Source organism: Hyla sarda, chromosome 1 (genome assembly GCF_029499605.1).
Source record: "Hyla sarda isolate aHylSar1 chromosome 1, aHylSar1.hap1, whole genome shotgun sequence".
NCBI lineage: Eukaryota > Metazoa > Chordata > Amphibia > Anura > Hylidae > Hyla > Hyla sarda.
In genome coordinates this window covers 121,896,500-122,473,215 of record NC_079189.1, presented here as the reverse complement: position 1 = coordinate 122,473,215, position 576,716 = coordinate 121,896,500, and the positions used below count along the sequence as shown (strand labels likewise).

The 576,716-nt window shown below is 41.1% G+C and overlaps 1 protein-coding gene across 1 annotated transcript; it reads left to right on the top strand.

The window, feature by feature from the left end:
- The first annotated feature begins 129,616 nt into the window (after positions 1-129,616).
- GALNTL6 (polypeptide N-acetylgalactosaminyltransferase like 6) lies at positions 129,617-540,435 on the top strand. The gene is made up of 9 exons (XM_056554430.1): positions 129,617-129,647; positions 129,761-129,946; positions 138,721-138,904; positions 312,108-312,225; positions 413,197-413,304; positions 472,430-472,651; positions 512,728-512,844; positions 520,756-520,905; positions 539,505-540,435. The coding sequence occupies exons 1-9, from the start codon at positions 129,617-129,619 to the stop codon at positions 539,670-539,672; spliced, it is 1,284 nt and encodes a 427-aa protein (XP_056410405.1). The 3' UTR covers positions 539,673-540,435.
- The last annotated feature ends 36,281 nt before the right edge of the window (positions 540,436-576,716 follow it).

Below are 576,716 nucleotides of genomic sequence, written 5' to 3'. Positions count from 1 at the left end.
CAGAGAGGGGTGATCACTGTGATGTGTACTGTGAAGAAAGAAAAAAAAAAACGAATATTCATAATTACGAATATATAGTGCTATATTCGCGAAATTCGCGAATTCGCGAATATGCGATATTCGCGAATAATATTCGAATTGCGAATATTCGCGAGCAACACTATTCATGGAACACTATATTAGAAGGCTGTATTAATATTATGGCTTCTGAAACATATTAGGCGTTGGTGTTCATGTTATGACTGCTGGGGCACAATATTAGGTGTTGTATTTATGTTATGACTGATTGGGGCAAAGTAATAATAGGTAGTATTACTCGCTGCTTTTGCACCGTTTGCACAGAAAAACCTGCCTGTACCCCATTTTCACTACTCTGTGAAATGTGTGGCTTCTGTGAAGAAAAAATGTGCTTATTCTATGAAATATGTTTTATATTTGTAAAACTATATAAAAGACACATAGTAACAATTTGTAAGGTTGAAAATGTAGTATTATTGTTGATGGGGCATAATTTATTAATATTATAGCTGCTTGGACCCAATATTAGGCAGTGTTGTTAATTTTATGGGTCATGGACCACTATATCATGAGGCGGTATTAATATTATGGCTGCTGAAACATATTAAGTGTTGGTGTTTGTTTTATGACTGATTGGGGCACAACATTTGGTGTGGTATTCATGTTATGGGTGATAGGGCACAATATTAAGAGTTAGTATTACTTTATTTCTGTAAATGTTATTTAACTTTATAAATGTGCAAAAGAAAACAGCTTATTCTTTGAAATGTGTTTGATATATTTATCAATAACTATATAAAAGCCACATAGTAACAGTTTGTAAGGTTGAAAATTTTATATTATGATTGATGGGACATAATATCAGGGTGTGGTATTAAAATATATGGCAGTTATTAATTTTATAGGTCATGCAACGCTATATTAGATTACAAATCTGTATTAATATTATGCAATGTGCGCTACTATAGATTATCTGTTTTAGATCCAATACTAAAATATTTCAAGATCCCTTACATAATCTATTCATTGATAAAGACTCATAATGTATGAACAAACTATTCAGCTGTAATGTAAGGCTTCTCTGTCTGGTATAACACAAGGATGCAGGCTTCCTAAAAAAAAAAAAAAAAAAAAGAAGTGTGCCTTTACTACTAAATGCAGCTTTGTTATCCCTGTAAATAAATATATGATATTAATGTATGTGAGAGACTCAATCGGAACATGTTTACATTGTACTATAAACAGTCAAAGACATTTAGGAGATTACGACAATGACTGTGGGGGAAAGGGGGTGGCAGTGACTATGGGGGAAAGAGGGGTGGTAAAGATATGAAGTGAAAAGGGGGCGTAAGAAATGCTGCTACGCTGACATGGCTGAACATATTTACATAGTACAATAAACAGTCAGACATTTAGGAGGTTATGGAAGTGGGAGAAAAGGGGGGTAAAGCTGTGCAGGGAGGTGGTCGTAAGACATCCTGCTATGCAGACATGTCTGAACATGTTTACATAGTACTATAAACCGTCACAGACTTTTAGGAGATTACGGCAGTGGGAGAAAGGGGGGTAGAGCTGTGCAGGGAGGGGGGGCGTAAGACATCCTACTATGCAGACATGCCGACACATGTTTACATAGTACTATAAACAGTCACAGACATTTAGGAGATTATGACTGTGGGGGAAAAGGGGGCACTGCTGTGCAGGGAGGGGGCGTGACATGATGTCACAAAGGGATGTGACCTAGTGAGGCTCTGTTAGAAAAGGGGGCGTGGTTACTGTCACTTCACTTCTGGTGGGTGTTTGCCGAGAAGTATCCCCCCTCACTACTATGGCTGTTTTGTCTTTCTATACACATAATTTATATTACCAAAGTGCACAATATAAACATGGGATATTTTTGGAAAGTTATGCACAATTACATGAATGCAATTTTAGAAGGCACATACAATACAAATATACACTTTAGACAAATATACACAAGACACAAATATACAAGACAAATATACACTTTAAGATATTCCTTCTGTCAGTATATTGTACAGTCAGGTCCATAAATATTGGGATATGGACACAATTCTAACATTTTTGGCTCAATACACCACCACAATGAATTTGAAATGACACAAACAAGATTTGCTTTAACTGCAGATTGTCAGCTTTAATTTGAGGGTATTTACATCCAAATCAGGTGAACAGTTTAGGAATTACAACAGTTTGCATATGTGCCTCCCACTTGTTAAGGGACCAAAAGTAATGGGACAGAATAATAATCATAAATCAAACTTTCACTTTTTAATAGTTGGTTGCAAATCCTTTGCAGTCAATTACAACCTGACGTCTGGAACGCATAGACATCGCCAGACATTGCTGAGTTTCATCCTTGGTGATGCTTTGCCAGTCCTATACAGCAACTGTCTTCAGTTTCTGCTTGTTCTTGGGGCATTTTCCCTTCAGTTTTGCCTTCAGCAATTGAAATTAATGCTCAATTGGATTCGGGTCAGGTGATTGACTTGGCCATTGCATAACATTCCAGTTATTTCCCTTAAAAAACTCTTTGGTTGCTTTTGCAGTATGCTTTGGGTCATTGTCCATCTGCACTGTGATGCGCCGTCCAATGAGTTCCGAAGCATTTTTCTGAATATGAGCAGATAATATTGCCCGAAACACTACAGAATTCATCCTTCGGCATTTGTCAGCAGTCACATCATCAATAAATACAAGAGAAGCAGTTCTGTTGGCAGCCATACATGCCCACACCATGACACTACCACCACCATGCTTCACTGATGAGGTGGTATGCTTAGGATCATGTTCCTTTCCTTCTCCATATTCTTCTCTTCCCATCACTCTGGTACAAGTTGATCTTGGTCTCATCTGTCCATCTGACTTTTTTTTTAGGATGTTTGGCAAACTCTAATCTGGCCTTCCTGTTTTTGAGGCTCAACAATGGTTTCCATCTTGTGGTAAACCCTCTGTATTCACTTTGGTTGAGTCTTCTCTTGATTGTTGCCTTTGACACAGATACACCTACCTCCTGGAGAGTGTTAGGCTAAGTTCAGACTACGGAATCTCCGGGCAGAAAACTGTAGTCTCCTATAGACTGCTATGTGTTCCGCTAGGATTTCCGCCTGAAGAAAGAGCAACCCCTTTCTTCAGGCGGAAATTTTCTAGCGGATTTTTCATCCGGATTTTCCGCTTCACAAATTCCGAAGTGTGAATTTGTGAACAGAAAACCATTCACTACACTATGCATTATAGTAAGCGGAATTTCTGCCGGAAATTTCAAAGCGAAAATTCCGGTGGAAATTCCGTAGTCTGAACCTAGCCTTATTGATCAGGCCAACTGTTGTGAAGGGAGTTTTCTTCTCCAGGGAAAGAATTCTTCTCTCATCCACCACAGTTGTTTTCTTTGGTCTTCCGGGTCTTTTGGTGTTGCTGAGCACACCAGTGTGTTCCTTCTATTTAAGAATGTTCCAAACAGTTCTTTTGGCCATGCCTAAGGTTTTGGCTATTGTTTTTCAGCCTAATGATGGCTTGCTTCACTGGATCTCATCTTGAGAGTTGACAGAAACATTCCAAATGCAAATAGCCCACTTGAAATTAACTCTGGATCTTTTATCTGCTTATTGTAATTGGGATAATGAGGGAACAACACACACCTGGCTATGTAACAGCTGAGAAGGCAATTTCCCATTACTTTTGGTCCCTTAACAAGTGGGAGGCACATATGTCAACTGTTGTAATTCCTACAACATTCAACTGATTTGGATGTAAATGCCTCTAAATCAAAGCTGACAATCTGCAGTTAAAGCACATCTTGTTTGTTTCATGTCAAATCCATTGTGGTAATGTATAGAATCAAAAATGTTAGAATTGTGTTGATGTCTCAATATTTATGGACCTGACTATAATATACTTAAATATAATAATTTATCATCTAGGGCACGTAAAAGTCTAGCTCTAGATCATGTCTGACTTTGAAGACCATTTTATAGTTTTATATGAAATCCCATACATAAAAATGTAAAAAAAAAAAAAAAAAAACCCTTGGCTCTTTAACCCTTAAAAGGGTACTCCGGTGGTTATTTTTATTTTTTTTTACTATATGGCATCTTCTTTGTTAGTTTAGTTTTTTTGCAATATACATGTGTGATATGTTTTGGCAGCATGTGTGTGTTTTCTTACCTGTTTGTTGGGCAGGAAGTTCTGTAGTTCAGAGGGTTTTCTTTTACTGTTGTCCACAGTTCTGAGTCTGTTGTGGACAGGATGTCATAGCGTTTTTTTTCTCTGTCTGTATGAGAAATAAGCCACGTCCCTCATCTCATCCAGCTGAGTGCACAGCTCCTCACCTCCCCTCCCCCCTGCTCTGTCTTCTGAGGACACAGGTCTGCACAGGAGAAAGAAGACAGAGAAGATAAGTGTGTGATCTGAAGGGGAGGATGACAAGGTGCACGGGCTGGGGATGTATGGACTGCCGGGGAATAAATCTCATACTGGGAATGATCTCTATATGTGAAGGGGAGGGGGGGGGGGACTCCTGAATGACATTTGCAGGGAGTTGAAGTCCATGTTGTGTGTGTGTATGCTAGTGTTTACAAACCAGTGTGCCTCCAGTTGTTGCAAAACTACAACTCCCAGCATGCCCTGACAGACTTTGGGTATGCTGGGAGTTGTAGATTTGCACAAGCTGGAGGCACACTGGTTGGGAAACACTGTTCTAGCCTATTCAGCATACACATCATGTTACACCAGTGTTTCCCAACCAGTGTGCCTCCAGCTGTTTCAAAACTACAACACCTAGTATGTCCAAAGGCTTTCAGGGCATGCTGGGAGTTGCAGTTTTGCAACTTCTACGGGCAGACAGGTACGCCCTGGGTCCTTAAGGGGTTAAAATGTACCTGTCATCAAAATTTTTTTTTTAATATAATGTAGATAATACAATTATATGTATATTTGTAATATACATTGGTTAACAAATGAGTATATTTATTGGTGAAAAAGTGCTGTTCCTGCAGGTATTGCGTGTGAGGAGTCCAAATACAGGAAGTGAGGACTGCAGACTCCTGGCTTGTCAATCATCATCATGTGTGAGCCCATAGCATGTCACAGAGCCTCAGTGCACAGAGCCCTGCTTGTTCTCACCACATAGAGCCCTGCGTGTCCACCCTCACTTCCTGTTTTTGGACTCCTCATAGAGACACACAGGCAATAGCTGCAGGGACATTTTTTTTTACCAGTGTATATTACAAATAAACATATAATGGTATTATTGCCGTTATATAAAAAGATTTGTTGATGTACACTTTAAGAGAGCTCTGAACTCAGCATTGAAGTCTGTAGCATAGAAGGGCATTTCAACTTTAGTATATAATCAAAAATGCATCTATTCCACAAACATTTTGGTTTTAAAGGGGTACTCTGCCACTGGACATCTTATCTACAATCCAAAGGATAAGGGAGAAGACATCTGATCCGGTCCCACTACTGGCACCCCCATGATCTCCATCCAGAACCCAGCATTCTAAACAGTATATTTAGAATGGTGGGTTCCCACAGCGGGGGTCGTGATGTCACGCCATGCCCCCTCCATTAATGTCACGAGGGGGTGTGATGGCCGTCACCCCCTCATATACATGAATGGAGGGGGGGTGTCATCATGTCACGAGGGGGTGAGGCATGATGTCACGGCCACGTGGGGGATCATGGGGGCTGTTTTTATTAAAGCTTTATATCTTCTTTTAAATTCACTTGGTCAAACTAAGTGGCTGCTGCTCCCGACTATCTGTGCAGGGGCAAGCATCAGAGAGCATAAGAGCAGGCATGTACCTTGTGCTCACTTTTCTATTATACCGACTGATCAACTATTATTGGCCTATCCGGTCAATTGTTTCTGGCCTAAAAAAAGTAAATATATAGAAAACAGAAATATTTGCCAGTAATTACTACATATTTTTTTTATATGAAAAGCACAGACTTATATGACGTTGGGGATTTCAGTGCAGAAGAACTCGACTGGTAGCTGAAAAAGATCTGCAGTAGATAAAGTTTTCATCCTAAGCCCCTAACATGATAATCTTCAATACAGTGTATGAATGAAACTTTATGTGTGCAGAGCAAGAAGAACACAAGGATAAAAGAGAAAATGAACAGAGTGTTCTACCGTGTCGAAAGCTTCAGATAAATCAAGCTAGATCAAAACAGGAGAATATTCCACGTAACAAGCAGAAGAAATGCAATTGTGAAGAGAAGGTGAAGTGGTTTCACATGAGTGAGTTGAGAATTTGTTCAAGAAGACACAAGGAAGCAGAAATGTGTGTATATAATAGATTATACATTTTTGAAGTAATTGCATGTACTATAGCTAAAGATAGCATTCCTATTCAGAAATTGTGTAAAAAGAAATTTTGACAAAGAATTACATTTTTGAAATATAAAAACTTGGTTACTGCCGAAGACACTAGATTAAATGAGCTACTGAGGATAGAATGTCAGCATTTGTGCAGTAAACGTATATTACTTCTGCCAATGAAAGAGATATCACTGTATTAATTTGTAGTGTATATCAAGACTAGTGTCCCTGCCCTAGAAAAAAACTTTTGACCTGTCACAGAGACATATCAGAACTTTTGATCCATCAGTCTTAGTGCTGATACCGCCACAATCGGGAGAATGAGCAAGGAGAAGCCTGCAGTTGAAGGGGTACTCCACCACTAGACATCTTATCCCCTATCCAAAGGATAGGGGATAAGATGTCAGATCGCCGGGGTCTCGCTGCTGGGGACCCCGGGGATCGCTGCTGCGGCACCCCACTATCATTACTGCGCAGAGCAAGATCGCTCTGCACGTAATGACGGGCAATACAGGGGCCGGAGCATCGTTACGTGAAGGCCCCGCCCCTCATGACGTCACGGCCCGCCCCCGTCAATGCAAGTCTATGGGAAGGGGGCGTGGCGGTCGCCACGCCCCCTGCCATAGACTTCCATTAAGGGGACGGGCCGTGATGTCATGAGGGACGGAGCCATGACGTCATGCTGCTCCGGCCAATGTATCGCCCGTCATTACACACAGAACGAACTCGCTCTGTGCAGTAATGATGGCGAGGTGCCGCAGCGGCGATCCCCGGGGTCCCCAGCAGCGGGACCGCGGCGATCTAACATCTCATCCCCTATCCTTTGGATAGGGGATAAGATGCCAGGGGCGGAGTACCCCTTTAAGCTTCCTGGCTAGCCGAGATCTCTGGCCAGCTTCTTTGGTTAGCCCCATAGACTTTTGTTTTGTTTTAAAATAGACTTTAATGAGCATCATAAGCCTGGGTATTAATCACTTCACCGTGACATGTCAAAAGTTTTTTTTGTATTACAGGGGAACTTTAATACAGGTAATGAAGGTTACCAACCCATCGGCATATTCTGTGTTTGGCAACCCAATGCGTGAGTAGTTATTTCAGCTAATCCAGAGTGGTGTGTTGAAACCAAGTAACTTAAGCTGATCCAGGGGACAGTATTTCCTTATTCTGTAGCTCATTTTGGTCAAAATTTTAGTGTTGGTTCTGTTCAATGTTTTGTCTAAAAATACTGACCAAAATGGGGACCAAATTCCGACTGAAATTCAAGTGAACCCAGCCTTATGGAAAGGTACAATGGTTTGGTTTGTAGGTGATTGCGATGTTGCAACAAGCAGCATGTTGGCAAGGAATCAGCAGATTGAAAATCTTAGCAACATGCAAAATGGTATAGTGCGTTTTTTGGCCTACATCTTTTCTCTAGATGCTGCTTCGTGAGGCCTCAGAAATAGAGTTTCTCACTATGCCAAGTGAAATTGGTGGGCGAAGGGCAGCAGTAAAAGGAGTTAGACTTGGTTCTTATGTTGCAGACATAGGGAAGTAGAGTGCCGCGTGGGCAAATACTAAGAGTCACCATGAATTGTCCTTGTTTTCACCCACGTACTACACAACCACCACATTAGGGGGAAGTATAGGGGATACCACATTGAATCTTTGCCCTACATGTGTTTTTAACATATAGACTTTGCTATTGACAGAATTAGCTGTTTAGCTGTGAAAATGTATGCTAAAAAATGGTGTTTGTTATAGGATAGCTTATGAATAGAGGAACATACACCAACAACCCAGGAAAGTAAATAGCACTTACTGTATTATTAGAATTGCTTCCAGCAAGTGAACATTCAGTTCTAAAAGTTGATTAATGGAAAGTGTAAATATGGGCAAATGCAATGATCTTAGGGACTTTGACTAAATCGTAATAGTGAGACAACTGAATCAAAGCATCTCCAAAATAGCCATATATACTGAATATATACATATCTTGCCATATTTACTGAATTAAGGGGGAGATTTACCAAAACCTTGTGCAGAAGAAAGGCAGTGTGAATATTACTTTAGCATATCTGACTCCCTATTAAAACAAAGTTAAGATAGATTTCCTAATGAAATCTTAAACATATGTAATATTAGTATATGTAATATTAATTCTTAGCATTAAGGAAAATTCTTCTATTACAGGTGGATTTAAAAAAAAAGCCAGGACATTACACATTGTAAAAGTAAATCCCATTAATATGCACATAAAATGTGGACTTTGGTAGAAGTACTTATCATTTTTCAGTTTTATTTTACATTGCATATTTAATCGCACACAGGGACTCCCTTTATGTCACTGTACTGCTACCTGCCATTAGTCATAACTAAATCAACTATATGCCTGCCAAGCAAAATAAAATAATTTCTTGAGAAATGCAGCAGAGAAATATCATAGCCATAAATTAAACATATAAACACAAAAGTATAATACAAAATAAGTAAAAGAGGTAGAACAGCTTAGCATAACAACAACAAAATGCCCGAGGCAGTAAAATCCTACTGGAATCTGGTTGCCTCTTTAAATTATCTGCACTACACTTTAATATATTCTCTGTGGCATAAGAAACATAGTAAGAGGTTTAATGATGTGAAACTAAAATGTTATCTTTAAGAATAGTACATTTACTACTAAAAATAAGTTTACCATTGAGGGGTATGGTATGGTTAGACGAGTGAGTGGAGCTCCGTATCTTCTGGACCTAATGAGCTAAATTCTGCCTTCTCTCTGGATCAGACTGACCCAGGCTTATCGAGTATTAGTCTACATCCCTTTTGGACTGTCAGTGATGGCTAGGAACAAACAAAAGAGCGGTCCAAAACAGCAAAGCAGGGGGAATCACTGTATGTAACTTGTGCTTACCCAAGTTGTTGTGCACTTCATACACAACAATGGAACAGAATATTAGATGTAAGGGGTGCTCCTATAGCCTTTCTGCCTGGGTACAATGAATCAATCAAAGGAGTGCTTCAGAACCAGAACAATGTAGAGACCAATAACCAGGTAAGTAGCAAAGGAAGTTTTATTCGGACCAGTACAGTGGTCCTTCAACATACGATGGTAATCCGTTCCAAACTGACCATCGTTTGTTGAAACCATGGCATGTTGAGGGATCCGTGCAATGTAAAGTATAGGACAGTGGTCTACAACCTGCGGACCTCCAGATGTTGCAAAACTACAACACCCAGCATGCCCGGACAGCCGTTGGCTGTCCGTGCATGCTGGGTGTTGTAGTTTTGCAACATCTGGAGGTCCGCAGGTTGTAGACCACTGTTAGAGGAGGTTGTACTCACCTGTCCCCGCCGCTCCGGACCGTCACCACTCATCACCGCTGACCGGGATGTCGCCGTCCATCGCTGTCGCCGCGTCCCCGAGGTGTCCCCGACGCTCCGGCAAGGCCTCTGCTTCCCCGGCATCCGCACTCTGCGTCGCCGCCATCACGTCGCTACGCACGCCGCTCCTATTGGATGACGGGACAGCGTGCGCAGCGACGTGATGACGACGATGGAGAGCGCTGACGATGCAGGGGATCCCGAAGAGGACGCGCTGGAGCCCCGAGGACAGGTAAGAGACATCACCAGAGCTCACGGGGCACCGTAAACGGCTATCCGGTGGCAGCTGAAGCAGTCAGCGCTGCCGGATAGTCGTTTATGCGATGGCCCCGACATAAAAAAGCATCGTATGTTGATGCTGCCTTCAACATGTGATGGCCTCTGAGAGGCCATCACATGTTGAAATTATTATATGTCGGGGCCATCGTAGGTCGAGGGGTCACTGTATGCAACATGCGTTTAACAGCAGACAGGAGAGAGCACAGATGAGTACTATCAGACAAGAGAGAGCACAGAGGAGTACTATAAGACAGGAGAGTGCACAGAGGAGTACTATCAGACAAGAGAGAGCACAGTGGAGTATTATCAGACAGGTGAGAGCACAGATGAGTGCTATCAGACAGTAGAGAGCACAGAGGAGTCCTATCAGACAGGAGAAAGCACAAAGGAGTACTATCAGACAGGAGAGAGCACAGAGGAGTACTATCAGTCAGACAGGAGAGAGCACAGAGGAGTACTATCAGACAGGAGAGAGCACAGAGGAGTACTTTCAGACAGGAGAGAGAACAGAGGAGTACTATCAGACAGGAGAGAGCACATAGAAGTGCTATCAGACAGGTGAGAGCACAGATGAGTGCTATCAGACAGGTGAGAGCACAGAGGAGTGCTGTCAGACAGGAGAGAGCACAGAGGAGTATTATAAGACAGTAGAGAGCACAGGGGAGTCCTATCACAGGAGAGAGCACAGAGGAGTACTATCAGACAGGAGAGAGCACAGAGGAATACTATCAGTCAGACAGGAGAGAGCACAGAGGAGTACTATCAGACAGGAGAGAGCACAGAGGAGTGCTATCAGACAGGAGAGAGCACAGAGGAGTACTATCAGACAGGAGAGAGAACAGAGGAGTGCTATCAGACAGGTGAGATCACAGAGGAGTACTATCAGACAGAGCACAGAGGAGTACTTTCAGACAGGAGAGAGCACAGAGGAATGCTAGCCCACCCTCACTTACTGGACTTTTTTCCATGCCTGTGCTTCAGTTGGGACAAATCTATGCTTTTATAAGCCATGATTTCTATAAAAAGGAAATAAATTGTCTTGCCAAGATGTACAACATATACAAAGTTATTTATTCTGACAGTGCCCATTTAATAAAGAAAACGGCTCTTGAAAATCCCACCACTAGGGGGTCACTATACCTACTGGGACACTAACCAGTTCTGCAGCAGCATCAGGCTTGGCCATGAGTCATGGACACGAGATGACTCATGGACACACCATTCACCTCTTACCACTATAAGGGAAGGACACACCGCCTTCCCCTAAGAGAATGTCTAACACTGTGAGCTAATGAAAAGAGGTATTTATATAATAAATATAGGTGATAAAGCCATAAAAATTTTATGTAGTCAGGATTAGGTAGTGAGGAATATACAAATTTTTATTTGTGGGATCTGACATGTACACTTTAAATATTAATGAGAAAAATTAGATAATGAAATGATAATAATAATAATAATATCATCCTCATATATGAAACAACAGTTTAACATAGGTATTTGCATTAATTAAAGCTTTTATGTTTTTACATTTTATGACATTGGTACTTACTGTAGGGATAAAGATGATTTATATTAACCAAAAATATAATGATCTGCAAATTCTGCATTTTGTTCTTTGACATAACCATAGTGAACTTGTAAAACATTTTGCAGAGCCAAGACACTTTGATATATAATTCCCACTGAAACTAGATATCAAATACATTTTGTAATTTAAAAAATGCATAGATGTACAGCCAAGGAAAAAAAGTGCTTCTGATCTTGACATGCTGGTGATTTGGTTTTACCATTAATGATACATGGAAGGTATTTGTCCCGATGCTTTTGTAATTGTTTAAATATAATAACAGTAGTGCATCTATGTATGGGGAAATAAAATAAAATCTCCATTACTCAATTGAGTTTATATAAAGTAGAACTCATTGCCTTTATCATAAAGTACAATACAGAATGGTAGAACCTTGACATCCTATTTGTTCCTTTCTTTACCTCTTATCCTACATTGTCTTGATACAGCAATTATATCAGTGGAAACATTTAAATAAACTCAAATACTAATTGTAGTAACTTAGCAGCTATTGGAACCAATCCAATTAAATTTTTAATAAATAAAGTGGGATGTAGAATATTTTCAGCATGTGGGCCACATACCCATTGCTATGCTATAAAACTTTACAACAGTGAATCATTTGGAGAGATTTTTTCAACGCTAATGCACTGTATGAGTTGTGCACCTGTTGTGCACCTGTATGTCTCCATATTAAATGCCAAAAACAAACAAATAAATAAACAAGCAAGTTTTGATATGTCCTAGAGACATAGTCGGAGTGTTCATACTCCGACTGATGGATAGAACAAGGGGGCAGAGTGGCACATTGCTGAGAGCTTCTCTCCCTGCTCTCCAGGAGATCGAGACTTGCATTATGTGACCATCCCAGTAACTTCTAGTGATCAGTTAAAATCTTTTTAAGGGGTACGCCACTGCAAAACATTTTTTTAATCAACTGGTGCCAGAAAGTTGAACAGATTTGTAAATTACTTCTATTTAAAAATCTTAATCCTTCCAGTACTTATCAGCTGCTTTATGCTCCACAGGAAGTTCTTTTCTTTTTGAATTTCCTTTCTGTCTGACCACAATGCTCTCTGCTGACACCTCTGTCCATTTTAGGAACTGTCCTGTGCAGGATAGGTTTGTTATGTGGATTTGCTCCTACTCCGGACAGTTTCTAAAATGGTCAGCAGAGAGCATTGTGGTCAGACAGAAAGGAAATTCAAAAAAAGAAAGTAACTTCCTGTTAGCATACAGTTGTTAAGTACTGGAAGGATAAAGATGTTTAAATATAAGTGATTGTCAAATCTATTTAACTTCCTGGCACCAGTTGATTTAAAAAAAGATGTTTTCCAGCGGAGTACCCCTTTAATATGTTTCTGTGACATATCAAAAATATTTTGTATGGCTGCACCTATATAACAGGATGCACACAGGTCATACTTGGAATTGTTTCCCCCCGTTCTTTTTGATTCCTATTTGTCAAAAGTAGAACTTGGGCTTTATAATATGGGGAGGTAACAACCTAAACTTCATATTTTTCTAATGTATTTGTGCCGGATAACAGGCATAAATATATTGCTAAATGTGTCTATTTTATAAGAAATGTCAATGGCTTTGTAGTTCATTTCTTTATTTACCTTGAAATGTAATCTCTTCTGGATGAGTAGAAAAGCCTAGATTATTGCTTTTTGACTACAGACTAGCTGAGTGTAATCCATGAGAACAAGTAGAAGTAATTCTCAAGAATCTAATGTGTTGATGATGAAAGCTGATAATGAAGTACTTTGGTTTAAGACAGTTGATAGTAATAGTGTTTGATAAAAAGTATGCCGGGTACAAAATGTGAGACAGCCAAGGAAACACAAAAAGATTGCATCAAGTCAGTTAACCAAGGCAGTCTTCAGATAATTACACTTTCCCCAAGTTCACGCTTTCTATTTTTTCTCAACTTGTCTGTGTACATAAGGGCTATAGCAAGGCTCCGGAATTGTATTGACATTACTGTGTGACTGGGTTACAATTACTGAATGTTTATGTTTAAATGCATTAAAAAAAAAAAGGGAAATCGGTCCTTCAAAGCTTTGATCTGAAAATAGGACAGGACCACTAAAAAAAAAGTCTATACAGCCATCCTTCATAGAATATAAAAAATATACTTTTATTGGTGGATACGAAGGTGTGCTGGAGCAAGCACATTTTTGTTGATAATATTTTTTGTTACATCTAATGGTACTAGCCAAGTCAAGTGTCAATGCAATTTCTCAGGAACAACTCACAAAGTTCTTATAAAACAGAGTCAAACCATGAAACGCAAAGACCTGAAGCTTATCATAAAAAGTTATTTCCTCAGATTTGTTCCAGATACCATGGACAATAAAGTCACTGCATGACTGAGGATACATCATATAAAGAGAAACAGAAAACATTGTTAAAGATGGTGGTTTTATTAAAACTTGTGCAGAAGAACAGTGAAGCAGTCGCTCTTAGAAACCAATCAGATCCCAGCTTTTATTTTTCAGAGGCCTTTTACAAATAAAATAAGCAATCTGATTGGCTGCTATTGATAAAAGTCCCCTAATATCCTTAAAGCATACTCAACAATTGGCAGAGAGTTAAAATATGTTGCATGTTCAGGAGAATATTACAATCTCAATGAATATGTTTTTTTTCCCCTGCACACTATATTGTTTACTGAGGTTGGCTGTAAAACCAGTGATTAAAAATCAGAGAATATATTGAGGGGTTAATTGGGACACTAATCTTTGTCATATGGGACCTGGGTATTCTGAAAATAAGAATGCATAAGCACCTTTCCAATATTTTGATGTTGCTGTCCTGGCAGCTCCTGGTCTCCATTGCGGCCAGCTCCCAGTGGTTAAGTAGATCACCACTGCAGCCAGCGCTTGGCTGAGCAGGTATTTCTTTCAGTAACAAAACATCAGAGGAAGCAGGCAGCAATGGGGACCAGGAGCTGACAAAACAGCAACAGCAAGGGATCGAGCATATGAGTATACCTTCTCTGCCATTTTGAAAGAACCTCAAGTCCAATATAACAACCATTTGTATACCCAGAATAATCCTTAGTAAAACCATGCTATCTCATTATTGTTATAGGTCACCACACCAACACTTATAATCCTAATTTAATAATTTATAGATTTTTTTACATATTTTTTTTAGTTTCAGTGCCTTGTTTTTATTTTGTTGCTATGCCCCCTTTACCCAATTTTCCAAGATATATGGACTTTACTTTATGGTTTTGGACTTGGAATATCTGGACTTTCTATTAAATAGTCTCATGGGTGTGAACTTCTTTTCAAAAAGATTTGTAAATGCTAGGTTTATGGAGATATGAGCCTGATTCATTTATCCTTAGTGACAGTACAGATACACTAGGATTCATAATGTCTATTTGTCCTCCTATAGTCCCACATTAAAAATCTTCTATATAACTTAAACATAATTTTAAAACATTTTTAACTGCCAGGTGATTGCACAATGACATTTAAGTCATGCAAAGATCAGTAGGGACTAGGGTGGTGGCCTCCCTTCATGCAGCTAAGACCTTCCACTCACTATAGTCACCATATATTTATGTGACACCTGAAGCCAATGGATTTGGTCAAGCATTTTACATAAGTGAATTCTGTAGGTAGTTCCAATAAATTGGACACAATCCTATATTATAGCTGTATATTTTCTGCTACCCCTACAAAGGTGCAGTTTTCTAATGTACCTTGGGGTGGATGTTCCTAGACATAACCTAGATTTCAATCCAGCTAAAAGAAAGACCGCTATTCAAGACAACATTTAGACCGATTCTCACTCTTTTACTAGGATTCCCTTCTTGGTGGGACAAGTCATTCTTCTTAGAATAATTATGTTATCAACAATACGGTGCTTAGCTCATTCTGTGTTGGAAAATAAAAATACATAAATAAATTTAAAATGTAAATAGATATCCTGTGAGTGGAACTGCAGAGAACAAACTCTCCAAAACCCAATCGATAACATCCTTCACTGGAAGGTGAGTCTGGAGCAGTCCATAGTCCTATCCCTCATTACTGATATGCTGCAGTCCCATGTAACTCATCTTAAGTATACTATATTTGACAGAGCTAAAGCATCTTTACTTTCCTATAAAACACTTACTATTCAGATTATCCAGGTTTAAGCATAGAGACAGTAAATTGTATTCGTATTCTCTAATGCAGTGCAATACTACAATATCAAGTTACCTACTGTATCTCTGAATAGAAAACATGATATAATCTATTTAGATCAGATAGTAACCTTTCCTGCTCTCAAAACATTTAAGGAATTAAAATATGTATTTTATTTCTTAAATATAATTTTTTCAGATACTATAATCAGGTTCTGTAGTATATATTGTGCAGTTACACTACTGGCTAAAAAGTCACCTACAAACTGGCCTTAGACATAGGTGTCGTCTGAAGACGGGTTTTCTTCCTCCTCATGATAAAACTTAGCAATCTGGTGGAAAAGGGGACTGTGAGCGCCCACTCAACCATTCACTTTTATCTACATACTAGTTTAGGCCTAAAGCCTCTGGGATTCCAGGAAAGGACCGCTTTACAGAGTAGTACAATTCAGTGATACCATCACACTGGCCTGTGTCTGCTCAGGGATCACACTCAGAATCCTATAGGTTGAAGCACTAAAAAGATTGAACTCTGTATTTGTGGAAATAAGAGTATTCATTTTAAGCCTATTAAGCCAACATTTTTGTGTAGGACAAACAACAAAACAGAGGCTATCCACTGTGTGAATGTGTTTAAAAGTGAATATTAGTGATGAGTAACAAATGCAGACTCACCTAAACAGGTTGTGCATATTCCGGCACAACACTTATCATGACAGAAATAGGTATTGAAACTCCGGCTGCTGCACCTTTCCTTAACCCGTTAAGGAAACAGGGCGCACAGGTACGCCCTGAAGTCCTGGTACTTAAGGACACAGGGTGTACCTGTATGCCCATGGAAATTCTGGTCCCCACCGCTCGAAATCATTCAGCAGGCACCCCGTGCAAACCCCTGGGGGGGGTCCTGAGACCAATCAGGTTAATTCAGACCAGCGATTAGCGGCGATTCCGGGTCAATACAGTTTCCGGTGACCCGTAAAAAAGGGTGATAGGTGGCATCCGAGATGGCACCTATCCCCCTTTACCAGCAGGAGTAAGGTGGCACGGGTGCCACCTCACGATTGCATGATTGATCGGTCGGGATGACCAATCAATCACAGAGCCTGCTGGGCGGTGATCGGGCAGTGATTGGGCAAGTCGGGGCTTCCTTACCTGTTCATTGGGGCAGGCGGGGGTCCCTGACGTCAGCGTGGAGGGTCCCTGGAGTCGGTGGCGTTGGCGGAGGTCCCCAGGCGGCGGCAACAGTGTCTACAGGGGAGGAGGCATCCAACAGCAGGGCATGCTGGGAGTTGTAGTTTTGCAACAGCTGGTGGCTGAACTACAACTCTCAGCATGCCCTTTGGCTGTCTGTTTTTCTATGAAAAGGTGTGCCTCCAGCTTTTGCATGACTGCAACTCCCAGCATGCACAGACAGCCAAAGGGCTGCTAAGTGATTTAGTAGTGTGCCTCCAGCTGTTGCATAACTACAGCTCCCAGCATGCCCTTCGACTGTCAATGCATGCTGGGAGTAGTAGTTTTGCAACAGCTGAAGGCATACTGGTTGCGAAACACAGAGTTTGTTACCTAACTCAGTGTTTCGCAACCAGTGTGCCCCCAGCTGTTGCAAACTACAACTCCCAAAATGCACGGACAGCCAAAGGGCATGCTGAGAGTTGTAGTTTGGCAACAGCTGGAGGTTTGCCCCTCCCTCCATGTGAATGTGCAGGGTACATTCAAATGGGAGGGGTTTAGAGTGAGTTTCCCGCTGCAAGTTTGAGCTGTGGCAAATTTTCCTCTGCAGCTCAAACTCCCAGCGGGAAGCTCGCTGTAAACCCTTGCCGATGTGAATGTATCCTAAAAACACTACACACAAAAAAAAAACACTACACATACACGTACCCCTACACAGTCACACTCCCTCCCCCACCCCACCACCCCCCCCCCCCACAATAAAAATAGAAAACATCTTATACGGCACTGTTTCCAAAACCAAGCCTCCAGCTGTAGCAAAACAACATATCCCAGTATTGCTGGAGAGGCATTGACTTTCCATGTTTGCTGGGAGTTTTGCAACAGGTGGATGCACCTTGTCTGGGGAACACTGCCATAGGCTATGTTTTGGTATCAGAGGCAAATGTAAAGCTTGCATCTGAGCATGGCGCTCTCTCACTTCGGAGCCCTTTCACATTTCAAGGCAACAGTTTAGGGTCCATTATGGGGTATCTCCATACTTGGGAGAATTGCCTAACTAATTTTGGGGGGCTTTTTTTCCTTTTACCCCTTGTGAAAAGGAAAAGTTGGGGTCTACACCAGGATGTTAGTGTAAAAAAAAAAATGTTTTTACACTAACATGCTGGTGTTGCCCCATACTTTTAATTTTCACAAGAAGTAAAAGGAAAAAAAGACCATCAAAATTTGTGAGGCGTGTAGTTTCCAAAATGGTGTCACAAGTGGGGGGGGCACTGTTCTGGTACCATGGGGCTTTATAAATGCGCACGTCCCCCGACTTCCATTACAAAAATTCTCTCTCCAAAAGGTTTCTTCCCTTCTGAGCCCTCTAGTGCATTCACAGAGCCCTTTACATCCACATATGAGGTATTTCCTTACTCAAAAGTAAGTGGTTTACAAATTTTGGTAGGCTTTTTCTCCTTTTACCTCTTGTAAAATTTCAATAACTGGGTCTACAAGAACATGCGAGTGTAAAAAATTAAGATTTAGAATTTTCTCCTTCACTTTGCTGCTATTCCTGTGAAACACCTAAAGGATTTACACACGTTCTGAATGTCATTTTAAATACTTTGAGGGGTGCAGTTTTTATAATGGGTGTTTTATGGGGTATTTCTAATATGAAGAAGACCCCTCAAATCCCCTTCAAAACTGGTCAAATTCACTTCAAGAACTGGTCCTTGAAAATTTCCAATTTTGAAAATTTCATGAAAAATTTGAAAATTGCTGCTATACTTTGAAGCCCTCTGTTGTCTTCCAAAAGTAAAAACATGTCAACTTTATGATACAAACATAAATAAGACATATTGGCCGACATTTATAATTGTCTTTAGACTTTTTTGTATCTACAAAAGGCACAAAAAGGCGCAAGCAGGGTTTATTTGCGCCTTTTTTGCGCCTTTTTCTTTACACATTTCTGCTGATTTTGAGTAGCAATCCACTGATTTTAAGTTGCAATCCACTGATTTTGGCAATACACATAATATAGAAGAGATTTATGAACTGCGCCTTTGCGCCTTTTTGTAAAAAGGCGCAAAAAAAGGTGCAAAGCCACTGAAAAGTCTCTAAAACTACACCATCCGTAGCTTTTTAGTGTATGTGAAAAGAGAGATTTCAGAAAATGTGACCTGCAAAAAATTTATCAAATGCTCTATGAACATTTAATAAATTTGGTTCTCCTACACATTGCCAGCACACACAAAAAAGGTGTAAAAAATGCTTCACTTTATGTATGTGAATCAATATATATTTTATTTGGTGTGTCTATTTTCCTCACAAGCAGAGAGCTTCAAAGTTTAAAGTTACCAATAACATAAAGTAGAATGTCACAAAAAAACGATCTCAGAATTAGAATGAAAAGTAAAGCATCCCAGAGTTATAATAGTTTAAAGTTACAGTGGTCAGATTTTCAAAAAATGTTCTGGTCCTTATAGTGAAAATGGGCTTGGTCCTTAAAGGGGTACTCCCCTAGAAAACATTTCTTTTTTAATCAACTGGTGCCAGAAAGTTAAACAGATTTGTAAATTACATCTATTTTAAAATCTTAATCCTTCCAGTACTTATCAGCTGCTGTATGTTCCAGAGGAAGTTATCTTCTTTTTGAATTTCCTTTCTGTCTGACCACAGTGCTCTCTACTGATACCTCTGTCCTTTTTAGGAACTGTCCGGAGCCGGATGGGTTTGCTATGGGGATTTGCTCCTGCTCTGGACATTTCCTAAAATGGACAGAGGTGTCAGCAGAGAGCACTGTGGTCAGACAGAAAGGAAATTCAAAAATAAAAGAACTTCCTCTGTAGTATATAGCAGCTAATAAGTACTGGAAGGGTTAAGATTTTTAAATAGAAGTCATTTACCAATCTGTTCAACTTTCTGGCACCAAAAAAAAAAGAGGAAAAAAAGGGGGATAATCACACTCCAGGGCATAAGCACAATAGAAAAATCGTCCAGCTCCTCCTAAGGGATAAAAAGGGTGCTCCAGTTCATTGTCATACGGCAAAGGGCTGGAGCGCCCTGTTTATCCCTTAGGAAAATCTGGATGATTTTTTATAGTGGAGGATCAACACTGAGTGAAGAGCACCAGGGGCATTACAACTGAATGGTGGCATTTAAGGGCATTATGAATTACTGTAATAAGGAGAACTAAGAGAAAATTCTCTATATCTAAAAAGGAGGCAGTACATGTTAATATAGAGTGGTGGCAACAAGACGGCATTATCACTGTGTAGAAACGGTCCAAGAGGGCATTATAACTTAGTGAGGGGGAGGTGTCACTGAGAGAGCGTTATTTCTAACATGAAATTACTTTTACTGTGTGTAAAGGCACTGTTAGTGCATTAAAGCACTATTACCATCTAGTACACTAAGAGAGGAAGCAAACTCATAAGAGATAAGCTGAATAAAAAAGGCTGGGAAAGCGAACAACTAAAATCTGGGGAGACAGGAGTCCCTGGATATAACTACTGTATGTTGCAATGCCTTACATAAGTTCTACAGCATGGTTATATTCCGTAGAACATCAGCATACTGGAAGTATTTGACCACTGGTAGGTCACCTTATGGTAATTACTGGTATCACTGTTTTGATGGAAGGCTTATATGGTCATAGTGTGAAAGTATTATTAACCTAGCTATAGTTCTATTATTGAAGTAAAAGATTTTTTTTTTTAGATTTACAGCTCCAGACTATAATGACTGATGGTAGGCCTGCAGTAGCATCTATAAACAAGCCCATCCCCAAATCATCTCGTATTACTATGGCAGGGGGGAAGACACTGAGTGCATAAGTTTCAAAGAAAAACACCAAAAAAATGTTGCATTTTTTGTTGCTGTATTCTGGAAGCCCTTACTTTTTGTAGGTGATATGTGTTTGAGTGCTGTTTTTTACTTGATGCAATTTTAAATACTGCCATTTTAGGGTTCATTCAATATTTTATTTTATTAAATTTTTAGAAGGCAGCATGCAAGTAAAAAAGCATAGTAACTATTTTCACTGCATTCGTGATGTGCTATAAATAACCTCATGGGTCAGTATGATTATGATTCTACATTTACATATATGTTTTATATGTTTTTATATGTTTCATAACTTTTTACAGTAAGAACACATATAAAATAAAATAAAAAAAATTTTTAGGCCCTGCATCTGAAAATATCTAATACTTGTAAAATAGCAAATTGCATATAGCCAGGTAAAAATACAGACAATTGTTTTTTCTACCTGGCTTTCTGTGATTTGAAGTTTTATACTGCATGAGCTTGATGCATTCATTCTTCCAAAAAAGGTGTCATGTCTGTCCTGGTCTGTGTGCAGACACAGCTATTGGATTTGCTCTGTGTGAACAGTTTTATGTTCTCTGGTCAGGGAATAGTTAATGTCTCTGGCTTTTTGAGCCTCAGCCTCTGTTGCCCAATTGTCTTTAGTGTGTGTCTATTTAAAGTCAGCCCAGTCTAGCCTCAGGGCTGGTGATTGACTTAATTTCATCCTGACTTGCTAACATGCTGGCTATGCTGCTAATGGAGGCTTGGTGAAACACTCTTTTTTAGAGCTTTTAATCTACTATCTTTGTTTTATTGCATGCACTTTGTATTTTCTGGTTTTAGCCATGTTAGGTGGCATGCTCTTAGTGGATTTTCAGCTTTGTTTGTTTAGTCGGTTTTAGGATTTATTTATCCTTTCTGCTCTGTGTCTGTTCACACTGGGTTTTCTATTGTATCTGTTTATGTGAAGTTCTGTGTTTTTATATTTCTGTTTTCCTACTGGGCCAGTATCCTGACCACACGGTGGAGTGTGCCGCTGGGCAGTAGTCTATTTTGATTTATTATTAATGGCTACTCCTATAGTGGAGTGGAGTTTCCAGTTTGTGTGTTCAGTGTGAACAGTGTTCTATAAATATATCCTGTGTATCTAGGCATCCCTGTTACCGCTCCATGGGACTCCTTGTCTACTGTAGGTGTTCTAAAGGGATTGCGATTATTCCTGTCTTGTGTTCAGTGTGAACATTGGTCTATAAATACAGTATATCCTGTGTATCTAGGCATCTCTATTACCTGTCCATGTCTACTGGAGGCTTGGCATAATAGGGAATGCAAATATTCCTGATTATCGATAGATTACTGTTTCTGGTCCATGGGGACTTTGTGTCTTCTGGATGTTCTGGGGGATTATGCTATATTCCTGTCTGTTGCTAAAGTCTGTTGACTTATCCGTTTTCCTGTCTGGTGTTTTTAACTCTTTGTTTATTAGTTCTTGTTTTCAGATCTTTGGAGTTCTGTACATGACCACTGATTCCTCTGTTCATGTTTGCTGATCTATTGTGTCCTCTGTTCATGACCACTGATCCATAGTGTCTCCTGTGCTGCTCACTGATCTGTGTCCTCTGCACTTAATCTTTTATAGAGTTCTATGTTCCTGTTATGTTTCTGGTTTGTGATCTACTATTTATTAGTATGTGTTCTTATTAGGCCCCTGCACTTTAGTTCAGGGAGGGACTGGCGCCCAGTTGTCGATCCACCAGTTAGAGTGGATGGGCAAGTAGGCAGGGAGAGCGGTTTTAGGGTCAGTTTAGGGCTCATTCTCCCTGTCCCCCGGTCGGTCCCTGACAAAAGGACACAGGATCTGTCAATATCTCAGCAGATAATTCTGATGAATGGTGAGCTGGACGTCCTTCCCCTGTATTCTTATATCAGATTAACCATTCAGAGTGCTGACAAAGTGATTTTAGTGCTCTTCCTGTTAATATACAGCCACTGAGTGTCCCCTCCGTGGTGCACACCTATTTCTCTTTCTCTTCATTTCCAGTGGAAGTAGAGCTGGTCTGTTTGCCAAAAGTACACGCAGTTACTGGCTCCTTCGCTTCTCTAGCCAATAACAGAACAGTGCAACATATCACACACACCACTTTGCTATGTCATGACATAGTGCTGGTGAAAGTGCTTAAAGTACAGTACTATAGGGGGCATGTGAAAGAAGAAGGGATTAACTCAACCCCTAGGCATCTTATACCCTATCCAAAGGATCTCTGTGCAGCACCCGGCATTAGTTTAGAATGCTGTTAGTTTAGATGCGGCGCCAGGGGCTCATAATGTCATGGTCATGCCCCCTCATTATGTCATGCCACACCCCCTCAATGCAAGTCTATAAGAGGGGGTGTGACTTGCATTGACTTGCATTGAGGGGGTGTGGGGTGACATCACGAGCCCCCGGAGCTGCACCCAATGTTCTAAACGAATGCCGGGTGCTGCACAGAGATCACAGGAATCCCAGCAGCTGTACCCCCGCAATCAGAAATCCTATCCCCTACCCTTTGTATATGGGAAAAGGTGTCTAGGGGTGGAGTACCCCTTTAATGATGTCAAGGGTTTTTGCAAGATAAAACATTAGAATAGCAAGAAAAGGTTTACCCTAATGGACAGGGATTCTTTACACAGTACATAGTATGAATGGCATGTGGGTGGAGACGGGATTATTAATGCACTGGCTTTGCAGGGTGCAATGAGCAGACATAAAAAAAAACAGCAGCAGCAAAGCAAGGAAAGGGTTGCAAGAAACATTGCTGAGAGGCAAGTCTTGATTTACCTTGCATGAACAGTGCAGGTTCTCTGGGCTATAACTGTTTTTCTCTCTCAAGTGCAGAGCACATGTAAAGCCTCTATTTTCTGTTAGCTATCCTGTTTAGGCTGTTACTAGAGACATTTGAACCTAACAGACAATGAACAGCAGGTTACAGGGAAGTGAGACACCAGAAGATCAAAATAGTTTGTTTTTTCTTTTAGAAAAGAAAGTTATTGTTTTAGAAAAGAAAGTTATTGTGGCGATCTTCCTGCATCCATATTTAACTGTATCTTCCTGGATTCTTCCTGTATTCTTCTACAGTATCTATCTACATTACTGGTTTGGTCGTATCTGTAGTAGCAATTAGTTTACTTGGGCGGCGTAGACTTAAATATTAAAAGTATTTCAAAGGATTTAATAATAATTCAGGATTTTCTTGTGTCTCAGAGATATTAGTACATGATATTATTTCTAAATAGGTAATAAAGCAATTGTACTTTTTCTGATATGATACTCCATTATATTTCAGTATTAAACATTCTTTCCAGTATCATGAAAGATCTCATTGTAATTATAAACGTGTAAAGATTATTTTTAGATTTCATTTTGTGGTAGGAAAAGGCCTCAGGTGGACAACAGTCTAGCAATCTATGTGCGCTGCCTGTGTTTGAAAGCTAGGCTCAGGTGCATATTGGCACTGTAATTGAATGACTTAGAGATACACCTACTGACAATCTCCTTCAAACATACATATGATGAAGGCATCAAAGGACACTGATCCAGTCTACTTCAATCAAAGGAGATGTGAAAGTAGAAAGCTCAAGAAATAAGCCCAAAAAATGACCCTAAGAAAAGAGTAGGGAAATGGAATATGAAGTTGGACAAAAGAAATGCCTAATAACAAAGCCTTGTTCACAATAGTAATGTCCTTTACATTTAACTTTACAATGGATTCAAATATTGTAAGAATAAATAGGCTCACCATTTTTTTTCTAGTTTACTCAGGTGGAACATAAACAAGCAAGACAACAAAAGATACATTAAAATTATATAAAGACCATCAAAGAATATCGCCAGAAAAATAATGGAATAAAGCACACAAACATAAATGAGTAGTCACTTAGCTTGTGTATTGGGGAAACTCATTGTCATGTATTTTATGTGAACCAATAGGAGAGTATCATGGTCTCAAAACATCTGTTCAAATAAGCTTACCCCCTTGCTATGGCTACCTTTTCTGTGTTTCACTATGTACCACAGATGAAAATACCCAAATCTCTAGAAGCTTTTACCATTCAATCATCTCATCAGCAGGTATATGTGGGTGTTAGAAGCTTTTAGGCTAGGTTCACAATGTAGAATTTCTGGGCAGAATTTTGCTGCAAGGTAAAGTAAGGTATTAGAATCACAAAACGAGTTAATTACCTGTTACCAGACGGATAAAAATAATATAAAAAATAAAAATGTAATGCCTGATGAATTCCATGGATTTGACTTGTTATTTTTATGTATTCAAGACTGTACATTAAATGTAGACATGTGCAATTCGTTTCGTAATGAACAAAACGAATTGTCCCGTTTTGGATGTTCGTTACGAAAAGAATGCACGAAAATAAAAATCACAAAATCCATACGCATACGAATCCAAAAAAGCATACGAATACGAATATACAGTTAACGAATGCATTCGTTAACTAACGCATAATGAATATGCATGTTAACGAACAACGAATGCATTCGTTATCAGTATAGCGAATGTCGGGGCCATGCATCAACTGCTATCCGGCAGCGCATAATGCTTAAGTTGAAGCAGCCTGGGCAGGTTCACTCACCTTTCCGCGCTGCTCCGGGCCTTCCTCCGGTGGGTCCTGGGCTGGTCCGGGGCCTTCATACAGGTCTCCTCTGACGTCATTATGACGCCGTCGCACACGCCGTCCCGTTATCCAATAGGAACGGCGTGCGCAGCAACGTGATGACGTCGCTACGGAGGCCCAGTAAGGCCTTGCGGCAGACAGCGGAGGACCGGAGAAGACCAGGAGAGCCCAGGAGAGCCCAGCGGAGTACCAAAGAGGACTAGGAGAGCCCAGCGGAGGCCCGGGGACACCATCGGGAGCAGCGGGGACAGGTGAGTAGGATTTTACTTTTTTACATTGCACAAATCCCTCAACATACGAATTACCATCGTATGTTGAGGGATCACTAGACATGTGCTGATCCAAAAATCAGAATTATCGAATGCATTTGTTGTTTTTAATGAATGCATCCGTTTTTTAAATGAATGCATCTGAAAACGAAAAAAAAATTGTGGATGCATCCGAAAACCGAATATGACGAATGCACAGCATTCCGAATATTCACAGAAACGAAAAAAAAAATTAAAACGAAAACGAACAAAACGAAAAAAAAAAAATTTGGGGTTCTGCACATGTCTAATTAAATGTATTCTGTCATTTTTTTTTTGAATTAGCTTTAAAATACAGCATCATAGATAGAAAGGGTGAATGGGAGGGTAAAAAGGGTAGAAAGAGTGGATATGGGGGGTGGGGTGTTTGGAGCAAATGCATTCCCCAGGGTATTAAAGTACCTTACATTAAGATCTATTGTTTTGAGACTAACTTTTTATTTCTCAGAACTCTCCAACTAACTAGCTCCTCCATAAGGCACATGCAGTCCAGCTGAGCCAGCCAGTCTCCATAACTAGAAGATTCTACAGTGCCCTATTTAACTAGAATGTTTTTGCTGCTCATTACCCAACTCTCATTAAAATCAATTGGCTGTCCAAGAAATGCATGGACATTATTATTATTATTTCCACCAAATTAACATCACCAACTTATTTTTCATTAGAACTATATACAGATATTTGCACGCCTCTCGTTAGTTCCTGTCCTTAAATTAAAGGTGTATTCCCATATGAGACATTTGCAGCATATTTATAAGATAAGTAATAAATGACCCCTAGATGCAGTTCTCAGCTATAGGGCTTGTACCTATATTGAGCTCAAGGGCTCCCTTGAATTTTCATGTCAGATATGCATATACTAATGTAAACTGTAAAGGAAATCATTCCGTTTGCTTGTAGAGTTGCATTATTACAGTTTTTCCACCATAAATAATATTTTTGGGTTACGCTGTACATTTAATGTTTTAAAGGTACCATTACAAAGTACAGTTGGTCATGCAAAAAACAAGTCCTCATATGGGTCTGTAGGTAAAATAATAAGAGTTAGATCTCTTAACTCCTTAAGGACGTAGGGCGTACCTGTACACCCTATGCCCGATCCAGGTGTTTACAACGGGGTCACGCCGTGACCCCGCATCACACCGGGTCGGTCCCGGCTGCTAATCATAGCCGGGACCCTGGGCTAACAGCGTGCGGCATCGATCGTTGTGCCGCGCGCTGTTAACCCTTCAGACGCGGTGATCAAAGTTGACCACCGCGTCTGAAAACGAAAGTAAACGCTTCCCGGCAGCTCAGTCGGGCTGATCGGGACATTGCGATAAAATCGCGATGTTCCGATCAGCTGGGACGCAGGCGGAGGCCTCCTTACCTGTCTCCGCAGCATCGGATCATCGATTGATTGCTCCAAGCCTGATTTACAGGCTTGAGCAATCGAGCCCCTATCTGACTGATCCGTGCAAAGCTATGGCTTTGCAGGGATCAGCATAGGAGATCAGTGTGTGCAGTGCTATAGGTCCCTATGGGAGCTATAACACTGCAAAAAAAAAAGTGAAAGAAAAAAGTTAACAAAGGTCATTTAACCCCTTCCCTAATAAAAGTTTGAATCACCCCCTTTTCCCATAAAAAAAACTATGTAAATAAAAATAAACATATGTGGTATCGCCGTGTGCGAAAATGTCCGAACTATAAAAATATATAGTTAATTAAATTGCACGGTCAATGGCGTGCGCGCAAAAAAATTCCAAAGTTCAAAATAGTGTATTTTTGGTCACTTTTTATATCATGAAAAAATGAATAAAAAGCGATCAAAAAGTCCGATCAATACAAAAATGTTACCGATAAAAACTTCAGAACACGAGTCCTCATACCGGCCCGTACGCGGAAAAATAAAAAAGTTATAGGGGTTAGAAGATGAGAATTTTTAACATATAAATTTTCCTGCATGTAGTTATGATTTTTTTATGAAGTACGACAATATGCAACCTATATAAGTAGGGTATCATTTTAACCGTATTGACCTACAAAAAAAAGATAAGGTGTTATTTTTACCGAAAAATTCACTGCGTAGAAACGGAAGCCCCCAAAAGTTACAAAATTACATTTATTCTTCAATTTTGTCCCACAATGAAATTTTTTTCCATTTCACCGTGGATTTTTGGGTAAAATGACTAATGTCACTGCAAAGTAGAATTGGTGGTGCAAAAAATAAGCTATCATATGGAATTTTATGTGCAAAATTTAAAGCGTTATGATTTTTAGAAGGTGATGGGGAAAAAATGAAAATGCGAAAACGGAAAAACCCTGCGTCCTTAAGGGGTTAAAGGGAGAGTAGGAAAAAACAAAAAGGCAAAAAAGAAAATTGGGCTGTTTCCAGCATCTACACAGGCAAAGGTGCATTTTGGTGCCCCCCCCACCCCCACCCCCCATTACTGACGTAGCGTGAATTGAAGCACTAGATAAGGCAGGATATTGTGCATCCCCCTTTGGCCTGTGAATATAAGAGAATGATGGTGCATATAGTGTATGCATCGTTGCTCATCAGGGCTGCAAACAGGATTTTCTCATGGGTTGGGGTTTAGAAACATAAAATAATAACCCTACACCAGGACGACATATTACTACTGCAGTGAATAATACCATAATACAGTGAATGATACCATCATACTGTTATTAGATAAAAAAAAAACACTATACAATGCCCATAACAGCACTATCCAAGGAAAAAATCATTGCACCACACCATGACCACTGTATAGTGACTGGATAATGCTACCATACTAATACTGAATAAAGCCACTGTACACAGACTAGTATCACCAATAACACCACTGTACAAGGGACAAATAATACCGACACACCATGACAATACCATTACCACCATATAATGATGAAATAATATTACTATACTGATACTGAATAAAACTACTGTACAAAGACCAGTATCATGTATTAAACCCCTTTTCACAGACCAGTATCACCAATAACACCACTATGCAAGGGACAAATAATTGCACCACATCATGACCACTACCATTACCAACATATAGTGACTGGATAATACTACCATACTTAAATGGGCACTGTCATGAAATAAAAAAATTGATATGTTGTAGTACTTAAGTACTATAACATATCTCTAATATAGTTTAATTAAAAAAAGTGATTTTAAACCAGTTTAAAATCACTTTTAAATTCGGCCACTAGGGGTCGCCCTCCTAGTGGCCGAATGCATTCGGCAGTGACGTCACTACAGAATTTCGTCTCATTTGAGCCTGGCAAATGAGTCGAAATTCCAGTCACTGCGGTGCTCGCTCCCGCCTGTCAATCAAACAGGCGAGAGCGAGCACAGTGAAATCCAGGGCTGCGCATTGGCTCCCTGGACTCTCACACTGGCTGCCTCCCTGCTGCATATTCTCCCTGCAGCAGGGAGGAACATGGCTCTTACCTCTGCTTACAGCCCCGGCTCCAGTGGGGATACGCCGCCTCCTCACTGCTCCTTGCAGCTGTGTCCTGTCATTGCCGGGGGGAGCGCGTTATATGGAGCAACAAGTGTATGCCCGGCTTCCTGTCATGCTCCTACACTCTGGTAACTCTCTCTATGGTTCTGGAGGACTTTCAATCCTCCAGAAACATAGAGACAGTTTCCAGAGTGTACGGGCATGACAGGAAGCCGGGCATACACTTGTTGCTTGCTACGGACCCCCGCTCATGGTCCGGCACAGGTGAGGGGGAGGGGGGGGTGCGATGCGATATTGGTCGGGGGCTGGGTGACTTCCAACACAGGGTGCCTCCAGTTGTTTCCCCACTACAACTCCCAGCATGCCCTGACAGCAAATAGATGTCAGGGCATGCTGGGAGTTGTGGTAGTGAAACAGCTGGAGGCACCCTGTCCTGAGAACTATGGGTGGAACTCGGCCCCCAGCAGGCATCAGTGACGTGGTGCCTGCTGGGGAAGTCTGCCTGGTAGTGAGCACACTACCAGGTAGACAAAATGCCATTTTTAAGATAATAAAAAAAAAATAAAGGCAGGGAGGGGGTTAGGGATAGATGGGCAATAGGCAGGGACAGAAAAAAAAAAAAAAGAGGATGGTGGGAGCTACCCTTTAATGAATCCACTATGCCCAGACCAGTATCACCAATAAAACCACTGTAAACAGACCAGTATCACCAATAAAACCACTATACACAAACCAGTATCTCCAATAACATCACTATACAAGGGACAAATAATACTGGCACACCATAGCCACTACCATTACCACCATATAGTGACGGGATAATACCACCATACTAATACTGAATAAAATCACTGTACACAGACTGATATCCACCTTACAGTGCCCATATAGTGGTGACCCTGGCCGGGGGGATGGGGAGTTAGTTGTAAGCTAGCAGAGGGGTGGGGGGAGTTATTGGAGGGGAGGTCCTCTGCGGCAGCCTCAAAAAGTCTTTGCAGAAGACCAGGACATCTCTGCATCCTGAAAAGAACATTCAGGAGGCAGGCATGTCCCGTAATACTGCCCAGCAGTAAGTGACGCAGGGGCAGAGGTGCCGCCTATGATCTGAATCCCCAGCCAGTGGCTGGGGATTCAGATATTTCCACCCCCACCATCCCCTAAGGCTAGTGTGGGCCCTTACTGTGTCACGCCCACTCCCATAGACAAAAATGGAGGGGGTGGGGCATGATGTCACAACCACAGCCTCCTGATACCAATGTTCTGAATAAAAATGTTCAGAACACTGGGGTGCCGGGCTGAAGATCACGAGGGGTGCCAGTGGTCGGACCTACCTCCCGTGATCAAACCTTTTATTCCCTATCTTTTGGTTAGGGGATAGGATGTCTAGGGGCGGAGAACCCCTTTAAGAAATTAGGGCTTAGTGTCCCTGTAATCTAATAAAAACTTGGCATATAAAAAGTTATGATCAGCTTGGGGCTCAGTGTTTAGACACCCACTGACCATTAGAACGAGTGGGGAGAAATATGAGGTTATGCACTTCACTCCCAGTTCACATCAATTTCTGTCCACCTTCACTAGACGGTCTACATAGACTTATACTGGTCATCTAGGGAAGTGGGATGAAGATCATTGAAGCCGAAGAAGAAAGGTCATAACCATGCACTTCTCCCTGCTCATTCTATTCAGCAGAAGTTTCAGCATTGAGACCCCAACCAAGCAAAACTTTTGACATGTCTGTGACATGTCAACAGTTTTTTTAAATGACAGGGACAGTTTAGTGGGCAAAAAATGCTATAGACATGAATGGTTTGAGTCCTTACAAGATTCAAAAAACAGATTTAAACTCTTAAAGATTATTTAAAAGCCTTTCTAGTCACTGAAAATAAAAGGATGTATTACATTATTATTATTATTTTATACTATTATTATTAGTGTTTTCTAAACAGTGTGTCTCCAGCTTTTGCAAAAGGCTTTCTAGGCATGCTGAGAGTTGTAGTTTTGCAATAGCTGGAGGCACACTGTTTGGAAGACATTGCTTTAATTAATAAACTGATTAAATAAATACAAAAAATAAAATAAAAATGCCAGTTTTTATTTTGTGTTGCTAGGATACACGCATGCACCCCCCCCCTTACGCTAATAGAGGGTTCTACATCAGAAGCAACTCAAATGTCCTTTCTTTACTAAACACATTCACTCTGCTGGAAGAAAATTAGATTGTACTTGAGAAGTTTAGATTAACTCCATATAAGTACTGATCATTCTGTAAATTGCAGTAATAAAGATTCACATATTGATTTTATGCTGCCATATTAGGCAACTGCCAGTGTTATATATTTTTCATGATCTTAAAAAAAAAAGTTCAGATAGTGATGTTTATATCTTTTTCACTATCCCTGATAATAGCAAATAATTGCAACCCATTGATTTTGCTTCATTGGATTTTTGTGGCGACCGCGCAGATGGGAAATTTTATTCTGCTTTAACAATGTCTCATAAACAAAAAAGGAAAAACTGTTTTTCCCCTTGAACAAACACATCAGACTAAGACATGAATAGGAACGCTGCCGAGTCATTTCATTATCATGATCTTACATGATGTCATTGTGACGTTGCGAATATAGTGATCATGATTCCCATTCTTGCGAGCTGGCTTTGGCGGTAATGTAACAGGCGTTCTAGTCATTTAACAAGTCCCTTGGCGCTATTGCTTTAGGGCATGAATGAAAAGTTAATTACATCGGAACATTCCCGGATCTGACACACCTGGGACTGAATCTATTGCGAGCAGCGTTCTTTAAAGATAGCTCTATTTCGAAGGTATGACCTATTTAAAAAAAAAAACGACCAAATGCAGACTGTGAAAGTTTGTCACATATTTAAAGGGGTACTCTGCTGCTAGGCAACTTATCCCCTTTTCAAAGGTTCTCCGTGCAGCACCCAGTGTTCTGAGTAAATGCTGGGTTCCGGTGGCAGTGGTCATGATCTCGCGCCATGCCCCCTCCATTCATGTCTATAGGAGGGGCATGGTGTGGCGTGACATCACGACCACTGTTGCCGGAACCCAGCTTAGGGATATGATGCCTAGAGACAGAGTACCCCTTTAAGATGATATACAGTAAGAGACATCGATGACAGAAAATGTAATCTATGCCCGGTGGGTGAGGGTAAAACTCGGGAACCATCACCAATATATGAAACTAACGGATCATGTTTCCTTCAAGTTCTTTTTTTTTACCATCAAGGATAAAAAAAATTCATAAGATATGTGTGATGTAGCAAATTTTTTAATTCTTTTTTTTTGCGTTTTTTTTTGCGTGACTGCGCCACATTTATTAAATGGTCGCAGGGCATTCGATAAGTTGTGTGCAGGTACACATTTTCTGAAATTTCACTTTGCACATACACCAAAAAGCTAAGCTAAGTCTGGGCTGGTGTAGTTTTGCGACTTTTGGGTGTTTTTTGTGACTTTTTTGTAACTTTAAAAAAAAAGTTGCAGTTGATAAATTCCTTACATAGTTCATAGATAGCCAGCACGGCACTGCATCCCTTTCTAAATATGTAACAATAGGAGAATGACAGATTTGGACTTAAATGCGCTGAAGGTGGTGCTCTGATTAGCAATAGTGCAGGGAGATGTCTTGGAAGAGCAGAAGAAAAAATCAGCAACTCACCGCGACCAGCTGATTGAATTCTTCTTTTTTTGCATACTCACATATTAGTTACATAGGAAGAGGGTAGTGGGGGGACACATGATGGCGACCAAGCTCCGTTTCGCACAGTGATCGTGCTTCCTCCGGCCTTGGCCGGAGGAAGCACGATCACCATGTGAAACGGAGCTTGGTTGCCATCCTGTGTCCCCCCACTACCCTCTTCCTATGTAACTTATATGTGAGTATGCAATAAAAAGAAGAATTCGATCAGCTGGTCGCAGTGAGTTGTCGATTTTTTCTTCTTCTCTTCCGAGACGTGATAAATTCCTTACCACTGTACAAGACTAACCTAAACAGCTGGTCTGTGCACTCTCTTTGGAAAAAAAGTGTCAACCAAAAAGTCACAAAAAAGCCTGAGGTGTAGTGCTGCACCAAAATAAAGACAAATCTACACACAAAAAACAGCTCTAAAGACAATGATAAATGCTCCCCGTTGTGCTGTGACCCTCTGAGGATGAAGTTATGCAGAAGTTGGTTATGTAAAAGTATTTATGTCTCAAACACTATAGAATAAAACTCGTGGGAGCGTGTTGTTGTTGTTGTTTTTTTGTTTTTTTTCTGACTTATGTATGTTTAAGAGCTTGTATTTGAAGGAAGATCTTTCTATGATGGTCATGAATTTCTAATTGTGACAAGTAAAAAAATTCAGGATGAAATTAGGATGAACAATTTATACAGTTACATGACATTGTTTAGTACAAAGCTATATTTATGGAATTATTTATCTGTGGGTAAAGATTGTTCTTTCTTTATGTAGAATGCATTGGATGGTTTTGCTTCTTCGTTGCATTTTTTCCCAGTCAAGTCTCCTTCTAGACAGAAGTGAAAAAGAAAAACTAACATAATACACATCAAAACATGTGAAATGAAAATACTGATACAATTTACTTGTGACTACTTCGCTCCAAGTCACCTTGGCAGAATACCTCAGAACAGCTTGAGTCTGAAAGCGGGAAAATAAATATCTTTTCAGTTTCATAGATTCTAAGATAAAATATTCCAGAGATACTGTTCCTGCATGTGAGAGCAATAAAAAAGACAGAGTAAAAAAAAGTTCAAGGATAACCACTGGAAGCAAACAGTACTTCTAAACTCCAAAGATCTTTCTTATCTGCTGCTATTGTATTCTGTTTTATCTGGCAAGTCAGGAGATGCAACACAGTGAAGTGCATGTAGGTTCTTCCAGGTAACTAGTTTCTCCTTGTGCATGTTTTGTGGTTTCCAAACACGAGTGGATTGCTCTGTACTCTGTATAGCGGAAATAATTCCATTCTGTCATTTAGATTGCTTTACTGTAATTGACCTCCTATGGGCACAGTCATACATAAAAGAAGACCAATTACAGTCAAGTACTTCAGCCGATACTTCGAAATCAAACTTAGAAATATTTAAAAAATATGTTAATTATTTGCATTCTTTTTAAAATGCTCTTTTAAATTATTAGGAAGTCTCATTTGCTAGTCCTCCTTCCATTTAAGGAGTTGTTCTGACTGTACATCTAAATTCTCATGTCAATGGAAATCAGCTGATATCTAAAGCTAATACAAAAGTTTAAAGCATACCTGTCAGATCCCCCCCAAAAAAACAACAACAAAAAAAAAATGAATATGTTACTCAGTACCTAATCCGAAACATGTATATATAATTTGTATGTGTCGACCACCTTTATTTTCTTTTTAATTACACTTTTATTGTTGCTCACTTGCTTGAATTTCTCTCAAAGGGAGGGGACATGGCCTCATTGTGCAGGCCTCAGCCTTCTCCCTCAGTCAGCTGTCAGCTCATCTCTCTTTGCATTAGCAAAACTACAACTCCCAGCATGTCCTCACTGTCAAGGCATGCTGGGAATTAGAGTTTTATATGTTCCCTCCACAACCAGTCACTCTGCAGCCGCTCTAAAACTACAACTCCTATCATGCCCTGACAGACTGTATATCTGTCAGGGCACGATGGGAGTTGTAGTTTCAGAGAGTGACAGTTTAGGGAGAGAACATATACAATTATATGGAACAGTAATAAATATATATATATATATATATATATATATATATATATATATACGTATGTTCTTTCCCTAACCTGTCACTCTCTAAAACAACAACTCCCATTATGCCGTGACAGATATACAGGCTGTCAGGGCATGATAAGAGTTGTAGTTTTAGATAGTGACAGGTTAGGGAGAGAACATATACACATAATTAGTTAGAGATATACTAAACATTTACTTACCTTAAACCTCCGCCCGCCATGTTCGCCCCGCTCCTCCTGCCATGCTACTCTGGGCTTTCAGCAGCGGCGTTGTCTCGGGGATGGCAGCTCCTTCGGGGTGCACTGTGGGCTGCCTCTCCCTTTGGCTCCACTGGAGAAATCACGGCCCGGGCAGGAGGATCAACACATAAGCCAGGGGACCCCCACACTTTCCAGATGGAACTCTCAGTCCCAATTCCCTAATGATATGTTATAATCTTCCTCCAGTCCCGGGGGAGATGGTGCACCAAAGCTCCCACACATCGGCATCTCCCTCTATGGGCACCTGGTGGAGGGTTTCCCCCCCCTTCTTACCCCAAACATATATAAACAAATATACATATACCAATTGTTGATGCAGTAACTTTGGTTGCTACCGATGCCCATGATACTCAGGATCTTGCTGATGTGCTTGATGTGCGTGTGCATGCTCACTCGCTCCTGGCAGCCACGCGCTCACACAGGCAGTGGAAAAGGGTCCATGATGTAGGTGATGACCGCTGGACACAGCCAGACTGGTATATGTCCCAGAAGGCAGGAGGACCCCTTGTGGCCAGTCTTTTGACTGGCTTTTTCAGCATCTAATGCTAAAAAAGTTCAGATAAAAGCACTTGCAAAGCATATTGTTTTGCAATGCTTTATAGCAGATCAAAAGTTGTTATATCTGAGAGTGCCCATTTAACCTGCAGCTGGCTATTACATTGAAGCACCTCTATGAAGGGAAATTCTACATATGACCACTTTAATAGGAGCTGGGGCTGCAGTAACATAGTTTCAGCACTACATGAACTACAGAACCAACTTCTTATAGTTCTGTTCCCTGTGTAGAGCAAGCGCCAAAGTGCTAATCGGTGCGGTTGCTGGGTTTCGGCACTTTGCGGGTCAACTTTTCATAGTGTACCCTGTGGGTCAATTGCATTTCCCTGGAAACCCCCTTAACCCCTTTAAGACCCTGACTTCAAGATGCCTTTTCTTGAAATCTGTTTATATGAAGAAGGAAACCAGAATAATATAAGCTAATATGTGTCCCTAAACTATATTACAATGGAAAAAGGTACAAATGTTCCTTTAAATGGCACATTTTATGAAATTTTGAATGCCTAAAATATTACAGTAGATATAAAGAACAATTTTCTTTATGACTATGAAATACAGAGGGAAGGGCAGGGGTAGAGGAGGGAAGAGATGTGGTAAACTACTTTCTGATGCTAGGCAGACGCTAGTAAGATGGTAAACTCAAAGAGAAAGAGTTGAAAATATATGCCAACTGCTCCAAGTCTAGTAGACACAATCCTATATTCCTGAAAATCAGTGGTAGATGTGTTTAATAAGAGTTAAACCTCACGTTGTCAAATGCAGAAAGGGAGGCTTTACTAAATAGTAGTTAAAGGAAAACGGTCATCCTGTTCTCCCACACTAAACCCAATACAATGAACAGGAGACCGATGCGGGGTCACTGACTAAGATACCTACCTTCAGTCAGGCGCTCAGTCCCTCTGAAGTTCAGCATCCATCTTCGCTGAATTTCACGCTGGAGGCGGGCCCGCCGAGTGAATTTGAATATTCATGGTGGCTGGTCACATGAGCGCTTGTGCCTACTGAGCGTTCCCGTGACCACCGACCATCAATATTCAAATTCGCCCGGTGGACCCACCTCCAGCGTGTAATTCAGCAAAGATAGAAGCTGTACTTCAGAACCCCGCACCGGTCTCCTGTTCACCCGCACTATTACCTGGTGTAGTGGGTATAGTGTGGGTGAACAGGATGATTGCTCTCCTTTAAGGGTTAGACAGAACAGTATCTCTATCATTAACTTGTAATAGAAATTTGATGGTACAGTACTTGAGATTTGCAAAAAATTATTATTACGGTTAAAAACCTAACTTTTATTGTCCCAAAATATCGTAAATAAAAAAGTAAGGCAACTTTGCACAATATTTTTCTTGTGCACAACAATCGTTATTTGCTGTAAAGGTTACAGAAAACATACTCTGTATAGTTTTGTCCGACAGTCACACTCCCTTCCCTCATCTTCTACTTGCTAATATAAATCTACAAGAAAAAAGTTTTAATTCTAGTAATGCATTTCAATAAAGTCTATGGAAAAGCATCTATCATTGCACACGTGTTGGAATTACTGCCGTATTTTTATACAATGTGTGTGCACTGAATGGCTGCAGTCTTTTTTCTTTTTCTATTAGGGTATATATATTAGTGATTGCCGAGCTCCACTGGACTTCACTTGTTCTTAGCACATGTTCTAATAATGCTTCTCCATACTACATACCTCAATTGCAGCGAGTAGTGCCAGACCAGTTATTCTTTATTTGAGACTGTGTGGTCATTCCAAAACCCGCTGCCTCTTGCTGTTGAACCCTGCACTACATCTGTACCTAGTCCAGAACTATGTTTAATTCCAAATAGTGAAAGGTTATTTTATTATATGGGACAAGATGACAAAACAATAATTGGATCCAATACTGTACTTGACTGCAATGTTTAACATATAATTTTATATTTTTAGCTTAGCTTAAAGGACTTAACCATACATGCATAACTGAGTTACTCACCAATTATTTAAAGAGATTATCCAGGATTGATGCCGTTTTTTGAAGAAAGAGAAGCTGTGCCTGTCTGAGCATAGATACAATCAGTGTGTAAAGTAATACAAATCAGGGAAAGTGCTGAAATTGTATAAAATTGTGTTACAGGTCTACAATGCTGAATAAGTGTCATAATACCATTGATCAGCTAATGCCACTGCCCAGTGCCCAATTAATACCACCATACAGTGCATTGTTAATTATACAATAAACTTAAATCCAGATAGAAAATCCCGCACTCACCATGTCCATCGCTGGGTCTGTAGAGGTTCCAAGGAAAAGGAAGGTGAAAGGAGTAGACGGGGCTTGAGCCGTGATTCTGATTTATCCGTGCACCTCCTCGGCCAATCCATATTCAAGTTGAAATTGATATTACAGATGTGAACTGTGCCTCCCCCTACTCTTTTTTACTTGCATTGTTAATTCTACATTTAACCCCTTAAGGACATGTGCCTTATGTGCGTAGCATCACTTAGCGCACATCGCTGTACATTTACGGCGCGGCTGTGACGTGGTGGCTGTCAGCAGCCGATGACCCGTCAGTAATGGCAGACATCAGTGATCATGCTGATGTCTGCCATTAACCCCTCATATGCCGTGATCAATACAGATAATGGCATCTGCGGCAGTGCGGCACTTAAAATGGCTGATATGATCACCCGCGGCACTGCCACAGGGATCAGATCATCCAAGATGGCGGACGGAGGTCCCCTCACCTGCCTCCGTCCATCTCCCGAGGTCTTCTGCACTGATCTGACTTCCAGAAGACCAGAGCAGAAGATTGGCAATAATACTTATCAGTGCTATGCCCTATGCAAAGCACCCAACAGTATTAGCAATCTAATGATTGCTATAAATAGTCGCCTATGGGGACTATAAAAGTGTAAAATAAATGTAAAAAAGTTAAAGTACAGCACAACTAATGCCATCATCAACATAAAGGTAATGCCATGTAGTTAAAACAACATTACATTATATAGATAACTAGAATATTCAGAGTGAAACATATACATAAACATACAAATACAGACTGATATTGTTCTGTGTGCTCGCCCTGGCTTCCTTTGGTCCCTCCTTGGTGATGAAACAGTAAGAGGAATATTCTTCACACCCAATAGGGTTACACATCCCTACAAAGCAAATGATCCTGAGACAAGCAAAATGTGGACCATTGTAAATTCTCAATTATTTTATAGCAACAGGGCCTTATTTTATACCAACTGTGTCCTTGTGGTATAACCACTGCTATTGCAATAAAATATCAACACAGTGTCATGCAGAGAAAATAAAATGATGGAATTAGTGAGATCTAATATATGTAAATTGAAATGATGAATAGACAAGAAATAATAATAATAATAATAATTTTGGCTCCAATTTTCAAGTCTTGTTTTTTAAGCGACATGTCAGTCCTCTAAACCTATTATCTCTTTATGATAGAGAATAAGTGACAAATTAAATAACAATATTATTATTTGCTAGATTATCGGGATCATTTGCTTTTACTATTTAATGAAAGGATTAGAAGGAAAAGTGTCGGGAAAAAAGCATTGAAATGTAGAATTACAAGGGGGTGCATGATCTTTCTGTCTTACAATCATTGCTGAGATAAAGCTTTGATAGGATTTTGACAGTTCACTGTAGGTGACTCATATCTGACATAAGTTGCTATTAGTGCATTTCCCTTCCCTGCTGTGCCAAAAGACGATTCAGAATCTACTTTAACAGGAGTTATTATTATGATGAAATTACGGTGTTCCAACCCCAGAATCTTAGTATTTTCCAAGATGTCTTCTAAATTGGTAATCAGAGGATTTATATTGTTTTTACTCTGTCTCAACAACGATAAATGTAAGTATTTGTAATTCAAGAATTTAAAGGAGTTATCCGTGGAATACTTTTTTATGGGCAAAGGATGCTGGTAAACAAAAAAACTGTAGTGTCCTGCTGCCACTGCTGTCAAGAAGACCTGATCTCCATATAGAGCACTTCCAAGATCAGGGTTGGCACAAGACATTGCTGCTCAGCCAGTCAGGTGGGATACAACTGTAGATGTCTGGTGGGAAGTGTATCACTCTGACCCCAATCCCAGAATCAGCATTGGGATCAGCGCTCCATGACAGCAGCGAGGGAGTGAGGAAGGTGAGTATAGTTTTTTTTTCTTTGTTTTTCTTTTTTTATTTTTTAACCAGCGACCTGCTCACATTCAAAATAAAAAACAAGTTTTAGATAACTACTTTAATAAACTCATATAAATAATATCATAAAACATTTACGCTTGATGAGCACCCCTTAAAAGACTTCTAAGTTATACAACAGTTACAATTAAGTTGTAGTATGTATTGTATCAGGTGTTCCTGCATCTACTCAGCCACTTCTTTTCCTACTTCCATTCAAAAAAGTACACTTTCTAAAGAAATTACATATTTTGCCTTGTGATCAACCATATAGGACTATGTGGCAGCATTCACAATACTTGGCCATAGAACTTCAATAGGGGTAAACCACCACCAGACAGCTCTAGTGGCAGCTAATCTCAGAACAAAAAGGCCAGGCATGAGAAATCCAAAATACCATACTTTTCCTCAACATCATCTACTAATGTAAATACATGAAGGGTAAATATACCATGGCTAGCATGGGAAATGCAGATGACAATAGGTAATAGCAAAGTGTCATCAAATAGGTAATAGGAAGCATATAATATAAAATAAAGTGCCAGAAGTGCAGAAGGAGATGAATACAATGCATGTGGAAAGAGATACATGCACACATAGACTAAAAGGGGGCTTGAGCTGATGCCCTTTTAATGCCCTCATGGAGTGGGACCTCTTTGGAGTGATGGGGTCTCATTCAGCTGACATGACTGGCGGTGGTCCCTTATCTCAGAAATTGCGTTGTATTAACATATGTAAGGTTTTTAGAAACTTGCTTTCAGAAGTGACCTTTTTGTACTTGAGCACCTGCCCTCCAAAATATCTGTGCACATCCCTGTGTGGAAACATAAGGTAAAAGAAACCATGTAGCATATCTCTGCTACCTGACATACATTATATTTAGAGATGAGCGAACTTTAGAAAAATTAGATTTAGCCGATTCGATCTGAATTTATTAGTGGCAAATCTATATTAAAAACAGCTTTTCTGGACTACAGAGAGCCTCAATAGGGGTGTAGAACACTTTGCTTTGTTCTAACACGCATATGGATTGTGCTGCGGTAGGGAAATAATACTGTTATTCAGTATGACATGCAGATTACAGGCATCGCTTTTAGAATCACTGCCGCAGAGCTGCACAATGACAGAGCCTGGAGGTGTTGGTAGCATGAGGAGACCATATAATGGCTGAATGACAAAGCTTGGATGTGGCTGAAGCATGAGGAGACCATATAGTGGCTGAATGACACAGCGTGGAGGTGTTTGCAGCATGAGGAGACCATATAGTGGCTAAAAGACACAGCGTGGAGGTGTTGGCAGCATGAGGAGACCAGATAGTGGTTGAAGCATGAGGAGACCATAGAGTGGCTGAATGACAGAGCTTGGATGTGGCTGAAGCATGAGGAGACCTTATAGTGGCTGAAAGACACGGCATGGAGGTGTTGGCAGCATGAGGAGACCATATAGTTGCTGAATGACACAGCCTGGAGCTGGAAACAGCATGACTAGGGCTTCACAGTCCCCAAGATTTAAAAATTAATTTTGAAATGTAAATTGAAGATTAATGGTAGCTAGTGCTACCATAAAAATGTTAAGGCCCAGGCCCAGCAGCATCAGTAAACCGTAAATTGGCTGAATGACACTGCCTGGAGGTGGCTGAAGCATGAGGAGACCATATAGTGGGTCAATGACACAGCCTGGAGATGACTGAAGCATGAGGAGAACATGTAGTGTCTGAACGATACAGCCTGGAGTTGGCAGAAGCATGAGGAGACCATTGAAATGTAAGATTTTGAAATAGAAATTTAAGATTTTGAAACTGAAATTGAGGATTTTGAAATTGAAATTTTATTTGCCAAGTTTTAGTGTCCCAGACTCCGGCGTGTCACATGTCACATGGCAGCACAATGACAAAGCTTGGAGGTGTTGGCAGCATAATGAGGAGACTATTTAATTGTTGAATGACACAGCCTGGAGCTGGGAGCAGCATGAGTAGACACTAGGGCTTCACAATCCCTAAGATTAAAAGATGAATTTAGAAATTTAAATTGAAGATTTATGGTAGCTAGTGCTTCCACAATAAGTTTTTGGCCCAGGCCCAGAGCATCAGTAAACCATATATTGGCTGAATGACACAGCCTGGAGGTGGCTGAAGCATGAGAAGAGACCATATAGTGGCTGAATGAGACAGACTGGAGGTGGCAGCAGCAACATCAGGAGTCCTGAAAGTGACCCGGTGACAGAGTGGTGCGGTGGATGGCAATACCAGTACCCGCAAATTTGGGGAAACCTAAACTGTGCTCCACTGTGCCCCTCCACCTCCTCCACTTCAGCCCCCACATGGGCTCATGTGCCCCTCCACCTCCTCCACTTCAGCCCCCACATGGGCTCATGTGGCTATGAGATGTAGGCGCCACATTGGGAGCCTTGCCACGCTTCAGCTTCTGCCGACATATCTTGCATGTGGCTATGTGAACCTCCTCCGGATGCTTGATAAAAAAACTGCCACATCGCCGAGTAGCTGATTTTCTCACCAAAAGTCCGCACTAATTGCCTGCTACTGTCACCATCTCCAGGAACCCCTGTTCGACTACTTTCCAGGAAAGTAGACTGCCACGAAGCAGGTGGTCTCCCCTGGGCACGTTTGGCTCCAGAATTTCCACTTCTGCCACCATGCTGACTGCCAACCATGCTACCACCTTGCTGGCTCAGCTGCTGCCTCACGGACAACCTGCAACTCTCTTCTCCTGATGATGATGAAGCCCCTTCTGCACCCAGCTCACTGACGTCCTCCTCAGATTCCTCAACAGTGTCTGCTTCAGGACCCTGAACCCTGGCAACACCGCCTCCCACGCCACTCTCCTCATCACTACTTGCACGCCTAGCGGAGAAATGGCAATTTCTCCTCCACTTCTTGGCTGGGCAGTAGATGTTGACTGTCCTCTATTAGATCATCCTCAGTGAATAGTGGAGCTGAACCCACAGCATAAGATACTTCTGTAGGGGAGGGAACAGCATAGGACAGAGGCATTGGGAGGACAAGGACTGCTCCCGGGCCATACCAAATGAGAGTTGTGTCTGAGGAACCCACCGGCTGTTGACTGGTGGTATCAGATGTAACGGCAATCGATGACGGCAGATGGGTTGCTAGTCAAGACACGACCACTAGCTGATACTGGGAGCTCAGGCCTCTTGCTGCGACTCCTGCTGCCACTCGCCCCTAGCCTGCTGCGACCTCTGTCTGATTAATTTAGGCCTCTGCCACTCCTCTGTGCACGTCCTAGCACTTCTCTGCTTGACATACCTAGTGGGTATAGGAGGGGAGTACAGTACGCTTAAAACAGTATACAGTGGGGATCAAAAGTTTGGGCACCCTAGGTAAAAATGTGTATGAATGTGCATAAAGAAGCCAAGGAAAGATGGAAAAATCTCCAAAAGGCATCAAACTACAGATTAGACATTCTTATAATATGTCAACAAAAGTCAGATTTTGTTTCCATCATTTACACTTTCAAAATAACAGAAAACCAAAAAATGGTGTCCGCAAACGTTTGGGCACCCTGCAGAATTTATAGCATGCATGGCCCCCTTTGCAAAGCCGAGACCTGCTAGTGTCATGGATTGTTCTCAATCATCATCTGGGAAGACCAGGTGATGTCAATCTCAAAGGTTTTAAATGCCCAGACTCATCTGACCTTGCCCCAACAATCAGCACCATGGGTTCTTCTAAGCAGTTGTCTAGAAATCTGAAACTGAAAATAATTGACGCTCACAAAGCTGGGGAAGGCTATAAGAAGATAGCAAAACGTTTTCAGATGTCAATATCCTCTGTTTGGAATGTAATTAAGAAATGGCAGTCATCGGGAACAGTGGAAGTTAAAGCAAGATCTGGAAGACCAAGAAAAATATCAGTCAGAACAGCTCGCAGGATTGTGAGAAAAACAATTCAAAGCCCACGTTTGACTGCACAATCCCTCCAGAAAAACCTGGCAGACACTGCAGTTGTGGTACACTATTCCACTACAAAGAGATACTTGTACAAATATGGTCTTCATGGAAGAGTCATCAGAAGAAAACGTCCTCACCACAAAAATCTGCGTTTGAACTTTGCAAATGAACATATAGACAAGCCTGATGCATTTTGAAAACAAGTTCTGTGGATCGATTAGGTTAAAATTGAACTTTTTGGCTGGAATGAGCAAAGGTACATTTGGAAAAGAAGGGGAACAGAATTTAATGAAAAGAACCTCTGTTCAACTGTTAAGCATGGGGGTGGATCAATCATGCTTTGGGGTTGTATTGCAGCAAATTTTGGATGCTAACTTGATGCCATCTGTGAAAAAGCTGAAGTTAAAGAGAGGATGGCTTCTACAAATGGATAATGATCCTAAACACACCTCGAAATCCACGGGGGATTACATCAAGAGGCGTAAAAAATCTATAGACCTTAAAAGAAATCTCAAAGAACTGAAAGAGTTTTGTAAGGAAGAATGGGCAAAGATATCTTAAACAAGAATTGAAAGACTCTTGGCTGGCTACAAAAAGTGTTTACAAGCTTTGATACTTGCCAAAGGGGTGAGTACAAGATATTAACTCTGCTGGGTGCCCAAACTTTTGCAGGTGCCATTTTTTTTGTTTTCCGTTATTTTGAAAATGTAAATGATGGAAATAAAATCTAATTTTTGTTGACATATTATAAGAATGTCTAATCTATAATTTTATGCCTTTTGGAGATTTTTCCATCTTTCCTTGGCTTCTTTATGCACATTGATACAATCTTTACCTAGGGCGCCCAAACTTTTGATCCCCACTGTATGTCTAGAACAGCAGCAGGTGTGTACTTTTGCCTGGGGTTTCACAGTATCTAGACCCTTGACAGATTAACAGGTTTAAAATTGTAAACTACTTAGACATAGGTATGTGGTATGCACTTATGAGGGCAGAAAAATGTGCACCAGTACGCTTAATAAACATTTTGGAGTAAAACACCAGCCGTTGATTACTTTTGGCTGTCCTTTTAGAATATGTAGGCCCTTGACAGATTAACAGGTACAAAATAGTACTCTACTTAGATGTAGGTATGTGGTATGCACTTATGAGGGCAGAAAAATGCACTACTGTACGCTTAAAAAAATATTTGAGTAAAACAGCAGCCAGTGAGTACTTTTCGCTGTCCTTTCACAGTATGTAGGCCCTTGACAGATTAACAGGTACACAATAGTATACTACTTAGATGTACATATGTGGCATGCACTTATGAGGGCTAAAAAATGTGCTACAGTACGCTTAAAAACTCAGTTTTTTTTTGCAAAACACCAGCCGGTGATTACTTTTGCCTGGACTTACACAGTATCTAGGCCCTTGACAGATTAACAGGTACAAAATTGTACACTACTTAGATGTACATATGTGGTATGCACTTATGAGGGCAGAAAAATGCGGTACAGATCGCTTTAAAAAACGTATTTTAGAAAAACGCCAGCCGTTGATTACTTTTGCCTGGACTTTCACAGTTTCTAGGCCCTTGACAGATTAACAGGTACAAAATAGTACACTACTTAAATGTACATATGTGGTATGCAGTTATGCACTTATGAGGGCAGAAAAATGTGGTACAGTACGCTTAAAAAAAAACATATTTTAGTGAAACACCAGCCGGTGATTACTTTTGCCAGGAATTTCACAGTATCTAGGCCCTTGACAGATTAACAGGTACAAAATAGTACACTACTTAGATGTACGTATGCAGTATGCACTTATGAGGACAGAAAAATGTGGTACAGTTCGCTTAAAAAAACTTATTTTTGCACAACACCAGCAGCACAAGAAAAGATGTGTACTAAAAACAAAATTGCACTCTGTCAAAGACTATTAGGATGGACTGATGGGTATTATACCATCTACAGACTAGCATAACCAGCAGATGATTTGTTGTGGAACAAAGACACAGAATTGCGCTGAAAAAAATTATTCCTGCCTCCTCTGCTAAAGTTTATGAAGTTGAGGCAGCTTGTTGAAATGTATGAGGCAACACACAGCTATCTGCCCCTCTCTGTAATACAATGCTGAAGAAAGTTACTGGAAGATTAATGGCTGCAGTAAAAAAAACACTGCTCTCTGGAATGAGCTTTTCAGTGTAACACACACAGTGATATCCGTCCTATCTCTATGCAGTGTAATGAATGATATGACGACCTACAAAATGGCTTCCAAATATATAGGGCTGTGACATCACCAGGGTGACTGGCTGCTGATAGGCTGCATCCTGCATTTGATTCAGGGTCATCCTGCCTACTTCCCTTCCTGACTTGCCTTCCTGCCTTCCCAGCTTCCTTGCCCCATGTACTGGCATGTGGATCTGCCATTTTAGATGCCCTGGAGCCTGGGCTGCAGTAAATAGAGTTTAATGAAGCGATTCGTTCTATAATCGAATATTTCATGAAATTCACGTCCAGTATATATATATCCCAAGGTATTTTTCACTTAAGGGCTTTATTAGGGGGCGTCAATCTTCCCATCGACATAACATTCAGCATGGCCAAACTTTCCTGTATTTTCAATGAAGAGAGGAGAGGTAAGCCAAATACCAGACAGCTCTGGTGGCAGCTGATTTCTTTTAGAACTAAAGAGTCTTGCTATTACTATTTTCTCCTTCAACAACATCTGTCAAGATAAAGTTGGGAAGCCCTCACACAGGTTAGACCATCTTCTGCACCAGCAAAAGTCAGCAAATTTTTTTGACTTTTTACTAAAGTGTATGAAAACTTTTAGATAGGATCTTTTCTTGCATTGCTAGTACAAACAGTAAAGAACTAAGCTTTTTAATCAATAGCCTTTACCAATTAGGCTTTTTATGTCCCCTCTATCACGATTTAAGACAAATATTAAAGACTGACATGGAGCCTAAACATTGCTTTATGTAACCAAGAAATCCTAGCTCTTTTGGGCAAGAACAGGAGCCTTCAGCTTGGTGCTGTGACCTTTGCCTTTTCTTGTATTTGTATCTGAACTAGCCATCTGGATGACCACGTGCACCTTGGATGGATTCCAGTGCTGAACTCCATTTCTTAGCTATATTTATTTTTCTTATTTAAGTTTTTATTTTTACAGCTTTTGGTTAGATATCTTCTTTAACATCTACACAGACTATGGGCATAAAAATTGTTACTGTTACTTTATCTGCAGGCTCGACTTTCCATCCCTGCTTTAAATGTTCTTACTGTCTCTGATCACAGTTTGGAATAAGTGCTGGAGGAGGTGCTAACCTGGCCAAGCAATGTTTTTCTGCTATCACACACAATTGCCATTGTAAATTGAGACAATCTGCAATGTGGGATTTACTGCTGTAGCAGTCAGCTGATTTAATCAACTAAGAGGGAGCACTCTATGTATCAGGGCTCTTTAAACAGCTGTTTTGTTCAGCTAGTGATCTGTGTTGGCTAAGGTGCCATCAGGCAGTACCCAGGATCCAAGAGGTCTTGATGACAGTATTTAAAGACATGGCAGTTTTCATTAAGCTTTGCTGGACACAAGCAGTCTTGCTGTCTTTCTGATGTTGATCAGTGTTTGTCAGGATCCGGGTACTGTGAGGATACTGGTGGTGGATCCTCTGTGTCAGTGGGGTGATGACGTGGGCCGTACCAGGGGAACGGAGTCTAAGGGGTTACTGGTATTCACCAGAGCCCGCCGCAAAGCGGGATGGACTTGCTGCAGCAGGTAACCCCCAGGTCGTTCCACCCGATAGCAACTCAACCCCGACTGACGGCTGAGATAGGCGCGGTACAAGGGATTAGGCAAGAGCGAGGACGGACGTAGCAGAAGGTCAGGGCAGGCAGCAAGGATCGTAGTCAGGGGCAACGGCAGGAGGTCTGGAACACTGGCTTGGGACATACAAGGAACGCTTTCACTGGCACAATGGCAACAAGATCCGGCAATGCAGGGAAGGGCAAGTGAGGTTATAAAGGCGTGGAGCAGGTGGAAGCTAATTACACTGATTGGGCCAGGCACCAATTAGTGGTGCACTGGCCCTTTAAATCTTAGACAGCCGGGGACCGGGACAGGTAAGTGGATTGGGATGCGATCCGCGAGCGAGCGCATCCCGCTATGCGAATCTCATCCCCGTCGGCAGTGTCAGTGCAGCGCTCCCGGTCAGCGAGTCTGACCGGGGGAGCTGCAGAGAGGAGAACGCCGCGAGCGCTCCGGGGAGGAGCAGGGACCCGGAGCGCTCGGCGTAACAGTGTTCTATGAGTTAAGATAAAGAAACTTTCCAAAATCATTTTGGAAGGATTCACTTTAGATTAATACTGGAATTATGACTGTTATGACTCTTGTCAACAGTCACAATTCCCTTTTTATGTACATTGGCTATGAGGTATATGTAGTAGACATTACTCAAACAAGATAAATACAAAAGGCATGTTATGTAAAAAAGTGTAAGACTAGTTTTCAGAGGCATTTTAGCTACAGACAATACATTAGTAAAGGTTCTTTAACGTGAGGTGATTATTGGCCAAACAGGCAGATGGTGTCCTGCCTCAGTCAGTGATTGGCTGAGCAGGCCGTCACCGCCAAGACAAAGCCATAGCAAGCAAGGCAATAAAATGTAACTGGGCAAGCCCTGAGGGAGTGATGTAGGTCAGTATGCATTTTCTTTTTATTTTCACACATTAAAACAACTATGTATCCAGAATATCCCTTTAAGCATTGTGTGACATTGCTAACAAGGAATAGTACAGTCGGTACTATTTTTGGATTAATATATAGTGGCAGCTCTAAGTAGCCTTTTTAATTTAGGAAACTGTATACAAATGTTATTTAGCAATCCATGGCACTATTATTAGTAACAATATTGTGTGGTGTGTATAATTAGTCATGCAATATTGTTTTTTTCTGTTTAACCCCTTAAGGACCAATGCAAATAAACCTGTACGCCCCTGAAAGACCAGGCCTGTTTTTTCAAATCGGGGATGTCTGTCTTTATTAGAGAATAACTCTGGTAACGTTTTGCCAATCATGATAATTCTGACATTGTTTTTTTGTCACAAGTTGTCCTTCATGTACATAGTAAAAGTAAGCCGATATCATTTGTAGTTTTTTTTTACAATGCAAAAAATCATGAAATTTTTACAAAAAATTACGATTTTTTGCTATTTTAACACTAATTGGTTGCATATATTTATACTTACTGACCAAATAGTTTATGAAACTTATACTTTCAGATGTCTACTTTATTTTGACGTCATTTTTTAGTTTTTAATTAACATTTTAAATTAGTTAGAAGCCTAACAATTTAACTTGAAATTTTGAAAATTTTGAATATTTGAAAAGTACATCTTTTTTTATGAGCTATGCAAGGTTTGCAGAAATTAAAAGGTAGAAGAACATAGGAACACCCCCCCAAATGACCCCATTTTAAAAACTAGACCCCTCAAGGTATTCGCTAGGGGGTACAGTGAGTATTTTAACACCATAGTTTTTGGGCAGGAATTATTACAAAGTCAGTGTTAAAAATTCGAAAATTGCAATTTTTCACAAATGCATTATTTGGGGGGCATATTTTTTGTACATCACTTCTGATATTGAAAGAAATGCACCCTATATTTTATTTAGCTGCTTGTCCCATGTTCAGAAATACCCCCGCTTTGGCCATATATGGTTCCTTGGCCGCGTGGTAGGACTCAGAAGGAGAGGAGCGCCATTTGGCTTTCAGGGCAGAACAGTACCCCCACCCCCACAAGTGACCCCATTTATTTACCGCACCCCTACAAGTTATTGGCTGGTCGGCTGGCAGTATAACGCGTCTGTCTGTGACAGTTAAGGCTCCTGATGGATATATCCGCTATGTTGTGGGAATAAGCACCCGCTCATGGCGAATATATCCATCACTGCTGCGGCTGGGTAGCTCAGTGTGTCCGCTCATGATTGCTGGCGGAAAATCCGCCGCTATGAGTGGACGCACAAAGCTACCCAGCCGCAGCAGCGAGCTCATTACCGTGACTGCTGCATAATGTGTAGGATCACGTGGCGGACATCCGCAGCATATTACATGCTGCGGATGTCCGCCAATGCGATCCTACACATTATGCTTTTTTTTTTATTAGATTCATTTAATAAATGTATTTTTATATATATATTTTTTTACACTTTTATTACATTTTTATTTATTTTTAAACTTTTATTTTATTTATTTATTTAATTTTACACTTTTTAATGCTTTGGAATACTTAGTATTCCAAAGCATTGCAGCTATATGCTGCCTGCCAATTTTCACTAGCAGGCAGCATATTTCACTAGCAGGCAATACCCAGGGCAGACCTGGGGGTCTTTGTAGGACCCCCGGCTGCCCAGGTATGCAGCAGCACCCCGCGATGCTCCGGGGTGCTGCAGGAGAGACATAGGGAGCTCCCTCCCTCTGTCAGAACTTCTTACAGCGCGCGGTCACTTCTGACCGCGGCTGTAGGTGTTAAACTGTCGGGAGTGAAGTGAACTTCACTCCCGGCAGTGCGGCCACACACAGCACCCCGCGATCGCGATGCGGGGTGCTGCAGAGGAGACAGAGGGTGCCCCCTCCCTCTGTCAGAACTCCTTACAGCGCGCGGTCACTTCTGACCGCGGCTGTAAGAGTTAAACTGTCGGGAGTGAAGTGAACTTCACTCCCGACAGTGCGGCAGGCCCCGGCCAGCCGCGTATTACACGCAGCACCCCGCGATCGCGATGCGGGGTGCTGCAGAGGAGACAGAGGGAGCTCCCTCCCTCTGTCATAACACTTACAGCCCGCGGTCACTTCCGACCGCGGCTGTAAGGGTTAAAACTGCCGGTCCTGGTAGTGCAGCAGGGTCCCGGCTGTGTGATACAGCCGAGTCCCTGCCGCGATCTCGTGGGTGCACTGGGCAGCACCCACGAGAAGAATGGACGAGTATAGACGTCCAGGTGCGGGAACGGCCGCCAACCTGGACGTCTATACTCGTCCGTGGTCGTTATCGGGTTAAAGAAAGAGTGGTGCATTTGGCTGTAGAAACCAGACAGATAGCTTTTTCATTTATTTAAAAAAAAAAAAGCATCTGAAACATGAAAGAAGCAATCTGGTTGGTTGCTATGGGGCAAATGCACAACACCACAGATTTTGATAAATGACTGTAAACTATATAGGGGAAGTGTAACCACAGAAGGAACAGTACAAGGCACCATTTAATATAAAGCTTGGGAGTGCATGCTTATCTATATAGAGTTTCATTCTAGAATAAAACAAATATAGTATAGTATTTGAACAAAAAGTAATAAGCAAAATATAACGAATAGAGATAGTTTTATTTTTTTTTTTTTTTAATAAACACAAATATTTTTCTGCAAACACAGACTGATAAAAAGAACAGCACAGCCATGGAATAGTAGAATGCAGATTCTGTCTCGCAATTCTATTTTCAATTAACAAGGCTTTTAACAGGAAATTGGTAGCATATTTGTCGCTAGTTAGTTAAATTGCAATATATTATTAAAAATCTAACATAATAGCGGAGCTTGCAATTTTAAATTGGCAATTATACCTCTTAGGAATAGCAGGATCACTGGACAGAAATGGTGTGTTTTACCTCATTTACTGAGCTATAGAATTTTATTAATGGTTCTTCTTATAGAAAGAACAAAAAATCTGAATGAAAAATGGAAATATTTTACTTATGAGCTAATTTTTTATGCGAAAGACATGCATGTAACAAATGTTGAAGTGATACATTTAGTTATTACATTTAGGCATATTGGAGAAAAATAAACATTTTTTAAAATTATATTATCAAAACAGCTACAGTGTTTTCGTTCTTAACCCCTTAAAGGGGTACTCCCGTGGAAATCAACTGGTGTCAGAAAGTTAAACAGATTTGTAATTCACTTCTATTAAAAAATCTTAATCCTTCCAGTGCTTTTTAGGTGCTGTATACTAAAGAAAAATGCAAAAAAGAAATGCATTTCCTATGATGTCCTGACCACAGTGCTCTCTGCTGACCTCTGCTGTCCATTTTAGGAACTGTCCAGAGCAGCATAAGTTTGCTATGGGGATTTTATCCTGTTCTGGACAGTTCTTAAAATGGACAGCAGAGGTCAGCAGAGAGCACTGTGGTCAGGACATCACAGGAAATGCATTTCTTTTTTGGATTTCTGTTTAGTATACAGCCCCTTTAAAGTACTGGAAGGATTAAGGTTATTTAATAGAAATGATTTACAAATCTGTTTAACTTTCTGGCACCAGTTGATTTAAAAAAAAAAAAAAAAGGTTTCCATGGGAGTACCCCTTTAAGGACCAAGCCCATTTTCACCTTAAGGATAAGAGAATTTTTTGAACATCTGACCACTGTCACTTTAAGCATTAATACCTCTGGGATGCTTCTTACTTATGAATTTGATTCTGAGACATATTCTACTTTAACATAGTGGTACATTTTCATAGATACTTGCACAATTTTTTCAAACTTTTAAGCTCTCTGCTTGTAAGGAAAATAGACATCCAAATCAAATCAAATACATTTTTTATTGATTCACATATACAATATGTCTACTTATAAAGTTGACATGTTTTTACTTTTGGAAGACATCAGAGGGCTTCAAAGTTCAGCAGCAATTTTCAAAATTCTTACAACATTTTCAAAATCGGAATTTTTCAAGGACCATTTCAGTTTTGAAATGGATTTGAAAGGCCTTCATATTATAAATACCCCATAATTACCCCATTATAAAAACGGCACCCCTCAAATTATTCAAAATGACATTTAGAAAGTTTGTTAACCCTTTAGGTGTTTCACAGGAATAGCAGCAAAGTGAAGAAGAAAATTCAAAATCTTATCTTTACACTCACATGTTCTTGTAGACCCAGTTTTTGAATTTTTACAAGGGGTTATATGAGAAAAAGCCCCCCAAAATTTGTAACAGAATTTCTCTTGAGTAAGGAAATACCTCATATGTGGATGTAAAGTGCTCTGTGGTTGCACTAGAGGGTACAGAATGGAAGGAGAGACAATGGGATTTTGGAGAGTGAATTTTGCTTAAATGGTTTTTGGGGGGGCATGTCGCATTTAGGAAGCCTCTATGGTGCCAAAACAGCAAAAAAAAAAAAACACATGGCATACTATTTTGGAAACTACACCCCTCAAGGCATGTAACAAGGGGTACAGTGGGCCTTAACACCCCACAGGTGCTTGACGACTTTTCGTTAAAGTCGGATGTGTAAATGAAATTTTTTTTTTCACTAAAGTGCCCCCCAAAATTCGTAACCCCATTTCTTCGAAGTATGGAAATACCCCATGTTAGGATGTAAAATGCTCTGCGGGCGAACTACAATGCTCAGAAGCGAAGGAGTCACATTTGGCTTTTGGAAAGCAAATTTTGCTGAAATGGTTTTTGGAGGGCATGTCACATTTAGGAAGCCCCCGTGGTGCCAGAATAGCAAAAGAAAAAAAAAAAAAAAAATGGCATACTATTTTGAAAAACAAAATCCCTCAAGGAACGTAACAAGGGGTATAGTGAGCCTTAACACCCCACAGGTGTTTGACGATTTTTCTGGGCATGCTGGAAGTTGTAGTTTGGCAACATCTGGAGGGCTACAGTTTAGAGACCTCTGTATAATGGTCTCCAAACTGTACCCCTCCAGATTTTGCTAGGAAACAACTCACAGCCTCCGTAGTCTGCACCAGGGAGGCGCACCTCATCACTGCCCGTCACCGCCCACCGCTGCAGATTGCCACCAGTAAGTGACCGCCGGTCACAGCACAGTTCCCCTGTTCTGCCCAGACTACTGTGGGTGGGCAGAGCGTGGGAACCGAGCTTTAACCTACCTGCCCCTGATCTGCTATTGGTCGGTCACTTCTGACCGACCGATAGCAGGGATAGGAGGGGTGGAACCCCTGCCACCTCACTCCTATCCCTTCAGGGGAATTGTGTGTGTCTTGTACAGGCTCGATCCACCTTATTTTCCGGGTCACCAGAAACCCGTTTGAACCCGGAATCGCCGCAGATCACCTGTCTTGATTGGTCTCAGGACACCCCCAGGGGTTTGCACGGGTGCCTGCTAAATGATTTCAGCAGGCATTCCGGTCCAGTCCCCACCCAGCTAGCGGCGGGGACCGGAATTCCCAAGGGCGTACAGGTACTCCCTTGGTCCTTAGGTACCAGGGCTTCAGGCTGTACCTGTACACCCTTGGTCCTTAAGTGGTTAGAGAGGATTTGGTTTCTTTGCATTTGAATGCAAGCTTACTATATCATACTCTATAATGATTTACAGCAAACATTTGACATGGTAACAGGTAATATTTCCTACTTGTCTAATAACCTTTCTATTCTTGCTTACACATGTCTATACTACTAAATATCCCAATGTATGTATTGTTTCACCTACTGTACATCACTGGTATTTATATTATTCTGCATGGCGGACAGGGGAACTCAGCAAGCTGTCCAACTATCCGGCGTCAAAAATGAAATGCTGGGTGATTGTGAATTGTCCCATTTAAATGAACGGGACCAGTTCTAGCATCAGTTTCCCTCTAGTGCACGCCGGAGGGAAACTATGCCGGATGTCAGATTTACGCAAACCCAGGCTTAATGATCTTTTAGCAGATAACAATGAACTCTATTTTCATTATACTATATTACATGATATACATTTTTTTACACTAGGGGCAACCATAAGCTGCCCCAACAGAAATGCCCCATAAATCATTGATTGGGGAATAGGTCACAATTTCATTATGAAAATGTACTGCCTCTGATGGAGCCTTTCTGGTCAATTAGAAGCTCAGAATGTGCTAATCTACAGATAGTTCTGTGAAAAAAGCATTAAATTATGGATGTTTTGTTTACCACAATATGGCACACTTATAAATGTAAATCCTCCAATTTTATGGTACAACTACTTATTAATCAAGCCTCCTGTAAGTGTAAAACAGTTGCTGTCTTTTTTTTTTTTTAAACAGATGTACATAGTGTTAAGGACTATGGTTTATGCTATTAGTACTTCCTATTGGTTGCATGCTATTAGTAGTAAAGAAGCCAAAATAAAGTATTGGGGTACTCCCAAGGGAAAAAACATTTTCAAATTAATATTGTAAAGAGCGGTTTTGGGACTTAAAGGATACCTTTCATAGTTCATCTATATCCCTAACAAATAGTGCATATATTCCTAACATATAGCATTTATATGTTGCTCGCTTGCTTTTTGTTCTTTCCTTGTGGAGGTGGCATGTCCAACTTTCTCCCTCACTGTGGATGACTCATCTGCTCTGAGTCTGGGAGCAGCCTTGCAGTCTCCAAATCACTGCACAGTAGTTTTTTTGTTTTTTTTACACATTTTATTCACATTTTCAGATAGACATAAAACATAAATAAGAACAAAAAATAGTGCTATCAGAATAGCTAGCAATAAATGTGCTTGCATTTAGAGTCCCGTAGAAACAGTGTTAATAGCAGGCTAGGTTGTAATATCGAGGAAGGGGATAGTCCACTGTAGGTGCCCACTAAAGTCCAGCATGGAGCAATCTGCTGGTAGTTAGTCCATATAGGGAGCATTAGAATGAAACACAGGATAGCAAAAACAGGGTATCAAAGTATCAAGAAAAAAAGGATAAATGAAAAGACAAAAATAGCATAAATAGCATCCCCCCATTCTACCCACCGACACTGAGAAGGGGAACACTAAAATGCTAAGGAGGTAAACGTAAGACACCTAATGGGTCACCCAGAACTCCCAGGCAGTACAATTCTGTTAAGCTAAATTGTCAGACAATGGGGAAGATTTATCAAAACCTGTGCAGAGATAAAGTTGTCCAGTTGCCCATAACAACCAATCAGATTGCTTCTTTCATTTTTCACAGGCCTTCCTAAAAATTAAAGAAGCAAGCTGATTGGTTGCTATGGGCAACCTGGCAAGTTTTACTCTGCACAGATTTTGATAAATCTCCCCCTATGTCTGGGACCTTCCATTTCCCAAAAAAACTTCTTGGTATGTGTGCTTATGTGACGCTCAGTATCAAGTCTTTCAACTCTACAGTACATTTTTAACTGTGTTATAACCATTGCTAACGTTGAGGTGGTGGCGGACAACCAGGAGGTGAACAAACAACGAAGTGCTACATGTAGAGCTATATGCACTAAAGGGGGAACCTGAGGCAGGACTGTCGGATCACCGTCCGGGGGTCTAAATTGATGGAAAAACAGTGCTTTAGAAATGCAAGGTAAAGTCAAATTCCATGTGTCCTTGGCAAAGGATAGCTGCCATAATGGGGCAGGTCCAGGCACTGTGCCAAAGGTTAGTCAGGGGGATAGAACATTTTGGGCAGGTTGTTATCCTGTCAGGAAAGTCAGGGCATGGTAGGAAATTGAACCCATAGAGTGCCCTATGTCAGTAGTTTTTATTCATACATTTTCTATCTGTTCCTAATAAAGCTGTATGCTAATCAACATACCTGTCACTATGTGTGTCATTCGGCTTTCACATACTCCTGAATTTCTGATCAGCTTCTTGGTCATTCAGGAGTCAAAGAAAGCTTTGGCTGTTCAAGTATGCTGGGAGTTGTAGTTTTACATTGCAACAGCTGGAGCTGCAGTGGTTGTAAAGCATTGTGTTAGAGCAATGTTGCCTTTAGCTGTTGCAAACTACAACTGCCAGCATGCCCACACATTCTTTGTCTGTAGTTGCAAGAGCTGGAGGCACACAGCTGGAGAATACACAGCTCTAAAACAGAGTTTTACAAGGATTGTACCCCCCCCCCTCCTATCATGGGAGTTGTAGTTTAGGAACAGCTGAAGGCTGTAGTGGAGAAATGGTGCTCTCCTATACTACTGGATACCAACACACTTTACGGCTGGTATCCAGTATATCCAGCTGGTATCTTTGCTGAGCATGCGCGTTGGCAGACACGTCACGTCATTGCGCATGCGCAGTGTGATCTAATATGGCTGCCGCCATGATAGTGAACGCGCGCATCAAGGTAACATTCTGGGCACCTGTATTTCTATTTCTGTGCTTTGATTGGTAAATGCTTATATATAAAGACAGATTGACCATCACTTACATCACTCCCTGAGGAAGCCTTCACGGCGAAACAGCGTTGGGGTCTGACGTGCTGCATTTGGTATGTGTGGAGTGACAGGGTGACTGTTCCACCTTATGTCCGGGCAAAATTTCCTTTTTATGCTCTTTAGTTGCACTTAGGTGAATATCTGGCTATTGGCCTGTTTCACCTTAGGTCTTTTCATTTGCCCGGTTTACAGGTGCACCACTTACCCACTTTGCTTTTTCTTTATTATTTCCATGTCATTTGGGATATGTGCAATATATATGTTTTTCCGGCCATTGCCTTAATATTAAAGTGTTTACTGTTTACATATATGGCATGCTGCACTTTAGGAGCAGCATAGATAGCATCAGTCACTTTAACTAACATATATATGCACACCCCTTCCCTACTTTTATACCAGGTCTATGTAGCAGTCAGTGTATTTTTCTTCTGCTTTGTTGCTGTCTCATTTAATTGTTTTTATTCATGTATGTTCAATATGTTCAAATATATCAATTATTCTTCATTATATTTCCTTTTCCCTGGTGTGTTTTTGGGTATGATTAGTTGATTATTGTCACACCAGGGTGTTATGTAGTACTTTACAGTGCCCAGCATGTTTTTTGGATTATATGGTATCCAGTATACTGTAAAATACATAGTAGTCTGTCTCTGTCTGCATAAAGACAGATGACCCCTAGTGGCGGCTATTTTCATTTTTTATTTTATAGTAAAATTTACATTTTTTAAATAAATGTATATTTAAAAAAAGTAATCTTATCAGTAGTACTACAAAATATAAAAGGTTTTTCATAATGACAGTGCCTCTTTAATGGACAGTGCCCATTCAGGTTTGGAACGGAAATATTTAGCTAATATCTGGCACAGTAGGATTTCCAATGACAGCTTTTTTTACTGTTTAGATGCCTCTGTAAAAACTGACAGTGGCATTTAAACAGTAGGATAGGTTGGTTTCAGGGGGTCAGATTGACTCCATTGTCATGGCAGCCCAAGGCCTTGCTTTTTATTGCACTGCTATTTTAAAACCAGTAGGTATACTGTGTGCGAAATTAAACCCCAAAGGCACTTTAGATAGCTATGCTGAGGTCACAGCGACTTATATACATATTGCTATCATATAGGTCAGCCCAGAGCTTTGGGCACTTGTACAGATATTTTTTGAGCTTGGAACAATGCTGGCTGGGATTTGTATTGCACATTGAGGCTGCTGCAGGAAGGGACAAGAGGTCCCTGAGATCAGCTCACAGATCAAGTCCGTGCTCACTTTGCTGTGAAATTTTATAGAGTATGGTTTGTGCTTAGCCTTCTATGGAGGTTATTGTGATATGAGAAGGCTTTTTTTTTGTGCTTATTTTCTTTTGCAGGATTGCTCTTCTCTGGCTCCTGCTCGTGTTGTCTATCTGTCTCTCTCCCTCTCTCCAGAATAAAGCAGCTGTAAGCTACATGCTTTTAAAGCTGTATTGAAGTCCCTACCCCATTTGCGGTTTCATATTGGCCTGGGAGCTGATTGAAACATAAATTAGCAAGTCATTGTATAACCTAGAGTCCTTATGTCATAGTTGAAAGGAATGTTTGGATGCCAAAGTGCCAAAGTGCCACCTGTTGCTTATTCCTTATGTTATGATTTTACAAATTTTTCCATTTGTGCGAGCCGAACTGGGAAATGTTCAAAAGTTCTGTGACTGTGGCCACCCTGAAATGCAGGTTGTATCTGTGTATAGTGGTATAGTGTATAGTTGTATAGTGGTTAGCTTCCTATTTAGAACAGGAGTATGAAGACACTAAGGGAAGGAGCATATGGATAGAAAATAGAGTAATGTTTGTAGCTGACAGTCTTTAACCCCTTAAGGACCCAGCCCTTTTTCACATTAAGGACCTAGCCCTTTTTCGCAATTCTGACCACTGTCGCTTTACGAATTAATAACTCGAAAACGCTTATACCAAATATTCTGATTATGAGAAAATTTTTTCGTAACATATTCTACTTTATTTTGGTGCTAAATTTTCGGCGTTACTTGCATCCTTTTTTGGTGAAAAATCCCCAAACTTTGAAGCTCTCTACTTGTAAGGAAAATTGATATTCCCAATAAATGTTATTTTTTATTCACAAACACAATATGTCCTCTTTATGTTGGCATCATAAAATGGACATATTTTTGCTTTTTGAAAAAATTAGAGGGCTTCAAAGTAGAGCAGCAATTTTAAAAAATGTCATGAAAATTGCAAAATCTGAAGGGACAGATGTTACAGAATTACAACTCCCAGCATGCCTGGGCAGTCCAGGCATGCTGAGAGTTGTAGTTTGGCAACATCTGGAGGGCTACCGTTGGGCACCACTGTAACAGTGGTCTCCAAACTGTGACCCTTCAGATGTTGCAAAACTACAGCTCCCAGCATGCCCAGACAGCCTTTGGCTGTCTGGTCATTCTGGGAGTTGCAGTTTGACCTTCCTAGTGGTTGCCACAGTAAAGATCACTTGACTTTCACTTTCATTTCCCTACCTGTTTCCCTACCTGTGCCTGTCTCCAGCAACGATCGGGGGTCCCCAGGCATCTTCTCCTCCAGGTACCGGCCTCCATCTTCCCCCCACGTTCCCCACGACATCCAGGAGTGGGCAGAACGGGGGGTTGCCATGGTAACCCACTGTCCTGTGCTGCCATTGGTCAGAATCAGTTCTGACCAATGGCAGGGGATAGGAGGAGATCGTAGCACTGCGACCTCGCTCCTAGCCCTCAGGATGATCGGGGCTGTCACTGACAGCTCCGATCATCCCTATTTTCCAGGTGATTGGGTCACCAGAGACCCGATCAGCCCTGAATAGCAGAAAATCGCATGTCTGAATTGACATGCGATTTTCTGCGATCGCCGACATGGGGGGGTCTCAGGACCCCCCGGGTGAAGTGCTGGGATGCCTGCTGAATGATTTCAGCAGGCATCCCGGTCCGGTCCCCAACTGGCTAGCGGAGGGGACCGGAATTCCCACGGGCGTATGCATACGCCCCACGTCCTTAAGGACTCGGGATGCAGGGCATATGCATACGCTTAGGGTCCTGAAGAGTTTAAAGTTCTCTTAAAGTTTAGTCAAAGAATATAAAAAAGAGATACTGAAATAACATCCGTGCAATAAAGCAAAAAAATGTTGACTTTGCATAATTACTTTTGGTTATTACCAGAGATACTGCAATAGATGATGACCTAGTCCAGTGATTTTCAGCTGATGCAAAACTGGAGAACTTTTTTCACTGACTTAGTCAATGTAAACACTGACCTAAATTACATTTCATGTTTGTTTATTTTTCTACAATATTTATGTTTCTTTATTTCCTTATAACATTAAACCCAGATAGGCACTACTCCAAAGGCTCAATGATCATAGCCCCTCCTTGAGACATAAGTATTACAAAGCTGTACTTTGGCATAGTTATATGTATTACAAACTTTCATCATGTACTTGGTTTATCATAATACTTGGTGAATAATTACCAGACATTGTACCTACATTGGGCCATTACCATAGTAGTTATATTTGATACATTATAGAAATATCTGCTCATTTTTAATCTGTAGTTCTAATATTTATGCATTGATTTACCCAGAGGAACTGGAGTTGGATGAATTACAATACATAAATCTGGGCAGCTGGGTGTTCAATGTGGCATTGTTTGATTAACTGCCACTAAATGATGTCTAATTGGGCATCACTATTTGCTTTGCCTTGTAGTCTGGGAATGTGGCATGTGGTTGGCATGTGATCATTGTACATCGCTTGAAAGATTTTCATTTTTTTTCCTTGTTAAATTTAATAATTTACTGTTAGTAGAATTTATCTAGAGTGCAGTCACAGATTGATATTAGTTCTTGTTTATTTGACAAATACATTTTTCTTAAGCTTGGGTAGTAACCCTGACATTAATGCAATGTTTGTATTTATGTCCTTACTTACTGGTCATTCTATGTAAGCAGTAAAATTGGCAAAAAATAAGGAACTCATTCATTATGCTTTAAATATAGTATTTAATTAAAAAAAATAGAGCTGAGATTAAACAGTAAAATAATTCTAACAAACATAACAAAACAAACTTGTATTCACAGACACGCTCGCCTTACTGGCGGCAAATGCCAGAGCTGCCAGATTGCCAGTCCAGGCATTATGCCCACATAGAAGTTGCAGGAAATGACTTGGAAAACTCATTATGCAGCTGCACTTGCATAGTTGATGATAGGTTTTAACTCATAAGGAAACATACTCCTTACTCCTTAAACTTTCATATTTAGTTTACCTACATTTATATCTCTGTAGACCACATGTAGAATTAAACATTTTGATATTAAAAAAAATTATCCCAACATTAAACATTATTTTGTTGCTGTTTTATGAACAAACATGAGGACTCTGACACTCCCAGTAGTGAGTGACCGAACCGCTGAGGATACGGACCCATCGTGATCCGAAGCAAAAAAGGGCAGAGAGATCTAAAGACATCTAATGAGAGATATCTAAAGACATCTAATGACCGACCATTTGGGGAATTTTTACTGTGTGTGGCAGTTCTAAATGTGAACCCTCATTGAAGGGTCAGACCATTAACTATTTGTGTTCCTTGAGAAACCCCAGTATCATAGGGGGGAAACGCGTCGGAACAATTTTAAAGTAGGATCTTTTTATTTATTTTTTCACAAACATCACATGGGGAACGTTGATGAATAGGTGTGAACCACAACTTTTGTGAATATCAGTCATATCATCTTTTGTGACTGAGTAAGGTACAGAATTGAATATCTGCGCTGAAGTTATTATTGTGGTATTAGCAATCCTAGAATCAAAGTGGTGGTGGTTTTTTGGTCATTTAGATCACGTGTTAAGACACTATAGATATGGGTTATAATTGCTTTTTAATGCATATCAATAAATGTTATATATTTTAACAGGAGGGAAAATAATATGCTGTGATATATGTTGTGAAGTAATTCCTCTTATGCAATATTGGTAATATATGCTGTGACATAACAGCTGGAGGCACCCTGATTGAAAACCACAGGTCTGCAGCTCATTTATGTTTCAATGGGTGGGGTGGCTGATGTGTGGGAAGGAGGAAAATGGAATCATGGGATTTGTAGGCAAAAAAGAAAGCTGAAAACAGGAAATAAAAGTTTGCAAAAAGCTAGCCACAGTGTTATGGTAATCTCACAGCATAGCCATTTAGCCCCAAGACAAGCACAGATCCTTCCTAAGCATGTCCATTACTGTCTGCCAGGTACTTACTAAAATTACCTTATGGTGGATAACCCCTTTAAGCTGACATTTATCTATTTTATGGATCTAATTGCTGCATACCTCCTTTAACCAGAAGTTAAGTTAACCAGTTATGAATGAAGTCTGATGTAATCTGATTCATATGGAAACTGAAGAATGTTTTTTGTGGATATTTTTTTTAACCTCTTAACCTCTTCAGGACATAGGGTGTATGGATACGCCCTGCATCCCGAGTCCTTAAGGACCGAGGGCGTATCCATACGCCCGTGGGAATTCCGGCCCCCACCGCTAGCCGGTTGGGGACCGGAGCCGGATGCCTGCTGAAATCGTTCAGCAGGCATCCCGGCATATCGCCCAGGGGGGTCATTATGCCCCCCCATGTCGGCGATCGCCGCAGATCACTGGACAATTCAGTCCAGCGATCTGCGGCGATTCCGGGTCAATCGGGTCTCCAGTGACCCGATGACCCTGAATTACTGGCTGTTCGGAGCCTGCAGGGGTGAGGTGGCACTGGTGCCACCTCATGATCGCCCTGATTCGTCGGCCGGATTACCGGCCGACCAATCAGGGCGCCTGCTGCGGGTGTCACTCCCGCACCCGCTCCGCCCCTCTTCTGGAGGACGTGAGCGGGTGCGGGACGTGCACCCCGGGTGCTGGGGACCCCGATCCCCGGCGTTAATGTTGGGATCGGGGCCCCAGGAGCAGCGGCGGCGGGACTGACCTCATGCGTCTGGATCGTTGGAGGTGAGTGACAGCCTCCTGCTGTTGCTTAGCAACAGCTCCCAGCATGCAAAAAGGGCATGCTGGGAGCTGTAGTTATGCAACAGCAGGAGGCAGACCACCACAACTCCCAGCATTCCCTTATGGGCATGCTGGGACTTATGGTTTTGCAACAGCTGGAGGCACATTCTTTCTATGGAAAAGTGTTTCTTCAGCTGTTGTATAACTACAACTCCCAGCTTGCACAAACAGCTAAAGTGCATGCTGGGAGTTGTAGTGGTGCATCTGCTGGTTGCATAACTACAACTCCCAGCATGCCCGTTGGCTGTCGGTGACTGCTGAGAGTTGTAGTTTTGCAACAGCTGAAGGCACACTGGTTGTGAAACTCAGAGTTTTTTTTTACCTAACTCAGTGTTTCACGACCGGTGTGCCTCCAGCTGTTGCAAACTACAACTCTCAGCAGTCACCGTACACCATGCACCGTACATGCTGGGAGTTGTAGTTTTGCAACAGCTGGAGGCACACTGGTTGTGAAACACTGAGTTAGGTCACAAACTCAGTGATACATAACCAGTGTGCCTACAGTTGTTGCAAAACTACAACTCTCAGCAGTCACCGACAGCCAACGGGCATGCTGGGAGTTGTAGTTTTGCAACAGCTGGATGTCCCCCCCCCCCCCCAATGTGAACGTACAGGGTACACTCACATGGGCGGAGGATTACAGTAAGTATCTGGCTGCAAATTTGAGCTGCCGCAAACTTTCTGCTGCAGCTCAAATTGCCAGCGAGAAACTACTGTGAACCCCCGCCCGTGCGACTGTACCCTAAAAACACTACACTACACTACCACAAAAAATTAAATAAAAAGTAAAAAACACTACGTATACACATACCCCTATACAGCCCCCCTCCCCTCCCCAATAAAAATGAAAAACGTCTGGTACGCCACTGTTTCCAGAACGGAGCCTCCAGCTGTTGCAAAACAACTCCCAGTATTGTCGGACAGCCGTTGACTGTCCAGGCATGCTGGGAGTTTTGCAACAGCTGGAGGCACCCTGTTTGGGAATCACTGGCGTAGAATACCCCTATGTCCACCCCTATGCAAGTCATTAATTTAGGCCTCAAATGCGCATGGCGCTCTCACTTTGGAGCCCTGTCGTATTTCAAGGCAACAGTTTAGGGTCACATATGGGGTATCGCCGTACTCGGGAGAAATTGGGTTACAAATTTTGGGGGGTATTTTCTGCTTTTACCCTTTTTAAAAATGTAAAATTTTTGGGAAAACAAGCATTTTAGGTAAAAAAAAAAAATTTTTTTTACATATGCAAAAGTCGTGAAACACCTGTGGGGTATAAAGGTTCACTTAACCCCTTGTTACGTTCCCCGAGGGGTCTAGTTTCCAAAATGGTATGCCATGTGGGTTTTTTTTTGCTGTCCTGGCACCATAGGGGCTTCCTAAATGCGGCATGCCCCCAGAGCAAAATTTGCTTTCAAAAAGCCAAATGTGACTCCTTCTCTTCCGAGACCTGTAGTGCGCCAGCAGAGCACTTTTCACCCCCATATGGGGTGTTTTCTGAATCGGGAGAACTTGGGCTTCAAATTTTAGGGGTATTTTCTGCTATTACCCTTTTTAAAAATAAAAAAATTTTGGGAAAACAAGCATTTTAGGTAAAATTATTTTTTTTTTTTTACATTTGCAAAAGTCGTGAAACACCTGTGGGGTATTAAGGTTCACTTTATCCCATGTTACATTCCCCGCGGGGTCTAGTTTCCAAAATGGTATGCCATGTGTTTTTTTTTGCTGTTCTGGCACCATAAGGGCTTCCTAAAGGTAACATGCCCCCCAAAAACCATTTCAGAAAAACGTACTCTCCAAAATCCCCTTGTTGCTCCTTCCTTTCTGAGCCCTCTACTGCGCCCGCCGAACACTTTACATAGACATATGAGGTATGTGCTTACTCGAGAGAAATTGGGCTACAAATACAAGTAAAAATTTTGTCCTTTTACCCCTTGTAAAAATTCAAAAATTGGGTCTACAAGAACATGTAAGTGTAAAAAATGAAGATTGTGAATTTTCTCCTTCACTTTGCTGCTATTCGTGTGAAACACCTAAAGGGTTAAAACGCTGACTGAATGTCATTTTGAATACTTTGGGGGGTGTAGTTTTTATAATGGGGTCATTTATGGGGTATTTCTAATATGAAGACCTTTCAAATCCACTTCAAACCTGAACTGGTCCCTGAAAAATACTGAGTTTGAAAATTTTGTGAAAAATCGGAAAATTGCTGCTGAACTTTGAAGCCCTCTGGTGTCTTCCAAAAGTAAAAACACGTCAATTTTATGATGCAAACATAAAGTAGACATATTGTATATGTGAACCAAAAAAAATGTATTCGTAATATCCATTTTCCTTACAAGCAGAGAGCTTCAAAGTTAGAAAAATGCAAAATTTTCAAATTTACGGATTTTTCACCAAGAAAGGATGCAAGTATCGACAAAAATTTACAACTATGTTAAAGTAGAATATGTCACGAAAAAACAATCTCGGAATCAGAATGATAACTAAAAGCATTCCAGAGTTATTAATGTTTAAAGTGACAGTGGTCAGATGTGCAAAAAACGCTCCGGTCCTTAAGGCCAAAATGGGCTCCGTCCTGAAGGGGTTAAGGACGCAGGGCAAACCTGTAGGCCCTGCACCCAGTCCCGGTGTTTAAAACGGAGTCACACTGGGTCGGTCCGGGACCCTGTGCTAATAGCGTGAGGCACAGATCCTTGTGCCACGTGCTATTAACCCTTCAGATGCGGTGATCAAAGTAGATCGTCAAGTCCAAAACAAAAGTAAAAGCTTCCCGGTAGCTCAATCGGGCTGATCGGGATTATTGCGATAAAATCACGATGTCCCGATCAGCTAGGACACAATTGGAGGTCCCCTCACCTGTCTCTGTTGCATTCAAACAGCGTTTGATTGCTCCAAACCTGAGCTACAGGCTTGAGCAATCGAGCCCCTAGAACGCTGATCCATGCAAAGCTATGGCTTTGCAGGGATCACAGTAAAAGATCAGTGTGTGCAGTGTTATAGCCCCCTATATAATCCCTTCCCTAATAAAAGTTTGAATCACCCCCCTTTTCCCATAAAAAAAACTGTGTAAATAAAAATAAATATATGTGGTATTGCCGCATGCGTAAATGTCTAAACTGTAAGAATATATTGATAATTAAACCACACGGTCAATGGCGTACGCGCAAAAAAATTCCACAGTCCAAAATAGCGTATTTTTGGTCACTTTTTAAATCATAAAAAAAATTATAAAAAGCGATCAAAAAGTCTCATTAATGCAAAAATGGTACCGATAAAAACTTCAGAATATGGCGCTAAAAATTTGTCCTCATACCGGCCAGTACGCAGAAAAATAAAAAAGTTATAGGGATCAGAAGATGACAATTTTAAACATATAAATTTTCCTGCATGTATTTATGATTTTTTTTCAGAAGTATGACAAAATCAAACCTAAATAAGTAGGTGTCATTTTTACCGAAAAATGCAGTGCGTAGAAACAGAAGCCCCCAAAATTTACAAAATTTAATTTTTCTTCAATTTTGTCACTCAATGAATTTATTTTCCGTTTCGCCGTGGATTCTTTGGTAAAATGACTAATATCACTGCAAATTAGAATTGGTGGTGCAAAAAATAAGCCATCATATGGAATTTTTTGTGCAAAATTGAAAGCGTTATGATTTGTAGAAGGTGATGAAGAAAAAATGAAAATGCAAAAACAGAAGGTCCTTTACCTGTATCCATACGCCCTGCATCCCGAGTGCTTAAGGACTGAGGGCGTAACTACAACACCGTGCTGGGAGTTGTAGTTCTGTAACATCTGTCCCTTCAGATTTAGCAATTTTCATGAATTTTTTGAAAATTACTTCTCTACTTTGAAGCCCTCTAATTTTTTCAAAAAGTAAAAATATGTCCATTTTATGATGCCAACATAAAGTGGACATATTGTATTTGTGAATAAAAATAAAATTTATTGTAAATATCCATTTTCCTTACAAGTAGAGAGCTTCAAAGTTAGAAAAATGCATAATTTTCTAAATTTTCATGAAACTTGGGGATTTTTCATCAAAAAAAAAGGATGCAAGTAACGCCGAAAATTTACCACCAAAATAAAGTACAATATGTCACGAAAAAACTATCTCAAATTCAGAATATTCGGTAAAAGCATTTTGCGTTATTAATTCGTAAAGCGACGGTGGTCAGAATTGCGAAAAGGGCTCAGTCCTTAAGGTGAAAAAGAGCTGCGTCGTTAAGGGGTTAAATAACACAAACATTTGCAAATGAGTCAATCGTTGATGTATACACATTTGGTAATCTGAATTTTGAATAACACATTTATAAAAAAAATCCATAAAAATTCTAGTTATATTATATATACTGTGCCATTAAAAGGGTTAAACAGCATAAGAAGTGTTAATGGGTTGGTGTTTTTCTCTCCGATTTTGATTGAATGGGATTGAGCTAAAATCCCATATAAATCCCATATACTACTTGTGATCAGCAGTTGTTCCGTTTTGGAAGCAAGAGGCTAAGCTTTTCAAATCATGTACAACCCCTTTAAATCTAGTTATACTAAAAATGTTCCGTTTTTTAATCTGTTTTATTATACCATAACACTTTAAATTTTTCCATTGCTTAAAAATAAGAGCCAAACCTATATGAGGGGTTATTTATTGCACAAGTTTTACTTATGATGTAATCTGACATAAAAATAAAAAAATGCAATTGTGCTTTTTATGGGACAATTGTTTTTTTTTTCTATCATGTTTTAAAATGACCTATAAGCTTATAGGGGTACTCCGCTTCTAGACATCTTATCCCCTATCCAAAGGGGCCTGCCTCTGGGACCCCACGATCTTTCTGCAGCACCTGGCGTTCATTTAGAATGCTGGCTGCAGGACCGAAGGCTCGTGACATTACGGGGATGCCCCCTCGTGATGTCATGACCACGCCCGCTCAATGCAAGTCTATGGGAGGGAACAAGTCTATATGTGTTGCTGGGATGTCAGCGCTGCATCAATAGTCATCAGGCACGGAGGAAAAGTATAACTATGTAAATGTTTGAGGGGATATATATATATTTTTTTTTCTTTAATGTATGCAGTACAATTTTTAGGCAAGGTTTATGGTTAGGGACATCTTAGATGTCCTGAGCCACCCTATAAATGAATGACAACTTCATTGATCAGCTCTTGGTACAAAGCCAATCAGATGGATTTAAAGTCTGGCAAAGAGGGCAGCACAAATGATCACCAGATCATTCATGCAGCCTATTGTGGCCATTGGCCACAGAACTCCATTTACATAGGTATGATGTTCAGCTGATGGGCAATGCTTTTTTAGTTGGTCAAAGTACTCGATCAGCTGAAGAACAAGCTTGTTTGTCAGCTGATCTTTGGCCCTATTACACAGCGCCATGTTGGCCGGTTCGGCAAATAATTGCCCTGCGTAGTAGAGTTTTAATTAAAAGCCTTGAATAGACAAGCCCCTCAATCAGACATGATCAGGGATAATTGGCAATTGTATATTCTACAATAAAAGAACAACAAATATGAGATATCATTTAATAGTGTACTCTAAAGGAAAAAATAAACTGACATTAATTAGAATAATGACTTATACTCTCTAAAGCCTTCACAACTCAGACTTCTGTGCAATAACTTTAGCCCTTAATGGCTCAAAGCCAATACAGAGAGGCTTAACTAGACATATAAATGAAAAAGAATTTATGTACATTGTTTTGAGAGCTCTTAACCATTGACTACTCCATAGAGACTGATCTGAAAACACAAAATAAAGGCTATTGATTAAACACAATATGCTGCTTGACATAATGATTGGTGTTGGGATTATTCTTACAAACTGAGCAAATCTATAGTAAGTGCCCTACATAAATAATGTAGTAAGCCATCCCTGCTGAAGAATAAGTGCAAAAAATAAAGATTATTCTTTAAGGATGGAACATCCCACGCTCATATTGCAGTAACAAAATGGAAAAAAACTAATGCCTATGAAAGCTTTAAAAAATTCACAACTCTAAATATTGTATATATTGATACTTTTTGGTACAAATAACATGCAAAATGCTTTGGTGCTGGTCTTAAATGTAGGTAGAGACTGACAAGCTCTCTAAAACATATAAATCTTCTACTCAACAAAAGATAGAGCCTAAAAAATGTCCTGCATGGTGGTCAGTCACAATATTTTTAACTCCTAACAACATAAACCAACTCCACATGCGTTTTCCCAGTCAACCAAATTCTACAGTGCTCTCTTCGAGACCACCATACATAAATATAGAGTTAACACAAATGCCTATACAACTGAAAAGTATTGGAAGTAACTAGCTCAGGAAACTAGTTCAGATCTCAGGAAGGAGGAAGAAACAAGAATCCATAGGGGTAGTTAACACAGATCTGTCAAAGGTTTTTAGGATATAAAGTAGGTGCATACCCCAGGGCCTTGATATCAAAGTTTAAAAAGGTATGTCAATTAGGCTTTGGACCCCACTGGGTGTTCCTCTTGGCCGTTACATTCCAGCACAGTTTTTTTTCTTTACCAGTTGGTCACTCTTTGGGGCAATGGTAACTTCATATCCTCACAACCTTGTGGGCCCCAACATCTCCAGGGAATGGTCATTGATGGTGAGGAAGAAGATTTAGCCATATATAACACCTTGCCACACGTTATGTGTGGTAAAATCAGATGACAGGTTCCCTTTAATACAATTCCCCCTATAGTCACTATGCACTATCCCAACCTGGTTGTTTGCACTCCATGTCATGGGCATTTAAAAAAAATTGTGCTATGTGCCGTATTAAATATGTGATTTTCAGATTAACCCCTTAAGGGCGCAGGGTTTTTCAGTTTTTGCATTTTCATTTTTCCTCATCACCTTCTAAAAATCATAACACTTTCAATTTTGCACCTAAAATTCCATATGATGGCTTATTTTTTGCGCCACAAATTCTACTTTGCAGTGATATTAGTCATTTTACCAAAAAATCCACGGCGAAATGGAAAAAAAATTCATTGTGCATAATTGAAGAAAAAATGCCATTTTGTAACTTTTGAGGGCTTCCGTTTCTATGCAGTGCATTTTTCAGTAAAAATGACACCTTACCTTTATTCTGTAGGTCCATACGGTTAAAATGATACTCTACTTATATAGGTTTGATTTTGTCGTACTTCTGAAAAAAAATCATAACTACATGCAGGAAAATTTATACGTTAAAAATTGTCATCTGCCGACCCCTAGAACTTTTTAATTTTTCTGCTTTTCCCTTATGATGGCTCATTTTTTGCGCCGTGACCTGAAATTTTTATCGGTTCAATTTTTGTATTGATCAGACTTTTTAATAGTTTTTTATTCATTTTTTCATTATGTAAAAAGTGACCAAAAATACGCTATTTTGGACTTTGGAATTTTTTTTTCGTGTATGCCATTGACCGTGCAGTTTAATTAATGATATATTTTTATGATTCGGACATTTCTGCATGCGGCGATACCACATATGTTTATTTTTATTTACACAGTTTTTTTATGGGAAAAGGGTGGTGATTCAAACTTTTATTAGGGAAGGGGTTAAATGACCTTTATTAATTTTTTTTTATCATTTTTATTGCAGTGTTATAGCTCCCATAGGGGCCTATAATATTGCACACACTGATCTTTTACACTGATCCCTGCAAAGCCATAGCTTTGCATTGATCAGTGTAATAGGCGGTCGAATGCTCAAGCCTGGATCTCAGGCTTGGAGCAATCAACCGCCGATCGGATGCGATGGAGGCAGGTAAGGGGACCTCCGCTCGCATCCTAGCTAATTGGGACATCGCGATTATATCGTGATGGTCCCGATCAGCTCGACTGAGCTGCCGGGAAGCTTTCACTTTCATTTTAGATGCGGCGATAAACTTTAATCGCCGCGTCTAAAGGGTTAATAGTGTGCGGCACAACGTTCGATGCCGCACACTATTAGCCCAGGGTCCCTGCGTTATATACCGGGACTGGGATTAGGGAGTACAGGTACGCCCTGCATCCGTAAGAGGTTAAGAATATTATGAAACATTGTAAAATGCTAGGAATGTTACATTCATAATATAGATGTCCTAGTACTTTACACCCGATACATTTCTTTTGCCCTACAAAAAAAAAATTTTGTTTTAGTTTTTTTCATTTTTTAGTACAATGTGCAAAGGCCCTGTAGAAATATATTTCTCTACTGAAGTAAAAGCTGAGTTCTAATTAAAGTTTCAGAAAAGCCAAAGTGATCCTTAATTCTTAGTTTTGAAAAGATATATTACATAAGAATACCTAGGTAAATAACAACATGGTTTTACTGTTTGAAAGTAGCGCATGCGCTCTGAATGAGGCTACGCTGTAAAAGTTACTAAGTAGTTTGTAGAGTATCCCTGTAAGTTACGCCAGAGTAACTATCAGGGATATCATTGACCTACAGTTATCACATGTCCGGTCCCGGGGAAATGGTATGTGTGCATGCGCTGCCGGATCGCGCTGATAGGTGGAGGGTATTCTGGCGGCTGTGCAAATGACGAGTATATGGATATGTAAAGGATCGCAACGAGGGGGCAGGCTGAGAGCGGGAAAGAGGCTGGGGGGCTGGCTGAGAGAGGGGAGGAAGATGAGAGCGCTGACGTTTCGTTACCAAGATGGCAATGGTCGGCCAAACACACGAGGTACGAAATTCATAATTGTGGCAGACAGGCTGTACTTCCAGATATCGGTAAAGTTGGGGATGCAAGTGAGACAATGGAGGTAATTGACTTTCTTATATAACTTCTTGCCAGTTTTACAATGCCATGAAATAACTTTGCTTTAGAGTACTTCTTTAAGACAGACACGGCTGCTACTAGTGATTGTTCTCTCTAACCCCAGTGATAACACCTTTTCTGTATCTGTGTATCAGACATATAGAAACCAGTCTCCAGCTATCAGTTCCTCTTCTCACTTTCTTCTTCCACATTTCCATGGTCTGTAACTAAATCCCTCAGTGAAGCTTAATATTCATCTCCTTTTTGCCTCATGCATATGAGTTTTCTAAGTAATTCAGAGTGATTAATTCAGGAGGCAGGGGATGGAGTCTAATAAGTTATTGTTTCTGTGAAACGATTGTTTGCAAAGTTTATTACAGTCTCTTATCTTCACTTTTACCATTGTTCTATGGAAAATTGTTTACAACTAGAGGTGCATTTTAATTATTAATTTCTCAATTATTTTATTATTTTTAGCTAGAGTTAATTAGCGTAACCTAGGCATTATGTGCCAGGTTTTCGTGATTGTTTGCCATCACCTATGCTCCCAATGTAATGTACTGTATTAAAGACTATTATTTTTTGTCTAGTTAACTACACAGATTCTTAATAGATATAAATGATTCATGCTGTGTTAATAAAGCTAATAACTTTTTTATGTCTGCCAAAATAACAAGGACATATTTTCCTTGAGCATGTTTTAAGCCAGCAGCTGAATCACAGAGTATTTTAAAGCAAATTCCTATTAATAGCATAGTTATAGAAGACAGAGATTGAGAGATTACACTACAGAGTGTATAGTTATTAATGGTACTAATAAATCACACAGTAGTTTTTTTCTTTTAAACAGCTGTTACCTAGCAACACAAAACTGATAAATTCATTTTTAAACATAACTTCACATCTGTCTGGGGAAGATTTATAGCTCCACTTTTACTATATGAACAGGTAAGCTATCAATTAGGCATTTAATAAATACTACATTGAGAAATCACATGAAAGCTATATTATTGTACTTAATACTCAAACTTTTACCTCCTGAAAGGGATGAAAAAAACAAATTTTTATTTAATAACAAGTACTTATTTACTAAATTTGTTTGCTGAATCCTTGGCGAAGAAAATGCTTATTCTTACTAACGCCTATTCATAACTTTGACCATTTTCTGCACATAAAACAGGAAAAAATTTTAAATATAGTCACTAAGACATAAAATATTATTTTTTTTTTATATTATTACGCTTTAAAAAAAAAATTCATTAGAGGTGTACAGGTGACTGCACTACAGAGCTATTAGCTTTGTTGGTTCCCTAATTTGTTCTGTGATTCTATATAAAGAGAGCCTTCATATACAGAGGTGAGCAGGGTGACCTTTCTTTAATGCCCATTGGAACCACTGCAGTACACAAACTTGACAATAGAAATTGCACACATACAAAGTGACCCCAGCAACTATTAGATTGAAAGATTTTTTTTTTTTGGATCAAACCATCACGCAAGGCATTCCTTCGCATAATGGAATCAATGGGGCTTCCTCTCCAGCACATCAACCATTTCATTCTTAATCCAGGTGCCTCCTCAGCTCTATTCACACCATGTGTCCTGACATTACTTTGGGGATAGGACCATAGGATAGCTTTTCCTCCCCATGGTCATCAGATAATCTTGGATGTTAAAGACCCTGTTCTTTTCTCACTGTTCTGTATTAGTCATTGCATACTGAGAACACTCTACATGACCCACTATTTTGGAGATGCTCTGACCCAGTAGTCTAGCTGTTTCAGTTTGGTCACCATCAGCATTGCTCGAACCCGCATACTTGACTAGTTTTCCTGCTTCCAGCACATTAACTTCAAGAAATGTTCACTTGAAATCTAATATGTTCCACCTCTTGACAGGTACCATCATAACCGAATACAAATTGTTATTCACTTCACCTGTCACTAGATGTAATGTCATGGCTGATTGGTGTATAGGTATAGTTAAAGGATTTATGACTCTACTGAATGTTGCATCTCTGATAGAGCAATAATTCTTTGAAGTTCCTTCTCCTCTTAGATACTGAACCCTTTAGTTCTACCACCAACTACATCAAGTAGCACTATTTACTGTATTTAAATCAGACCAAGTGCAATATCTTTATGGAGTTTTGACATGCGCTCCGTGTTTGTGGGGGTGTGCTCCTTTACTCCATTAAACATACTGATATATTAATTTTGGGCTTAGTGTGTTGCTTTCTCACAGAATTGTCCTGGCTTCTAGTCACTAAGAAGGAGATTTATCATTCTTTTCAAATGTATGGCTTTTATATGACAATTTTTTTAACTTACTTTTGCTTACATGCGACCAATTTATCAAATAGTTGCACGACTTTGATAAATAAATCGCACATAAGCAAAAGCCGGGAAACTCACTTACAAAAGCATTTTTTAAAGCAGAAAAGTTTTCCCTTATGTTAATAGCCGAAGATTTTTATTAGAGATGAGCGAATCGAAGCTGATGATCCCAAATTCGTTATGAATTTCATGAAATATTTGATTTGCAACGAATGTGAATATCACTGCAATTCTATTGCGCGAATCGCTTCATTAAACTCCATTTACTGTGGTCCAGGCTCCAGGGCATCTAAAGTGGCGGATCCACATGTCAGTACATAGGGCAAGGAATGCTGGAAAGGCGAGGAGGCAAGGCGAGAAGGGAAGTAGGCGGGATGACCCTGAATCACATGCAGGATGCAGACTATCAGTAGCAAATCACCCCTGTAATGTTACAGCCCTGTATATTTTGCAGCTTGTCATATAATTTATTACACTGCATAGAGATAGGACGGACATTGCTGTGTGTGTTTTACACAGAATAGCTCATTCCAGCATTGTTTAAAATCCTAGACACATCAGTGTTCTGGTGGACAGAGAGCAGTGTTTTTTTTGACTGAAAATTATTTTTACTGCAGCCATTAACCTCCCAGTCACTTTCTTCAACATTGTATTACAGAGAAGAGCAGAGAGCTATGTGTAGCCTCATACATTTCAACAAGCTGCCTCAACTTCATAAACCTTAGCAGAGAAGGCAGGGATAATTATTCTGCGCAATTCTGTGTCTTTGTTCCACAACAAATCACCACAACAAATCACCACAACAAATGGTTCTTCAGCATTGTATTATAGAGAGGGGCAGATAGCTGTGTGTCTTCTCACACATTTCAACAAGCTGCCTCAACTTCATAAACCTTAGCAGAGGAGGCTGGAATAATTTTTCAGCACAATTCTGTGTCTTTGTTCCTCAACAAATCATCTGCTGGTTATACTAGCCTGTAGATGATATAATACCCAGCAGTCCATTCCAATTGACAGAGTGCCATACACTCAGCTTTTTTTTGTGCTGCAGCACTGTTGTGTATTGCTGGTGTTGTGCAAAAATATGTTTTTTTTTAAGTGTACTGTAAGGCATTTTTCTGCCCTCATAAGTTCATACCACATACGTATATCTAAGTAGCGTACTATTTTGTACCTGTTAATCTGTCAAGGGCCTACATACTGTAAAAGTCCAGGCAAAAGTAATCAAAGGCTGGTGTTTTACAAAAAAACTTTTTTTAAGCATACTGTACTGCATTTTCAGCCCTCATAAGTGCATACCACATACGTACATCTAAGTAGTGTACTATTCTGTACCTGTTAATCTTTCAAGGGCCTAGATACTGTGAAAGTCCAGGCAAAAGTAATCGCCGGCTGGTGTTTTACTAAAATAATTTTTTTAAGCATACTGTACCGCATGTTTCTGCCCTCATAAGTGCATACCACGTATGTACATCAAAGTAGTGTACTATTTTTTATCTGTTAATCAGTCAAGGGCCTAGATACTGTGAAAGTCCAGGCAAAATTAATTACCGGCTGGTGTTTTACTAAAATAAGTTTTTTTAAGCGTACTGTAGTACATTATTCTGCCCTCATAAGTGCATACCACATACTTACATCTAAGTAGTGTAATATTTTGTACCTGTTAATCCGTCAAGGGCCTAGATACTGTGAAAGTCCAGGCAAAAGCAATCACCGTCTGGTGTTTACTAAAAAGTCCAGGCAAAAGTAATCTCCGACTGGTGTTTTTTTTAAGCGTACTGTACCTCATTTTTCTGCCCTCATAAGTGCATACCACATACGTACATCTAAGTAGTGTACTATTTTTCACCTGTTAATCTGTTGTGGGACTACATTCTGTGAAAGTCCAGGCAAAAGTAATCACTGGCTGGTGTTTTACAAAAATATGTACTTTTATGCGTACAGTAGCGCATTTTTCTGCCCTCATAACTGCATACCACCTACCTACATCTCTAAGTAGTGCGCTATTTTTTACCTGCTAATCTGTCGTGGGCCTATATACTGTGAAAGTACTGTACCGCATGTTTCTGCCCTCATAAGTACATACCTGATACCACATACCTACATCTAAGTAGTGTACTATTTTGTTCCTGTCAATCTGTCAAGGTTCTACATACTGTGAAAGTCCAGGCAAAAGTACTCACCAGTTGGTGTTTTAGTCAGATTATATTTTAAGGTTACTGTAGCGCATTTTTCTGCCCTCATAATTGCATACCATATACCTACATCTAAGTAGTGTACTATTTTGTACCTGTTAATCTGTCAAGGGCATATATACTGTGAAAGGACAGCTAATAGTACACACCTGCTGCTGTTCTAGACAAATACTGTTTTAAGCGTAGTGAAGCGTATTGTACTCTCCTGATAAACGCAATAAGTATGTCAGGCAGAGTAGTGTCAGGACATGCACAGGGGAGTGGCAGAGGCCTAAATTCACCAGGCACAGGCAGAGGTTGCAGCAGAGTAGGATGCTTCTGGGTAGGTAGCACTAGGTAGCCTAAATATTCAACTTAAATTTCAAAATTCATCTTTTAGTCTTAGTGATTGTGAAGGCCTAGTGTCTCCTCATGCTTCTGCCAACTCCATGCTGTGTCATTCAGAGACTATAAGGTCTCCTCATGCTTCAGTCAACTCCAGGCTGTGTCATTCAGCCACTATATGTCTCCTCATGCTTCAGCCACCTCCAGGCTGTATCATTCAGCCAATATATGGTTTACTGATGCTGCTGGGCTAGGGCCTAAAAAATGTTTATGGCAGCACTAGCTACCATAAATCTTCAATTTAAATTTCAAAATTCATCTTTTAATCTTAGAGATTTTAAAGCCCTAGTGTCTACTCATGCTGCTGCCAACTCCAGGCTGTGCCATTCAGACACTATGCTGCCACAAACTCCAGGCAGTCATTCAGCCACTATATGGTCTACTCATACTGATGCCATCTCCAGGCTCTGTCATTTGTGCTGCCATGTGACATGTGACTCCTTGTTTTATTTGGTCCTTTGTACCCACACGACAGGGCCCAGGACACTAAAACTTGGGAGTTAAAATTTCAATTTTAAGATCCTCAATTTCTATTTAAAATTTTTTCAGCTGGTATCATTCAGCCAATATATGGTTTACTGATGCTGCTGAGCCTAGGTCTAAAAATACTACCATAAATCTTCAATTTAAATGTAAAAATTCATCTTTTAATCTTAGGGATGGTGAAGCCCTAGTGTCTACTCATGCTGCTGCCAGCTCCAGGCTGTGTCATTCAGCAACTATATGGTCTCCTCATGCTGCCAACACCTCCATGCTGTGTCATTCAGCCACTATATGGTCTCCTCATGCTGCCAACACCTCCATGATGTGTCATTCAGCCACTATATGGTCTCTTCATGCTGCCAACACCTCCACGCTTCGTTATTCAGCCACTATATGGTCTCCTCATGCTTCAGCCACATCCAAGCTGTGTCATTCAGCCACTATATGGTCTCCTTATGCTGCCAACACCACCACGCTGTGTCATTCAGCCACTATATGGTCTCCTCATGCTGCCAACCCCTCCACGCTTTGTCATGTAGCCACTACATGGTTTCCACAAGCTGCCAACACCTCCACGCTGTGTCATTCAGTCGCTATATGGTCTCATCATGCTGCCAACACCTCTATGCTGTGTCATTTAGCCTATATATGGTCTCCTCATGCTTCAGCCACATCCAAGCTGTGTCATTCATCCACTATGTGGTCTCCTTACACTGCCAACAACTCCACTCTGTGTCATTTAGCCACTATATCGTCTCCTCATACTGATGCCACCTCCAGGCTATGTCATTGTGCCGCTCTGCGATGCATGTAATCTGCATGTCATACTGAATAACAGTATTATTAGTATTATTATTAGTATTATTAGAAATAGCCATTTTTAATATAGATTCGCCGATTTTTTTTATTTTTAATAATAAATTCTGATCGACACCAATTTTTTAGAAAAATGTGGCAAATCGACCAAATCGAATTTTTCAAAAGTTTGCTCATCTCTATTCTTTATCTACCCTTTATTACCAGTAGCATTGCTAGAGAGTGATGGGGAAGGGGGGCGTACCACATTGGGTGACACCCTGAGTGGCCTGCCTGGCACTAAATAGCTGCACTCCAACTATCCTGCAACAACCCATCCACCCTCTTCAGAAATAAAAAAAAATATTAAAAACATATTATGTCGCACCATGAATATCCTTGCTCTCGAGGCTTTTTTGTTTAATTTTGAGCACTCATTTTGTGACGTTGGTGCGCGGAGTCTTGCATTGCTGTGCTGAGGCCGGAGTTTACGTCAGGAAGGAAGACAGCGCAGCACCAACAGGCACATAAACAATAGTGAAGCTACAAAAAAAACAGCTCGTTACCCACCCCAAAATGTGCATGAAGCTGTATTACTATGGATGTTTCTTTTTGTTAAGGAAAAATGTTAGTTCCACATATGGGTTATTCAAGTAGTCTGTAAAAATTCTTACACAATGATTTTGTGCCTTATTCTATATGAACACAGCATTAATTAAAACATTTAGTGGGTACTCCAGCAGGTAGATGTCCTAAAATTAAAAAGGTGTGCAGTGTGTATTTTCAACCTTAAAATTAATAGAGTTATTAGTTATATAATTAATTTTTGTTTCATGAAGTAACAAAGAACAAGAACAGTTGTTAAAGTGGGTGTTAATGTCCTTTTCTTCAGACGTATGAACTTTCTGAATGCCAGGTTGGGCCTGGAATCCATATGCGAGTTTTAAATTGAGATGCAACTTACAGCGACTATCGCATTTGATAAATAATTGACCACTGCAAAGTAAAAAAAAAAAAAAGTACTACGTTAGCAAATTTCAGAAATGTGCTTTGGAATATTAAAAAATCAAAAAGTCGCAGCATGTATAGAAAAGTTGCACGTTCAACTTTTTACACAAAAAAATCTACTGCAGAGCTTGATAAATCTCCTTCTAACTCCTTTTAACAACTCCTATTTGGTCTTGAGTGACAGCTCTAGAGTAGCCCCTTATCATATGCATCTATTGACTACTAGTGTTTAATATTTACTATGATATTGGTTGAAATACACAATACATTACATGTAGTGGTCATTAATTGATTAATTTAGTTAATAAGCAATTTTTTTAAAAATAGGCAAAATTACGACACAATGGTTAAAAAATAAATAAATAAACATGTTCAGTGCTGCTCTAGAAACCTGCTTTACAAAGTAAGAAATGGTGTTACATTATTTATCACACATATGATAAATTATGTGTGTGTCCAACGAAAACCTGCAACAAAAAGTGACTTTAAAAATGACAACAAAATAACTAAGTGATAAATCTCCCCCATGATATTAAAGAGCCACCTTTTTTGGAGGGACCACATTCATTTGTTTATGTTCTGATTTTGAGTATGAGTGCTGATCTTTTTAGAAAATATATGATGTACATACAACAATCAGAAGACTTCATTTGGCAACCAGAACCCTATGTTTTTCACTTGTGGTGCATCCATGTATGCAAAATGAAAAGCACGTGCATTGATTCATGTATTATATTACTTGTTTGCTGGGAAAAATTTGCTCATTTTATCCTCAATTTAGCATTGTGAAAATTTAGGCAATTGGTTATGGGAAATACATTTCAGAGAGCAGTAATATTCCTTGTATTATCATTAAAATGCATTTAATTTAAGGGCATAGCATTTTGTACACCCTATTAAACCCCTACATGAAGCAAAAAAGTAGCTGATACTGTATTACTGGAAAATAGTGGAAACGACCGTACAATTTACCTAAAAGGCTTTCTGCAGTTCTCTAGTGCTCGTAAGATCACATTCATTTTCCATCTTCAAAAACATCACACTGTCCATAAGGAAAGATTCTGTATCAGGTATCATTTAACACACATCCATCACATCCAACTAAAGCATAAAGCATTAGAGACTTAAAGAGTACCTGTCATCAAACCATATTTTCTAAACTAACTCAGATTATATTCGCTAACTACTCCTAACGCCCCTTCTGCCCTTAAAAAAAATCTCCAGGCTTTAAAAAGCTCTGTATCATACCTTTCCCCCAGCTCACATTGTGTGAGCTCCCGGCAGGAGAAAGTGGGGGTTTTACCAGCAGGCGAGAAGTCACTGAAGCCAGCGAGAGCTATGCCTTGCCATGCCCTGCACACACTTCCTGAGTTTGGTCTCCTGCCAGCCCAGGAGGAGACAAAACTAATCGTATTGACTTACCTCAGGGAACAAAACAGAGCCACCTAATGGCCATTTTTTCAATCACATTAAAAAGATATAAAGGTTGAGAGTTTTAGCAGCAAGTAAATGGCAAAGTGTCTTATATTTACATAAGGAACAATATATAAAAAAAATTTGTTTGGTGACAGGTACTCTTTAAAATCTAATGACAAAGATGTATGGTTAAGTCAGAGGTATAAAAATCATGGCATTATTATGCCATAAAAAGCCTAACCTAATCTACAATGTGAACAGAACAGAAGTGTGTTATAAAGCACTGTTAGGTTTGAATGCTTCTCCATCAGGTAATATTTTGATTGTATGTGTCATGTCTAGTCCAAGGACTGAGTCAGAATTAAATGTGCTCTGTCAGATTTAAAAACTTTTTATAAGTTGTACATCTTGGCAAAACATTAACCTTTCTAATATGCTTCATAAAAAATATTATTTCCTATTTATAAAATGGCTTATGCAAAAACATCACTAGGGTCCCCATACCACCCAGAACATAACCCTGTCTGGCTGCAGCATCATCTTTGTCCAAGCTAAAGCATAGGCAGGGACAACGTCTAGTATGTGAGGTTGGAACTACCACTCCTCTGTGCTATCCTCCTGTGTATCAGACTCTGAAAATAAAGAGAAAAGGGTTACAGAGCAGCCTGCAGTGATTGGATGAAGAGATCTAGCACTACACAGCAGACTCAGGGAGAAAGATGAGTCATGCAGAGAGATTATGACCCAAAGCACAGAAAGAAACAAAAAGAAAGCGGGTATTTGTGAGAAAAATTTACATGATTAGGATTACATACCGAGTAACATTATTATTATTTTTTTTTGTGTATGTGCATTGTTCAGTTTTATTGTGGTCTGTATTGTAACCTTTTGAGCCAAGGCAGGGAAAATGATATCCCTGGCTAACTTATAAAAACTCTGCAATAAAACTAAGGATGAAGTGAGAAGCCCAGACCTCGACCATTACAGGAGATTTGAGGTAATTTGGAGGTCAATCATCTTGGTCTGAACTCTAAATTAATGTATAACATGTTTATAATTAGCAGGAAACTGCATAAGGGTTTCCTCCTACCATTCTCCCAGCCCTCTGGCAGTGATCACATGGTAAGTTTCATGCTGGTGTGGTTCTCTGGGGCAGCCATTGTTTCTGTGATGCTTTGTCTGTGGGGTGGAGTGGCCCAGAGCCAGGGGCTTGGTCGGGCAGTAGTGGGGCTGCCTGGCCACTGGGTCGCTCCCTCCTTTGGGCATGAGGTCTCGAGGCAGTGGTCGCCACCGGGCGCTACGCCAGTGTCAGGTTAGGGACCCACTCTAATGAGGTGGCCTTGATGTGGCGAGTGGGTTTGTACTTTTTGATCAAAATGTATACTAACAACCTGTTAGTTTTTGAAGTTATGCTGAGAAGCAAGTAGATCAAATTGCAAATGCTGGATGTGCAGCTGTGTTTCTCTTTTTGTGTTGCACATTTGTAGTCTCTCCCTTCTTCCACAGCCAGCACTCCACTCCACCCATTTGTCCCAGGCATTTTTAATTAGCAGGAAACTGCATAAGGGTTTCCTCCTACCATTCTCCCAGCCCTCTGGCAGTGAGCACATGGTAGGATTCATGCTGGTGTGTTCTCTGTGGCGGCCATTGTTTCTGTGATGCTTTGTCTGTGGGTGGAGTGGCCCAGAGCCAGGGGCTTGGTCAAGCAGTAGTGAGACTGCCTGACCACTGGGTCGCTCCCCTGTAGGCATGGGGTCTCGGAGGCAGTGGTCGCCACCGGGTGCTACGCCAGTGTCAGGTTAGGGACCCACTCTAACGAGGTGGCCTTGACGTGGCGAGTGGGTTTGTACTTTTTGATCAAAATGTACACTAACAACCTGTTAGTTTTGGAAATTATGCTAAGAAGCAAGTAGATCAAATTACAAATAGTGGATGTGCAGCTGTGTTTCTCTTTTTGTGCTCTACATTAATGTATAATGGTGCATAGTGGCTGTAATAGCTGTGGTGGAAACTTAGCATAGCCCTAAATGTTACATGGTCACATTTTCAGAGCTGTTTACCCATGTGACTGAGGCAGCTATGACCTTTCCATGTACAAGAGAAATACAGTACATAGTATAAATAAATTAAACAATATCCCAAAAAGGTCCTTTTAAACTCTTATTTAAACATAGTATAAACCAGCACACAAAAAAAACACAAGCAAAAAAAAAAGGAAAAATAACATAATAATATATGCATTACTGCTCCCACAGCAAACCCTTGCATCATATCGAAGTGCTCAGAAAGCCACAGCTCAGCAGTATAAAGTCAGCACAATTCCTAAATGGAATAAATAAAACAAACTTGCGGTACTCACCACTGGTAAAATCATGAAACATCTGTTGCTCTGTTAGGTTGTGTCCCTGATCATGTGTATTTGTTAACGGTCGAGAATTTACTAGTGTTGAGCATGAATATTTGTAATGAGAATTTTATTGCGAATATCGGCACTTTGCAATTTCACGAATATTTAGAATATAGTGCTATATATTCATAATGATGAATATTCGTTTTTTATTTTTGTTTTTTTAACCCCTTCATGACCCAGCCCATTTTCACCTTCAGGACCTGGGCATTTTTTGAAAATCTGACCACTGTCACTTTAAACATTAATAACTCTGGGACGCTTTTAGTTATCATTCTGATTCCAAGATTGTTTTTTCGTGACATATTCTACTTTATGTTATTGGTAAAATTTCACTGATATTTGCATCCTTTCTTGGTAAAAAAAATCAAAAAATTTCATGAAAATTTTGAAAATTTTGCATTTTTCTAACTTTGAAAGTCTCTGCTTGAAAGGAAAATGGATATTCCAAATAAATTACATATTGATTCACATTTACAATATGTCTACTTTATGTTTGCATCAAAAATGGCAAGTTTTTACTTTTGGAGGACAACAGAGGGCTTCAAAGTTCCGCAGCAATTTTCCATTTTTTCTCAAGATTTTCAAAATCGTACTTTTTCAGGGCCCAGTTCAGGTTGGAAGTGGATTTTAAGGGTCTTCATATTAGAAATACCCCATAAATGACCCCATTATAAAAACTGCACCCCACAAAGTATTCAAAATGACATTCAGTAAGTGTTTTAACCCTTTAGGTGTTTCACAGGAATAGCAGCAAAGTGAAGGAGAAAATTCTAAATCTTCATTTTTTACACTCGCCTGTTCTTGTAGACCCAATTTTAGAATTTTTACAAGGGGTAATAGGAGAGAAATCCCCCTAAAATTAGTAACCCAATTTCTCTAGAGTAAGGAAATACCTCCTATGTGTATGTCAAGTGTTCGGTGGGCGCAGTAGAGGGCTCAGAAGGGAAGGAGCGACAATGGGATTTTGGAGAGTGAGTTTTTCTGAAATGGTTTTTGGGGGGCATGTCCCATTTAGGAAGCCCCCATGGTGCCAGAACAGTGGACCCCCCACATGTGACCCCATTTTGGAAACTACACCCCCCATGGAATTTAATAAGGGGTGCAGTGAGCATTTACACCCCACTGGCGTTTGACAGATATTTGAAACAGTGGACTGTGCAAATGAAAAATTTTATTTTTCATTTTCACAGACCACTGTTCCAAAAATCTGTCATACGCCAGTGGGGTGTAAATTCTCACTGCACCCCTTATCACATTCCGTGAGGGGTGTAGTTTCCAAAATGGGGACACATATGGATATTTATTGTTTTGCGTTTGTCAGAACTGCTGTAACAATCAGCCACCCCTGTGCAAATCACCTCAAATGTTCATGGTGCACTCTCCCTTCTGGGCTTTGTTGTGCGCCCCCAGAGCACTTTGCGCCCACATATGGGGTATCTCCATACTCGGGAGAAATTGCATTACAAATTTAGAGGGTCTTTTTCCCTTTTACCTCTTGTGAAAATGAAAAGTATAGGGCAACACCAGCATGTCAGTGTAAAAAATTTTTTTTTTTACACTAACATGCTGGTGTAGACCCCAACTTCACCTTTTCATAAGGGGTTAAAGAAGAAAAAGCCCCCCAAAATTTGTAAGGCAATTTCTCCCGAGTACGGCGATACCCCATATGTGTCCCAAAACTGTTGCCCTGAAATACGACAGGGCTCCAAAGTGTGAGAGCGCCATGCGCATTTGAGGCCTAAATTAGGGATTTGCATAGGGGTGGACATAGGGGTATTCTATGCCAATGATTCCCAAACAGGGTGCCTCCAGCTGTTGCAAAACTCCCAGCATGCCTGGACAGTCAATGGCTGTCCGGCAATACTGGGAGTTGTTATTTTGCAACAGCTGGAGGCTCCGTTTTGGAAACAGTAGCGTACCAGATGTTTTTCATTTTTTGGGGGGAGGGGGGCTGTGAAGGGGTATGTGTATATGTAGTGTTTTTTACTTTTTATTTTAGGTTAGTGTTAGTGTAGTGTAGTGTTTTTAGGGTACAGTCACATGGGCAGAGGTTCACAGCAAGTTTGCCGCTGGAAGTTTGAGCTGCAGCGCAAAATTTGCGCCATCTCAAACTTGCAGCACTCACTGTAAACCTCCGCCCATGTGAGTGTACCCTGTACATTCACATTGGGGGGAGGGGGCAAACATCCAGCTGTTGCAAACTCCGAGCATGCCCTTTGGCTGTCCGTGCATGCTGGGAGTTGTAGATTTGCAACAGCTGGAGGCACACTGGTTTGGAAACACTAAGTTAAGTAATAAACTTTGCAACCAAACTTATTTTTACCAAACCAGTGTGCCTCCAGCTGTTGCAAAACTACAACTCCCAGCATGCATGGTCTGTCAGTGCATGCTGGGAGTTATAGTTTTGCAACAATTGCAACAGCTGGAGGCACTGAGGTAGGAATTGGACAATGTTTCCCAACTAGTGTGCCTCCAGTTGTGGCAAAACTACAACTCCCAGCATGCCCAGACTGCCCAGGCATGCTGGAAGTTGTAGTTTGGCAATATCTGAAGGATCAGATGTTGCCGAACTACAACTTCTAGCATGCTTGGGCAGTCTAGGCATGCTGGGAGTTGTAGTTTTGCAACATCTGGAGGTCCACAGTTTGGAGACCACTGTATAATGGTCTCCAACCTGTGCTCTTCCAGATGTTAGAGAGCTACAACTCCCAGCATCCCTGGACAGACTGAGCATGCTGAGATTTGTAGTTTTGCAACATCTGGAAGAGCACAGATTGGAGACCATTATACAGTGGTCTCCAAACTGCGGACCTCCAGATGTTGCAAAACTGAAACTCCCAGCATGCCCAGAAAGCCAAAGGCTGTCTGGGCATGCTGGGAGTTGCAGTTTTGAAACTCCCAGAGGCAGCAGTGAGATCGCTTTACGGCGATCTCACTGCTGCCAATGAAGATGCCGCACTGCTGCCGGAAACTCACCGCCGGGACGCAGCGCCGCCGGGACCACCTGGAGGACGTCACTCGCGCCGGGACCGCTCGGGACACCGCATGGCCGGGTAAGTGATGCCGGGGGATGGGTAAGGGACACTTAGCAGAGCGGTGTGTGTCCCGATCCCCGTGATCGGGACTCACACACCGCGCTGCTAAGTATTCTGATAGCGAAACGCTGCTATCAGCTAGTCAGATTTGACTAGCTGATAGCAGCGATCGCTGGGGGGGGATGAAACCCTCCGTGGTCGCATGGTAAGATGGCTGGCTATCAGTGATAGCCACCATCTTACCGGGCGCTGCGGGATGCCGCGAGTAGCGGCAAAAATGTTCATGACGTACCTGTATGTCATGGGTCGGGAACACCTTGCCACTCATGATGTACAGGTATGTCATAGGTCGGGAAGGGGTAACATGCAAATTTTTATGCAAATTTTCTTATGGAAAAAACGTGCACGAACATAGCGAATATGCGAATTTCGCGAACATAGGACGAATAATCGTCAATATATTCACAAAATATTGCAAATTCGAATATGGCCCCTGCTGCTCATCACTATTTACTACACTGTGGGGAGTTATGCAAGTTTGTTATTTCTACTCCATTTTTTAAAATAATAATCATCATCATCATCAATGGGGAAAAAATTACTATAAAAATGCTGGGGAAAAAACAGCTACCAACATGCAAGCTCTAGCCCTAATGCAATTTCCATTACTCAGGTCATGTTATATATTTAAATAAGTGAAATAACCGATCCAATTTCTATTTTATGATTTCTCAATGAGATTAACAATAGCTTGAACTTGAAAAATATATTTCTTTAATGGTTTATTACATTGTAAATCTAAAATATCTAAATTAGGTAGGGTCAAGCGTAACGGATCCACAGCGTATTTTACACTGTGGATCTGCCGATGACCTGACCCTATAGTGTGCCTCCAGCTGTTTCCCCCCTCTGTTTGCTGCTCGCAGTGGCAATACGCAACTATGAGCAGCCACACAGGGACGTGCGAGTCGTCCAGCGCATGTGCTGTGTACTCAGACATCACGGCTGTTCCGCACTAGCATATCACTGTGTAGCTGCTCATAGTGGTGGATTGCTGCTGCAAGCAGCACACAGGGGGGAAATCAGCTGGAGGCACACTATAGGGTGAGGTCATTGGCAGATCCTCAGCATTAAATATGCTGCCGATCCATTACGTGTGACCCTAACCTTAAACTTTTCACTGTTTTCCCTGACCACTCTTCTCATGCAGACAGTTCCATAGCTTCCTTGCTATTCCATTAAAACATGTTGTGTAGAAACCTTATTTTCTCTAGACATAGCTGATAGGCCCTATTTATAGTTACATCACTGGGTATTGACCCTTGAATTATTTGTTCTATAAAAAAGTAATTTGTTCCATATATATTACATTGGTTGCCCACTTAAGAAACCTGGTAAAATGATTCAATGTCTTTCTTGTACATTGTAAAGAAAAAGAAAACAGAGCGCTCCAATGTGAAGGACGATATAAATCTGTGGGGGGCCCCCAATGTTGGGGAGGACTCACCAGATTTTGTTGTGCTATAAATAGAGGCACAACACTCATAAGGGTTTATTCCTTTGGGAGTTGATTGTACGATCCACCGTGGACTGCAGCTTATCCCGCCCAGGCTGTACAGTGTGGGAATATAGAACGTGCGAGTGGTTACACCATTTGGTGCAAGCAGGAAAGGGATATTCCTCAGCGCGATCCACGAGCCAGGTAATAAGGTAACTTTTTTATTAGTATCCAATACATGTAACGCGTTTCAAGGACGCTCTGTCCTTTTCATCAGACATGTCTGATGAAAAGGACGGAGCGTCCTTGAAACGCGTTACATGTATTGGATACTAATAAAAAAGTTACCTTATTACCTGGCTCGTGGATCACTCTGAGGAATATCCCTTTCCTGCTTGCACCAAATGGTGTAACCACTCGCACTTTGCTTGTACACTGATATCCAAAACTACACACAATAGTCCATGCGTGATTTGACTAGTGATTTGAAGTGGTAGAACTATATATTTACAATGTGTTGCCACACCCCTTTTGATACAATATTCCTATTTGCCTTGACAACAGGGTCTGCCTATCTTAGTACCTAATTCCTTTAGAATATGTTGATGTTTTTTTTTTGTTTTTAAATCTCAGGTCTCTCATCACTTTTTAGGTGCCAACCCATTTGGCTTTACCATTTTATATACTGTAGCTGAATAACATTTTAGAGTTTGTGTTATTCTCTGTCTTAGATGATTCCCTATCACCAGCTTTGCTTATGCCAGAATTATGATTCATTTGCTATAGTTAATCTGCCCCATGGTGCCATTTGGCTAATAGAGCCTAAAAAATAACAATTCTTAGTCTACTGCATTCATCACTAAGCGCGTCCCTGACCCCACTTAGCTGGGAAAGCCAGTGAGGTGCATAAAACTTTGAATAGGGGATAAGATGTCTTAGGGCCGGAGTACCCCTTTAAACCAGACAGCAGAGTATTGCCAGGACTTAGGTTTTTGCATTAGGGTAATAAGAAAGTGTACTTTATATGTGTCCCTGAGGCTTATTAAAGGAATAAGAAATATTCCTAGCACATCTGTACTTAAAATCTCATATCTTGAGAAAATGTCTTGCAAGGTTTGCTTTTTATTTTAAATATAGCAGCTTGCAGAGTCAAGGCCAAAATATTTCGCAGACCAGATAGTAAAAGTTTAGACTAGAATTTTTCCAAGATACTTCATGATTCAAGAACAAGTATAGAATATGTTTACTAGACATATTTCTTATGCTCAGAAATAAAACTGAACTTGGGCAGCTGTGCAGATCTAAGCTTTTATTATTGTTATTTAAGATCCTAGTAGTCGCCTTCTCTATATTGCAATGGAAACACAGAAATAATTGCACACAGTAATGGCTTTATGTTAACGTAATTTCTGCATTCCCTGTGAGATATTAAATCAGGCCATATGTTTTAGTGGTTATATTAACTTTAGTATAACAGCAAATTCACAAATGATACTAGTGTTTGGATTTTTATTTCATCACTAACAAATATGGGACTGTTTACACTGATTAAACCGCTTATCTGGAGAAAAACAAAATAGAAGCACAGAAAGCTGAGAATAACCAATTGTGGGTCTTTTGATTTGTATGTTTCAGAGTTAAATGTATATGACAACTTTACATATATTTTCCTTTAAAAGCTATGGAGTCCTTAGCTCCAATTTAAATTTTTTTTAATTTACTTAGATAAAAATTAAGCAACTATCTAAATAGTCTTCATTAAAGTTTTTTTTCAAAGGGCTTGTCCAAGGACATTTTTTCTATATGGCTGGGGTGTTGACATGTCCCTCGTCAGATGTGTTTCTTCTTTTTTCAATGATGTCACAATTCTGTCTGCTTGACTACATGGGCCAACATTACTGTCAAGCCGCAGATGTCTAGTGCTTTTCTGGAGCATGCACAATGTGACTGCACTTAGTTTGCACCACACATGCTCTATTTTCAGGTACCTTCAGCAGCTTTTCTGCACAGGACATCATTACTGGCAGTGTCAAAAATGTGCAGAAGTGTAGTTTACTTCAAAAGAACTGTCTTCATCGCACGTGTCAATGATAGTAAAGGATTGATGATGTTTTGGTCATGTGACGCTTAGGTCATGTGACAAAAACAATGTCAGCAGATCTGCTTAACCACAGGTTGAACACTGTGCCCTTAACATATGACCCTGCATCTGCTGCAAAACTACAACTCCCATTATGCCCTTGGCTGTCCAGGCATTATGGGAGTGGAAGTTTTGCAACAGATGCAGAGAAAGGAATAAAGGAGACAACATTTTTAAAGGAGATTTTTAATAAGGGGTCTGGGGGGGGGGGTTTCAAAAACTTTTTGTCTTAAAAACATTTGTTTATGTTTTATTTGTAAATTAGTAGAGGAAGCTGTCTAAAACATAGCATCCATTAAAAAAACCAATGGTTAGCACTAACCCCTCAATATTACCCCAGTACAATGGTCCCTCAACATATGATATTAATTGGTTCCAGGAGAACCATCATATGTTGAAACCATCATATGTCGAGTACATATGGCTATGTAAAAATGGTAATTGGTTCTGGGGCCTCGGAACCATTGTATGTTGAATACATATCTCTATGGGAAACTGCTAATTGGTTCTGGGATGACCATTGTATGTGGAGTGTATGGGGAGTGTTTAACAAACCAGGGGGCCTCCAGCTGTTGCACAACTACAACTCCCAGCATGCATGTACAGCCATTGACTGTCTGGGCATGCTGGGAGTTATAGTTTTGCAACAGCTTGAGGCACACTGATAGGGAAACATTGATGTATGGGGTGTATATTGTGTATATGTATTGTATGTGATGTGGGACATTGCATACAGTACTGTACAGTTCTTTAAATACCTTCAGGGGGGACAGAATGTCCTTCATTATGATCCTGCCGACTACAGCTCTATAGGAAAGGAAGGGGAGGGCAGCCAGCAGCTCATTGGATGCCTGCAGCAAGATGGCTGCACTGGGGGGCGGGGTTTACACGGAGCTCACAGTGGAAGCCTGCGTGAGTTAGCAGGACAGCATGTGAGTAACAGGAGGCAGAACGGAGCACACGGGGACATTAAACAACTATCTGTCAGTTGCTGAAGTTGTCAGCGCTGTCAGATAGCTGTTTGTATGATGGCCCCGACACACAGCAGCATCATCGGGCCATCATAAGTCGGGGGGTCACTGTACCCACTGGCATCATGACTACTGGGAAGAGAAGGATACTATCAGTCGCAGACCATGAAGAATGAAAGTCCCAGACTGATAGTAGTAGCATTGGCTGAATGGGGGCAGGGGGGTGTCATCACTGCATCTGGAGTATTTGGTAAAATGACTCTTTGTGCATGGTGTCACATAAAGGGGGCATGGCATCATGTGTGCATCACATTTCTTACAATTATATCGTTGTATATCAGGCACCAATTGTACTGTTTGCCTTTTATTGTCAAAATTAAAAAAAACTGAATGATTTTTTTTTCTTTTTTTACCATTTATACAAGGCCTAAATTGTAGCTAAAATCTATGCCAGCTCCAGACATAGGTCTTCATGGCTTGAGGAATACCCATCCTAACCCCAGTGACTCATATATAAGAATATTACCCCATTAATGACCAGGGATTTTTCCATTTTTGCACTTTAATTTTTTCCTCCTTAACTTAAAACAATCATAACTCTCTCAATTTTGCACCTAAAAATCCATATGATGGCTTATTTTTTGCACCGCCAATTCTACTTTGTAATGACATCAGTCATTTTACCCAAAAAACTATGACAAAATGGAAATAAAAATCATTGTGCGACAAAATTGAAGAAAAAATACAATTTTGTAACTTTTGGGGGCTTCTGTTTCTACGCAGTACATTTTTCGGTAAAAATGACATCTTATCATTATTCTATAGGTCCATAAGATTACAATGATACCCTATTTATATAGGTTTGATTTTGTTGTACTTCTGGAAAAAATCATAACAAGATGCAGGAAAATGTATACATTTAAAATTGTCATCTTCTGACCCCTATAACTTTTTTAATTTTCTTGCATATGGGGTGGTATGAGGACTCATTTATTGCGCTGTGATCTGAAGTTTTTGTGGTACCATTTCTGTATTGATCGGACTTTTTGATAGCTTTTTATTCATTTTTTCATGATAAAAAAAGTGACCAAAAATACACTATTTTGGACTTTGGAATTTTTTTGCGCGTACGCCATTGACCGTGCGGTTTAATTAACAATATATTTTTATAATTCGGACATTTCTGCACGCGGTGATATCACATGTGTTTTTTTTTTTTATATTTGATATTGATAATAATAATAAGTTTAACCAAAATATCGATACAGATACAAACATAGGCAAGCAGAAATAACAGCAGTATGACAGAAGGCATTGAATGAATAACAACTTGAAGCTTGCATTGAGGTAAGTAAAAACACATAGCATCAGCGACATGAGATCACTCATGGGGAACTGTTAGTCAGGGGGGTTAGAGAGTTTTTTAGGGTATAACTTCCCCATCCTACTTATCATGGGCTTCTAAGGGTGGGTTCACACCACGTTTTTGCAATACAGTTTTTTTTCAGGTTTTTGATAAAAAACGGATTCCTCAAAACCTGACTAAACTGTATCAAAACGTGTGTACAACGTTTTATCTGTATACGGTTGAAAACCGTATATGGTTTGAAAAGTGATGTCCAATTGCATCAGTTTTTTAAGAAAAAAAACGCATACGTTTTGAACTTTTCAATCCATTATGAATAAAGTTTCACTTGTTTGATTGAAATTCCCCCTCAAAAAACTGTGCAAAGTCAAAAACTGTATGGTAAAAGCTGGATGGAACCATACACACATACAGTTCTGTACGGTTCCCATTGACTCCCATGTTAAAAAAAAAACTGTATACGGGTCAATACGGTTTTTCACCTGGCCCAAAAACCGTGGTAGGCCACGGTTTTCTGTCCAGAAAAAAAAAAGTTAAAGACCGTGTGGTGTGAAAAACGGAGACAACCGTATGCAATATGGTGCATACGGTTTTGAATGGAAAGTCTATGGCCACGGTTTGCTGTATGGTTGCATACGTTTAAAAAAAAAAAAACTTATCTAAAAACTGTATAGAAAATCGTGGTGTGAACCCACCCTAATACAGTCGAGAGCACGAAGAGATATATGTTTATTTTTATGTTTATTTACACTGTTTTTTTAAATGGGAAAAGGGGGTGATTCAAACTTTTATTAGGGAAGGGGTTAAATGATCTTTATTCACTTTTTTTTCACTTTTTTTTTTAATGTTATAGCCCCCTATGGGAGTTATAACATTAAAAAAAAAAGTGAAAAAAAAAGTGAATAAAGATCACACACTGCACACACTGATCTTTTACATTGATCAATGTTTCTCATAGGAAACCATTGATCAGTGATTCTACAGCTTGACTGCTCCTGCCTGGATCTCAGGCACTGAGCAGTCATTCGGTGATCGGAAAACAGGAGGCAGGTAAGGGGACCTACAGCTGTTCGGGATGCCACAATTTCACTGCGGCGGTCCCGACCAGCTCCCTGAGCTAACCTGCATTGGTTTACTTTCACTTTAGACGCAGCGTTCAACTTTGAATGCCGCGTCTAAAGGGTTAATAGCACGTGGCATTGCAATTAGTGCCACGCGCTATTAGCCACGGGTCCCGGCCATTATTAGAGGCCGGGCCCAACCCACTATGATGCGGGGCCATGCTGTGGCCCCGTGTTGTAGAAAGGGAAAGGACCCAGGACGTACCGGTACGTCATTGGTCCTTAAGGGGTTACTGACAGCAAAATACTAATTTCTTATGACAGATTTAAAGGAAATGTGTCAACAGAAAATGACCAATTGTGTAAATCATTGTGTAAATTTATATTAAACACATTTTTGGTAATTTTTGTGATGTTCTTTTTAACTTTCCATTTTACAATCTATAATTTAATACTGTATATTTCTGCATTTTCATTCAAAACCTAAGACAAGCCTAAGACTTCTCTGTACAGATCACTTTCCAGCATTGTCTTCCTTACCATCACAGTCAGGATTGCAGTGAAAGCTGACACCAGTAGGCAGATCATACAAAGAGGACATTCACAGCTCACCTTCATGCTAGCTATGGAACCAACTCTGCAAAGGTCATAGAGCACATCCAGAAACCTCCCCTATTTATAGAATAGGGTCTGCTTCAGACCAATGTGCCTATGTCCATGGATCCTGCTGTAAAGTATATATCTAAGTGCTGTTAAAAACTGCTCCGGCAAGGTGGTTACCCCCATAATGTCCTGAAAATTTACGTTAAAAAAAATACAATCTGAAAATCGAAACAGATTATAAAGCAACATGCTTTAGTATCTGGCTTTACGAACTAAAAAAACAAATCTAGGTGATACATTCTCAGTTTGCCACTTAATTTACAGAAAGTCATGTGACTATGTGCTACATTATAACACTCTGCCCCCCTCATTACCTCTTTTGGCGGCCTGATGGCTTCATTGGGAGCTATGATATGGATGAGAAGGCTGTCCGTCCAGCAAGGAAGGACAGGAGAATTAAAGAGGGGAGCTTCATAATGAAGCAAATGGAGAAATAAACACACTGTATATTAGTATGTCTCATATGAACATTTATACAATACATATCTGTAAACTAACTCTAAGGGGGCCAATCCCTTTATTTATTTTTATTTTTTTGTGGGGGGGGGGGGGTTCTGCAATTCATACCACACTGGATTAAATACTGATACCCATGTTGACCTTACTTATCTTATATTAGACCAGGCAAAATCTATATTTTTCCTGCAGGAAGCAGATAGTAGTGGGGACAGGAAGATGTCAGAACAGCTATTATGGGGAGATTAGGCAGGGGAGCAGGCCTTCTTTTAAAAAATATTTATGCATTATAAAATATTTATTTTGCCTGGAAAACCTCTTTAATTGTCACAGTAAAATTTTAGTCTCAAAGAGAGTATTATTAAATACAGTGGTCCCTCAATATACGATGGTAATCCGTTCCAAACAGACCATCGTTTGTTGAAACCATCGTATGTTGAGGGATGCAATGTAAAGTATAGGACAGTGGTCTACAACCTGCGGACCTCCAGATGTTGCAAAACTACAACACCCAGCATGCCCGGACCGCCGTTGGCGGTCCGGGCATGCTGGATGTTGTGGTTTTGCAACATCTGGAGGTCTGCAGGTTAAAGACCACTGTTAGTGAAAGTTGTACTCACCTGTCCCCGCCGCTCCGGACCGTCACCGCACATCACCGCTGCCCGGGATATCGCCGTCCATCGCTGTCGCCGCGTCCCCGAGGTGTCCCCGACGCCCCAGCAAGGCCTCTGCTTCCCCGGCAACCGCGCTCTCCGTCGCCGCCATCACCATCATCCACTCCTATTGGATGACGGGACGGCGTGCGCAGCGATGTGATGACGTCGATGGAGAGCACCGACGATGCAGAGGATCCCGAAGAGGACGTGCCGGAGCCCCGAGGACAGGTAAGAGACATCACTGGAGCTCACGGGGCACTGTAAATGGCTGTCCGGCGGCAGCTGAAGCAGTCAGCGCTGCCGGATAGCCGTTTATGCGATGGCCCCGGCCTAAAAAAGCATCGTATGTTGATGCTGCCTTCAACATGCGATGGCCTCTGAGAGGCCATCGCATGTTGAAATTATCGTATGTTGGGGCCATCGTATGTCGAGGGGTCACTGTATTTGCAATGTGTTGGCTTCTGATTTGGTACTGTCTGTCTAATATGCGAATCTTATATTTGCCATTGAATACTAGAAAACTGATACTACCAATAATATAATTGTAATCGATTCACTTAGCGCTTAAACTATTGTGTATTGTGTTAAACCTCTCTATCTAATATGAAGCTAGAATATAAAATGCGTTTGAATATCAATGATGAAATAAAGACAGTGGAACAAAAAGATTTGTCTTACCTTATATGTGTGAGTTATAGAACAGCAATCTTTATGCTTTTTTTTCTCACAAAAATAGATGCAGAAGTGCATTCCATCATTTTGAGCAATAATGCACTGTGATATCTTTATGGCTAAAACACTTAGGCATCTTACATGTCTTTTTGAGAAAATTACTATACGAACATGAGCAAAGATAAAAAGAGCTGTATTCATAATTTCAATAAAATAATGTTTTATGGCTTATCGTGGAAAGAATACAACTCTGTCCTTAATCATAACACTGACAGCATATAGGCTATGTTCACTTCTCCACAAGTCTTGTTTGTCACATCCAACGCCAACTCCTGCCCAGTTAGGTGCCTGGCACAGATCAGAGTTCTGATTTACAGCCTTATCTAATCTACAGTGTGAGGGAACCAATAATATATTTTTTTTCTGAATCCCAAATTGGGCAGTCTCTTATTCCTAGTGACAGGATTGCTGACTTTTCTATATCTAAGGTGCTCCATTTATTGCTTGATGTAAAATTTAAATACTGACAACTCTCTAAGGTCTGCCCTGCTGCAAGTAAAATTTATGTAATATTGTGGATTATAAATGTAGCCATCATAGTCTAATGTTTTATAGTCACACAGAGCTGGCCTGGGTAGGATTCACTGGTAATAAATGACTTCAACGTGTTGTCTCCAAGAGATTTAAAGGCCATTGCGTCCCATTCCACTTGATATTTTGCATGTCATATTCTAATTTCCTTTGGAGAATTTCTTCCTGAATTGATGGCGAAGGACAATACATCATGTTAAAGTTAAGTCTTACTGAGAAAAAGTGAATTACTTGGTTACTTGGTTGAAATTAATACTGACCACATGGTCAAACCTTTTTATTGGTCAAAAATATGTAAACCATTTCCTTTGTTTTCAGAAAAAAATATGTGTGTTTTTTCCTTAATGGTGATCGTAAATATGGGATACTGGCCCTCAAAGGCTTCCCTTTTATCGGTTTGTGTGCCTAAATTTCTGTCGCAGTGACCGTGCGACCAAATGTGCGACCAAAATTTACACCGTAAAACTGACAGTTTTGCAAACCAAGAAAACGGGCGTGTTTTTTTTGTTAAAAGGGGCTTGGTTCCAACAAAATGTAAAAAACATTCTGAGTAAGTTGGAAAACACTCTGTAAATTGTGTGAATTGTGTTTGCTAAAAACCGACAGCCAAGACTTCCAAATGCAAGTGATTTTGGAAAAGGCCCAGCTTAACATGGTGGGGAGAGCTTAAATTATTTTCTTTTTTTCCCCCATTGTTTTACAGTTCTGCACAAGGATTTTTAGAATATGCAATGCATTTTAAACTTTAAAATATGCCTTTAATTGTATTTTTTTTTTTTGGGGGGGGAGGGGGAGTGTTTTTAAACTCCCATATTAGAAGGTCTAATTCCATTTAAGGGGGTTCTCCGGTGCTTAGACATCTTATCCCCTATCCAAAGGATAGGGGATAAGATGATTGATGAGTCCCACTGCTGGGGATCCCCGAGATCTTGCACACACCACCCCGTTTGTAATCAGTCCCCGGAGCGTGTTCGCTCTGGGTCTGATTACTGTTGATCACAAGGCCGACGGCGTGTGACGTCACGCCTCCACCCCGTGTGACGTCACGCTACCCCCCTCAATGCAAGCCTATAGAGAAAATAATATATACATGCACTCGATACACCAAAAAGCTTTCCTCCTCAATACAACAATAAGCTTTCCTCCCAAACAGAGAAGTAGTCTTTCCTGACTCCTGGGGAAACCACCGTAGCGGGTGCGGAACGCGTGGGGCAAGCTGTCCCCTAATGCCGTGGTGGAAACTGTCCCTTATCTTTTATTCCTGCATTTGAGTTCTTGAGTATACTTTATTGTCCACCATTTTTTATTCTCTGTTTGGGAGGAAAGCTTATTGGTGTATTGAGGAGGAAAGCTTTTTGGTGTATCGAGTACATGTATATATTATTTGCTCTATGTGCACATTAGTGTTCATTATAGTGGTGTTTATTTATTTTTCTATTGATATTTTCATAGATAATTATTCTTATTGCACCTGACACTTTATCATAATTGCACAATTGTTTATTGGATATTTATATTCATGTCATTCTTATAGGACTAGGTATGGTACATATGCATATATATCTGGGACAGTTTCCACCTTACATGCTATTAAGCGTAGGTTAGGGGGTGGAGGTAGGGTTACGTCCCTATCCTCTGTGTATTATCATGTGATTTTAAGTGTTTTTAATATGGTCTCCCCTTTTTTGGTTTTGTTAATAAAGATATATTTACATTAATCTATATATGTGTTGGTGTGCATTATCTATGGTTGCCACTCTTTTTTTCTTTGTGCTAGTTCTGCGTTTTGGCAACCTTTTTGCACCCACGTTTATCATAGCTGTGGTGCCCATCTCTTTTTTTGCTATAGACATTAGTACATCAGCTCCCAGAAAAAGAGGAGTAAAATCTAAAACACTCCAGAACACTCGTATGTTAGTAAATCAGGGCCAATGTGTTGAATCTCTGTCTATAGATATCCTCATATATAAATGCTTAACCCCTTAACGAAGCAGGACGTATATTTACGTCCTGCGCCGGCTCCCGCGATATGAAGCGGGATCGCGCCGCGATCCCGCATCATATCGCGTCGGTCCCGGCGCTCATCAACGGCCGGGACCCGCGGCTAATACCACACATCACCGATCGCGGCGATGTGCGGTATTAACCCTTTAGAAGCGGCGGTCAAAGCTGACCGCCGCTTCTAAAGCGAAAGTGAAAGTGACCCGGCTGCTTAGTCGGGCTGTTCGGGACCGCCGCGGTGAAATTGCGGTGTCCCGAACAGCTGACAGGACACCGGGAGGGCCCTTACCTGCCTCCTCGGTGTCCGATCGGCGAATGACTGCTCCGTGCCTGAGATCCAGGCAGGAGCAGTCAAGCGCCGATAACACTGATCACAGGCGTGTTAATACACGCCTGTGATCAGGATGAGAGATCAGTGTGTGCAGTGTTATAGGTCCCTATGGGACCTATAACACTGCAAAAAAAATGTAAAAAAAAAGTATTAATAAAGGTCATTTAACCCCTTCCCTAATAAAAGTTTGAATCACCCCCCTTTTCCCATAAAAAAAATAAAACAGTGTAAAAAAAAATAAAATAAACGTATGTGGTATCGCCGCATGCGTAAATGTCCGAACTATAAAAATATATCATTAATTAAACCGTACGGTCAATGGCGTGAGCGCAAAAAAATTCCAAAGTCAAAAAAAGCGCATTTTTGGTCACTTTTTATACCATTATAAAATGAATAAAAAGTGATCAAAAAGTCCGATCAAAACAAAAATCATACCGATAAAAACTTCAGATCACGGCGCAAAAAATGAGTCCTCATACTGCCCTGTATGTGGAAAAATAAAAAAGTTATAGGGGTTAGAAGATGATATTTTTAAACATATAAATTTTCCTGCATGTAGTTATGATTTTTTCCAGAAGTGCGACAAAATCAAACCTATATAAGTAGGGTATCATTTTAACCGTATGGACCTACAGAATAATAATAAGGTGTAATTTTTACCGAAATACGCACTGAGTAGAAACGGAAGCCCCCAAAAGTTACAAAATTGCATTTTTCTTCGATTTTGTCGCACAATGATTTTTTTCTCCGTTTCACCGTGCATTTTTGGGTAAAATGACTAATGTCACTGCAAAGTAGAATTGGCGACGCAAAAAATAAGCCATAATATGAATTTTTAGGTGGAAAATTGAAAGGGTTATGATTTTTAAAAGGTAAGGAGGAAAAAACGAAAGTGCAAAAACGGAAAAACCCTGAGTCCTTAAGGGGTTAAAGGTTACTTGTCATTGTGTTCATGCTGCATGAACCAAGAGTCATCAGAGTGGTCCCTGACAGCTTCACCCCACCACATCAACCTTGTTTAATACATCTCTCCCTAGAGAAGTGCCCCAATGACTCATGGTTCATGCATTATAAAGGTGATGACAGGTTTTCTTTAAAATTGGAAAGAAGCTATTTGGGGAAGAGAGTATTTTCTTTTTTGCCTTTGTTTTCTTTGCTGTTATACATCACATGAAGTAGAAAGTTGCTTAGTACAATTGTATTTTTAGTTAAAAAAAAAAAAGCTTTGAAAGATATGCAAAAATATGCAAACATAAGCTAGAAGGAAGATTTTAGAAGTAAAAAAAAGTGCAGTTAGCAAAATATTTAATGGGTATTATTTATACAATCCAAGTATATATCCAAGCGCACTACTCAAAAAATTAAGGGAACCCTCAAACAACACATTGTAACTCCAAGTCGATCACACTTTTGTGAAATCACACTGTCCACTCAGGAAGCAACAATGATTGACAATCTATTTAACATGCTGTTGTGCATATGGAACAGACAACAGGTGGAAATTATAGGCAATTAGCAAGACACCCCAATAAGAGTGGTTCTGCAGGTGGTGACCAAAGACCACTTCGCAGTTCCTAAGCTTCCAGGCTGATGTTTTGTTCACTTTTTAATGCTAGCGGTGCTTTCACTCTAGTGGTAGCATGAGACAGAGTCAACAACCCACACAAGTGGCTCAGGTAGTGCAGCTCATCAAGGATGGCACATCCACATATAGAACAGCCCAAACAATAAAAAATAAAGGTGTTCCTATGGGTATATATATATATATATATATATATATATATATATTCATTTCTTTCATCTCTTCATGGGAAGCTAGGGGCCCATTTTTTATACCGGGCAGCAACGCACACTCACCCATGGGAATGCCTTTATTTTTCATTGTTTGGGTTGTTCTATATGTGGAAGTGTTTATATGTATACACGACTCTTTGCAAAGGTGGTCTATATATATCCAACAGTTACCCACTCCTAAGAAGCGCTAGTGACATTATTTATCATTCAAGGATGGCACATCAATGCGAGCTGTGGCAAGAAGGTTTGCTGTGTCTGTCAGTGTAGTGTCCAGAGCATGGAGGCACTACCAGGAGACAGGCCAGTACATCAGGAGATGTGGAGGAGGCAATAATACTGGAGAAAGCCCACAGAGTGCTAATGGCCTGTTTGAATCTCGGTTTTACACCGGAAGCGATACCTCTCCCTGAGGAAAATACTCGTCCCATTTAGCTAGTCGCTACAGGAACTAGCTAAAAGGAACAAGTATTTTCCTCAAGGAGAGGCACCGCTTCCGGTGTAAAACCGAGATTCAAAAAGGCCATTAGCACTCCGCAGCCTTTCTGGGTAAGAAGTATGCAAAGTTTCTCATCACACCACCATATAAGGTAGCGTGCCCTCTGATCAGCTCTCGTTACAAAGTCTCAGAAGCTGATTGGGATTTAGGCCAAGTCAGACTTCTCCCCAAAAGGGAAGAGGACCCATCTGCAGACAGCTGTTTTAGGGTGCTTGCCCCTCATCAGTACAGAGCAGGGTGTTCTGGCTTGGCTGAGGATGAGAGACCTGTAGCGACCGCTTCTGGTGTAAAACGGAGATTCAACAAGGCCATTAGCACTCCGAGGGCTTTCTGGGTAAGAAGTACTTTTTAGGTCCACACCCTGCAGCTTGGCTATTTAGGAGCTCTGTTGTCCCTCAGTCTTTTCCTGTGAACGAGGTTATTCTGTGACTAGCATTTACCTGCATCTGATTCTGTTTTCCTGCTTTTTTGTGACTTTAACTCTGAAATTGGTTAACCCTTTGATTCTCGATTCAGTACTTTTGCTGTCCTCTTGACTTTCTGATCCAGTTTTTTGACCATCTTTTTCTGTTTGTCTCCCTGTTAGTATTGTATTTATTGTGTGTTACCCACTGTGTTCTGACTGTTTCTCAGTAACCTTGCTGTAGTTTGTTGTTTTGACCTGTTACAACCCTGTACTTATTTCCGAGTAGAGATTGTCTTCTAGTTGTGGAGTTGTCACTTAGGGCAACTATGCATAGGGTAGGGACAGGTGTTCTGGGTTAGAATTAGAGCGCACTGTATCCCTGCCCATACGTGACACCACCAGTGAAAACAATGTTGAGGTCCTACTCTTCTTCTGTCTAGGACACATGAACATCCACTTTTAGTTGCATAATAAACTCTAATGCTATCATAACACACACAGGTTATGTTATCAATATGGTCCAATGAGACGATATTTGTGCCTGAGTAGCAAATACATTTCTAATGGCAAGTGACTGACTCCAAAGTCAGGTCCAATTGATCTACAATTTACCTCAGATAAAGAGTGATTTGCATCATGGATTTGCAGTTAACAAATCTGCAGCAGCAACTGTGTGAGGCCTTCATGTCCATATGGATTAAAACCTCTGGAGAATGTTTCCAGCACCTTTCAGAAAGTATACCAAAAACAATGAGGACAGTTCTGAAGGCAATGGGGGGTCCAACCAGTTACTAGCAAAATGCGCCTAATAAAGTGGCCAGAGAGTGTAATTCATCAATATTCTATCAACTTGAAGTATAAATTGTACAAATTACTTCCAGCAGACAGAAATTTCTATGAAGCATTTCTAACATCAAATCAAATACATTTATTGTCACTGTCCATTACTTTTAAAGCAAGCAGAGACTCATTTTCCCCCCTAGGAAGCATTATACAGTGGTCCCTCAACATACGATGGTAATCCGTTCCAAATGAACCATCGTTTGTTGAAACCATCGTATGTTGATGGATCCGTACAATGTAAAGTATAGGAAGCTGTAATCACCTGTCCCCGCTGCTCTGGACCCGTCACCTCTGCCCTGGATGTCGCCCTGCATCGCTGTCGCGTGTCCCCGATACTCTGGACGTCTCTGCTTCCCCGGGATCCTCGCTCTCTGCTCTCCGTCGCCGTCATCACGTCACTACGCACGCACACCACTCCTATTGGATGATGGGACGGTGTGCACGTGACGTGATGACGATGAAGGAGAGCTCCGGCGATGGGGGGGATCGTGAAGAATACGCTCCGGAGCCCTGAGGACAGGTAGGAGACCATCACCGGACCACACAGGGCACCGTAAACGGCTATCCGGCAGCAGCTGAAGCAGTCAGCGCTGCCGTATAGCCGTTCGTGCGATGGCCCCGACATACAAAACCATCGTATGTTGATGCTGCCTTCAACATGAGAGGCCATAGCATGTTGAAATTATTGTATGTCGGGGCCATCGTAGGTCGGGGGGTCACTGTATTGCAAAATGTGCAGTGGTCTTCCAAAGGTGTGAAATATGGGCTCATGCTATCCTCAGTTGATGTGCTTGTGCTAGCCTAAGTTTGTTGATGTGGTGATGTCTTTGATTGTTAATGTTGTATAGCTATTTTATTATCCATTGCCAGGTGTACTATACAGTGGGGCAAAAAAGCATTTATTCAGCCACCAATTGTGCAAGTTCTCCCACTAAAATAGATGAGAGAGGCCTGTAATTTTCATCATAGGTATACCTCAACTATGAGAGACAGAATGAGAAAAAAAATCCATAAAATTGTCAGATTTTTTAAGAATTTATTTTCAAATTATGGTGGAAAATCAGTATTTGGTCAATAACAAAAGTTCATCTGAATACTTTGTTATATACCCTTTGTTGGCAATGACAGAGGTCAAATGTTTCCTGTAAGTCTTCACACACTGTTTCTGGTATTTTGGCCCATTTCTCCATGCAGATCTCCTCTAGAGCAGTGATGTTTTGGGGCTGTCGCTGGGCAACACAGACTTTCAACTCCCTCCAAAGGTTTTCTATGGGGTTAAGATCTGGAGACTGGCTAGGCCCCTCCAGGACCTTGAAATTTGTTACCCGGGCAGTTTGCTTGGGATAATTGTCATGCTGAAAGATCCAGCCCCGTTTCATCTTCAATGCCCTTGCTGATGGAAGCAGGTTTTCACTCAAAATCTCACGATACATGGCCCCATTCATTCTTTCTTTTACATGGATCAGTCGTCCAGGTCCCTTAGTACAAAACAGCCCCAGAGCATGATGTTTTCACCCCCATGCTTTACAGTAGGTATGGTGTTCTTTGGATGCAGCTCAGCATTTTTTCTCCTCCAAACAGTTGATTTTTTTCCAAAAAGTTCTAATTTGGTTTCATCTGACCATATGACATTCTCCCAATACTCTTCTGGATCATCCAAATGCTTTCTAGCAAACTTCAGACAGGCCTGGACATGTACTGGCTTAAGCAGGGGGACAAGTCTGGCATTGCATGATTTGAGTCCCTGGCGGCGTAGTGTGTTACTGGTGGAAGCCTTTGTAACTTTGGTCCCAGCCCTCTGCAGGTCATTCACTAGGGCCCCTGTGTGGTTCTGGGATTTTTGCTCACCATTCTTGTGATCATTTTGAAACCATTGAGTGAGATCTTGCATGGAGCCCCAGATTGAGGGAGATTATCAGTGGTCTTGGATGCCTTCCATTTTCTAATAATTGCTCCCACAGTTGATTTCTTGATTTCACACCAAACTGCTTGCCTATTGCAGATTCAGTCTTCTCAGCCTGGTGCAGGTCTACAATTTTGTTTCTGGTGTCCTTCGACAACTCTTTGGTCTTTGCCATAGTTTGGAGTGTGACTGTTTGAGGTTGTGGCCAGGTGTCTTGTATACTGCTAACAAGTTCAAACAGGTGCCATTAATACAGGTAATGAGCGGAGGACAGAGGAGACTCTTAAAGAAGAAGTTACAGGTCTGTGAGAGCCAGAAATCTTGCTTGTTTTTAGGTGACCAAATACAAAATGTCCACCATAATTTGCAAATAAATTCTTTAAAAATCCAACATTGTGATTTTATGATTTTTTTTCTCAATATGTCTCTCATAGTTGAGGTATGTCACCGTTTGCAGAAGGTAATTAAGGGAATTATCAGGGAGGAACAAAAAGGTTTCATACACGGTTGGAATATATACAGCAATATTCAGAGAACATTTCTTAATATTCAGATTGGGACGGGGGGTCCCCACTCTATCCTGTCTTTAGATGCTAATAAAGCATTCGACGGGGTAGAGTAGGGATACCTGGAGAAGGTGGTGGAGGAAATGAATCTAGGGGAATTAATAAAAAGTGCAATAAAAGTGATATTCCATTCTCCCACTGCAAAGACAAAAATAAATGGTAGTATGTCAACATTTCACCCTGGAGAGATGTACCAGACAAGGATTCCCACTTTCACCCACCTTGTTTGCCATAGCGATTGAACTGTTGGCCCAGATCATTAGGAATACAGATAGATTTGAAGGGTTTTGTATTAACGGTTCAAGGGAAAAAAAATTATTTTTGCAGACGATGTTTTACTTTTCGTTAAAAAACCAATGGAAAAATAAAGGAAATAATGGAAATAGTGGAAGAATATGGAGAATATTCAGGTTATAAGATCAACTGGTCAAAATCAGGAATGCTCCCATTAGAGAATGAACCAAATGGGTTAGGGGGTGATATTTCTACCTTTAAGTCTAATGAAACACTAGAATCTTTAGGAATCAAAATTACAAAAAATAGAACACAATATACAAAACTCAATATTACTCCTATACGGAATAAAATCCATGGTAAAATTGGTATCTGGAATAAACTCCCTTTAACTTTTGCAGACAGAGTGGTACTAACCAAAAGTGTTATCCTACCGATCCTTTTACACCCTCTAAGAGCAGCTCCCATCTGGGTCGCAGATAAACATTTAAAAGAGATCGAGAGAAAAATAAATGAATTCATCTGGGGACGCAAACATGTAAGGATCAAGCAAAATATGATCAATCCCACAGTGAAACTAGGGGGCCTGGGAATCCCCAATTTTCAGATTTATTACTTGGCATCACAATTAAACACATTATGTTTGGAGGGTGGGATGATTAAAAAGTTTTTTTTAGAAGTATTTGGGGAGGGAAACACTTCTATACGGCATATATTGGAGGGGAATAGACAAATTTCACATTAGGGGGCACTGTCTTCTTTAAAATGATTAACAAGAGTTGGACTTCTGCAAAAAGAATAACTGGGAATTTTGGTAGTTTAAAATTTACTAAGATCTGGGGGGAATATTTTTTTCCCCTAAAATATATAAATTAAAAGAATACGTAAAATATGGGGTATCTAGGGTAGAACATATGGGATATCTAGGGTAGAACAAATGGTAAGTAATACATGTCTTTTATCATGGAACTAATTATCAAGTAGGTATAATCTAGGAAAAAAAAGCAGAATTTGGATATGTTCAGATTAGAAATGCATTTCAGGTAGAAAAAGATCATCCAAAATGGGAAATTGAACATCATGAACTGGTTGATATTTTATCATATTCTAGTAACCAATCTAGAAGTAGACTGGGAAAAATGTATAAAACTATTATTAAACACAAAGCTCAAAAACATTTTTTTAAATGGGAAACAGAATTAGGAACGATGGAAGAAGAGGATTGGAGGGAAATCTTTCAGAATATAGATAAGTCAGCAATTAGTTTGAATCATATATTATCTCAAATAAAATTGATGCATAAAATGTATTATACCCCTTATGGATTGTTTAAAATGGGTATTAGAGCTGATCAAACTGCCCTTTCTGTAACATAGAAAAGGGTGATTTGGTACATATGATGTGCAATAAGATTCAAATATTATGGGAACAAGTTTATAAGAAGATCGAAAGAAATCTGCAGGTGAAATAAAAATATAATATGATTACTACAATAATGCGATCAGGAATTGGAGGAAATAAAAAAATGAATTACAAAACTCCTTGGTTTAACAAAAATTTGGATCCTTAGGAAATGGTTTGCACCTAAAGCCCCATACATTGAAGAATGGATTAACATGGTGGATAAAGTTCGTAAATATGAATCTATATATTATCTTGGGAAATAGAAATGTGTAGAGAATGATAAAGAATGGGAGAAATGGAAATAAAGAGGGTCATGTGACTCTAGATATATAAAGCTCTGGGCTGATGGCAGGGGGGGGAATTAACTAGTAGAGGGGAGGGGGTGGTCTTAGGGGGGTTGGTAGAGTAGGGAAGAAATTGGGGAGGGAAAAAACAAAAATAATAAATATGTTATATTTTATATGATTATATGAATGTATGATTATATTTGTATGTTTCTTTTAAAAGCAAAAAAAAAATGTCTATGATGAAAATTACAGGCCTCTCTCATCTTTTCAAGTGGGAGAACATGCACAATTGATGGCTGACTGAATACTTTTTTGCCCCCTTGTATATGTAGTAGTATGTTTGTACTATTATAGTTGTTGCCTTACACATAGATGTTCTATTTATGGTATTTCTAATATTCTTTTGATTACTTATTGTATTACCATTATTTTGTCATTTATTTTCTCTTTGTTGTCTGTAGTATTTTTGTTGGGTATATATTTGTGTATGTTTTAAATGTCATAAAAATAAAGTATGTTGTATTATATCTATGCAGTAATGATATAGAGGCATGTAATTATACTCTTAGATCAGTGTGGATGTAATGATTTCAATGGCCTTTCAATCAATGGCCTTATCAAGAGGATAAGCTTATTCCCTGTGTATTTACATACACTTTAGCTTCTAGGTTATCAGTATAGACTATAGGATTTTGCACACTTAAGAAATCAATATGTGAATCATTCACATTAATATTCTTCATTTGGTAGACTTGAAAGCAGTCTATTCAGCGCAGCAGTATATATTAGGTACTTCTATCAATAATTGTAATTATATATAAATAATTATCTTTAAAAATGATTCCCTATTTCCATAGGGCCATCAAAGTTGCTCTTGCATCTTAATGTTAGTTCAAATTAGTGGTTATTATCATTTCCCACTTCTATTTCTCCACTTCTCCTTGTTATTGGGGTTCCTTGAGGCTCAGTCCTAGGTTACCTCATATTTTATCTTTACACAGCCCCTTTTGGACATACAGTATAGTACTATCAGCAGATTTAACTGTTAGGGCCATCTCTAGGATAAATGTGACATTCAAGCATGTCTGCTGTCTGGGGGTTATGTTAGATCTCAGATGTGTACTCTATGTAAGTGAAAAAGAGTTTAAAAAAAAGTCTTTAATCTTTTTTTTTTTAAGTGTCACGTCTTGGCAGGGAAGGAGTCCACACTATTCTAGCACACTCCCCTATCCCTGCCTACTTACATACCTGCCCTAGGCGACGGGTCCTTAACAACGGTGGCAATCCCTCCCTAGACAAGTGAGGGGAGTAAACTGTCAAAATAATAAAATACAATAATACAGACACAGGTCAAAGTACAGTAGAGAGCAGACAGACTAACAGATGCAAAACTAATAAACACACATATAGTAAGTCAAAGTCCACTATCCGCAAAAAAAAACAGGAGTTTTTAAAGTACAAAAACGCTTATACCACAAGTAGAGTCAGTGAGCGGAGCCAAAGGGTCAAAATGCCAGATGTAACAGAAACAGTATAAAGCTAGCTAAGAGTAAAAACTGAGCTCTTTAGCATGCAAAAACTGGGAGTAGACTTCCAGCTTAAATAGGTCCAGAGCAGGTGCTCACATCAAGGTCAGGTGACCAGTCTCAGCAGACAGGCATAACCAAAGGAACAAGACCAAATAAAAGCTCTCAGTGCAAGTTAATCCTAAGGATCCTTACAAAAAGTGTTCAATTTTTTTCATAGATTACAGACTTTTTAACCTTTTTAACTCACATGGAGTGCTGCATTGATTTTGGATTTTCTGTCTAGTACAGGATTTGAGTGAACCTTTCCATAGCAATTGCCTGCACCCATAATTTGTTGCCATCATCCCCTTCCTACACTAGTGTGCTGCTTATTGTGGGATTTTCTGTCCTTCACTCTATATATATTTTCATTCACCATATGCACCTCAAGAATCCACCCCTCACTGTGAAAACAGACAAATCTCATATTGTTGTTCTGATTTCTTTTTTCCTTGACTACTGTAACTCTTTACTAGTCGGTCTTCTCTCTTTCAAACTGTTCTCTCTCCAGTTTATTCTACATGCGACAGGCAGGCTATCTTTCAGTCCAGCTGCTCCACCAATGTTTCCCCAGTAACAGTACAGCTTGCTTACTGCAATGGTTGTTTAATCTATTGTGCTCACCCACAAAGCTATTCATATGTCCTCCTCATTGCCAGTCTACCACCCTACCTGTGCTTAATGTTCTTCCAGTGATCTATGACTTTGAGGGGCTTTGTCTTTAGAGCTGTTATTTAGAGCAGCCTGGAGGTGGCAGCATCATGAGGAGAACATATGGTGGCAGTATGAGACAGCCTGGGGGGTGGCATTAGCATGAGGAGAACATATGGTTGCAGAATGATACAGCATGGAGGTGGCATCAGCAGCATCAGGAGTCCTGAAACTGATCCGGTGACATAGTGGGGCGGTGGGTGGCAATACAGTGGAGCAAAAAAATATTTAGTCAGCCACCAATTATGCAAGTCCTCCCACTTAAAAGCTAAGAGAGGACTGTAATTTTAATTGTTGGTATACCTCAACTATGAGAGAAAAAAAATCCATAAAATCACATTGTCTGATTTTTAAAATAATTTTTTTGTAAATTATGGTGGAAAATAAGTATTTGGTCAATAACACAAGTTAATCTCAATACTTTGTTATATACCCTTTGTTGGCAATGACAAAGGTCAAACATTTCTGTAAGTCTTCACAAGGTTTTCACACATTGTTGCTGGTATCTTGGCCCATTTCTCCATGCAGATCTCCTCTAGAGCAGTGATGTTTTGGGGCTGTTGCTGGGCAACACAGACTTTCAACTCCCTCCAAAGGTTTTCAATGGGGTGGAGATCTGGAGACTAGCTAGGCCTTGAAAAGCTTCTTTCAAAGCCACTCCTTCATTGCCTGGGAGGTGTGTTTGTTGTCATTGTCATGCTTAAAGACCCAGCCACGTTTCATCTTAAATGCCCTTGTTGATGGAAGGAGGTTTTCACTCAAAATCTCATGATACATGGCCCCATTCATTCTTTCCTTTACATGAATCAGTCGTCCTGGTCACTTGGCAGAAAAACTGCCCCAAATCATGATGTTTCCACCTCCATGCTTCACAGTAGGTAAGGTGTTCTTTGGATGCAACTCTGCATTCTTTCTCCTCCAAACAAGACAAGTTGAGTTTATACCAAAAAGTCCTACTTTGGTTTCATCTGACCATATGACATTCTCCCAATACTCTTCTGGATCATCCAAATGCCCTCTAGAAAACTTCAGATGGGTCCAGACATGTACTGGCTTAAGCAGGGGGACACACTGGTACTGCATGATTTGAGTCCCTGGCGGCATAGTGTGTTACTGATGTTACTTTGTTGCTTGAGAAAACACCCCCTGTGGAAAGTGATCCAAGATTATTGAAAGGCCAAAAATCTAAGTGTTACAATACCAGTTTGAAAGAGAAAAGAGCCATTCAAGAATTTCAACCACTATCTGAGATTACCATACACCCCGCCGACAAAGGCGGGGCAGTAGTAGTATTAAACACCAAAGACTACAATGAGGAGTGACTGAGACGGCTACAAGAAAAGGTAACATAAAAAATTTAGAGAAAGACTCCACATCGGAGTACGGCTTGGAATTATCCAGACTGTGCAAAGATGCATTGGAAGGTGGGATCATTAATGAAAAGGAATCCAAATTCATACTTAGCACCCCCGAATGTTTACTTGTATTTTATTGTTTACCTAAAACTCATAAAGATTTTTTTCACCCTCCTGGGAGACCCTTTCTCTCCGGTATTGGTTCATTAATGTCAAATTTATCACAAAATGTTGACCAATTTTTACAGCTTTATGTACAACAAACTAAGTATTATTTAAAATACACAACACAAATCATCAGTATTTTTGAACAATTTTCATGGACAACGGAACATCTATTAGCCACTTTGAATGGAAGTTCTTTGTACACCATCATCGACCATCAACTAGGTATCGCGGCAGTCACCAGATTTTTAAAGAAAGGGAACATTAAAAAGGAACATTACATTTAACGTCACTTACATTACATCAGCTATTCAATTTATACTTACACATAATTATTTTTATTTTGAGGGCGATTATTATTGGCAGCAAACCGGAACAGCAATGGGCACCAGGTACGTGCCAAGTTTCGCCAATCTATTCATGGCAGCGTGGTAAGAAGATACCATTAAACCCCTACTCTGCGTGAACCTGGTGCTCTGGAAACCATATATAGATGGCATTATTTTAATTTGGAGGGGTGCTCAGTGTGATTTGGAAGACTTTATAGCAAGTCTGAATCAAAATATGCATAATTTAAAATTCACTTTTACTATTAGCAGAGAAAAGATAGAGTTTTTGGACTTGGAAGTTGCAATGCAAGACATTTGTTAAACCAACTGCTAAGAACGGCTTTATTAAATATGAAAGTTGTCATTTACCGAGATGGTTGATGAATGTCCCTAAAGGACAATACAGGCGTCTAAAACGCAACTGAACCTGACACTCAATTCTATATAGAAGCAAAAACACTTTCCACACAATTTTTGGAAAAAAGAATATCCCCCACAGGTATTAGAGAATGCATTGGAACAGGTCAATAAATTGGATAGAATGACATTTTTTGAGGCTCATAAGACACACCCACAAACATTAGATCAACAACCAAAAATAGTACTACCATTCAACAAAGAATACAAGAAACAAAAACACTGCCCAGCAGGACAAAATTATTGGGGTAACATTGCTATCAAAAGCCCCAATAAAATATACAAAAGCACCCAACCTAGGGATTACAGTAGCTCCATCCGTGAAACACCCAGTTGTACAGAATACTCCACAAACTTGGTTAAAAACAAACCTTTTTTTCATTGCGGCACTTGTACCAATTGTAGCGCAACAAATGGACAAAAAAAGACACTAGAAATCCACTCTACAACAAATTCTTTTAAATGGGAAATTTCCGATCTAATCATATGTAACACAAAAGGGGTGGTTTATTTTCTACAATGTGACTGCAACAAGCAGTACATTGGTAGAACTAAATGATCCTTCAAAATTTGAATCTCGGAACACATACAGAATATCAGAAAAGGTTGTCCCAAACACCCTCTTTCCAACTATTTTGCATTACATCACAATAGGGACGCCTCAAAATTGATTTTTGTAGGAATCCAACAAGTCAAAAAAGATTGGCACGGAAAAGCTTCATGGTAAAAATGTCAAGGGCCGAAAATCAGAAAATGTATGAGTTTTAAAGTCATACATTCCATGTAGGGGCTTGGAGGGATGGATTCCATGTAGGGGCTTGCCTTGTTTTTGGATATCTGATGGGGCCCATGCCAAGCACTACCCCTATTCATCTGAAGTCTCATGGTGGGATTTTTGTTTTGTGTTTTCAGTTTTTTCTGCCTTTATTTTTATGCTTATCGACCTCTATATGTGTACGTCTGTTAAAATTCAGTAATATGGATATTTGCATGATTAGAGATATAATCTTATATATACCATTGCTGTCTCTCTCTATATATATCATCATGTTCCCATACTCAGTACAATTGCATCTAGTTAGTCCCATATCTCATTTATTATACGTAGCAGGAGGAGCAAAGTACAATCCATGTCTGCATATATACATGTATAAGTCTAGTAACGAGATGTGTACCTCTATTGGGTACAATCCTACACTTTTGCTTTCTCTGCCCATAACATTGAAGGTGTAATCCTTGATATATGTACCACTAGAGATATACTCCCCTATATATCTTTACTATTGCTGTCCATGTGTATTTACTATTATGCTTTCTAAGTCTAGCCCAATCTCATCAGGTCAGTACCAAACCTGATCCACCCCACACTTTGAGAAGAGTTAGGTGTAACCCAGTTGTGGGATTCTCAAATCATATGAAAAGAACCAGGAGCTTCATAGCATATCTAGCACTCTATTCACACTTGAAAAGAAGTTTACTACTGCTGCTATCTTTACTTTATTAATGTTTTCTGAACACCTTTTTTCCTGTTGGAAGAGACCTCTCCTGTGCTGTTATCATTGTATGTCTGGGACTTTACAATCCATGAGCACTATTGGCACCAGCATGCCTAGAAAACCATCACAGCTTGCTCAAAAGCTATACCTGCCAATAGCTTGCTTAGGATGGAGCCACTTACAGAACAGAGTCTACAAGTTCAGCCTTCCGTTTAAGCTGACTTGCGATCAGCTGACCAGTATACGTCACACGCCACTGAAAATCTGCGAACGCGCGTCTCTAGCCACCTCTAGTCAGAGGGACACGGTAAATGCAATACCAGCAACCAAATTTGAATCGAGGCATGAGTCGGGTTGGGTGAGTGGCACTGTGGTGCCGACATCTCCTTTTCATTATTTCAACCACCAACTATAGTGGGACTCCGCTTATCCTGCCTTGACTTATACAATATAAGACATACAATTGCCAATCATCTGTTGCTCACAGAGCATTATAGAAAACGACTATTGCCATTATTTATTTACAGGATTGTGGACACAATTTTTCTGTACAGGATATGTGGACATTCTAGACATTCTTTACAAGAAAGGTGGACATTTTTGCAGGGTTTGCAGTATTGTGCATATGTTCTTTACAGGTTATACGGATATCAGAATTGAAATAGGAACTATTATATATTTCTTTACAGAAGTCACCAAATGATCCGCAGTTTAATCAATATATGCCTAATTTATTCAGGTTTACTACTGGGAATATACAGTTCCTAAATGTACCAACCTCAGTAGCAGGTTCAGAACTACCATTGCAATATTATTGTATGCATGTGAAAAATAAGGGTGCTAATATTTTACAAGCATTGCACAGCCATAGGGCCCTGCGGTCTTTGAAGTAATTTTAATTTTATAAAATTTTTTATTTTATTTTATTTCATTTTATACTATCTTATTACTATTGTCTGTTTAAATAAATCTAATATTCACAAATTGAAGTACTGTGACTTTCCAACCTCCATCATACATCAGTACTTTGTACAGATGATGTACTGAGGACTGAGAAATCTTTATTTGTAAAATATATATATATGCCAAAATTTTTTGAAATCAAACAAAAGGAAATGTGTGCAAAAAACACCATGTGCCACCTACACCACAGAGGATCCTTCCCACACAGGAACCTCTCCATATTTCATATTTCCACCTACAAACACTGCCATTTCCCAGGGTTTTTAGGTGGAAATAGGGAGAGGTTCCTGTGTGGGACCGCCCTTTTTATGACTAGTAACACTTTCCACAAAAAAGGTGGAAGGGAACAACATTGTCCAATGTAGCAGGTGGGGGTAAAAACTTCCCCTGTAAGGCCCTACACTCGCCGTATTAATTCCCTTCTTGGCAAGGGTTACTCACCTTAAAAAGGCCCCAAACAGGAAACTCTCCCTATTTCCACCTAAAAACCCTGGGAAATAGCAGTGTTTGTAGGTGGAAATAGGGAGAGTTTCCTGTGTAGGGCCGCCCTTTTTAGGGCGAGTAACACTTGCCAAGAAGGGAATAAATAATGCCAGAGTAGGGCCTTACAGGGCAAGTTTCTTCCCCCACTGGTTAAAATGGACCATACATTGTTCCCTTCCACCTTTTAGAGGTCTTTGCATCACATCAATACTTGGTTATGTAGGCGGCACATGGTATTATTTGAACACCTTTCCCTTGAAAAAGAATTTGGGTACATACAGTATATTTTATCCTAAGAAAAGTTGTTTTACATAATGCATATCCTCAATACTTACTTGTGGTCTGATGCGGAGGAATGTCTGTAACTGGGGAGCAGCACCTTAAATATGTTTTGCACTATTCATATTTGTGAAGTGTTGGTGTAACAACATGGTCATTTTTCGTGGACAGACAAGTTCTCCTTGGGGTTACTATGGCCCCGCTACACTAAACACCCGCTCTCATGGCACACTACTGGCCGGGCAGGAAAGCTTTTCCAGGGCAAACTCTGCTAGTTGCGGCCATGAATCAAGTTTGGCTGCCCAGAAGTCCAGCGGATCTTTAAGGTGTGTTGGCATTGTCATGTCAAAGTATGCCACCGCCTGCTGGTTCAGGTCCTGCTCAAGGTCTACCTGATGTTGATGAGTTGCTTCACTGTGCAGGTGAAGAAAACTACTCATCAGCTACTGTAGACTCAGGCTGCTGCTGATGGAGCTGGTACTGCTCCTGCCACCCCATCCCTCCCCAGCAGCTATGGCAGTGGAAGGTGAGTGCAAAGATCTGCGAGAGGATGGACGATGGCAAAGATAGGCATCAGCCAACTGACTAGGTAGGATTTCTCTGAAGTAGGTCAGTTTGTCCTCTCTCTCAGTGGGTGTAAAAAAGGCCCACATTTTGTGCCGGTAGCGAGGGTCCAATAAGGTGAGAGCCAAAAGTCATTCTTCGGCAGTCACTACGCAAGCAATTGAGCATGCATCGTGCCATTTGTGCAAGTAACTCGGAGGAACTCCCTACCTCCATCTCCACTGCATACTGCCACGGTGTGTCTGTGTCCTCTGTCTCACCTTCATCATAACTCTCTAGCTCCTCTGGCTGCTCCGGCTCCTCCTCTCCTTTCAGATGACTAGAAAAAACGCCCATCTCGTGAAACCTTAACTGTGCTCCACTGTGCCCCTCCCCCTCCTCCTCCAGTTCAGCTCTCACAGTGCTCATGTGGCTGTGACATGTAGGTGCCATGTCTCTAGTGTCATGAACAGCCATAATTTCCACCACATGTTGTAGTAAATTAAGCAGTGGAATGACGTTGTTCATTCCGTATTCCTGGTGACTGACTAATAATGGGGCTTCCTCAAAGGGCCTGAGCAAACAGCAGAGGTAATGTATGAGCTGCCACTGGTTGACATTGAAGTTATACAGGGGAGCCTCCCTATCTGCTTGGATCATCAAGAAATTGGTGATGGCTTTTCTCTGTTCGTGTAGTCGGTCCAACATATGGAGGGTGGAATTCCAACGTGTGGAAATGTTGCAAATAAGACTATGTTGGGAGATACTGTGGCTGAAGTTAGGATGTCTTGCAGATGCGGGGAACACTTCTGGAACTGCTTGACAACCAGATTGAACAAGTGTGCCATGCAGGGTGCATGGCTCAGGCTTCCTTGTCGCAGCGCAGACAAGATGTTCTTCCAGTTGTCGGTCTCCATGGTTCTCATTTCCAGTTTTAGTGGAGTAAGCCATGGTTTGATTCTTGATGAATGACTTTTAGCAGTTCCTCTTCTGTGTGACTTTGTTCGCCAAGGCAAACCAAGTGAAGAACAGTGTGACACCGCCGTGCCCTTCACACATTGTATGCTTGAGGTGCACTGAGACTTGTCCTTGCAGTGGAGGCTGAGGACACGGTGAAGGATGAGGAGGCAGAGTAACACACTGTCACAGGACCAATGGCCTGAGAGCGTGGAGGCGGAAACGGTGGGACCTGTCCAAGTTGCTGTTGTGGCTGTGCAGGAACCACATTCACCCAGTGGACCGTAAAGGACATGTATTGTCCCTGACCGTAGTTACAGCTCCACATGTTGGCGCTTCTGTGCACTTTAGTACACACCGACAGGCTTAACCCCTTAAGGACTCAGCCCATTTGGGCCTTAAGGACTCGTTTTTTCCTACTTGCCTTCAAAAAATCATTACTCTTTTATATTTTCATCCACAGACTAATATGAGAGCTTGTTTTTTGCCTGACCAGTTGTCCGTTGTAATGCCATCACTCACTTTACCATAAAATGTATGGTGCAACCAAAAAAATACAATTTATGTGGGAAAATTAAAAAGAAAATATGGAAGGTTTCGTTTTCACGCCATACAATTCACGGTAACAATGACATGTGTACTTGATAATATACTTTTCTATTACTGTTGCGCTAAAAAAAAAAAACGCAAACTGTTTAACCAAATTAGTACATTTAAAATCCTCCTATTTTGAAGACCTATAACTTTTTCATTTTTCCGTATAAGCGGCGTTATGAGGGCTAATTTTTTGCGCTTTGATCTGTACTTTTTATTGATACCATATTTTCTTATATAAAACTTTTAATACTTTTTTATTAATTTGGAATAACATTTTATAAAAAAGCAGCTATTTTGGATTTTTTTTTTTTTACTTAACATTTTATTTTAATAGTTGGGATATTTACGCAGCGATACCAAATATGTATATAAAATATTTTTTTACACTTTTTGGGGGTGAAATAGGGAAAATGGGACAATTCACGTTTTTATTGGGGGAGGGGGTTTTTCAAATTTTTTTACTTTTATTTTTTACTTTTTTTACTTTTATTTTTACACTTTAATAGTCCCCATAGGGGACTATTTATAGCAATCATTCGATTGCTAATACTGTTCAGTGCTATGCATAGGACATAGCACTGATCAGTGTTATCGGTCATCTTCTGCTCTGGTCTGCTCGATCGCAGAGCAGAGCAGAAGACCCGTGGAAGGCATGCTGGATGATCGGATCGCTGCGGCAGCGCTGCGGGCGATCCGACCATCCATTCAAAGTACAGCGATGCTGCAGATGCCGTGATCTGTATTGATCAAGGCATCTGAGGGGTTAATGACTGACTCAAAGAAGGAGGAGCAGGAGCATCTGGAGTGACATAAGATGGGTATGACACACAGCTCCCTTCAGCTGAGGTGGTGGAGTCTTGGCTGGCTGAAACAGGGAGCGGTGTGCCACTGGGTGATGCAGCAGGCTGGACCACCACATCGGAGCCACGGCTTTCCCTGTCCACTTTATGGTGACGCCGCATATGTTGAGGCAGGGTCGTGGTGCCAACATTGGGACCCTGGCCATGCTTCACCTTCTGCCAACTAGTGGCCATGTTAACCCCCTCCGGATGCTTGATGAAAAACTGCCACACCACCGAGTAGCTGATTTTCCCCCCAATAGTCTGCACTGATTGACTGCTTCTGCGCGGAGCATGTGGTGTACTCCAGGCACGTTTGTCTCCAGACTTTCCACTTCTGCTACCATGCTGACTGCCAACCATGCTACTACCTTGCTGGCTCAGCTGCTGCCTCACGGACAACCTGCAACCCTCTTCTCCAGATGATGAACTCCTTCTGCACCCGGCTCCCAAGTGCGATCGGCCTCATCATCATCGTGTTGTGTCTGCACGTCACTGATGTCCTTCTCCGGTTCCTCAACAGTGTCTGCTTAGGAGCTTGAACGCTGCAACACCACTTCCCACGCCACTCTTTCACAGAGGACAATATGCTCTGCTACTCAATCAGTATTAGGTACAAATAGCAGGTGATTGTGTTTTTCAGTACTCTGCTCACCCTAACTGGCTGGCTACTATTAGCTTTTCAGTTGCTGTACACACCAGTGCTGCAGCACACAGTCGCTGTGTACTACACCCAAAATTGCACTTTCTCTCTAAATCTCTCTCCCTTCCCTCTGAGTGCTTCTAGGCTGGATTTGGGCTTGAGGTGAATCGCTGCTGTAATACACCCACAATTGCACTTTCTCTCTCAATCTCTCTCCCTTCCCGATCAGTGCTTCTAAGCTGGATTTGGGCTTGAGATGAATCGCTGCTGTAATACACCCACAATTGCACTTTCTCTCTCAATCTCTCTCCCTTCCCTATCAGTGCTTCTATGCTGGATTTGGGCTTGAGGTGAATCGCTGCTGTTAAAATGCTTTTCTGTGCAACACCCTGCTCTTTTCCCTCTCTCTCTGCAATAGAACGCTGATGTGAGTGGCCGCAAGATGGCTGCCAATTATATAGGGCTGTGACATTACAGGCGTGGCTGGCTGCTTATAGGCTGTATGCTGCATGTGATTCAGGGTCATCCTGCCTACCCTTGTTCCTGCCTTCCCAGCATTCGTTGCCCCATGTCCTGACATGTGGAGCTGCCATCTTAGAGGCCCTGGAGCCTGGCCCACACTAAATGGAGTTTAATGAAGCGATTTGTGCGATCGAATTGCGGCGATATTCGCATTCGATGAAAAGCAAATTTTTTCTGAAATTTGTAATGAATTCCATTCATCAGATTCGATTTGCTCATCCCTAATCTTGTCAATAAAATTTCAACATTATCAATCTTGTTTTACTGACTGAATCGCTGCAAATCTGAGATTGTTAGGGTTACTATTATGATGTTCTTTAAAGTGTAATTATAGAGGATATTTGTCATTTTTCTTCTTAATATTGTATATATGCTCTAAGATTTGTGTTTTTAATGCCCATGAGGTCCTGCCAACATATTTTTTGTGGCAAGTATACTCAATTACCTATACTTCATACCCTTGGCAGGCTGTCTACCAGCACTTTGATGGGGCTTTGGCTTAAACCCCTCTCCCATTATCATCTGTCTTCTTTTTGATATTATGCTTGAGTGACTCCATTTTTGTCTACACTTTATAGGTATGTAGGTTTTTCAGGGATATATATTTTAGTCTGTTCACACATCTCATACTAATACACTTATCTCATGGTTCATTGCAAGATTTTTAGCCATAACCTTGACCTATTTCAGCTTTCAGTTTACATACCCACTGTATGTTATTGTTTTTCTTTATTTTTCTTTTTATTTTATCATTTTTCTCTTTGATTAAACTGAAAGTGTACATCAGCAAAATTTTTACAGCATATCAAGGTACATTCCATATTTTCTTGCCTTTGACCCATTATACATGTGCTATAAGACCCAACTTTCTTGATTTTATCAGTTTACTCTCATTTTACTCTGAGCCATTTCGGGCTTTTGATCTATCTGTAGCCATATTGGTTTTCGATCTAGTCCGAGCTAATTAAGGGGAGGGATCATCTATTTGAATTGGCATATATAGAGTTCCACATAGTGACCTTAACATACTCAAAATCCTTGCTGCCGAAAAAAGGTCTAAAGAGGACATGAAACGCGTCCAGCTTATATATTGCTACTATAACTTATTTCCACCTTGCCATAACTATTGCCGGAGAAGGAACAGGAAAATTACCCACCACATAGTAAATATGTGCCTCGCTGCCACGAGGACACCACCGCTGTTTCATCATATCATTAATGTAGTGCACCAGTGACCAATTGCTCCTTCTCTGTAACTGCTGAGACTCATCACAGGCAGCATATTTGCATGCTCCTGCGGTTGGAGCAATACTTACCTCATCAGCAGCAAGAGGATCATGGCGCATTGCACTTTCCATCTTTACTACACAGACGAGCAACATTAAAATTGTGATAACAAAGACGGACCAACTCCAAAGATCGACCAACTCCCCTGTAGTCTCGGCAGTACGATTAGCAAGGGTGAGTAATGTTTTACACCCAATGCAATTTTTTTAATTTCTATAATAACACCTGCCGGTGATTACAGGAGCTTCTTTTGGGACAGTTGCATAAGGCGCCAGATACATAGTGAGTGTAACACTCGATACACTGTAACTGAGAACTGTTACTCTTGCATCATAAGAATTGATACAATTATTTACAGCTTGGTGATCATATGTGTACATTTTCATAAGCTAACTTGCCTGATTGTTCCATCATAGCGCAATACCCTTAAACTGTCTACTTAATCAGGTTTCTCACCAGATCCAGCTATGTGTTGAGCACCTATTGCTAATGATTTGGCTCTCCTTTCTTATACAGTAGTGATAGGCGGCAGGGGCCATATTCGCATTTGTGATATTTCACGAATATATGGACGGATATTTGTCCTATGTTTGTGAAATTCACATATTTGCTGTGTTTGTTCTCTTTTTTTTTTTTTTTTCAATGCAAAAATTGTTAAGGAAATTTGCATAGAGCGCATACGCAATTATATATTTCACATAAAAGAAGGGAGGGATCAGTGTCCAGTCTGGAAGTGCCGATATTCGCATAAATATTTGCATAAATATTCACATAAATATTCGCATAAATTCGTCAATACGAATATATATTACCATATTCTAAATATTTGCAAAATCGCGAAGTGCCGATATTCGCAGTAAAAATTAGCATTTCGGATATTCGTGCTCAACACTTGTGGCAAGGTTTTATTGTTGTATAGCGCATTGATTTTATTTTAGTTATATGACTAATTTTATTGTCCTGTGTATTTTATGACTATAATTGTCTGTGCACTAGTGTGGGTTGCAAGAGCCCTGTGTCACACTGTCACGATGCCGGCTGGCAGGTAGTGGATCCTCTGTGCCAGAGAGGGATTGGTGTGGACCGTGCTAGAGGATCGGTTCTAAGTCACTACTGGTTTTCACCAGAGCCCGCCGCAAAGCGGGATGGTCTTGCTGCGGCGGTAGTGACCAGGTCGTATCCACTAGCAACGGCTCACCTCTCTGGCTGCTGAAGATAGGCGCGGTACAAGGGAGTAGGCAAAAGCAAGGTCGGACGTAGCAGAAGGTCGGGGCAGGCAGCAAGGATCGTAGTCAGGGGCAACGGCAGAAGGTCTGGAAACACAGGCAAGGAACACACAAGGAACGCTTTCACTGGCACTAAGGCAACAAGATCCGGCAAGGGAGTGCAGGGGAAGTGAGGTGATATAGGGAAGTGCACAGGTGAACACACTAATTGGAACCACTGCGCCAATCAGCGGCGCAGTGGCCCTTTAAATCGCAGAGACCCGGCGCGCGCGCGCCCTAGGGAGCGGGGCCGCGCGCGCCGGGACAGAACAGACGGAGAGCGAGTCAGGTAGGGGAGCCGGGGTGCGCATCGCGAGCGGGCGCTACCCGCATCGCGAATCGCATCCCGGCTGGCAGCGGAATCGCAGCGCCCCGGGTCAGAGGACGTGACCGGAGCGCTGCCGCGGGGAGAGTGAAGCGAGCGCTCCGGGGAGGAGCGGGGACCCGGAGCACTCGGCGTAACAGTACCCCCCCCCTTGGGTCTCCCCCTCTTCTTAGAGCCTGAGAACCTGAGGAGCAGACTTTTGTCTAGGATGTTGTCCTCAGGTTCCCAGGATCTCTCTTCAGGACCACAACCCTCCCAGTCCACTAAAAAAAAATTTTTCCCTCTGACCTTTTTGGCAGCTAAAATTTCTTTGACCGAGAAGATGTCCGAGGAGCCGGAAACAGGAGTGGGAGGAACAGATTTGGGAGAAAAACGGTTGAGGATGAGTGGTTTGAGAAGAGAGACGTGAAAGGCATTAGGGATACGAAGAGAGGGAGGAAGAAGAAGTTTATAAGAGACAGGATTAATTTGACACAAAATTTTGAAAGGACCAAGATAGCGTGGTCCCAACTTGTAGCTAGGGACACGGAAGCGGACATATTTAGCGGAGAGCCATACCTTGTCTCCAGGGGAAAAAACGGGGGGAGCTCTTCTTTTCTTATCCGCGAACTTCTTCATGCGTGATGAAGCCTGTAAGAGAGAATTTTGGGTCTCTCTCCATATGATGGAAAGGTCACGAGAAATTTCATCCACAGCGGGCAGACCAGAGGGCAAGGGAGTAGGGAGGGGGGGAAGAGGGTGACGGCCGTACACCACGAAAAATGGGGATTTGGAGGAAGACTCAGAGACCCTGAAGTTATACGAGAATTCGGCCCATGGGAGGAGATCTGCCCAGTCATCCTGGCGGGAGGAAACAAAATGTCGCAAATAATCACCCAAGATCTGGTTAATCCTTTCTACTTGTCCATTGGACTGGGGATGATATGCAGAAGAAAAATTTAATTTAATCTTGAGTTGTTTACAGAGAGCCCTCCAGAATTTAGACACGAATTGGACGCCTCTATCCGAGACAATCTGCGTAGGCAACCCGTGAAGACGAAAAATGTGTACAAAAAATTGTTTAGCCAACTGAGGCGCAGAAGGAAGACCAGGAAGAGGGATGAAATGTGCCATTTTGGAGAATCGATCAACGACCACCCAAATAACAGTGTTGCCATGGGAAGGGGGTAAATCAGTAATAAAATCCATACCAATCAGCGACCAAGGCTGTTCGGGGACAGGCAGAGGATGAAGAAAACCAGCGGGCTTCTGGCGAGGAGTCTTATCCCGGGCACAGATAGTGCAGGCTCGCACAAAGTCCACAACATCCGTCTCCAGAGTCGGCCACCAATAGAAGCGGGAGATGAGTTGCACAGATTTCTTGATACCCGCATGACCTGCGAGATGGGAGGAGTGACCCCATTTGAGGATTCCGAGGCGTTGGCGAGGAGAAACAAAGGTCTTTCCTGGAGGAGTCTGCCTGATGGAGGCAGGAGAAGTGGAGATCAGGCAGTCAGGTGGAATGATGTGTTGCGGAGAGAGTTCAACTTCTGAGGCATCCGAGGAACGAGAGAGAGCATCGGCCCTAATGTTCTTATCGGCAGGACGAAAGTGAATCTCAAAATTAAATCGGGCAAAGAACAGAGACCACCGGGCCTGGCGAGGATTCAGCCGTTGGGCAGACTGGAGGTAGGAGAGGTTCTTGTGGTCGGTGTAGATAATAACAGGAGAACTTGATCCCTCCAGCAGATGCCTCCATTCCTCAAGTGCTAATTTAATGGCTAGAAGCTCTCGATCCCCGATGGAGTAGTTCCTCTCCGCTGGAGAGAAGGTCCTAGAGAAAAAACCACAAGTGACAGCATGCCCGGAAGAATTTTTTTGTAGAAGAACAGCTCCAGCTCCCACTGAGGAGGCATCAACCTCCAATAGGAAGGGTTTGGAAGGGTCAGGTCTGGAGAGGACGGGAGCCGAAGAAAAGGCAGACTTGAGTCGTTTAAAGGCGTCTTCTGCTTGAGGAGGCCAGGACTTGGGATCAGCATTTTTTTTGGTTAAAGCCACGATAGGAGCCACAATGGTAGAAAAATGTGGAATAAATTGCCTGTAATAATTGGCGAACCCCAAAAAGCGTTGGATAGCACGGAGTCCGGAGGGGCGTGGCCAATCTAAGACGGCAGAGAGTTTGTCTGGATCCATCTGTAGTCCCTGGCCAGAGACCAAATATCCTAGAAAAGGAAGAGATTGGCATTCAAACAGACATTTCTCAATTTTGGCATAGAGTTGGTTGTCACGAAGTCTCTGAAGAACCATACGGACATGCTGGCGGTGTTCTTCTAGATTGGCAGAAAAAATTAGGATATCGTCCAGATATACAACAACACAGGAGTATAACAGATCACGAAAAATTTCATTGACAAAGTCTTGGAAGACGGCAGGGGCGTTGCACAGTCCAAAGGGCATGACCAGATACTCAAAGTGTCCATCTCTGGTGTTAAATGCCGTTTTCCACTCGTCCCCCTCTCTGATGCGGATGAGGTTATAGGCGCCTCTTAAGTCCAATTTAGTGAAGATGTGGGCACCTTGGAGGCGATCAAAGAGTTCAGAGATGAGGGGTAAGGGGTAGCGGTTCTTAACCGTGATTTTATTAAGACCGCGGTAGTCAATGCAAGGACGTAGGGAGCCATCTTTTTTGGACACAAAGAAAAATCCGGCTCCGGCAGGAGAGGAGGATTTACGGATAAAGCCCTTTTTTAGATTCTCCTGGACGTATTCGGACATGGCAAGAGTCTCTGGGGCAGAGAGAGGATAAATTCTGCCCCGGGGTGGAGTAGTGCCCGGGAGGAGGTCGATAGGGCAATCATAAGGCCTGTGAGGAGGTAGAGTCTCAGCTTGTTTTTTGCAGAAAACATCCGCGAAGTCCATATAGGCCTTAGGGAGACCGGTTACTGGAGGAACCACAGAGTTACGGCAAGGGTTACTGGGAACCGGTTTTAGACAGTTCTTGGAACAAGAGGACCCCCAACTCTTGATCTCCCCAGTGGACCAATCCAGGGTAGGGGAATGAAGTTGAAGCCAGGGAAGTCCAAGGAGAATTTCCGAGGTGCAATTGGGGAGGACCAAAAGTTCAATCCTCTCATGATGAGATCCGATGCTCATAAGAAGGGGCTCCGTGCGGAAACGTATGGAACAGTCCAATCTTTCATTATTTACACAATTGATGTAGAGGGGTCTGGCGAGACTGGTCACCGGGATGTTGAACCTGTTGACGAGAAAGGCCAAAATAAAATTTCCTGCAGATCCAGAGTCCAAGAAGGCCACTGTAGAGAAGGAGAAGGCAGAGGCAGACATCCGCACAGGCACAGTAAGACGTGGAGAAGCAGAGTAGACATCAAGGACTGTCTCACCTTTGTGCGGAGTCAGCGTACGTCTTTCCAGGCGGGGAGGACGGATAGGACAATCTCTCAGGAAGTGTTCGGTACTAGCACAGTACAGGCAGAGGTTCTCCATACGGCGTCGTGTCCTCTCTTGAGGTGTCAGGCGAGACCGGTCGACCTGCATAGCCTCCACGGCGGGAGGCACAGGAACAGATTGCAGGGGACCAGAGGAGAGAGGAGCCGAGGAGAAGAAACGCCTCGTGCGAACAGAGTCCATATCTTGGCGGAGTTCCTGACGCCTTTCGGAAAAACGCATGTCAATGCGAGTGGCTAGGTGAATAAGTTCATGTAGATTAGCAGGAATTTCTCGTGCGGCCAGAACATCTTTAATGTTGCTGGATAGGCCTTTTTTGAAGGTCGCGCAGAGGGCCTCATTATTCCAGGACAATTCTGAAGCAAGAGTACGGAATTGTACGGCATACTCGCCAACGGAAGAATTACCCTGGACCAGGTTCAACAGGGCAGTCTCAGCAGAAGAGGCTCGGGCAGGTTCCTCAAAGACACTTCGGATTTCCGAGAAGAAGGAGTGTACAGAGGCAGTGACGGGGTCATTGCGGTCCCAGAGCGGTGTGGCCCATGACAGGGCTTTTCCGGACAGAAGGCTGACTACGAAAGCCACCTTAGACCTTTCAGTGGGAAACAGGTCCGACATCATCTCCAGATGCAGGGAACATTGGGAAAGAAAGCCACGGCAAAACTTAGAGTCCCCATCAAATTTATCCGGCAAGGATAAGCGTATCCCAGGAGCGGCCACTCGCTGCGGAGGAGGTGCAGGAGCTGGCGGAGGAGATGACTGCTGAAGCTGTGGTAGTAACTGTTGTAGCAAAACGGTCAGTTGAGACAGCTGTTGGCCTTGTTGCGCTATCTGTTGTGACTGCTGGGCGACCACCGTGGTGAGGTCAGCGACAACTGGCAGAGGAACTTCAGCGGGATCCATGGCCGGATCTACTGTCACGATGCCGGCTGGCAGGTAGTGGATCCTCTGTGCCAGAGAGGGATTGGTGTGGACCGTGCTAGAGGATCGGTTCTAAGTCACTACTGGTTTTCACCAGAGCCTGCCGCAAAGCGGGATGGTCTTGCTGCGGCGGTAGTGACCAGGTCGTATCCACTAGCAACGGCTCACCTCTCTGGCTGCTGAAGATAGGCGCGGTACAAGGGAGTAGGCAAAAGCAAGGTCGGACGTAGCAGAAGGTCGGGGCAGGCAGCAAGGATCGTAGTCAGGGGCAACGGCAGAAGGTCTGGAAACACAGGCAAGGAACACACAAGGAACGCTTTCACTGGCACTAAGGCAACAAGATCCGGCAAGGGAGTGCAGGGGAAGTGAGGTGATATAGGGAAGTGCACAGGTGAACACACTAATTGGAACCACTGCGCCAATCAGCGGCGCAGTGGCCCTTTAAATCGCAGAGACCCGGCGCGCGCGCGCCCTAGGGAGCGGGGCCGCGCGCGCCGGGACAGAACAGACGGAGAGCGAGTCAGGTAGGGGAGCCGGGGTGCGCATCGCGAGCGGGCGCTACCCGCATCGCGAATCGCATCCCGGCTGGCAGCGGAATCGCAGCGCCCCGGGTCAGAGGACGTGACCGGAGCGCTGCCGCGGGGAGAGTGAAGCGAGCGCTCCGGGGAGGAGCGGGGACCCGGAGCGCTCGGCGTAACACACACCTATTGCACTTTTTTTTACAGCTAATAAATTTACTTATTTTTATTCAAGCTCTGCATTTCTTTATCCATTTTTGCCTTGAGCACCAACTATCCCTTGTTAAGTCTATTTACTTAGTATTTCTCCCCTTCATTTTCATAGATTGAAAGCTCTTGTGATCTGGTCTCTTACTTCACTTGCTTGAATTTACAATAAGTGTGTTACCTTGTAATGTCTAATTTTATACCCTCTGTTTTGTATGTACCCTCTGAAGCATAAAGTGCTATGGAATATTTGGCACTGTATAAATAAAGACTATTGTTATTATTATTATTATTATTAGTAGTAGTAGTAGTAGTAGTAGAAGTAGTATTAATAATAAGCTAAACATAACTACTCAATGTCAAGCAACAGCTGCAAAAGTAAAAATAATAAGGGTTGTGTATATAGAGAGATAGAAATGTAAATGTACCACTGCTATACCTTCCAAGACCACAAATTTGTAATTCAGTGTGTTTAGGGTTCAGAGGCAGATGCATATATTAAAAACTGGGATGGAAGATCACTCTTACAATGATGGGCTTGCAATGGTAGACTTGTTCACTTAAGAGAGAAAGATGCCTTAGAAACCATGGTCTTAATCTCATAAAATTGTATAAAAGTATGTATGATCAATGCAAAGAACTGATACCAGATTTACTAAAAGAGAAAAAAAAACAATACTGGAAAGTATTCTTTCTATTTGGAATAATCAAACCTTTTTGGAATCACTCAAAAAGATTTAAAAAAAATCTTCTCCACGAGCATCCATTTATGTCATAACGTCTGGATGTGACTTTTTTTTATGCTATATGCTTTAAATCCTTTTCTTGCTCTAACATATACCAGTATTTTTCTAATGGTCCTACTGATAGTATTCTTCAGGAGAGTATTTTTAAAGAATAAAACAAACCGTTTTTAATGTTTGGTTACATTTGACACTTTTGATCAGCTTTACTGAGAAGATTTTCTATAGTTAATTTACTTGCCCTTTCATATACAGTATTAATAATATTTTTAAATTTTTACTTGAGCAGGATAGGAGTTGTCGTAGAACAACAGCATATTCCTAGCAATACTTTTTCTAAAACCCGTAATGACTAAAGAATTTATTTCATCACTACTTTTTTATTTAGACAGAAGCAAATCTCATGTTGCAAGAATTGGTTCATGTAAATACAAAGCAAAAACTTGAAATTGCTGTTCTGAACCATCCTAAATTATAAATATTCCATTGACATATAAAAATAACTTATTATTTGCAGAAGTAAGTGTATAACAATTCATAGCAATTTTCAAACATGGCAAGGAACAAAGTACAGGAGACAGGAGTTCCCATTGCTGTTCCAACAGTTTATTTGCAATGTTAGAAAGAACAAAAAGGGGCATCAAAGATAAAATTAATGAACCTCCAGATTTTTCTGCAAAACTTAGGAAGTCATGGAGGCCGATTGGTTGCCAGGTTGCCAAATAAAATATTTAGGTGTTTAACTCAACAATGGATGGACAAGCCAATCAAGATATTTTTAGAATGTCTCCGTTACACACTGGTCCTAAGTAAACCGAAGAGAACTTTAAAATCTTGGTTTGCAACATAAATGTTTCCTTTCAAATATCATTTTAATGCAATTATATGGATCGTGTGAAGATGTATTTTTGATTCATTGTTCAAAATGTAAAAATTATATGTTTCCCACTTGAAGCATATAAAAATTACCCCAGGAAGGCCACTTTACATTAATATAGAATAAAAGATTTTTCCCTTTATTTCTTGAAATAAAGAGCATTGATTTTATTCATGGTGGTCATCACAGGTGACAATTTGGCAAATAATTTCTCCCCATGAAAACATTTAGTCATGCTGATTTTACATTTTGTTCAGCCTTTGACATAATATGTACTATACGGATAACTTGACAACATACCAAAGTTTGCAGCACAAATTTTGGCGTTAGTTTCACTTAAACTCATGGAGTGAGTTTGTTAAATTATCTATAATTATTGAGTTTTGTATGCTCCTACAGTTTTTCTCTTGTAAAACACATTTAAGCTGTGCCTCCACATTGTTATGTATTAGAATGGCAGAGTAACAAAAAGCTTAGAAAATATGAAATTAATTTTATCTTTAGATCAGATGTATCAGTATGTACAAATTATCTTTAGGGTAGGGTCACACGTGCCGTATTCTCCTGCATATTTGCGGCTGTGTAATTTTCTACCCTTTGAAGTCAGTAGGTAGCAAAATTAGCTGCAGATAATATGCAGTAAAATATGGCATGTGTGACCCTACCCTTAAAGTTAATCTCTTAACAAACAGATCCCTTTAATAGAAAACAATATGTAAGATGCTTGTAGTTTAATGAATTTGCACCTTTTGAATGACATCCTGGATTTCTGTTTTATTGACCACGTCTGCAAATTGTGCCAAGGTTTATCATGGTTGGGCAGGGGGACACCGGAATTTGTGTATAGCACAGCATGTCCTAACTTCAAGTAAGGGCACCAATCAGTGGCCCAGATTTACTAAAACAGTCTAAATGTGAAGACATTGTAAATTTAAACTGTGCAAGATGCTGGTGCATTTAAATCCAACTAATAGATGGTCTTAACTTAGACTATCCAAAAAAGCAAGAATAACAGTACTGCAATGGCGCTACCACTTATGGATCCAGAGACAGGTGTATAACATAAATGTATTTTATTAACAATAAACCATGACATAAGTTGCAAGACGCATTTCGAGGGTAAATTCCCCCTTTGTCAATTGTAAAATACAGTCATATGACCATCCTCTTTGTTTTTTTTCCTTTACTTTACTTGCTTAAACATATACTAGACAGTGTAAGACTGGGCCACATTAATCAAAGTGTATTTTGCTGTATGATAAATCTGTACCATTCAAAGACTACTCTACATTAGACTAACTATATGTTTGCCTAATTTGTGCTATACTTTTGCACCAGAATGTTTGTGAATGTTTGTGATGTACAGTGCTGCATTTTAAGCCACATCACTTTTGTGGCATCCCTGCTCACGAAGGCCACTCCACCATTTGGCAAAGGTGTCTTAACGGGGTATGTTATAATAAAGATATTCTGGCACATTTGCATTAGGAAATCTCAGCAAGTGTGTGTACATTTGCAGAAGCTGAAGAACAAAACTTTGAGTTCCTTTTAGATGCTTATTTGAGTATTTTCAGATTCTTTATTAAAGGGGTACTCCAGTGGAACACAGATGTTTTCCATTCAACTGGTGCCAGAAAGTTAAACGGATTTGTAAATTACTTCTATATAAAAATCTTAACCTTTCCAGTACTTATCAGCTGCTGTATGCTCCACAGGACGTTGCATAGTTCTTTCCTGTCTGATCATATTGCTCTCTGCTGATACCTCTGTCCATGTCAGGAACTGTCCAGAGCAGGAAAGGTTTGCTATGGTGATTTGTCCCTGCTAAGGTTTAACCCACCTCCTTAAAACTTTCTTGTAGAGAAAGAAACTGATGTGCTGATAATACATAACAAATAGAATTAAATAAAGCACAATTTGTTTAATTCCCAATATTTAATCAAAAGTAAAGTTTTAAGGGTAGGTAAGGTTTAAGGGGGTTAGCTGGCCCATATGGCTTACTGGTTAAATGAGTGCTTTTTGGTCCTAAAAAAAAAAAGTACTAGAAGAAAGATATCTATCCAATGGATGTGAACTTTAAAGTGTCTGTGAACAGTAAATTTTGATTTTATTACTTATTGTTAAAGTTATTTATAAATTTGGCATACATAGGAAATGTGTTGTTTTGTTTTTTCAAAAAGCCTAATGCACATTTTTGCCTTTTACAGAACATCTAAAGGAAAAACTAGAAGAATATATGTCATATTATCCAAAGGTCCGAATTGTGCGCACCAAGAAGCGGGAAGGGCTAATTCGCACCAGGTTACTGGGTGCATCAATGGCTAAAGGAGAAGTTTTAACTTTTCTAGACTCTCACTGTGAAGTCAATGTGAACTGGCTCCCTCCTTTATTAAGTAAGTGATTTTAAGCAATGTAGTAAGAAAATACTTCTTAAAATCTTAGTTGATGTGTAAATGGTAATATTATAGAAAAGATAACGTAAAACTGTTATTTATTATAGTATCTTGATGACTAGCTTTACCAAATAATAGAAAAGAAGAAAGAGGAAAAAGTTAATAATTTTTGTGCTCACACATAGTTTTTTTTCTGATGTTTTTTGCTTTTGGTTCTTTTTTCAGTTGTTTATGGCTCAGAATGAGGCAAAAAAAAAATTGTGGGAACATAACCTAAAAATGAGGGCAACATATAAATGTTTTTGTTAAAATTACTACCAAGTATACTATGAATCACCCAATCGTCAACAAGCTGACATGTCAAATTTGCGAGCTACGCTAATCTATCACAGAGACATGCAGTCAAACAGTAAGTACTAGAATAGCAGGAGTGCTACCGTGGTGCTAAGCAGCTAAAATGGTTAAATTCTGGTAGAAAAGCTGAGAGGAATAACATTCTGTCCAGTTATGAATTATAGGTGACTGTGAATTTACATGCTTTGGAGTAGGCAAAAATGACAATAGGTGAACTGTAGAGGCGAAAGCAAGAAAGTCCCCCCAAAAATGTATGGCTATGCAGCTGGGGACCACAGACATATACTCTATCCTTATCATTCCTATCTGATTCTTCACTACTTTTGCTAGAGTCCTTGTCACTACTGGCAGTATGAGGGGGTTTTTGCAGTCCATTCAGGTTGTACAGATAGCCTATCCATATATGATGTTGCAAGAAGGTTTTCCATGTCTCCCAGCGCAGTCTAAAGAGCATGGTGCAAATACCAGGACAGGGGTCAGTACGTTAAGAGGGCTGGACAGGGCTGAAGAAGTGCATTAAACCAGCAGCACGACCAGTATTCTGCTCCTTTGTGTGAGGTGGATATTTTTCAAAGTCTTAAAAATTTCCTCTAACAGGCTACTGATATGCCTTATTCTGACCAAACTATCAGAAAAATACTACATGAAGGTGGCAATGGGACCTGATGTTCTCTAGTAGGACTAGTGCTCACAGATGAACACCATGCAGCTCAGTTGGCCTTTTCAAGGAACACCAGTATAAAAATGTTTTTCATTTATTTGCAGAAATACACTCATTGACGGAAAAATAAAATAAAATAAAATCCACCAAGGAGTTTGTAATGAAACTGGATGTGGATCCTCTACCTGTGTGGCTGATGAATCAGACCGTATCGGGGAGCGGAGTCTAAAGTGCCGCTGGTCTTCACCAGAGCCCGCCGTAAGGCAGGATGGGAATGCTGCGGCAGGCGACACCCAGGTCACTACCCCCGACACGGCTCGACCACACAGGTAACTGGGCAAGGCGCGTAGGAGGAGGCTGTAGCGTAGTCAACGTAGCAGAAGGTCAAGGCAGGCGGCAAAGGTTTGTAGTCAAAAAACATAGCAGGAAAGTCTGGATACATGGGTATGGCAAAACAGGCAATTGGGAATGCTTCCTCTCAGGCAATAGACACTGAAGATCCGGCAGGGGTGTGTGGGAGGTGCAGCAACTTATAATGTGCTGTCAGGTGCTTTTACTAATTATGGGCGTACTGGCCCTTTAAATTTCAAAGCTCCGGTGCGCGCCCTAAGGGATGGGGATGCGCAAGAGCTGAAACTGAGAGAATGAGAGAGTTGCAGGAGCAGGACGAGGTGAGTGATGGGCCGGGGTTCGCATGCGGGCACGTCCCGCGATACGAATCCCGGCCCTGCCCGCGGTCGGGGACACAGGGACACTGCGCTCACGACCGGTGCTTGCGGCCAGAGTGCGATGTGTAACAAAGTTGTTGTCAAATAAAACTTTAAAACAATATTAGAAGTGCAAGGAAGGAATAAGGAGGGACTAACGTTTCCAGTAGGTGCAGGATTTCATTTATTCAAGGTGCATAAAACCTAACATCTGTGAGGCGCCAGACTGGAATCAAACGCAAACCATTTATATAGAGCATAACCTTTATATAGGCATTTTATGCCCTTTTGTGTCATGACCCACTGTCTAATCCTACCACAGCTGTACCATTTACATATCTACCTGAGATCTAACTGCAGGTTTGCAATTTTGCTGCATTTTAACATTTCTATGTGGGTACATTATTTTATTTTTTGCCAATGAGTGTATACATTGCTTTACTCTGGATTGTGTGCTTTAGAATATATTTGTTCTAATAAAAACTTTTAGAGATGGGAAGCTGCTTTTTATTCCAAGAACAAGCTTAAAAGTAAGGTCATTATAATATGTATTTGTAACTGCTATTTTACTTTATTTTTATTTTTTTCAGCTAAACTAGCCTTTTTCTTTGAAAATACTCTAGACCAAGATTTAGAACGTATAACAACTGGCTTCACAATAGATAATAGAATATTGACCACTGTGCTGAATTGCAAGTTACATTTTTTATGCACAAAGGGTAGAAAAGGGGAAAAAATCTCCAGCAAGCAAAAAGACCTATTTCTCAGAGATAAAGAGTGAAATATAACTTTAATGTTCTTTAATGAAAGGCATCAATCAATATTATTTAAATAAATATAATGTTATATCAAGTTCTTGAATATTATGATGTAATGGAAATGCTAAGCGACAACATTGTATTTGGTCCTAAACTGAATCTGAACTGTTTTTATGTGGCATTTGGTGCACGCTTTGTTCCACATTCTTGTATCCTTGACGCAACATTGTGCTCCATGGTGTGCCAGAAATCCCCATACGTCCCAACAAAACCACCAGAAACACTACCAAAAGGGCGTAGTTTCAAATTAACATAGAAACACACATATGTTAATAAATGAAGAGCTTTTAGTTGGGAAAATATATGACCAAGAAGAAAGATGGTCAGATAACTACACACAAACAGCAAATTAACCACTCACTTCACTTCTTGTCCTTTTTAATGTTTAGGATAGTATGTTCACTATTTGTAATGTGTGTAAGTTTATTATTTATTCAATAATATTCTACGAGCAAAAGAGATTTTAAATATTGGGGAGATTAATTTCTGAGAAACATTACAGTACAGGGGGGAGAGATGGGTATCAGTATAGGAAATATAAAAGCAGGTAACTGAGGAGATCACCACCAATAATTATCTCTCTGTGAACTCACAGATGTGTCTGAGGGGTAGCAAACATCCATGTGTATAATAAAAAGACCACGAGCAGAGAAGATTCAAAAAGATCAAATAAAGGCCTGTATGGGTAGGTGCAAAGCAGGCTGAAAGCCTGCAGCACATCTAATAGAAGCTCTGATATCAGTACAGTAAGAAAAGCAACACACAAGATAAAACACTTTAACTTACTACAGAGCACTCAAAGTTCAGTCCCTCTTCTGAAGCTGTACGAGTACTTACACCCTGGCATTGAAGTAGCAGAGTAGGCTGTCTACCTGTTGCAGCATGACAAGGCAACAATCTGGAAAGACACACGGGCACAGGTGAAGCCCGTGGATTCTGTAGGAGAGGGTTTCCAGTCAGAAAAGGACATCTTGGGCACCTGCAGGGCCTTGGGAAGGTCCTGTAGGCCATCTGGTGAATGGAGCATCACCATTTTGTCCACATTGCACACAGTCAGAGAAAATGGAAAAACCTACCTGTAGGGGCTATTGTGAGTTTGCGGGATGTAGAGCAGAAGCTTGAGAACAGCGTTTTGCTGCTGTGCTCATCGGGAAAGAACTTAAATGGACACTGTCAGATACAACAAAAATATATATATGTTGTACATCTTGGCAAAACATTAAACTTTCTTATATAGTTCAATTTTTTTAAAATAGAAATCATGGCTCATAAAATCATGGTTTTGTCCGACCTGGAGCACAGGCATGGACAAAGTCCAGTGAGTGAGGGTGGGCTAGCACTCCTCTGTGCTCTGTCTGATAGAGGAGTCCTATCAGACAGGAGAGAGCACAGAGGATTACTATCAGACAGGAGAGAGCACAGAGGAATACTATCAGACAGGAGAGAGCACAGAGGAGTCCTATCATACAGAAGAGAGCTCAGAGGAGTCCTATTAGACAGGAGAGAGCACAGAGGAGCCCTATCAGACAGGAGAGAGCACAGAGGAGTACTATCAGACAGGAGAGAACCAAGAGGAGTACTGTCAGACAGGAGAGAGCACAGAGGAGTCCTATAAGACAGAAGAGAGAGCACAGAAGAGTACTATCAGACAGGCGAAAGCACAGAGGAGTACTATCAGACAGGAGAGAGCAGAGAGGAGTACTATCAGACAGGAGAGAGCACAAAGGAGTACTATCAGACAGGAGAGAGCACAGATGAGTCCTATCAGACAGGAGAGAGCACAGAGGAGTACTATCAGACAGAAGAGAACACAGAGGAGTCCTTTCAGACCAGAGAGAGCACATAGGAGTGTCATCAGACATGTGAGAGCACAAAGGAGTACTATCAGACAGGAGAGAGCACAGAGGAGTCCCATCAAACAGGAGAGAGCACAGAGGAGTACTATCAGACAGAAGGAAGCACATAGGAGTCCTAACAGACAGGAGAGAACACAGAGGAGTACTATCGGACAGGAGAGAGCACAGAAGAGTACTATCAGACAGGAGAGAACCCAGATGAGTCCTTTCAGACCAGAGAGAGCACAGAGGAGTGTTATCAGACATGTGAAAGCACAGAGGAGTACTGTCAGACAGGAGAGAGCACAGAGGAGTGCTATCAGACAGGAGAGAGCACAGAGGAGTACTATCAGACAGAAGAGAAAACAGAGGAATACTGCCAGACAGGAGAGAGCACAGAGGAGTCCTATCAGATAGGGGAGAGCACAAAGGAGTACTATCAGAAAGGAAAGAGCACAGAGGAGTACTATCAGAAAGGAGAGAGCACAGATGAGTACTATCAGACAGGGGAGAACACAGAGGAGTACTATCAGACAGGCGAGAGCACAGAGGAGTGCTATCAGACAGGAGAGAGCACAGAGGAGTGCTATAAGACAGGAGAAAGCACAGAGGAGTCATATCAGACAGGAGAGAGCACAGAGAAGTACTATCAGACAGGAGAGAGCACGGAGGAGTGCTAGCCCACCTTAACTTAAGGGACTGTGTCCATGCCTGTGCTTCAGCTTGGACAAAGCCATGATTTTATAAGCCATAATTTCTATACAAAGTAAATTATTTTTTATGAAGTGTATTGGAAAGGTTAATGTTTTGCAAAGATGTACAACATATAAAATGTTTTTGAATCTGACAGTGCCCATTTAAGCTTTGCACCATCAAAGTCCAGTTTGTTGCAAAGTCTCTCCTTATGAATGATTTCCTCTTACAAGAAGTAGAAATGTATTCGGAACATGATGCCTGTCGGGCAGAATCTGAACTTGGAGCACAAAAAAATCTATGAGCCCTATCAATCCAGATCTGCATAGTGATGGGTTTGTTCAGCAAGAAAATGCAGAAGTCAGTCCGTATGGCTCTGAAATGTCACCCCAAAAAGATTTAACCCCTTAAGGACTCAGCCCATTTTGGCCTTAAGGACTCAGACAATTAAATTTTTACGTTTTCATATTTTCCTCCTCGCCTTCTAAAAATCATAACTCTTTTATATTTTCATCCACAGACTAGTATGAGGGCTTGTTTTTTGCGCGACCAGTTGTCCTTTGTAATGACATCACTCATTATATCATAAAATGTATGGCGCAACCAAAAAACACTATTTTTGTGGGGAAATTAAAACGAAAAACGCAATTTTGCTAATTTTGGAAGGTTTTGTTTTCACGCCTTACAATTTATGGTAAAAATGACATGTGTTCTTTATTCTGAGGGTCAATACGATTAAAATGATACCCATTATTATATACTTTTATATTATTGTTGCGCTTAAAAAAAATCACAAACCAAATTAGTACGTTTATAATCCCTTTATTTTGATGACCTCTAACTTTTTTATTTTTCCATATAAGTGGCGGTATGGGGGCTCATTTTTTGCGCCATGACCTGTACTTTTTTTTATACCACATTTGCATATAAAAAACTTTTAATACATTTTTTATAATTTTTTTTTAATAAAATGTATTAAAAAAGTAGGAATTTTGGACTTTTTTTATTTTTTTCGTTCACGCCGTTCACCGTACGGGATCATTAACATTTTATTTCAATAGTTCGGACATTTACGCACACGGCGATACCAAATATGTCTATAAAAATTTTTTTTACGCTTTTTGGGGGTAAAATAGGAAAAAAAGGACGTTTTACTTTTTTATTGGGGGAGGGGATTTTTCACTTTTTTTTTACTTTTACATTTTTTTACATTTTTTTTTACACTTGAATAGTCCCCATATGGGACTATTCATAGCAATACCATGATTGCTAATACTGATCTGTTCTATGTGTAGGACATAGAACAGATCAGTATTATCGGTCATCTCCTGCTCTGGTCTGCTCGATCCCAGACCAGAGCAGGAGACGCCGGGAGCCGCATGGAGGTCCCCTTTCCTTCCTCCGTGCGGCTCCCGGCGTCTCCTGCTGTTATGAATGATCGGATCCCCGCAGCAGCGCTGCGGGCGATCCGATCGTTCATTTAAATCGCGAACTGCCGCAGATGCCGGGATCTGAGGGGTTAATGGCGGACACCCGCGAGATCGCGGGCGTCGGCCATTGCCGGCGGGTCCCTGGCTGCGATCAGCAGCCGGGATCAGCCGCGCATGACACGGGCATCGCTCCGAAGCCCGCGGTTATGCTTAGGACGTAAATGTACGTCCTGGTGCGTTAAGTACCACCTCACCAGGACGTACATTTACGTCCTGCGTCCTTAAGGGGTTAAAATAGCAGATTAAAACAAATACGCAAACTTGTAGTACAGATAAAACAATCCTTACATGTAAAAGTCGGAAATAGCTACTAGGAGCTGAAAATGTATTTACATGTTGCAGACAGGGTCCTATATAGTACTTACAATGTTCCAGAAAAATAAAATGGAGCCACTCGTACCTGCTATGCATAAATGCAGCTCATTCTACCACAGGTAAAAATCTGTACAGAACATGTAGTATAACACTGTCCGTCAGAGAAACATAGAAACATAGAATGTGTTGGCAGATAAGAACCATTTGGCCCAACTAGTCTGCCTAATGGCCTATCTAGTCTGCCCATACAGCTAGAGAGACACTACCATACAGCTAGTCAATGCATACTTCAGAAATACAGCTGTCTTATCAGCGAAATGCCATTCTCACCAATGCTGCTGACATTGCACAAAGAAATGTAAAAACATAGTATTTTTTTTTCACCAGCAATGTCCTTTCTCAAGTGGTGATTGGCTGAGCAGGCCATCACCCACTCACATCAAGGAAGGCAAGGGCTGGATTGTGCCAGGGCCCCAGCAGTCAAAAATGGGGGCCTGCGAATAGGGGATAATTGTCTCATAAGTTTAGTTCTCTTGAGTACCCCTTTAAATTACTTTATCACCAGTGTTGCCTTAGGTAGCACTACACTTCTCCTAAACATTGTCTTAATCCTGTTTTTCTGATATAACTTTTACTTTAAGGGGTTGAAACTGATAACTTGAAACTTTAACTTCTAAAATTGATGAAATATTAGATTTTCAGGGAAGGGACTCTCCTCACCCCCGCCAATCAACTGTCTGAAGCGGGCACTGCGCTCATAAGTGATAAAGCTTCCTTAATGTTTACCAGCACTCGTACCCTCATTTTCACTATTTAAATAGCTGCAGTGCACGGTACTTTAGCCTTTTCACACGTAACTCTCGATTTATAGATTTTTCAAATGACGTTGAAAAGCCGATTTTTTTTTCGTTTAACTGTTTATATGGTAAACATTATAGAGATAGAGAGAGAGTAAGAGTGGCATCTTGAAATTAGAACAAATGGCAAGGTTAACAGGTGTGATAATTGCTCCTTATTTTGCAATCACCCACAACTTTTGCTAATCACTATCTTTTTAAATATGTTATTTTTTACATATAGTTTTTACGATCTGACCTTTAAATGTATGATTATTGCTATTTAGAATAAAATAAACTATATTTGAGATTAAATTACATTTAAGTGCTTGTGTAGGAAACAGGACTAATGTATGGTAACTTTTTAGAACACTACTATCATAATTTTAACTTTTTTCTTAGTGTTATTTCTGTTTTCCCATGCTTCATCTTTCTTAAAACAGAAAGAGTTAAAAGTATAAATGAAGAGCATTTACTTTTTAATATTCTGATGCTGTAAACAGCAAGAAATGCATGTGTCTGAACCAGTGAAGAATCCTAGATAAAGCTGGATTTTTTTCTGTGGGTAAAAGACGTGAACAATTGAAACTAACTGTATGTGGCATTTGCAGGTGCATTCTGATGCTTAACATGTTTGCTGGAAATAAACATTCAAACATAAACCTGGTCGGATAATTCCACAGCGCAGCTTCCTTCAAGTGCTGTTTTTTAGAGTCTTTTAGACAGTGGCGCTCGTCTCTCCAAGTGACAGATTGAGGACAGCTTGCAGAGGCTGAATGACAGAAATATACATGGCTCAGCTTTTGTAGATCTCCCTCGGATGCATTTCCATGAAAAAAGTCTAATTGTCTCTAATCACTGTCCAGCTCCATCCAGCTCTGTATTAGAGAACAGCTGGAGACCGCTTTAAAAAGTAAAATGCTTTGAGGGAGCCACAGTAGGTAAAAGGGAAAATAGAAAACATGCCTTTCATTCCTGAGAGATGTGCCTGAGTCAAGTTTCTTGAATATGATGGATGAGTGGACTAAGCATGTCTCCCTGTATCTTGTGCTTTTCATTTTACAGATCAGATCGCTCTGAACCACAGAACAATTGTGTGTCCCATGATAGATGTCATTGACCACAATCACTTTGGATATGAAGCTCAAGCAGGAGATGCCATGAGAGGAGCATTTGACTGGGAAATGTACTACAAACGAATCCCAATTCCCCCAGAGCTACAAAGAACCGATCCCAGTGAACCATTTGAGTAAGTAGGGCAACATAAAAAAGGAAAATATACCCTAGGTAAAAAGAAAATAAGACGGCAGTGTATAGTACTGTATATCATAGATGATCCAGGATTTGAACATGTAGCAGAGCGAAACCCTGAAAATGCTTTAGAGATAATGCGTCATAATGTCACTGTATGTGCAGCTCTCATAAAGATCAACTTCCTACATAATCTTATTTGTAACAGTGCACTACATAGTTGTGCATCTAATACTACCTTCTAAATTTATCTTTATATTCGGTGAATAACTCTACAAGTGCATCATATAATATAAGCTCATATAATATAAGCATTACAATATTATTGTTGTAGAATACTGTATAGTAGTGTATGGCAATGCAATTTGCTTAATGTATATAGAAAGGTTTGTGATCTACAGAAGCCAAAGAACCTCTGATCTTATCTGTGTATATGGATATGGAATGCAATGTCAACATTGAGTATTCTTACATTTTACTACAGGTTTTAAATATTGGTTTTAATATATACTTCATTAATGCTTTTTATTTAGCCTAAACATGCATTGTACAATTTTGACAAAGCAAAGATGTATCATACAAATCTTATCTCTTTACTGTTTATGCAGTACAAATCTTATCTTATTTGTATCATACAAATCTTATCTCTTTACTGTTTACAGAAACTCACAGATAAGCATCGACCAATAGCTGTTTCCAGTTATATGTTATATCTGTTCTTTTCTTAAAGGGGTGCGCCACTGGAAAAAAAAAATTTAAGTCCACTGGTGCCGGAAATTTAAACAGATTTGTAAATTACTTCTATTGAAAAATCTTAATCCTTCCAGTACTTATCAGTTGCTGTTATGATCCACAGGAAGTTATTTTCTTTTTAAATTTCCATTCTGCTTACCACAGTGCTCTCTGCTGACACCTTTATCCATTTTAGGAACTGTCCAGAGCAGGATAGGTTTTCTATGAGGATTTGCTCCTACTCTGCACAGTTCTTAAAATGGACAGAGGTGTCAGCAGAGAGCACTGTGGTCAGGCAGAAAGGAAATTCAAAAAGAAAAGAACTTCCTGTGGATCATACAGTAGCTGATAAGTACCGGAAGGATGGAGATTTTTTAATAGATGTAATTTACAAATCTGTTTATGGCACCAGTTGATTTAAAAAAAAAAATGCTTTCCTGTGGAGTACCCCGTTAACTTTTTAAAACATCTAAAATGGAAAATGAGGCAACTTTGTAAAAATGTCCTGTGGTTTTGGGAAACATCCATGCAGAATGATGCATGTAATATGATATTCATAATATTAGAGAGTTAGCAAACTCTGTGTTAGCTGATTAAACAATCTCTTTCATCTGCCCCCCTACTTCTTGCTAACCTACAAAACCTGTATTAGGAAGAAGTAGGGGACAGATGGAGGAAAGTTGGAAATTTCTAAAGCAGAGATCCCTAATACCTTCTAAGTACCACTTTTACATGTCAGCCTGAATGTAGAATGTAAGAGAGAATACATTTGCAACATCATATGCAAAAGAGCATTTCATGTATTTTTTTTTAACTCTTTATCTGCAATAAAAACTCTTTGTTGTTACATATAATATGCAAGACACATGAGGCTAAAGATTGGCTCCATAGATTACTCTGGCAATTTCGGCAGAATCAATTGTATTTAATTATGCTATCAATAACAAAAGGCCAACGATAAATCATTCATGTAAGGCCATGTGCCCATATATATATTCTGTGCCTGTGTGTAGCAATACGCCATGGTTCTCTTTCAGTTACAGACAGCGCATGACTTCAATGGGAACTTCATTATGTTACCATGTGGAAAGGAATTTACATGTCCTTTTTAACCTGCCCAGCTCCCCATCTCCCATTGAGGTCCATGGGAGTGAGGCTTTCAAAGGGGACACTATGGTTTTTGATGTGGGAATCAGCTTAGATTTACCACTATGTGGTTTACAAAATTTACAAAAAAATAAAAAGATAGAAATAAAAAAATTATCTAACTAGGGGGTGTCTACTATTGTTGACTCTATACCCTTTCTATCTTGGGACAAAATAGTCAGCATACAATATTTTCACGCTTTCTCCTTTTTACATTCTCCAGAAATAAAAGTCTTTGTTTTTTGGTCAATATTTTGGTCAGTATTATTATTGCTATTATGGAAGGATTTGCACCTTTTTTCAGAATCAGTGGTGGTTTTGGCTAAAAATACTGATTAATATAGTAAGGGGAAGGCTTGCATACGTATACACTACTCAAAATCATATGCAACTTTTCTTTTTCATAAGGGGTAAAAGGAGAAAAAGCCCCCCAAAATTTGCAGTGCAATTTCTCCCGAGTACGGAAATATTCCATATGTGGCCCTAAACTGTTTCCTTGAAACACGACAGGGCTCCGAAGTGGGAGAGCGCCATGAGCATTTGAGGACTAAATTAGGGATTGCAAAGGGGTGGACATAGGGGTATTCTACGCCAGTGATTCCCAAACAGGGTGCCTCCAGCTGTTGCTAAACTCCCAGCATGACTGGACAGTCAGTGGCTGTCCGGAAATTCTGGAAGTTGTTGTTTTGCAACAGTTGGAGGCTCCGTTTTGGAAACACTGCCGTACAATACGTTTTTCATTTTTATTGGGGGGGACAGTGTAAGGGGCTATATATGTTGTTTTTTTTACCCTTTATTATGTGTTAGTGTAGTGTAGTGTAGTGTTTTTAGGGTACATTCACACTGGTGGCGGTTTACAGTGAGCTTACCGCTAGGAGTGTGTGCTGCGGTTAAAAATTTGCTGCAGCTCATATTTGAAGCAGGAAACTTACTGTACACCTGCCCATGTGAATGTACCCTGTACATTCACATGGGGGGGCAAACCTCCAGCTGTTTCAAAACTACAACTCCCAGCATGCACTAACAGACAGTGCACGCTGGGAGTTGTACTTTTGCCACAGCTGGAGGCACACTGGTTGGAAAACCTTCAGTTAGGTTCTGTTACCTAACTCAGTATTTACCAACCAGTGTGCCTCCAGCTGTTGCAAAACTACAACTCCCAGCATGGCGAGACACCTATTTGCTGTTTGGGCATGCTGGGATTTGCAGTTTTGCTACATCTGTAGGGCTACAATTTAGAGTTCTCCAAACTGTGGACCTCCAGCTTTTGCAAAACTACAAATCCCAGAATGCCCAGACAGCAACCTGCTGTTTAGGCATGCTAGGAGTTGCAGTTTTGCAACATCTGGAGGGCCACAGTTAGAGATCACTGCCAGTGATCTCCAAACTGGAGCCCTCCAGCTGTTGCAAAACTACAAATCCCTGCATGCCCTAACAGCTGTCTGGGCATGCTGGGAGTTGTAGTTTTGCAACATCTGGAGGGTTACAGTTTAGAGACCACTGTTTAGTGGTCTCAAACTGTACCCTCCAGATGTTGCTAGGCAACTTACCGGCTTCCATCGGATCCAGGCAGCCAGCCGCACCCACGGGATAAGTGGACGTCGGCATTGGTTCTCTGTCGGTTCCCCATTCTGCCCCGCCTATTGTGGGTGGGCAGAACGGGGAAACCGAAAGTAAAGCCCCTATACCACCAATAGTAGGGATAGGAGGGGTGGCACCCCTGCCACCTCACTCCTATCCCTTCAGGGGGATTGTGGGTGTCTTGGACAACCGCGATCCCCCTTATATTCCGGGTCACCATAGACCCGTATGACCTGGAATAGCCGCAAATCGCAAGTGTAAATTTACTTGTGATTTGCGGCGATCGCCGACATGGGGGGTCTGATGACCCCCCCCGGGCATTTGCGCGGGTTGCCTGCTGATAGATATCAGCAGTCACCCCCGTCCAGTCCCCGCCCGGCGCGCAGCAGGTACGCCCTTGGTCCTTAAGTACCAGGGAGCAAAGGCGTACCTGTACACCCTTGGTGCTTAAGGGGTTAATACTGTAAGTACTGTCTTCCATCTAGTGATTTACTGCAGGCAAAACAGCTTGCGAGTGAAAAAGGATGATATGGAATACTTAAATCGATCTTAATTTTCATCATTTATGTCATATTAATTCTGCTGAAATGTATGTTGCTTGTTTTGATCAGGTTTAGAGAAGGCAAACTACTTTATTTAACATTAAAGTATGGTACATCAAAGTAGCAGTCTTTAAAGCAGCAGTCTAAAGAAATGAAGTTGTGTATATGACGTAGTCTTTCTGGCAACTTTCTAAATGACACTTTGTTAATGAATTACTCCAGATGATGCAGTTTATGTTATTGTGCCATGTTGGAGATTTGGAGTGAGAAGCGCTGCACATCAAGGCGACTTTCACAAAATCCATTAATCCTCATCCTGACCTTGTTTATTTCAATTACCCAGCACTTTACTGCAAATGGCAAATCTCTATAAAGCAAGCTTCATTTTATTTTAGTTCAATGTGGTAAGAATAAGAACAAACTTCTTACTCATTAACTTACAGAGGAAGATGTCGATGCAAAGCTGTACATTAATGTGAATTTACAAGTACAGAGAAGGGTCAGGCCTATCAGGTGGCAATTTTTTAAACAAATTGTCAAGGCCCCGTGCTATGCAATGCAAAACTTATTCTGCATAGCTTAGTGTGAAACTGCACAAATACCATCAGTGCCAGTGCTAGCCTAAGGCAGCCAATGAAGCTGCTTTAGGGTGCTAGTAGTGGGGGGGCACAAAAATCCAAATTCCCAACCACTGCTAGGGGATTCGGATCACATACAACCTGTTCCGCTGAACACCCGAAACACAAACCAACACCCCCCACCCCCGAGCGCAACCGGGCTGCACTGCGATAGCACGGGCCTCCTGCCCATGTAGTGGTTGCTAGAAGCAGATGTACAGATGTGCCCTACGTCTGCTGCTAGCCCCAGAGGTCTCCCTTTATGTGGGGGTCGGCGCCAAACGGACATACAGGGGAGGAAGGAGTCTGTGCAGCCTAGCTGCCTGCTAGCTGCCTGAGAGCTTCCTCCGGCAAGTATCCCAGGACCTAATCAGTGGCGCTGATCTACACTCATGTAAGGTTTTGTAGGTGAGGAGGACAGATGAATGGATGGACGGATGGGGGGGGGGGGGGGCTGGATTGTTTGGCTATGTATGATGTGTGTTTATGTATGATGCATATATATTATGTTTGTATTTTTTTTTATCAGAATGTTTATTAAAAGCTTTTTTTTTATATATAATACAAGCATACAAAAACAAGAAAATACAGAAACCCAGAAAACCCATCCCACACACACAGAAATACCCTCCCCCCCTCCCCCAATCCCTGTGTCCTTTCTTCACAGTAGGGAAAACAAAAACAATAGCGTTAAGAATAATGCAGTGCAATTCAATAGATTTTCCCACAAGTAAGAGGCATAATCAAGGCAAAAAACATATTAAAAAATACTGTAGCCTTGCATGAGAACAAGTGCAAGATTAAGTAACACTAGAGAGGGGGCAACAACCAGTGGCATATGTAATCTGTACACAGAAAGCAAACAATTTTGACAGCAGACAACACACCAATGCAAACACATAACACAAATGTAGATGAGACTAGACTAGGTCACAAGCAAAACATAGACAATATTGGTGGTTAGACCCCTGCAACCTCCCCAAAAACACCTCCATAGGATTTCTCCGCAAATAAGTGGATGGCAAACCAGGGTATCAATCCAAGGCCCCCAAATGGACTCAAATTTAGGTATAGCTTTTTTTTTTTTAAGATACACACCTTTTTCCAACATAATGATATGATTTACTTCTCAACTTGCTGAGTACCTGGCATTGCCCGGTTTTTCCTTCCTAATCATTGTTGTGGAGGAAAATCAACAGAGGAAACTTTTGACTTCATATCTCGTCCTCATATATTGTTGTCATATCCCAACCCCACATCTCATCCTCATATCCCAACCTCCTAACCCGACCTCCTATCCCGACCTCCTATCCTGTCCTTCTATCCCCTGCTCCTATCCCATCCTCCTATCCCGTCCTCCTATCTCGACCTCCTATTCTGACTTCCTATCCCATCCTCCTATCCCGTCCTTCTATCTTGACCTCCTATCTTGACCTCCTATCCCGACTTCCAATCCCGTCCTCCTATCCCATCCTCCTATCCCGTCCTCATATCCCATCCTCATATCCCGTCCTCCTATCTCGACCTCCTATCTTGACCTTCTATCCCGACCTCCTATCCTGACTTCCTATCCCATCCTCCTATCCCAACCTCATATCCCATCCTCCTATCCCGTCCTACTATCCTGTCCTCCTATCCCGTCCTTCTATCTCGACCTCCTATCTTGACCTCCTATCCCGACTTCCTATCCCGTCCTCCTATCACATCCTCATATCCCATCCTCCTATCATGTCCACATATCCCGTCCTCCTATACCAACCTCCTATCCCGTCCTCCTATCTCAAACTCCTATCTTGACCTCCTATAACGACCTCCTATCCCGTCCTCATATCCTGTCCTCATATCCCGACCTGTAATATGTGTACCAGGTATTGAAATATCTTCAGCCGTACGGAAGTTATGTGGAAACATATATTTCCCATTGATTTGCATGGGACTTTAAACGAAAACCCTGACCCTCACAAATGGGGGTAGTTAAGGGTTAAATTTACTATCCTATATTTTAAGTGGACATATAAGTAACATGTGACCAAGTATTATTAAAATATCTTCAGCTGTTTAAAAGTTATGCAGTAAACAAAAACCCTGCTTCTAGCAAATGGGGGTGAGTAAGGGTTAAATCATCTTTCCCATGTTTGTTGTTGACATATAAGTAACATGTGTGCCAAGTTTCATGTTAATATCTTTAGCCGTTTGGACGTGATGCTGGAACATACACACAAGAAACACCTTTGACCCTGGAAGACCCAGGGTCACTGATACCCTTGTTAAATCCCACCCCTAAAACTTAACTTTTATTAGTGTTCAAATTAGAATTATTAAATAATAAGTGTATATTAAATGATGAGTGTATTCACTTAAAAACACGGGTTGGTGTGCTTTATAATAGTATTTGGATTTAGTCCAGTTCACCACTGTGTATGTATCAATTATCCCAGGTGGGCTGCAGTACCACCGTAGATAGCACACCAACTCCCGCTGATTAAAATGCTATAAACGCCCCCTCTACATATTTCACTACATCCGTAGCGTCTTCAGGAGGGAAAATGGGCATCAACTTTCTGATCCACCATCTCGGTATTTATACCCATTAGGACCACCTACTTACATCATTCCACCTATCATGGCTTCACAGGTTACAATGCACCTGTGTGCCCGGTATTTGGACCAATCAGGTCCTATTCACCAGTGTTACCTGTACCGCCGTACAACCTATCACCATCCTGGAACGCCGCCTCGTCATCCTCGCCGACTCAGCGCTGAGCGCCGGGCGATGACGTCAGTGTCACCTGTTCGCTGGCAGCCAGTCACAGTTCCTTTGCGTTCCAAGCATCCATTGTTTGCGCTCCACATCGGCTTGATGGTTCACTGCGCATGCCCGGGGACCACGGCTGCGCATTAGCCTGTGTGCAGGACTTAGTCAGATTTTCGCAGACGGTACTGAGCATGCTCCAATATTAATCCAGCTTCGGAGCCACTCTTCTTCACATTCATTGGTACCTGATCATTATCTAAGGTTGGGATATTCGGAGGGTGATGGGTTAGATGTTCACCATAGGGATATTCGGGACTTTATCATTTATAGAATGCCCAGGTTGAAATGATATTATATGGTATTCCCAATTGTATTTATAAGATCCACTAGTATAGATTTACCATTATATCTGATATCTATATTGATACCCACAAAAGTTACATGTACATCCCCTCACATGTACACAGTGTACCCACATGTTGACCATGGTATGGTATCAATCCCAACATTGTGCACCCCCGGTAACATTCCAGGGGACATCTTAAGAAGACATCTTAAGGCGGCCTACCATCGTGCGAGAGATAGTGCTAGATCTGATCTACTGAGAGATTCACGACCAGAGGATACGACACAGCCGATACGCTGCATAGGCACATATGATGGCCAAAGTGACAAAATAATGGCGATATTAAATCGTCATTGGCACCTACTATACAGGGACCCTGAACTGAAAGAAGTAATTGGAAAAAAAACAAAGGTCACATTCCGCCAAGGACCCAACCTGCGGAATTTGCTAGTAAATAGTCACTTGAGACAAGAGGATAGACCGACCAACTGGCTAACCAGCAGTGTTATTGGATCCTTCGGCTGTGGGAACTGCAGTTTCTGTAAATTCTTGCCAAAAACAAAAACATTTACCAATCCAGTAGACGCACGGGTTTATGAAGTTCGACAGTTTGTAAACTGCAAAACAAAGAATATAGTCTATGCTGCCCAATGCGAATGTCCGAAGCTCTACGTGGGTAAAACCACACAGGAGTTCAGGAGACGCATAAGTCAACATCTAAGCAACATCAGGACGGGAGCAGATACACCTATCTCAAGACACATGCATGCTATGCATTTCAACAATCTATCTGGTCTTAAGTTCTGGGGCATTTGCAGCCTGAAATTAGGCCCGAGAAAGGGCAACATAGACAGAATGCTTCTAAGGGAAGAAGCCAAATGGACATATAGACTTAAATGTCTATCACCAAGAGGCCTCAATGAAGGCTTCTCCTATGCGGCATTTTTACAATGAAATAATAGACAGGAATATCAATAGCTTCATGATGATGAGTGAGATTGAAATGATCACCATAAGTAATATGATAACCCATATAGTATAAAATATCTATCTACCTGCATACTTACCTGTAAACACTGTAACCTATTAAATAAACTAAACATCTACCTACCTACATACTTACCTGTAAATATCGCAACCTATCAAATAAATCTCCTATTGCACAAGTTAGTCACCTTTAACAATTGGTGGTGAGTGCAACAGAGGAAATAAGATAAAAGAGAATCAGCATAAAAATATAAGACACTCACCATTTGCAATATGTGGTTCGAGGGGGGACCTGGATTTGTGGAGTGGTGGTGGGGCGGTCCGGGAGGAGGCCGCCAGATGGAGATGTGTTGCACCTAAGGGAGGAAACAGTTGTATGATTATTAAACCTAGGGTTAAATATATCATTTATATATGACTAAGAGCATGCCCTAGTCGTATTCCCCTGGAATGTTACCGGGGGTGCACAATGTTGGGATTGATACCATACCATGGTCAACATGTGGGTACACTGTGTACATGTGAGGGGATGTACATGTAACTTTTGTGGGTATTCGCCTATCAGTATAGATATCAGATATCATGGTAAATCTATACTAGTGGATCTTATAAATACAATTGGGAATACCATATAATATCATTTCAACCTGGGCATTCTATAAATGATAAAGTCCCGAATATCCCTATGGTGAACATCTAACCCATCACCCTCCGAATATCCCAACCTTAGATAATGATCAGGTACCAATGAATGTGAAGAAGGGTGGCTCCGAAGCTGGATTAATATTGGAGCATGCGCAGTACCGTCTGCGAAAATCCGACTAAGTCCTGCAAACAGGCTAATGCGCAGCCGCGGTCCCCGGGCATGCGCAGTGAACCATCAAGCTGATGTGGAGCGCAAACAATGGATGCTTGGAACGCAAAGGAATTGTGACTGGCTGCCAGCGAACAGGTGACACTGACGTCATCGCCCGGGGCTCAGCGCTGAGTCGGCGAAGATGACGAGGCGGCGTTCCAGGATGGTGATAGGTTGTACGGCGGTACAGGTAACACTGGTGAATAGGACCTGATTGGTCCAAATACCGGGCACACAGGTGCATTGTAACCTGTGAAGCCATGATAGGTGGAATGATGTAAGTAGGTGGTCCTAATGGGTATAAATACCGAGATGGTGGATCAGAAAGTTGATGCCCATTTTCCCTCCTGAAGACGCTACGGATGTAGTGAAACATGTAGAGGGGGCGTTTATAGCATTTTAATCAGCGGGAGTTGGTGTGCTATCTACGGTGGTACTGCAGCCCACCTGGGATAATTGATACATACACAGTGGTGAACTGGACTAAATCCAAATACTATTATAAAGCACACCAACCCGTGTTTTTAAGTGAATACACTCATCATTTAATATACACTTATTATTTAATAATTCTAATTTGAACACTAATAAAAGTTAAGTTTTAGGGGTGGGATTTAACAAGGGTATCAGTGACCCTGGGTCTTCCAGGGTCAAAGGTGTTTCTTGGTTATAATTACCCTAACCTACCCTGGGGTCTTTTTTGTTGTTGACATGTGGAACATACACACACACACATATACACACACACATTGAGTTTTATATATATATAGATTCTGAAAAAGTGGGAGGGGAGGCCCGCAACCAATGCTGTGCAATAAGTTTACGCGCTTGGTATAAAATCCTACTTATACCTATGTACAAGCCACCATCCTCATCCAACCCATCCAAATATCCCAGTACACTTGTCAAGGCGGACAAGCTGAATTGACAACCAAACAACCGCCTAATCAATTGACCCACATCATTCCAAATCACATGAAGCAACTGAGCATCGGACAAGGAACAACAGAGACAGCAGCAATATGGCCGCATCCCGTTCCTATGTAAAGCCGGGAGTACAATACACCTGATGTAGTAGAAAGATTTGGGACACCCGGTGGGCCTCCGACACTGCAAGCCGTTAGGTCATAGTCATGATCTGTGCCCACTGCTCATCCGACATGAGACCCACATCCGCCTTCCATTTATCCGACATAGGGCTCATGATATGAGGACAGCTGTTCCCTATACAACACAGATATCAAACCTTTAGTAGATATCTGAGTGAACAAATCATTCACCACACGGACAAGCCGACAGTCAAATCACAAGCTCGAGACAAGCGCATCAAGGGCATGTCGCAGTTGTAGGTAACAATAAAAAAAATGAGTGAGGCAGAATAAATTCCTCCCGTAATTGAGCAAATGACTTCAATATCATCCCATCATATAACTGGGAAACATACAAACAGATAGAGCAGGATTTTGCCAGAGAGGAGAATATGTAAAAAAAACAGGATAGTGCATTATCCACACCTTATGAATAAGCACAAAAGTACGAGGGAGGGCGAGTCTTTGCAGCTATTTCCAGGAGATAAATAGGGGTCACTTTTCAAATACTCCTTGAGACTAGATCACCTGTTCGCCCCATAGTAGAAAATTGCGCCCACCCTTTCAACTGTTGAACCTGTGATGCTTAAAGGGGTACTCTGCCCCTAGACATCTTATCCCATATCCAAAGGATAGGGGATAAGATGTCAGATCGCCAGGGTCCCGCTGCTGGGGAGCCCCGCTCTGCACATAATGACGGGCAATACAGGGGCCCGAGCATCGTTACGTCACGGTTCCACCCCCCATGACGTCACGGCCCGCCCCTTTCAATACAAGTCTATGGGAGGGGGAGGGGCGGTTGTCATGCCCCCTGCCATAGACTTGCATTAAGGGGATGGGCCTTGATGTCACAAGGGGCGGAGCCATGACGTCACGCTGCTCCGTCCCCTGTATCGCCCATCATTACGCACAGAGCGAACTCGCTCTGTGCTGTAATGATAGCGGGGTGCCACAGCAGGAATCCCGGGGCTCCCCAGCAGCAGGACCGCGGCGATCTGACATCTTATCCCCTATCCTTTGGATAGGGGATAAGATGTTTGGGGGGGAGTACCCCTTTAAAAGTATAGCCAAGGATTTGGAATGGACAAACCATCCGCCTCTTTGTCACGTTGCAATGTTTCAAGACCAATCCTAACCGCTTTGCTATTTCAAATGAGTTCCCTAAACAAAGACTGAATCCTAAGAAAATATTTCATAGGAATCCAGACAGGGGTATTATGTAAAATATACAAAAACTGAGGCATAAGAACCAGTTTAACTAGGTTAGATCTGCCGATCATGGAGAGGGGAAGTTTACGCCTAGTAGCTACTTTACGAGAACTACGGTCTAGCAACAGAATCAGATTGAGAGTAACATAATCCGAGGGGAGGGCAGTAACATACACACCCTAATATTTTAACTGTGTAATTACGGGAAGGCCAACCCTAGCAATAACAGGTATAGAAGGGAGGGGGTCAAGGGGGAGGATTGTGTATTTGTCCCAATTAATAGATAGGCCAGAATAACTTTCATATAGTTCTATGAGGGCCATCAAGGGGGAAAGGAATGTGCAACATCTCCTAGGAAGAGGAGCATATCATCTGCATAAAGAGCAATCCTCCAGATCCCCATAACAGGAGCCTCTAAATTCTGTGGAAGCCCTAATTAGTACTGCCAGAGGCTCTATTGCTATGGCAAATAGAAATGGGGATAGGGGGCACCCCTGGCATGTACCACGACCCAGGGGAAAGGAATGAGAAAGCAAACCATTAGCCCGAATTCTAGCACGAGGGGCAGCATACAACAATTGCACCCATGTCAAAAACCTGTGACGCATAACACTAAAGAGAAATACCACATGATGCTGTCAAAAGCTTTGGCATCATTGAGGGAAAGCACAGCCCTACAAACAGCACCCTCAGGCTGCAGCTGGAGATTCAGGAGGAGTCTTCTGTTGTTATCTGCCATCGAATTCCCTGGCATGAACCTCGTCTGATCCCCATGCACAAGAGAAGTAATGACCTTTAACAGACGGTTGGCCAAGACCATCGCTATTAACTTAACATCAGAGCACAGCACAGATATTGATCTGTACGAACATGCTGAAAGCAGGTCTTTACCAGGCTTCAATAACAATACTATAATGGCTTCCAGCATAGACCCAGGCAAACTCTCCCCTTCCGCTGCAGCTTGTAAAACCCCTAGCAACCGGGGCAATGGAACATCTTGATATTGTTTAAGATACTCATTGGGGAGTCGACACCCGGTGACTTCTCACAAGGCAAGACCCCCAATGAATTCTCTAATTCCTCAAGAGTAACAGGCTCATCTAGAAGGTATCTTTGGGTCTGCGACAGGGCCGGGAGCAAGATACCAGAAACAAACTGATCAATAGCAGCGAGATCATGTCTCAGTTTAGAGGAATATGTCTCCTCATAAAAGGAGACCCGGACATTCAAAATGTCCGCATCATCTTGGACAACAGTCCTGGAACCGTCACAGATAAAAAGAATAGAGGCATACCCCTGCTGGGCTCTGATGGTACGGGCCAGCAGGCGAACAGTACTTTCGCCACTCTGAAAATAGTGCTGCTGTTGAAAGAAGAACTTGTTATCAGCATTAACAAATGTGAGTCTAACAGAGTCTGCACCAATTATTTCTAGTCTGGTCATAAGGGCCACTTAGAAACTGTTATTACACTCGGAGCACTTGTTGCTGCAATGAGGTTTGGATTTCCCTATTCTTAGATTTACAAGTTATAAAATCCCTGATAAAAATGCCCCGAACATATGCCTTCAAAGAGTCCCATATGGTACCCACTGAAGCTGTCCCCGCATTGATCTCAAGAAAGACTTCCACATCAGACTTGAGCATATGGCCTATTGAGGGGACCTGAAGCCAACAGGAATTGAGTCGCCACAGAGAACCCCACAATCTAGGATGAGAATTGAAAGAAAGATGCCCAAAAACAGGGGAATGATCAGAAAGATTACGGGGAGATACTCCACCGATGTAACCAGGGGAAAAATTAACTCATTGCCCAGCGCAAGATCAATACTTGAGAGTGTAGCATGAGAGCTAGAGTAGCAGGAGTACTGCACCTTAGTAGGATTACATCTTCTCCATAGATATGCCCACCCCACCTCCTCCACAAACCTAGCCAGACCCGTAGAACCAAGAGTCCCAGAAGGCCCTCTGTTACTAAACCTATCAAGTGTCGGATGCAACAAATTATTGAAGTCCCTGAGCACCAGGAGCGGTGCGTCAGGCAGAGAAGACAGTAAAGACATCACCTTGCGCAAGGCATCACCCGAGTATTAGGGGGGGGATATAGAGCGCAACCAACACACACAAGGTACAGTAAAAAATGCCGTAGAGACAAACAAACCTACCCTCCAGGTCAATGAGATTAGAAATACATGAAAATAAAATGCTTCTATGAATGAGCTCACTTACACCCCATGCATGTGAGGAAAAAGTAGCGTGGAAGGTATGGCCAAACCATGGTTTATTCAGCACAAGTTTAGTGTAATTTGTCAAGTGCGTCTCAGAGAGGCACAATACAGCAGGTTGATAAGGTTTGAGCGCCTGGAAAACAGCAAGTCGATCAGTGGGATTATTGAGGCCCTTTACATTATACACCACCACATGTAAATCAGTAGCCATAAGGACTCTAAAGAAGCATAAGTGATAATACAAGTGGACGGGCACCGTAGCCGCCAGTAGTCTAAATCGGGAAGAAACGTAAATGACAGAGTACTACACAATGAGCAGAAGAAAGGACACCTAACAACACATACACCCCCAAACAAACAATAAAAACCAAACAGTCGCAACTTGTGACACAGGGGGGCAAACAAACAGCCCAGGTAGAGTGAGCAGGTGACATATAGACAGGAGATACCTCACCAACATGCCGTGCTCAAATCTGAGCATATGAGAACAAAACGTATAGAGGACATCTGGCAGCATACACGAGTACCCAAAGAACATATGATCAGGAGTATAAACATTAAATGAAAAAAAGACAATTAGCAATAACAGAATAACATAGGGACGGATACACATCCAAAACCATAGGGCCTAAATATAAACCAAGGTACAGGAAGTCCCAGTCAGGCTGATCCAATGGGTTAACAAAAAATTACTCAAAGGGAGCGCTGCAATATGAAAAAATAGCAAAAAAAAAAAAAAAAAAACTTTTTTTAATTTAGTTTTTAATAATTAATAAAAAAATGGAGGGCACTCGCCCGGTGTGAGCAGTGAGTCCCATGGAATATAGGATTCACCGCGGACACCACCAGGGCCACGTTGGTATAAATTATTGTGATGAGGGGTGTTCCTTCACCAAGGTAGGTATCTAATAATGGTTGGAGAGCGCCATGGTATGGGTTCGGATGGACTTCACGTATGGGCAATGATATAGAAAGGAAAAAATAACCAGCGCTCAGGAGGACATCAATGGAAAGACATAATGCATATAAGGCAAGGCTGTAACTTACTCCATATTGGGGGGTTGTAGGATAAATTTACATACCCCCCTCCGTGTAGAGTAGCCTTTAATCTTCAATTGGTTATGTACACAGAGGGATGGGTCTGCAGACTGACAGGCCGGTACAATCGGACTTCGTCCGAGGGCCCGGCCGGGTTGAGGGCCCGCCCCTGCCGTTACTGAGGATCCGGGACATTCATCCCAGATCCCCTGCAGACAGTAATGCCTTCTCCTGTATGTGTGATACACACACACATACAAGAGAAGGCATCCCCTCTGTCTGATCCGCATCTGCAGCTTACACAGAGGAGACGTGAAATATAGGACTAAGTGTCCAGGATGTGCTCTATAAAACTTAACTTTTAATGTCAAATTAAAGATATTAACAAGTGTCTAGTATTATGACAAAAGTATGATTATCTCGGTCTAATAAAAGACATTAACAAGGTGTGTCCGGGACTCTGCAGGGCCCAGCCAGTCCCGAGTAACCTCTCACTAGAGGGTGCAGTTTAGTTGCACACCTATAGAGTATAGTAATCAAATAACCCAACGCGTTTCTGCTCGCTTGTATATAGCGGGCGTCCTCAGGGGGTATAGACAAAAGAATAAATCAATGACCGAGAGGATATGATATGTATATTCCGTCATCCATATCCAACAACTGTTAAGAGAAAGGTACATCTCTATATATGCAAAACAGAGGAGTCAATTAAGTATGCAATGACATCCATAGCATAAAGTATAAATAAGTACAGTGACCCAGGAGCCTGAAAATTTTTTTTTTCTCTATCCCTGATAAAACCTGCAAAAAATAATGTATGCAAGGTGTTTATTCCTGTGGGGAAGAAGAAAGCTGTCCCTAGGGTCACTTATGCACACAGAGATATAATGCAGTCGGCATAAACCGGGTCCACCTATAAGAGAAAGAGAGACCATTTTGAGGGAACGGACCTGAAAAGAAAGCCCCACACTATACACTGATAGTGTATCATTACTCACGGTTAGCCGAACTGTGAACTGTATGCAGGCGCAGTCCCGCTATCAGCGGGAGCCGGAGTTGTCCGGCCGCTCTCTCCTCGTGTGGGGAGCGGAGGCGTCTGACGTCATATCCGTCGGCTATTCTGCTTATATGCAGCGCGGCGCGCACCGCCCCTATGACGCCAAAAAGGGGGCGTGCGATCGCATGTAAACAAAGACACGCCGCGCTGTCAATGTCAAGTAACAGATGCCGATGTCTGTAGGCGTATTAATTAAACAGTAAAAGAACAGGTAAGGAATGGAGAAGTTCAATTATTCTGGATACAGGCTAAAGATGGCGAGAAACCGAGGCATAGCTGACTGTCACTCATATATAGCTGTCATTGTCGCAATTGACAGGAGAGGTCAATATGCAAATAAATCTGGTGTAGGGACAATGCTATCAAAGATGCATTGTTCTGATCCAAGATTGGTGTATCTATGGTCATCCCACAATCGGGGTATTAAGGTCATTTGTAATTGTAAATAAATATCAAAACCCCTTACTGGGGCTATGATTAGTAAATATACAGAAGATGAAATAGAGGCAAGAATCCAGACCACCCCACGGTAAGTGGTAATACTACTACTGGTTGTAAAGTAACCCTCAAAAAAAAGGGGGGTGAGGGTAAGGTAAGTTGAATAGGGAGGGGGGGGGCGATCCTAACTGTCTATAGGGAGGGAGTGGGGATAGCGGGGCCCTAGGGATCCTGAACTCGCCCTAGTAGGCCCTGTAATCAGTCCCTAAACCTAGGCGGGGTGGCCGCCCTAAAAAGGGCGGTCCCGCACAGGAACCTCCTAGACTGAAACTGTTAGGCCCTATGGATAATAGGGTTCGGGTGATAGTTAACTCCTGTCCGACCAGCTACGGTCGTCCCTAACTACCTGGAATACACCCGTGGGGAAAAAGTGTAAACTATAAAAAACATGCAAAATGGAGCTGCTCATTTAGACCTCTGGGAGATAACGAATCTAGGTGGTATATCCACCTACATTCTTTTTGTAGGATCAACCTGTCCAGGTTGCCTCCACGTACAGAGGGAGTTACTTTTTCGATTGCTATAAATTTAATCTGGCTCAGGTCTCCTCTGTGTGCTTCTATAATATGTGTTGCCACCGGGGTGTCTCGTGCATTGCGTACATCGCCCACATGTTCCAAAATTCTTTTTTTGAAAGGGCGAATGGTCTTGCCTACGTAAAGAAGCGGGCAGGTACACACAGCTACATAGATGACACCTGTAGAAGAGCAATTCATAAATTGTTTGATTTTGATCGAAGACTGTGGGACTGTGGTACTTTTCAAGACATATTGGCATGCCCGACAATGTCCGCATTGGAAACACCCCTGTGGAGGTTTAGAACTATTAAGCCAAGTATGTGCCTGAGTGTCATTAGTGGAAAGATGGCTATGTACCAAAAGGTCTCCCAAGCTTTTACCTCGTCTATAAGTTATCTGAGGTTTAGTGCCTACCAAGTCAAGGAGATCAGTGTCCATTCTTAGAATTTCCCAATGGCGGGAGATAATCTCCCGTATTGGAGCAGCCATTTTATCAAAAGTTCCAATTATTCTCGCTTGATGCGAGTGATTGGATTCTCTTGTTTTAGGAGTAAGTAGTTCCGTGCGTGGTCTGGATGCTGCCTCTCTGTATGCCTGTTTTATAATGTATTGTGGATAGCCTCTATCTCTGAATCTTGTGATCATATCTTGGGCCTCCACCTGAAAGTCCTGGGTTCTTGAACAGTTCCTCCTGAGGCGGAAGAACTGCCCCTTGGGGATCCCCCTTTTAAGGGGGCCCGGGTGGCAGCTCTCCCACCTCAAGAGGCTGTTAGTAGATGTCTTTTTGCAAAAAATTGTACTCTGCAAGGTATGGTCACTATCAATGAATATCTTGATGTCCAGGAATGCCAATTCTTTATCCTGAATCTCGTGAGTAAAGAGCAGTCCCAGACTGTTTTGATTAAGAGATTGTATTAATCGGGAAAAATCATCTCTAGTCCCGTTCCACAGAACAAACACGTCATCAATATACCTCAGCCAAATTATGGCTAGGTCACTAAAGTGTTCCCGCTCATCGCAAAACAAAGTGGTCGCCTCCCACCAGCCCAGGGTGAGGTTCGCGTAGCTGGGGGCACAGGGGCTCCCCATCGCGGTGCCCCTGAGCTGGTGGAAGAAGCGACCTTGAAACAGAAAGTAATTTCTTGTAAGAGTAAAATGTAACAACTGAAGTATTAACTGGTTATGCTCTTGGAACTGGGATCCCCGTGTACTGAGATAGTATTCAACCGCGTGTAGGCCCACTGTGTGGCGGATGGACGAGTATAAGGCCTCGACATCTACACTAGCCATCAGAGTATTGTTGTTGACAGTGATCCCCTCAATGCGTTTCAGCAAATCCATCGTATCCCTCAAGTGTGAGGGTAAGCTGAATACGAATTGCCGAAGAACCTTGTCAATATAGATCCCCACGTTTTGCGTGACACTTCCCACGCCTGACACTATAGGGCGGCCTTTAAGTGGTAACAGGCCTTTGTGAATTTTGGGAAGGGCGTAAAACGTGGGGATCGTGGGAGCGGTAGGTGATAGATATTCAAATTCTTTTTTGTCTATGAGGCGCTTGTCAAGGGCTATTTTGAGGATCACATTAAGTTCTCTACAGTAGGCTGACGTCGGATTAGAGGGAAGGATCTCGTAGGTGTCTCTGTCATCTAAAAGTCTTTTGGCCATCCGTACATATTTGGATTTGTCCATAAGGACGATATTACCGCCCTTATCAGACGCTTTTATGATGAGTTTATCATTGTGCTGGAGTTCAGACAGGGCTCGTCTCTCCATGAATGAGAGGTTGTCCCTGTATCCCCTCGTCATGGGAACTGTTCTGAGGTCCCTCAGAACTAATTCCAAGAATACATCTATACCTGACGTATCGGATACAGGGGGAAACAGTTTGCTTTTAGGCCTAAGGTCCGTAAAGGGTCCCTCACCTTCTATTCGCTCGCCCTCATCCATTAGTCCAACTAATTGTCTGGCGACTGCAAGTTCATCCTCAGTCAAACCATGATCTGCACACGCTCTTTTGTCTTTCATTTTAAAGAACTTGTGCCATTTTAATTTTCTGGCAAATAGATGTAGATCTTTAGTCCATTCAAAAGGGTCATGGTTGACTGAGGGAACAAATGAGAGGCCCTTTAGAAGGACTTGCGTCTGAAATTCAGAGATGGAGACACTAGATAGATTAATGACTTGGGTTTGTACAGAGTTAGTTAGTGTCGGTATTGAGGTCTGCGAGGTGGAGGTTCGCGAAGTTGGTACGGATCTCTCTGATTGTTCCCTAAAAAAGGAGAGGGTGCAGAGGATGATTGTTGAGTAGAGCCACATGGTGGGGTGTGGTGAGGGTATGAGCCCCTGGGATCTGATGGTATATAATTATTATAGGCTCCCCTGGACTCTCCTCTCCCCCTTCCTCTCTTGTTCCTCCCAGTACCTCTATAAGGGCCTTTTTTACGAGATTGTGATCCCCCCTCCGATTGATCTGTGTCAGAGGAAGTAAGGTCAGTTTCTGTGTCTCTTGATTGGGTATTTTTCTCCAACACACTGTATACCCTATTTTCTTTGAAGTCAGCCAGATCTCGGATAAATTGGGTGTGCTTACGTTGTTTGATCAAATATTGATATTTCTCTATTTGGGACTGTAATTGTGATTCTTTATTAGCAAAATCAGGGTCTGTTTTAAATCTTAACACCACTTCTTTTTGTTCTTGTAGTTTGTTAGTTAATTGTTCTAAATTAAGTTTCTCTGCTTCCAAGAGAATAGTCATAAATCGTAGGGAAGAGGCTGTCGCCTCTGCCTCCCATTTATTTAAAACTGCAGGAGTTCCAAGACGTCTTGAGGGCAAAATTGGTACCCTCAATCCTCTAGGAACTATGTTATTCTTCAGGTAGCTTTCGAAACCTTGAATCTCCCAGAAGGAGGTAAGATGCTGTTTATAAAGGTTCGTGAGCTCTCTGAATGCAGATCGTATGGACGGTGTGTATTTAGGTTGTGTGAAGTTGTTCTCTGAAAAGACGTCTCTAGCCTCTGTTACCCAGCCATTAGTATCCAAAACGGTATTGATAAAACCTGCCATTTATAAATATTCAGAAAAATACACAAAAACGTAGAACATTAAAGGGGGATCTACGCAGTGCCCCTAGTATCAGTTGTTCCATCCAGGCATAAATAATATGAAATATAGGACTAAGTGTCCAGGATGTGCTCTATAAAACTTAACTTTTAATGTCAAATTAAAGATATTAACAAGTGTCTAGTATTATGACAAAAGTATGATTATCTCGGTCTAATAAAAGACATTAACAAGGTGTGTCCGGGACTCTGCAGGGCCCAGCCAGTCCCGAGTAACCTCTCACTAGAGGGTGCAGTTTAGTTGCACACCTATAGAGTATAGTAATCAAATAACCCAACGCGTTTCTGCTCGCTTGTATATAGCGGGCGTCCTCAGGGGGTATAGACAAAAGAATAAATCAATGACCGAGAGGATATGATATGTATATTCCGTCATCCATATCCAACAACTGTTAAGAGAAAGGTACATCTCTATATATGCAAAACAGAGGAGTCAATTAAGTATGCAATGACATCCATAGCATAAAGTATAAATAAGTACAGTGACCCAGGAGCCTGAAAATTTTTTTTTTCTCTATCCCTGATAAAACCTGCAAAAAATAATGTATGCAAGGTGTTTATTCCTGTGGGGAAGAAGAAAGCTGTCCCTAGGGTCACTTATGCACACAGAGATATAATGCAGTCGGCATAAACCGGGTCCACCTATAAGAGAAAGAGAGACCATTTTGAGGGAACGGACCTGAAAAGAAAGCCCCACACTATACACTGATAGTGTATCATTACTCACGGTTAGCCGAACTGTGAACTGTATGCAGGCGCAGTCCCGCTATCAGCGGGAGCCGGAGTTGTCCGGCCGCTCTCTCCTCGTGTGGGGAGCGGAGGCGTCTGACGTCATATCCGTCGGCTATTCTGCTTATATGCAGCGCGGCGCGCACCGCCCCTATGACGCCAAAAAGGGGGCGTGCGATCGCATGTAAACAAAGACACGCCGCGCTGTCAATGTCAAGTAACAGATGCCGATGTCTGTAGGCGTATTAATTAAACAGTAAAAGAACAGGTAAGGAATGGAGGAGTTCAATTATTCTGGATACAGGCTAAAGATGGCGAGAAACCGAGGCATAGCTGACTGTCACTCATATATAGCTGTCATTGTCGCAATTGACAGGAGAGGTCAATATGCAAATAAATCTGGTGTAGGGACAATGCTATCAAAGATGCATTGTTCTGATCCAAGATTGGTGTATCTATGGTCATCCCACAATCGGGGTATTAAGGTCATTTGTAATTGTAAATAAATATCAAAACCCCTTACTGGGGCTATGATTAGTAAATATACAGAAGATGAAATAGAGGCAAGAATCCAGACCACCCCACGGTAAGTGGTAATACTACTACTGGTTGTAAAGTAACCCTCAAAAAAAAGGGGGGTGAGGGTAAGGTAAGTTGAATAGGGAGGGGGGGGGGGCGATCCTAACTGTCTATAGGGAGGGAGTGGGGATAGCGGGGCCCTAGGGATCCTGAACTCGCCCTAGTAGGCCCTGTAATCAGTCCCTAAACCTAGGCGGGGTGGCCGCCCTAAAAAGGGCGGTCCCGCACAGGAACCTCCTAGACTGAAACTGTTAGGCCCTATGGATAATAGGGTTCGGGTGATAGTTAACTCCTGTCCGACCAGCTACGGTCGTCCCTAACTACCTGGAATACACCCGTGGGGAAAAAGTGTAAACTATAAAAAACATGCAAAATGGAGCTGCTCATTTAGACCTCTGGGAGATAACGAATCTAGGTGGTATATCCACCTACATTCTTTTTGTAGGATCAACCTGTCCAGGTTGCCTCCACGTACAGAGGGAGTTACTTTTTCGATTGCTATAAATTTAATCTGGCTCAGGTCTCCTCTGTGTGCTTCTATAATATGTGTTGCCACCGGGGTGTCTCGTGCATTGCGTACATCGCCCACATGTTCCAAAATTTACGTACACTTTTTCCCCACGGGTGTATTCCAGGTAGTTAGGGACGACCGTAGCTGATCGGACAGGAGTTAACTATCACCCGAACCCTATTATCCATAGGGCCTAACAGTTTCAGTCTAGGAGGTTCCTGTGCGGGACCGCCCTTTTTAGGGCGGCCACCCCGCCTAGGTTTAGGGACTGATTACAGGGCCTACTAGGGCGAGTTCAGGATCCCTAGGGCCCCGCTATCCCCACTCCCTCCCTATAGACAGTTAGGATCGCCCCCCCCCCCTCCCTATTCAACTTACCTTACCCTCACCCCCCTTTTTTTTGAGGGTTACTTTACAACCAGTAGTAGTATTACCACTTACCGTGGGGTGGTCTGGATTCTTGCCTCTATTTCATCTTCTGTATATTTACTAATCATAGCCCCAGTAAGGGGTTTTGATATTTATTTACAATTACAAATGACCTTAATACCCCGATTGTGGGATGACCATAGATACACCAATCTTGGATCAGAACAATGCATCTTTGATAGCATTGTCCCTACACCAGATTTATGTGCATATTGACCTCTCCTGTCAATTGCGACAATGACAGCTATATATGAGTGACAGTCAGCTATGCCTCGGTTTCTCGCCATCTTTAGCCTGTATCCAGAATAATTGAACTCCTCCATTCCTTACCTGTTCTTTTACTGTTTAATTAATACGCCTACAGACATCGGCATCTGTTACTTGACATTGACAGCGCGGCGTGTCTTTGTTTACATGCGATCGCACGCCCCCTTTTTGGCGTCATAGGGGCGGTGCGCGCCGCGCTGCATATAAGCAGAATAGCCGACGGATATGACGTCAGACGCCTCCGCTCCCCACACGAGGAGAGAGCGGCCGGACAACTCCGGCTCCCGCTGATAGCGGGACTGCGCCTGCATACAGTTCACAGTTCGGCTAACCGTGAGTAATGATACACTATCAGTGTATAGTGTGGGGCTTTCTTTTCAGGTCCGTTCCCTCAAAATGGTCTCTCTTTCTCTTATAGGTGGACCCGTTTATGCCGACTGCATTATATCTCTGTGTGCATAAGTGACCCTAGGGACAGCTTTCTTCTTCCCCACAGGAATAAACACCTTGCATACATTATTTTTTGCAGGTTTTATCAGGGATAGAGAAAAAAAAATTTTTCAGGCTCCTGGGTCACTGTACTTATTTATACTTTATGCTATGGATGTCATTGCATACTTAATTGACTCCTCTGTTTTGCATATATAGAGATGTACCTTTCTCTTAACAGTTGTTGGATATGGATGACAGAATATACATATCATATCCTCTCGGTCATTGATTTATTCTTTTGTCTATACCCCCTGAGGACGCCCGCTATATACAAGCGAGCAGAAACGCGTTGGGTTATTTGATTACTATACTCTATAGGTGTGCAACTAAACTGCACCCTCTAGTGAGAGGTTACTCGGGACTGGCTGGGCCCTGCAGAGTCCCGGACACACCTTGTTAATGTCTTTTATTAGACCGAGATAATCATACTTTTGTCATAATACTAGACACTTGTTAATATCTTTAATTTGACATTAAAAGTTAAGTTTTATAGAGCACATCCTGGACACTTAGTCCTATATTTCATATTATTTATGCCTGGATGGAACAACTGATACTAGGGGCACTGCGTAGATCCCCCTTTAATGTTCTACGTTTTTGTGTACAGAGGAGACGTGATCTCCGCCCCCATGCAGCACGCAGTACAGGCGCCCATGACGTCACTCATGGGATATCACGCGTGGGATATCAGGTGAGCATCATTGATTTTTTATTTTTTAACGCTGCCTACACCTATGGGGAAGAGGGGCGAGGGGGTTACTCTGCCTATACCTATGGGGAAGAGTGGGGGGCTAACTTTGCCTGTACCTATGTGGAAGAGGGGGGGTAACTCTGCCTATACCTATGGGGAAGAGGGGGGGATAACTCTGCCTATACCTATGGGGAAGAGAGGGGGAGTAACTCTGCCTAAACCTATGGGGAAAGGGGAGGAAAAACTCTGACTATACCTATGGGGAAAGTGTGTGTGTGTGGGGGTAAATCTGCCTATACCTATGGGGAAGAGGAGGGGGTAATTCTGCCTATACCAATGGGGAAGAGGGGGGTAACTCTGCCTATACCTATGGGGAATGGGGGGGAAACCTGCCTATACGTAGAGGGAAGAGGTAGGGGGTAACTCTGCCTACACCTATGGGGAAGGGGGGAGGGGGGTAACTCTGCCTATAGCTATGGGGAAAGGGGAGGAAAGGGGGGTAACTATGCCTATATCTATGGAGAAAGTGGTCGCGTAACATTGCCTATACCTATGGGGAAAGGGAGGTAACTCTACCTATACCTATGGGGAAAGGGGGGCGGGGTTACTGTCTATACCTATGAGGAAAAGGGGGTTAACTCTGCCTACACCTATGGAGAATGGGGGGTTAACTCTGCCTATACCTACGGGGAAAGGGGGGTTAACTCTGTTCCTATACCTATTGGGAAGGGGGTTAACTCTGCTGCCTATACCTATGGGGAAGAGGGGTTAAGTATGCTGCCTATACCTATGGGGAAGGGTGGAGGGGTTAACTCTGCTGCCTAGCTCCGGTTGCCAAATGTTCTAGGTATGCCCCTGGCCGTAGCACAGTTTCCCCACCTTAGGCAGCCTTAGCACAGATTCCCAACATTAGGTAGCCTTAGCACAGATTCCCCACATTAGGTAGCCTTTGCATAGATTCCCCACATTAGGTAGCCGTAGCACAGTTTCCCCACATTAGGTAGCGTAGCACAGTTTCCCCACATTAGGTAGCCATAGCACAGATTCCCCACATTAGTTAGCTGTAGTATAGATTCCCCACCTGGACAGCACTACTTACATCTGCCTGCGGGGACTTCCTGGCGGAGGTGCGCGCTATAAGTGACATCATCGCAGGCTTGCACCTCCACCATGAAGTCCCCTCAGGCAGATGTAAGTAGCAGTTTAGTGACTGGGCAAGACTGGATGCCCCGTCATATGTCCACCGGGTCCCATGTAGTAGTGTTTGCCGAAGTGTGTGAAGTCTTCCGGAATTTAGCCCTGCTTGCCTGAAGAAATCACCTGCCCAGTGCCGGAACTGCATGTCCCAAGTGTCGGACAATACAAATTCCAGATCCCTGGTGCGGGCCGCAAAATTTCATTCCAGGCCGGGAGTTCTAGACACCTGACGTAGGCACGCCGTATTGAATGTCCAATCATTCCGCAGCCGCCACAGAGGTGTCAAACATATGAGTTGTTCCTAAAGCAAAAACTCGGAGATGTATAGCATAGAGTACATCACATTCAGTGCACGCAGGCGTCGTTTAACATCCGTATATTTAGCTCACCTCTTCTGACCTTCGGCTGAAAAATCCGGGAAGATAGAGACACGGCTGCCTTTGTTATTGAGCTAGTCCACGTCCCTAGCTTTATGAAGAATGATATCTCTATCCTTATAGTGTAAAATGTGGATGAGGGCAGCCCGGGGCAGGGCCCCAGGCGGGAGAGGATGAGTTGGCAACCTGTGAGCGCGTTCAACAGCAAATAAAGGTGTCAAAGTCTCTTTTCCAAAAGTAGTAAGTGGGTTCAGCAGGAGTAGATGGAGATAATGGGTTGCTTAATGTTGCAGGCACCACACCAGAAATAGAGGGGGTAATATTGGCAGGGAGCTGTGCAGCTGCTACAGAGAAAGTCCCAGCAGAGGAGCCAGCATTATGAGGCCCAGCAGGGTCAGCAGGAGGTAGTGCAGCAAAGGTAGAGGAGTTCCCATGGCAGGCAGATGGCACTCCAGAATTTAAAGGGTTAAGTTCAGACTGACCTGCGGTGGCAGGGCATGCAGGCCCGCTCAGTACAGTGGAAAGGTCCGTTGCCGCAGAAGAGACCGTGGCACCAGCCAGCCAGTCAACCTGCTCCCCCTCGTTCCAGTCGTCCACCGGAGCCCTCACCGGCTGTTCTGAGACCCGTGCGAAGCGCTGCAGCCACTCTGCAACTCCTGACACCTAAGCACAAGATGGCGCCGACTCCCCTGGCATCTCGGCATCACTATCTTCCGGCGCTCCCTGTGTCTTCTTATTGCATCTCCGCATGGTCATCCCGATACCACAACACTCCGGGCACCGTCCCTCACAGGTAGGCGACAATGAAAAGCAGGGATCTGGCCAGATGTCCAGGATAAATTAAGTTTTCTCAGCAGAGCTCCAGACCGTATGTCTGCTCACATGTCGTGCTAAGCCACGCCCCCTGTATTATGTGTGTATGATGTGTTTGTGTGTGTATGTGTGTATATTTATTGTGTGTATGTACTGTATGATGTGTGTACCCTATATGCCGGCGTATAAGACGACTTGGCGTATAAGACGACCCCCAACTTTTACAGTTAAAATATAGAGTTTGGGATATACTCGCCATATAAGACTACCCCTCCTACCGCGATGTACGGTACCTTGTAGTTCTTCCCACATTAGGTAGGCATCATGTTCCCCCACATTAGGTAGGCAGTATAATTCCCCCCACATTAGGTAGGCAGTATAATTCCCCCCACATTAAGTTGCCAGTTCCCCCCACATTAAGTTGCCAGTTCCCCCACATTAGGTTGCCAGTTCCCCCACATTAGGTTGCCAGTTCCCCCACATTAGGTTGCCAGTTCCCCCACATTAGATTGCCAGCTCCCCCACATTAGGTCGGCAGTTCCCCCACATTAGGTCGGCAGTTCCTCCACAATAGTAGGCAGCTCCCCCACAATAGGTCGGGAGTTACCCCACATTAGGTCAGCAGTTACCCCACATTAGTAGGCAGCTCCCCCACATTAGTAGCAGTTCCCCCACAATAGTAGGCAGCTCCCCCACATTTGTAGACAGCTCCCCCCACATTTGTAGGCAGCTCCCCCCACATTAGGTCAGCAGTTCCCCCCCAATAGTAGGCAGCTCCCCCCAGATTTGTAAGCAATTCCCCCACATTAGGTCAGCATTTCCCCCACAATAGTATGCAGCTCCCCCCACATTTGTAGGCAGCTCCCCCCACAATAGTAGGCAGCTCCTCCCACATTTGTAGGCAGCTCCTCCCACATTTGTAGGCAGCTCCCCCCACATTTGTAGGCAGCTCCCCCCACATTTGTAGGCAGCTCCCCCCACAATAGTAGGCAGCTCCCCCCAACAGACATACAGCTTCCAGCTATATCCAGCTTCCAGCTATATACTGTATGGCTGCAGGCTGTATGTCTGTACTGGTCTGCCCCCACAGTGTTCCGATCACCGCTCCTCTGGCTCGGGTCACCATCTACTGCTATGGCCTAGGGACCATAGCAGTAGGTGCCGGGACCGGGGAGCGGAGACCGGATCACTTAAGATGGCACGGCCGGTCACTCACCAGGCCCCGTCCTCCTGCTGTCCTCCTGGTCCTGCGCTCCTCTGCCTCTATGGTTTTAGGACATCACTGACGTCCCGTGCGTACAACCATAGAGACAGAGGACAGGACCGCAGGAGGACCGAAGGAGGATTGCAGGAGGACACGCGCCGCCGAGGAATGATAAGTGACTGGCGGACATCCTTATGTCCCGAAAAGATTTTTCGGGACACAGGGATGTCCGGCATAGGAATACCTATGATTATCTGCCCGGGCCGGCTCCCGTGTGTGGCTGCAGGTGGGGGCCAGCCAGAGCAGGTAAAAACTAATACTGTATACTAAAAACCAGGGGGCCTCCAGCTGTTGTAAAACTACAACTCCCAGCATGCCCGGACAGCCTTTGCCGTGCTGGGAGTTGTAGTTTCACAACAGCTGGAGGCACCCTGGTTTTTAGTATACAGTATTAGTTTTTACTTGCTCTGGCTGGCCCCCGCCTGCAGCCACACACTGGAGCCGGCCTGGGCAGATAATCATAGATATTCCTATCCCGAACCTCAATACCCGGCGTATAAGACGACCCCCGACTTTTCAGAAAAAAATTTGGGGTTAAAAAGTCGTCTTATACGCCGGGATATACGGTATGTATGAGGTGTATGTACGATGTGTGTATGTATGAATTATTATATGTGTATGAATGATGTGTGGTGGTGGCAGTTGCTGTGGGTGTATGTATGTGTGTGTGTATGATGTGTACATTTATGTATGATGTGCGTAGGTATGTATGGTATATGTATTATTATGAATGTATGTATGATGTGTGTGCATGTGATGCCTTTTTTTCTATATTATAGTGCTGTATCATATGGTGGCACAGTAAAATAAAGAACCAGAGTGACTTTAAAATACAAAAATCATTAAAAATTCAAATTTTTTTTAATTGGAAAAAGCAAAATATGAAAGATATTATCTTGTTTTCTCTTGCTATAAACAGTACCCATATCAGGGTAAGCGGCATCATGCCGGTATGCAGACTGGTTCCTAGGATGATATATACAAGTGTTATAATGGCTCATTTAGTAGACGATCTTATAAAATTTCTTTACAATTAGTTTTAGTATAGTTTCTTAGTATTTATTATCTCCAGTAAAAAATAAAATAAAAAACAGGACATTGGTTCCACATCTAGTGAATGGTATTTTGATGAGATAATAATCTTTGTATGTATGATGTATGTGTATTTGTATGATGTGTGTGTATGTATGAATGATGTGTGTATGTTTGATGCGTGGGTATGATTTGTGTATGTGTATGCATAATCTGGATATGTATTAGGGCTGCACGATATGGGGAAAATGTGCGATTGCGATTTTGGGGCTAAAAATTGCGATTACGATGCGATATAATAAAAAAAAATGGTGAAATCCCCCCATTTCATGTCCAATCGCCTCCATTTCACATCTACCTACCCATGTTATGCCCACCGCCTATTTCACATCTCCCCCTTGTCACATTCTCCCCCCTGTCACATTCTCCCTCCCGTCACATTCTCCCCCCTGTCACATTCTCCTCCCTCATCACATTCTCCTCGCCGTCACATCCCCCCTTGTCACATTCTCCCCTTTTGTCACATTCTCCCACCCTTGTCACATTCCCCCCTTGTCACATTCTCCCCCCCCTTGTCACATTCCCCCCCCCCCCTTGTGTCACAACCCCCCTCCCCCTTGTGTCACAACCCCCCCCCCCTCTCCCTCCCCCTCCCTTCCTGTCACTTTCTTGTATTCCTGTACTGGAGTAATACACTGGGTTTCCCGGGCAGATTTCAAATCTTCCGCATGACCTGGGAAACCTAGTATATTACTACAGTACAAGACCTTTCCCCATCAGCCAATCGCTGGCTTGACACATGACACTTCTGCGGCCAGTGATTGGCTGAAAAGGGAAAGGCCCTACACCCTGTACTAAGAAGAGATGAAACTCCGGAGCACACGGAGATGAATCTGCAGGGACCGGGACTAGGTGAGCAGAAGGTTTTTTTGATTTTTCTCCCTGTGCCCTTAGCTCAGTGTTTTTCTAGCAGGGTGCCTCCAGCTGTTGTGAAACTACTACTCCCAGCATGCCCGGACAGCCTTTGCAGGTCCGGGCATGCAAAGAGTTGTAGTCTTGCAATAACTGGAGGCACCCTGGTTGGAAAACACTGACTTTTAGTATTTAAATTAGTTTTTACCTACTCTGGCCAGCCCCCGACACGGGAGCCAGCCCGAGCAGATAATCACATGTTTTCCCGGGGGGCCGTATCACCATATCGCAAAAAGCAAAAATCATGATTCGATTGCTTTTGCGATATATCGTGCAGCCCTAATATGTATGAAATGTATGATGTGGGGTTGGGGCGGCGGTGGGTGTATGATGTGTATGTATGATGTGTGATTTTATGTATTGTATGATAGATGTGTGTCAGCTAGACAGATGAATGTGCTGCTAAAAAGGGTAGATGGCTGTTAAGAAGGTTGTTCATATATGCTATATATTATGTCTATGTATGTATAATGTGTGTATTACGATAGATGTGTGTATATGTGTACCTAAAAGTCGCTTCTGCTGCTGCTACTATGTCTACTACCTACCTAAAGTGGGCTGCTACTTACTACCTAAATAGGGCATCTACTACTATTACTACCTAGGGGGGCTGCTACTACTACTACCTAAATGTGGCTCTACTACTACTATATGTGGGGGGCTTCTACTGCTATGTATGGTGGGCTGAAACTATATACTGGGGTCTACAACTTTATAAAGAGGGGCTACTATCTACAATGGGACCTACTTACAGAGAGTAACCCCTACTTATAGGAGGCTGCTACTGCCTACCAGGAGTAAATACCTACAGGTATCTACAAGAGGACCTACCTACAGGTGGACCTTACCTACTTGGGGCACCTCCTTAATGGAGGGACCTACCTACTCTTCTGCAATCCACTCATCTACCCACTCTACTGTATGAGACACTAGGGGTTTATTATTACTGTATGGAGCACTGTAGGTGCTTAAAGAATGCGGATCCTAAAATGTTTGTCTGGCAGGTTCTGTGGAGACAAGTTGATGATGGAAGAAATTGTCATGATGGACTGGGCCAGATGGAGAAGAAAAAAGTGGAACAAAAAAAGTGAACGACTCAGATCAGAGAAGACGTCACGTAACTGTATGTAATCACTTATATAGTCTGCAGAACCTATGTAGAGTCAGGATCACCATTATATGATCACTGTATGGGGGATTTTAGTCTGTCTATAGTGGTTTTATTAAGTATCTGTATGGTAATATTATCCCGTCACTATGTGGTAGTAATGGGAGTGGTCATGGTGTGGTGAAATTATTTTTCCCTTGTATAGTGGTGTTATTGGTGATACTGGTCTGTGTACAGTGGTGTTGTTCAGTATCAGTATGGCAGTATTATCCTGTCACTATATGATGGTAATGGTAGAAGTCATAGTGTGGCAGTATTATTTGTCCCTTGTATAGTGGTGTTATTGGTGATTTTGACCTTTGTATACAGTAGTGGTGTTATTGGTGATACTGGTCTGTTTAACCTGGTTTTATTCAATATTAGTATGGCAGTATTAGCCCATCACTATATGGGGTAATGGTAGATGTCATGGTGTGGTGCAATTATTTATCCCTTGTATAATGGTGATAATGGTCTGTGTCTAGTGGTTTTTATTTATAACAGTATGATGGTATAAGTCACCACAGTAGCAATATGTCGTCCCATTGTGGAGTTATTATTTTATGTAAAAATCCTGTGTGCGCCCCTGGTAAGCAGTGATTTATACATAATATGCATTACTTTTCTCTTATATTCACAGGCCAGGGGGGGATGCACAATTTTGTGCGTTGGCCAGGTGCTTCAAGACCACGCTATGTCAGTGATGGGGAGCACCAAAGCGGTCCTTCGCTTGTGTAGATAAAAATCCTTGCACCAGCCCTGTATACCATGCATGTCTTATTTAAAGGGGATATCTCATGGAATAAAACTTACACTATACATAGGATAGGGGTTAAGTTTTAGATGGCGGTGGTCCAAACACTGGGGACCTGAAATCTCCTGTATGGAGCCCCAGTTCTCTTGTTGAGTGGCGTGTCATGACCCCCGCTCGAAACGGGGGCCGCCATGTACCCTCCATATATCTCTATGGGAGAGCCGAAGATTGCTAAATGGCTGTCCCATAGAGACCTGTTTTGAATGGGGGTCGTGGCACGCCGCCCAAGTGGAGAGCCGGGGCTCCATACAGGAAGTCGCGGGGAGCCCAGTGCTCAGACCCCCTGCGATCTAAAACCTATTCCCTATCCGGAGTTTTATTCCATGAGACTACTCCTTTACTTTTCTTGCCTATTTTTTTTTTTAAATACGTATCCAACTACCATTCAATAAGCCATCTTGTTTAGATGTGTCTCCATTCACAATACCTCTTCTATTGATCAATTTAGAGGGATTCACATTTTTGTTTTGGGGATTTCTTTTACTTATAAACACAGTAATAGTTACTTAATTTTGGGATTATTATGTCCACCATTTATCAGTGTGTTCAGCAGATTATTACATAAGTATATGAGTACACACAAAGATGAGATAGACCAGTAGTCTCAAGCTGTTGCCCCTCAGATATAACAAAACTTCAACTCCCAGCATGCCCGGACAGCCGTTGGCTGTAGCCAACAGCTGTCTGGGTGTGCTTGGAGTTGAAGTTTTGCAATATCTGGAGAGCCACAATTTGAAATCACTGAGAGAGTCTGATAGATAGATAGATAGACAGACAGATAGATAAAAAAAATACTGGCAGCAAAGTGGGTAGCAGCAGAATCCAGTGATCCACAGTATCACTTGTAACCAGTATCTGAAAAACATTGCAGCAACTTTTGAGATCCATCGTGGGACTTTTGTCAGTCCCATGGTAGGACGAAAATTTTTCACTAAACAATAGTTAATAAACTAGCCAATGCTACATGTTACAGCATATCATTTTAAATAATAAATAATGAAGATCTATATGTTTATTTATATTTAATGGACATTTCTTAAATTAACTTTTTTATGTTTGCTTTGTACTAAATATGGTATAACAAAACACTTAGTAGGTATTGCAATGTCCTGGTAACAGAGAAGAAAAGCTACTTTGAATACTCTTTTAGCCATTATTATGTTACCAATCCTGAGCTAACTTTAAGGCTTTGTTTGAAGTCATTTACAGCTCAAAAAATAGAAATACTGTATGGAAACATAGTAGAAATGTGTTTTGTTGCAGCTGAAGTCAGTGGAAGGTAACTATTAGAAAGTGTCAATTGAATAATGCAACCTTCAGAAAGAGATAGAATCCTGAAATCTATGCCTTTTCATGATTTCCTCTCTTTCTATATACCAATTGTTCAAAAGAAATGGTTACACTTTATCTAGCAAAGTGAAGGTAGGCTTATAGTACTGGGCAGGTAGAAGTCAGAACACTTTCGCTATTATGGTGATGTTCTGACTGTTTCTTGGACTGGGCACCTGGTTATAATTGCAGCATTTTGGCCAAGGAACTTAGGTTCATAGCAGCAATTTGGCATTCAGCGCTCTATGCCTGTTATGATGGCACTCTGGTGCGGATGCTGAGGCTTTGATAGGTGTTCTTAACTTTAATGTGGTTTTTCTGGCTTGAGCACTCGGGCTACTGAAGGGTTGCATTCACTTTAAGAATACAAAACATTTAAATGAAGCTTTGTTACGAAGTCATTTAGAAACCTTCATTAATCTTATAAATTGTATCAGTCACCAGCCCGGTTGAATTTGTTTATTCCGTCCAAGGAATAAAGAACATTAATTTTTCAGCTGATACAAATCAGTAAAACCAAATAAAATGTTGCAGCTGATTATATCTTTCCCAAATAAAGCAATTATTCAAAGTTACTTTGATCCACTACCGAACATGTGAACAGAAGAAATTGAAACAAAGAAGGTGTCTAAGGTTGAACTAGCCACACAGAGAGTGTTAATGTTAAGCAAGTAAACTAGATATTTAAACACTTGCATTCTAGTGCACAACATTGTACTGACAAGAATAAAGAACACAGGTCGCCTGCTGCCTAAGGTATGTCACTACAGTATGTCAATACTCTATTGATTCCCACTCTCCTTACTTAGGGGAAGACAAACAGCCAAAGGAAAAGGTTTTGTATGCATTCATTTGGAGGCTTAAGTGGAGTGATGCACTAGATATAATCTGAAACAAACAATATCCCCATTGTGAAAGGGAAAGCAGAAAAATAATCATTATAACAATGCATAAAATGTTGTGATTACTGCAGGTAAAAATTATTGCTATACTCAGGGAAATAAACCATATGGGCTAAGGATTTAATGTCATCATCCAAGTATTAAGCTTCAAGTATACAAAACAGACATGCTAGTCATTGAGAACTCTATAAGTGAATAAATTAATAAATGTATACATTTGATCCAATTTATTTATCTTTTTACCCTCCCTGATTAAAATGGTAAAGATAATTCACACAGGAAATGTGTTGTGTAATGTATTTTTAATGTTTACAAAGAAAGATATTAGCTAGAGGAATTTGAGCATAACAAAATGCCAGTGAACATGATGTAAGTTGATTTTCTTTAAGATGTTGACACATATCTGTGAAATTTCATTACAGTCTTCATTAACAAGTGGCTTATGCAAATAAATGACTTGCAGCTGGAAGCAATGCATGTTAAAATAGAAGCTCCTAGTTAGGCTTTCATCTCTGGGATTGTTTTTGGATAAGTCTATATGAGTTTGCCACATCTTACCACTGGGACTTTTGCCCATTGCTCCAGCTCCTTCAAGTTGGATGGTTTGCGCTTGTGAACAGCAATCTTTAAGTCTGACCACAGATTTTAGATTGGATTGAGATCTGGGCTTTGACTAGGCCATTCCAACACATTTACATGTTTCCCCTTAAACCACTCAAGTGTTGCTTTGGCTGTGTGTTTGGGGTCATTGTCCTGCTGGAAGGTGAACATCTGTCCTAGCCTCAAATCATGCACAGAGTGGTACAGGGATATTTACAGAATACCCCCACAGTATGATGCTGCCACCACCATGTTTCACTATGGGGATGGTGTTCTTTGGTTGATGTGTTGGGTTTGCGCCAGACATAGCATTTTCTTTGATGGCCGAAAAGTTCAACTTTAGTCTCATCAGAAAAGAGCACCTTCCTCCATACATTTTGGGAGTCTCCCACATGCCTTTTCGCAAACTCAAAACATGCCTTTTTGTTTTTTAGCTGAAAGTAATGTCTTTCTTCTGGCCACTCTGCCATAAAGCCTAACTCTAGGGAGTGGACGGCTTATTGTCGTCCTATGTACAGATACTCATGTCTCTGCTGTGGAACTCTGCAGCTCCTCCAGGGTTACATTAGGTCTCTGTGCTGCATCTCTGATTAATGCCCTCTTTGCTCAGTTCGTAAATTTTGGTGGGCGGCCGTCTCTTTGCAGGTTTGCTGTTTTGCCATGTTCTTTCCATTTGGTTATGCTACATTTGACGGTGCTCCTGGGGATCATCAAAGATTTGGATATTTATTTATAACCTAACCCTGACATGTACTTCTCAACAACATTGTCCCTTACTTGTTTGGAGAGTTCCTTGGTCTTCATTGCAGTGTTTGGTTACTGATGCCTCTTGCCTCTGGAGCCTTTCAAAAAAGGTGTGTATATGTAATGACAGATCATGTGATACAGATTGCACACAGGTGGACATCCTTTCAATAATTATGTGACTTCTGAAGGTAATTGGTTGCACCAGAGCTTTTTATGGGGTTTCTAACAAATGGGGTTAATACATACACATATGCCAATTTTCTGTTTTCTATTTCTATACACTAGTTTTCATTATATATTTTTCTCATTTCAATTCACCAACTTAGGCTATTGTGTTCTGATCCATCACATAAAATTCAGATTAACAAAGCAATAAACGTAAGACTGTAATGTGCCAAACTACGGAAAATGTCAAGGGGGTGAATATTTTTGCAAGGCACTGTACCTCAACTATGAGAGACATAATGAGAGAAAAAAAATCCATAAAATCACATTGTGTGATTTTTAAAGAATTTAATTGCAAATTATGGTGGAAAATTAGTATTTGGTCAATAAAAAAAGTTCATCTCAATACTTTGTTATATACCCTTTGTGCGCAATGACAGAGGTGAAACATTTTCTGTAAGTCTTCACAAGGTTTTCACACAATGTTGCTGGTATTTTGTCCCCTCCATGCAGATCTCCTCTAGAGCAGTGATGTTTTTTGCGGTTGCTGGGCAACATGGACTTTCAACTCCCTTCAAAGGTTTTCTATGGGGTTGAGATCTGGAGACTAGCTAGGCCACTCCAGGACCTTGAAATGCTTCTTCCGAAACCACTACTTTGTTGTTCTGTCGGTGTGTTTGGGATCATTGTCATGCTAAAAGACCCAGCCACATTTCATCTTCAATGCCCTTGCTGGTGGAAGCTGGTTTTCACTCAAAATCTCACGATACATGGCCCCATTCATTCTTTCTTTTACACGGATCATACAATACAAGAATTTAGGTGCACTACTGTGGTAGATGTAAGCAATGACACTGGCTAACCCTCAACACTGATGTCAAAATGAGACATTAGCCAGTATATTCTTATATGAAGGACATACCTGAGCCCGCACACCAACACCAAGGTTTCTCAAGTGGCACAGGATCTAACATTAACCAACCTGTGCATGATAAGCAAAACCAGGGGCCAGTGGGCAATTACAGCAGCATTAGGCCAGACTCACAGCCTGCACCCAGGTTACCTCCAGAGTGGCTGGGCACACATACAATGGGAGGAGGGAGACAGACTATAAACCCCACCCAATTGGCTGATATGGTTGCCGGTCTCACAGGTGGACCTTAACCAGTTAAGGATCCAGGGCGTGCATGTACGTCCTGACACCCTGGTACTTAAGGACGTACCTGTACGCCTGTGGGAAATTCGATCCACGGCGCACGCTGGGCAGGGACCAGACCAGGGTGACTGCTGATATTGATGCCCAAGGGGGTCATCAGATCGCCGTAAATAGTCACCGTAAATAGTCGGTGAATATATGGGGCATTTCCGTACTCGGGAGAAATTGCACTACAAATTTTGGGGGGCTTTTTCTCCTTTTACCCCTTATGAAAAGGAAAATTTGGGGTCTACTCCAGCCTGTTAGTGTAAAAAAATGACACTAACATGCTGGTGTTGCCCCATACTTTTTTTTTTCACAAGCGGTAAAAGGAAAAAAACGCAATTTCTCCTGAGTACGGAAATACCACATGTGTGGGCATAAAATGCTCTGCGGACGCACAACAAGGCTCAGGAGGACGCACAACAAGGCTCAGGAGTGAGAGCGCACTATGTACATTTGAGGCCTAAATTGGTCATTTGCACAGGGGTGGCTGATTTTACAGCGGTTCTGACATAAACGGCAAAAAATAAATACCCACAAGGGACCCCATTTTGGAAACTACACCCCTCATGGAATGTAACAAGGGGTATAGTGAGCCTTAACACCCCACAGGTGTTTGATGAATTTTCATTAAATTTGAAATAAATAAATAGATGTGTGTAGCTCACAGAAAAAATATACGAGGTTAATTGAGATATTCTCACATCCAAAGGAGAATTGGTGAAGAAACAGGTTGTGCAAAAAATAGATTACTCAGTCCTCAGCATAACCACTCAAAAAAGACTGTACAGTGGATGTGTAGTCTAATATGGAAAAGAATTGTAGGCTTACAGACCAATTTAATAATTAAAATGTTTAATACTAAAAGATTAGACCATGTTAGACAATGTTAAAATTCTGAAAAAAGTTGGATGGGAAAATGAAAAAAATAAATTTTTCACTAAAATGCTGGTGTTAGCCTAAATTTTTCATTTTCACAGGGGAAAATAGGAAAAAAGCCCCCCAAAATTTGTAACCCCATTTCTTCTGAATAAGAACATACCCCATATGTGGATGTAAAGTGGTCTCCTGGCGCACTACAATGCTCAGAAGAGGAGGAGCGCCATTGAGCTTTTGAAAAGAAAATTTGTCAGGAATTGAAGGCCACGTGTTTTTACAAAGCCCCTCATAGTGCCAGAACAATGCGACCCCATTTTGGAAACTACACCCCTCATGTAATGTAATAAGGGGTACAGTGAGCATTTACACCCCACAGATGTCTGACAGATTTTTGGAACAATGGTCTGTGCAAATAAAAAATGTAATTCTAAAGATCTGTCAAACGCCAGTGGGGTGTAAATACTCACTGCACCCCTTATTAAATTCTGTGAGAGGTGTAGTTTTCAAAATGGGGCTACATGTCGGGGGTTCCACTGTTCTGGCACCCCGGGGAGCTTTGTAAAAGCACATGGCCCCTGACTTCCATTCCAAACAAATTCTCTTTCCAAAAGCCCAATGGCGCTCCTCCTCCTCTTCTGAGCATTGTAGTGTTGCCAGCCGAGCACTTGATGTCCACACATGGCGTATTTTCATACTCAGAAGAGATGGGGGTTACAAATTTTGAGCAACATTTTCTCCCATTACCCCTTGTAAAAATAAAAAATTTGGGGGAAAACTAGCATTTTAGTGCAAAAACTAAAAAAAAATCATTTACACATCCAACTTTAACGAAAAGTCATCAAACACCTGTGGGATGTTAAGGCTCACTGTACCCCTTATTACGTTCCTTGAGGGGAGTAGTTTCCAAAATAGTATGCCGTGTGTTTTGTTTTTTTTGCTGTTCTGGCACCATAGGGGCTTCTTAAATGTGACATGCCTCCCAAAAAAACATTTCAGAAAAACTTGCTCTCCAAAATCCGACGGTCGCTCCTTCCCTTCTGAGCCCTCTAGTGCACCCACAGAGCACTTGACATACACATCTGTGGTATTTCCTTACTTGAGAGAAATTGGGTTACACATTTTAGGAAGATTTCTCTCCTTTTAACCCTTGTAAAAATTCTAAAACTGGGTCTACAAGAACATGCCAGTGTAAAAAATAAAGATTTTGAATTTTCTCCTTCAATTTGCTGCTATTCCTGTGAAACATCTAAAGGGTAAAGAAGCCTTTTGAATGTCAGTTTGAATACTTTGAGGGGTACAGTTTTTATAATGGGGTCATTTATGGGGTATTTCTAATAAGAAGGCCCTTCAAATCCACTTCAAAACTGAACTGGTCCCTAAAAATTTTAGATTTTGAACATTTTGTGAAAAACTGGAAAATTGCTGCTATACCTTGAAGCCCTCAGATGTCTTCCAAAAGTAAAAACATGTCAACTTAATGATGCCAACATAAAGTAGACATATTGGGGGATATTTATCAAAGGATTTAGACTGGTTTTTCCTGTTTAAATTTGTCGCACAGAAAATCGCAGTCAAAATATGTGCGACTTTTCTGCGACTTTTACTCTAGAGGATTTTTAGAACATGATGCATGCTAGTCTATTTTAGATGGAAATGCATTGGAAAATGCCTTGGTGCTGAATTTATCAAAAGCGACTTTTCAGCGACAAGTCGCGTCATCTGAAAGTACGCCGAAATGTCAGACCATGTTGGAGCAGGTTTAAATACAGTCTAAAGCATAGATCACAAAGTCTGTGCACAGAATTTATCAAGAGCCGTGCGCCTTTTGATAAATTAGGCGCACAATAGGCCAGCCTAACCGTCTGTAGTTTTGGTCTATATTGATGCGGGACATAGACAACTTTGATAAATATCCCCCATTGTATTTGTGAATCAATATATAATTTATTTGGAATATTCATTTTGCTTATAATCAGAGAGCTTCAAAGTAAAAAAAAAAAAAAAAAGTGCAAAATTGTAAATTTTTTCATCTAATTTTGGAATTTTTCACCAAGAAATGATGCAAGTATTGACAAAATGTTACCACTAACATAAAGTAGAATATGTCACAAAAAAACAATCTCGGAATCAGAATGAAAGGTAAAAGCATCCCCGAGTTATTTAATGCTTAAAATGACAGTGGTCAGATGTGCAAAAAATGGCCGGGTCCTACACTGAAAATTGACTGGGTCCTTAAGGGGTTAATTCTGCCTTAATAGTGATCAAGGCACATTATATGTGGAGTTTATACACCTTCAAGTATAAGTTTAAACAACAACAAAGATGTGGTCTCAAATGGCAGGAGGTGCTCAACCCCAAATGCTGTTGTGCATTTATTCTGGGGAGCAGATCCTGCCCTTGTGGTCTGTTGCTAAGGGTAATCCCCAGCATAAAATGCATACAATGGGGGATGCCTGCAGCAGACCACAAGTGCCACAATGACATTCTACACCAGATTAACGTTGTGGATGTGTAACAATTAGAATAATACAATACAAGAATTTAGGTGCACTACTGTGGTAGATGTAAACAATGACATTGGCTAACCCTCAACACTGATGTTAAAATTGAGACATTGGCACCTTGGCATTGGTGTGCGGGCTCAGGTATGTCCTTCATATAAGGATATACTGGTTAATGTCTCAATTTTAACGTCAGTGTTGAGGGTTAGCCAATGTCATTGTTTACATCTACCACAGTAGTGCACCTAAATTCTTGTATTGTATTATTCTAATTGTTACACATCCACATTGTTTATCTGGTGTAGGATGCCATTGTGGCACTTGTGGTCTGCTGCAGGCATCCACCATTTTATGCACAACTACATTTGGGGTTGAGCCCCTCCTACCATTTGAGACCACATCTTTGTTGTTGTTTAAATTTTACACGGATCAGTCGTCCTGGTCCCTTTGCTGAAAAGCAGCCCCAAAGCATGATGTTTCCACCCCCATGCTTCACAGTAGGCATGGTGTTCTTTGGATGCAACTCAGCATTCTTTCTCCTACAAACACGACAAGTTGAGTTTTTACCAAAAAGTTCTACTTTGGTTTCATCTGACCAAATGACATTCTCCCAATCCTCTTCTGAATCATCCAAATGCTCTCTAGCAAACTTCAGACGGGCCCGGACATGTACTGGCTTAAGCTGGGGGACATGTCTGGCACTGCATGATTTGAGTCCCTGGCAGAGTAGTGTGTTACTGATGGTAGCCTTTTTTAATTTTGTCGCAGCTCTCTGCAGGTCATTCACTAGGTCCCCCCTTGGGGTTCATGGATTTTTGCTCACCGTACTTGTGATCATTTTGACGCTACGGGGGTGAGATCTTGTGTGGAGCCCCAGATCGAGGGAGATTATCAGTGTTCTTGTATGTCTTCCATTTTCTAATAATTGCTCCCACAGTTGATTTCTTCACACCAAGCTGCTTGCCTATTGCAAATTCCGTCTTCCCAGCCTGGTGCAGGTCTACAATTTTGTTTCTGATGTCCTTCGACAGCTCTTAGGTCTTGGCCATAGTGGAGTTGGAGTGTGACTGTTTGAGGTTGGGGACAGGTGTCTTTTATTCTTATGAAAGTTCAAACAGGTGCCATTAATACAGGTAACGAGTGGAGGACAGAGGAGACTCTTAAAAGAAGTTACAGGTCTGTGAAAGCCAGAAATATTGCTTGTTTGTAGGTGATCAAATACTTCTTTTCCACCATAATTTGCAAATATGTTCTTTAAAAATCAGACAATGGTATTTTATGGATTTTTTTTTCTCATTGTGACTCTCATAGTTGAGGTATACTTATGATGAAAATTTCAGGCCTCTGTCATCTTTGCAAGTGGGAGAACTTGCACAATTGGTGGCTGACTGAATACTTTTTTGCCCCACTATATATATATATATATATATATATACACACACACACACACACACTCAGTCACACACACACACACACACACACACACACACAGTCACACACACATATATATATATATATATATATATATATATATATTGCACTTAGACAGAAACTTGCCCTGATTGTATGGCTAGGGCAGACATGTAAATGAGGTGTGATCTCACTAGATACTGGGTCCTGCCACAAAAGGGTGTAAGTATTTTGCCCCATTTCCTCATAGAAAGGCTTCCAATGCCACTTTGGGCAGTGTAACTTTTGTTGAAAGATTGTTGACTGTTAGACATGCCTTTTGGACACCCTCAAAGACATTCTGCCCAGTTGACAGAATTTGAGAGGGGTACCTCACTGGACTAAGTAAAGCAGGATAGTCATTTCGAAAAATGTAATGTCATCTAGGCCACTCTGAGGCTGTTAGGAGTTGTTCGGAGCAGTGATTACTTGAGGGCACTCATACAGCAAACAGGCTCTGACCGGCCCAGACAGAGATCATTTAGTATCAAACCTACTCAATACTTTGGTCTGACCGACCCAGGTAAAGATAGTTTAATCTCATGATACACATGGGCAGCTGCTGCGGTTTTCTTGTACCCCATCCAGACACAGGTGACACCTTTATTATACACCCCAGTCTTTTCCAATTCCAGGGGCTAAGCAGAAATAAATTTGGCATCCTGGTGCCCATTAATTTTCTGTGCCTTTGAAAGCATGCTCCATTGCCTTTGTTTGCATTGGCATTGTGAATGAGAATCAGGACTGCTACAGACTGTAACACTATTGTTTTTAGCAACTGGCACAGTTTCTATTTGGGATCCAGTTATGGTCAGATTTGAATATGAATGCCTCTTGTGAACTCTTCATTCCTGCCTTTGCTGTGTTGTGACACACTGCTCAAACTGCTGTTGTAATGATCGGGGAGCCATCACATACAACAATTGGTCACCCTTACTAGTGATACAAGGCACACAAACAGCTTAGCGATATTTGCAGAACCAGGTACCACAAGCATTGCCTCTAATGGCAGGGCTTCCCACTTGCATTTTTCAGCAACATAATGCTCGACTACACACAGCAAGCATTTTCCAAAAATGTCTCTGCCAGATTGCAACAAATCCTTGGCATGCCCAGTCACCAGATTTATCGAAAATCAGGCATTTATGGCAAGCAAGCGATGGCAACTCTAGTTATGCCCTTGGACAGGTAGAACGAGTTTATGTAGCCAATTACTACGTAACACAAAATGTCAAACAATTTCATAGAATTCCTGTGAACACACTGAAAATTATGTTACTTTTGGTTACATCCTAAATACCAATTCAAACTAAGGAAACAGTGCTTAAATAATGCTTCTCAGCAGGAACATAAAAGGTGCTAACTTTAAATGTATTTATTCATGGGGACCTAGAGCAGGGTGAAGTGAAACACATTATCAGATGCGTGGTCCATTATTAATTGAATACCAAATACAATATGTAATGTTTTTCAAACAATACAGCGTCTAAGCTCCAGTATATGCTATGATTTTCCTTTTAACCTATGATTAATTAATGTTGTTTTTCTCAGAGTGGCTATTTTTTATAATACTGAAGCAGTATTGGCATTTCCATTTCTCTTAGCCTTTATGAATTTAACATTTCGGGTTGATTTAAAAACTAAATAATGCCTGAGGAAAGAAGTATGAAATAATCATATGTTTATTGGGTGGAAAAAGTGTGTTCGTGTAGTGTGTTCAATAGCAAATCGATAGAAATGGATGTACTCGGAAAGTCAATCCATAACCAACATATTTGTACAATTTTGATACACAACAGTAAGCACAATCTATTGTTGAAGAGTCATCATTGATAATATGCTTAAACCGGCAGTAGAACATAATATTTAGAAGCATATAAGTGGTCCACAGTGATAAATAATAATGTTGCTGTTTATGAAAAAATGTAAACCTTAATAAATTAAAATAAGTAAAATAGCATTTGTTCTTGTTGGTATGGGGATAAAAACAGAATTATTATCATATCAATTATAATATTAATAACACCAAGCCATAGCCAAAGTGTGACTATTGCAATCCTACATGTGGTCACATAATGTGATTAGGGCATCTTTTCACCTTTCGTTAAAATTCAAATAGTAGTGGGTGGTAGAGGTCACACAGCTTGCTTAATACCCATTTACTTTTATTTTGCCATCAATTGCATAGTCAACATAAGACATCAAAAGTCTCCATTTATAAAAAGTATTAAAACTTTAAATACCTGCACAGCCCAAGCTGGACCACTTTTGAAATTTTTATAAAATGTACACTCATGGCCCGTTTAAAAATATAAAGAACATTTCTTTAAATGTCAGCCAGTTTTAGAAATGTTATTCACAAAGTTGTTTAAAATCCTTAAAGAAACCAAGCAGATCTTTTTTAGGCTCTAACTTGTTGTGCCAAAATGCGCAACTTTTAAAAAATGTTGTCCATAGTCAGTTTTGTAAGCTAGGTCTGGGGTGGTTAAGATTTGTGATAAATTGAGGACTGTGACAAATTGTGCGACAAATTGCACACGATAAATTCATAACCCCTGAAAAAGTAAAACTATGGCAAAGCTGTACAATTTTAGAATTTTTTTTTATTTGTTAATTTGAATTAAATGTTAACAAGCACATTTTACTCAAATATCAAAGTGTAGTCATTCTATGGAGCTAGCCAACCACTGTCAGCAAACTTAAATTCATGACAAAATGTTTTCATTCACAGTCCATACCTAAGATGTCAATGATATAATTAGAATGATCACACATGATAAAGCACTCAATTTTCTCCTCAAGCTATAGAACATCATCCAGCTTACCATTTATGAAGCATGAAGTCCATGTGTCATAGTAATGAGCTAGAAATGCTTTCGGCTTATATAATATAAATCAAGATATCTATGAATTGTCAACTTACCGATCAATTGTCATTTGCTGGGAAATATAAATATATTCCAGGGTAATGTAAAACGCAGCTGTTTTTACAAGTGTGAAATGTGAATATTGAAGTCTGGGTAGAGCTGAAATCCATTTTCAATCAGTACTCATTAATTCCTTGCATAGTGATTAAACATTGGGGTGGAGGGACCTCATTGGTATAATTAGAGTGCTCAGTAGACGATCAGTTTTCCATATTCATACACAATTGTTTTTCTATGAATGTGATTGAATTAACTGCTCTTGAGCACTTTAATTACAGGGCTGGAGGACTTCTCAAATCTTTCTGGTGGTCACAGATGTGATTAATGAACATTGATCAGTAGGACGTGATTTCAGGCTTATTATTCTGATTAAATCTTTTCAATTTGCTGTTTTAACTCTTTCACTACTGGTCAAATCCGGGCTTTACGTTCAAAGGAAAGAAAACAAAAAGTGCAACATTCAAATTTGTTTATTTATAGCATGTGAACAGCGCATTTGACAAGTTTTTACATCCTTTCACTTTTTCACATTGTGTTATTTTGCTAAATTTTCTAAAAAATAAAATAAAAAATGAAGCCATTTCCCCCCATTATTCTGCACCCAATTCACCATATTGATAAAGTAAAAACAGAATGCTACAAATCTCTGCTAATTCAGGTTAAACTAAAATATTGCATGGATGAGTATTCAGACCCATTTCTCAGTACTCAGTTGAGCCCCCAGTTTTTTCTATAAATCCTCTCAAGCTCTGTAAGTCAGATAGGAACAATTTAAGAAGCCATTTTCAGGTCCCTTCAGAGAAGTTCAACTGGCTTCAAGTCAGGGCTCTAGCTGGACCACTCAAGTAAATTTTAATTGTTGTCTATAAGTCACTAGTGTGTTGTCATGGCTGTGTGCCTATCGCCATTGTCTTTTCGGAAGATATTTGGCTTAATCTGAGGTCCAAAGCACTCCGTGCCAGGTTTTCATTAAGAATTACTCTGTACAACATATTGTCCCATGCAGATACTATTACTCTTCTCCCTTCAGCCCCCTCCACCATACAAGCCCATGTAGATAACATCACTCCTCTCCCCTAAGCTGTACATACAGTCCTATGCAAATTCCCCTCCTTCCAACATATAGTCCTATGTAAATATTAAAGGGGTACCCCGGTGGAAAAAAATGTTTTAATCAACTGGTGCAAGAAAGTTAAACAGATTTGTAGATTACTTAAATTAAAAAAAACATAATCCTTCCAGCACTTATTAGCTGCTGAATACTACAGAGGAAATTATTTTCTTTTTGGAACACAGTGCTCTCTGCTGACATCTCTGTCCATTTTAGGAACTGTCCAGAGCAGCATATGTTTTCTATGGGGATTTTCTCCTACTCTGCCCTAATGGACAGAGATGTCAGCAGAAAGCACTGTGCTTATGATGTCAGCAGAGAAAAATTATTTTTCTCTGTAGTATTCAGCAGCTAATAAGTAATGGAAGGATTAAGGACTCATTTATAATATAAGTAATTTACAAATCTGTTTAACTTTCTGGCACCAGTTGATTTTAAAAAAAAAATTCCACTGGAGTACCCCTTTAACCCTCCCATGCTGTCCCATTTAGCAGCCCCTCACAGAACAGAGCTCTCTGCTTCCTGCCCCAGCACTGTGATCCAGGAGACTCTGCCCTTTCCCAACAAGACCACACCTCTAACTGTGATGTCATACTACCTCAAACAGCTCCAGTCTGTATTGTATATGATGGTGATTACTGTAGCAGCTTACCTTCACACAGTATGCCATCAGCTGATCTATGTCACTCACTGTGTGAGGGCGGAGGGGTGGATCTGTGTTTAGGGAGGCATGCTGAGAATATCTGGAAAGTTTTTATTTTATTTTTTTTTTTTTTAAATTAATTTTCTTATTATTTTTGCATAAACAATACTATTAAAGAAAAAATGTTCATCATCTCCAGAAATAGGACCTTTTTATGTGACATGTCACTTTTTTTGTTTCCACATTCTGGTTGTCAAATCCACACTGTGGAGAGTGTAATGTGAATCCTCATTAAAGAAAATAGGACACTTTGGTTAAGATTTGCGCTGTGTGAAAATGTCTTACTTAAAAGATTTGCAACTCTTCAATATTTTGGACTCAGTTTGTATTTTGGCTTACAGATACAGATTCCTTTCTTAGATTCAGATTCTATTGTAATAACTGATTTAAAATGCTGTACTCCAGCAATAAGGGTCTGCATTGTCCTGTGTGTATCAGCCAAAAAGTATCATGGTGGGTTGGTTACCTGGCTACTATGTGGTCAAGCCTTCTGAAAGAGACAGCATATGGTACAGAATGATTTAGATGTTTTATAGTGTGGCAAAACTACTGTATAAGGTAACTACCCCCCCCCCCCCTTAAATTTACCATATCCCTTCCCTTCACCTCCTTGGTTGAACTTGAAGGACATGTGTATTTTTACTACCTATGTAACAGTGGGGATCAAAAGTTTGGGCCCCCCAGGTAAAAATGTGTATTAATGTGCATAAAGAAGCCAAGGAAAGATGGAAAAATCTCCAAAAGGCATCAAATTACAGATTAGACATTCTTATAATATGTCAACAAAAGTTAGATTTTATTTCCATCATTTACACTTTCAAAATAACAGAAAATATAAAATCTCATCCCTTCCCCAATATCGCGCCACACCCCTACCCCTTAATTCCCTGTTTGAACTTGATGAACATATGTCTTTTTTCGACCGTACCAACTATGTAACTATGTAAAACAAAAAAATGGTGTCTGCAAAAGTTTGGGCACCCAGCAGAGATAATATCTTGTTCTGCCCCCTTTGGCAAGTATCACAGCTTGTAAACGCTTTTTGTAGCCAGCCAAGAGTCTTTCAATTCTTGTTTGAGGTATCTTTGCCCATTATTCCTTACAAAAGTCTTCCAGTTCTTTGAGATTTCTAGGCTGTCTGTCACGCACTGCTCTTTTAAGGTCTATCCATAGATTTTCAATTATGTTAAGGTCAAGAAATTGTGAAGGCCATGGCAAAACCTTCAGTTCACGCCTCTTGATGTAATCCCCTGTGGATTTCGAGGTGTGTTTAGGATCATCATCCATTTGTAGAAGCCATCCTCTCTTTAACTTCAGCTTTTTCACAGATGGCATCAAGTTAGCATGCAAAATTTGCTGAAATTTTATTAAATCCATTTTTCCTTCTACTCATGAGATGTTCCCTGTGTCACTGGCTGCAATACAACCCCAAAGCATGATTGATCCACCCCCATGCTTAACAGTTGGACAGAGGTTATTTTCATTAAATGCTGTTCCCCTTCTTCTCCAAACATACCTTTGCTCATTCCGGACAAAAAGTTAAATTTTAACCTCATCGGTCCACAGAACTTGTTTCAAAAATGCATCAGGATTGTTTATATGTTCATTTGCAAAGTTCAAACGCTGATTTTGGTGGTGAGGACGTAGAAGAGGTTTTCTTCTGATGACTCTTCCATGAAGACCATATTTGTACAAGTATCTTTTTATAGTGGAATAATGTACCCCAACTCTGTGTCTGCCAGATCTTTCTGGAGGGATTGTGCAGTCAAACGTGGGTTTTGAATAGTTTTTCTCACAATCCTGCGAGCTGTTCTATCTGATATTTTTCTTGGTCTTCCAGATCTTGCTTTAACTTCCACTGTTCCTGATGACTGCATTCCAAACATCTGAAAATGTTTTGCTATCTTCTTATAGCCTTCTCCAGCTTTGTGAGAGTCAACTATTTTCAGTTTCAGATTTCTAGAGAACTGCTTAGGTCAGATGAGTCTGGGCATTTAAAACCTTTGAGATTGACATCACCTGATCTTCCCAGATGATGATTGAGAACAATCCATGACACTGGCAGGTCTCAGATTTGCAAAGGGGGCAGTGCATGCAAGAAATTCTGCAGGATTCCCAAACTTTTGCCCATGCCATTTTTTTTTGTTTTCTGTTATTTTGAAAGTGTAAATGATGGAAATAAAATCTAACTTTTGTTGACATATTATAAGAATGTCTAATCTATAATTTGATGCCTTTTTCCAGATTTTTCCATCTTTCCTTGGCTTCTTTATGCACATTAATACAAATTTTTACCTGGGGTGCCCACACTTTTGATCCCCACTGTATGTAATTAATTAGGGGTGGTCTTTAGCCTTAAGTGGTAACAGCAACTGTCAATAAAGAACAACATTTCAAACAATATTTTGCATAAGTAAGTGGCCTTTATTATAGTGGTCAACAAAATTGTAACATAGGAAATTAAACGTAAAGATTGAGAAAGCCAGTGTGAGGCTGGTGAAACCTCTGTGATTCATCATGGAATAAACTATTCATGTCAATTATGCTTGATGTGCTGTTCATATTGGGACATTAATATATATATATATATATATATATTTATATATATATATATATATATATATATATATATATATATGTGTGTGTGTGTGTGTGTGAGTGTGTGTGTGTGTGTGTTGAAAAAATAAGTTTTACATATCTACGGCACTCCCCCGTCAATTCCGGTAACACTGCACCCAGCCTCCAATAGTCTTCTGGGTACTGGGGGTCAATACATCAATTGCTTTTCAGTCAAACACTTGCCATAGCAGTGCCCTACCTGAGCCAGTGATTGGCTGAGCATCACGTCGTATTGGGCCCCAGATCCAGGAATAGGATCGAAGCTGAGACTGTGACAGGTCTGAATATGCCAGTGTGCCACTTCAATACTTCTTCGTGTGCTGATGGCTAATTTCTTCCAAGTTATCAATGGGTTACTCTATTGGCGATCACACTATCTAGTTATAAAATAGACAGAATTTATGAGGTGGTGAAGACAGCCAGTGGTGTATTATAAAAAAAAAAGCTGGGTTTTGCACTGGTTGTTCTTTCATTGTTATCACCTGACAGAAAACAAGTCTTGGTTATGGATGAGTGAATTTCCAGAGATTTGTTTTTGTCCAATTCTATAAATTCTCTTATTGTCAGACTAGTTTTTAATTCAGATCCTGATTGGGAATCAGATGCCCTGCCATTGTGCATGCTCTTTATAGGACAAGTAGAAGTACACAGTCCCTAGCCCAGGAGCAGAGCATCCAGCCCAGCGAATATAGTGAAAGTAAACTGAGATGCATACAATTGCCCCACAGTGTACAGGAGCAGAGGCCCCTGCCTTTGAAAGAAGTCCTTTGTCCTGTATGAATTAATGATCCAAAAAGAATTACAAAAAAATGTAGATTCTAATGAGTCTTAATTGTTTGTGAAATTCATACTAAATTAATTAGAGACATCTGTGCCATGCTCAAGAGGCAACAAGATTTATCAGCATGGACAACAGTGGAATTAGTGATGTTGTGGTGCTGATATTCCTTCTGGAACAAATACTCACTGTGATGATTCAGCAAGGAAGGATGGAGGAAGCTTCACATCTGGCTGGCAGCAGTATGGGTGTTCTTTTTGAAGTGAATGAGGAGGATGAGGAAGTGGGATCTGAGAAGAAGGATTTGGAGATGGAATCTGTCAAAGGGATAGGGGATGAGGAGCCTACATAAGTTGACAGTAATGATGATGATTATGATGACAAGGACTATGACAACCAAGTACATGATGACAAAGTTTTTACATCTGGTATTCTACCCTGACATGAGTCATCACCAATGAGATGTATGTCACCACCTGAGCAACCAGGTTGATGCATACCTAAGCTGTGCCAATTCTCTGACTGACACCATGAGCCTAGACCCCATGGACTTCTGGATCACCAAATTAGAACACTAGACCAAAACTTACTAAGTTTGCCATGGGTGTTCAGTCTTGTCCACCCTTCAGTGTAGCATCAGAGAGAGTGTTCAGTGCAGCAGGTGGTATGTCACCCCGAATCGAGCAACATTTTCTGTCAGCATCGTGAAAAAAGTCACATTTGTTAAAATAAATCAGGTATGGATCAGTCAGAAATTTAAACCTCCTATGCCAGATAACACTTATTAGGCAGTACTAGAACTACTGCCAGCTGTCGGCTGGCTACTACAACTCTACAACTTCCAGCATGATGAACCAGAATGGTGGCAGATAATTGTGGTTTATGTTTATATTTTAACCTAAAACCAGTCTGTAGGAAATGTGTTAAAAACCCCTTAAACTTCTTGAATTAAAAAAAGAACAAAAACTATTCAGAATGGACATAATGACATATGCTGTGTTAATATTAGGACACCAATATTGATAAGTGATGCAGTATTTAAGCAAAGCAATTAATACATTATAGTGAACACTCATCTTACAGAGCTATATTAAGACTTTAAATTATATATAAATACAATGGAAAAGTACAATTTTAAAGTCAGTATAAAACTGAAAATTTTTGTGGAAAACAGAATCTTTGGCAATGAAAGTTCATATATAGACACTTATATAAAAACATATAATAGCTATGAAAGGAAGCTATTGGAGTGCTACTTCCATCTAGTGGTAAAGATGCTTTAAAGTAATGATAATTAAATCTATGATAATGGAAAGAGTCTGCAGTCACAGTTTGTGTTGGATTCTTCATATAATATATATATATATATATATATATATATATATATATATATATATATATATATATATATATATATATGGTGGAAAACATTTTTTTTAATCAACTAATGCCAGAAAGTTAAACAGATTTGTAAATCTGGAAGGGTAAAGATTTTTTAATAGAAGTAATTTACAAATCTGTTTAACTTTCTGGCACCAGTTGATAAAAAAAAAATAATAATAATGTTTTCCAGTGAAGTACCCCTTTTAAGCAAAATTCCATCCAAAACTAATAATATCAAGGTGGGTATGTTGTCTTAAAATATTTTTTTTCCAACTTCTCTTATGTTTTAGATGTTCATAAAGTTCATAAATGGGGTTGTGCTTATAAGTATGCCGTATCAAGCAGAGCAGCATCCTATCTAGTACAAATGAGAAATGGCCATAGTGCTCTAGAAATCATGCTTATCAGTGGGAGTCCCAGGAGTTTTATCTCTGCTTATCAATCATGGATGGCCTGACGACAGGAAAAGCCATCTATGTAAATACTTGAAAACTTTGTCAACCCCTTGAAGACATAATAGTACAGCACAGGTAGAGTCTACAGATCATCTGTGTCACACTATTACAGCACTCTGATTGCATGGGCACTGCCAGTGTAATCAGGAATAGGACCATAGCTATGACACAGTCATAATCCACAGTTTAATAATGGAGATCAGAGAACCTGTGATATCTTTAATTTAATATCTTGTGTGCCACATTGGAAGAAGATCTTTACCTTAAAGGGGTACTCCGCCCTTGGACATCTTATCCCCTATCCAAAGGATAGGGGATAAGATGTAAGATCGCCAGGGTCCTGCTGCTGGGGACCCCCTGGATTTACCATGCAGCACCCACCTGTAGAGGCTTCCGGAACCGCTGGAGGTCCTCAGGCTGAGTCCATCTCGAGCACCGGGATGGAAGATCGTGATGTCATGACTCCGCCCCCGTGTGACATCACACCACGCCCCTCAATGCAAGTCTATGGAGGATCCAGGGAGTCCCCAGCAGAGGGACCCCGGCGAGCTGACATCTTATCCCCTATCCTTTGGATAGGGGATAAGATGTCTAGGGTAGGAGTACCCCTTTAAAGGAAAAGTCCCATGCCGAGAATTACAGAAAAACTTTGGATAGATGATAAGTTTTTGATCATGGGGGTTCCGAGTGCTCTGGCCCCCCACAATCTCCTGTATGGAGCCCCGGCTATCCCACAGAGTGGTGTGTCATAACCCTCGCACAAAGAGTGGACCGCCACGCACCCTCCATATGTCTCTATGGAAGAGCTGAAGATAACCGAATGGCTCTTCAATAGAGATATAAGGAGGGGATGTGGCTGCCCCTGCTTCAGGCAGGAGTCAGGACGCTTTGCTCTGGTAGAGGTCACAGGGGCCACAAGAGATCACGGGGACCGCAGCATTCGGACCCCCGTGATCGAAAACGTATCCCCCATCCTGTAATTAGGGGACACATTTTTTTGTACTTCTCAGCATGGGACTTCTTCTTTAAAGAGAGATCCAAAGGTGTAATTCTCCCATTTATACCCATATGCATACAACCCCGGTACAATTAAAAAACTATTGGGATGTCTGTATAGGATTGCTATTGCTAGGACATTCTTAAGTATGTCCTAACAATAACATTAATGAGCAAACCACCTATTGTTTGTGCAAATATGTATATGAAAGCACATTGTTTGCATTAAAATGTAAAGAAAAAAGTGTGGTAAAAGTAAGTAATAAAAACATGTAAACACAAAGGATGTAATTTATAATGAATATATTTTTAAAGGTTTTTTTTGTCTTTAACTTTGGTAGTTTTCCAGCATATTTAGAGACTTATTTACAAAAGTTTCTTCTTCATTGACTTTAACCCCTTAACGACGCAGGACGTATATTTACGTCCTGCGCCGGCTTCCGCGATATGAAGCGGGATCGCGCCGCGATCCTGCATCATATCGCTTCGGTCCCGGCGCTCATCAACGGCCGGGACCCGCGGCTAATACCACACATCGCCGATCGCGGCGATGTGCGGTATTAACCCTTTAGAAGCGGCGGTCAAAGCTGACCGCCGCTTCTAAAGTGAAAGTGAAAGTGACCTGGCTGCTCAATCGGGCAGTTCGGGACCGCCGCGGTGAAATCGCGGCATCCCGAACAGCTGACCGGACACCGGGAGGGCCCTTACCTGCCTCCTCGGTGTCCGATCGACGAATGACTGCTCCGTGCTTGAGATCCAGGCAGGAGCAGTCATGCGCCGATAACACTGATCACAGGCGTGTTAATACACGCCTGTGATCAGAATGAGAGATCAGTGTGTGCAGTGTTATAGGTCCCTATGGGACCTATAACACTGCAAAAAAAAAGTAAAAAAAAAAGTGTTAATAAAGGTCATTTAACCCCTTCCCTAATAAAAGTTTGAATCACCCCCCTTTTACCATAAAAAAAATAAAACAGTGTAAAAAAATAATAATAATAAACATATGTGGTATTACCGCGTGCGTAAATGTCCGAACTATAAAAATATATCATTAATTAAACCGCACGGTCAATGGTGTACGCGCAAAAAAATTCCAAAGTCCAAAAAGCGTATTTTGGTCACTTTTTATACCAAGTGATCAAAAAGTCCGATCAAAACAAAAATCATACCGATAAAAACTTCAGATCACGGCGCAAAAAATTAGTCCTCATACCGCCCTGTACGTGGAAAAATAAAAAAAGTTATAGGGGTCAGAAGATGACATTTTTAAACTTATAAATTTTCCTGCATGTAGTTATGATTTTTTCCAGAAGTGCGACAAAATCAAACCTATATAAGTAGGGTATCATTTTAACCGTATGGACCTACAAAATAATGATAAGGTGTAATTTTTACCGAAATATGCACTGTGTAGAAACAGAAGCCCCAAAAGTTACAAAATGGCGTTTTTCTTATTTTATTTTGTCGCACAATGATTTTTTTTCCGTTTCGCCGTGCATTTTTGGGTAAAATGACTAATGTCACTGCAAAGTAGAATTGGCGACGCAAAAAATAAGCCATAATATGGATTTTTAGGTGGAAAATTGAAAGGGTTATGATTTTTAAAAGGTAAGGAGGAAAAAACGAAAGTGCAAAAACGGAAAAACCCTGAGTCCTTAAGGGGTTAAAGGATATGGATCACATATTTGTTTTCCTATGATTAGAGGTAAATACTGAATCATTTTCTTTTCTAACCAATTTCTATCAAATTGTAATTACTGCATTTACATTTTATTTTATTGTGCATTATTATGAGGGCTGCCATCTCGCCTGAGCTGTTTTAATGGCATTTAGAAATATGCTTTACTGCAGAACTGATGGACATAGACAACAGTAGACTGAATCTGTCCTATTCAGACGAATTGAAAATGCTAATAAGCATTCTCTGTGAACTACAGGGAGGGGGGATGCTTAGCGCTGCTTTTAATAATGGGGCATCTAGTGTTACCTCCTGGTGACATCTTTTACTGTACTCCTTGTCTGCTTTGAGAAGAAAGGCATTACTGGGAAATATCTTTACAGGACAGGAAGTCTCAGCTTAATATTTTTACCTAGTGGCTAGAATGAAAACTGCAAGATTTCAAGATTATTTTAAAATTTAGCTAGTGAAGTTCATAGTAGTAAAAGAGCAAAATTGGGAGAAAAAAAAACACCAATAATTATTAAAAAATATGGTTGACATCAAATTTTTATTTAAACCATGGGTCATTTTTTAACAACACATTCCCTTTAACCCCTTAATGCACCATAAAGTAACTTTATGTCATGGTGTCGTTAAGAGTGTATGGAGTGGGCTCAGGAGCCTTTATCATACCTAGTAACTGTTTAAAGGCCACTGTTAAAGCTGGCCATAGCATTTAAATAGTGTAAATCATTGGTGGTACAGAGGGTTGGTTTTACTCCCCATGAGGCAATCACAAGAAACTAATGCATTGTTATAGGGATGTTCCAGGAAAAAACTTTTTTTTATATTAACTGGCTCCAGAAAGTTAAACAGATTTGTAAATTACTTCTATTAAAAAAATCTTAATCCTTCCAATAAATATCAGTTGCTGAAGTTGAGTTGTACTTTTCTGTCTGGTTGAGTTGTACTCTCTGCTGACATCTCTGCTTGTCTCGGGAACTGAAAAGAGTAGAAGAGGTTTGCTATAGGGATTTGCTTCTACTCTGGACAGTTCCTAAGACAGGTGTCATCAGAGAGTACTTAGACAGAAATGAACAACTCAACTTCAGCAGCTCATGAGTACTGAAAGGATTAAGATTTTTTAATAGAAGTAATTTACAAATCTGTTTAACTTTCTGGAGCCAGTTGATATATATAAAAGTTTTTTTTTCCTGGATAACCCCTTTAAAGTAGTTTGAGGCCTGTACTAAGCCTCTGTGGTAGGCTGTTCTTCTTGATTTGTTTCTACAGTTTGTAGAAGCAGATTACAGATTGCACTAAACAATGTAATTCTATAATATTACATTGATTAGCATGAGCAGTTGAGTGCTTGCTAATACAAGTCCCCTAGATGGGACAATAAAATAGTTTTTAAAAAATTGTAAAAAAAATATTAGCATTTAAAGTGTTTAAAAACTGAAAAATGCCACCATATTAAACATTTTCATAACCAGCCTTTTATGATTTTTAAAATAAAAAAGTAAATAAAATAAAAACAAAATCAATAAACATATTTAGTATAGTTGGATGTGAAATTGTCCAATCTATTATAATATAGTGTTACTGATCCTGCACAGTGAGTGACATAAAAAAAAAAAATCTAAAACTGTACAAGGTGAGTATCATTGTAATCATAGTACATGAAGAGTACAGATAATATGTTTGTTTTATCAATTTAAAGGGTCTTCGCAAAAATGATATCTCTTAACTTTTATTCTGCTCATAATTGGCTGAAAAAAGAATAGTAAACGTGAATATAAGACACTTTTTTACATCTTATATACTCTTTTACACCTTCACAACCCAGACCTGACAGCTCAATAAAGGATTAGGTTAGGTTTGGTTCACATATGTCCCTCATCCGACATAGGTGAAGTCAGCCTAAATCTAGAAGCAACTGATGCCACAACTGAAGACAAGTTGTTGCATCCAGTATCCATTATTTCTGTGCAGTGGACAGCACTATCTGGTGCTGTCCTGTGTTTCCAACCATCTGGCGTCAAAATTGAGATGCTGGATTATTGTGAGCTTGCCCATTCAAATGAATAGGATTAATTCTAGCTTTGGAGGGAAACTGTGCCGGATGCCTGATATATGTTAACCCAGGATTACACATTGACCATAGAAAGAGGAGGTAAGATGGTAAGGTGGAGGGGAGAGGCTGGAGAGAGCCGGGGGAGATAACAGGACTGCAGAGAGACTACACAAAACTTATGGTATGAGGAGGCATAACAACAGCTAGTCTACAACCACCACATATTGGAGCTCTGCATAGACATAGAGAATACACTTGGGAAATGGAGTCATATTTAATGTTCAATTCACTAAAATCAATGACAGGATGATGACATTTAGCCCATTATAATGCTAAAAATATGTCAATGCCGTCCGAATGGACTTCCGTGCCACAAAAACTTATTTACCCTATATTTTACATTAAACGTACTTTTCTAGTCCATTATGATATGTAAATTTTAATTTATTCCATTTCTTTACATGACAAATCTACAACAATCTATAATTTAGACGCAAGCAAACACTCTAGAATGAAATACCACAGCTCGAAATGATAAAATGCCAGTGTATCCATAAAATGACACATTGACATTTTCTGTACTGTAACAGTAGTTGGAAGAAGATGGCCTTTACTTTGAACTTCCAGGACTCAAGCTTTATGCAGTCTGTCAATGCATTTTGCAATGTTGGTATACCAATACAAAAAGATAAACTTTATATAGAAAAGTGAGTACTATCAATTCAATCTAGAATCAAATATTGTTTCTTTCCCGTTCTAAATATACAACATTTGTTTTCAGGGTACAATACTATTTGATCATTATCATAATCATTATTATAGTAACTCATTCCATCAAATTCTCATTCACAATCAGCCAAGTTATTGTATATATTTACATTAATTGTTTACATGTGTTATCATCTAATACCAACATACTTTATGGTACAATATGTAATGCCCCTTGAAAAGACAAGAATTTACTAATACTAATATCAAAAATGTTGCTGCTGAGACATTTAATAAATAGTATGCCTCTAGATAAACTCTATGGGGGAGATTCATCAAAACTTGTGTAGAGGAAAAGTTGACCAGTTGTCCATAGCAACCAGTAAGATAACTTCATTCATTTGTTAAAAGGCCTCTGAAAAATAAAAGAAGCAATCTGGTTGGTTGCTATGAGCAACTGGTCAACTTTTCCTCAGCACAAGTCTTAATGAATCAAGCCCTATGGTTCTATAATCCTCCTTTTGTCTCTATTAAAGCATATATACACCATAAGGGGTCAAGTTATGCTTCAAATTATGCCTCTGAGGCAACTGGAGATGTTCCAAGGAAAAAATAGTGTATGTTGCAGTTTCATGACAAATTAGTCTAGGTTCACATTGACGTTGTGTGCCACCCTGTTCTGGGTTCGTTCACCCTCTTTTTGTGTTGAGTGCCCCCAAAACATTTCGGAGATCAACTGACACCCCCGGCTCACAACCGGGCCCCATTGACTTGAATGGGGTCCATTGGGGATCCGATAGTTTATTGGAGTTTAGCGGAGAAAAAAAAGATGCATGTGCATGTGCTATTTATTTTCCGCTAGACGCCCATAATTTGACGGGCTAGCCGATGGAGCTCCATATAATGGCAGTGTTAAGAAGCCTAATGAGCAGAACCCTCTGAAATTGTATTATGTGAAGTCCTATGATGTGAGAAAGGATTGTCCAACATTTACCCACTTTATTACTAATAATTCATATTATTTATATATATATATATATATATATATATATATATATATATATATATCCAGCTTGGCTACTTTTAGTGATAGCAATGACTTGTGTGGATTGTTATGAGACAGTGTCCGGATCGGTGTTTTATTACTTCTCACAACTCCAATAAAATGCATAAGAAAGACATTTTTTTTATATGGAATGTCTGCAAATAGCTGAATCATAATTTTTAACTAGTTATGAAAATGTAATAAAATTAAAATGCCAATCTCTCATAAGACAGGAGATGGCATCACTTATTTTGGGGTCTGCCAAAAAATAATCAACATGTCAGGAACGGTGTTCTAGGTAACATAATTCAGTTTCAGTCAGAAACAGACAATGGTGATAGGTCATGTACTGCTAATGAAATCTAAGCAGAAATGTTAAAAAGGGATGTTTATTTTTTATTTTTTTTGTGTGTGTGTGTGTGTTACAAAAGAGGTCATTCTGTTGTACAATAGAGACTATTTTTTTTACAGAAATGGTAGTAATTATTTTAAAAATAGAACCATGAGGTTTCTTCACAAATTAAAATAATGTTAGAAGTCCCTTATCCAGAAACATGAAACATATTGTGAAACAGCATAAGACAATCAATTGCCTAAATCTATAAAGTATGTGACATAGATATAGCTGCAATTAAACAGCGTTTGGCAAGGGTATGAGGTGCCCATAGGGAAATTACATTATTTCCATCTGCCACAGTTTTAGTTTCTTAGCAGATAGCTGAGCAGATGCAAAGTTTGGAATTATTGCAGTAGTTGAGTGGATAGAAAATAACCCCTAAAAGGGGTACTCCATCCCTAGACATCTTATCCCCGATCCGAAGGATAGGGGAAAAGATGTCTGATCGCAGGGATCCCCTCAATCTCTCCTGCAGCACCCACTTCATCTGGTGATTTGCTCCGTGCCTGATGACTGGTGATGCAGGGGCCGGAGGATTGTGACATCATGGCCCGCCCACTTGTGATGTCACACCCCGCCCCCTCAATGCAAGTTTATGGGAGGGGGTATGCACTTTCATTTCTTCCTCCTCACCTTCTAAAAATCATGACACTTTCAATTTTCCACCTACAGACTCATATGAAGGCTTTTTTTTTGCGCCACCAATTTTACTTTGTAAGGACATGAATCATTTCACCACAAAATCTACGGCGAAAGCAGAAAAAAATATTTGTGGGGCAAAAAAAAAAGCAATTTTTTTTACTTTTGGGGGCTTCCTATTCTACGCAGTGCACTTTTCGTAAAAAAGACACCTTTTCTTTATTCTGTAGGTCCATACAGTCGCAAGGATACTTAATTTATATAGCTTTTATTTTATTTTACTACTTTAATAAAATTATAACTACATGCACCAAAATTAGTATGTGTAAAATTTTAATCTTTTTACCCCTATAACTTTCTTATTTTCCTCATACGGGGATGTATGAGGGCTCATTTTTTGCACCGTGAGCTGAAGATTTTATCGGTATTTTTGTTTGGAATGAACTTTTTGATCACTTTTTATTAGTTTTTATAGGGTATACAAAGCGACCAAAAATACACAATTTTGGACTTTGAAATCTTTTTTATGTATATGCCCTTGACCGTGCGGTTTCATTAACATTATATTTTTATAGTTCGGACATTTACCCATGCGACGATACCACATATGTTTATGTTTATTTTTGTTTACATATATTTGTTTACAGTCCCATAGGGAACTATTACATGCAATCTTTTGATTTAGCTGTAGTGACCAGTGTTGGACAGCTGCTGCCAAGGCAAATAAAATCATGGGGTGCATCAATAGGGGCATAGATGCCTATGACAAGGAAATAATTCTACCGCTGTACAAATCACTAGTCAGACCACACATAGGATACTGTGCACAGTACTGGGCACCAGTGTACAAGAAAGATATAGTGGGGCTGGAGAGGGTTCAATGACGGACAACCAGAGTAATATGGGGAATGGGAGGAATACAGTACCCAGAAAGATTATCAGAATTAGTGTTATTTAGTTTAGAAAAAAGAAAGCTTATGGGAGACCTAATAACTATGCATAAATATACGCGAATTTTCACATATGCGAAAATAAAATGAGAATATTATGAATATGCGAATATTCGCGAATATATGACGAATATTCATCCATATATTCGCGAACATTCGCAAATTCGAATATGGCCTATGCCCCTCAACACTAGTCCCAAACAGCCCGACTGAGCTGCCGGGAACCATGTACTTTAGTTTAAGATGCAGCGATCAACTTTGATCGATATTTCTAAAGAGTTAATGCTGGGCATCACTGCGATCGATGATTTTCGGCATTAGACACGGATCCTGGTGGCGGGGTCAGCCCCATGCTATTTCCAGAAACATATTCAATTAATCTTATATGGAGATCCTTTTACATCATCATTTCTTAATTTAATATTTACTTACATGATTGACTTACATGATATTGTCACTCTCAAAACTGTTCAGATTTCGTATTCTATTATTTTCTGCTTATTCCTGTGACCACCTCCTATTCTACATTCTATGTTACAACATTATTTTTGTCACAAACGATGATTTTTATTACTAATTATAATGTAATAGAGAGGGTAGTTTGGGGTGTTTGGAGAAGCCTGTGCCTCAAGTGTTAAGTGCCAGGGGGAGGGGCTAGCCACTCTCGGACCATTATGTGGGCAGACACTGCTTGATACAAATGATGATCAACTATGTACTCACTGCTCAGTTAAAAGAGTTATAAGTAGCAAACCACTGCATGAATGGAAAACCCTTTTTTTTTATTCAACTGGTGCCAAAAAGATTTGTAAATTACTTCTATTTAAAAAATATTTATCCTTCCAGTACTTATCAGCTGCTGTGTACTACAGGGGAAATTGCATTGTTCTTTCCTGTCTGACCACAGTGCTCTCTGCCGACACCTCTGTCCGTGTCAGGAACTGTCCGGAGTAGGAACAAATCTCCATTGCAAACCCTTCCTGCTCTAGACAGTTCCTGACATGGACAGAGGTGTCAGTAGAGAACACTGTGGTCAGACAGAGAAGAACGACACAACTTTCTCTGTAGTATACAGCAGCTTATAAGTACTGGTAGGATTAAGATTTTAAATAGAAGTCATTTACAAATCTGTTTAACTTTCTGGCACCAGTTGATTAGAAAAAAATGGTTTTCCATCGGAGTACCCCTTTAAACTTTACTACGGATCAATGAAAATTTAGCTATGATTCGGATTGTATGGGTTGCTGGCCCCCATAGATACAGTGCAGTCAATTCCTCTTGCTTCATATCATACACTCTTGTGGCCTAGGCAGAATCAAAGCTAAGTCATTTTGTTTTGCTGGAAAGCAAATGATATTCTTTAGGTTTCCTAGATATGTAAATTCTACAAAGATTTAAAAAAATATGTTGTTTTGTTAATATTTACCTGAAAATCTGTTAATTTTATTTGGATCCACATTGCAACTCTAAAAAAAAAAAAAAACATGAGCCATAAATTGATACACATACATTTATGAGAAGGGATATTCACACAGAAAAGTTTGTATACCATGATGAATTGTGTATGTGCCCCACTGTTGGCTTGTATAATATAAACATAATACAGCATTGTGCAAAAATTGGAAAAATGCTGCAAAGTAAGAATGCTTTAAAAAAAAAAAAAAAAATGGTGTTAATAGTTTATTTTTACCAGTTAATAAAATGCTGTAGATAGATAGTTCTTAAGGGTAGGGTCACATGTAATGGATCCGCAGCCTATTTTTCGCTGCAGATCCACCAGTGACCCGACAGTGTCCCTCCAGTTGTTGGCAACCGCCCTGCCCTCTGGCCTAGTTGCAACGGTTGCAATCCGTCACTCAGAGCAGCCACACAGGGGCCGGCATATTGCCATACGCATGCATAGTGTACTCAGACAACCCTTTGCCTTGTACTTCGAACTGTCCCTTTGCCTTGTATGTCTCATGGCAGGAGCAGTTAATGGTTCTGAGATTTGTGGGTGGCCCCAAACCATTTGCTGCAGGCACTCATTATTGGGCCTCTCTCTAGCTCAATTTTCACACAATAGGTATGGCTTTTTGCCACAATTCCTCCATAAAGACCACTTTTGGTCAGCCGTACCCAATGAAAAGATGGGTGTACCTGGGTCTTGCTTGTTTCTGCAAGTTATAAACTGATGCAAAGCTGAACTGCTTCCTTGGTTATCCACTGTATCTACAATACAACAGTTTACTTCTGTAAAAGACCAGCAAATCTTGAAACACCAGTCTGCTTTGAAATCTTTCTCTGGGAGATCTTGCTGATGTAGTATAACAAATTGACATATTGCTGTTGAGATCAGTCTTGCCATGATGCATGGCTTGTGACATGAAATTGTTTTTATAGGGGTACTTCAGTGGAATCAACTTTTAAATCAATTGGTGCCAGAAAGTTAAACAGATTTGTAAATTACTTCTATTTAAAAAAATCTTAATCCTTCCAGTACTTATTAGCTGCTGAATACCACAGAGGAAATTATTTTCTTTTTGGAACACAGTGCTCTCTGCTGACTTCACGAGCACAGTGCTCTCTGCTGACATATCTGTCTATTTAAAGAGCTGTCCAGAGTAGGAGAAAATCCCCATAGCAAACATATGCTGCTCTGGACAGTTCCTAAAATAGACAGAGATGTCAGCAGAGAGCACTGTGCTCGTGATTTAAGAGAGCTCTGTGTTCCAAAAAGAAAAGAATTTCCTCTGTAGTATTCAGCAGTTAATAAGTACTGGAAGGATTAATATTTTTAATAGAAGTAATTTACAAATCTGCCTAACTTTCTAGCACCAGTTGGTTAGAAAAAAAATGTTTTCCACCGGAGTACCCCTTTAACAACTATGCCATTGTATTGGAGTTTGGCTGTCCCTCACCTTGCAGGTGCTAATTTTCTTGGTGATTACGGTCCCAGCTAAGATCACTGACAAGATCTTCCTGTGTAGTTCTGGGCCAATTACTCACTGTTTTCATGATCATTTAAAACTCCATGAGGTGAGATCTTGCATGGAGCCATCAACCAAGAGAAATTGATAGTTCTTTTTTTTTCCTTCCATTTAAGAATGATCACACCATCTGTGTTAAACTTTTCAAGAGGCTTCTTGGTGATGATCTTGTAGCCCATTCCAGCCTTTTGTAGATCTATAATCTTGTCCCTGATTTTATTGGACAGCACTTTGGTCTTGGCCATGGTGAAGAGTTCAGAATCTGATTGATTGATTCTGTTGACAGATGCCTTTTTTTGTTGTTATTCTATCACAGTTCAAATAAAACTACCATTAAAATTGTAGACTAATCTTTTTTTGGCTGTGGGCAAATGTATGAAATCAGCAGGATCAAATAATTTTTTCCTTTTCTCCATACAGAGTTTTCTGGGTTCTTAGACATTGACAAACATGCATTTTGGGCTATTGGTGAAGTCCAGGTTTGGTCCAAACCTAACTATTTGCCATAGTTTTGCTTACTGGCCAAACCAAATGCTTGAAAAGTTTGCTCATCTCCATACATGTCAATGGAAGATAGATATCATAACAACAGGAGTCACAATTTTCCAACTGCATAATTTTATAAAGAGAAAAAAAAGTGCTAGCTGTAGAGCTTCAATCTAATCCGTGATAACAAGAAGCAGGAAATCTTAGACCACCATCAGATATGGCTCTTTTCCAGGCACCAACTACTTTTTCCGATCCATCACCTGAATTGCTTTCACCTGATCACCTTGTATCCCGGAGCAAGTTCTATATTGCACGCTTGAAAATGTTGCTTTCCTTATTTCCTTTTAGAAAAATCTGCTGAGTCAATAAATCTACCACCACTTACCATCTTTTAGCAAATAAGTGTTTTGCATGCAAATATGATGTATGAAAGGATTGATTGCCTTGCTTATGATATTGATACTGTTTCTTCTAACCTATTTCGAAGAATTACTATCGCAATATATCTCGTGTTTAGTAGGGAAACTGCATTGTACAGTAAACAAAGGCTGTACCGTGCCTGTGCTGCAAATAACAAATACTCAGCATAAATATGTAGGGATGGATTACACTTGGAATATTCCCCAGTATATGTTGCTCTTATATATTTACAGCATGAAACTCTGACGATATTTATGATTTATAGCCGCTCCACATAAATCCCAGACTATAGCAAAGAGTTACAGTACATACGGCATGTTCCTTTTTTCTTCATCCCTTATTATTGAGCTACCGGCATTAAACAACAGAAACATTGAGCTTTAACTATTGTTCACTATGTACATCTTTACAATATGCCACAAGCCAAAGTTAGCAAGTTAGCATGTTCCTTGGTCTCTCAGATTACTTGGCAGAATTGTCTTTGGCAGAATTAGGGAAATGTATCCAGCTGCCTCCTGTCAAACTCAGATCAGAGGTCACACTTTCAGGGGCAGGTGATGGGTTTCTCTCTGCGTGTAAAACTGGAAAGTGATGGGCAGAAAGCTGTAGCAGTGACATATTAAACATTATTGTCAGTTGGATGAGTATTAATCATACGTTATTTGGTTCTTTTCAGTCAATCCCAAATGTAACTTGGAAGCAATATGTGAATGGCAAATTGAGCTGTAACTAGAAAAGGCTTTATTTGACCATAACTCTGTTATATGCAGATTGCAGAATTGAAAAATAGATCATTGTAAAATGAATGATCCATCTCTGTTACATTTATACATTTAGGCCAGGACTACAATGAGACTTTGTAGAGCTACTGATTGATTTTAACTAGCAAGCTACAGCTGAAGCCCAAAGGAATACATTTTGTTATATCCAATCCTGTAGACTCTAGCTGTCCACAAGCTGTTAGAAATCAGCAGTCGTATGAAAATGTCTCAGTGTAACCCCAGCCAAACAAATGTTTTATTGGTTAATAAATTAAGGAATGCTGACAAACAGCGGTTTTATTCCTGTCTCTTCTTCATGGGAGTTTACAACTTTAGAAAAAAATGTCAAACTTCTAAAACAACATTTGCAGTATTGTTGTTCTTCTTGAAAAACAAAACTGGTCACTTTAAATGGAGTAATACTTTGTTTATCAAACACAGGATTTAGGGGGATTTATGTCTGAAATGAATGAATTGAGGCTGATTTCACACAAACATATTACAGCCTAATTTTTACCTCCTTAATAAAGTCACAAGTCCAGATATGGTGACCTAAACTGTCCTGACAATCCTTAATGAGTAGTCAGTTCGGGCTATCAGAGATGTGGTCAGACCAGGACTTGTGGTGGTAATATGGATGCAAAAATGTGAAATTGTCCCAATAATAAGAAAAATGTATAGCATCTTTAAATAGTCCATATCTACTGGAACCATGAGGCGCAGAGCCAGAGCGGGAAATACTGTTCACAACTCCCACAGCATTTAAGAAAGACTTGTGGATGACAGGCACTGATCACATCACATTTTTCTGTTGCCATTGACTTTCACACCTTAATGACATTGGACGTAAATGTACGTCCTGGTGCCTTGGTACTTAACAAACCAGGATGTATACTTGCATCGTGTACATGATACTAGTGCAGGAGCTGCACTTGCTTCATGGGTCCCAGCTTCTATCAGCAATAATAACAGACATCATCAATCCCACTTATAACCCTTTAGATGCCATGATCAATAATGAGCACGGCACTTAGAGCAGTTGTGGAATATGTTGAGACTCATCGGACTACCCACCACGAGATTGCGGAGATCTGATGGGTCAAGATGGTGGCTAAAGCTCCACTCACAAACTCCTCAGCCAGCTCTGGAAATCTTCTTCTAGGGTCTGTTTTCTGGCAGATTGATGAAATTACTGATCAGTGCTATGTCCATACATAGCACAGAACAGTGAAAGCCATCAAAAGATCGCTATAAGTAGTCCTTTCTAAGGACTTTAAAAATGTAAAAAAAAGTGGTAAAAACTTTTTTTTAAATAAATAAGCCCTTTCCTAATATAAACTTTCTTCTTTTCTCACTTTACAAAAAAAAAGTTAGAAAAAAATTGTGGTGTTGCTGCATGTGGAAATATCCAAACTATTCAAATATAATGTTAATCATCCCATATGGTGAAAGGTGTAAATGTTAATAAAAAAAAAATTTGCAGATTTTTGGTAATATCACTAGAGAAAAGCGAATTTACAGTAAATTCGATTCGTCACAAACTTCTCGGCTCGGCAATTGATGACTTATCCCGCATAAATTAGTTCAGCTTTCAGGTGCTCCCGTGGGCTGGAAAAGGTGGATACAGTCCTAGGAGACTCTTTCCTAGGACTGTATCCACCTTTTCCAGCCCACCGGAGCACCTGAAAGCTGAACTAATTTATGCAGGATAAGACATCAACTGCCGAGCCGAGAAGTTCGTGGCGAATCGAATTTACTGTAAATTCGCTCATCTCTAAATATCACATCCCACAAAAAATGTAATAAAGGGTGATCAAAAAGTGATAATTGTCATATTACAATGAATACAGAAAAGAGGGACCAGACAATTTTAAGAATACTAATTTTTTTTTCCAAATAAGGTTTTAAAAGTAGTACAGTAACAGTAAAGCATGTAAACATTAGTATCATTTTATTGTATTAATCCAAAAAATAAAGAGAAAATGTTGTTTATGCCGTACAGTTCCCTGTGTAAAAAAAGAAACTCCCCCAAATTTCCCCCACAATTAATATTTTTTTCTTTGTGCCATATGTTTTACTGATGAATAAAAAAAATGTCATTAGGAAATGATAATTTCACCTGAATGGAAGGGGGTCTGCTGTGCTGGGGGAAAGAATCCTGGAAGGGATGGCAAAGTATTTAAACTAGGTGAGTGGGGGGAGGATAATAAAGCAAAGAAAGCAGACAGTGGGATGGATAGGTTAGAGAGGGGTCAGGACATAATGGTGGGTGGAGAGGAGTCCTGTGGGGGAGGTTAAGAGCAGTGGATAAGGAGATCCATGGGTTACAAACCAGCTGTAAAAATAAATGTAGCCCGAAAAATTGTAACTCCAACAATTCCAAAAATTCCATTAGCCCCAATAACTCAATAACTACAATAAGCCCCATTAACTCAAAAAATACCATTAGCCCCAATAACTTAAAGAATAACATTAGACCCAATACGCAAAAAATCCCATTAGCCCCAATAACTTAAAGAATAACGTTAGACCCAATAACTCAAAAAATCCCATTAGCCCCAATAACTTAAATAGTACAATTAGCCCTTATAACTCAAATAATAACATTAACCCCAATAACTCAGAAAATCCCATTAGTTAGACTATATGTGTAAAACAATGGAAATGTAAAGTGTATGTTCACAAATGCCAGAAGCCTAGCAAATAAAATGGGGGAGCTTGAGGCCTTGATACTGGAGGAACATATTGATATAGTTGGGGTCACTAAGACATGGCTGGACTCCTCGCATGACTGGGCTGTTAATCTGCAGGGGTTTACATTGTTTCACAAGGACAGAATGAACAGAAAAGGTGGTGGAGTCTGTATGTTAGAAGTGGTATGAAAGTCAGTGTGAACGATGCCATAGTGTGTGATGATTTTGAGTATGTGGAATCATTGTGGGTAGAATTACAAAAGGAGGGAAATACTGAAAAAAATTGTATTTGGTGTAATCTACAGGCCCACCTAACATCACTGAGGAGTAGTGTTGCTCGCGAATATTCGCAATTCGAATTTTATTCATGAATATCGCATATTCGCGAATTCGCGAATATTCGCGAATATAGCGCTATATATTCGTAATTACGAATATTCGTTTTTTGTTTTTTTTGTTTTTTCACAGTACACATCACAGTGATCATCCCTCTCTGCTTCCAGCTTATGTGGTGTAAGAAGGCTCTAATACTACTGTGTGAGACTGGTGTGCGAATTTTTCGCATATACGAAAATTTGCATATGCTAATTTTCGCATATGCGAATTTTCGGATATGTTAATTTTTGTATATACAAATCTTCGCATATATTAATTTTCGCCTGCGCGAATATTCGCATATGCGAAAATAAAATGAGACTATTACGAATATGCGAATATTCGCGAATATGACGAATATTCGTCCATATATTCGCGAATATTCGCGAATTCGAATATGGCCTATGCCGCTCAACACTACTGAGGAGGTAGAAGGTTGGCTGCATAAACAAATAGAGAGGGCTGCCCAGGCAGGTACAGTGGTAATAATGGGAGATTTTAACTATCCAGATATAGATTGGGGTCCGGGGTTGTCTAAAACTACAAAGGGGCGCCAATTCCTAAATTTTATGCAGGATAATTTTATGGGCCAGTTTGTGGAGGACTCAACAAGAAGTGATGCCTTGTTGGATCTGATCATTTCCAACAATGCAGAGCTGGTTGGTAATGTAACTGTGCGGTAAAAACCTTGGTAATAGCGACCACAATATAGTTACTTTTGACTTAAAATGTAGAAAACAAAGACAGGCGGGGAAGGCAAAAACATATAACTTTAAAAAGGCAAATTTCCCTGGGCTGAGATCTGCACTACAGGACATAGCCTGTGGGGAGGTGTTCTCAAATACTGATACAGATGGGACATCTTTAAATCAACTCTAAATATCTATATAGCTAAATATATACCAAAGGGGAACAAATGTAAACGATTAAAACTAAATCCTACATGGCTGACAAATGATGTTAAAAGAGCAATAAACAACAAAAAAATGGCTTTTAAATAATACAAATCTGATGGGTCAGATATAACATTTAAACAGTACAAAGAACTTAATAAAATCTGTAAAAATGTAATAAAAACGGCAAAACTTCAAAATGAGAGACAAGTGGCCAAAGAAAGCGAAACTAATCCTAAATATTTTTTTTAGATATTATAAATACAAAAAAAACAAGGACAGAGCAAGTAGGACCCCTTAATAATGATAATAGGGAGGTTGTCACAGGCGATCAAGAGAAGACGGAGCTACTAAATGGGTTCTTTAGTTCTGTATATACTATGGAAGAAGGATGAGCTGACATTGGACAGGTCAGTGCTGATAACACATCATGTAATGTACTGAACTGGCTTAATGTAGAGATGGTACAAGGTAAGTTAAGTAAAGTAAATGTAAGCAAATCTCCAGGACCGGATGGACTACACCCAAGAGTTCTTAGAGAGGTAAGTTCAGTAATATCTGTACCCTTGTTCATGATATTTAGAGATTCTCTGGTGTCGGTTATTGTGCCAAGAGACTGGTGCAAGGCGAATGTGGTACCAATCTTCAAGAAGGGCTCTAGGTCTTCGCCAGGCAATTACAGACCGGTAAGTTTAACGTGCATTGTGGGTAAATTGTTTGAAGGACTTATAAGGGATTACATACAGGAATACATAGGGGATAATAGTATTATAAGTGATAAGCAGCATGGGTTTACTAAGGATAGAAGTTGTCAAACCAATCTAATTTGCTTTTATTAAGAAGTGAGTAGAAGCCTTGACAGAGGAATGGCTGTGGATATAGTGTTTCTGGATTTTGCTAAAGCATTTGATACTGTCCCTCATAGTCGTCTGATAGGTAAGTTAAGGTCTTCGGGCTTGGAAACTTTAGTTTGTAACTGGATTGAACACTGGCTCATGGATCATACCCAGAGAGTGGTGGTCAATAATTCGTACTCTGATTGGTTCACGGTTATTAGTGTGTACCCCAAGGTTCTGTACTGGGCCCGCTGTTGTTTAATTCATTTATCAATGATATAGAGGATGGTATTAACAGCTCTGTTTCTATCTTTGCAGATGACACCAAGCTTTGTAGCACAGTACAGTTTATAGAGGATGTGCATAAGTTACAAGATGACTTGGATAGACTAAGTGTCTCGGCATCCATTTGGCAAATTAGGTTTAATGTGGATATATTTAAAGTTATGCATCTGGGTACAAATAACATGCATGCGTCATATGTCTTAGGGGGGATAAAACTGGCAGAGTCACTGGTAGAGAAGGATCTGGGTGTACTTGTAGATCACAGACTTCAGAATAGCATGCAATGTCAGGCTGCTGCTTCCAAAGCATTGGTACGGCCTCACCTGGAATATGATGTTCGGTTTTGGTCGCCTGTCCATAAATGGGACACTGCGGAAGCTGGAAAGGGTGCAGAGACCTGCGACTAAACTAATATGGGGCATGGCACATTTAAGCTATGAGGAACGATTAAAGGAGTTACAATTGTTTAGTCTTGAGAAGAGACGGTTAAGGGGGGATATGATAAACGTATATAAGTATATAAATGGCCCATACAAAAAATATGGAGAAAAACTGTTCCAGGTTAAACCCCCCCAAAGAATGAGGGGACACTCCCTCCATCTGGAGAAGAAAAGGTTTAGTCTACAGGGGCGACACGCCTTCTTTAGAACTGTGAATTTATGGAACAGTCTACCTCAGGAACTGGTCACAGCAGGAACAATTAATAGCTTTAAAATAGGGTTAGATACATTCCTGGAACAAAATAACATTAATGATTATGCAGAATTATAAAACAACATCCCTTATCCCCTTACACCCTTCCCTTCAATTCCCTGGTTGAAATTGATGGACATATGTCTTTTTTCAACCATACTAACTATGTAACTATGTAACTATGAAATACAATTGGTTGCACATTAACAATCCCACATATGAGTCTGTGGGTGGCAAAAAAATTAAACCATTATGCCTCTTAAAAGAAAAACGAGGACGCAAACATTTGAGGGGTCAAAATGCACTTGGATGCCTATTCTGTTGCTACATCATACCGTATTGTGATTAGCTTAACTCCAAAAAAAAAAAAAAAATTGTTAATTGTTTCAGGGGGGGAAAAATGGACCTGCATCATATTTTGTGTCTTATATCCCATTTTAATGAAAAAAAAAATATATATATATATATATATATATATATATATATATATATATATATATAAAACGCATGCAAAATTTGTTGTGAACCTTGTTATATTTTAGGTGGTTAATTTGCAGACACATAATCTATAAATCCTTTAGAATCCCTGATTTATTAAAACTATTGCTTACCTCAGTATTCCTTCCTATTATTAGTATTATTGCCCCTGTGGTAAAATTGTGGCATTTAGTATTATCTCCTATGTGGTAAAACTGCAACAGAATTGACCCTTGTTACGAAGTCTTTCTCAGATAGCGGATCACTCCGAGCAGAACACTTTAGGATGTAAAGCCGCTTTCAGTTTAGCTTATTTAGGGAATATGATTTCAATCATTTTCAGAAAAAAAAAAATTTCAATGGAAGAAAGCCGTATTTTTTAATCTAATAATGTGCACAATAAAATTCTATGAAAAAAATGTCTGTCAGGGCACACACAGTTTAAATATTACTGTGATTCCAACATTTTTTTTTAAATAGTATATGAATTAATGGGCACTTTTTTATAGACTAGATTCATAGATTAGATTAAAAAAAGGGACCATTTTTTATATGGCCTTATTTTGCTTTGAATTTTATGAGTTGAGAACCCAGTTTGGCGCTAAATTCATACTGTGTATTTTGCTTTACTCTAAGGTTGTTTTGGCTGGAGTTCTCCTTTAATTTACCAAGAGATCAGCACCATTCATAATTCGGAAAAATACACTTTTTTTTTTTTTTTTTTACATGTGCTTTAAAAATTGGGTTTTAGTTATACCATGTGTACCTTTTCGGCTGCACATATTCTAAAATTATTTGTTATTCCTTCCTATTATCTAAAGGAAATGAAAATAAAAAGAAGCTTTCATTCAAATTGGATATTTAATGCCATCCTTAAATGCAATCACCGTTCAGAATATCTATTTATAAGCTCTGTATGAACTCATTAATTATAATAGCTGTAATTATCAATAGAAAAAAGTGTCTTTTTCCTTAACCTTCTACATTAAACTCAAGAAAACCTTCACTTTCTAAAACTTCGTGAAGAAAACTGTTACACGCATTATGTATACTGCTGAAATTGTATGTCCACATTGCATTATGCAAGAAACAGAAGGACATAATCATTATTTTTTTATTTTATCTGGAATACTACAGTAACACATCTGGAAAATGTTTACATTTTAAATGGCTATCTGGTAGTAGGGTGTTTTTTTATTTCATTTATTTAAAATATGCCCATATTCTGTCAGCTATTAAAAAAAGAAAAACAGTTGATTACCTCCCACACTTCCCCAGTGCCTCCGGTATGACTGCTCCAGTTCCATGATCTATCCTCTTCCTGGTGCCAGGGGTGATGTATCAGAGTGCAGACTCCAGGAAGGAGACCGAGGTCGGGGCTCAATATGTCATATTGCTGCTCAGTCAATCACTAGTCAAGGTGGGACACCGCTGCGGACAGCACTTTGCTAAGCTGCACTCTGATGCAAGGACCAGCAAGAGGATCACTACAAGGACGGAGCATTGATATCAAAGGCATTGGAGGAGCAAGGGGAGTTAGTCAATTTAAAACCTTTTTAAAAACTTTAAACCTTTTTAAAACTTTTAATCATTTATGGGTAACAAAATGGTCCCTGAATAAACATATTTACAAGTACCTGTGTAATATTGTTGCACTAAGAAAACAGAGCTTAAAACTTACTATTTTCATTAACTCACAGTGTTAGAAATCCTCTCTGGGGTAGGGGGCGCGTTCCTCCCTAGTAGTGCTGGGAGGTGATTGGAGTGTCTTCTCATGCAGCCTTGTCCATGATTCATGAATAAGCCTGATGTTGCTGCAGAACTGGTTAGTGTTCCAGTAGGTATGGGGACCCCAAGTGGTGGGATTTTCAGGGGTCGTTTTCTTTATTAAATATTCAAAACATTTTGAACAAACTATATTACAAAAATCTGTAATTTTCATCAGTACAACATATAAAAGGTTTCTGGACCTGACAGTGCCCATTCAACTACTGCTTAATCTCTTCATAACATGGCAAATTTAACCCCTTAAGGATCCGGGGTTTTTCCATTTTTGCATTTTCATATTTTCCTCCTTACCTTTAAAAAATCATAACTCTTTCAATTTTGCACCTAAAAATCCATACTATGGCTTATTATTTGTGCCACCAATTCTACTTTGTAATGACGCCAGTCATTTTACCCAAAAATCTACGGCAAAATGGAAAAAAAAGATTGTGACACAAAATTGAAAAAATGCGTTGTTTTGTAACTTTTGGGGCTTCCGTTTCTACACAGTACATTTTACAGTAAAAATGACACCTTCTCTTTATTCTGTGGGTCCATATGATTAAAATGATGCCCTACTTATGTAGATTTTGTTGTACTTCTGGAAAAAATTATAACTACATGCAGGAAAATTTATACATTTAAAATTGTCATCTTCTGACCCCTATAACTTTTTTATTTTTCCATGTATGGATCAGTATGAGGGCTAATTTTTTTGCACCATGATCTGAATTTTTTTAGTGGCACCATTTTTGTATTGATCGGACTTTTTGATCGCTTTTTATTCATTTTTTCATTATATAAAAAGTGACCAAAAATACACTATTTTGGACTTTGGATTTTTTTTGCGCATACGCCATTGATTGTGTGGTTTAATTAATGATATATTTTTATAATTCGGACATTTCCGCACGCGGCGATACCACATATGTTTATTTTTATTCACACTGATCGATGATTCTGCCGCTTGACTGCTTATGCCTGGATCTCAGGCACTGAGCAGTCATTCGGCGATCGGACAGCATGGAGGCAGGTAGGGACCCTCCGGCTGTCATGTAAGCTGTTCGGGATGCCGTGATTTCACGGCGGCGATCCCGAACAGCTCCCTGAGCTAACCGGCATTTTTTTTTACTTTCACTTTATATGCGGCGTTCAACTTTGAACACCGCGTCTAAAGGGTTAATAGCACGCGGCACTTCGATCAGTGGTGCGTGCTATTAGCCACGGGTCCCGGACATTGTTAGAGGCCGGGCCCGACCTGCCGTGGCCCCGTGTTATAGAACGGGAGCGGACTCATGACGTACCGGTACATCATGGGCCCTTAAGGGGGTTAAATGGGCACTGTCACCAATCGTTTTTTTTTTATATGTTGTAGTACTCATGTACTACAACATATCTCTAATATAGATCTATTTTTTTTTCCATTCAACTAGTTTATTTTACATTTGAAAACTGGCCACTAGGGGTCTCCCTGCTAGTGTCCGGCTGCAGGCTGGCATGAAGTCATGCATGAATTCGGACCGATGCCGGCCGGGCATCTGTCCTAATTCATTCAGCCTGCGCTCGCTCCCTGCCTGTCAAACAGATAGGCGGGAGAGCGCATTGGCTCCATGGCCTCACCCGCCTCCCAGCATATATGCAGCGCTGCTGCTGCACAGGATGCCTCCAGCTGTTTCACCACTACAACTCCCAGCATGCCCTGACAGCCAATAGATGTCTGGGCAATCTGGGAGTTGTAGTGGGGAAACAGCAGGAGGCACCCTGTGTAGATGAACTAAGGGCGGAAGTCTGCACCCCCAGCAGGCATCAGTGACATCATGCCTGCTGGGGAAGTCTGCCTGGAAGTGAGCACACTACCAGGCAGACAAAAAGGCATTTTTTCTATAGTTAAAAAGATGGTGGGAGCTACCCTTTAAAATTTTGGCTCATGTTTTTTTCTCCTCACCTTCTAAGACTCCCACCTTTTTTATTTTTCCACTGACAAAGTTGTCTTAATGCTTATTTTTGTGGGATACATTGTACTTTTTGTTGGCATGCTTTATTTTATCATATAATGTATTACGAAACCAGAAAAAAAAAAAAAAATATATATATATATATATATATATATATATATATATATATATGTAGGGCAATACAATAAACATAACTCTTTGCCATGTCATTCTAAGATTTTATTACTCTAGACAATATAATATCTACGAAAAAACAACACTTTATAAATCATATGTTGTAAAGTCTGTTGCACATTTAGGCTAGGTTCACACTACGGAAATTACGCTTACTTAAATGTATGGGTGAATGGGTTTCGTAATTAGTGAATTTGTGAACATAAAATTTGCTTGAAAATTTTCACTTGAAGAATGGCGTTGCTCATTCTTTAGGCAGAAATACTCGTGGAGCACATTGTAGTCTATTGGAGACTGCAGTGTCTGCTTGGTCCTAGAGCCGACTGATTCAGTCAGTGCTGGCCACACTCAAAATCTCCAGGTGGAAATTTTCTGCCCGGAGATTACACAGTGTGAACCTAGCCTTAAAGGGGTACTCTGCCCCTGGCATCTTATCCCCTATCCAAGATCGACGCGGTCCCGCTGCTGGGGACCCCGGGGATCGCCGCTGCGGCACCCCACAATCATTACTGCACAGAGCGAGTTCGCTCTGTGCGTAATGACGGGCGATACAGGGGCCGGAGCAGCGTGACATCATGGCTCTGCCCCTCATGACATCACGGCCCGTCCCCTTAATGCAAGTCTATGGCAGGGGGCGTGACGACCATCACGCCCCCTTCCCATAGACTTGTATTGACGGGGCGGGCCATGATGTAACGATGCTCCGGCCCCTGTATTGCCCGTCATTACGTGCAGAGTGATCTCGCTCGGCGCAGTAATGATAGCGGGGTGCTGCAGCAGCGATCCCCGGGGTCCTCAGCAGCGGGACCCTGGCGATCTGACATCTTATCCCCTATCCTTTGGATAGGGGATAAGATGTCTAGGGGCGGAGTACCCCTTTAATGTTCACATGGAGCCCTAGCCTTACAAAGGCTTCTTGACAGGCATCAAGTGAACATTCTTAATGCTATATCTGTTCTAATGGCTCAGGATTTTCTGCCGAAGTGTGTAAGTTAATACATTCATTGACCTCTGCAGAGTGTTCTCTGGACTGATGATTATTACTTCTCTTCAGCTACATGCAGAACGCTATCTGTTCATTTACAAATTCTAAAACAATGTCTCTTAACATGCTGTATGAGGGTAAAGGTTACCTTTCAAGATCCATTGCACATGGGCTTATTTGACTTTGTAATAGAAGTTCTAGTGCTGGCTAATTCTGGAATTACTAAATATTCTCAGCTGTTGCCTTGAATTTATAAATCTATTTTAATGTGTTCTGTGTTCATTCTACAGGAAAGATTTATCTGCCCTACAAATACCTTGTATAGATTTTTTTTCCTGCATTTAAAGCAATGGTATAGATAGTATAATAACATATAAATGTTGGCACTTCATTAGTAAACATGACTGATAAGGCAAAAACTTTTATTAAGTCTTCTATTTGATAGTTATCATTATTACATAGTTGTTTGGCTCATGCTGGAATCATAATAATAACAGAAATCTCTCAAATGCCCTGATCAAAAGTTTACATACCCTTGAAAGTTTGGACTTGTTATTGACACATAGGTAACACACACAGGTTAAAATGGCAATTAGAGGTTAAAGGGGTACTCCGCTGCTAGACATCTTATCCCCTATCCAAAGGATAGGGGATAAGATGTCTGATGGCTGGGGCCCCGCTGCTGGGGCCCCTTGTGATCTCCCGCAGCACCCGCTGCTGGGGCCCCCCACAATCTCCCGCAGCACAAATTCTGGGTTCCTCCGGCAGTGGTCGTAACATTATGGCCACACCCCTTGTAATTTCACACCACATCCCCTCAATGCATGTCTATGAGAGGGGGCATGTTGACCAACACGTCACCCCCCATAGACATGAATGGAGGGGGTGTGGCGTGATGTCATGAGGGGCGTGGCCTTGATGTCACGATCACAGGCCCCGACTCCAAGCATTCTGAACAAAATGTTCAGAACACTCGAGCACTGGTGTATCCCTTTAATTCCCATGATTAACATTGAGTTTGTCAGCTTTCATATGGATGTGTTGAGCAGGCTAGATACTAAACCATGGAGAGAAGGAAAAGACTGTCAGTCAAAAACCTGTGTAACAATGGAATTTTAGAAAGATAAAATGATATTAAAATATATTCACGGCCTTAGAAATTCCACTCAATAATGTTAAATTTCCCATTGGGTGGAATATTTGGGAAGCTCTTGATACCAAGCCACAACTGAAAAATTGCTCAGGATACAAAGAAAAAACCATAGGTAGCCTCAGGTGAAATACAGGCTGCTCTAAAAAAAAGACAGGGTGGTTGTTCCAAGGAGCACAGTACAACTATACTTGAACAAAAATGAGTTGTGTGTTTGAATTGCCAGAAAGAGGCATCATACCACAAAAAAGCCTGGTGACAGGCCTTACAGCTATTGGCGCACTGTAATTTGGTGTGGTAAGGCCAAAATAGAGTTTTATAGTCACAACTCTAAGCGCTATGTTTAGAGAGGGGGCAAAAGGACCTATAGCAATAATAATACTATCCTAACTGAAGTATGGTGGAGACTCAGTGATGTTTTGAAGGTGTGTGAGCTCTAAAGCATGGTGAATCTTGTAAAGATTGATGGCAAGGGTAATGGCAGATAATTGCCAACTAGCATTTTTCTGTACAAAAGCTGTGAATGGGACTCTCCTGGACATTCAAGCATAACAATGTCCCTAAGCAGAAAGCCAAGTTGACTCCAGTAGTTATGGCAAAAAATTGGGAAGGTTTTGAAGTGGCCATCAAAGTCACCTGACCTTAATATAATTAAGCCACACTGGAGAAATCTTGAAGACGTGCTTTGTGCATGTAAGACAACCAAAGACTTTACAAAACCAGGAGGCATTTTGCCAAGATGTATAGGGAGGAATACCACCTGCATGAATTTGGGGACTTATAAAAAACTATTATATAAGATTGCAAACTTACAAACATTGTTATTAAAGAAGGCAATGCACAGTATTAAGGGTATGTAGATTTTTTTTTTTTTTTTTTTTTTTTTTTGCCATGCTTTGTTTTATGATTGTACCATTCTGTTATAACCAACAGTTGAATATGAATCCTCATGTTTTCTTTAAAAATACTGTATATATTACCAATTATCCAAGTATACAAACCTTTGAGCACAACTGTAAGTACTAGTGCATAAGGCAGTACATTTGACATTAGCATGTAACACTTCATTATTTTTGGGGTCCAGAAATTGTTGCAGTCAGAGAAGGGACTGTACAGCTTATGATAATTTATGTGAAAACTGCCTCCCCAGCTGTGCCCCACTAAAAACAAGGGGAGTATCACAGTTTGAGAAGGCTTGCATTAGAGAATTTTCTGGTCAGTCTGACCCTGATTTCATATGTGATGTTTGTAATAAGACATTTTTGCTCAAATTAACCCAAATCTGCCAAACTCATTACAATGCTTAGAAATATTCATGTTATTATAATTAATATTTTTATTATTAGTGTGATGAGGGAAGTTATATTATGTATGTTATATTATGTCTTTGAGGCCAGAAATGCAATCCTATAACAATACCTGGGCTGTGGAGGAAACTATAATTGTGTATAAATGTGTGCCCTCCATCTATTATCTAAAATATATAGCTTGACATTTCCAGACCACTATTTAGAAATTGCTTGTTACTCCGGGCTTCAATGCTGTACTATAATAAGCTAGACAGTTGAATACTAGTGCCCTAAAAGTTATACTTTAATTATGGAAAGGTCCTTTTTTTTACACATTGGCCATGTCTCTGGTGTATACATCTCGAAAGATGATGGATGGCATAAAGAAACTCCATTTTGCTTGCTTTGTCTTTTTAAGCTGTGACCATGTCTCTTGTGAGGAAATTTCAGGAAATAGAAGGTACAGGGTAAAGCCGAGCCGTTTGTTTTCTCTGAAGAGGTAATTACATTGGAAAATATAGTTGATGCCCAAAATGAGAATTAGAAGTATTGAAGTTAATTAAATATCGGCAAAGATTAATTAAGATTCCCATTCGGAAGTCATTAATTTTTAGATGAATTATTGTTTAAAGACTGAATAACTTACATGACTAAAGTTAGTTGAGTGGTATGCTTTTTCGTTTTCCTTGCTAAGGACATTGTGTCCTACTGCAACGAGTTCCTAATGCATTATCAATACGCAAAGGAAAGTTGTTGGGTTACAGAGTTAAAGGAGTACTCTGGTGGAAATGCAATATTTTCTAATCAACTGGTGTCAGAAAATGAAACAGATTTGTAAATTACTTCTATTTAAAAATCTTAATTCTTCCAGTACTTATCAGCTGCTGTATGCTCCACAGGAAGTTGTATAGTTCTTTTCTGTCTGACAGAGCAGGAGAAGTTTGCTATGGGGATTTGTTCCTACTCTGGACAGTTCCTGACAATGACAGAGGTGTCAGCAGAGAGCACTGTGGTCAGACAGAGGACTATACAACTTTCTGTGTAGTATACAGCAGCTGATAAGTACTGGGGGAGTTAATATTTTTAAATATAAGTAACTTACAAGTCTGGTTAACTTTTTGGCACTAGATGATTAAAAACAAAATGGTTTTCCACTGGAGTACCTCTGTAAAGCCACTGGAGTACCTCTTTAAAGTGATACATTTGCTAAGTGTTGGCTTGGGAGCATGCAGTTACCTTAACATGTTGCAATTTAACATGAGAAAACATGCTTCTTTTTCCGTATTGATGAGTGATGGTATCATCAATCTAGTTTATTTATTTTATGTCAGATAGAAGGGAGATTGGACATGATTGAAAGGCCTTTTTGTCATCCCTTGTACATTTGACCCCTGTATGATCCTTCTGTCTATTCAGTATTGCTGTTTTGACTCCTTGGAGAAATGAAAAGTCTGTCATCCAAAAAGAAGGCAATTATATTTGTTCTTACCTTTCAAATTATCAATAAAAGTGTTGTTCTTGTTTTCCTTTGTTCTTGAAATGACTTTGCAAAAAGAAAAAAATAATAATTAGAAAATACAGTTTTATTTCTAATAAAGCAGAGTCTCCCATCTCATCCCTGGTCCTTCATCCTATACATTGCACCACTATATGCATGGAGGGAATAGTCAGAAAAGCCATCCGATTTTTTTTAAATCAGATTAATTAACAAGGTGACATGCCCTTTCAAGGATTAATTAATCTTTTATTTCAATAATGTTTTAGATGTATTTCAGATAGGGTTATAGTTGTAAAGTCCTCCAGTAGTGCAGTTTTTTATGTCAATCTATATAGATAGTCCACTGCACTGGTTGGCAGTCGAGAACTGATCATCTACTTACACTAAATTCATACTCCACTGTAACTACTCCCTACAAATAGGGATTAAAGACTGGCATGTAGAATCATATTGCAGAACATTTTGTAATGTTATCATGCTACGATTAAATTTTGATGATTTGTTTTTGTATTTTAGCATTTTTTTTTTCCAATAAAGTCTTAAATTACAATCAGCAAATAATTTTTGTCTGCAAATTTTACAATTTCAGTCCTATTGTTGGAATATTGACTTTCTCTTTATGGTAAATCATTTTAAGAGAATCTCTAGATCATTGTCAGTGTTCAAGTGTCAAGTAGGTGGTGCTGATGCAAGATGCCCACCTCCTTCCTCTTCTACTCATCCCTGTCTTGACTGATTGACTTGCAACCTTAGTTATGGAAGTTGAGCAGACAGATTTCCTTTTACAGGGGTACTCTGCTGAAAAACATCTCATGCACTAACCAAAGGATGGGGAATAAGATGTCTGGTCACCGCCGCTGGGGACTCCCGCAATCTCCATGCCAGCAGAGGTGGCGGCGGCCGGAACATGGAAACTTGGAGCTTAGGTTGAACTCGATGGACTCGATAACCTCCACTCCTAGACATGAATGAAGGGGGTGGGGCGGCTGTAGTCACCGGATGATTGGGGTGCCACAGTAGAGATTGCGGGGGTCCGCAGCAGCGGGACCCCTGCAATTAGACATAATATTCCCTATCCTTTGGATAAAGGATAAGATGTTTTTTGGTAGAGTACCCTTTGTATGTTAACTTTTTGCGTGCTCCCTGTGTTGCTTTCATGGGAGGAGACAGAGTTACCTGGCAGCAGTTTACTCACCTCACTCCATGGAATAAACAAATTCATCAAATGTTTGTTGAGGATTTAGAAAACATCTCTTTCAGTCAATAAAGGATATAGTCAATAGTCTATTGTATAAAGCTGGCTATGCATGTTTGATAACTGTAAGCCAACCAACATTTCTCTGGATTGACAGAGCATACATGGTTTCTGATTGGAGAGAGGGGAGAAAGCTGCTGTCAGACTCCTCTGGCAGTGGCTTTACAATCTAAGAACAAAACAGTCAGGCTGTGGTATTTTATTGGGGGGAGAATGAGGAGACCCCATACACATTAGATGGCCAGTTTAGCCAAAATCAATGGTTTGGACAACATTTATCTGATATGTATGACTATTTAAATGGTCAGCACTAATATGAGCTGCCCAACACCTATTGGGTTATATCTAGTTTAGTACACAGAGACAGGATCTATTTAATTTGCATAAAAAAATATTTATTTAAATAATGGGACTTTTCTCTACACAGATTTTGATAAATCTCTTCACTAATCTTTATTATAATATTAATAAACATCTATTTTATATAAGATATTCAGATAAATAGCTCTTCTTGAAAATAAAGACAACTCCCTAGTCTTTTGGCATTCAGGATTTGATTTTTTTATTTTTCAGTTTGAGAAGAATATGCATACATTTCCATTGTTAGAATTATATTGCAAACAAATTGCCTGAAATGTTTCCAATCTTTTCATAACATTAGAGAATCATTTTAAATATTTGTATTAGACCAATTTCTTAATAGAACATGCACATACATATCCTCTAATAGGGATTGAGTTGTGTAATATTTTTTGAACAGCTGTGTAAGTGATTTAAGTGGACATCTGCAACAGCAGCTTGGGTCCACTGAGAGCTTACAGATGATCCCTTTGGATAAGGAAAGTGTGTGCAGTATCATCATTACCATAGCCGATTACATGACCCTCAGGCTGCGGTGTTAGATAAGTGTTGATACCCAGTAGCCACATTGCAGCTGCAATAATAGAAAAAGCATTCCCTGAAGTATTCTCCCTAAGCTCTTGTAGAACTAAGAATCAGCAGCGTTATGTATAAAATATGATGTTGTGGTTAAAATGGCATTGCACATCTAGAATGCATTATTCTGATAATTTTATTGTGGAAACATAATTAACTACAGTTTAATAACTCATCTGTTGTATTAAGAACAGTATGAAGTACATACCAAATGTGTGTCCACTGACTTGTTTTAAAAAAAAAAAAAAGAAGAAAAAAAAGAAAACATCAAGAGTGTTTATTCCTATTGCATGTCAAGTCATTGTTATTTTAACATAGTCACATATCCTAGTGCATGACATTTTGTTAATATTCTAACCCAGTAAAAAACGAGATCTATTTGCGATGCTCACATGCACATAGTACTTTTGGCAATGGATAAAGGTTAGCATGGGCTGGGCATTCTGACTGGCCTGCAGCTGATTGGCCAGAAAAGTAAGGGAAAGGAAGTCCAGGTGTGCAAATATCGCAGCTCAAGTCCCAACCTCTGAAATGGACAGAGAAAGCTTTGCACCATGGAGGGGACTAAGGCTAAGTTTCCACTTGGGTTTTTGTGTGCATTTTTCCCAGATATTAGCTGTAAATCAATGAGAAATCGCAAAATTATTTTTCCACTTTGCGTTTTTAAGTTCAGTTCGTGTTTTTTTGTAATCCTTTTGTTTTTTTTTTTCACTCTTGTTTAGCTCCTTGGCGGTTTTGCAAAGTTGCAGCATGTTGAGCCTATGGAGTTTTTCTCCCATAGTAGTCTATAGGAGTAAAAAAACGCCAAGAAAAATGACATGTGGGTTTTAACTTTGGCGTCTTTGCAGGCAGTTTTTATTATTTTTTGGACTTTAAAAAGTGATGGAGACACTTTTTTTTATATCATTTTGCAGGGTACCATTAACAAAAAAAAATATTAAAAAAGATACAGTAGTGATGGAAAAAATTGTATTTAACGAAATTTCTTTTTTATAACAAAATTTTCATTAATTTTTAAACAGGGTTCAATTTAAGTGGGCGGGCAGGACACTAAAATTGTAGCCGATGATAATAAAAATGTAGTGTGTGTGTGTGTTTCACTTTTTTAAAAAGTTTTTTAGGTAGTACTACTACTCCCAACATGGAACACACTGTTCCATAATGGGAGTAGTAGTACCTGTACAAATTGACAGCTCGCCCCGGATGTCACTTCTGACACCCGTTGCCATCCTCCTAAATAATTTATAGATGCGACTGGCCGCTCATCTATGGTCCCCTGCACTGTATACATACACCTATTCATATTTCCCGCAGAGAGCTGTGATTGGCCAGATGGTTCCAGCCAATCACAACTCTCTGTGGGAAATATGAATAAGTGTATATATACGTCAGTGCAGGAGACCATAGAAGAGCGGCCACCCGCATCTATACATTATACATCCTCTGTAATCTGTGCTTAACTGCAGGTACTACTGCTCCCAACATGCTGCACACTCTGCTCCTTGTTGGGCACAGTAGTACCTGCAGTTAAGGACAGATCACAGGGGGTGTCACATCCCTGAGATGCGTAGCGGATTTCTCCTGCACTCGCATCTGTTTTCTGTACTCCGGCCGGCAACTCACCATTCATATTTCCCGCTGAGAACAGAGATTGGCTGCCACCATCTGGCCAATCCCCACTCTGGGCGGAAAATATGGATGAGTGATGTGAATTTCTATTCACATCACTGGCCAGCCCAGAGTACGGTGCAGAGATGCGAGCGCTGTATAGATTAAGGACGATCGAATCAGGTGTCAGGAGTGACACCCGAGGCGATCTGTCTATTAGTACAGGAACTACTACTCCCATCATGAAACAGTGTGTTCCATGCTGGGAGTAGTAGAACAACCTAAAAAATAAGGGAAAAAAGGGAAAAGCACACACACACACTACATTTTTATTATTGTCGGCCCTGCCCGCCCACATAAATTGATTCCTGCTTAACCTTTTCAGGACGTAGGTCATATGCATACGCCCTGCATCCCAAGTCTTTAAGGACGTAGGGCGTATGCATACGTCCGTGGAAATTCCGGTCCCCGCCGCTAGCCGGTTGGACAGGCCGGAACGACTATCCCTCCCCACCGGATGGTCCCTGCAGCACAGATGGCCCGGACTAGCGCACCCTAACGTCCCGCCGAGCGAAGGTGAGTACAAAACTAAAGGGGGGGGGGGGGTGAGGGGGGCTGGTTGATGTCTAAGGCCGCAGTGGTCTTCAACCTGCGGACCTCCAGATGTTTCTAAACTACAACTCCCAGCAAGTCCGGACAGCCGATGGCTGCCCAGGCTTACTGGGAGTTGTAGTTTTGAAACATCTGGAGGTCCGCAGGTTGAAGACCACTGTTAAATCAGACATTGACAAGTGATGATGAAGGGGGGTGGGCTGATGACATGTGGTGATGATGAAGGGGGGGTGGGCTGATGACATGTGGTGATGATGAAGGGGGGTTGGGCTGATGACATGTGGTGATGATGAAGGGGGGTGGGATGATGACAAGGGGATGATGAAGGGGGGTGGGCTGATGACATGTGGCAATGAAGGGGGGTGGGATGATGGCAAGGGGATAATGATGAAGGGGAGATGATGAAGGGGGGATGATGACAGGGTAATGATGAAGGGGGGATGATGACAGGTGATGATGATTACAGGGTGATGATGATGAGGGTGTTAATGACGGGGGTCTGGATGATGACAGGGGGATGATGTATTTCCCACCCTAGGCTTATAGTCGAGTCAATAACTTTTCCTGGGTTTTTGGGGTGAAATTAGGGGCCTCGGCTTATATTCGGGTCGGCTTATACTCGAGTATATACGGTAGTCTTGGAGGTTCAATAACATCAGTTAGAGCACTAACCCCTTAATGACGCCGGACATAAATGTACGTCCTGGTGAGCTGGTACTTAACGCACCAGGACGTACATTTATGTCCTATGCATAACCGAGAGCATCGGAGCGATGCTCGGGTCATGCGCGGCAGGTCCCGGCTGCTGATCGCAGCCAGGGACCCGCCGGTTATGGCGGACATCCGCGATTGCGTGCATGTCCGACATTAACCCCTCAGATGCCGTGATCAATACAGATCATGGCATCTGCAGCATCGCGGTCACTAAATTGGATGATCGGATCACCCGCAGCGCTGCCACGGCGATCCGATCATCCATTATGGCAGCCGGAGGTGCCCTCACCTGCCACCGCTGCCTTCCCAGCGTCTTCTGCTCTGATCTGCCTTCCCGCAGACCAGAGCAGAAGATGAACGATAACACTGATCAGTGCTACTTCCTATACATAGCACTGAACAGTATTAGCAATCGAATGATTGCTATAAATAGTCCACTATGGGGGCTATTAAAGTGTAAAAATATATGGAAAAATGAAAAAGTTGTAGGTCTTCAAAATAGGTGGATTTTAAACGTACTAATTTGGTTAAAAAGTTTGCGATTTTTTTAAGCGCAACAGTAATAGAAATAGTAATGGTCTGACGAAGTGCGGAAGCACGATACGGCAGTGACCAGTCTACCAGATTATCCGGGGTTCCTGTCTCCCTGCACCTGTATGTCCTAACTGCACCTTATGAAATAAAGAAGCTTGTTGCTATCTGGATGTGGTGAGTGCCGCTTATTTCACATTTTTCTACACATCTGAGTAATAGAAAAGTATGTTATCATGGGTATCATTTCAATCGTATTGACCCAAAGAATAAAAAGCACACGTCATTTTTACCGTAAATTTTTCGGCGTGAAAACAAAACCTTCCAAAATTTTCTAAATTGCGGTTTTCTTTTAAATTTCCCCACACAAATAGTATTTTTTGGGTTGCGCCATACATTTTATGGTAAAGTGAGTGGTGGCATTACAACGGACAACTGGTCGTGCAAAAAAAAAGCCCTCATACTAGTCTGTGGATGAAAATATAAAAGAGTCCTTAATGGGGTACTCCGGTGAAAACCTTTTTTCTTTTAAGTCAACAGGTGGCAGAAAGTTAAACATATTTGTAAATTACTTCTATTAAATAATCTTAATCCTTCCAGTACTTATTAGCTGCTGAATACTACAGAGGAAATTCTTTTCTTTTTGGAATGCTCTCTGATGACATCACGAGCACAGTTCTCTCTGCTGACGTTATTATAATAACAATAACGCTTTATTTATTGTTCTCCTTAGTGGGATTTGAACCCAATTCCCCAGCACTGCAAAGCAGCAGTGCTAACCACTGAGCCACCATGCTGCCCTTAGCATACATCTGCTATGCATGATTGCTAAAATGGACAGAGATGTCAGCAGAGAGCACTGTGCTCGTGATGTCATCAGTGTTCCAAAAAGAAAGGAATTTCCTCTGTAGCATTCAGCGGCTAATAAGTACTGGAAGGATTAAGATTTTTTAATAGAAGTAATTTACAAATATGTTTAACTTTCTGCCACCAGTTGATTTAAAAGAAAAAAGGTTTTCACCAGAGTACCCATTTAAGGCCCAAGGTGTTAAAATCACCTTGTCACCACAGAACAGTTTATGCAACAAATCTATGTAGGTTTTTAAAATTATTTTTAAAGTGTAGGTACACTTTAAGATGAAATGGCATATCATTAAGATTTTCATTTTATTGTTGAAAGGAGGTTTCAACCTCAGATACTTCCTCTGATACTAAGAAAATAGGAGAATCAGCCCCTTCAGTTTTGTTGAACATAGTAGGTTCCCTTATACATAATGACCCCCAGTGATGGGAGTGATGATATATCCTAGCTAAATGTCATTTTTTTCTTCTGGCTTAAAAACCTCTTTAATTCACATAGAGACAGACAAGACAAGTTACTGCTGGATATCAATGGCTTTGCTTAAAGAACAAATTAACCTAATAGTTTTCAATGTAAAAGCAGATGAACAAGGGTACAATTTCTAAAAAGATACAAAATCTAATATGTGCTTTGATGTACTTGAGTATTTAATCTAGTTCAACCCAAACTTTACACACTAGACATTGAACTGCAGTGTATTCTAGCTTCAAAGTGAGCATAATGAATACACAGTCCACATTTATCATCAGTAGAACTTGGTAATTCCAATGATGTCCCTAGTAATCCAATAAATTGGATTGGGCACTGTAATAAAAAAAAAAAAAAAATATATATATATATATATATATATATATTTTAACATTTTGTTATCTTACAGAAATGCAGTTTTGGATAGGGCTACAGACAATTGCAGGCAGATTTACATTCATATCAGACACACACACATCAGATTTGACAGATATTATAGAAATGCAGTTTTGCAGTCTTGAAGAGGCATATATCTACATTTAAGTTTTGTGAAAGTCAGTCTTAGCTAATATTTGGAAGCATGCCAGTAGAGGTAAGATATTTTTGTGCTAACCTACTCTGGACAGTGAATAGATCCGAATATATATTCTGTACTTTGACATCATGCTGCCTGAGTGGCATTTTATCAGACGTTCAGAAAAATTTGATAGGACAGCAAATGCCTGTCACAGAAAATGTGTGCCATTTTGCAGATGGGCTGTCATATCATCTCAGCATTTTCAATCCAAGAGGAAGAAGTTTAGCTTTCGTAAATTTTTCACAGTCTACTGTTAGTTGCAGTGTCAGGGTGGGATCCACATTTTTTATAGTAGACTACCTACTTCTGATGCTGGATGCCTGTGGTGTGGCATGCCGCAGAAAATTATTCTTACTATAATAATCTCACAAACCAATACTGTAGTCATATTAAAGCATGCTTCAGAAAAGTGAAAACTGCAGCTCCTGGTATATCCTTGGCAATTATAATATATATGTATATAGGGTATTTACTGGTGCTGGAATTACTGCCCACACTGAAGCTACTAGTCAGAAAAGTGGAGATAAAGATAAACTGCAGTAAAAAAAAAAAAAAAAAACCTTAGCACTGAGGGACTTACAGTATAACTATATGTTATTTCCACACTTAAAGGAGATGTCCAGTGCACACTTTTTTCATTTTATCCCGTCCGGGCTGCAAAATAAAAGAAAACACACTTTATCTTACCTGCCAACGAGCCCCCGGAGCTCCGGTACACTCCGGTACAGGTGTTCGTTCCCCGGGTGGTATTCTTCTTACTTCCTGTTAGCCGGACACGTCACACGGAGCTTCAGCCTATCACTGGCCTCAGCGATGTCCCGCCTCGGCCGGTGATAGACTGAAGCTCCGTGTAATAAAAATATGTCTACATGCATCAGGCACCTTTTGTCTTAATAATCAGATCCGTTTTGTCAGCTTGGTGACAGATCTGTTAGACCAGCCAGATCCGATACATCGGCCACTACATATTTCTGTTGGGCTATACTACAAAATGAAAGTGAAAGTAAAACCAGTTTGCTAGGATTATTTACTGCAGTGTTTCCCAAACGTGGTCCTCAAGCACCCCCAACAGGTCATGTTTTCTGGATTTCCTTAGTCTTTCACGGGTGATATAATTATGGTCAGTGAATCAGGCATCACCACAGTTATATCACCTGTGAAAGACTAAGGGAATCCAGAAAACATGACCTGTTGGGGGGCCCTGAGGACCACGTTTGGGAAACACTGATTTACTGTCTTACAGTTCTACACAGTAGCACAGCGGTCATAAAACTATTGTATGAAACTATTTGTTTCATTCCACAGTCCTCTAAGTTTGCAGGTAATCTCCATGGTGTTACTTCAAGCTGGGAGAAACTACACCAGCCGGGGCCGTTCTCAACTAGGATCTCTACACTAGTAGTAAAGAGTCTCTTTGCACTAGTGACAAGATCTAAACATTCCGATCACAACTGATCGAAAGTTTTGAAAAGTCTCTATGATATAAAATTGTATTTATTTATTTATTTATATTTTTTTAAATACAACAGTTCCAATTTGCTGCCCAGTGGTTTTTGGCTCCATAGCCACTATACTAGCTCCAAATATTGCCACATGCTGTGTCCCTGGATATCATACTGCAGCATAAAGTTTCACCCATAAACAATTTCTCCTTATATTGTGCTTCTTAAAAATAATTATGCCAAAAGATGTGACCACTTACAATAACAACATCACACATTATGCAGCCTGAAAACACTGCTACTCAATATGTCAGATAAAAATTATTCCCCCATTCCCCCTGACCCCCTCTGCAATGAATTAATATAAACTATGCCCCTAAAAATAACTATCCTCTGTGCCCTCTCAAATGAATAATTATGGCCATTGCACTCCACAAGATAAATAAAATGGCCAATGTGCCTTCTGAAATGTGCCTTCGGAGCTATTCAAACAGATGATCCTTAACCTCTTAAGGACCAAGGCTGTACAGGTATGCCCTGACATCATGGTACTTAAAGGGGTTCTCCACTGCCCTGCCTTCTGGAGCTCCGCTGGCAGCGTCTGGAAATTTATTACTCAGAACGCTGTGTGTGGGCTTCCGTGTTCGAGGTTGCCCCCTCGTGTTTGAGGACGCTGCATTCCCATAGACTTTCGTTGAGGGGGCGGGCATGATGTCACGAGGGGGCGGGCGTGACGTCACGAGGGGGCAGCCTCGAACACGGAAGCCTGAACACAGCGTTCGGAGTAATAAACTTCCAGACGCTGCGAGCGGAGCTCCGGAAGGCAGGGCAGTGGAGAACCCCTTTAAGGACCAAGGGCGTACCTGTATGCCCGTGGGAATTCCGGTCCCCGCCGCTCGCCGGGCAGGGACCAGACAGGATGCCTGCTGAAATCATTCAGCAGGCACCCCATGCAAACTCCTGGGGGGTCCTGAGATCGGCAATTTGTGGCGATTCTGGGTCAATCAGGTCCCCAGTGACCCAGAAAAAAAGGGTGAAAGATGCCGTGCAAGTCGGCACCTATCACCTTTTAGCAGCAGGAGTGATGTGGCACTGGTACCACCTCATGATCGTCCTGATTTGTTGTCCGTTACCGGTTAATGAATCAAGACTCATGTGTGGGGCACCCCCGCTCCACCCCTATTCCAGAGGGCGAGAGCGGGAGTCTCTACCTGGCATGGGGGCCCCTGATCCCCGCCATCAGTGGCGTGATCGGGGGCCCCAGGAGTGAGTTGGCAACAGCGACAGACAGGCGGCACAGCAGCAGGAGGTAGGCCTCCTGCTGTTGCTTAGCAACAACTCCAAGCATGCACAAAAGGGCATGCTGGAAGTTGTTGTTATGCAACAGTAGAAGGCACAACTATAACTCCCAGCATGCCCTTTGGTAGTTTGTGCATTCCGGGGGTTGTAGTTATGCAACAGTTGGAGGCACATTTTTTCTATGAAAAAGTTTGCCTCCAGCTGTTGCATAACTGCAACTCCCAGAATGCATGGACTGCCAAAGAGCATACTGAGAGTTGTAGTAGTGTGCCTCTAGCTGTTGCATAACTACAACTCCCAGCACGCATGGGCAGACAAAGGGCTTTCTAGGATTTGTAGTGCCCCCTCCCCCCCAATGTCAGTGTACAGGCTGTCAATGCATGCTGAGAGTGGTAATTTTGCAACAGCTGGAGGCACACTGGTTGCGAAACACTGAGTTAAGTAATAAACTCCGTGTTTTGCAACCAGTGTGCCTCCAGCTTTTGCATAACTACAACCCCCAGCACGCATGGGCAGACAAAGGGCTTTCTAGGATTTGTAGTGCCCCCTCCCCCCCAATGTCAGTGTACAGGGTACATTCACCCGGGCGGGGGTTTACAGTGAGTTTCTGGCTGCAATTCTGAGATACTGTGAATGTACCACGAATGTAAACAACATAACGGGTAAAACATTACATACACCCCCCCCCCCCAAATAAAGATGAAAAACATCTGGTACCCCAAAATGGAGCATACAGCTGTTGCAAAACTACAACTCCCATTATTGCCGGACAGCCATTGACTGTACAGGCATGCTGGGAGTTTTGCAACAGCTGGAGCCACTATGTTTGGGAAACACTGCCGTAGGATAATTTTGGTATCAGAGGCACTGTAATTCTTGCATCCGGGTCCATCCCTAAGCAAATCCCTAATTTAAGCCTCAAGTGCGCATGGCGCCCTCTCACTTCGAAGCCCTGTCGCATTTCAAGGCAACAGTTTAGTGCTACATATGAGGTATTTCCGTACTCGGGTAAAATTGCCCAACAAATTTTGGTGGACTTTTTCTCCTTTTACCCCTTATGAAAAGGTAAAGTTGGGGTCTACATGTTATTGTAAAAAAAATTAATTTTATACACTAACATGCTGGTGTTGCCCCATACTTTTCATTTTCACAAGAGGAAAAAGGAAAAAAAGAACCACAAAATTAGTAACGCAATCTCTTCTGAGTACTAAAATACCCATTATGTAGACAAAAAATGCTCTGCGGGTGCACAACAAGGCTCAGGAGTGAGAGCGCACTATGTATATTTGAGGCCTAAATTGGGGATTTGTGCAGGGAGGCTAATTTGACAGCGGTTCTGACATAAACGTAAAAAAATGAATACCCACATGTGACCCCATTTTGGAAACCGTATCCCTCATGGAACGTAACAAGGGGTATAGTGAGCATTAACACCTCACAGGTGTTTGACAAATTTTTGTTAAAGTTGGATGTGAAAACTAAAAAAAAAAATGTTTCAGTAAAATGCTGGTGTTACCCTAGATTCTTCATTTTCACAAGGGAAAATAAGAAAAAAGTTACCCCATTTTGTGGAAAATTGCTGCTGAACTTTGAAGCCCTCTGATGTCTTCCATAAGTAAAAATATGACAAATTTATTATGCAAACAGAAAGTAGACATATTGTACATGTGACTCAATATATAATGTATTTCGTATGTCTATTTCCCTTGCAAGCAGAGAGTTTCAAAGTTAGAAAAAGGGAAACATTTTCAAATTTTTCAGGAAATTTTAGAATTTTTCACCAAGAAATTGTGTAAGTTTCAATGAAAATTTACCAAAGTGTTAAAGTAGAATATGTCACGTAAAAACAAGCTCTGAATCAAATTCATAAGTAAAAGCATCCAAGAGTTATTAATACTTAAAGTGACAGTGGTCAGATTAGCAAAAAATGCTCTGGTCCTTTGTTATTGTAATACATCATATTGCTCATTATTCATTTATCCCCTTAAGGATTAAAATAAATTGTACTTGCTTTATAGGACCATGAAATGCTCAGAGTCTAACATTATCCCATTAAGAGAGTAAAGCTTTAATCATCCAAACTTTTTTCAAAGAATATCTCCTTATCATTTAAAAAAATAAATGTTAATTAGATTTTTTTTTATGGCAAATACAAGTGTTTACGAAAACAAACAAGTCAGGGGTCATCTGTAAGTTCTATTTGGTAACTACTGTACAGTGTGATTGAATAGGATTTCATGTTTATCTTCACCACTCCACACCATACTATTCACCTCACCAATAATATTTTAAACTATGACTATTTATTATGAATGCTGTTTTGTTTTTATTGTTAAAACAACAGACATAATTGCAGTATCTATTTTTAAAAATGCATACACAATGGTTAAAATAAAGATGACATTTTTTGTAGCAATACATTCATTAGTTTTATGGTGCCCAAACCACAGGCAGCATGACACAGGGGCTGCTTCGCTTATTACTATTGTGTATAAGTCACTCTGAATTGCAGCAGAATTTCCGATAAATCATACTCATAAGACCGGCTGTAAATGAGCCTACAAGTCATTAGATCCTTTCTGGCTTCTCCCCACCGCTCCATTTAAAATTGATAGACATCTTCCTGTATGGGTATAGGAAAGATCTATCAATCAAGGTAGGCAGATAAATGAAAAGCTTCGGGACACAGTCCTAATGACTTGAAGCTCCAATACCAGCCAGTGTTAGGTGTGAAGATGAGCCAACTAAACCCGCAGATCCCGAGTTCGGTCAAAATTTTGCTAAAAGTTTGCGTCAACTAGAACTCGAACTTTGACCGGTTTGGTTCTTGCAGGACCTGCTAAAATAACATCAGCCACATGGCAGAAAAAAGAAGGAGGAAGGATGACATGACTTCACAGAATCCCATAATGGCTTTTAACCCATTAAGGACTGAGCCTTTTTTCACCTTAACCCCTTAAGGACCAACACAAGTAAACCTGTATGCCCTTGAAAGACCAGGCCTGTTTTTTCAAATCGGGGATGTCTGTCTTTATTAGAGAACTAGCTGAATACCCGGCGTTGCCCGGTTTTTACTTCCTAATCCTTCTTGGGGAGGAAAATAAACAAAGGATGAAGCTGTTGACTTCATAGCCCATCCTCATATATTTTTGTCATATCCCGACCTCCTATCCCGTCATCATATCCCGACCTCCTATCCCGTCCTCCTATCCCGTCCTCCTATCCCGACCTCCTATCTCGACCTCCTTTCCCGTCCTCCTTTCCCGTCCTCTTATCCCGTCCTCCTATCACGACCTCCTATCCCGTCCTCATATCTCGACCTCCTATCCCGTCCTCCTATCCCGTCCTCCTATCCCGACCTCCTATCCCGACCTCCTATCTCGACCTCCTATCCCGACCTCCTATCCCGACCTCCTATCCAGTCCTCCTATCCAGTCCTCCTATCCAGTCCTCCTATCCAGTCCTCCTATCCCGACCTCCTATCTCGACCTCCTTTCCCGTCCTCCTTTCCCGTCCTCTTATCCCGTCCTCCTATCACGACCTCCTATCCCGTCCTCATATCTCGACCTCCTATCCCGTCCTCCTATCCCGACCTCCTATCCCGACCTCCTATCCCGACCTCCTATCCCGACCTCCTATCCAGTCCTCCTATCCAGTCCTCCTATCCAGTCCTCCTATCCCGACCTCCTATCTCGTCCTCCTATGCCGACCTCCTATCCCGACCTCCTATCCTGACCCGTAATATGTGTACCAGTTATTGAAATATCTCCAGCCATACGGAAGTTATGTGGAAACATACATTTCCCATTGATTTGCATGGGACTTTAACCAAAACCCCGACCCTCACAAATGGGGTAGTTAAGGGTTAAATTAACTATCCTATATTTTAAGTGGACATATAAGTAACATGTGACCAAGTATTATGGAAATATCTCAAGCCGTTTGGAAGTTATGCAGTAACATATATTTCCCATTGACTTGTACGGGACTTTAAACATAAACCCCGCCCCTGGCAAATGGGGGTGAGTAAGGGTTAAATCACCTATCCTATGTTTGTTGTTGACATATAAGTAACATGTGTGCCAAGTTTCATGTTAATATCTTTAGCCGTTTGGACGTGATGCTGGAACATACACACATACATACATACATACATACATACACACGTTGAGTTTTATATATATAGATAACTCTGGTAATGTTTTGCCAATCACGATAATTCAGACATTGTTTTTTTGTCACAAGTTGTCCTTCATGTACATAGGAAAAGTAAGCCAATATCATTTTTTTACAATGCAAAAAATCATGAAATTTTTTAAAAAATTAAGATTTTTTGCTATTTTAACACTAATAGGTTGCATATATTTATACTTACTGACCAAATAGTTTATGAAACTTATACTTTCAGATGTCTACTTCATTTTGACAGCATTTTTTTGTTTTTAATTCACATTTTTAATTAATTAGAAGCCTAACAATTTAACTTGAAATTTTGAAAATTTTGAAAATTTGAAAAGTACATCTTTTTTTATGTGCTATGCAAGGTTTGCAGAAATTTGAAGGTGGTAGAACATAGGAACACCCCCCAATTGACCCCATTTTAAAAACTAGACCCTTCAAGGTATTCGCTAGGGGATACAGTAAGTATTTTAACACCATAGTTTTTTTGGCAGGAATTATTACAAAGTCAGTGTTAAAAAATCAAAATTTGCATTTTTTCACAAATGCATCATTTGTGGTACATCTTTTTTGTACATCACTTCTGATATTGCAAGAAATGCACCCTATATTTTATTAAGCTGCTCGGCCCATGTTTGGAAATATCCCCACTTAGGCCATATTTGGATCCTTGGCCGTGTGGTAGGACCCAGAAGGAGAGGAGCGCCATTTGGCTTTCAGGGCATCATTTTAGGCCGAATGGATTGTAGGCTGCACTTCATGCCTGCAAAGGGTTTTAGCTGCCAGAACCATACAGAACCCCCACAAGTGACCCCATTTTGGAAACTACACCCCCTAAAGTATTCATCTAGACCAAAAGGGAGTACTTTTAGTCCTTTTTGTGTGGCTGGAATGGATACAAAATCTGTGGAAAAATTTTAATGTTCTTTTTTTTTCACAATTACATCATTTGTGGGACATATTTTTTGTACATTGCATCTGAAAAGTAGAAAATGCGCCCCATATTTTATTACGCTGTTCGTCCCGTGTTCAGTAATACCCCTGCTTATGCCATATTTGGTTGCATGGCCACATGGTGGGACCCAAAAGGAGAGGAGCTCCATTTGGCTTTCAGGATATCATTATACAAATTATGGGCCGCACTTCAACTTGCAAAGTATTCTGCTGTCAGAACAATACTGCACCCCCAGAAGTGATCCCATTTTCGAAACTACGTCCCCTAAAGTATTCACCTAGGGCAAAAGTGAGTACGTTGAGCCCTTATTGTGTGGCTAGAATTATTTCAAAGTCAGTAGAAAATATAGAAATTCGCTTTTTTTCCCACAAATTCTTTATTTTTTGGGTAAGTCGCTTTGAAATGGAGGAAATACGCCCCATATTTTATCACCCTGTTCGTCCTGGGCTGGGCAGTACACCTACTTAGGCCATATCTGGTTGCCTGACCGTCTGGTAAGACCAAGAAAGAGAGGAGCCCCCTCTGGCTTTCAGGGCATCATTGTATGAATTGTCCCCATTCATACTGCATTTCTGCAGTATAGGTGTCCGTTGTCATGTCAAAAAAGGGATGCCAATGTAAACTGTACCGTCTCATTCAGAAATAAATGGAGATGCTACAGTATATGTCAGCATCACTCTTTTTGACGTGATGCTGACGGATACCTCTAACACTGCACAAACACTGTATGAACGGGACGCAGTGTAGGGGCACAGAGCACATCCGCGGCTTATTTCACACTGCGGATGCCCCCGGCAGCAGTCACAAGGGGCAAGATCACTGCTGCGGCTGGGTAGCTCAGTGTGTCCGCTCATGACTGCCGGCAAGAAATCTGCCGCTATGAGTGGACACTCAGAGCTACCTAGCCGCAGCAGGGAGCTCATTATCGTGACTGCTGGCGGGCATCCGCAGCATGTAATATGCTGCGGATGTGCGCCGTGTGATCCTACACATTATGCATGTTTATTTTTGATTATATTTATTTAATAAATGTATTTTTATTATTTTTTTACACTTTTTTACATTTTTTACACTTTTTTTTACATTTATTGTCTTTACACTTTCTTTTTTACACTTTTATTTATTTTGTATTTTTTTACACTTTTTTTTAATGCATTGGAATACTTTTTTCCAAAGCAATACTATTCCAAAGCATTGCAGTTATATGCTGTCTGCCAGTTTTACACTGGCAGGCAGCATATCAGCCCCCTCCCTCTGTCAAAACTCCTTACAGAAACTAACCAAGGAAAGGAAATATAGGGTCCTTCAACCACTGATACGTACACCCTTGGAGATAAATTATAGTAAATCAATCCACTTAAATCTACCAATGAGGCCACAAATATATACACAATGAGCTAAAATGTTTACTTTTATTAAAGGTCACAATAAAAAGACATTGCCTCACAATAAAGTGCTCAAAAAAGTTGTATCATATATATATTACAAGATGAAAGACATAAATCCAGGGTGGGGTATAGGATACAGGTGAATAACCTGACCTAACCGACCCTGCCTAGTCTAACCCCTTGCCCTGACTGGAATACGTGTGGACAGGGACAAGGGATATAAATGATGTACAAAACCAAGAATATTAAACATAGAAAAGTAGACAATAAAAATGACACAATATGTCTAAACTCTTACTCCTTATAACCTACGCATTTCACCCTAACTTGTAATTTGGGGTTCATCAGGGCTCGGAGGAGCAGTCAACATACCTTTGTATATACTGATCAATAAACAAGACACCACATATATAATTACAAAAATATCTAGATACCAAAGATAGTGAGACACATATAATACATAAAAGACACGTAATAGCTGCACGATGATGCTGAGTCAAAAATAGACACTGCAGATAAATTAGATGAATTCATCCACATAGGCCACAAATATAGGAAGGAGAATCCTTGATTTTACTTTCAATAGATGTGACCATACGTTCCTTGCCCAAATAGAAACTTCACATAAAGTTGAATGTTCTCAAGATGACTGAGTGATGTACTGTTAGGATGCATAATCCTGAATTACCGGTACTACTGGAGCCCTGGTTCAAATAGTCCACAGGTACCAAATAAGGTTAATAGCTGATATAGCACAGAAGTCAGACGTATCACAACACACTATAGACTCCTATTGGGAATCAAGCAACAGGTGACAGATAAAAAGAGCAATGAGGTAGATGGCAATTCCGCTTCCCTAATATGGAAACTCCCGAGAGATGATACACTCCCGATCCCTGGTGTCCATTGTGTGGACTCACGCACGCACGCTGACATATTGTGTCATTTTTATTGTCTACTTTTCTATGTTTGATATTCTTGGTTTTGTACATCATTTATATCCCTTGTCCCTGTCCACACGTATTCTAGTCAGGGCAAGGGGTTAGACTAGGCAGGGTCGGTTAGGTCAGGTTATTCACCTGTATCCTATACCCCACCCTGGATTTATGTCTTTCATCTTGTAATATAAATATGATGCAACTTTTTTGAGCACTTTATTGTGAGGCAATGTCTTTTTATTGTGACCTTTAATAAAAGTAAACATTTTAGCTCATTGTGTATATATTTGTGGCCTCATTGGTAGATTTAAGTGGATTGAAAAACTCCTTACAGCTCGCGGTCGCTTCCGACCGCGGCTGTAAGGGTTAAACTGCCGGGACCGAAGTTGTCTTCTGTCCCGGCAGTAACGCAGGTCCCCGCCCGCCGGGGATTACACACAGCACCCCACGATCGCGCTGCGGGGTGCTGCAGGGGTGACAGAGGGAGCTCCCTCTCTCTGTCATAACACTTACAGCCCTTGGTCACTTCCGACCGTGGCTGTAAGGGTTAAAATGCCGGGACTGAAGTTTACTTCAGTCCCGGCATTGCGGCAGGGTCCCGGCTGTGTGTTACAGCCGAGTCCCTGCTGCGATCTCGTGGGTGCACTGGGCAGCACCCACGATAGCCATGGACGAGTATACACGTCCTAATGGCTGAACATGCATTCAGCCTGGACGTGTATACACGTCCATGGTCCTTAAGGTGTTAAAGGGGTATTCCAGGCAAAAACTTTATTTTATATATCAACTGGCTCCAGAAAGTTAAATAGATTTGTAAATTACTTCTATTAAAAAATCTTAATCCTTCCAATAGTTATTAGCTTCTGAAGTTTTCTGTCTAACTGCTCAATGATGATGTCACGTCCCGGGAGCTGTGCATGATGGGAAAATATCCCCATAAGAGCTGCACAGCTCCTGGGACTTGAGTCATCAGAAAGCAGTTAGACAGAAAACAGCTACTCAACTTCAGAAGCTAATAACTATTGGAAGGATTAAGATTTTTTAATAGAAGTAATTTACAAATCTGTTTAACTTTCCAGAGCCAGTTGATATATAAAAAAAAGTTTTTGCCTGGATTACCCCTTTAAGGACAGAGCCCTTTTTTTCAATTCTGACCACTGTCACTTTATGCATTAATAACTCTGGGATGCTTTTACCGATTATTTTGATTCCGAGATTGTCTTTTTGTGACTTATTCTACTTTAACATAGTGGTACATTTTTGTCGTTACTTGCATCCTTTCTTGGGGAAAAATCCCCAAATTTCATGAAAATTTGGAAAATGTTGCATTTTTAGAACTTTGAAACTCTCTGCTTGTAAGGAAAATGGATATTTCAAATAAATTATACATTGACTCACATATACAATATGTGTACTTTATATTTGCATCATAAAGTTTACATGTTTTTACTTTTGGAAGACAACAGAGGGCTTCAAAGTTTAGAAGTAATTTTCCAATTTCACAAGATTTTCTAAATCTGAATTTTTCACAGACCAGTTCAGTTTTGAAGTGGATTTGTGGGGTCTTCATATTATAAATACCCCATAAATTACCCCATTATAAAAACTGCACCCCCAAAGTTTTCAAAATGACATTCAGAAAGTGTGTTAACCCTTAAGGATTTTCAATGGAATAGCAGCAAGTTGAAGGAGAAAATTCAAAATCTTCATTTTTTACACTCACATGTTCTTGTAGACCCAGTTTTTGAAATTGTACAAGGGGTAAAAGGAGAAAAAGCCCCCCAAAATGTGTAACCAAATTTCTCTTGAGTAAGGAAATACCTCATATGTGGATGTCAAGTGCTCTGTGGAAGCACTACAAGGCTCAGAAGGGAAGGAGTGACAATGGGATTTTGAAGAGTGAGTTTTTCAAAAATGGTTTTTGGGGGGCATGACACGTTTAGGAAGCCCCTATGGTGCCAGAACAGCAAAAAAACAACAACATGGCATACTATATGAATTCTCATTAACCCCTTAAGGACCGGGGTTTTTCCGTTTTTGCATTTTCGTTTTTTGCTCCTTGCCTTTAAAAAATCATAACTCTTTCAATTTTGCACCTAAAAATCCATATGATGGCTTATTTTTTGCGCCACCAATTCTACTTTGTAATGACGTCAGTCATTTTGCCCAAAAATCTACGGTGAAATGGAAAAAAAAATCATTGTGCGACAAAATTGAAAAAAAAACGCCGTTTTGTAACTTTTGGGGGCTTCCGTTTCTACGTAGTACATTTTTCGGTAAAAATGACACCTTATCTTTATTCTGTAGGTCCATACGATTAAAATGATACCCTACTTATATAGGTTTGATTTTGTCGGACTTCTGGAAAAAATCATAACTACATGCAGGAAAATTAATACGTTTAAAATTGTCATATTTTTCCGTGTATGGGGCGGTATGAGGGCTAATTTTTTGCGCCGTGATCTGAAGTTTTTAACAGTACCATTTTTGCATTGATAGGACTTATTGATCGCTTTTTATTCATTTTAAATGATATAAAAAGTGACCAAAAATGCACTATTTTGGACTTTGGAATTTTTTTGCGCGCACGCCATTGACCGAGCGGTTTAATTAATGATATATTTTTATAATTCGGACATTTCCGCATGCGGTGATACCATATATGTTTATTTTTATTTACACTGTGTTTTTTTTGTTTTATTAGAAAAGGGGGGTGATTCAAACGTTTAATAGGGGAGGAGTTAAATGATCTTTATTCACTTTTTTTTTCACTTTTTTTTGCAGTGTTATAGGTCCCATAGGGACCTATAACACTGCACACACTGATCTCCTATGCTGATCACTGGTTTCTCATAAGAAACCAGTGATCAACGATTCTGCCGCATAACTGCTCATGCCTGGATCTCAGGCACTGAGCAGTCATTCGGCGATCTGACAGCGAGGAGGCAGGTAGGGGACCTCCCGCTGTCCTGTAAGCTGTTCGGGATGCCGCGATTAGCTGCGGCTATCCCGAACAGCCCGACTGAGCTAGCCGGCAACTTTCACTTTTAGCCGCGCAGCTCAGCTCTGAGCGCACGGCTAAAGGGTAAATAGCGCGCGGCGCCGCGATCGGCACTGCACGCTATTAAAGGCGGGTCCCGGCTTCACTATGACGCCGGGCCCGCCGTGATATGACGCGGGGTTACTGTGTAACCCCGCGTTATATCGGGAGAGCAGGACCAAGGACGTACCGGTACGTCCTTGGTCCTTAAGGGGTTAAAGTCAGATGTGTAAATTCATTTTTTTTTCATTAAAATGCTGGTTTTCCCCCAAATTTTTAATTTTTAAAAGGGTTGTAGGAGAAAATGCCCCTCAAAATTTGTAGCCCCATCTCTTCTGAGTATGGAAATACCCCATGTGTGGACATCAAGTGCACTGTGGGCGCACTACAATGCTCAGAAGAGAAGAAGTCACATTTGGCTTTTGGAAAGCAAATTTTGCTGAATGGTTTTTGGGGGGCATGTCGCATTTAGTAAGCCCCTATGATGTCAGAACAGCAAAAACAAAAAAACATACGGCATACAATTTTGGAAACTAAACCCCTCAAGGAACATAACAAGGGGTACAGTGAGCCTTAACTCCCCACAGGTGCTTGACAAATTTCTGCTAAAGTTGGAAGTAAAAATGAAAAATTAGATTTTTTCACAAAAACGCTGGTATTACCCCAAATTTTTCATTTTCACAAGGGGTAAAAGGAGAAAAAGCCTCCAAAAATGTGTAACCCCATTTCTTCTGAGTATAGAAATACCCTATATGTGGTTGTAAAGTACTCTGCGGGTGAACTACAATGCTTAGAAGAGAAGGAGCGCCATTGAGCTTTTGCTGAGAGAATTTGGTTGGAATAGAAGTGGGAGGCCATGTGCGTTTACAAAGCCCCCCGTGGTGCCAGAACAGTGGACCCCCCCACATGTGACCCCATTTTGAAAACTACACACCTCAAAAAATTTAATAAGGGGTGCAGTGAACATTTACACCCCAATGGCGTTTGACAGATCTTTGGAACTGCGAGCTGTGGAAATGAACAATGGACCACTGTTCAAAAAATCTGTCAGACACCTGTGGGGTGTAAATGCCTTATTACATTATGTGAGGGGTGTAGTTTCCAAAATGGGGTCATCTGTGGGAGGGAGGTCCACTGTTCTGGCACTATGGGGGCTTTGTAAACACACATGGCCTTCAATTTCGGACACATTCTCTCTCCAAAAGCCCAATGGCGCTCCTTCTCTTCTGAGCATTGTAGTGCACACGCAGAACACTTTACATCCACATATGGGGTATGTTCTTAGTGGGGCTACAAATTTTGTGGGGCTTTTTTTCCCTATTATCCCTTGTGAAAATGAAAAATATTGGTTAACATGAACATTTTGACATCCAACTTAACAAAAATTTGTCAAACACCTGTGGGGTGTTAAGGCTCACTATACCCCTTGTTATGCAAATAACCAATTTAGATCTCAATTGTACATGGCACGCTCTCCCTCCTGAGCCATGTTGTGTGCCCGCAGAGCACTTTATGCCCACATAAAGGTCTTTTTTTCCTTTTACCGCTTGTGAAAATTTAATGTATGGAGCAACACCAGCATGTTAGTGTAAAAAATATTATTTTTTACACTAACATGCTGGTGTAGACCCTAACTTTACCTTTTCATAAGGATTAAAAGGAGAAAAAGCCCCCAAAATGTGTAACACAATTTCTCCCGAGTACGGATATACCCCATATGTGGCCCTAAACTGTTTCCTTGAAATACGACAGGGCTCCAAAGCGAGAGGCCTAAACTGGGGATTTGAATCCGCCACAAAAATACCCTACGGCAGTGTTTCCCAAATGGGGGTCTCCAGCTGTTGCAAAACTCCCAGTATTCATTGGACAGGGGTGTGTGTATATGTAGTGTTCTACTTTTTATTTTGTGTAGGTGTAGCGTAGTGTTTTTAGGGTACATTCACATGGACGGGTTTACAGTAAGTTTCTCGCTGGGAGTTTGAGCTACGGCGGAAAATTTGCAGCATCTCAAACTTGCAGCAGAAAACTAGCTGGAAACCCGCCCGTGTAAATGTACCCTGTACATTCACATGGGGGGAGGGACCTTCAGCTGTTGTAAAACTACAACTCCCAGCATGCACTGACAGACTATACATGCTGGGAGTTGTAGTTATGCAACAGCTGGAGGCACACCAACCCCCGCAGCACGAAAACAGCATTTGGAACATTTCGTTCTGAACGCTGGCCAGTGGAGTACCTCTTTAATACTTTTGCCTTGCTTTTTACAGTGATTTTGACTTATTTTTCAATAAAATAATCAGTCATTTTTCAATTAAGGAAAATTCTCTAGTAATCCAGGTGAAGTTGATACCAATGGAAATTCCACTTTAAAGTGCACACATAGAAAAGAGTCAGAACATTACTTTAATTATTTAAAATGCTTGAAACATTCTGACGCTTAAGCAGTTTTTTTTAACCCTATCACCCCCATGCCCTTTGCCTTCAAAACTACTGTACTTTAATTGTCTATAGACTTCCTGCAATGTTTCATTTGAAGGTTTTTGTACTAAAGTACATCAGATAGCAGCGGCTACATTAAATGTCGTCTGCTATTTAACAGCCTAGTTATTTATTCTGTCATTCACTGTCTGTGACCTGTGTAAATCTTCCCTACTATTTACCCTCTAAGTTGGCAGCTTATGCAAAATTCGAAACCTTTCTCTCAACTCTGTCCAAAATGTCATTTATCAAACAGCAAATTGACTGTATTCAAGCTTTTGAGGCTTGCGGTGCCTAATAAATTACAGTTTGTTGCATTGTTAAAATATGCTAAAAGAACTATTTCACATAGGGTTTTTTGAAAGGTTATTTTATTTCTACCAAGCTGTTGTCCTGAATGCATATGCTGCTGCAAAATGACTTTGCGGTCTTCTAGCACAAACAATGCCTTTCAAGATACAGTAATTGCGTCTTATGTTAAGATGCATTTTTCTCAACCTAGCTGTTTTTATGTAATACTTTATCTAAGTGTACCTCTAAAAATATAATAATCTTAATTTATACCAGGAAAGGTGTTTGTGCAGCTTTTACTATATAACTAAAACCTTTGGCACACAGAAATGACTTTAAGATGCACAAATTCAACCCTACAATAAATGTTAATATGCCGAACATTTGACCTGTGTTTTGATGCAGAAATGATGTCTACCCCATTGGTCCTCCAGCACACAGATCCATAATGCATTGTCCATCACAGTACCTTCAAGTGCCTTGGACCCTACTACGTCCTGTATTATGGCTGTATCCCTAAGGCTGCATCCCTACTACGTCACAGATTATAATGGCATACAAAGTGCCTAGAAGTCGATGAAATGGATCAAATGAGACTGGGGGAGATTTATAAAAACCTGTGCAGAGGAAGCTGACCAATTACCCATAGCATCCAATCAGATTGCTTCTTTCATTTTCAAAATAAGGCCTTTGAAATATAAAATAAAAGAAGTGATCTGTTCTGGTTGCTATTTGTTTCTGGTTAACTTTTTCTCTGCACGGATTTTTATGAATCTCATAAAATATACAGACCCTGTATACTTCTGTCATACAGGGTCTGTATATTGCTATGTGCATGCACCCTTAAAGAGTACAAGATCTATGCTCAGAAATGTGCCTGTGGATCAAAACTGCACAATAATACATTTAGACAAAATAATTTCTTTCAAGTTGCATCTGCAAGTTTAAATATCAAATCATAGTATATTGTTAATACAATTTGAGATTTCTACCTACATTTACTGTATATATATACACACACATATATATATATATATATATATATATATATATATATATATATAGATAGATAGATAGATAGATAGATAGATAGATAAATAATAAGCAGCACATCAAGTAAAAAGTCCCAGGGGTGTACGCCAATTGGATCTCGGTGCTCCGATCCTGCTTTAGATAAAGATGATAATAGGCAGCACACAAAAATTTGTGCAAAAGAAAGTGTTCTTTATTCCATATACGAGACAACGTTTCAGCGATCTCACATCGCCATTTTCAAGTACTTGAAAATGGCGATGTGAGATCGCTGAAACGTTGTCTAGTATATGGAATAAAGAACACTTTCTTTTGCACAAATTTTTGTGTGCTGCCTATTATCATCTTTATATATATATATATATATATATATATATATATATATATATATATATAGCATGGATGCATTCACACACACAGGATCTGCTGCAGTTTTGCTCCAGTGTTCAATCATTTGGTTTACATTGAAATCTGCAGCAGATTATATGTGTGTGAGTGTACACTAAGGGTGTTTGCACATGCAAAGGATCCGCTGTGGATATGAAGTTACAGATTCTACAGTTGCCAATTTTATAAGATAATAAAAATAAATAAATAATTGATCTGTAAAATCCATAGAACTGCAGATTTTAAAACTTTAAATCTGAAGGAGGTCCTGCATATCTAAATGCCCCCTAAACCTGTAAATAGGAGTAATAAAGTAACCAAATACCAGTTTAGAAGAAGCTAGAACTTTCACCTCTCCTATTACTATCATACTGTTACCGAACAAATCTAGTATATTAATACCAACATTACCACTGCACAAGGTACAAATATTCCTGCCATGACCATATATTACCAACACACAGTGACCAAATAATGGTCGCCGTATACTGAATCAACCATAAACAATAAGGAAGACAAGGGGCACTCACGATTTCTTCTTAGCCGGACTTTATTCAGGAGGTTGTAAAAGCAGCAGGGACACCAGGTAGGTGTTAAGATGCATCAGGCCAGTACTCCACAAGAGCCATGATGGTGATAGCTATTTCGCGCTGCTCCCGGCGCTTCTCCAGACCACGCCTCTCCAGTGACGTTGACCAGGTAAAATACCTGCTGATCAGGTATGTCACTGGGGGAGTATCTCATGCTCCTGAACAATTGTTAACTCTTGCAAACTTGAAAGCAAATATGATGCATATAATATTAACCATTTCTTTATGCAGCTGTACAAATTATTTCCCAATATAACTAAGTGAGAATAGACGCTTCATCAGCGAGGAGGCAAACAGTAAATTGTTAATGAATTTTCAAACAAACGCACTCATGTCTAAGAGGTCGTTCAGACTGAAATTACCTTGTGCCCTTGTTTTTATGATCCATTTGCCTTCTCGCTGTAAAAGGACTCTTCTATCAATTCCCTTTATGAACTCGATCTTCTCGAGGCCCAGAAACATCATTTCCCTCGCATTACCATTATGCTCTTCTTTTATATGTTCAATTAATCTCGGAGACCCTTTGTTCGTTCTTATCGAATTAACATTTTCCCAGAATCTCACATTTTGTGCATCCTATGTAAAATCCTATGTAAAATCGTTTGGATTTGCAGACGATCGCATAAATAACATAATTACTTCTACAGCACATATTATCTTTAAAGCGCACTACCTCTCCTAAATTAATGGATTTTTTTGTACAGAGGTAGGAGCACCAGTTATAGGTTCCGCACCTATAATTTCCCGGGCTCAAGCTTTTTCCTAGCCTTGTATCTTTTTTGACATTTTCTTTTAATTTACTTGTTACTAGTACATCTTTAATGTTTTTACATTTTTTTAAAGTTACTAGTGGGTTATTGTTGGTATATTCTTTTAGATCTGTGTCGCTCTGTATGAGGAACCAGTTTTTCTTAATAGAATCTTTTATTTTTTCAGCCATGGGGCTGTATCTAAATGAAAAGCAGAAACGGGGACCCTCTTTTTCCTTACTACTTTTTTTCTGAAATTTTTGGGGGAGATGGTTATGTAATTCCTTGTTTTCCTTTTTCTTATATCTATTTTTTCGAAGCAGTTTGTTACGGTCAGTTCTATCTGCTCTTCTCATTGCTTCTTCTAAGACTTTTAATGGGTATCCTCTTTTTAATAATATTTGTTTCAGATCTTCAGCTTGTGTTTTATAATCGCATTCTCTGCTGTTAATTCTTCTGAGCCTTAAGAACTGACCATAAGGGACCGCTGTTTTTGTATGGGTGGGATGATAGCTATTAAAATGTAGCAGAGCGTTACAGGCTGTGGGTTTTCTATAACCCTTAGTAACCAAGTTGTCTTCATCTAGTGTAACTAGAACGTCCAGGAACTCAAGACTTTTTGGACCCACTTTCCACGTAAATTTAAGATTCATGTTATTTATCCTATTCAACAGGGTCACGAATTATATAAAAGCTTTTTCCGTGTCTGACCACACTATAAAGATGTCGTCGACAAAGCGCGGGTAGCAGGCAATATGTTTCAGGTACGGATTTTCAGAAGAGAAAATGAATCTTTTTTCAAAGGCTGCTACATAAATATTTGCTAACGTACATGTGACCAGTGTGCCCATAGCTACACCACAAGTCTGTACAAACCAATCTTCTCCGAACCTGAAACAATTGCCTGCTAAAATCAAACCTTGGGCATCACAGATGTATACTGAATCAAATCCATTATCACCAAGACCAATATTACCAATCATATCTCAATACAGAGAACAAATAATCAGCTACACCATGAACACCATGACTAAAGTATCCCACAAAATACAACATTACTCCCATATAGTGACCAAATAGTGACTACAGTACAGTTGCATCCAGTGACTCAGAGTTGAGGTCTTCTCTGATCAAAGATATTCAATTTCCTTTTTTTTCCAGAGGCAGCCCTAGACTTATGCAAAACTTGAACATGAGGCCCCAACTGACACTCCTAATTATAAAAGATAAGTAAGCGATACAAATAAACAGTGTAAATTAAATATTTTAAGAGAAGCTTAAAAAGCGGCACTGCTCCATTTTCTGCATACCGTATATATTGATGATCCGATTGGCTATACAATGGTTATGCCGCCGCTGCAGCATCAAGTTCAAGGGGCATTGGGGCAGATATAATATAAGTCAGTAGTATAGCGTGGGTTGGCAGCACATTGGGAAAGTTTAAACAAACAACAAAAAACATGGTCTCAAATGGCTGGAGGTGCTCAACCCCAAATGCAGTTGTGCATTTATACTGGGGGATAATACTACCATACTGATACTGAAAAAAACCATTATATACAGACCAGTATCATAAATTGGATTGGATAATACTGCCATACTAATACAGAAAAAAAAACACTATACACAGACCAATATCATCAGTTGTATCAGTTGTAAAAAAAAAAAGCAAAATGTAGGGAAAAGTGCAAAATGTAGGGAAACATTAATAAATACCTTGGGGAAGTACATGTTGGGAATCAAAACCCACAAAGAAAACTACACTCCACTCTTAGTAAATAACCTCCATTATGTTTTGTGCCTTACGTCTAGTTGTACATCTAATTATAGTACAGTGGGGGGAAAAAGTATTTAGTCAGCCAACAATATGGAAAGTTCTCCCACTTAAAAAAGATGAGAGAGGCCTGTAATTTTCATCATATGTATACCTCAACTATGAGAGACATAATGAGAAAAAAAAATCCATAAAATCACATTGTCTGAATTTTAAACCCTTAAGGACCCAGCCAATTTTTACTATGGGACCCGGCCATTTTTTGCACATCTGACCAAAGTCCCTTTAAGGATTAATAACTCTGGGATGCTTTTACTTTTCATTCTGATTCCGAGTTAGTTTTTTCGTGACATATTCTACTCTATGTTAGTGGTAAAAAGCATTTTTATTTTCATTTGAAGCTCTCTGCTTATGAGGAAAATGGATATTCCAAAAAAAAATATATTGATTCACATATACAATATGTCTACTTCATGTTTGCATCATAAAGTTGACATGTTTTTACTTTTGGAAGACATCAGAGGGCTTCAAAGTATAGCAGCAATTTTTACAATTTTTCACAAAATTTTCTAAATCGAAATTTTTCAGGGAACAGTTAAGTTTTGAAGTGGATTTGAAGGGCCTTCTTGTTAGACATACCCCATAAATGACCCCATTATAAAAACTCGATCCCTCAAAGTATTCAAAAGGACATTCAAAAGGTTTGTTTACCGTTTAGGTGTTTCACAGGAATAGCAGCAAATTGAAGGAGAAAATTCAAAATCTTCATTTTTTACACTGGCATGTTCTTGTAGACCCAGTTTTTGAATTTTTACAAGGGGTAAAATTAGAGAAATCTTCCTAAAATGTGTAACCCAATTTCTCTCGAGTAAGGAAATACCTCATATGTGTATGTAAAGTGCTCTGTGGGTGCACTAGAGGGCTCAGAAGGGAAGGAGCGACAGTGGGAGTGAGTTTTTCTTAAATGCCCAAAGAAAAAAAAAACACATGGCATACTATTTTGAAAACTACACCCCTCAAGGAACGTAACAAGGGGTACAGTGAGGCTTAATACCCCACAGGTGTTTGACAACTTTTCATTAAATTTGGATGTGTAAATGATTTTTATTTTTCACTAAAATGCTAGTTTTCCCCCAAATTTTACATTTTTACAAGGAGTAATAGGAGAAAATGCCCCCCCCAGAATATGTAATCCCATCTCTTCTGAGTCTGGAAATACCCCATGTGTGGATGCCAAGTGCTCTGGTGGCGCACTACAATGCTCAGAAGAGAAGGAGTCACATTTGGCTTTTGGAAAGCAAATTTAGCTGAAATGGTTTTTGGGGGGTATGTCATATTTAGGAAGCCCCTATGGTGCCAGAACAGAAAAAAAAAAAAACCTCATGGCATACTACCGTGTTTCTCAGAAAATAAGACCGGGTCTTATATTAATTTTAGTCACAAAAAACACACTAGGGCTTATTTTCAGGGTAGGGCTTCATTTATGGGGGGCTGCAGGAGTGTGGAGCATGGGGGGCTGCAGGAGTGTGGAGGATGGGGGGCTGCAGGAGTGTGGAGGATGGGGGGCATCCTCCACACTCCTGCAGCCCCCCATCCTCCACACTCCTGCAGACCCCCATCCTCCCCTTCCCCTGTCGTCCTCCACACTCCTACCGTACCCTACAGTGCTCCCCACCCCTCTGCCATAATAAACTAGGGTACCGGTACACATTTCACCTTCATACCCTGCAGCGAGATCTCCTTCTTCTGTTGCTTAGCAGCCAGTGGCAGGGACACGTCCGTGTCGTCGGCCGTGCATACGTGCCGATGTTTTAAAACGACAGCGTCCCTGCCCTGGCTGAATTGCAGTAAGGTAACTTGCTGTGGGTGCCGCGGGACAAGCCAAAGGAGGTGGGGGGGGGTGGCCGAGGGGGGCGGTGGGGTCTGCGGGCATTACTGGGGTGGCCGGGGGTGTGTGGAGTCTTAGGGCATTACTGGGGTGGCCGGTGGGGTCTGCGGGCATTACTGTGGTGGCCATGTGGGGTCTGCGGGCATTACTGGCTGATTACCCCTGGACTAGGTCTTATTTTCGGGGTAGGGCTTATTGCAGGATAGGGTTTATTTTTGGGGAAACACAGTATTTTGGAAACTACACCCCTCAAGGAACGTAACAAGGGGTACAGTGAGTCTTAACAACTCACAGGTGTTTGACGACTATTTGTTAAAGTTGGATGTGTGAATTAACCAAATTTTTTTTGACTAAAATGCTGTTTTTTCCCCAAATTTTACGTTTTTACAAGGGGTAATAGGAGAAAGTGACCCCCAACATTTGTAACCTTATTTCTTCTGAGTATGGAAATTCCCCATGTGTGGACGTCAAGTGCTCTACTGGCGCACTACAATGCTCAGAAGAGGAGGAGTGCTATTGATCTTTTGGAGAGAGAATTTGTTTGGAATGGAAGTCAGGGGCCATGTGCATTTACAAAGCCCCCTATGGTGCCAGAACAGTGGACCCCCCCCCACATGTGACCCCATTTTGGAAACTACACCCCTCACAGAATTTAATAAAGGGTGCAGTGAGCATTTACACCCCACTGGCGTTTGACAGATCTTTGGAACAGTGGGCTGTGCAAATGAAAAGTTTAATTTTTCATTTTCATGGATCACTGTTCCAAAAATCTGTCAGACATCTGTGGGGTGTAAATGCTCACTGTACCCCTTATTACATTACGTGAGGGGTGTAGTTTCCGAAATGGGGTCACATGTGGGGGGCGGTCCATTGTTCTGGCACTATGGGGGCTTTGTAAACACACGTGGCCTTCAAAAACCCAATGGCGTTCCTCTTTTGAGAATTTTAGTTCGCGTGCAGAACACTTTACATCCACATATGGGGTGGGGCTTTTTTCCTATTTTCCCTCGTGAAAAAGAAAAATTTTGGGTAACACCAGAATTGTAGTGAAATTTTTTTTATTTTTTCATTTTCACATCCAAATTTTATGAAAATTCTTCAAACACCTGTGGAGTGTGAAGGCTCACTATACCCCTTGTTACATTCCGTGAGGGGTGTAGTTTCCAAAATGGGGTCACATGTGGATATTTATTTTTCTTTGTTTATGTCAGAATCGCTGTAAAATCAGCCACACCTGTGCAAATCACCAATTTAGGCCTCAAATGTACATAGTGCGCTCTCACTCTTGAGCCTTGTTATGCGCCCGCACAGCATTTTACGCCCACATATGGGGTATTTCCGTATTCAGGAGAAATTGTGTTACAAATTTTGGGGGTCTTTTTTTTCCTTTTACCACTTGTGAAAATAAAAAGTATGGGGCAACACCAGCATGTTAGTGTACACTTCTTATTTTTTCACACTGACAGGCTGGTGTAGCCCCCAACTTTTCCTTTTCATAAGGGGTAAAAGGAGAAAAAGTCCACCAAGATTTGTAGTGCAATTTCTCCCGAGTGCGGAAATACCCCATATGCCACATATGGGGTATTTCCACACTCGGGAGAAATTGCACTACAAATCTTGGTGGACTTTTTCTCCTTTTACCCCTTATGAAAAGGAAAAGTTGGGGGCTACACCAGCCTGTCAGTGTGAAATACGACAGGGCTCTGAAGTGAGAGAGCGCCATGCGCATTTGAGGACTAAATTAGGGATTGCATAGTGGTGAACATAGGGGTATTCTACGCCAGTGATTTCCAAACACTGCTTATGATACGTTTTTCATTTTTTATTGGGGGTGTATATGTAGTGTTTTACCCTTTATTTTGTGTTAGTGTAGTGTTTTTAGGGTACTGTCACACTGGTGGGGGTTTATGGTGAGTTTCCTGCTAGGAGTTTGTACTGTGGCGAAAAATTTGCCGACCGTCGCCAATGGGTAAGTGGACTTCGGCGCCGGTTCCTATAGGTTTCCCCGTTCTGCCCAGCCTACTGTGGGTGGGCACAACGGGGGAACCAAAAGTTAAACCGCCCCACCCCCGACCTGCAATTGGTTGTCATTTCTTAACGACCAATAGCAGAGATAGGAGGGGTGTATTGGATAACCCTGAACCCCCTTATTTTTCGGGTCACCGGTTTACCTGAGACCCTTATGACCCGGAATTCCAGCAAATCGCTGGTGTGAATTCACCGGTGATTTGCGGCGATTGCCGACATGAGGGGGTCTAATGACCCCCCTGGGCATTTGCCTGCTTATCGATATTAGCAGTCACTCCGGTCCGGTCCCCGCCCAGCGCCCGGCGGGGACTGAAATTCCCACGGGCGTTCAGGTATATCATGTGTCCTTAAGTACCAGGGCGTCATGGCGTACCTGTATGTCCTGGGTCTTTAAGAGGTTAAAGAATTTATTTGCAAATTATGGTGGAAAATAAGTATTTGGTCACCTACAACAAGCAATATTTCTGGTTCTTACAGACCTGTAACTTCTTCTTTAAGAGTCTCCTCTATCTTACACTCATTACCTGCATTAATGGCTGTTTGAACTTGTTATCAGTATAAAAGACACCTGTCCACAACCTCAAATAATCACACTCCAAACTCCACTATGGCCAAGACCAAAAAGCTGTCGAAGGACACCAGAAACAAAATTGTAGACCTGCACCAGGCTGGGAAGACTGAATCTGCAATAGGCAAGCAGCTTGGTGTGAAGAAATCAACTGTGGGAGCAATTATTAGAAAATGGAAGGCATACAGGACCACTGATAATCTCCCTCGATCTGGGGCCAGATCTTGCCGTTATTGATTCCAGGAGTACAGGACTGTGCGCAACACTATAAGATGTTACTACAGCATCCCTGTGTTCCTGCTCCCCATACATGAAAATAGACCTCTAACCCTCTGGTTCTGGACTCACAGGTCAGTGTCCTGGTGCTGACCTTGGTGCTTTTCCCTCACTAAGATTTTGTCATAGGGACCTGTAATTGCATCCCCCTGCAGCCAGGGAGTAGAGCAGTATGAGGAACCGTCAGAAGCCTACACTGCTGTAAGTGTGGTACAGTGTAGGAGCCACTCTTAGATTTTTAGGGGGCAGACTAAGCGGCAGTGAGGCCCCCAAGTGTGAGGGCATAGGTGGCCACCTATCTTTCCTAATGGAAGGGCCAACTCTGTCTTCTCTTTCTGGCCTAGATGGCCATGGTGACTTCTTCCAGCCACATCTTGTCTCACCAAAATCTGCCAGACAAACATTTTAGGCTCCACACTTTTCCAGCACCCTACATCTATACAAACTTCCTATCCATAGTGTTCCTACAGTATTAACCCCCTTATAGTTACCTCACACAGTAGTCTGCCCCCTAATAGTGATCATCCACTGTAGTTACCTCCAAATTTTGCCCCCATTGTAGTTACCCCATATAGTCCTCCCACACAGTCGTTAAAACTCTATTTTTTGCCTCTCATAGTAGTTAGTCTCGAAATAGCACCCCCCACAGTAGTTGAATCACCTAATAGTACCTCTCACAATGCAGAGCCCCCATATAGTGCCCCTATTATCATAGCTTTCTGATATGTCACCGGAAATTGGTTATTGCCAAGATTGCCACATCCATAGCACTTACACACGCAAAAGCATATTACATAGATGGACAAATACACATATAGAAACACACTTACATTTTATGCAGGACTAGATATCTTCAGGGAATGACATCTTGTCTGGAGTTTCCAATTCTCCTGCTCCCAGCCTAGACACTGTGCAGCCCATCCCCCACTACTCCACTGCAGAGCTGAGGTATATACAGCAGGAGAAGGTGGTAGTGGACATTACTAAGGAGACTGGGAGAGGGGTAAAAGAAGAGAGGGGCCCTACTGGACGGGGAAGAGAGAAGAGGGGCCCTGCTGCTGACTCTACATCCTCCTGTATGCCCTAAAGCTGGGGCCTACCCTGCAAACAGACAGGGACAGGAGGGGATAGCCCTGTGGTTTTAGTAAGAACAGGCCCTGCTGTTGGATGTAGAGCCAGGAGTTTGGGTCCCTTCACATAGTTCACCTAGCTTAGGCCCCTGACAACAGTACTGCCTCCCTGATGATGACCCTGTTTGTTTCTGTAGCTCTTGCCTGTGTGTCTCAGCTCAGATTAAATACAGTGAGTGTGAGAAAGACAAGCAGAGCTCTGTGTAAGCTTATGTCTCAGCCTGGTTTGTGAGCCAGAGGCATGTCACAGAGCCTCAGTGCACAGTGCAGCCAGTTGTTAGCTCTAAGGAGTGAAAAATGAAGTTTCCACATGAGATGTAAGGAACCATCAGACAGCCAAGTAAAATCAATGGATTTATTAGATGCAACGCGTTTCGCTGCGCATGCGCAGCTTCATCAGGCATGACAAGGGGAGGCTGGTAACAGGTATATATACCTCCAGGAATTAACCATTAGAATGCTTTTTGAAAAGAGTTGTTACATAGAATTACATATCCATATGACAATATATGAAAAAAATATATATAAATAGACAGAAATCACAGAAATAGTAATAAGACAGCAATAAGAAAGCACAATGCAATCCTATAAACATATGTATATAAATATATATAATATAATTATAATTATCGCATGTGATGTGAATGTAACACCACAAGCGACTCAAAAAATCGCACCGCTAAATCGCCGGTGCGGCATTCAACAGCACAAGTTGGATATTATTTCAAAAAATATATATGATATAAAGAGTCATGTCAATTGATTCAAGAGATAGAAAAATTATTATTTAATTGTATATCGCTACCTTATTAAAAAATAATAAAAAATAAGTCACAGTGCGATAAACCAAACCGCAACTGATCAAAAAAGAAATGTATGAACACTACTAAGAGAATAAGATGAACTCAATTAACTAATGCGGTATTGAATATAGCAACCGGCGAAAACGCGGGGTGTGAATATTCGTACAAGAATCCGGATTAAACAAACAATAAATAAATTAAAAATGCAAAAATGTTTATATGTAAAAAAGAAAAGAAAATAAATAAAAATTTAAATAATAGAACATAAGGAATAAATAAATACACCGTGGGGCGCTCCAGGATGACCAGTACAGAAGGAACAAAGAAAAAATCAAGGTATAATATTTTCAAAATTGATCCATATGGAAAGATGGGAAATTTTTAAATCCCAAATTATCAAATTATTTAACTGTATCGATACATTCATTAAAACCTTGAGGGTGCAAAGTATGTAGTTTGTGAATCCAAAAGGATTCGCGATTGTTCAGTCTTTGTATTCTATTGGGTAAATGAGTGGGGATAGTTTCTAAAATGATTAATTTTAAAGTTTCAGTGTTTTTTTGATGATAGAGAGTGAAGTGACGGGAAAGACTATGCAACAAAAAAACATGTTTTATGTTCCATCTGTGTTTGTTCATCCTGGAGCGTACCGTTTGTGTGGTACGGCCAACGTATTGGCGATCGCAACCGCAGGTTAATAAATAGATAGCAAAAGTGGTGTCACAATTTAGTGAATCCTTAATTTTAAATGTTTGTTGTGTAAAAAAGGAAGAAAAAGTATCAGTTTGGATAATCCATTCACAACAGAGGCAGCGACTTTTTTTACAAGGAAAACAATATGGTTTAATAGAACCGGAATTCTGTGGTGTACGATATTCGGAAAATCTGCTGGGGGCTAATAAATTGCTGAGATTTTTGGAACGTCTGTAGGTGACATTAGGGACTGGGGGAATTAATTGGTTTAGAATTTTATCATTTTGGATAATGGACCAATTTTTAGTTAATATTTTTCTAATATTAGATGCCTCAATATTGAAATTCGTAACAAAATTGTATCTAAAGGGGTTATGAAGCTGATTAGAACTGGATTTTTTTGAAATAGATGTAACCAAATCAGATTGTTTTTTATCTTTCACCTTCATATATGCCTTAGTAAGAAGCGATTTAGGATAGCCCTTTTGTATAAAACGTTATTTTAAAACCTCAGCTTGAGAGATAAAATCTGAATCAGAGGTGCAATTTCTACGAATTCGTAAATATTGGCCGAAAGGCACCCCTCTTAGCCAGCTTGGATAATGTGCACTGTCGAACTGTAGAAAACTGTTAATATCGACAGATTTGAAAAAAGTCTTCGTAGAAATAGTGCCATCGACTGTTTTATGAATGTCAAGGTCTAAAAATTGGATGGAATTTTCTGCATAATGCATAGTAAATTTTATACCCCATGTGTTAGTGTTCAACTCTTGTACAAAGAGGTCAGCTTCATGTTTGGTACCTACCCAGATCAAAAAAAGGTCGTCTATATAACGACGAAAGAAAAAAACGGACTTAAAATATAGGGACTGTGCCATGACAAGGGACTCGAATCGCCCCATGAACAAATTAGCGTAACTAGGGGCGAATCGAGTCCCCATGGCACAGCCCCTATTCTGCCGATAAATGGTGTGATTGAATTCGAAAACATTATTAAGAAGAATAAATCTAATAGACTCCAGTAAAAATTCTGACTGACTGGGGTTAAGTGAAGGGTCCTCCTGCAAGAAATGTTTAATCGCAGGAACACCTAAATCAGTGGAGATGTTAGAATAAAGGGAGCACACATCCAGGGTAAGAAAACTATAATAGGGGGATAGGGATAGAGCATGTAATTCAGAAATAAGTTGGGCTGAATCTCTCAGATAAGATGGTAATTGTAAAACAAAAGGTTGAAGAAATAGATCTATAAAGTGAGAAAGGTTTGCAGTAATCGAACCAATACCTGAAATAATAGGTCTACCAGGGGGGTTGGTTAAACATTTATGTAATTTGGGTAAATAATAAAAAATAGGTAAATTATAATTTTTAATATTGAGAAATGTGTGCTCCCTTTTATCCAACAATTGTTTTTCTGTAGCTCCACCTATAAGCAAACAATATTGTGAAAAAATATGAGGGGAAGGGTCATAAGAAAGCGGAGTATAGTATTCAAGATCTGATAAAATTCTGAGGGCTTCATTTTTATAATCAGCCCTATTCAAAACAGCAACCCCCCCACCTTTATCTGCAGGGCGAACAATAATAGATTTATTGTTCTGTATGGATTTAATTGCAATTCTCTCAGCAGAAGTTAAATTATCATTTTCCTTAAAAATAACAGATTTATCACATAAATTTGAAAAATCCTGCATGACCATATGATAAAAAGTCTCAAGATGGCTTCCACGATTGTGTAGAGGGTAAAACGAAGATTTGGGTTTTACTGGTACATGACGAGCTGGAGGCATGTCAACTAGTGTGGTAACAGAAGTTGAAGTGTTATCAATATTAGAATTACAAACTCCCAAATTCGAAATTTGGGGGGTATTGGTAGTTTGATGGTCCGATCTGTTCTGGATAAAGAAGTGACGGCTCAATGTTAATCTACGAATAAAGTCGTTAAGATCTAAAAATAACTGAAAATCGTTCGGACGTGCAGCAGGACAAAAAGACAGCCCTTTCGCGAGTAAATTCGTTTCATTTTCGGAAAGTATATAGTTAGATAAATTGAAAATTTTTATAATTTCTTTTTTTGTTATAAATTTTTCTGTCTTTGAGATAATTGTAGAGGTGAGTTGGCGTTTTCTCTGACCTCCTCTGCAACCTCTGGGTTTTCCTTTCTTTTTATAGATTGTGTTCGATTTGATGTCTTTATGAGGGGATAATACTGGGTGATCGTGCGTAAGCGTACATCCAAATTGGCATTGCACGCTAGAGTGGCATCTGTAGTGAGAGGGCAATTGTAAAAAGAAGATGAGGAGGTGGAAACAGGAGTATAACTCCCTGGGGTGTCAAGCGTGTCATATTGTGAGCTATCAATGAGTGTTGAACTCATGTCAGACATAGAAACCTCGTGCACCGTGAGAAGGGAGGGATCAATGGAGCAGTCGAGAGAATTACAAGGCTGCCCAACATGAAGACCCCCCACTGCCCCGGAACCCGGGTCCAACCCATGACAAGGATCCAAAAAAGTGAGAGGAGGAAGCAACGGACAGACCATGTTAGGTGCTGGTCTGTCTAGTGATGAGAGAGTATTAGTGGTAGTGTTGTTAAGCACATTAGTGTTAGGATTGGTAGGGGTAATACATGTACTGGTAATTATTTTTTTGTTACCACTTGCATTGGTATTAGCAGTAGGCATAAAAGATTTATTCGCTGATGATTTAGTTTCAGAAGTAATATGATTTTTCTTGTTATTAGAATTTTTTGAATTAGAGTGTTGGGAATTATTACGAGCTGAATTTACTATAGTTCTGCTATGTTCGAATTTTTTGTCAGTCCCCAAGGGAGTGACAGACGATGTTTTAAGAACAGAATTAATTGGGTTTTCCTGTTTTTTAGAGGATAAAGTGTTATTAGACATTTGTTTCTGAGGATTATATCTTGGCCATTTGTGTATTTGGCCACACATGTAATCCTGTTTGGATTATTATTATATGATTTTTATTTATTTTCTTTTCTTTTTTACATATAAACATTTTTGCATTTTTAATTTATTTATTGTTTGTTTAATCCGGATTCTTGTACGAATATTCACACCCCGCGTTTTCGCCGGTTGCTATATTCAATACCGCATTAGTTAATTGAGTTCATCTTATTCTCTTAGTAGTGTTCATACATTTCTTTTTTGATCAGTTGCGGTTTGGTTTATCGCACTGTGACTTATTTTTTATTATTTTTTAATAAGGTAGCGATATACAATTAAATAATAATTTTTCTATCTCTTGAATCAATTGACATGACTCTTTATATTATATATATTTTTTGAAATAATATCCAACTTGTGCTGTTGAATGCCGCACCGGCGATTTAGCGGTGCGATTTTTTGAGTCGCTTGTGGTGTTACATTCACATCACATGCGATAATTATAATTATATTATATATATTTATATACATATGTTTATAGGATTGCATTGTGCTTTCTTATTGCTGTCTTATTACTATTTCTGTGATTTCTGTCTATTTATATATATTTTTTTCATATATTGTCATATGGATATGTAATTCTATCTTATGTAACAACTCTTTTCAAAAAGCATTCTAATGGTTAATTCCTGGAGGTATATATACCTGTTACCAGCCTCCCCTTGTCATGCCTGATGAAGCTGCGCATGTGCAGCGAAACGCGTTGCATCTAATAAATCCATTGATTTTACTTGGCTGTCTGATGGCTCCTCTCTGCGCCAGACAAACTCCTGACTCCCTGGTCATTCGCCTTTGATTCTACACCTATCCAGGAGGGCTGCAGTGGACCTGCCTTCATATTTCTTCTGCTCCTAACCTTGTTGTGTGTGGGCGCACAACCAACTTCGGTAAGCGGCTTGGGAATCACTTTCCCCTACCCCCACCTGCAAGATCTACTGATCCCGCACATGAGGCGCCTTCCTTCCTCTCTCTAGATTTCACTCACATCGGCTGACCGCGGTGTGGATTCCACAAGAATCATTCCTAGAAGTGCTGCTCTCACGGGATCCTCCTCACACCATTGTGGTTACTGACCCCTTACTGGGATCACCTATCGCTCTGGACTCTTCGATTAGTAGGACTCACTATTTTACGATTTGTGTTTTTCTATTGTATTAGTTATTTTTTTGTTTTTGTTTTTGTTTTGTTTTATTTCACTTCATTTTATTTTATTTTATTATTATTACTATTATTATTTTAATTTTGTTATTTAATTTAATTTATTTTGTTATCCCATTTATTTTATTTATTATTATTATTTTTATATATATATATTTTTCCCTTGCTCTCCTTGCTCGGACATGGAGTATTTTCCTGATCGTGACCATGTTAGGAACTCCCTGATCAGCCAACTCTTAGGTGCGGTAAAAATTAACCCTGCACCACCTGGTGGCTTTGTTCCGGGAGCCCTCACAGAGGACGATCTTAGTAAACTGACGGCTCTTTTTAATGATTATGAAAGTTGTTGCAAGTCTGAATTGCAGCATAATTTAGATGTTTTATTTTTACAAAGATATCTTAATGATAGTTTCACCCCGAGGGGTCTGAGATTACCCTTTGAATCCTCCTTTCCTGATGATCCTCTTTTTACTAAAGAGTGGGATGAATTTACGGAAAATTGTTCTAGGGGTCTTGTCACTCGTCTCCTGGACAAAAGAAATACATTAGTCCTCTATTATCGGGACAAAGCTAGGTCTATTAAAAATACTCTTGCAACCTTTTCGGGTTATTCTGAATATCATAAACTTGAAGGGCTTCTATCTAATAGATTACAAAAATTGGAGATAGAAACCATAAATAAAAAAGTACATAAGTTTAATCGTGACAAACAGGATTACATGTGTGGCCAAATACACAAATGGCAAAGATATAATCCTCAGAAACAAATGTCTAATAACACTTTATCCTCTAAAAAACAGGAAAACCCAATTAATTCTGTTCTTAAAACATCGTCTGTCACTCCCTTGGGGACTGACAAAAAATTCGAACATAGCAGAACTATAGTAAATTCAGCTCGTAATAATTCCCAACACTCTAATTCAAAAAATTCTAATAACAAGAAAAATCATATTACTTCTGAAACTAAATCATCAGCGAATAAATCTTTTATGCCTACTGCTAATACCAATGCAAGTGGTAACAAAAAAAATAATTACCAGTACATGTATTACCCCTACCAATCCTAACACTAATGTGCTTAACAACACTACCACTAATACTCTCTCATCACTAGACAGACCAGCACCTAACATGGTCTGTCCGTTGCTTCCTCCTCTCACTTTTTTGGATCCTTGTCATGGGTTGGACCCGGGTTCCGGGGCAGTGGGGGGTCTTCATGTTGGGCAGCCTTGTAATTCTCTCGACTGCTCCATTGATCCCTCCCTTCTCACGGTGCACGAGGTTTCTATGTCTGACATGAGTTCAACACTCATTGATAGCTCACAATATGACACGCTTGACACCCCAGGGAGTTATACTCCTGTTTCCACCTCCTCATCTTCTTTTTACAATTGCCCTCTCACTACAGATGCCACTCTAGCGTGCAATGCCAATTTGGATGTACGCTTACGCACGATCACCCAGTATTATCCCCTCATAAAGACATCAAATCGAACACAATCTATAAAAAGAAAGGAAAACCCAGAGGTTGCAGAGGAGGTCAGAGAAAACGCCAACTCACCTCTACAATTATCTCAAAGACAGAAAAATTTATAACAAAAAAAGAAATTATAAAAATTTTCAATTTATCTAACTATATACTTTCCGAAAATGAAACGAATTTACTCGCGAAAGGGCTGTCTTTTTGTCCTGCTGCACGTCCGAACGATTTTCAGTTATTTTTAGATCTTAACGACTTTATTCGTAGATTAACATTGAGCCGTCACTTCTTTATCCAGAACAGATCGGACCATCAAACTACCAATACCCCCCAAATTTCGAATTTGGGAGTTTGTAATTCTAATATTGATAACACTTCAACTTCTGTTACCACACTAGTTGACATGCCTCCAGCTCGTCATGTACCAGTAAAACCCAAATCTTCGTTTTACCCTCTACACAATCGTGGAAGCCATCTTGAGACTTTTTATCATATGGTCATGCAGGATTTTTCAAATTTATGTGATAAATCTGTTATTTTTAAGGAAAATGATAATCTAACTTCTGCTGAGAGAATTGCAATTAAATCCATACAGAACAATAAATCTATTATTGTTCGCCCTGCAGATAAAGGTGGGGGGGTTGCTGTTTTGAATAGGGCTGATTATAAAAATGAAGCCCTCAGAATTTTATCAGATCTTGAATACTATACTCCGCTTTCTTATGACCCTTCCCCTCATATTTTTTCACAATATTCTTTGCTTATAGGTGGAGCTACAGAAAAACAATTGTTGGATAAAAGGGAGCACACATTTCTCAATATTAAAAATTATAATTTACCTATTTTTTATTATTTACCCAAATTACATAAATGTTTAACCAACCCCCCTGGTAGACCTATTATTTCAGGTATTGGTTCGATTACTGCAAACCTTTCTCACTTTATAGATCTATTTCTTCAACCTTTTGTTTTACAATTACCATCTTATCTGAGAGATTCAGCCCAACTTATTTCTGAATTACATGCTCTATCCCTACCCCCCTATTATAGTTTTCTTACCCTGGATGTGTGCTCCCTTTATTCTAACATCTCCACTGATTTAGGTGTTCCTGCGATTAAACATTTCTTGCAGGAGGACCCTTCACTTAACCCCAGTCAGTCAGAATTTTTACTGGAGTCTATTAGATTTATTCTTCTTAATAATGTTTTCGAATTCAATCACACCATTTATCGGCAGAATAGGGGCTGTGCCATGGGGACTCGATTCGCCCCTAGTTACGCTAATTTGTTCATGGGGCGATTCGAGTCCCTTGTCATGGCACAGTCCCTATATTTTAAGTCCGTTTTTTTCTTTCGTCGTTATATAGACGACCTTTTTTTGATCTGGGTAGGTACCAAACATGAAGCTGACCTCTTTGTACAAGAGTTGAACACTAACACATGGGGTATAAAATTTACTATGCATTATGCAGAAAATTCCATCCAATTTTTAGACCTTGACATTCATAAAACAGTCGATGGCACTATTTCTACGAAGACTTTTTTCAAATCTGTCGATATTAACAGTTTTCTACAGTTCGACAGTGCACATTATCCAAGCTGGCTAAGAGGGGTGCCTTTCGGCCAATATTTACGAATTCGTAGAAATTGCACCTCTGATTCAGATTTTATCTCTCAAGCTGAGGTTTTAAAACAACGTTTTATACAAAAGGGCTATCCTAAATCGCTTCTTACTAAGGCATATATGAAGGTGAAAGATAAAAAACAATCTGATTTGGTTACATCTATTTCAAAAAAATCCAGTTCTAATCAGCTTCATAACCCCTTTAGATACAATTTTGTTACGAATTTCAATATTGAGGCATCTAATATTAGAAAAATATTAACTAAAAATTGGTCCATTATCCAAAATGATAAAATTCTAAACCAATTAATTCCCCCAGTCCCTAATGTCACCTACAGACGTTCCAAAAATCTCAGCAATTTATTAGCCCCCAGCAGATTTTCCGAATATCGTACACCACAGAATTCCGGTTCTATTAAACCATATTGTTTTCCTTGTAAAAAAAGTCGCTGCCTCTGTTGTGAATGGATTATCCAAACTGATACTTTTTCTTCCTTTTTTACACAACAAACATTTAAAATTAAGGATTCACTAAATTGTGACACCACTTTTGCTATCTATTTATTAACCTGCGGTTGCGATCGCCAATACGTTGGCCGTACCACACAAACGGTACGCTCCAGGATGAACAAACACAGATGGAACATAAAACATGTTTTTTTGTTGCATAGTCTTTCCCGTCACTTCACTCTCTATCATCAAAAAAACACTGAAACTTTAAAATTAATCATTTTAGAAACTATCCCCACTCATTTACCCAATAGAATACAAAGACTGAACAATCGCGAATCCTTTTGGATTCACAAACTACATACTTTGCACCCTCAAGGTTTTAATGAATGTATCGATACAGTTAAATAATTTGATAATTTGGGATTTAAAAATTTCCCATCTTTCCATATGGATCAATTTTGAAAATATTATACCTTGATTTTTTCTTTGTTCCTTCTGTACTGGTCATCCTGGAGCGCCCCACGGTGTATTTATTTATTCCTTATGTTCTATTATTTAAATTTTTATTTATTTTCTTTTCTTTTTTACATATAAACATTTTTGCATTTTTAATTTATTTATTGTTTGTTTAATCCGGATTCTTGTACGAATATTCACACCCCGCGTTTTCGCCGGTTGCTATATTCAATACCGCATTAGTTAATTGAGTTCATCTTATTCTCTTAGTAGTGTTCATACATTTCTTTTTTGATCAGTTGCGGTTTGGTTTATCGCACTGTCACTTATTTTTTATTATTTTTTAATAAGGTAGCGAGATACAATTAAATAATAATTTTTCTATCTCTTGAATCAATTGACATGACTCTTTATATCATATATATTTTTTGAAATAATATCCAACTTGTGCTGTTGAATGCCGCACCGGCGATTTAGCGGTGCGATTTTTTGAGTCGCTTGTGGTGTTACATTCACATCACATGCGATAATTATAATTATATTATATATATTTATATACATATGTTTATAGGATTGCATTGTGCTTTCTTATTGCTGTCTTATTACTATTTCTGTGATTTCTGTCTATTTATATATATTTTTTTCATATATTGTCATATGGATATGTAATTCTATGTAACAACTCTTTTCAAAAAGCATTCTAATGGTTAATTCCTGGAGGTATATATACCTGTTACCAGCCTCCCCTTGTCATGCCTGATGAAGCTGCGCATGCGCAGCGAAACGCGTTGCATCTAATAAATCCATTGATTTTACTTGGCTGTCTGATGGTTCCTCTCTGCGCCAGACAAACTCCTGACTCCCTGGTCATTCGCCTTTGATTCTACACCTATCCAGGAGGGCTGCAGTGGACCTGCCTTCATATTTCTTCTGCTCCTAACCTTGTTGTGTGTGGGCGCACAACCAACTTCGGTAAGCGGCTTGGGAATCACTTTCCCCTACCCCCACCTGCAAGATCTACTGATCCCGCACATGAGGCGCCTTCCTTCCTCTCTCTAGACATGAGATGTAAGGGCAAAGAAGGGAACACCCCTCCTTTTCAGTGAACTGCATACAGTGTGAGCAACATAAAAAAGAGAATTATTAGCCACAGAAGCACGGAAACCAGGATTTATGCAAATAGACAGGATCAGCACCAGTTATGGAATACGTATTTTTTTAACATCTCTTGATGGGTACACTTGAACAATTATTCAAACTGATATGCTTTGCCTCGAATGTTTGCTACATTTTTTTATGTAAAGTGACATTATAAGCAACTCCTTTTAAAATATGACCCTCTGGGGGTTATTGTCCCTGATCCCCACCCTGGCTTATGGAGGTATGTCACAAACAATTAATTCACTCTATGATGTACATTCATATGCCCCAACAAGGCATATAAATCTTCATGAAACCACTCTTTTAAGTTATCTGCAAGACCTTGCTAAACTTTTTTTTTGTTCCATTCTTGGTTTATTGCAGTTTGATTGAGTCTTCAAATTTAGACTGAACTACCTTCTACATCTTGAGAAAGATGTTTCTTTAGATCTTTTAATACATTGAAGATCATCAAAGTATTGCTTTCTAAAGCTTTACAAAACTTTTTAGAAGCAAAGGGTTTAAGGTGCATTTTCTTCCTGGTACATTATCTCCTAATGGAATTCTCTGCAGTTCCTTTGAAAATCTCTGCAAAAACTTTAGTCCTCAACAAATATAAACTGCTTTAGAGAATTTCAAGCACAGAAATGACAATTCTACACAACTTCTTTTATTTTCTATGGCCTGCTATATATTGTATTCATGTATACAGTAAGCTTGCAAGCAGGGATGTGTGTACATGCACATTTATACAGGGAATGAGCCCTTATACAAAATTCCCACCAAAGGCCAAGTAAATATAAGCAATATATCATTGACAATGTGAATTTATTTTAGTTTGTAGTATTAGGTAGCTGTATCTTTCCCATATAAGAAAAGGAGGCTGACATGATGGGGATCTCGGTGAAATTTGTTTTGCCTATAGCTCCACAATATTAAATTTACTCATGAAAAAAATTATTCAAAGCAAGCTCATCTAAAATATAAATGTTTATAATAAAGATGGAGGGATAGCTAGACTAAAATACACCTTTCTGACATGTCACTTCTACATTATCCAACTGCTGCAAATTTAATCAGCAGAGGCATTTTGTACTTTTTTAGGCATCAGAAACTAAGGAGAATTTTCCCTGCTTATATTTAGCCATCAAATATAGGAGCCCATTATTTCTTCCTGTCTTGTTTTATTTCAGTATTTTTAAGCCCTATATATATATTTTTTTCTTTTACGTTTACACCATTTACCATATGGGATCATTAACGTTATATTTTAATAGTTCAGACATTTACACACGCAGCAATATCACATATGTTTATTTATTCGTTTTAAACTTTCTATTGTAAAATGATAAAATGGTTATTTTTTTGCGGGGAGAGGCTTATTCACAAAAAAAAGTCAGACCAGAAGAGAAAATTGCATCAGAGAGAGAGAGATAGAGAGAGAGAGAGAGAGGCTGGAGGTCTCTGTCCACTATCTTGACTCATCCATAACCAGTGATTACGCCACAGGTGGTTGAATGAGTCTTAAAGCCCACATTATGCTTAAATACCAGAGGCAGGGACCTGCTGCACATTAAGCAATCGCAGCTCCTGTGGTCACTTCATGTACAGGATGTAAATGTACATCCCAGTGTGTTGAGTACTAAGGCACTAGGACAGTGATGGAGAACCTTTTTGAGCCGGAGTGCTCAAACCGTAATGCACACCAACTTTTTTTCCCTCAAAGTGCCAGTAAAGCAATTAAATCAGTATACTGAGGTTGAAGTTTAGAAAAAACAACTCATACAGTTGCCATAACTAATTAACATCTCTTGTTTTCAAAGAACACAACAACAGAGTTCAATGATCCAAACTTGTTTTTTTTTTTTTTGATAGTTTATAGTTCCCCCAGATTAGGTTGTAGTTCCCCCACATTAGATTGGCAGCACAGTTCTTCCACATTAGGCTGGCAGTATAAGTCCCCTCACATTAGGTTGTAGTTCCCCCACGTTAGGTGCAGTATAGTTCCCCCGCATTAGGTGCAGTATAGTCCCCCCACATTAGGTTCTGTATAGTTCCCCCACATTAGGTGCAGCATAGTTCCCTCACATTAGATGCAGTATAATTCCCCCACATTAGGTGCAGTATAGTTTCCCCAAATTACGTGCAGTATAGTTTCCCCACATTAGGTGCAGTATAGTTCCCCACATTAGGTGCAGTATAGTTCCCCCACATTAGATGCAGTATAGTTCCCCCACATTAGATGCAATACAGTTTCCCCACATTAGATGCAGTATAGTTTCCCCACATTACATGCAGTATAGTTTCCCCACATTAGGTGCAGTATAGTTCCCCACATTAGGTTCAGTATAGTTCCCCCACATTAGGTACATTAGAGCAGTATATGTCAGTGACGTCCCTGTGTGCGCTACCTCCTGGCGGCCCCTGCGTTTTAAAGTTAAGACGGGGCCGCATAAAGGTAACCGGGGCATCCTTGTGTCCCGAAAATGTCTTTTGGGACACAGGGATGTCCTGAATGGGCTGATGGAGAACTATGGCCGCGTGCCCACAGAGGAGGCTCGGCGTGCCACCTGTGGCATGGGTGCCATAGGTTCACCATCACTGCACAAGGACCTCCATTTACATCTATTGTCATTAAGGTGCTGAAGTGAATCTGTCAGCAGAAAAATAAGTATGTCATTAATTATATAAGCATATGGTTGGATAGGACTAATTAGTACTTGACACTACTGTATCAGTAGTTGCAACACACATCATCAAGAACTTGCCTGTCATCTGTATAAAATATGTATACATTGACTACACTATAAATCATAAATTGTTGAAGCATCCCTGCTTCCTTTTTAAGCTGCCCTGTGTGTATACATGAGAAGCAACACTATTTCTGGCAACTGAAAAACTTGTATACTGTATTTTTCAGCAGATTTCTGCTCTGCAGGTTTCATTTATAATCTACAGTTTTCCCAGAACGTGTGGGTTGAGCTTCCACCTTCCCCCTCCATGGATTTTTGTATAATTAGCTTATTGTAGCAAATAATGTGTTATTTATGGTTGGAGATCTCTTCTAATTGTTCATGTCTGGAAACTAATGGGTACTCAGTATGATCAATGATTAAAAAAAAGTAATATATATATATATATATATATATATATATATATATATATATATACCAAAACTTCTGACTGTCTTATGAAAATAGGTTAATAGCCACCAAAATAACATTTAATTTATTTTTTGTCCTTATTGTTTTCTCATGTTTACCGGTTGGTTGCATAACATGACAAAATTGTTATTTAAGAGGCATGAAAAACAGATACAATAGAAGCTCTAAAGTATAGGAATAAAGGAATAAAGGAACAAAGCCAAAGGAGAGGAAACTAAATTCAGAATTTTAAATATTTTATATTGTATGCCTCTGTAAAACCTACACAACAGAAGGGACAATATGGTAAAAAAAAAAAATTCTACAAAACGACAAGAGAGTAGTTATCCTTAAGACATGGTTACATGTAACCGTATGGAACATAGTTGAATTATTAAAATATATTCAGTTTTGACCTGAAAAACATTTTGTGACTACATACTTTAAAATAACCCAAATGTTATCATTTCATACTGAAATGAAGAATATTCACACCTTTGCTTGTAACACATAATTGCTTGCTTCACATCACTGACCAATTCTAGAGCGTGACTGGGAATGCATTCGCCAAGCCATCAACTCAAATCCATGGACAAAAATATTCAAGCAAAAGTGAAGTCGTACAGAAAAGCCACACGTTTCATAGTTTACACACCTAAATATTTCAGCTGACTTTCTCATTGCCAGGAATTCATTCATATTCTCTGTAACTTAACTTCTCCTTGAATTCCAGATGCTTACATTTCCAGGCTTGAAATTATTTGCACAACATTACTGTTTAAGGCAATGTAAATTCTAAGATACTATTCACATCAGCACAGCTAATGTGTTTGACTTACAAGTAAGTCAGCCTCTGTCGGGGTAATAACTCATTTATGAATTCTAAATTATTACTTATGGTCAACAACAACATGAAAAAAATATTATGACCGTTATGAATTGCCAAAAATATACAAACAATGCAATCTACCATATCTGGGCTTGACTATTTTCCCAGATATGAGTTCTATGAAGTAGTGATAGAAGTAAATTTTGCAATATAATAAAGTAGGTAGTAAGATAGAGTACTTAATATATAATTTGTAGTAAGCTAATAATTAGGAAGACTTAAATCAAGTTTCCTTGTGGGAATTATTATATCATGTGGTGGAGCAGAGAAAGATCCATTGACTATGCTATATGCAATATGATTGCATTGATCTCCATAAGACGCACCCCTTTCATCTGCAGTAGAAGGGGGTGTGACTTATAAACTACTATTACCATCTCATCATGGATATTATATAAAACCAGGACTGCTCATCTACACTATATAATTCCATCCACATTAAAAAGGAGATAACTTAATCAAATAAAAAACCTGTGTATCTTACTAAGTGTATGCGTAGTACTTCTTGATAAAAGAAAGATGGCTGCCTGGGGTCCATGGAAACGCCTGTAGTCATAACCTGTCATCAGAGAAGACATGACTTGTTGGACAATACTCTACCTTTTTTGACTCTTCATGGCTCCGCCCCTTCAGGTAGCTTGTATGAACTTCTGTGATGGGATCTGTGATGGGGATCTATGATGGGCCTCCCTTGATTAGGATCCCTTATGTCTCACTCACACATGTTTTTAACTTGTTCCCTCTCTTAAGTATCCACCCAAACAAATATCATGTCATCCAATAATGACTGGGTGGGTGACATCACAGCTAATCAGATGTAAAGGCTATGTGGCTATACTATGGCCCCTACATCTGCTGTACCATAATTAAACCTATTTGTAATACAATGCCATGGAGTACTTCTCAGGCATCTCAAATAGATGACTTCAGATAGACAAATGTTATGCACAATAAATAAAATACAACTCATTGTTACACATACCTGTATCCAGGTGTACAGAGCAGACCACTCAGTGTGTACAGAGCAGACCCCCCCCCATTAAATGATAGACAATGGCCCTCATTTACTATTGCAAACACAACATGTTTTGTCGGGTCGTGCGCCAGTTTCGGGCGCATTGCGCCTGAAATTCTATCTGCGCCAGAATTTGCGCCTGAAATTCTGTCTGCGCCAGAATTTGCGCCTGACATTGCGCCTGAATTGATAAAACCCCAACTAACTCTCCATTTTGCTAAGAAAACCCGAAAAAGGGGTGTGGCCATCGGGGAAAGGGGGCGTTGTCACAGAAAAGGGGCATGCTCCTAACATTTTCCCAAAATCCCAACATATTTACTAAAGTTTCCACAGAAAATGTGGTGGATTTCAGCTGAGGAAAACCCTACAGATCAGAGCATGTGTAAAAAAAAGCAAAATGTAGGGAAAGTGGAAACTGTAGGGAAACCTTACTGTGGAAATACCGTGGAAAATAAATTGTAGGGAATTAAAACCCACAAAGAAACCTACACAACACTCTTAGTAAATCAGGGCCAATGAGTTTAACTCTCAAAGACTTTAATTTGAGACTTGTCAAACAACATGGGTATTGTCTTGTCTAAACCACTTTCTGTTTAGATTTAGAGATGTAGAACAAGGGCCTTTTGAGAATCCATACAAAGATGGACGCTTTATACCATTTTGAATCTCTCATATCCCAAAATCTGATTTTATCAGTACAAAATAGCCCGACACCTCCTATGCCATTATTCTTGGAACCTGCATCCCTTGCTTTTGACTGAGCTAGAGGAAAAAATATTTCCGAAACATCCCATTCCTCTTCTGGTACTGTCTATGAAAGATTACCTGATGTTCAGTGCTATTTACTATCTGAACTGGCTCTGGATTTATTTCTACATGCTAATTAAAGGGGTATTCCGGTACAGAACATCTTATTCCCTATCTAGAGGATAGGGGATAAGTGTCTGCCCCACCATGTATCTCTGTGGTAGAGCCGGAGGTACAGCGTTCATGTTACAGATGTTTTGTACTAGAGTACCCATTTAAAAATACAAATTAATTGATGTGACTTCATATGAACTAAAATATATTTGTGGAGTTAATGGAAATTTTTTTTATATATATATATATATATATATATATATATATATATATATATATATATATGTATATATATTTAACATTTCCATTGGATAACATTATAATGTATTTAACTTTTATTTTTTGTTTTTTTATTTTTTTGGGGGGGTGTTCTATAATGTGTATTGTTATATTATAAATATATATATTTTATAGATAGTGTTATTTATTTATCTACAATTCACCATATAAGTAGATATCCTTTGTGACTACATTCTTTCCTATTTTTGAATGCTGTTCACTGCAATTTCATATTGTATAAATTATTGGTCATACAAGAGTGACGGTTTTGTGGAATGTCTACCCTTACATGCAGGCCCACAATATATGTGCAGTAGATTGTCCACATTAAACTTTACCTTGATAGCACAACATCCTTTGTGCCACCATTGTGCTGCCTGTCATTCACTGGTCTTGTCCTATCCTATACAGAGGCACATTATTGCATTGAAGCCTTCATGGCTACCTGTGCAAAGATGCAATTTGTTGCCCCCTTCATGTAACCTCATAAAATATCCTTACTAGAGTTGAGCAAGCCAAGCCCCCCTGATCTCAAATTCGATCTGAAATTTAGGGGGTTTGTGGCCACCAAACTTTCCAACATTACCAGGTTTAACTAACTGAAACCTTGCAATGTCGGGGATGAGCTGTTCACGCAGCTGACAACTGCAAGTACAGCCCAGCCCAGCAAGGAAAGTTAATCAGCGCTTGTTAACTAATTGAATATAATAAATTGATATATTTTTATAATTCTTTGGTGCGCCAGTATATATTTATTTATTTATTTATTGCTAGTTAACTCCTTGTGGGGAGAGAGGGGAGCTGGGTGTATACTTTATTCTGCCATCTATATGACTGTATAATGTATACATTGAAGGGAGTGATACTTATCATCTCATTGCTGGTACGGGCCTCTTCTTGTGTAGCTCCTCCCCTTGTGACATCATCACTAGTAGCAGGGCTACACAAGAAGAGGCCCAGACCAGAAATGAGATGATAAGTATCACTCCCTTCACTGTATACATCATACAGTCATATAGATGGCTGTAGGCTGTATAATGTATACACCCCCTCCTCCCCATCAAGAAGAATTCACTGCTTTAATGTGACAAAAGAGTTAAGTTGTGCTTGAATCAAACACTTTTTGAAAGTTAGGCGAGCCCTCACTAAATTCGTACAAATAGGGCACCTCCACTGCCCATAAGCAGTGCACATACAGGACGGAATGAGACATACTTTTACAGCTTCATGTCATATCATAAACAAATAAGATGATTCACAAGTTGTTTGAATGGATATTGTCAGTGACTTGATGATAGGGATGCATTTAAAGCTGGCTATAGACATCAAAGTCCTATGGGATCATTAATAAAAAAAATAATTTCAACAACATGCCAGACTAAACCTGTAGATAGATCACTGTTGCTTTTGTGTAAAAGAAAATAGAAAAAACACAGTGTCAAATGATTAGCTGGATCATGGCATACCATGACACAGTTTTTCAGCCAACCTGGGATAAAAAAAAATCCAGCATATCCAACCATGCTTTCTCAGAAATAACTCTGCCATTTACCTTTACAAAGAACTGTTCTTGAATAATTTACAGATGATGGAAAAAAAAATTAATTGTGCGACAAAATTGCAGAAAAAACTTTTGGGGGCTTCCGCTTCTACACAGTGCATTGTTTGGTAAAAAATGACACCTTATCTTTATTCTATAGGTCCATACGACCTATAGATTCTATAGGTCCATATCTGTCACATAAAATAAAGCTGCACACACAGTGCTGTAAGGCTTCACACACATACTCCAACCATACATTTGATCATAATTTGGGATGCGGTATATTCATAAAAGACACATTAGTAAACCATCCAGGAGTTGTCCTGAGCAGTTCGGAGATGGATTCCAGGGTCACAATGCCTCTTTCCAATTCTGTCACACTGTTCTTCCTCTTGGTTGGTAGAAGGCATGACATAAGCGGAGAGAGGCAATGCAGCCCCTGGAGCATAACAAACCCCAGGCCCTACCTACCTCAGGACAACTCCCAATGGTTTGCAAAAGTTTTTTTTTTAATGGATATACTGTACCCCAAATAATCATCAAAGATATGTCTGGAGTAGGCTTGGGAAGTCCTACTGCCCTGTGTGTGCAGCTTCACAAGTCTATTTTATGTAAGAGATGCTCTTTGGGCTATGCACATACATGTTGCTTCATCAGTTTTTGTTTTACCTCCAGTTCTTGATTATATGGAAATATGTTATAATGCAAGATGCTGGTGTACATTGCTATGGAAATTTACACAGTACAAAGAGGGTCCAACTTTTTAAAACTTCAAAAAAACTTTGTTATCCAGTGTTAAAACTGACAATTATAACAAATTCAAAGATTAAAATCCTGTCTAGATGCCCCAAGTATTAATTCAACGTGTTTTAAGCCTTTGTTACACTGGCTCTTACCAATGGAATTAAGATACAAGTACAGCAATCATATGACCAATAACTTATCCAACTTTAAAAACCTTTAACCTTTTAGTCTAACCAATAGTTAGACTAATACCAGTAATTTCAGAACTATGTTATTCAGGCTGCAGCTACGTGAGCTATTAGTATTCATGCAAAATATAAAAATGTTAACTCATTCCTAATCATAACCTAGCAAGCTGTTAAAATACATTATTGAGGTTACCATATTAATTACATCCTTTCTTGGCATGGACAGTATTGCATTGACCCATAAATAGCAGGATGTCTTACTTTACAGGTCCATACGATTAAAATGATACCCTACTTATATAGGTTTGATTTTGTTGTACTTCTGAAAAAAATCATAACTACATGCAGGAAAATTTATACGTAAAAAATGTCATCTCCTGACCCCTATAACTTTTTATTTTTCGGCGTACAGGCTGGTATGAGGGCTCATTTTTGCGCTGTGATCTGAAGTTTTCATCAGTACCATTTTTGTATTGATTGGACTTTTTGATCGCTTTTTATTCATTTTTTCATGATATAAAAAGTGACCAAAAATACGCAATTTTGGACTTTGGAATTTTTTTGCGCGTACGCCATTGACCGTGCGATTTAACTAATGATATATTTTTATAATCCGGACATTTCCACACGCGGCAAAAACATATCACATAGGTTTATCTTTATTGAAACTTTTATTAGGAAAGGGGTTAAAATACATTCATTAACTTTTTTTCACTTTTTTTTTGCAGTGTTATATCTCCCATAGGAGGCTATAACACTGCACACACTGATCTTTTACACTGATCCCTGCAAAGCCGTAGCTTTGCATTGATCAGTGTTATAGGGGGTTGATTGCTCAAGCCTGCATCTCAGGCTTGGAGCAATCAATCACCGATCGGACATGACAAAGGCAGGTAAGGGGACCTCCACTCACGTCCTAGTTGATCGGGACATCGCAATTTTATCTCGATAGTCCGGATCAGCCCGATTGAGTTGCCGAGAATCTTTCACTTTCATTTTAGGGTTAAAATCGGTGCTGGACGATATTAGCCCAGGGTCCCGGCTATCATTAGCCACTGAGACTGACCCGATATGACGTGGGATGACCCCGCGTTACATACCGGGACTGGGCACAGGGCGTACAGGTACGCCCTGCATTCTTAAGAGGTTAATTTATATAAAAAGGTTTTTATGATAATATATTATATAATAAATAACAAATCGTCTTTAAGTCCTTTAAAATGTACAAAAATATTTTTGCTTTTGAAAAGTTTTGCAAAGTTATGCTAAAATTATGCTAAACTTTTCAAAAGGAAAAATATTTTTGTTAATTTTAAAGGACTTAAAGACGATTGTATATACCAAATATTGTCTGTTACTAAACAAAATGTTGTACTGGATTATCTATGGCTATAAAGTATACAGTTCTCTTCTATGAAAACACATCAGCTTTCAAAAGCCTTAAAAAGCTTGGACTGGCAATGCTATCTGCACATTGTCGTAAATTAGCAATGGTTATAATGTGGTTGCCAGGTTGGAAAAAAATAGATTTGTATTAAAATGACTTATTTTTTTCAATTACAATAAATGTTTACCCATATAACAAAAGCTGAACACTTCTAAATAAAATGCAACAAACTCACTCTTTCTAACATTTCTCCTAAGAAAATCCCCATAAAAGTGTATTTTTCTGGCTTATACTTGTATTGTCTTTAATGTAAAAGAAATTAAACCAATTACTTTAAGCACTCTGAAGAAACACACTGCTATGTAACTCTACTGCGGCTCCCTGTCGGGATTTTATTTCATTAGCACGTTTTATTAAAACACTGAAAAATGACAGCACATGACCCTTTTTACAGCGACTTTAGATCTTTATTTTAAATCCTCAGTCATTTGCATCTTTACTGTAATAAAAGTATTATAATAAAGCAATATGCGTCTTTGCCTAGTCTTTTACTACTTTAAAATATAGCAAAAGTAATGCATTATGAACAGCTCTTACCAAATATATTTCAGGGATTAGGTCTTTAGGTTCCTAAGATTATAAATTTAATCCACAATACTTGCAGAAGAATTACACTTTAGACAGAAACTGCAGACTGGACTGTATTTAGAGGTTAATAACTAGAACTGCAGTCCAAGTAAATAAGTTACTCCTACCATGGCTAAATTGCACGTTTATGTGCATCATCCACACCAGTTGTCAGATTCCACATTTCATTCCATTTGATCACTCTCATCGTTCTCTTTATTTATTTTTATTAATATTTGTCTGATTGCAACGTTAAAAAGATAGGCAATCCATTTAGATGATGTTCATTAACTTTAAAGCATTCATCAGCCATTACTGCAAACACAAGATTACAAGCCATCTCCAAAATGCAGGCCAAAAATGTGACGCTTCATTGAATTTTAGATCATTCATTGTGTTCAATGAACTCTACTGATTTTCAGTTAAATCTATTTGTGGAATATATTTCCAGTGAGAAAGACAGCATGGCTTTTTAAAAATGATATGCCAGTTTCAAGTCAGGTGTAATGTGGTTTAATTCTAATGTATCACTTCATACTAGCCAGCTGAATGAATAATCATGGGAAATAAACTGTTATTTAATGCTTTGCAATTAATAGTCTTAAAGAGACAGGGACTCATATGGAAAGTACTAACTGATGGAACTCTGTGTCATGTTTTTACAAGGATGATGACATAGATTACAAGCTCAAAATCTATCTGTCACATAAAATAAAGCTGCACACACAGTGCTGTAAGGCTTCACACACATACTCCAACCATACATTTGATCATAATTTGGGATGCGGTATATTCATAAAAGACACATTAGTAAACCATCCAGGAGTTGTCCTGAGCAGTTCGGAGATGGATTCCAGGGTCACAATGCCTCTTTCCAATTCTGTCACACTGTTCTTCCTCTTGGTTGGTAGAAGGCATGACATAAGCGGAGAGAGGCAATGCAGCCCCTGGAGCATAACAAACCCCAGGCCCTACCTACCTCAGGACAACTCCCAATGGTTTGCAAAAGTTTTTTTTTTATGGATATACTATACCCCAAATAATCATCAAAGATATGTCTGGAGTAGGCTTGGGAAGTCCTACTGCCCTGTGTGTGCAGCTTCACAAGTCTATTTTATGTAAGAGATGCTCTTTGGGCTATGCACATACATGTTGCGTCATCAGTTTTTGTTTTACCTCCAGTTCTTGATTATATGGAAATATGTTATAATGCAAGATGCTGGTGTACATTGCTATGGAAATTTACACAGTACAAAGAGGGTCCAACTTTTGAAAACTTCAAAAAAAACTTTGTTATCCAGTGTTAAAACTGACAATTATAACAAATTCAAAGATTAAAATCCTGTCTAGATGCCCCAAGTATTAATTCAACGTGTTTTAAGCCTTTGTTACACTGGCTCTTACCAATGGAATTAAGATACAAGTACAGCAATCATATGACCAATAACTTATCCAACTTTAAAAACCTTTAACCTTTTAGTCTAACCAATAGTTAGACTAATACCAGTAATTTCAGAACTATGTTATTCAGGCTGCAGCTACGTGAGCTATTAGTATTCATGCAAAATATAAAAATGTTAACTCATTCCTAATCATAACCTAGCAAGCTGTTAAAATACATTATTGAGGTTACCATATTAATTACATCCTTTCTTGGCATGGACAGTATTGCGTTGACCCATAAATAGCAGGATGTCTTACTTTACAGAACACACATGTAGCTACATAGAAGCTCAGCAGTCTTTCCAATTGTGCAATTGATTTTGGCTTCAGTATTAATCTCCAAGTAAGAACTGAGTAAAGCATTGTAATTGCCTTGTGACTATTCTTGTGCCAACCAGATTAAGGAATGTGTGCGCAGAGAGAGTAGGAAAGGTTTACCTGAAATGTTATTGAAGATCAGATTGCAAAAAGGGTCCATAGTCCTAGCTATGAAGCAGAACCTGGGCTGGATCATTAATGGCATGTCTCTTCCGTTTAATAGCATGGAAGATGGCTGTCCACTTAAATCAGGTTCATTCTGTGAATCTTCAAGAAGTACCTTAGTTAAAACAGATTGCATCTATAAATATACATTTTCAGGAGAGCCATTCAAAATAGATGAATAGAAAATAAATTGTCTATTTTCTTCCCCATAAACTAATCACAGCCAAGCTTTGCCCACTTTTCCTTTGCTGAATCTCTTCAATAAGTTGTTGTCACTAGCTGAAAACCATCCTGATGGGTATTACAATGAAGTCACCTAGCTATGTCTTCTCTATCCAAAACGTATTAACATTTAGCGGGGAAAATGTTTGTTTAGAAATATTATTTGTCTTCCAAATACTTTCTCAATACATAGCTAAAACGGCACACATTTATAATGTGCCCCTTTTGCTGGTATATTTTAATCCAGAAGTGTCTTATCTGCTAAATGATTCATTTATTAACAAATTGGCTCTAGAATTTAGATTCATTTGCACCATGTCTATGTCATTTTGTAAAAGTGGGAAGAAAGTGGATATGGCTTGCAACTTGGGAGGGATTTAAACAGATATACAATATAGCTTTTTTAAAGAGCTTTAAGAAACTGTCAAAAAAAAAGACACAAATGAGACTAGAAATTGCATTTATACTCCGAAAAATAAGAGTCCTGTAGAAAAGAGTTATGAAAAGACACAGTTTATATATTAATCTGTGAAAAAAAATGTCAAAATATCTGTCTCAATAAATAAGGCCAGCTTTGACTTACACATTGTTTAAAATAAAGCTACATCTGATAAATGTGGACCATTGTAAGCAGATAAAAAAGTACCAATGGAGTCCATTGATGTAATAAAATTGCTCTAAATATAAACTATAATTTCCTGCTTATTTAATACATAGATAAATCAGATTTAGTACTGCATGAAAGTCACCAAAGGTAGCCCCAGATGTTCTCTGACGTGTTTCTCAAATACATGGCATCTTCAGGGGAATACAATTGTTAGAACTAAATAATATTTATATTTAGTTCTTACAATTGTATGTGTTTTATATAATAGTGTCTCATAGTTGGTAGACTGCTGCTGGTATGCATTTGGACACTATCATTTTATACTATATTGCCATAATATAAGTAATATCATAGTTTATATTAAATAGTTTGGTGGCCTATTTTTGATAGATCAGCATCTCTTTTTTGTCAATAATTTTAAAAGAATGTCTAAAATGGCCACTAGTGAACCACTGTAAATCCAGACAGCCAAGGAATGAATAATACCAATTGCAAATTTGGAATTTTGCCTAAAAAATTGCTCCTTAAAAACCAATTTTGTGAATATTTTTCTTCCACACATCAGTTAGATAGATAAGTTGTCCTAGATAATGCAGAAAGGCCATTCAAGCTAGCCAGATGTTTATAGTTTGGTAAACTTCAGCATGTTTGCAAAATAAACAACTCGATAAAAGTATAAATATGTTTTAAATCACTCCAGATAGCATCCACGTATTCAGAATTAAACCCCCCATTACTTACAAAAAATGTAAGATGTTGGATCTCTGCACTATTAGTTATGTGTACAGACTGAGTAATAGAATAATATATTAATAAAATAGCATAAAGCAAACTCTACAATGTGGCGATGTTCACTTTGTTTCTTGTTTTATTTTACACTTTACAACACTGTAATGTATTTTTGAGGATAGTGACATCTCATCTGTGTATGTTAATTTGCTGGACAGATTTCCTGCAGGTATCCCAGGAGCCAGGCAATGTTCCAGATCAGCTTATTTTATTTGAAAATAGAATCCTGTATTCAAATGGCATTTCAATTTTGAACATCTTTCTATAATACCCACAGGCATGTTAGGGAGGATAGTTTTTCATATTATAAAATTAGATGTATATTGGATGTTATTACATTTGTCAAGCTTTGACACACCAGCTTCATAACTTACCTCACCCTGGTGAGTAGATCAGACATTAGTAACTTCAACATGTCCACTTTCATTCACCCAGCTGAACTTTGTGGGGTTATTTTTCCAATAATAAGAATAATTAGATTTCAGTCATAAACTATGACAATACCTCTTGGGCTTTGCTGAGATTTTTTTCTGAATGTGTTTCTACGGAGGGCAAACTGAATGTTTTAACCTTGAATTGAATCCATCCTATTTCTACTCATATTTTTTTGATTAGCAAAATAATTGCCTAGCCATAAAATAAGGCACAATTTATTGTAATTGGTGGTGACAAGCTTTTTGTTATGGATTTGTCATAGATAATTTCAAAGTGAGATTCTTTCTTTTGAAAAGATTGTAATAATGACTATATAGCTAGAATGAACAAAAACTCCTATAACAGTGAGATTGCTTTTTGAATGTCTGATACGATGTATTATTCATGTGTAACTTGTGACTAAAATGTGTATTTTAGATATATAACTTCACCAACATAGAACAAAAAATTTACTGTGAGCAAAAAAAAAAAACTTTCCAAAGAAATCAGTTTAATATATTGCCAGGATATACCATAAGATGTTGACACATATGGGCAGGAAGATAGTGCACTCTAGCTCCCATCCAGAGCCAATGCCCCTGCCTATTGCGTAGTCACCCTAAACAATCCCTACTCTGAAATAAGTGCTGGGACATCACAGGTGAAAACAACAAACTACAGCAATACAGTAAGATCAAGGAGAAACAGTTAGAACATAATGGGTAAACACACATTAAATACAATATAATAAGGAGAATAGAATGGTAAATAAGTCGGATCAGATAGCAAAGAGGACAACAAAAGTACAGAATCGAGAATCATAGGGTTAACCAATTTCAGAGCCATAGTCAAAGAAACCAGGAAAGCATAATCAGATACAGGTAAATGCTAGCTTCAGAGGATAACCTCTTTTACAGGCAAAGACTGAGGTACAACTGAGCTCTTAAATAGTCAAGCTGCAGGGTGTACATAAGATCTGCTGAGGAGAGCCTGCTCCTTTCAAACTCGAAGCAGGAAACCCATTGCGTTTTTAAAACTAAATTGGCTCATGTCAACGTATTTTGACCTCAGGAAACTAAGCATATGATGTAAGTGCGCTAAAAAAATTACTTATTGAATCAAGTAATTATTTCGCGAAAACAAAATATTAGTGTGTCAAGACAGGATATCTATATCCACTTTTGACTGCATCTTTTGACTGCATTAAATGTAGTATTTATTTTCTATCCATTATGTTGGCATTTATTTTTCAAAATAAACGTTATAAAACTTTTCTGTATACATTGTTTATGTTACTGTTTTTTTCTCAATGGGAAAAAATACACAAACAATGTTAAAACTAAAGCATGCTGTAATTAAATAAATAAAAAAGGAAGCTCCATAATTGAAATACTATTAGGGCACATTTACTTTAAAACAGAATACTGTATATATTAATATAAATACAAATTTACAATTAATAAAACACTGCTGAAGATACTAAATAAAATACTGTCCCTGTACTAATAGTGGAGTTTTGTGTTTCTTTTTTCCATGGTATTTACAAATTTTCCCCTACATTTTGCTTTTTTTTTTTTATAACTGCTCTGAGCTGTCGAGTTTTCCCAGTGCTCAAATCCACCACATTTTATGTGGGAACATTAGTATATATCTGTTGGGATTTTTGGAAACTGTGGGGGACACACTCCTTTTTCAGACTTCCATCCTCCTTTTTCAGATTTTCTGTGTAAAATGAAGAGTTGGTCAGTTTTTTATTAAATTTTTTGGTTACAAATTCTGGTGCACAAAGTGTGAGACACAATTTTGGAGCAAAACCCGAGAAGAAACTGTCAGAATAAAATGTTAATGATACCGTACGGTGAACATCGTGAACGTAAAAAAAAATTCCAAAATAGCTACTTTTTTTTTTATAGCTACTTTTTTTTTATAACATTTTATTCCCAAAAAGATTAATAAAAAAGTATTAAAAGTTTTAATATGGTATCAATAAAAAGTACAGATCACTGTGAATGAGCCCTCATACCGCCGCTTATATGGAAAAATGGAAAAGTTATAGGTCTTCAAAATAGGGGGATTTTAAACGTACTAATTTGGTTAAACAGTTTGCGATTATTTTTAAGCGCAACAGTAATAGAAAAGTATATTATCATGGGTATCATTTTAATCGTATTGACTCAAAGAATAAAGAACACATAATTTTTACTGTAAATTGTACGGCGTGAAAACAAAACCTTCCACAATTTGCTAAATTGCGGTAAAGTGAGTAATGGCATTACAACGGACAACTGGTTGCACAAAAAAACATGCCCTCATACTAGTCTGTGGATGAAAATATAAAAGAGTTATGATTTTTTGAAGGCAAGGAGAAAAAAACGAAAACATTAAAATAATATTGTCTGCGTCCTTAAGGCCCAAATGGGCTTCGTCCTTAAGGGGTTAATGAAGGGGTCCCCAGTTGTGCTTATGGCTTACATTTAGAACAGAAGGCATGATGATACTGTATGTAAAAAAAAATCCAAATGGTGACTAAAGACCTTATTGACAAATGTGGTCTGTTTTTGTTTTTTCTTTCAATGCTTTCTTTCCACAGGAAAGGTGGTTTTGCTAATTACATGGCACTACATTTTCTCTCTGTTGAGACTTATAACTAGGTTATTGCTGAGTTATTTAATGCACGAAACAAAATATATTGATTTCAAAACAGACTCCATTTTTTTTTTTTTTTGCTGAATGAAATGTCAATCTTTCATCATGTATATTTGTAGTTGTTTAGTTTCGATTTATTTCGGATACATTTTTTTTTCGGTTCTGTGAAACCTTCGGGATACAGTAATTCATTTTATTCTGTTATCGGATGCATTCGTATATATTTTTTTCGGTTCTATTCGGAAACTGTTCGGCTGTCGGATGCATTCGATATTTCAGATCTATTCGTTTTAATGCTTATTTCTAACGCGTATTTCTAACGCAGGCCTTGCTGATCCTCTCTTGTAAAAAATAGCAGGTGTTACCTTAGCTTGTTTTGCAGTTATCTCTGTGGCAGAAGGCAAGTTTTCCTCAGGTAAACTGTCCATTTCTGCAAATCCAGTGGCTCCAGACTCTAGTAACACCAGGCAGTCAATAATTCTACTTATTAATGACATTAGTAATTTTACCAAAAAATCTACGGTGAAACGGGAAAAAAAATCAATGTGCGACAAAATTGATGAAAAAACACTATTTTGTAAGTTTTGGGGGCTTCCGTTTTTACACAGTACATTTTTCGGCAAAAATGATACCTTATCTTTATTCTGTAGGTTCATACGGTTAAAATGATACCCTACTTGTATAGGTTTGATTTTGTATCACTTCAGAAAAAAACATGAATACATGCAGGAAAATTTATACGTTTAAAATGGTCATCTTCTGACCCCGATAACTTTTTTATTTTTCTGTGTTCACGGCGCTATGAGGGCTCATTTTTTGTGCCGTGATCTGAAGTTTTTAGGGGTGCCATTTTTGTTCTGATCAGACTTTTTGATCACTTTTTATTCACTTGTGGTATAAAAAGTGATCAAAAATGCGCTATTTTGGACTTTTGAAGTTTTTTTGTGCGTACGCCATTGAACGTGCAGTTTGAAAAGTGGTATATTTTTATAATTCGGACATTTCCGCACGCGACGATACCACACATGTTTATTTTTATTTACACTGTGTTTTTTTTTATTCTTGGAAATGCCGGGTGATTCAAACTTTTATTAGGGGAAGGGAAAATTGAAAGGGTTAATGATTTTTTTTACACTTTTCTTATGCAATATTTTAGCTACTATAGGGGGCTATAACATTGCATTAACTGATCTTTTACACTGATTGATCCATCTCCATAGGAATGGATGAATCAGTGTTTTCGACGATTGAATGCTCAAGCCTGGATCTCAGGCTTGAAGCATTCATTCGGCCATCGGACTGCAGGAAGGAAGGTAAGAGACCTCCTCCTGTGCTACAGCTGTTCAGGATGCCACGATTATACCGTGGCAATCCCGAACAGCTCCCTGAGCTAGCCTGGCACTTTTACTTTTGTTTTTAGCCAAAGGGTTAATAGCGCGCGGCACCGCGATCAGTGCTGCGCGCTGTTAGAGGCGGGTCCCGGCTTCACTATGACGCCGGGCCCTCCGCGATAAGATGCGGGGTCACCGTGTGACCCCGTGCTATATCGCAGGACCGGGACCCAGGATGTACCCATACGTCCTGGTTCCTTAAGAGGTTAATCTGATGTTCGTATTATCGTGGTTATTCGAAAATGTTCCAAATATGTTTTCATGCGTTCGTATAAGTCCGAACAGCCGAAAACGGTAAAATTCGTATAAATTAGCATTTGTGCCGAAACGAATTGCACATGTCTAGTAAATAACATCACCCAGTGGGAGAGCCATACATTACTTTGCAGATACTCGAGCAGCAACTATCTTCAGTTGTCACTTCTACTCTTTATATCAATACAAAATGAAAAAAGTGGAGGCAATACAAGTAAAGACATTATCTTACTTAAGTGAGATCTGTGACTTAGTATTTTAGGAATAAGTTGGTAATGTGGATGGGAGACTTTATTTTTTCACAGAGATTGTGGAAAAGTTTAACCCCTTAAGGACACAGCCCATTTTCACCTCTAGGACGCAGCCCTTTTTTGCACATCTGACCACTGTCACTTTAAACATTAATAACTCTGGAATGCTTTTACTTATCAATCTGATTCCGAGATTGTTTTTTTGTGACATATTCTACTTTAAATTAGTGGTAAATTTTTGTGGTAACTTGCATCCTTTCTTGGTGAAAAAGACCAAAATTTGATGAAAAAATTGAAAATTTTGCATTTTTCTAACTTTGAAGCTCTCTGCTTGTAAGGAAAATGGATATTACAAATATATTTTTTTTGGATTCACATATACAATATGTCTACTTTATATTTTCATCATAAAATTGACAAGTGTTTACTTTTGGAAGACACCAGAGGGCTTCAAAGTTCAGCAGCAATTTTACAATTTTTCACAAAATTTTCAAACTCGCTATTTTTCATGGACCAGTTCAGGTTTGAAGTGGATTTGAAGGGTCTTCATATTAGAAATACCCCATAAATGACCCCATTACAAAAACTGCAACCCCCAAAGTATTCAAAATGACATTCAGTAAGTGTTTTAACCCTTTAGGTGTTTCACAGGAAAAGCAGCAAAGTGAAGGAGAAAATTCTAAATCTTCATTTTTTAAACTTGCATGTTCTTGTAGACCCAATTTTTGAATTTTTACAAGGGGTAAAAGGATAAAATGTATACTTGAATTTGTAGCCCAATTTCTCTCGAGTAAGCACATACCTCATATGTCTATGTAAATTGTTCGGCGGGCGCAGTAGAGGGCTCAGAAGCGAAGGAGCGACAAGGGGATTTTGGAGAGTACGTTTTTCTGAAACAGCAAAAAAAAAACATGGCATACCATTTTGGAAACTAGACCCCTTGAGGAACGTAACAAGGAATTAAGTGAGCCTTAATACCCCACAGGTGTTTCATGACTTTTGCATATGTAAAAAAAAAAAAAAAAAATTCACTAAAATGTGTGTTTCCCCCCAAATTTCACATTTTTGCAAGGGTTAATAGCAGAAAATACCCCCCAAAATTTGTAACCCCATCTCTTCTGAGCATAGAGGTACCCCATAAGTTGACCTGAAGTGCATTACGGGCGAACTACAATGCTCAGAAGAGAAGGAGTCATATTTGGCTTTTTGAGAGCAAATTTTGCTCGGGGGGCATGTCACATTTAGGAAGCCCCAATGGTGCCAGGACAGCAAAAAAAAACGACATGGCATACCATTTTGGAAACTAGACTCCTTGAGGAACGTAACAAGGGATAAATTGAACCATAATACCCCACAGGTGTTTCACGACTTTTGCATATGTAAAAAAAAAAAATTTTTTTTTACCAAAAATGCTTGGTTTAGCAAAAAATTTACATTTAAAAAAAAGGTAATATCAGAAAATACCCCCCAAAATTTGAAGCCCAATTTCTCCCGAATCAGAAAACACCCCATATGGGGATGAAAAGTGCTCTGCTGGCGCACTACAGGTCTCAGAAGAGAAGGAGTCACATTTGGCTTTTTGGAAGCAAATTTTGCTCTGGGGCATGCCGCATTTAGGAAGCCCCTATGGTGCCAGGACAGGAAAAAAAACACATGGCATACCATTTTGGAAACTAGACCGCTTGGGGAACGTAACAAGGGGTAAAGTGAACCTTAATACCCCACAGGTGTTTCACGACTTTTGCATATGTAAAAAAAAAAATATTTTTTTTACAATTAAAATGCTTGTTTTCCCCCAAATTTTACATTTTTACAAGGGATAATAGCAGAAAATACCCCCCAAAATTTGTAACCCCATCTCTTCTGAGTATGGAAATACCCAATAAGTGGACGTGAAGTGCACTGGGGGCGAACTACAATGCTCAGAAGAGAAGGAGCATCATTGAGCTTTTGGAGAGATAATTTGGCCATGTGCATTTCCAAAGCCCCCCCGTGGTGACAGAACAGTGGACCCCCCACGTGACCCCATTTTTAAAACTAAACCCCTCACGGAAGGTAATAAGGGGTGCAGGGAGAATTTACACCCCACTGGCATTTGACGGATCTTTGGAACAGTGGGCTGTGCAAATTAAAAATTTTATTTTTCATTTTCACAGACCCCTGTTTCAAAGATCTGTCAGACACCTGTGGGGTGTAAATGCTCACTGTACCCCTTGTTACATTCCATGAGGGGGTTTGGTTTCCAAAATCGGGTCACATGTGGGTATTTATTGTTTTGCACTTATGTCAGAACCGCTGTAAAATCAGCCACCCCTGTGCAAATCACCAATTTAGACCTCAAATTTACATGGTGCACTCTCCCTTCTGAGCCTTGTTGTGCGTCCCCAGAACACTTTGCGCCCACATATGGGTCATCTCAGTCCTCAGGAGAAATTGCGTTACAAATTTTGGAGGCTTTTTTTCTTTTACCGCTTGTGAAATTTTAAAGTATGGGGCAACACCAGTATGTTAGTGTACAAAAATGTTTTTTTTTACACTAACATGCTGGTGTAGACCCCAACTTTACCTTTTCATAAGGGGTAAAAGGAGAAAAAGCCCCCCAAAATTTGTTAGGCAATTTCTCCCGAGTACGGCGATACCCCATATGTCACCCTAAACTGTTGCCTTGAAATACGACAGGGCTCCAAATTGAGAGCGCCATGCGCATTTGAGGCCTAAATTAGGGATTTGCATAGGGGTGGACATAGGGGTATTCTACACCAGTGATTCTCAAACAGGGTGCCTCCAGCTGTTGCTAAACTCCCAGCATGCTTGGACAGTCGGTATTTCCCAACCAGTGTGCCTCCAGCTGTTGCAGAACTACAACTCTCAGCATGTACTGATTGCCAAAGGGAATGCTGGGAGATGTAGTTATGCAACAGCTGAAGGCACGCAAGTACAACTCCCAGCATGCCGAGACAGCCATTTGCTGTTCCTGAATGCTGGGAGTTGTAGTTTTGCAAGATTTAGAGGGGTTCAGGCTGGAGATCACTGACAGTGGTCTCTAAACTGTGGCCCTCCAGATGTTGCAAAACTACAAATCTCAGCATGCTAAGACAGCAAACTGCTGTCTGGGCATGCTGGGAGTTGTAGTTTTGTAATATCTGGAGGGCTACAGTTTAGAGACCACTGTCAGTGATCCCCAGCCTGAACCCCTCTAAATCTTGCAAAACTACAACTCCCAGCATGCCAACACAGCAAACAGCTGTCAAGACATGGTGGGAGTTGTAGTTTTGCAACATCTGGAGGGCGTCAGTTTAGAGACCACTCTCTAAACTGTCGCCCTGCAGAAGTTGCTAGGCAACAGACTCCCGGACACGCGGCGCCATACTCACCTCCACCGCCGCCGTGATCACAGCCGCCGCCGGGTAAGTGACCGCCGCTGCCGCCGCCGCCGCTACTACACGGTTCCCCCCGCTGTGCCCGGACACCGATGGGTGGGCATAGCGGAGGGGAACCGAACTTTAACCCCCCCGCCCCCAGTCTGCTATTGGTCGGTCGCTCGGCCGATCAATAGCAGGGATAGGAGGGGTGGCAACCCTGCCACCTCACTCCTATCTCTTCAAGGGGGATCGAGGGTGTCTTGGACACCCTCGATCCCCCTTATTTTATTGCGGAGCCGCCGTTGATGGGCAGGGGGAGAGCGCTCCCCCTGCAAACACCATAGATGCCGTGATCAGAACTGATCACGGCATCTATGGGGTTAATGCTGCCGGGACCGGCGCGATCGCGGCCCCGGCAGCTGCGGTGGGACTCCGGCTGTGATTAACAGCTGAGTCCCACCCACGATCTCCTGCGCTGCCCACGGCAGAGCAGGAGATCGCTTGGACGTATGCATACGTCCATTTGCGTGAACGTGTAATTCGCCTGGACGTATGCATACGTCCAATAGCGGGAAGGGGTTAATCACGCTATTTATTGTGGAAACCATACAGTATATTGTGGTAACAATTATAATACTATAGAATGATCTATTTCTTCAATGTGTGGTTCTTTCTCTCTTCCACAAATCAAAATGGGGCCAATTAACTTCATCCAAGTATTATGGGGATTTATAGACAGGTTAAAGGCTGGACTCTCTGCACCTCCTAAAATACTTCATAAAACAGAATCATAATGCTACAATACATAAATGTTGTCATCTTAGTTGTGCTTCATAAATATCTAGGTAACTTGTTTCTCATTAAATACAAAATACAACATTTGTTTTTACTACCTTAGACAATGCAAATATTATCTGCCCATTGTACTTTATAGGTATACTTTAATATATTCGACTTTTATTACAATTTCGATATGTAGACCATGACTGGTATTTCGTTGTAGTCAGTTTTTTCTCTAGCCCCCAACTCACAATTGAACCTACGATCCACAATTGGTTTTTAGCCTGAATTTACACCATCCGTTGCCAAAGTGGAGTAAACATATTTACATGAGATTTACACTATGTCACAAGATTAATTATTGTTCTGATCAGTCTGCCGCAGAGAAGCAAGGGAAGACGACGATATGTAAATTCTGCTGAGGTGACAGTCCAGCCCTGCATACAGGTAAGTATTGTTACACTACTCCTTTATCTTTTCTGCTATCAGAACAAAGTGTGATCCCATACAATAGCATAATTCTCACTAGATCACACTGCTGGAGCTAACCTGATACTGTCTGTGCTTACTAGACACTAGGTGGTGGAGACAGCCCCTTTTTTAATTTATCAGTTTGACTTTTTATTTCTCAGTATATTATAGTATGGAACCAAAAATATTGGAAACAATTGTGAGGGAATGTGTAAGGTAAAATGGGAAACAGGGGGAATAGGGGAATTCTATCATTGGTTTTGTTTTCATATTTGGTGAATATGTTTTGTATATTTTTTGCATGTGCCATTTTTGCGCAAAACTTTAGCGAATTGTAAACATCCCATATGTCAAATCCCCAAGTGAAAATCTTGTATATATACAACAGAAAGCACATAAATATTCACAAATCTTCCACACCCCAAGCAGAGCTCCAAAAAAGGCTTTTTTTTTATTTTGTTATTTTTTTTACTTTTTTAATATCACAGCCTTCTTAATTGTCCTAGTGCAAATTTAAAAGACACATCATGTAAACTTTTTATAAATTTCCCTCAAAGGGGTACCCTAGACATCTTATCCCCTATCCAAAAGATAGGGGATAAGATGTCTGATCACGAGAGTCCTGCTGCTGGGGACCCCCACGATCTCGGCTGTGGCACCCAAGACATTCGGTGCATGGAGTGAACTTTGCTTCGTGCCAGATGACTGGCAATGTGGGGCGGAGGCTCGTGATATCACGGTCATGCTCAGTTCATGACGTCATGGCCGTCATGCCCCCTGCCATACACTTGCATTGAGGGGCATGGCCATGATGTCATGAGTGGATCGCGGCCTTGACGTCATGAGCCTCAGGTGCTGAACCTGATGCTCTAAATGAATGACGGGTGCAGCACAGCTGCTGGGGACCCCCGCGATCATACATCTTATCCCCTATCAATAAAATGTCTAGGGGCGGAGTGCCCCTTTAATTGGAAAGTCAAAAAAGAACAGAGAAAAGCAACTATACGCAAGGATCTTGGATAAATTCTCCCCAAAGAGCTTTCAGCTTTCAGGGATGTTTTAAGTTTTAGTTTTTGGAAGAAATGAAAAAAAGTGGATTGCAAATTATTCCAGTTTCATGTCAGTCATAATCATACATTAGAGTTAAAATAAATAAATATTTGGGTCTTAAAGAAACCTTTGAATGCCTTAAAATGTAAAGTGAAATATGCTTATGTATTGCACATAACGTAGAGATGTCACAAACTACACAAAATTTAGGTTAGAGAATTAGAAAATAAGATATTTACTTGCATACTTACAGTAGGTTATAAAAAATGAACATTAGAATTAGGGGAGCCACTTACTATCATATTGTTATGATTTGACTCATAAGAGATTAATTGAATGTTGGACAAATCCCCAAATGTTGTCCATTGGAAAACTGATGTAATGTACTTAAAGTAGATAAGATCGAAGCTGACAAACCCGAATTTGTTAAAATTTTAATGAAATATTCAATTTGCAATTAATTAGAATATCGCTGTGATTTTACCGTGCAAATCGTTTGTTTAAACTCAATTTACTGCGGTCCAGGCTCCAGGACATCTAAAATGGCGGATGCACATGTCAGTACATGGGGCAAGGAATGCTGGGAAGGTGGGAAAGCAATGCGGGAAGGCAGGTAGGCGGGATGACCCTGAATCACTTGCAGGATTCAGCCTATCAGCAGCCAGTCACCCCTGTGATGTCACAGCCCTATATATTCGGCAGCCATTTTGCGTCTCGTCATTTCATTCACTACCACTGCATAGACATAGGACGGACATCACTGTGTGTGTTACACAGAAAAGCTTGTTGCAGCAGTGTTTCACCTCTTTGTATCTCAGCCTTCTGTAGGACACAGAGCACAGCTTTTTTTGCACAGAAATGAATTCTTACTTCAACAAATAACCCCTCAGTCACTGTGAACAGCATTGTATTACAGAGAGGGGCAGAAAGCTGTGTGTTGCCTCAGCTGCAGAAACGTTTTCATAGGAGGGAGAAATAATTTTTTAGGGCAAATCTGTGTCTTTGTTCCACAACAACTGGTCTGCGGGTTATATTAGTCTGTAGACTGTATAATCCATACCCAGCAATCCATCCCTAATAGTATTTGAGAGAGAGACTTTTTGCAATTTTGGGTTTAGTACACAGTGACTCAGTGTGTGCTCCAACATTGTTGTGTACTGCTTTGGCTGTGGGCAATTTTTTTTTTAAGCACACTGTAGTGCATTTTTCTGCCCTGATAAGTGCATACCACATACCTACATCTAAGTGGTGTACTATTTTGTACATGTTAATCTGTCAAGGGCCTACATACTGTCAAAGGAAAGCCAAAACTAATCACTGGCTAGTGCTTTACTCCAATATGTTTATTAAGCGTACTGTAGCATATTTTTCTGCTATGTTTGTTCCACCACACATGGTCTTCTGGTTATACTAGTCTGTAGATGGCATAATACGTACCCAGCAGTCCATTCCTAATAGTCTGTGAAAGAGTGCAATTGTGTTTTTGTGTTTAGTACAAAGCGACTGTGTGCTGCAGCACTGTTGTGTACTGCTGGTGTTGTACAAAAATAAGTTTTTCAGGAGTACTGTAGCACATTTTTCTGCCCTCATAAGTGCATACCTCATACCTACATCTAAGTAGTGTACTATTTTGTACCTGTTAATCTGTCAAGGGCCTAGATACTGTGAAAGTCCATGCAAAAGTAATCACTTACTGGTGTTTTACTAAAATACTCCAGACTGTGCAATTTAGCCACTATATGGTCTCCTCATGCTTCAGCCACCTCTAGGCTGTGCCATTCAGCCACTATATGGTCTCCTCATGATTCAGCCACCTCCAGGCTGTGTCATTCAGCCAATATATATGGTTTACTGATGCTGCTGGGCCTAAAATATTTTATGGTAGCACTAGTTACCATAAAGCTTCAAGTTAAATTTCTAAATTCATATTTTAATCTTAGAGATTGTGAAGCCCAAGTGTCTACTCATGCTGCTGCCAGCTCCAGGCTGTGTCATTCAGCAAATATATGGTCTCCTCATGCTGCCAACACCTCCACGCTGTGTCATTCAGCCACTATATGGTCTCCTCATGCTTCAGCCACATTCAAGCTGTGTCATTCAGCCACTATATGGTCTCCTCATGCTGCCAACACCTCCCCGCTGTGTCATTTAGCCACTATATGGTCTCCTCATGCTTCAGCCACATTCAAGCTGTGTCATTCAGCCACTATATGGTCTCCTCATGCTGCCAGCATATCCACGCTGTGTCATTCAGCCACTATATGGTCTCCTCATGCTGCCAACACCTCAACGCTGTGTCATTCACCCACTATATGGTCTCCTAAGAATTCAGCCACATCCAAGCTGTGTCATTCAGCCACTATATGGTCTCCTAAGGCTTCAGCCACATCCAAGCTGTGTCATTTAGCAACTATATGGTCTCCTCATGCTGCAACCACTTCCACACTGTGTCATTCTACCACTATATGGTCTCCTCATGCTTCAGCCACATCCAAGCTGTGTCATTTAGCCGCTATATGGTCTCCTCATGCTGCCAACACCTCCATGCTGTGTCATTCAGTCACTATACGGTCTACTCATGCTTCCAACACCACCACGCTGTGTCATTCAGCCACTATTTGGTCTCCTCATACTGATGCCACCTCCAGGCTCTGTCATTGTGCTGCTCTGCAGCAGTGATTCTAACATTGATGCCTGTAATCTGCATGTCATACTGAATAACAGTATTATTTCACTACCCCAGCAAACTCCATATGCGTGTTAGAACAAATCAAAGTGTTATACACCCCTATTGAGGCTCTCTGTAGGTCAGAAATAGCCATTTTTAATATAGATTCACCGCAAATAAATTTGGAAAATTCGGTGAATCGGCCGAATCAAATTTTCAAAAGTTAAAAGGATGAAAGGATTATATAAATCCATCTAAATAGATATGGAATTGATGGATTGTTATCTGGAAGTTTTTTTCTAGTGGTTTTTCTTTTGTCCAGTTACCTTATCAAAGCCACAGCAGATATCTATAAAGGGTACAACATTTAAAAATCACATAAACATTAATAAATAATATATACAGAAATATTTTTTTTTTTTTTTTTTTTTTACTAATATATGATATATATGAATGGATACATAGCTTAGATTATTTCCCCTTGAAAGTTTGCTTGCTTGAATAATGACAGATCTCTTTATTAGCATTCTCTATATGCTTCCTACATATGGGCTTAGGGCAAGCTTAATGTTATCTACATTTCTCCTCTCACTGAAGTTAGTAGCATTGATGTGGCCCTTTTAAGGAACCATAAAAGCTCAGGTTCTGAGTGGCTAAAATCACTGACAGTTTCTAAGTACATAGAATTGGACATAGTGATACTAGGAATAGAACACTATACTTCAATTAGCATCTAGCATACCTGAAACCTGCTGAACTTGTGTCAGTAGTCACTTTCAGGTATCATATAAGATGTGAGATATTTATTAACAAAATATGCAGTAAATTACATAAGTTTTTACATATCCCTAAATCCTATATTGAGAACTGTGTCCCACAAAAAAAAATTCTATATTTGGAGGGTTTTGTCCCTTCAAAGCTAAGAGCCTTGTTATAAAGCATAAAGAAAAAGTTTATTCGGTTAAAGAAATGACTATCAATTTCATTTCCTTTCAAATGATTGCCAATTTACAATTATATAGGGATGCTGGGGGAATAATCATTGGTTTTACCCTGGTTTTGTGGGATAAAATTGTCACAGTTTTTCTCAGAAACTATTTATAGACTTTTGAGTACGACTTTTGCTTTAGAAGACTTTAAAAAAAAGAACAAACCAAGTTGTGATTTCAGTTTATATCATGCAGAGGTCAGGAATTTATGGTGTGCGACTTCTCAGTTTGTAGCATCTTTTGGCGCAACTGCGCTGAGGTTTGCTTACAAACTGACTGTGGACAGCATTATTAAAAAGATGCACATTTGTCGCACAGGGTAAAAAGTCCCAGAGAAATCACCATATAAAGTGGAGTGATCAGCGACATATTTATCACATGCCCTGTGCCATGTAAGAAATTTGGTGCAGGTACACAGTTTCCACCACATGAATGGAGTATAAGAAGTTCACTTAGTAGACTTTTCATGAATACCCCCCGCTGTGTTTATTAATAGGAAATATATAGCATTGCAGACACTACTTAAATAAGCCATGCAATGCATTCAGAAATTCTTCAGACCATTTCAATTTTCATATTTTTTATATTGAGACATTTTGCGAAAGTCAAAATAATAAATAAAAATAAACCCCCCTCCCCATTAATCTTCATTTTATACCCCATAAATAGAATGTAAAAAGAATGTTAAAAAGCTAAACGTAAAAATTAATATTTAGAACCTTTTCATCCAGACTTGAAATTTAGCTCTAGAGGCCCTGTATTTCTTTTGATCACCTCATAGATGTTGCGACAAACAGCCCCCATAAAACCTGACAAAGCTTAAAAGGATCTCCAGAGAGAAATTAAACAAAGTCCCCATATCCAGGTGTACAAACATTGTACAAGTAGATGTGGATCATGCAATTGGTGCCCCTACTTGTTATTTGATAAGGTGATAAAAGTGGTATAGATGTGAAATATAATGATTTCTGCTGTTGCAGAACTGATTTTGTGGTCTACTGTCTGAAGTGAACTTGTGGCCGATTTTATATCGGCAGCACTATCAGACCGATGCACAATACATTTCGTGAGCACATTTCTTCTTTAAAAACTAAATTGAGGTTCCCCTCGAGTGATAGACCACGTGATTAAAGTTCATGCAGGAAGCCCCCCTGAATTAAAGTTCTTCGGTATTGAAAAAGTGCATCTAAAAGACTGCATTGACAGACCAAGAGCTCTACTGCAAACCGAGACACACTGGATAATACGCGTAAGATAACCTTGGTTTAAAGGGGTACTCCGGCGCTAAGACATCTTATCCCTTTTCCAAAGGATAGGGGATAAGATGCCTGATCGCAGGGGTCCCGCCCCTGGGGACGCAGCACCCAGTTACAATCTGTGGTCATGCCCCCTCCCATAGGCCTGCATTGAGGGCGCGGAGCGTGACATCACAAGGGGGCGCCAGTAATCAGACCTGGAGCGAATATTCTTCAGGGACTGATTGTAACGGGGAGCTGTGTGCAAGATTACGGGGGTCCCCAGTGGCGGGACCCCCGTGATCAGGCATTTTATCCCCTATCCTTTGGATAGGGGATCAAATGTCTTAGCGCCGGAGTACCCCTTTAACCTCTGCATCCCGATCCTTAGGGACGTAGGGCATACCTTTACACCCTGAGCATTTTTGGTCCCTGTCGCTCGCCGGGTGGGGACCGGTATGCCTGCTGAAATCATTCAGCAGGCATCACGTGACATCGCCGAGGGGGGTCCTGAGGACCCCCCATATCGGCGATTGCCGCAAATCACTGGTCAATTCAGACCAGCAATTTGCAGCGATTCCGGGTCATACAGGTCTCCAGTGATCCAGAAAATAAGGGGGATCAGGGCTGTCCGACACAGCCCCGGTCCCCTGAAGGGATAGAAGTGAGGTAGCAGGGGTGCCACCCATCCTATCCCTGCGATTGATCGGTCAGGACCGACCGATCAATCGCAGAAGGGACGGGGAGGGATCAAAGTTAAGTTCCCCCGCTCTTCCCAACAATGGGTGTCTGGGCAGAGCGTGGGAACCGACGATGATGACGTCAACTGGCAGCGGCAGCGATCCTGATGTCATGGCGACGGTGGTGCAGAACTTCAGTGGCGGCGATCTGCGTAAGTGGCCTGGATGACCACAGTTTAGAGTCTCTAAGCTGTGGCCCTTCAAATCTTGCAAAATTACAAGTCCCAGCATGCCCAGACTGCAAATGGCTGTGTGGGCATGTGGAAATTTGTAGTTTTGCAACATCTGGAGGGCCACAGTTTGGAGATCACTGTGCAGTGGTCTCTAAACTGTGACCCTTCAGATCTTGAAAAACTACAACTCCCAGCATGCCCACACAGCCATTTGCTGTCAGGGCATGCTGGGATTTGTAGTTTTGCAACATCTGGAGGGCCACAGTTTGGAGATAACTGTGCAGTGGTCTCTAAACAGTGGCCCTCCAGCTGTTGCATAACTACAACTCCCAGCATGCACAGTATGTAACGGCAACAGTAGGTTCTGTTACTGTGACATACTGTGCATGCTGGGAGTTGTAGTGTTTCCCAAACAAGTTTGCCTCCAGCTGTTGCAAAACTACAACTCCCAGCATGCACTTACAGACCGTGCATGCTGGGAGTTGTAGTTTTGCTACAGCTGGAAAGGGGAAAACTCGCTGTGAGCCCCTACCCATGTGAGTGTACCCTAAAAGCACTACACTACACTACACCTACACAAAATAAACAGTAAAACACTACATATACACATACCCCTAAACTGCCCCCCTCCCCCTCCATAAAAATAAAAAATGCCTCGTTCAGCAGTTTTTCCAAAGAGTAGCCTCCAGTTGTTGCAAAACAACAACTCCCAGCATTGCCGGACAGCCACTGACTGTCCAGGCATGCTGGGAATTTTGCAACAGCCAACAGCGGGAGGCACCCTGTTTGGGAAACACTGCTGTAGGGTATTTGTAGTGGCAGAGGCAATTGTAACGCTTGCATCCAGGTCTGCCCCTGTGCAAATCCCTAATTTAGGCCTCAAATGTGCATGGCACTCTCTCACTTCAGAGCCCTGTTGTATTTCAAGGCAACAGTTTAGGGCCACATATGGGGTATTTCCGTATTCAGGAGAAATTGTGTTACAAATTTTGGGGGACTTTTTCTCCTTTTACCCCTTATGAAACGGAAGTTGGGGTCTACACCAGTCTATTAGTGTAAAGAAATAAAAAAATTTACACTAACATGCTGGCGTTGTCACATTCTTTGCATTTTCACAAGAGGTAAAAAATAACCCCCAAAATTTGTAACGCAATTGCTCCTGAGTACGGAAATACCCCATTTGTGGATGTAAAGTAAGCTGCGGACGCACAACAGGGCACATGCACCATGTACATTTGAGGCCTAAATTGGTGATTTGCAGAGAGGTGACTGATAGTTACAGCGGTTCTGACATAAACGCAAAAAAAATCAGAGGGTATAGTGAGCCTTAACACCCCACAGATGTTTGACACATTTTCATTAAAGTTGGACGTGAAAATGAAAACTTAGATTTTTTTTCACATGCTGGTGTTACCCCAAATTTGTTATTTTCACAAGGGGTAATAGGAGAAAAAGCCCCTGAAAATTTGTAACACCATTTCTTCTGAATATATAAATACCCCATATGTGGACGTAAAGTGCTCTGCGGGCGCACTACAGGGGTTAAGAACAGAAGGAGCACCATTGGGTTTTTGGAGAGAGATTTTGGCCGGGATTGAAGGCAATGTGCGTTTACAAAGCCCCCATGGGGCCAGAACAGTATCCCTCCCCCCACATGTGACCCCATTTAAAAAAAACGACACCCCTCACAGAATGTAATAAGGGGGACAGTGAGCATTTACGCCCACAGGTGTCTGACAGATTTTGGACAGTGGTCCATAAAAGTGATGATGTTCCAAAGATCTGTCAAAAGCCAGTGGGGTGTAAATGCTCAATGCACCGCTTATTACATTCCGTGAGGAGTCACATGTTGGGGGGTCCACTGTTATGGCACCATGGGGGCTTTGTAAACGCACATGGCCCCTGACTTCTATTCCAAAGAAATTCTCTCTCCAAAAGCCTAATGGCGCTCCTTCTGTTCTGAGACCTGTAGTGGCCAGCAGAGCACTTTACGTCTACATAAGGGATATTTCCTTACTCGGGAGAAATTTGGCTTCACATTTTGGGGTCCATTTTCTCCTATTACCCCATGTGAAAATGAAAAATTTGGAGTAACACTATCATTTTAGAGTTAATAATCGCATTTTTCATTTTCACGTCCAACTTCAACACAAACCTGTCAAACACCTGTGAGGTATTAAGGCTCTCTATACCCCTTGTTACGTTCTTTGAGAGGTGTAGTTTCCCAAATAGTGTGCCATGTGTGTAATTTACCCAGCTGTTTCTTTTAAATCTTTTAATATCTATATGTATTGTTTGTATTCATGCACCTGCACAGAGCTTCGGAAACGGCCGCCCACTGGTGGAGTCTCACAGGTATTTACTGGGTGAGCCTTCAGTGGATGGGATGGTCTGATGAAGTATGCTGGCCTGGTCTCCTGGCATCCATGTTTTCCTGAATTTTATGTTTGACATTGCACCATTTTGTATTTGAATAAAAAAGATTTGTTGCTACGTACCTGGTGAGTTCCCCCATCCATTTCTTTATCATCTTTGCGTTGTGGATTTATCCACAAGTAGACTGGAAGCTGAAATCATTGCCAAAGGGGCTTATAGTAAGTACTGAGTAAAGGGTCTGAATACTTATGTCAATGCATTATTTTTGTTTTTCCTTGGTACATCCTCTGGCAGACAAGTAATCACAAAGTACCATATTTTGGCCATTAAGAGTTAAACAGAGCTCAGAAGGACCCATATTTTTCCCAAAGAAAGCAGGACTCATATAGAGCCAGAGAGGGATATAAAATGCCAAGCAATGTAATACATTGCAACCTCAATTATGTAGTGCCCACATAGTGCCATGTTGGCCCAATATACACAACGAGAGTCCAAAAAGTGCCAAGGCAATGCCAGTATGCCTAGATATATATATATATATATATATATATATATATATATATATATATATAACCTTAGAATTCATATAATTCATTGTATACATTGTAAGAAAATAAACAGCAACATATTTCTGTATTGACCAATCCAAAAATTTATTAACCTTCTCTGTATCAAAAATTTTACATACTGGGTTAAATCATTGATTTTTATTTTAACTGTTTATTTCCAACATTTCTTCCAACTGCTGGAGCTATTCAGGAAGTAGAAGGCCATTCGAAGGGACAGCATCTGAGTTCAAGGACTGTCCTGCTTGATCTAAAATGTTCTGGGATCTTACTGGGTGAAGAAACCTAATGATTAAGAACTTAAGTGGTTAAGTGACATAATTCTGGAAAACATTTCTAGCAACTACAGCATCTTGAATTATAACTCCCATTGGTGCTGACATGTAAAGACACCTGAAAAGAAATATATATGTATATATATATATATATATATATATATATATATATATATATATATATCCTATTTAGCATTTTAAATGTATTAAAAAAAATCTTCACTCTTTACTGCAGCAAGGGGGGTGGGGTGGAGGGTAAGGGGGGGATGGGGGAGGTTAAATTCTTGTTTTGTTAATCTGTATTAAAAGCAATTATGAAAATAAAAAATAAATAAAAAAATTAAAAATAAAAATAAAATCCTGCACTTCAGCTTCTAGGAGCTCCCACTTTGATAGGGTACTAAAATTGTGATATCATACCCTTTTAATGACAGCCAACATCCCAATAAACTTGTTGTGCCAATAACTTTAAAGTATAACCTTCTTAATGTTCTAATAATATATCAAATCAAATTGAAGTTAGGTTGCATAAAAAGATTGAAAACAATTAAAATGCAAAATACTTCTGTCTAATCTCCCATGTAAGCAGACTTCACTGACTTTTCATAAAGTAATTGTAAAAGACAAGACGGGTGTAGACGAGAATTAAAAAGTGGATTAACTTTACATCTGAATTATTTTAATTCATTTTGGAACAGAGTGCTAAGCACAATCTAACCACTGGAGAGTAAATCAGTCTGATGTTATTCTCTTCAGATCATCTGCTGCTTCCTCAGCTGAGGCTAAATGTGAAGAAAAGCTGAGCATCTGGATACAATTCAGCATTGTGGCACAGTACTAAGACAGGAGTTATGAAAAAGAAAGTCTTTACCCAGAAAGACAAACAAGTGACTGGAAATACAGGATTAAATCTGGCGCTGGACGAGTAAGTGCAGGGAAGCAGCAGATATGAAAGCCAGGTAGGTTTATTCAACAAGGATGCAACGCGTTTCGCTGCGTATGCGCAGCTTCATCAGGCATGTCAGGTAGGGCAATCACACAGGTTATATACACGTAGAGATTAACCCGTTACGATACATTAAATACTAATTTGTTACATTTAACAAGAATGTTATACAAAAATATATAAAAAATACATAAAGAACAACTCTCCTATCCAAAGAATAGGATATATTCAATAAAAACTAAACAATTAGTTAAAACAAAACTACTTGATCATCATGTCCATTGTATCTTGCAAACCCGAAAAATGTAGAATGAGACAATGATAATATGGACAGATTGGACGATCCAAAAACACCCCGAGGAGAACCAAACAGATGGATAGAAATATAGTCAGAAAAAATGAATTAACAAGGGTTTTCTATAGATTCATTGAAATCTTGGGGGGGCCAATGTCCCAAGTTTGTGAATCCAAAATGATTCACAGTTTATTAATCGTTGGAATCTATTTGGAGTTTCTACTTGACCAGACCTTTTTATGATCTGGTCAGGGTCTGAAAGAGAGGCTGAATTATTTGTAAATTAATTAAATCAAAATTCCTGCGGTCTTCAATTTACAATGCATTACTCTAATGTCTCAATCCAATTTTTGGATCTGGACATTTACATAACTGATGAGGGATCTATAGCAAAGAGGATGTTTTTCAAGATAGTGGATGTCAATAGTTTTTTACAGTTTGACGGTGCCCATTATCCAAGCTGGCTTAGGGGCTTGCCCTATGGACAGTACCTGCGCATCTGTAGGAATTGCACGACAGATGCTGACTTTGATGGCTGCTATCCTAAGGACACACTTCCATGAAAAGTTATCCTAAGTCCCTTTTAGTAGATGCATATAAAAGGGTGAAAAACAACTGGTAGATTTAGCTAGTACATCAATTGAAAAATTACATATAAAGAAACAAAGTGAAAACTCCATGGAAAATAAATTTAAATTTAACTTTATAATGAATAACAATTCGGAAGCGTTGAATATAAAAAAATCTTTCAAAAAAATTGGTCAATTATAAAAAATGATCCCATATTAAAAGGATTAATTCCAAAAACACCAAATGTATTATATAAGCGCTCAAAAAATCCTGTGGCTATCCTCAATACAGGAGACTCTGAATGTTCCCCCTGTATTAGGAACTGCTGTCTGTGCTGCCAATGGATTAAAAATAGTGTCACCACATTTAAATCTTTTCAAACACAGAAAACCTTTCAAATAAAAGGTAAACTTAATTGTGATACCAACTTTGCTATTTACCTCATATCTTGTAGTTGTAATTTACAGTATGTGGGTCGGACGGTGAATACTGTTCGTGCGAGAATGAACAAACACAGATGGAACATTTTGGATGGTTATATGTTACATAGTTTATCGAGACATTTCAATAATATTAATTATAGAAATATGGAAACAATAATCTAATCATACTTGAATCAATCCCATTAGAAACTCCAAATAGATTCCAAAGATTAATAAACCACAAATGCTTTTGGATTCCCAAGCTTGGGACATTGGCCTCCCCAAGGTTTCAATGAATCTAAAAAAAAACCTTGTTAATTCATTTTTTCTGGCTATATTTGTATCCATCTGTTTTGTTCTCGTCCGACCTGTCCATATTATCATCGTTTCATTCTGGTCTTTTGGGTTTGCAAGATACTATACAATGGATATATATAAGAAATGTTTTTTTATTATCTATTGACTTCGTTTGTGAATGATGTTCTTATTGCAATTGGATTTTTTAAAATATATTTTTTCATATATATATATATATATATATATATATATGTCTATTATGCTATGTTTGTAAAAAGACATGTGCTTGTTTTTTGTATGTATGTATATTTTTCTATATCATTATTTATCTGCCTGAGGACACTTAGGATCTACAGAAGATGCTTGTCTATTTATCACATATTTATTTATCCTTTTATATTTTTGTTAGATGTCCATGGTGATATCATTTTTATTATATAACCACGGACCACGTATTTGTTCGATGATCAAGTAGTTTTGTTTTGACTAAATGTTTTGTTTTTTATTGAATATATCCTATTCTTTGGATAGGAGAGTTGTAGTTTATGTATTTTTTATGTATTTTTGTATAATATTCTTGTTTAATGTAACAAATCTATTGGTCTTAGTATTTTATGTTATAAAGGGTTAATCTCTACGTGTATATAACCTGTGTGATTGCCCTACCGGACATGCCTGATGAAGCTGCGCATGCGCAGTGACACGCGTTGCATCCTTGTTGAATAAACCTACCTGGCTTTTATAACTGCTGCTTCCCTGCAATTATGCGTCCAGCGTTGGATTTAATCCTGTATTTCCAGTCACTTGTTTGTCTTTCTGGGTAAAGACTTTCTTTTTCATAACTCCTGTCTTAGTACTGTGCCACAATGCTGAATTTTGAGTACCTGGCTTTTACATCTGCTGCTTCCCTGCAATTACTTGTCCAGCTCCAGATTTAATCCTGTATTTCCAGTCACTTGTTTGCCTACTACCTCCCAGGAAGGCTGTGGACGATTTGCTTACTTTCTTCATGCGCTATCCATTGTTGTGTGTGAGCTCACACAACCTAATCTGGTAAGCAGCTGTGGATTGTTCCCTCCCCCCCCCCCTCTCCTCTGATCCTGAGGTTCTACACATGGAGCGCCTTCCATCTTTCTCTTTCAGATTTACTCAGAAAGACACATTATAAGGAGATTTAATGGCATAGTCCAATAAACTGAAATGCACCAGCAGTCATATTTTTTTTTGTATAAATGTACTTTTATATATGTGTATATACTTATATTAAGTCTATTATGATTGAACTGCCATGTCATCTGAAATTTCAAAAATTCTGAATTATGTAAAAAATTTTCCAAACTGCCATGAAGACAGAGGCTTGGTAGTTATAAAATATACAAAGTTCCTAAGTTTGGTGATTCTCAATAATGAGGCACTGTTCTTATTTTCCATAATAGTTCAAAAGATCTCTTAACCCCTTCCCGCAGAATGTCATATATAAACGCCGGGTTGTGCAGTGCGTTCGCGCATCCCGGCGTTTATAAATGACATTCAGTTAACCCGGCGATGCGCAGCATCGCACGGGTTAACTGGCAGAAGTCCCGCTGTTTCCAGCAGGGGACAACTTCTGCTTCACCCCCAGGACCATCCATTGATGGTCCTGGTCAGCGATCACTGTGATTGGTCCCTGTGGACCAATCACAGTGATCTGGGGTGAAAGTTCAGATCCCCCGCACTGCCCGCCCCTGGAAGTCGGGCAGAACGGGGGACGATGGCTGCGGGGGCTCGCCCGGGACCTGCAGCATAGGGGGGGGGGGAACACGTGGGGACCGGCAGCCTTACCAGATCCAGCGGCGGGACCGAGGAGCAGTGCAGGACCGGCCACGTGGACGAGCAGCGACGGGACCGGCAGGTGAGTATATGGTCCTCAGAAGCAGCAGTGAAGATCTTCACTGCTGCTTCTAGGAGTCTGAAAACTACAACTCCCAGCATGCCTAGACAGCCTTTGGATGTCTGGGCATGCTGGGAGTTGTAGTTTTGCAACATGTGGAGGGCCCCAGTTTGGAGACCATTGTATAATGGTCTCCAATCTGTGCTCTTCCAGCTGTTGCAAAACTACAACTCCCAGCATGCACTGACTGTCCAGGCATGCTGGGAGTTTTAGTTCAGCAACATCTGGCCCTTCAGATGTTGCCGAACTACAACTCCCAGCATGCCCTTCAGCTGTCTGGGCATGCTGGGAGTTGTAGTTTTGCAACAACTGGAGACACACTGGTTGGGAAACATTGTTTCTAACTCAGTGTTTCCTAACCTGTGTGCCTCCAGCTGTTGCAAAACTATAACTCCCAGCATGCACTAACAGACCATGCATGCTGGGAGTTGTAGTTTTGCAACATCTGGAGGGCCCCAGTTTGGAGACCATTGTATAACGGTCTCCAATCTGTGCTCTTCCAGCTGTTGCAAAACTACAACTCCCAGTATGCACTGACTGTCCAGGCATGCTGGGAGTTTTAGTTCAGCAACATCTGGCCCTTCAGATGTTACCGAACTACAACTCCCAGCATGCCCTTCAGCTGTCTGGGCATGCTGGGAGTTGTAGTTTTGCAACAACTGGAGACACACTGGTTGGGAAACATTGTCTGTTTCTAACTCAGTGTTCCCTAACCTGTGTGCCTCCAGCTGTTGCAAAACTATAACTCCCAGCATGCACTAACAGACCATGCATGCTGGGAGTTGTGGTTTTGCAACAGCTGGTGCACCCCCCCCCCCCCTGTGAATGTACAGGGTACATTCACATGGGCGAGGCTTTTACAGTGGGTTTCTCGCATCTTGAGATGCAGCAAATTTTGCGCCGGGAAACTCGCTGTAATCCCCCGCCCATGTGACTGTACCCTAAAAACACTACACTACACTAACACAAAATAAAATAAAAAGTTAAAACACTACATATACACATACCCTTACACAGCCCCCCTCCCCAATAAGAACGTCCGGTACACCACTGTTTCCAAAGCAGAGCCTCCAGCTGTTGAAAAACAACAACTCCCAGTATTGCCGGACAGCCGTTGACTGTCCACGCATGCTGGGAGTTTTGCAACAGCTGGAGGCACCCTGTTTGGGAATCACTGGCGTAGAATACCCCTATGTCCACCCCTATGCAAATCCCTAATTTAGGCCTCAAATGCGCACGGCGCTCTCACTTTGGAGCCCTGTCGTATTTCAAGGCAACAGTTTAGGGCGACATATGGAGTATCGCCGTACTCGGGAGAAATTGCGTTACAAGGTTTGGGGGGCTTTTTCTTCTTTAACCCTTCATGAAAAGGAAATGTTGGGGTCTACACCAGAATGTTAGTGTAAAAAAATTAAATTTTTTACACTAACATGCTGATGTTGCCCTATACTTTACATTTTCACAAGAGGTAAAAGGGAAAAAAGCCCCCCAAAATTTGTAACGCAATTTCTCCCGACTACAGAGATACCCCATATGTGGGCGCAAAGTGCTCTGGGGGCGCACAACAAGGCTCAGAAGGGAGAGCGCACCATGTACATTTGAGGTGATTTGCACAGGGGTGGCTGATTGTTACAGCGGTTTTGACAAACGCAAAAAAAAAAAAACACATGTGACCTTATTTCGGAAACGACACCCCTCACGGAATGTAATGAGGGGTGCAGTGAGAATTTACCCCCCACAGGTGTCTGACGGATCTTTGGAACAGTGGTCCGTGAAAATGAAAACTTGTACAGCCCACTGTTCCAAAGATCTGTCAGACACCAGTGGGGGGCAAATGCTCACTGTATCCCTTGTTACATTCCTCAAGGGGTCTCGTTTCCAAAATGGTATGCCATGTGGGAGTTTTTTGCTGTTCTGGCACCATAGGGGCTTCCTAAATGCGATATGCCCCCCGAGCAAAATTTGCTCTCAAAAAGACAAATATGACTCCTTCTCTTCTGAGCATTGTAGTTCGCCCATAGTGCACTTCAGGTCAACTTATGGGGTACCTCCATACTCAGAAGAGAAGGTGTTACAAATATTGGGGGGTATTTCCTGCTATTAACCCTTGCAAAAATGTGAAATTTGGGGGGAAACACACATTTTAGTGGAAACATTTTTTTTTTTTTTTTACATATGCAAAAGTCGTGAAACACCTGTGGGGTAATAAGGCTCACTTTATTCCTTGTTACATTCCTCAAGGGGTCTAGTTTCCAAAATGGTATGCCATGTGTTTTTTTTTTTGCTGTTCTGGCACCATAGGGGCTTCCTAAATGCGACATGCCCCCCGAGCAAAATTTGCTCTCAAAAAGCCAAATATGACTCCTTCTCTTCTGAGCATTGTAGTTTGCTCATAGTGCACTTCAGGTCAACTTATGGGGTACCTCCATACTCAGAAGAGAAGGGGTTACAAATATTGGGGGTATTTCCTGCTATTAACCCTTAGAAAAATGTGAAATTTGGGGGGAAACACACATTTTTGTGAAAAAAATATTTTTTTTTTACATATGCAAAAGTCGTGAAACACCTGTGGGGTATTAAGGCTCACTTTATTCCTTGTTATGTTCCTCAAGGGGTCTAGTTTCCAAAATGGTATGCCATGTGAGGGTTTTTTGCTGTTCTGGCACCATAGGGGCTTCCTAAATGCAACATGCCCCCCAAAAACCATTTCAGAAAAACGTACTCTCCAAAATCCCCTTGTCGCTCTTTCCCTTCTGAGCCCTCTACTGCGCCCGCCGATTAATTTACATAGACATATGAGGTATGTGCTTACTCAAGAGAAATTGGGCTACAAATATAAGTATACATTTTCTCCTTTTACCCCTTGTAAAAATTCAAAAATTGGGTCTACAAGAACATGCGAGTGTAAAAAATGAAGATTGTGAATTTTCTCCTTCACTTTGCTTCTATTCCTGTGAAACACCTAAAGGGTTAAAATGATGACTGAATGTCATTTTGAATACTTTGGGGGGTGCAGTTTTTATAATGGGGTCATTTGTGGGGTATTTCTAATATGAAGACCCTTCAAATCCACTTCAAACCTGAACTGGTCCCTGAAAAATTGTGAGTTTGGAGAGTACGTTTTTTTTTAAATGGTTTTTGGGGGGCATGTTGCATTTAGGAAGCCCCTATGGTGCCATAACAGCAAAAATCCCCCACATGGCATACCATTTTGGAAACTAGACCCCTTGAGGTACGTAACAAGGAATAAAGTGAGCCTTAATACCCCACAGGGGTTTCACGACTTTTGCATATGTAAAAAAATTAAAATAAAATTTCACTAAAATGTGTGTTTCCCCCAAAATTTCACATTTTTGCAAGGGTTAATAGCAGAAAATACCCCCCAAACATTGTAACCCCATCTCTTCTGAGTATGGCGGTACCCCATAAGTTGACCTGAAGTGTACTATGAGTGAACTACAATGCTCAGAAGAGAAGGAGTCATATTTGGCTTTTTGAGAGCAAATTTTGCTCGGGGGTATGTCGCATTTAGGAAGCACATATGGTGCCAGGACAGCAAAATAACCCCCACATGGAATACCATTTTGGAAACTAGACCCCTTGAGGAACGTAACAAGGGGTACAGTGAGCTTTTACCCCCCACTGGTGTCTGTCAGATCTTTGGAACAGTGGGCTGTCCAAAATTTTTAATTTGCACAGCCCACTGTTCCAAAGATCTGTCAGACACCTGTGGGGTGTAAATTCTCACTGCACCCCTCATTACATTCTGTGAGGGGTGTAGTTTCCGAAATGGGGGTCACATGTGGGGTTTTGTTTTTTTTGCGTTTGCCAAAACCGCTGTAACAATCAGCTAACCCTGTGCAAATCACCTCAAATGTACATGGCGCACTCTCCCTTCTGGGCCTTGTTGTGCGCCCCCAGAGCACTTTGCGCCCACATATGGGATATCTCCGTAGTCGGGAGAAATTGTGTTACAAATTTTGGGGGGCTTTTTTCCCCTTTACCTCTTTTCAAAATGAAAAGTATAGGGCAACACCAGCATGTTAGTGTAAAAAGTTTATTTTTTTACACTAACATGCTGGTGTAGACCCCAACTTCACCTTTTCATAAGGGGTGAAAGGAGAAAAAGACCCTCAAGATTTGTAAGGCAATTTCTCCCGAGTACGGCGATACCCCATATGTGTCCCTAAACTGTTGCCTTGAAATATGACAGGGCTCCAAAGTAAGAGCGCCATGTGCATTTGAGGCCTGAATTAGGGATTTGCATAGGGGTGGACATAGGGGTATTCTACGCCAGTGATTCCCAAACAGGGTGCCTCCAGCTGTTGCAAAACTCCCAGCATGCCTGGACAGTCAACGGCTGTCCGACAATACTGGGAGTTGTTGTTTTGCAACAGCTGGAGGCTCCATTTTGGAAAGAGTGGCGTACCAGAAGTTTTTCATTTTTATTGGGGAGGGTAGGGGGGCTGTGTAGGGGTATGTGTATATGTAGTGTTTTTTACTTTTTATTTTATTTTGTGGTAGTGTAGTGTAGTGTTTTTAGGGTACAGTCACATGGGCCGGGGATTACAGCAAGTTTCCCCCTGCGAGTTTGAGCTGCCGCGCAAAATTTGCTGCATTGCAAACTTGCAGCCTGATACTCACTGTAAGCCCCTGCCCATGTGAATGTACCCTGTACATTCACAGGGGGGGACCTCCAGCTGTTGCAAAACTACAACTCCCAGCATGCACAGTCTCAGTGCATGCTGGTAGTTATAGTTTTGCAACAGCTGGAGGCACACGGGTTGGGAAACACTGAGTTAGGAAACAGACAATGTTTCCCAACCAGTGTGCCTCCAGCTGTTGCAAAACCACAACTCCCAAACATTCTCAGGCATGCTGGGAGTAGTAGTTCGGCAACATCTTTAGAGCCAGATGTTGCCGAACTACAACTCCCAGCATGCTTGGAGTTGTAGTTTTGCAACATCTGGAGGACTACAGTTTGCAGACCACAAATACAGTAGTTCCCAATCTGTGCCCTTCCAGATGTTGCAAAACTACAACTCCCAGTATGCCAACACTGTCCAGGCATGCTGGGAGTTGTAGTTCTGCAACATCTGAAGGGCCAGATGTTACAGAACTACAACTCCCAGCATGCCTGGACAGTAAGGGCATGCTGAGGATGTGTAGTTTTGCAACATCTGGAAGGGCACAGTGGTTTCCAAACTGTGGACCTCCAGATGTTGCAAATCTACAACTCCCAGCATGCCTAGACGCCAAGGGCTGTAGTTTACAGGGCCCCATTACAGCAATGCATGTCGCTTTACGGCGACGTGCATTGCTGTAAAGGGCCCGACCGCGGCTGAAGATCTACTCACCTGTCGCCGCCGCTGCCGTCTCCGCCGCCAGGATCCGGGTCTTCAGGGACGAGGTAAGTACCGGGGCCGGGCCCCAGCACTCCCCCGTCCCCCGCCGCGTCCTCCGGTCTTCCTCCCGTCCTCTCCGGACTTCAAGGGGCCGGGCAGGACGGGAGGAAGTAACCGCCCCCCCTCCTGCGATTGGTTGGTTAACTAACCGACAGATCGCAGGGTATAGGAGGAGGTGGCAGGCTTGCCACCTCGCTCCTAGTCTTCAGCATGGTCCTGGCTGTCTGTGACAGCCGGGATCATGCGAAATTACCGGGCGGTCGGGTCCCAGAGACCCGATCAGCCCGGTATCGCCGCAGATCGCAAGGGCGATTTCCCTTGCGATTTGCGGCGATCGCCGACATGGGGGGCCTACATGGCCCCCCTCGGCGTTTGCCCTGGATGCCTGCTGAAGGATTTCAGCAGGCATCCGGTTCCGATCTCTGCCCGGCGAGCAGCAGAGACCGGAAAACGCTAGGACGTACGGGGACGTCCTGGGTCCTTAAAGCCCAGGGTGCAGGGACGTCCCCGTACGTCCTGGGTCCTTAAGAGGTTAAGGACACAACCCATTTTGACCTTACGGACACAGACAATTTTATTTTTGCATTTTATACTCCTCACCTTCTAAAATGTATGACTCTTTGATATTTCCATTCCCAGACCCATATGAGGGCTTGTTTTTTGCGTGACCGGATTCACTTTGTAATGACATCACTAATTTTATCCTAAAATGTATGGCAAACCCCAAAAAATGTTTTTGTGTAAGGAAATTTAAACAAAAATCTAATTTTGCAAATTTGGGGGTTTCGTTTTCGTGCTGTACACATTGCGGTAAAATTTACATGTTTTCTTTATTCTCTGGGTCAATACGATTAAAATGATAGCCATGGTTGCATACTTTTCAATTATTGCACTGCTGTTAAAAAATCTCAAAGTTTTTACAAAATCAGTGACAGACATTTATCAAGCGATTTAGTAAAATTTTCTTTTTTACTAAAAATGTTGCACAAATGTCGCACCTGCGACTACGCGATTTTCCGTGCAACATTTTGACTGGAAAGCGAGAAAAGCAAGTTTTCCAAAACTTAACTACGTAGTAATAATTTTAAAATGGACTACGGGTAGTCTGGTATTCATTAACTGCATCAGTTACTAAATTACTAAAAAAAGGAATACATAAGCAAACATTGATAAATGTCCCCCAGTATGTTTAAAATTGCCCTATTTTACCACCTCTAACCTTCTTATTTTTCCGTATTCAGGGACGTATGAGGACTCATTTTTTGCGCCATGATCTGTAGTTTGTTTTGGTACCCCATTTCTCTATATATGACTTTTTTATAATTTTTTAAAAACATTTTTGAGCTGAAAGTTTTTTTTTTTTTTTTTACATTAACCTCGTTCGCCGTACAGGACCATTAACATTATTTATTTATAGTTCGGACATTTTTGCATGCGGCGATACCAAATATGTTTATTATGCTTTTTTGTATTAATATGGGGAAAAGGGGTGATTTAAAACTTTATTGAGGGAGGGGATTTTTCAAATTTTTGTAACTTTTTGAAAACTTTTTTTTACATTTATTTTACACTTTTTTAGTTCCCATAGGGGACTATTTATAGCAATCATTAGATTGCTAATACTGTTCAGTGCTATGTATAGGGCATAGCACTGATATGTATTATCGGCGATCTTCTGCTCTGGTCTGCTGAAAGGCAGATCAGTGCAGAAGACCACGGGAGACGGACGAAGACATGTTAGGGGACCTCCGTCTGCCATCTTGGCCGATCTGATCCCCGCGGCGGTGCCGCGGGCGATCAGATCAACCATTATAAATGCCGCATTACCGCAGATGTTGTGATCTGTATAGATCACAGCATCTAAGGGGTTAATGGCAAACATCAGCACTCTGTATGTAAGTGACACTATGCAGTGCCGTACATTTACTTTGCATGTCGTTAAGGGGTTAAAGGGGTACTCCGATGTAAAAAGATTTTTTTTTTCATATACAGAAAGTTAAACAGATTTGTAAATTACTTCTATTAAAACATCTTAATCCTTCTGGTACTTATCAGCTGCTGTATGCTCCAGAGAAAGTTGAGTTGTTCTTTTCTGTGTTACCACAGTGCTCTCTGCTGACACCTCTGTCTGTATCAGGAACTATCCAGAGTAGGAGTAAATCCCCATAGCAAACCTGTCCTTTTTTGGACAGTTCCTGACATGGACAGAAGTGTCAGCAGAGACCTCTGTGGTCAGACAGAAAATAAATTCAAAAAGAAAAGAAATTCCTCTGCAGTATACAGCAGCTGATAAGAACTAGAAGGATTAAGGTGTTTGAATATAAGTAATTTACAAATCTGTATAACTTTCTGGAACCATTTGATTTAAAAACCAATGTTTTCCTCCAGGGAACCCCTTAATTCAGACCCCTAACACTCTCTGCAAAGCTGGACTACAGCCCACTGGGTGTACCTGGCATTGGTGATCACATAATTGATCAATGAATTGAACACTGTTTATACAGCGGTTGGGAAAGCAGGGATGGTAATATACAATTTATTTAATAAGAGGGATAAGTAGCAGCCTGAGCCCTTTGAAGCCACTTCACCCCCTGGATACAAAGAAATGAACCTCCTAATACATAAAACTGGCACAGGCAATTTAATAAATTTCCCAGCTTTATTAACTGTGAATTAATACTGCTACCCAATAAGTGCATACCTGAAGCTGCTTTATTTTTCACAAGAATGAAAAATGAACATCATATTGCAGAGCCATACACAATACAAGCAAGCTATTTCGGTGACCTTCTGATCGGTGTATGAGGTCTGTGGTGGCATTTTTAAATTACAATTGAAGCTAGCTGACAATAGAAAATAAGACAGAAGAAGTTTTTAAGATGTTTGACATTCAGTAAAACTGCCAAAGTTGTTTTTCCTGATTGTCATCTATGCACCGTTCCCCGTCAGTTTTATTCTAAGAACTATTGCAAAGTTAACAGGAAATGTCACCAAGATCAGAGCTTAATCAAAAAATGACTGTACATGTCTCCAGCTGTCTTATAAGTTGAGCCAGTAGAGTTGGCGTACGAGCAGACAAACCACTAAAATTATGCTTGTCCTTTTGTGCTTGTGATCTATTGACTATAAGTCATATCACAAGAAGAAATGGTTCTCCAGCATTTATTCATTATCTACGTAGTTGTCCCAAAACTGGCATGACAATGACATCATTGGTTACAAAGACAAAGAGAAATAAATATAGATATGAAGGATATTAGACAACATTGTTATGTAAAGAATAAGTGACTGACATGCCCGTCACACTCTTCATAGCCTCATCCTTGTTGATGTGACACAACATTTTAAAAATGCCACTTGACATTTCCATAGAAATGATGCTGTTCAGTTAACTCTGAATCCAAGCTTTTCATAAGCCAATCATTATTTCAACTTCTTAATGAATTCCACTGGGACATAAGATTTCCAGCATTGCAAATCCTTTTAGAATACGGGGCACAGCAGACAATTACAATTTAAAAATATCTTTTGTGCAAACCAAAGAATGTCTTATTCACCTCTGATATGTAACAAGCAGATATCTCAAGCAGCTTCAAAAGGTTCAGGAAAGAGATACAAAGAAAGTTAACCTAAGTAACGCGATTACTAGATATCCCTGCACATGTATAAATCCGAAACCTACATTTATAAATCCTACAAACAGGAATGCAAAAAAGAAAGATCATTTTCTACATTGATGGCTATACAATAGGTAGTATTGTTATTTGTTTTTATTTGGACAGTAGCTCTGTGGTTAGCATTGTTACTTTGAAGCACTGGTGTGCTGAGTTTAAATCTTACCCAGGGTAACATCTTCATATACTTTTTATGTTCTCCATATGTTTGCGTGATTTTTTGTTCAGAGCTTTTGGTATCCTCCAATGCTCAAAACAAATATTCTAAGGTAGTTACTGCACAGTGATGTATGATACAAGGATGGAGCACAGAATCTGTATCATATAGCATTGTATTATATAGTTGACATTAAGATTAAAAAAGCCAAATAAAGATGTCTTATAACTGGATTTTATTTAATTGATTCTCCAGCACCTAAGTGGTTTTACAGTTATTTGGAATAACTTCATTGTGATTAAAAGCCCTTCCTTTGCCATGTTTGTGATCCTATGAGGCTCACATGTTTTAGTAATGCTGACATTGTAACAACCCACAAAATAAAGACAGCACATTTTTTTTATACCTCATGATAAACTGCTAAAAAGGACCTGTAGTGTTGTGATTGCAGTCCAATCAAGCAATACATTATAGAGCAAGGGAAGACGAACAGATTGATATGCAGTTATGTGCGAACAGTTCCAGAAGAACTTTTTGTTTATTCATGTAAGCCTCTGATCATTTTGGGGTAATTAGTCATGTGGGTGGTCCTACTTAGTGATTAATAGCTATGTGTATATGCAGGCATAAACAGATAAACAGCTAAGCTGTCAATTGCCCAGCAGGAATGCCCACTTGACTACTACTTTTCCCAGAATTGGCAGAGATTTACATAAATGACAAGTTATCTTGAAACAATGTTACATATCAATCTGTTCAGCTCCTCCTGTTCTCTAATAGACTGCGGATTGTACTACATTTTCAGTGTGACAACAAAAGAAAAGAACTCATGACACATGTCATGTCTGTGTGTCCCCTGCTCGGCGCTCCCTCTGACTTACTGCAGTCAATGGGCTCTATAGACTATAATAGAGGTCATCTCCTGCAGTGTGTCAGAGTGAGCGCCACACCAAGAAGTGAAGTGTGATGCACCACACTTCCCCTGACTCCTACCCCCACTGATCAAAAATGTTGACATGTCCGCATGACCTGTAAATAGTTTTTAGAAATTACAGAAACTTTAAATTGCAATACTGTTTAGCTAGGCTCCATCTGTCCATCTTAAAAATACTTTATGCAGCCTGTAAAGTTGTACAGGCTCCTTTGAGAGCTGTATGTCTGGAGATGATCTCCCCAGAAGCAATGTGATGATCTGTTATCCCTCCCTCCTTACATTTTCAACCATTTGCACCTATATTAAAAAAAAAAAAAAACTATTATAATTTTTTTGAATATTTTAAAGTAACCTGTATCTTTCTTTTCTGCTTCTTAGATCTCCAGTTATGGCTGGCGGACTGTTTGCAGTTGACCGAAAATGGTTTTGGGAATTAGGAGGCTATGATCCTGGTTTAGAAATCTGGGGTGGAGAGCAATATGAAATATCTTTTAAGGTAAGAAAATTTAAAATCACAATATAAAGTAAGAAGGCAGTGGGTGTGCTCAATCTGCTGGTTCGTCCAAAAATCCAGTACAGTGTAGACCCCTATCAGCTACACCAGAGTTTTGACATACAAAAAATTTCATTTATAGAGAGAAGAGTGTACTGGTTCTCAAGGATTTGTTGGTTGATGTAAATGTAATGTAGTTTAATATGAAAAATATGTAGCCTAAAACACCCAAAAGTGTGTGTGATAGCAGAGACTGTGGGTTTTCAGAGTACTATTTAATACAATATAACCAAAGTGGATGCTGGCAATCCCCTCCGTTGGGTATGAATAAAATATATTCTTAATAAAACAGTTAAAAACAAAGAGTCCACAAGTTGTCAACAAAAACGTCCATAGACTGTCAAAGACAGTGGTCCACAAAGAGCATTCTGTGCAAGAAAAGTAGCTAATTGAGCTTTCCCTTTGTGATGTGTGTGCGGCTAAAGAGGCGATGGAGTATCGCGTATTGAGCCCACTCCTGCAGTGCTGATGGTAAATGCGCTGCTGATGGTGTGTGTGCTCGTGCTCACACTTGAAAACAGTGTGGGGCCAGAGAAGCACTGGAGTCCCAAGTCTATAGCCCACTCCTACAGCGTTCGTGCTGGGTGTTAACTATAGCGTGACTCAGCGGTCGACAAGTGTGTGCAGATAATGTTTCTAATAGAATTCACTAACCCACCCTTGGAGAGGGACAAGATCGTCCACAGTCTTCGGGTCCTGGTATGTTGCAGCGGTGCTCAAGCTTATGCAGAGGAGTCTGCCTTGTGACAGACAAGCCATACTATCGAGTGATGTCTTGACATACGGGATACCTTGATGTGTTGATCCTCGTGGAGGAGCGCGTGATGATGCACAGGGTGATTGGTGATGCGTTGTGGAGCTATAGCCAAAGTATTGGGACAGCTGAATTGAAACATGGCTCTGGGTAATGTTGGTTTAGTTGATCATCAGACATGTTTCAGGCCTACTAGGGCAAACCTCAGTGATGTATGAACTTGGTTTGATCTAAATTCTATTTATAGGGCTTTAACTATGGGCACTCTGTAAAACCTGTGGTGGATCTCTGTGTGTGTACTTTTGTTGGGTATATGATAAAACCAGGACTGGATGATAGGATGTGATTGGGGAAAAAAAAACAGTTTTTAACTGTCTTTATTAAAAATACATTTTCTATATATACCCACCATCCACTTTGGTTATATTGTATTAACCATTTATTTATATTAAATAGTACTCTGAAAACTCGCAGTCTCTGCAATCAAGCATACTTTTGGATGTTTTAGACTACACATTTTTCACACGTCTGCCATACTAAACTACATTACATCTACATCAACCCACAAGTCCTTGAGAACCAGTGCACTCTTCTCTATATTAAAAATCACAATATATTGAAACTTTTATAAGAGTAAGTACATGTGCTTGTCATGTTCAATTTGCCAGTGTTTCCATTGTAGAAAAAGATGAAAGACAGCAAACAGGAGTACCAAAAATTAATTTATGTATTCACTCATATGGATAATGATGTGTTAGCCTATTGTAGAGCCTTAAAAGGGCTTAAACATTAATCATCTATTCAGGTGCAAATTTTAATGGCTTGAAAAGCTGCATATTTTTTTTATCTATGAAAAACAAATTGCATATAATTAAAACTCCACCTTAAGGCTGCCCAACACATTCAGCTTTCCTGGTTTCCTAGTTTACATGTGAATATAGGGAGACACTTAACAAGGTAACATAGTAAAAAATTATAACCATTGGTTAAAAAATCAGTAAAGTAGTATTTTCTATGAAAAAAATCCTATAGCAGTCAAAATGAACTAATAGAGAAACCAAATGCACTGTCCTGTAATTTCTTATATGGGGCTGAGAATCAGTGGCTCTTATCTCTTTAGATAGTCTATTTATGGTTTTATATGCTGAGTTCCAATCATGAAGCAGAGATTGTACTACAGTCAGTGTGCAAATTTGGATATACAGTACTGCCACCAATTATTCCTGTAACACAAATGTGTTTGTCTTGATTTGTGATTGAAAACTGTTCTAAGTTTAACAATGTGCCCCCTGAATCAGTTATAAGAGCGCTTGGGGTTTTCTTACATTGGCAGACTGCTGACATGAGTGCTGATCAGGAAGATTGGAACTTGCTTAACAATCCTATGACACGGCTCTGTTATCATGCAGACAAGGATGAAAGAATGATCACTGGATCGTTCATGTAATTCTTCCCCTCTATCATTCATAGGCCACACATCGCCTATTACCCGTGGCCGCCAAACTAGGATTTTGTCATAACAGGAAAAAAACATGTGATAAGCCAATGAGTAAGCATTTTCATGTTCACTGGCTAATAACCATGCCTCTTCAACATTAATCATTCTATGTAATTAGGCCCTTACCAATTATTTATCTAAGGCTAAGTTCCCATTACATTTGTCTCTTATGCTCACTGTATATGTCAACAATAGTAATGAGCAGCATAGGCCATATTCGAATTCGCAATATTTGGCATCTTCGTCCTATAATCATGAATTTCGAATATTCGTTAACTTTTTTTTCAGATGCAAAATTCGTAATGAAATTAGCAAAATGCTCCTGCGCGATTATATCTTTCAACTAACTACTTTCCTATTGGTTGCTAGGGATGTTGCTAACCTTTAGTGTTGCTAGCAAATATTCGCAATTCGAATTTTATTCGCAAATATCGCATATTCGCGAATTCGTGAATATTCGCGAATATAGCACTATATTTGCTCAATTACGAATATGTTTGTTTTGTTTGTTTTTTTTCTTTACAGTACACATCACAGTGATCATCCCTCTCTGCTTCCAGCTTGTGTGGTGAAAAGAAGGCTCTGATACTACTGTGTGAGACTGGCGTATGCATATGCTAATGTTCACATAAGCGAATTTCTGCGTACGCTAATTTCCGCATATGCTAATTTTCTAATATGCAAATTTTTGCTTATGTAAATTTTTGCATATGCGAACATTATCGCGAATATTACGAATATGCGAATTTAGCAAATATATGACGAATATTCGTCCATATATTCGCAAAATATCGCGGATTCGAATATGGCCTATGCCGCACAACACTACTAACCTTTGACAACTGTATTTGCATCCTTCTCATTGGGCCCCAAGCTAAAAGAAGGGAGGGATCAGTTTCCTCTGGAAGTGCCAATATTTGCAAATTTTCACAAAATTGCCTTCTTTGGACCACAAGCTGGAAACAGGGAGGGATGATTACTTTTAATTTACACAGTACACATCAATTGGGATGTGTACTGTGAAAAAAACTAATATTTGTCATAAGGAATATATTTCGCTATATTCTAAATATTCGCAATGTCGCCAAGTGCCGATATTCGCAATAAAAATTCGCTATTCAGATGTTCGCGTTAACACTACTCAACAACCTGTCAAAAAAAAGATGTATACCACAGTGTACTCCTAAGAGATACATTGTTTATGGACCTATATCAAATAGTGATTATGTTTGGTTGACATCTTGAATGTACACATTCATTTTGCAGAACTCAATAGCTATATCTGCCACACTATTGAGTCCTGTAGCATTAACATGCACGTTCACAACACGTATCTAAAATAGTAACTAGTTGACTACGGCATTCTATTAACCCTTTAAGGCTAGGTTCAGACTACGGAATTTCCGCTTGCTAAAATGTACTGTATAGTGAATGGGTTTCCGTTCACAAATTCACACTTCGGAATTTGTGAAGCGGAATTTGTGAACGGAAAATCCGCTTGGAAATTTCCGCCTGAAGAAAGGAGTTGCTCTTTCTTCAGGCGTAAATCCGCGCGGAACACATTGTAGTCTATTGGAGACTGAAGTGTCCGCGCGGTCCTAGCGCTGACTGATTTAGTCAGCGCTGGCCGCACTCGGAATGTCCGGGCGGAAATTTTCTGCCCGGAGATTCCGTACTCTGAACCTAGCCTAAGGACCAAGCCAATATTCACTTTAAGGACCAGAGCATTTTTTGCACATCTGACTAGAGATGAGCGAACTTACAGTAAATTCGATTCGTCACGAACTTCTCGGCTCGGCGGTTGCTGAATTTTCCTGCATAAATTAGTTCAGCTTTCCGGTGCTCCGGCGGGCTGTAAAAGATGGATACAGTCCTAGGAAAGAGTCTACTAGGACTGTATCCACCTTTTCCAGCCCACGGGGGCACCTGAAAGCTGAACTAATTTATGCAGGAAAAGTCATCAACTGCCGAGCCGAGAAGTTTGTGACGAATCGAATTTACTGTAAGTTCGCTCATCTCTACATCTGACCACTGCCACTTTAAGCATTAATAACTCTGGGATGCTTTTACTTATTTACTTATTAATTCCGAGATTGGCATTTTTCTAAATTTGAAGCTCTCTGCTTGTAAAGAAAATAGACATACCAAATGAAATATATATTGATTCACATAAACAATATGTGTACTTTATGTTTGCATCATAAAGTTGACATGTTTTTACTTTTGGAAGACATTAGAGGGCTTTAAAGTTCAGCAGCAATTTTCCCATTTAAAAAAAAAATATTCAAAATCGGAATTTTTCAGGGACCAGTTCAATTTTTTTTCAATAAAATTCATTTTTTCCCCCATATTAACCATTTTTACAAGAGGTAATAGGAGAAAATGCCCCCCAAAAGTTGTAACCCCATTTCTTCTGAGTATGAAAAAAAATCCCATGTGTGGACGTAAAGTGCTCTGCAGGTGCACTACAATGCTCAGAAGGGAAGGAGCCACATTTGGCTTTTTGAAAGCAAATTTTGCTGAAAGGGTTTTAGGGGGGGGAATGTCACATTTAGGAAGCCCCAATGGCTCCATAACAGCAAAAACTCAATACATGTAACAAGGGATACAGTGAGCCTTAAATTTTTTTCCCCTAAAATGCAGTTTTTTCCCAAATTCACCATTATCACAAGGGGTTATAGGAGAAAATTCCCCCCCAAAATTTGTAACCCCATTTCTTCTGAGTATGGAAATATCCCATGTGTGGATGTAAAGTGCTCTGTGGGAGAACTACAATGCTCAGAAGAGAAGGGCTTTTGGAGAGATAATTTGTTTGGAATGGAAGTCAGGGGCTATGTGTGTTTACAAAGCCCCCATGGTGCAAGAACAGTGGACCCCCCCCCCACATGTGACCCTATTTCAGAAACTACACCCCTCACGGAATGTAATAAGGGGTGCAGTGAGCATTTACACCCACTGGCGTTTGGCAGACTTTTGGAACAGTGGGCTGTGCAAATGAAAAATGCAAATTTGTAAATGCATATGGCCTTCAATTCCAGCCAAGTTCTCTCTCCAAAAGCCCAATGGCGCTCCTTCTCTTCTGAGCCCTGTAGTATGCCAGCAGAGCATTTTATGTCCAGACATGGGTTATTTATATACTCAGAATAAATTGTGTTACAAATTATATGGGGCTTCTTTCCTATTACCCCTTGTGAAAATAAAAAAATGTGGGATAACACCAGCATTTTAGTGAAAAAATGTTTTTTTTAATTTTCACATCCAACTTTAACAAAAATTCTTCAAACACCTGTAGGGTGTTAAGGCTCACTATAAATATAACCCTTGTTACATTCCGTGAGGAGTGTAGTTTCCAAAATGGGGTGATTTTTTTTTCTTTTTGTGTTTATGTCAGAACCTCTGTAACGATCAGCCACCTCTATGCAAATCATCTAAAATGTACATGGCGCTCTCACTCCTGAGCCATGTTGTGCACCCGCAGAGCATTTTACTTCCACATATGGTGTATTTTCGTACTCAGGAGAAATTGTGTTACAAATTTTGTGGGGTCTTTTTTTCCTTTTATCTCTTTTGAAAATAAAAAGTATGGGGCAACACCAGCATGCTAGTGTAAAATTAATATTTTTTTTACAATAACATGCTGGAGTAGACCCCAACTTTACATTTTCATAAGGGGTAAAAGGAAAAAAAAAGCACCCCAAAATTTGTTAGGCAATTTCTCCCAAGTACGGAAATATCCCATATGTGGCCCTAAACTGTTGCCTTGAAATACGATAGGGCTCTGAAGTGAGAGGGCGCCATGTGCATTTGAGGCCTAAATTAGGGATTTGCATAGGGACAGACCCGGATGCAAGAATTACATTTGCCTCCGATACCACAATTACCCTACAGCAGTGTTTCCCAAACAGAGTGCCCCCAGCTGTTGCAAATCTCCCAGCATGCCTGGACAGTCAATGGCTGTCCGGCAATACTGGGAGTTGTTTTGCAACAACTGGATGCTTTGTTTTGGAAACAGTGCCGTACGAGACATTTTTCATTTTTATTGGGGGGGGGGGGGGGATAAATGTGTAGGGGTATGTGTATATGTAGAGTTTTACCCTTTATTTTGTGTAGGTGTAGTGCAGTGTAGTGTTTTTAGGGTACATTCACACAGGCAGGGGTTCACAGCGAGTTTTCCGCTGGGAGTTTTAGCTGCAGGGGAAAATTTGCTGCATCTCAAACTTGCAGCAAGAAACTCGCTGTAAACCCCCGCCCGTGCGAATGTGCCCTATACATTCACATGGGGGGCGGGCAAACCTCCAGCTGTTGCAAAACTACAACTCCCAGCATGCCCTTTGGCTGTCTGTGTATGCTGGGGTTTGGATGCCCACTTTTTCATGACTACATAACTACAACTCCCAGCATGCCCAGACAGCCAAAGGGCATGCTGGGAGTTGCAGTTGTGCCTCCAGCTGTTCCAAAACTGCAACTCCCAGCATGCTCTTTGGCTGTGCATGCTGGAAGTTGTTGCTAAGCCACAAAAGGAGGCAAACAGCACTTACCTCCTGCTGTTGGATCCCTCCACCACAGACCGCCAGGACTGCCACCTCAGAAGCCCACCACTGCAGCTCGGGAACTGTCCAGAGTGGGAGCAAATACCCATAGAAAACCTTTCCTTCTCTGGACAGTTCCTAAAATGGACAGAGGTGTCAGCAGAGAGCACTGTGGTCAGACAGAAAGGAAATTCAAAAAGAAAAGAACTTCCTGTGGAGCATACAGCAGCTGAAAATTACTGGAAGGATTAAGATTTTTTAAATAGAAGTAATTTACAAATGTGTTTAACTTTGTGGCACCAGTTGATTTTAAAAAAATATTTTCCAAGGGAGTTCCCTATTAAGGAGAAAGTAACCTGACTGGGATCTGATACGATAAAATCATATACTGTCCTTTTATGGAGGTCATCAAACTAGAATGTTAACATAGCTTTCAAAATTGACAAATACATTTAGCTGCTGAAGAAAGGTCCTATGGAGGACCTGAAACGTGTCCAGCCATATACCCAAGTGCCACATTATCAGGTTTGCCAAATAATATACAGCGCTGTATGAAATTCTACCACACCTGTCAATCAGCATATGACAGTATGTGCTACTCCATGAGGATGCCACTGGCCCTTCCAACTGCTACCTACAAGAAAACATCTGCAGTCCACAGGTACAGAGCCCACCAGCACTGCTGCAGACCTGAGAAGGCCAAGTCTCTAGCAGTGAGCTCTCTGCATAGAGAGCGGGGACTCTACCTGAGACCAGGACCCGCAGAGAAGGTACTATTCTTACCAATGTATATTTAAGAAGCTCTGCAGTCTGTAATCCCGAAGTCCTCTATCACCGATGATCACCGCTGTTTATTTGTAAAACGGTCTCTAATAGTGTGTGCTCTGCCTAGAGAACCAGGACACAGGCTTATTATAGCACAAAGCTGCAAGATACTAAGATATACATACTATCACTGCATAGTTTACATAGTTACAAGCGCTGCATCCTATCCTATATATCATCTAATTGGATACAGACTCTAGTGAGAATACTCACCTGGATTGCGAATGTGGAACAATAAACTATAACAGAGACATTACTATATATCTGTACAGCGCATATCATATCCAGGTCAAACGACTACAGATGTGTGGACACTTTTTTACATCCCCTTTCCTTTTTCATATTTTTTAAATCACATTTTACTACACATTTTATTAATATATAGATTTTTTTTAAATATATTAAATATTGCATTATTGTTATATTATCCATTATAGTTATTATAGTGTTTCTGTTGATCCACAAGGGGCCTGTGAGTCACAGAAAACATATAGAAATATAATTGTATGTTATAATAATCTATTAAACCATTTATTCCAATATTCACGACCCTGAGCCCTAATTTCTTTACCATTTTACCTATTTTCTGACACCGTGAGTTTACGTGTTATTTGAGTTGCTTGGGTCCTAGGCGACAAGGTAGATAGGAGCCTCTCCTAAAAATTTCTCATATATAAATATATATATATATAAATATATACGTGTATTATCGAATGCTAAAAACATAAAAAGTATACCTGTATTACACAAGTTGTTTTTTTTTCCCTTGTGACCCAAGTAGAGGCATAATATTTTTGGAAAGGCTGGAATTTGAATAAATGTATAACTTGGATTCCATTTATTTTCTGCTGCTTTACCATTACATTATCAGCTCTACGATATTCAACATTGAATTCTAAATAATTTGGGAGAAAAAATCTTTACTTATAGCATTGACTTTTAAGCAAGGCTACCTTAAAATGTCCAATTTTCAATTGCTTTATAATCTGTCATTGAATGGGATATAATTGGAATCTGGTCATCTCATGCTTGTCATGAAACCATGGGAACAGTGTGAGAAAGTCAGGTACTAAATTACTTGGGTAGGTTTTGTATTAGCGACAGATTCTGTGCCACTCACAGTCCTCACCCTATCACTGAATCTAATTAATGAACACTGATCTCAGGACTATTGCCTACCTTCATTTATGCTAAGAAAACTTTTACAATAAGTCCTGTGGATTATTCTTAGAATTTAAAGATATTTCTGCTGAGTTACGCCGAGACCCTTTTTTTTAAATATAGCAGTATTTTAAATTTACATAAGGTTACCCTATTACTACACTATAATACATCCAAGCAATGAATGCAATTTTCAGCTCACCCACAGCGCCTCCGGAGCGCACGAACTGTGCAAGGCAGCACCACTTCATACAGGAACAAGGATTTCGAATGTCCTCTCGGAGTCCGCATTTTAACGCTTTACAATCAATGTGGATATATACAATTTAAAAAAGAAACTAAACATAAGAAAAAAGAAAAAATGCACAATATACAATGCCTGTAATGACCAAGGTTACATAGTTACATAGTAAATGAGTACAGGGTGGGTACATAGATTGTTTAAGTAGAAGAATCTAAATTAATCATAAAAAATAAGGCAGAGTAATGTGGGAAAAAAAATGCAGATCAATCTGAATATGTGTCTATAATGTATTTATCAATTTTAGTCGAAATAGAAACATAATTTTAGACTGAAATAAAGACATAATTTCAGACCTCAGATGTAAGCAACAAAAATCAAAAAACTTACCCAAAAATGAATCTCACATATAACAAAGTTTGCGTATAAAAAAGATGAATTACTTTACAGATTTGCATGGATGAACATGCCAGAGATAATAAAATGAGGTAAACATCTAAGCAGGCATACTATATTTTGCAACATCAAAATTGAATGTATATAGCATGTAAATCCATAAAAGCTAACCAAGTTATAACGAAAGAATAATGAGTAGTTTATTGTAATGGTGAGATTCATGGGGAAAGGGGAAAGAAAAGGGAAAAACCATATATGAGAAAGGATGTAAAAACTTTAATAATATAGAATAACATCTTGCCATTTATTTAGACCTTGAGGCGTCCTGGTTGCAAATTTTATAATCCAGAACACTTCGCGGTAGACTTGTGCACTAGAAAAATTTTCGTTTAATTTCGTTTCGTTTTTTCGTTTTGGAAAAAAATTTCGGTTCGGCAATATTTTCGGTTTAGATTTTTCGGATACATTCGGTATTCGGGTATTAGGGTTGTTTTTTTCAGATATATTCGGTATTCGGGTACATTCGGTAAATCTTTTTAGTATTTTTTTTGGATTTTAGCGATCCTAATAAATTATGGAGATACCTTTTTTATCAAAATTTCGCAGGGTATCATAAAAAAAATCATAATAAAAAAGATACAGTGGTGATGGAAAAAATTGTATCTAACGAAATGTATCTTTTTTATTATGAAATGTTTATTCATTTTTAAACAGGGATCAATTTATGTGAGCGGGTAAAGCACTAAAAATGTAGCCGACAATAATGAAAGTGTAGTGTGTGCGTGTTTTTCACTTTTTTTAAAACATTTTTTAGGTAGTACGACTGCTCCCAGCATGGAACACACTCTTCCATGATGGGAGTAGTAGTTACCTGTACTAATTGACAGATCGCAGGGGTCCCTTGCGATCCTCTTGTATAATGTATAGATGCGGCGGCTGCTCTTCTATGGTCCCCTGCACTCACGTATATATACACATATTCATATTTCCCGCAGAACTGTGATTGGCCAGATGGTTCCAGCCAATCACAGCTCTCTGTGAGAAATAGGAATATGTGTATATATACGGCCGTGCAGGGGTCCATAGGAGAGCGGCCGCCGCATCCATATATTATACTGGAGGATCGCAGCGGGTGTCAGGAGTGATACCCGCAGTGATCTTTCCTTTACTACAAGTACTACTACTCCCAACATGGAGTACACTCTGCTCCCTGCTGGGAGCTGTAGTACCTGCATTAATAGACAGATCGCAGCGGGTGTCAGAAGTTACACTCGCTGCCATATGTCTATTAATGCAGGTACTACAGCTCCCAGCATGGAGCAGAGTGTGCTCCATGTTGGGAGTATTAGTACCTGCAGTAAGGGACAGATCCCAGGGATGTCACTTCTCCTGACACCCGCTGCGATCCTCCTGATGTGAATGTCGGGATCAGCTGTTCTCAGGGCTACAGAGCCAGGAGAACAGCTGACGCTGAGCCGTAGGTATACATCGTATATCTACTGCCCAGCAAGAACTTACAGTGAGCCTGCAATGTGTATACAGTATACACATTGCTGGCTCACTTAACCCCTTGCTGAGCTGTGCGCTATGCGCAAGCCCAGCAAGGGAAGAGTTAACTTACACTGCTGGACAGTGTAGGTTAACCCTTTGGGCGGTATACACTTCATACAGCTATCTATAGATAGCTGTATACAGTGTATACAGAAGACGAAGTCCAGCTTACTTCCCTCGAGTCCCGGGCCGGGTTCGTGTAGCTCCGCCCCTAGTGATGACGTCATTAGGGGGCGGAGCTACAGAAGGGAACAAGGCTAGTTAATCTGAAGCTCTGTTCACATTGTACGTTTTGTATAATGTGAACAGACCCTTCTGGCAGTGTCTACCCAGACAGGGAGACTCCAGCTGTTGCTAAACTACAACTCCCAGCATGCCCAGACAGCCAAAGGCTGTCTGGGCATGCTGGGAGTTGTAGTTTTGCACCAATTGGTGGCTCCCTGTTTGGGTAGACATTGCATCATGGGTGCTCTCCCCAGCGGACAGCGCCAAAAATGTCATAACCAATTTTTTGTGTTTTTTTTCCTTCTCTTTTCAGATCCGTGTATGCAGAGGATTACTGCGGATTCGATGGATTACGGCGGATTATTTTTTTTTTCCTTTAATAAAATGGTTAACGAGGGCTGTGGGGGAGTGTTTTTTTAAATAAAATAATTTTTCCAATGTGTTGTGTTTTTTTTTTATTTTTATTGAATTTTCAGGGTTAGTAGCGGAAGCTGTCTTATTGACGGAATCCATTACTAGGCCAGGGCTTAGTGCTAGCCCCAAAAACAGCTAGCCCTAACCCCCAATTATTACCCCGGTACCCACCGCCACAGGGGTGCCGAGAAGAGCCGGTACCAACAGGCCCGGAGCTTCAAAAATGGCGCTCCTGGACCTAGGCGGTAACAGACTGGCGTTATTTAGGCTGGGGAGGGCCAGTAACAATGGTCCTCGCCCACCCTGGTAACGTCAGGCTGTTGCTGTTTGGTTGGTATTGTGCTGAGAATGAAAATACGGGGAACCCTATGCGTTTTTTTTTTTTATTTAAATAAAAAATAAATAAAAAAAAAACGCATAGGGTTCCCCGTATTTTCATTCTCAGCCAGATACCAACCAAACAGCAACAGCCTGACGTTGGAAAAATTATTTTATTTAAAAAAACACTCCCCCACAGCCCTCGTTAACCATTTTATTAAAGGAATAAAAAAAATAATCCGCCGTAATCCATCGAATCCGCAGTAATCCTCTGCATACACGGATCTGAAACGAGAAGAAAAAAACACAAAAAATTGGTTATGACATTTTTGCCGCTGTCCGCTGGGGAGAGCACCCATGATGCAATGTCTACCCAAACAGGGAGCCACCAATTGGTGCAAAACTACAACTCCCAGCATGCCCAGACAGCCTTTGGCTGTCTGGGCATGCTGGGAGTTGTAGTTTAGCAACAGCTGGAGTCTCCCTGTCTGGGTAGACACTGCCAGAAGGGTCTGTTCACATTATACAAAACGTACAATGTGAACAGAGCTTCAGATTAACTAGCCTTGTTCCCTTCTGTAGCTCCGCCCCCTACTGATGTCATCACTAGGGGGTGGAGCTACACGAACCCGGCCCGGGACTCGAGGGAAGTAAGCTGGACTTCGTCTTCTGTATACACTGTATACAGCTATCTATAGATAGCTGTATATAGTGTATACCGCCCAAAGGGTTAACCTACACTGTCCAGCAGTGTAAGTTAACTCTTCCCTTGCTGGGCTTGCGCATAGCGCACAGCTCAGCAAGGGGTTAAGTGAGCCAGCAATGTGTATACTGTATACACATTGCAGGCTCACTGTAAGTTCTTGCTGGGCAGTAGATATACGATGTATACCTACGGCTCAGCGTCAGCTGTTCTCCTGGGTCTGTAGCCCTGAGAACAGCTGATCCCGACATTCACATCAGGAGGATGGCAGCGGGTGTCAGGAGGAGTGACATCCGCTGGGATCTGTCCCTTACTGCAGGTACTAATACTCCCAACATGGAGCACACTCTGCTCCATGCTGGGAGCTGTAGTACCTGCATTAATAGACATATTGCAGCGAGTGTAACTTCTGACACCCACTGCGATCTGTCTATTAATACAGGTACTACAGCTCCCAGCATGGAGCAGAGTGTACTCCATGTTGGGAGTGGTAGTACTTGTAGTAAAGGAAAGATCACTGCGGGTATCACTCCTGACAGCCGCTGCGATCATCCAGTATAATGTATGGATGCGGCGGCCGCTCTCCTATGGACCCCTGCACGGCTGTATATATACACATATTCCTATTTCTCACAGAGAGCTGTGATTGGCTGGAACCATCTGGCCAATCACAGCTCTGCGGGAAATATGAATATGTTTATATATACGTGAGTGCAGGGGACCATAGAAGAGCGGCCGCCGCATCTATACATTATACAAGAGGATCGCAAGGGACCCCTGTGATCTGTAAATTAGTACAGGTAACTACTACTCCCATCATGGAAGAGTGTGTTCCATGCTGGGAGTAGTAGTACTACCTAAAAAATGTTTAAAAAAAAAAGTGAAAAACACGCACACACTACATTTTTACTATTGTCGGCTACATTTTTAGTGCTTTACCCGCTCACATAAATTGATCCCTGTTTAAAAATGAATAAACATTTCATAATAAAAATGATACATTTCATTAGATACACTTTTTTCCATCACCACTGTATCTTTTTTATTATGATTTTTTTATGATACCCTACGAAATTTTTATAAAAATGGTATCTCCATAATTTTTTAGGATCGCTAAAGTCCAAAAAAAGAATAAAAAGATTTACCAAATGTACCCGAATACCGAATGGATCCGAAAAATCAAACTATCTGTATCCTTCTTATTATCTTTGTTATCAGAATGAATTCTTCACGTTCGTTTACGGATAAGGAATGCATTCGTTATTTACAGCATATGGTCGGGAAATAACGAATGTATTCGTTACTTTGCTATTCGTATTATCGTGGCTATTCGGGAATGTTCAAAATATGTTTTCGTGCATTCGGATCGTTCCGAATGCACGAAAACGGTAAAATTCGGTAATTTAGACATTCGTGCCGAACCGAATTGCACATGTCTACTTCGCGGTTGAGTAATTCCTGTTTATGATTTCCACCACGTTTGGGCAAAAATACTTTTTCAATTGCGAACAAGCTAATAGAAGAATAGTCACCACCATGGTATTGGGCACAATGCAAAGATACCGCAGATACATTCCTGGAATTGAAATGGGGGATGTCAGATAAATGTTTTCTAATACAAGTTTTGAGACTATTGGTGGTGCATCCCATGTACTGCAATTTGCACGTTGTACACGGCAGGAGATAAACCACATATTTAGTGTTACAATTGATGTATTGTTTAATATTGTAAGTGGCTCCTGTTGTGTACGACGTGATCACCGAAGTGGGAAACAAAATGCTGCAACATGTACATCGGGTATGTCCACATCTGTAAGTGCCCACTGTTTTTAACCGTGTAGATGAAGACGGATTATGGAACGAAAAAAGGGAGGGTGAAATAGTCTGGCCAAGTGTGGGAGCTCGTTTGGCTACGCACTGAAAACCTGCATGCATTGCAGATTGAAATTGAGGATCAGATGTAATAAGAGGTATATATTTTTTTAAGATGTTACAAATTTGGGAGTATTGTGCACTATACTGTGTAGAAAAAACTACAGCATTTTGAACAACTTCACCAGTATGTTTTGGATGTTTGACCTTAAAGGGGTACTCCGGTGGTTAAGATTTTTGGCTATATTGCATCTTCTTTTAATGTTCATGTTTTTTGCAATTGACATGTATTATATGTTTGTGTAGCCTGTGTCTTTTTTTCTTACCTGTTTGTGGACCAGGAAGTTCTGTAGTTCTGTGGTGGATCTCTTACTGTTGTCCACAGGTTAGGATTAGGCTGTGGACAAGATGTCATGGCTTTCTTTTTCTCTGTTCTTTCAGAACTGCATGACAGAGATAGGCCACGCCCCCTTATCTCCCCCTTCTGGAGGATGCAGGTGTGCATGACAGAGATAGGCCACACCCCCTCATCTCCACCTCCTGGAGGACGCAGGTGTGCATGAGAGAAAGAAGCCAGAGCAGGGGGAGAGAAAGGACCTACTTCTGAGGACTCAGGTCTGCACTGAAAGAAGATGAGAATGTTATCTGAAGGGGATGATAACAAAGTGCACGGGCTGGGGATGTATAGACTACAGGGGAATAAATCTCGGACTGGAGATGATTTCTGTGTGTGAAGGAGGGGGGGGGACTACTGAATGACACAAGCTGGGATTTGTGTCATTGTTATGTGTGTGTATGCTAGTGTTTACAAACCAGTGTGCTTCCAGCTGTTGAAAAACTACAACTCCCAGCATTCCCGGACAGACTTTGGGCATGCTGGGAGTTGTAGTTTTGCAACAGCTGGAGGCACACTGGTTGGGAAACACTGTCCTAGCCTATTCAGCATACACATCATGTTACACCAGTGTTTACAAAACAGTGTGCCTCCAGCTGTTGTAAAACTACAACTCCCAGCATTCCCTGACAGTCTTTGGGCATGCTGGGAGTTGTAGTCTTGCAACAGCTGGAGGCACACTGATTGGGAAACACTGGCCACCTAACCTATTCAGTATATTACAAATAAAGTGCATTGTTTCCCAACCTGGGTGTCTTCAGCTGTATCAAAACTACAACTCCCAGAATGCCCGGAGAGCTTTTGGCTGTCCAGGCATGCTGGTAGTAGTAGTTTTGCAACACCTGGAGACACTGAGAGACATTGGTATATGCCCTATAGAGGTGTAATGAACTACAACCCCCAGGAGACTACAGAGGCAGCATGCTGGTGTTATACCACAGACTGAAGACTCCTGAATGACATATGCTAGGAGTTGTAGTCCCTTTTGTGTGTGTATGCCAGTGCATTCCAACCAGGGCTGATTATATTAGTGTGCTGTGTATAAGGGCTGACCCGGGAAAATAGTAGGGTGGGTAAAGGGCGGAACAAAAAAAAAGGAGCCGCCTCAAACCAGCAAGGCATGTGGCATGCTGGGATTTGTAGTTTTCAGCACAGCAAGAAACAGGAAATAGAAGCAAAGATAGGAAAACAAAGTAGGGGATAAAAAGACAACAAAGAACGGAAATAGAGTTGCCTAAACAGCAAGAATAGAAATGAAACAAAACAAATAGGGTAAGTAAAAAACGGAAAAACATGTTGACCACCGGAGTACCCTTTTAGGTAAATCTCTGATTTTAGATAGAGCAATTTTTTTTGCGCGGTTTAACGACCACTGGGGATATCCTCTGTGACGTAAACGTCGGGACAGTGTTTTCATTTCAGTGGAAAAATCATGAGTACTAGTGCAATGACGTCTGGTACGAATGGCCTCTCCTATAGGGAGATTATTGATTACATGTGGGGGATGATATGAATGTGCAAGTAAAGTGGAATTCACTGCGGTATCTTTGCGATAAGTAGTAGAATTTTTTTTTTTTTTACTAACAATGTCACCCCTCAAAGATAAAGCAAGAAAATACATTTTCTGAGAAAAATTATTAACCATGAATTTTAAATTGAATGTATTTAAATTAAGAAATTTTTCAAATAGGTTAACATAATTTGTGTCTCCGCTCCATACAAATATAATATCGTCAATATATCTGCCATACCAATGTATTTGAGTTTTAAAATTATTGGCAGACGAGAAGAGATATTGATTTTCCCAATAAGACATGTAAATATTTGCTATGGAAGGGGAGAAACACGCCCCCATAGATGTCCCGGTGGTCTGCAGGAAGAACTGATCATCAAACATAAAAAAATTATGAGTGAGTAAATATACTAAAACTATGATCATGTATTCCTGCAGACCAGCGGGGTAGTTGAAAAATACTGACAGAAACCATGTCAGCGCTATTTTAGCATAGTCATGGGGGATAACAGAGTAAAGAGATGTTACATCTGCTGTAATCCATGAGAACTGATCAGACCACTTTTCATTTTCAACTGCAGATTAAAATTGATAAATACTAAAAATTGATAAATACTAAAATTGATAAATACATTTTACACACATAATGCTTATTTTTTTTTTTTTTTTTGCAAATTACTTATTTTTCAGGTGATTCATTTTGCTTCTTCTACTTAAACAATCTATATACTCACCTTGGTCATTACAGGCATTGTATATTGTGCATTTTTTCTTCTTTTTTGTTATGTTTAGTTTCTTTTTTAAATTGTATATATCCACACTGATTGTAAAGGGTTAAAATGCGGACTCCGAGAGGACAGCCGGTTGATTAATTTCACCTGCTGCCCACTCGAGTAAGTCACGTCATTTCCCCTATAAGAATACTGGCATTTGTGGTTTTATTTATGTACGGCTAAGGGTGCTAATGCACCTGAAACGTGTTGCTTTTGACCCCTGTTTTGGCTTTTTAACAATAGAGATATGCATTTTTGCACGACCATTTGCACTGGACATTCGAAATCCTTGTTCCTACTCTATAATACAGTATACTTTAAAAAAAACTATAATATAGATTGTGCATATTATTAGCCTTCGTTTATTTTATTTTTTTAATTACAATCAAGTAGGGGTATGCATTTTAATGTATACCTTACAGAAAGCTACAATAGCAGCAAGTAATAATGTTTGGTGAATGAGCATCAGTTTCAAGTCTGCAGTGCATCCAGTTGACTATTCATAAACTTTAAAGATTTTCCTGCTGATATTTTATATGAAAACAGAGACCCCCATTTACTAAGATTGTCTGGTTTTCAAAGTCACACCACATATGGGTTTTAGTTCCTCGTCTTGCTAGATTTTTGCCCCTTTGTGTTCTTGGATGTTTTTTCTCATACAACTCTGTCCACCAGTGTGCACAATTTTGTGCCAAACTCCTCCAATGATATCACTAATTTGAAAACAGACCAATTTACTCAGAAAAGTAGAAACACTATGTATCAGAATCTGTAGATAAGCTGATAATAAATATGTTGTAAATTCAGAAAATACCAAGGCCATAACCCTTTTTTATGTTTCCAAATTAAAATGTATAGGTAAGAGCAAAATCAAGCAAACACTGATTAAAAGTCATAAAAACATCTGTTAGGAAAAGTGTAAACATGATTGAAATGCTAAAAACACAACAAGAAACTTTAGTAAATTTGGTCATAGTTTTATTTTAAATTCACAACAGGCTGACTTACCATGACTTACAATTTTACAAATGTAGGGTAGTATTACATGGGCAGGCCATCTGGCTAAGACCATGTTAGGGACCAACCGGGGGACAGGGAAAGTGAGCCCTAAACAGACCCTAAAACCGCTGTCCCTGCCTACTTGCCCATCTACCCTAACTGGTGGATCGACAACTGGGGGCTGGTCCCTCCCTGAACTTAAATGCAGGGGCCTAATAAAAACACATACTAATAAATAGTCATTCACAAACCAGAAACATAACAGGAACATAAAAATCTATAACATATTAAGTTCAGAGGACACAGAACAGTGAGCAGCACATGAGACACTATAGATCAGCGTACATGAACAGAGGACTCAGTGGTAGTGAACAGAGGACACTTTAGATCCATGGTCGTGAACAGGGGACCCTATAGATCTGTAGTCATGTACAGAACTCAAAAGATCTGAAAACAAGAACTAATAAACACCAGACAGGAAAATTGATAAGTCAACAGACTTTAGGAACCGAAAAGAATATAGCATAATCCCCCAGAACATCCAGAAGACACAAAGTCCCCATGGACCAGAAACAGGGATCTATCGCTAATCATGTAGATTTGCATTCCCTATACAAACCTCCAGTAGACACAAAGTCCCCATGGACAGGTAATAGGGATGCCTAGATACACAGGATATATTTATAGAACACTTTTCACACTGAACACAATACAGGAATAATCGCAATCCCTTCAGAACACCTAGAGTAGGCAAGGAGTCCCATGGAGCGGTAACAGGGATGCCTAGATACACAGGATATATTTATAGAACACTGTTCACACTGAACACACAAACTGGACCCTCCACTCCACTATAGGAGTAGCCATTAATAATAAATCCAAATAGACTACTGGCCAGCGACACAGGACTTCACATAAAGGGATACAAGAGAAAACACAGACACATAGCAGAAAGGATAATCAAATCCTAAAACCGATTAAACAAACACAGCTTAAAATCCATGAGGAGCATGCCACCTAACATGGCTAAAACCAGAAAATACAAAGTGCATGCTAAAACAGAGATAGCTGATTAAAAGCACAAACAAAAAGTGTTTCACCAAGCCTCATTTAGCAACATAGCCAGCATGTTAGCAGCTAGTTAGTTAGTTAGCATCAGGACGTCCATCAGTAAATGAAGTCAGGATGAAATTAAGTCAAAATGAAGTTAATCACCGGCCCAGAGGCTAGACTGGGCTGCCTTTAAATAGACACACCCTAAATGCTATTGGCTAACAGAGGCTGTGGCTGAAAAAGGCAGAGACATTAACTATTCCCTGACCAGAGAACATAAAACTGTTCTCACACAAGCAATCCAATAGCTGTGTGTGAACACAGACCAATACAGACATGACAGACCACCATGATGAATTTTTCCAGCCAAAACTCATTCTTTCAACTCTGCATGATAAACCTTTGAAGCTCTGCATTTTTACATCAATTCCTCCCCCACTCTACAAAATTTCCCTATCTATAGGCCCCCAAGCTATAATAATGCCCCCTTTGGTGACCGACAGAAAAGGGTAAGTTAGTAGGTCTACCATTAAGTAGGTTTTCCTTGCATTAGGCTGATTAGATAGGTATGTGTCACAGTAAGTACATAGTTCCTACCATTTACAGTATTTCCCCACAGAATTACATTATGCAGATACGTCCCCCAGTAGGCAGGTATTCCTCCACAGTCCTTAGGTTCCCTTAAAAGGTAGTTTTCCCACATTAGGCAGGTATGTAGCTCCTCCAGTAGGCAGGAAGGTTCTTAGGTAGGTAGTAGGTAGGCATGTCCTTAAAAAGGTAGACATACCCCAAGAAGGGATGTATTTCCTTAGATAGGAAGTTCCATCCCCAGTAGATATGTATGTTGTTATGTAGGTAGCCTCCCAGTAGGGAGTTATGTCCTTAGGTAAGTTGCCCCCAAAAGGTAAGTATGTCCTTAGGAAGGCAGTCCCCCAAGTTCACAGTAAAATCCCTCTCCAGTTAGCATTGGACTTGAGGAAGAAGGGAATACCCTTTAAAACGTGTTCTCTGCTGTAACCACGGTTGTTCTTCTGTGTGAAAAAATAAAAAGCACTGAAAAGACAAATCAAGATTTGTGTCATCCCTGAGCGAGTGCTCCTGAAGTCGGATTTTTTTTTTTTTCGGACAAGGGCAACCCTTCCAGGAAACCCTCATCCTCATCTCCTCTACTTGTACCCTCCAGTTAGCAAGCAGTCCCCTCTTTGTGTCAGAATAAGAAAATGAAAAAAATAAAGCATACTTACCCCCTCTCCCACGAATCAATCTCCTGTGAATAGTTTGGCTGCCACCCTTTTCCTCCTCACTGCAGGCATGATGAGTGTTGTCTTCAGTGTTAGGGTAGATGTCATGGATTTCCCATTAGCAAGTGAGCGCCAACATGAATTACAGTAGCCAAGACTGCCTTCATTATAACAAGCCCTTGCCTAATCTGTCCCCTTTAAATGTTAGGTGGCACTGCCTGAGATGAGTCACTAACTCACCTAATAACAAAATCCCCCATGCTTCTAAAATATTTTTTGTAATGGGACCTCTAAAGCTAGAGTAAGATTTAAAAATAAATAAATCTTACTTTTCTCCTGGCAAAGTAAAAGCATGCTCACATGTCAAAAAAACACATAGTTTCACACACGAAAAAATCATGTTGAATAAGAAGTTTGCGTGAACCCACTCTGAACCTGAAATCATTGGGAGCTTAAAGACATGACTCACTAAGCTGACTATGGCTTGGAGAAAACCACAGAGCAGGACTGAACACAGGTGATTATTAGAGATGAGTGCATTTTTGAAAAATGTGTTCGATACGCCGAATTTTCCCCCCAAATTAATTTTGGTCCTAATTTATTCGCGGCGAATTGCTATTAAAAATGGCTATTTCTGGCCAACAGAGAGCCTCAATAGGGGTGTAGAACACTTTTCCTTGTCCTAACATGCATAGGGAGTGTGCTGTATTAGTAAAATAATACTGTTTTTCACGATGACATGCAGATTACATTCACTGCCGCAGAACGTCTGGATGTGGCAGCAGGGAGACCATATGGCATCAAAATTAGAGAGAATAAAGAGATTTTTTATGTAATTTTTTATTTTATTTAATTTTAATCTACTTACATTTTTTGTGTACCCATTCTGGTGAGCATCGAGCTGACGGTCCGCTGCGAGGCGAGCTACCACCTGTTCCAGCCCCATGCCTCTCAGCTCCAACCTGACTGTGAAAGTTTGAATGTTTCATTTAATCAGTTATGGTTCATTGTGATCACTCCAACCTGTTTCATTGGATTCTTGTGGTAATTCCACAGGTAATATATGACGTTGAAGACCGTAAGGCCTCAGTCTTGAAAAGATTACATCGTTTTTTTTTTATTTACAATTTATATTAGATTCCCAAGTTTAATGTCCTGGCGTCTACTTTGAACTAATACTGTATGACCACAAAAGCCAATCTAACAAGGAGTAACATGGCGGGACAATGACAGAGCCTAGAGGTGGCAGAAGCTCGAAGAGAACATAGGGCCTCACAATAGAAAAGATTAAAAGATACATTTTCAAATTGTAATTGAAATTTTATGGTAGCTAATGCTACCATTAAAATTTCTAGGTAATGTCCCAGCAGCATGAGGAGACCACATGGTGGCAAAATGACACAGCCTGGAGGTGGCACTAGCATGAGTAGACCAAAATGTGGCAGAATGACCAAGCCTGGAGGTGGCAGCAGCAAGAGTAGATCATATGGTGACAGAATGACACAGTCTGGAGGTGGCGGCAGCTTGACCAGACCAAAGGACCTCACAATTTAAAAGATTAAAGATACTTTTTTAAACTGCATGTGGCCATGTTAACATCCTCCGGATACTTGATGAAAAACTGCCACACCGCAGAGTAGCTGATTTTCCAGCAGATAGGTTGCTGGTCGAGACACGACCGCTAGCTGATACCTGGAGCTCAGGCCTCTTGTTGTGACTCCTGCTGCCCCTAACCCCTAGTCTGCTACGACCTCTGCCTGCGCCTGATGAATTTAGGCATCTGCCACTCCTTTGTGCACGTCCTGGCACTTCTCTGCCTGAAAATATAATGCGTATATGAGGGGAGTACAATAGGCTTCACTATGCTTAAAACCGTATTTGTCTTGAACAGCAGCAGGTGTGTACTTTTTGCTGGCCTTTCACAGTAACTAGGCCCTTAAGACTTTAACAGGATCAAAATGGTACAACACTTAGATGTACGTATGTGGTATGCACTTATTAGGGGAATTCAATGCACTCCAGTGCGCTTTAAACAGTATTTGTCTACAACACCACGAGGTGTGTACTTTTATGCAGGTGTGTACTTTTGGCTGGCCTTTTACAGTAACTAGGCTCTTAATACTTTAACAGCAACAAAATGGTACACCACTTAGATGTACATATGTGGAATGCACTTATGAGGGGAGTACAATATGCTCCACTACACTTAAAACAGAATTTGTCTAAAACACCAGCAGGTGTGTACTTTTGGTTAGTCTTTCACAGGTTCCCACTCCCTTCCCTTTGAGCGCATCTAGGCTGTACTTGGGCTTGAGGGGTATCACTGCTGTAATACACCCAAAAAATGCACTTTCTGTCTCAATCTCACTTCCTTCCCTTAAGTGCATTTAGGCTGGACTTGGGCTTGAGGTGAATCACTGCTGTAATACACCCAAAAATACACTTTCTCTCTCACTTTCTCCCTTTTCTATATCAGTGCTTGAAGGCTGGACTTGGGCTTGAGGAGAAACGCTGCTGACAGCCTGATGTTATACACCCACAGGTGAACATTCTCTCTCAATCTCTCTCCCTTCCCTATCAGTGCTTGTAGGCTGGAATTTGGCTTGAGGTGAATTGCTGGTATAAAAATGCTTTTCTGTGTCTCTCTCTGTCCCTCTCTCTCTCACTGCAATAGAACGCTGGAGTCAGTGACCGGAAGATAGCTGTCGATTATATAGGGCTGTGACATCACAGGGATGGTTGGCTGCTCATAGGCTGCATGCAGCATGTAATTCAGGGTCATCCCGCCAACCCTTGTTCCCGTCTTCCAATGATTCCTTTCCCCATATCCTGACATGTGGATCCGCCATTTTAGATGCCCTGGAGCCTGGACCGCAGTAAATGGAGTTTAATGAAGCAATATAGAATAGCGGCGATATTTGCATTCATTGTGAAACAAATCTTTCCTGAAATTCGTAACAAATTCGGATTCGTCTAAATCGATTCTCTCATCCCTAGTGATTATCCTAAATTTTTTTGCAAATAATCAAAAACAAACTGCAATGCAGGATTGGACCCCACCTGCCAATTTCTTTATATATTTTTATATATTTACACCTATATTTTTTAGATCTCTTTACATGCAATGATACTTATAAATAGTAACCCAACAACCAAAATGAAAAACAAAACAAATCATTAAAATGAATCAGCAGCACACAGAAAAAAGATGGCAGAGAGTATGGATAATACAGATATCACAACAAATCCATATGAATAAATATATAAATGTGTAAAAATGAATGCAACACAATAAAAATACTATAGGAATATATACATACAAAGGGGTATAGCAAAAAGCAATGTCCGTAGCTAGATGTAAAGACAGGTCAGTGGGAAGGGAACAACGTGGAGATAAATGGAGCTGATGCCAAAAGAAACCAGGCAACACACACTTCAGGCGGTCAGAAAAAACACAAATCACTGTTACATCACGAACATCGACAAGTTGCTATTCACACCTACCCAGACAGAGTGCCAAACCCCTATGCCGTTTCACTTTCACTTCCTCAGGGAGTGTCCCTTGGCAGTTGTAATGAGCCTTATAAACAGCAACCCCACCAATCAGCACATATGCCAAAATGAAAAAGACTATAAATAATATAATAATTTACCATATCAGACATAGCGTCCTGCGCCATCTTGAGACAATACACGCCTGTTTATAATCACATGTCCACGTCACATGATGTCAGGACTCCTGGTGTAATATCTCGTCATTCCTTTCTGAACTGATGCAAGATGCGTCATTCCGTTGTATGTTTGCGCATGCGCAGTATGCCCCAAACAATCAAGCTTACTGCGTCATGGAATATGAATGTGGGCACATGCGTAATCACCCAAAATGAAGTCAGGGATAGTTGGTAAACGGCGCATGAGCACAAAATAAGACCAAACCAACAGAGAAGAGGTGCCTGTTCATAAAATTACATAGTCAGAAAGACAAGTACAGTGAAGAACATATAACATAGACATATAGACAGGCATTTATCGAGCGATTTAGTTAATTTTTCTTTACTAAAAATGTTGCAAAAATGTCGCACCTGCAACTACGCGATTTTTCGTGCGACATTTTGACTGGAAAGCGAGAAAAGCAAGTTTTCAAAAACGTAACTATGAAGTAATAATTTTAAAATGGACTACGGGTAGTCTGGTATTTATTAATAGTGTTGCTCGTGAATATTCGCAATGCAAATTTTATTCACGAATATCGCATATTCGCGAATTCGAATTACGAATATTCGTTTTTTTTTTTTTTTCACAGTACACAGTGATCATCCCTCTTTGCTTCCAGCTTGCGTGGTGTAAAGAAGGCTCTAATACTAATGTGTGAGACTGGTGTGCGAATTTTCGCGCATGCAAAAATTTGCATATGCAAATTTTCGCATATGCGAATGTTCGTTTATGCAAATTTTTGTATATGCGAATTTTCGCATATGTTAATTTCCGCATGCGCTAATTTTCGCATATGCGAAAATAAAACGGGAATATTACGAATATGCGAATATTCGCGAATATATGATGAATATTCGTCCATATATTTGCGAATATTCGCAAATTCGAATATGGCCTATGCCGCTCAACACTATTTATTAACTGCGACAGTCGCAACTGCGCAAAAAAAGTCGCAACAGGGTTAAAAATTTACTAAATTTACTCCAGCTCAAACATGGAGCAGAAAAAGCTACTACCAAAGTAAAAAAGAAGAAATTGCTTACGTGAAAGAAAATTATCAACAGGCTGAAACCAGTTGATAAATAAGTCACACATAAGCAAAAAAAAAGTTAAGAAAAAAGTACTAAAAAAAGGAATACATGAGCAAACATTGATAAATGTCCCTAATAATACATATAAGTACACCCAACTCATACTAGGAGAATCACAAAATATTAATATAGTGCCAAAAAGTAATAGAAAGTGCAAAGTGCAAGTGCTCAAAAACGTGATGCATGCAAAAAAATTACGTACAACAACAGGTAGGACAGAATAGAGCAGGACCCATAATTGAAAAATAAATACATGATCCATAATAACTGATAAAAAGCATATTAATCTACACAGATCCAAATAATCAATGTAAATATTCGGAAACAAATATGCAAATAAAAGGGGGGAGGAACCGTAATTATAAAGCTACCTAAACTAGCATGTAATTAAACGTAGAATAGAGGTAGTGGAAGTTCCAAATGTACCCCTGTCAATTATACAGAACACTATGTATAAAAAACAGACAAGCATAGAATGTGATTAAATTAAGTTTTAATATTAGTACTAGCTGGTCCCCGCTGGGAAAACACAGTGATAATTATAGCAAATATGCGTGGAACAATAAGCATGATATAAGATAATGTGCCAAAATCATACATAAATAACGACACTGGCTCAAAAAATGATTAGCCAGATATAAATAAAGTGCTATGTGCCAAAGTGAATTGAAAGTTAAATATGCAAAAATAGTAAAAATGTTGCAGATAATAGTGCAGATAAGTGCATAGCATATAAAATGCACTAAATGAATGTACAAATATATAGTGCTAATAGTAAAAATGTTGGCAAGTGCAGATGAGTTCATAGCATATAAAATAGAGAATCACCGAGAAATCATCCTCATGATCAATACGAGATATATTTAAAAATAAAACATAACTTTTAATGTACTACAAACTAAAACCACATGGGGATGACAATTGAACTAATAGTATGTGCTATAACAAACTAAACGCAGTGCTAGGGAGCCCGGGGGTGTGCAGACCCAATCCTTCATACATAAAGATAAATAACCAAGCCTCTTAAGATAAGATGAAGTGGCTAGGATAGATTAGATGATGTCTTAAATTACAAGGTATATAAATAATTATCCAGCAAAAAGGCACTTAATAAGAGAGATGGAGGGGTATGTGCCCACTATGATGAAAATGCCCATCCCTCTTTCCCTGCCTTTTGAGGGACCCACCTCCTTAACAGGGTGGCCTCAACCACGGTGACGTTCCCTACTCTCACTAAGTGAGGGGAAAAACAATCAAATGGATAGAGTATTAAAGAGGGGATAGGGCTGCACAACCCGAGGTTCCAAAAAAATGAAAAAATGTGTGTGTGGTGACCACAATAGTGCATAACAATCAAACAAAAACCCAACTCCGACGCGTTTCACCTGTCATATCAAAACAGGATCATCAGGGAAAACAGTGGTACAAACACAGATACTAGTGGTGGTGAAAGCACTAATTAAAACCGGGCACTTATGATAGCTAAGTGTCCCCTAAATTGCAACATGTCAAAACTAAATAGTGGCAAATTACTTCTAATTACACCCCTGATATGGGATGCACAATGAGTGCACGGAGTATGCCACACATACAAAAATAGATAGTAACCTATGCAGAGCTGAGGCTATGATTTACACGTGGATGCTATAATTAACCATGATATTCATTCAGTTCCAACATGTCCACAGTAAAGAAACAATGCATGACTTGATTACATAGAGGGGTAATAACGTGTTAGAGATATATTTAGATAGCAGACCCTCTGGGTTCTTGATTTTTTCTGTAAATGCAGATGGTATAATACCTGATATATATAGAACCACCAATGAATATTACCAGTCTATATACAGAAGCATGTATCAGCACCACAGAATAATAACACAATAAATGAAGGGGGTGTTACTTGGCCAGAGTAAAGGCAGTATGTGACTTAGTGTTAGTGTACTTGCAGATGGGTACACTAGCACAGTGATAACAGCATAATAGGAGTTACCACTAAATACACATAGATACACAACTGCCTAACCTGACAAATCTAATAATGCATATAGCCAAAAAACATAAGGCCAATGGACAAAAATAATCAAGGTATTAATAGGTATAAAAAACACCAGTGGAGTGTAATGGCACCCCAGCAGCAGGTATACTTAACACCCCATAGGCTGGTACGCTTAGGACATCAGGTCATGATAAGCTGGTGACATGCTGCGATGTGACTGATCACATCCATCAGCATGTTTTATATGGCGCGCGTCTTACCTGGCATCCAGTCAGAGCAAGCGGCGCATAAGGTGACGTCAAACGCCGGGCGCGGATATCGCGTCACTGACCTGTAGATGCTAATGGAGCGATCGGATGCATCTGTAGGAGTGCGGCACTATGGCGCATGCGTGACTTGGCCGCACTCCAGACTCAAGCTGTAAACAAACCCACGATGCATCACGTGACCTGGTTAGGTCACGTGAGCGTTCCAAACACCAGAAATAGGTTTAAACAGGTATGTATTCTGTGTTATAACCCAGAGAGATGTTAAAACATTAACATTAAAGCAAATAATGATAATGTAGCTGCAATAATTATGCAATCTTGTATTGTGAACGGATATCATGCATGAAGATGGAAAATAAATGAAAAAAGATGACCGCTGCTATACATAATAGAATTGGAGTACAACAAAGGTTATTGAAAGATATACTGACCAAATAGTATAGTCAGTAAGCAAGTCCCAATTTAACACAATATGATATCAGGATAAAAAATTGGACGATTCTAGATATGCTGTCAATATTAGTTAAGTAATATAAGATTATAGTCATAGTATACATAAGAGGTTTAACTGAGGACGCATAACAAATATGTATAATGAAGATGATTAATAACTGAATAAATGCTAGAAGGTGGGGGGGACTGCTCCCCAATTGTAGAAACAGGAAACTACAGACGTAGTAAGAGGGGGTGCCGTCTACCATAACCGGCATAATGCCATATCAAATAAAAGAGGTAAATGACAGATGCTCGTTTAAACCACCGGGAGATACAGTCCCCAATCTATAAATCCACTGGGTTTCTCTTTGCAAGAGGTGGCGATCTATGTCGCCACCCCTTACATTAGCATGTACTACCTTCAATACCTGAAAGGAGATTGCCCAAGGTGTAGACGTGTCTGTAGATCTCATATGGTTAGAGATAGGTTTGTCTCTCCTATGATTAATGTCTCCTATATGCTCTAAAATACGGCAGCGTAATTCTCTCTTGGTTTTGCCCACATACAGCAAAGGACAGGGACATTGGCATACATATATCACGTTTGTGGTTTTATAATTTGCAAAATCCCGACTAACATATCTATGTCCATGATGTGAGCTCTGCAAATACTTGGTCACCTTGATATATTCGTAGCCCTTACATGTGCCGCATCGATATGTCCCCACAACCTTACGGTCAAGCCAGGTACCTCTGGCTGATGGTGGTGTAAAATGGCTGTGTATCAATCTGTCACCTAAATTTCTACCACGTCGATAGGTGATCTGTGGGCATTCACCCACCAGATCAGATATCGACGGGTCTGATGTCAATATGGGCCAAAACTGAGTGATGATGTTACGTATAGGTATAGCTGCTGTGTCATAGGTCCCAATTATTCGGAGACAATTATCCTCTTTTTTAGGCCGAGGGGTAAGCAGCGAGCTTCGGTTACATTTCCTTGCGTCATTATAGGCTTTAGTAAGAATACAATAGGGATAACCCCTCTCTCTAAACCGTAGTCTCAACTTGTTAGATTCTGTTCTAAAAGATATGTCATTAGAACAATTTATCTTCATGCGTAAGTATTGAGCCTTAGGGATTCCACGTTTTAGGGGTGCTGGAAGGTGACTGTCCCACTTTAAAAAGTTGTTTCCTGCAGTTGGTTTTCTATAAACACATGCGTCTATTCTTCCCGATGGATTTCTGCTTAATACAACATCAAGAAAGCACAAACTGTCTTTGTGGATTTCAAACATAAAATGGAGGCCTATCTGATTGATATTAAGTTCCTGTACAAAGGAGATTAAATTTTCTCTCTGTCCTTACTAGATAATGATAACATTGTCAATATACCTCCCCCAGAAGGATATTGACGACTGGTATTTTTCTAGGGTATCCCCAAAGACTATAGATCACTCCCACCAGCCCAGATAGAGGTTAGCATAGGTGGGCGCTGCTGGACTGTCCATGGCAGTCCCTCTGAGCTGGTGGAAGATCTTGGTGTTAAAGGTAAAGAAATTTCTGGTCAGGACAAAGTTAAGAAGCTGTAGAACAAATTCATTGTGTTCTTTTAGATGAATGCTTCTACTGGACAGAAAAGATCTAACGGCTTCCATACCACAGTCATGTGATATGGAGCTGTACAAGGCCTCCACGTCAATGGAGCAAAGCCAAGAATCACTATCCAGAGAAACATCCTCCAATTTTAATAACAGGTCGGTGGTATCCCTGATGTAAGAAGGGAGCGATAACACAAAAGGGCGTAGTATCTGATCGAGGTAGACTCCCGCATTTTGCGTGAGGATATTAATGCCTGAAACAATTGGACAGCATTTCAGGGGCGATAGCCCCTTGTGTATTTTGGGCAGTCCATAGAAAGTAGCCATAGGGGGATGCATAGGATAGATAAAATTATATTCTTTTTGATCAATGAGATTGGAGAGTAAAGCATTGTCAACAATGGCCTTGAGTTCTCTCTGAAATATCGGTGTGGGGTCCCTATCCAAAATCCGATAGCCAGTTTTATCTTTAAGTGCATTTGTACACATGGTCACATAATCCCCTTGATCCATAATGACCAAGTTTCCCCCTTTATCGGAGGATTTAATCACTATGGTTTTATCTTCCTCCAAGACTTTTAGGGACTGTACTTCTTCCTTTGTTAAATTAGTGACCTGTATCGGAGGATGAAATCTCTGTATCAGTGCCTCGTCGTGTATCCCCTCCCAGAAAAGAGTATGCTCTGTTTTCCTTGAATTCAGCTAGATCTCTTACGTATTGTTTATGTTTTCTATCTTTCAGAATATACTTAAATTTCTCGACTTTATTTTGCAGTTCAAGTTCCTTTTTAGCAAACTCGGGATCTGACTTCAAGGAGAGAGCAGTCTCAATGGATTCTTGTAATTTCTGGGTGGTGGTAGTTAATGTTCTCTTTTCTTCTTCTAGAAGCAAGTTCTTAAGCGTAATGAACAGATAGTTGCTTCTTGTTCCCACTTGAGCATAAGCTAAGGGGTACGCGATCTCTCAGCAGGGACTATATTGATTCTTAGTCCCTTTAGTACAATATTATTGGAAATGTAGCTCTCCAAAGAGCGTACTTCACACCAGGATTTAATATTGTCCCTATAATGATTTGCCAGATCCTTAAATCCTTAAATCAATCAGATAGACCACCATTTTATGTATGAAATCCACAAAGACAGTTTGTGCTTTCTCGATGTTGTATTAAGCAGAAATTCCTCGGGAAGAATAGACACGTGTTTATAGAAAACTGCAGGAAACAACTTTTTAAAGTGCGACAGTCACCATCCAGCACCCCTAAAACGTGGAATCCCTAAGGCTCAATACTTACGCATGAAGATAAATTGTTCTAATGACGCATCTTTTAGAACAGAATCTAACAAGTTGAGACTACGGTTTAGAGAGAGGGGTTATCCCAATTGTATTCTTACTAAAGCCTATAATGACGCAAGGAAATGTAACCGAAGCTCGCTGCTTACCCCTCGGCCTAAAAAAGAGGATAATTGTCTCCGAATAATTGGGACCTATGACACAGCAGCTATACCTTCATCACTCAGTTTTGGCCCATATTGACATCAGACCCGTCGATATGTGATCTGGTGGGTGAACGCCCACAGATCACCTATCGAAGTGGTAGAAATTTAGGTGACAGATTGATACACAGCCATTTTACACCACCATCAGCCAGAGGTACCTGGCTTGACCGTAAGGTTGTGGGAACATATCGATGCGACACATGTAAGGGCTGCGAATATATCAAGGTGACCAAGTATTTGCAGAGCTCACATGATGGACATAGATATGTTAGTCGGGATTTTGCCAATTCTAAAACCACAAACGTGATATATGTATGCCAATGTCCCTGTTCTTTGCTGTATGTGGGCAAAACCAAGAGAGAATTACGCTGCCGTATTTTAGAGCATATAGGAGACATTAATCATAGGAGAGACAAACCTATCTCTAACCATATGAGATCTACACACACGTCTACACCTTGGGCAATCTCCTTTCAGGTATTGGAGGTAGTACATGCTAATGTAAGGGGTGGTGACATAGATCGCCGCCTCTTGCAAAGAGAAACCCAGTGGATTTATAGATTGGGGAACCACCACAACCCTGTCAATCCCCCTTACCTTTAGTAGTTTTCCATCACAAGCATGGAATTGTTTGAAATGCCTGAGGATGGTCTTCAATTTACTCAAATTATCTTCATTTTTCGCTGCTTCGATCCCTAAGATAAGTTCACGGATCCTGCGTTGCATCTCCCTAGTGGTTAAACATACATAAATTAAATTGCTCAGCTACACAGTATTATAAACTACTCCTGGGGTGCAACAGTTAATGGTGTTGGTAATTTTAAAACTCTTTTCGCCCAAAGAGTCAACAAAATCCTATATATATATATATATATATATATATATATATATATATATATATATATATATATGAACTGGCTCCGGAAAGTTAAACAGATTTGTAAATTTTACTTCCATTAAAAAATCTTAATCCTTTCAGTACTTATGAGCTTCTGAAGTTCTTTTCTGTCTAAGTGCTCTCTGATGACACATGTCTCGGGAACCGCCCAATTTAGAAGCAAATCCCCACAGCAAACCTCTTCTACTCTGTGCAGTTCCCAAGACAAGCAGAGATGTCAGAAGAGAGCACTATTGCCAAACAGAAAACAACAACTCCACTTCAGCAGCTGATAATTATTGGAAGTATTAAGATTTTTTAATAGAAGTAATTTAAAAATCTGTTTACAAAAAAAAAAGTTTTTAGTGGAATACCCCTTTAATATATTTAGAGGACCCTGAATTCATTATTATTAGCACCTTATATTTGCACTTCCATTTAGTGCATTCTATATGCTATGCACTTGTTTGCACTTTGCATAATTTTTAATATTAGCACCCTATATTTGTACATTAATTTAGTGCATTTTATATGCTATGCACTTATCTGCACTTGGCATAATTTTTACTATTTTTGCATCTTTCACTTTCAAGTCATATATTATATACATATACTCACTTTGGCAAATAGCACTTTATTTATATTTGGCTAATCATTTTTTGAGCCAGTCTTGTTATTTATATATGTTTTTTGCACATTATCTTATATCATGCTTATTGTTCCACGCATATTTGCTACAATAATCACTGTGTTTTCCCAGCGGGGACCAGCTAGTACCATTCATTTAATCCGACTTTATGTTTGTCTGTTTTTGGACATAGTGTCCAGTATGATTGACAGGGGAAATTTTGGAACTTCCACTACCTCTATTCTATGTTTATTTACATTCTAGTTTAGGTAGTTTTATAATTAAGATTCCTCCCCTCCCCCCCCCCCTTTATTTGCATATTTGTTTCCGAATATTTACATCCATTATTTGGATCTATGTAGATTAATATACTTTTCATCTGTTATTTTGGATCATGTATGTATTTTTTAATTATGGGTCCTGCTTTATTTTGTCCTACCTGTGTAAGTATGTTGTTGTACGTTTGTCACCATTTTATTTTTTTGCATCAGGTTTTTGAGCACTTGCACTTTGCACTTTCTATGACTTTTTGGCACTATATTAATATTTTGTGATTCTCCTAGTATGAGTTAGGTGTACTTATATGCCCTATATGTCTATGTTATGTGTTCTTAACAGTACTTGTCTTTCTGACTATGCAATTTTATGCGCAAGCGCCCCTTCTCTGTTGGTTTGGTCTAATTTTGTGTGTATGCGCCATTTACCAACTATTCCTGACTTAATTTTGGGTGATTACGCATGCGCCCACATTTACATTGCATGACGCAGTACGCTCGATTCTTTCGGGCACACTGCACATGCGCAAACATACAACAAAATGGCGCATCTTGTGCCAGTGCAGAATGGAATGACGAGATATTACGCTAGAAGTCCTGACGTCATGTGACGTGGAAATATGATTCTAGACAGGCGTGTATTGTCTCAAGATGGCACAGGACGCTATGTCTGGTATGATAGATTATTGTATTATTTATAGTTTTTTTTACTTTGGCATATGTTCTGATTGGTGGGATTGCTGTATATAAGGCTCATTACAACTGCCGAGGGACACTCCCTGAGAAAGAGAAACGGTGTAGGGGTTTGGCACTCTGTCTGGGTAGGTGTGTATAGCATCCTGTTCGATGTTCATGATGTAACAGTGATTTGTGTTTTTTCTGACCACGGGACACCCTGGAGTGTTTGTGGCCTGGTTACCTTTGACATCAGCTCCATTTATTTCCACGTTGGTCCCTTCCTACTGTCCTGTTTTCACATCTAGCTACCGATATTGCTTTTTGCTATACCCCTTTGTATGTCATCACGGTATATATTCCTATTATATTTAGATTTTGTTGCATTTTTAAACATTTATATATTTTTTACTATTGAATTGTTGTGATACCTTTATTATCCATGCTCTGTGCCATCTTTTTCTGTGTGCTGCTTATTCATTTTATTGATTTGTTTAATTTTTTTTATCATATTCAATAACGTTTTTGTATTTTTTTCATCATTTTAGTTGTTGGGTGACTATTTATAGGTATCATTCGTAGTTTTTTGAGTCACTTACCCTTCTTTTTGGATAGTGGTTTAATCCCTATATGCCCTTCTATCGGTTAATATAAATCTCTTTACCTGCAGACAACCCCATGAGTTGTTTCCAGTCTATGTACAGATAAAAGGACAGCCAATGGCTGTCCAGGAATGATGGGCATTGTAGCTTTGCAAAATCTGAAGGGCCACACTTTGGAGACTCTGCTTAAGAGGAATGTTTGTGGAAAAAATTGTATGACTGTCAAGGCATTTGGATTTTACTGCTGGCATTGTGCAATTCATACTACAGCTGTCATTTTGTGTCCATTAAAGGAGAACTCCAGTCAAAATTAACTTATTCCCTATCTAGAAGATAGGTGATAAGTAGCTGATCGTGGGTGGTCTGTCAGTTAGGAGCACATATTGTCTACAGGTGGGCGGCATGCATTTCATTAATTTCTATCGAAGTGCCTGCCATCTATCCTACGTGTTCTTCACTGAAAGTTGGGCCTTATTCTGGTGATTGTAGGGGAGTCCTAGCGGTCAGTCTCCCCAGGATCAGCTACATATGATCTATCCTGTGGATAGGGGCTAAGTTAATTTTGACTTGAGTTCTCCTTTAACTTTAAATCCTATCCTACCTACTCATATCTAATAATATATAGTAAAATAAACACTGGGAGTACAATCTTAACTTCTAAAGGATGTATAGCATACGTGTACGCCCTGCACCCGGTCCCGGTCTATAATGCGGGGTCAAGCCGTGATCCCACGTCATAGCAGGTCAGTCCCGGCAGCTAAAGAAAGCCGGGACCCTGGGCTAATAGCGTGCAGCACCAATCATTGTGCTTCGTGCTAATGACCCTTTAGATGCAGCGATCAACTTAGTCTAAAGTTGAAAAAATTGCATCCCGGCAGCTCAGTTGGGCTGATCGGAAACAGTCGGGTCGCGATCAGCTAGGACACAGAAGGAAGGTCCCCTACCTGCTTCCTCGGCATCCGATCGGCAATTGACTTCTCCATGCCTGAGATCCAGGCAGGAGAAGTCAAGCCCCGATAACACTGATCATCCGCATGTAGTTCTATGTCGATGATCAGTGTTAGGAATCAATGTAATGCATGTTATATCCCCTAGAGGGAGCTATAACATAGCAAAAAAAAAAAAGTGGGAAAAAGAAAGCTACTAATGATGAATTAACCCCTTCCCTAATAAAAGTAAAAATCCCCCCCCTATCCCCATTTTCAAAAAACAAACAAAAACTCTGTAAATAAAAATAAACATATGTGGTATCAGCACATGTGAAAATGTCCGCACTATAAAATATTTTGTTAATTTAAACTGCACGGTCAATGGTGTATACACAAAAATTCCAAAGTCCAAATTACTGTAATTTTTGGTCACTTTTTACAGCACCAAAAAATGAATAAAAAGACATCAAAAAGTCTAATCAAAACAAAAAATGAGCCCTCATACCGGCCCATACGCAGAAAAATTAAAAAGTTATAGGGGTCAGAATATGACAATTTTAAACGTATACATTTTCGTGCATGTATTTTTTTTTTTTTCTAGAGGTAAGACAAAATCAAATCTTTATAGGTAGGGTATCATTTTAACTGTCTGGACCTACAGAATAGAGATAAGGTGTCATTTTTACCGAAAAATGCACGGAGTAGAAATGGAAGCCCCCAAAATTTACAAAATGACTAATGTCCCTGCAAAGTAGAATTGGTGGTGCAAAAAATAAGCCATAATATGTAATTTTAAGTGCAAAATTGAAAGGGCTTTCATTTTAAAAGGCAAAGAGGAAAAAAAAATTTTAATGGGCAGCACTCCGGCCTTTTGTTCCAGCCGTGAGTGCCCCCTCTCTCCTGGCATCTGCAACCCCGGGACTCGCGGTAGGACATACCTGCACACGTGTCCCTGGCATTGCTATGGGCAATACTCCTGCTGTGAGAGTACCCCTTCCTATTGTTGCAGTGGCTCCAGGACTCACTATGCGGGACGCGCCCGCATATGAGTCCCGGGCATCTCCTTACCCCACACTGTCCCCGGCCTTTCTGTTCATGCGCATCGCCAGCGCTACTAGATTTAAAGGGCCTTAATTGGTCTGCTGCTGGGCGGACCTTATTTAAGTCCGTCACCTCACTATTATGGTGCCAGTTCTTCGTGCCTTGTGCCGAGATAAAGTGTTTTCTAGGGTGTACCTAATTTGTGTTCCTGACCTCCTGATTGTGACCTGACCTTTGCTCCATTGCTGCCTGCCTCCTGACCTATTGCCTGTGACCTAACTACGCTACTTTGCTGCCTGCCCTTCTGACAAGTGCTTCATACTGACTACGATTTAGCCTAACTTAGTCTGTGCAAAGTTACATCTGGGCAACCTGTGTGGACCGATCGTGACAGGGGTAATGACCTGGGTACAGCCTGCCGCAGTCATCCTGCTTTGTGACACGCTCTGGTGTAAACCAGCGGTACCTTAGACTCTGCTCCCAAGTATGGTTCAGACATAGTTCTCACAGGACAGCGGATCCACTACCCAGCAGCTTAAAGTAAGATCCGCGCATAGATCCAGCCCAGGTTCCTCTGCCGAGTGTTACCGACCTCTCTACTATTGTGATACAGCATTCTGCACAGATTGAACAGCAAGCACAGCAGATGTCTCAGCTTTCTGCGCTCGTGCAGCAGCTCCTAGCTACTCAACGGCCTCAACCCTCGCCAGCAGAACTATCCACGACTCCTGCTGCTGTTGCTTCTGCTGGCTCCAAGATTTATCTATCTCTACCTAGTAAATATGATGGTGACCTGAAGTTTTGCAGGGGCTTCGTAACTCAGTGTTCTATGCACCTTCAACTTTTCTGGGAAAGTGAAAAGCTTTGGCCTGGGCTAGCCCGCTGTGAGAACACAATGACCCGTTGTCCTCTAACCTCCAGACATTCCTTGCTGAATTCCGAAATGTATTCGAGGAACCGGCTTGGGCTTCTTCGGCGGAGACTGCCTTATTGAATCTCAGTCAAGGAGACTCTTCTGTGGGAGAATACACAGTACAGTTCCGCATCTTGGCCTCTGAACTCGCCTGGAACAATGAGGCTTTGTGTACTACTTTTAAAAGGGCTTCTCAAGTAGGATCAAGGATGCTTTGGCGGCTCGAGATCTTCCATCCTCCCTAACTGATCTCATCAATTAAGCTACTTGAATCGACGTACGGTTCTCGGAGAGACAGGAGGAGCTACACCGAGAGAGGGAACCACTCCAGTCACGGCGTTACCCCGTTTGGTCCCCATGTTTCAATGTCCTCCACTACCGTCTACTACAGCAGAGGAGCCCATGCAGGTGGACTGCATCAGACTTTTTCACAAGAAAGAACCCATCGACGCAATGAGAACTAGTGCCTTTATTGTGCCAGTCCTGAACACTTCCTTAAATGGGCACTGTCAGATACAAAAACTATTGATTTGTTGTAAAGCATGCAAAACCAATAGGTTTTGCAATTGCTTTTATTAGAAAATTTTCTGTATTTCATACTGAAAAAGCCAGTCAAACTGCCCCTCCTGCCTGTTTGGACACATACTAGTCCTGCTGTGTCCATGCATCATCACCTATGTCATGGACCCACTTCCTTGATTGACAGCTGTGAGCGCAGGGCTCACAGCTGGAGGAAAAATCCTCCCACTGTCAGCTTGTATCCGGCTACTGTCAGTGAGGACAAGCTGGGAGCTGTAGTTTTGCTAATGCTAGGGGAGATGTGAGCAGACAGCATACTGAGGGAGGGGGAGGAGAACTGCACAGTGAGGCCACGCCCCCTCCCTTTGAGAGGAATTCAGACTAGTGAGCTAAATGAAAAGTGTAATAAAAATAAATAAAGGTGCTAGACATATAAAAATTAGACATGCATGGTCAGGATTAGGTACTGAGTGATATATTAAAAAAAAATTTTTTTTTTTTTGGATCTGACGGGTACACTTTAAAGAAAAGGAAAACGCTTGCACCTAGGGCACATAGGAGAGGCGTCCCAGGGTGTGAATAGTACCTCTCCACCTTTGACCATACCTGTTCAAATTCATACTCCTACAAAGTCTTCATTCTTCACCTCTGGTTCCTGGACTCAGGTTCCACAGGGAAATTTATTGACGCAACCCTGGTCCAGAGGCATCGTTTACCTGTTTCTCGGCTAGTTAAGCCACTGTATATTTCACCTGTTAACGGAGAGAATCTGAAGGGCACGGTTCTTTACCGCACTGAACTTCTCATCATGCAAGTGGGAGTGTTGCATAAAGAGGAGATACAGTTCTTAGTGCTTCCTCATTGTACCTCTAAACTTCTTCTTGGACTTCCTTGGCTTCAGCATCATTCTCCGCAAATTGATTGAAACTGTGGAGAGGTTTCTCATTGAGGGACTTTTTGTCAAGGTCTCTGTCTGGAGTTCATTCTGCCTAAGACTGATCCCTCACCTCTCATTAAATTGAGCATTCCTTTCCCTTATTGAGATTTTGCTGACGTATTCTGCGAGAAACAAGCAGAGACTCTTCCTCCACATCGCCCATATGATTGTCCCATTGATCTTCAATCTGGCACTACACCTTCTCGGGGAAAAATTTACCCGCTGTCTGTACCTGAGACACAAGCTATGGAAGAAATTATATTCAAGAAAACCTTCAAAAAGGTTTTATCCAGAAATCCTCCTCTCCTGCTGGGGCTGGATTCTTCTTTGTTGGAAAGAAGGATGGTTCTCTCCTTGCATTGACTATCGGGGACTTATCTGTTTGCCAAGTTGGAGAAATGCCTTTTTGAGAGAAAAGTCTTCCTTTTCTGGATTACATAGTCTCCCTTCAAGGACTACAGATGGATCCAGCCATGCTATCTGCCATTTTGGACTGGCCTCATCCTTCTGGTTTATGGGCTATTCAATGATTTTAGGGGTTTGCCAACTACTACCATCAATTCATTCAGCATTTTTCTTCCTTGGTTGCCCCAATTGTAGCCCTTACCAAAAAGAACAACAACATCAAAAATTGGTCTCCTGAGGCCTAAAATTTACCTTCACTTCAGCACCTCTTCTCTCAAGACCTGATGCTTTCTTTTTGGAGAAAGTCGCATCATCTGTTGGAGCTGGCGCAGTTTTGTCTCAGAAGTCCCTCAAGGACAAAAAAATTACTTGTGTTTTTTTTCTCCAAGATCTTTTCTCCTGCGGAGAGAAACTATTTTATTGGCGATCGGGAACTCCTCGCCATTAAACTTGCCTTAGAAGAATGGCACAAACTTTTAGAGGGCTCTACGCATCCTGTCAGCATTTTTACAGATCACAAAAACCTTTTGTATCTACAATCTGCTCGACGCCTGAATCCCTGTCAAGCAAGATGGTCGCACTTTCTCGTTCCTTTAATATTGTTGGTCAGGATTTCACTTCTCGTCATACTATTCCTCCTGAGTGCCTGATTACTGCGGCTCAAGCTTTTCTTCTTCAAGTCCCACCAGGGAAGACGTTTGTGCCCCCTCATCTCAGACGTCTTGTCTTCAGTTGGGGACACTCCGTGCTGCTGCCAGATCACTCTGGTATCAAGAAGTCTTTGCAGTTCATCTCTCAACACTATTGGTGGCCGCATCTCAAACAAGAAGTCACTGACTTCGTCAGTTCTTGTACTACCTGTGCTTGTGACAAAACTCCGCGGTTGAAACCTGCTGGACTCTTACAGCCTTTACCAATTCCGGATACCCCATGGGCTCCTATTGCCATGGATTTCATCGCCGATCTGCCTCCTTCCTGTAGCAATATCGTTATCTGGGTGGTCGTTGATCGGTTTTCCAAGATGACACATTTTATTTCTTTGGCCGATCTTCCTTCTGCTTCTCAGTTGGCCAAACATTTTCTTCAACAAACCTTTCGCCCATAGACATGTGCACAAACCAAAATGTTGTTGTTTTTTTTTTTGTTTTTTTGGATTACATTTTTTTCGGTTCTGTTAAACCTTCGGGATACAGTAATTCGTTTTATTCTGTTTTCAGATGCATTCGTATATTTTTTTCAGTTCTATTCGGAAACTGTTCAGCTTTTGGAGGAATTCGTTATTTCGGATCTATTCGTTATACACGTCGTTAGTGTTATTTTAGTTTTCATCCGATTTAGTTTTTTGTTTTTATGGTTATTGGAGATGGAGATTCCTTTTTTAATAAAATTTTGTAGGGTAGCATTAAAAAACCTAAAATAAAAATGATTCAGTAGTGAAGGAAAAAATTGTAGCTAACGAAATTAATCTTTTTTATAACAATTTTTTGTATAAATTTTTAAACAGGGATCAATTCATGTGGGCGGGCAGGGCACTAAAAATGTAGCCGACCATAATAAAAATGTAGTCTGTGTGTTTTACACTTTTTTTTCTGAATTGTTTACATTTTTTATAAGGTAGTATTACTACTCCCAGCATGGAACACACTGTTCCATGATCGGAGTAGTAGTACCTGTACTAATTGACATATCGCCGGGGTTTGTTGCGATCCTCCTGTATAATATTTAGATGCGGCCGGCTGCTCTTCTATGGTCCCCTACACTGCCGTATATATACATCTATTCATAATTCCCGCAGGAAGCTGTGATTGGCCAGATGGTTCCAGCCAATCACAACTCTCTGTGGGATATATGAATATGTGTATATATACGTAAGTGAAGGGGACCATAGAAGAGCGCCGGCCGCATCTATACATTATACAGGAGGATCATACCGGGTGTCAGGAGTGACATCCGCTGTGATCTTTCCTTAATTGCAGGTACTACTACTCCCAACATGGAGCACACTCTGCTTCATGCTGGGAGCTGTACTACCTGCATTAATAGACAGATCGCAACAGGTGTCAGAAGTTACACTTGCTGCGATCTGTCTATTAATGCAGGTACTACATTTCCCAGCATGGAGAAGAGTGTGCTCCATGTTGGGAGTAGTAGTACCTGCAGGTAAGAACAGATCACAGTGGGTTCACTACTGACACCCAATCTGATCGTCCTGTCTATTGCAGAGACGGAGTGGCTTTCTCCTGCGCTCGCATCTCTGCACTATACTCCAGCCGGCCACTCACTCATTCATATTTTCCTCAGAGCTGTGATTGGCTGCAACCATCCAGCCAATCCCCACTCTAAGTGGAAAATATGAATGAATGATGTTCTATTCACATCACTGGCCGGAGTATAGTGCAGAGATGTGAGTGCTGTATAGAGCCGCTCCACATCTCTACTATATAATGGATGATCGCATCGGGTGTCAGACTGATGTCTATTAGTACAGGTACTACTGCTCCCAGCATGGAACAGTCTGTTCTATGCTGGGAGTAGTAGTACTACCTAAAAAATTTTAAAAATAGAGAAAAAAAGTGAAACACACACTTTATTAAATGGTCCCTTGCTTCTAAATGAAAACAAGTTTTGTTTTAACAAAAATAAAATTCATTTTTCACAATTTCGTAGGCATGTACAATTCGTTTTGTTACGATTTCGGAATCATTCGGATTTAAATATTTCGTACATTTGGATCATTTGGATGCACGAAATATGAACAATTTGGACAAAAACTAATTATGTCCAAAACGAATTGCACAAGCCTATTCGCCTACATGGTCTCCTTTCCTACACTTCCTACTCGGATCATGGGGTACAATTTGTTTCCAAATTCTGGAGTGCCCTTTGTTCTCATTTAAAAATCAATCTGGACTTTTCTTCCACCTACCAGCCAATCCAATGGGCAAGTGGAGAGAGTTAACCAAATTCTAGCAAACTGCCTGCAAAATTTTGTTTCGCTTGTCAGCAAGACAATTGGGTTGATCTTCTGCCTTGGGCAGAGTTTTCTTATAATCATAGAGACTGAGTCCACGAAGACTTCTCCCTTTTTGTTGTCTACAGACTTCATCCTCGTCCACCTCTTCCCTTATCTGATTCCTCTGGAGTGCCGGCCATAGATGCTATTATCAGAAATTTTGTGTCCATCTGGCAGGTGACTCGGCGCTCGATGCTTTCTGGTTCCTCCTAAATAAAGTCTCAAGCGGACAAGAGAAGAAGGCCTCCTTCATTATTTTTTCCTGGTGACAGCGTCTGGCTCTCTAAGTATGTATGCTTCAAAATTCCCAGTTACAAGTTGGGTCCTCGTTACCTGGGTCCATTTGTGGTTCTTCAAATGATCAATCTTGTCTCTTACAGATTACATCTGCCCTCCTCCCTTCGCATTCCAAATTACTGCTATGTTTCCCTGCTCAAGCCTCTGGTCATTAATCGGTTTTCTCAAAAGGTCATTGCTTCCACTCCTGTTTCTGGTTCTTTGGACATTTACGAGGTGAAAGAAATTCTAGCTATGAAAACTATAAGAGGGAAATGTTATTTTCTTGTCAACTGGAAAGGATTTGGTCCAGAAGAAAGGTCTTGGGAACTGGAGGAGAATATATATTTTTTTATTGCAGCCTGGTTCAAGATTTTCTAAGACCCAAGGGGGGGGGGGGGGGGAGTACTGTTATGGGCAGCGCTCCGGCCTTTAGTTTCAGCCATGAGGGCCTCCTCTATCCCAGCATCTGCAACCCCGGGACGTACCCTCACGCATGTCCCGGGCGTTGCTATGGGTAACGCTCCAGCCGTTCAGTCTTGAGCGCACCCCTTCCTATTGTTGCGGCGGCTCCGGGACTCACTTGCATACGACTACCAAGCATTTCCTTACCCCACACTGTCCCGGGCCTTTCTCTTCATGCTCATCGTCTGCGCACACATCCCCTCTCCTTAGGGAGCGTACGCGCCGGCGCTACTAGATTCAAAGGGCCAGTACGCCCTGAAATGATCTTTGTGCCTTGTGCCAAGAGAAAGCGTTTTCTAGTGTGTGCCTTTTTTGTGTTCCTGACGCCCTGCCTATGACCTGACCTTTGCTCCACTGCTGCCTACCTCCTGACCTATTGCCTGTGACCTGACTACGCTACTTTGCTGCCTGCCCTTCTGACCAATGCTTCGTCCTGACTATAATTTACTCTCTGTGCCAAGTTACATCTGGGCAACCTGTGTAGATGGATCGTGCCAGGGGTAGCGACCTGAGTGCTGCCTGCCGCAGCAAGTCGATCCCGCTTTGCGGCAGGCTCTGGTGAAAACCAGCGGCAACTTAGACTCCGCTCCCTGGTATGGTTCAGACATAGTTCCCACAGGACAGCGGATCCACTACCCAGCCGCTTACAACCATGGTGCAAAAATGAAGAAACCCTGTGTCCCTAAGGGGTTAACACTGGTCTCTTGAATAATTTTTTTTCTGGATATGGATTTTATTGTTTTTTGTATTTAATGTTTCCAGTGTCCTGAAAACTAATCTGTGTCTATGGCCAATATGGCAATTTATTAGCCAATATGTTTTAATGCGGAATGTTTGTTATATAATAGACCACTGCCAAACCCTAGCCATTCTACAAAGACATGGTCAAATATTTTGTGCATTTTGATGGACATATTTTGTGGACAACAAACAATAACAGTAAACGTTTATGTCAAAATCAATCTGAATAAACAGTTAATGTTCTTTGTTAATCTGAGCCCACAGACATACAATAATTATGTTGGGCAATCCTGGTCATTGATCATAATCACCAGCCATAACTAGAAAGCAGTTAAATTAATTTACATGTGAGTATATCATTATAATATATTACTCGGTTCACTAAATCACAGTGGCGGCAATAACATGACAGGTTTCACATTCATTTACTCTCTTTGTAATTATTTTCAAAGTATCCTACATTTCCAGTTTATTTTATACTAATATAGTTTAGACTTGTTTATAGGGTTTTATTGGTGTCATTTTGATGGAGATATATATAATGATGTTGTTCAGATTACCCATAAATCATGTTATTGAAACAGTTTGTTTATAGTGAGATAAATATTTCAACTGGGGTCAGACTACTTACTGTTAAACTTATTGTATGTGTTTCTAATGAACAGACAGACTCAAGAGCAAGGGGGAAGATATACAACAGCATGTTTAATGTTTTACAAAGACAAATGTAATATTAATCTAGAAAAATACAGAACAGGAAACATTAGAAAAATAAATGAAATAAAATATGCGCAAACATACTGTCACGATGCCGGCTGGCAGGTAGTGGATCCTCTGTGCCAGAGAGGGATTGGCGTGGACCGTGCTAGAGGATCGGTTCTAAGTCACTACTGGTTTTCACCAGAGCCCGCCGCAAAGCGGGATGGTCTTGCTGCGGCGGTAGTGACCAGGTCGTATCCCCTAGCAACGGCTCAACCTCTCTGGCTGCTGAAGATAGGCGCGGTACAAGGGAGTAGACAGAAGCAAGGTCGGACGTAGCAGAAGGTCGGGGCAGGCAGCAAGGATCGTAGTCAGGGGCAACGGCAGAAGGTCTGGAATCACAGGCAAGGAACACACAAGGAACGCTTTCACTGGCACTAGGGCAACAAGATCCGGCGAGGGAGTGAAGGGGAAGTGAGGTGATATAGGGAAGTGCACAGGTGTAAACACTAATTGGAACCACTGCACCAATCAGCGGTGCAGTGGCCCTTTAAATCGCAAAGACCCGGCGCGCGCGCGCCCTAGGGAGCGGGGCCGCGCGCGCCGGGACAGAACTGACGGGGAGCGAGTCAGGTACGGGAGCCGGGGTGCGCATCGCGAGCGGGCGCTACCCGCATCGCGAATCGCATCCCGGCCGGAGGTGGTAACGCAGCGCCCCGGGTCCGTGGAACCGACCGGGGCGCTGCAGTGAGGGAAGTGTAGCGAGCGCTCCGGGGAGGAGCGGGGACCCGGAGCGCTCGGCGTAACAGTACCCCCCCCCTTGGGTCTCCCCCTCTTCTTGGTGCCTGAGAACCTGAGGATCAGACTTTTGTCCAGGATATTGTCCTCAGGTTCCCAGGACCTCTCTTCTGGACCACAACCCTCCCAATCCACTAAAAAAAAAGTTCTTCCCCTGACCTTTTTGGAGGCCAAGATCTCTTTGACAGAGAAGATGTCCGAGGAGCCGGAAACAGGAGTGGGAGGAACAGATTTAGGAGAAAAACGGTTGAGGATGAGAGGTTTAAGAAGAGAGACGTGAAAGGCATTAGGGATACGAAGAGAAGGAGGAAGAAGAAGTTTGTAAGAGACAGGATTAATTTGACACAAAACTTTAAAAGGACCAAGATAGCGTGGTCCCAACTTATAGCTCGGGACACGGAAACGGACATATTTAGCGGAGAGCCATACCTTGTCTCCAGGGGAAAAAATGGGAGGAGCTCTTCTTTTCTTATCTGCGAATCTCTTCATGCGAGAAGAAGCCTGTAAGAGAGAATTTTGGGTCTCTTTCCATATGGTGGAAAGATCACGAGAAATTTCATCCACAGCGGGCAGACCAGAGGGCAAGGGGGTAGGGAGGGGGGGAAGAGGGTGACGGCCGTACACCACGAAAAACGGAGATTTGGAGGAAGATTCAGAGATTCTGAAATTATACGAGAATTCGGCCCAAGGTAGAAGATCTGCCCAGTCATCCTGGCGGGAGGAAACAAAATGTCGTAAATAGTCACCCAAGATCTGGTTAATTCTCTCTACTTGTCCATTGGATTGAGGATGGTATGCAGAAGAAAAATTTAATTTAATCTTGAGTTGTTTACAGAGAGCCCTCCAGAATTTAGACACAAATTGGACGCCTCTATCCGAGACGATCTGTGTAGGCAACCCGTGAAGACGAAAAATGTGTACAAAAAATTGTTTAGCCAACTGAGGCGCTGAAGGAAGACCAGGAAGAGGGATGAAATGTGCCATTTTGGAGAATCGATCAACGACCACCCAAATAACAGTGTTGCCATGGGATGGGGGTAAGTCAGTAATAAAATCCATACCAATCAGAGACCAAGGTTGTTCGGGGACAGGAAGAGGATGAAGAAAACCAGCGGGCTTCTGGCGAGGAGTCTTATCCCGGGCACAGATAGTGCAGGCTCGCACAAAGTCCACCACATCAGTCTCAAGAGTCGGCCACCAATAGAAGCGAGAGATGAGTTGCACAGATTTCTTAATGCCCGCATGACCTGCGAGATGGGAGGAGTGACCCCATTTGAGGATCCCAAGGCGTTGGCGTGGAGAAACAAAGGTCTTTCCTGGAGGAGTTTGCCTGATGGAGGCTGGAGAAGTGGAAATCAGGCAGTCAGGAGGAATGATGTGTTGAGGAGAGAGTTCAATTTCAGAGGCATCTGAGGAACGAGAGAGAGCATCGGCCCTAATGTTCTTATCAGCAGGCCGAAAGTGAATTTCAAAATTAAATCGGGCAAAGAACAGAGACCACCTGGCCTGACGAGGATTCAGCCGTTGGGCAGACTGGAGGTAGGAGAGGTTCTTGTGATCGGTGTAAATAATAACTGGAAATCTTGATCCCTCCAGCAGATGCCTCCATTCCTCAAGTGCTAATTTAATGGCTAGAAGCTCTCGATCCCCGATGGAGTAGTTCCTCTCCGCCGGAGAGAAGGTCCTGGAAAAGAAACCACAAGTAACAGCATGCCCGGAAGAGTTTTTTTGTAGAAGGACAGCTCCAGCTCCCACTGAGGAGGCATCAACCTCCAATAGGAAGGGTTTAGATGGGTCAGGTCTGGAGAGCACGGGAGCCGAAGAAAAGGCAGACTTGAGTCGTTTAAAGGCGTCTTCCGCTTGAGGAGGCCAAGACTTGGGATCGGCATTTTTTTTTGTTAAAGCCACAATAGGAGCCACAATGGTAGAAAAATGTGGAATAAATTGCCTGTAATAATTGGCGAACCCCAAAAAACGTTGGATGGCACGGAGTCCGGAGGGGCGTGGCCAATCTAAGACGGCAGAGAGTTTATCTGGGTCCATTTGTAGTCCCTGGCCAGAGACCAAGTATCCTAGAAAAGGAAGAGATTGGCATTCAAACAGACATTTCTCTATTTTGGCATAGAGTTGATTATCACGAAGTCTCTGAAGAACCATACGGACATGCTGGCGGTGTTCTTCAAGATTGGCAGAAAAAATCAGGATATCGTCCAGATATACAACAACACAGGAGTATAGTAGATCACGAAAAATTTCATTAACAAAGTCTTGGAAGACGGCAGGGGCGTTGCATAGACCAAAGGGCATGACCAGATACTCAAAGTGTCCATCTCTGGTGTTAAATGCCGTTTTCCATTCATCCCCCTCTCTGATGCGGATGAGATTATAAGCACCTCTTAAGTCCAGTTTGGTAAAAATATGGGCACCTTGGAGACGATCAAAGAGTTCAGAGATGAGGGGTAGGGGGTAGCGGTTCTTAACCGTGATTTTATTAAGACCGCGGTAGTCAATGCAAGGACGTAGAGAGCCATCTTTTTTGGACACAAAGAAAAATCCGGCTCCGGCAGGAGAGGAGGATTTACGGATAAAGCCCTTTTTTAAATTTTCTTGGACGTATTCAGACATGGCAAGAGTCTCTGGGACGGACAGAGGATAGATTCTGCCCCGGGGTGGAGTAGTGCCCGGGAGGAGGTCAATGGGACAATCATAAGGCCTGTGAGGAGGTAGAGTCTCAGCTTGTTTTTTGCAAAAAAACGTCCGCAAAGTCCATATAGGCCTTAGGGAGACCGGTTACATGAGGAAGCACAGGGACACGGCAAGGTTTACTGGGAACCGGTTTTAAGCAGTCCTTGGAACAAGAGGGCCCCCAACTCTTGATCTCCCCAGTGGACCAATCCAGGATTGGGGAATGGAGTTGAAGCCAGGGAAGTCCAAGAAGGATTTCAGAAGTGCAATTGGGGAGAACCAACAGTTCAATCCTCTCGTGATGAGATCCGATGCACATTAGAAGGGGCTCCGTGCGGAAACGTATAGTACAGTCCAATCTTTCATTGTTTACACAATTGATGTAGAGGGGTCTGGCGAGACTGGTCACCGGGATGTTGAACCTGTTGACGAGGGAGGCTAAGATGAAATTTCCTGCAGATCCAGAGTCCAAGAAGGCCACAGCAGAGAAGGAGAAGGCAGAGGCAGACATCCGCACAGGCACAGTAAGACGTGGAGAAGCAGAGTAGACATCAAGGACTGTCTCACCTTTGTGCGGAGTCAGCGGACGTCTTTCCAGGCGGGGAGGACGGATAGGACAATCCTTCAGGAAGTGTTCGGTACTAGCACAGTACAGGCAGAGATTCTCCATGCGGCGTCGTGTCCTCTCTTGGGGTGTCAGGCGAGACCGGTCGACCTGCATAGCCTCCACGGCGGGAGGCACAGGAACAGATTGCAGGGGACCAGAGGAGAGAGGAGCCGGGGAGAAGAAACGCCTCGTGCGAACAGAGTCCATATCCTGGCGGAGCTCCTGACGCCGTTCGGAAAAACGCATGTCAATGCGAGTGGCAAGATGGATGAGTTCATGTAGGTTAGCAGGGATTTCTCGTGCGGCCAGAACATCTTTAATGTTGCTGGATAGGCCTTTTTTAAAGGTCGCGCAGAGTGCCTCATTATTCCAGGATAATTCTGAAGCAAGGGTACGGAACTGTACGGCATACTCGCCAACGGAAGAATTACCCTGGACCAGGTTCAACAGGGCAGTCTCAGCAGAAGAGGCTCGGGCAGGTTCCTCAAAGACACTTCGAATTTCCGAGAAGAAGGAGTGTACAGAGGCAGTGACGGGGTCATTGCGGTCCCAGAGCGGTGTGGCCCAAGCCAGGGCTTTTCCAGACAGCAGGCTGACTACGAAAGCCACCTTAGACCTTTCAGTGGGGAACTGGTCCGACATCATCTCCAAGTGTAATGAACATTGGGAAAGAAAGCCACGGCAAAACTTAGAGTCCCCATCAAATTTATCCGGCAAGGATAGTCGTATTCCAGAAGCGGCCACTCGCTGCGGAGGAGGTACAGGAGCTGGCGGAGGAGAAGATTGCTGGAGCTGTGGTAGTAACTGTTGTAGCATAACAGTCAGTTGAGACAGCTGTTGGCCTTGTTGCGCAATCTGTTGTGACTGCTGGGCGACCACCGTGGTGAGGTCAGCGACAACTGGCAGAGGAACTTCAGCGGGATCCATGGCCGGATCTACTGTCACGATGCCGGCTGGCAGGTAGTGGATCCTCTGTGCCAGAGAGGGATTGGCGTGGACCGTGCTAGAGGATCGGTTCTAAGTCACTACTGGTTTTCACCAGAGCCCGCCGCAAAGCGGGATGGTCTTGCTGCGGCGGTAGTGACCAGGTCGTATCCCCTAGCAACGGCTCAACCTCTCTGGCTGCTGAAGATAGGCGCGGTACAAGGGAGTAGACAGAAGCAAGGTCGGACGTAGCAGAAGGTCGGGGCAGGCAGCAAGGATCGTAGTCAGGGGCAACGGCAGAAGGTCTGGAATCACAGGCAAGGAACACACAAGGAACGCTTTCACTGGCACTAGGGCAACAAGATCCGGCGAGGGAGTGAAGGGGAAGTGAGGTGATATAGGGAAGTGCACAGGTGTAAACACTAATTGGAACCACTGCACCAATCAGCGGTGCAGTGGCCCTTTAAATCGCAAAGACCCGGCGCGCGCGCGCCCTAGGGAGCGGGGCCGCGCGCGCCGGGACAGAACTGACGGGGAGCGAGTCAGGTACGGGAGCCGGGGTGCGCATCGCGAGCGGGCGCTACCCGCATCGCGAATCGCATCCCGGCCGGAGGTGGTAACGCAGCGCCCCGGGTCCGTGGAACCGACCGGGGCGCTGCAGTGAGGGAAGTGTAGCGAGCGCTCCGGGGAGGAGCGGGGACCCGGAGCGCTCGGCGTAACACATACATGGAGCTCTCAAGACTAGATATTATTTTGGACCCTTCTCCAGATCTGTAAATTCACACAAACCATTTTTTTTACTCTGATTTTTTATGTCAGCTGTGATACCTTTTATAAACAGGGTTATGTCTTTCTAAATCATGTATAACAAACGGAATTAGCAGAGGTGACTCCAAACAGGGTGTAGAAACATCTTAAAGATAATCAAAGGAAATGGGAGGCTCCCAATGCTACATTTCATGCCAAAGTGTCTGGAATTTTCGATTTTACTTTTAAATAAATTAGCAAAAATGTCACAATGTATGCAGTGTGACCGCTATACTGGACTACATCAGTATCATTTTGATATTTAATCATCTGCTAAAAAAAAGCCAGTTGCCACTGGTTATTACCCATTATCCTTGGGATCCAACCGCTGCTCCATCCCTTTCTGCTGACCCTGTGTTCAATCTGAATATTCACTGCCGGTGCTTCCTCCTGACCGCTGACGTCAGACGCCATCCACACGAGGGAGACCAGTCAACGCCATCCGCGCTGACACCTCCGGACCTCCGCAACTATTGCACGGTAAACATCAGGTTCAGTGCCGTCTGAACCAGCCATGCAAGCACCTGCCAGCGCCCACAGGGCAGCGGAACAAAGCGAGGCAGATAAAGAAATCTCATCATTTGGTAATATCTTTACTATTATTTTTATTGCACAATACTTCACTGATCTACATGGGATAACATCTTGGACTCATATACATCTGTGCACATTAATTTCTCCGGACTTTGTTGCTCTATACTGGACTACCAGACAGATAAAATTGCCAGACTAGCGGTCACACTGCAGTCACATTATTATTTCATACAAGTATTTTTTATATTCATATTATATTCATTCTACCTTGTCTCTTGATATCTGTTTTTAATTCCCCCTCGCCCCCCCCCCCCCACAAGGGCCCTGTGAGGGGAATTTTTCTGCATTTATTGTTTATGGTATGTTTTAAATAAATTTGCACTAACAATATTGGAAGCACGGTCTCAGCTGAGGTGTAGGCAGCTTTTTTCTTCTTTTCTCAATATTGTTACTACACACCTGGGTATAGGTGTATTTGCCTACTTTGCCTCGGCCAGTATTTAATTGTGAGCTGCACCAATTTCTATTTTTATTGTTTTCACTTTCTCATTATGGGGTATCAAGTGCAGAATGATGTGGGAAAATAAGTCTTATTTTGTTTTATCACAAGCCACAACATAACAAGATATAACAAAAGTAAAAGGGTCTAAAGAGCCTTGCTATAGTTTGCCTTAGGCAGCAGAAAGAGTATATATATATATATATATATATATATATATATATATACACAAGAAAAAAGAAAGATAGCCGGCACAACAGCCTAATACACGGGTGCACGCTGCCATGGCATCAGAGTATACAAAAAAAGAGGATTGCAGCAGCACACATTGGTCAAAAAAATTGAGGCTCTTAGCGCACTTTTTGATCAAAACGTGTCCCCCATCCACCACGGGGAGGTGGCCTCATTTAGGATGGAACCTAGCACAAATTCTGAGCCTAACACTCAACTATCCACTCACCTCTGCTGGGCATATAGCCTCTGACTGGGTGACATGCTGGATCCATTTAAAACTCCACCTGTGAGAAAGGGGGAGGGGTGCACAGCTAAACAGGGTGCCATTACGCCCTGAATTGTACACACAAGAAAAAAGAAACATAGCTGGCACAACAGCCTAATACACGGGTGCACACTGCCATGGCATCAGAGTATACAAAAAAAGAGGATTGCAGCAGCACACATTGGTCAAAAAAATTGAGGCTCTTAGCGCACTTTTTGATCAAAACGTGTCCCCCATCCACCACGGGGAGGTGGCCTCATTTAGGATGGAACCTAGCACAAATTCTGAGCCTAACACTCAACTATCCACTCACCTCTGCTGGGCATATAGCCTCTGACTGGGTGACATGCTGGATCCATTTAAAACTCCACCTGTGAGAAAGGGGGAGGGGTGCACAGCTAAACAGGGTGCCATTACGCCCTGAATTGTACACACAAGAAAAAAGAAAGATAGCCGGCACAACAGCCTAATACACGGGTGCACACTGCCATGGCATCAGTTAACTAACATATCAACTAATCACATTGAGGGACTTTTATCAGATATTCTCTATAGATTTATTGCATTGGCTTTTTTATCATACTCTGAGACATATCTGATTTATTTCTTTATTTACTAATTTAAAATAACAGTCAAAGAATTTAAACTCTTGGGGATGCAGGGCATACAGGTACGCTCTGCATCCCGATCCTTAACCCCTTAAGGACCAGGCCATTTTACAGTTAAGGACCAGAGCATTTTTTGAACATCTGACCACTGTCAATTTAAACATTAATAACTCTAGAATGCTTTTAGTTATCACTCTGATTCCGAGATTGTTTTTTCGTGACATATTCTACTTTAACATGGTGGTAAATTTTTGGGGTAACTTGCATCCTTTCTTGGTGAAAAATCCCCAAATTTGATGAAAAAATTGAAAATTTCGCATTTTTCTAAATTTGAAGCTCTCTGCTTGTAAGGAAAATGGATATTCCCAAAAATTTTTTTTTTGATTCACATATACAATATGTCTACTTTATGTTTGCACCATAAAATTGACAAGTTTTTACTTTCGGAAGACAACAGAGGGCTTCAAAGTTCAGCAGCAATTTTCCAATTTTTCACAAAATTTTCAAACTCGCTATTTTTCAGGGACCAGTTCAGGTTTGAAGTGGATTTGAAGGGCCTTCATATTAGAAATACCCCACAAATGACCCCATTATTAAAACTGCACCCCCCAAAGTATTCAAAATGTCATTCAGTCAGTGTTTTAACCCTTTAGGTGTTTCACAGGAATAGCAGCAAAGTGAAGGAGAAAATTCACAATCTTCGTTTTTTACACTTGAATGTTCTTGTAGACCCAATTTTTGAATTTTTACAAGGGGTAAAAGGAGAAAATGTATACTTGTATTTGTAGCCCAATTTCTCTCGAGTAAGCACATACCTCATATGTCTATGTAAAGTGATCGGCAGGCGCAGTAGAGGGCTCAGAAGTGAAGGAGCGACAAGGGGATTTTGGAGAGTACGTTTTTCTGAAAATATTTTTGGGGGGCATGTTGCATTAAGGAAGCCCCTATGGTGCCAGAACAGCAACAAAAAAAAAACACATGGCATACCATTTTGGAAACTAGACCCCTTGAGGAACGTAACAAGGAATTAAGTGAGCCTTAATACCCCACAGGTGTTTCACGACTTTTGCATATGTAAAAAAATATATATTTTTTTTCACTAAAATGTGTGTTTCCCCCCAAATTTCACATTTTTGCAAGGGTTAATAGCAGAAAATGCCCCCCAATAGAAAATAACCCCATCTCTTCTGAGTATGGAGGTACCCCATAAGCTGACCTGAAGTGCACTATGGGCAAACTACAATGCTCAGAAGAGGAGTCATATCTGGCTTTTTGAGAGAAAATTTTGGTCGGGGGGCATGTTGCATTTAGGAAGCCCCTATGGTGCCAGAACAGCAAAAAAAAACACATGGCATACCATTTTGGAAACTAGACCCCTTGAGGAACATAACAAGGAATAAAGTGAGCCTTAATACCCCACAGGGGTTTCACGACTTTTGCATATGTAAAAAATAAAAAACAGAATTTCACTAAAATGTGTGTTTCCCCCCCACTTTCACATTTTTGCAAGGGTGAATAGCAGAAAATACCCCCCAAAATGTGTAACCCCATCTCTTTTGAGTATGGAGATACCCCATAAGTTGACCTGTAGTGCACTACGGGCGAACTACAATGCTCAGAAGAGAAGGAGTCATATTTGGCTTTTTGAGAGCAAATTTTGGTTAGGGGGCATGTTGCATTTAGGAAGCTCCTATGGTGTAAGAACAGCAAAAAAAAAACACATGGCATATAATTTTGGAAACAAGACCCCTTGAGGAACATAACAAGGAATAAAGTGAGCCTTAATACCTCACAGGGGTTTCACGACTTTTGCATATGTAAAAAATAAAAAAAAAATTCACTAAAATGTGTGTTTCCCCCAGAAAATACCTGCCTGGACATCAAGTGCCCTGTGGTCGAACTACAATGCTCAGAAGAGGAGGAGTGCCATTGAGCTTTTGAAGAGTGAATTTGTTTGGAATGGTAGTCAGGGGCCATGTGCGTTTACAAAGCCACCCGTGGTACCAGCACAGTGGACCGCCCCCACATGTGACCCCATTTTGGAAACTACACCCCTCACAGAATTTAATAAGGGGTTGCAGTGAGTATTTACACCCCACTGGCATTTGACAGATCTTTGGAACAGTGGGCTGAGCAAATGAAAAATTACAATCTAATCTATCAGACACCTGTGGGGTGTAAATGCTCACTGTACCCCTTATTACATTACGTGAGGGGTGTAGTTTCCAAAATGGGGTCACATGTTGGGGGGTCCATTGTTCTGTAGTTCGCCTGCCGGGCACTTTACATTCACATTTGGGGTATTTTCTTACTCAGAAGAAATGGGGTTACACATTTTGGGGGGCTTTTTTCCTATTTTCCCTTGTAAAAATGAAAAATTTAGGGTAACACCAGCATTTTAGTGAAAACATTTTTTTTTTCATTTTCCCATCCAACTTTAACGAAAAATTGTCAAACAGCTGTGGGGTGTTAAGGCTCACTATACCCCTTGTTACATTCCATGAGGGGTGTAGTTTCCAAAATGGGGTCACATGTTGGTATTTATTTTTTTCCGTTTATGTCAGAACTGCTGTAAAATTAGCCACCCCTGTGCAAATCACCAATTTAGGCTTCAAATGTACATAGTGCGCTCTCACTCTTGAGCCTTGTTATGCGCCCGCAGATCATTTTACGCCCACATCTGGGGTGTTTCCGTACTCAGGAGAAATTGCGTTACAAATTTTGGGGGTCTTTTTTTCCTTTTACCTCTTGTGAAAATAAAAAGTAGAGGGCAACACCAGCATGTAAGTGTAAAACATTTTTTTTTTACACTAACAGGCTGGTGTAGACCCCAACTTTTCCTTTTCATAAGGGGTAAAAGGAGAAAAAGCCCCCCAAAGTTTGTAGTGCAATTTCTCCCGAGTATGGAGATACCCCATATGTGGCCCTAAACTGTTTCCTTGAAATACGACAGGGCTCCGAAGTGAGAGAGCGCCATACGCATTTGAGGACTAAATTAGGGATTGCATAGGGGTGGACATAGGGGTATTCTACGCCAGAGATTCCCAAATAGGGTGCCTCCAGCTGTTGCTAAACTCCCAGCATGCCTGGACAGTCAGTGGCTGTCCAGAAATGCTGGGAGTTGTTGTTTTGCAACAGCTGGAGGCTCCGTTTTGGAAACACTGCCGTACAATACATTTAAAATTGTTATTGGGGGGGAGGACGACAGTGTAAGGGGGTGTATATGTAGTGTTTTACCCTTTGTTATGTGTTAGTGTAGTGTAGTGTAGTGTAGTGTTTTTAGGGTACATTCACACTGGCGGAGGTTTACAGTGAGTTCCCTGCTAGGAGTTTGCGCTGCAGCAAAAAATTTGCCACAGTTCATACTTGAAGCAGAAAACTTACTGTAAGCCTGCCCGTGTGAATGTACCCTGTACGTTCTCATAGGGGGGGCAAACCTCCAGCTGTTTCAAAACTACAACTCCCAGCATTTACTGACAGACCATGCAGGCTGGGAGTTGTACTTTTGCAACAGCTGGAGGTACACTGGTTGGAAAACCTTCACTTAGGTTCTGTTATCTAACTCAATATTTTCCAACCAGTGTGCCTCCAGCTGTTGCAAAACTACAACTCCCAGCATGTACTGATCACCGAAGGGCATGCTGGGAGATGTAGTTATGCAACAGCTGGAGGGATCGCAACTACAACTCCCAGCATGCTGGGATTTGCAGTTTTGCAACATCTGGAGAGCTACAGTATAGAGACCACTGCAAACTGTGGCCCTCCAGATACTGCAAAACTACAAATCCCAGCATGCCCTGACAGCAAACAGTTGTGTGGGCATGCTAGGAGTTGTAGTTTTGCAAGATCTGGAGGGCTATAGTTCAGAGACTACTATATAGTGGTCTCAAACTGTAACCCTCCAGCTGTTGCAAAACTACAACTCCCAGTATGCCCAAACAGCTGTCTGGGCATGCTGGGAGTTGTAGTTTTGCAACATCTGGAGTGCTACAGTATAGAGACCACTATATAGTGGTCTCGGACTGCAGCCCTCCAGATGTTGCTAGGCAACTTACCGGCTTCCGTTGGATCCAGGGAGCCTGCTGCACGACATCGCCACCCGCCGATCTCCGATGCCGATCGTTGCCCGCAGCCTCCGGAAGGGTAAGTGGATCTTCGGCACCGGTCCTCTGTCGTTTCCCGTTCTGCCCCGCCTATTGTGGGTGGGCAGGACGGGGAAAACGAAAGTTAACCCCCCCGCCCCCGATCTGCTATTGGTGGTCACGTCTAGACCACCAATAGCAGGAATAGGAGGGGTGGCATCCCTGCCACCTCACTCCTATCCCTTCAGGGGGATTGTGGGTGTCTTAGACACCCGCGTTGCCCCTTATATTCCGGGTCACCGCGTCACCATAGACCCGTAATGACCCGGAATCACGCAAATCGCAAGTGTGAATTCACTTGCGATTTGCGCCGATCGCCGACATGGGGGGGTCTGATGACCCCCCTGGGCATTTGCACTGGGTGCTGCTGATAGATATCAGCAGTCACCCCGGTCCGGTCCCAACCCGGCACGCGGCGGGGACCGAAATTCCAACGGACGTATGAGTACGTGCCTGGTCCTTAAGACCCAGGGTGCAGGGACGTACTCATACCTGCCTGGTCCTTAAGAGGTTAAGGACCCAGTTCGGACCTGTACGCCCGTGGTAATTCTGGTCCCCGCCTCTCACTGGGCACATCGCCGAGGGGGGTCCTTAGACCCCCCCATATCAGCAATCGCCACAGATCAAGGGTCAATTAAGAACGGTAATCTGCGGCGATACAGTTCCCCGCCGCTCACCGGGCAGGGATAGGACCAGGATGCCTGCTGAAAATCATTCAGCAGGCATCCCGGCACATCGCTGAGGGTGGTCCTGAGACTCCCCCATATTGGCGATCAGAACGGTGATCTGCGGCGATTCCAGGTCATTCTGGTCACATATGTCCCGATGACCCAGAAAAGGAGGATGACCAGCAATCATCCTCCGTACTGTCCGGGGAGGTGGCAGTGTTGCCACCCGCCCAGTACAGCTGTGATTGGGCGGTTGTAGTGACCGCACCAATCACAGTATATGGGGAGGGGGGAGGAGAGAAGGAGTTCATTGCTCCGCTCTGCTCATGACCATTTTGTGTCTGGGGTGTGCAGGATGGAGCCCGGAGCTGCTTCTCCCCCTTCACAGTGCTAAATTGCCTCCTGGCACCCTTTCTGTGCCTCTTGGCACATTAGATTGCAGGGACAGCCATGGCTAGGCAGGGGCAGTTTCTTAGGAATTAAAAAAAAATATATTTTTTTTGGGCCTACCATCTGTAGGTGTCCGCGGGTCTGCAGCACCTTTAGCTGTGTGACCCGGGCCCTACAGGGTCGCTGCGGTCAGCCCCCAGAATTTTTTTTGGGTGCAAACCTTTTTTTTTTTTGCTAACTTTGTGGCCAACCCTCTTCCATTAAAGCACACCCACTGCTGATCAGTTCTGTAGTACTGATCAGCGTTTTTTTTTGTTTGTGGTGCAGGTTCTTTTTAAGGGATTATAAGCGACTTTTTATTTTCTTTTTTGCACCAGTTAGGCGGTCCGTGCAACCAGTAGCAGGTCTGTGTGAGACCTGCCCTCACCGCTGACAGTGATTTATCAATGATTTTTTTGGGGTTCAGGCAGGTGTTTTTGTGTTAATTTTAGCATTTTTTATTTTATTTTTCAGGTTTTTTGTGTGGGGGTCTGTGTACGTGCCACCAGCCACTGTTCTTCTGCTGCCAAAAAAAGCGCTAATCAGTGCACACACCACTGATTAAGTAAACACTTTTTTTGGTGCAGGGCTTTTTGCGGTTGAAGTCCTTTTTTTTTTTATTTTATTTTTTTAAAGCTTTCTTTTTCTCTTTATAGTTTAGTTTTAGTTTATATTTTTATATTTTTGTTCAGTTAGGTGGTGGGTTAGGGAGGGTTAGGGTGGGTTGTGGTAGGGCAGGAAGTAAAAGCACACACTACACGCAGCACATACACCAATAAAGTTTTCCCCCACACATACACACACAGGAGAACGAGGAAGACCCCGCCTTCCTTATTTCTTCCTTGTCCTCCTCATCATCTTCCGATGATGAGCCAACAAGGCAGCGGAGACCTCCTCTGCTCCTGACCCTGTGCCCCATGTTAGTATGAGTCCCCCTGGCACTCATACTAGTCAAACCCCCCAGCCAAGTTTACTGGTGCCTGTTACCAGTGAACTTGTCTGGACTGAGCCAGCGGACCACGAGCCCGTGATTCCTGAGTTTGTTGGCAACTCAGGTATCAAGATTGACATCGTCGGGTTCACTGAAATTGACTTTTTTTTTTTTTTTGTGTCGACTTTGTCAATCTTATGGTTGAGCGGACAAATCTGTACGCCCAACAGTTCATCGGCGCAAACTCAGGCTACTTTTTAGCTAGGTCCGGTGGCTGGTCGATGCAGCTGAAATGAGGACCTTTTGGGGCATCGTGCTGCATATGGGCCTAGTTAAAAAACCAAAGGTCAGGCAATACTGTAGTGGGGATGTCCTCTACCAGACCCCACTCTACAGAATGGCCATGACCCTTCCCGGTTCAAGGCCATTCAGAAATGTTGCATTATGCCTATGTCTTTGTAAGGGAGGTCTCTATTAATGAGTCTTTCATCAGCTTTAAAGGGAGACTCAGCTTCCGGCAATACATCCCTTCCAAGTGGGCGCCGTATGACGTGAAGATGTATAAACTTTACAAGAGTACCTCAGAGTACACTTGCAAGTTTATCGTGTATGGGGGACGAGATTCCCGTATTAAACCACCAGAATGTCCCCCCTGGGACATCCGACCCATCTGCTGCGGGCTCCTATCCCCCAGGGTAAGTCCCGTGCCTTTTCCCATGAAAACCTTTTGCTGGTCAGGTATAAGGACAAGAGGGATGTCCTTATACTCACCAGAATTCATGGGAACAGTAGCACCCCTGTCCCTGTACGAGGTCCCGTGGGACCGGTCCTCAAGCCTGATTGAATTCTGGGCTACAATTAGTATATGGGGGGAGTTGATCTCTCTGATCAAGTCCTCAAGCCATATAATGCCATGTGGAAAACACGGGCATGGTACAAAAAAGTTGCAGTCTACATGGTACAGGTTGCCATGTGCAAATCTTTTGTACTGTCCCAGTACACTAGCAACACAGGGACATTCCTGCAGTTCATAGATGAAGTTCTAAAGGCCCTAATCTTGAATGGGTCAGAGCACCTCTGGAACTGCAGTCACCGGGATCGTCCCCAGCCAACACTTTCCAGGTGAGGTCCCCCACACTGGAAAGAAGGGGCAATCCCAGAAAAAATGCATAGTGTTTTGAAAGAGGGGAATTCGGAAGGACAGCACCACTCAATGCGACACTTGCCCCGATCATCCGGGCCTCTGCATTAAGGATTGCTTCAGGGAGTATCACACTTCCATGGAGCACAACATTTTTAATCCTATTCCCTAATTTTAATTCCCCAAAATTCGACTCCAACATACCAGTCTAGAGCACATTGTCTTAAAATTTTTTAAACCCAAACACCCCCCCCACCCCAAAAAATAAAAAAAAAACTTTCCCAATACCCCTGATAATTAACCCCCCCACAAAAAAAAATTAAAAAAATAAAAATGGGTCTTGAGACACAGAGTCAACAGCATTGGGGGTTTGCAAATTGCCTCAAATGCACAGCACTCTCTCCCCACCTAAGCGGGGTGCGCATTTGAAGCAACAGTATAGGGCCGGCCACACATATCACATTCCCTGAATGATGATTCAGAGCCTAGGGTTTGGGGCGGGCATCATTTTTACTTTTGGCTATACTTTTGAATCACAACAGTGGGTAAACAATATCTGGCACCCTAAGCAAGTCTGATAGCTATGTCCCTTGGTGCGAAACATAAAATATATTATTATAGAAAATCACCAATAAGGCTCAGAAAGCAGTAAAACTGGATTTTACTCAAAAATGGTAGTGTACGAAACAGTGCTAGGATGGGGGAATAGGGGTACAGGTGAGTGCCTATACTTCAGTCCCATCCTATCTAGGTGGGAATCTCCTGATTCTAAGTGTGGATGGGGTTGGGAAAAAACATAAATAATACAATAATACACAGGTTAGCGGACCTCTCTTACCAATGCGTTTTGCCCATAGATTATCAGGGCACATCAGGGATTGAGAGGAGACCACAATAGGGTACAAAGAATATTGATATTACAGACATATTACAAAACATAAGTAATATAGGCACATATAGAATAATAACGTTAATGATGTTAGTAAAGCGTCAGTGGGTTAGTGGGTGTCAGCCGGTCTTTAGAGATAAAAGCAGTAGTCACTGTCAGTATAAGATGGAAGTATGTCATGGGCAGACAAGACTAGAGTATGGTTGTTTACATAGTGACATATAGCTAAATGAGACAAGTAGGCAAAAATCGAGACAAAGAATGCTAAAGTTGTTTCAATCATTTTTCTGGTTTGTACCTTTATTCTTGGCCAACCTTTTTGCTTCAATAAAAGCTTCTTGGTTTGATTGTTAAAAATCTAATTTTCCATTTTCACGTCCAACTTCAAAACAAAGTCGTCAAACACCTGTGAGGTGTTAAGGCTCACTAAACACCTTGTTAAGCTACTTCAGGGGTGTAGTTTGCTAAATAGTGTGCCATGTGGAGTTTTTTTTGTTGTTGTTGCTGTTTTTGTACCATGGGAGCTTCCTAAATCCAACATGGCCCCCAAAAACCATGACAGCAAAATTCGCTCTCCAAAATCCCTCAGTTGCTCTTTCCTTCTTGAGCCATGTTGTGAGCCTACAGAGCACTTTATGTCAACATATGAGTATTTCCATGCTTGAGAGCAATTGGGCTCTAAATTTGGGGGGGCTTTTTCTCCTTATACCACTTTTAAAAATGTTAGTGTAAAAAATGCTAACAGCAGATGTTCTTGCAAATACTTCTTAAATGCAGATATATTTCTGTTTTTCCAATTCTGACAGCAAATGAATCTGCATTTCTGCCAACACTTGACTATAATTACCTTAAGGGTACATTCACATATACTGTATTTGCTGTGGACCTGATGCTGCAGATTCAATGCTGTGAATTTAATGGTGCAGATTTGAGGCTGTGTTCAACTAATTTTTTTTTAATTCTATGCAGTAGAAAAGTGCCTATGGCACTGCGGTAGTATGGATAAAACGATCTGTGGGCTGGGGTGGTTCTTGGTAATAGATAGTGGCGGTGCTCAGGTTATGAATGGTATACAGCAGTGATAATCATGTGAAGAAAAGAAAAGCCGGCCACTCGCTAAAATCCATCTTCTGGCTTTATTGCAACATGTAATACTCACAGATACAAAAAGGGGAGAGGGAAGGAGCAGGGGGGGTACAAAAGGCAACAAGCTCCGTTTCACACTTAACAAGTGCTTCTTCCGGCCATACAACCTTCTTTGAAACTGCATTACAGATATACAGGTAAGTGAGACAGGTAACCAATCACCAGTGATACACCCTCACATGTGATGTCTGACGTCTCAGATGGGTGTTCCCTGAACTCAGAAGCATACTGCTAAGTCTGTTCTCTCGTTAACCCTAGAGGGCCCGTCGCATTGGTTGGAATGATCTAATGTGTTTCTGTTTTCAGGAGTGTTATATCAATACTTTCTACTGCTTTGGCTTCCACTCTTTCCAGTCCTGCAAATCGTAGGACATCTGGGTTTTTGTCATGCTTTTCCTTCATGTGGGACAGTAAACGAGGGACATGGTTTTTTCCACTGTGAATGGAACAGAAATGTTCCCTAATGCACATAAATAACTGTCGCCTTGTTTTTCCCACATAGAAGAAATTGCATGGACAGAACAGTGCATAGACTATATTTTTAGATCGACAGGCAATTAAATTGCTTACTGTGTGAAAAATCTGACCTGTTCGTAAATTTCTGGTAGCCATATTGTATTTACAAAAATTGGAATTCCTACAGCTAAAGTTGCCTTGTGGTGTAAGATCACCTAACCATGTTGTTTTATGAATTCTTGGTTCTTTCTTTCTTAGGTTGTCCCCTATCATTCTATTTTTTCTGTATGTGATTAAAGGTTTTCTGATTGCTATGTCTTTTAAATCTACATCTGCTTCTATCACATACCAGTTTCGTCTGATAGTGGTTTCTGTAATGCGATTCATGGGTGAGAATATGAAAGTGAAGTGTTTCTCTTGTATGTTTTTTTTATTTAGATTGTAGCAAATCTTGTTTTTTTTTTTTTCATGTTAGCCCTTTGTCTACTTTTTATAATCAGTGAGTCAGGCAACATTAGCTGCAGGAATTGCAATTTTTGTAAATACAATATGGCTACCAGAAATTTACGAATAGGTCAGATTTTTCACACAGTAAGCAACTCTCATTATAACCCTAGGAACGGGAGCATTTTTTGTACCACTGTCACCTAAAGCATTAATAACTCTGGGATGCTTTTACTTTTCATTCTGATTCCGAGAATGTTTTTTCGTGACACATTCTACTTCACGTTAGTGGTAAATTTTTGTCGATACTTGCATCATTTCTTGGTGAAAAATTCCCAAATTTTATGAAAAAATTGAAAATTTTGCATTTTTCTAACTTTGAAGCTCTCTGCTTGTAAGTAAAAAGACATTCCAAATAAATTATATATTGATTCACAAATACAATATGTCTACTTTATGTTTGCATCATTAAGTTGACATGTTTTTACTTTTGGAAGGCATCAGAGGGCTTCAAAGTTCAGCAGCAATTTTCCAATTTTTCACCAAATTTTCTAAATCGGAATTTTTCAGGGACCAGTTCAGTTTTGAAGTGGATTTGAAGAGCCTATTATAAAAACTGCTGCCCTCAAAGTATTCAAAATGACATTGAGAAAGATTGTTAACCCTTTAGGTGTTTCACAGAAATAGCAGCAAAGTGAAGAAGAAAATTCAAAATCTTAATTTTTTACACTCGCATGTTCTTGTAGACCCAGTTTTTGAATTTTTACAAGGGGTAATAGGAGAAAAAGCCACACAAAATTTGTAACCCAATTTCTCTCAAGTAAGGAAATACCTCATATGTGTATGTCAAGTGTTCGGAGGGCGCATTAGAGGGAACAGAAGGGAAGGAGCAACAATGGAATTTTGCAGAGTGAATTTTTCTGAAATGGTTTTTGAGGGGCATGTCAAATTTAGGAAGCCCCTATGGTGCCAGAACAGCAAAAAAAAACACATGGCATACTATTTTGGAAACCACACCCCTCAAGGCACGTAACAAGCTGTCCAGTGAGTCATAACACCCCACAGGTGTTTGACAACTTTTCGTTAAGTTCGGATGTGTAAATGAAAAAAAAATTTCACTAAAGTGCAGTTTTTCCCCCCAAAATGACAATTTTTACAAAGGGTAATGGGAGAATATGCCCCCCAAAATTTGTAACCCCTTCTCTTCTGAGTATGGAAATACCCCATGTTAGGGTGTAAAATGCTCTGCGGGCAAACTACAATGCTCAGAAGAGAAGGAGTCACATTTGGCTTTAGGAAAGCAAATTTTGCTGAAATGGTTTTTGGGGAGCATGTCACATTTAGGAAGCCCCTTTGGTGCCAGAACAGCACAAAATACCTACATGGCATACTATTCTGGAAACTACACCCCTCAAGGCACGTAACAAGGGGTACAGTGAGCCTTAACACCCCACAGGTGATTGACGAACTTTCGTTAAAGTGGGACGTGAAAATGAAAAATTAGATTTTGAACACTGAAATGCTGGTGTTACCCAAAACTTTTCATTTTCACAAGGAGTAATAGGAGAAAATGCCCCACAAAATTTGTAACCCCATTTCTCTTGAGTAAGGAAATACCTCATATGTGTATGTAAAGTGCTCTGTGGGTGCACTAGAGGGCTCAGAAGGGAAGGAGCAACATTGGGCTTTTGGAGAGCGAATTTTGCTGAAATGGTTTTTGGGGGCATGTCGCATTTAGGGAGCCCCCATGATGCCAGAACAGTAAAATAAAAAAAACACATGGCATACTATTTTGGAAACGACACCCCTCACAGAACTTAATAAGGGGTGCGGTGAGCATTTATACCCCACTGGCATTTGACAGATCTTTGGAACAGTGGGCTGTGCAAATGAAAAATTACATTTTTTATTTTTACGGACGACTGTTCAAAAAATCTGTCAGACAACTGTGGGGCGTAAATGCTCACTGTACCCCTTGTTACATTCTGTGAGGGGTGTAGTTTTCAAAATGGGGTCACATGTGGAGGGGGTCCACTGTTCTGGCACCATGGGGGCTTTGTAAACACACATAGCCTTCAATTCCAGCCTAATTCTCTCTCAAAAAGCCCAATGGCGCTCCTTCTCTTCTGAGCATTGTAGTTCATCCGCAGAGCACTTTTCTTCCACATATGGGGTATTTATAAACTCAGAAGAAATGGGGTTACAAATTTTGGGGGGCTTTTTTCCTATTACCCCTTGTGAAAATGAAAAATGTGGGGTAACGCCAGCATTTCAGGGGAATTTTTTTTTTTTTTTTAATTTTCATGTCCAACTTTAACAAAAATTTGTCAAAGACTTGAAGGGTGTCAAGGCTCACTATACCCCTTGTTACATTCCGCGAGGGGTGTAGTTTCCAAAATGGTGTCACGTGTGGGTGTTTTTGTTTTGCGTTCATGTCAGAACCGCTGTAACGATCAGCCACCCCTGTGCAAGTCACCAATTTAGCCACAATGTACATGGCTCTCTCTCACTTCTGAGCCATGTAGTTCGTCCGCAGAGCATTTTACGTACACATATGGGGTATTTCCGTACTCAGAAGATATTGTGTTACAAAATTTGGGGGTCATTTTCTCCTTTTACCTCTTGTGAAAAAGAAAAGTATGGGGCAACACCAGCATGTTAGTGTAAATGTTTTTTTTTTTACACTAACATGCTGGTGTAGCCCCCAACTTTATCTTTTCATTAGGGGGTAAAAGGAGAAAATCGCCCCAAAGGAGTACGGAAATACCCCATATGTGGCCCTAAACTGTTGCCTTGAAATACGACAGGGCTCTGAAGTGAGAGAGCGCCATGCGCATTTGAGGCCTAAATAAGGAATTTGCAATAGGGGCAGACCCGGTTACCTACAGTAAAACCCTACAGCAGTGTTTCCCAAACAGGGTGCCTCGAAGTGTTGCAAGACTCCCAGCCTGCCAGGACAGTCTATGGCTGTCCGGCAATACTGGGAGTTGTGGTTTTGCAACAGCTGGAGGCTCCCTTAAGGAAACACTGCCATATGAGACGTTTTTCATTTTTATTGGGGGGGGACGACGACGTGTAAGGGGGTGTACATGTAGTGTTTTACTTTTTATTATTTGTTAGTGCAATGTAGTGTTTTTAGGGTACATTCACACAGGCGGGGGTTCACAGTAAGTTTTTCACTGGGAGTTTGAGCTGCGGCGTAAAATTTGCCGCAGCTAAAACTTGTAGAAGGAAACCCACTGTAAATCCGCCCGTGTGAATGTACCCTGTACATTCACATGGGGGGGGGGGGGCCCAAACCTTCAGCTGTGGCAAAATTGCAACTCCCAGAATGCACTGACAGACCGTACACACTGGGAGTTGTAGTTTTACAACAGCTGTAGGCACACTGGTGGGGAACCACTGAGTTAGAAAACAGACTCTAGCTCAGTGATTCCAACCAATGTGCCTCCAGCTGTTGCAAAACTACAACTCCCAGCATGTATGGCCTGTCAGTGCATTCTGGGAGTTGTAGTTTTGCAACAGCTGGAGGCACACGGGTTCGAATCACTGAGTTAGGAAACAGACTTTAGCTCAGTGTTTCCCAACCAGTGTGCCTACAGCTGTTGTAAAACTACAATACCCAGCATGGCCAGACAGTCAGGGATGCTGGGCGTGTAGTTCTGCAATATCTGTCCCTTCATATGTTGCAGAACTACAACTCCCAGCATGCCCGGACAGTCTGGGCATGCTAGAAGTTCTAGTTATGCAAGAACTGGGGAAGAACAGTTTGGAGACCACTAAGTAGTTGTCTCCAAACTGTAGCCCTCCAGATGTTGCAAAACTACAACTCCAAGCATGCCCAGACTGTCCAGGCATGCTGGGAGTTGTTGTTCTGCAACATATGAAGGGCCAGATATTGCAGAACTACATGCCCAGCATCCCTGACTGTCTGGCCATGCTGGGAATTGTAGTTGTGCAACATCTGGAGGGCTAAAGTTTAGAGACCACCGTATAATGGTCTCCAAACTGTGCCACTTCAGATGTTGCAAAACTACAACTCCCAGCATGCCCACATAGTCAGTGCATGCTGAAAGTTGTAGTTTTGCAACATCTGGAGGACCACAGTTTAGAGACCACTACACAGTGGTCTCCAAACTGTGACCCTCCAGATGTTGTAAAACTACAACTCACAGCATGCCCAGACAGCCATTAGCTGTCTGGTCATGCTTTGAGTTGTAGTTTTGCAGCTTTTAGAAGGCCACAGAGAAGATCACTTACCGCGATCTTCACTGCAGCCTTCTCCGCCGCACTTTACGGCCGCCGCTCCACCTGCTGCCGCTGCTGCTCCTGGATGCTGACTCCGCCACCTCCGCCGGTCCGGGTAAGTCGGGCCATGTTCCCACCTCGCCGCCCGTGTTCCCCCCGCTCTGCCCCGACTTCCGATCGGATGTCAGAGCGGGGGAAATTAACTCTAACCCCCCCCCCCCGCCCCCCTCCTGCCATTGGTGGTCAGCCTGACCGATAGATATTGCCACGGGATGCCTGCTGATAGATAGATATCAGGAGTCATCCCGGTCCGATCACCGCCCGGCGAGCGGCGGTGATCGGAAATGCAGAGGGCGTCTGGATACGCCCTCCGTCCTTAAGTGACCGGACGCGAGGGCGTATGCATACACCCTTCGTCCCCAAGAAGTTAATAACCTGTCAATCTAAAATTATAGTCTATGTGCTGTTCTCTCCATGTAATTTCTTCTATGTGGGAAAAACAAGGCGACAGTTATTTATCCGCATTAGGGAACATTTCTATTCCATTTGCACTGGAAAAAACGGTGTCCCTCATTTACTGTCCCACATGAAGGAAAAGCATGACAAAAACCCAGAAGTCCTACGATTTGTAGTACTGGAAAGAGTGGAAGCCAAAGCAGGAGAAAGCCTTGATACAACACTCCTGAAAACAGAAACACATTGGATCATTCCAACCAATGTGACGGGCCCTCTAGGGTTAAACGAGAGAGCAGACATAGCAGTATGCTTCTGAGTTCAGGGAACACCCATCTGAGACATCAGACATCACATGTGAGGGTGTATCACTGGCGACTGGTTACCTGTCTCACTTACCTGTATATCTGTAATGCAGTTTCAAAGAAGGTTGTATGGCCGGAAGAAGCACTTGCTTCTGTCTCCCCTTTTTGTATCTGTGAGTATTACATGTTGCAATAAAGCCAGAAGATGGACTATGGTGAGTGGTTGGCTTTTCTTTTCGTCACATGATTTTTTTAATAATGATTTCACATAACGAAATCTGCAGCAGCAAATCCTCAGCAGCAAATCTGCAGTATGTGTGAATGCACCTTAATGTACTCTTTACTGGCTGGTTTAAATGTGCTTTTATCATCTTAAAAAAACACTTTTGTCCGGAGTACCGGAGTAAGCAACAGTCAGATGGACATGGCCTGGTGTGCACCATGCCCTGGGGCCGTCACGCCTCTGACCTTTATGTTAGCTCTTGGATCAATGTGTGATTGACACACAAGTCCTAAGTGCATATGCCATTAGTCTCTTCTGCGGCCCGCAGTGGGATGTCTGAATGAGAGCTTGATCATTCATTGCCTCTAGCACATACACGAGCATTGAGCCAGGAGCATTGGGATCGAGCATTTGCAGAGGGAGCCATTATTCCCAGAGGGAATGAGTGCTCACTGAGATGTCTTGCTGCTTACTGTAAAGGAGACTGATGGCACATGCACCTGTGTGTCAATCATGTAGTGGTACCAGCGCTGACATAAAGGAGAAAGGTGTGGTGGTCCCAGGGCATTGCGGAGCCCTGGCCATGCCTATCCGACTATTGTTGACTCTTTACAATTAAGGGAAAATTTAGTATATACTGAAATTACTTTGGCAAAACCTGTTTACATACAGAAAGCTAGGGATGATTTATGTGTTCCTAGCTTACTATAATGGATTTCCCAGATCGGGAGCATTGTTGTATGCAGTGTTTCTTTGCTGCCAACTGCTGACTGTGATGGGGTCTCCTATCCTGAAGCAGAAAGTTTTACTGCCTCTGTGACTGAAACGTTCTCTTTCCGACCAGCTTAGGCAGTAAGCACAGTAGATTTTTGGAGGTCTTTAAGGCTTCCTGAGGACATACTAACAATGATACATGTTGATGCTAGCAGTATAATCTTTTAATGAAGCATTATCAGTGGTGGAGTTCTGCAGCCTCCAATCACTAATAACACTTGAATTCCTGAGATTGACATACCTGACATATAATAGTAAAACATACTGTCTAGTAGAGGGACACAGTTACACTTTTTTTTATTTTTCTTGGAGGTCAATTCCATTGTACATTGGGCCCCCTGCCCACTTATATAGCACTGCTGTTTTGTGAATTTTTCCAACAGAATGAAGTCCCATGTCACAGGGCAAAAGTGATAACTAAGTGGGTGGGTAAACAAAACTATTTAATTTTGGTTCCAAGGCCAGAAAACTGCCCAGACCTCAAACCCAGTGAGAACCTGTGGTAAATTCTCAAAAGAAATTATGATAAACTCCAAGCACTGTTTTGGTAATAATGGGTTGTCATCAGTCATGATTTGGCCCAGAAGCTGATATCCAGCATGCCAGGGTTAATTGCTGAAGTCTTTGAAAGAACTCATTTACACTGTAAATATTTAGTCTTTACATAAACTTGATGTATTTGGTAATAACAGTTTAAAAACCAATGAAATACCTATATTTGTACTTCAGTATACCATAGAAATATCTGACTAAAAGATCTAAAATTTGGTGAAAACCAAAATTTGTGTCAATCTCAAAAGTGTTGGCCATGACTGTAAACATATGTGGATAATGTTGCATAGGTTTGTGAACATTTTTTATATATGTTCCAACTAATACTGTATTTATTGGCGTATAACATGCATTTTTTTAAGCGAATTTTTTTAGCTTAAAGTCTATCTGCGTTTTATACACCGACAAACTCTTTCTTTCTGGCCCCATAAAAGCTGCTGGGGTTCAATGATTTAAAGCGGCAGCTTTAGATCATGTAACTGCAGCAGCTTCTGCGGGGCCAGAGTCCCGCTGCCACCCCCCGATTCCCTCCCCATCCCCAGCTTTCATATTTATCTGTACTGGTGGCGTCCTGCGCTGTCCCTGTGCATTGACGAGTGACGTCCAAAATGCGACATCACTCGTCATTGCGCAGCGCACAGCAACAATGCAGGATGCTGCCTAAGCCTGCCGGAATGTACCACAGGTACATATGAAAGTCTGTGATGGGTTTGGAATTGGGCGGTGGTGGCAGGACTCTGGCCCCGCAGAATCCGCTGCAGTTATCGCAGCGGCTTTTGCAGGGACAGAGTTTATCAGGGTATACACAGACCTACACGCACCCTCATTTTAACAAGGATGTTTGGTTAAAAAAAGTTTTTACCCAAATTTCCTTGGAAAAATTAGGGTGCGTGTTATAGGCCAGTGCGTGGTATACACCGATAAATACGGTATATGTTAAATGTGCATTAAATTTGTGATGTGAATGGCCCATATTTAACCTCTTAAGGACGCAGGACGTACCTGTATGCCCTGCGCCCAGTCCCAGTATAAAACGCGGGGTCACAGCATCATACCAGGTCGATCCCAGAAGCTAATGACAGCCGGGACCCTGGGCTAATAGTGTGCGGCACCAATCCTTGTGCTGTGCGCTATTAACCCTTTAGACACAGCGTTCAAAGTTGATCGAAGCATCTAAAATGAAAGTAAAAGCTTCCCGGAAGCTCATTTCACCGCGATGGTCCCGATTAGCTAGAACGTGAGTGGAGGTCCCCTCACCTGCCTCCGTTGCGTCCGATCAGCAATTGATTATTCCAAGCCTGAAATCCAGGCTTGAGCAATCGACCGTCGATTACACTGATCTTTGCTGTGTCAATGCACGGCAATGATCTGTGTATGAGATCGGTATGTGCAGTGAAATAGCCACCAGGCTATAACACTGCAAAAAAGTGTAAACAAAAAAAAAAAAAGAAAAAAAAAAAAAAAAAGAAAAAGTTATTAAAGATCATTAAACCCCTTTTCCCATAAAAAAATAAAAATAAACTGTGTAAATAAACGTGTGGAAATGTCCGAACTATAAAAACATATCATTAATTAAAACGCACGGTCAATGGCATAACAGATTCCAGAGTCCAAAATAGCGTATTTTTGGTCACTTTTTATATCATGAAAAAATTAATAAAAAGCAATCAAAAAGTCCAATCAAAATGGTACCAATAAAAACTTCAGAGCACGGCGCAAAAAATGAGCCCTCATACAGGCCCATACACGGAAAAATAAAAAAGTTATATGGGTCAGAAGTTGACAGTTTTTTACTTATACATTTTCCTGCATGTAGTTATGATTTTTTTTTAGAAGTAATACAAAATCAAACCTATATAAGTAGGGTTTCATTTTATCCAATGGACCTACAGAATAAAGATAAGGTGTCATTTTTACTGACAAATGCAATTTCATAGACACGGAAGCCCACAAAAGTAACAAAATGGCATTTTTGCTTCAAATTTTTTTTTTTCGGTTTCGCTGTGGATATTTTGGTAAAATTTCTAATGTCACTGCAAAGTAGAATTGATGGTACAAAAAATAAGCCATAATATGGAATTTTAGGTGCAAAATTGAAAGTGTTATGATTTTTAGAAGGTGATGAGGAAAAAATGAAAATGTAAAACCCCTGCGTCCTTAAGGGGTTAAAAGGGTATTTGTATATATTCTTCTTCTTACTGAAAACTACTTATGTTAAAAATAAGGAGTACTAGAAAGTTTACTAAAGTTGACTTACCAGTAGAAAATAAAACTTTTTTATTTTAAAGCCTATGTACAGAATGGAAAACACATTTACTCAGGGTGCAGTTGCTTTCCAAATTCGATCAAGGGCAGAGCAGCTTTTGAATCTATGTATCCTGTGGATCCTGTTTAATTAAATTTCTTCACATTACTCCCTATGTAGCCATAGAGGCTTGTAACACTGTTCTGCGCTTCATTATGTAGGCTACAGCTGCCTACCATTGCTGTTTCAGTGAACCAGTAATTATAACAGTAACTTTTGGATACGGTGCATGGTCTGACATATTTATAGTCATATTTTAAACACGGTTCCTTTATATGCATTTTGCACTTAAGAGCTATGTTGTTATAAATAAAGGTAGTGTAAAACAAACACAGTTTAACCTATGTGCCCAACAGATTATTGTAAAAAAAAAAAAAAAAGTATTTACTTTATTCATATTGTGCAAATATTATCCCAGGATAACTTGATCAACCTTTATTAACCTTTACACCATGCTTAGAGAGAGACATGGGCAGATTGCTGACAATGGATGTAGAACAAATTATACTTATCTCTTATTATAAAAAAGCATGAAAAAGAGAACACCAGAGTGTCACACACACACACTGTCCCTTAAGGCTATATTCACACACTGTTTTTTGGAACTTATTTTGAGACACAATATCTTTCAAAAAAAAATGTATGTTAGTCCTCAAAAATTATTCAAAAACATTGTTTTTTTATTTCATTGAACTTCTCTTAATTCAACAAGAGAATCTCTGTCAGTTTTAAAGGGGTACTCCCGTGGAAAACTTTTTTTTAAAACCAACTGGTGCCAGAAAGTTAAACAGATTTGTAAATTACTTCTATTAAAAAAATATTAATCATTCCAGTACGTTTTAAGGCTGTATACTTAAGAGGAAATGTTTTTCTTTTTGTATTTCTCTTATGTCACGACCACAGTGCTCTCTGCTGACCTCTGCTGTCCATTTTAGGAACTGTCCAGAGAAGCATATGTTTGCTATGGGGATTTTCTCCTGCTCTGGACAGTTCCTAAAATGGACAGCAAAGGTCAGCAGAGAGCACCGTGGTTGTGACATCAGAGAAATCCAAAAAGATAAACATTTCCTCTGTAGTATACAGCCCCTAAAAAGTACTGGAAGGATTATAAATTTTTAATAGAAGTAATTTATAAATATTAGTAGAGAAAAATGGAGTGGCTCTTGTTCAAATCACGACCAAAATAGACCTGGGCTGCCCAAAAGATACACCTATACCCACGGTGTATCAAGTAAATGTAAATTTAAAAAGAAAGAAGATTGGGGGTCAAGGTCAAGGATTTGTGGACACACATAGGATAATAATTAATTTAATAATAATAAATGTGTAAACCGTGATCCCAATAATTCACAGGGCTATTGTGAAGTCACGGTAATCACTGGATAAGGTATAATAAATAATATTCACTAGATAAAAGTAATATATATATATATATATATATATATATATATATATATATATATATATATATATATATATATATTGTTACGCCGAGCGCTCCGGGTCCCTGCTCCTCCCCGGAGCGCTCGCGGAGTTCCTCTCTCTGCAGCGCCCCGGTCAGACCCGCTGACCGGGAGCGCTGCACTGACACTGCCGGCGGGGATGCGATTCGCATAGTGGGACGCGCCCGCTCGTGAATCGCATCCCAAGTCCCTCACCTGTCCCGGCCCCCGGCTGTCATGTCCTGGCCCGCGCGGCGCCGCTCCTTAGGGCGCGCGCGCGCCAGCTCTCTAAGATTTAAAGGGCCAGTGCACCAATGATTGGTGCCTGGCCCAATCAGCCTAATTAGCTTCCACCTGCTCCCTGTGTATATTACCTCACTTCCCCTGCACTTCCTTGCCGGATCTTGTTGCCTTGTGCCAGTGAAAGCGTTTAGTGTTGTCCAAAGCCTGTGTTCCAGATCTCCTGCTATCCTCATTGACTACGAACCTTGCCGCCTGCCCCGACCTTCTGCTACGTCTGACCTTGCCTCTGCCTAGTCCTTCTGTCCCACGCCTTCTCAGCAGTCAGCGAGGTTGAGCCGTTGCCGGTGGATACAGCCTGGTTGCTACAGCCTGGTTGCTACCGCCGCAGCAAGACCATCCCGCTTTGCGGCGGGCTCTGGTGAAAACCAGTAGCAACCCTAGAACCGGTCCACCAACACAGTCCACGCCAATCCCTCACTGACACAGAGGATCCACATCCAGCCTGCCGAATCCTAACATATATTAATCATACAAGATTAAAAAGTCTGTTGAGACCACCAAATAATTCACAATAATATTGCAAATATTAATAACCTATAGCAATGTTTGCATAAAGACCACTAGTGGGTTAATAGAACTGTGACGGACTTACTCCGCCCAAAAGTGACTTCTCCTCCTGGATGACGAGCCCCAGCATATCACAGGCAATATCCCCAGGCAGAACTAGAGATTGTTGCATCCTTCTACCCAAAGAACCAGGCAACACCAGTCTTCAGGTATAATATCAGATCTCTTTATTGTGGAACAAGTGTCTTCTTTTATAGGAAGGACATCACAGGAGGAAGGGTCAGTAATGACAATACAGGTGACAGCGAGTCTGGGAGATAATCCAATAAAAATAGCTCTCCCTATACAGTGCCTTGAGTGCAAAAGGTGGAGGTGTGCAGAATTCGGTAAATAAGAAAGTTATAGGTGGTCAAATAGGGCACTTTTAAACATACTAATTTTGTTAAATGTTTGAGATTTTTTTTAAAGCATTACAATTATAGAAAAGCATATAACATGGATATCATATAACATAGAAAAGCATATAACATGGATATAATTTTAATCATATTGTCCCACAGAATAAAGAAACATGTCATTTTTACAGTAAAGTCTACAGCGTGAAATAGGGCAATTTTAAACATACTAATTTTGTTAAATGTTTGAGATTTTTTTAAAGCATTACAATTATAGAAAAGCATATAACATGGATATCATATTGTCCCACAGAATAAAGAAAACATGTCATTTTTACAGTAAAGTCTACAGCGTGAAAACAAAACCTTCCAAAATTTGCTAAATTGCAGTTTCAATAACCCCACATAAATAATATTTTTTTGGTTGTGCCATACATTTTATGGTGAAATGAGTGATGTCATTATAAAGTAAAATTGGTAACGCAAAAAACAAGCCCATATATGGGTCTGTGGAAGAAAATCTAAAAGAGTTATGATTTTTAGAAGGCGAGGAGGAAAAAACTAAAATGCAAAAATAAAATTGGCCTAGTCCTTAACCCCTTAACGACGCAGGACATATATTTACGTCCTGCGCCGGCTCCCACGATATGAAGCGGGATCGCGCCGCGATCCCGCATCATATCGTGTGGGTCCCGGCGCTAATCAACGGCCGGGACCCGCGGCTAATACCACACATCGCCAATCGCGGCGATGTGCGGTATTAACCCTTTAGAAGCGGCGGTCAAAGCTGACCGCCGCTTCTAAAGTGAAACTGAAAGTATCCCGGCTGCTCAGTCGGGCTGTTCGGGACCGCCGCGGTGAAATCGCGGCGTCCCGAACAGCTGATCGGACACCGGGAGGGCTCTTACCTGCCTCCTCGGTGTCCGATCGACGAATGACTGCTCCGTGCCTGAGATCCAGGCAGAAGCAGTCAAGCGCCGATAATGCTGATCACAGGCGTGTTAATGCACGCCAGTGATCAGCATAGGAGATCAGTGTGTGCAGTGTTATAGGTCCCTATGGGACCTATAACACTGCAAAAAAAAAGTAAAAAAAAGTGTTAATAAAGGTCATTTAACCCCTTCCCTAATAAAAGTTTGAATCACCCCCCTTTTCCCATAAATAAAATAAAACAGTGTAAAAAAAAATAAAAATAAACATATGTGGTATCGCCGTGTGCGTAAATGTCCGAACTATAAAAATATATCATTAATTAAGCCGTACGCGCAAAAAAATTCCAAAGTCCAAAAAAGCGTATTTTGGTAACTTTTTATAACATTAAAAAATGAATAAAAAGTGATCAAAAAGTCATATCAAAACAAAAATCATACCAATAAAAACTTCAGATCACGGCGCAAAAAATGAGTCCTCATACCGCCCCGTACGTGGAAAAATAAAAAAGTTATAGGGGTCAGAATATGACATTTTTAAACGTAAAAATTTTCCTGCATGTAGTTATGATTTTTTCCAGAAGTGCGACAAAATCAAACCTATATAAGTAGGGTGTCATTTTAACCGTATGGACCTACAGAATAATGATAAGGTGTAATTTTTACCGAAATATGCACTGCGTAGAAACGGAAGCCCCCAAAAGTTACAAAATGGCGTTTTTTTTTTCGATTTTGTCGCACAATGATTTTTTTTTCCGTTTTGCCGTGCATTTTTGGGTAAAATGACTAATGTCACTGCAAAGTAGAATTGGCGACGCAAAAAATAAGCCATAATATGGATTTTTAGGTGGAAAATTGAAAGGGTTATGATTTTTAAAAGGTAAGGAGGAAAAAACGAAAGTGCAAAAACGGAAAAACCCTGAGTCCTTAAGGGGTTAAGGCCAAAATGGGTTGTGTCCTTAAGGGGTTAATGATGCAGGGTATACGTGTACACCCTGGTCCCATGAGCGTTGTTTGAAGCGTGCTCACGAGCTGAGCATGCTTCAAACGACGTGGGTCCTGACTGCTATTAGCAGCCAGGACCCAAGGTTAATGGCAGGCATCGCCGATTCGGCCAAAACCCAGATGCCACGATCAAAGTTGATTGTGGTATCAAAAATGCTGGGTTAACGTGCCGGTTAGGTCAGCAGATCTTGTCAGGACCATCGCGGTGAAACCACAATGTCCCAAGTAGCTGAGAGGATGCCGTCTGATCGGTGCTCTAAAGCTCCCAATGAAATTGACATATTGCATGATATAGCAAATTAATAAATGTGAATAAGCCCCTCCCCAAATAAAAGTTTGAATCACCCCCCATTTCCCATTTTTTATATAAAATAATGTAATTAAACATAAACATATGTGGTATCGTCGCATGCTAAATGTTCGAACTATCAAAATTTAAGGTTAGTTAAACCGCACGCTCGATGGCATACATGTAAAAAAATACCCATGTCCAAAATTGTGCATTTTTGGTCACTTCATATAACATAAAAAAAATTTATAAAATGCGAAAAAGGCCCATCAAAACAAAAATGGTACAGATAAAAACTACAGACTACAAAGCAAAAAATTAGTCCTATATATTAAGGAAAAATAAAAAGTTATAGTGGTTATGGAGGTATTTTAAACATATTATTTTTGGTGCATATAGTTATAATTTTTTTAAGTAGTAAAAAATAATAAAACCTACATAAATTACAGAATAAAGAGAAGGTGTCATTTGTACGGAAAAGTGCAATGGAAATGGAAGCCCCCAAAAGTTACAAAATGGCGGGGAGTTAACATTTCACCACACAAAGGAGGAGATTTATCAAAACTTGTCCAGAAGGAAAGTTGCCCAGTTGCCCATAGCAACCAATCAGCTCACTTCTTTCATTTTTAACAAGGCCTCTGTAAAATGAAAGAAGCAATCTATGGGCAACTGGGCAACTTTTCCTTTGCACAGGTTTTGATAAATCTCCCCCAAAGTCCTTAAGGGGTTAAAGCTGCTCAAATTAAGGCTCAAAAAAACACATAGTGGAACAATAGTCTAAGTCTGCACTGTCCAAGAATTAAACAGTATTAGTAAATTCCACCCCAATCTATCAGATCATTTTACTTATTTACTGCGTAAAATACAGACGGGAATACAGACAGTATTTTCGAAATTTTACAGCTTCACAATTAGCACATTTAAATTCTATTTCTAAGCATAACTGCTACGGTAACATCCTTAGAAAATTGTCATAAAATTGAAAAGTGATAAACTTTAAGTATGTGTTCTGTCACATGAATATCAATGAATATTTTGCCTTTCATTTTCTTCTTAAAACTGAAAAGTGAAACATAGGTCAGAGTCTGATGGCATAGAGTATTTCAAAGCTGCAGTGACCTAAAGCTTTAGCAATCCTTTCATGGCATATAAAGATAAGAAGCGTCAAAGAGCATCCATACAAATATGATTAATGAAGTTAGAAAATCAGAACAGCAGGGCACAAGACACTTAGGTATATGTTTAGATGTGGTTTATCTAGATAATATTTACAAGTCATATACAAAGTCTTGTAGGTATAAACATTAGCAGGACGTAAATGTATGTCCTGGTGCGGTGGTACTTAACGCACCAGGACGTACATTTACGTCCTGTGCATAACCGCGGGCATCGGAGCGATGCCCGTGTCATGCGCGGCTGATCCCGGCTGCTGATCGCAGCCAGGGACCCGCCGGCAATGGCCGACGCCCGCGATCTTGCGGGCGTCCACCATTAACCCCTCAGGTGCCGGGATCAATACAGATCTCGGCATCTGCGGCAGTGCGCGATTTGAATGAATGATCGGATCGCCCGGGGATCCGATCATTCAGAACGCCGCACGGAGGTCCCCTCTCCTTCCTCTGTCTGGCTCCTGGCGTCTCCTGCTCTGGTCTGTGGTCAAGCAGACCAGAGCAGAAGATGACTGATAACACTGATCTGTTCTATGTCCTATACATAGAACAGATCAGTATTAGCAATCATGGTATTGCTATGAATAGTCCCCTATGGGGACTATTCAAGTGTAAAAAAAATGTAAAAAAATGTAAAAAAAAGTGTAAAAAACCCTCCCCCAATAAAAAAGTAAAACGTCCGTTTTTTCCTATTTTACCCCCAAAAAGCGTAAATTTTTTTTTATAGACATATTTGGTATCGCCGCGTGCGTAAATGTCCGAACTATTAAAATAACATTTTAATGATCCCGTACGGTGAACGGCGTGAACGAAAAAAAAAAGTCAAAAATTCCTAATTTTTTAATACATTTTATTTTAAAAAAATTATAAAAAATGTATTAAGTTTTTTATATGCAAATGTGGTATTAAAAAAAGTACAGATCATGGCGCAAAAAATAAGCCCCCATACCGCCGCTTATACGGAAAAATAAAAAAGTTAGAGGTCATCAAAATAAAGGGATTATAAACGTACTAATTTGGTTAAAAAGTTTGTGATTTTTTTTTAAGCGCAACATTAATATAAAAGTATGTAATAATGGGTATCATTTTAATCGTATTGACCCTCAGAATAAAGAACACATGTCATTTTTACCATAAATTGTACGGCGTGACAACGAAACCTTCCAAAATTAGCAAAATTGCGTTTTTCGTTTTAATTTCCCCACAAAAATTGTATTTTTTGGTTGCGCCATACATTTTATGAAAAAACAAGCCCTCATACTAGTCTGTGGATGAAAATATAAAAGAGTTATGATTTTTAGAAGGCGAGGAGGAAAAAATGAAAACGTAAAAATTTAATTGTCTGAGTCCTTAAGGCCAAAATGGGCTGAGTCCTTAAGGGGTTAAAGGGGTATTCCAGGCCAAAACTTTTTTTTATATATATATCAACTGGCTACGGAAAGTTAAACAGATTTGTAAAATACTTCTATTAAAAAATCTTAATCCTTCCAATAGTTATTAGCTTCTGAAGTTGAGTTGTTGTTTTCTGTCTAACTGCTCTCTGATGACTCACGTCCCGGGAGCTGTGAAGTTCCTATGGGGATATTCTCCCATCATGCACAGCTCCCGGGACGTGACATCATCATTGAGCAGTTAGACAGAAAACTTTAGAAGCTAATAACTATTGGAAGGATTAAGATTTTTTAATAGAAGTAATTTACAAATCTGTTTAACTTTCCGGAGCCAGTTGATATATATATAAAAAAAAGGTTTTGCCTGGAATACCCCTTTTAAGCCATGAAATGTTCTTTTACTGATCTTGAGTTTATCTTTACTGTTTCAGCTTTTATCTCATGTTTTTCTTAACAACCTATTCATTTGACACAGTTGTTTTCATGACAAACAGAAAAGCAATATTAATAGGGCATTAAAATCCTAAATATACAGCCAGAGGTATTTCTGGGTACAAAATCGAGCAACTCAGACCTCCAACCTGTTCATAGAATATCCAAATATTTTCCTGTCTTGTATTGACAGAAAAAGGTGCAGAGGGTTGTTAGCTCCACAATAATTTCAATCAAAGGCAGCAGATATTGGGATTAAATCCCATGTAAAAATGTAATAATGAAACCTATATATCATATACATCTTTGTACAAATATATTCATGTATAGTTGTGATCAAATGGCAACAAATCATAATAAGAACCAAATGTTTTATTAAGGTTGGAAAAATTCTTCCTTCAAATTTCCTTCCAGCAGCAGCAAAACTACTTATGCCCCTTCACTGGCAATGACAATTACAACATAGTTTTACCAGGATATGGGAACCTTGGGCTACCTACTTGCATCAACTTCCTGTTTATACTTCAGTTTGCATATATTTATACTGGCTTATGCACCTCATACACACTGTATTTATCAAAGGATTTATGTTTGTTTTTTTTTCACGTAACTTTGGCTCAATACTTTGTCGCCGTGTCTTTTTGCGCCAAAGTTTGGTGCCTCTTCTCCACTGTCATTTTTATAACTTTCTCAAAATCACATGGTCCTGTGTGTGATTTTAACTTTAGTCAGTAATTCATCATTTGCGCCAATCGATCTTTGGCGCAAATCCCGTTTTTTTGTTGACGCAAATCCCCGCCAAGAAATTTTGCACATGGAAAACACACTTAGCAATGTCAGAAAATGTAAAGACGCCAAAATACATTTGCCACACAGGTTGAGGAAAGGTAAGCACTAAAGCAGTGGTCTCCCACCTGCGGACCTCCAGATGTTGCAAAACTACAACTCCCAGCCGTTGGCTGCCCGGGCATGGTGGGAATTGTAGTTTTGCAACATCTGGAGGTCCGCAGGTTGAAGACCAATGCACTAAGGTAACAAAAAAAAAAAAAAACTGCCCAAGTTGAAAATAAAATCCATTTCACATGGTGGCTATAAACCCCACAAAATAAAATAACTCATGTCGCTTGCTGATATACTGCAGGAGGGACTCCGAAATGGCTGCTCTACAGGGTAAAATATGCGTCCTCTGTGGTGTTTAGTTCTGTGTAAAAGGCGCTGTGAACAGCTGATTTCAACATTTGAGCCAAAATTACTAACAACATGCACCAAATGATAAATTTGGTGCATGTCCACCAAAACCAAAGTGAAAAAAAAGGGTAAAAAGAAACTCTCAACAGGCAAAATTGATAAACACCCCCTACTCTCTTTGTTTTGTTACTCTACCGTAGGTTTTCTTTTTCCTCTTTCCTATTCCTCCCCCTCCCCCACCCGGATCCAATTTTCCTACAAGTCAGTCTTTCTACTTTACTTTTAAGGTCAGTTTGCGTACAAATATCACAAAATCATGATTGTTTATACTCTGTCATATACACTGCTCTGTGTATACGCTGCTATGAGCTGCAAAAGCAAACTGTACTTTTCTCGAGCTGATGGTGGTTGCCAAACTTATAAAATCACCTTTTTATATAACAGCCAGGTGTCAAGAAGGCGGTGTCAAGTTATTAAAGTGCCACATTCTGGCACTTCTTTATACTCGACTTCAACTCCTAGCCGCTCTTTCATTGATGTACAAGGTTTTCTACTTTAATCAAGGAAAGACTTAAAGGGGTATTCCGCCACTAGACATCTTATCCCCTATCCAAAGGATAGGGGATAAGATTTCAGATCGCCGGGGTCCCGCTGCTGGGGACCCCGGGGATCGCTGCTGCAGCACCCCGCTATGAGATCGCTCTGCGCGTAATGACGGGCAATACAGGGGCCGGAGCATCGTTACTTGCATTAAGGGGACGGGCCGTGATGTCATGAGGGGCGGAGCCATGATGTCACGCTGCTCCGGCCCCTGTATCGCCCGTCATTACGCACCGAGCAAACTCGCTCTGTGCTGTAATGACGGCGGGGTGCCGCAGCAGTGATCCCCGGGGTCCCCAGCAGCGGGACCGCGGGGATCTAACATCTTATCCCCTATCCTTTGGATAGGGGATAAGATTTCTAGGGGCGGAATACCCTTTTAAAGGGGTATTCCAGGCAAAACCTTTTTCTATATATATCAACTGGCTCCGGAAAGTTAAACAGATTTGTAAATTACTTCTATTAAAAAATCTTAATCCTTCCAATAGTTATTAGCTTCTGAAGTTTTCTGTCTAACTGCTCAATGATGATGTCACGTCCCGGGAGCTGTGCATGATGGGAGAATATCCCCATAGGAACTGCACAGCTCCCGGGACGTGAGTCATCAGAGAGCAGTTAGACATAAAACAACAACTCAACTCAGAAGCTAATAACTATTGGAAGGATTAAGATTTTTTAATAGAAGTCATTTACAAATCTGTTTAACTTTCCGGAGCCAGTTGATATGTAAGAAAAAGTTTTGTCCTGGAATACCCCTTTAAAGTTCAGGGCAAGCAAGAAAGTGTGCCAGGCCAAAGCACTTGAGCAGATCATCCCCGTTCCTTGACTCTTAGCTAAAAAATAACAAAGGTGAATTTATATGTTTAGAAACCTCCATCAGCTCCAGGAAAAGCTCCAGACGCTCTAAACAGCAAGTGCAGCTGACAGATTCCTTTTAAGCCCACTAGAATGTATTTCCTGATGCTTTTTATTTTCTGTTAATCTTTTCGAAAATGTAATAAAAGTAAATGGTTTCAATAGTAAGGTTCCTCAGGAAATCTAAGCAAAGTGGAATACGTTCGCATCCTTTTTTACAGGATGGCAACATGAACAGCAATAACCTCATGTGAATCCAACCTTGGAGTTGTCCTTCCCAGAGACAGAGCTCTGTATAGGCAGAGTCAACCTAGAAAGCACAAGGGTCTTTGTCCTCTTTGTCTGATTTACATCTGACCTTTGTGTGATTCACATTTCTTTTTTTATTTAAAGTTGATAAAAGTTACATTTTTTATAATTCAGTAGCTTCATATACTTGACCTGGGTAGTAATTTTCTGTAACAGTTGTTTTCATAAACTACTTAAAACACAAGAGTTTTCACCCCTCTACTCTTCATGTCTGACTTATTGTGACACACATTATTCAGTGGAAATTTCTACTATTTGACAAACAAGGGTCATTCTGCTTTTTTTATAATGCTGTGAGTGTGAGCTAAATAGCGACAGCCATTAAAGGGGTATTCCAGGCAAAACCTTTTTTTATATATATCAACTGGCTCCGGAAAGTTAAACAGATTTGTAAATTACTTCTATTAAAAAATCTTAATCCTTCCAATAGTTATTAGCTTCTAAAGTTTTCTGTCTAACTGCTCAATGATGATGTCACGTCCCGGGAGCTGTGCATGTTGGGAGAATATCCCCATAGGAACTGCACAGCTCCCGGGACGTGAGTCATCAGAGAGCAGTTAGTCAGAAAACAAAAACTCAACTTCAGAAGCTAATAACTATTGGAATGATTAAGATTTTTTAATAGAAGTCATTTACAAATCTCTTTAACTTTTCGGAGCCAGTTGGTATATAAAAAAACGTTTTGGCCTGGAATACCCCTTTAATTAAGTCAAAACAAAGCATGATACAATAATGCAATGTTTAACTTGATCTAATTAAAATTTTCTTATTTTCTTCTTTTTTTTTTTTTTAAGATACTATTAGGATTGGAGGGAAATGTTAGCATCTGTGGTTATAGACAACCTTAGTGCATTTTTACCATTTGATACAATTGATACATCTGTGGTGACATAGGGGGAGACTTATCATTGCTTTGAGAGCATTTTTTTGTCTATGTTTTGGCGCAGTTCAGACGCAAGCAGCAAATTTAGCGACTTTTATACGTCATTTGATATATACAGTTTCACTCTTTTTGCCTACTTTTTCTTTTTGACAATGCAGTGGTCACGTATTTATCATTTGCAACTTTTGTCAAAGGTCGCTATTTTGTGCGCAAAGGTACTTTTTTAGGCTCAAAGCTACACCACCTACCAGTAGGTGTGAGAATAATTTCTAATTTCCGCAATTCAACCTTTAACCTCTTGTGAGCAACAGAGTTCCACTCCTCTTCTATGAAACACGCTCAGGAGCTGAGCACGAGTCATAACTGGGTGGACCTGGTGGCTATCTGACACCAGGACCCATTTCTAATGCCAGACATCTCCAATCACGGTGATGCCCGGCTTTAACCCCTTAGACACCACAATCAAATTTGATTGTAGCATCTAAAATGCAAGTAAAAATGTCCCGACAGCTCTGTGAAATTAAGTAAAAACACCTAACCTTCCAAATTCAGGACCTGGGAAAGTGTCTACCTACCCCCCCCCCCCCCTCCCCCTCACAAGAGCTTTTCCCACCACAGCAGAGCTGCACAAAATTCATCACCCTGCTGCACCTTCTTGATAAATAAGATGCATTCTAGTCAAACCCACCACCCAAATAAATGTGGGAAAATAGCTCTACCGTAGATATTCTTTGATAAATCTGGGCCATAATGTATCAGCTTTTCTGCTAATCTATGTTGCCAGAAGATATACAGGCTTACATGTCAAGGGCAGGAAGATATATATATATATATATATATATATATATATATATATATATATATATATATATATATATTGGTCTTCTGACTGTTTTTTCTTTTATTAAAAAATACAACTTTTTTATGCTGCAGTACCGTACTACCAATCATAAACACAGATTTGAAATTGAAACTGTGAAAAACAAATTGAAACTGGAAAAAATCAATTCACAGTTTGGTGCTGGCTCAAAAAACTACAAGAGACTACATAGTTATAAATATATCTCTTTGAGTTTCCTATTACCTTAACAATATGCAGCACAGGACCACATAGATATTGGATAAATAGTTGCCAAATAGTAGGTTATGATCCACTAGTTGATAACCTACATATGCTACCATAAAAATGTAATCCAATTCCATATGATCAAAAAAATGTTTCCTTTATTAGCTATTACAATACATCAATATAAAAAAACAGACCCCATTATCCCATAAAAAACATGCACCCCATAAGCTCCGGCATCCCCTGCCACAATAACATAAATTACAGGTAATATGCCCATAAATATCAAAAATCAACCATCCATATATATGATCAGGGTAATGGTTCCATCCAATTCAGTAAAGTGCCATTTTAATAATCAGTTACATGCATTACCTGCGCCCAGCATATTACCAGTGGTCATCTGGGGACCTCGTGTACCCTTAACGGACGTTGTAATGTGGGCAACCCCACTCCATCAGGAGGTCAATGATGTACTAGTTGAGCTCAGAGTAGTAATATATCAATGTTAATGCTTAAAGGGAATCAGTCAACAACCTGTTGGTACAGACTTGTAGAGTGAGTGACTCTGATGAAAATTATACTTATCGTTCCTTGCCATATACCTTTGTCATTTGGTAGACTCCAGTCTTCTGGATATTCCAATGATCCAGCTTGGTGCACGTGGGGCATTCCTGAGCTCCTGGTATGTGGTGATGTCCGGCCGGCATCTTCATGGTAAGCCTTCTCCTCTGTACTGGGTCTCCTCTCTTGCAGAATAGAGCCGTACACTCCTGCAAAATGCATGTGGCTGCAGCTATTGTGCATGCAGAGGAGAAGGGTCTAGATTAAAGGTGGAGCTCCATTTTGTAGCATGGGAATACCCCCCGTGCAAGTAGGATCATTAGCATCACTAGAAGACTGGCAATTACTGAAGAACAGAGGTATGGAGTGAGGACTGGTTACTATAATTTTTATTAGTGTCATCCGCACTATATAATTGTACCAACAGGTTATTGCCAGAGATACTGATGACAAACCCCTATAATATTAGTCCTTTAATTTACTGGTTTCCACATAAAAAAGAGAAAACTTTAGAGTTACTGCCTTTTTTCTAGTGGAAGTCTCATTGTGAAATCATAGCAAGAGTCAAAGTATTGACTGGTGCTCTTAGAAGGTGTTGTTTAAACAAGCATGAAAACAAGAGCATACGTGTACTCACCACTGGGAAGGTATCTGCGTGACCGTATCACTGTGTCTTGAATGCAGATGCTGGGGAGAGCTCAGAGGCAATGACGCCCGTTTTGCACATCAGAGTGTACTTCTTCTGGTCTCTGTACTTCTTCCCAATGGTGAGTGCACATATGTTCTTGTTTTCATACTGATACTTAATCTTAATATTGATACTTAATCTAGTACATGCACCCCACAAGGTATTACTGACTACTGGACCCAGGATCTCTGCTCCCAGAACATATAATAGGGTCTGTGTTACGGATACTAGCTTGTGACTGTATGTATTGTGCTCTCCCCGCTTTCACTTTCTCATACATCAAAGTTGTTTAAACAAGTTTCACTGAAAACCTTTAGCTTTATCTACAAAATTATTGGAAAACTAGAATATGAAACCCCCACTGAAGGTACAGTGGGGATCAAAAGTTTGGGCACCCCAGGTAAAAATTTGTATTCATGTGCATAAAGAAGCCAAGGAAAGATGGAATAAACTAAAAAAGGCATCAAATTACAGATTAGGCATTCTTATAATATGTCAACAAAAGTTAGATTTTATTTCCATCATTTACACTTTCAAAATAACAGAATACAAAAAAATGTTGTCTGCAAAAGTTTGGGCACCCTGCAGAATTTATAGCATGCACTGCCCCCTTTGCAAAGCTGAGACCTGCCAGTGTCATGGATTGTTCTCAATCATCATCTGGGAAGACCAGGTGATATCAATCTCAAAGGTTTTAAATGCCCAGACTCATCTGACCTTGCCCCAACAATCAGCACCATGGGTTCTTCTAAGCAGTTGTCTAGAAATCTGAAACTGAAAATAGTTGATGCTCACAAAGCTGGAGAAGGCTATAAGAAGATAGCAAAACGTTTTCAGATGTCAATATCCTCTGTACGGAATGTTATTAAGAAATGGCAGTCATCAGGAACAGTGGAAGTTAAAGCCAGATCTGGAAGGCCAAAAAAATATCATACAGAACAGCTCGCAGGATTGTGAGAAAAACAATTCAACTGCACAATCCCTCCAGAAAGATCTGGCAGCCACTGGAGTTGTGGTACACTATTCCACTATAAAGAGATACTTGTACAAATATGGTCTTCATGGAAGAGTCATCAGAAGAAAACCTCTTCTACGTCCTCACCACAAAAATCAGCGTTTGAACTTTGCAAATGAACATATAGACAAGCCTGATGCATTTTGGAAACAAGTTCTGTGGACTGATGAGGTTAAAATTGAACTTATTGGCCGGAATGAGCAAAGGTACGTTTGGAGAAGAAGGGGAATAGACATGTGCAATTCGGTTTGGCACGAATGTCTAATTTACCAAATTTTACCGTTTTCGGGTATTCGGACCGATCCAAATGCACGAAAACATATTTTGAACATTCCCGAATAGCCACGATAATACGAATAGCAAAATAACGAATGCATTCGTTATTTACTGAATGCATGCGGTAAATAACTAATGCATTCGTTATGCGTAAACGAACGTTAAGAATTCATTCTATTAGCAAAAAAATTATAAAAAAGATACAGTAGTAATGGAAAAAATTGTATCTAACGAAATGTATCTTTTTTATTATGAAATGTTTATTAATTTTTAAACAAGGATCAATTTATGTGAGCGGGTAAAGCACTAAACATGTAGCCGACAATAATAAAAATGTAGTGTGTGCATGTTTTTCACTTTTTTTTTTAAATTTTTTAGGTAGTGCTACTACTCCCAGCATGGAACACACTGTTCCATGATGGGAGTAGTAGTTACCTGTACTTACTGACAGATCGCCAGGGTTTGTTGCGATCCTCTTGTATAATGTATAGATGCAGAGGCAGCTCTTCTATGGTCCCCTGCACTCACGAATATATACACATATTCATATTTTCCTCAGAGCTGTGATTGGCCAGATGGTTCCAGCCAATCACAACTCTCTGTGAGAAATAGGAATATGTGTATATATACGGCCGTGCAGGGGACCATAGAAGAGCGGCCGCCGCATCCATACATTATACAGGAGCATCACAGCGGGTGTCAGGAGTGATACCCGCAGTGATCTTTCCTTTACTACAAGTACTACTACTCCCAACATGGAGTACACTCTGCTCCATGCTGGGAGCTGTAGTACCTGCATTAATAGACAGATCGCAGCGGGTATCAGAAGTTACACTCACTGCGATATGTCTATTAATGCAGGTACTACAGCTCCCAGCATGCAGCAGAGTGTACTCCATGTTGGGAGTATTAGTACCTGCAGTAAGGGACAGATCCCAGTTGATCTCACTCCTTCTGACACCCGCTGCAATTGTCCTTATGTGAATGTCGGGATCAGCTGTTCTCAAGGCTACAGAGTCGGGAGAACAGCTGACGCTGAGCCGTAGGTATACATCATATATCTACTGCCCAGCAAGAACTTACAGTGAGCCTGCAATGTGTATACAGTATACACTTTGCTGGCTCACTTAACCCCTTGCTGAACTGTGCGCTATGCGCAAGCCCAGCAAGGAAAGAGTTAACTTACACTGCTGGACAGTGTAGGTTAACCCTTTGGGCGGTATACACTATATACAGCTATCTATAGATAGCTGTATATAGTGTATACAGAAGAAGAAGTCCGCTTACTTCCCTCGAGTACCGGGCAGGTCCGTGTAGCTCCGCCCCTAGTGATGATGGCATTAGGGGCAGAGCTACAGAAGGGAACAAGGCTAGTTAATCTGAAGCTCTGTTCACATTGTCCGTTTTGTATAATGTGAACAGACCCTTCTGGCAGTGTCTACCCAGACAGGGAGACTCCAGCTGTTGCTAAACTACAACTCCCAGCATGCCCAGACATCCAAAGGCTGTCTGGGCATGCTGGGAGTTGTAGTTTTGCACCAATTGGTGGCTCCCTGTTTGGGTAGACATTGCATCATGGGTGCTCTCCCCAGCGGACAGCGCCAAAAATGTCATAACCATTTTTTTTTCTCATTTCAGATCTCATTTCAGATGTATGCAGAGGATTACTGCGGATCGATGGATTACGGCGGATTATTTTTTTCTCTTTTAATAAAATGGTTAACGAGGGCTGTGGGGGAGTGTTTTTTTAAAATAAAAATTTTTTTCCAATGTGTTGTGTTTTTTTTTTTTTATTGAATTTTCTGGATTAGTAGTGGAAGCTGGTCTTATTGACTGAATCCATTACTAAGCCAGGGCTTAGTGCTAGCCCCAAAAACAGCTAGCGCTAACCCCAATTATTACCCCGGTACCCACCACCACAGGGGTGCCGGGAAGAGCCGATACCAACATCCCCAGGGCGTCAAAAATGGCGCTCCTGGGCCTAGGCGGTAACAGGCTGGCGTTATTTAGGCTGGGGAGGGCCAGTAACAATGGTCCTCGCCCACACTGGTAACGTCAGGCTGTTGCTGTTTGGTTGGTATTGTGCTGAGAATGAAAATACGGGGAACCCTATGCGTTTTTTTTAAATTTATTTAAATAAATAAAATAAAAAAACGTATAGGGTTCCCCGTATTTTCATTCTCAGCACAATACCAACCAAACAGCAACAGCCTGACGTTACCAGGGTGGGCGAGAACCATTGTTACTGGCCCTCCCCAGCCTAAATAATGCCAGCCTGTTACCGCCTAGGCCCAGGAGCGCCATTTTTGACTCTCCGGGCCTGTTGGTACCGGCTCTTCCTGGCACCCCTGTGGCGTTGGGTACCGGGGTAATAATTGGGGTTAGCGCTAGCTGTTTTTGGGGCTAGCACTAAGCCCTGTCTTAGTAATGGATTCAGTCAATAAGACCGGCTTGCACTACTAACCCTGAAAATTCAATAAAAAAAAACACAACACATAGGAAAAATTATTTCTTGTTTAAAAAAACACTCCCCCACAGCAATCGTTAACCATTTTATTAAAAGGAAAAAATAATAATCCGCCGTAATCCATCGAATCCGCAGTAATCCTCTGCATACATGGATCTGAAACGAGAAGAAAAAAAACACAAAAAATTGGTTATGACATTTTTGGCGCTGTCCGCTGGGGAGAGCACCCATGATGCAATGTCTACCGAAACAGGGAGCCACCAATTGGTGCAAAACTACAACTCCCAGCATGCTGGGAGTTGTAGTTTAGCAACAGCTGGAGTCTCCCTGTCTGGGTAGACACTGGCAGAAGGGTCTGTTCACATTATACAAAACGGACCATGTGAGCAGAGCTTCAGATTAACTAGCCTTGTTCCCTTCCGTAGCTCCGCACCCTAATGACATTATCGCTAGGGGGTGGGGCTACACAGACCTGCCCGGTACTCGAGGGAAGTAAGCGGACTTCGTCTTCTGTATACACTATATACAGCTATCTATAGATAGCTGTATATAGTGTATACCGCCCAAAGGGTTAACCTACACTGTCCAGCAGTGTAAGTTAACTCTTTCCTTGCTGGGCTTGCGCATAGCGCACAGCTCAGCAAGGGGTTAAGTGAGCCAGCAATGTGTATACTGTATACACATTGCATGCTCACTGTAAGTTCTTGCTGGGCAGTAGATATATGATGTATACCTACGGCTCAGCATCAGCTGTTCTCCCGGCTCTGTAGCCCTGAGAACAGCTGATCCCGACATTCACATAAGGACGATCGCAGCGGGTGTAAGGAGGAGTGACATCCGCTGGGATCTGTCCCTTACTGCAGGTACTAATACTCCCAACATGGAGCACACTCTGCTCCATGCTGGGAGCTGTAGTACCTGCATTAATAGACATATCGCAGCGAGTGTAACTTCTGACATCTGCTGCGATCTGTCTATTAATGCAGGTGCTACAGCAGCCAGCATGGAGCAGAGTGTACTCCATGTTGGGAGTAGTAGTACTTGTAGTAAAGGAAAGATCGCTGCGGGTATCACTCTTGACACCCGCTGTGATGCTCCTGTATAATGTATGGATGCGACGGCCGCTCTCCTATGGTACACTGCACGGCCGTATATATACACATATTCCTATTTGAAAAACACGCACACAATACATTTTTATTATTGTCGGCTACATGTTTAGTGCTTTACCCGCTCACATAAATTGATCCCTGTTTAAAAATTAATAAACATTTCATAATAAAAAAAGATACATTTCGTTAGATACAATTTTTTCCATCACTACTGTATCTTTTTTATTATTTTTTATGGTACACTATGAATTTTTTATAAAAAAGGTATCTCCATAATTTTTTTAAGATTGCTAAAGTCCAAAAAAGAATAAAAAGATTTACCGAATGTACCCGAATACCGAATGTATCTGAAAAATTAAACCGATCCCCCGAATACCGAATGTATCCGAAAAATCAAAACCGAAAATATTACCGAACGAAATTTTTTTCCAAAACAAAAAAAACAAACAAAACGAACATTTTTCTAGTGCACAATTCTAAGGGGGAACAGAATTTAATTAAAATAACCTCTGTCCAACTGTTTAGCATGGGGGTGGATCAATCATGCTTTGGGGTTGTATTGCAGCCAGTGGCACAAGGAATATCTCACGAGTAGAAGGAAAAATTGATTCAATAAAATTTCAGAAAATTTTGGATGCTAACTTGATGCCATCTGTGAAAAAGCTGAAGTTAAAGAGAGGATGGCTTCTACAAATGGATAATGATCCTAAACACACCTCGAAATCCACGGGGGATTACATCAAGAGGCATAAACTGAAGGTTTTGCCATGGCCTTCACAATCTCCTGACCTCAACATAATTGAAAAGCTATGGATAGACCATAAAAGAGCAGTGCGTGACAGACAGCCCAGAAATCTCAAAGAACTGGAAGACTTTTGTAAGGAAGAATGGGCAAAGATACCTCAAACAAGAATTGAAAGACTCTTCTCTGGCTACAAAAAGCGTTTACAAGCTTTGATACTTGCCAAAGGGGGCAGTACAAGATATTAACTCTGCAGGGTGCCCAAACTTTTGCAGACTCCAATTTTTTTGTTTTCTGTTTTTTTGAAAGTGTAAATGATGGAAATAAAATCAAACCTTTTTTTGACATATTATAAGAATGTCTAATCTGTAATTTGATGCCTTTTGGAGATTTTTCCATCTTTCCTTGGCTTCTTTATGCACATTAATACAAATTTTTACCTGGGGTGCCCAAACTTTTGATCCCCACTGTATCACTGAAGAGGTATAGGGAACATAGGTTTACCTTATTAAATCTAAACATTTTAAAACTACACCAGGCACATATACCAAATGTATCATAGTGATGGACACTATTAGTTAACTTACTTTAGACCAACATTTTGTGCAAAAGGTATGGTGCACACTAGAGATGAGCTTGGGTCACTAATACCCTTCTTAATCCCACCCCCTGAAACTTAACTTTTATTAAAGTAACAGTAATAATAGTAATGTGGTGATCAACTGAATTAAAATTGACCTCCTTGTGTGTATATAGCTGTATAATTTGTGAACTATGAGCTAGTTGCTTCCTAGTAGTTAGTCACAGCCAGTGATCTGCGGTATCACTGGTTAATGAGACACAAAGGAGGTTTTGATAAAAACTGGATATGCCCCCTCTACATGTTTCGTTGCAACAGCAACATCTTCAGGAGGGAAATGGGCATCCTCCTGAAGACGTTGCTGTTGCAACGAAACATGTAGAGGGGGCATATCCAGTTTTTATCAAAACCTCCTTTGTGTCTCATTAACCAGTGATACTGCATATCACTGGCTGTGACTAACTACTAGGAAGCAACTAGCTCATAGTTCACAAATTATACAGCTATATACACACAAGGAGGTCAATTTTAATTCAATTGATCACCACATTACTATTATTACTGTTACTTTAATAAAAGTTAAGTTTTAGGGGGTGGGATTAAGAAGGGTATTAGTGACCCAGGGTTTTGTCCCTGGGTCAATGGTGTTATGTTCAATTGACCCTAACCCATTCCGGGGTAAATAATTGTTGTCACTAGAGATGAGTGAACTTCCGAAAAACTCGATTAGGTCGATTCGCTGAATTTTTCTAAAAAATTTGGTTCGATACGAATCGAATCTATATTAAATACGGCTATTTCTGGACCACAGAGAGCCTCAATAGGGGTGTATAACACTTTGATTTGTTCTAACACGCATATGGAGTGTGCTGGAGTAGTGAAATAATACTGTTATTCACTATGATATGCAGATTACAGGCATCGCTTTTAGAATCACTGCCGCAGAGCTGCACAACGACGGAGCCTGGAGGTGGCATCAGTATGAGGAGACCATATAGTTGCTGAATGACACAGCTTGGATGTGGCTGAAGCATGAGGAGACCATATAGTTGCTGAATGACACAGTCTGGATCTGGCAGCAGCATGAGTAGACGCTAGGGTTTCACAATCCCTAAGATTAAAAGATGAATTTTGAAATTTAAATTGAAGATTTAAGCAACTGCTGCCATAAAAAATTTTAGGCCCAGGCTCAACAGCATCAGTAAACCATATGTTGGCTGAATGACACAGCCTGGAGGTGGCTGAAGCATGAGGAGACCATATAGTGTCTGAATGACACAGCCTGGAGTTGACTGAAGCATGAGGAGACCAAATAGTGTCTGAATGGCCCAGCCTGGAATTGGCAGAAGTATGAGGAGAACATTGAAATTTAAGATTTTGAAATTTAAATTGAGGATTTTGAAATTTAAATTTTAACTCCCAAGTTTTAGTGTCCCGGGCCCTGGCGTGTGGATACAAAGGACCAAATGTAACATGTCACATGGCAATGAACCAAATGTCACATGTCACATGGCAGCACAATGACAGAGCCTGGAGGTGGCATCAGTATGAGGAGTGGCTGAATGACACAGCCTGAAGTTGACTGAAGAATGAGGAGACCATATAGTGTCTGAATGGCACAGCCTGGAGATGGCTGAAGCATGAGAAGACCATTTAAATTTTAGATTTTTAAATAGAAATGTAAGATTTTGAACTTGAAATTGAGGATTTTGAAATTGAAATTTTAACCCCCAAGTTTTAGTGTCCCGGGTCCCGGCATGTGGGTCCAAAGGACAAAATCATATATATATATATATATATATATATATATATATATATATATATATATATATATATATATATATATATATAATATATATATATATAATATCTCAGTATGAGGAGACCATATAGTGGCTGAATGACTGCCTGGAATTTGTGGTAGCATTGGGTGACCATATAGTGTCTGCATGGCACAGCCTGGATTTGGTTAAAGCATAAGGAGACCATATAGTGTCTGAATGGCACAGTCTGGAGGTAGCTGAAGCATGAGGAGACCATATAGTGTCTGAATGGCACAGCCTGGAGGTGGCTGAAGCATGAGGAGACCACATAGTGACTGAATGACACAGCGAGGAGGTGTTTTCAGCATGAGGAGACCATATAGTGGCTAAATGACGGAGCATGGAGGAGTTGGCAGCATGAATAGACCATATAGTGGCTAAATGACACAGCGTGGAGGTGGTGGCAGCATAAGAAGACCATATAGTGGTTGAATGACACAGCGTGAAGTTTCTTCACTATGCGGGTGAAGAAAGCTACTCATCAGCGACTGTAGACTCAGGCTGTAGCTGGTACTGCTACTGCCACCCCACCCCTCCCCAGCAGCCATGGCAAAGGAAGGTGAGTGCAGGGGGCATCAGCCAACTGACTACATAGGATGCCTCTGTAGTAGGTCACTTTGTCCTCCCTCTCAGAAGTCATCCCGCTTCCAAATGGTGACAATTCGGCTGTCTCTATGCAAGAAAGTGAGCATGCATTGTGCTATTTATGCACGTGACTCGGGGGGACTCCCTGCCTCCATCTCCACTGCATACTGCCATGGTGTGTCTGGGTCCTCTGTCTCGCCTTTCTCAAAACCCTCCAGCTCCTCTAGTTGATCATGCTCCTCCCTCTCCTGTCAGATAACTAGAAACACCGCCCATTTCATGAAACCTAAACTGTGCTCCACTCTGCCCCTCCCCCTCCTCCTCCCCCAGTTCAACCCCCACAGTGCTCATGTGGCCGTGAGATGTATGCGCCACGTCTACAGTGCCCTGACCAGCCATCGTTTCCAACATGTGTTGTAAGAAATGAAGCAGTAGAATGACGTACTTCATCCCGCAATCCTGGCGACTTACTAATAATGTGGCTTCTTCAAAGGTCCTGAGCAAATGGCAGGTGTCACGTATGAGCTGCCACTGATTCACATTAAAGTTGCACAGGGGAGTACCCTATTCGCTTGGATTAAAGAAATTGGTGATGGCTTTTCTCTGTTCGGTCCAACATATGGAGGATGGAATTCACACATCAGACTATGTTGGGGGATACCTTTCTGACGCTGCAGCTAAAGAAGGGTGAGCTTTGCGGTGTACGAGTGGCTGAAATGCATGCAAAGTTTCCTTCCCATTGCTAGGATGTCTTGCAAATGGGAGGGGAACACTTCAGGATCTGCTTCACAACCAGATTGAACACATGTGCCATGCAGGGCGCATGGCTCAGCCTTCCCAGTTTCTGCACAGACAAGATGTTCTTTCCATTGTTAGTCACCATGGTTCCCATTTCCAGTTTTCGTGGAGTAAGCCATGCTCAGATTTCATTACGAATTACCTTTAGCAGTTCCTCCCTGTGTGACTATTTTCGCCAAGGCAAACAATATGAAGAACAGTATGACACTGTCATGCCCTGCACACATGGTATGCTGAAGGGCCACTGAGACTTGTCTGGGCAGTGGAGGCTGAGGACACGGTGGAGGATGAGGAGGGGGAGTCACACACTGTCACAGGACAAATGGCCTGAGAGCGTGGAGGAGGAAGCGGTGTGACCTATTCAAGTTGGTGCTGTGGCTGTGCAGGAACCACAATCACCCAGTGAGCCGTAAAGGACATGTATTGTTCCTGACCAAAGTTACAGCTCCAGACATCGGCGCTGCCGTGCACTTTTGAACAAACCGACAGGTTCAAGGACTGGCCCACCTTCTCTTCTACAAAATTGTGCAGGGCTGGTACTGCCTTCTTCGGTAAGAAAGTACAGCTTGGCACTCTCCACCTCAGCTTGGCACAAGCCATCAGTTCTCTGAAAGGTGCAGAGTCCACCACTTGAAAAGGGAGGGACTGCAGCACCAGCAACCTGGACCGGAGAACATTCAGCTTCTGCGCCATTAGATGAGTGAGCGCATACTGTTGTCTCTTGGACATGGTTTTGCCAATGAATTGTTGGCAGAATGGCTGACTAAAAGTAGGAGGAGCAGGAGCATCTGGAGCGACAGGAGGGTATGACACACAGCTCCTTTTGGCTGAGGTGGTGGAGCCTTGGCTGGCTGCGTGCCACTGGATGATGCAGCAGGCTGGACCACTACATCGGAGTCACAGTTCTCCCAGGCCGCTATATCGTGGAGAAGCATATGTTGATACAGGGCTGTGGTGCCAACTTTGGGACCCTTCACCTTCTGCCGACATATCTTGCATGTGGCTATGTGAACCTCCTCAGGATGCTTGATGAAAAACTGCCACACCGCCGAGTAGCTGATTTTCCTTCCCGCAGTCTGCACTAATTGACTGCTACTCCCGCTGTCTCCTCTGTTTCTCTGCCTCCGGGGAAGGTAGGCTGCCACAAAGCAGGTGGTCTCCTCCGGGCACATTTGGCTCCAGAATTTCCACTTCTGCCAACCATGCTACCACCTTGCTGGCTCAGCTGCTGCCTCACGGGCAACCTGCAACTCTCTTTTCCTGATGATGATGAAGCCCCTTCTGTACCCGACTCCAAATTGCGATTGTCTTCATCATCATCAAGTGTCTGCGCATCACTGATGTCCTCCTCAGGACCCTGAATCCTGGCAATTATGCGGGCATTTATGAGGGCAGAAAAATGCGCTACAGCACACTTAAAAAAGTACCTGAGTAAAAACACCACTTTTGCCTGTAAAAGGTTTAAAATAGTACACTACTAAGAGCTAGGTATTTGTTATGCTCTTATGAGGGCAGAAAAATGCGCTACAGTACGCTTAATAAACGTATTGCAGTAAAACACCAGCCGGTAATTACTTTTGGCTGTCCTTTAACAGTATGTAGGCCCTTGACAGATTAACAGGCACAAAATAGTTTACCACTTAGATGTACGTATGTGGTATGCACTTATGAGGGCAGGAAAATGCAGTACAGTACGCTTTAAAAAACTTATTTTAGTAAAACACCAGCCGGTGAATACTTTTCCCTGGACTTACACAGTATCTGGGCCCTTGACAGATTAACAGGTACAAAGTAGTACACAACGTAGATGTAGGTATGTGGTATGCACTTATGAGGGCAGAAAAATTTGCTACTGTACGCTTAAATTTTTTGGGGGCGTAAAACAATAGCCAGTAATTACTTTTTGATGTCCTTTCTTAGTATGTAGGCCCTTGACAGATTAACAGGCACAAAATAGTACTACTTAGATGTAGGTATGTGGTATGCACTCATGAGGGCAGAAAAATGCTGTACAGTATGCTTAAAAAAACGTATTTTAGTAAAACACCAGCTGGTGAGTACTTTTGCCTGGACTTTGACAGTATCTAGGCCCTTGACGGATTAACAGGTTTAAAATAGTACACTACTTAGATGTAGGTATGTGGTATGCACTTATGAGGGCAGAAAAATGCGCTTCAGTACGCTTAGTAAACATATTGGAGTAATACACCAGCCTGTGATTACTTTTGGCTGTCCTTTCACAGTATGTAGGACCTTGACAGATTAACAGGCCCAAAATAGTACACTACTTAGATGTAGGTATGTAGTATGCACTTATGAGGGCAGAAAAATGCGGTACGGTAAGCTTAAAAAAATGGGGGGGGGGGTATTTATCAAAGGATTTATGTGTTTTTTTTTTCCCATAACTTTGGCGCAACACTTTGGCGCAGTGTCTTTTTGCACATGGAAAACACACATAGCAATATCAGAAAATGTAAAGGCGTCAAAATACATTAAAAAAACATTTTTGTGAAAGTAGCGATGCCTCCGGGACTGTGCAATACTATCCTGTGACATAGTTGTCTCTGAGGAACCTTCACCCTCCGTTGAGCCAGCATTGAACATGGCCACACAGGTTCAGGAAAGTTAAAGCACTAAAGTAACAAAAAATAAATAAATAATACTCAAGTTAAAAATAAAATCCATTTCACATGGTGGCTATAAACCCCAAAAAAGAAAATAACTCATGTCTCTTGCTGATATACTGAAAGAGGGACTCCGGAATGGCTGCTCTACAGGGTAAAATACGCTGTCCTCTGTGGTGGTAAATTTTGTGTAAAAGGCGCTGTGAACAGCTGATTTCAACATTTGAGCCAAAATTACTAACAACTTGCACCAAATGATAAATTTGGTGCATGCCCATGAAAACCAAAGTGAAAAAAAAGGGTAAAAAGAAACTTTCAACAGGCAAAATTGATAAATACCCCCCAATGTCTTTTTGCACAACACCAGCAGTACACAACAGTGCTGTAGCACAAAAAAGCTGTGTACTAAACACAAAATTGCACTCTGTCAAAGACTATTAGGAATGGACTGCTTTGTATTATACCATCTACAGACTAGTATAACCAGCAAATGATTTGATTATTCCTGCCTCCTCTGCTAAGGTTTATGAAGTTGAGGCAGCTTGATTAAATGTATGAGGCAACACACAGCTATCTGCTCTTCTCTGTAATACAATGCTGTAGAAAGTGACTGGAAGGTTAATGGCTGCAGTAAAAATCTTTGTCAGTGAAAAAAACACTGCTCTCTGTCCACCAGAACACTGATGTGACTGGGATGGGAAACGGTGCTGGAATGAGCTTTTCTGTGTAACACACACAGCGATGTCCGTCCTATCTGTGTGCAGTGTAATGAATTAAATGACGAGCCGCAAAATGGCTGCCGAATATATAGGGCTGTGACAGCACAGGGGTGACTGGCTGCAGCATGTGCATGTGATTCAGGGTCATTCTGCCTACTTCCCTTCCCGTCTTCCCAGCATTCGTTGCCCCATGTACTGACATGTGGATCCACCATTTTAAATGCCCTGGAGCCTGGACCGCAATAAATGGAGTTTAAAGGGGTACTCCGATGAAAATCTTTATTTTTTTTTTTAAATCAACTGGTGCCAGAAAGTTAAACATATTTGTAAATTACTTTTATTAAAAAATCTTAATCCTTCCTGTACTTATTAGCTGCTTAATACTACAGCGGAAATTCTTTTCTTTTTTAAACACAGAGCTGTCTGCTGACATCATGAGCACAGTGCTCTCTGCTGACATCTCTGTCCATTTTAGGAACTGTCCAGAACAGCATATGTTTGCTATGGGAATTTCCTTTCATTCTGGACAGTTCCTAAAATGGACAGAGATGTCAGCAGAGAGCACCGTGCTCATGATGTCAGAAGACAGCAGCAGCTAATAAGTACAGGAAGGATTAAGATTTTTTAATAGAAGTAATTTACAAATCTGTTTAACTTTCTGGCACCAGTTGATTTAAAAAAAAAAGTTTTTCACCGGAGTACCCCTTTAATGAAGCGATCCGCACAATAGAATCGCGGCGAATATTTCATGAAATTCGTAACAAATTCGGGTTCGTCAGCTTCAATTCGTTCATCTCTAATGCACACTATAAATACATTTGCCTGCCTCATGTCATGCTCCATTTGAAAATTCTGGAGCACAGCATGTACACCAGGGATATTGGGCAAAAAGAGTCAGAATTCTGATGCACTTTCCTTCAAAAATCTCTCTTTGGCTATGTTCACGTACAGTATTTTTCCCATATTGGGGGTCATAACACACCAATAAAATAGCCATACTAGGACTTTTTTTTACCACCCTTTTTTTTTTTACTATTAAGTTCTTCTGAATTTAGAGCATCATAGTTTTTCCACAAACTTACCACATTATTATGGAAATTGATGTCATCCTAAAACTGCACCAAGGACTGAATTTGTGCTGAGTGATTCAAAATGGACTAAAAATGTTCTAGGATATCATGGTCTCAAGATCAGTGTTTTTTAGGGATTGGGACTCACCGTATTTTTCGCCGTATAAGACGCACTTTTTCTTCCCCAAAACTGGGGGGGAAAAGTCGGTGCGTCTTATACGGCGAATACAGCCCTATCACGGCGGTCCCTGCGGCCATCAACGGCCGGGACCCGCGGCTAATACAGGACATCACCGATCATGGTAATGCCCTGTATTAACCCTTCAGACGCGGCGATCAAAGCTGACCGCCGCGTCTGAAGGGAAAGTGACACTAACCCGGCTGTTCAGTCGGGCTGTTCGGGACCGCCGCGATTTCACCGCGGTGGTCCCGAACAGCCCGACTGAATAGCCGGGTCAGTGCTTACAGGACACCGTGAGGGACCTTACCTGCCTCCTCGGTGTCTTCTCCGTTCAGGGATCCCCTGTATGGCTCTCCTTCCTCGTCATCACGTCGTCGCGTACGTGCTTCAGCGTGCGTAACGACGTGATGGCGGCGACAGAGAGCTAGGATACCCGGCCGGCAGCAGAGACGTTCCGGAGCGACGGGGACACGGCGACAGCGATGGAGCGACATCCAGGGCAGCGGTGACGGGTCCGGAGCGGCGGGGACACGTGAGTATTACCTCCTATCCAGTGGTCTTCAACCTGCGGACCTCCAGATGTTGCAAAACTACAACTCCCAGCATGCCCGGACAGCCAACGGCTGTCCGGGCATGCTGGGAGTTGTAGTTTTGCAACATCTGGAGGTCCGCAGTTTGAAGACCACTATTGGGTTCAAAATCTTTATTTTTTAGATTTTGCACCTATAAATTGGGTGCGTCTTATATGCCGGTGCGTCCTATAGGGTGAAAAATACAGGTACTCCATACAGACTGTATCCTTTAGTTTTCATTAAATGTTATTAATTGTTTTAAAAAGTATAATAATTTTCAACTTTTCTTTAAAATAATGTATGTAATAATCCCACGTTGCTTTCTTTGGCTGAGGCTTCTTCTTCTCATGCTGGTGCCTTGCCATGGGCACTGTTATTGGATAGAAAGAGTTTACAAACAGAGCTGAAGCCTGTGGGGGAACTGGGGAGCTTAAAAGTCTCTCTGAGAACATGATCTTCAGTTAAGCTAGTGATATCAACATGCACAGACTGAGCTGCTTACAAGTGACATCAGTCCCACTGGAACCTGAGTTTTTATGTGCATATAAGAGGCCTAGAAAATGATATGTCTTTGTCCTACATTTCTTTGTCAATATTATGAATGACATAGAATTCGGTAGTTTTAAAAGACATTACTAGAAGCTAAATCAATTATCACTCATTTTTGTGTAGTGTGAGAAAGGACTTGAGTTAGAAAATTGGAATGGCAAATGTCATGTAAAGATACTGAAAAGCGAATGACCAGGGAGTCAGGAGTTTGTCTGGCGCAGAGAGGAACCATCAGACAGCCAAGTAAAATCAATGGATTTATTAGATGCAACGCATTTCGCTGCGCATGCGCAGCTTCATCAGGCATCAAATGAATGCCTGATGAAGCTGCGCATGCGCAGCGAAACGCGTTGCATCTAATAAATCCATTGATTTTACTTGGCTGTCTGATGGTTCCTCTCTGCGCCAGACAAACTCCTGACTCCCTGGTCATTCGCTTTTGATTCTACTCTTACCCAGGAGGGCTGCAGTGGACCTTCTTCCATATCTCTTCTGCTCTTAACCTTGTTGTGTGTGGGCGCACAAACAACTTCGGTAAGCGGCTTGGGAATCACCGTCCCCTACCCCCACCTGCAAGATCTACTGATCCCGCACATGAGGCGCCTTCCTTTCTTTCTCTAGATGTAAAGATACTGATACACTTTATTTTTACTTTTAGGTATGGATGTGTGGTGGGGAAATGTTCGATGTGCCTTGTTCCAGAGTGGGCCATATCTACAGGAAGTATGTGCCTTACAAAGTTCCAACAGGGACAAGCCTTGCAAGAGTAAGTAAAACAGAATGGAATTTACCTCTCTACAACTCATGTATACACTGGTATTGTCCCCTCAAATTGAACACCTAACACTGTGGGAAATATTCGGTTTTGATGAAAAATGTATTCGGTTTGAGTAGTGAACAATATTCCAGCAATATTCCAGCAAGTGAACAATATATACAGTGAAGAAAGTATCTTTTTAATCTTATTAACCCCAACTTAGTTTCTTTTAGATTTGTTCTTCCTAGTTCACAGCTAGAGAAGAATAAATCTCCTGAAAATTACTTCATGAAGATTGATTCACATTGGCTGTCCAATTCAATTCAGATTTAGTGGCCGATTCAGAGTTGTATAGGAGCAGAGACTTCTGTCAAAAGATAGGAGTTCCTGCACCTGTACACTGAGTGGGGAGGAATACACATCATGCCTATCCTCTCAGTGTACATACAGTATGTAGTTTGAGTTTAAATATAAAGTACCCGGGGCTGTACTTCACTCTCAGCATGCTATCACAACTTGCAGCTGTCAGAATATGTTGGGTATTGTAGTTCCACAGACTTCAGAGATTGCAGAATGATGCCACTGATGATGCACGTGTGGTTACTCACCTGGTTCTTGAGTTGGATTGGACACCGCTTGTGGCCTGCAGTCCTTGGTTTGCTGGTTCTGGTCAATGGTTTTCTGTTTTAAAAAAAAAAAATTCCGCTGGAGTACCCCTTTAAGTTCAGTTCTCCGGGCCCATAAAGTCAAGCTGTCGCAAAACAGAAGCAGGGACGCCTTTCTTTGACAGGAGTCCCTGCTCTTCAACATAGCTACTAGGCTACTGGCATATTGTAAGAGTTGATGTCAGAGTGGCTCCAACAATGTAATCTTGTCAGATTACCTCATTTCTAATGGTATAACATTCATTCTCGATTTAGGAACAGAGTAACAAACAGCCAAACCAATGCATTCAGAAAAGTCTTAAGACCCTTTTACTTTATAACATATTGTTATGTGACAGCCTTGCACTAAAATAAAAAGTTGTTACCCATAATTTTTCACTTAGTACCACACAATGACACAGTGGAAACAGAATTTTAGAAATATTTGATATTGTAGTGAAAAGGAAAAAAATAAAATATTTCATTGACATAAGCATTCAGACCCTTTACTTACTACTTAGTTGAAGTCCATTTGGCAGCCTCCAGTCTTCTTGGGCTTGATGCCACGAGGTTTATATATCTGGAGTTGGGGATTTGCTGCCCTGTTTAGTCTTGGCTCCGTGCTCAGAGTCATTGTCTTATTGGAAGGGGACTATTTGGGTCATTGTCTTATTGGAAGGCAATTCTGAGGACCAGAGCACTCTAGATCAAGTTGTCATTAAGAATTTCTATGTACTTTCCTCTGTTCAGTCTCTCCATCCTAACATCCAAGTACATCCACAACATGAGCATCTACCACCATACTTCACTAAAGGGATTTATTGGAAAGGCAATAAGCAGGTGCAAGGTTCCCTAAAGACAGAATGCTTGAGGCCAAAAAGTCCAAACTTGGTTTATCAGACCATAGAATCTTGTTTCTCACAGTCTGAGAATCCTTAAGTGTTTTTGCGCAATCTTCAGGTGGACTTTCATGTGTCTTTTACTGACTGGACGCTCTCCTATAAAGCCCAGATTGGTCGATGGCTGCAGTGATGCAAAGTTCTGGAAGTATCTCTTCTCTTGCAATCAGGATCTTTGGAGCCCAGCCAGAGTGACCATTGGGTTCTTAGTCCCCTCTCTTATGAAGGTCCTTCTTCCGAGACTCCTGGTTGTTCCAAACTTGCTCTATTTAGGGATTATGGAGGTAACTGTGCTATTTGGGACAGTTCAGCAAAACATTTTCTGTATCCTTCTCTAGATCTGTACCAATCCTGTCTCTGAGCTCTATAGACAGTGCTTTCTCTCTCATGGATTTGCTTTGCTCTGATGTTCTTTGTCATCTGTGAGATTATATAAAGATATTGCTGTGTCTTTCAAAACCTCAACCAAACAACAAAATTCACCACAGGTTACTCCAATCTAGGTGTAGAAACATCTCAAAGATTATCAAAAGAAATAGAAGGGTCTGACTTTTTGAATGCATTGAAGCTTTATTGGTCATTCTTATATAGCCAGTGTCAGAGGAACTGAAATTCCATGAAATACCGGTGAATAGTATAGCCCTATGCTGCATATACTACATATCTTGCAGTGGTCAGGAAATCCTAGCAGAATGCTTGCATGTATAGGGAGAGGTATAAGCAGTAGAAAGAGGTAAGTGCTCATGCTGCTGTACAGAACACTGGTGAGACCTCACTTGGAGTATTGTGCGCAGTACTGGAGACTCTAGAGAGAGTTCAGAGAAGAACTACTAAACTAGTACATGGATTGCAGTATAAAACTTTCCAGGAAAGGTTAAAGGACCTTAACATGTATAGCTTGGAAGAAAGAAGAGACAGAGGGGATATGATAGAAACTTTTAAATACATAAAGGGAATCAACACGGTAGAGGAGGAGAGTTTATTTAAAAACTACCATAAGAGGACATAGCTTTATATTAGAGGGACAAAGGTTTAAAAGTAATATCAGGAAGTATTTCTTTACTGGTAGAGTAGTGGATGCACAGAATAGTCTCCCTGCAGAAGTGGTAGCCACAAATACAGTGAAGGAGTTTAAATATGCATGGGATAGGCAAAAGGCTATCCTTCATATAAGAAAGGTCCAGGGACTATTGGTAGGATTCAGATTATTGGGCAGACTAGATGGGTCAAATGGTTCTCATCTGCCGACACATTCTATGTTTCTATGGTGTGTCATCAGTATACACTGAAGAAGATTTATCAACACTGTCTGAGAAAAAAAACAATCTTATTTGCCCATAGCAACCAATCAGAGCTCAGCCTTCATTTTAACAGAGCATTTTGGGAAATAAAAGCTGAGCTGTCATTGGTTGCTATGAGAATGAAAAATCTACTAAGGTGAATAATAGTGCTGTCAATTGTAGACTACTGTTCTGGGGACAGGACCAGAACTATCTTCTAGGGATCTCCATCCACCAGACACACAGCCATGTCTTCTTGATCTTTATCTAGAATCACATATAGGTGTGCTGCTAGTCATAGCATTTTCATCTAGTTCACTAAGGTGATGTTCATTGCATCATACTTTGACATGCTTAATAGAGATAAGCACACTTTTGAAAAATTAGATTCGTCCGATTCACCGAATTTATTAGCAGCGAATTACTATTGAAATTGCTTTTCATGGGATACATAGAGCCCCAATAGAACACTTTGCCTTGTCGTAACACTCATAGGAAGTGTGCTGTGTTAGTGAAATAATACTGTTATTCAGTATGACATGCAAATCACTGCCGCACAGCGTCTGGATGGGGAAGCAGGGAGACCATATGGCGTCACAATTAAAGAGATGAAAGAGATTTTCTGATTAAATTTTTATTTAATTTAATTTGAATTTATTTTAGTTTTTAAAATCCTTTTTTGCGGACCCATTCTGCTGAGCATCGAGCAGGCGGTCTGCCGCCTGACTGTCTTATTCTGTGTGGAACTGTGAATGTTTCATTTAATCAGTTATGGTTCATTATTATTGCTCCAACCTGTTTCATTGGATTCTTGTGGTAATTACAGACGTAATATATGACGACAACCATGGGGCCTCAGTCTTGAAAAGATTACATAGATAACATTTTAATAAAAGATGTTGAATAGATTCACAAGGTTAATGTGCCAGCACCATGAGAAGATCACATGACGGCACAATGACAGAGCCTGGTAATTGGAATAAGCAAACTTTAAATTATTTTTTGAGGACCCATTGGAAGGAAAGTCTAGTGCCAGCAGCCGCGGTAATTCCAGCTCCAATAGTGTATAATTGCTGCAGTGTAAACTATGGAAAAGCTCCTAGTTGTATCTTAAAATCGAGCTGGCGGTCTGCGGCGAGGTTAACTACCACCTGTCCCAGCGCCTGCCTCTTAGCGCATCCCCATGCTCAGAGTGTCCACTTGAAAAGGGAGGGACTGCAGTACCAGCAACTTGGACAGGAGTATATTCAGCTTCTGTGCCACTGAATAAGTGGGGGCATAAGTAGCTAGAAGTAGCTGCAGTGAAAAAGCTTGTACTTGTATCTTAAAATCCAGCTGGCGGTCCTCCGCGAGGCGAGCTACCTCCTGTTCCAGCCCCTTCCTCTCAGCGCTCATTGAATCTTGTGGTAATTCCAAAGGTGATATATGACGTTGATGACCATAGTGTCTCAGTCTTGAATAGATTACATCGATTTTTTTAAAATTTAGGATTTTGATTAGATTCACAAGTTTAATGTCCCCGTAGCGTGCCCGTAGGTGCCCGAAGCGTTTACTTTGAACTAATACTGTATGACCACAAAACCCAATATAAGAAGGAGTCACATGGTGGCACAATGACAGAGCCTAGAGGTGGCAGCAACCTGACAAGACCATAGGGCCTCACAATAGAAAAGATTAAAGATAGTTTGTAAAATTTAAATTGAAGATTTAAAATAGATTAAACATTTTTACGTTTATTTAATGTGCCAATAGCATGAGTGTAAGGATCCGGACTGTTAGCAGGAAGCGGTACTGGAAGTGGATCCCCTGTGTCAGTGAGGGAATGGCGTGGACCGTACCGGAGGATCGGTTCTAAGTAGTTACTGGTTTTCACCAGAGCCCGCCGCAAAACGGGATGGTCTTGCTGCGGCGGTAACTACCAGGTCGTGTCCTCCTGTAGCGGCTCAACCTCACTAACTGCTGAGACAGGCGTTGTACAGAAGGGACAGGCAGAGGCGTAGTCAGACGTAACAAAAGGTCAGGGCAGGCAGCACAGATTCAGAGGCGGTAGTCGTTAGCAACGTGTTCGGCAACAGGCAAGGAGTACACAGTAATCGATTTCTCTTGGGCACAAAGGCAACAAAGATCCGGCAAGGGGAGGAAGGGGCAGGATACATTTATAGGGACAGCTATTATTGGATTGGGCCAGGCACCAATCAATGGTGCACTGGCCCTTTAAATTTTTATACAGCCGGCGCGCGCGCCCTATAGTGCAGAGACGCGCGTGCCGGAAACCACGTGACCGGGGAGCAGAGGAGAGACTCGGAGCGGGTGCGGGTAAGTGTCCCCGCCGGTGACAGAAACAGAGTGTCCCCGGTCAGTGAATCTGACCGGGGCACTCTGCGGGGACAAACGCAGTGAGCGCTCCGGTCCAGGAGCAGGGGCCGGAGCGCTCAGCGTTACAATGAGGAGACTATAATGTGGCAGGATGACACAGCCTGGAATTGGTGGCAGCAAGAGATGGCCATATAGTGGCAGAATGACCAAGCCTGGAGGTGGCAGCAGCCTGATAAGACCATAGGGCCTCACAATTGAAAAGAATAAATATATATTTAAAATTTTAACTTGAAGATTTTAAATAGATTAACATAAAACATTTTTATGTAATATGCCAGCAGCATGAGGAGACCACATGGTGGGACAATGACACAGCCTGGAGGTGGCACCAGCATGAGGAGGCCAAAATGTGGCAGAATGACCAAGCCTGGAGGTGACAGCATATGGTGACAGAATAACACAGCCTGGAGGTGGTGGCGCCACCATAGGTTCTCACAATTGCAGATTAAAGATATTTTCTAACATTGCATGTGACCATGTTAACATCCTTCGGATACTTGATGAAAAACTACAACACCGCAGAGTAACTGATTTTCCACCCAACAGTCCGCACTGACTGACTGCTACTGCCGTTGACTCCAGGGACCTCTGTTCCACTACCTCCCGGGCAGGTAGGCTGCCGTAAAGAAAGTGGCATTTGGCTCCAGACTTCCCTTTGCTGCCACCATGCTGACTGCCAACCATGCAACCACCTTGCTGGCTCAGCTGCTGCCTCTCAGGCAACCTGCAACCCTCTCCTCCTGATGATGTAGCCCCTTCTGCACCCTGCTCCCAAGTGTGATTGGCTTCATCATCATTGAGTTGTGTCTGCACGTCACTGATGTCCTCCTCAGATTCCTCAACAGTGTCTGCTTCAGGAGCCTGAACGCTCGCAACACTACCTCCCACGCCACTCTCACCATCACCACTTGCCCACCTAGCGGAGGGAGTGGCGGATTTCTCCTACACTTCTTGGCTGGGCAGTAGCTGCTGACTGTCCTCTAATAGATCATACTCACTATCCTCCACTACACTTAAAAGAGTTTTTGTCTACAACAGCAGCAGGTGTGTGCTTTTGTCTGGCCTTTCACAATAAGTAGGTCTTTCAGTTGTTGTACACACCAGTGCTGCAGCCCACAGTCCCTGTGTACTACACCCAAAATTGCACTTTCTCTCTCAATCTCTCTCGCTTCCTTATCAGTGCTTCTAGGCTGGATTTGGCATTGAGGTGAATTGCTGCTGTAAAAATGCATTTCTGTGCAACACTCACTGCTCTCTGTCCCTCTCTCTGCAATAGAACGCTGATGTGACTGGGAGGTGAATTGTTGCTGTAAAAATGATTTTCTGTGCAACACACACTGCTCTCTGTCCCTCTCTCTGCAATAGAATGCTGATGCGACTGGCCACAAAATGGCTATCGATTATATAGGGCTGTGACATCACAGGGGTGGCTGGCTGCTGATAGGCTGCATGCTTCATGTGATTCAGGGTCATCCCGCCTACCAGTGTTCCCGCCTTCCCAGAGTTCCTCGCCCCATGTCCTGACATGTGGAGCCGCCATCTTAGATGCCTTGGAGCCTGGACCACACTAAATGGAGTTAGTGAAGCAATTCATGCGATTGAATCACGGCGATATTCGGATTTGTTGCAAAGCGAATTTTTCATGAAATTTGTAACGAATTCTGATTCATCAGATTCGATTTGCTCATCCATAATGCTTAACATTGATATCCCATTGGAAACATCCCTTGTGTAGCTTTTCTGCTAGTCAATGGCTTACGGCTTGCAGCTTTAAAGGGGTATTCCAGGCAAAACTTTTTTATATATATATATATATATATATATATATATATTATATATCAACTGGCTCTGGAAAGTTAAACAGATTTGTAAATTACTTCTATTAAAAAATCTTAATCCTTCCAATAGTTATTAGCTTCTGAAGTTTTCTGTCTAACTGCTCAATGATGATGTCATGTCCCGGGAGCTGTGCAGTTCCTATAGGGATATTCTCCCATCATGCACAGCTCCCGGAACGTGAGTCATCAGAGAGCAGTTAGACAGAAAACAACAACTCCACTTCAGAAGCTAATAACTATTGGAAGGATTAAGATTTTTTAATAGAAGTAATTTACAAATCTGTTCAACTTTCCGGAGCCAGTTGATATATAAGAAAAAGTTTTGGCCTGGAATACCCCATTAAGGGTTATCCTGTTTCTGACACCACATTAGAGATTCTGTGATAAAGAACAAATCACCACTTCAATAACATCTTGTATTAGTATACTCCATCACCTTAACTGTCTGACATGAGGCTGGAGATGTTAACACCCTCTGAGTGGATGTGCCTGAGTCTCCTGTTCTCATTTTTTCTCACCATGGTGGGTCATGGTAGGGGATATCCTCTACTGCCTAGAATCCCCAAGGATGAGCCATCCACAAGAATAAGCCATGAGCCAAGCCCTTTACTTTTTCCTGTGCACCTCCCCATAACTGCATGCTGCCTCCTTCCATGAAATTCTACTCCCTTAAGTGGATTGAGAAAGGCTAACTTTCCATACATAATGTAGTCATGCCTTCTGGCACCACTTTCATTAAAATATGTTACTGTGAATATCATATGAAATTACAAAGAAAAACTTGTGAGGGGAAAAATTGATATGAGGATCAGGGTAAGATAAAAAAGATGAGTATATTATTTAACATTTTTAAAGCTCATACAAACGACTGTAATGTGCCTCCTTTAGTACAAAGCCATAATCAGAAACCCACTGTAGTGCACTTGGTTTACTCTACTTCCAGAGGCAGATTCTGAGAGAAAACTGTAGCCTTAAATCCATACAATCCTAATCTATTACTCTTTAGGTTTGTTTCTAGACCTCACATTCTGTTTTTAAGTAAACAGTGGATCAGACAATAAATGATGTCCACACAGGTACAAGGGTAATAGCATTGCTGCATTAAAAAAGCTCCAATTTTATTTTTGAAACGATTATGTAAAAAAAAGTTACTGCCATTAAAACTCTCTGCCAAAGTAAAATGGGTCATTCTGTTCGGTTTGTTAAACAGTATAGCAGCTTTTAGACTCCAACTGTTGTTACCGTAATTAGCACATAAACTAGTATTAGCTGTACAGATATTTTACAGTTTACAGGTATCTGTATCTGTTTCCGCATCAACACCCTCGCCCCAGTTAGTATTGCCCATCATGACGAAGCAGTTTCCACACTCATCACACACAGGGCTTTGTACGCCTGTTTAACAATATTCTAATTTATTTATTTGTTTACTGGCAAGATGGGATGTTTTACAGGTCAATACTTTTCCACAGGCTCCTGAGAGCTTTTTCAGCTCTCTCAGTGCAAATTTCGAACTGATAAGCCCCACAAGGCATTGCTGCATCAGGTGAAAAGCATTGATTACTCAGCACTGTAATCTGACTTGTGTTCACTCTGACACAAACTGAATTTCCATTCTCCAAACAATTTATTTATAGGACTGGAAGAAAGCCAGATTTCAACATTGCACTGTGCATCATCCATGCAGCACCCAAATGAAAACCAGTCTTGCATTAACACTTTATTTCCCTTCTAATAACAAAAACTACAATGAATACAGATCTAGCAGTGCTCAGGTTTATGTGACTGTTTCATTAGATGGAAAACATTGTGTTATGATGATTTGTTGGGCAAGAGTTAAAACCTGAACTGCACTGTGGGGATTTTCTTTAAAGCAAGCAGATAAAATACCCATATGTACAGAAAATAGCCAATTTATCAGAGAAATTTAGAAGCATGAAAGATCTACTTTGGCATCAAAATGTTAGAAACTGGTAGTGGCATAGATTACATGAGGAGTTGAACTACTTCTCAGGACAAGATAAGATCATTTCCCCAGTTGTTACAAGTTAGATGATGTATTGACATGTTTAAACAGCCTGCTCCACCTCATCTGAGAAATGCCTGATAGGATTGAGATCCAGAGACCATAAAAGGCAGGGAACTTTCCATCCTGTTTCGGACATCTATCCATGACTATATGACGCATGTGGAATAGAGCATTATTGTGCTGAAAGTATCATTCAGCCACAGGGTAAATAGCTGCCATGAAGGGTTGAACTTGGTTGAACACAAATACTTAGATAACCCTTCTCTCTAAACTACACAGGAAAACCAGAGGGTATCCAAAGAACACCTCCCCCCCCCCCCCCCCCCCCATTTCTTTACCTGCAAATGTTATGCTTTTTGCCTACTGGAGTCGAGCCCTTCTGCCTCCTTTGGACAGAAATGGCAGTGAAACTGGTTTTCTGCTCTTACAGTCTATCTGTGCTTAGATGAGTTGTGCTTTTGGGTCATTAGTTTAAGCACAGTGTTTCATATGGTTCAATTTTCTTGACTTTACACTGCCTGTTGATCATGATATTTCTTGACGCTCTCCATTGAAGCCCCCCAACCCCCCCCCCCCCCCAGTAGCTAAGGGAATTACAGGATCTGCTACTAACAGCCTAGTGTTAGGCAGGTAGTCTTCTTGTTATGGATGGTTGGTGGTATCTGGCTTTGGACAGGTGTCATTATGGTCACCCTAACTGGTTTGCCACCCCTTATGATGCAAACTATGATGCTCTGTGTGCTTAACTGTTTTCTATCATAGCTAACATTTAAAGGGGTACTCTGGTGGAAAACGTTTCTTTTATTTTTTATCAACTGATGTCAGAAAGTTAAACAGATTTGTAAAATACTTCTATTAAAAAAATCTAAATCCTTCCAGTACTTATTAGTGGCTGTATACCACAGAGGAAATTCTTTTCTTTTTGGATTTATTTTCTGTCACAACTACAGTGCCTTCTGCTGACACCTCTGTCCATATCAGGAACTGTCCAGAGCAGGAGAAAATCCCCATAGCAAACCTATCCTGCTCTGGACAGTTCCTAAAATGGACAGAGGTGTCAGCAGAGAGCACTGTGGTTGTGACAGAAAGGAAATTCTAAAAGAAAATAATTTTCTCTGTAGTATACAGCCACTAATATGTACTAGAAGGATTACAAATTTTTTATTGAAGTTATTTACAAATCTGTTTAACTTTCTGACACCAATTGACTTAAAAAACACCAGAGTACCCCTTTAATATTTTTTTACACTTTGTTCTGCAGTGGCCCTTCAGTAAGATTGAATTAAAGGAGTTATACTTTTTTTTATATATCAACTGGCTCCAGAGATTTAAACAGATTTGTGAATTATGAATTTGGGTAGAAAACAGACATGGTACACATCTACAATCTTGTATAATGATCTGATTGCTTCTCAGCATAATATCAAAAACTAACAGGTTGTTAGTATACATTTTTGATCAAAAAGTACAAGCCCACTCGCCACGTCAAGGCCACCTATTTAGAGTGGGTCCCTAACGTCCCTAGCATAAAATGGCGTAGCACTGGGCGGCGACCACCACCGCCGCGACACCAGTGCCCACGGGGGGAAACGACCCACTGGCAGAGCGGCCCCAATGCCACTCAAACCAGTCTATGGGCCTATATATATATTAAAAAAAAGCTTTTTCCTGGAATAGCCCTTTAAAGGGGCTAGCTTTTTCTTGCCACATGAATCAATAAACCGTGGAGCCCATGACTATGCCTTCAGTATCCTGTTGGTTTTTACTTTCATTAAGCACAACTTACAACATATTAGCAACACCAAACAAGATGTTGTTTTGGAGGAGCTTTGACCAAAGTGAAAATCCATCAGGCATTTGTAACATTTTCTTAGATCCTCACACTTCCACATTATTCCAACACATGAACTTCAACAATCAATTGTTCACACCCATGAAAAATACCTTTATTATGAGATAATATCATACAGTAAATATATTGTCAGTCTGTGACTAAGACACTGTCACCAGGATAGTACTCAGGATGTGTCGGGCCAGAAGACAAGATTGTATTATAGTCAGGAATGTAGTTTAGGGTCAGAGCCAGGAGCTGGATAACAGACACCAGGAAGACAATCATAATAATGAAGGAAGGAGCGCAGAAGCAAAGCAATGATCATGGTTAGGAACAGCTGTAGTCAATAGCAATACACAGAAACAGGAGCCCAGAATGTATGAATCTAAATAAGCAATGCAATATACAGTGGTCCCTCAAGTTACAATATTAATTGGTTCCAGGACGACCATTGTATGTTGAAACCATTGTATGTTGAGACCAGAACTCTATGGAAACCTGGTAATTGGTTCTGAAGCCCCAAAATGTCATCCAAAAATAGGAAAAGGTGAGAATTAAAGAATAATAGGTAGATAACTAATATAGATAAAACAATCCTTACATATAAAAGTAAGAAAGAGCTGCTGGGAGCTGTAATCACTGTCTATGTCAGTGTTTCCCAACCAGGGTGCCTCCAGCTGTTGCAAAACTACAACTCCCAGCATGCCCGGACAGCCGTTGGCTGTCCAGGCATGCTGGGATTTGTAGTTTTGCAACAGCTGGAGGCTACCTGGTTGGGAAACAATGGTTTATGTAGAGGACAGGAGCTTCCTCAGGGTCCTATACAGTACACACAGTGTCCCAAATGGAGCCACCCTTACTTAGTGTCCAAAGGAGCAGCCAACCCTGGCACAGGTAAGGAGTAGTACAGAACTTGTAGTTCCTCCCTGTACTGTAGGGGGCACTACCAGACAGCCAGTCAGTGCATGCACTTCAGTAATACAGATGTTTTACCAGTAAAATGCCCATTCTGATTGGTCAGTTCTTCCAGCCATTGACCGGTCTATCACAGATCTGAACTGTCTGGACATTGTATGTTGAGTTTGGTTTCAAGTTACAATGGTCCGGAAATAAACATTGTATGTTGAAACTATTGTATGTTGAGGCCATTGTTAGTTGAGGGATCACTGTACAGTGAGGCAGCTTTATGTATTGATGGGGAATAGGCCTAATATGGCTTGAACCAGCAGGGCCACAATGGAAGCCAAAAGGAAGAGAGGAAGATTTTGCTAGAGGAAGCTAGATGTATGTTTTGTTAGTACTTTCATATCCATGCAGTTATTCTCCAGATGTACTACATACACCAGTGTTTGCATGTCCACAGAATCAATGTATTGATGTGTTAATGTAAACAAATACATGTATATCCATACAAAGCACGTCAGCTGGCGGATATATTGCTTCGCAATGTAGGTTACAATGTTTTAGAACATCTTATGATTATAGACATAAACAAAACATGTAAAAAAAACAATTACCAAACCCACTTATAAAATAATCAATAGTACAATACAAATAAAGTGTAATATCTGTAGTTTATATGAAAAGCATCAGCATGAGTTTTCCACTGCAGTTTTAGCAAAGTTTTGAAAAGGTTTTGGGAAAACAAGCCATTCCCTAAGCTGCAGTGGCAGCAGAAGCTGCAGCAATCTTCCCCGTTATTGTACCCTTGTACCATCCTGTCAGAGCTATTGTGTTTTAAATAAACCCAAAAGTGAACATTTATACAGAGGAAAACATGTGGAGTACATAAAGGAATCTGTTTGAGAAAAGCAAGCTATATTGTAGGTGACATTCACAGACTTTGAGGATACGAGAGCTGCATTCACATTGTAGAAAGATTATAGTAAGTAGAGCAGCGGATAATTAAATTCCCCGGCACGACAGAATGAAATAATGTTTTCGGAGTTATCTAATTGCTGACTGGACATGTTGTGTTTCCAAACAAGACAAGCAGAAGGACAAAGAACATTCTTGACAAGCTTTGATTGAATGTGAATCCTGGAAAGAACAGGGATACAAGGATTAACTGTTTGGTCTATAATATTTAATCATGAAGACATTAAATGGAATGTTTTAAAAAGAGGTGTCCTAACTAACACAATGCAGATTCATACTGTACCTAAGGAAGAACAGAGATAACGTAGACAAAGAATTCAAACCAGAAGAAATAAATGCATATATATACTTTCAGTAAACCATTGATGAAAGCAACATAAGAAGGGCTCAGTTTACATGCAAGCAACTTGTACTCTGATCATTCATATTATGTAACCCACCTGGATAACACTGTATATAAAAATCTCCTATGTGCCATAAAAACAGCTTTAACCCTACTAGGCTTTGACAATGCAAGACCTCTGAAAGTTTCAGATAGTATCTGGCACTAAGATGTTAGCAACAGGTTTTTTTAAAAAGGACATGTGGTCAACCCACCAAAAAGGCCATTTTATTAAATGGCTAAGTATACCCTTTTTCCACACTTTTTTTTTTTTTTTACAGTTTCTAGGTTTACATTTGGTCTGCCAATCCATAGAATCGTCAGTGGGGCATGAACTTAATTTTAAAGGGCAACTCCTGGGCATCTTATCCACAGGATAGGGGATGTGTCTGATCTCCTGCCTGGCACCCCGGTAATCCACATGCACGGAGTTCTCTTTGTGCCGGATTACTAGCGACCTTAGCCTGAAGCTGTGGCCGTCATGCACACTTCATAAATCTGTATAGGAATTAGGGAGATACACGAACACTGTATCTCCGTCTCTTTCATAGACTTGAATGGAGGGGGCATGAAGACCACGGCCACCTGAAGCCTAGTATAGCTAGTCCCAGTGATCGGATTCCTCGTGATCAGACAAAAATTGCTTATTTGTCTACTTGTTTACTTTTTTATATCTATAGGACAGATTTGATAAGACCAGTCTGGAAAAATTCTGTCTTGTAATATGGCAAAAAACTGGTGAAAATGTCATGTGCCTCATTTATTATCCACTTTAAGGAGTACCTGTAATCAAACCATATTTTCTAAACTAACTCAGATTATATTCCCTAACTACTCCTAACTCCCCTCCTGCCTTAAAAAAAAAATGGCCGAACTTTAAAAAGCTCTGTATCATACCTTTCCCCTTGCTCACATTGTGTGAGCACTTTGCATGAGAAAGTGGGCGTTCCCCAGAAGGCGTGACATCACTGAAGCCTGCGAGAGCTGTGCCCCGCATGCACTTCCTGAGTTTCGTCTCCTGCCAGGCCGGGAGGAGACCAAACTAACAGACTTGTGGTAGGGAACAGAACAGAGCCACCTAATTTATGTGTTTTCTATCACATTAAAAACATATAAAGGTTGAGAAAAGTGTCTTATAATTACATAAGGAACAATAAATTAAAAGTTTAGTTTGGTACTCTTTAACCAATATTTGAACCTTAGGAAATGTTATAAAAAGGGAAGTGACTTTGTCAAGCTGCATACTGTGCCAGATTCACTAAAGGGATTATCTGACTGAATGGAGATTTTTTTTCAGAACAATGGCCAATGTATAGTATATAAAAAAAAATTAATCTGTAATCACCTCAAGCGCTCCTGCTGTGTCTCCAGTGCCCTCTGCTGGTGTCCGTCTGCAATCGTCTTCCTGGGAGAAAGTGTGACACCTGGGCCCAGAGTGACGTAAGGGCTCAGTGTGTCAAACTGCCGCTCAGCCAATCACTGGCCACAGCAATGTCATGCAGAGTGATAGTATGACAATCTGGTCCCCAACAGCACTTCGGGCCCAGTCATCATGCTTTTTCTAAGAAACATGATTGCAGCCAGTGACCAGAGCAGTATGTATATAAAAGACAGGCGGGCTCAGCATCATGTGGAAAGGGGTGCTATTAAGCGTACCAAACAACAATTGCTACACCAAAGTGACCAGAGCAGGACGCTGGAGATACCGTGGGAGCACAGGGGGTAAGTAAAGGTTTATTTTTCTATAGATTGTACATTGGATATTGTTCTGAAAAGACCCCCTTCCCACTGGATAACCCCTTTAATGATATACACTTTTTTTACATATACAATTAGTCTAAGGTTTATAACTTAAAAGTTGCTACAAAGGATAGTTTAAAGTTTAACATACAAGAAAGATGCTTCATTCTATCAAACAGCCTGCACTTCAGGAATATCTAAAGACATTCTTCAGCCATGCTCCTTTAACTTTAAGCTGTGTTTGTTTAAAGGGGTTATCTGGAAATAGTTTTTATATTTTTACTATTCTGCTGTGGGAGATGGTAAAAAAACTAAATAAAAAATTATATACGGTGTATATATATATATATATATATATATATATATATATGACTTACCTTGCTAATTGGCTGAGTGGGCCTATAATGTCTTATCCTCAAGCATCAAGGACTGGAGCTCTATGATACGAGTGGAGAATCAAGGAAGGTAAGTGTTTTTTTTTTTTTTTTTTGTTAACCACCTACCAGAGCAGAATTATAAAAGAGCTGATGCCCAAATAACCCCAGAAGACATTGTTAATAAATCATACCTTCTATTTAAACCTCATTAATTCAGATGTGCAAGTTTATGAGTTTTTGGATTCACTACTGTTTTTCTTTTATTCTAGAACTTTATTTCCACCATATAAGACAATGAGGGCTAAAATATGGAATTGTATGTTTTATTGCCTGGCTGACCACATTAGAGGACATATTCAGTGTGTGCAGTCTAAGATTGGACCAGATTTTTAAAAGTGGTCAGAGGCAGCAACAGAATCTCAGTGCTGTCACACTCCAGCAGTCCAAACAGTAACTTGCTTTTCCTGTGGCAAAATATGTGCTAACAGCTAATTGATCCATTTAAATTAGTGAATATAATATATATATATATATATATATATATATATATATATATATATATATAAATAAAAACATTTAAAGTGGCCCTCCCCATACAAGGTAAGTGACCTACCAGCCACTTGACAAAACAAACTTTAGGAGTTACCTCACACCACTGGCCTCTGTCACAAAATCTGCATTTTAAGGCTGGGGGCTTTCAGTTCCCAGCTGTTCAGTTCCCATCTGAGGGTCAGGTTCCTGTCATCCTTCCTAACAAGCTAATTTAACTGTAAGTACTAAAAACCATTAAAAAGCTGAATCTAGCACTTGTGCTGATCAGGGCACATCTGAAAACCTGGCATAGCCCAGGAAGACGAACTTCAGTACCCCACCCATTATCTTTTCAAAGGGGTACTCTGGTGAAAAAGATTTTTTTTTTTTTTTATCAACTGGTACCAGAAAGTTAAACAGATTTGTAAATTACTTATATTTAAAAATCTTAATCCTTCCAGTACCAGCTGCTGTATGCTCCACAGGAAGTTATTTTCTTTTTGAATGTATTTTCTGTCTGACCACAATGCTCTCTGCTGACACCTCGGTCAATATCTGGAACTGTCCAGAGAAGGAGAAAATCCCCATAGTAAACCTATCCTACTCTGGACAGTTTCTGACATGGACAGAGGTGTCAGCAGAGAGCACTGTGGTCAGACAGAAAAGAAATTCAAAAATAAAATAAAAATGTCCTCTGTAGTATATAGCAGCTGATAAGTCCTGGAAGGATTAAGATTTTTAAATAGAAGTAATTTACAAATCTGTTTAACTTTCTGGCACCAGTTGATTTAAAAAAAAAATAATTTCCAGAAAAAGAACAGAACTGTTTCTTGGGAAAAGAAACCTAGACTTCATTTTTGTAATTTTGGACAAAAATTTTAACTTTTTAAACTTTTTGTGCTACAAATGATACTAAAAGGACAGGACTGATAGGGAGATGTGTGACCTTCTGCAGCACATTGGACAGTCTTTTACTAGAAATTGTGAATCTCAGTTGAAATTTATGTTAGCTTATATCCGCAATCAATTTCAGTTTGTGGTATCCGAACGGTCAAGAATGTCGCAAATTTATAAGGGTTACTCTGAGAAGTTATTCTCCGGCGTTTGTAAATATAAAAAAACTAACTATATTCACCTTCCCCACTCCTCTGTCACTACCATTCTCATGGAGCTCTGCTGCTCAGCATTTCCTAGTGTTAATGTCATTGTGACAAATTGCCTGCTCAGCCAATCAGTGGCTTAAAAACAATGTCCCGCCTCAGCCACTGATTGGTTGAAGTTAACAATTTCTTGTGCTGACATGAACACCAGGAATGCAGTGCAACAGAACTCCTTCAAAATGGAGGGAGGGGAAGGTGAGTATCGACTTTTTTTTTTTTTTTTAAAGCAGCCTGATCCTCATTTTTTTATTATTTAATGAGGCCTTCAAAAGGCCTGCACCTCTTAATAATTTAGTTGCAACTTACTACAATCTATTTAAGAAAGGTCTGTAAAATGAAGGTTTTTAATAAATTTCCTATTTCCTATTTTAGGTAAGCATTGTTAAAGGGGTACTCTGCATAGTAAAAAAGATTTATACTTTGACCCATCATGGCCCCCATTAGAAAACACCAGTAGCATAAATGACACATGGTAGACATGCGGCCCTGTTACAGATTTAGCATTGGGTACATAAGCTACAAGTTATGCCTCTGGTTGTAAAAAAAAACACTTATTACCTGAACTGGGCCATTTTCTCTGATGGAGTATACTGTGACAGGTAGGAGCGAAGAAAACTCCACAGAGGACAGCACATTGGGGGAACAGAGACCGATGTTAGAAACAAGCCAAGGGGACTATCTAAGTGCAGTATAGACTGTTGGTAGCATGGCGGCTCAGTGATTGGCCGTGTTGTCTTGCAGCGCTGTGGTCCTAGGGTCCTAGGATTGCATGTGTAAGGAGTTCACATGTTCTTCCAGTGTTTGTGTGGGTTTCCTCCCATACTCCAGGGGCCAGTTTGAGTATATAGTGTTGTGGAATCTGTGTGCAATATATATATATATGAAAATAATTATTATTATTATGTGGAATATGTTTTTTTAGCTCCTTGAATAACCCATTTACAAAGTGATTGCAAGTAAAACTGGACAAAATCAAACACATTTAAAATGCATGGCTCTAAATAAACACAGTTTTAATATTAGTTTTAATATTTACAGAATGTTAAAACACATAACAGATCCATCTAAGAGAATTAACTCCAAATATATTCCTTTTAATTTTCTACAGGGGCCAGCCTTGGTAAAATGAATACTGCCTACTTCAATTAACACATGCTAATTTACCCAGTATAATGTAATTAAACATATAGATATACTGGAAAAAAAGGCTTACTCAAGTATGAAAGTAGTGTGCAATGTCAATACAAAGTTAATAAATGCATGTTTAACCACTACAAGTCAAAAATAATACAGCACATTGTAAATGACATGCTGCTTTTTTTCAATACTCATTGGAAAAGGGGGAAATAAATGAAGGTCCTTGAAAATTCTCCTGCAGAATGACACAAGAAAATAAAAGACTTACTAAGATGTGATTGGCGTGCCATATATACTGAATAAGTAAAAGATTTGCCATTTATTCATACACGGTCATTGCTCCATTTTGTTGTTACAATGGCCCCACCTAGTGGCTCTCTGTTATAATACTCTTTAACAGAAACCTATTATTACAATACTCTTTACTCAACTTCCAATTCCTGCTTATTCGTTAACAAAACTTTTCTCATTTTTATGTCCTACTATACAAGTCCAGCATATACATTCTTCTAAACTTATTCTTCACAAGAAGATTGAGGCAATGTGACAGGCAATACTATTTGAAGATTATTTGGCATAGTGAGGCGATAAATTACAAGAGCCAAATGGCAGGGAACATGCCTGTCTGGAAAGAACTGTGCTCCTGGGACACATTCCTTATTTATACAATCTATGGCACAGCAGATCGGAAGTACATATATCTCTCAATCTTTTGCTGTATGGCTTGAACTGTGTTTATATAGATATCATGAAGCAGAGAAAAGCGAATAGTTGTTGTCGCTATTTTTAAATTCTCTAATTATATGCTAGAATTACAATGGGAATACCTTAAATGCCATCATTAAATATCTGGTTTCAAAGAGATGTACGGTTTTGTTGTTTGCCTCTTTTTGGAGGACGGGAGATTAGGTATTTTTAACTTTAAAAAAACCTATACAGTTTTGTTTATGTTGCTTGGGATAAATTATTCATAAAGCTTCATAGTGTTTCTTTTCACAGCCTTTGTGATATCCATTCCCAGAAGGCATTTGTAGCTTTTTTAAAAAAATATCTAAACAAACCTATAATAATGTTTAGTTAACAAACAGGGCACAATCTAACTTTTGTTATTTGTTACTTTGATATTACTGAAATTACCTAGTTTATATCAATAAAAAGTTCAGGTTTTTCACTATGCTGTATATATTGTATTTGATAGGTTAGATTTGGGAGTTCATGGTTGGTGTCTCATCCGCACCAAAAGGTTAGATGACAGTCTAAAAGACAGGTAATGCACACATCAGACAAGTGCACATGCTTATTGCCAAAGAAAGAGGTGGATAATGAACTGTCTAGCGTCAGGTTAACCTGCCATTTCAATGGGTTCGGCCAACTGTCTAAAAGTATGATGGCACCCAACTCTCCATCGAGAGAGACATTTTTTGCCATCCAACGGCCATCACGCCCGCTCCCATAGACATGAATGGAGGGGACATGGTGTGACGTCTCGTCCCCAGTCCCGGAAACATGGAGGTTTCCGAAACTGGAGACGCAGCACCCGCATTCTATGATCGGATTCTATGGCCCAGCGGTGGGCCCCCCACGATCAGACATCTTATTCCCTATCCTTTTGATAGGGTATAAAATGTTTATGCCCAGAAAACCCCTTTAACAGAATAACCAGACCAATGATTCCAAATAAGATGTCATCTTTACACTGCTGCCTGTAGACATCTACCGTATGACCCTGCCAAAAAACAAGGTTCATGCCATCTTAACATTTTTCAGGTTCTCTATGGAATCATCTATGTCCTAGATGTTGTGCAGCTATATGACACAACAGCCAAAGCCTCCATGTTTCAGCAGGAGCCTATTGTGAGCCTTTTTCAAGAATCTTGTATATCTGCTTCTCTGCATCACCTTCTGGCTTTTCTAAGGTTTGATAGAGACCCTAAAGCTTGTTGTGGGTTTATAAAAAAGTGCATTATCCAGTTCGAACTATGACGGAGATTTATCAATGGATTTAGAGAGTTGTTTTTGATAACAAAAGTTGCAAAAAAAAGTTGCACGTGCGCCTAAGCTATTTTTTTTGCGACTTTTGTGGGTAAGCAAAAAATGCTCACTTTGCAGTAGTCGCAAATTTATCAAGTGCGAAAGTTGCTTCTAAGCAAAAAAAAAGTCACAAACCCCCTTTAAAAAGTCGCAAGTGTAAGCCAGGTCAGACCTGGCTTACATACTTGCCGTTAACAGCAACTTTTTTTGGCAGCGCAGCTCCCCAGCCACCCGACCGCATATATCACCCGCCCGCCAAGTATTGCAGAACTACAACTCCCAGCATGACCTTACAGTGAGGGCATGCTGGGAGTTGTAGTCATGAAGGGCAGGTGGGCAGAAGATGCACTTCTGCCCGCGCAGCACGACTATAACTCCCAGCATGCCATTGCAGTAAGGAAATGCTGGGAGTTGTAGTTGTAAGGCTGGTGACAAGCTTGTCACCTGCCCTCTGCTTCACGACTACGACTCCCAGCATGCCCTTACAGTAAGGACATGCTTGGAGTTGTAGTCGTGCCGCGGGGTCGGGTGGAAAGCTTGTTACCTGCCCATGCTGCCGACTACGCCCACCCTAAATAACACCAGCCTGTTACCGCCTAGGCCCAGGAGTGCCATTTTTGATGCTCCAGGCCTGTTGGTACCGGCTCTTTCCGACATCCCTGTGGAAGTGGACACCGGGGTAATAATTGGGGGTTAGCGCTAGCTGTTTTTGGGGCTAACACTAAGCCTGTAAAGTTAATTCAAAGGAAAAAAACAACACGTTTAAAAAACTTTTATTTAAAAAAAACAATCCCCCACAAGCCCTCATTTACCATTTTATTTATAGTAAACAAAAACAAAAAAAGCTGGTCATCGTACTCCACCAAATCCAAAGTAGTACTCCTCATACACGGATCTGAAATGTGAAGAAAAATTTAAATAAAAGAAGGTTAGTACGTATAGAGGAACAAAATGCGTAAAAATGTAAAAAATTTAATATATATATATATATATATATATATATATATATATATATATATATAGAACAATGCTGGTGGAGGAGCACCGTATATCGGGATTTGAAATCCGTGTGGGTGCCAAACTTCGGGAACAGACCACTTCCCAAAATACAGAAAAAATGTAAAGTGGCACTCCAACTTGTAGGTGAAATAATCACAAAATTTATTCACACATCTGTGCATTTTGTGATTATTTCATCTACAAGTTGGAGTGCCGCTTCTACCTTTTTTATATATATATATATATATATATATATATATATATATATATTCCCAAAATAATGCAGCACTACTTATCTAGTCCAGCAAACAATGGTGGTGCCAGCGTCCAAAAAAAAGACTCGATCAAAGTCCTCCATAGACAGAAACCAAAAACAGGCGCAGCACTCCAAAAAACAGTGTGTTTTAATATCTCATGTCAGCATTACAACGTTTCAACTCCTCCTGGAGTCATTTTCAAGCATAGTGACATACAAACACCACAGGGCTTTTATGCCCCAAACAATTAATTAGTGCAAATCAATTCATAAAGTGCCAATCATATAAACATCATATAAAAGTATAAACAGTGCGTTACATAATTATATAGCACATAGTGCATCAGTGTAAATAAAGTGCTATAGTGCGTACAGTGCATAAAAATCATATATAAAGTTAAAATACAGCTTGAAAATACATCTCAAGATATGATTGCATATAATCATACAATCATAAACACCTGCGCATACAATAAACATCATAAAATAGTACATACTGCATAGTGAGAAGGAAACATCCACCTGCTCCATACAATGGCGCCGTAAGCGTGGGCTACTAGCTATTGCGCCTGCGCAAACAGGCTGTGGATACTTCCGCATATACGCTCGCGGTCATGTGACTCACCCGCTCACGTGATCCGCTGCCCTGGCAACGGCCAATGCTATCTGCGAGGCAGAATACAGAGACAACCGGAGCACGATCGCAGGCGACAATCCAGGCCGCGAGATGTGTATACACAGAAGAGAAGAAAACAAGAACACAGGTATCAACAGAGAAGAGGGCACAAACAGGACCATGGATTCAGATGTCACAACATGGGGGTTACAAGGCGCATAACAGAGTAAAGGAAGTTTAGAAGCAAGAAGCTAAGAAAACACAATAAAACAAATGATAATAAACATGAAAGTAAAAGTAAAAAAATAAATAGAAAATAAAAAATAAAAGATAAATGAAATATAATCCATACCACATTGTTTCTTTTTTTGCAGTTATGTTTTCGTTATTTTTGTATAATGTTAATAGGGTTACACCTTGTTGGGACAGGGATAGATAACTGACTTAACCCCTAATAGGGCCAAGGAGTCATCCATCAAAGGGGGGACTCCTGTGTTCAGGAGCGTCAAGCCCTCACCCCACTGGACTCACCCCACCTGGGCTATACTCAAGGGCGCCCGCTTATTCAGCAGCGCTAACCCTAGGCATACTGCCTAGTATAATTCAAACTAAAAAAACAAAACATAATAAAGCAGTAATCAAAGCAAAAGGTGGCTACTTTGAAGAACCTAGAATATGACATATTTTCAGTAGTTTCACACTTTTTGTTATGTATATAATTCCACATGTGTTACTTCATAGTTTTGATGCCTTCAGTGTGAATCTACAATTTTCATAGTCATGAAAATAAAGAAAACTCTGAATGAGAAGGTGTGTCCAAACTTTTGGTCTGTACTGTGTATATATATATATATATGAATATCGCACATTTTTTTCACAGCTGCAACTTGAGGTGGGGTTGCAAAGTGACGTTGTGTGCTAAAAAAATTGTATTCAAAAGTGATTTATAAGTTTTGCTTATGTGAGCCAAATGTATCATCCCCCTGTGATATTATGATAAATGTGCCATACATAAGCAAAATCTAAGCAAAAAATAAATGACTGCAGGACTCGCTTACCAAAGCAATAATGATAAATGTCACTCTGTCCCTAGTAATTCCACTCTGACAAAAGCCATGTAACCTTTGAGATGTATTTGCTCATTAGAGGAGCCATGGCCAGGATAATACCTCTTAAGGAGTAGTACAATCCAATCAAGCTTTCCTTGCTCTCTCTGAACTACTCTGCTACCTCTACCCTGCTACTACTAAAGCCAGAAACCTCTTCTATTGGCCAATTTTCTGACTTGGAATGGAATAATTCATTTGAACTTCCTTTGTCCTCCTTCCTGGCTCTTTTGCTGCCAATACCTTCAATGCCTTAAAGGAGTACTCAGGCGCTTAGACATCTTATCCCCTATCCAAAGGATAGGGGATAAGATGCCTGATCGCAGGGGTCCCGCCGCTGGGGACCCCCGTGATCTTGCACACCGCACCCCATTAAGTCAGTCCCTGGAGCGTGTTAGGGGATAAGATATCTAAGCGCCGGAGTACCCCTTTAAAGGTGTACTCCACTGGAAAGAATTTTTTTTTTTTTATCAACTTGTGCCAGAAAGTTAAACAGATTTGTAAATTGCTTTCATTTAAAAAAATATGAATCCTTCCAGTACTTATCAGCTGCTGTATGCTCCAGAGGAAGTTATTTTCTTTTTTAATTTCCTTTCTGTCTAACCACAGTGCTCTCTGCTGACAACTCTGTCCATTTTAGGAACTGTCCAGAGCAGCATATGTTTGCTATGGAGATTTGATCCTACTCTGGACAGTTCCTAAAATGGACAGAGGTGTCAGCAGAGAGCACTGCAGTTAGGCAGAAAAGAAATTAAAAAAGAAAAGAACTTCCTCTGTAGTATACAGCGGCTGATAGGTACTGGAAGGATTAAGATTTGTAAATAGAAGTAATTTACAAATCTGTTTAACTTTCTGGCACCAGTTGATTAAAAGAAAAATGTTTTCCAGTGGAGTACCCCTTTAACCCCTTAACGACGCAGGACGTATATTTACTTCCTGCCCCGGCTCCCGCGATATGCCGCGGGGTCACGCCGTGTCCCCGCGTCATATCGGGTCGGTCCCGGCTGCTATCAATGGCCCGAGCTAATACAGGACATCACCGCGATGTATTAACCCTTCAGACGCGGCGTTCAAAGTTGACCGCCGCGTCTGAAGTGAAAGTGAAAGTATCCCGGCTGCTCAGTCAGGCTGTTCGGGACCGCCGCGGTGAAATCGCGGCGTCCCGAATAGCTCACAGGACACCGGGAGGGCCTTTACCTGCCTCCTCGGTGTCCAATCGACGAATGACTGCTCCGTGCCTGAGATCCAGGCAGGAGCAGTCAAGCGCCGATAACACTGATCACAGGCGTGTTAATACACGCCAGTGATCAGCATGAGAGATCAGTGTGTGCAGTGTTATAGGTCCCTATGGGACCTATAACACTGCAAAAAAAAAGTTACAAAAAAGTGTTAATAAAGGTCATTTAACCCCTTCCCTAATAAAAGTTTGAATCACCTCCCTTTTCCCATAAAAAAATAAAACCGTGTAAATAAAAAAAATAAACATATGTGGTATCGCCGCGTGCATAAATGTCCGAACTATAAAAATATATCATTAATTAAACCGCACGGTCAATGGCGTACACGTAAAAAAAATCCAAAGTCCAAAAAAGCGTATTTTTGGTCACTTTTCATACCATTAAAAAATGAATAAAAAGTGATCAAAAGTCCAATCAAAACAAAAATCAAAGCGATAAAAACTTCAGATCATGACGCAAAAAATGGGTCCTCATACCGCCCTGTACGTGGAAAAATAAAAAAGTTATAGGGGTCAGAAGATGACATTTTTAAACACATACATCTTTCTGCATGTAGTTATGATTTTTTCCAGAAGTACGAAAAAATCAAACCTATATAAGTAGGGTATCATTTTAACCATATGGATCTACAGAATAATGATAAGGTGTCATTTTTACCGAAATATGCACTGCATAGAAACGGAAGCCCCCAAAAGTTACAAAATGGCGTTTTTTCTTCGATTTTGTCGCACAATTATTTTTTTTTTCGTTTCGCCGGGAATTTTTGGGTAAAATGATGAATGTCACTGCAAAGTAGAATTGGTGAAGCAAAAAATAAGCCATAATATGGCTTTTTAGGTGGAAAATTGAAAGGGCTATGATTTTTAAAAGATAAGGAGGAAAAAACAAAAGTGCAAAAACTGAAAAACCCTGAGTCCTTAAGGGGTTAAGCAAGCAACTTTTATAATCAGTTAGTTTGCTATCAAGTTCCACAACTGGGCACCAGAGTAATCATAGAACAATGAGGCTTTGGTTGTGGCTTCCTAAGGACTGCCTGATCACATGAAAATGCACTAACGGGTTACAATTTCAAGTTCGGGACTGTATAATTTCCCTAGTGACCACAGTGAATCTTTTTGTCATAAGAGATTTCAAGAGAAAGATTACACTTAAAGGGGTATTCCGGTGAAAAAGTTTTTATTTTTTTATTTTTTTAAATCAACTGGCTACAGAAAGTTAAACAGAATTTTAAATTACTTCTATTAAAAAAATCTTAATCCTACCAGTACATTTCAGCTGCTGAAGTTGAGTTGTTCTTTTCTGTCTGACAACAGTGCTCTCTGCTGACACCTCTGTCTGTCTCAGAGCAGCATATGTTTGCTATGTGGATTTGCTCCTACTCTGGACAGTTCCTGAGACAGTTCCTGTCAGCAGAGAGCCCTGTTGTCAGACAGAAAAGAACAAAGTAACTTCAGCAGCTGATAAGTACTGGTCGGATTAAGATTTTTTAATAGAAGTCATTTACAAATCTGTTTATCTTTCTGGAGCCAGTTGATATGAAAAAAAATCATTTTTCATAGGAATATCCCATGAATAGGGATTAACATGGCTCTAGCCTTCAGTATTCATCGTGCTGCTGTATCTCAGTAGTATATACAAATGGATCATACTACTTAGTTACAGGAGGAAAGAATCCACAGATAAACTGATAATCTATGTCCTTATGTGGGCTAAAAGATCACCTTTGATTTTTCTGTTTTTATCCTGTAAATCTGACAACACTGAACCCTAGGTAACCTGCGGAAATGATCTCAAGCCTGATATGTCCTTTTCACAGTGATAAAATATTGATTTCTGTCACTGTGAGCCTCAAGTCTCTGTGATAATCCTGTACAGCTTTTATGGGCTCAGAAGCCACAAGAAAATATAAGTTACCTTTCCTTGTCCAATAAACTTCATATTTTGCTACAACCACTTCAAGAGCCACAAAAGTTCCCTTCTGTTAATGGGTCATAGATCTCTTATGGACTTGCACAATTCCTTATTATCTTCTGGGGGATTTCTGCATATTAAGGATTTAATTCCTGATTCTCCATTGTTTCATTGGTCCAATGCTTAGGCTTTCTCCGTCCATTGACTGGTCATTTATCATGTTGCCCAAAAAGACAAAAGCTTTTACTTCTACTGCACATCATTTCTTTCTGGCGTCTTTACATTTATGTTACATTTCTGACCTGTTCACAACCTGCAGGTCTCAAAACTAAACAAATGCGTAGGTTTTATATATTATTAGCAGTTTATCCAAAACTTTACTCAGATTTAAAGTGGCCGCAGCTGGGCTGCAGACAAGCAGGGGAAGAATGATGGTACGGGGGAGAAGATGGAGGGGAGAAAGGTGTGGCATGGGGGGGTCAGAAGGGAAGGGAATGAGGTGGCCCAGGAGGGGAAATGATGTGGCACAGGGGTATCAGAGGGGGAAAATGATGTGGTATGGGGAGGGGGGAATCAGAAGGGAATGAAGTGGCTCAGGGGGGGAAATGATGTGTACAGGAGGGATCCGAGGGGGGGGGGAAATGATGGGTACAGGAGGGATCCGAGGGGGGGAAATGATGGATACAGGAGGGATCCGAGGGGGGGAAATGATGGATACAGGAGGGATCCGAGGGGGGGAAATGATGTTGTACAGGAGGGATCCGAGGGGGGGGAAATGATGGGTACAGGAGGGATCCGAGGGGGGGAAATGATGGATACAGGAGGGATTCGAGGGGGGGAAATGATGTTGTACAGGAGGGATCCGAGGGGGGGGAAATGATGGGTACAGGAGGGATCCGAGGGGGGAAATGATGGGTACAGGAGGGATCCGAGGGGGGGAAATGATGTGGTACAGGAGGGATCCGAGGGGGGGGAAATGATGGGTACAGGAGGGATCCGAGGGGGGGAAATGATGGGTACAGGAGGGATCCGAGGGGGGGGGGAATGATGGGTACAGGAGGGATCCGAGGGGGGGGGGAAATGATGGGTACAGGAGGGATCAGAGGTGGGAAATGATGGGTACAGGAGGGATCCGAGGGGGGGCAATGATGTGGTACAGGGGAATTCAAATTTGGGGTAATGATGTGGAATTAACTTTAGAGCTTCCAAGTCAAGAATTTATTTTTTACTCAAATAAAATACTTTTCCTTGAAAAAATAAGGGTGTGCGTGTGATACGCTGATAAATATGGTACTTTTACAATGCTTTGAACTTCTAAATAGACAGAGCTCCTGACAAATTCTGACAAATTGAATATACCAATAGATAAAACAACATAAAACACAAAAAATACATGTCTAAGCAGTTTATATGCTTCTGTTATAACTCCTAAACTATACCTACCCTTATCTAAATAAACCAGATGGACTAAAAAAAAAAAAAACAATGTGTGCAGAGGTGTTCATTTATTTATTTTTATTTTTTTGCCTTTTTTTTTAGAAACAATTTATAAGATGTTATCAGAATTAACTTGTATGACTACATGAAACAAGACAGGCAGCTATTTTCTTATTAAACTGGACACTAAGCAGTATCTTAATGCAATGATTTGCTCTGCATATCCTCAGGATTCATGACTGGTTACCATGTGCGAGAATTTGTCACATATATCGTTTTTTTTCTAGCAGGAAATGTCACATAAGGCATAAAAGCAAAAAAGGGAGATGTTACATTAAAATATGTTACCACACCATATGTTGTTTGTTTTTTTTTTTTTTTTTTTATTATATGGGAATTTCTTAGGCAACCACCAGACAAAATGCTTAAGATTGAATTAGTATGAATCCTGTTTTGCATGTCCAACTGTTCGAGTATATCAAATTAAACACTCACTCTACAGCCCAGTAAATAGCCATGCTGCTTTGCGCTATGGGCGGTATTAATAACTGCTCAGCATGGTTAGTCAAACTTATAGACATGTAAACAGAACACATGCTGATCATTCAAAGATCTGACCATGAAATGTTTAAGGTTGTTCTATAGAAATGCATTTTTTACCCCCTCTGTAAAGAAAAGGAAAGTTCTGTTATTTCTACAAACATTCTCTTTGTATACACATGTATTATGATATAATAAAAGTAAACCTAAACAAGTATGGTAAAATGGTAAAACTGGTAGATAAAAAAAAAGATATAAAGATGCCATCTCAAAAATGTTATTTATATGTTATTTTTTTGTATTGTATTTTATTTTTCTGTAATTTATTTAATATTAACCCCTTAACCCCTTCCCGCAGAATGTCATATATAAACGCCGGGTTGTGCAGTGCGTTCGCGCATCCCGGCGTTTATAAATGACATGCAGTTAACCCGGCGATGCGCAGCATCGCACGGGTTAACTGGCAGAAGTCCCGCTGTTTCCAGCAGGGGACAACTTCTGCTTCACCCCCAGGACCATCCATTGATGGTCCTGGTCAGCGATCACTGTGATTGGTCCCTGTGGACCAATCACAGGGATCTGGGGTGAAAGTTCAGATCCCCCGCACTGCCCGCCCCTGGAAGTCGGGCAGAACGGGGGACGAAGGCTGCAGGGACTCGCGGGGACCTGCGGCACACGGGGGGAACACATGGGGACCGGCGGACTTACCTGGAGCAGCGGCAGGACCGAGGAGCAGTGGCAGGACCGGCCACGTGGACGAGCAGCGACGGGACCGGCAGGTAAGTATATGGTCCTCAGAAGCAGCAGTGAAGATCTTCACTGCTGCTTCTAGGAGTCTGAAAACTACAACTCCCAGCATGCCTAGACAGCCTTTGGCTGTCTGGGCATGCTGGGAGTTGTAGTTTTGCAACATCTGGAGGGCCCCAGTTTGGAGACCATTGTATAATGGTCTCCAATCTGTGCTCTTCCAGCTGTTGCAAAACTACAACTCCCAGCATGCACTGACTGTCCAGGCATGCTGGGAGTTTTAGTTAAGCAACATCTGGCCCTTCAGATGTTGCCGAACTACAACTCCCAGCATGCCCTTCAGCTGTCTGGGCATGCTGGGAGTTGTAGTTTTGCAACAGCTGGAGACACACTGGTTGGGAAACATTGTTTCTAACTCAGTGTTTCCTAACCTGTGTGCCTCCAGCTGTTGCAAAACTATAACTCCCAGCATGCACTAAAAGACCATGCATGCTGGGAGTTGTAGTTTTGCAACATCTGGAGGGCCCCAGTTTGGAGACCATTGTATAATGGTCTCCAATCTGTGCTCTTCCAGCTGTTGCAAAACTACAACTCCCAGCATGCACTGACTGTCCAGGCATGCTGGGAGTTTTAGTTCAGCAACATCTGGCCCTTCAGATGTTGCCGAACTACAACTCCCAGCATGCCCTTCAGCTGTCTGGGCATGCTGGGAGTTGTAGTTTTGCAACAACTGGAGACACACTGGTTGGGAAACATTGTCTGTTTCTAACTCAGTGTTTCCTAACCTGTGTGCCTCCAGCTGTTGCAAAACTATGACTCCCAGCATGCACTAACAGACCATGCATGCTGGGAGTTGTGGTTTTGCAACAGCTGATGCAAGCCCCCCCCCCCCCGCCCCGCCACCCCCGTGAATGTACAGGGTACATTCACATGGGCGAGGCTTTTACAGTGGGTTTCTCGCATCTTGAGATGCAGCAAATTTTGCGCTGGGAAACTCGCTGTAATCCCCCGCCCATGTGACTGTACCCTAAAAACACTACACTACACTAACACAAAATAAAATAAAAAGTTAAAAACACTACATATACACATATCCCTACACAGCCCCCCTCCCCCAATAAGAACGTCCGGTACACCACTGTTTCCAAAGCAGAGCCTCCAGCTGTTGAAAAACAACAACTCCCAGTATTGTCGGACAGCCGTTGACTGTCCAGGCATGCTGGGAGTTTTGCAACAGCTGGAGGCACCCTGTTTGGGAATCACTGGCGTAGAATACCCCTATGTCCACCCCTATGCAAATCCCTAATTTAGGCCTCAAATGCACATGGCGCTCTCATTTTGGAGCCCTGTCGTATTTCAGGGCAACAGTTTAGGGAGACATATGGGGTATCGCTGTACTCGGGAGAAATTGCGTTACAAGGTTTGGGGGGCTTTTTCTTCTTTAACCCTTCATGAAAAGGAAATGTTGGGGTCTACACCAGAATGTTAGTGTAAAATTTTTTTATTTTTTACACTAACATGCTGATGTTGCCCTATACTTTACATTTTCACAAGAGGTAAAAGGGAAAAAAGCCCCCCAAAATTTGTAATGCAATTTCTCCCGAGTACGGAGATACCCCATATGTGAGCGCAAAGTGCTCTGGGGGCGCACAACAAGGCCCAGAAGGGAGAGCGCACCATGTACATTTGAGGTGATTTGCACAGGGGTGGCTGATTGTTACAGCGGTTTTGACAAACGCAAAAAAAAAAAAAACCACATGTGACCCCATTTCGGAAATGACACCCCTCACGGAATGTAATGAGGGGTGCAGTGAGAATTTACCCCCCACAGGTGTCTGACGGATCTTTGGAACAGTGGTCCATGAAAATGAAAACTTGTACAGCCCACTGTTCCAAAGATCTGTCAGACACCAGTGGGGGGCAAATGCTCACTGTACCCCTTGTTACGTTCCTCAAGGGGTCTAGTTTCCAAAATGGTTTGCCATGTGTGTTTTTTTTTGCTGTTCTGGCACCTTAGGGGCTTCCTAAATGCGACATGCTCCCCGAGCAAAATTTGCTCTCAAAAAGCCAAATATGACTCCTTCTCTTCTGAGCATTGTAGTTCGCCCATAGTGCACTTCAGCTCAACTTATGGGGTACCTCCATACTCAGAAGAGAAGGGGTTACAAATTTTGGGGGGTATTTTCTGCTATTAACCCTTGCAAAAAGGTGAAATTAGGGGGGAAACACACATTTTAGTGGAAATTTTTAAATTTTTTTTTACATATGCAAAAGTCGTGAAACACCTGTGGGGTAATAAGGCTCACTTTATTCCTTATTACATTCCTCAAGGGGTCTAGTTTCCAAAATGGTATGCCATGTGGGTATTTTTTGCTGTTCTGGCACCATAGGGGCTTCCTAAATGCGAAATGCCCCCCGAGCTAAATTTGCTCTCAAAAAGCCAAATATGACTCCTTCTCTTCTGAGCATTGTAGTTCACCCATAGTGCACTTCAGGTCAACTTATGGGGTACCTCCATATTCAGAAGAGAAGGGGTTACAAATATTGGGGGGTATTTCCTGCTATTAACCCTTGGAAAATGTGAAATTTGGGGGGAAACACACATTTTAGTGAAAAAATTTTTTTTTTTTTTACATATGCAAAAGTCGTGAAACACCTGTGGGGTATTAAGGCTCACTTTATTCCTTGTTACGTTCCTCAAGGGGTCTAGTTTCCAAAATGGTATGCCATGTGAGGGTTTTTTGCTGTTCTGGCACCATAAGGGCTTCCTAAATGCAACATGCCCCCAAAAACCATTTCAGAAAAACGTACTCTCCAAAATCCCCTTATCGCTCTTTCCCTTCTGAGCCCTCTACTGCGCCCGCCGAACACTTTACATAGACATATGAGGTATGTGCTTACTCGAGAGAAATCAGGCTACAAATAGAACTATACATTTTCTCCTTTTACCCCTTGTAAAAATTAAAAAAATGGGTCTACAAGAACATGCGAGTATAAAAAATGAAGATTGTGAATTTTCTCCTTCACTTTGCTTCTATTCCTGTGAAACACCTAAAGGGTTAAAACACTTACTGAATGTCATTTTGAATACTTTGGGGGGTGCAGTTTTTATAATGGGGTCTTTTGTGGGGTATTTCTAATAAGAAGACCCTTCAAATCCACTTCAAACCTGAACTGGTCCCTGAAAAATAGTGAGTTTGAAAATTTTCTGAAAAATTGGAAAATTGCTGCTGAACTTTGAAGCCCTCTGGTGTCTTCCAAAAGTAAAAACTCGTCACTTTTATGATGCAGACATAAAGTAGACATATTGTATATGTGAATAAAAAAATTTTTTATTTGTAATATACATTTTCCTTACAAGCAGAGAGCTTCAAAGTTAGAAAAATGCAAAATTTTCAAATTTTTCATCAAATTTTAGGATTTTTCACAAGGAAAGGATGCAAGTTACCACAAAAATGTACCACCATGTTAAAGTAGAATATGTCACGAAAAAACAATCTCGGAATCAGAATGATAACTAAAAGCATTCCAGAGTTATTAATGTTTAAAGTGACAGTGGTCAGATGTGCAAAAAACGCTCTGGTCCTTAAGGCCAAAATGGGCTTGGTCCTGAAGGGGTTAAAGACTCAGACCATTTTCACGTGTAAGCGCTCTGCGTAGCGCGAAACCGGTCGACTTACCTGGCATTCTTGTTGTGTGGACCAGCGATCCCGAATAAAACTTCTTGCTGTTCCGTGAGTGTCGTCTGCGATTTCTTCTTTCAAGTTACCATTTTCACCTTAAGGATGCAGCAAATTTTAGTTTTTGCATTTTAGTTTTTTCCTCCTTCCCTTCTAAAAATCATAACACTTTCAGTTTTGCACCTACAGACCCATATAAGGTCTTGTTTTTTGCGACACCAATTGTACTTTGGAATGACATCACTTATTTTATAATATAATCTGCGGCTAAACGGAAAAAAATATTTTGTGGGGTGAAATTAAAAAAATAACGCCATTTTGTGAATTTCTGGAGCTCCTGTTTCTACGTAGTGCACTTTTTGGTAAAAATGACACATTGGGCCTCATTTACTAAGAGTTTAGGGTTTTTACTAGTGGGAAAAGTTGTTTCAGACATGCAGGATTCCTCTCTATTTACCATTGGGAAAAGTCGGGAACATTTTCTGACCAGCTTTTTCTAGGTCGATATTTCCATTTACCCACAGGATTTTCTGTGAATTTCATAGTAAATCGGTCGGGTTGTGAAACCACGCCCCTTTTTGGTCGGCCCTCGCCCCATTTCGGCTTTGTCAAATTTTCCAGGTGCACACTGTCGCACGCTGGCGCACACTGGTGCAGACATGTCTCAGACGTGTCTCAGACTAAATAACCAGACAAAAACTGGTCGGTTTCAGCTTAGTACATGAGGCCTATTATCTTTTTTCTGTAGATCCTTACAGTTACAAGGATACCAAATTCATATGGGTTTTATTTTATTTTAATACTTAAAAACATTATAAACTACATGCAACAAAATTAGTGTGTTTAAAATTGGCATCTTCTCACCCCTATAAATTTTAAATTTTTCATATATGGGGCTATATGAGGGCTAATTTTTTGCACAGTTGTCTCTAGTTTTTTACTGTACTATTTTTGTTTTGATGGGACTTTTGGATCGCTTTTTATTAATATTTTTATGCCACATGAAGTGATCAAAAATGCACAATTTTGGACTTTGGTATTTTTTTACATGTACGCCATCAGCCGTGCAGTTTAGCTAACCTTATATTTTAATAGTTCAGACATTAACATTCTTTTTTACGTTATTTTATTTTTAAAAAGGGGAAAAGGGGGGGTGATTTAAACTTTTAATAGGGAAGGGCTTAATGAACTTTGATTAACTTTTTTTTACACTTTTCCTTTTCTTTTTTTGGCCCCCATAGGGGGTTAAAACATGCAATCTTCTGATTGCATATACTGATCAATACTATGCCATAGCATAGCATTGATCAGTGTTCTCTGCACTCTGCTGCTCCTGCCTGCTGAGCAGGCATGGAGCAGTAGATCGCCAATGACACAACAGAGAGGCAGGTAAGGAACCTGTCGTCGTACAGTAAGCTGATCACGATTTTGTCGCGATAGTTGTGATCAGCTCAGCTGAGCTGCTGGGACTGTTTTAGTCAACTTTTATCGCGGCGTCTAAGTGGTTAATGCCAGGCATCGGGCCAATTGGTGGTGCCCGGCATTAGCCGTGGGTCCTTGCTGCCAGGACTCACGGGTTTAACCCATTCTCCGCTGGTGAGAACGTTTTAAACCCTGTTACATACAGATACGCCCTGCATCCTTAGGGACATGGGATTCAGGGTGTACCTGTATGCCCTGCATCCTTAACAGGTTAAATGTAATCTTTTACCAAGGGTGATTTCCAAGCACATTATTTTTCTCATTTTTGATATATTTGTTATCCTTTTATATTTAAACTGTGTATTTTTTTATGTAGAATTGAGTGCTGGCCGACTGTTTATAATTAAAATGGCCATAAACATGGACTATATCCATGTAAATGAGTGTGAATAAGGTCCTTCCCATTGATGTGTAAGGCCGGCATCCGGTATAGGTGAACTCAGCCTAGATCTCTAGTAATTGATGCCACAACTGATGACAGGTTGTCATCAGTTGTATGGTATCCGGCATCCTCTGTTTCTGCTCGACGTACAGGGGTGCCCTCCGGTGTGTCCATCCCCCTGGCATCAAAATGGAGATGTTGAATAATTGTGAACTGTCCCATTCAAATGAATGGCATCAGTTCTAGTATCAGTTTCCCTCCGGTGCATGCCAGAGGGAAACTATGCAGGTCCCCTGATTTATGTGAACCCAGTCTAATATATTTCACTAATGGTTGTGGTGCAGGGTTCGTGGACCCAATTGCTTCACACAATGTGGTGTTGTCACTTTGGAAACCATGTGACACTGAGACTCAGGAGTTTCCCAAATTTGTTACTGGTCATTTTCTTTGTGCCATTCTCAGAATAAAAATTGTTGTACCTGGTGTGCATGCTTCAAAAAAGAGGTGAAATAGATTAGCCTTTTGGCTGGTATTGGACCTGCTTAGGAAGGATCCATACTTGTCTTGGGGCTAAATTGATATGTTGTGATTCCACTAAAATGCTCCTGATTTCTATTTGTGAAATGGCTATTTCCTGTTAGAGTTCCCTCCCTTCAACTAAAAGTCCCAGAAATCTTTGTTTGTAATTGTGAGGTCACTCTACTCTGTCCCACACATCAGCCAATCCACCCATTGTGCTGCCTTCCATGCTTTGCTGTGAACAATAGACCAGTGTTTTGTAACCGGGGTGCCTCCAGTTGTTGCAAAACTACAATTCACTGCAGAATGATCTCCTTCCAACCCAGCGGTCACTCCACCAATTGAAGCAGACATGCTCTTTTGAAAACCTGACTAGTGATAAATGTCTCGGGCTGCACTGCAACCTGGGAAAACCTGAGGCCAAAAATTTTTTGCAAGACCACCATCAAACACAAGTACAGACACTATATTATGAACTACACTTACTTTACAGCCTCTGTAGCACAGTCAAATAAAAAAATTCTGGAATACACCTTTAGGGTACGTTCACACATAAAGGATGCTGCGCAGAATTGATGCACAGGATTTGTAACTTCAGATTAGAAGCTATGCTCAGTTATTTAGTTTACATTGAAATCTGCAGCAGAAAATCCTGTGCATCAAATCCTGTGCATAAACTCTGTGAACTCTGTATACGTGTGAACCTACCCTTAATGTCACCTATAATAATGTCAGTTTTTGCCAGCACCTTTTTTCATGTAATATTGAGTTCTCAGTAGTCCTAGTATTATTTTTAATTATTTTGAATCAGTATGTTTCTTATTTGTTTAACCCTTTAAGGACTCAGCCCATTTGGGCCTTAAGCCATTTGGGCCTTAAAGGGGTATTCAAGGCCAAAACTTTTTTTTATATATCAACTGGCTCCGGAAAGTTAAACAGATTTGTAAATTATATATCTGGAGATTTCTGAGATATGTGGACGACATATTGATTATATGTATATGGGATGGTGAAAAGGAACAATCCGAAGAATTCGTACAGTATTTAAATCACAATGACATGAACATGCTGTTCACACACGAATATGGAGGAAAAACTTTAAACTTTTTGGACGTGACCCTTAGTATTGAAAACAATGTGTTGAAAACAGAAGGGTATAAAAAAAGTACTGCTAGAAACTCATTGTTAGATTATGATAGTTCACATCCATATTACATAAAAAATAATATCCCGTACTCTCAATTTATAAGACTTAAAAGAATAAATAACGATCCAACAATTTATTACAAACAAGCAGAAGAACTTAAAATAAAACTAAAAGAAAGAATCTACCCAGATATAGTGATAAATAGAGCATTTATGAGAGCCGAAGCAAGAGACAGGAAAGAACTACTAGTCCCAAATAGATTAAAAAAGAAAAAAAAAATTCCAATCAGAAAAAAATCATTTTTTCGTTTGAAAACAGCCCCATGAATTCTGCGATAAAAAACACCATATGGTCAAATTGGTACATGTTAGAACAAGATCCCCTAATATCAGATATTGCAAAAAACAAACCTATTGTCACATTTCGAAAAATAAGACAATAGCGGATGTAATTAAAAATAAAGAACAAGCAGGGGAGAAAAAAAATAAGATGGGTTAAATAAACAAGCACCTTACGGAAATTTTCCATGCGGACAATGTAAATACTGTATTTACATGATGAAAAAGAAAGTAATTCAGTTAGGAGGGCACACCATCAATATAAAGCAGTTCATCTCCTGCAAGTCACAATATGTGGTCTATTGTATAATGTGTCCGTGCAAACACTGTTACATTGGCAAAACCAAAAGAAACCTCAATACTAGATTTAGGGAACATATTTACTCACTGAAATCTAAAGTAGGAGTAACACAGTTAATTTCTCACATAGATGAAATACATGTGGGCAAGTTTGAATGCATGCGTTTTGCAGGTATCGAACATATCCCTCCACAACCGCAGGGTGTGGATAGACACCAAAAGTTAATTCAGAGCGAAGCTAAGTGGATAATAAAATTGAAAGCATTAGGGCCCATGGGCTTCAATGATCGAAATGATCTTAGCTCATTCCTATAATATAGTATTGGAGTTAGAAATAATAATACAGATATCCATGTATAATTACTTTTGTGCTGTCATCTCTGTTTTTATATACAAATTATTGTTTTTAACCTTTATAGGATTTCTCTGTATTGGTGATGGGTGCACCTGTCCTCCCCTCCCCCTTTCCTTCCCCTCCCTCCCCTCCCCTTCCCATCTCCAATATATACCTGTAAGGTGAGCCAGGAACCGGAAGATGCATGGATAACGCGAAACGGTGCTGTTGTTCCTGACAGCCGCTCCTAGACTCCTTGCCCGGAGCAGCTCCCCCTCCCTACACTCGGGTGTTTTTTGATATTGGCTTTTTATGGAACCTGCAAGTTCTCAATAAAGCGAACACGTCTAATTGGCTCGGTGAGTGCGGACAATATTTCTTTCTTTGCACTATAGATTTGTAAATTACTTCTATTAAAAAATCTTAATTCTTCCAATAGTTATTAGCTTCTGAAGTTGAGTTGTTGTTTGCTGTCTAACTGCTCTCTGATGACTCACGTCCCGGGACGTGACATCATCATTGAGCAGTTAGACAGAAAACTTCCGAAGCTAATAACTATTGGAAGGATTAAGATTTTTTAATAGAGGTAATTTATAAATCTGTTTAACTTTCTGGAGCCAGTTGATATATATATTAAAAAAAAGGTTTTGCCTGGAATACCCCTTTAAGGACAATTTTATTTTTACGTTTTTGTTTTTTCCTCCTCACCTTCAAAATATCATAACTCTTTTATATTTTCATCCACAGACTAGTATGGGGCTTGTTTTTTGCGTGACCAGTTGTCTGTTGTAATGCCATCACTCACTTTACCATAAAATGTATGGCGCAACCAAAAAAATACTATTTGTGTGGAGAAATTAAAAGGAAACCGCAGAAGACCCGTGGAAGGCAGCAATGGCAGCTGAGGGGACCTCCGTTTGCTGTACTGGATGATCGGATCACCGCGGCAGCGCTGCAGGCGATCCGATCATCCATTTTATTGACCTCAATGCTGCAAATGCAGTGATCTGATTCATTACTGGCTGGTCCCTGGCTGCTATCAGCAGCCAGGACCTGCCGCGCATGACCCAAGCATTGCTTTGATGCTTGCGGTTATGTTTAGGACGTAAATGTATGTCCTGGTGCATTAAGTACCAGCTCAAGTACATTTACGTCCGGCGTCGTTAAGGGGTTAAGATGGTGTAGGTGTTAGCATGGACTTAAGTGCTCAGACACCATTAAAAATCTGAATGGATCTCATCAGCATTTTTGCTGTGCTGTATTGGCTGTTCTGTATTAACCGCTCGCATAGTGTGATGTGGACAGGGAGTCTATACTGAAGCATCTTCCCAGCTTCCCTATCGGTTCCTTGTAAGTCCCACTAGCTCTGCCTCTACTAATGCTGTTCAACAGGGTGAACTGGTTCTCTTTATCTTCACACACAAATCAATTAACGTTTTTTTATGGAAAGTTAATAACTAGATTTACTTCTCCTGTGAGTTTTCATTAACCTCATCCTATGGATATGCTCTGAATTATTTTTATGCAGTAATTAACTTTTGTTTGCTATTTGATTGCACTGACACTTTACTACTATGATTGAAGTTTTCAATATATGAAACATATTGTATGAAATGTCACTTTATATCTACATTGTAACATAGTTCATAAGGTTGAAAAAAGACCAGATTTCATCAAGTTCAACCTGTAACCCTAATGAGTCCCTACTGAGTTGATCCAGAGGAAAGCAAAAAACCCTCATACTGGAGGTAAAAATTCCTTCCAGACTCCAAATATGACAATCCCTGGATCAACCTTCTGTCCCTATAAATCTAGTATACATAAGCAGCGATGTTATTATTCTCCAAAAATACATCAAGACCCCTTTTGAACTCTTTTACAGAGTTCACCATGACCACCTCCTCCGGGAGTAAAGAACCCCCGACTGTGCTGGTGTAGAAACCTTCCTTCCTCAATACCTAGAGGATGCCCCCTTGTTATAGATACAGTCCTGGGTATAAATAGATCATGGGAGAGATCTCTGTAATGTTCCCTGATATATTTATAAATAGTTATTAGGCCTCCCCTAAGCCTTCTTTTTTTCTAAACTAAATAACCCTTATTCTGTCAATCTTTCTGGGTACTGCAGTCCTCCCATTCCCCGTATTACTCTGGTTGCCCAACTTTGAACCCTCTCCAGCGCCACTATATATTTCTTGCACACTGGTGCCCAGTACTGTACACAGTATTCCATGTGTGGTCTGATTTGTACAGTGGTAGAATTATTTCCTTGTCGTGGGCATCTATGCCCCTATTGATGCGCCCCATGATTTTATTTGCCTTGGCAGCAGCTGCCCGACACTGGTCACTACAGCTAAATTTACTATCAACTAAGACTCCCAAGTCCTTTTCCATGTCAGTCATCCCAAGTGTGCTCCCATTTAATACATTATCCCAGCCCGGATTTTTCTTCCCCATGTGCATTACCTTACATTGATCAGTGTTGAACCTCATCTGCCACTTCTCAGCCCAAACCTCCAACCTATCCAGATCCATTTGTAACAGTGCACTATCCTCTATAGTGTTTACTAGTGATGAGCGGCATAGGCCATATTCGAATTTGCAATATTTTGCGAATATATGGACGAATATTCATCATATATTTGCGAAATTAGCATATTCATTATATTTGTTTTTTTGCGCATATGCGAAAATATATTCGCATATTCGCGAATATTGAACCCTCCCTTCTTTAATGGTATAGGGAACTGTGACTAGTGCATTAACTTTTTGATTTTTTGCACATTGAAACCAAGAGGCCCATTGTGGTCTATGGGGATCTCATGGCATCTAAAACAGTAAGATAAGCAGGACCATCTCAGCAGCACAGTGGAATGGGAGACCACCACAGGTTTGAGTCCTGGGGTGGGACAGAGTGTTACAGTGTTGTGGTTTTACTTTACTTTCCTGGAAAAGCTGCTGAGTTGCCCATAGCAACCAATCAGATTGCTTCTTTCATTTTTCACAAGGCCTCTGCAAAATGAAAGAAGCGATCTGATTGGTTGCTATGGGCAACTCAGAAACTTTTCCTGGAAAGTTTTGAATTTTCCAGAGTACTAACCATTACACCATGGAACACTTGTTGTGTATGATTTTTTTAATTTACATTTTCAAAAATAATACGGAGAGGGATGAACTCTGCTTCTTTATTTCAGAAAAAATTACTTCAGAGAAGAATGTCTTTTGGTGGTCCACCGTCCTGCATTATAGAGTCTTCTGGACTCTTGGATATGCGCTTGTTCTTAAACAAAGGTACAAAAACAAAAAAAATGTCCGGTCAGGGCAATTGTGCCTACATCTCACGGCCACATGAGCCCTGTGGGTGCTTGTGATATTATGTCCTTTGTACCCACACGGCGGGGTCCGGGACACAAATTTTGATCTAAATTAAAAAAAAAAAATTAGACATTTCAATGGTCTCTTCATGTTTCAGCCCACTCCAGGCTGCGTCATTCAGTTAACATATAGGTAGCACTCGCTGTCTTAAATTTTCGTAAAAAATTTTCATCAAAAGTGTTTGTCTTTTTTTCGTAGGGATTGTGAAGCTTTGGTGCGTACTCATACATCAGCCAACTCCAGGCTGTGTCATTGAGGCAGTATATAGGTAGCACCCACTGTCCTAAATTTTTGTAAAAAATTTCCATCAAAAATGTTTGTGTTTTTTCGTAGGGATTGTGAAGCTTTGTTGTGTACTTATGCATCAGCCAACTCCAGGCTGTGTCATTCAGGCAATATATGGTTTACTGATGCCACTGCTGGGCCTGGGAATTTCAAATTTTCTCATAGGTAGCACCCGCTATCCAAAATATTTTTCAAAAATTTCGAAAAATGTTGTGATTTTGGGGGGGATTGTGAAGCCCTATTGTGTACTCATGAATCAGCCAACTCCAGGCTGTGTCATTCAGCCAATATATGGTTTACTGATGCCGCTGCTGGGCCTGGGTCTAGTAATTTCAAATTTCTCATAGGTAGCCAAAATCTTTTTCAAAAATGTCAAACATTTTTGTGTTTTTTGGGGGGGATTGTGAAGCCCTGCTGTGTACTCGTGAATCAGCCAACTCCAGACTGTGTCATTCAGGCAATATGTGGGTTACTGATGCAACTGTTGGGCCTGGGTCTGGGAATTTCAAATTTTCTCATAGGTAGCGCCCGCTATCCAAAATCTTTGGTTTAAATTTCTTAATTCATCTTTTAAACTTAGGGATTGTGAAGGCCTAGTGCCTACTCATGCTGCTGGCAACTCCGGGCTGTGCCATTCATCCACTATATGGTCTCCTCATGCTGCCAACACCTCCATGCTGTGTCATTCAGCCACTATATGGTCTCCTCATGCTGACAACCAGTCCATGCTGTGTCATTAAGCCACTATATGGTGTCGTCATGCTTCAGCTTCATCCAAGCTGTGTCATTCAGCCACTATATGGTGTCCTCATGCTGCCAACACCTCCTGATGCCACCACCAGGCTCTGTAATTGTGCTGCTGTGCGACAGTGATTCTAAAAGTGAGGTCGGTAATCTGCATGTTAATCTTAATAACAGTATTATTTCACTAACCCAGCACACTCCATATGCGTTTTAGAACACAACAAAGTGTTCTACACCCCTATAGGGGCTGTATGTAGGCTAGAAATAGCCTTTTTTAATAGCGATTCGCCGCGAAAAAAAATTCGAAACAAAGCGAACATTTGGGAATATTTGGCGCATCGGCCAAATCGAATTTTTGAAAAGTTCACTCATCTCTACTCTCTACTTGTAAGGAAAATGGATATTCACAATACATTTTATTTTTCTTCACAAATACAATATGTCTACTTTATGTTGGCATCATAAAATGGACATATTTTTGCTTTTTGAAAGTAGAGCAGATATTTTCAAAAATTTCATGAAAATTTCTAAATCTGAAGGGACAGATGTTACAGAACTACAACTCCCAGCATGCCTGGGCAGTCCAGGCATGCTGAGAGTTGTAGTTTGGCAATATCTGGAGGGCTACCGTTCGGGCACCACTGTAACAGCGGGATGCAAAGCGGGATTGACTTGCTGCGGCAGGCGGCACCCAGGTCGCTACCCCTGGCATGGCTCGTGGCTCCACCACACAGGCGGCTGAGGAAGTTCAAGGCAAAGGTAGGAAATGGCAACTCGTGGTCAGGATAGCAGAAGGACAGGGCAGGCGGCACACTAGCGTAGTCAGGAACGTAGCAGGTGGTCAGTAGGCAGGCGGTAAAGGAGCAAGGTCAGGTCATAGAACAATGGGTATGATACATGACAAGGCAATACTCAGAAACGCTTTCTCTCAGGCAATAGGGCAACAAAGATCCATCAGGGAAGTGTGGGAAATGGAGGAACTTATAACTGAGCCACAGGTGTTCACTTAATTATTGGGCGTACTGGCCCTTTAAATCTCTGAGCTCCGGCGTGCGCGCGCCCTAGGGGACAGAAACATGCGTGCCAGAGCAGAGAGGCAGAGGAGGAGGTAGGAGAAGCACTAGGTAAATGACATGCTGGGACTCGCATGCATGTTGCGAATCCCAACCCCGCTGTGTGCTGCCGGAATGCTGACGTAACATTACCCCCCCCCCCTTTGTTCTCTCCCTCCTTTTACAGTTAAGAAAACTCTTGAAAAGGTCACGGTCCAGAATATTCTCCTCTGGCTCCCAAGATCTCTCTTCAGGACCGTAACCCTCCCAGTCAACCAGAAAAAATTGTTTACCTCTCACAGTTTTTGTGGCAAGAATCTCTTTAACCTTGAAGATATCAGAAGAGCCAGAGACTGGCATGAGGACAAGATTCTTTTGAGAAAATGGGTTTATGACAAGAGGCTTGAGGAGAGAGACGTGGAAGGAATTGGGAATACGTAACAAAGCAGGCAGACGGAGTTTGTAGGACACTGGGTTAATTTTTTGCAAAATCTGGAAGGGACCAAGGTAGCGAGGACCAAGCTTGTAGCAGGGGATCTTTAAGCAAATATATTTGGAGGAAAGCCACACCATGTCACCAGGAGAGAAGGATGGAAGAGGTCTTCTAATTTTATCATCCTGCGCCTTTATGCGTGAGGAAGCCCGAGGAAACTGGGAGTGAAAGAGGTGAACGGAGATGTCCGTAGACAACAAAAAAGGGAGAAGACCTTGTGGACTTGGAATCCTTATGATTTATATGAGAATTCAGCCCAGGGTAGAAGGTCGATCCAATCATCTTGGTGAGCTGAAACAAAGTGACGAAGATAAGTCTCAAGAATTTGATTAACCCTCTCCGCCTGACCGGTGGACTGAGGGTGGTAGGCCAAGGAGAAGTCCTGGTTGATGTCCAGATGGGTACAAAGGGCTCGCCAGAACTTAGAGACAAACTGCACTCCACGATCCGAAACGATATGCTGAGGAAGACCAGGTAGACGAAAGATATGCAGCGAGAAGTACTTCACCAACTGTGGGGCAGAAGTAAGACCAGGTAAGCCATCTTGGAAAACCGGTCTACAACGACCTAAATGACAGTGTTATTAAGAGATAGTGGCAGATCAGTGATAAAATCTACAGCGATATGGGACCAGGGAGTCTCCAGAATGGGTAAAGGCTGTAAGAGTAAAGCAGGTCTCAGCTGAGTTTTGTCACAGGCACAAGTATCACAGGAACAGACAACTTCAGAAACATCACATTCAAGATGGGGCCACCAGTAGTGCCGAGAGATTAGAAGTAGAGTCTTACATATTCCAGGATGACCTGCAGTGAAGGAAAAATGACCCTCATTTCAGTACCTTGCGTCTCAATCTGGCGGGCACAAAGGATTTTCCTGGAGGAACTTGCTGAATAAAATGCCTAGGCATTGAGTCCAAACCAATGACGTCAGAGGACCTGGAGAGAGCATCTGCCCTGATGTTCTTGTCTGCTGGATGGAAGTGAATGAAGTTGAACCTAGAAAAGAACAGTGACCACCTTGACTGGCGAGGGTTCAAACACTGAGACTGAACGTGTAGAAGATTCTTATGGTTGGAGTAGATGCTGAACGGATGAGAAGATCCTTCCAATAATGTTGCCATTTCTCCAAAGCAAGCTTGATAGCGAGGAGTTCACGATCTCCAATGGAGTAATTCCTCTCAGCAGGAGAGAAGGTCTTGGAGAAGAACTCACAAGTTACAATCTTGCCCTTGGTGTTTTTCTGAGTATGAACGGCACCTGCTCCAGCAGATGAGGCATCAACCTCCAAACCCAAGGGCCTCTACGGATCAGGTCTTTTAAGCATGGGGGCAGAGGCAAAAGCAGACTTTAAATGGGAGATCACCACTTCGGTCTCAGAATGCCAAGACTTAGGATTAGAAGTCTTTTTTCTGAGAGCCACAATTGGAGCAACCAAGGAAGAAAAATGTGGGTAAATTGATGATAGTAGTTAGCGAATCCCAGAAAGCATTGAATAGCACGTAGGCCAGAAGGACAAGGCCAATCCAATACTGCAGACAATTTATCTGTATCCATCTACAGGCCTTGATGAGAGACAATGTAGCCAAGGAACGGAAGACTAGATTTCTCGAACAGGCATTTCTCCAGTTTGGCGTAGAGATGATTTTTGTACACGCTGAAGAAGTAGATGAACAAAAGTTCGATGCTCCTCTAAGTTGGTAGAGAAGATAAGAATGTCATCTTGGTATACGACAACACAGGTGTAGAGAAGGTCACGGAAGATATCATTGACAAACTCTTGAAAAACAGATGGAGCATTGCAGAGAACAAAAGGCATTACGAGATACTCAAAATGTCAATCACGAGTATTTGAATGCTGTTTTTCATTCATGTCCCTTGCGGATACGAATGAGGTTATACGCTCCATGTAAGTCCAACTTGGAGAAGAACTTGGCACCACGGAGGCAGTCAAAAAGTTCAGATATAAGAAGTAGTGGGTAACGATTCTTGACCGTGATTTTGTTAAGTATTTGTCCCCTTTGTCCCGTGTAGTAAATGCATGGACGGAGTGAGCCATCCTTCTTCCCTACAAAGAAGAAACCTGCTCCGGCAGGAGAAGAGGACTTACGGATAAATCCCTTTTGGAGATTATCATGGATATACTCAACCATGGCTTTGGTCTAAGGAGGAGGAGTGGTACCTGGCAGAAGATCTATAGGACAGTCGTAAGGACGATGTGGAGGCAGAGACTCATCCTGCTTCCTGCATAATACATCAGAAAAGTCTTGGTAAGGTGACAGCAGGCCAGGTAAAGGAGGAAGAAGAGAAACAACTTTAGACTGAACTGGTTGGAGACAACGATTTTGACAGAATTGTCGCCAGCGAATAATTTCTCCAGTTCTCCAATCCAGATGCGGAGAATGACGTTGTAGCCAGGGAAGGCCAAGTAGAAACTCAGAAGTACAGTGTGGCAGTACATAGAATTCAATCTTTTCTTTATGCAACACGCCCACTGATGAGATTTGGTATGGAAGTGCACCATACAGTCCAGATTTTGTCCATTAACTGAAGAGATGAACAAAGGCTTGGCATGCCGAGTAACAGGAAGATACTTGTGGACCAAAGAAGCATTAATAAAGTCACCTGCGTATCCAGAGTCCAAAAATGCTGTAGCGCTGAAGGATGACTTGACAGTAGCAAAGACTTGTACAGACATGCTTAAGCGAGGAGAGGTAGTATTCACACCTAGGGACGCCTCTCCCACGAACCAAGGGTGCGATGCTGTGGACGAACTGTACAGTCCTTGTGCTCCGGGCTAGCACAATGCAGGCACAAATTCCTGTGAATTTTTTTTTGTTATCATCCTCTATAATGACATTTTTGTTCTTATTTTACATTTACTTGGCTGGTGTTACCCCAAATTTTTCATTTTCAAGAGGGATAATAGGAGAAAAAGCCTCCCAAAATATGTAGCACAATTTCTCCCGAATGAAAAAAATACTGCATATGTGTACATAAAGTGCTCTGCGGGTGCACTACAGATCTCAGAAGAGAAGGAGTGCCACTGGGCTTTTGGAGAGAGAATTTGTCTGGAATTGAAATCAGGGGCCATGTGCATTTATAAAGCCCCCATAGTGGCAGAACAGTGCCCCCCCCCAACTGTGCCATCCTTTTGGAAACTACCCCCCTCAAGGAACATAACAAGGGGTACAGTGAGTATTTACACCTCAGAGTTGTTTGGAACAGTGGGCCGTAAAATTTAAAAATGTTATTTTTTTTCACTTAAAATGCTGGTGTTACTCCAATTGTTGCTATTTCACAAGGGATAATAGGAGAAAAAGCCTCCAAAACTTTAGCCCAATTTCTCCTGAGTAAAGAAATATCCCATATGTGGATGTAACGTGCTGTGCAGGCACACAACAGGGCTCAAGACACATAGAGCTATGTTCGCATTTGATGCCTATGACATTTCAGTAGCTGACAAATATATACATTCATTTTGGGTTTAAAATATGGAAGACAATGTACTGTGGACAGGTACATTGGGGTCAAATTAAGGGAAATTAAAATGAGGTAAGAGGTTTTAAAAACGTACTACTCCATGGAAGTGTGGTACTCCCTGAAGCACTCTTTAATGCAGAGGACCGGATGATCGGGGCAAGTGTCGCACTGAGTGGTGGTGTCCTTCTTTATCCCCCTCCTGCAACACACGCGACTTTTTTTCCGGGACCATCCCATCTTTCCAGTGTGGGGGCCCTCATCTGGAAAGTGTTGGCCAGGGCCGATCCTAGCACCTCTCCTTAAGGAAGTACTCAGGGCTGCTCCCCCCGATTGCCACAGATCAGGGCCTTTATGAGCACCTCCTGGAACTTGAGAAATCACCGTGTTGCCAGCGCTCCGGTATAGTACAAATGCATTGTACAACTTCGACCGTGTAGATCGCAACTTTTTTGTACCATGCCCGGGTTTTGCGCATAGCGTTATATTGCTTGAGGACTTGCCAGGGAAATCAACTCCCCCTTATACTTATTGTAGTTCACGATACAATCAGGCTTGAGGACCATTGTTGTGGTACCTGGTACAGGGACAGGGGGTGGTGCCGTCACCATGAATTGTGGTCAGCATAAGAACATCCCTCTTGTCCTTATAACTGACCAGCAACAGGTTTTCACTGGTAAGGACATAAGTCTCACCCCTGGGGATTGATTCCTGGAGGGAATAGGTCGGGAGGTCTCTCTGTTTTTTCCACACGGTCCCACAAGCAGATGTGGATCTGGTGGCGAGGGATTTGAAAAGAAGTATACTGGTATAAAATTTATCCACACAAAGGTGATAACCCTTATTCAGCAGTGGGTGCAAAAGGTTCCACACGAGCTTCCCGCTGACTCCCACAATGGGGGGACATTCTGGGGGTACTACCTGTCCAGAGGAAAAGTTGCTGAGTTGCCCATAGCAACCAACCAGATTGCTTCCTTCATTTTTAAAAAGGACTCTGAAAAAGGAAAGACGTGATGTGATTGGTTGTTATGGGCAACTCAGCAACTTTTCCTTTGCACAGGTTTTGATAAATCTCCCCCACAGAGTTTAGAGTTTCACGCCAACCTCTCCTGTTTAGTGGGAATATATTGGAGGAAAATGAGTCTCCGCTTAAAACTAATGAGAGACGCATCAATAGAGACCTCCCTTTGGGGTACGTAGGCCTCCAAAAACTTTGCCCCAAAGTGATCGATGACCGGCCTGATTTTGTACAGGAGGTCATACGCAGGATAACTTTCAGGGGGACATGTTGCATTATCAGCGTAATGCATGCATTTCCGTATGGCCTCAAAACTTCCCCATGTCATGGCAATACTGTAGAGTGGGGTCTGACAGAAGATGTCCCCACTCCAGTATTGCATGACACTAGGTTTTTTGACTAGGCCCAAATGCATCACAATGCCCCAAAACGTCCTCATTTTGGCTGCAGTGAAAGTGTACCATCCATTGGACTTAGCAAAAATGGAGCCCGGGTGCATGGCAACACACTATTGGGTGTACAGATCTGTATGCTCCACCATCAGATTGACAAAGTCTTCAAAGTCTTGGAAAAATAACTAAAAAAAGTCAATTTCAGTGAAGCCAGCAATGTCAATTTTGATTCTTGGATTGCCAACAAATCGAGGAATCACAGGCTCATAGTTCTCTGGGGCAGTCCAGTGATACCGGTGGACTTGCCTGGTGGGCCGGCATACTAATACGGGCGGCAGGGTCACTCGTACTAGTGTTGGACACTGGGTAACTTGTTTGGGGGGGTTTGTGGTGCATTCTAGGGGGCTCATCATCACTACTTGATGATGAGGAGAGCGAGGAAGACCATAGCATATGCCTCCTCTGCTGCAAACACCCTTTTGGCCATTTCCTAGCTCTTATGGGGTGTGTGTTTTGAAACGTGTGTATGTGTGTGGTGCTTTTTACTGTATCCCTATCCTACCCCAATCCACCCCCTAACTGAAAGAAGAAAAAAATAAAGGTTTTGGGGGAAAAAAAATAAAAGGTGTACTTCTAGCGCAAAAAAAACCTGTATCAAAAATGATACCTATTCAGTTGTGTGCACCACTGATTAGCGCTCAGTGGTGGCAGGGGGCCCAGAAGACACAAAAAATGGGAGAAAAAAAAGCACCTGCCTGAACCCTAAAAAAATGCTGATCAGTGATATATTACTGTCAGCGGTTAAGGCAGGCTGCACACAGGGGTATGGTCCGTCTACCCAATACGGACCTGCTGCTGGTTGCATGGACCACAAAGCCCCAAAAGAAAGGTGCAAAAAAAAAAAAAAAGGAAAAAAAACGCTTATATCCCTGAAAAAGTGGCAACAAAGTTAGCGGGGGGAAAAAAGCTTACACCCCAAAAAAATATGGTAAGGTCCGAGGCACACAGTGAAAGGTGCTGTGCACCCTGAGACCCCTGATGGTGGGCACGCTCATTTATTTTTTTACACATTAGTTTTAACTGCTGTCCTTACCTTCAAACTAACTGTCCCTGAAAAGAAGAAGATGGTACAAGGGGGCTGAAGGATGACACAGGTGAGGGGGGATCACACGATGTCCGCACTGTCTCTGCTCACCAACTATAAGCTATGGGTTGGCAGAGCAGGAGGGCAACAGGATGGCATCAGCAGGGAAAGGGGAGGGCAATCCCTCCCACCACTACAAGTGATTGGACAGTCGAACTGACCGACCAATCACAGCGCTCTGGCAGGTGGCATCACTGCCACCTCCCATCTACGTGTGGAGGGTGGTGGGTTGTGTGTATTACATGTCACGGGATGCCTGCTGAATGATTTCAGCAGGCATCTCATTCTGATCAACGCCCAGCGGGCGGCGGTGATTGGAAATACTAAGGGCATACAGGTACACCCTTGGCCCTTAAGTACCAGGATGCAAGGATGTACCTCTACGCCCCTTTGTCCCCAACAGATTAAAGGGCCCATTAGATGCTGCTGTCAGCTTTGACAGCAGTGATCTAAGGGCTTAACAGCTGGCCTCAGCGATCGCCATATAACGGCTATTAGCAGCGGCTATAGGAATCAGTTGAGGGCTACCTGGTATGGCACGAGCTTAAGTCAGTAGACTGCGCCCAACACTCTTAACAGCACAATTAGGTATATACATGTCACTGGCCGGTAAGAAGTTAATGCCAAATGAAAATTAACTTATTTAGGATACCAACTGATTTCACTGTTGAAAAATGATATATGACTTAGTAGATAGTTCCCCTACTGCTCTTCTTTAGTTTGTTTAGATTGTAGTTGGTAGGCAATTATTTAAATTTTTACTCTTTGAGATCACATTGAATACCTTGGGAAAAGTTCCATAGCATCACATCTGTAGTTTACAATCTATAATTTGGGATGAAATGTGGTAAAGCTGGCTAACGTAATGCTAACAAAAAGTTTATCTGGAGGTGTGTCATGTAAAACAGTTAGGGCCACCATGGCCAAATGCTCATTTGACTCAAGCCACATTAATTTAAAGGGGTACTCAGCCTCTGGACATCTTATACCCTATCCTCCAAAACACGTCATCCTATTCTGCAGCTATTTTTATTGTTTTAACTGCTACCATTTTCAATAAAATCCTTTGGTTTACCATACTACGTTTCCAAGTTTGGGTTTTATCTCTCCTGGCAACCACACAGCAGTGCCTACCAAGCAAGACCCTTTTTCTTCACTCTTCTCAACTTTTACAGAAAGTGTCTGTCCACCAGGCAGTTGGGCTTGTCAGTTGTGTAGACAATGCCAGACATTTCCTTTCTCTACCTCCTTCACCTATTATCAGGGCTGAAAAATGGTAATTTCAGTGATCTTTAAAGTCATGAGGTCAAGAAACCAAGTTGGGTATTAGCCAGGGCTCAAGTCCTGCAGGAACACATGGGAATGGAGTTCCTGCACTTTTTCCACAGCAGGAACACTCTTCCCATTAGCAGGAGTCCTACAGGACCAGCCCTTGAGTGGAAATATTGGGTTAAGTTCCCGAATTTTTCTCCCCAAAACTCTACTCCTGGTATTAGCTCATCGAAACCACAACGGAGAAAGCAGATTTCTTTGTCTTCTCATTCCTTCCTTCACCCAAATGCAGGGAGCATCACATCACACATCATGTACCAGTGTTCACCTCAAAGCACAAGTTAGGCTAGTATTCCACTTGGTTTTTTTTCTGGCAGTTTTTGGAAAACTGCCACTGCAGTTTTTAAGCCAAAGGCAGAAGTGTATTCAAAAGGAATAGGAAGGATAAAGGAAGGACTTACACTTTTCCTCCCTTATGGATCAACTTCTGACTTTGGCTCAAAAACTTCAGTGGCAGTTTTCCAAAAACTGCCAGAAAAAAAAACAAGTGGAATCCTAGCCTTACTAGTAATATCTATGTGGCTGTGTGAAAGGATTCAGAAAAATATGCAATGAATAATTGTGGAACTTATTGACCCTCATTTACTAAGAGTGTTGGGTTTTTACTAGGGTGAAATGTTGTTTCCGACTTGCAGAATTCCTCTCTATTTACCATGGGGATTCACAGATTTACAAGTCGGGAAAATTTTCTGACCAGCCATTTCTAGGTGAAAATTTCCAGCCATTTCGTCACAGGATTTTCTGGGAATTCAATAGTAAATAGGCCAGATTGTGAAACCATGCCCCTTTTTGAGTCAACCACGCCTCCTTTGTCACAGACTAAGCTCCGTTTTCATCTTTTCACAATGCAATATCAGGTTTGTCAGATTTTCTTGATGCACAATGTCGCATACTGGCGCAGACATGTCGCAAACACAATGAGACAAAATAACTTGGAATAACCTGACAAAAACTAGACAGTTTGAGCTTACTAAATAAGGGCCAATGTGTTCATTGTTGAACTTAAAATTTTAAGATTTCTGTCAATGCGTTTCATAAGTTTACCATTAAAACTGTAATTTTATTTTTATCGTGATAATTGATATTGATTTGCATTTCATCTTAGTAGACCCAAACATTTTATTATCGTGATGAGAAACTGTAGTAGTCTAAGCTTCTGTAAATAATTTGAACTAATTTTATGAACTGACTTAAATATAGAACTTGAGTTTAATTCTGGTTTATTGTCTTCTAACCTTATTAAGATTCATGGTACGTTTTAACGCTTTATGCTGTACAAATCAAAACTATTGCATTAAATAGACAGATTACCTGCATATTCTCAAGATAATTCTGAAGCTTTTATTTTTTTTATTTTTTTATTTTTTCCCAGTTTTCATCTCCTTAGAGATGGCCGTTATTGATGGGCAGCAAAACCTTTATTTCTACAAACAAGCTAAAAGCAGCCAATCTATAGCTGAAAGCCAAAGCGGAGAAAGCTGATAACTCTAGAGTATTGTGCCATAAATACAGACAGCTTTGTGGAGAACATAAACAGCCTTGTTAACAGGCTAAAAGGAATGTGTGCTATTAATCAAATTATTGAAGCTAAAGCTATAAAGTGCCTCATGGCATATTCTGATAGTTCCTCATGCTAAGGTGTGATTTTTCAGATATACCTGTCACTAAAATTAAATTATAGATACTGCTTAAGATTAATTGTCTGATGGTAGTAAATACTTAGTGTAATAGTTTTTGTATGCTTATTTCAATGATGTTAACTTTATAGAGCAAAGCACTGTAAAATATTTACAGACATCACAAGTTGTGCATTTGTCATTTCAATGATGGCACCTTGCTGGAATGTTTATTTGAAGACATACTTATAGCTTCAATTACTTTGAAACCAGGTCTTAGGCTACTGTCAGAAGACCATATAGGGACATTTAGTTTATGTGGTAAAAAATACATTAAATTATTATAGTTTGGTCAGTGTTTTCACCAAAACAAGGAGTGGGTCCAAAATACAGTAAAATGGGCTTATGTTTTTTTCTCTGTCATTCTACCCCTCGTTTTGGTAACCAAAAAGTTCTAACCAAAATAAGGGCCAAAATGCTTTGGGAGATTACATGCTCTTGCGTTTCACATACCAGTCTTTAGTGAAGCTCAGGCAACCCTAGCATTAGTTCAATTCTTTATCCCCTTTCCAAAATTTAGATTTTTGGCTTCCTTTCCCTCCTCACTTTCTAAAACCGGCATTATTATTTTTTTTTTTCACTGCTAAAGTAGCATTAGGGTTTTTTTGGCAACAAAATGTGAACTTTACATTGGCATCCTTTATCAGATTATGTATAATTAAGCCAGAAAAATATTATTCGTAGAGCAAAATGGAAACAAAATGGAATTTGCAATATTGTGTGGCAATCCTTTTTTAGCAGTTTACCATACAGTAAAATTGGGTTCACTTGAGCACTTACGGTATGTGGTGTGGATTTTAATATTCTATGTGAATGCTAAGTTTTAGACACATCCCCACGGTATTTATGATTTCTAGAGTACTGAATATCTTGTTCTGGTTTCAGCTGGGAGTACTTTTTGACCTCTTGTGGATCGGTATATGACTATTCAGCAAGCTTTATTGTTTGTCCAATTGTTAAGTGATGGCTAGCTTTGTGACTGGTACACCCAATTTGGCTGAATAGTTTTCAAAAGCTAAGAAAACATTTTCAGAACGTGCCTTTTCTCAACCTAAATTTACTCATTACTGCATTACGGGACTTAGTTGATTGCTATAAACAATACACAACTTCCTTCTGGGAAATCTAGGGATTTGAGAGCTATATTAAACACCACATTGTATTCTGAGGACTAAGAATCCCAGTTCTCCCAGTGGCAAGACTTAGGACACATTGAAAAAGTGGGAATCTGAAGCAACTAACACCTCTTTGAAATTTATTCAGATCCTCATTGAAGTGGAGAAAACCAAGTTAGCATTAGCAGAGACCAAATTGAAAGAACAAAAGGAAATAGTCCTCAAATTTAAAGATGAGCCTGACTTTTTAATTAAAGAGACTCAGATACAAAACACAATAGAAAGATATCAGTACCAGCTCAAGGAGCGCAAACATGCACGATTTATTCAAGATCTTCAAGATTTTTATAGAGATATAGAGTTCCTCTGATACGGAACTTGGTAAAAGTGATAAAACAACAGCACCAGGGTGACGAGGTAAAGGGAACCAGAGTTACCATAGAGGCAGAGGCTCAGCTAAGGGTAGAGGATGTGCAGGGAGAAACCAATATAACAACACAGAATGGACTGGAGAGGGTTCCTCTGCATCCTTCTCTGTACCTTTTATAGGGGACCTCAATCGAGAGAACAACAAAGAGCCTTACCTATTGAGAGTCAAGGAGAGCCGATATCAGTAACAACAGAGGCCTTGCAGGTGATTAATCTCTCTAGTATACATTTGACGGATACACAGGTGAAGATCCTGGGCCAGGGTCTATCGTTTGTACTAACTGTAAGTTTTGACCCCTTTACCTGGAACAAGGACCTTCACCTCTTCATCCGCAAGTTGAAATGGCACAAGTTTCACACACTACGGGAGAGAAGGGATTTGTCAGGACTTAGGGATTGGCCTAAATTAACTTCCTGCAGTTAGAGACATGGTTTCCCTCATTGATGATAATGAGAGACCGAGAAATGAGGGACCATTCATGAACTGCAGAAATTTAAAATAAAACATTCCCCCCAGTGGGTGAGACATCTTGCCTGGATGTGTTCCTTGAACTGGTAGTAAGTGATATTAAATCATTGTCTCTCCCTCCCATATCTGGTATCAGGAAAAACTTATCTAATGAAGAGATGGTGGACATGAAACAGCTTCGGACTAATGATCAACTGATAATTAAATCTGCAGGTAAGGGGGGAAATATTGTGGTGATGGATCGAGCAAAATATATTCAAATGTGTCACAAACTGCTAGATGATAAGTCAACTTACGAGGTGTATGCATGTGATCCCACGACTATATACAGTGGAGCAAAAAAGAATTTAATCAGCCACCAATTGAGCAAGTATCCCACTTAAAAAGATGTGAAAGGCCTGTATTTTCATCATAGGTATACCTCAACTATGAGAGACATAATGAGAAAAAAAATCCATAAAATCACATTGTCTGATTTTTAAAGAATTTCAAAGTCCTGGAGTGGCTGACTAGGCCACTCCAGCACCTTGAAATGCTTCTTATGAAGCCCCTCCTTTGTTGCCCAGGTGGTGTGTTTGAGATTCTTGTCATGCTGAAACGTCATGCCATGTTTCATCCTCAATGCCCTTGCTGATGGAAGGAGTTTTTCACTCAAAATCTCACGATACATGGCCCCATTCATTTCCTTTACATGGATCAGTCGTCCTGGTCCCTTTGCTGAAAAACAGCCCCAAAGCATGATGTTTCAACCCCCATGCTTCACAATAGGTATGGTGTTCTTTGGATGCAACTCAGCATTCTTTCTCCTCCAAACAGGACGAGTTGAGTTTTTACCAAAAAGCTCTACTTTGATTTCATCTGAATTTATGGCATTCTGCCAATCCTCTTCTAGATCATCCAAATGCTCTCTAGAAAACTTCAGACGTGCCTGGACATGTACTGGCTTAAGCAGTGGGACACGTCTGGCACTGCATGATTTGAATCCCTGGCACCTTAGTGTGTTACTGTAGCCTGTGTTACTTTGGTCCCAGCTCTCTGCAGGTCATTCACTAGGTACCCCCATGTGGTTCTCGGATGTTTGCTCACCGTTCTTGTGATCATTTTGACACCACTGGGTGAGATCATGTGTGGAGCCCCAGATAGAGGGAGATTATCAGTGGCTTTGTATGTCTTCTAATAATTGCTCCCACAGTTGATTCCTTTACACCAATCTGCTTGCTAATTGCAGATTCAGTCTTCTCAGCCTGGTGCAGGTCTTCAATTTTGTTTCTGGTGTTGTTCAACAGCTCTTTGGTCTTAGCCATAGTGGAGGTTGGAGTGTGACTGTTTGAGATTGTGGACAGGTGTCTTTTATACTGATAACAAGTTTATATATGTGCCATTAATATAGGTAACAAGTGGAGAACAGAGGAAACTCGTAAAGAAGAAGTTACACGTCTGTGAGAGCCAGAAATCTTGCTTGTTTGTAGGTGACCAAATGCTTATTTTCCACCATAATTCTTTAAAAATCAGACAATGGGATTTTATGGATTTTTTTTCTCATTCTGTCTCTCATAGTTGAGGTATACTTATGATGTAAATTACAGGCCTCTCTCTTTTTTTTAAGTTTGAGAACTTGCACAATTGGTGGCTGACTAAATACTTTTTTGCCCCACTGTATAAACAAGAATTGCTTGACATTAGCACAGGCTAAGACAACCCATATTTTAAGTGATCAGGAGTGTGAGTTTTTGATACCTAGAAATCTGATTGTCCCAACCTTCTGGGACAAAACTTGGGCATTTTTATTGACCAAGTTCTCAGAGAGTATGTGATGGCTTTGCCATCCTGTTCACAGGATACCACAGACCTTTAAAAAAAAATTGGAAGGACTGGTTATAGAGGAGACGTTACTCATGAGTATTGATGTCGAAGCACTCTATTCGTCAATTCCACACGAAGTTTGGTTAAGAGCGGTATCCTACTTATCATTTAGAGGTATCCATATGCAAGAACATAACAAATTTGTACTTCAACTTTTGCAATTTATTTTGACACACAACTATTTTTGTTTAAAAGACACTGGCGTGATCGTTTATGTCTGTCATGATTGGCAGATGTCAGATGCTGTTAGCAGTGGGCATCGGCTGGTTATGGCGTAGACCTGACTCCCAAGCCCGCACCACACGTACATTTACTTCATGGGTCTGGAAGTGGTTAAGAGGCTCAGGCATCCCAAATTATTTTTGCGTACGCACATAACCTAATTGCAGGAAATATCGACCTAGAAAAAGCTAGTCAGAAAATGTTCCCGACTTTTCCCAATAGTAAACAGAGAGGAATCCTACAAGTCTGAAACAACTTTTCACACTAGTAAAAAGGCGACACTCTTAGGAAATGAGGCCCAATGTGTGTGTGTGTATATGTTCCACCATCACGTCCAAATGGCTAAAGATATTAACATGAAACTTGGCACACATGTTACTTATGTGTCAACAACAAACATAGGATAGGTAGTTTAGACCTTACTCACCCCTATTTGCCAGGGTCGTGATTCTTGTTTAAATTTCCATACAAGTCTATTGGAAATATATGTTACTGCATAACTTCCAAATGGCTTGAGATATTTCAATAATACTTGGTCACATGTTACTTATATGTCCACTTAAATTATAGGATAATTAATTTAACCCTTAACTACCCCCATTTGCGAGGGTCTGGGTTTTTGTTTAAAGTCCCATGCAAATCTATGGGAAATGTATGTTCCCACGTACGGCTGGAGATATTTCAGTAATACTTGGTACACATATTACTTATATGTCAAATAAAAAGATAGGATAGTTAAATTAACCCTTACCTACTCCCTTATATAAAATATGTTTTTTTTGTTTCAAGTCCCATACAAGTATATGGGACTTCTGTTCCCTTACTCCACAAGCTCCGCTCTGCATCTCCTTGTGAATGTGTCAGTCCGGCTTGCAAGCCACACCCCATCTCACAAAGACATGCCCACTGTTTAAGCTCCATACCTTTTATTCTCTACCCTTTTTGCGCATCGGTCTGGCTTGCAAATCACGCCCAGTGCCACAAAGCCATGTCCCCTTCTATTTTCAGCTTACAATATCTTCATCACAAATCAGTCCCATCTGAGGACAGGATATGAGGACGGGATATGAGGATGGGATATGAGGATGGGATATGAGATCAAGATATGAGGTCGGGATATGGGGATAGGATATGAGGATGGGATATGAGGTCGGAATATATGGACGGGGTATGAGGACAGGATATGAGGTCGACATAGGAGGACGGGATAGGAGGTCATGATATGAGGACGGGATATGAGGTTGGGATAGAAGGTCAGGATAGGAGCTCAGGATAGGAGGTCGGGATAAGAGGTCAGGATAAGAGGTCAGGATATGAGGTTGGGATATGAAGAAGGGATATGAGGTTAAGATATGAGGACAGGATATGGGGACAGGATATGGGGTTGGGATATGAAGTCAAAAGCTTCCTCCTTTGTTGATTTTCCTCCCCAACAAGGATTAGGAAGGAAAAAATGGGCAATGCTGGTATTCAGCTAGTAATAAAATATAATAGAAATGTTTGTACATCTTGTGCATCCTTGAAATAATGGCCTGCGTCTTTAGATCCTATTGGTATCAGTACTGACATTTAATACTAAGACAACATCCAGTTAATAGGGAAAACTTTAGAAATTAGGTAATTTTATTGCCATTGGCGAGTCCAAATATGCTTATAAAATAATATATTTTTTTTCCTTTTAGTCTTTCTCACAATAGTCGGTAGACTCTAAAATCTAAAGTCATTCTATAATAAAAAGATAATCTAAAAAAATGAAATGTGTGGGCTTTTCAAAACCTCTGAGTAACACATCTACCTAGTTATACATAAATATAAGGCCAATTTCACTCACTGTATAATTTTGCAGAACCTGTGAATCATGAATCTAAAATATTGAACAACTCAACAGGAGAAGATAACTCAATAGCTGATTTTATTTTTTGTATGGTTGGTGAAAATGTTCTTAGATGAATGTACCCTTAGGTCTCTTTAACACAAATGTATCATGTAGCATTTAGTTTACATGTGAAATTTTAACATTCTTTTTTTTCTAGGATTTCAAAGTAATTTTGAAAACACTAAGGGAAAAAATTCTAAAAAACACAATTGGGGGGGCTGATATATTTAAAAGTGAATTTACATTTTTTGGGTATAATTTGCGCCAGGTTGAAAAAATGGTGTGAGGCACATTTTCAAATGAGTTTTCCTTTTTGATTCATTATTCAACGTTTTATTTTTTATTTTAAAAAGGGGTTTGACCTCAGAAAAAGGCAGGCAAGGTGACAGGGCATACATTGCGCCAAAAAAAATGATGGTAACTACACCAGCTAAATGATAGTGCAGACTGTTAGTAGACACTGTTAAAAATATAGCACACTGTTAGACTGCCTCCTATGAGTGAAATTTACAAAAAAATTTAAAATGTCCCCAATGTCTTCATCTTGCTGCATTTTGGTTTAGCTATTGAATCATCTTAAACCATAATTCTGAATATGTAGACATTTTTTTCTGCATCCCCTCCTCCAAAAAAGTCAAAAAAATTGTATGGTGGCAGAATTCAGAAGGAAATGGAGAATGCAACTCTATGGCAAAACGATATTTAAAAATAAGAGTTCATTTAAGACTTTAAGATAACCTTCAACTTCAGCTATATTTGTCGCCTTTAACCAATAAAAGGTTAAAGGAAAGCAATCTGATTAATGCTTTTGCCTGCTCTTGATTAATTGAAGTCTCATTAATCCCTGCAGTGCAGTTACATCTCAGTACTTTTTCGTTTAATAAACTAATTGAGCCATTAATCTGACTGTATCACACAAAGGTCATAATTACATGATGTATAATGTTGCACGAAATATTTGAAAAGAACCATACTAATAACAGACTTATAATTCTTGTATATTAGAATCTCAAACGTGTGGCAGAGACCTGGATGGATGAATATGCAGAGTATATCTATCAGAGGAGACCTGAATATAGACACCTGTCTACTGGAGATCTCACATCTCAAAAAGAACTCCGCAAACATCTCAAGTGTAAGGACTTCAAATGGTTTATGACTGAAGTGGCCTGGGACATTCCAAAGTATTACCCACCAGTAGAACCTCCACCTGCTGCCTGGGGAGAGGTATGTTTTTATAGTACTTATTTATTGTAAAATGTATATTTTTAGCATCATTATGTTATGCTGAATTTTTACTATGATCTGGATAGTGTACACTGGGGATCAAAAGTTTGGGCACCCCAGGTAAAAATGTTTATTAATGTGCATAAAGAACCCGAGGAGGGATGGGAAAAATCTCCAAAAGGCATCAAATTACAGATTAGACATTCTTATAATGTCAACAAAAGTTAGATTTTATTTCCATCATTTACACTTTCAAAATAACAGTAAACTAAAAAATTGCATCTGCAAAAGTTTGGGCACCCTGCAGAGTTAATATCTTGTACTGCCCCCTTTGGCAAGTATCACAGCTTGTAAACGCTTTTTGTAGCCAGCCAAGAGTCTTTCAATTCTTGTTTGAGGTATCTTTGCCCATTCTTCCTTACAAAAGTCTTCCAGTTCTTTGAGATTTCTGGGCTGTCTGTCACGCACTGCTCTTTTAAGGTCTATCCATAGATTTTCAATTATGTTGAGGTCAGGAGATTGCGAAGGTCTTTGCAAAACCTTCAGTTTATGCCTCTTGATGTAATCCCCCGTGGATTTCGAGGTGTGTTTAGGATCATTATCCATTTGTAGAAGCCATCCTCTCTTTAACTTCAGCTTTTTCACAGATGGCATCAAGTTGGCATCCAAAATTTGCTGAAATTTTATTGAATCCATTTTTCCTTCTACTCGTGAGATGTTCCCTGTGCCACTGGCTGCAATACAACCCCAAAGCATGATTAATCCAACGATCCTACGTTGGGAGACTGCCGCGGCTGGCGGCATCTTCTACAAGCTGATTCCATACCGTAGTAAGTTGCAGAGACCTACGGCTGTTTGTGACGTCACTATAGCTGCCAAAACGGGTCAAAAAGCATCTTATGCGTTTTGGAAATTGCGATTTCCTTCCCCAACATAGGATCGTTCCAAGCAAGGTCATCTCCCAGGACTTTCTGTACCAGAGGAAACGCCATGAACACAGGACATAGGCTAGGACTCCACTGAGATTTTTTTCATGCTGTTTTTGTGGCATAAAAACGCCAGAAAAAACGCCAGAAAAACTGCCATAGTTTTTCCCTGCGCTTTGGCGTTTTTTCTGGCGTTTTTACCTTTGTGTGGAATTTGCCTTTTTTGGCCCCTTTTGCTTTTTTTTTTTTACAAAATAGTTGGGTACCAAAAAAAGAAAAAAAAAGGATGTAAAAATGTATTTAACTAAATGTTTTTTTTTTATAACAAAATTTGAATACATTTTTTTTAATAAAGTGTGTGTGTGTTTAAAGGGTAGCTCCCACCATCCTATTTTTTTTTTTTTTTGCAAACCCGTTCCCTACCCACCCGATCGTCCATAATATAGCAGTGATGTGGCTCTATACAGCACTCACATCTCTGCTCTATTCACATCACTGGCCATTCATATTTTCCGCCCAGAGCTGTGATTGGCCGGATGGTTGCAGCCAATAACAGCTCTTAGGGAAACATCAATGAATGAGCGGCTGGCCCGGAGTATAGTGCAGAGCAGGGATGTGAGTGATGTATACAGTCGCTCCATCTCTGCTATACACAGGACGATCACATCGGGTGTCAGTAGTGACTCCTGCTGTGATGTGTCCTTTAGCAGGCACTACTACTCCCAACATGGAGCACACTCTTCTCCATGCTGGGAGCTGTAGTACCTGCATTAATAGACAGATCACAGCGAGTGTAATTTCTGACACCCGCTGCGATCTGTCTATTAATGCAGGTACTACAGCTCCCAGCATGGGGCAGAGTGTACTCCATGTTGGGAGTAGTAGTACTTGTAGTTAAGGAAAGATCACTGCGGGTATCACTCCTGACACCCGCTGTGATCCTCCGGTATAATGTATGGATGCAGCGGCCGGTGCTCTCCTATGGTCCCCTGCACACCGTATATATGCACATTCTGATTTCTCACAGAGAGCTGTGATTGGCTGGAAACATCTGACCAATCACAGCTCTCTGCGGGAAATATGAATATGTGTATATATAAGGCAGGGCAGGGGACCATAGAAGAGCGGCTGGCCGCATCTATACATTATACAAGAGGATCGCAATGGGCGATCTGTCAATAAGTATAGGTAACTACTACACCCATCATGGAACAGTGTGTTCCATGCTGGGAGTAGTAGTACTACCTAAAAAATATTTTTTTTTTAAAGTGAAAAACACGCACACACTATATTTTTATTATTGTCGGCTACATTTTTAGCGCTTTACCCGCTCACATAAATTGATCCCTGTTTAAAAATTAATAATCATTTCGTAATAAAAAAGATCCATTTCGTTAAGTACAATTTTTTCCATCACTACTGTATCTTTTTTATGAATTTTTTTTATGGTACCCTACGAAATTTTTATAAAAAAAGGTATCTCCATAATTTTTTGGATCGCTAAAGTCCAAAAAATAATAAAAAATGCCTGCAAAAATGCAAAATTTAAAACATGGCGTTTTTCTTGGCATTTTTGCTCTCCCATAGACTTCTTTGGGAGGAAAACGCCACGATTTCAGGGCAAAAAACGCCAAACTAGGTGTTTGCAGGGGGTTTTGAAAATCCAGCCTCTGAGCCAGAAAATGCTGAAAAACGCCAAAAGGATAAAAAAAAAAACGCCAAACTGAAAAACGGCAAGTGAATCTGCCATTTTGCAGTTTACCATTGACTTGCAGCTAACATCTGGACACGGCGTTTTTTCACTGAAAAAACGCAGTGCGGGAAAATTGGCGTTTTTGACGGCATTTTTGAGAAAAAAAAAACCTCAGTGGAGTTCCAGCTATAAGGTGAATACTGATACCTCGCCTACTATATGGAGTATTAAGAACTAGCACCTAAGTAACTTGGAAGTTTGTGATGTGCATTAAATTGCGGTATGTGTGACCATTGGGAAATATTGTTGCATAAAGGAGGTGCATATTGGTCTAATTGGGAACCACTAGTAGCATTACAGTATATATTCAGGGAATTGAATACACACCCTGCATCCTGATTCCCTTCCCCGCATCCTGATTCCCTTAACGTAGAGTGCATATATATTTCACATTTTTTTTAGAAAAATAACAAAATGGAGTGAATGAAGAAATTTGTTAATTCGAATCGAGTCGAAATTCGGATTCAATACAAATCTAATTTTTCATGACATTCAGAATGAATTCGGATTCGTCGGATTTGATTCTCTCATCACTAGTAATAATGTCTAGAATGTCCAAATCAGTAGCAATGCCCTCAGTGCCTTCTAATGTCTGCCTAATGTCCATTAGTGCTCTTGGGTCAGTAATTAAAACTCTTAGCGCCCACACTTGGTCATAGTGCCCCTTAATGCACCCCACTCAGCAATAATGCCTCTTAGTACCCCACTCAGCAATAATGCCTCTTAGTACCCCACTCAGTAATGGTGCCTCTTAGTGCATTCACTAAGTAATAATGCCCTTTTGTGCCTCCCTCTCAGTAATGGAGCCCTCATAGTGCCCCCACTGAGTAACAGTACCCCCATAGTGCTTTCAACTTATTTATCATGCCTTTTATTGCCTTAGACTTACTAATGGTGCTCTCCATAGTGCCTCCACTCTGTATAAATGTCAGTATTGATGTCCCCACTAGTCCTTGGGCCACTTAGGGCCCCCACTCAGCATTGTTGTCTGTCTTAGTGCCACCCCTTAGTTTGCCTATTTAGTAATGATGTCCCCCTTAGTGCACACCACTTAGTAATGATGTCTCTCTTAATAATGATGTCTCAATTAGTGACATAACCATATAATGATGCCCTCTTAGTGCCTCCACTTACACATAAAGTTCACCTTAAGCGCCCCCCACTTAATGATTATAATAATAATAATTTGTTGTGGCCAAATATTCAATACTAAAAAGGTCCTACTCACCTTTCTCCATTGGCACAATCCTGCATGCTCTAAACACCTTCACCCTATGAGCCTCAGGCATAGGATACCAAGGCAGGCACAATGATGTTACATCACCATGCTTGCCTGTTCTGGCATTTCCATCTGCCATATGTTAGACTGCACTCAGGAAGTACCTAAAACCTATGAGAGAGGATGGTAAAACTGGAAGATAACTTTCTGTTCTGCTATTGTACCCTGAAGATACACATGCAGTTGAAGGTGATGGTCACTGAGAGATCCAGGACCTTTTCCTAGAAAAACCACCACTTTTTGTTTAGTCAATGTAGTGCACCAGTTCTCTATTCCTGTATGTGGTTTGTCATTTCATCATCTGTCCTTGTCCTGTATATTGATATAAGAATGTCATGCTGGTATATGCTCCTGTTCTTTAGTTTTAAGCCACTTGTCAGAAATTTTTGCCAAAATAATGGATCCATGTTGGGTTTTTGCTGTGTCTGGCTTGAGGTGTATGTAACATGATCAAATTATTTTAGGTCAGTAATGTTCTTGCCAAATCACCATTATCATCCATTTTACATCTGTCATGAACAGGGTCTTGTTATATGTGATGTTTTCTATAATGACATTTGTCTAAAAAATTTATGGAATCATCCATACAAAAAGTTTTTTTTTTTTTGTGCTTTGGCGAGGATGTTTGCATCTGCATTACATTGAACACTTCACATTAGGGCATTGTGTTGGCTAATGGGTATCAGGAATTGGAGTTGGCTTGAGATGTTGCTTCATATACATTTGCAGGATTTCAATTGCTAGTTATATTGATTAGGAATGAAGAATGATGAATCCGAATTCGTTGTGAATTTCAGGAAAAATTTCTCACTGCAAGTTTTAAATGCAGCAAATTTTCCGCTGCAGCTCAAATCCTCAGCTGGAAATTCGCTGTGAAACACCCCCCTCCCTCCCCCATGTGAATGTACCCCAAAAACACTTCACTACACCATGCTACAAAAAATAAAGGGTATAACACTACATATACATATACCCCTACACAGTCTCCTCCCCCTGGCCCTCCCCCCCCCCCCCCCACCCAAATAAAAATGAAAAATATTTGGTACAGCACTGTTTGAAAAATGGAGCCTCCAGCTGTTGCAAAACACTACACTACACTACACTACAAAAAATAAAGCGTATAACACTACATATACACATGTAGAGATGAGCAAACTTACAGTAAATTCGATTCATCCCGAACTTCTCGGCTCGGCAGTTGATGACTTTTCCTGCATGAATTAGTTCAGCTTTCAGGTGCTCCCGTGGGCTGGAAAAGGTGGATACAGTCCTAGGAGACTCTTTCCTAGGAATGTATCCACCTTTTCCAGCCCACCGGAGCACCTGAAGGCTGAACTAATTTACGCAGGATAATTCATCAACTGCTGAGCCGAGAAGTTTGTGACGAATCAAATTTACTGTAAGTTCGCTCATCTCTATACACATACTCCTACACAGTCTCCTCCCCCCGCCCCCCCCCCCCCCCCAATAAAAATGAAAAACATCTGGTACAGCACTGTCTCCAAAATGGAGCCTCCAGCTGTTGCAAAACAACAACTCCCAGTATTGCCAGACAGCAATTGACTATCCAGGAAGGCAGGGAGTTTTGCAACAGCTGGAGGCACCCTGTTTGGAAATCACTTTGTCGTAGAGTACCCGTATGTCCACCCCTATGCAAATCCCTAATTTAGGCCTCAAATACGCATGGCGCTCTCTCACTTCGGAGCCCTGTTGTATTTCAAGGCAACAGTTTAGGGCCACATATGGGGTATTTCTGTACCCAGGAGAAATTGCCTAACAAATTTTGGGGGGCTTTTTCTCCTTTTACCCGTTATGAAAAGGTAAAGTTGGGGTCTACTCCAGCATGTTATTGTAAACATTTTTTTATTTTTTACACTAAACTGCTGGTGTTGCCCCATACTTTTCATTTTCACAAGAGGTAAAAGGAAAAAAAGACCCCCCAAAATGTGTAATGCAATTTGTCCTGAGTACGGAAATACCCCATATGTGTATGTAAAATGCTCTGCCGGCAGACAACAAGGCTCTGGAGTGAGAGCGCCAAGAACATTAGAGGTGATTTGCACAGGGGTGGCTGATCGTTACAGCAGTTCTGACATAAACACAAAAAAAAAACACCCACATGTGACCCCATTTTGGAAACTACACCCCTTAAGGAACATAACAAGGGGTATAGTGAGCCTTAACTACCCACAGGTGTTTGAAGAATTTTCGTTAAAGTTGGACTGGAAAATGATTTTTTTATTATTTTTTCACTAAAATGCTGGTGTTATCCCAAATTTTTCATTTTCACAATGGGTAATAGCAAAAAAGCCCCCCAAAATTTGTAATGCCATATGTGGATGTAAAGTACTCTGTTGGCACACTACAGGGCTCACAAAAGAAGGAGTGCCATTGGGAATTTGGAGAGAGAATTTGGCTGGAATTGAAGGCCATGTGCGTTTACAAAGCCCCCATGATGCCAGAACAGTGGTGGACCCCCACATGTGACCCAATTTTGGAAACTACACCTCTCACAAAATTAAATAAGGGGTGCAGTGAGCATTTACACCCCACAGGTGTCTGACAGATTTTTGGAACAGTGGTCCGTGAAAATTAAAAATGTAATTTTTCATTTGCACAGCCCACTGTTCCAAAAGTCTGTCAAACGCCACTGGGGTGTAAACGCTCATTGCACCCCTTATTACAATCTGTAAGGGGTGTAGTTTCCAAAATGGGGTCACATGTCAGGGTCCACTGTTCTGGAAGCATGGGGGCTTTGTAAACGCACATGGCCCCCGACTTCCATTCCATACAAATTTTCTCTCCAAAAGCTCACTGGCGCTCCTCCTCTTCTGACCATTGTAGTTCACCTGCAGAGCACTTTACATCCACACATGGGGTATTTCCATCCTCCAATGGAGTTACAAATTTTGGGGGGCATTTTCTCCTATAACCTCTGTTAAAAATGGTAAATTTGGGGAAAAAACTGCATTTTAGTGAAAAAAAATTTTATTTACACAAAAAAAAAGTAGTCAAATACCTGTGAGATGTTAAGGCTCACTGTACCCCTTGTTACAAGCATTGAGGGGTGTAGTTTCCATAATATTATGCCATGTGTTTTTTTCTTTTTGCTGTTATGATACCACAGGGGCTTCCTAAATGTGACATGTTTCAGAAAAATTTGCTTTCAAAAAGCCAAATGTGGCTCCTTCAATTCTGAACATTGTAGTGCGCAAGCAGAGCACTTGAGGGCCACTTATGAGGTACTTCCATACTCATAAGAAATGGGGTTACAAATTTTGTGGGGCCTTTTTTTCCTTTAACCTCTTGAAAAAAAAGCATAATTTGGGGGGGAAAACATCATTTTAGTGAAAAAAAAATTTGATTTTTCATTTACACATCAGACTTTAATGAAAAAGTCGTCAAACACCTGTGGGGTGTTAAGGCTCACTGTACCCCTTGTTACGTGCCTTGAAGGGTGTAGTTTCCAAAATAGTATGCCACGGGGTTTGTTTTTTGCTGTTATGGAACCATAGTGGCTTCCCAATTGCAACATGCCCCCTAAAAAACAACAAAATTCACTCTCCAAAATCCCATTGTCGTTCCTTTGCTTCTGAGCCCTCTAGTGCACCCACAGAGCACTTTATGTTCACAAATGAGGTATTTCCTTACTCGAGAGAAATTGGGTTACACATTTTGGGGGGAATTTTCTCCTTTAACCCCTTATAGAAATAAAAATAAAAAAAACTGGGTCTACAAGAACATGTTAGGGTAAAAAATTGAGATTTAGAATTTTCTCCTTTATTTGTTGCTATTCCTATGAAACAGCTAAAGGATAACCAAAAATTATGAATATCAATTTGTATACTTTGAGGGGTACAATTTTTATATTGGGGTCAGTTATGGGATATTTATAATATGAAGACCCCTCAAATCCACTTAAAAACTGGACTGGTCCCTGAAAAATTCAGATTTTGTAAATTTTGTGAAAAAGTGGAAAATTGCTGCTGAATTTTAAGCCCTCTGATGTCTTCCAAAAGTAAAAACATGTCAACTTTATGATGCAAACATAAAGTAGATATATTGTATATGTGAATCAATATATAATTTATTTGGTATGTCTATTTTGCTCACAATCAGAGAGCTTCAAAGTTGGAAAAATGCAAAAAAAAATTAGATTTTTCATGAAATTTGGGAAATTTTCACCAAGAAATGATGCAAGTATCGATGAAAATGTACGCTATGATAAAGTAGAATATGTTACTAAAAACCATTCTCCGAATCAAATCATAAGTAAAAGCATCCCAGAGGTATTAATCCTTAAAGTTACAGTGGTCGGGTCGATATAGAGAAGGCCTTTGACTCGGTTTCTTGGTCCTACCTGTTTAGAGTCCTACAGTTCATGGGTTTCACTTGTCCCTTTGTAGAGGCTCTCCACTGCCTTTATTCCGCTCCCGGAGCCTATTTGAAACTCCCTACCCCTTCTCCATCTCCCATAGTTATAGAGTGGGGTTCTTGCCAGGGCTTATATTATGTATTTCCGTATGGGAGTCGGGGGTCTTTCAGTCCCTAACCTCATGAAATATTATAGGGCTGCACGCATAGCTCAATTGTTGCTCTGTAATATTAGTTCTTTTGGCCCCAGATGGCTAGTTCTTGAAAACACTCTACTTTTGCCCCACACCTTACGCTCTCTTATGTGGTCGTCCAGTCCAATCTGTTCTTTCCGTCCCCCGTCTGCTCTCTTTTCTTGCTACTCTCTTCTCCTCTGGCGATCTGTCAGGTTCAAATTTCACCTTCAATCTCCCCATTCTCCTGCCATACCACTCTTTCATAACCCTTCTTTCCCACCAGGCTCCTATGCCTCAGCTTTTGGCTTGTGGATTAATAATAAACTTACCTGTCTTAATGCTTTCCTGGTGAGAGGCAGACTTATGGATAGAGGGGCCTTCCTTTCCCAATTTAACCCTCCCCCCTTCCGAATCTTTTAAATGCTCCCAAGTCTTCTCTTTTCTGTCCTCGATTCCAGAGACATTTTTTCCCATAGTCCCCACCTCTCTTGAGGCGCTGGCTATTTATACTCCTACACGCTCTGGGACCCTTTCTTTGGTCTATTCCCTCCTCAATGGTCCTCTGAATGGGGTTAAACTAAAATTTATGACACAATGGAAGGAAGATCTCCGGGTTACCATGTCTCTCTCGGATTGGCATACCTGTTGCTCTCAACTGAGTAAGGGTAGTTGGCAGGTTTCGTTGGCTGAGACACTTTGAAAATATTACACCGCACTTATTATGTGCCTGCCCACTTACACGCCATTTACCCGGAGGTCTCCCTCCTCTTCTTTTGGGGCTGCCCCAAGACAGGCTCAATGTTGTATACATGGTGGTCTTGTCCCTTGGTTGCTGCCTTTTGGAGAGATATTATGGGTCTCATTTCATCGGTCCTCGATAGGCCTTTCCCCCTCTCCCCGGAGGTCTGCCTTCTGGGCAGTTAGCCTTCTAGACTCCCATATACACCTTTTAAATTGGCCCAATTCATATTACTGGCAGCACGCATACACATTGGATAAGATGCCTGATCGTGGGAGTCCTGCCGCTGGGGACCCCCGTGATCTTGCACACGGCACCCCGTTTGTAATCAGTCCCCAGAGTCCCATAACTTGGATAGGCACGCCGCTTCCGCCTCCACGCTTTCCTCATCCTCCACCATGTCTCAGCTTCCACTGCATGGACAAGTCTCAGTGCCCCTCCAGCATACCATGTGTCCAGCACATGGCGGTGTCACGCTGTTCTTCACATGGTTTGTCTTGGTGAACGGAGTCACACAGGGAAGGAACTGCTAAAAGTCATTCATCAAGAAATCGAATCATGGCTTACTCCATGAAAACTTGAAAAGGGAACCATGGTGACCGACAATGGGAAGAACATCTCATCTACGCTGCAACAAGAAAGCCTGAGACATGCACCCTGCATTGCACATGTGTTCAATATGGTTATCAAGCGGTTCCTGAAGTGTTCCCCCCATCTGCAAGACATGCTAACAATGGGAAGGAAACTTTGCATGCACTTCAGCCACTCATACACCGCCGAGCACACCCTCCTTGAGCTGCTGCTTCAGAACGGCATCCCCCAACATAGTCTTATTTGTGGCGTTTCCACACATTGGAATTACACCTTCCATATGTTGGACCGACTATACGAAATAAGAAAAGCCATCACCGATTTCTTGATGATCCAAGCAGATAGGGGGACTCCCCTGTGTAACTTCAATGTCAACCAGTGGCAGCTCCTATGTGACACCTGCCGTTTGCTCAGGCCCTATTAGGAAGCCACATTATTAGTCAGTCACCAGGATTACGGGATGAACAATGTCATTTCAATGCTTCATCTACTATGTGTTGGAAAAAATAGCTGATCAGGGCACTGGAGACATGGCACCTACATCTTACGGCCACATGAGCCCTGTGGGGGATGAACTGGAGGAGGAGAAGGGGGGGGAAAGTTGAGCACAGCTTAGGTTTCACGAGAGAGGCATTTTTTCAAGTCATCTGACAGGAGAAGAGGAGAAGGAGCAGCTAGAGGGTTATGAGGAAGGCGAGACAGAGGACCCAGACACACTCTGGCAGTGTGCAGTGGAGATGGAGGCAGGGAGTCCCTCCGAGTAAATTGCACAAATGGCACAATGCATGCTCACTTGCTTGCGAAGTGACTGCCGATTTGTCCCCATTCGGCAGCGGGATGACTTCTGACTCTCCACCTTATTGGACCCTCGCTGCCTATCTGCGCCATCCTCCATCCTCTTGCAGGTATGACTTTGGGGGCCCTCTGTGCTCACCTTCCACTGCCATGGCTGCTGGGGAGGGGTGGGGTGGCAGGAGCAGTATCAGCTCCATCAGCAGCAGCCTGAGTCTACAGTCGCTGATGAGTACCTTTCTTCACCCACATTGTGAAGCAACTCATCAGCAGCAGGTAGACCTGGAGCAGGACCTGAACTAACATACCTTAACATGACCATGCCAACACACCTTGAACTGGACTTCTGGGCAGCCAAACTAGATTTGTGGCTGCAACTAGCAGAGTTTGCTCTGGAAAAGCTGTCCTGCCCGGCCAGTAGTGTGCCATCAGAGCGGGTGTTTAGTGCGGCGGGGGCAATAGTAACCCCAAGGAGAACTTGTCTGTCCACGAAAAATGTGGAAAGACTGATCTTTGTGAAGATGAATCGGGCATGGATATGCCAGGATTTCCACCCACCGATGCCTGATGCCTCAGAGTAGATTGACCATGGTGTCACACCAACACTTCCCTAATGTGGATAGTGCTAAAGATGTTTAAGGTACTGCTCCCCAGTTACAGACATTCCTCCTGATCAGAACACAAGTAAGTACTGAGTATATACCTTACTTGAAACGTAACTTTTAATAATATTCTTAGGATGAAATATATGTAGCCACAATTTTTTTTAAATTAAACAAAAAGAAAGGCGTGCGAAAAACACCATGTGCCACCTACACATCCAAGTATTGATGTGATACAAAGACCTCTAAAAGGTGCAAAGGAACAACATATGGTCCATTGTAACCAGTGGGGGGAAAACTTCCCCTATAAAGCCCTACTCTTGCATTATTGATTCCCTTCTTGGCAAGTGTTACTCGTACTAAAAAGGGTGGTCCCAGACTGGAACCTCTTCTATTCCCCCCTACAAACTCTGCCATTTCCCAGGTTTTTTAGGTGGAAATAGAATTTCCTGTGTGGGGCTGCCCTTTTTAGGGTGAGTAACATTTGCCAAGAAGGGAATTAGTAGGGCGAGAATAGGGCCTTACAGGGGAAGGTTAACCCCCACCTGCTACAATGGACAATAAGTTGTTCCCTTCCACCTTTTCGAGGAGAGTGTTACTCTTCTTAAAGAGGTACTCTGGTGGAAAACCTTTTTTATTAAATCAACTGGTGCCAGAAAGTTAAACAGAAGTAAATTACTTCTATAAAAAAAAAATATTGATCCTTCCAGTACTTATTAGCTGCTGAATACTACAGAGGAAATTATTTTCTTTTTGGAACACAGAGCTCTCTGCTGACATCAGACCACAGTTGTTAAAATGGACAGAGATGTCAGCAGAGAGCACTGTGGTCATGATGTCAGCAGAGAGTTCTGTGTTCCAAAAAGAAAATTATTTCCTCTGTAAGATTCATCAGCTAATAATTACTGCAAGGATTAAGATTTTTTAAGAGGTAATTTACAAATCTGTTTAACTTTCTGGCACCACTGGTTAAAAAAAAAAGTTTTCTGCAAGAGTACCCCTTAAACTCCTAGGGGACGAAGGGCGTATGCATACGCCCTCGTGTCCCGTCACTTAAGGACGGAGGGCGTGTCCATACGCCCTCCGTATTTCCAATCACCAGTGTTGCCACCCCTTCCTATCCCCTGCCATTGGTCGATCATGCTGACGACCAATTGCAGGAGGGGGCGGGGGGGGTGTTAAAGTTAATTTCCCTCGCTCTGCCCATCCAACGAAGTCGGGGCAGAGAGGGGGGAACACGGGCGGCAAGGGGGGAACATGGCCCGGCTTACCCGGACTGGTGGAGGCGGCACCCCGGGGCAGCAGCGGTGGCGGAATCAACGCAGGAGGAGTGCGGCTGGAAAGTGCGCGTGGAGAAGGCTGCAGTGAAGATCGCGGTAAGTGATCTCTGTGACCTTCTAAAAGCTGCAAAACTACAACTCCCAGCATACCCAGACAGCCGAAGGCTGTCTGGGCATGCTGGGAGTTGTAGTTTTGCAACATCTGGAGGGTCGCAGTTTGGAGACCACTGTGTAGTGGTCTCTAAACTGTGGTCCTCCAGATGTTGCAAAACTACAACTTTCAGCATGTACTGACTGTCTGGGCATGCTGGGAGTTGTAGATTTTCAACATCTGAAGTGGCACAGTTTGGAGACCACTATACGGTGGTCTCCAAACTGTAGCCCTCCAGATGTTGCAAAAGTACAATTCCCAGCATGGCCAGACAGTCAGGGATGCTGGGCATGTAGTTCTGCAATACCTGGCCCTTCATATATTGCAGAACTGCAACTCCCAGCATGCCTAGACAGTCTGGGCATGCTTGGAGTTATTGTTTTGCAACATCTGGAGGGCTACAGTTTGGAGACCACTACTTAGCGGTCTCCAAACTGTTTTTCCCCAGCTGTTGCAAAACCACAACTCCTAATGTTGCCGGACATCCATAGACTGTCCTGGCAGGCTGGGAGTCTTGCAGCAGTTGGAGGCACCCTGTTTGAGAAACACTGCTGTAGGGTTTTGGTGGAGACAAGCCCCATCCTTGTAACCGGGTCCACTCCTATTGCAAATTCCTTATTTAGGCCTCAAATGCGCATGGCGCTCTCTCACTTCAGGGCCCTGTCGTATTTCAAGGCAACAGTTTAGGGCCACATATAGGGTATTTCTGTACTCGGGAGAAATTGCGTTACAAATTGCGTTACACAATTTGGGTCCATATATTTTATTCTAAGCATACTATTCAAGGTTAAGTTTTACGTAATGCATATCCTCAATACCTACTTGTGCACACTAACACTTTTGCAAAAGAGACCGTTTTCTCCTGCCTACCTGCCTGAGCTACTATTCTGTTCCTGCCACCTGCCTGATGCCACACATCTGATGCCAAGTTCTCCTTTTTTTACCCACTTTCGTCACTGGGTACATGTATTGCCACCCACCGCACCACTCACCGGGTCACTTTCAGGACTCCTGATGCTGCTGCTGCCACCTCCAGGCTGTCTCATTCTGCCACCATATGTTCTCGTGCTGATGCCACTTCCAGGCTGTCTCATTCTGCCAGCAGATGTTCTCCCATGCTGATGCCAGCTCCAGGCTTTCTCATTCTGCCACCATATGTTCTCCTAATGCTGATGTCAGGTCCATGCTGTCTCTTACTGCCCCCATATGTTCTCCTCATGCTGCCATTACCTCCAGGCTGCGTCATTCAGCCACTATATGTTCTCCTCATGCTGCCGCAAACTCCAGGCTGTTTCATTCAGCCATTATATTCTGCCGCTAACTACAGGCTGTGTCATTCAGCCACTATGTGGTCTTCTCATGCTGCTGCCAACTCCAGGCTGTGTCATTCAGCCACTATATGTTCTCCTCGTGCTGCTACCACCTCCACGCTGTGTCACTCAGCCACTACATGGTCTCCTCATGCTGCCGCCGCCTCCACGCTGTGTCATTCAGCCACTATGTGGTCTCCTCATGCTTCTGCCACCTCGAGGCTGTGTCATTCAGCCACTATATGTTCTCCTCAAGCTGCCGCAAACTCCAGGCTGTGTCATTCAGCCACTGTATGTTCTTCTCATGCTGCCACCAATACCAGGCTGTGTCATTCAGCCACAATGTGGTCTCCTCATTCTGCCGCCAACTCCAGGCTGTGTCATTCAGCCACTTTCTGTTCTCCTCATGTTGCCGCCACCTCCACGCTTGTGATTCAGCCACTATATGGTCTACTCATATTGATGCCACCTCCAGGCTCTGTCATTGTGCCGCTCTACGACAGGGATTATAATAGCCTGCCTCTGATCTGTTTGTCATACTGAATAACAGTATTATTTTACTAACCCAGTACACACCCTATCCGTGTTACAGCAAGGCAAAGTGTTCTACACCCCTACTGAGGATTTCTGTAGGCCAGAAATAGCCGTTTTCAATAGTGATTTGCCACTAATAAATTCGGACCGAAACAAATTTTTGGGGAAAATTCAGGGAATCAGCCGAATCAAATTTTTCAAAAATTCGCTCATCTCTAATATTGATTGTTTGCTGTTGCTATGTGCTCCGTCTATATCTGTTTTCACATGGAGCTGTTTAGTTACTAGTATAGGAAATTTTGATATCTATTGAGCTTTCCAGTTCTTCATTTGTCCAATTATTTCACTTAGACATTGTTTTCCTGTTATATGTTGTCCTTTATTGTCTGTTGTTTGCCCATACTCTAAGCCATCCTGGACTACTCCTATCTCCTCCAGTCATCCTATGGCAAATTGTCATATACTGTTGTCTCTTGCATTGATATGTGCTTGTATGAGTTCCTTGCACAACTATTGACTGGTCTGTCTAGACTGTCCTACGCCAACGCCTGGGAGTATCTGCATACTAGGAGGTATTGTTAGCAAACAGGTGACAAATGAAAGGTGACTTCTAGAGGGGAAGCCAAGTTCTGCAGTATAGTGGCCTATCAGGTTAATACTTATGTATGGACACTGCCTAGTACCACTTCTCTAGTTATGTATACCGAGTGTCATTTTGACTACTTTTCCCTACAAATGGACCCTATCATTCTTAATATATATGGGTACTGCGCAACTCCCCTGCTCTTGTTCTGTATAAATACATTTTCAGTATCTGAACTTATTCTGTGTATATTGACACAATTCTGTTATATGCATTATCACTTTTCTTGTCCTTTATTCTGGGAATAATATCTGTGTCTAAGCTTTTGATCTTGTTCTGTACAGTGCACAAAACTATTTTTTGTTCTGAACATTTGGTGTAAAATGAGAACCTGCCCTTATTCTTTTTATAGGCCTTGCATCGTACCACTTCTCTTGTCCTGTATGCTGTATCTAGTTATCAGTATTAACTTATTCTTTATGTACGGACACTGCACAGCAGGGTTGTCATTACATTTTTTTGCCCAGCATATATGCCAATAAATGATAGCTGCAGTGCAAAAAGTGCGCTCAGCCTTTCCTCCCACCAGGGTTCAAGCCTAAAAAATCCATGTTTTTCCAGAACTTGACTATGGTTTATACCATCTAGATTGCAAAGAGAAAAATTGGAGGCCAGATCGCAACAAAATTATGTTACATATAGGGAGTTTATTTCATGAGCATGTGATCGAAGGTTACATAAGTCCCATTAATTTGCGTAGAATTAAATTTTGGCATGGAAATCTTTTCACAAGCATACTGACAATCTACAACAGATTTGGTAGTAATAAAGTAGAAATAAAATTCTCTGAAATATAAGTATAAAAAGTGAGCAATACTATTCGAATCCAGGTCCACTTTAAATATCACAAACAAATAGAGTAAGCCTAGGTTTACACAGGCGTATTTCATTGTAAAATTTAGTTACATAGTTAGCATGGTCGAAAAAAGACATCCATCCATCAAGTTCAACCATATGCGACCATAAAATTGCAGAAATTTTGGATCAGTTTTTTAACATTATTGTGCATTGTTCTTTATGTAAAATGAATAAGTGGTTGTCTATGCAAGCAATATGTAAGAAAAAAATAAATAAAAAAGATGTCTTTTTTACAGCTGTGTAAATAAGTGATATGTAATTCCAACTCTTAATTCTCGGGTTCTGCACCCAAATTGTGTTGCATGTTTCATGTGCCAGATTTTGTTATGGACAAATACAAAAAACTCGACTTATTCTTCATTATACTCTGAAAACCTAAAAAAAAAAAAAAAAGGCTTATATGCAAAAAAAAAGGGGCATGTCCTCAAAAAAGGGACATGTCCTCGACAGTTCTGAACAATATCCCAACAAATTTACTGATGTCTCCACATATAATGTGGGGAATTTGAGCACTGGAAACCCCAACAGCTCAGAGCAGTTGTTAAAACAGCATAACCTTAAGAAAAACACCACATTAGTAAATACCATGGAAACATACTTCTCTTCATAAATCACCCCATTGTGTGCATAGACAACCATTTTCCCACTTCACCTGCTTTATTTTTCCAGCCAAGAGAAGGTGGGGAAAGCTGGAAGCAGAAAAAGTGGGGAAGTTACGCAATTTGTAGAACTCCAATCAGCCATAATGGGAATTACGCAAATGGTTTAGCTCCATGTTAACAGAAATTTCAATATTACATAAACAGCGTAGCATACAAGTATATGGTGTTTGTGTAACCAACATTAAAGTCAATAGGAGATATGCAAGTTGTGTAACTCCCCCACTTCGGTTGTTACTGGCTTTTTACCACCTACGGCCGCAGACAGGCAGCAGCTGGCCGGAAAACAGAAGCAGCGCGGTAAAATAACCCATTAAATGTAAAAAATATGGACGTAAAATTAGCAATTTCTGCAGTTTTCTGCTTTGGCTTACAAATGCGTAACCAGAATGGGCACCCCTCTCTATTGCATCTGTGATAAGCCATTAAAGTAAATGGATAGGTTTAATCTATAACATTCTCTCTATACTAGCCAATTAACCATAATTATTTATCTGAGAATGGGTAACAGTTTTATTACTGTTAAAAAAAAATAATATATATATATATATATATATATATATGTGTGTGTGTGTGTGTGTTTATGTGGGTGAAAAGTTTCAGCACAGAAAGGCCATCAGTGCGGTGCAGATATCCCCCAGCTTCCAGCTTGCCAGGCTGGATATACAAACAGTCCTCCCTTCAAGGAAACAGCACCAGTCACTGGGTACTTATAGTTAGTGTTGAGCACGAATATTCGTAATGCGAACTTTTATCATGCATATCGGTACTTAGCGATTTTGAAAATATTTAGAATTTAGTGCTATATATTTGTAATGACGAATATTAGTTTGGTTTTTGTTTGTTTTTCACATGCAAATTTTCATGCGAATTTTCGCATTGGAAAAAAAGTGAACGAACATAGCAAATATGCAAATTTTGAGAACAAAGGACAAATAATCGTCAATATATTCGTGAAATATCGCGAATTCGAATATGGCCCCTGCCGCTCATCACTATTTATAATAATACTGCTAATTTGATCCTTCAATGGTTACAGTTTATAATATATGAAAACACAAAACTTGGGATTGGCATGCTGCTAGAAATATTGTTAGCTATAATTTTGAATGCATGTAAACATAAAAGCAATTGATATCTATCTACATATGGGCAGTGAACTCATGTTTTTCTGTACATGCACTTATATCTAATGAAAGGACTATAGATGATATGGTTTTGTTTTAGAAATAGCTGTAAGATGTATAACCGGACAAGATGCAATGGAAACTGCTGAGTTCATTTTTTAGATGGTTTATTTTATTCCTACGGTGGCTGTTTTCCCAGTTTCATAACTTTCTAATAGAAACGTAACATGTTTTATACAGACCAATTGAGTGTGATTAAGTATGCTACCTTGCCACTATATAACTGCCTACACAACAGTAATATAAAGAGAGTAACAATAGGAACAAAAGGTTCTTATATCTAAATGACTTGTGTTAACTGCTCCTAGCTGGCTAGTCAACATCTATTTTTTGTATTTTTAGCACCTGTTTTGCTCTTATTATAACCAATGGTATAATGGAAGATGATGTATGTATTTGTTCATTCTACAAGTAACAGTAGTAGCAGCTAGCAGATGGTATGGCTTATCAGCACCAAAGTCATGTTTATTACATGACTTATTATTTGTGCATAGTTTTATTTATAATCTATGTCACCAGGATTTATATGGGTAGTGGAAATTTGGTTCAGAGCCCTTTTTGTCTTTCACTGCTTTACTATCTAAGAGAAATGGTATCTGTAAAATCATTGAATATATTGTATTGTTTTTATTACTCATTTGGAGTAGACACAATGATATCACAAATACAGGAGGTGTCCTTACCATTTCAATTGCCATCTTACTATTGTCACTGTTTATTATTTCTTAAAAATGTCCAAACAAAGAATCACACAAAGATACTGAACTATGTCTTTTACTCAGATCATGCAGAAATGTTACATGTCACACAGTCCAGCTGTGACACTCTACAACCCCCACTGTTAGAAAAGTTCTGTATACTGTAATGTATGTGTAACAGAAATCCTTAGTAAATCCATTGCAGATATTATGGAGAAGTAGGAGATAATATATGTAGCAAGGAGAAATTATGTGCTACACATATGCCACATGCAGCCAATGTTAGATTTTATAGAGGTAATACATTTAGATAATAGATGAGTAAGTGAAACTGAACTTTTAGGGGTAGATTAAAAAAAACTGAATGTCATGCTAGACACACAGGGGGAGATTCTCAAAGAATTTTGAGCCAAAATTTTGGCGCGAAAAGTATCGATCACATTTTCAAAGAGCTTTGTGCCGCAGTTTACATTGTTCACGTCAGTTTTGTAACTTTACACTATATTTTCAAAGGGGTGAGAGTCCAGTTTATATAAAAAAAATTCACACCACCTTTTTGATAGTGTAGAAATCACAGAAATGGTTGTAGTTTTGTTTATTTTTTCTTTGTTTTTTTGGGAAGAAAAGGTGTTATTTAAGTAATTATCAAAAAAGGAAATAACTATTATTGAAAAATGTTTTAAAAAAATTATAAATATATATATATTTTTTTCTTCTTCTTCACTGCACCTGCACTCACATTTAAGCTCAGAAATATTATATTTATACATTCGCTTGTCTGGGACCAGATAACCGTGAAATATTTTGTCAGATGTTTCTGCCAGAGTTTACTGGGATGTAAAATTTGGCACAAAAAAACAAACAAAAGTGTCCCAAAAATAAATTTTCACATATTTTCAAAGCAGCACAAGACACCTTTGAAAATGTGTGTGGAAAAAAAAAGGTGTGCAGAATGTCACTGGAACAGAAATTACAGTAGTTTTTGAGAATCTCCCCCACAATGTTAATATTTATTTAATATATATATATATATATATATAAATATATACATTTTCAATTGTGAAATGGAGTATTATGGACTATAATAATAATGGCTTATCCTTAGAATTGGTGAGGGAAATAAAATGACCCATGCATCAAGCACTGTTCAGAGTTCCATTAATTGAATAAAGATGTCCAAAGCGAGTATGGAATCGCTTTGGACATCTTCATTCAATTAATGGAACTCTGAACAGCGCCTGATGCACAGGTCATTTTACTTCCCTCACCTACACGATTGAACAGGATTGGATCATCCATCCCTGTGATCCTTTGGGCTTTGCAGTTCACTCCGACCATGATTATATCCCTATCCAGGGGTGATAAGCGTTGATTATCTACCGCAAGGTGAGCTGCCAACTGAAAGGCTGGTGCGATCCACTCTCTATTCCATCTGGTGTCTTGGGTAATGCACGAGGCATGGTCCCTCTCTTTTCTCTTTTTTTACCAGGTATCCTTAGAATTGGCTGATATTATATAGGTGGGGGAAAGAACTCCTAGCACCCCCACCAATCAGCTGACTGAAGGGGCTGTGGTACTCCAGCAAGCACTAAATCACTTTTGTTTTTTCAAGGGGTAATGTAACATTAGTTTGGAATGCTACATTTCTATGTTATGTTAAAAGTTTTTACTTATGCAAACAACACTTTAAGAAACTACCAAACTGTGTGCCAAGTAGTTTATAGCCTGCTCTAGAGAGAAAGCAACCAGGACTGATGGCAAGGGCTAGAGTAAATAAATTATCACCTTTACACACTTTAGGAAGGAAGAAACACACCTTATTTTAATTAACCCCTTAAGGACGCAGGACGTAAATGTACGTCCTGGTGCGGTGGTACTTAACGCAGGACGTCCTAAGCATAACCGCAGGCATCGGAGCGATGCCCGTGTCCTGCGCGGCTGATCCCGGCTGCTGATCGCGGGCGTCCGCCATTAACCCCTCAGGTGCCGGGATCAATACAGATCCCGGCATCTGCGGCAGTGCGCGATTTCAATGAATGATCGGATCGCCCGCAGCGCTGCTGCGGGGATCCGATCATTCAGAACGCCGCACAGAGGTCCCCTCACCTGCCTCCTTGCGGCTCCCGGCGTCTCCTGCTCTGGTCTGAGATCGAGCAGACCAGAGCAGAAGATCGCCGATAACACTGATCTGTTCTATGTCCTATACATAGAACAGATCAGTATTAGCAATCATGGTATTGCTATGAATAGTCCCCTATGGGGACTATTCAAGTGTTAAAAAAATGTAAAAAAAATGTAAAAGTAAAAGTAAAAAAAAAAAGGGAAAAATCCCCTCCCCCAATAAAAATTTTACCCCCAGTTTTACCCCCAAAAAGCGTAAAAAATAAATTTTATAGACATATTTGGTATTGCTGCGTGCGTAAATGTCTGAACTATTAAAATAAAATGTTAATGACCCCGTATGGTGAACGGCGTGAACGAAAAAAAAAAAGTCCAAAATTGCTACTTTTTTAATTTTATTTTTAAAAAATTATAAAAAATGTATTAAAAGTTTTTTATATGCAAATGTGGTATCAAAAAAAAAAGTACAGATCATGGCGCAAAAAATGAGCCCCCATAACGCCGCTTATACGGAAAAATAAAAAAGTTAGAGGTCATCAAAATAAAGGGATTATAAACGTACTAATTTGGTTAAAAAGTTTGTGATTTTTTTTAAGCACAACAAGAATAGAAAAGTGTGTAATAATGCATATCATTTTAATCGTATTGACCCAGAGAATAAAAAACACATGTCATTTTTACCATAAATTGTACGGCGTGAAAACGAAACCTTACAAAATTAGCAAAATTGCGTTTTTCTTTTTAATTTCCCCACAAAAAATAGTGTTTTTTGGTTGCGCCATACATTTTATGATATAATGAGTTATGTCATTACAAAGGACAACTGGTCGCGCAAAAAACAAGCCCTCATACTAGTCTGTGGATGAAAATATAAAAGAGTTATGATTTTTAGAAGGCGTAAAATTAAACGTAAAAATTAAATTGTCTGAGTCCTTAAGGCCAAAATGGTCTGAGTCCTTAAGGGGTTAAGCCCTGTTTCAGCAAAGCCTAAGCCAGCCTGTATACGGTGTCTCCATTTTGGATTATTTCTACTGACCTACCTACATAACTTCTGTGTCTTGCTTTTGGTATAAACTTACAACAAAGGCACCTTAGACACCATCATCCTAGACACTGACTTACTCACTCACACACAAACACACATATACACACAAATAACACCTATGTTATTTATCTGGTGCTTTGTTAATTACTGCAATTTGCGCCCATTTATATTTGATACAACCCACAATTTACATTAATTACACATCACTGGTACGATCAGTTTATTTGTCTGCTTATTGCGGTGAAACTGCGCACATTTTTTATTGAAACAACCCACAATTTATATTCATTACTCCAGATTTACTGATCCTTTTTCGTCTTATTGCAGCAAATTGCACCCATTTTTAATTGAAAACAACAATTCAGTTTTATATTCAATAACCAAAATCCTAATGAAAAGATGTAGCACTAGTAATTACTGCAAGAGTAAAATCTTTAGAAAGCAAAGTTATTGCTCATTTTTCAACATTTGCACATCTGAAAACATGTAAAATCTTAACAGAGGTACTGTAGGAAACATTTGAAAACATTCCATTAAGACAAAATTATTGTAGTCTATTATCTAATCAAAAATAGTTGTCCTTTCTCGGATATTAAAGGTTTAATTCAATTACACATTTTGAATTGTATGGATGGGGCTGGGGGGAGTTACCCTTCACTTACTTAACACTGCTAAGGAAAAGTAAAACATATTTTGAGTGAGTTTAAAAAGACATTTTCTAAAATTTTTGTTAGTGAGGAAAAGTCCATAGCTTTTTGGATACTTAAATTTAAATAAGCACTGTTATATCCAAAAACTTTTAATATGTTGTTACTGATAAAAATTAACCTTTAATAATATGGCTGTATATTTAATTAATAAAACAGCTACTGAAAATCCCACCACTAGGGGTCTCCATACCTACTGGGACACTTGTCATGGACAAGAGATGACTCATGAGCAGTCATCAATTACCTCTCACCACCACAAGGGAGGGCCATGCCCCCTTCCCCTGAGAGGATTTCTAACACTGTGAGCTAATGAAAATATGTATTTTTCGAATACACTAGTGGTCCCCAGCGTGCGTTGCTGCGCCGAGAAAAAACACACTTATTTAAAGTCAACTGTGAATTAAATTGTCTTTATTTTATTGTAATGCTAATACACAATATTTTTGGTAGTTTTATTAGGTGTATAAATGTATAATTTTTTTGGTATGACAACTCGCGAGCAAACAACATACACCTGGCCATGTAAAAAACATGAATTTTCCAAATTCAATCCAGCAATAGTTATTAATTGCCCTTGTGCTTTGATGCTCTTTCGCAGTTTTGTTCAAGCCGAGATTCGCATTGTTCCCCCATTTCATCAGCTCTTTTTTCCTTCATTCTCATTGCTTTGGATGTTTTTCATCCAACTGATGCTTTTTTCGGTGGCATTATTGAGTATATTTTGACTTCACCCAAACAACATCTGTCTCACTCGCACAGCACGTATGGCTCAAAATGTCATAGTTTATTTATTTATTTATTTATATAGCGCCTACAGATTCCGCAGCGCTTATATCCCCACAATTATGGGGTACACACAAAGACAAGTATCAGACATAAAATTACACAATAACTATAGGTGTGGGCATATATTGAGGATATGTTGGGGATATGTTGGGGACATATTGAGGATATGTTGAGGCCAATTAGAGAATGTTATAGGCCTGTCTGAAGAGATGTGTTTTTAGGCCACGTTTGAAACAATGGATGTTGTTGTTGAGTCTGAGAGATTGAGGGATAGCATTCCAGAGAACCGGTGCAGCACGATTGAAGTCTTGGAGACGGGAGTGAGAAGTTCGGATTATAGAAGATGTTAGTGTGAGGTCATTAGCAGATCGGAGAGAACGTGTAGGATGGTAGACAGCGAGGAGAGAGGAGATGTAGGAAGGTGCAGCATTGTGGAGAGCTTTGTGTGGGAGACTGAGGATTTTGTACTGTATTCTGGACTGAATTGGTAACCAGTGTAGTGGCTGGCACAGGGAGGAGGCATCGGTGTAGCGGCTGGAGAGGAAGAGGAGTCTGGCTGCGGCATTAAGGATGGACTGGAGAGGAGAGAGTTTGGAGAAAGGAAGGCCTATTAGTAAAGAGTTACAGTAGTCGAGGCGGGAGTGAATCAAAGCAATAATGAGAGTTTTAGCAGTTTCAGTAGTGAGAAACGGGCGGATTCTTGAAATGTTTTTGAGATGCAGGTTGTTCTTTTATATGACCTGTGTCACGCCCCCTCATCCGATCGCAACCAATCTTTTCATGAAAATTTTTATCAAAATCGGTTGAGCGATTTAGAAGTCCATGGGGAACAGACATACAGTACATACATACATACATTTATATATATATGTATATATTGGTGATAATGAAATGAGATGTACATGGTCAGGATTAGGTACTGAGTTACAAATTGCTTATTTTTAGGTGGCATCTGACAGGTACACTTTAATGCTACATTGAAAGCTTTACTGATTTGGTTTCTTTATTGATGCATCTCTAAAATGCTTACAGTCTTATGGCCTACTGGATTAAGTAAATATTTAAAAGCACCGGAAAACTGCTAGGTTTTCCAACTGGGGAGCTAGTAAACAGTACAGGCTTTATGAAAAACTTACTGTAGCTTATCCAAAACGGTATACAAAAAAATGACAAAACCATATGAAATGTATGCTCAATGCGATATTTGCATTGACTACAATGTTAAAAAAAAAACGTATACGGTTGATATATGGTTTTTATAAACAATGGTAGACCCAAAAACAGGACAGAACCGGGAACAAAACCCTGCTTTACCATGGGTTTGTGCAGAGGAAAAAAACATGGAAAAAGGCAAATGTACAAAGACTTCGGGTCCCCCCCCCCTCCCCTGGCAAACAAACATCTTATTCCCTAATATAAGATGTTTAGGGGCAGAGTACCCATTTAATGCTCTTAAAGTCAAGTATTTTGGTGACCAAGACAGAAAAGACAAATGGCTCTCCCAGCGTAGTACAGCAACATTTAATTAAAATGATTGTTTGACAATAAACTTGCACTAGGTAACTGCTTACTTTGCCTACCCCTTGTCCTGGCCCTATAGAGACCCTATCACTATATTGTGGTTAACCCCTTAATGACAAACGCCTTAAATGTACAACGCTGTCAAGTGTCACTTCTTGCATGACGCCGTACATTTACGGTGCTGCTTTCCTTTGGCTGCCCAGGCATGCTGGGAGTTGTAGTTTTGCAACAACTTTTGGCACACTGGTTGGGAAACACTGTCTGTTTCCTAACTCAGTGTTTCTCAACCTGTGTGCCTCCACACAGGTTGAGAAACATTCACACAGGAAGGGCTTTACAGTGGGTTCCCCGCTTTAAGTGTGAGCTGCGGCATATTTACCGCCGAAGCTCAAACTCCCTGCAGTAAACTCGCTGTAAACCCCTGCCCGTGTGAATGTACCCTAAAAACACAACACTTCACTACACTAGCACAAAATAAAGAGTAAAACACTACATATACATACCCTTACACAGTTACTCAATCCCCCAATAAAACAATAAAAATAAAAAATGTCTCGTACAACACTGTTTCCAAAACAAAGCCTCCAGCTGTTGCAAAATAACTTCTATTATTGCCGGACAGCCATTGACTGTCCAGGCATGTTGGGAGTTTTGCAACAGTTGGAGGCACCCTGTTTGGAACTCTGCTGTAGGGTATTTTTGCGGCAGAGGCAAGCACCAAGCTTGCATCCGGGTCCATGCCTATGCAAATCCCTAATTCATGCCTCAAATGCGCATGGTGCTCTCTCACTCCGGAGTGAGAGAGCGCCATGCATATTTGAGGGTATTTTGGCGGTGGAGGCAAGTGGAGGCAAGCACCATGCTTGCATCCAGTCCACCCCTATGCAAATCGCTAATTTAGTCCTCAAATGTGCATGGCGCTCTCTCACTCCGAAGCCCTGTTGTATTTCAAGGCAACACTTTAGGGCCACATATGGGGTGTTTCTGTACTCAGGAGTAATTGCACAACACTTTTTTTTTCTCCTTTTACCACTTATGAAAAGGTAAAGTTGGGGTCTATATCAGCATGTTAGTGTAAAAAATGTATCGTTTTCATAAGAGGTAAAAGGAAAAACAGACGGGCAAACATTTTAACGCAATTTCTCCTGAGTACAGAAATATTCCATATGTGGTCATAAAATGCTCTGCAGGTGCACAACAAGGCTCAGGAGTGAGAGCGCACCATGTACATTTGAGGCTTAAAATGGGGATTTACACAGGGGTGGTTGATAGTTACAGCAGTTCTAACATAAACGCAAAAAAAAACACCCACATGTGACCCCATTTTGGAAACTACACCCCTCATGGAACGTAACATGAGGTATAGTGAGCCTTAACACCCCGCAGGTGTTTGACAAATTTTCGTTAAAGTTGGACATGAAAATTTGATTTTTTTCACTAAAATGCTGGTGTTACCCCAACATTTTTATTTTCTCAATAATAGGAAAAAAGCCCCACAAATTTTGTAACATCATTTCTTCTGAGTAAGAACATACCCGATATGTGGATGTAAAATGCTTTTTGGGCAAACTACAATGCTCAGAAGAGAAGGAGCGCTATGGGCATTAGGAGAGAGAATTTAGCTGGAATTGAAGGCCATGTGCATTTACAAAGCCCCCGTGGTGCCTCAAGGAATATAATAAGGGGTGCAATGTAATGTAAATGTAATTTTTCATTTGCACAGCCCACTGTTCCAAAGATCTGTCAAGCGCCAGTGGGGTGTAAATGTTCACTGCACCCCTTATTACATTCTATGAGGGGTGTAGTTTCCAAAATGGTGTCACATGTGGGGGGTCCACTGTTCTGGTAGCACGGGGGCTTTGTAAATGCACATGGCCCCCGACTTCCATTCCAAACTAATTCTCTCTCCAAAAGCCCAATGGCGCTCCATCTCTTCTGAGCATTGTAGTTTGCCCGCAGAGCACTTGATGTCCACACATGGGTTATTTCCATGCTCAGGAGAAAAAGCCCCCCAAAATTTGTAAAACTATTTCTTCTATTATCCCTTGTAAAAATCAAAAATTTGGGGTAACACCAGAATTTTTGTGAAAAAAATAACATTTTTCATTTTCACGTTCAACTTTAGTGAAAATTAATCAAACACCTGTGGGGTGTTAAGGCTCACTGTACCCCTTGTTACATTCCTTGAGGGGTGTAGTTTTCCAAATAGTGTGCCATGTGTTATTAGCTACTGAATACTACAGAGGAAATTATTTTCTTTTTGGAACACAGAGCTCTCTGCTGACATCATGACCACAGTGCTCTCTGGTGACATCTCTGTCCATTTTAAGAACTGTCCAGAGTAGGAGAAAATCCTGATAGCAAACATATGCTGCTCTGGACAGTTCCTAAAATGGACAGAGATGTCAGCAGAGAGCACTGGGGTCAAGATGTTAGCAGAGAGCACTGTGTTCCAAAGAGTAAATAATTTTCTCTGTAGTATTCAGCAGCTAATAGGATGGAAGGATTAAGACTTTTTAATAGAAGTAATTTACAAATCTGTTTAACTTTCTTGAATCAGTTGATTAAAAAAAAAAAAAAAAAAGCTTTCCACCGGAGTACCCCTTTAAAAACCATTTCAGAAAAATTTGCTCCTTCCCTTCTGTACCCACAGAGCACTTTCTGAATGTCATTTTGAATACTATGAGGGATGCAGTTTCTATAATGGGATCATTTATGGGGGATTTCTTACAGAAAGGCCCTTCAAATCCACTTAAAACTTAACTGGCCCCTGAAAAATTCAGATTTCAAATTTTTTGTGATAATTTGGAAAATTGCTGCTACACTTCTAATAGGTTCATAAAGTAAAAACATGTCAACTTTGTGATGCAAACATAAAGTAGACATATTGTATATGTGAATCAATATATAATTCATTTGTTATGTCTATTTTCCTTACAAGCAGAGAGTTTCAAAATTACTAAAATTTTATGAAATTTTGGATTTTTTCACCAAGAAATTATGCAAGTATAATATATCACGAAAAAACTATCTAGGAATGAAATTCATAAGTTAAAGCATCCCAGAGTTAGTAATGCTTAAAGTGACAGTGGTCAGATTTGTAAAAAAAACGCCTGTGTCCTTAAGGTCAAAATGGGGTTAAATATTAGAAGTAAATGTCACATATCTTGATTCCCTTAGAACATGCTGTCTGGACCTGGTGGTTTCTCTTAATCCTTTTTGCTGCATTTCTTTCTGGGTTTGACGGGTGACATTTAGAGGAGAGTTTTCTTTATCCTTCTGCCTTTCTAAGAACATTTCATTTTCTTTAGTAAATACAGTGAATACAAAAAGATTTAATGCATTTTATTTCTTTTCACCATCCTCTACAACCTTTTCTCCTAACACTTTCGGATTTAAAGTTTGTACTATTCTATTAACATACAATTTCTAGTTTAATAGTTTTATATACTATTTAGTATTTAAAGAACATTTTATGGTTTGTTTTACTGTCTTTGGCATTGAATTACCCTGTCCCCAGCATTTCAGCCTTCATTTGTTTTTAACATGATTAATTTTCTTTCACCTATTTATAGCTTTTTAATGCTTCTTCACTGCCTTCCTTTTAATAGGCTTTTTTTTTTGCACTTGAAAATTTTACAGTTTTCTTATTTTCCCTAACCATTTAATTCCATCAAGTTATGCTCCTCTCCCAATAAAAATTTGAGATGCTTTCAAAATACTTACACTTTGTATCTATACTCTGTACTGTTATTTCTGAAGGCATTGCACCATTGATCTGTAGGCTGATCAAATGTAAAGTTTACAGTCAGATCCTCTGCGATCAGACCTTTATCCCCAATCCTGTGGATAGGGGATAGGATGTTCTTCAACTGAGTACCCATTTAATGTTAACAGTCCTCTCTCTTACTAGGTCCTGCACCCGTTTGGAAAGATAATAGAGAGATTTATCGAAACCTGTCCTGAGGAAAGGTTACTGAGTTGCCCATAGCAACCAATCAGATTGCTTCTTTAATTTTTCAGAAGCCTGTTTTTTTTAAAACATAGAAGTTATCTGATTGGTTACTATGGGCAACTTAGAAACTTTTCCTCTTTTCTTTTGTTAAATCTCCCCCAATTGTCTTTCCAGTTTAAGGGTACGCTCACACGCGTGGATTTATAGTGTATTTTATGCTGCAAATCCGCTGGTGAAGGCCCGCTCTATGCTGGCTTTACATGTGCCACGCCGCTACCAGCAGGCACACTACGATGTTCGAGTCGCAGTGTACTCGCACATCGCGGGAGCTCTCTGCCTAGCTCAGAGCAGGAAGAGCGGCCGCGATGTGCGAGTACGCCGCGCACATCACTGCAGTGTGTCTGCTCGTAGCGGCGTATTTCCGCTATCAGCAGGCACATATAAAGCCAGCATAGAGCGGGCCTTCACCAGCGGATCCGAAGCTAAATACGCTGCGAAAATCCGCGCGTGTGAACGTACCCTAAATCTGGGTAGTTGAAGTTTCCCAAAATATTGACCTCATCTTGGTTTACTGCCTTATATTTTCCCCTTACAACTATGTGAACACATATATACACAAATTACGTGTCCTAATTTTATTAATGGGTCCATATCTAAACTCCTTGTCTGCAGCTCACTGTTATTCAAATCAGAAATCATATCTAGAGGTAGGTGCCTGCCTACAAACAAAACAACATATACCCTCTCTACTCAACTCTACTTCTTTTTACATCTACTCTATATACTTGCTTACGGATCATCGAATGCAGCAACACCACAACCAATTTAATAGTGTGATACAACAAATTGTCTGGACTACCAAAAATACGGACATATATCTTGGACCTCTTTACCACAATTTATCTGATTTTCACCAATACCTCCATGTTTTTATGAACATGATTTTTTTGTCTGTGAGAAAAATTACACATGTTTATAAAGGTGTCACCTTGCACTAGTCCCTGATGAGTTGTGCTGCCTGTTTATGCGATACAATGAAATGCATTGGATTTTGCTTTATTGTGACTAGCATTGACATGTAAGCACTGTATTGACTGTATATATGTGTTTATAACTTCTAATCAAAACCAGCTACTTGACCACAGATGGCCTGTATGGTCACACTGCACCTGGCCTCTTCCCCCCTTCTTCCTATTTAGGGAGACTTAGGAGGTTCTGGAGGCAGGTTGGCTCTCTGTAGGAAGACCTTCCTGCATTAACAGGTGGGGGTCTAAATAGACCAGCAGGGCCAGTCATAGGGGCCATTAGTGATTGGTCCACACCTAGGATTAGCTGTTTTTTGGCAACAATGGCCCTAATTTACTAAGAGTGGAGTGTAGGTTCCACTTGCGCCTTTTTGTTCCTTTTGTAGACACAAAAAACAGTCTAAAGACAATGATAAATGTTGGCCTTTGCTTTTTTTACACATGCTCTGATCTGTAGGGTTTTCCTCAGCTCAAATCCACCACATTTTATGTGGAAACCTTGGTAAATATGTTAGAGTTTTTGTGAAAATGTCGGAGACACACCCCTTTTCGGAGGCCACGCCCACTTTCCCAAGCAGTCTCGCCCCTTTTTCGGGTTTTCTTAGCAAAATGGAGAGTTAGTCAGGGTTTTTTCAATTCTGTCGCAAATTCTGGCGCAGACAGAACAAAACATGTCGGGTTTGTAATAGTAAATGAGGGCCAATATCTTGTTATCATATGTATTTTGTATATATTTAATTTTCATATGTTTTGTATTTTAATACATACCAATAAAAGTTATAATATTTTATGACCTTAGTGTCCTTCTTCCAATTCCATTACTAATATCCACACAGGTCCATTCATACTAAATACTCCCCTATTAGTCCCTTAGAATAAGTTTTGCGGTTTGTAGCTAACCCCTATGACTATTTCATTTTTAGTTTTTCTTTCTATGTCACAGTCGATATTGCTACATGTTTAAATACACCAAGGGGTTAATATGTTAAAGGCACTTAGGTTTATTTGTTATCTTTTTTTTGATCAACATAACTTTTACTTAAAATACCGTATTTATCGGCGTATAACACGCACTTTTTAGGCAAAAATTTTTAGCCTAAAGTCTACCTGCGTGTTATACGCCGATAAGCCGCTGCAGTTCAATGATTTAAAGCGGGAGCTTTAAATCAATGAACTGCAGCGGCTTTGCAGGTGCAGAGACCGCCAGCGCTGCCGGCTTCTCTGCCCCTGCCTGTCCTGGGGTCTAGAGCCCTGCTGCCAGTCCTTCTCTCCCCCTGGCTATCGGTGCCGCTGCCCGTTCTCTCCCCCTGACTATCGGTGCCGGCAATGGGGCAGCGGCGCCGACAGACAGGGGGAGAGAAGGGGCAGCGGCACCCATTGCCGGCGCCGCTGCCCCATTGCCTCCCCCATCCCCGGTTGCATAATTACCTGTTGCCGGGGTCGGGTCCGCGCTGCTTCAGGCCTCCGGTGTGCGTCCCCTGCGTCATTGCTATGCGCTGCACGGCGCGGCGCAATGACGTCACTTGCGCAGATAGCCAGGGGGGAGAGAAGCGGCAGCAGCAGGACTCCAGACCACAGGAAAGGCAGGGGGAGAGAAGCGGGCAGTGACGGCCTCTCTTCCCCTGCCTTTCCTGGGGGTGTATCGGGGTATACGCATGCACACACACGCTCCCTCATTTTACCATGGATATTTGGGTAAAAAACTTTTTTTACCCAAATATCCTTGGTAAAATGAGGGTGCGTGTTATAGGCCAGTGCGTGGTATACCCCGATAAATATGGTACATAAATAAAAATAATGGGGAGTTCTTACACGTTCATTGAATTTTTTCACTATTACGGTAAGTTTTTATATTATTAATAGATTTTTTTTTTTTTTGCTTGTTTTGTATGTATTAGTCAGGATAACATATAATGGTAAGATTTTGTAATTCACATTTAATAGCAGCATATTTATGTGGCAGAAAAGATTGTTCATTTACTAGTTACCATAATGCAACAGATTTAAATGACAAGCAAAAATACCATCCCTGCAAACACATTCATAACAAACCATGGCCTAAATAGCATCTTCCTTGAATGCTCGACGTACTCACAAAAGAACATGCTGTGCTTTGTAGCATTGATAATAATTAAACTGCTCTCTGTATCTGTGTGGCTTGTGCAATAATTGAAGTGTGCTCACATCTTACGGGGCTGTATTCACAGCTTGTATATTATTTGCCAATGCATTTATGCTGTCCTAAGAAAACATCTTTTTATCGTCCTTTCGTAATGCATTGAAGCTTAATTTTTCTAACACTGACTATTGTTTTCTTCTTTGTCTCTCATAAAAAGATGAAATAAAACACTTCATATATGCTCTTTTATCCACATCCTCATGGATGTGCTGCTGTTGAAGACGTACAGTAAGCGCACAACAGAAGTTCATTTCCTCATAAAGACAACATTTAGTTCCCTAGATATGTAACATAATAGGTTGTATGTTCTTTTCAGATTCAAAATTAACATTATGTATTACATTTGTATTCTACATTTCTTGCCAAAAGGCATTTATATGTTTGTATAAAATCTTATTTTAAATGGTACTATAAAATAGTGTATGGTTGCACCACTATGCACATTAATTCAGTATACAGTGGTCCCTCAACATACGATGGTAATCCGTTTCAAACGGACCATCGTTTGTTGAAACCATTGCATGTTGAGGGACCTCCAGATGTTGCAAAACTACAACACCCAGCATGCCCGGACAGCCGTTGGCAAGAAATGTAGAATACAAATTTAATACATAATGTCAATTTTGAATCTAAATCTGAGAGGAAGTTGTACTCACCTGTCCCCGCCGCTCCGGACCGTCACTGCTCGTCTCCGCTACCCGGGATGTCGCCATCCATCGCTGTCGCCGCATTCCCAAGGTGTCTCCGACGCTCCGGCAAGGCCTCTGCTTACCCGGCATCCGCGCTCTCCGTCGCCGAAATCACGTCGCTGTGCACGCCGCTACTATTGGATGACGGGATGGCATGTGCAGCGACATGATGACGTCGATGGAGAGCGCCGACAATGCAGGGGATCCCGAAGAGGATGCGCCTTAGCCCCGAGGGCAGGTAAGAGACATCACCGGAGCTCACGAGGCACCGTAAACAGCTATCCGGCGGCAGCTGAAGCAGTCAGCACTGCTGGATAGCTGTTTATGCAATGGCCCCGACATAAAAAAGCATTGTATGTTGATGCTGCCTTCAACATGCGATGGCGTGGGCCATCGTAGGTCGAGGGCTCACTGTACTGTCATATATATATATATATATATATAATTTTTTTTACCACCACAGATTACCCACAATAGTTTGCACATTTTAACCAGGAAATATACGGGGGCTGGATAAATAACTAGAACACCCCTATGTTTACATTGATCACTTCCTGACACACCTACCACCATCAGTTACTTCACTTTTTTATAATGTTTTGGCATTCTGCTCCATGGGAGGTTTCTGTCCTCCTTGAGCTCACCTTAGGACACCTGCGTTACGGTTTGACAGGTGTACTGCCCCAGTTAAACTCCCAACCTGCGACTGTTAAGCTTTATTACTTGGGCTATTCGAAAAATTTATATATTTTAGGCATGTGATATGTCAGACCTGACAAATTTGAAAGGGAAATTATTGTTGGTGCTGTCTGGTAGGGAAGTCTATGACATCATTTTGCTGAGTAGAAGAGTGTGTTGAAGTCTGTTTCCTTAAACACATCGCAAACTGCAGTCATCTGGGTGGGCTGTAGTTTTGTGGGTGTTTGTCACAACTCGACAGAGTGCTTTTTTGCCCCCTTGCATCAACTTTGAACATTCAAGGTTACTTCTGTCTGCAGATGTTTTGCTTGGCTTCGCATACTGAGATGTGATAAAGAAAACAGTAGATCTCAACACAACCATCATCTCAGCATCTCAGGTCACAGATGCCCCAACCAGTTTTGAACCAATAATCATTTCTCTTTGGGACTTTATCAGGTTTGACATAACATAAGCGATGTGACTGAATAAAAGAGGGGCATTATCGGTGATGACAGACGTGCAAGGAAGAGTTCAACTTGACTGGGGTACTCCAGTGGAAACAGGAAGCTGCATCAAATAGTAGACAGAGAAACTGTTCAAAGCTGGGCTTCTGACCTTTAACTAACATTATCTTGCCCTGACAAGGGGGATTACTACTAAAACTCTCACCAGATTTTCCCTTTAAGTGATCATGCTTTTAGTAATATGTAGTAGTAAATAATAGATTATTTGGCGGGCTTGCCAATCTTGAAAACGTTTGGTCTCCAGCGAACAGGTTCTCCATGAATCGTCAATTAACCCCTTAACGACCAAGAACGTGTTCCTTGTGCCGTTACTGGCTGTCCCTCAGCTGATTCTTGTAGCTGAGGGCTGGCGTTAATAGCCGACATGCGGCGATCACCGCTGCTGGCTAATAACTCTAGATTAGAGATGAGCGAATTTTAGAAAAATTCTATTCGGCCAATTTGCCGAATTTTCCTATAAAATTTAGCTTTGGTCTGAATTTATTCACAGCGAATCATTATTAAAAACGGCTATTTCTGGCCTACAGAGAGCCTCAATAGGGGTGTAGAACACTTTGCCTTGCTGTAACATACATAGGGTGAGTGCTGGGTTTGTGAAATAATACTGTTATTCAGTATGACATGCAGATCAGAGGCGACGCTATTAGGTTCAAATGATTTTTATTGAATTTTTCAAGAATTTTTACAATACAATAAACAAGGCCATTACAACAGTAGGACCAAAAAGAAAACAGTATAAAACAAATGACAGAGCCTGGAGGTGGCATCAGTATGATGAGACCATATAGTGGCTGAATGACACAGTGTGGAGGTGGTGGCTGCATGAGGAGACCATATAGTGGCTGAATGACACAGCGTGGAGGTGGAAGCAGCATGAGGAGTCCATATAGTGGCTGAATGACCCAGCGTGGAGGTGACGGCAACATGAGGAGAACAGATACAGTGGGGATCAAAAGTTTGGGCACCCCAGGTAAAAATTTGTATTAATGTGCATAAAGAAGCCAAGGAAAGATGGAAACATCTCCAAATGGCATCAAATTACAAATTAGACATTCTTATAATATGTCAACAAAAGTTAGATTTTATTTCCATCATTTACACTTTCAAAATAACAGAAAACAAAAAATGTTGTCTACAAAAGTTTGGGCACCCTGCAGAATTTATAGCATGCACTGCCCCTTTTGCAAAGCTGAGACCTGCCAGTGTCATGGATTGTTCTCAATCATCATCTGGGAAGACCAGGTGATGTCAATCTCAAAGGTTTTAAATGCCCTGACTCATCTGACCTTGCCCCAACAATCAGCACCATGGGTTCTTCTAAGTAGTTGTCTAGATATCTAAAACTAAAAATAGTTGACACTGGAGAAGGCTATAAGAAGATAGCAAAACATTTTCAGATGTCAATATCCTCTGTTCTAATTTAGAAATGGCAGTCATCAGGAACAGTGGAAGTTAAAGCAAGATCTGGAAGACCAAGAAAAATATCAGAAAGAACAGCTCGCAGGATTGTGAGAAAAACAATTCAAAACCCACGTTTGACTGCACAATTTTTCCAGAAAGATCTGACAGACACTAGAGTTGTGGTACATTATTCCACTATAAATAGATACTTGTACAAATATGGTCTTCATGGAAGAGTCATCAAAAGAAAACCTCTTCTACGTCCTCACCACAAAAATCTGCGTTTGAACTTTGCAAATGAACATATAGACAAGCCTGATGCATTTTGGAAACAAGTTCTGTGGACCAATGAGGTTAAAATTGGGCTTTTTGGCCAGAATGAGCAAAGGTACGTTTGGAGAAGAAGGGGCACAGAATTTAATGAAAATAATTTCTGTCCAACTGTTAAGCATAGGGGTGGATCAATCATGCTTTGGGGTTGTATTGCAGCCAGTGGCACAGGGAACATCTCACGAGTAGAAGGAAAAATGGATTCAATTAAATTTCAGCAAATTGTGAAAAAGCTGACGTTAAAGAGAGGATGGCTTCTACAAATGGATAATGATCCTAAACACACCTCGAAATCCACGGGGGATTACATCAAGAGGCGTAAACTGAAGATTTTGCCATGGCCTTCACAATCTCCTGACCTCAACATAATTAAAAATCTATGGATAGACCTTTAAAAGAGCAGTGTGTGACAGAAAGCCCAGAAATCACAAAGAACTGGAAGACTTTTGTAAGGAAGAATGGGCAAAGATACCTTAAACAAGAATCGAAAGACTTTTGGCTGCCTACAAAAAGCGTTTACAAGCTGTAATACTTGCCAAAGCGGGCAGAACAAGATATTAACTCTGCAGGGTGCCCAAACTTTTTCAGATGCCATTTTTTTCTTTTCTATTATTTTGAAAGTGTAAATGATGGCAATAAAATCTAACTTTTGTTGACATATTATAAGAATGTCTAATCTGTAATTTGAATCCTTTTGGAGATTTTTCCATCTATCCTTGGCTTCTTTATGCACATTAATACAAATTTTAACCTGGGGTGCCCAAACTTTTGATCCCCACTGTAGTGGCTGAATGACCCAGTGTGGAGTTGGTGGCAGCATGAGGAGACAATATAGTGGCTAAGTGACACAGCCTTAAGTTGGCGGCAGCATGAGGAGACCATATAGTGCCTGAATGACACAGCGTGGAGGTGGCCACAGCATTTGGAGACCATATAGTGGCTGAATGACACAGCGTGAAGGTGGCGGCAGAATGATGAGAACATATAGTGGCTGAAAAACACAGCCTGGAGTTGACAGAAGCATAAGGAAACCACATCATGGCTGAATGACACAGCCTGGAGTAGGCGCCAGCATATAGTGGCTGAATGACAGCCTGGAGTTTGCGGCAGCATGAGGAGAACATATAGTGGCTTAATGACACAGCCTGGAGTGGGCGGCAGCATGAGGAGAACATTTGGTGGCTGAATGACACAGCCTGGAGGCGGTAGAAGCATAAGGAGTCCATATAGTGGCTGAATGACACAGCCTTGAGGTGGCAGCAGCATGAAGAGAACATATGGTGGCAGAATGAGACAGCCTGGAGGTGGAAGCAGCAGCATCACAAGTCCTGAAAGTGACCCGGTGACAGAGTGGTACAGTGGGTGGCAATACCAGTACCCAGTGATGAAGGTGGGTGAACAAAAGGAGAACTTGGCATCAGAATAGTAAGGCCCTACTCTCGCATTATTAATTCCCTTCTTTGCAAATGTTACTCGCCCTTAAAAGGGCGGCCCCACACAAGAACCTCTCCCTATTTCCATCTACAAACACTGGCATTTCCCAGGGTTATTAGGTGGAAATAGGGATTGGTTCCTGTGTGGGGTTGCCCTTTTCAAGACGACAACACTTTCCTTGAAAAGGTGGAAAGGAACAACGTATTGTGCATTGTAGTACATGGGGGTAAAAACTTCCCCTGTAATGCCCTACTCGAACTATTAATTCCTTTCTCGGCAAGTTTTACTTATCATAAAAAGGGCGGCCCAATACAGCAAACTCTCTCTATTTCCACCTAAAAACCCTGAGAAATGGCAGTGTATGTAGGGGGAAATAGGGAGAGGTTCCTGTGTGGGGCCACCTTATTTAGAGTGAGTAACACTTGCCAAGAAAGGAATTAATTATTCGAGAGTAGGGCCTTACTGGGGAAGTTTTTCAATGGACCATACGTTGTTCTCTTCCACCTTTAAGAGGTCTTTGCATCACATCAATACTTAGTGGTGTAGGTGGCACATGGTGTTTTTGCACACCTTTTGATTACATATATTTTATCCTAAGAATATTATTATAAGTTAAGTTTTACGTATGCATATCCTCAATACGTACACGTGTGGTCTTATGCAGAGGAATGTCTATAACTGGGGAGCAGCCCCTTAAATATGTTTAGCACTATCCATATTTGTGAAATGTTGGTGTGGCACCATTGTCAATCTACTCTGATGCATAAGGCATTGGTGGGTGGAAATCCTGGCTGATCCATGCCTGATTCATCTTCACAAAAGTCAATCTCTCCACATTTTTGGTGGACAGACGAGTGCTCCTTGGGGTTACTATGGCCCCCGACGCACTAAACACCTGCTCTGATGGCACACTACTGGGTGGGCAAGACAGCTTTTGCAGGGCAAACTCTGGTTGTTGTGGCCGCAAACAGAGTATAGCAGCCAAGAAGTCCAGCGTATCTTCAAGGTATGTTGGCATGGTGATGTCAAGGTATGCCACCACCTTCTGGTTCAGGTCCTGCTCCAGGTCTACATGCTGCTGATGAGTTGCTTCACTATGCAGGTGAAAAAAAGCTACTCATCAGCGACTGTAGACATAGGCTGCTGCTGATGGAGCTGTTACTGATCCTGCCACCCCACCCCTCCCCAGCAGCCATGGCAGTGGAAGGTGAGCGCAAAGAGCTCCTCGAGTCTGACCTGCGAGAGGATGGAGGATGGCGCAGATAGGCATTGGCCAACTGACTACGTAGGATGTCTCTGTAGTAGGTCAGTTTTTTCCTCCCTCTCAGTGGGTGTAAAAAAGGCCCCCATTTTGCGCTGATAGCGAGGGTCCAATAAGGTGGAGAGCCAGAAGTCATCCCGCTGCCGAATGGTGACAATTCGGCGGTCACTACACAAGCAACTGAACATGCATCTTGCCATTTGTGCAGGTAACTCGGAGGGACTCCTTTCCTCCATTTCCACTGCATACTGTCATGGTGTGTCTTGGTCCTCTGTCTCGCCTTCCTCATAACCCTCAAGCTCCTCTGGCTGCTCCTGCTCCTCCTCTCCTGTCAGATAACTAGAAAAACCACCCAACTCACGAAACCTAAACTGTGCTCCTCTGTGCCCCTCCCCCTCCTCCTACTCCTCCAGTTCAGCCCCCATAGTGCTCATGGGGCTGTAAGATGTAGGTGACACATCTCCAGTGCCCTGACTAGCCATCGTTTCCAAAACGTGTTGTAGGAAATAAAGCAGTGGAATGAAGTTGTTCATCCCGTAATCCTAGGGACTGACTAATAATGTGGCTTCCTCAAAAGGCCTGAGCAAACGGCAAGTGTCACGTATGAGTTGCCAGTGGTTGACATTGAAGTTACACAGGGGAGTCCCCATATTCGCTTGGATCATCAAGAAATCAGTGATGGCTTTTCTCTGTTCGTATAGTCGGTCCAACATATGGAGGGTGGAATTCCAACGTGTAAGAAAGTCGCAAATAAGACTATGTTGGGGATACCGTTCTGACGCTGCAGCTGAAGGAGGGTGTGCTTTGCGGTGTACAAGTGGCTGAAGTGCATGCAAAGTTTTCTTCCCATTGTTAGGATGTCTTGCAAATGGGGGGAACACTTCAGGAACCGCTTGACAACCAGATTGAACACATGTGCCATGCAGGGCGCATGGCTCAGGCTTCCTTGTCCCAGCGCAGAAAATATGTTCTTTCCGTTGTCGATCACCATGGTTCCCATTTCCAGTTTTCGTGGAGTAAACCATGATTCGATTTCTTGATGAACTTTTTCCAGTTCCTCCCCTGTGTGACTCAATTCGCCAAGGCAAACCATGTGAAGAACAGAGTGACATCGCCATGCCCTGCACATATGGTATGCTGAAGGGGCACTGACATTTGTCCGTGCTGTGGAGGCGGAGTTGCACACTGTCACAGGACCACTGGGCTGAGAGCATGGGGGCGGAAGTGACGTGACCTGTCCAAGTTACTGTCGTGGTTGTGCATGAACCACATTCACCCAGTGGTCCGTAAAAGACATGTATTGTCCCTGACCGTAGTTACAGCTTCACATATCGGCGCTGCCGTGCACTGGGCTGAGTTCACCTATGCTGGATGCCGGACATATGTGAACCCAGCCTAGCACCTCCACACTGTGAACATCTTTATCTTGATGCAGTTATTTTCTATGGTCTCTGGCTCAGGTTTACAGATTTGCACATTAGTTCATCTGGGTTATTTATTGGACAGTAAGATAAAGGAAGGGAGTCAATGAATATTTATTTAGTTGTGTCTTCCAGGAGTATTCAGCTAGGACAGACAGAGATGACATCTACCAGTTGGTTGAATTTGCACACACAGGCCTAGAGCATCAAATGTGACACTTTCTGTCTTTGAAGCCTCTGGTCTCCTCCATTAACCTTGTCATAGATCCTTGTCTTAGATCCTTGTCTTAGATTTTATGGTCTTTATTCCAGGAATTAACTTTTGATGTGGCTACAAGCATACACATATTTCTGATTTTTTATTACAGCATTATTAATAAATGAATTTATCATACTTATATTATTCTACCTAATATATTATTATCTATCTTTTTTTAACAGATGAGAAATGTAGCGTCCAATCTATGTATTGACAGCAAACATGGGGCAACAGGCACAGATCTGAGAGTTGATACTTGTGTTAAGGATGGCTCTGAAAGGACTTGGTCACATGAACAGGTAATGTAGTCCTGAATTGTTGTTTTCAATTTTTTTTCCATAAATATGTAATAACATTATGCCAGCCTCCAATGGTTTACTCACAATTTGCTATGAGGCAACAAATACTCTTTAAGAGTCTATTCACACAGTATTCTGTGCAGATTTGATGCACAGGATTTTAAGCTGGGTTCTGTCATTCAGTTTACAATGAAATCTGCAGCAGAAAATCCTGCGCATCAAATCTGCGCAGAATACTGTACGTGTGAATAGACCATAAAGGGGTATTCGGCCCTTTGACATCTTATAGAAGATGTCTGATCTCCGTGCAGAACCCGGCATCTATATAGATGATTCAGATTTATCAAACTGTGTGAGAGAAAAAGTGGAGTGATTTTCCCACAGCAACCAATCACAGTTCAGGTTTCACTTTACCAGAGCCCGTTATTGGTTGCAGTTGGAAAATTGCTCTACTTTTTCTCTCACACAAGTTGATAAATCTGGGCCTATATAGTCCACAAAAATGGCCTCATATTATGTTGCTCAAAAGTCAACTTCTTTACATGCCTTGCTGTGATGGGCATGGATGTGACAGCCCAATGCTCCTGGCAGCTCTCTTTGTTTCCTCCCTCCATTTTCATACAGTAGCACAGCCAAAGGGATAGCACAACGATGAGAGGAAGAAAGGTTAATACACTGCTCAAAAAAATAAAGTGAACACTAAGATAACACATCCTAGATCTGAATCAATGAACTAATCGTATGAAATACTTTCGTCTTTACATAGATGAATGTGCTGACAACAAAATCACACAAAAATTATCAATGAAAATCAAATTTATCAACCCATGAAGGTCTGGATATGGAGTCACACTCAAAATCTAAGTGGAAAACCACACTACAGGCTGACCCATCCTTGATGTAATGTAAAACAAGTCAAAATGAGGCTCAGTAGTGTGTGTGGCCTCCATGTGCCCGTATGACCTCACTACAACATTTGGGCATGCTCCTGATGAGGTGGCGGGTTGGTCTCCTGAGGGATGTCTTCCCAGACCTGGACTAAAGCATCCGCCAACTCCTGGACAGTCTGTGGTTCATGATGGAGCGAGACATGATGCCCCAGATGTGCTTAATCAGATTTAGGCCAGTCCATAGCATCAATGTCTTGCTCTTGCAGGAACTTCTGACACACTCCAGCCACATGAGGTCTAGCATTGTCTTGCATTAGGAGAAACCCAGGGCCAACCGCACCAGCATATGGTCTCACAAGGGGTCTGAGGATCTCCTCTCGGTACCTAATGGCAGTCAGGCTACCTCTGGCAAGCACATGGAGGGCTGTGTTTTTGTACCATAATAAGAACAAAGAAAGACTAAAAAACTAATGCTTATAAAAGCTGTCTATAGCTTTTTTTTTTTGTTTATTTGGGACATCGCTATATAAGGCTTTACTGGTACAATTGTGGTTTTGAAATAAAGCTTCATATTATACTGCATATGCATTTGTTAAACTTGTATTTTTTATTATTGGTTTAGAATACTTTTCTTCTAATTGTGTTGTACAGTATCTGCATCATATTGTTAACATCATAACTTGTTAGACTTTTCCTAAATCTGACCCACCGAAAAGAGAAAAAACCTTGCCAACAACAGCAAGTACTAGGTGCAAAGATTAAATCTCACACCGAAGCAAAGAAAATGCACCACCGCAACAGAGTTATATCAAAATATAAATGAGTAATCTTTATTTAATCACATATTAAAAATTAATATATATTTAAAATACACATAAACAGTGAAAAAGAGCAGCAACAGATACATACACCTACAGGACGAGGGAGGCTATCCCACAGAGCATACATAAGGAATGGAACAGGTCAGAGATAAAGAGTCATTATGGAATGTTAGCTAGAATAAACAATATAAAGTGCAAACATAATAGCTGATGAAGACCTGGACACAAAAAAGTAAAAACAATGTGATAAAGGGATGCCAACCGTACCTATACATCCCTTTATCACATTGTTTTTACTTTTTTGTGTCCTGGTTTGTATAGGTACGGTTGGCATGCCTTTATCACATTGTTTTTACTTTTTTGTGTCCAGGTCTTCATCAGCTATTACGCTTGCACTTTATATTGTTTATTCTGGCTAACATTCCATAATGACTCTTTATCTCTGACCTGTTCCATTCCTTATGTATGCTCTGTGGGATAGCCTCCACCGTCCTTTTACATGTACGTATCTGGTGCTGCTCTTTTTCACTATTTATGTGTATTTTAAATATATATTAATTTTTAATATGTGATTAAATAAAGATTACTCTTTTATGTTTTGATATAAATCTGTTGTGGTGGTGCATTTTCTTTGCTTCGGTGTGAGAGTTTTCATAAATCTGTTAGAGCCTAAACTAAAGGAAAGTCTGTATAATAGGTCATTAAAGCACATATGTTTATTCATTTATAGCCATATAGAATCTACTAAACCATGCCTTATTTTAAAGTTATCTGGGTTGCAATTTTTAAAAGTAGAAATCTGAAATACAGTATAAACTGTTTGCCATATTTTCTTGTATTCTTATTTACACTTCAGTATCTTCTGGAGCTTAGTACATGATTAGAGTTGAGCAAACTTACAGAAAATTGGCTTGTAGTGAACCTCGCAGCTCGGGACTTTACATTAGTCTGCATAAATTAGTTCAGCTTTCCAAGGGCTCTGGTTGTCTGGGAAAGTCCGGGATGACAGTCTTAGGTCTACTAGGACTGTATCCACTTTTTCCAGGCAGCACTTAACCGGAGCACTTGGAAAGCTGAACTAATTTGTGCAGACTAAAGTAATCAATGACTAAGCCACAAGGTTCGCTAGGAGCCAATTTACTGTACGTTTGCTCAACTCTATACACGACCCTAACTGTTGCTTTATATGCACTGGATTATTAAAATTGAAAAATATCTGTAAATGTCATTCGAAATATATCCACTAGATGGAAGCATTAAACAACAAGTGGATAAGTAATGGAAGTAATCATTTTCTATACCCTCAGATATCAAGGGTTCACTAGAAGCACTGATCTGATATTGGACATTTTCATAATTAAAACTTGTCTAATGGAATGATTATATTGATAGTTTATCAAACAAAATGACTGAAAAAAAGAAAACACAAAAATCAGTTTTTTTTAAGAATTGCCTAATGAATGTAGGAGAGTTAAATAGATGTTATTTTTCCTTTGTTCAATTTATTCATTTGTTATTAGCAAGGAGCAGTAAATGCAATACATCAAATGTATTATTACTTATTAAAAATGAAAGCAAACATATCCTTCCTTTGTAATATTTTTTATTTTATTCACAAGCTCACGGGGTAGCAACATATATTCTTTATAGCCAGCAGGTAGACGTAAAACAGTATAAGAAAATTGACTTACAGGTGCAGAGTACACTATGCAGAGACATAGGAAAAGGAGGAGAAGAAGAGGAACTCTCCCAGCCATCAGTTTTAATGGTGTCATTCTGTTACTTGCCCTAAGATTTATTATCCTGCCTTCTAATGATACTTACTCTGCACAAGTGTACAGAGCTCAAGCGGAAAAGTGATCTCTGCCAAACAAGAACCAGTGGGCAGTATAAATACAGCAATTTTACAGTGTACAAAGACTTCTTTATAGTTCCTGATAATAGATTACTTTTAGTCTCTTTTTTTAACCTTACATTTTTCTTGTTTTCTATCTTTTGAAAGCAGTACAACAACTCAAAAAGTATATCAAGATGGTATTGTTACAATCATACTGACCTTTAACCGCTTAAGGACGCAGGACGTAAATGTACGTCCTGGTGCGGTGGTAATTAACGCACCAGGATGTACATTTACGTCCTGTGCATAACCGCGGGCATCGGAGTCATGCGCGTGTCATGCGCGGCTGATCCCGGCTGCTGATCGCAGCCATGGACCCGCCGGCAATGGCCGACGCCCGCGATCTCGCGGGCGTCCTCCATTAACCCCTCAGGTGCCGGGATCAATACAGATCCTGGCATCTGCGGCAGTGCGCGATTTCAATGAATGATCGGATCGCCGGCAGCGCTGCTGCCGGGATCCGATCATTCAGAACTCCGCACGGAGGTCCCCTCACCTTCCTCCTTCCGGCTCCCAGCGTCTTCTGCTCTGGTCTGAGATCGAGCAGACCAGAGCAGAAGATGACCGATAACACTGATCTGTTCTATGTCCTATACATAGAACAGATCAGTATTAGCAATCATGGTATTGCTATGAATAGTCCCCTATGGGGACTATTCAAGTGTAAAAAAAAATGTAAAAAAATGTAAAAGTAAAAGTTAAAAAAAAGTGAAAAATCCCCTCCCCCAATAAAAAAGTAAAACGTCCGTTTTTTCCTATTTTACCCCCAAAAAGCGTAAAAAAATAATTTTATAGACATATTTGGTATCACCACGTGCGTAAATGTCCGAACTATTAAAATAAAATGTTAATGATCCCGTACGGTGAACGGCGTGAACGAAAAAAAAAAGTCCAAAATTGCTACTTTTTTAATACATTTTATTAAAAAAAATTATAAAAAATTTATTAAAAGTTTTTTATATGCAAATGTTGTATCAAAAAAGTACAGATCATGGCGCAAAAAATGAGCCCTCACACCGCCGCTTATACGGAAAAATAAAAAAGTTAGAGGTCATCAAAATAAAGGGATTATAAACGTACTAATTTGGTTAAAAAGTTTGTGATTTTTTTTAAGCACAACAATAATAGAAAAGTATATAATAATGGGTATCATTTTAATCGTATTGACCCTCAGAATAAAGAACACATGTCATTTTTACAATAAATTGTACGGCGTGAAAACAAAACCTTCCAAAATTAGCAACTGGTCGCGCAAAAAACAAGCCCTCATACTAGTCTGTGGATGAAAATATAAAAGAGTTATGATTTTTAGAAGGCGAGGAGGAAAAAATGAAAACGTAAAAATTAAATTGTCTGAGTCCTTAAGGCCAAAAAAATCATCCCATTTACAACTCTATTGGTGAAAAAGAATGGGCTTTGGGTTTTAGAAGGTGAGGAGGAAAAGCGAAAAATTTAGAAGTAAATAAATGTTTAATTTATTAGGAATAAATAGCTCTTTGTTTATACACTCTATAGTGTTGTGTTAAGTGTATTTAAGTTATTTTACTATCTATCAAATATAAAGTAAATCCAGACCCCGTGATCAGACATCTTATCCCCTATCCTTGGATAGGGGATAAGATGTCTAGAGGTGGAGTACCCCTTTAAAATAACATGGTGATCGGACATTAGTCCACGAATCTGGTGGCAGCTTGTCATTTTTAAACATAACTATCAGAGCAAAGCATCAGTGCAATACTGTGCACTAAATGTTCCTACCACTAGATGGCAGCCCTTAACGCAACGCACCACTATACAGAGCCACTATGTATATATGTTTTATTGTTCTCATTATCAGCATCAATTACATAGACATGATTTACATATAAATTACCTTTACCTGTAGAATTGTCATCAAGTCAATTATAAAAACCTTTAAAGGTTGCACTTACAAAGTTAAAATAAATTTCACTAAACAATATAATTAAATTGGTTCTCCATAAAAATAATAGATCTCTGAATGATTTACCTTTCTATTAAAACATTTGCTAAACTCAAGTCCCCTAAATGCATATTTCAAAGATCACAGTTGTTTGAAGTTATTGCTTCATCAAATTTTTTTCTCGCTAAGGATAAGTTCATCAACACATCCCATTGATAAATATTTATATATACATATACTATGTAGAGTACTAGCTGAGTACCTATCATTGCACTTCCCATCTTCCTATCTAAACCTGGAAGAGGAAAAGCAACCATCCAGCTTTTCAAGTCCCCTGAAGCCCCAGCAGTGGTCGGCTGCTCATCCTTTCTGCAGCCCTGATTGCACTAGCATTGCCATGCCCTCTGCCTGTCTCACACTGATGTCTTTTCTCCCCTCCACCCCTGTCCCCTCTCCCTGCCCCATACTAATTATTCTCTTCACCTATCTGCCAGACAATTATCCACCACAAAGTGATTTTAGTACTTACCTGCCCTACAGTAATGGACATGCGTGGGAAGGATCCGGGCTCTTCTTGGGGCTAAATGGCCATGTTGGGAGTCCAGTTTTATTTTTGTGCTATTTCCTGTTGGAGTTCCCTCCCTCCAACTGCAAGTCTCAGCATCCCTTGTTTGTAAGTGTGACATAACTTTTCTGCCTCCTACACATCAGCCACCCCACCCATTGCAGCACACCTGAGCTGCCCTGCATGCTGTGCTGTGCTGGAAACTACAATCCTGCAGCCCTTTGGAGAATGATCTCACACCCACCCAGCGGTCGCTTTACCCATTGAAATTCATACAGGCTCCCATTCAACACCTGACAAGTGATGTAATGTCTCGGGCCCCACTGCAACCTGGGAAAAATCTAAGATAATACCCATGTTGTATACTGCTTAATATGAACAACAGGGCAGGAATTCACAAGAATTTCCATACCAGCCATCAAGCACAGGTACAGACACTATATTATGAACTACAGTAACTTAAAAGCCACTGTAGCACAGTCAAATAAAAAACAAATTCTGTAATACCCTTTAAAATCATACTTTACCATGATGTTGGTCCAGCAACATGATGTTTAATACCCCCAGGCAACCCTCCATATATACCCTCCATAGTCCAAGTCATAGTAAAGTATGATTTAGCTGTTTTACATTTGAGCTGTATAGACTGATGGTATCGGGACATCCTGCATGGGACTTATGGTACATTTTGTGGTCTTGTTACTCCTTGGCTGTGGCGATTGCCTGGGAGTTTGAGGTATAATAAATATCAGTTAGGAAACAAAACTTCATTTAGGCCATGTTCACACTATGTATTTTATTTACACTGGCATCTTCAGCTATAATTCTGACCTTTGTGGCCATTTTCTTGCCAATGGCATAGTAAAAAAAAGGCTGAAAATACAAGTGTAAATAAAATATGTGTACATTTTTTCTACTGTGTTTTAGGCTGGGTTCACACTACGTTTTTCAACTACGGTTCCCGCATACGTTTTCTATCAAAAACGGTATGGGGGAAAAAAAGGATGGAACAGTATGGGAAAAAGTAAACCATATGGGTTTTTAAACAGTATACTGTTTTTAAAAGTGCATACTGTTCCGTCCGTTTTTGTAGAAAAAAAAAAAAAACGATTTTGAAAATTTTGTCCATTTTTAATGGGAGGGGTCTTGGGTGGGGACTTTAGGATTCAAATGCGCATGTGCAAAGTAAAAACGTATACGTTTTTCCCGTATGGAACCATATACATGTGCGTTTCCCATTGACGTCCATGTTTAAAAAACGTATGCGGTTGCAGTAGGTTTTTAAACCAGAGACAAAATCGTGGTTGACCACGGTTTTGACTCCGGTTTAAAAACCGTACTGCAACCGCATACGTTTTTTTAACATGGGCGTCAATGGGAAACGCACATGCATACGGTTCCATACGGGAAAAACGTATAAGTTTTTACTTTGCACATGCGCATTTGAATCCTAAAGTCCCCACCCAAGACCCCTCCTATTAAAAATGGACAAAATTTTCTAAATCGTATGGGTTTTTTTTGTACAAAACGGACGGAACAGTATGCACTTTTAAAAACAGTATACTGTTTAAAAACCCATATGGTTTACTTTTTCCCATACTGTTCCATCCGTTTTTCCCCATACGGTTTTTGATAGAAAACATATGCGGGAACCGTAGTTGAAAAACGTAGTGTGAACCCAGCCTTAAACTGTTCTCAAGGATGCATTTAACTCGATGTTACTTTAATTGTAGTCAGTGAGATTTATGCAGCAGCTAGTGGTAAAATATAAAATTGTATTGTTTTCATCTTTAATTTTATGTTCTATTATTCATCAGCTCTTCACCTTTGGCTGGAGGGAAGATATTCGCCCTGGGGAACCTCTTCACAACAGAAAGTTCTGCTTCGATGCCATTTCTCGCAATAGTCCGGTCACCCTTTATGACTGTCATGGAATGAAGGGTAACCAGCATTGGAGCTATAGAAAGGTAAGATTTAAATACATGAATAACTGTAAAAACATGCAAAAGAAGTAAAAGGATGTTAGTCTGTTAAATGAGTAGTGATCCAAATATAGGTAGGTACAATTATATTGAAAAGCCATAAGTTAGGTATGAAACATAATTGTTCTTGGTAATGTTTTTGGAAACAATGGCTTAGATTTACTATTGCCAACAAGGCAGAATTCTGGGGCAATATTGGTGCAATTGCGCCAAAAACAGTCATGTGTGACTTGCACCACATTTACAACTCTGTGAAAAAAAAGGGAGGGGCATGGCTTCTGGGAAAGGAGTGTGGCTTCTCATACGTCTCCATTTCCGAGTCCTTAAGGACACATGACGTATGAGAACGTCATGTGCCTTACCGGCCCCCCGCAGCCATCTGGAGCCGAGCCGGTGCCCGATGCCTGCTGAAATCGTTCAGCAGGCATCGGGGCATATCGCCCAGGGGGGTCATGATGACCTCCCATGTCGGCGATGGCCGCAGATCGCTGGACAATTCAGTCCAGCGATCTGCGGCGGATTCCGGGTCAATCGGGTCTCCGACAGCCCCGAACAGCCATAGCCAGCAGGGGTGAGGTGGCACTGGTGCCACCTCACGATCGCCCTGATTCATCAGCCGGTTTCCCGGCCGACCAATCAGGGCGCCTGCTTCGGGTGTCACTCCCGCAACCCGCTCCGCTCCTCTTCCGGAGGACGTGAGCGGGTGCGGAAAGAAGACCCCGGGTGCTGGGGACCCCGATCCCCGGCGTCCCTGTTGGGATCGGGGCCCCAGGAGCGGCGTCGGCGAGGGACTGACCTGCGCTGCGGCGTGGAGCAGCAGCAGTAGGAGGTGAGTGACAGCCTTCTGCTGTTGCTTAGCAACAGCTCCCAGCATGCAAAAAGGGCATGCTGGGAGCTGTAGTTATGCAACAGCAGGAGGTAGACCACCACAACTCCCAGCATTCCCTTATGGGCATGCTGGGACTTATAGTTTTGCAACAGCTGGAGGCACATTTTTTCTATGGAAAAGTGTACCTTCAGTTGTTGTATAACTACAACTCCCAGCTTGCACAATCAGCTAAAGTGCATGCTGGGAGTTGTAGTGGTGCATCTGCTGGTTGCATAACTACAACTCCCAGCATGCCCGTTGGCTGTCGGTGACTGCTGAGAGTTGTAGTTTTGCAACAGCTGAAGGCACACTGAGTTAAGTAGCAAACCAGTGTGTCTCCAGCTGTTGCATAACTACAATCCCCAGCATCCCCAGCCAAAGTAGTATGCCTCCAGCTGTTGCATAACTACAAGACCCAGCATGTCCTTCCGCTGTCCGTACATGCTGGGTGTTGTAGCTTTTGCAACAGCTGAAGGCACACTGGTTGCAAAACACTGAGTTTGTTACCAAACTCGGTGTTTCACAACCAGTGTGCCTCCAGCTGTTGCAAAACTACAACTCCCAGCATGCACTGATAGACTGTACATGCTGGGAGTTGTAGTTTTGCAACAGCTGGATGTCCCCCCCCCCCCCCCCAATGTGAACGTACAGGGTACACTCACATGGGCGGAGGTTTACATTAAGTATCCGGCTGCAAGTTTGAGCTGCAGCAAATTTTCTGCCGCAGCTCAAACTGCCAGCGAGAAACTACTGTGAACCCCCGCCTGTGTGACTGTACCCTAAAAACACTACACTACACTAACACAAAATAAAATAAAAAGTAAAAAACACTACATATACACATACCCCTACACAGCCCCCCTCCCCAATAAAAATGAAAAAATGTCTGGTACGCCACTGTTTCCAAAACGGAGCCTCCAGCGGTTATAAAAACTACAACTCTCAGCATGCACTGATAGACCGTACATGCTGGGAGTTGTAGTTTTGCAACAGCTGGATATTTCTCCCCCCCCCCCCCCCAATGTGAACGTGCAGGGTACACTCACATGGGCGGAGGTTTACAGTAAGTATCCGGCTGCAAGTTTGAGTTGCGGCAAATTTTCTGCAGCAGCTCAAACTGCGAGCGAGAAACTACTGTGAACCCCCGTCCGTGCGACTGTACCCTAAAAACACTACACTACACTAACACAAAATAAAATAAAAAGTAAAAAACACTACATATACACATACCCCTACACAGCCCCCCTCCCCTCCCCAATAAAAATGAAAAACGTCTGGTACGCCACTGTTTCCAAAACGGAGCCTCCAACTGTTGCAAAACAACTACTCCCAGTATTGCCAGATAGCCACTGACTGTCTAGGCATTCTGGGAGTTTTACAACAGCTGGAGGCACCCTGTTTGGGAATCACTGGCGTAGAATACCCCTATGTCCACCCCTATGCAAGTCCCTAATTTAGGCCTCAAATGCGCATGTCGCTCTCACTTTGGAGCCCTGTCGTATTTCAAGGCAACAGTTTAGGGTCACATATGGGGTATCGCCGTACTCAAGAGAAATTGTGTTACAAATTTTGGGGGGTATTTTCTGCTATTACCCTATTAAAAAATGTTAAATTTTTGGGAAAACAAGCATTTTAGGTAAAAAAAAATCTTTTTTTTACATATACAAAAGTCGTGAAACACCTGTGGGGTATAAAGGTTCACATTACCCCTTGTTACGTTCCCCGAGGGGTCTAGTTTCCAAAATGGTATGCCATGTGTTTTTTTTTTTTTTTGCTGTCCTGGCACCATAGGGGCTTCCTAAATGCAGCATGCCCCCAGAGCAAAATTTGCTTTCAAAAAGCCAAAAGTGACTCCTTCTCTTCTGAGACCTGTAGTGCGCCAGCAGAGCACTTTTCACCCCCATATGGGGTGTTTTCTGAATCGGGAGAAATTGGGCTTCAAATTTTGGGGGGGTATTTTCTGCTATTACCCTTTTTAAAAATGCTAAAATGTTGGGAAACCAAGCATTTTAGGTAAAAAAAAAAAGTTTTTTTTTACATATGCAAAAGACGTGAAACACCTGTAGGGTATTAAGGTTCACATTACCCCTTGTTACGTTCCCCGAGGGGTCTAGTTTCCAAAATGGTATGCCATGTGTTTTTTTTTTGCTGTCCTGGCACCATAGGGGCTTCCTAAAGGTGACATGCCCCCCAAAAAACATTTGTCGCTCCTTCCCTTCTGAGCCCTCTACTGCGCCCGCTGAACAATTAACATAGACATATGAGGTATATCCTTACTTGAGAGAAATTGGGTTACAAATACAAGTAAAAATGTTCTCCTTTTTACCCCTTGCAAAATTTCAAAAATTGGGTCTACAAGAACATGCGAGTGTGAAAAATGGAGATATTGAATTTTCTCCTTCACTTTGCTGCTATTCCTGTGAAACACCTAAAGGGTTAATACACTTACTGAATGTCATTTTGAATACTTTGGGGGTGTAGTTTTTATAATGGGGTCTTTCATGGGGTATTTCTAATATGAAGACCCTTCAAATCCACTTCAAAACTGAACTGGTCCCTGAAAAATAGTGAGTTTAAAAATTTTGTGAAAAATGTCAAAATTGCTGCTGAACTTTGAAGCCCTCTGGTGTCTTCCAAAAGTAAAAACTCAAAAATGTTATGATGCAAACATAAATTAGACATATTGTATATGTGAACCCCAAAAAAATGTATTTTGAATATCCATTTTCCTTACAAAGCAGAGAGCTTCAAAGTTAGAAAAATGCAACATTTTCATTTTTTTCATCAAATTTGGGGATTTTTCACCAAGAAAGGATGCAAGTTGCCATAAAATGTTACCACTAAGTTAAAGTAGAATATGTCACGAAAAAACATTCTCGGAATCAGAATGATAACTAAAAGCATTCCAGAGTTATTAATGTTTAAAGTGACAGTGGTCAGATTTGCAAAAAACGCTCTGGTCCTTAAGGTGTAATATGGCCTGGTCTTTAAGGGGTTAAAGGGGTACTCCACTGGAAAACATTTTCTTTTAAATCAGTTGGTGCCAGAAAGTTAAACAGATTTGTAAATTGCTTCTATAAAACAAATCCCAATCCTTCCAGCTGCTGTGTAATACACAGGAAGTTCTTTTCTGTTTGAATTTCCTTTCTGTCTGACCACACTGCTCTCTGCTGACACCTCTGTCCATGTCAACATTTCTTTTGCTCGGGACAGTTCCTGACATGGACAGAGGTGTTAGCAGAGAGCACTGTGGTCAGACAGAAAGGAAATTCAAAAAGAAAAGAACTTTGTATTATTGACCTTTGTATTATTCAGCAGCTGATAAGTACTGGAAGGATTGAGATTTTTTTTAATAGAATTAATTTAAAAATCTGTTCAACTTTCTGGCACCTGTTGATTTAAAAGAAAATGTTTTCCAGTGGAGTACCTCTTTAATGTTTGAGCCAACTAATAGTTGGTCTAAACTTAAACTAGACAGTCTAAAGATGTACCATTTGAGCCATTGTGATAAATCTTGCACATTTGAAGAATGTCTGGCTTAGTTTGCATTGTCTAAGAATTAGATAGATTTAGGTAATCTATGCTAATGTACTCATAAAAAATAAATAAATAATATCAAAACCTGAAATGATTTCACCACAAATTAAGTACTGTAACATTTTCAAAATGTTTTGTATATTCTAAGCATTTATTGTAATATGTTGACATGGGTATGACCTAATCTACAAGGGTGATTGTTAGTATTATAATGAAAGAAGAATTCCATGCATCTCTTCTTTCTGCCCAGGCTGCAAAAAGAACAATAACAAACTTTAGCTCACCTTTTTCTACTCCCTGTGCACTAAAATCTCTCTCCAGTCTTCTGGGGGGCTTGTCTGCTTCCATATTCTGGGGTCCGACACGTTGGACTGTGCTAAAGTTATCGCCGGCCGCAGCAATGTCCTGCCTGGGTCCAGTGATACTCCAGTGAGGGGCAGTATGATGAAACGGGCCCGGACACCAAGAAAAATGACACTGCCGATTAGCATATTATGAGCCGAGGGGGCATATTGCTGTGGACAGTAATAGGCTTAGCACAGTCTGACATAGAATGTGAAAGAAGACTGGGGCCACAGAATGGAACACAAATATCTGCACAGCTATGGAATGGCAGAAGGTAAGTTAAAGTTTGTTGTTTTTATTTTTGCAACTCGTGTAAAATGGAGAAATAAAAAAAAAAATCAGTGGATCCCCCCTTTAAAGTTCATCAGTATGTGAAATTAAACTCACCATTATTACTAATAATTTATTAATTTGAGTGCATTGATTTGCTTCTTCAACATCTTTCAAGTTTTTTAATGTAGCTATTTTTCTCAGCCAGTAGAAAGCTTATAACACTTTTCTGCCTTGGTTTAACCCTCTGAAAACTGCAAAATGAATAGCATCTCTTCACCTCAATGATGATGTTACCTGCTGAGTTACAAGCTGGAAAGGGAGGCATATTATTTATTTAATTAGTGAGCGGATTTCTGATTGATATAATAAAAATTAAGAATGAAGATCTTGTAAGAAGTCTTGAAATCGGGTATCTGTATGGTGAATGTCAGGCCTACAGTAGTGAGCAAGGGGGGGGGGGGGGGGGTTGAAGTATACCCTGCTGCAAAAGTTTCTGGTGTTGTCATGGTTCATCATTGCTCTCACAAGTTGTATGTCTTAGCGTTGTCATTTGTTATGATGCAATAAAGGCAGAAGATTTTACATGCTGGAAAATGTCACAGACTCTTTCAGCTCTCAAGTCGAATGCTGTTACGAGCTTTCCTTTTTATGGTAAATCGCTGAGCACCTCCAGTTTATGAGGAATTGGTTGGAGGGGTGAATGCTGGTGTTGTTTCTAGTGTTTTAACTATATACGTTGCTCTTGCTGTGAAAGTATTGCTTCATGGAAAAACAACACACTAAGGGTGGGTTCACACTACGTTTTCTCCCATACGGGAGCGCATACGGCAGGGGGGAGCTAAAACCTTGCGCTCCCGTATGCCTTCGTATGCGCTCCCGTATGTCATTCATTTCAATGAGCCGGCCGGAGTGAAACGTTCAGTCCGGTCGGCTCATTTTTGCGCCGTATGCGCTTTTACAACCGGACCTAAAACTGTGGTCAACCACGGTTTGAGGTCCGGTTGTAAAAGTGCATACGGCGCAAAAATGAGCCGACCGGACCGAATGTTTCACTCGGGCCGGCTCATTGAAATGAATGACATACGGGAACGCATACGAAGGCATACGGGAGCGCAAGGTTTTAGCTCCCCCCTGCCGTATGTGCTCCCGTATGGGAGAAAACGTAGTGTGAACCCACCCTAACAAGGGTCTTTCTTAAGAAACAACACACTAACAAGGGTCTTTCTTAAGAAACAACACACTAACAAGGGTCTTTCTTAAGAAACAACACAATAACAAGGGTCTTTCTTAAGAAAAAAGTTATCCTTCCATGAACTAGATCATCAAGTACAGATAATATTTTGTTAGTGAGAGGCACTCAGTTCTAACAAGCCTAATGTTCAGCTGGTGGTTGATTGCTATCAGTATAATGCCCATTTATCAATCCACAGCTTTTCTTTGCTAGAGCTCTCTCTACATACTCATGGTGGGAGATTTATCAATATTTGTGTAGAGGAAAAGTTGCCCAGTTGCCCAGATCAATCAATGAGCTCCTTTACTTACACTAGGTATAGTCTTTGTCGTTCTGCTAATCACTGTTTCCTATCAGACGTATTATGACCTAATCTGGAACAGAACCCATACACCACACCCGGAACACAACATCCTTTACATCTGGAACACAACACCCTTTACATATTGTATGTACATTTGTAAAGTAGACAAGTGCAAACAATAAAAAAAAATCATCACAGATGCCCCCAGTCTTTTCCTAGTTCAGTAAAGCAGCACTGTTGTAGCCATATGAAGAGGGTGTTTCATAAGAGAAGATTGAGCATTTTTCTCTAATAAGATACATTAAAAGTTTCTTATATTTGCTTGTACTATTGATTCATACAAAGTTTGTTAAAACAGTGTTGTTTATAATACGGATTCTTCTAATGGCGACTAGAATGTCTTGATCTATATTAATTATAATAGTATCTTACCCTATGTCCAATTTAGAAAGATTATAAGATATGAAAGATTGTCTTCTAATGTCTGGCATGCATTTAGAATCATGCTCCTATTTTATTCATCATGCTACATCTCAAAATCATAAAATAGAAGCATAAAAATGAATTGTAATTAGTCTCAAGGATGTAGTAAAACCTGTGTCAGAGAATGATTAGCGCTCAAAATAATATGCTGATGCTTCTTAAAATGTCATTAGCAACGCCATTTAATCCTTAAGGCTGCTTGAAAACCATAAATAGACTCCTTAATAATTTATCTGCTAAGACAGTCTAATGTAGTTAAAGATTATGCATCTGCTACTTATCTGTCAATGTTTCCCTAGATTTGGAAACCTTGCCATCATACTAAAACAGTGTAAATACATGGATGACTTTATTAGCTGGAGCTTATACAGACAAGGAGTTTATTATGAAATGTATATGAGTTGCAAAATTAAATATAGTTATGCATGCATTTTGTACAAATCTGTCATATGATGTCCATACCTACTATGTAGTAAATTGTCTCCACATTCTGCCATATATACTTCATTAAGTGCCATATTTGTTGTTATACTTGATTCAAGCAATGTTTCTAGAGGGTGATATCGCCAAATGAGTATGCCGCATTTTTTCTGTATGGAGACCAATTGAAAAAATTAAATAAGGGGTATGTGGAGGAACAATGACGCCTCCATGTACCTCAAAGAGAGCTCTGTTAGGACGGTACAAAACTAAGCAATACTATGATGTGATGTGGAACCTTTTGGTAGTGATCCACTATGAGTAACATTACAAGGTCTGATACAACATTTTCATTAACTTTTCGGTTGTCAAGAATAATTGCCTTGTCTGGTTTTTAATCAATAAACAAATAAAAAAAATATACTGCCTCAATGCTTTCAGGACTCCGTAATTAAAGACATTTTTAGTTTTATGTAAGTAAATCTGATTCATTGTACAAGGAAAAGTTCTATGGGGGGGATTCATCAATCTATATAGAGTCATTTTAAGTGTATTTTCTTGCGCAAAATTGTGCGCAATATTTTCTGCGTTCTCCTTGTGCGTCTTTTTTGGTGGAACTTTTTCAGAAGATGTCACCCTTCGGGTGTACCGTAGAGCCCTTTTTCATATAGACATGGATTTATCAACTGCATTTTTTTTTGGGACGCACAAAAAGAACGCAAGTGTAATTTTTTTGCGCAAATATACACCACCTCGGAGGACACGTGCCAAAGTGTCTATTTTCACACAGTAAGGACTGCAACTCCCATCATGGACAGACTCTGCCCATGATAGGAGTAGTAGTCCAGGGGCTGAGGTGCAGATCGCAGCAGGTCATTATCCAGAGACCCGCTGCGATCTGCATTTATTAACTGTAAAAGCCAGCGGTACATGCGGCAACACTGTGCTGCCACCGGCTCTTGTATATTGTACACTGTCATAATTCATAATCCCCGCCGCTGGGATACAGGAGCTCTGATTGGTCAATAGCTATCCACCAATCAGAGCTCCCCTCTCCCGGCGGGGATTATGAATTATAAAAGCTGTATATAGGAGCCAGCGGCAGCGCAGTGTAGCTGCATGTGTCGGGAGCTTGTATAGTTAATAAATGCGGATCGCAGGAGAGTGAACTGTAGTGATCTGCCCTTGGACTACTACTCCTATCATGGGAAAGAGTCTGTCAATGATGGGAGTAGTTGTAGTACCACAGCGCTGCTGAGGAATAGCACTAGCACATCCCCCTGCTGTGGGACTTTTAAGACTACTCCTCCCATCATGGACAAACTGTCCATGATGGGAGTTGTAGTCCAGGGGCTGAGGTGCAGATCGCACCAGGTCATTCTGCAGAGACCTGGGTCATTCTGCAGAGATCCGCATGAAAGTTAACAAGCCGGGTGGTACATGCGGCTACATCGTGCTGCCCGCGGCTTCTATATACACTGACATAATTCATAATCCCCGCCGGGAGAGAAGAGCTCTGATTGGTCAATAGCTATTCTCCAATCAGAGCTCCCGTCTCCCGGCGTGGATTATGAATTATGTCAGTGTATAAAGAAGCCGCGGGCAGCGCGATGTAGCCGCATGTACCGCCCGGCTTGTTAACTTACATGCGGATCGCAGCAGATCATTCTCTGAAGATCCGCTGCGATCCGCATTTATTAACTATACAAAGCGGCGGTACATGCGTCTACATTGCGGCTTCTATATACAGCTGTCATAATTCATAATCGCCGCCTCCGGAACACGGGAGCTCTGATTGGAGAACAGCTATTGACCAATCAGTGTATATAGAAGCCGTGGGCAGCGCGATGTAGGCGCATGTACCACCCAGCTTGTTAACCTACATGCGGATCGCAGCGGGTCTCTGCAGAATGACCTGGTGCGATCTGCACCTCAGCCCCTGGACTACAACTCCCCTCATGGACAGAGTCTGTCCCATGATGGGAGTAGTTGTAGTACCGCAGCGCTGCTGAGGGATGGCACTAGCACATCCCCCAGCTGCCAGACTTTTAGGACTACTACTCCCATCACGGACAGACTCTGCCCATAATGGGAGTTATAGTCCAGGGGCTGAGGTGCAGATCGCACCGGGTCATTCTGCAGAGACCCGCTGCAATCCGCATTTATTAGGATAACAAGCCGGGCGGTACCTGCGTCTACAATGCACTGCCCGCCGACTTCTATATACACTGTAATAATTCATAATCCCCGCTGCTGGGAGAGGGGAGCTCTGATTGGTCAATAACTATTCTCCAATCAGAGCTCCCGTGTTCCAGCGGAGATTATGAACTATGTCAGTGTATATAGGAGCGTAGTGTAGCTGTATGTGAGGTGAAAAATTCACGGGTTTGAATTTTTCACCTCTCTCTGCTTTTTAACTTAAATGCGGATCGCATCAGAGGATTCTCTGAAGATCTGTTGCGATCCGCATTTATTAACTAAATTAACGGCCTTACATGCCTCTACATTGCGCTCCCCGACGGCTCCTATATACACTGTCAAAATTCATAATCGCCGCCGGAACACGGGAGCTCTGATTGGTGTATAGCTATTGACCAATCAGAGCTTCCATGTCCCGGCGGGGATTATGAATTATTACAATGTATATACAAGTCAGCGGGCAGCGCGATGTAGCCGCATATACCGCCTGGCTTGTTAACGTAAATGCTGATTGCAGCGGGTCTCTGCAGAATGACCCGGTGCAATCTGCACCTCAGCCCCTGGACTACAACTCCCATCATGGGCAGAGTTTGTCCATGATGGGAGTAGTAGTCCTAAAAGTCCCGCAGCCGGGGGATGTGCAAGTGACATCCCTCAGCAGCGCTGCGGTACTACAACTACTCCCATCATGGGACAGACTCTGTCCCATGATAGGAGTAGTAATCCAAGGGAAGAGAGACAGATCTCTGTTCACATTATGCATTTTACATAATGGGAACAGAGCCTTTCTGGCAGTGTGTTCCCAAACAGGGAGACTCCAGCTGTTGGTTAACTACAGCCCCCATGATGGAAGTTGTAGTTTAGCAACAATTGCAGGCTCCCTGTTTAGGAACACACTGCATTATGTGCGCTCTTCCCAGGGGAGAGCAAAAAAAAAAAAAAAGTATTAATCCATATTTCTTGTTTGTTTTTTTCTTCTCATTTCAGATACCTGAATGCGGAGGGCTACGTCAGATTTGGTGGACTGCAACGATGACCAGCGTTTTTTTTTTTTTAATTCAATAAAATGGTTAATGAGGGCAGTGGGGGAGTGTTTTTTTTAAATAAATTTTTTTTTCAATATGTCTTGTTTTTTATAATTGAATTTTCAGGGTTAGTAGTGGAAGCCGTCTTATAGACGGAATCCATTACTAAGCCAGGGCTTAGTGTTAGCACCAAAATCAGCTAGCGCAAACCCCCAATTATTACCCTGGTACCCACCACCACAGGGATGCCAGGAAGAGCCGGTACCAACAGGCCCGGAGCGTCAAAAATGGCGCACCTGGGCCTAGGTGGTAACAGGCTGGCGATATTTAGACAGGGAGGGCCAGTAACAATGGTCTATACCCACCCTGGTAATGTCAGGCTGTTGCTGCTTGGTTGGTATCTGGCTGATACTGAAAATAGGGGGAACCCTATGCGTTTTTTTTTTGTTTTTTTTTTATAAATAAAGAAAAGTGTGGTTCCCTAATTTTTTCAGTATCAGCCAGATACCAACCAAGCAGCAACAGCCTGACGTTACCAGGGTGTGCGACCATTGTTACTGGCCCTCCCCAGCCTAAATAATGCCAGCCTGTTACCGCCTAGGCCCAGGAGAGCCATTTTTGATGCTCTGGCCCTGTTGGTACCAGCTCTTACTGAAACCCCTGTGGCGGTGGGTACCGGGGTAATAATTGGGGGTTAACACTAGCTGTTTTGGGGGCTAATGCTAAGTCCCGGCCTAGTAATAGATTATGTCTACAAGACACCTTCCACTACTAATCCTGAAAATTCAATTACAAAAAAACACAACACATTGAAAAAATGTTTTATTAAAAAAAACACTCCCTCACAGCTCTCGTTAACCCTTTTATTGACATTTAAAAAAAATGCTGTTCATCGTCGCAATCCACAAAATCTGATATAGTCCTCCGCATTCACGTATCTAAATTTTGAAGAAAAAAAAAAGTTTAGTACATTTTTTGGTTTTTACACACCAGCAAAAATGCAAGAAAAAAAACACAAGAAAAACTGACCAAACGCAGGAAAAAGCTGGGACAGTTTTTCTGGCGTTTTTTTTATGATGGACAAAAAACCCCAATGGAATCCTGGCCTCAACGCTATAGAACAAAATCCCTACGTCCACTTTTCCTGTGAGATAGAGAAGGAGTGTACGGTAGAGTGAGGGGGGGCGTTTCTATATTTGCACAAGATTTATCAAAGGACGTGCACAGCCTTAGTAAATTCTGAGCAAGAGTGTAAATTAGACAAGAAGTGTAAAGGGCAGAACTGTGTCTACAATAGACACATATTGATGAATCCCCCCATTGAGTTTTACATATATAGATATGGCTTCTGTTGGCCTCCATTGAAATCATTGTGTAATAGGCTAGACAAAAAGGGTCTCTGATACATAGGGCCAGATTAAGGCTGCCTGGAAGACGGAGCACTTCATTATGATGGGGCCTTACCCCCCCCCTGCTGCTGCTCATCATTCCCCCCCCCCCCTGCTCATCATTCCCCCCCTGCTCATCCTTACCCCCCCTGCTCCTGCTCATCATTACCCCCCTGCTCATCATTACCCCCCTACTCATCATTCCCCCCTGCTCATCATTCCCCCCTGCTCATCATTCCCCCCCTGCTCATCATTTCCCCCCTGCTCCTCATTACCCCCCCCTGCTCCTCATTACCCCCCCCCCGCGCCTCATTACCCCCCTGCTCCTCATTACCCCCTGCTTGTCATTACCCCCTGCTTGTCATTACCCCCCTCTGCCTCATCATCCTCCCCCACTCATCCTCCCCTGCTTATTGCTCCCCACTCCTCCTGCTTTTTCTATTTTTCATATTTACTTACCTGGACGCGCTCGGCAGGCTCAGGTAGCGTCGTGTCTCGTGGGCTGTGAAGAGTTACGTCTCCTGCGGCTCCTCTGCACGACGTCACTCGTCATTTCCTGCAGCGCTGGGGTGTAATGAAGAAAACTGTGCCCTGTATCGGCGCGGCTGCCGGAAATGAGGAGTGACGTCCCGGACACTGTGCAGAGGAGCCGCAGGAGACGTCACTCGTCACAGCCCACATGACCCGACACGTCACCTGAGCCTGCCAAGCGCGGCCAGGTAAGGAAATATGAAATATAGAAAAAGCAGGAGGAGTCCGGGGCGGGCCCACAGCAGCCGCCGCTGGTCACTGTTTTAAAGTGGCTGTGGCCGGGCTGTCGGGGGCCCCGATCCACTACTAAGTAGCCCGCAGGGATGTCCCGAATGTGACGGGGCCCCCGGCACGGGGCACGGAGCAGGTGCTCCATGAGCACCAATGATGATCCGGCCCTGCTGATACAGGGTAAACTTTAAAGTCGTAGGGAGGGAAAAAATTAAACCAACATTTCTGTATGATGCAATATAGCAATCTAAACATATCATCAACATTTAGGTGGTAAAATCTATAAGAGATACAGACACTTGAAAATTGCAGTGGGAATTGGTATGCTATTTATCTTCAGATTAAAACAGAATGTAATGCATTTTAACTGCTTCATAATCATATCCAATTACTGAAGAAGTATTTACATTGTTATTACAAGGCCACATTATGATAGCCAAGTGATGTGGTGGGAACATTAGCAATCCACATTAAAATGTTTATGATAGTTTCCAGTCTTCCAGACATCTCATTTTTTGAGAATTTTTTTTATATGGCATGGATAATATGAGCACAATCTAAATTGACCTGGTGCATAAAGACATTAACATAATTAGGGACACATATCAATAAGGTCATGCGGTGCTGAATTGGCAAGTTAGCAAAAATAATGCAAATTGAGCTAAATTTATCAAAATATGAACAGTGAAGGGAATATATAAAATGATTAACAACAGCCAGCGCTGCAATCAGCAGCCTGCACTCACCATTAATGACCAACATCAACAAATAGGCTGGTGTTGGTAACCTAACACCTTAAATGCTGCTATCAATATCAATAATGACAAAATGACTGCTGCTGGGGGTTTCTGATAACTGAAATCTCTCAGTAGCAAAATAAGCATATAACATTTAACATTCTTTACTGTCAAATATCTGTTTTAAAGAAAAAAAATTAAATGAAAACATTTACATTTAAAGGGGTACTCCACAGCTAAGACATCTTATCCCCTATCCAAAGGCTTGGATTGAGGGGGCGGTGCGTGACATCACAAGGGGCAGGGCTGTGATGTCACAATGCTCTGGCCCCCGTGATTGCCAGTAATCAGACCCGGAGCAAACATGCTCCGGGGACTGACTATAACGGGGTGCTGCGTGCAAGATCACAGGGGTCCCAGCAGCAGGCCCCTGCGATCAGGCATCTTATCCAAAAGATAGGGGATAAGATGTTTTAGCGCCGGAGTACCCCTTTAATAATCCCCTAGCTAGCTGCACATCTATCCTACCATCGAAGCGGGGCGCAGTTTGTGGCCCAACCATGGGCCGTGTTTTTTTACCATTTTGTGACCGTCTTTATTAATAATGTTATCTAGCTTTTTTCTTTTCCTTTTTTTTTTATTTATGTTTTTGTTTATGGATATAATATGCTGTTTGAGTTGTCTGCTGACATGCAGTGATGTGCACTGATGTGGTGAAGGTATACCACAATGGGGCAATAGTTATATCCTAGCGATTGCTGCATCATTCTATCTATATTCACACTACATGTATTTACAGCTACACTATTTGTACTTAACATATTTAAAGGGATACTCTGCCCCTAGACATCTTATCCCCTATCCAAAAGATAGGGGATAAGATTTCAGATCGCCGGCGTCCCGCCGCTGGGGACCCCTGAGATCTCGGCTGCGGCACCCTGCTATCATTACTGCACAGAGCAGACTCGCTCTGTGCTTAATGACCAGGGATACAGGGACCGGAGCATTGTGATGTCACTGCTCCACCCCGAGGGGGCGGAGTCGTGATGTAACGATGCTCCGGACCCTATATTGCCCGTCATTACGCACAGAGCGAGTCTGCTCTGTGCAGTAATGATAGCGGGGTGCCGCAGCCGAGATCCAGGTGGTCCCCAGCGGTGGGACCCCGGCGATCCTTTGGATAGGGGATAAGATGTCTAGGGGTGGAGGACCCCTTTAATCCGATTGTGGATATAAGATTTGCCTTTAAGTATTTGTGTATAATCCAGGATTTGTGTCCCCTGAGGATCCTGTACAGAATATTACGGGTGAAACACGTTGGGACTAGAGTACACAATTATTCTTCCTCTTTCCTATCAGAGGTTCATGATAAACTTTTTTCCGGTGCTGTCTTTTGATTTTGATTATTGTCTTCTCATTGAGAAATTGTGGTCACATTAATATTTAGTATTTATATTAATATCTAGAGTATTTATTAAGGGATTATTAAATGTTAAGTTTTTTTATAAGTTTTGTTACTGTAAAATTCCTGTCATTTGCAAAAACGTGCCCTTGGTATCTCTCTATTTTTGCATACTGTGGTTCTTTCTGGTAAATGATTGTGGGTGCCTATCAGTAAATATAGCCTCCTTGCCAGCCATGCCGTCTCTGCCTTCAGGCATACTAAAGTAACAGAGTGCCGATTTAACTGATCAATGCTATGCTTTAGCAATCCAATGAATAATACATTGTTTTTAAAAATATATAAAAGCCCCTCCCCTTATAAAAATTCAGATCATCCCATTTGTAAAAGCATATTTGGTATGATCGTATTAGGAACTGTCCAAACTATTGAAATAAAATGTTTATGCTGATCTCCAGAATTGTAGATTTTTGGTCACATTATATATCAGAAAAAAGTGATAAAATATATAGATCACAATTAAAAAATTAGCCCTCACACATTTCCCACCCATCTAACTATACAGGTAAAAGTGCAGATAGCCAACTAAATAGTTAAATCCCTCTTTTTTGAGACTAGAGGGGTACTGTATAGCAACAGAATAAAAACTGTGTTGGATCAGTGCACTAGAGGCTTACAAAGATTAGTGCATTTTTTTTTTATATAAATCCTCTCAATCTGTAAAACCAAACAACACGAAAGTGCACTGAGCAAAAAAGAAAAAGTGATAAAGCTTTTTTTGTGGCATTTTACTTTTTTGGCCTATGAATTCTACAGCCATATGTAAGCTAGATTTAAATGGAAGGAAACATTAAATATGTTTTTACAGAAATTGTTTTCATGGGACTTGTGTGTGTTTTTGGCCTCAGTGACAGCTTTTTGGTGCTATTTAAATTTTGGTTGATAACTGTCATTTTATATCATTTGTCCTTTTGTATTCTATTTATTTACTTTTATTTCTCTTAAGCATTGGAGACATAATGTTGAAAAGTAAGACTAGGTTCACATATATCAGTTGTCTGGCATAGTTTCCCTCTGGCGTACACTGGAGGGAAACTGATGCTAGAACTGATTCCTTTCATTTCAATAGGACAGCTCACAATCATCCAGCATCCCAATTTTAATGCCGGATGATTGGAAACGCTTGACAGCACCAGACAGGGGAGCGCAGCTTGCTGCGTTCCCCTGTCTGGTGCCAGAAACAATGGACGCTGGATGCCATACAACTGATGACAACTGGTGCATGTTGTCATCAGTTGCGGCATCAGTTGAATCAATTTTTATTATCAGTTCACCTATGCTAGATGCCGGACAAATGTGAACCCAGCCTAACAAATTCAAGTTGGAAATTGTTAGGTGCTGTAATATTAACCCCTTAATGACCACGGACGTAAATGTACGTCCTGGTTTGGCGGGACTTCGCTCACCAGGACGTACATTTACGTCCTGTGTATGACCGCGAGCATCGGAACGGTGCTCGCATCATACACGGCAGGTTTTGGCTGCTAGTAGCCGGGGACCTGCCGGTAATGGCCGACATCCGTGATCGTGCGGATGTCCCCCATTAACCCCTCAGATGCAGTGATCAATACAGATCACGGCATCTGTGGCAGTGCGGTACTTGGAATGAATGATCGGATCGCACGCAGCGCTGCCGTAGTGATCTGATCATCCAGCATGGCGGCCGGAGGTCCCCTCACCTTGCTCCGGCCGTCTCCCTGGATCACTGATAATACTGATCAGTGCTATGTCCTATACATAGCACTGAACAGTATTAGCAATCAAATTTCTATGAATAGTCCCCTATGGGGACATAAAAAGTATAAAATAAAAGTTGAAAAAAGTAAAAATAAAAAGTTTTAAAAAAGTGAAAAATCCCCTCCACCAATAAAAATGAAAATTGTCAGTTTTTCCCATTTTACCCCCAAAAAGCGTGCATAAATGTCCGTTATATCAAAATATAATGTTAATTATCCTGTACGGTGAATGGCGTAAACGTAAAAAATAAAAAATAAAGTCTAAAAATGCTGCTTTTTTGTCACATTTTATTTAAAAAACGTTTTTATAAAAAATGATCTAAAAGTTTTATATAGGCAAATGTGGTATCGATAAAAAGTACAGATGACGGCACAAAAAATGAGCCCTCATACCATCCTATATATGGGAAAATGAAAGTTATAGGTGGTCAAAATAGGGCGATTTTAGATTACTGATTTTGTACAAAAAGTTTTAGATTTTTTTTAAGCGGTACAAAAATATAAAAGTATCTAGCCATGGATATAATTTTAATCGTATTGACCCACAGAATAAAGAACACATATCATTTTTATCGTAAAGTGTATAGTGTGAAAACAAAACCCTCCAAAATGTGCAAAATTGTGTTTTCATTTAAATGTCCTCCCTAAAATTTTTTTTTTTTTGGGTTCGCCGTACATTTTATGGTAAAATGAGAGGTTTCATTACAAAATACAATTGGTCAAGCAAAAAAACAAGCCCTTATATGGGTCCGTAGATGGAAATATAAAGGAGTTATGGATTTTAGAAGGCGAGGAGGAAAAAACAAAAACGCAAAAATAAAATTGGCCTGGTCCTTAAGGTTAAAATGGGCTCGGTTCTTAAGGGGTTAGCAGTTTAATGAAATGAAGGGAAATGGTCATGCATAGCCTCATAGCTGTATAGTTAAAAAAATATTTGTGGTTCAGATTTTATTAATACCAACTAAAATATTCTTTTGTCTTCTGAGATATATTTTTGCAGAAATTGTTTTTATGGGACATGTTTTTTGTGTTTTTGGCCTCAGTGGCAGCTTGTTGCTATTTAAATTTTGGTTGATAACTGTCATTTTATGTGTACTTTGTATTCTTTTTATTTACTTTGATTTCTCTTAAGCATTGGAGACATGATGTTTATAAGTAATAAATTAAAGTTGGACATTTTTAGGTGCTGTAAAATTAGTAGTTTAAAGGGGTACTCCGTTTTATTTTTTTAAATCAACTGGTGCCAGAAAGTTAAACAGATTTGTAAATTACTTCTATTAAAAAATCTTAATTCTTCCTGTACTTATTAGCTGCTGAATACTACAGTGGAAATTATTTTCCGTTTGAAACACAGAGCTCTCTGCTGACATCATGAGCACAGTGCTCTCTGCTGACATCTCTGTCCATTTTAGGTACTGTCCAGAGTAAAAGGAAATCCCCATAGCAAACATATGCTGTTCTGGACAGTTCCTTAAAAGGAAAGAGATGTCAGCAGAGAGCACTGTGCTCATGATGTCAGCAGACAGTTTAAAAAAAAAATTCTGCTGTAGTATTCAGCAGCTAATAAGTACAGGCAGGATTAAGATTTTTTAATAGAAGTAATTTACAAATCTTTTTCCAGCGCCAGTTGATCACTTTCTGGCACCAGTTGATTTAAAAAAAAAAAAAAAGTTTTTCACCGGAGTACCCCTTTAATGAAATGAAGGGAAAAGGTCATGTATAGCCTCATATAATTGAAAATTATATGTAACTGTTTTTTGTGCAGATTTGATTAATACCAACTAAAATATTCTTTTGTTTTCTTTTCTCTTTAGGATAAAACACTGTTTCATCCTGTTAGCAACAGCTGTGTGGATTGTAACCCGGCTGAGAAAAAACTGTTTATGAACCGATGTGACCCTCTGTCAGAGACGCAGCAGTGGATTTTTGAACACATTAACATGACAATACTACAGAAATTCAACATTTATAATAATTCTTAGAGATCAATAAAACTGTCAGAAACCACATACAGTGGACTATAATTGGACTACAAGAGTCAACTCTTTTGATTTCTGAGATGCCATCTCCTCTTTCTGAGGATATTATCGAAATATGCCACGCATAGGCAAGCACTACATGTCATCATATCCAAAGGACTTGGATAAAACTGAGAACGATGCAGCTGCTGAGAACTTAAATATAGACTTTCCTTGCTGGTTCAAGGGCAGAGATAACCTTTGGAATAATATTCTATGCTACCACAGTGAAATGCATTTTTAATCTTACTCAGGACACTTCCTGCTGTAGTGTATAGCTGTAAATGGCAAGTAGGGGTAATGATCTTCCGTTTTCTGTTTTTAAGTTTTTCTATTTATTTTTTTTGTTCCATTGGGGAGAGGTAGTCAGGAATGGACTGCATGATAAACCTGAGTCTTTTAAAACACCACGTTTGATAGGCTGTGGAAAGGCCAGTGGCTGAAATCCAAGATTTCTTTTTCTTAATATATTGAGGTTAACAGGTTTAACTCTCTTATATCTGCAAATGCTTTTGGAAAAAAAAACCCTATACCTCTCCCACCTGGTGATGATACCAGAGACTACGGAGACAATACACATGGAAGAAGGAATTTTATGTGTAGCATGAAATGGACAATAAGTAAATGAGTTATTTAATTTATCCTAAAAATCTGAAACCTTGTTTTCATTTTTTTCTCTTTTTTTATTGAAAAAAAAAATAGAATAAAATAATATTGTACAACTAAATGTGTTTATGATTTTTTTGTAGTGGGTAAGTAAGCAGAGTGATTTTTCTGCGAGTGTTCCAAGTAAACATAGAGTGTATAGCAGGCAACGCAATATGGTACAATAGTATTTAGAGATGAGTGAACCTCCGAAATTCGTTTTGACTACGAATTGGCAAATCGGATTGTCAGTTTCACTTTAAATCTAATTTTGCACAATTGCCCTTGCCTCAGATTTGTGCTGCCTTGATTCATTCATCTTCCATTTTGAATAATTAGTATTTAACAAAGATAGGGGAGATTTGTGGTTATTAATTTGTGTAGGCAGTTTTTATTTAAATGTAACCCCTTCACGGCGAGCGACGTACATGTACGGTGCCGCGAAGTGTCATTTGGCACGCGGCGACGTACATGTACGTCGCTGGGATCCGGGAGCGCCGCGTCACTGGTAGCGGTGATCGGGCCAGGATGACTGCTGTTATCTAACAGCAGGCATCCCGGTACATCGCCAAGGGGGGTCCTGAGACCCCCCCATGACTGCGATGGTTGCAAAACGCAGGTCAATTCAGACCTGCGAGCTGCGCGATTCCGGGTCATATGGGTCACTGGTGACCCGGTGACCCGGAAAATAAAAGGGATCGGGGGTGTCCGAGACACCCTCGATCCCCCTGAAGGGGTAAGAGTTTGGTGGCAGGGGTGCCACCCCTCCTATTCCTGCTATTGGTCGGCCGAGCGATAGACCGATAGCAGCCTGGCATTAACCCTTTAGACACCGAGTTTAAAGTTAATTGCAACATCTAAAGCTAAAGTAAAAGTCTCCCGGCAGCTCAGCGGAGCTGATCAGGACTATCGCAACAAAATTGCGATGTCCCGATCAGCTTACCGGATAATGGGTCCTTAAAGGGGTACTCCGGTGGAAAACTTTTCTTTTTAATCAACTGTTGTCAGAAAGTTAAACAGATTTGTAAGTTACTTCTATTAAAAAATCTTTATCCTTCCAGTACTTATTAATGGCTGTATACTACAGATGAAATGCTTTTCTTTTTGGATTTCTCTTCTGTCACAAGCACAGTACTCCCTGCTGACCTCTGCTGTCCATTTTAGGAACTGTCCAGAGTAGGAGAAAATCGCCATAGCAAACATATGCTGCTCTGGACAGTTCCTAAAATGTTCAAATATACTAGAAGATGTATGTCCGGCACCGCTAATATAGGAGACCGCAATCAGCGGCGTCAGTACGGCTGATGGTGTACCAATGTAACATGCATGTGACGATTCTCCAAGTGGAGGTGCAGAATTCCCAAAGATAGCAGTGAACAAATGTTGCACAATAAGAGAGGACGGAAAACGCACTCACCATTTGCTTGATCGGATGAAAAAGTCTTTATTGCAGCATGTACATCATAAAATCTTCTGAGACTTGCTTCAGGTGCAAACGTGCACAGGGAGCTGGAGATGGACACAGGCAGGGGGCGTGCAGGGGGCGGCAACTAGTTTCGCACACGTGGGCACTTCCTCTGGCTCGCACTGACACACTAGGTGTCTAGAGGAGGTACTTGTGGATCAAGAGAACCAAGTTCCCATGACAACATAAACAGGTGAGTGGAAAATAAAACAAATGTTTAACAACATTACCATATGTATATATCCATAAGAGAACTCAATTTACACAGTCATGAGAGGCAAAATTATGAGAGAAAGGCACCCATTTAGTTTTTTCCGCTAAGCCCCAGTGGTCCAATCGCATTCAAGCAAATTATCCACCGGGCTTCTTTCTTAAGTAAAACCTGGTGCCTGTCTTCTCCATTGGACAGGAAATTGATTCTTTCCAATCCTGCAAATTTTACACTGGTGGGATCCGCTCCGTGACAGGTGCGGATATGGGAGATAAACCGCGTAGCTCCTACACCAGTGCGAATAGAGCGCAAATGCTCTTTAACGCGCATCTGTAATTTTCTTATTGTCTTGCCTATATAATAGTATTTGCATGGACAAATTAAACAGTAGACAACGTAATTCGTTTGACACGTTATCAACTGGTTAACTATTATTTGAGTGTCTCCTAATCTGAACATGGTTTTAGCTAGATTTTGCCGGCAAATGTTACAATTGTGACATCTGTAATTGCCTGTAGGTGACATGTCAGTTAACCAGTTAGAGGGATGTGATTTGTTCTTAGCCTTGGTTTTAAAGGTTTTTAAAAGGTTACCTAGTGTTTTATTTCGTTTGTAGGTGATTATAGGGTTTTGATCTGCTAAATTTTTGAGTTCTTCGTCTTCTTGCAGTATATACCAATTCTTTCTTATGATGGTATTTATAGTGTTATTCATATTGGAGTTTTTGAATGCAAAGGTGAATCGGGGGATTTTATCACTCTCACTAGATGTATTTAATTTATTTTTACCTAGTAGTTCCTCTTTTGTTTTAGTTTGAATTTTAGTAAAAGCTTTATTAATTATTTTATCTGGATAGCCTCATGTCAATAGTCTCCCTGACAGATCCTGCGCCTCCTTTTGAAACAAATCTGGTCTGTTATTAATTTGTTTCAACCGGACAAACTGGCTGTATGGAATACTTTGTTTAATATGTGCAGGGTGGGAGCTGTCATAATGGAGAAGTGCGTTACGTGAGATGTTTTACGAAATGAGGTAGTTATTAATGTATTTTCCTGGATTATGATCTTTACATCTAGGAATTCCAGTTGTTGATCCCCAAATTGGGAAGTAAAAAACATGTTTTTGTCATTCACTGTATTAAGATAGTGAACAAAGTCAGAGAATTTGTCTCCACCTCCGTCCCAAATGACGAACATATTGTCTACAAATCTTAGAAAGCATGCTATATGACAAACAAAGGAATTCTTGGAGGTTAAGACAAATTCTCGTTCAAACATTGCTAAAAATACATTAGCAAAAATGCATGAAACAGGGGTCCCCATTGCAGTCCCCTGTTTTTGGATATACCAATCCTTATCAAATCTGAATGCATTGTTTGAGAGTACAAATTTCAGAGCTTCACAAAACAAATTTATGAAGCCGGCCAACTTATTGGTAGATTGGAGGTATTCCTCCATAGCCTGTATACCTGCATCATGGGGGATGCGGGTATACAGGCTTTCAACATCAATAGACGCAAGAGACAAACCCTCTCTCCACTCAAATTTCTCCAATTGGGTGATGAGGTTGCCCGTGTCTCAAAAAAAGGTAGGGAGCTCTTTAAGGACTGGTGACATTAGCCAATACAGATATCCTGACAAAGATTCAGTCACCAAGCCGATCCCCGATCTACAATCAGTCGCCCGGGGGGTCGGCTCAGTGATTTATGGATCTTTGGCAGGATATACCAATAGAGAAATTTAGGAGCCGGTGGAATTAGTTTCTCTGCAATTTTTCTGATAGGGTACCTTTTTCTGTATGTCTGTGTAGTAGTGATCTCAATCTTTCTTTGATTTTATGAGTAGGGTTAGTATTCAGTTTTTCATACACTGTCTGGTTATTCAATTGTTTTAGGGCTTCTGCGTAGTGGTCTGTTTGGTACCAGACGACGACGGCGCTTCCTTTGTCCGCCTTTGACACCAGGATATCATTATTATTCATGAGTTTCTTGAGTGCTGCATATTCACTCTTAGATAAATTAAATTGAGGTTCAGGATAGATAACCGCTTTGATATCTCTCAAGACACTTTTATGAAAAATGTCTAGAGGGCTGCCTGGTGTGAAAGGTGGGTTAAAGGTGGATTTATTGCCCTTAGTATAAGGTTTCTGGGTAACATCCTCACTGGTAGTGTTGCTCGCGAAAATTTGCAATGCAAATTTTATTTGCGAATTCACGAATATTTGCTAATATAGCACTATATATTCGTAATTACGAATATTCTTTTTTTTTTTAAATCACAGTAAACATCACAGTGATCACCTCTCTCTGCTTCCAGCTTGTGTGGTGTAAAGAAGGCTCTAATACTACTGTGTGAGACTGGCGTGCGAATTTTCGCTTATGCTAATTTTGGTTTATTCAAATTTTCGCATATGCGGAAATAAAACACGAATATTACGAATATGCGAATTTAGCGAATATATGACGAATATTTGTCCATATATTCGCAAAATATCGCGAATTCGAATATGGCCTATGCCGCTCAACACTACTCACTGGATGTTTCATTACAGATCGGTCCTGCTAACTCAGCTCGTGTTCGGGTAATATCTACTTCCTCTTGGGTGAATTCTTTAACTATAGAGAATCCAAATGGTCCTATCTTACATGGAGTATCACTTTCACATACTGCTGACATAGGTTTATTGTCGGTACAAACAACCTGAAATTTTTTTTTTGAGGTTAAACCTCCTAATAGCTCCAAAAAGATCAATCTCGAACACCTTATAGCTAAATTTTTCAGCAAGTTCAAAGTTTAGTCCTTTTTCTAGGGCTGATTTACAGGTACTTGACAATGGTATCTCAGTAAGATTCACTATGAGGGAGTTCAGATCTTCTATTATTGGTTCAATGTTACCGATTTCTTTCTTTTCACTCTCCATGGTGGATTGTATAGTTTCTTTTGTTCTTTTAAAAGTTCCTTTTTCGACCTCCTCGTCTGGTCTTGCATCTAAAAAATGAGCTCCTGTAGTTGTAATAGTGTTGCTTGTCGTTGGACCCTCTGACTCCCTTGAATCAGATTCTGTGGTCAGAAAGCCATTTGCATTCTTCTTCCTACGTGATTGGCCCTGATTCTTGTTCACATTGTGTTTTTTCTGATTGCGTTTTTTTGTTGAAAGTTGAAGAATCATTCTCTAGATTTTTTCTAGTCCAGTTAAAGTTGTTTTTTTCCTCAAAATCTTTTTTATCTCTCATGTATTTGTCGTGTTTCACTTCTCTTAGAGAGATTTGTAATTGTAAGATTTTTTTGTCCAGATTTTGTATGAATGAATTGTATTAAATTTCAAACAATCGGGTTCTAAGCTTGATTTTAGCTTTGCATAATTCCATAGGGATCTTTTCATATTCCTTTTGATTTTTTAATAGGATTAGGTCTTGCAATTTCAAGGAGTGTTCAATGTGAGCTTGATCCCAAGCCGCTACGAACTCCAAATCATTCTCAAACTGGGAAGGAGACTTGTAAACTCTAAGACCTATAGGAGTACGTTGAAAACATTTTTTTTTGTGAACCTCTGAAATTTGTACTCTCAAACAACGCATTCAGATTTGATAAGGATTGGTATATCTAAAAACAGGGGACCGCAATGGGGACCTCTGTTTCATGCGTTTATGCTAATGTATTTTTAGCAGTGTTTGAACAAGAATTCGTCTTCACCTCCAAGAATCCCTTTGTTCGTCATATAACATGATTTCTAAGATTTGTAGACGATATATTCATCATTTGGGACGGAGGTGAAGACGAATTCTCTGCCTTTGTTCACTATTTTAACACGGTGAATGACAAAAACATGTTTTTTACTTCCCAATTTGGGGATCAACACCCAGCTCCCACCCAGCTCCCACCCTGCACATATTAAACAAAGTATTCGATACAGCCAGTTTGTTCGGTTGAAACAAATTAATAACAGACCAGATTTGTTTCAAAAAGAGGTGCAGGATCTGTCAGGGAGACTATTGAGACGAGGTTATCCAGATAAAATAATTAATAAAGCTTTTACTAAAATTCAAACTAAAACAAGAGAGTAACTACTAGGTCAAAAGAAATTAAATCCATCTAGTGAGAGTGATAAAATCCCCCGATTCACCTTTGCATTCAAAAACTCAAGGAGCGGATCCCACCAGTGTAAAATTTGCAGGATTGGAAAGAATCAATATCCCGTCCAATGAAGAAGACAGGCACCAGGTTTTACTTAAGAAAGAAGCCCGGTGGATAATTCGCTTGAATGCGATTGTACCACTGAGGCTTGACAAAAAAAACTAAATGGGTGACTTTCTCTCATAATTTTGCCTCTCATGACTGTGTAAATTGAGTTCTCCTATGGATATATACATATAGTAATGTTTTTAAACGTTTGTTTTATTTTCCACTCACCTGTTTATGTTGTCATGGCAACTTGGTTCTCTTGATCCATAAGTACCTCCTCTAGATGCCTAGTGCATCAGTGCAAGCCAGATGAAGCGCCCAAGTGCGCGAAACTAGTTGCCGCCCCCTGCACGCCCCCTGCCTGTGTCCAGTTCCCTGTGCACGTTTGTACCTGAAGCCAGTGTCAGTAGATTTTATGATGTACATGCTGCAATAAAGACTTTTTCATCCGATCAAGCAAGTGGTGAGAGCGTTTTCCGTCCTTTCTCTATTGTGCCACAGTTCCTAAAATGGACAGCAGAGGTCAGCAGAGAGCACTGTGGTCATGACAGAAGAGAAATCCAAAAAGAAAAGAATTTCCTCTGTAGTATACAGCCCCTAAAATGTACAGGAAGGATCAAGATTTCTTAATAGAAGTAATTTACCAATCTGTTTAACTTTCTGGCACCAGTTGATTTAAAAAAAAAAAAAAAAAAAAAGCTGACCGCCGCTTCAAAAGCGAAAGTGAAAGTTTCCCGGCTAGTCAGTTTGGCTGTTCGGGACCGCCGCGGTGAAATCCCGGGTCCCGAACAGCTTACAGGACACTGGGAGGGCCCTTACCTGCCTACTCGGTGTCCGATCGACGAATGACTGCTCCGTGCCTGAGATCCAGGAAGGAGCAGTCAAGCGCCGATAACACTGATCACAAGCGTGTTAATACACGCCAGTGATCAGCATAGGAGATCAGTGTGTGCACTGTTATAGGTCCCTATGGGTCCCTATTTTCCTGCATGTAGGTATGATTTTTTCCAGAAGTACTACAAAATCAAACCTATATAAGTAGGGTATCGTTTTAACCGTATGGACCTACAGAATAATGATAAGATGTAATTTTTACTGAAATAGGCACTGCATAGAAACGGAAGCCCCCAAAAGTTACAAAATGTCATTTTTTCTTTGATTTTGTCGCACAATGATATTTGTTTCCATTTCACCGTGAATTTTTGGGTAAAATGACTAAAGTCACTGCAACGTAGAATTGGTGATGCTAACAATAAGCCATAATATGGATTTTTAGGTGGAAAATTGAGAGGGTTATGATTTTTAAAAGGTAAGGAGGAAAAAACTAAAGTGCAAAAACGGAATAACCCTGAGCCCTTAAGGGGTTAAGGTGATAATAGGCTGGGGGCTATAACACTGCAAAAGAAAATTGAAAAAAAAGAGTTAATAAATGTGATTTAACCCCTTCCCTAATAAAAGTTTGAATCATCCCCCTTTTCCCATTAAAAAAAACGGTGTAAATAAAAACAAAAATAAACACTAATCGCGCCGCCTGAATCATAGGAGAAGCGCGGCTGGGCAGGGAGCAGAGTGTTCTCTCGCTCCGGCAGCGCTCAGCTATTCATTTGTTTTGGTGTTGGAAAGACACCAACACCTGTGAATGCCAGGACAGGGGATGCCACCTCTGGCCATTTCCACCAGTTGAGTATCCCTGCCATATAGTGTCTGAATGGCATAGCCTGGAGGTGGCTGAAGCATGAGGAGACCATATAGTGTCTGAATGGCACAGCCTGAAGTTAGCGGCAGATGAGGAGACAAGAGGGCCTCACAATCTCTAAGAAGAAAAGATGAATTTTGAAATTTCGATTGAAGATGTATGGTACCTAGTGCTACCATAAATATATATAGGTAATGTCCTAGGCTCAGCAGCATCACTAAACCATAAAGTTGCTGAATAACACAGACTGGAGCTGGCTGAAGCATCAGTAAACCATATATTGGATGAATGGCACAGCCTGGAGGTGGCTGAAACATGAGGAGACTACAGGCCAGTAAGTCTGACATCAACAGTGGGGAAATTATTGGAAACCCTACTAAAGGATAGGATTGTGGAATATCTAAAATACCATGGATTGCAAGATGAAAAACAACATGGATTTACTTCAGGGAGATCATGTCAAGCAAATCTTATGGATTTTTTTTTGACTGGGTCACTAAAATAGATGGCAGAGGGGCAGTAGACATCACATATCTAGATTTTAGTAAGACTTTTGACACTGTCCCACATAGAAGACTTATCAATAAACTACAGTCATTGAGCTTGGACTCCCATATTGTTGAGTGGATTAAACAGTGGCTGAATGACAGACAACAGAGGGTTGTAGTCAATGGAGTATATTCAGAGCAAGGTCTTGTTACAAGTGGGGTACCTCAGTGATCTGTACTGGGACCAATATTGTTTAATATCTTCATTAGTGATATCGCAAAAGGTCTCGAATGTAAGGTGTGTCTTTTTGCTGCTGACACAAAGATATGTAACAGGGTTGATGTTCCTAGAGGGACATGCCAAATGGAAAAGAATTTACAAAAACTAGAAGAATGGTCAGAACTCTGGCAACTGAAATTTAATGTGGACAAGTGCAAGATAATGCACCTGGGGGGTAAAAACTCCCAGGCAGAATATTGAATATTTGACACAGTCCTGACCTCAGTATCTGACGAGAGGGATTTAGGAGTAATTATTTCAGAAGACTTAAAGGTAGGGAGACAATGTAATAGAGCAGCAGGAAATGCTAGCAGAATGCTTGGATGTATAGGGAGAGGTATAAGCAGAAGAAAGAGAGAAGTGCTCATGCCGCTGTACAGAACACTGGTGAGACCTCATTTGGAGTATTGTACGCAGTACTAGAGACTGTATCTCCAAAAGGACATAGATACTCTAGAGAGAGTTCAGAGAAGAGCTACTTAACTAGTACATGGATTGTAGGATAAAACTTATCAGGAAAGGTTAACCCATTAAGGACCCAGCCAATTTTCACTGTAGGACCCGGCCATTTTTGAACATCTGACCACTTTCACTTTAAGAATTAATAACTCTAAATTGCTTGTACCTTTCATTCTGATTCTGAGAAATTTTTTCGTGACATATTCTTCTTTATGTTAGTGGTAAAATTTTGTCGATACTGGCATCATTTCATAGTGAAAAATTACAAAATTTGATGAAAAAATTAAACATTTTGCATTTTTTAAAATTTGAAGCACTATGCTAATAAGGAAAATGAATATTCCAAATAAATTATATATTGATTCACATACCCAACATGTCTACTTTATGATTGCATCTTAAAGTGGACATGTTTTTACTTTTGGAAGACATCAGAGGGCTTCAAAGTATAGCAGCAATTTTCCAATGTTTCTCAAAATTTTCTAAATTGAAATTTTTCAGAGACCAGTTCTGTTTTGAAGTGGATTTGAAGGGCCTTCATATTAGAAATACCCCACGAATGACCCTATTATAAAAACTGCACCCCTCAAAGTATTCAAACTGACATTCAAAAGGTTTGTTAACCCTTTAGGTGTTTCACAGGAATAGCAGCAAATTGAAGGAGAAAATTCAAAATCTTCATCTTTTACACTGGCATGTTCTTGTAGACCCAGTTTTTGAATTTTTACAAGGGGTAAAAGGAGAGAAATCCTCCTAAAATGTGTAACTCAATTTCTCTCGAGTAAGTAAATACCTCATATATGTATGTCAAGTGTTCGGCGGGTGCATTAGAGGGCTCAGAAGGGAAGGAGCGACAGTGGGATTTTGGAGAGTGAGTTTTTCTGAAATGGTTTTTGGGGGGCATGTCGCATTTAGGAAGCCCCTATGGTGCCAGAACAGCCAAAAAAAAACAACACATGACATACTGTTTTGGAAATTACACCCCTCAAGGCAAGTAACAATGGGTCCAGTAAGCCTTAAAGGGGTAGTCCAGTGGTGAAAAACTTATCCCCTATCCTAAGGATAGGGGATAAGTTTGAGATCACGGGGGGTCCGACCGCTGGGGCCCCCTGCGATCTCTCTCTACGGGGCCCCGGCTCTCCGCTGAGATAGCGGGTGTCGACCCCCGCACGAGGCGGCGGCCGACACGCCCCCTCAATACATCTCTATGGCAGAGCCGGAGATTGCCGGAGGCAGCGCTTCGGCTCTGCCATAGAGTTGTATTGAGGGGGCGTGTCGGCCGCCGCCTCGTGCGGAGGTCGACACGCCCCCTTCCAGCGGGCTGTCGGGGCTCCGTACAGGAGATCGCGGGGGGCCCCAGGGGTCGGACCCCCCGCGATCTGCAACTTATCCCCTATCCTTAGGATAGGGGATAAGTTGCTCACCACTGAATCACCACTGGACTACTCCTTTAACACCCCACAGGTGTTTCACCACTTTTTGTTAAATTTGGATGTGTAAATGATTTTTTTCTTCACAAAAATACTCGTTTTCCCCCAAATTAAATTTTTTTTATAGGACAAAATGCCCCCCAAAATTTGTAACCCCATCTCTTCTGAGTATGGAAATACCCCATGTGTGGACGTCAAGTGCTCTGCTGGCGCACTACAATGCTCAGAAGAGAAGGAGTCACATTTGGCTTTTGAAAAGCGAATTTTGCTGAAATGGATTTTGGAGGGCATGTCGCACCGTATGGTGCCAGAACAGCAAAAAAAAAAAAAAAAACACATGGCATACTATTTTGGAAACTACACCCCTCAAGGAACGCAACAAGGGGTACAGTGAGTCTTAACACCTCACAGGGCTGTGCAAATGAAAGATTTAATTTTTCATTTTCATGGACCACTGTTCCAAAAATCTATCAGACACCTGTGGGGCGTAGTTTCCAAAATGGGGTCACATGTGGGGGGGGGTGGTCCATTGTTCTGGCACTATGGGGGCTTTGTAAACACAATTTTCTCTTCAAAATCTGAATTTTCTCTTCAAAATCCCAATGGTGCTCCTTCTCTTCTGAGCATTGTAGTGCGCCAGCAGAGCACTTTACATCTGCATATGGGGTATGTTCTTACTCAAAGGAAATGGGGTTACAAATTTTGGGGGCTTTTATTTTTCCTATTTTCTCTTGTGAAAATGAAAAATTTAGGGTAACACCAGCATTTTAGTGAAAATGTTTTTAATTTTTCCATCCAACTTTGAAGAATTTTCATTAAACACCTGTGGGGTGTTAAGGCTCACTATACCCCTTGTTACATTCCGTGAGGGGTGTAGTTTCCAAAATGGGGTCACTGGGAATTAATTTTTTTGCCTTTATGTCAGAACCACTGTAAAATCAGCCACCCCTGTTCAAATCACCAATTTAGGCTTCAAATGAACATAGTGCGCTATCACTCCTGAGCCTTGTTGTGCGCCCGCAGAGAATTTTACACCCACATATGGGGTATTTCCGTACTCAGGAGAAATTGCGTTACAAATTTTGGGGGTCTTTTTTTCCTTTTAACACTTGTGAAAATAAAAAGTATGGGGCAACACCAGCATGTTAGTGTACATTTTTATTTATTTACAATAACAGGCTGGTGTAGCCCCCAACTTTTCCTTATCCTAAGGGGTAAAAGGAGAAAAAGCCCCCCAATATTGTAGTGTAATTTCTCCCGAGTACGAAAATACCCTATCTGTGGCACTAAACTTTTTCTTTGAAATATGACAGGGCTCCGAAGTGAGAGAGCGCCATACACATTTGAGGACTAAATTATGGATTGCATAGGGGTGGACATAGGGGTATTCTACGCCAGTGCTTCCCAAACAGGGTGCCTCCAGCTGTTGCTAAACTCCCAGCATGACTGGACAGTCAGTGGCTGTCCGGAAATGCTGGGAGTTGTTTTTTTGCAACAGCTGGAGGCTCCGTTTTGGAAACACTGCCGTACAATAAGTTTTTCATTTTTATTGGGGGGTGGGGGGGGGGCAGTGTAAGGGGTGTATATGTAGTGTTTTATCCTTTATTATGTGTTAGTGTAGTTTAGTGTTTTTAGGGTACGTTTGCACTGACAGAGGTTTACAGTGAGCTTCCTGCTAGAAATTTTCACCACGGCGAAAAATTTGCCGCAGCTCATACTTGAAGCAAGAAACTTACTGTAAACCTGCCCGTGTGAATGTACCCTGTACGTTCACATGGGGAGGCAAACCTCCAGCTGTTTCAAAACTACAACTCCTGGCATGTACTGACAGACCGTGCATGCTGGGAGTTGTAGTTTTGCAACAGCTGGAGGCACACTGGTTGGAAAACCTTCATTTAGGTTCTGTTACCTAACTCAGTATTTTCCAACCAGTGTGCCTATAGCTGTTGCAAAACTACAACTCACAGCATGTACTGATCGCCAAAGTGCATGCTGGGAGATGTAGTTATGCAACTGCTGGAGCTATGCAACTACAACTCCCAGCATGCCGAGACAGCTGTTTGCTGTTTGGGCATGCTGGGATTTGCAGTTTTGCAACATCTGGTGTGCTACAGTTAGAGACCACTGCACAGTGATCTCCAAACTGTGGACCTCCAGATGTTGCAAAACTACAAATCCCAGCATGCCCAGACAGCAAACAGCTGTGTGGGCATGCTAGGAGTTGTAGTTTTGCAAGATCTAGAGGGCAGTATAGAGATCACTGTGCAGTGGTCTCTAAACTGTAGACCTCTAGCTGTTGCAAAACTGCAAACCCCAGATGCCCAAGCAGCTGTCTGGGCATGCTGGGAGTTGTAGTTTTGCAACATCTGGAGGGCTACAGTGTAGAGACCACTGTATAGTGGTCTCAGACAGTAGCCCTCTAGAAGTTGCTAGGCAACTTACCGGCTTCTGTCGGATCCAGGGAGCCAGCCGCACGACATGCCGCCCACGCCGATCACCAACAGGTAAGTGGACTCTGGCGCCGGTCCCCTTCGGTTTCCCCATTCTGCCCCACCTATTGTGGATGGGCAGTATGGGGAAAATGAAAGTTAACCCCCCACCCCCAAACTGCTATTGGTTGTCGCTTTTGACAACCAATAGTAGGGATAAGAGGGGTGGCATCCCTGCCATCTCACTCCTATTCCTTCAGGGGGATCGTAGGTGTCATAGACAACCGCGATCCCCCTTATATTCCAGATCACTGTGTCACCATAGACCTGTATGACCCGGAATAGGCGCAAATCACAAGTGTGAATTCACTTGCGATTTGCACTGATTGCCGACATGGGGGGGGTCTGATGTCCCCCCTGGGCATTTGCACGGGGTGCCTGCTGATCGATATCAGCAGTCACCCCGGTCCCCGCCCAGCATGCGGCGGGGACCGGAATTCCCTGTACGCCCTGGGTCCTTAATACCCAGGTACAGAAGGCGTATCCATACGCCCTAGATCCTGTACGGGTTAAAGGACCTTAACATATATAGCTTGGAAGAAAGAAGAGACAGAGGTGATATGATAGAAAGGAGGAGAGCATATTTAAAAGAAGAAAAACTACCACAAGAGGACATAGTTTTAAATTAGAGAGGCAAATTTTTAAAAGTAATATCAGGAAATATTATTTTACTGAGAGTGTAGTGGATGCATGGAATAGCCTTCCTTCAGAAGTGAATTCAGAAAGCAAAAAGAACTCCACGGTGGGCGCTGTTCCAGTAAAGGCAATGTTCTGTTCTTATTCAAGTAAAACCTTATTGACCAAAGACAGTTTAACAGTCACATCAAGGCAAGACGCGTTTCGGGTCACTACGTACCCTTTCTCAATTGCAGATGTATCAGGTTATGGAAGTAGCGGTCATTTTATACTTACAAAAAAACACCAAACAGGGGGGGGCGTGGCTATCCCCTTTCTGTGCGAGTACATTTCTTAAACATCATAAAATTACAACTATGCAAACTTAAAAAGGAACCTACTTCTATACAATTTAAAAGCACCAAACAGTTAAAAATAATAATAATAATTAAACATCTGCCATTAAAGTGTTATTACACTTTTGACCCGGATATGGAAAAGACTCATTGCCGTAAGCTCCGTAATCAGAATACACAAAATTACCAAAATGAACAGACTTACCAAAATACACAGTTTTTCTTTTGCACGGCATGGTATACATATATTAGCAGTCTGTATCAAAAAGAAAGAATCAAATTCTTTTGAAAGAAACACCAACGCCGATCTAGGTAAACAGTGTAGTAAACGTGTCACCTTACTCGATTTTTTATGAATGAACACTCCATATCGGTAAACAGAGTAACGTGTCTGACGTGCCTGGCGTCATCAACGCAATGAGGTCAAGCTATCACAAATTTGTGAATGAATGGACGGCTGCACTTTTATTGATATTCGGCAGAGCGCAACTCGCAAAGTAAGTTATTAACAGAGATGTCAATAGATTATAAATATGTCACTATTATAGATACTGTATAGGGGATTCCCCCCCCCCCCCCAATAACTAGAAGTTTGTTTTGAGGACAGCAGTGAGTATAAAAATAGCTGTCACGATTCGGCTAGCTGGATGTGGATCCTCTGTGTCAGCGAGGGATTGGCGTGGACCGTGTCGGTGGACCGGTTCTAAGATGCTACTGGTATTCACCAGAGCCCGCCGCAAAGCGGGATGGTCTTGCTGCAGCGGTAGCAACCAGGTCGTATCCACCGGCAACGGCTCAACCTCACTGACTGCTGAGAAGGCGTGGGACAGAAGGACTAGGCAGAGGCAAGGTCAGACGTAGCAGAAGGTCGGGGCAGGCGGCAAGGTTCGTAGTCAAATGGAATAGCAGAAGGTCTGGAACACAGGCTTTGGACAACACTAAACGCTTTCACTGGCACAAGGCAACAAGATCCGGCAAGGAAGTGTAGGGGAAGTGAAGTAATATAGCCAGGGAGCAGGTGGAAGCTAATTAGGCTGATTGGGCCAGGCACCAATCATTGGTGCACTGGCCCTTTAAATCTTAGAGAGCTGGCACGAGCGCGCCCTAAGGAGCGGAGCCGCGCACGCCAGGACATGACAGCCGGGGGCTGGGACAGGTGAGTGACTTGGGATGCGATTCGCGAGCGGGCGCGTCCCGCTATGCGAATAGCATCCCCGCCGGCAGTGTCAGTGCAGCGCTCCCGGTCAGCGGGTCTGACCGGGGCGCTGCAGAGAGAGAAACGCCGCGAGCGCTCCGGAGAGGAGCAGGGACCCGGAGCGCTCGGCGTAACAGTACCCCCCCCCTTAGGTCTCCCCCTTTTTTTGTCCGGCAAGTGCTTCACGTGGGACGAGGACACTGGGAGCGATAGTAGGGTTTCCTCATCAAATGTAAGCAGTTCAGCAGGAGTGGGAATGGGGGGGAGGGCAGAGGGTGAAGCTTGGCTCGGGGCAGAGTGTTACCAGGACAGGGGCTATGAGGAGGCAAAGTATAGTCCTGATAGGCTTTGGAGAGACCAGGTGTAGGAGGAGGCACCGAGGCTTGCCTGACGGGACTGGGAGGAGACGTGAGGCATTTCTTGCGGCAAACAGGGCCCCAATTCTTGATCTCCCCAGTGAACCAGTCAAGGGTGGGAGAATGATGCTGGAGCCATGGCAGACCGAGGAGGACTTCAGAGGTACAGTTGGGAAGGACGAACAATTCAATCCTTTTGTGATGGGGTCCAATGCACATTAAGAGGGGTTCTGTGCGGTAACGCACGGTGCAGTCCAATTTAACTCCGTTGACCGAGGAAATGTAGAGCGGCTTGACGAGACGGGTCACTGGGATGCAGAAAATATTCACCAAAGAGTCCAGAATAAAATTTCCAGAGGCACCAGAGTCGAAGCAGGCCACGGCTGAGAGGGAGGAGTTGGCAGAAGGAGAAATCCGCACGGGCACCGTGAGACGTGGAGAAGCAGACTTCGTACCAAGAGACGCCACACCCACGTGAGCTGGGTGCGTGCGTGCGTTTCCCAGATGTGGAGGACGAATAGAGCAATCCACCAAGAAATGTTCGGTACTAGCGCAGTACAGACAAAGATTTTTTTCCCTACGGCGAGTCCTCTCTTCCTGGGTCAGGCGAGATCGATCCACTTGCATAGCCTCCTCGGCGGGAGGCACAGCCGTAGATTGCAAAGGATACTGTGGGAGAGGTGCCCAGAGATCAAGGTCTTTTTCCTGGCGGAGCTCCTGGTGTCTCTCAGAAAAACGCATGTCAATGCGGGTAGCCAAATGGATGAGTTCTTGCAGGTTGGCAGGAATCTCTCGTGCGGCCAGCACATCCTTGATGTTACTGGATAGGCCTTTTTTAAAGGTCGCGCAGAGAGCCTCGTTATTCCAAGATAGTTCGGAAGCGAGAGTACGAAATTGGATGGCGTACTCGCCTACTGAAGAATTACCCTGGACCAGGTTCAGCAGGGCAGTCTCGGCAGAAGAAGCTCGGGCTGGTTCCTCGAAGACACTACGGACTTCAGCGAAGAAGGACTGGACTGTGGCTGTGGCAGGATCATTGCGGTCCCAGAGCGGTGTGGCCCAAGACAAAGCCTTTCCAGATAGAAGACTCACTACGAACGCCACCTTAGACCGTTCTGTGGGAAATTGGTCCGACAACATCTCCATATGTGGGGAACATTGAGACAGAAAGCCACGGCAGAGTCTAGAGTCCCCATCAAATTTGTCCGGCAGGGACAAGCGGAGGCTAGGAGCGGCCAGTTGCTGCGGAGGAGGTGCAGGAGCTGGCGGAGGAGATGGTTGCTGCTGTAGCAGTGGCAGAAGTTGCTGTAACGTGGCGGTCAACTGCGACAGCTGCTGTACTTGTTGGGCAATTTGCTGCGATTGCTGAGCGACCACCGTGGATAGGTCAGCGAGACTCGGCAGCGGCACCTCAGCGGGATCCATGGCCGGATCTATTGTCACGATTCGGCTAGCTGGATGTGGATCCTCTGTGTCAGCGAGGGATTGGCGTGGACCGTGTCGGTGGACCGGTTCTAAGATGCTACTGGTATTCACCAGAGCCCGCCGCAAAGCGGGATGGTCTTGCTGCGGCGGTAGCAACCAGGTCGTATCCACCGGCAACGGCTCAACCTCGCTGACTGCTGTGAAGGCGTGGGACAGAAGGACTAGGCAGAGGCAAGGTCAGACGTAGCAGAAGGTCGGGGCAGGCGGCAAGGTTCGTAGTCAAATGGAATAGCAGAAGGTCTGGAACACAGGCTTTGGACAACACTAAACGCTTTCACTGGCACAAGGCAACAAGATCCGGCAAGGAAGTGAAGGGGAAGTGAGGTATTATAGCCAGGGAGCAGGTGGAAGCTAATTAGGCTGATTGGGCCAGGCACCAATCATTGGTGCACTGGCCCTTTAAATCTTAGAGAGCTGGCGCGAGCGCGCCCTAAGGAGCGGAGCCGCGCACGCCAGGACATGACAGCCGGGGGCTGGGACAGGTGAGTGACTTGGGATGCGATTCGTGAGTGGGCGCGTCCCGCTATGCGAATCGCATCCCCGCCGGCAATGTCAGTGCAGCACTCCCGGTCAGCGGGTCTGACCGGGGCGCTGCAGAGAGAGAAACGCCGCGAGCGCTCCGGGGAGGAGCAGGGACCCGGAGCGCTTGGTGTAACAATAGCAAATACCGGTGACAAGTGTTCACTCAGGCAGGGAACCACCAGCGCTAGAAATCTGATTGTTTAAGGCAGGTCATTATTAACCTGTATCAAAAGTATACATGAATTTATTGTGACTGATTAGTACATAGATATAAAGTTATTATTAATCATATATAGGACAATATTTCAATGGATATTTTCAATATATTCATTCAAACCGAGGGGAACTAAAGTTTTTAAACTGAATATCCAATAGTTCTCACGGATCTTAAGGGAATTAAAGCGCTGGTTCGTTCCATTCGGAATATGTTCAATAGGGAACAGTTTGAAACCGGTAAAGTCACACTTATGAAATTGTAAAGCGTGCCTAGAAACGCTATGCAGGGTGTAGCTATTATTGACATTATTACGGTGTTTATTAATTCGACATAATGGCTACACCCTGCATAGCGTTTCTAGGCACGCTTTACAATTTCATAAGTGTGACTTTACCGGTTTCAAACTGTTCCCTATTGAACATATTCCGAATGGAACGAACCAGCGCTTTAATTCCCTTAAGATCCGTGAGAACTATTGGATATTCAGTTTAAAAACTTTAGTTCCCCTCGGTTTGAATGAATATATTGAAAATATCCATTGAAATATTGTCCTATATATGATTAATAATAACTTTATATCTATGTACTAATCAGTCACAATAAATTCATGTATACTTTTGATACAGGTTAATAATGACCTGCCTTAAACAATCAGATTTCTAGCGCTGGTGGTTCCCTGCCTGAGTGAACACTTGTCACCGGTATTTGCTATTGTTACACCAAGCGCTCCGGGTCCCTGCTCCTCCCCGGAGCGCTCGCGGCGTTTCTCTCTCTGCAGCGCCCCGGTCAGACCCGCTGACCGGGAGTGCTGCACTGACATTGCCGGCGGGGATGCGATTCGCATAGCGGGACGCGCCCACTCGCGAATCGCATCCCAAGTCACTCACCTGTCCCAGCCCCCGGCTGTCATGTCCTGGCGTGCGCGGCTCCGCTCCTTAGGGCGCGCTCGCGCCAGCTCTCTAAGATTTAAAGGGCCAGTGCACCAATGATTGGTGCCTGGCCCAATCAGCCTAATTAGCTTCCACTTGCTCCCTGGCTATAATACCTCACTTCCCCTTCACTTCCTTGCCGGATCTTGTTGCCTTGTGCCAGTGAAAGCGTTTAGTGTTGTCCAAAGCCTATTCCATTTGACTACGAACCTTGCCGCCTGCCCCGACCTTCTGCTACGTCTGACCTTGCCTCTGCCTAGTCCTTCTGTCCCACGCCTTCACAGCAGTCAGCGAGGTTGAGCCGTTGCCGGTGGATACGACCTGGTTGCTACCGCCGCAGCAAGACCATCCCGCTTTGCGGCGGGCTCTGGTGAATACCAGTAGCATCTTAGAACCGGTCCACTGACACGGTCCACGCCAATCCCTCGCTGACACAGAGGATCCACATCCAGCTAGCCGAATCGTGACAATAGATCCGGCCATGGATCCCGCTGAGGTGCCGCTGCCGAGTCTCGCTGACCTATCCACGGTGGTCGCTCAGCAATCGCAGCAAATTGCCCGTGGAGCATCTGGAGCGACAGAAGGAGGGTATGACACACAGCTCCTTTCAGCTGAGGTGGTTGAGCCTTGGCTGGCTGATAGAAGCAGCGGCGTGTAAATGGGTGATGCAGCAGGTTGGACCACTACATCGGAGTCATGGTTCTCCCAGGCCGCTTTATGGTGGCGAAGCATATGTTGACACGCTTCACCTTCTGCCAACATATCTTGCATGTGGCTATGTGAAATTCCTCCACATGCTTGATGAAAAACTGCCACACCTTCGAGTAGTTGATTTTCCCACCAACAGTCCGCACTAATTAACTGCTACTGCGGCCGTCTTCAGGAACCCCTGTTCCACTACCTCTCGGGAAGATAGGCTGCAGGATGTCTTCCCTGGGCACGTTTGGCTCCAGAATTTCCACTTCTGCCACCATGCTGACTGCCAACCATGCTACCACCTTGCTGACTCAGCTGCTGGCTCAAGGGCAACCTGCAACTCTCTTCTCGTGATAATGATGAAGCCCCTTCTGCACCCGGCTCCAAATTGCGATCGGCTTCATCATCAACAAGTGTCTGGATGTCATTGATGTCCTCCTCAGGTTCCTGAACAGTGTCTGCTTCAGGACCCTGAACCCTGGCAACACCGCCTCCCATGTCACTCTCCTCATCACTACTTGTCCACCTAGTGGAGGAAGGATGTCTCCTCCACTTGGCTGGACAGAAGTTGCTTACTGTCCTCTCTTAGATCATCCTCAGTGAATAGTGGAGCTGAACCCAAAGCATAAGATACTTCTGTAGGAAAGGGAACAGCATAGAACAGAGGCAATGGGAGGACAGTGACTGCTCCCAGGCCATGCCAACTGAGGGTTGTGTCTGAGGAACTCATTGACTGTTGACTGGGGGTGTCAAATGTCACTTGTGATGAAGTGGATTACCGTGTTAATCAATTGACGACGGCAGATGGGTTGCTGGTCTAGACACGACCGCTATCTGATATTGGGAGTTCAAGCCTCTCGCTGCGACTCCTGCTGCCACTCACCCCTAGTCTGCTGCGACCTCTGCCTGAAGGATTTAGGCCTCTGCCACTCCTCTGTGCATGTCCTGGCACTTCTCTGCCTGACATACTTAGTGCGCATATGAGGGGAGTACAATATGCTTCACTACTTTTAAAACAGTATTTGTCTAGAACAGCAGCAGGTGATTACTTTTGGCAGTCCTTTCACAGTAAGTAGGCCCTTGACAGATTAACAGGAACATAATAGTACACTACTTAGATGTATGTATGTGGTATGCAGTGATGAGGGCAAAAAAATGCACTACAATGAGCCTAAAACTCTGTAATATTTTTTAAAACACCAGCCGGTGATTACTTTTGGCTGTCCTTTCACAGTATGTATGTCCTTGACAGATTAGCAAGTAAAAATAGTACACTACTTAGATGTACATATGCGGTATGCACTGATGAGGGCAGAAAAATGCGCTACAATACACCTAAAAACTCTGTATTTTTGTAAAACACCAGCCGGTGAATACTATTACTTGGACTTTCACAGTATGTAGGACTTTGACAGATTAACAGGTATAAAATGGTACACTACTTAGATGTAGGTATGCGGTATGAACTGATGTGGGCAAAAAAATGCGCTACAGTGAACTTGGAAAACGTATTTTCGTGAAACTATAGCCAGTGATTACTTTTCCCGAGCCTTTCACTGTATGTAGGCTTGTTACAGGTTAACAGGTACAAAATGGTACACTACTTAGATGTAGGTATGCGTTATGCACTGAAGAGGGCCGAAAAATTCGCTACAATACGCCTAAAAACTCTGTATTTTTGTAAATCACCAGCCAGTGAGTACTATTGCTTGGACTTTCAGATTGTGTAGGCTCTTGACAGATTAACAGGTACAAAATTGTACACTACTTAGAAGTACGTATGCGGTGTGCACTGATGAGGGCAGAAAAATGCACTACAATATGCATAGAAACTCTGTATTTTTGTAAAACACCAGTCGTTGAGTACTTTTGCTTGGACTTTCACAGTATGTAGGCCCTTGACAGATTAACAGGTACAATATGGTACACTACTTAGATGTAGGAATGTGGTATGCACGTATGACGGCAAAATAATTCGCTACAATACACTTGGAAAAGGTATTTTCATAAAACAACAGCCAAAGATTAGTTTTCCCTGGCCTTTCATTGTATGTAGGCTTGTTACAGATTAACAGGTACAAAAAAGTGCACTACTTCGATGTAGGTATGTGGTTTGAACGTGTGAGGGCAAAAAAGTGTGCTACAGTACACTTGGAAAACTTATTTTCATGAAACAACAGCCAGTGATCACTTTTCCCTGGCCTTTCACTGAATGTAGGCTTGATACAGATTAACAGGTACAAAATGGTACACTACTTTCATGTAGGTATGCGGTATGCACTGATGAGGGCAGAAAAATGAGCTACAATACGCCTAAAAACTCTGTATTTTTGTAAAACACCAGCCTGTGAGTACTATTGCTTGGACTTTGAGAGTATGTAGGCTCTTGACAGATTAACAGGTACAAAATTATACACTTCTTAGATGTACGTATGCAGTATGCACTGATGAAGGCAGAAAAATGCACTACAATACGTCTAAAAACTCTGTATTTTTGTAAAACACCAGCCAGTGAGTACTTTTGCCTGGAATTTCACAATATATAGGCCCTTGACAGATTAACAGGTACAAAAAAATATTTTCGTAAACAAACACCAGCCGGTGATTACTTTTGCCTGGACTTTCCCAGTATCTAGACTTGTTACAGATTTACAGATTCAAAAAAGTAGACTGCTTTGATGTAGGTATGTGGTATGCACTTATGAGGGCCGAAAAATGCTCTACAATGAGCATAAAAACTCTGTATTTTTGTAAAACACCAGCCGGTGATTACTTTTGGCTGTCCTTTCACAGTATGTAGGCCCTTGAAAGATTAACAGGTGCAAAATAGTACACTACTTAGATGTTCGTATACAGTATGCACTGATGAGGGCAGAAAAATGCACTATAATACGCCTAAAAACTCTGTATTTTTGTAAAACACCAGCCGGTGAATACTTTTGCTTGGACTTTCACAGTATGTAAGCCCTTGACAGATTAACAGGTACAATATGGTACACTACTTAGATGTAGGCATGTGGTAAGCACGTATGATGGAAAAAAAAATGTGCTACAGTACACTTGGAAAACGTATTTTCATAAAACAACACCAGTGATTAGTTTTCCCTGGCCTTTCACTGAATGTAGGCTTTTTACAGATTAACAGGTACAAAAAAGTGCACTACTTAGATGTAGGTATGTGGTATGCACTGATGAGGGCAAAAAATGCGCTATAGTGCACTTGGAAAACGTATTTTCGTAAAACATAAGACAGTGTTTACTTTTGCCTTGACTTTTCCAGTAGACTTTTTACAGATTTACAGATACAAAATAGTAGACTGCTTTGATGTAGGTATTCAGTATGCACGTATGAGGGCAGAAAATGCACTGCAGTCCGCTGAAAAAGCATATTTTTGCACAGCAGCAGGACACCACAGTGTAGCACCAAAAAAAATTGCACTCTGTCACAGAGAATTAAGAATGGTGTGAACTGCTAGTTATTATACCGTCTACAGACTAGTATAACCAGCAGATGATTTCTTGTGAAAACAATACACAGAATCACGCTGAAAAATCATTCTTGCCTCCTGTGATACGGTTCATGAAGTTAAGGCAGCTTGTTGACTTGTATGAGGCAACGAAAACCTATCTGCCCCTCTCTGATAAAATGCTGAATAAAGTGACTGGGAGGTTTATGGCTGGCATAAAAATCCTTCTCAGTGAGAACAAACAAAGCACTCCACTTCTCTCTGTCCACAACGCTGATGTGACTAGCAGTTGGATGTGGAACGCTGTGGTATGATCAATTCAGCGTGTCTGTGTAACACACAGAGACACACAGTCCATCCTATCTCTCTGCAGTGTATGGCATGAAATGAGCAGCCGCAAAATGGCTGCCGATTATGCAGGGTTTTGACATCACAGGGGTAGTGATGTCGCGAACATAAAATTTTCCGTTTGCGAACGACGAACGCGAATTTCCGCAAATGTTTGTGAACGCGCAAACTGGGCGAACCACCATAGACTTCAATGGACAGGCGGATTTTAAAACCCACAGGGACTCTTTCTGGCCACAATAGTGATGGAAAAGTTGTTTCAAGGGGACTAACACCTGGACTGTGGCATACCGGAGGGTTATCCATGGCAAAACTCCCATGGAAAATTACATAGTTGATGCAAAGTCTGGTTTTAATCCATAAAAGGTATAAATCACCTAACATTCATACATTGTTTGGAATAATGTGCTTAACCCCTTAAGGACCAAGGACGTACCAGTACGTCCTTGGTCCTGCTCTCCTGATATAACGCGGGGTTACACAGTAACCCCGCATCATATCACGGCGGGCCCGGCGTCATAGTGAAGCCGGGACCCGCCTCTAATAGCCTCTATTAACCCTTTAGCTGCGCGCTCAGAGCGGCTAAAAGCAAAAGTGAAAGTTGCCGGCTAGCTCAGTCGGGCTGTTCGGGATAGCCGCGGCTAATCGCGGCATCCCGAACAGCTTACAGGACAGCGGGAGAGCCCCTACTTGCCTCTTCGCTGTCCGATTGCCGAATGACTGCTCAGTGCCTGAGATTCAGGCATGAGCAGTCATGCGGCAGAATCGTCGATCACTGGTTTCCTATGAGAAACCAGTGATCAATGATGAAGATCAGTGTGTGCAGTGTTATAGGTCCCTATGGGACCTATAACACTGCAAAAAAAAAGTGAAAAAAAAAAAGTGAATAAAGATCATTTAACTCCTCCCCTATTAAAAGTTTGAATCATCCCCCTTTTCCAATAAAAAAAAAACACAGTGTAAATAAAAATAAACATATATGGTATCACCGCGTGCGGAAATGTCCGAATTATAAAAATATATCCTTAATTAAACCGCTCGGTCAATGGCGTGCGCGCAAAAAAATTCCAAATTCCAAAATAATATAATTTTTGGTCACTTTTATATCATTTAAAAATGAATAAAAAGCGATCAATAAGTCCTATCAATGCAAAAATGCTACCGTTAAAAACTTCATATCACGGCGCAAAAAATGAGCCCTCATACATGGAAAAATAAAAAAGTTATAGGGGTCAGAAGATGACAATTTTAAACGTATTAATTTTCCTGGATGTAGTCCGACAAAATCAAACCTATATAAGTAGGGTATCATTTTAATCGTATGGACCTACAGAATAAAAATAAGGTGTCATTTTTACCGAAAAATGTACTACGTAGAAACGGAAGCCCCCAAAAGTTACAAAACAGCGTTTTTTTTTTTTCAATTTTGTCACACAATGATTTTTTTTTCCATTTCACCGTAGATTTTTGGGCAAAAGGACTGACGTCATTACAAAGTAGAATTGGTGGCGCAAAAAATAAGCCATCATATGGATTTTTAGGTGCAAAATTGAAAGAGTTATGATTTTTTAAAGGCAAGGAGCAAAAAACGAAAATGCAAAAACGGAAAAAACCCCAGTCCTTAAGGGGTTAAGGTGTGTTAAGTAGTACTATTCCTATCAGTTTAATCGCTGTTACGTCCCCTATCAGGGGACGTGTATATGGCATTGATTTTAGGAACTAGGAGATGGAAAAAAGATGCTTGGTCAGACCTCCTACTTCAAATTTGCCATTTAGGGGTAGGTAACCCTGACTGGGCTGAACGGCAGGGGTTAAGTCAGAGCCCAACACAGTCCCTCCTTCTTCCCCTGCTTTCCCGGATTTCATCGGAGGGGTATAGAGGTTACGCCCATTATACAGATAGGACCTTCCCTCCCCCTCGTGAGTCCTTTTGGACTCACCAGCGCTCCTGTGAAGGTATCTTTCCCGGAGATGGCTGATCAGGCTGTGTTTGATGTTGTCCGGGAGCGGGTGCTGGCTGACACGGGTCTTCTTTCACAGTTGTTGGCTGCGTTAGGAGGCCCCACTGCTGTCCCCCGGCGTGCTGTTACCGTGCCCCCTGTTCCTGTTCCAGCCGGACCTGCCGGACCTTGTGCCCCCCAGCGAGGTGAGCCCGAATCCTCCCAGGTCCTCTGTCGGAGTGAGGAGGGCCGTCCGGCTGTGCGGGCCCCCTCCTCTCTTGCACAGTGTAGGCCTGTTGCGGCCGTGTCTGTGGCCCGGGCGGTAGCTCCTCCCCTTCTGGGTCATGTGACTCCGGGAGCTGTGGGGACCACACTAGTGCGCTGCAGCCCACTGTTAGTACTCCTGCTGCTTCTGCCCCTACTTCATCTGTACAGGTGTCTTTCTTCTCTCCCCCTCCTTAAGCTATGGGCGCTGGTGCTCCTGCGCCTTCTCGTGAGGAGATTCCAGACCCCCCCCCCCTGTGCCCTCCAGTTAACACTACAAGGCCCCAGGTTAGTGTGTTGCCTTCTGGGCCCATATTGCCCCCTCCTGTCCAGGCTGAGGCAACTGTGGATCCTCCTTATGAGGACGCGATGGACCATTGTGGGGATGCTTGGGCCAGGGATCTCCCCACTGTAGATGCTGCTGCTGCCTCTCTTTTATTGTATGGCGACGAAGTGTGGCCGGTCAGTCAGCCACCGTGTGATCGAATATCTCATAGGCCAGAGAGCCATGCACGTGGCAGGCGGTCACGGTCGTCCTCGCGGGGCTCTGGCCGCTCCTAGGTGGAGCAGATCCGTTGGCTCCTGAAGGAGACATCGCAGGTATCACTGCCGGGTGTCCAGGAGTCGGGAGCGTTCTTGTAGATCCCGCTCCTCCCGCTGGTGGTCGCTGTCATCTTCGGGTGACAGTTCCTGTTATTCTGTCAGCCGGGAGCGCCACTCTCGCAGGCGCGAGGGATGGAGATATCACTCCAGGTCATCCAGGCGCGCCTTCCGCGGGGGCAGTCGGCCCCATGCGGTTGCTGCTCCGGTTGCTGTTGAGGTTGCTGATTCAGTTCCTGCAGCTCCTTCTGATCCGGTGCCTCCTCCCCCTGTTCCTGCGCAGACTGGTGAGTTCAACTTTGCGGGGGGTCAAGGGGGGGGGGGGGGGTTGGTTGATTTGTTAGCTACAAATATTGGCAAGTTTAAAAGGTAGTAGGCCGGCGGAACATCCTGTTCCGGCGGTGGGGCGAAAGGTGTCTCCGGTCCGGGTAGGGGTTTATAAAGATTTGTTTTCTGTCGTGCTAGCCCTCTTGGAGTGCATGTGGATATTGCGGTGAAGGAGAAGATTTGGGCAAATCAGTATGTGGATTTGTGGACGCTTGTGTCTGCGGATCAACTCCTTTCAGATTGGCGGTGCGACGGAGGCGTCCAGGGCGGGCCTCTCGGTGGAGGCTATACAGCGTATCGGCAGTTGGCGGTCTGGTTGCTATGCTGGGTATGTACGTCCCGAGTTGCTATTATAACCTGTTTTCTTTTTAGATGTGCACAGGACTATGGTTTATTTTATTGGCCACTCCTACTCCCACCGGGCTGCGCAGAGGGCCGATTGCCGGCCAGGTGGGACATCTTTGGGTTGTGATAATGTCGAGCCCCACTGGAGGGGTATCTCTGGTTTGCGGTGGATGCAAGTCCTGACGGAGGTAGTTGACATCGCTAGATCTGTCCGTTCTCTGTTCTTCCCGGGTCCCTGATTTGATCACGTTGATGAAGGCCGATGTTGAATGGCTTTCTGGTTTCTTTTCTGATTTAGTTCTACTATGGTCAGAGATAGCGCCTAGAGTGTCCTGGCAGGGTGCTTGTAATAGCGATGCCATTGAGCATTTCCGGCATTTGGTGAACTCTCGCATGGCTCAGTTTGCACGACAGAAGGGTGGTGTGGTTGTCCGTCATAGGGAGTTGGAGGGAGATAACAGACGGTTCATAATTCCGGATGGAGTACACCTTAACAACATAGGCCTGGACATATTTTTGTCGGGCCTACAGGAGGGTTTTGAGCAGGCCTTGTTCCTACTTTGTGGGGGTTGGAGCACCGTGTAGGTGTACACGGGCTCCTCGGTGGCCTGATGAGAGGAGAGTGGTAGTATGATGGCCGTAGGCACGGTTGCCCGCGGGAGTCCGGAGGCTGGCAAACCACTTCGGCTGAAGTCGGTTTGATAAAGGTTGCTGCAATGCAGCGGTTTAGAGGTTATTTATTATATTTATTTACTAAATTGAGCTGTGACCCCCACCCAGCCCAGTAAAAAGAATACAAGTTGTTTGTTGTTATTTGGGGGGAAAGTGGGGGAGGGTTTTTCTGTATGGGAGGTAGAGTGTTCCGGGCAGTCTGGGGCACTGCGCGTGCAATCTAATGTGCCACCAGATAGGAGTGGTGTGTTAAGTAGTACTATTCCTATTGGTTTTATCCTTATGTGCCTTTTTTTTGTTTGTTTTTGAAGCCACAATTCAGCACCAGAGGCCAGAAAAATTAGGCATGTACACATGCCTGAAAAATTAGGTATTGTTGCAGTCGGTAAAATTGATGTTTGTTTCCCAGGTAGAAAGTGCCCTAAAACATTGCGGCTTGAACCCTAATTGGTGGCGGATAAGTCACGCAAGTCATCCGGCATTCAGAGGTAAAATACAGCAGCGTGTGGACCATTTTTAGCCCAAGGCAGCTCATCTGATCAGGCCTTCTTTAGTCGAATGTATCGCCCACTGTCAGTCCCTTCGGGATCCATCCCTCATTCATCTTAATAAAGGTGAGGTAATCTAGACTTTTTTAACCTAGGCGACTCCTCTTCTCAGTGACAATACCTCCTGCTGCACTGAAGGTCCTTTTTGACAGGACACTTGAAGCGGGGCAGGCCAGAAGTTCTAGCGCAAATTGGGATATCTCAGGCCACAGGTCAAGCCAGCACACCCAGTAGTCAAGGGGTTCATCGCTCCTCAGGGTGTCGATATCTGTTGTTAAGGCGAGGTAGCCTTCTACCTGTCGGTCAAGTCGTTCTCTGAGGACCCCTAAGGGCTGTGGCGATGAATAGGACTTAAAAAGCTCTGCATGTCCTCCATAAACAACACGTCTGTAAAGTGTCCTGTCCTTGACGGTGTGGTCATGGGAGGATTACTTTCACCTCTTCCCCTGTTAGATTCCCGTTGTGCTGTGACATGACCCTTATACGCTGTGTAAAGCATACTTTTTAATTTATTTTGGACCTGCTGCATCCTTTCCGCCTTGCAGTAACGTTTCCGCCTTGCGGTAACATTTCAGGCACTTTCTGCTTATACCTGGGGTCTAGTAGCGTGGACACCTAGTACAGGTCGTTATCCTTCAGCCTTTTTATACGAGGGTCCCTCAACAGGCACGACAGCATGAATGACCCCATTTGCACAAGGTTGGATGCCGAGCTACTCATGTCCCATTCCTCTTCCTCAGTGATCTCACGGAAGGTATGTTCTTCCCCCCAGCCACGTACAACACCACGGGTATCAGATAGGTGACAACGAGCACCCTGGGATGCCTGTTGTGATTGGTCTTCCTCCTCCTCCTCAAAGCCACATTCCTCCTCTGACTCCTCTTCCTCACAATCCTCTGCCAGCTTTGCCGCAGGTCCAGCAAGCGATGCTGATAAGGCTGTTTCTGGTGGTGATGGTGACCACAACTCTTCATCTTCACACTCATCTATGGCCTGATCCAGCACTCTTCGCAGGGCACGCTTCAGGAAAAAAATAAATGGTATGATGTCGCTTATGGTGCCTTCGGTGCGACTGACTAGGTTTGTCACCTCCTCAAAAGGACGCATGAGCCTACAGGCATTGAGCATGAGTGTCCAGTAACGTGGCAAAAAAAATTCCCAGCTCCGCAAAGGCTGTCCTAGCACCCCGGTCATACAAATACTTGTGAATGGCTTTTTCTTGTTGGAGCAGGCAGTCGAACATTAGGAGTGTTGAATTCATACATATCGGGCTGTCGCAAATCAAGCGCCTCACTGGCATGTTGTTTGGCCGCTGGATATCTGAAAAGTGTGCCATGGCCATGTAGGAACGCCTGAAATGGCCACACACCTTCCTGGCCTGCTTCAGGACCTCCTGTAAGCTTGGTACTTATGCACAAAGCGCTGTACGATCAGATTACACACATACGCCATGCAAGCTACTTTGCCGATCTCCAGTTGGGGTGGAGTCAGCCACTGATCCACATGTGCGTTCAGGGCGGACAGGAGTGCTGGTGTGATGTGAATAGCACCTGGGGAGCTGGGGGGGGGGTGCCGTTGATGTGGAGCATGACGCAGCAGTAGAAGAGGACTCAGCCGAGGAGGTTATGGAAGAGGATGGAGTAGGAGGAGTAGAGTAGGTGGCAGCAGGCCTGCCTGCAAGTCGTGGCGGTGTCACCAACTCCTCTGCAGAGCCACGCATTCCATGCTTGGCAGGCGTCACCAGGTTTACCCAATGCGCAGTGTAGGTGATATACCTGCCCTGACCATGCTTTGCAGATCAGGTATCAGTAGTCAGATGGACCCCTGCCCCAACACTGTGTGCCAGAGATGCCATTACTTCCTTTTGCACAATCAAGTACAGGTTGGGGATTGCCTTTTGTGCAAAGAAATTTTTGCCAGGTACCTTCCACTGCGGTGTCCCAATAGCTACAAATTTTTTTGAACGCCTCAGACTCCACCAGCTTGTATGGTAAAAGCTGGCAGGCTAAGAGTTCAGACAAGCCAGCTGTCAGACGCCGGGCAAGGGTGTGACTTTGTGACATTGGCTTCTTACACTCAAACATGTCCTTGACAGACACCTGACTGTGGGCAGATGAGCAGGAACTGCTCAAGGCGAGAGACGGAGAGGCGGATGGTTGAGAGGGGGCAAGGAGAAAAGCAGTGGTTTACGTGGCTGAAGATACTGGACCAGGAGGAGCATGGCGGCTTTGAGTTTGTGTGCTGCTTGTACTCATGTGTTGATCCCATAGGCATTTGTGATGTGAGATCATGTGCCTTCGCAAAGCAGTTGTACCTAGGTGGGTGTTGAACTGCCCACGACTCAGTTTCTTTTGACACAGGTTGCAAATGGCATCGCTGTTGTCAGAGGCAGACACAGAAAAAAATGCCACACTGCTGAGCTCTGCAATGACGGCATTCTGGTGGTGGCAACAGCATGCGTTGATTGGCGTGCTGTCTGGCTGACCCCGGGTGCCGATGCATGCTGTCTGACTGTGCCACTAGCTCCTTGCGACGACCTCCCCTGCTTCCAACTCGTCTCCTCCTCCTCTCTGTCCCCCATCTGAACTTTCCACCTGTTCTTCTAGCGGGCACCCACGTGACAACCACGGACACATCGTCATCATCAACCGCTTCACTTGTATCTGACAACTCAAGAAAGGAAGCAGCAGCGGGTACAACATCATCATCATCACACCGTACGTCCATGTGTGTAATGCTGCCTGACTGAGATATCCCTGTTATCTACATCATCTGGCAATAATGGTTGTGCATCACTCATTTCTTCAAACTGGTGTGTAAATAACTCCTCTGACGGATCAAGTAAAGCGGCTGTGGTGCTAGTGTTGGTGGTAACGGCAGGCGGGCGAGTGGTAACTTGAGAGGTGAATAAACATGTGAAGATAATAGTCCGTTCGGCACTGCGGCTATCCCCTTTAGCTGCTGGGGATGTCAGGATCAGGGCTCTGCATTATTGGTACTTGCTAATGTTGTATTGGTGGTGCTCTGGCTTAAGGAATGTATAGCAGGTTCACATAAAAAATCTGGAGAAAATAGAACAGCCAGTCACTCACCAAATAGTTATTTCTTCAGGCTTTATTTCATGCCGATGATAATACTCACATACATGGGGGATACAAAAGGGAAGAGCAAGGGGGTACAGTGGCAACAAGCTCCGTTTCGCACACTTAAGTGCTTCGTCCGGCCATATGACCATATGCTTTTCCCTTTTCTATCCCCCATGTATGTGAGTATTATCATCGGCATGAAATAAAGCCTGAAGAAAGAACTGTTTGGTGAATGACTGGCTGTTCTATTTTCTCCAGAATTTTAACTTGAGAGGTGCCCGAAGCTAAGCTAGAGGAGGAGGGTGGTGCGTCAAGGTTCCGAGTGGAAGCTGTAGAAGATTGGGTGTCCTGTGTTAGCCAGTCAACTATGTCCTCAGAACTTTGCGAGTTCAGGGTACGTGGCCTCTTAACACTGTCCATTATTCTAGGGCGGGGTGGCCTGCCTCTGCCTGTCAGTTTTTTTTTCAATTAGTGGTACTACAAGCTAGCAAGCTACTGTGACAACAGATATGAGTGCCACTGTGCACTGGCAGAATAGACGCTGTAGGCTTGACACACGCGCTTGCACACACACTTGCAGACAACTAACTGCTATTCAATCTATTACAGTCAAAATTGTATATTTTTGTTAAATGTACACTACTGTTACACCAGATATGAATTGCACTAGTGTGACACTGAGCCCTGGCAGGCCCAAAAACTCCCAAGTGTGAAGTAAACTGACTGATATTATTTCACACTCAAAAAAGTTTTTTGTTTTTTTGTTAAATGTACACTACTGTTACACCAGATATAACTTGCACTGGTGTGATACTGAGCCCTGGAAGGCCCAAAAACTCACAAGTTTGAAGTAAACTGACTGATATTATTTCACATTCAAAAAGTTTTTTTTGTTTGTTAAATGTACAATACTGTTACACCAAATATAACTTGCACTAGTGTGACACTGAGCCCTGCAAGCCCAAAAACTCCCAAGTGTTTTGCAAACTGACTGATTTTATTTCACAGCCAATAAAGTTTTTTTTTTCAACTTTACACTACTGTTACACCAAATATGACTTGCACTAGTGTGACACTGAGCCCTGCAGGCCCCAAAACTCCAAAGTGTTTTATAAACTGACTGATATTATTTCACATTCAAAAAGTTTTTTTTTGTTTGTTAAATGTACACTACTGTTACACCAAATATGACTTGCACTAGTGTGACACTGAGCCCTGCAGGCCCATAAACTCCCAAGTGTTTTGTAAACTTACTGATTTTATTTCACAGCCAATAACTTTTTTTTTTTTCAAATTTACACTACAGTTACACCAAATATGACTTGCACTAGTGGGACACTGAGCCCTGCAGGCCCAAAAACTCCAAAGTGTTTTGTAAACTGATTGATTTTATTTCACAGCCAAAAAATGTTTTTCTTTTCAAATTTACACTACTGTTACACCAAATATGACTTGCACTAGGGTGACACTGAGCCCTGCAGGCCCAAAAACTCCCAAGTGTTTTGTAAACTGACTGATTTTATTTCACAGCCAAAAAAGTTTTTTTTTTTCAAATTTACACTACTGTTACACCAAATATGACTTGCACTAGTGTGACACTGAGCCCTGCAGGCCCAAAATCTCCCAAGTGTGAAGTAAACTGACTGATTTTATTTCACAGCCAAAAAAGTTTTTTTTTTTTTTTTTCAAATTTACACTACTGTTACACCAAATATGACTTGAACTAGTGTGACACTGAGCCCTGCAGGCCGAAAAAATTCCCAAGTGTTTTGTAAACTGACTAATTTTATTTCACAGCCAAAAAAGTTTATTTTTTTTTCAAATGTACACTACTGTTACACCATATATGAGTAGCACTGGTGTAACACTGTGGCCTTGCAGGCCCTGAAACGCACATGTGTGATGGAAAGGGACTGATATTATTTCACAGTCAAAAAGGTGTTTTTTTTTTAAATGCACGCTACTATTTCACCATATATGAGTAGCACTGGTGTAACACTGTGCCCTGGCAGGCCCTGAAATGGACTTGTGTGATGGACAGTCAAAAAAGTGTTTTTTTTTTTTTAAACATACACTACTGTTACACCATATATGAATAGCACTGGTGTGACATTGTGCCCTAGCAAGCCCTGAAACGCACTTGTGTGATGGAAAGTGACTGATATTATTTCACAGTCAAAAAAGTTTTTTTTTTTTTTAATGTACACTACTCTTACACCATATATGAGTAGCACTGGTGTAACACTGTGCCCTTGCAGGCCCTGAAACGCACTTGTGTGATGGAAACTGACTGTTATTATTTCACAGTCAAAAAAGTGTTTTTGGGGGAAAAAAATGCAGACTGATGTTTGAGCCCTAAAAAGGGCTTTTTTGGGTGCTGTCCTTACAGCAGAGATCAGATGAGTCCTTCAGGACTTTTGTGGACACTGAATACTGTAGTTGCTTGAAAGAAAAAAAGTTTTCCACCGGAGCACCCCTTTTAACCGGTGGTTCCCAACCAGGGTGTCTCCAGCTGTTGCAAAACACATGTGTGAAACAAACTGACTGCTATATTACTGCTATATTGCAACTGCAGATATGAGTGGTGCCACTGGGCAAGTGGGCACAATATACCCTGTGAGCGAGCCTGCCACACGATGCCAGGCAGGCAAATGCAATTAGAGTACACAGGGGGAAAACAAAAAAAATGCAGACTGATGTTTGAGCCCTAAAAAGGGCTTTTTTGGGTGCTGTCCTTACAGCAGAGATCAGATTAGTGCTTCAGGAGTGTAGTGGACCCTGAATAAACCACCTAGCTATCGCTTTCCGTATTAAATGAGGAGCAGGTTCACTATCCCTCATCTCTCTAACCATGCAGCTTCAGAATGAAGCTAAAATGGAGTCCGTGAGAGAGGTGGGAGGGTCTGGAAGGGATGGTGTGCTGCTGATTGGCTGTAATGAGTCTGCTGACTGTGACACACAGGGTCAAAGTTTCTAGCAATGATGATGAATAGGGGGCGGATCGAACATCGCATATGTTCGCACGGCGCGGCGAATGTGAACAAGCTATGTTCGCAGGGAACCGTTCGCCGGCGAACAATTTGCGACATCTCTACACAGGGGTTAATGAATGCTGATAAGCTGCATCCTGCATGTGATTCAGGGTCTTCACCTACCTCCCTTCCCGCCTAGCCTTCCTGCCTTCCCAGCATCCCCTGCCCCATGTACTTAAATGTGGTTTCGCCATTTTAGGTGTCCTGGAGCCTGGAACGCTGTAAGATGGAGTTTAATGAAGCGATTTGCGAGATAGAATCGCGGCGATATTCACATTCGCTGCAAATCTAATAAATCCTGAAATTTGTAACGAATTTGGGTTGGTCTGCTTCCATTCGCTCACCTCTAGTTATTAGCACAAACATTGAGACAGGTCAGATTTGAAAAATGAGAGCAAAAACCTGGATTCACAGCATACAATATTAGTAGTCACTTCTTGTAAATTCATTTCCTAAGTATTTTTAGATACTAAATACATTTTATCTGAAGAAAAGACTATGTTTAGCCTAGAACCGTGTCCTGACTGATGTTAGCCATTATTAAACCAAGAAAGGCAATTTACAAGAAGTGGCTTCTAATGGTTCATGCCGTGGATCCAGGTTTTTCCTATTACCAATCTTGCTATATTAATATAAGAGGACCTCTCCTGAACCCTGAAGGAAGCACCACTGAAACATCTACAGTAATGCTTTCATAGTTGTTGTGGCTTGTACATAGTTGTTGTGGCCCTGTAAGGAGTCACATACATTGCTGAAATTTTGAAACCCTAGGCATGCTGGCCTACGAGGAGCTCTACTGTTTGTTTTTTTCTTTTCAGAATATCATAAGACATTATAATATAATGTGAATTCGGTTAGAAGAAAACAGACATGGTGCACATCTACAATCTTGTATAATGATCTGATTGCTTTCAGCATAATATTAAAAAACTAACAGGTTGTTAGTATACATTTTTTATCAAAAAGTACAAGCCCACTCCCCACGTCAAGGCCACCTATTTAGAGTGGGTCCCTAACGTCCCTAGCATAAAATGGCGTAGCACCGGGCGGCGACCACCACCGCCGCGACACCAGTGCCCACAGGGGGGGGGAACGACCCACTGGCAAAGAGGCCCCAATGCCACTCAAACCAGTCTATGGGCCGCACCTCCCCGCAGACACGGCGCCACGGCAGCAACGGACGCCGCACAGCACCACACCAGTGTGAACAAGGTGTAATAGCTCACTTACCATGCTCTCCCAGTCAGACTGGGAGGCTGCTAGGAAAGAAATGGCCCATGTGTAGCTAACTACTACTTATATAGGGTTGGGCTGAGGGGGTGGGGAAGAGTGCAGCACATGTTCAAAAAAAAAAAAAAAAAAAGAGGGGATAGAAAACACAGTGTGAATTCGGTTAGAAGAAAACAGACATGGTGCACATCTACAATCTTGTATAATGATCTGATTGCTTTTCAGCATAATATTGAAAAACTAACAGGTTGTTAGTATACATTTTTGATCAAAAAGTACAAGCGCACTCGCCACGTCAAGGCCACCTATTTAGAGTGGGTCCCTAACGTCCCTAGCATAAAATGGCGTAGCACCGGGCGGCGACCACCACCTCCGCGCCACCAGTGCCCACATGGGGGGGGAACGACCCACTGGCAGAGCGGCCCCAATGCCACTCAAACCAGTCTATGGGCCGCACCTCCCCGCAGACACAGTGCCATGGCAGCAACGGACGCCGCACAGCACCACACCAGTGTGAACAAGGTGTAATAGCTCACTCTGGATAGGTGGCCTTGACGTGGCGAGTGGGCTTGTACTTTTTGATCAAAAATGTATACTAACAACCTGTTACTTTTTGATATTATGCTGAGAAGCAATCAGATCATTATACAAGATTGTAGATGTGCACCATGTCTGTTTTTCTACCCGAATTCACATTATAATATAATATATTGAACATTTGAAAAATGGTCTTTGGTTCTTAAGATCAAAATTGGCTGCATCCTTAAAGGGTTAATGTTGTAAATGAAAGGATTAGTACTTATCTCCCACCACTTCCATTTCATTGCTTATCTAGTCTCCAGCTGGTCTCTACTTCCTGAAACCAGTAAGTGTCCGAAAGTAATTTCCAGGAGATCAGTAAGGTGAATATTACTTCTTTTAGTATTTTACAGTTGTGGCAGTTGAATCTACTCGCAAAACACTAACACTAAATTTTGTGTTGCTGGAGGCCATGCCCATTCACACTAGTGTTAAACGGCATAAGCCATATGCGAATTTGCGATATTTCGCAAATATATGGACGAATGGTCGTCATATATTCGCTAAATTAGCATATTCGTAATATTCTCATATGTGAAAATTTATAAACTTTATAGCAAGTATACCAGTGTAACTTGATAGGAACAGTAGAAGTACAAGTCATACAAGTATCATCTATCAACATGGTTCGCAGCCAATTTGCGAGGAAGGAAGAAAGAATCATCATCAGTGTAAGTATTTTCGCATTACTTTTGTAGTTGTATCTTGTGAATTATTTTTGATATACCGTATTTATCGGCGTATAATACGCATTTTTTAGGCTAAAATTTTTAGCCTAAAGTCTATCTGCGTGTTATACGCCGATAAGCCGCTGCAGTTCAATGAATTAAAGCGGGCGCTTTAAATCAATGAACT

Coding starts and splice junctions, on each gene's coding strand:
- GALNTL6 (XM_056554430.1), top strand. CDS start 129,617: ATGGATGTGAACTTTAAAGTGTCTGTGAACA. Junction 129,648..129,760: donor CTTTAAAGTGTCTGTGAACA/GTAAATTTTGAT, acceptor TGCCTTTTACAG/AACATCTAAAGGAAAAACTA. Junction 413,305..472,429: donor CAGGGACAAGCCTTGCAAGA/GTAAGTAAAACA, acceptor CTTGTATATTAG/AATCTCAAACGTGTGGCAGA.